Consider the following 454,308-nt stretch of genomic DNA (forward strand, 5'->3'; position numbering starts at 1 on the left):
TACAGTAAAACCTGGTTAATTTGAAGTTCAAGGTGTGGTTCAGAGTATACATACAAATTCAAGACCTATTGGTATTAATTAAGAGGAAATTTTAATCACTAATACTGTGCAGAACTTTCATTTAAAATATTAAAAATCTTTTAGTTTTGTTGTAGCAGACATTCATAAGCAGATGTTTTAATTTAGTCAGTATGACAAAGATAACAGTTATGCTGTGGTAAAAAAAAAAAAAAAAAGGGGGTAAACTGCAGCCATTATCAACCCACTGCAGGATGGAAGCCTCCTTAACAATTCATGTTGAGGGAAGTGGACCATAATCTGCCATGCTGGTCCAGTGCAGGTTGGCAGATCGACCATATTTTAGCAGTCAGGGACTTGAACCCTCATCTACTCAGAGCGTGTGCTACTGTACTCCCACTCCTGACCACTCGGCTACAGAGGCCTCTATGCTGTGGAGAAATTGGTAAATTTTGCTCTTGCTCCCCTTATTAGCTACATGGTTTAAACATTGTGTTGTTTTCTGTCAACTTCATAACTCAGCTGATTGCTAAGTTTTTAGCCCAATATAGATTGCGAAGGTTTTTGTGAAAGACTCGCCCATCTGTGCTTGTAACTCTTGTGTATTCACAGAAATTCAGGTTTAACTATATTCTCCCTTAGAGAGGGCACTGAAGTGTGGAAAGTGAATGATGGTGAGTGTTGAGAGAATCGAGCACCATGCAGTCACTGAGTACCTTCATTTAAAGGGAATGTTGCTGAAAGAATTGCTGAATACATTCAGCACACATTGGGGGAATCTTGTCCTTCATATGCCATGGTCAAAAACTGGTTTGCAAAATTTGAGCATGGGTGAGACAGTGTTGAAAATGCATCTCTCAGTGGGAGGCATGTTACTGTGCCAACATCTGCAAATGTGGATGCCATTTGTGACCTGATCACGCAAGACCACAGAATAAAACTGAACGCAAGCCATGTTACAATATGTAGTATTGTGCTTCTTGCTGCAGTGTTCCTTATATGCTACAGTGGTATGGGAAACTGTATATTCTCTTTTCTCCAACTGTGATACAATAAGATGTCAAGATGGGACACAGTTGTTATAATGTGGATCATATTTGCATGAAGATACTTGAGTAATGCAGTTTACTGGCTAATACAGTAATACCCCGACTTATGCAAACTCTGAGTTACGCAGTTCTTGATTTTTTTTGTTTGGCAACACTGCCGCCCACTATCTTCAAGGTCATTTTTCATATGCTATCGATATATGGTTCGACAGTGGAGAGTGAGAGCAAAAGATGAACAAAATTCAACTTTGCTGTGGCATGGGCTGCACACATATACAAGAATTTGTATTCCAACTGTCATATTTATGTGTGCGTTTGAATTCGTGCTCAACTTTTGTCGGAAATTACATCGTGAGATGTAAATAGTGAAATATCTGTTAAAGACTTTTGGAAACAATTCAGTGTTTTAGATGCTGTAAGAATCACTGAAGAATCTTGGGATGAAATTCACCAAAAAACATTGAATGGTGTTTGGAAGAGATTTGCCCCCCCCCCCCAAAACGAGACTAAAACAACGCCAGAAACTAATCATTGATCATGTCGCTCATGTGATAGAAGAAGATTTGGAAGTCAGTGGTGATGATGTCAACGAACTGTTGGATTCACAGTCAGGAGCTGACAATGAACGAGCTCATAGAGATGCTTGAACAAAACGTCACTGAAGTATCCAACACTTCAGACCCAGTTCCACCAGAAAAGCACATGACAATTGCAAGCTTGACAGAAGGTCTCAGCTCAACTGAAAATGGCTTAAAAATTTTAGAAAACATACTCCAGTGAAGAACGTGTTATAGCTACAAAGCAAGGAATAAAAAAATTATTAGCTTGCTACGAAGAAATTCTGCGTAAAAAAAAAAAAAAAAAAAAAAAGGCGCTGTGTTGTCAGACGAATTTGTTAGATTTTATTGAAGCCATCGACATTGAAATAACTTTTTTTCATAATTCATTTATTTTTAATACATATTTTATATTAATATGTATAAAGAACTGCAATTTTATTAAATATTTTTCTTCTAAACTAGTGTTTTTGTTAGTCCTTGGTCCCAATTAAACAAAATTTATATGTATTTATATGCAAAGTTGTATCCCGACTTACGCGAATTCGACTTAAGCGATTTTTGTCGGACCCACCTATTGCGTAACTTCGGGCTATTACTGTACATAATGCAACTTTCAAACTTTTTTTTACATTAAGTCAAGAAGTTAAGTCACAGCCCCTCTGTCTTGTGGGATGCAGAAGGAATAATCATGGCTGATTTCCTGGAACAAGGTGCCACATTCAATGCTGAATATTATTCTAACTTAGATGTTTCTGCTAGGAATTTGAAGCCAAGAGATGCAGGGAATTGGCCAAAGGAGTTACCTTGTGTCGAGACAATGCACCAGTGCCACTGCATGATCGTGGGTTTGAGCCATTACAGCATCCTCCCTCCCTACTCATAGAATTTAGCTCCAATGGACTATTTTCTATTTCCAAATCTCAAAAAGGACTTGAAAGAACAAAAATTCAACAGTGACTATGCTGTGGTGGATGGTTTGAGTCAATCTTCTGAATTTTATTTGAGTGGTTTGCAAAAACTAATAGATTGTGCCAGAAACTGTGACTTAAGGGGGACTGTTGAAAAATAAATGGATTTTCACAATTTTTCCAGTATTCTTTCTATGAGAGACTAGATTCTTTCAACCCTTCGTACATTTCTTACAGCTGCACCCATGCTTTGTCAAGACATCATGCAGTCTTTAGAACTTTTGTTATATTCCTGGTTCACTGTTTGACCAGGCAAGACATTCATAATGAACAGTGCCCTGTGAGTCAAAAAAAAAAAAAGCATGATTGAGGTTGTCTTGCTTTTTCAGATCTTGCCTAGATGGGTCATGCTTCAGGAAGTTTCTTTATATCCCCCCAAACTTTTTGATTATGCTTCACATATACTTTTCAGTGTTCTGTCAACACAGTAATAGTAGTTCTTTTTATATTTGATAGTTTCAAAAAATCAGCATAGAAGAGCCTGATCCATCTAACAAGTATAAAGACAATGTCTGCTTGCACAAGCTGAAATTAAGGAAATTCTCTGGAATTTGGATCTAGAAGTTGATGAAATAGAATAAATACATATATAAAAAGAGTATAATACTGCTGCAAAAAAAAAAAATAAATAAATAAAAAATCAGTGTTCTCCCCAGGATGTATCGAATGGGTGTGCTGTCCGCTAAAATTTAAGTGATTATTGCAGTACTGTATGGTACTGATCTCAATCAATGTTAATTTGAACATACTATACATTTGAGATCAATGCGACAGGAGCAATAATGTTAAATTATGCATTATTCATAATGCCACTCAGTTGGCAAAATATTCTGGGGAGAGCACTGAAAATAAATGACTTTTTTTTTTTTTTTTTAAAGCATTTATGTACATAATATTAATTACTAGAAAAGGTTACTGTCATGGGTTTGGTTGAGGCTGACAGCTTGGGGAAAATTCAGAGGTCAGCTGGATGACCTGAATTTTCCTAAGGTTCCTTACTCTGGGTGGTATGCATGTGTTTCAGAAACCAATTTCTGAATGAGTTAATGAGGGGAAGTATTTGATATATATATATATATATATATATAAACATTAGCAAGAATAATCCTTAAATCTTATATTAACAGGATATTTTTCTGCCAATGAATTCTGTTCATATAGATGGTCTCCCCATAATATGCTGTCTGCATGATTTCGTAACTGTGTTCTTGTGTATCATTTTCCCTTCTACTTTTAATTTGTTTGAGAAAATAATGATACGCTGCATTATATGCTTCTGCCTTTACTGTTTTGGGACCACCATTGTCCCTCCATTAATGGTTTGGGCTTGTGCTCTGTAGACATTACTGTCCTTGAGTTGTCATTAAGTTACTGCTGTTTTTAATCAACAGTTAAGAACTCAAAAGCACTGTTTGGAATGGCTTAGAGAAATCTGGCTCAACATCAGATAACAGGAGCCTCAATTACCAACCTCTAAAAGATGTAAAATTGAGCAGTAAATGTTTATTGAATCTAAATGTTCACCCAAGCAATATATGGGGACAAACTTCTGAAAACAACCATTACATGTATAATATAACTCCTATTACTGGCCACTGTGGCAATTTAGTGAAGAAGCAGGGTGCTATTTCAACACAGGTACTGAAATTAAAATTGAAAATTGATTGGCATGTCCCATAAATACCAATTTCACTGGCAAAAAACATGATGCAGAGTAACATAAATGCTACTCTGCATCATGTTTTTCTCTCTTTACTGATATTACTGTGTGGGAATACAATAGTGTCTGCAGACAGTAATATTAGCAACTTTAGGTCAACTTTTGGGTGAAAAGTCATTTCTACAGGGTGAGCCAAGCTCTTTTACTGAAGAGATGTGTCCCTAGACAAAAAACAAAGAAAAACATTATGCAGGGTACCATTATTTTCTCAAACTGTCAATCCCAAGTTGAAATAGTACTCTGCTTGTTTGATGTGACGATAAAGCACTGAAAACCTATGTTGGTATTATTATGTTTATTTCTGAATTGGAAATATGTACATAATGGAGTTTCGTGGTATTTTCTTACTACTTCTTCAGTGAGACTGCAAAGACTAAGGGTTATTATTATAGAGTTAAATTTTTTTAGTAGAATCAAATGGTATTAAAAGTTTTAGCAAATCAAACTTCAATCTAATTCAAAGAATTCTCTTTTAAGGTTAATTTTATATGGTAAATAATAACAATGCGTAAACACTTACCAGCTGACTTTAGTTACAAGAACTTGATTTGTTTGTAGGTGAAACAGTGTGGTATGCTTAATCTTGTTACCAGGTGGTTTGGTGGACAAGTCTAAGGGATTATCTTTTAGTCTCAATCCCATGGTTTAATTGTGCCCTGAGGGTATCATTACTACTGGTATTGGCTTAATAGGTTGTTAAATATTAATTATATTAAGTATAAAGTATTAATTATATTAATAAAATTAAAATAATTACTAATATATTTAATTGAATATAATTAAAAATCAATTAAATTAAAATAGAACAGAATAAGATAAATTTTTTGAAAACTTTACCAGTTAATCTCTTTCTAGAGTAGTTGGTAGGTGATCTAGACCAGTGGTGCCCAACCTTTTTTGACTCGCGAACCCCTTGCAACATATTTTTTTTATTGCAAACCACTAAGCCTATATTCTCCAAAATCGTATAATTCTGAATTTTTATTATAAAATATTTTTAGTACCATGTTTTTATAAGCAACATTGCATAATAATAAAAATTAAATATTATTTATACTTTGTAAAGCAGTTATTAATCAGTTCAAACCAGATTTCTAACAGGCTAAGAATAAAAAACTTGCTTCTTGTCCAAATTGTAGCCGAGCATTCTGGTCTCTTGTCAAAGCTGTTGGCCACAATTTTTGCCCACATCTGTCAAAACCAGATGGTTCTGTTGCCACATCAGCCAAAGATAAAGCTGACCTGCTAGCATCCTGTTTTTTCTTTCAATTCATGTATTGATGATCTTTATAAATCATCTCAAACCATTCCCAGTACATCCCATTCAATGTCTCCTGTGATTTTTCATCAAAAGGATGTCAGAAGGATTTTGATGAATCTGATGCTAAGAAAGCTCCAGGTCCTCATGGTATTTCTTCACTTGTTCTCAAAATCTGTGTTCCTGAACTTACTCCTGTTTTGTGTCGTCTTGTTTCACTTTCTTATTCCAAAGGTGTATTTCCTTCTGCTTGGAAATTTGCTCATATCCAGCCAGTTCCTAAAAAGGGGTGACAAATCCTTTCCATCCAATTATCATCCCATTGCGATTACTTCTACTCTTTCCAAAGTAATGGAGAAATCAATTAACCCCCAACTCTTAAACTACCTGGAAATCTTTCATCTGATCAACAATTGCCAGTATGAATTCCATCAGTGTCGATCCACTGGTGATATTCTGGTTTATATTACCCATCTCTGGACAGATTCAGTGGAAAAGTTAAACTCAAGCCATTGCTCTTGACATTTCAACTGCTTTTGATCAGGTTTGGCCTAAAGGTCTTCCAAATAAGTTTCCATCCTATGATTTGCCAGCTGTTCTTTGTAATTGAGTATCCAGTTTCCTCTCTGAGGGTGATGGTAGATGGCTCTGTCTTCTAACTTTTCCAGTAACTCTGGTATTCCACAAGGTTCAGTTCCACTCATTTCCTATTGTATATTAATGACTTTCCATTGACCGAAAATCCTACCCGTAATTTGTCTGATGATAGCACATTGCATTCCAACTTCCAGTTTGAGAAACTTTGCCCTGCTCAAACAGCTTCAACTTCTTGAGTATCCACTGCGAAATCCTTAAATGCTGATCTACAGGTAATTCTCCAGTGGGGCAAAGACAACTTAATTTCACTTCTAAAACTCAGTCATGTCTTATATCTCGCAAAAAGGATTCTTCTGCACCTATGCTTATCTTTGATGACAATTTTTATGCAAGATCTTGGGGATTACCCTGACTTCTAATCTCTATTGGCATAAAACACATTACAAATACTGTTTCCTCTGCATCTAAAAAACAGTTTTCTCTTTCACTCTCGGCATTACTTTTCTTCTAAACAGTTGACTGTGGAAATTGCAGATCCGGCCTACCATGGAATATTGTTCCCACATCTGGAGTGGGAACAATATTCCATCGGGCTTCTAGATTCCATTCAAAAGCAGGCAGTTAGGTTTATTAATGTCTCATCTCTAACAGTCTCTCCATTATCTGTCTCAGACTGTTTCTATGAGACAGATAATGGAGATAATTAGATACTTGCATAGGCACTGTTCTTCTGAATTGGCTTCTATAATTCCCATCTTTTAGAGCAGTCCAAACACGTGCCACAACCAGTCAACATCCTTTTATTGTCCATGTTCAAACTCACATAATCAACTTTTCTTCTTCGTTTATTCATTCAACTTCTGTTTTCTGGAACAACCTTCCTTCATATGTATTTCCTTAAAATTACAATCTACAGAAGTTCAAGGCTAATGTCAACAAGTATCTTCCTTTATCTTTTAAACCTTCAAGCCATGCACATTACAAAGTACTACAGGTTTTAAAAAAAAAGTACCTATACATAACAATGATCAATGAGGAAAAAAAAAAAAGTATGGAAAACATTTATTCAACTTGATATACTATAAGATATTAAGGAATTGTGGGAGATGTGATTTCTTTCTTTGCCAATTTACTTTTTATTTAATTTAATTTTACTTTGTTTATTATTAGTTCTATTTTGTAGTTTACAATAATTTACCTATGTAAATCTAAGCAGCCGCCATTACAGAATTTTTAGTGCGAATCCTGTAGGTTACAAGTAACAACCAGTTTCATTAGTAACATTAATGTTTTGTGTCGATTTGCAATGGAGCAATAAACGAATATCAGATTTTCTTGCTGTTCTCAAGAAAATCTGCAAAATGTATATCTATGTTAAACTTTTACAGTGACAAAATATTATACCAGTGTGTTTGAATGGTATGTGGTTCAAGCCCCTTGCAAAGAGGGCTGCTGAAGAGTTTGAGAAATTGTGGCAAGAGATCATCATTTTGACCCTTAGGGTTATGGCCAATTTGGATATGAATAAGATGGTTTGGCAAATTCGACAAATGAAGATTTGGGGAAAAGGTCTGCAAAATTTACAGTCTTATGGATGAGCAGAAGCATCAAAGTGTGACCATTCGGCTTCATCCAGACTTGTCAAAAGAAACCTAATTTCCTTGACTGTATTGTCACTGGAGATGGTTGTGTCAGTATGAGCCAGAGATGAAATGTCAGAGCATGCAGTGGATTTTAAAATCATCAAGGCCTAAAAACTTCTATTCACAGAAGTTCAGGATCAAGGCTATGCTGGTCCTGTTTTTCAACAAGCAAGATGTGATTCACCAAGGAACTTGTACTTCAAGGGGAGAGAGAGAGAGTCAGTGCTGTGTTCTACATATAGGTGTGTTAGAGACTATTGAAGTGCATTTCCTGGGTGAGTGCAATTTTGAGAGAAACCTTTTTGTAATTCTTTGTCCCCCAACATCCTGAAAGATTTCAGGATGTTGAGGACAAAAAAATACAAAAAAGGTGACTTAAAGTGAAAAACAAAACATAAAGACATTCATTCAGTTCAGCAGTTACATTTTGCAGCCGCTGAACTGAACATCTCTTTGGCCACCTTCCACGGATGACTTTTCAGAAACTTTTAGAATGGTGTGTGTAATAGGTGGTAGATGGCTTTCATCAACCGGTGAAATACCACCACTTTGCTTATTGGAGGCTTGAAGTGGTGAAACCCATGTTTAGTCTCTAGAGCAAAGTTTCCGGCATCCCCCTCCCCCCCATACTTCTCCTTCAACCCTAACCCAAGCACGGTACTAAGTACTATGGTTCTAATACCTCTCGTGTTTGGGGTTCACATAAAAAAAAAAAAAAAAGTGCATTTCACCACAAATACATTTATCACCAATGGTGGTGATTAGTTTGAATAAAAATAAAACCATTTGAGTTCCTTCACTTTTCTGTTGTTTTTATTACAACATCTTGTATTACCCTGTTGTTTCACAAGTATAATTCTGAACTGCTCTAAGGTTGGAAACTGCTGTTCCCAATGCAATCACATAGAAACCTGCCCATTTGGTGCTTGTTTATTTCCTTTGGCTAAACTCCAGGGCATTGTTTTATTCAAAATATAATTTGCTATGAGTATTGTTCCAAACTTTTATTAGTTTGGTTTCTTTCTCTGTGAATAAATAGTATCCTCTAGATACAGAGAGAAAAAGTGTGTATTCTAACATTTTAACTGTTCACTTCAAATACAATGTCAGATAACCAAGTGCTTTGCAAAGCATGTAGTCCACTGTATTCTTCCTGTATATAGACTGAATGGATGGGTGAAAACTTTTTTTGGCTAATGCTATATTAGCTTGCTTTCTGGCATCACGTGCCTCTGCTAGTGCTAATATTCACATCAGAAGTAGTTTGCATTTTGATAGTGCATATTGGGAAAAACTGATATTAACACATGAAGTGTACAAAGTATGTTTGCAGTAAACAAGAAAACAAAAAAAAAATATATTTTTTAATTAAAGGTGTAAGTACTGATTTTGATGTTATAAAAGTAACATTTTTTGCAATGCTATAGATTTCTTTTAAGAGATTTAGCTTTTGGATGGCTCATTAATTAATCACTGTGTGCTCCTTTTTAAAGTAAACTAATGAAAAAATTTTTTGCAATGAGGAGAAAATATTGTGAAAAAAAAAATATATATATATATATAGTTTATTGCATTTAATAATGGTTAGCATAAGTGTTTTTCTTGTGCTATAGGGTATGTATTAATTAGTTATTACCTTGGCAGAAATTCCAGAATGCATTCTGGTAGAAAGAAATCTGGAATTATTAGTTTAGCAAAAGAATTTAAAATATAAATTTTGCAATATGCCATGAAAAGAAGTTTTCACACAATTATGGGTTGGATTCCCTTTGTAAAGTTCATTACTTTTGTTTCCATCCATATTATTTATTCCATAAGTTTTACTTTCTATTGTAGTAATAGTCCATAAGTCTCCTGTGTTATGAGGTTAAAAGAAAACTGAGTTTACTTTAGAACCTGCAGATTTGTTGACTGAATATTTACATGGTCTACTATAATAATGAGAACTAGAAATAGCATAAGATTAAAGGAAATAAACTTCCAAAAAATATATTTTATTACAATCAAATAACTACATCTAATGTAAATATACACAGACTTTTCTTTAAAAAAAAAACTATTCTGTCAGGGTTTCTTTAGTCCAGAAAAAACTGTCTATATATTACTGAAAATGAAGAGGAACTATGTCCTGTTGGCACAAAGTAACACAACCTTGCATAATACTTCAGTTCTTACACAGGTGTGTAAGTATTGTTCTTATTTCTTTTTCTTGTCTTCTAAAAGCATAACAGATGGAAAATTCTGTTTCATTACTATCACTTCAAAACCTAAACTTCTACATCATGCTTGCTGTTACATAATGCCCACAAAGAGCCTTTTTGTTAGATTTTCTACTTTTTTTATTATTATATATGCCTTTGGGGAATGCACCTTTACTTTTATGCAAGTTGTTTTTCTTTAGATAATATTCTGTAAGATCTAATCTGAATGTGTGGGAAAAAATAATAAGTTGGCCTTATTTTGGCCAATGTTGATATTTATATGAAGTTTCAGGTCAGATATTCCAAGACTAATTCTAAGTGCAGTGGCTAGGCAAGTGTTACCATGCATTATCACAAAACCTCATTAGCATGCACTTTCACTGAACTGATTTTCTTTGTTTTTGCACATTATCCCATGTTTACAGTTTACTTCCTAAGACTTTGAAAAGCAGTTAATTTCATCTGTACCATCTGAGCAATCCATATTTCCATCACAAATCTGGCTTGAATTTAAACATCGTCCTAGAACACACCGATGACCAGAACATGCAGAAACTATTTTGGGTGGAAGGTCTCCATCTGAGAATGCAAAAATAAAAAAAAGTTAGCTGAAATTATATATGAATTAGCCAATGAAATATTTTCATCACCATGATGGTCAGTTATTAAGGTCTGACGATCCTTAATGTTTCCTAATATATAAGCAGTGTAAGATTGTGTTTATATACAAGGGCCTTTCAATAAAGAATGATAGTTTTCATGAACAACCATACTGCTTGCTGTTTCTAGATGAGCTGCAGAACGTAAGATCAAATGAAGCTGCATTGCACAGTTGACTCACATGGTGTGGACTTGACAATGCACTCCATCACAAGGTGTGTAGTTATTAGATTGCTACAAGAATACAACATGGAGGTTTTTTTTTTTTACCATACCTATGTGGCTTGGGTTTCATTTGTTTACAAGATTTGCTGCCCTGGTCAGTGGGGTGCGACACCCAATGGGGTTGCCGAAAGTTTTAAATAAATTCATTTTTTGTGTAGATAAAAGCTAAAAACCTGTTTTTACAATTACTTTTTCAATACTGTAGGTGTAAAGACCTTGCTACTCGAAATAAGTCTGAGATGCGAATGAACCCTACTGCCTACCGTGTCGGGAATATGCCTTAATTTGCTTAAGTCTTCAGGGACGGGGAACAAATATATTAATATGTAGAAGCTTTCAAAAATAAACTTAACCTTTGAATATTGAATTTGAGCATAATAATACTGAAATGTTCCCATGTTTTTCTGATTTCGTTAATAGCAATAATACTAACATTTTACAATTTAGAGATATCATTGCCTCCCACCTAACAATGCTAATTAAGAATATTTCCAAACGATTGAATGTATCTCCAGAAGGGGGGGGAAAAAAGTTGTATTGGATTTGTGATCCCTTTGCTTTTGAAATTTCTTCATGTCCTGAACTTACCATTGAGCAAAAGGAAGATCTTATAGACCTGTCATCTGACAAAGCATTACGTGCTCGTTTCAAGACTACAACTTGTGAAAAATTTTGGCTTTCTCTTTGAGATGAGTATTCAGAATTATCAAAAATAGCGATACAAAGATAGCTACCTTTTGGGTCTATGTATTTGTGTGAGGTTGACTTCTCAAAATTAACAGCTATAAAAACAAAACAGTGTTCCAGACTTGATCCAGATGATGACACGAGGTTAGCAATTTCAAATATTATTGGTTACCCAGGCTCATTTTTTGTTTTGTAATCTTAACTGAAGAATAAAAATTTTATTTGTTTTTGCTATATCCAATAAAAATATTAAACAATTATTTTAATGTGTAAATTAAAAAGGAAACAACTTTTTTATTCCTTTCTCAATATTCAAATAATTTTCTACTACATAATGTATAAAATGCCATTTTTCTTCTCTAAATATCTTGTCATCTTCCATTCGGGTTTACATTGAGGGACCGCATCAATGTTATATTTAATAAAGGGAGTTGCAGGTGAAATAAGTTTGCATGCCACTGCCCTAGGTGAACTCACATTTAAGTGAATGTAGCTGTAGGAAAGGGTGAGTGCCTTCCAATAGTAGCCATCTTTTCCCAACAATGGCAAACTGTGCTGAAGGTTTATATAATTGTTATGCTCCGGCATGATCAACAGGTCAGGGGGAATTTACAACAAATCATGAATTCAATCATTAATTGTATTTAGCAGTCATATGGGCATGAACTACAGTTCACTCAGAGTGTGCACTTGAGCTCCTGACTACATACTACTATGTTTAGATTTAATAAGCTGAATTTTATAAGTACAGGTCAATGTTCAAACAAAGCTGTGAGTTAGGGTTGAATTTGAGTGTCTGCAATTCTGCCCAGACACGACAGGAGGGAGTACGTGATGACAGCCTTGTCAATCAATTTGACCAGGGAGAGACTGTGCAAGGCTCATGGGGTAGAATTTTTCTCAGAGTTGTCAGTGGTCTGTGCTTGTTAACAGGAGAGACTGCTCCTACATGGATGAATACACTTAAATAGAAAGACTGCAAGGTTGGAAGGCAGTGTTAAGTTGGGGAATACACAGGCTAATAGATTAACAGTAGCTGCTACAGAGGTGAAAGTGATTCTTGCACTGCTTCTATTAGAATGAGCAGCAGCCAGGAAAACACGGTGCGGGATGTCTGAGACTTTTGGGAGTCATCGCAGAACAAGTAAATACATGGGCTGTGTTAGGGTAGCTAAGAATAAGTGCATGTATACCAATGCTAGGAGTTAATAAATGAATTTGAGGTGTTTCTCAAAACATCAAAGGCAGATATTGTTGGAATATCAGATGTGGGACACAGATATAAGGAATGCAGAATTGCAATTTGGGGAGTACAGAAAGGATGAGGGAGGATTGTCTCCCTCATATCTCCGGAGCACTAAGGCCATATTGCTCCGGAGATATGCGGTGGTCATTCCCTGACCTTTCTGCATCCTCCGTATTTTGGTGGTCACGGGCTCGAACCCTGGTCTAATCAAGAAGCAGTGTGCTACGCACTGCTGCACCTGGCTATGGAGGGGTCATATAGGAAGGGAGGATGGATTATGGATGGTGCAGGGAAGCCTAAGGCTTACGCTGCACCAGCTAAAACAAAATTCTGAATTACCCAGAGAGAGAGAGAGAGAGAGAACAAGAATCAGAAGGGAATCACCAAGAAAGAGAAGAATGTTGATATCCAGTTCAGGACCCTGGGTGTTCCAAGTCCATACCAGATGTGAATTTGGGGTTATGTTATTCAACACAAAAAGGAAGTGCAGCCAGTTGACATGGGTGGACAGTGCAGTATTGAGTCAGTTTGGTGTGACAAGCACTGAGAAAGCAAAATTCATAAGTATAATGAACAACTGTACAGAAAAATAAAGTGGGCCAGTAAACCAGATTGTCTTATAATGGGGGATTTTAATTTCCCAGATACTGACTGGGACTTGTGGGTTGGTCACTCACACTCCAACCAGGCTTTTGTGGGCTTTACTGGGTGATTGTTTTCTACAGCAGGATGTTCAGGAGGCAACCAGAGGGAGTAATACTTTTGATCTGATTATCAGTAGTAATTCTTCATGCACTGAGAATCTGCAGATAAAGTGACAGTGATCACAGTGCTGATATGGAATTTACTCAAAGAGATAACTACCATTGGGGGTAAAGGGAATAGTTTTTGCTTTTGTAAAGGTGACTATGGTGGTCTGAGACAGTTTAAGGTCTATAGAGATGATTTTACCAACGGCAAATTCTAAATGGGAAGCATTCAAAGAAATCTTGGAAGCTACTAATCTTTTCATACCAACTAAGAAATATTGTTCAAGGTTTAGGCCTAAATGGATGTCAGATGAACTAATGAGATGTGGCAGAGAAGAAAAATGTATGGGATACATATAAATTAACAGTGATACAGAAGCCTATGGTAAATATAAGTTGGTCCATAATCAAGTCACCAAGGAGGCAAAGGCAGATTACGAGAAATCTGGCAAAGGATGCAAAGAAAAACAGCAAAGAGTTCTTCACTTATGTAAACTGTAGAAAGAAGAGGATGAATCAGATTGGTCCACTTGATATCAATGGTCCTACTCAGATAGTTAAACTGAATGAGTATTTTGTAAGTTATTCAGGGAGGAGGAGGATGCCAGAGATGTATTAAACTCTGGCAGTGAGCTAAATGATTTTGTAATAACTGAGAGCAAAGTGGAGGAGAAATTGTTGAAAATAAACAAAGGCACCTGGGGTGGATGGGATCTATTCAGTTATATTAAAGGAGGCAGCAAACGAAGTAAGCAAACCCTTAGTGGTAATTATGAGAGCTTCCTTGGACTCGGGGGAGGTACCCATGGACTGGAGATGTGCAAATGTGACCCCTATTCACAAAGGAGGATCAAAGGGTGACAAGTAATTACAGACCTGTTAGTTTAACTTCTGTTCCAGGGAAACTAATGGAGGCACTGGTTAAAGAAGCACTGCAGGATCATCTAGACCAGCAGTTTCCCAAACTGTTCTGTAAAAAATCATAATTAAAGAAATAAATAAATTTTGCATATTTGCAGCGTGCACAACTTTTGTACCATTATAATTTTTAACATTATTTTTTTCTCCCTGGTTGTTAATATACTGGCATAGACTAATAATCAAATAGACTGCGGAACACTTTTTTGCCGGGCTTTTGCATAAAAAGGTATAAAGGTAATGATATCTATGAAAAAGTAGCCATTTATATGTGATTTAGCCTGGAGTACACGGGTTGAATGAGATGGGGGGAAGCGAACTGATATCATAACTAAACTCTCTTCCTTGCATAATTTTTATTTTATTTTTTGATAATTATTAGTATTTTAAAATATTATTATGAAAATAATGACATGGATTTGTGGTTGAAAAAAAAAAAAAGAACTTTAAAACGATAAGCAAGTACTTCTAGTATTGAAACTGTGGTCTATGAAAACTAACACAATATTGTCACACTTCAAAGTGAGGATGAACAATTGCAACCTGCTGTTACCCAAAAATCTAAAGTGAAAAAACAGGAATGAACTAATAAAAGACCAAAACGAAGTATGATTGAAGTTATTTGAATTTCGGCTTTACATGTGTTGGAAATAAAGATGCTCTGATGCACAGTTGCATCATATGTAATAAAATATTAGCAAACAGTTCTTTGGCTCCTGTAAAATTTTGTTTTTTAATATATAGTGAGATGAAAAGTGTTCTGTGACTAAAAACGTTTGTGAAACATTGCTCTAGACAAGACTTCAGTTATAGTTCAGACACAGCATTGGTTTGTTAAGGGGAAGTCTTGTCTGACCAATTTGATTGGATACTATGATATCACTAAGGAACTGGATGCAAAGAATAATTTTGATATCATATACTTGGATCTTAGGAAGACTTTTGCTACTATTGCACATGGAAGACTACTGTGCAACTTGAAGCAGTGTGGGATTAAAGGCAAGCTGCTGCTATGGATAAAAGGATGGTTGAGTGGGATATGAGAGAGAGTGGTAATCAATAGACACTGCTCTTCATGGACTAATGTTATTAATGGAGTTCCCCAGGGTTCAGTGTAGGGTCCATTGTTGATTTCTGTATTTATTAATGATATTGATGAAGGTATATAAGACTTAAATGTCTAAGTTTGCAGACAATATGAAGGTTGGCAGAGTTGTAAATGACAGTATGCTACTGCAACAGGATCTAGAAAAGTTGAGCAGATGGGCTGAGAAGTGGCAACTGAAGTTTAACATTAACAAATGTCAAGTACTGCCTATGGGTTATCAGTAACCCCAGAGTAATGTATCAACTGTGTGGTAGAGAATGCAAAGGATCTGGAGGTAATTGTGCAGTTAGATATGAAGTTTTTTGAGCAGTGCAGACAGGCTGCAAGGGTAGCTCACGGTGGCCTGTCAATGATATACAGGAATTTTGCTAGCATGGATAAGGGGGTGATTGTCAAGATACCTTGAGTACCTCATACAGGACTGGAGGTGTCATTTTAGGAAGGATGTAGAACTGTTGGAACGACTACAGCAGAGGTCAAAGAGATTGGTGAGTGGAATAAAGGGTTTCTCTTACCAAAAAAAAAAGGCTTCAGTTCTGTAAATTGCAGAGTAAGGAGACTAGGCACCTGCAAAGTGATCTGATTGAGGTGTGTAACTGAATGTTAATGGGATTCTTCCTTTTGTTCAGATTCTGCACCAGAGGGAGCATAAATTCAAATTGAGGAAAGATAGTTGTACAATAGATGTATGGAAATTTGCCTTTAGGCAAATTTCCATACATCTATTCACCAAACATGCATGTTTGGTCGATTGCTGGAACAAACTGCCATCTGTCGTGGAAGTTGACAGCTTAAATAAAATCATTTCCTCTACTAATGCTAAATAGAGTGGGCTAGTAAATCAGAATGCCATACTGCAGGATTTTAACTTTCCAAATACACTAGACTCTAGATTTTCCGGGATAGATGGTAAAAAACAAATCCCGGTTAATCCTAAAATTACAAAAGTCCCCGACATACGTTCCAGGACTTCTTACTTCGTTGAGTTTTACGTAACTTGGGAATGACTAGTAACATATTGCTACTATATTATTATTAACAAATCTGAATTCCGTGCGATACTTGTTAATGTTTGGCCATTTTCATACATTCTTCTTAGTTTCATTTTCTGATCCAAATTGATGGCTTTCCTTTTGTTGATTGATTTACCAGTACCACTGTCACTTATTCTCTTAGTCGGCACCATGATAACTGTGAAACTGAAATTTTCTGAAAAGAACTTCACAAGGTTAAGGGGGAACACACTATTATCACATCACGCAAACTTGCATTTTACTAAAGCACACATCACTGCCATTAAACAGTTTGCACCTTCTGGGTTATTGGGCTTTTCTGTTGGTGCATCTAATTATAAACAGGTAGTAAACTCGCTCTTATTGCATTTGCGATAATACCGATTGCTGGAATTGTGTGTGTTTTATGTTATTGTAGTGAAATGTGTCCCCTTCACTGAAATCTTCAGTCATATTAAAAAAAACATAAATAAATTGGAAGAATCTTCTCTTTCCTATTTTTTTGCTTGTTACTCCGTATCTCACTTGTGCATGCTGTGATCGTCGTTACTGATTGCTTATTTTATTTGTTTATTATTTTTGTTTATTTTAAATTTTACAATCCTAAAATAAAAAAAAAAAGAAAATTGAGTGAAAAAAATTTACGTAAAACCGTAGTTGTGTAAGGCAGGGGACTTACTGTATCAAAAAATGTTCAGCAACCTAGTTAAAAAATATGGCGATAGATAAACTTACTCGCGTGTCCAATACAATGCTTCCCTTTATTTTTTGCGATGTTGCATATGGTTTGGTCACCAACGTTAATGGTTCATTAGAGATTTAACAGATGCACTGTTTTCAAACTTTTGAATAATTTCAAGTTTTTGTTTAACTGAAAACGCAACTCTTTTGCATTTACCCATCATTTTCGCGATTTCTAAATAAAATAAAAAAACATTCTGACACCCCTGACATAAATAACGAAACACAACAATCAAACTAAACATTTGGTCACTTTTTTTTTTTCCTTTTTTCTGAGTGGCGGGTGTTAAGACAGTGGGGATTGCAAGATATAATAGGTACACTAATCTCCCAATGATGACTTATAATGCCGCCTGTAGCTTATTTACGACTTACAAAATATCTGTTTATACCTATTCTAGTTATTACTTGAATTTTTTGATTTCTTGTTGATTTTTTAATTTGGAGTCTTGAAGTGTCCCAGTTAATCAAGAGTCTGCTGTATTTAATGGAACTTTTAGGCTGGTCATTCACACACCAGCAAGACCTTTCTGGATTTACTGGATGAGTGTTTTCTACAGCAGCATGTTAGAGTTATTCTTCATGCATTAAGAATTTGCAGGTAAAACACACACTGGATGACATCAATCAGAGTATATGTATGTGGGATTTGCTTAAAGACATAACTATTGTCAAAGAAAAAGGGAAGGACTTTTGCAAGGATGACCACAATGGTTGAAAACAGTTTTTAAATATGCACAGGGGTGCCAGAAGTTTATCAAACTCTAATAGGAAACTAAATGATTTTGTGATAAAAGAAAAGTGGAAGAGAAATTATTGAAGTTAATCATGAAAAAGGTGCCTAGGTTGGATGGGATATATCCAATTATATTAAGAGAGGAAGCCTTAATTGTGAGAGCATTTTTGAATTTAGGGGTGATAACTATGGCCTAGAGATGTGCAAATATATCTCCAACTCACAAATGGGGATCAAAAGCTGATGAGTAATTACAGACCTACTAGCTTAACTTATGTTCCAGTGAAAATAATACAGTCACTGTTTAAAGTAATTCAGGACTAGACCATCTAGACAGAATGCAATTATACTGCAGTCACAGCATGGATTTGTTAAAGGGATTGGTCTTATCTGACCAATCTAATTGGATACTACATGTAGTATTGGATACTTTATAGTAATAAAGGAACTTGATAAAAAAATTATTTTGATATCAGATACTTGTATTTCAGGAAAGCTTTTAATATTGTTGCACATAAGATTGCTGTAGAAATTGGAGCAGTGTGGCATTAAATAAAAGTTACTGCTATGGATAAAGGGATGGTTGAGTGGGAGAAGACAGTGGTTATTAATGGACACCGCTCTTCATGGAATAATGTTATTTGTGGGGTCCTCCACGGTTCAGTTAGGCTCATTGTTGTTTTCTATATTAATGATATGGATGAAGATAAAGCATGCTTAATGTCTAAATTTGTAGATGATACAAAGGTTGGAGGATAGTTAATGATAGTGATCAAGGTAGGCTACTGCAACAAGATTTAGAAAAATTAGGCAGATGGGCCTGAAAAATGGCATTTGAAGTTTAACACTGACAAATGCAAGGTATTGTATAGGTCAATGCTAGTAGTAATTCCAGATTAACATACCAAGTGTGGTGCTTTGCTCAGTGTAGTAGAAAATGAAAAAGACTTGGGGGGGGGGGTAATTATGCAGTCAGATATGAAGTTCCCTGAGCACATAGACAGGCTGCCAGTACAGCTCATGGAGTTTTGCCAATGATATACAGAACTTTGCTAGCAGAGTTAAGGAGGTGATTAGCGCACTATACAAGGCCATGGTTGGCTGCACCTTGAGTTACTGCATACAGGTGTGGATGCTTCATTTTAGGAAGGATGTACATCTGCTGGAATGGGTGCAGAGAAGGGTAACAAGATTGAAGGGGGGATAGATAATTCTATTCCCCTTCACCAATCTTGCTTAGATATTAAGCAGGCTTAATGTCTATTAAGGTCAGTTAGCTGGAGTTCTAGTTGTGTATTACATAAAAAGAAGACCAGGGCTGTAACAAACAAATTTTGGAGGAGGGGGATAGACATTGATACAAAATTTATTATATCACATAAGAACTACTTATAGTTCTTATGTGATATAATAAAAAAATTAAATAAAACATGTAATAGTTAGTGTAGTTTTAGAAACTTTGTGACACTACTAAATACAAGGATGACAACTCTGTTTTAGTGTCATCACCTATTCATAGCTTTCAAGCATTAGCCAAGTGCAAACCAAGAACAACAATCAAAGTTACCAAAACAAATAAATTTATACTACAAAGAAACACCTAATGCACATGACTGAAATAGTTTTTCAGCTCAAATGAACAGCAAAAGTCATTTAATGTATGTATGCTATTTCCATTCCTCTTAATTATTCTTGCAGTGCTTATTCTTTACATTCTTCTCACTACTGCAAAAATGCACTGGTGAGAAGAATGTAAAGCAATGGCGAGAGACGTGTCTATTTCAAATAAAATCGACACAGACAATCCACTGTGTTTATACACATTTTCAGAAGCTAAGAGTGACGTGTACAGACATTGATACAAATATGGCTATAAGCTGATATTGCAATTATTTCTGTTTTTAATATTAAAACAGAATTTTACTTACTTATTACAGATCCTATCCAAGAAACATAGTTGCCAACTTTGGTATACACACCAGGTCTTCCTGGTCTACCACATCCATCTCCATTGCTTGTAATTCCAAGAAGCAGCCAACGGCCATCTCTTCTCTGACACATAAGGGGCCCACCAGAATCACCCTGAAAAAAAAAAAAAAACTATAAATTATTTATATATAAATGTATTAATACTATGAAATATAATTTCACAGTATTAATATATACAATGTGCATGCACATAAATATTTAATTTGCTACTGCTTTTCAAATTTGTACTAAAGGTACAATACAAAGGGTACTAGGAAAGTTTTGCAATACAGCTTTGTTTATTTAATTTTTTCAAAGTAATTTCCTCTACATTCAATACACCTCTCCATCCTCCGAAACCAATCTTTAAACCAGTTCTGCCAAGTTTCACTAGGGAGTAAAGCACACTCGTTGTCCCAAGCCCGTAGAAGGTCCTCATCACTGGAAAACCGCCTCCCTTTTAGCTTCATTTTCACATGCGGGAACAGTGCAAAGTCGCAGGGAGCAAGGTCTGGACTGTAGGGAGGGTGCTCGAGAAGTTTCAGTCCTGTCGTGGTCAAATATTCGGTGCAGGCATTGGCACAGTGAGCTGGAGCATTTTCGTGATGGAGGTACCAGGTGTCCATTCTTGACTTTGGCCGCAGGTTCTTCATAGATCCAATAACTTTAGGCAGGCATTGTTCAGTATACCACTTAGCTGTGACTGTCTTCTGCGTGTCCAAAACGACACGTTCCACAATTCCACTCGATTTGAAAAATACAGCTGTCATTTTCTTCTTTACAGATTGGGATTTTCTGACAATTACGGGTGTGTCGTCATCATCAAAGACCCAAACTTTGTTTTGAGCCTTGGTCGGCAGATCGTAATAGTACAGCCAAGTCTCGTCACCTGTCACGATGTTGTTCACATACCGAGATTGTCCCTTATCAAACTTTTTTAACATCTCCCGGCACCAAGCCACACGTCGTGTCATCTGCTCTTCAGTCAGTTGATGCGGCACCCAGAGAGAACAAAGTTTCTTCACGTGCAAATGATCTTGCAGAATCGAACAAATTGCTGGTGCATTTAGGCCCAAAGTATCCTCTATCTGTTGGTAGGTCACTCGCCTGTTTTCGTCAAGCATTTTCCTCACAGCAGTAACGTTTTCCTCCGTAACTGACGTTCGTGGCCTTCCCGGCCTCTCAGAATCCTCCAGAGTGAAATTTCCCCTTTGGAATTCTCTATACCACCTGAATATCGTTGTACGATGTGGACAATCATCATCTAGTGCAAGAGTCATTTCTTCTAAGCACTGGTCTATGGTTAAACCACGCACAAAATTATACCTCAAAACTGTCCTTATCTCATTTCGTGACCACGATGCCATCGCAAGCACTTTACACTCTCACTACTAATGAATAACTGAGCCCATCGACTTGGCGCGGCGGCTACTATGCACGTATGAACATGTCTCAACAAGCAGCTTCCTGTGATTCATTGTTGCGTCATATTGCAAAACTTTCCTAGTACCCTTTGTACAGTGCCAAAATAATCTTAAATAGAACATATTAAAGAAAATTTACTTCTAAATTTTCAGTCATCAGTAAAGTACAGTGGAACTGAGCTAAAAACAAAGGAAAGTTCGTATCACTATATAGGAGAAAGTAAATGTAGTAATGTATTAAATATTAAAAAATTAAAAATCGTTCCTGTTTATGTATATATTTGTCAAAGTCAGCTCATCACACATGGACAATGCAACCTACTGTTCAAAGATCTCCAGTAAAAATGTAGTTACCTTGTTTAGTATTCAAATTTTGAGAATGCTTTGCACTTGTACATGATGAATTCCTTAAAATGTTAAAAATCTGTGAAATTTGATAATTTAATTTGTGGTAGATGGCAGCACCATCTGTCAGTACCATAAAGTAAATGACCATATGTTAAGTCCCACTCAATGTTATATCGTTGTTTCCTTTCAAGAGCTTATATTTAGCATTAGTAGAAGCACATGATGCAAGAAAGCAAACTTATACAGCATCAGCTGAGAGAGAGGGGGGGGGGAACTCATTTCACTGATCCATTCATTCAAGCTATCAACTTCCACAACGACAGATGGAAGTTCGTTCCAGCAATCAACTACCTGCTGCTAAAGGCAAACTTCCACACATCTATTCTACAACTAACTGTATTTCCTCAGTTTGAATCTATGCCCTCTCAGGTTTCTAATCTGAGCAAGAGGAAGAATCCCATCAGCATTGAGCCTGCTCAATCCATTTAAGGCCTTATACACCTCAATCAGGATGCTTCCGTGGGCAGGAGCAGCAGTGCGCAGCACACGCTTCTTGATTAGACCGGGGTTCAAGCCTGTGACCTGACCACTAAATACAGAGGATGTGGAAAGATCAGGGAATGACCACCGCATATCCCCAGAGCGATATGGCCTTAGTTGCTAATGGTCCTAAAAACCAAATAACAAACAAGCAACAACCTCAATCAGATCGCCTTGCAGGTGCCTAGTCACCAGAAGCCACAATTTACAGAACTTAAGCCTTTCTTCATAAGAGCACCCCTTTGTTCCCTTCACCAGTCTTGTTGCCCTTCTCTGTACTTGTTCTAGCAACTCTACATCCTTCCAGACCTATACACAGTCCTCAAGGTGTGGCCTGACCATTGCCTTATACAAGGGGATAATCACCACCTTATCCCTGCTCGCAAAATTCTTGTATATCATTGACAAGATCTCATGACCTACTCTGGCAACCTGTCTGCACTGCTCAGAAAACTTCATATCTGACTGCACAATTAACCCCAGGTCTCTTTCATTCTCCACTGTCAAACTAATAGAGCAAGCTTATCTGCGAAAAGATCTAAACCTCCCAAGCACTTCCTAATTCATTTCACAAATATACGTGGTCTCAATTCTAATCTCAACGATGTCCATTTCCACTTGCAGTCTGCCAAACCCCATGTACTTTTTCTGACAGAATCTCAGTTATCGGTTGATTCAACTACTGCTCATCTCAGGTGCCCAAATTATTTGCTGTATGATTCCTTTCGCCTCAAAGGTGGTACTTGTGCATATGTCTGTTCTGATATTCCCTGTCAGAGACTTGGCAATTTGGAATCTCCCCTCTTTGATCTTCTCTGGCTTAAAATCTCTCTACCTCATTGTGTCAAATTCATCTGTTGTCTCTAACGTTCTCCCAACTCCACTAATCACTTGGAGCTCTTTGACTTCCTCTCTTTCCAGCTTGACTTTCTCCAGTCCAACTTTCCTAACAGTGAGGTAATTTTCCTTGGTGATTTTAATGTTCACAACTCCAGCTGGCTTCCGTTTTCTAGTCACACCGATCCAACAGGTCGAGATGCTGAGGCTTTTGCAATTACTAATGACCTAGCACAGATTGTTCATTTACCTACAAGAATACTGGACAGTCCTAATCATACAGCCAATACTCTTGATCTTTTTCTCACGAACAACCCTTCTAGGTACACGGTCAAAGTGAGAGGTCCTTTAGGGACTTCAGATCACAACTTGGTGATTGTCTCTTCTCCAATGGTACCTTTATCTCATGGCCTCGTGTTGTTTGGCATTACAAGAATGCAAAATGGGATGACCTGCAAGACTTTTCTTCTTTTCCTTGGTCGGATTACTGTTTCAAAACTTCTGATGTCAACGTTTGCTCAGATCGTGTCAGTGAAATTATTCTTGTAGGAATGGAATCCTTTATCCCACACTCCACTTTAAAATCTCGTCCTTTATGTAAACCTTGGTTTACCAATAAATGTGCTAAGGCTGTTCAAGAGAAGAATGTTGCATATTGTAATTGGCTTGTTTCCAATTCTTCAGTTTTATTTTCTGCCTACACCAAAGCTCGCAACAATTGTAAACCAGTTATTAATCAGGTCCAAACTAGAGTTTGAACAGGCTAAGAGTAGAAAACTTGCTTCTTGCCCTAATGGTAGCCGAGCATTCTGGTCTCTTGCAAAAGCTATGGGCTGCAACTTATGCCCATCTCTGCTCCCACCTCTGTCCAAACCAGATGGTTCTGTTGTCACTTCAGCCAAGGATAAAGCTGACCTAGCATCCCATTTTTCTTCCAGCTCATGTATTAATGATCTTGGTAAAACACCTCCCACCATTCCCAACACGCTCCATTCAATGCCTCCTGTGGTCTTCCGTCAAAAGTATATCAGAAGGATTTTAATGAATCTTGATGCTAAGAAAGCTCCAGGTCCTGATGGTATTTCTCCACTTGTTCTTAAAACTTGTGTTCCTGAACTTACTCCTGTCCTTTGCCACGTTTTTTCACTTTCTTATCCAAATGTGTTTTTCCTTCTGCTTGGAAAGTTGCTCATATCTAGCTAGTTCCCAAAAAGGGTGACAAATCCCTTCCATCCAATTATCGTCCCATTGCAATTACTTCTACTCTTTATAAAGTAATGGAGAAATCAATTAACCGGCAACTCTTAAACTACCTAGAAACCTTCCATCTGGTTAACGATCGCCAGTATGGATTCCGTCAGTGTCGATCCACTGGTGATATTCTGGCTTATGTTACCCATTTATGGACTAAGTCAATGGAAAGGTTCGGTTAAACACAAGTAGTTGCTCTTGACATCTCAAAGGCTTTTGATCGTGTTTGGCATAAAGGTCTTCTAAACAAGCTTCCATCTTATGGTTTTCCAACTGTTTTTAGTAATTGGTTATCCAGTTTTCTCTCTGATCGCTCACCGCGGGTGATGGTAGATGGCTCTCTGTCTTCTAACTTCTCCACTAATGCCGGTGTCCCCCAAGGTTCAGTTCTTTCCCCCACTCTTTTCCTTTTGTATATTAATGACCTTCTTCCATTGACTGGAAATCCTATCCATAGTTTTGCCGATGATAGCACATTGCATTCAACTTTCCATTTTGAGAAACCTTGTCCTGCTCAATCAGCTTCAACTTCTCGAAAATCTGCTACCAATTCCTTAAATGGCGATCTTCAGGTAATTCTCCAGTGGGGCAAAGACAACTTAGTTGATTTCAACCCTTCTAAAACTCAGTCTTCTCTTATATCTCGAAAAAGGATTCTTCTGCTCCTATGCTTATCTTTAGTGACACTCCGATTTCTAGGCAAAATGATATATCTCTTTTGGGGATTACCCTGACTTCTAATCTCTCTTGGCACAAGCACATTACAAATATTGCTTCCTCTGCATCTAAAAAACTTGGTTTTCTCTTTCGCTCCCGGTGTTACTTTTCTTCCAAACCACTGCTCACTCTGTATAAATCGCAAATCCGCCCTGCCATGGAATATTGTTCCCACATCTGGGGTGGTGCTCCCAAAACCTCTCAGGCTTCTTGATTCCATTCAGAACAGGGCAGTTAGGTTAATTAATGATTCATCTCTAGCAGACTCTCTCCACTCGCTTTCTCATAGACGTACTGTTTCTGCTGCATGCCTCTTCTACGGGTACTTCCATGGCCACTGTTCTTCTGAATTGGCTTCTATAATTCCCGTTCTCTCTTTCAAAACAGTCCGAACACGTGCCACCACCAGCCAAGATCCATTTACTGTCCAACTTCAAACCCACAGAACCAACTTTTCATCTTCCTCATTTATTCATTCAACTGCCCTTTTCTGGAACAACCTTCCTTCATACGTATTTCCTGAAAATTACAATCTACAGAAGTTCAAGTCCAATGTGAACAAATATCTTCTTTCGTCTTCTCAACCTCCAACTCAAGCACGGTACTAAGTACTATAGGTTCTAATACCTCTCGTGTTTGGGGTTCACATAAAAAAAAAAAAAAAAACTACCCGAGTGTAACTCCACCCAGTCGGTACATTTCTCTGGGGTTACTGCTACCCATACGCAGTACTTTGCATTTGTCAATTTTAAACTTCAGTTGCCACTTCTCAGCCCATCTACACAACTTTTTCAGATCCTATTGCAGCAGCATACTGTCATTACTGTTATTAACAACCCTTTCAACCTTTGTATCATCTGCAAACTTTGCCATTAAGCTTGATATATCTTCATGAATATCGCTGATAAATATACAAAACAACAATGGGCCCAACACCAAACCCTGACGGACACCACTAATACCATTAGTCCATGTAGAACAGTACCCATTGATTACCACTCTCTGTTTTCTCTTAGATTCACTTCTCCCACATTCACAATCAATATGCTAGAAGTGTGAATAAGACTTCTGCCTTCTGTGGCTTCATTTATACATCTGTGCAGCAACAACGATGTATAAATGCCTTTCACAATTTTTGTATAAAATATATTATTCATTAGTGCCTTAACCATTTGCTATTTGGCATATAAAGTACTAAACAGTATGATTAAAAGGTAACTTCATTATGTACAGAAATTTTCTATGTAGTTTCTATGCTAGTAATAACAAGCTTGCTGCACCATATCTACTGAGGTGCTTCATGTAATATCTGTAAAAGAGCCTATGGACTTTAATCTCCAATAAAAGAATTCTTATATATTTTACTAAAAATGTCAAAATTTCAGGAATAATTGTCTGTCTATCAAATGAAGTTGAATACAGAGTTCATAGTGTTAGAAATGAAAAGGATATAAAAGGAAATTAAAATAATTTGGCAAGGATGATGGATAAATTCTGAAAACAAATTCCAGAAAGAGTAGAACAACTTAAGATGTTTTTTCAGAAGTTGGTTTGGTTAACTATTAAGAGGAGACCATGGTTATCCTTGTTACTACTTACAGGACACAGTCCATTTAAACTAATACAATTTGAACAAGAGGAATAAGTGATATATAATTGGAGAATGTCAAGATTTGTTCCATCACTTTTTAATTGTCCTAATTAGAGATTCATTTGATAAAAATTTAAGTGTTGATACAGATCTTAGTTCTACTGTGTTAGACTTAAAAGTAAAGGGTATAAATAAAATTTTATTTTGGGCAACACCTCTAATAGCAGTGACACTGTACAACCACGCAAGCTTTGGAAAACTTCAGGTAGTAAGAAGGGTTATGTCCAAGGATATGCTAACACAGCTACAAGTTCTAACATGTCTCATACATCAGTATGCAAAACTTAAGAACCAACACTATTTCTAAAGGTTAAAACCACAAAATCAAATGAAACAGCCTGTGGAGATTTGTATAACTGTGGCCTTTCAGTAGAAAGCTGGTGCACATGCAAAAATTTGAATCGTTATGAGAGGGCTCATATAAACAAATAAAAGCAGCAGTTCTGCATAAATTACCAAATGGTGAGCATGATTGTTACAGACGTTCGATTTGTTTCATACAGTGTTACAGACAACAAAATGGCCAGTAGACAACATCTGGATAACTTTACACGGAGTCAAATAACTGGGAAGGTCGAAATGCGAGGCTCCAGAGTTCGGTATTGCCCACAGCATCGTCTCACGTGCGTGGTCGGCCTTCAGAACGACAGGTACAGCTGTTCGAAGGACCAGTGGTGGTCATCCACAAAAAACAATGCCCAGTGATGACCGGTATATACTCCTACAGGCCAAGAGGGACTAACACCAGACAGCAGGATCCATTGCAAACCAGGAGCACAGGAGTCCACCTTTGTGGCCAGGTGACTCCACAAAGGTGGACTGTTTGCCCAACGGCCAGTACACTGTGTGCCTTTAACACCTGCCCATCGGGCAGTTTACAGTGGTGCATCGAACACAAGGACTGGACAGCAGCACGTGGAGTAAGGTACTCTTTACTTATGAGAATAGATTCTGGACATCAGCTAATCTGGTGAGAGGATGGCACATGGTAAGTGTTCTTGTCTGGGAAGGCATTATCTTGGATGGACGTACACAACTCCAGATACTGGAAGGTGGTACTGTAACCGGTGCAAGCTACTGTACTCAGGTAATGCTTCCCCATGTGCATCTGTTCTGAGGTGCATTTGGCCGCAAATTCGTGTTTATGGATGATAACGCCACACCCCATCGAACTGCAGATGTTGACTGTTGTTGTTATTTGGTTTTTAGGAGCATTAGCAACTAAGGCCATATTGCTCCGGGGATATGCGGTGGTCATTCCCTGACCACATCTTTCCGCATCCTCCGTATTTGGTGGTTACAAGCTCGAACCCGGGTCTAATCAAGAAGTGTGTGCTATGCACTGCTGCTCCTGCCCACCTGGCTATGGAGGCGCTGCAGCTGTTGATATGCTTTTGGAAAGTGAGGACATTGTTTGTATGGACTGGCCTGCCCGTTCCCCCAAATCTAAATCCCACTGAACACATATGGGATGCTCTGGGGAGACTCCTAGCGGCACGTCTACACCCACCAGAAAATGTTCACTAGCTGAAGATGGTGCCAACAGAGGAATGAACAATGTATCCACAAGAACTTATCAACAACATTGTTCTAAGTAAGGACAGGTGGTGCAAAGCCTACATTGACATTAGGGGGTGGCCATATCTCCTACTGAGGATCACCTCTTCCCTCTGTTCCATCTTTGGCAGTGATGCATCTGAATCATGGCAGCCAGTGCTACGTTGCCATTTTTGAATAAAGTCCCTCTGTACAGTTTTGTTTCCTTCATTTCTGTACCTCACAAGGTTCCTTTGGTATGCTTTTTGCAAATCCAGGGCACTCCTATGAGAAGCTACAGATGAAAACCTGACCGGTCCTTAAGTTTTGCACACCAGTATAGTTGCAAAGCAAGCTTAAGCAACTTAAGCAACTACTAACATGTTAGAATGTCAGCATCAGCATAAGTTGCATGCTATAAGTAAATTTTTGAGCTGCATAATGGAAGATTTGAAGACTACGATTTATTGTGTGCTATTGTGTTTGAAGAAATGTTCACTGAAATTGAGGGTCTTCTAGATGAACAGAAAACTCACTACACTATCATTATGGGGGACTTCAATGCTAAGGTTGGAAAGAGACAAAACAGCACAGAAAGGGGAACTATAGGAAATTTTGGAATTGGTGAAAGACTTGTGGAATTTGAAGAATTTCAAGGAATGTTAGTAATGAACACTTTTTTCAAGAAAAGGGTGAACAGAAAGTGGACATGGAAGAGCCCAAAATGGATTAACAACTAACGAAATAGACTTCATCCTCACTAACAGAAGATATATTGTGAATGATGTTACTGTCCTGAACAAGGTAAATGTTGGAAGTGATAACAGAGTGGTAAGATGCACATTTGATATAGATGTAAGAAAAGAAAGGAAAAAACTAACTCGAGTAAATAATACAAAGGTCTTTGAGATAACAAGACGAGAAAAAGCTGTATGTACTGGAACTTAACAAGTTTGAGCTTCTGCAGACTGCTCAGGATCAAGATATTGACGAGGAATAATACAACTTTCTGAAAGTGATAAAGCCAAAGAAACCTACAGGTAACAAGAAATCCAAAGAAGAAAAAATTAGTCAAGAAACACTTGTCGTGATGAACCAAAGACAACAAATGAAGAGCAAGAAAAACACTGACAAGGAGAAAATTGAGTATACTGAGTTATGCAAAGCCATTACAAAGAGACTCAGAGAGGACATAAGAAAATTTAACACAAGAAAAGTAGAACAAGCATTAAGGGAAAACAAAGGATTTAAATCAGCAGCCACGAGCAGTAATACAGAAAGACAAATGATACTGAAACTGAAGAATAGCGATGGTGTACTTATAAATAGCAGAGAAGGCATAATTCAAATAGCAGAAGACTACTATAAAGAGTTATACAAGGGGAGAGAGAGAGAGAGAGAGAGAGAGAGAGAGAATGATGCTAGCATTGTGGAAGGTGGATCACAAATTAGTAACACATACAACATACCTGATATCCTTCCTGATGAGGTAGAACCTGCGTTGAAGAAAATGAAGAAGAAAGCCCCGGGGGAAGATGAAGTTACTGTAGAGTTGGTAAAATTGGGAGGAAGAGACATGACACAAAAACTGGCAAGGCTCTTCACAAAATGCATTAGAAAAGGTGTGACGCCTAAGGAGTGGAATAATGCAATCATAGTTTTGCTGTATAACAAAGGAGATAAATGAGAAATTGGAAATTATAGACCAATTAGCTTGTTATTCCACATCAATGATTTGTTCACAAAGGTCATTACTAACTGATTAGAAAGAATACTTGATGAGAATCAACCAAAAGAGCAAACTGGCTTTAGGACAGGATTCTCAACTATGGACCAACTTCACATAATGTCACAGCTAATGGAGAAAGCAAATGAATATAAAATACCATTATGACTGACATTTGTGGATTATGAAAAGGCATTTGACTGCATACAGCAATAAGGCAATATTTAGGGAACTGGAAATACCAGGCATAGATACTCCATGCATTGGTCTGATAATATTGGTCAAAATAATTCTTGCACATACCTCAAGAGTCCTTATCTGTTTCCCCAACTGGACATGTTATCTAGATGTTCTGGGGGCAGAAATGTTTCAAGTGAGTGGGTAGTTAATGCCAGGGAAGAGAGCCTAAAAAACTTCAGAGTTATATTAGGGTTGTTAGATATACAAGAACAGTAAGTCTTAATTGTTTATATAGTAATGTTAGAAGTGTCGTCAATAAAATGAGTGAATTCGAACTGCTGGTTAAAACAAGTAAAGCGGACATAATAAGGCTTACGGAAACATGGTGCCACCCGGAAATGAGTTTCCGGGTGGTACCACGTTTTTTTCATGAGTTTCAGTACGGCTTGTATAATGCATTAAGGAAGGATAGGGTAGATAGAAGGGGTGGTGGGGTAATGCTTCTTATCAGAAGCAGCCTGTGTGCAACGATAGCTTTCCCGGATTCAGACGTTTCACATGCTAGTATAGAATATGTATGGTGTGATATAGTTGGAAACAAAGGTATAATGCGAGTGGGAGTAATCTACAGACCAGGTAATTGTGAAGATTATGACGAAAGCCTCTACATGCAAATGGAATGGGCAAGTAAGAATCAATGTCTTATTATGGGTGATTTCAATTTGCCTCTAATTGGAAAAAATGGGAAGGAAACTCGACATGGGGAACAAAATTTTTAAATCAACTAGATGACTTATTTGTATCAACATATCAGGGAAAGTACTAGCGAAAAGAATATCCTAGACCTCCTCATCACCCATAAATCAGATGACATAACAGGGCTGACAGTAGAGGAACCAGTAGCAGGAAGTGATCACGGAGTTCTACGGTGAATGATGAAGAGAGAGAGGTAGCAATAGTAAAAGGCAAAGGAATGGGTTATAATTTCAGAAAAGAAAATTATGATGCCTTAAGGTGCTACATGGCCTCTATTAACTGGGTAGATATCGCACAGAGAACAAATACAATTGAACTGTGGTACACTTTTAAAACATTAATCACAGATGCCTTGAATGCATATTTACTATTAAAAAAAAAAAAATACTCCACAAGGATGAATAGTGAAGTTGCCACATTACTTGAGCAGAAAAAGGTGGCATGGAAAAGTTACAGAGCAATAAAAAAGTACTGAAGCCTATAACAGCTACAAGATGATCTATAATAGAGCCACAGAAAAGGTTCGACAGGGAAAGGCAGTTTATGAGAAACTGCTAGCAAGCAGAAAAAAGAGGGGGGGGGATAAGGAATTCTTCACATATATAAATGCTAAGAAGAGCAGGACAAACCAGATTGGACCTTTACGTAAGAGAAAGTGGATAGTATTAAGTACACCAGCTGCCATTGGAGATGAACTCAACAGTTATTTTGCATCAATATTTACAGAAGAAAAACCTTTTGTGGCAATGGGAAATTGTGGGAGTGAAGTTAAAAAATATAATTAATGACATTGAAATTTCGTAAGATTATTTAATGAAAAAACTTTCATTAAATAATCTTGCCAGTAAGGCTCCTGGAGTTGATGGAATATACCCTATAATCTTAAAGGGGCAGCAAGTGAGTGCATTGAACCATTGAGGCTAATTATGTCAGTATCACTAGACTCTGGGGAGATTCCATTGGATTGGAAAAGTGCCAATGTATCTTTCATACATAAGGGTGGTTCTAAGAGAAATGTTAAATTATCGACCTCTCAGACTGACTTCAGTGGTAGGGAAAATCATGGAGGCAATGATCAAGGGGGGAATTTAGGATCATTTGGATAGAATTGAAATTCTCAAGGATACTCAGCATGGTTTTATAATGGGAAAATCATGTTTAACAAATCTGGTTCGCTATTTCGAAAGGGTCACTCACGAGTTGTGGATTTAGGGAATAATTTCGACATTGTTTATTTAGATTTCAGCAAAGCTTTTGACTCAGACCCACATGAGCAGTTGCGTTATAAGCTGGAACAGGTTGGAATCACTGGGAAAATCCTTAGATGGATAGAAGGATGACTTCAGGGCAGGAGGCAGAGGGCTGTGATAAATGGCTATTCCTCAGATTGGGTTGATGTAAGAAGTGGGGTTCCCCAAGGATCAGTATTAGGACCACTGTTGTTTTTAATTTTCATAAACGACATTGATAGAGGGTGTGATGTCTAAATTTGCAGATGATGTTAAAATTGGTAGAGTAGTTAATAATCACTGTCAAGCGTCTTCAGAGAGACCTAGGGAATGGTCAGAAAAATGGCAGCTATGCTTTAATCCAACCAAGTGTAAGGTATTACACCTGGGAAACAGTAATCTCAAAATAACTTATTCACTTGGTGGAGTTCCACTAAACCCAGTACTGCAGGAAAGGGACTTGGGTGTTACGATATGGTCAGACATGAAATTCTCTGAGCATTGTAAACAGGTTGCAAGGGAGGCCCATGGTGTCCTATCAATGATCTATCGAACTTTTGCAAGTAGAGATAGGGACGTGATAATCCCATTATATAAGGCTTTTGTTAGACCACACTTGGAATACTGTATTCAAGTATGGAGACCGCACCTAAAGAAAGACAGCGAGCTTCTTGAAAGGGTGCAAAGACAGGTAACGTGCCTGGTGAGATTGGCAAAACGGCATCCTTATGAAGAAAGACTTCAAATAAGTGGTTGCAGAGTTTGGAAATAGACACCTTAGAGGAGATTTGATTGAGGTGTTTAAGGCTCTGAGAGGCATCAGTAAAATAAATGAGGACGAAATTTTCAAGATTATAAATGATGCTAGAACTAGGGGACATAAATTCAAGTCACAGGGGGAGATGTTTAGATTGGACTGCAGGAAGTTTTATTTTAGCCAGTGAGTTATAAATTACTGGAATAAGTTGCCTACATGGGTGGTAGAGGCTGACAGTTTGGGGAAATTCAAAGGTCATCTGGATAGTAGTACCTTTGGGTGAGGGAAACGCATAGGATGATAGGTTTAATTTTCGTTTCTTTTATTAATTTTTTTTTTTTTTTTTTTTTTTTTTTGGCTGGTGCAGCATAAGCCATAGGCTTTCTTGCACCATGAGGCCATTACTAATACCAATATATTATGATTTTGAAGAAACTATATGAAAATGCTACCTCCTTTATTAGACTAGACAAAGACAGTAGTAAATTTAAAATTGAGAAAGGAGTTTAACAAGGAGACACAATATTTCTGAAGTTGTTTCCTGCTGCCTTTAAGGAGGCTTTCAGAAGATTAAACTGGTCGCAGAAAGGAGTCAATGTGAATGGAGAGTACCTAAATCATTTACGGTTTGCAGATGACATTGTGGTCATAAGCCACGATCCCATAGAATGAGAGGAAAATCTTAATCAGTTATTCAGAGTTAGTAAGGATTTTGGACTAAAGATGAATATGGCTATAACAAAAGTAATGATGAACAAGTATGCCACTGAAAGGGAAATAATGATTGAAGGAGCAGTAACTGAAAAGGTGGAGTCATATATACTTATCTGGGACAACTCATTAGCTGTAATAATGATAAATGGCTGGAAGTCAAGAGAAGAATAAATTTTAGATGGATAACATTCAGGAAATATAGTTGCACAATGAGGAGCAATATCCCAATTTGTCTGAAGTGTAAAATAATGAACCAATGTATACTCTTCACCATGACTTATGGAAGTGAAACTTGGGCACTCACCAAAAGAATGGAAGAGAAGCTGAGAACTACACAGCGAAGAATGGAACAAATTACATAGATAAGAAGAGAAACAAATGGATTAGGCAGCAAACTCAAGTAAAGGACATTCTTATCAAAACTAAAGAACTAAAATGGTCTTGGGCAGGACACAGCTTGAAGACATGATGACAGATCAACTAAGAAAATAACAGAATTCATGAGTTTGTGGGTAGTAACTGGATGGCAATTGCATAAAACAGAAGGAACTGGAAAGTTGCTTTCAATCCACTTCATCCTGAAGTGGATTGAAAATGGCTTATGATGATGATTGTGTTTGATATGGAGCAAGTACTACAGAGAATGTCAGGGGTTTATGGAAACAAGTATTTCAAGGAAATGAATTTAAGTGGCACAGGCACATTAAGGATCAAGAATCTTTGGCTCAACTTGTGACCCAGACAGCCCAGGAGATTCTGAATGAAGAGAGGAGCATTGCACGCTATCATAGTTCCCAAACTTTTGAGTCACTGGCCCCTTGGTTCCATAAATGCATCCCCAACTTCCCCAGTCCTAACTTATAAAAATATTTTTCAGAGTTGCAGACTGCATGACCCAATGAGGAAGATAATAAAAAAATTATAATTCAAAACAGTAATGATTAATTGCACATTTATTTCAAATCCAATAAAGGTTTTATTTAATTCAACATACTGAAATTACTGGACTAGTGATTCTAGCTTTTCAAAATCTGAATCATTTAACAAGTCTTAGAACTACATTTAGTAACAACTTCATTTTTCTGTAAATTTTTAATGCAAGGCTTGATGACATAATACCAGTTTCTCAATGCCCAGTTTAAAGTCACTTAGAAGAGGTCTTGAATCACTATGTTCATTAATGTGAAGTCGATTTCTTTGCTTGGAGATAAGTTGGATGACCACACTAAAACCATGTTCTACTAAATATGAAGTTGGGAATGCAATAAGTAGCTTCTTAACCATAGTGCTGTCCATAGTGCAGGATAGTGATCAGAAATTTTCTTCTGTAATCAAAAAACTCTTGATAAGATTTCTTAAACTTTGTTCGGTTTCAGCTCAATACATTTTGTAACTCAATTAGTTTTTCCTCTAATACACAAACTTCCTCAATATCTAAAAATGGATTCATCACCCAATCTTGAATTTCTATCAAAAGAAGATCCTTAAATTGTTCAGACATATCTTTATGTAGCATATCCAAATGGTCACAAAATACTCCCAGATTATTATCCTGTATCCCACCAATCTTTTCTAGCTCAGACAAAAAAAAAACTGATAAAGCTTGCAACAGCCTATATTGCACTTGAATAAAGGTAACTTTGAAATAAAGGTGGATACCATTTCCTTGCAACTGTAAATTCATTTAATTAAACTTTGCAAACAGTTCGGACAAATATGCAGTGTCGTGCCTGATACCTTTAAGTTTATCGCTGAGAAAAGCATCTTTCTCTTCAAAAAACTCCACAACAGAGTCAAAAAGGTTATAAAAGTGTCTTATGCAGTTGCCTTTTGATAGCCAATGAACTTCAGTATGAAGCAACAAACATTGAAAATCTTCATCATTCTCAATACATCCCAGAATAGTGCATCATTGAGAGCATGGGCTTTGATTTTATTAACACCAGTAATGACTTGTGAAGGCAATCTGGACACAGTGAATGGTAAAGACATTGGTACAACTTTCTTCAAGTACGCAACACAACCACGGTAGCAACCAGTCATTGATAGAGTCCCATCCATCGCAAGAGAAAGAATGGTAGCAAGTGGAATTTTCTTGTTTTTAGAGAGCTGCTCAACAACACAAAATTTACTCACCTTTAGTATCTGTTTCTAACTGCCTTGCAAACAACTCTTGAACTAAGCATTCATCTTTTATAAAGTGCACATATGCTAGAAGCAAAGATTCAATACATTTATATTTTATTGTCGTTTTTCATTAAATATGTTGATTCTTGGTGTACAAATGAACATAAAAGAATCTTTTACACTTGAAATAAAAAATTCCGCAGAGACCATTGTTCCTGAGGATGACAGCTCCTGAAAACTCTGTATTCAGACGAGGGTGTGTAATTTCACTTATAATTTGAGAACGGAAGCTTGTCAGTTCTGCACACTATACGTGTGATGCCCTGTGTAATTACTTAATAAATGTGTGCAAATTTTTGTGCTATGCACTAACCTGAACAATAGTAAATAAATGATGAGCACATCTAGAAAGGTCCGGCTTTAAACACCTCCTGCCATCCCTTTCTTCTTTGCACCCCCTCCCCTCCAGGTAAACCCACATGACCCCCAGGAGGCAGTACTGCCTACTTTGGGAACCACTGCTCTATCAACTAAGTAGCAGACAGCAGTGTACACCCAGTTGTTACAGAGCACCTTCAAATATGAATCTGTGCATGCAGGATTCCAAACCATTTGATACCTGATCAGAAACAAAACCACATGAAGTGTCAAATGCTAACACAGTAGAGAATTTCTTTGTGACTGGTGATGAGACTTGGGTCAGTCATTATGATCTAGAAATATCTCACAAAATAATACAACAGCACGTAATTTAAGGGCACTTTCCAACTGCTAGACACATCAGAACTTGCAACTGTGTATCCTTGGATGCACTATCCTGCCATCTACCAGAAATTTGCCATAACCTGAGTGGTTGTATGGTGCCTTGTGCTGCCATTCCTCAAATTAAATGATCAGCCTATGTATAAATGAAATTAAATTAAGGCACCAATTATCATTTTGGGAGACCTTAAAGTAATTAGAATCCAACATGAAGTTTTCTAGCAGTGCAGACAAACTGCTAGAATACCACATGGTGTTCTGCAATGACATGCAGTGACTGTCAGCAGGCACAAAGAGGTGATTATATCATTGCATGAAGCAGTGGTCAGGCAACATGTTAAATATTGCATCTAAGGAAACCTTGTTTTAGATCTGTTGGAAAGGAAAGAGCACCAAAATTAGTTCAGGGTACTAACAGGTATCCTTAGCCAAAAAGACAGGTTCTGTAAATGCAGCACCCAGAAACTAAGCATCTGCATGGTAACCTAATTGAAGTGTTTGAGTATTTAAAAGGACTTGAGTAAACTAAATGTTGATGACAACTTTACTCTCTCAGATAACACACAAGTAACATAAAATTTGAATTGAAAAAGGTGGTTGTGCAATAGACATGAAGAAGTGTGCCTTCAGTGAGAGACTGGCTGATTGTGAAATAAACTAGTGCTGTGAAATTAAGTAATAACAGAATATATTTTAAAGGAGGATTGGGAAAATTATTAGATGGAAAGTAGGTAAGGGTATTTATTTATTTTTATTTTAGGGGGGGAATCTGATGCTGTTTATGCTTACTTTCTTACATAATTTTGCCAATAACTAATCACAGTTGTAATTCCACAAACACAGGCTTCATGATATAATATGGTAAATTAACATGTTAACTTTATTTAAATTTTGCTTAAATAACAGTTTTGGATTATAGGAGAGGGAAGGAATCACAAATAAAATATTTAATTGTATTGCAATAATATGACCTTCCACAGTCAATAGCCAGGGCTTTTATATCAATAACTAAACTAAATCAGCACTAAATTTATGCAATATCTCTGCTGATTGGCTCATGATATTCATATGGTAATATGAATCCCTAATATACAAGGGCCACAAAATTGTTTTTCTCCATTTTTATTTTCAGCAGAAATTTATTATTATTAAATAAAAGAAAAAAGTGACTGCTTTAGAATAGTACTTAACTTTCACTCCTTTGAACTATGGAATTTAAAAACATGGCACCAGAGTAGGCAGTTTTTAAAATGGAATCAGATAATGGGGTTCGTCATATATAAAAGTGATTGAGTTTTTAATAGAAGAGAAGAAAAGCACTGTGCAATATTTTCTAACATCTGAAAAATATCTATGGGGAGGTTGTAAACAGAAGCTCAGTTGGATATTTCTTCAAGTATACAAATGTATTAGAACAGTGAAGAGCTGACTTCTGCAATCAACCATGCAATAGCCATTCAACCTTAACAGTAACAATATACAGTACATGTAGATTGCATCATTCAACGTGAACGTCACATCACAGGACAACTGCTGCTTGCCCATAAACTCAAGAGCAAAGAACAACTTTTGGATTATAGGAGAGGGAAGTGTGTGAATAAAAAATGTGAATAACACCACTTTGAGCCAGCAAAACAACAATCAAGTTACACAAGTAATTTAAAAATGACTTAAGCGATATTCATTTTTATTATTCGCCTTACCAAGCAAGCATCACGACCTCCTCTCTCATAGCCAGCGCAGAACATATTATTAGTGATCTTGTATATAGGAAGAAATATTGTCTTCTTTCGACATTCTTCTGTGGAAATAACAGGTAACTGAACTTCCTGCAAGGTGTCAGCTAAAAGAAAAAAAGATGCATTATTTCTGTGTGCACCTACTTCCCAATAGGGTCCACAGAAAAATATGAAATATTGTTAAATTAAATATGGATGAGCCCCTCTTTAAAATTTAAGGATGGTCATATTAAAAATTCATAATAATGACCAAATTTTAACACATGATGATATTAGGGTCCCCAGAGGGCAAATTTTAGTTAACAATAGCAGTTATGGTGGTCTGTTCTTACATGACAGCGAAGGTATTAGCATTAGTAGAGGCATATGATGCAAGAAAGCAAGCTTATTCAGCATCAGCCAAAAAAAAAAAAACCCTCTCCCATTTCACCCCTCCGTTCGTTCGAAATACCTGTCCAGTTGAGTATCCTTGAGTATCCCTCAAGTTATGTGATTAATGCATCACTGTAAACTGTTAGGAGATGAAAATATGTATTGCAGAAATAATTTTCTGATAGGAAAAAAATGTAACAAGGCTGGGCTTCAATTATACTGAACACCTTTTATCCCACTACTCACAAATGTACTTATACCAACATTGTTTCATAAAAATTTCAAATTCTGAATATGATTATGACAGTATATATTAAAAGTAATGTAATGTGTGCGATACTATGCATATTATTTACAACAATAAGTGAATACATTACAGGCACTCCCCGACTTATGGAAATTCGACTTTACATAAGTTTTTGCCAGCCGTGCAAAAATCGTGGAAACGTATTTTGCATCCCATAGGAATAAATGGAGGTATCGTGAAAATATCATGGTGTGAACCCAATAACACATTGTTTTTTTTGGTAATTTGTTCCAAGACCTCGGAAGTTGAAATTTTTGCTATTATAACTAAGCTATTTATCTCTCTAAAAGGTCATTTTTTTATAATGGAAATTGCACTACACTTTAATTGTTATCATATGTTCCGTTATAAGAATCAATTTTGAATGCCTTTGTGAAATTTTTCTAAAACAAATTTCTGGAGGTCACTACCAAAAAACACTAAAAACAATTTGCAGTTTCTGGTTTATTGGGCTTTTCTGTTAGTGCAATCTATTATAAACAGGTAGTAAACTCGATCTTATTGCATTTGTGATAATCCCGATAACTGTAATTCTGTGGGTTTTTACGTTACGGTATTATAGTGAAATGAGTTCCCCTTCACTGAAATCTTAAATCATATAAGAAACAAATAAATTTTCAGAATCTTATCTTCATTCCTATTTCCTTCATTACAATGGTGAAGAGAAAGGGACCAATGGAAAGTGCAAGTGCTGGTAGTGCTAGGAAACAAAACAAAATTGATTTAGAGTGAAGATAATTAATTAAGAAGTATGAAGCAGGACAAAGTTTGTCATCTTTTGCATGGAATTAAGTCTCTCTGCTTCAACAATGAATACTATTTTAAGGGACAGTGCACGTGTAAAAGAACATGCTAAAGGATTAATGCATTTAAGATCAACAGCGTACAGGTGCTATATCAAAGATGAAAAAGCTATTAATAATATGGATGGAAAATCAGATTCAGAAGCTAGTGCCCCTGAGTCCAATGGCTATTCAAGCAAATGCATAAAGATATTAAGGATAAGTATGGTGAACCCCAAGCCAAGTTCGTGGCAAGCAACAGGTGATTTAATAGATTCAAGCATCGCACTGGTTTCCAAAACATTAAAGTATGCGATGAAGTCACTAGTGCTGATTCTGCAGCTGCAGAGAAATTTTGTGATGTGTTGGAAAAAACCCCTTCTCCAAAACCCTCAACTTCTGCAGCAGCATGCTTATCAGCTGGAGAGTTAATTCTGGCAACGATGCTCGAAAGGTAAAACTTACTGACGGTATGCTTCTCTCTCTCTTTGTAATTTTATAATTTCGAAAAAAATTTGTACAGTTTTACATTTCTTTTTTGCTTCAATCAAATTCAGCACGCATAGCTGCAAGTGCTGCATAAGCATTTAGGGAAATTCTGACTTACGTAAGGGTTGCATTCTGCCGAACTCTACATAAGTCGGGGAGTGACTGTATTAGTAGCAGCAAATGATCCAAGAAAGCAAGCTTATGCAGCATCAGCAAAAAAAAACCCTCCCACATCCCCTCCAACAGTTTTCTAGTTTTCTTCCTTGAATTTATTCAAACTACTGACTACAAACAACAAATGAAAGTTTGTTCTAACAGTCAACTACCCACTAATTGAAGGAAAACTTCCATTCAACTCTCCTTGCTCAATTTGAATTTATGTTCCCCTCACTGTGTGTAGTCTGAGGAAGAATGCCATCAACATTTAGTTTACTCAATTCACTCAAAGCCTTAAACATCTTAATCAGATCACCTTGCAGGTTCTGAGTTTCCAGACAGTTTTTAGAACTGAAGCCTTCCTTGGCAAGAGCACCCTTTTGTTTCCCCTCACCAGTCCTCCGGAGGTCTCCTGTATGATGTACTGAAGGTGTGGCCTAACTATTGCCTTATACAATGGTCTAATCACCTCCTTATCCCTGCTAGTAAAATTCCTGTATATCTTTGACAAAACCCCATGAGCTGTACTGGCAGCATGCATGGTTTGCTCAGAGAACTTCACAATTGCCCCAGGTCTTTTTCATTTTCCACGGCATTGAGTGTAGTACTACATGGTTGGTGCTTTGATCTGGTATTACTACCACCCATATGCATTACCTTGCATTTGTCAATGTTAAACTTCAATTGACATTTCTCAGCACATCTGCCTAATTGTTCTAGATCTTATTGTAGTAGCATACATTGATTACTGTCAGTAGTCACCCTGCCAACTTAGATATTAAGCCTGATACATCTTCTAAAAAATAGACCAATATCATTAATAAATATAGAATACAATGGACCAAGCTCTGAATTCTGAGGAACTCTGCTAATAACATTAGTCCATCAGTGCCCATTGATAACCATTCTGTCTTCTCCCACTCAACCATCCATAGAAATAAAAAAAAAAAAAAAAAACGTAAACTGCAGCTATTATCAATCCACTGCAGGACAGAAGCCTCCTCAACGGTTCACACTGAGGGAAATAGACCATAAACTGCTGCACTGGTCCAGTGTGACTTGGCAGATCGACCATATTTAGCAGTTAGGGGCTTGTACCCTGGTCTATTCAATAAGCGTGTGCTACTGCACTCCCGCTCCTGACCATTCGGGTACGGTATTTAGCAGTCAGGGGCTTGTACCCTGGTCTATTCAATGAGCGTGTGCTACTGCACTCCTGCTCCTGACCATTCAGGCATGGAGGGCCTCCATAGTAATAACTATGGAGGCCCTTAATACCAAACTGCTCCAATTTGTACAGCAGTCTTTTATGTGTAACAGCATAAAAAGATTTTTGGAAATCAAAGTATATGATAAAATTATTTTTTGCATCCAGTTCCTTGATTACTGCATTACAGTATCAGATAAAAATGGTCAGACAAGCCGCCCCTTAAAAAACCCATGATGTGACAGCAGTATAATTGTATTCCTGTCTAGATGGTCTTGCATTACTTCTTAAACCAGTGGCACTATTATTTTCCCCTGAAACAACAGTCAAGGTAACAGGTCTGTAATTACCCATATTACTCTTTGATCTGGGGATACATTTGCACATCTCCAGTTCGCAGGGACTTGCACTGAATCCAAGGATATTCTCAAAATCATGGCTAACCCCAGGGGTTCACATCTGGTGAGTATGGCTTGGCACACCCAGGGTCCTGAGCTGGATATCATCATTCTTCTCTTTCTTAGTGACACCTTTACTTTTGACTCTCTCTCTCTCTCTCTCTCTCTCTCTCTCGGGGTAATTTGGGAATTTTTTTTGACTGGTACAGCATAAGCCTCAGGCTTCCTTGCACCATATGGCTAATAATAATAATAATAGTAATTTGCTTACCTCTTTTGCTGCCTCTCTTGATATTACTGGATGGATCTCATCCACTCCAATTACCGTTTTATTTTAGCTTCAACGTTTTCTCTTCCAATTTCATATCAATGATGACAATCACTTAGCTCCCTGTTAAAGTCTGATAAATTTCGGGCATCACCTTCCCTAAAGAATTACTCATATGTTGATGTAGGTGCAGAATACCCATCCAGTTTGTCAACAACCTGAGCAGGTTCATCAACAGTTAAATCATTGAAGTATATGTGATTCAACCTCTTCCTTCTACTATTAATATAAGTAAAGTCATTGCTCTTTTTCTTGCATTCTTTGCCAGAGACTTCCCATAATCTGCCCTAGCTCACCTAACCTCCTTTGTGACTTGACTGCAGACTAACTTATCTACAATAGGCTTATGTATCACCTGATAATTTTATGCATCCCATGCATTTTTATTCTCTGCCTCAAGTGTCATTAATTCACCTGACACCCATTTAGGTTTAAGCATTGAACAAGCATCCTTTACTTGGTATAAAAAGCCTAGTAACTTCTATCATTAATTCCTTGAATGCTTCCCAATTAGAATTTGCTGATGGTAACATCATCAGTTGGTCCCACTTTATAGAATTTAAAAACTCTCCAAGCCTCCCATAGTCACCTTTATGAAAGCAAAAACCCTTCCTTTACCCTTAAAGATTGTAGATACATCTTTAAGTAAATCCCACATCAATTCAGTGTGATCACTGCCACCTAGTACTTCTTTAATCTTCAGATAATCAGATTGAGAGTACTGCTTTCCTTTGTTGCCCCTCTAAAGTTCTGATGTAGAAATCAGTTATCCAATAAATTAACAAAAGTCCTGCTATTGCGTGAGTGATCAACCCACAATTTCCAATCAATATCTGGAAAATTAAAATCCTTTATTATAAAACATTCTGATTTACTAGCCCACTCTATTTCTTTGTACAGCTGTTCATTGTACTCATCACAGTCATTAGGCCTACAAAACACTCCTACTCTCATTTTTGTTTTCCCAGTGCTTATATCACACCAAACTGATTCAACATTGCACTGGCCACCCATATCAACTGGATGCACTTACTTAGATTTTATGATTCTTAATTAAGAGGACTACCCCCCCCCCAATCCTGTCTCTCCTTTCTGTGTATTCATTGTATTCCCTGCATTCAAATTCTGCATCCCTTATGTCTGAGTGATACCTCGTCTCCAATATCTCTAAAATGTCTGCATTTGACAAATTAATCAAATTTATTTACTATGCTCCTAGAATCATTGCATATACAATGATTCTAGGAACATAGTATATGCTCCTAGAATCATTCAGGAGCATGTATATTCTCCTAGAATCATTCTAGGAGAATATATATGCTCCTGTTTTCACTCTTAGTTACCCTAACACAGCCCGTATATTTGCTTATTTCACGAGGACCCCAGCAGGTCTTGCAATCCCAGAAACCTTGCTTCCCAGGCTGCTGCATGTTCCAACAGAAGCAGTGCAAGAATCACTTTCAATTCTGCCTGTGGCCGTAGCTAATCTATTAGTCTGTATGTTCCACCAAACTAGAAGTTTTCTGAACCATCTAATACTGCCTCAATAGCATCAGGCAAATATTCTTGCACCCCTTATATTTAAGTGTAATCCAACCCTGTAAAAACAGTCTCTCCTGTTAACAAGCACAGACCATGAGCCTTGCACAGTTTCTCCAGGGCCAAATTGATTGACAAGGCTCCTCATCATGTACTCCTCCTATCGTGTCTGGGGAGAATTACAGTCAATTTCTAATTTTATTAGAATTAAATTTGAAAGTGCCTGCAACTCATGACTCTTCTTCAACATTGTCCTGTACCTTTTTAAGGAAGTCCTCAGATCTACTCTTAATATCATTAGTTCCGATGTGTACAATATATCACCTTTTTTGCCCTGAAAAGATGATATATCTGCTCCACAATGTCATCAACTTTTGCCCCTGGCAGACATACCCTGGTCCTATTCCTTGCATAATATATTTCCCATTTCCTTAACAATAGAGTCACCAACAATAACTACCTCCTGTGGGAACAGCACATTGTATCTCTGGGATTACTCCTGTGATGTGTGACACAAGTGTAAGCTCTGGCATTGAGGTGAGAAGCCGAATGTGATGGAGCCCCATTTTAATTCCTTCGAGGGTATCAACCCTGTTCTTTAAACTCATAAATGCCCATCGGAACACCGAGTTCACACTTAATTTTCTTAAATATCACAAGTAGAACATCGCAAGTAAGGTCATAATTCGTAAGAGAACTGCCCTTTTCAGTTCTCCACAAGCCACAGCACTCCTGTTACTTTGAGCTTTTTGCCTTGCTGCTCTAGTTTGAGGTATGATTGCTATTTAAATTCAATTCAATTTGAGAATACTAAACTAAGAGATACCTAAATGCAATAATACGTATTATGCTACCAAGTAATTTATTATATTACACTATACAGTTTACATTTGTATTTGTATTAACTAATGTAGAAATTACATTTCTACATTAGTTAATAGCATTTATTACTAGAAACACTTATAATAGTAATTACACTTCTAAAAAACTACAAAAAAGAATATGAAATCTCAATGTGACTGATACTGACAATAGTGGCAGAATTCTCTCTTACTCTGACACTCATCATTCAGATGGGTGAATGATGAGTGTCAGAGGCCTAAGTAAGAAAATGTTTACCTACTTTATCAAATTAACAGAAATAACTGCACAATTAGTTTTAAATAAAAATACAGTAAAAAATAAAACACCATCATCATTATTATTAGCCGTTTTCAATCCACTGCAGGATGAAGGCCTCTCTAGTGCAATGGCCATCAATTTACTACCCACGAACTCTTGAATTTCATCTGTCCATCTCCATTGTTGTCTTTCAGGTTTTCTTTTAGTTCCTCTTGGGTACCATTCTGTTATTTTCTTAGTCCATCTGTCATCATAGCTACGTGTTCTGCTCAAGTCCATTTCAGATCTTTAGTTTTGTTAAGAATGTCCTTTACTTATGTTTGCTGTCTAATCCATGTGTTTCTCTTCTTATCCAATAATCTGATTCTTAATATAATTCGTTCCATTCTTTTGGTGAGTGCCCACGTTTCATGTCCATAAGTCATTGTGGGAAGTATACATTGGTTCATTATTTTACGTTTCAGACAAATTGGGATATTGCTCCTCAGTATGTTACAATATTTCCTGAATGCTATCCATCCAAAATTTATTCTTCTCTTAACTTCCAGCCATTTATCATTATTACAGCTAATGACTTGTCCCTGATAAGTATATGACTCCACCTTTTCAATTACTGCTCCTTCAATCATTATATCCCTTTCTGTGGCATACTTGTTCATCATTACTTTTGTTTTAGCCATATTCATCTTTAGTCCAAAATCCTTACTAACTATGCATAACTGATTAAGATTTTCCTTTAATTCTTTGGGATCGTGGCTTATGACCACAATGTCATCTGCAAATCGCAAATGGTTTAGGTACTCTCCATTCACATTGACTCCTTTCTGTGACCAGTCTAATCTTCTGAAAGCTTCCTCAAGGGCAGCAGTAAACAACTTCGGAGATATTGTGTCTCCTTGTCAAACTCCTTTCTCAATTTTAAATTTGCTAACGTCTTTGTCTAGTCTAATAAAGGAGTAGCATTCTCGTATATTTTCTTCAAAATCATAATGTATGGAGTACCTATGCCTGGTCTTTCCAGTGCCCTAAACATTGCCTTATGCTGTATGGAATCAAATGCCAGGCATAATAGTGTTTTATATTCATTCGTTTTCTCCATTAGCTGTGATATTACACGAAGGTGATTACATGAAGTTGAGAATCCTGTTCTAAAGCCAGCTTGCTCTTTCAGTTGATTCTCATCAGGTATTCTTTCTATTCTGTTAGTAATGACCCTTGTGAACAACTTGTAGATGTGGGACAACAAGCTAATTGGTCTACAATTTCTAATTTCTCATTTATCTCCTTTCTTATGCAGCAAAATTATGATTGCATTATTCCACTCCTTAGGCGTCACACCTTTCCTAATATATTTCTTGCCAGTTTCTGTGTAATGTCTCTTCCTCCCAATTTTAACAACTCTACAGTAACTTCATTTTCACCCGGGGCTCTCTGATTCTTCATTTTCTTCAATGTTCTACCTTATCAGTAAGGATATCGGGTATGTCGTATGTGTTGCTAATTTGTGATCCATCTTCCCCACTGCTGGCATAATTCCCTTATTCCTTATATAATTCTTTATAGTAGTCTTCTGCTATTTGAATTATGCCTTCTCTGCCATTTATAAGTACATCATCATTATCCTTCAGTTTCATTATCATTTGTCTTTCTGTATTACTGCTGATTTAAGTCCTTTGTTTCCCCTAAATACTTGTTCTACTTTTCTTGTGTTAAATCTTCTTATGTCCTCTCTGAGTCTCTTTCTAATGGCTTTGCATAACTCAATATACTCAATTTTGTCCTTGTCAGTGTTTATCTTGCTCTTCATTGGTCGTCTTCAGTTCATCATGACAAGTGTTTCTTGACTAATTTTTTATTCTTTGGATTTCTTTTTACCTATAAGTTTCTCAGGCTTTATCACTTTCAGAAAGTTGTATTCCTCATCAATATCTTGGTCCTGAAAGGTCTACAGAAGCTCAAACTTGTTCTTAAGTTCCAGTACATACTGCTTTTTCTCCTCTTCTGTTATCTCAAAGACCTATTATTTACTTCAGTCAGTTTTTTCTTACATCTATATCAAGTGTGCATCTTACCATTCTGTGATCACTTGCAACATTTACCTTGTTCAGGATGGTAACATCATTCACAATATACCTTCTGTTAGTGAGGATGAAACTGATTTCATTAGTTGTTAATCCATTTGGGCTCTTCCATGTCCACTTTCTGTTCACCCTTTTCTTGAAAAAAGTGTTCATTACTGACATTCCTTGAGATTCTGCAAATTTCATAAGTCTTTCACCTCTTCCATTTCAGAACTGTTTTGTCTCTTTCCAACCTTAGCATTGAAGTCCCCCATAATAATGGTGTAGTGAGTTTTCTGCTCATCTAGAAGTCTCTCAATTTTCGGTGTACATTTCTTCAACCTCTTCATCATCATGGCTCGATGTTGGTACATAAATCATTATAACCTTTAATTTGTACCTCTTAGAACATCTTAGTGGAGTTCAAATAAAGGCACCTAGTCTGTGGATATACTTGAATCAAATTATGTCTGCAAAGGATGCAATATGCATAAAATGCAATAATATTTATTGCATTTTATGTACTGTAAATTTACTGTATTGCATTTTATACTGTAAATAACTCAATATGCAAAAATAACAATTGTACTTTCAGCAAGAATGGTTAGAACACTTAAAAACCCATGATTAATAAAGGATGCAATGAAAATTAATAAGTAGAAAAATTATAAAATCACAGTGTTTTCAATCCACAATGGCAAAATTTGACCATTACCTAAACTTGGACAGATATGGGCTACATTCACAGGATAATTTTTCAAAACTGTCTTGTGGCAGAGGTGGTGGTTTTTTTTTAAAATGAAGTTCTGTAAGTTCCATAAAAATGTTTCATATGGCCTGTTTTCATGCTAAAACCTTAACCTGATAGTGGTTGTACTCCCATCGTAACAAAAATGTTCACGCTACAACTGACATACGCTAACTTTTTTTCTTTTTTTTTTTTTCTCTCTAGGATCCATTTGGTGGATTTTGTTTTTTTTTTTTTTTTTTGTGTGTTCAATAGCTAGTATAGTGAGATCATTTAATTAATCTGATTTGCCCAATAGAATGTCTTTTGTAGTCTTTTATTATTTTAAATTACTAAATGACCTTTTACACTAGTCACCATAATGTAAAAAATAATTCATGGTGGTCTTCTGTTATTATATAATAAGAAAATTATTATTTTATTTAGCTTTCTTCTATAATATTCATAAAAAAAAATTATTAGGACAGATAAGTGGGCGAAGGTAAAGAAAGCCTGCACGAGAAGCATGCAAAAGTTCGATGAAATTTATCGGTAAAAGTACTTTGCCGTAACAGCATTTGTATTGTTGCTCACTCAGTAAACATACAGTGGGTGTTATCAGTCAGGAGTAGCAGTTGAATCCCATGGGAGATTGAAACCCTCCCGAAGTGGAGGGGATAACCTGACCTTTTTTCTTTAGAATCACTGGTGGACTAGTGGATAAATTGTTCATTAAGAAGGAAAAAAAAAAAAGGCAAAGGCAGCCCACAGGAGAAACACGGCAAACGTCGAAAAAGTTTACCGGTGAAACTACGTTACGAACATTTTTTACGATGCCAGAACTTCCAATACGACTCTGTTCATGATTCAGTTAGTTAATTCAATTAGTGATTCTAAAGAAAAAAAGGCCAGGTTACACCCCCCCCCCACACACACACTTCGGGAGGGGTTTTCAAGCCGTGGGATTCAATTTTTACTCCAGTACAAATGCCGTTACGGCAAAGTACTTTTACTGGTAAATTTCATTGAACTTTTGCATGCTTCTCGTGCAGGCTTTCTTTACCTTAGCCAACAAGTGCTTCTCCCCCCCCCTTCATGGACCCTTATGCTTTGCTAGTTCTTCTCCTCCTGTTGTATCTCTGGGAAGCAGCAAATGAATACAATATTACTGGGGTCTTTTTTGTGTATTGTGGAGGGATGGCATTTCATAATTTGCATCTGAGGATTGAAAAGTCTTGAGTGGCCCTGTGTGCAATATATTAAATAAATAGCAATATATGATTGTATTAGTTACAAATTATGAATACTCTTATGGGGCCAATGAAATAAAGCTGCAGATTAATGTTCATTACTGACCAAAGAGACATTATTTCTCCAAGTTATCTCTACAACTATTTAGGTCCCTATCTCACCTGTCTACCAAAATTTTTATATCCTGCTGCAGGGTATAAAAATTTGGTGAACAGGTTGAATATGTAACAAGTTTGGGGCTATGTGGAGGGCTGTTAAGAGCTTCTCAGTAGTCATCAGGTGGTTGCTGTAGTGTACATTACCAATTGTGGCCATGCAAAAATAATGTAGTTAGCCAAATGTCCAAATATCTTGTTTTTTTATGCACATTGAAAATCACCTGTTCATCAAATAACATATTGTAATTATTTCACATTTGAAACATGAATATCAAAAGAAAGCATAATCTTGCCAGCACTTTCAGAATTCCTGAATTTTCCCTCTGTGATGATATATGTTTCCATTGCATACCACGTTGCTTACTAGTAAAAAACTGAATCATACTGCAGCACAATACAATGGAGAGTCCCGTCATCATGAATGGCATTAGCATCACACACCATGTTGCTATATGCATATAAAATAGCACAATATTACTTCTGCATACTTCTATACAAGTCCATACCTTTGCTCACAGCAACATAATTTCATTCAAGAACTAAAAATCTTGTTTTCATTGGACTTGCCCTCATATAACAGAAAGAGATTAGTTTTATATAAATAAAACAAAATAACTTTTTTTTTCTTTTCTTTTCTTTTTTTTTTTGAAAAGACAGGAAATAAGCAGGGATGTACTAGTTGCCTTTCTTAAAACCTTTAAGTCTAGTATTTTGTCCATTCATAATATTATGCTAGCAACATGGATGACACTGACAACTGCAGTGCAAATTGCAAATCAGGTTAAGGCTTAGATTGTGATCTGTTATGCAAATAAGGTGCACTACTTGCAATGACTAAATGGAAATGAAAATCTTTAAAAGCTTATTGTTTATTAAACTTTCTGGATCAAACAGTACAGAACTTATTTAGATTGTATTATATACAGAAATGAAAATCAGGTGTCATTTCCCATTTTATCCCCATTTATCTTACTTGTACAAATTTCATTTCCCACAATTCATTTGTGAGGTATATGCTTCACAAAAAAAAATTTTAAAATTACTTACGAAAAGTGTGTCCAACTTCAAACAGCTTTCCCCAGCCAATAACAGAACAGATTTCGCCATGCCACATGCGGGGATCTTCCAATTCAGGCAAACACAGTGGCCGAATATAATCACTAAACATGAGGAGATAATAAATGCCTTTAAAGTAGAAAGGTTTTGACTGAGTTACGTTAGAAATCACAATGCAATGAAAATAGGGGCCATTTTATGCAATGAAATAAGGGGCCATTAACAAATTAGGTAACACAAGGGAGGAAAGGATAAAATGTTCTTATGCATTAAGAGTGTGAGGGAAACTGATTTTTTGTCTTGTAGCATTTTGTGAATCTAGCTAATATATATATATATATATGCTAGATTGGTATTTTCATTTTTGATAATTATCTGGCAGGTGTGCAATCATTTGATACAAAAATGAATTTATTATTCCTTCAGTATGGTTTAGCATTTGTTGTGCATCAATAATTGTATTACAGCTGAAGATGTTAAAAACAAAATTCAGATCTCTCACTGTTGCATGTAAAAAGTATGCTACATCCATGTAAATTTCATTTCTGTCATTTTATTATAAAATATATATTTTTAAATATTTTAATAAAAAATGATGCTAAACTACAAATTGCCTCTCTTCTTACCTTTATTTTAAAACTAGAGGACCTTTCCAAAATTATGCTCCAGTTTTAATTATACAAGAATAAATTTTGCAGAGTTTTGAAAGCTAATATCACATGGCTCTGCTGGTAGCACAGTGGACAGATGTTCAGCTACTATAGAAAGGATATTCAGTATTCTGAATATTCTTTCTACAATAGTATTGAAGTACAGTCAGCCTCGTATAGCACGATAGTTGTGTTCCTAGAAACCCTCGTGCAATGCAAAATCGTGCAATATAAACAACAGGCCCTATGGGAAAAATAGGGTTAGGTGCCAACCACCCAAAATTGAACACACATTTGTAACCAAAACATTACTAAACACAATAAATAATCATAATATGAGAGTTTGAAGGACAGGGTGGATGCCCTCGAAAGATCTAAATTGAGGGGCCCATCAGGCTCTCAGCTGCCCACATCAACGCCAGAGCTTGCACTTGGTCATCACACAACACAGCGGCAACCCCTAAGGCAGAATGCGCTGGTCCCAAAGGAACTAGTTGTTATAGGTGACTCTATTGTCAGGGAAAAGGGGAACATGCTTTGTAAAAAAGATAGGTGGAACAGGACCAGGGTATGTCTGCCAGGGGCAAAGGTTGATGACGTTGTAGAGCGGATATCATCTTTTAAGGGCACAAAAGGTGATATAGTTGTACACGTTGGCACTAATGATATTAAGAGTAGGAGACCGGCGGAATTATTCAACAAGTACAGGTCACTGTTGAAAAAAAGCCGTGAAATAGGGTTGAATTTGAAAGTGTCTGCAATTCTGCCCAGACACGATAGGAGGGAGTACATGATGAGAGCCTTGTCGATCAATTCGGCCCTGGAAAGATTGTGCAAGGCTCAAGGGGTAGAATTTTTTTCAGCCTGGACTGTACTTGTTAACAGGAGAGATTGCTTCTACAGGGATGGGATACACTTAAATAGAAAGGGTGCAAGAATATTTGCTGATGCTATCGAGGCAGTGTTAGGTGGGTCGGAAAACTGCTAGTTTGAGGGGATACAAAGACTAATAGTTTAACAGTAACCGCAGGCAGAGGTGAAGGTGATTCTTGCACAACTTCTATTAGAATAAGAAGCGACCTGGAGCGAGGGGTGTTGGGGGTTTCAGGGACGGATGGCAGTCATCATGGAATAGTTGGGTATATGGGATGTGTTAGGGTAACAAGGAATAGGCATAGGAGCACGTATGCTTGCATGTATACCAATGCTAGAAGTATAGTAAATAAATTTGATGAATTTGAAGTGTTGGTCAAGACATCAAAGGCGGATATTGTTGGGATAGCAGAGACGTGGTGTCACAAAGATATAAGGAATGCAGAACTGGAATTTGGGGAGTACAATGTGTACAGAAAGGATAGACAGGACAGAAAGGGAGGGGGTGTCATGCTGTTAATTAAGAAAAACTTAAAATCAAAGGAAGTGCACCCAGTTAATATAGATGAACAGTGCTCTGTTGAGTCAGTTTGGTGTGAGATAAGCACTGCGAAAGGAAAAATAAGAGTAGGAGTGTGTTATAGGCCTAATGACTTGAATGAGTACAATGAACAATTGTACAGAGAAATAGAGTGGGCCAGTAAATCAGAATGTCTTATAATGGGGGATTTTAACTTCCCAGATATTGACTGGAACTTGTGGGTTGGTCACTCACACACTAGTCAGACTTTTGTGGATTTATTGGATGATTGTTTTCTGCAGCAGATTGTTCGAGAGGCAACCAGAGAAAGTAACACTCTTGATCTGGTTATCAGCAGTGATCATTCGTGTATTAAGAATTTGCAGATAAAGGAACCACTAGGTGGCAGTGATCACAGTGTGCTGAAGTGGGATTTACTCAAAGAGGTAACTACCGTCAGGGGTAAAGGAAAGGGTTTTTGCTTCCGTAAAGTGGAGTACAGTGGTCTCAGACAGTTTTTAAGTTCTGTACAGTGGGATCAACTGACGATGTTACAAACAGTAAATTCTAAGTGGGAAGCATTCAAAGAATTAATCGTGGAAGCTACTAGACTTTATATACCGATTAAGAAATATCGTTCAAGGTTTAGGCCTAAATGGTTATCAAATGAACTAATGAGACTCGTGACAGAGAAGAAAAATGCATGGGATGCATATAAATTATCAGGTGACGCAGAAGCCTGTGGCAGATATAAGCTAGTCTGTAATCAGGTCACAAAGGAGGTTCGGCAGGCGAGGGCGGATTACGAGAAATCTTTGGCAAAAGATGCTAAGAAAAACAGCAAGGATTTCTTTACTTATATAAACTCTAAAAGGAAGGGAATGAATATGATTGGTCCACTTGACATCGATGGTTCGACTGTTGATGATCCTGCTCAGATAGCAAACAAACTGAATGAGTATTTTGCATCTACATTCACACGTGAGGAATTATTACAATTTGAAAATGGAAGAAGGTTATCAAATTGTAGCAGTGTGCTTAATGATTTTGTAATAACTGAGAGCAAAGTGGAGGAGAAATTGTTGAAGTTAAACACAAGAAAGGCACCTGGGGTGGATGGGATCTATCCAGTTATTTTAAAGGAGGCGGCAAAGCAACTAAGCAAACCCTTAGCCATAATTATGAGAGCATCCTTGGACTCAGGGGACGTTCCCACGGACTGGAGATGTGCAAATGTGTCCCCAATTCACAAAGGTGGATCGAAGGGTGACACGAGTAATTACAGACCAGTTAGTTCAACTTCTGTTCCGGGTAAAATAATGGAGTCGCTGGTTAAAGATGCATTGCAGGATCATCTAGACAAGACTGCAGCAATAATTCAAACACAGCATGGGTTTGTTAAGGGAAAGTCTTGTCTGACAAATTTGATTGGTTATTATGATGTGGTCACAAAGGAACTGGATGCAAAAAATAATTTTGATATCATATACTTGGATTTCAGGAAAGCTTTTGACACTGTTGCGCATGAAAGACTACTGTACAAATTGGAGCAGAATGGTATTAAGGGTAAGTTGCTACAATGGATAAAAGGATGGTTAAGTGGGAGAAGACAGAGGGTGGTAATCAATGGGTGCTGCTCTTCGTGGACTAATGTTATTAGTGGAGTCCCACAGGGTTCGGTGTTGGGTCCACTGTTGTTTTGTGTATTTATCAATGATATTGATGAAGGTATATCAGTCTTAATGTCGAAGTTTGCAGATGACACAAAGGTTGGCAGGGTTGTTAATGACAGTAATGGCAGTGTGCTACTGCAACAGGATCTAGATAATTTGGGCAGATGGGCTAAGAAGTGGCAACTGAAGTTCAACCTTGACAAATGCAAAGTACTGCATATGGGTAGAAGTAACCCCAGAGAAACGTACCAACTGTGTGGTACTACACTTAAGGTGGTAGAAAATGAAAAAGACCTGGGAGTAATTGTGCAGTCAGATATGAAGTTTTCTGAGCAGTGCAGACAGGCTGCTAGGGGCGGGTCATGGGGTTTTGTCAATGATATATAGGAATTTTGCTAGCAGGGAAAAGGAGGTGATTGTCCCTCTGTATAAGACAATGGTCAGGCCACGCCTTGAGTACTCCATACAGGTCTGGAGGCCTCATTTTAGGAAGGATGTAGATTTGCTTGAGCGTGTACAGAGAAGAGCAACACGATTGGTGAGGGGAATGAAGGGATTCTCTTTCCAAGAGAGGCTTAAGTTCTGCAAATTGCAGTGGCTGGAGACTAGGCACCTGCGCGGTGATCTGATTGAGGTCTATAAGGCCTTGAATGGGTTGAGCACGCTGAATTCTGATGGGATCCTTCCACGTGTTCAGATTACCAACCTACGGGGACATAAGTTCAAATTAAGAAAGGACAGATGTAGAATAGATGTGCGGAAATTTGCCTTTAGCCAGCGGGTGGTTAATTGCTGGAACAAACTTCCATCTGTCGTTGTGGAAGTTCATAGATTAAATAAATTTAAGGAGGAACTGGACAGGCATTTGGAGGGAATGGTGTGATTTTTTTTTTTTTTTTTTTTTTTTGGCTGATGCTGCATAAGCTCCTACACTTGCTTTCTTGCATCATGTGCCACTACTACTACTACTACTACTACTAATAATAAAATACGTAAGTATTTTGTTATGACTATTACGTAATAAAATATTGCTAATGCTTTTGCTTCTATCATAAGCAAACTTGTTTTTTGTTTGATTTTCTATCCAAACAGATGACAGCCGTTCCATCTCTTCCAATTCTTTGTGTCTTAATCTAATGGATTTTAATTACACTTTGAGTTGTTCCTGCTATGAAATTTGTTTTTATTTTCTCTGCATTCTTTGTAATTCTCGGCGTTGCCTCATTTAGGTCTGTAGCACATGTGATATCACACGGTCTTTCATTTTGCTCAAAGCGTTTCACAATTTCATATTTTTTCTCCATTGACAGAGGCGGACTGGCCATAAGCCTTACCGGGGAAACCCCAGAGGGCCGGGGGCCGGTGTGATTTTGGTCATAAACCATAGTATGAGGCCACTATAAATTTTCCCGGGTAAGAATTTTTGATCCAGTCCGCCTCTGTTTATCGATATTGCTTTTCTTTTTCTCTCTGAATCTGCAGTGTCTTCACCAGGATGTGCTTCCTTTTCACACCTTTTAAGTATTTTACTCATTTTTAGAGAATAAAGCACAATTACAAAATGAGGAGGCACGCTTGATACACATAAACAAAGCTGCGTGCGTATAGCAACTGAATAAACAACACCGTAAATGCAGAGATACACTATTAACATCTCCCATTTTACTAAAGCACATTTCAGGGGGTTACTACCATAAAACAATAAAAACAATTTCCAGTTGCATTTCTGCTAGTGGAATCTGTTATAAACTGGTAGTAAATGCGATCTAATTGCATTTGAGATTATACCAATAGCTGAAATTGTGTTGGTTTTTACGTTATTATGGTGAAATGTGTTTCCCCTTCACTGATATAAAAACCTAAATACATTTTCAGAATCTTCTCTTCATTCCTATCGTGTTGCGTTTGGTTGGAGTGATTCTGCATTTTACTGCCATTTCTTGTAAACACAAATGCAAATCGTGCATAAGCGAATTCGGTTTGTGTTATATAAGATATCGTTCCCCTATTTATAAATTGTGTATGATCGAATTCGTGTAGTGGAAACACGTGTTATACAAGGACTGATTGTAATGTTGCCGCTACTATTCTTTCTACAGTAATATTCAGTATTCTGAATATTCTTTCTACAGTAGCTTTGAAGTAATGTTGCCACTATTACAATTATAGTATATTGGCGACTTTAAGAAACTTTCCCCAGTGCAATCTATGCCTTAAGTTTAAAAAACAATTTTTTTTTAAATAAAAATAAAACACATCTGTAATCAAAATTGCAAATTAAACATGACAGCAGGAAATTCTGTCACAGCTTCAGGAAACTTTGCCACATATATCAGGGAACGCGTTGTGTTTCCCAATATCTGCCAAACTCTCACTATGATGAAATTTGATGGTTTACTGATAATCAAACTCAGTGAAGCAGCTCGTGTCACTCACTTAATCACAACTAACAGCACATGTTATTTAAACCATCCTTTTTTATTTTTTAACTTATGGCTTAGGATATGATGTTTAGAAAACTTTTCTGTAGCTGCTAATTCAGCAGTCACAAGAATGTTGATAGTGGGTTTTTTTTTTTTTTTTTTTTTTTTTAGGAGCATTAGCAACTAAGGCCATATTGCTCTGGGAATATGCGGTGGTCATTCCCTTGACCTTTCTGCATCCTCCGTATTTGGTGGTGACGGGCTCGAACCCCGGTCTAATCAAGAAGTGTGTGCTACGCACTGCTGCTCCTTCCCACCTGGCTACGGAGGCACCTCAATGTTGACAGTGATTACCAATATCATATTGTAAAATTTAAGTATAACCAAAAACAAAAAATTAGCTTTATATGATGTGCAAATTGAAATAACAGTATCTGCATATACACATTATCTAAATGATATCAAAACACATGCCACCTTATGAAGTTTCTCAGGATTGTATATAAGTATATAACAATCAGTAAAAGATTCACAGTAATTTTTAAATTACAGGCAACTCTTGGTTTATAATAAATGTCACAATTCATTCAAAATTTCTTAAAGTCACCAATAGATAGATTTCCTTATAAAATAAAATGAACATATAGTGAATATAACTGTAAGGCTTAAGTTAAATAAACAAACTTTTAAAAAATGTATTTATTATAATAGTTATCAGAAAATTATTATATGATAATTATACTACTGTTCTTGGTTAATAAAACTAATCTAGCCAGTAAAAAAATGTTGGTTTACATGTCATGGTGCACAGAATGTTTTCTCATGGGAGAAAATGGCTGCAGCTTTTAAATCAATTTCTGAGGGGTTGGCAATCTTTGCAGAAGAAGATGCAAATATGGAGAGAATTGTAAAAGTGAAGAGAGGCATTTATGACTGTCTGGCATGCTACAGTGAGATTTTTGAAGGGAAAAAAAAAAAACTAACTGTGCAATCTTCTATAAAAACATTTTAAAAAAGTGGGAAACTCAGCTGTTTTTTCATTATCAGATGCCCTTCCATCTACCTCATCTACACCTAGTGTCACATATGTGGAAAATATTGAACTCTGATGAAGATATTGACGAGTAAAAGTTGAATACAGTACATACATTGTGCTGCCACTTTATTAGGTACACCCCTGCTGTGCACACAAATGGTTTGTCTCACAACGTTGCAAGTCACATGACCACAGTTGTGGATATAAATGCAGCAGAATAAATATTGAAAACAACGATGGGCCCAGCACTAAATCCTCGGGAACTCCACTGATAACATTAGTCCACAAAGAGGAGTGCCTATTGATAACCGCTTTCTGTCTTCTTCCACTTAATCATCCCTTTATCCATAGCAGTAACTTGCCCTTAATGTCACATTGCTCCAGTTTATACAAGTCTTTTATGTGCAACAGTATCAAAAGACTTCCTGAAATCCAAGTACAGCCAGTTCTGCTATAGAGCGAATTTGCTCCAATGTGATATATTAGGGAACAATGCGACTATAACGCGATTTTCGTGTTGGCTCATGCATGATGTTGTCTGCAAGTAACACTAGGTGAACGTTGTTGTTGTTGTGGTTTTTAGGAGCATTAGCAACTAAGGCCATATTGCTCCGGGGATATGTAGTGGTCATTCCCTGACCTTTCCACATCCTCCGTATTTGGTGGGCACAGGCTCGAACCCCAGTCTAATCAAGAAGCGTGTGCTACACACTGCTGCTCCTGCCCACCTGGCTACGGAGGCCCCACTAGGTGAACGTAAAACCCGGCACCAAGATGAACATAGTGACCTGTGCAGCAATACATACAAGTTTACCAAGCTTATAAAATGTCAAACCTGAAATGTGTGAGAGCTATATTTCCCATTTACTGTAACTGTATTGGTTGGAGACACTTGTCATTCGCTGTATTCACAAGATTTTTAGTTCGAACAGAAATTTTGTGAGACAGGATAGCATCAGCAGAGGAGCACATTTCTGGAGATCACTACCATAAAACAATCAAAACAATTTGCAGTTCCCAGTTTATTGGGCTTTTCTGTTAGTGCAGTCTAATTATAAACGGGTAGTAAACTCGATCTTACTGCATTTGCAATAATAGCTGAATTTTGTGGGTTTTTACATTATGGTGAGATGTGTTTCCTCTTTCTCTTCAATCATATAAAAAACATAAATAAAATTTCAGAATCTTCTCTTTTGTGCATGCCATGTTCATCTCTGTAGCCGAGTGGTCATGAGCAGGAGTGCAGTAGCACACGCTCTTTGAGTAGACTGGGGTTCAAGCCCCTGACTGCTGAATACGGTCGATCTGCCAACCCGCACTGGACCAGCGTGGCAGATTATGGTCCATTTCCCTCAGCAGGAATTGTTGAGGAGGCTTCCATCCTGCAGTGGGTTGATAATGGCTGCACTTTACCTTTATCTTTATTCGTCGTTATTTATTGCTTAATTAGTACATATATATTACAGTAATAATTAAGCTATGTACGTAAGTGTACATAGTCTCCGACCAATACAACTAAATGGGAAATATAGCTCTCACACATTTGAAGTTTGACATGTTTGCATGCAAACCCAATTTATGAGGTGATAATAATGTGTTTCTGCCTTAAAGGCAGAAACACACTACATATTTTCACCTTATACACACGTGAACCTCATATCTCTTACCTCAGTTCACCCGCGTGTGTTATCCTACAAGTGTGTGTCTTGGACCGCACTCCCGCATTTGTTAACTATATAAAAAGTGTATTCGTATAGCATCCCAGACATAGGTAAGCATGGTTCCAAGAAGCCAAGCAGTGAGTGCAAAAGGAAAGCATTAAGTATAGAAGAGAAACTTGAAATAATTAAATGTTTTGAAAGAAATGAGAGAATGTTATATCTCAAGAGCAACAGGCTTAAGTGAATCCACACTGCGCACCATCAGAGACAATGCCATGAAAATAAAAGCTACATGTATAGCTGGAACAACTTCAAGTGTTGCAAAGTCGATTAGAATAAGACCTAAATAAATAGAAGAAATGGAAAGGCTGCTAAGCATATGGATTGAAGACCAAATCAAAAAAAATTAGGAGCAAGCTTTCTCACAGTGAAACAGAAAGTACTAACTATATATAAAGACCTTAAAAATAAATCACCAAATCCTGCAGAAGTGGCTCCTTTTAATGCTAGTAGTGGCGGGTTTAGTGGCTTTAAACACCACTACTCTTTTCACAATGTTAAGCTGTCTGGCACAGCCACAAGTGCAGATGAGGATGCGGCAAAGGCATTTCCACCTGTGGTACAGAAAATAATTGAAGGCGGCGGCTACACATTGGATCAGATTTTCAATCTGGATGAAAGAGGCTTCTATCAGAAACATATACATATGCCTTCAAGGACCTACATCTCTAAGGCAGAAGCACATGCCTCAGGATTTAAGGCTGCAAAAGATCGCTTAACTGTGATGTTCGCCGCCAATGCCAGCTGAGACTTGAAGTTAAAACCAGTTGTGGTTTATCACTCTGCCAATCCACGAGCTTTAAAAGGAATTGTGAAATCCAGCTTTGGTGTTCACTATAGGTCTAGCAAAAAAGGTTGGATGACTGGGCAAATATTCACTGATATTTTAGTTGAAGCTTACTATGATGCTTTCAAGAATTATTGCAAGATGAAGAACTTAGATTTTAAAATTCTAATAATTCTTGATAATGCAGCAAGCCATCCTCAGACGGTTTCTGAACTCTCTCCGAATATCAAATTCATCTTTTTACCTCCGAACACAACCTCTCTACTACAGCACTTAACCAGGTTGTGAAGCAGCATTTAAGGCTTACTATTTAAGGCAAACATTCAAGATGTCAATTACTGCTACTGAAGGTGACAAGGCACAAACTGTTATAGAATTTTGGAAGAGATTTAACATCAAAGTTGCCATTGATATGACTGTAAAAGCCTGGAATGATGTTACAAAAGACTGCTTAAATTGTGTGTGGCGGAAACTTATCCCTCATTTAATTCGCGATTTTGAAGCTTTGAACCTTCACAGCAACTAAAACAAATCAAAGCAGGTTGTGTTGCTCTTGCAAAAGAAGTTGGTTATGAGGAAGTAGAAAATGAAGATGTAGAAGAGCTTCTAGAGTCTCACAATGAGGATCTATCTACTGAACACTTGCAACAACTTGTTAGAGCCAGTCAAGTGGAAAATCAAGATGAGGATGACGAAGTCCAGCAGGCTGCCCCACGAGAACTTAAAACAGCAGAGTTATCAGCTGCTTTAAGTGGCATTGAAAACTGCCTACAGTGGATTGAAGATAATGATTATAATGCTGAACGTAGCAGGACAGTGCTTGGTGGCATTCGGACCCATTTGGAACCATACAGGCAGCTCCTGTATGAAAGAAGGGGGCAGGAAAAGCAACAAAAGCTAGATAGCTATTTTAAACCAGAGCAGAAGAAAGAAAATCAGGACAGTGAATCACACTCTTCCACATCGGGTATAACAACATTTTGTCCTAAGAAAGATAACCCTCCTTTGCTATAACTCACCAACTACAGACCTTCACCACACCCACTTCAAACAAGCGAACTTCATATCGTGTCAAGGTAAAATGCAATAGTTACTGTAATATTTATTTATTTATTAGAAATTTTAGATGTGTCAGCAATTTTATTGGGTTTCTCGCTTTTTTTTAGTGTTTTACTTACAAGACTGAACTTTTTTTTGAGTGCTCTGCCCCATCCCTATTTTTCCCATTAAGTCCTGTTGTTTTTAATGTGTGAAATACCATAAAGTGGAGATTTTTAGGAACACATGTACCGCATTATAGCAGAACAGACTGTATATAATATCAAAATCATTTTTTGCATCCAGTTGCTTCACAGTAACGTATCAAATTGGTTAGACAAGACTGTCCCTTAACAAATCCATGCTGTGACTGCAATATAATTACATTCCTGTCCAGATGGTTCTGCATCTGGACAGGAATATTTCTTTAACCAGTAACTCCATTATTTTCCATGGAACAGATGTTAAGCTGACAGGGCTGTAATTATTGATCACCTTTTGGGGGCTGTAATTACTCATCCCCCTTTATGGATTGAGGATACACACATCTCCAGTCTATAGGGACCTCCCCAGAATCCAAGGATGCTCTCATAATTATGGCTCTCATAATTATGGCTTACCTCCTTTCCTCCTTCTCTTAATATGATTTAATAGATCCCATCCACCCGAGATGCCTTTTTTATGTTCAGCTTCAAAAATTTCTCTTCCACTTTCCTTTCAGTTATCACAAAGTCATTTAGCTCCCTGTTGGAGTTTGATAAACTTTTGACATCCCATCCCATACAGAATTTCTCTTGTGAATGTTAATGCAAAATACCTATTCAATTTGTCAGCAACCTGAGCACGGTCAACAGTTAACCCACTGACATCAAATGGCCAATTGTGAATCAACCCCTTCCTTTCTGCTTTTCTTGGCATCCTTTGCCAGAAACTTCTCATAATCTGCCTTAGCTTCCCTAACTTCCTTTGTGACTTGATTACAGACTAATTTATATCTACCACAGGCTTCTATATCACCTGATAATTTATATGCATTCCATGCACCTTTCTTCTCTGCCACATGTCTCAACAGTTCATCTGACATTCATCCAAGCCCATACTCACCAGATGTGAGCCACTGGGACTATAATGAAGTGGCCCAGGAGCTTCAAAAGTAGATCATTCTACTGCATGATAACGAATGGCTACGTACAAATTTGGTCACAATGACAATGGTAATCTTGGATTGGCAATCATGAGTCTTTTTTCCTTACAGTTCAGAATTAGCTCCCCCCCCCAGTCCTAATAGAATGTGCTTATTTTCTGACTCCACAAACTCAGACCACAGTGCTTGTTACTTCTATTCAAGAAATGTCTTGCGACTAGCTGCTTTCCAAAGCTTTGGAAAATAGTCCCTCTGAAATTAATCAAGAACATTTGGCAGACTCAGTGGGACACCTCCTCCCTTCACACAACCACAAGAAAATTTCTACCTGAAGTCACATTCCGTGTTTCCAAGTCGGTACAAACATGGATCTTTTTCTCCCTCGAGACATCTTTCCTGATCACCGGACACAGCTCAATGAACAAGAAACTATGCCAGCTTGGCCTGCATCCAACTGACCTCTGTCACTGTGATGCCAAAGAAAACTGGTGCCATATACTTTTAGAAAGCATTTCCTATGATGACCTCAGGCTAAATCTGATTCACACCACCTGAATTACAGATCACCTCGAATCACCACTGCAAAAGCCTGAAAACCTTGCTGCTCTCCAACACTTCTCGGAAGGAGTCTGCACACAAAACCATACACAGAACAGCAGTGGCCTTTATCTGGGAGCCAAATGGAACTTTTTTAATTATTTTATTTCATTATCATTTTATTAAGTTTTGCACAGAATAGCTGTCAGTGGTCAAATTAATAGGTTCTCTACACAGTGTAGCTGTCAATATTTTTTTTTTACTTCTTTTCCGCGCTCTACATTGTAGCTGCCAATAGTATTTTTTTTTTTTTTTTTTTTTGTTTCCCCCTTCTTCTTTTCCACATTCTACACAGTTTAACTATTTTTTCATTTGTTTATTTATTTTTTATTATATATGTTTTTTTTTTTTTTTTACTTTTATTTTACTTTTATCATATTTTTTTAATTTACTTTTATTTTTCTCTTTATTTCTCTTTGTGTTCTACACTGGTTAGCTGTCACATTGGGTTTTTTTTTTTTTATTATTTTATTTTATTTTATTTTTATTTTTTTTTTTTTTACGCCATAGGATTTTTTTGATTTTTTAATTTACACCTAGGGCTTTTTTTTTTTTTTTCCCCTTCTTCTCTGGAGTAGGTCCCCCAAAGGAATCTGGCCCACCTTGTCACATCATCAGGTGGGTAAGAGTCGAATTGAGACAATGCAAGCTCCATTGGGACTGACCCACCTTCCCATGGTTTGGACGAGTACCCAGAATCATCTGTCCAGGTGACTGATGCTTCCGAGTAGCCAAGCAGCCAGAACATAACAACAGAACATACACAAACACATTTCTGGTCCTTTAACAGTGGTACTGTGCTTCACAGAGATATGAGGCAGAGTTGAACTGATGTTCTAGGAGACACCCCTTACAAAAACATGTTCCCTTGGTGATTTTCACTTGTTTGACCCAATAGTAGAGCATCAACCTATATAATTCTGTGCTGTCAACATCAAAGCCTTCATATGAAATAAATGTGTCATTGTATATGTTCGTGTCAGACGGCACCTGGGATTTCTCCCATCTCCGCCGTGTCATTGTATAGAGAGAGAATACCTCAAAAATGTTACTGTGACATGTATGTGTTTTTAGTAGAGAAAAATCCATGTTAAAAAAAAATTCAGAGTTAACCTTGAACAGCCTTACATTTACTGATGAAAGAAGATACTTTTCATGAATGTCTTTTAAAATGAAGTTTTCACTGAATAACCTAGCCCAGTATTAGCCATTACACGAATAAATATAAAATCATAGCTATAAAATAAGCTGAATGACAATTCAGGTTTACAGTTTAGATGAAGCCTCTGCACAATGGATAACCTACCTTCTGTGAGTGTAACTGTATCAAGTTAACCAGACAGAGAAATAGAGTGGGCCAGTAAAACAGAATGTCTTATAATAGGGGATTTTAACTTTCCAGGTATCTTTCCAGATATTGACTAAAACTTGTGGGTTGGTCACTCACATACTAGAAAGAATTTGTGGATTTATTAGATGACTGTTTTCTACAGCAACATGTTAGAGGGGCAACAAGAGGAAGCAATACTCTTGATCTCATTATCAGCAGTGATTCTTCATGCAATAAGAATCTGCAGCAAAATACCCACTGGGTGGCAGTGATCAGTGTACTGATTTGGAATTTACTTAAAGAGATAACTACTGTCAGGGGTAAAGAGAAGAGCTTTTGCTTTCAGAAGGGTGACTACACTAGTCTCAGACAGTTTTTATATTCTAAGTAGTGGAACTAACTGATGATGTTACTAACAACAAATTCTAAATGAAAAGCATACTAAATGAAAAGTAATCACAGATGTTACTAGATTTTTTTTATACCAACAAAACATACTGTTCAAAGCTTAGACCTAAATGGATGTCAAATGAATTAATGGGACTTTTGGCAAAGAAGAAAAATGCATTGCATGCATATAAATTATGAGGTGATATAGACGCCTATGGTAGATATAAATTGATCTGTAACCATGTCATAAAGGAGGTTAGGCAAGCTAAGGCAGATTATGAGAAGTCTCTGGAAAAGAATGCAAGGAAAAACGGCAAAAATTTCTTTACCTATGTTAACAGAAGAAGGAAGGGGTTGAATTACATTGGTCCACTTGATGTCGATAGTTTAACTGTTGATGATCCTGTTCAGATTTCTGACAAACTGAATGGTAGTCTGTATCTACATTCACATATGAGAAATTCTTTGGGGAAGGGGATACCAGAAGTTTAAAAAACTCTAACAGGGAGCTAAATGATTTTGATTCTAGCAGGGAGCTAAATGATAACTGAGAGTAAAGTGGAAAAGAAATAGTTGAAGATAAATGTAAAAACATTGCCTGTAGTGGATGGATCTGTCCAATTGATATAAGGGAGGTAGCAAAGGAGGCACACAAACCCTTAGCCATAATTTTAAGAGCATATTTGGATTCAGGGTAGGTCTCTATGGACTGAAGATGTGCAAATGTATCCCCAATTTCTAAAAGGGGACCAAAAGGTTACATGAGACCTGTTTGTTTAACTTCTGTTCCAGTGAAAATAATGGAGTCACCAGTTAAAGAAGTAATGCAAGACCATCTAGACAGAAATGTAATTATACTGTAGTCACAGCATGGTTTTGCTAAGGGACAATCTTGTCTTGCAATTCTATTAGATACTATGATGCCGTTACAAAGGAACTGAATGCAAATAATTATTTTGATATCATATACTTGGATTTCAGGAAAGCTTTTGATTCTGTTTCACATAATAAGTGCTGTACAAATTGGAGTATTATGGCATTAATGGCAAGTTACTGCTATGGACAAAGGGATGGTTGAATGGTTATTAATGGACATTGCTCTTCATGGAATTCCCCCCCCAGGGTTCACTGCTGGGCCCAATGTTGTTTTCTATATTTATTAATGATATTGTTGAAGATATATCAGCTTAATACCTAAGTGTGCAAATAATACAAAAGTTGGCAGAGTAATTAATAACCATAATCGAAGTAAGCTACTGCAACAAGGTCTAGAAAAATTAGGCAGGTTGGTTGAGAAATGGCAGTTGAGTTTTAAAATTAACAAATACCAGGTACTGCATATGGGTAGCAGTAATCCAAGATTAATGTCCCAACTGTGTGGTACTACACTCAAGGTAATGCAAAATGAAAAAGTCCGAGGAGTCACTGTGCAGTCAGATATGAAGTTGCCCAAGCAGTGATATACAAGATCTTTGCTAGCAGGGATAATTAGGTAATTATCCCATTATACAGGGCAATGATTAGGCTGCATTTAGGAAGGACGTAGATCTGTTGGAAAAGGTTCAGAGAAAGCAACGAGACTGGTGAAGGAAACAAAAGGGTGGTCTTACCTAGGAAGGTTTCTGATCTGAAAATTGCAGCATCTGGAGACTACGCACATGCAGGATGATCCGATTGATGTGTTTAAGGCTTTTAAAGGATTAAATACACCTAAATGTCAATGACTTTCTTCCTTTTGCTCAGACTATACACATGAGCGACATAAATTCAAACTGAGGATGGATGGTTGTAAGACAAATGTGTGGAAGTTTGCTTGCAGCCAGCAGGTGACTGATGGTTGGAACAAACTTCCATCTGTTGTTGTGGCAGTGGGTAGTTTGAATAAATTCAAGGAAGAACTAGATAAATTATTGGAGGTGATGGAGAGTTTTGTTGTTTTTTTTTGTGCTTTACATGCTTGCTTTTTTGCATCAATTACCACTACTAATACTAAGTAAATTATTTAAATGAACTGGAGAAATTATTATTTTCAAACAGTTTACATACCTAAAGGACACTTGCTCATTCAACCGCAAAAGAGCTAGGTCATTGATAAATCCTTTATCCACATATTCCGGGTGTAGAATAATGTGAGTGATGATTCGAATAGCTTCAAAAGGTGATTTCAGTTCAGAACCTCGTCTTAACAAACCTAATCTTGCTGTCCAGTGAGCTGTTTTGTTGCTAAAATTAATTAGAACTTCCTTAATAGTCTAAATACTCTTCCTTTAATGTGAAATCTGAGTAACCAATGTTAAACCAAAGTTAAACCAAAACTTTTTATCAATATTTTGTTAAAGGTCTTGAATATTTTTTCAAAATAAATTTAAGAAAGAAAGTTCTCCCCTCCCAAAAAAATAAAAAACCTAACAACATTATAATGCATTGAAATATCGATGGGTTTAGCAATATCAACTTTGTATTAGGCTAGATCATTTGTTATAGTGGAAAATGAGAAAAGGGCTGTAATTAAATTTTAATTAAATTCATTCTTGTAATTATCTGACAAAACACATTTTAAATTAGGTATACACTAAATAGAGAATCCGGAAAGCATAACATTTGTAAATAAGGTGATACCTTGACACTTGTGGACTTCTGTTAATTTGTATGCATTTAAACTGGAGAAATTTTGTATTGAGCATGTTAATGAGAATAAACTGCTCAGGACTTTTTTCTAAAGAGAACTGACATTCAAAGTCTTGAATGAGTAGAGACAATTAGAAAATAAAATCAATTGTTAAAAATCTTTTAACTTTCACTGAACAGTTGTCTATAAACATTAAGAGTTATGATTACAGTAGTTTAAATTTAAAACATGACTTAAAAAAGTTGACACTGTTAATTAAAGTGAAGTTAAGACAAAGTTAATGTTAATTATTTGGTTTAATAGGCAGAAAATAGTTTATGAAAGATTTGCACAATGTATGGAAAAAACTCATAGAACTGCTGTATTCTTGTTGTTATTTGGTTTTTAGGAGCATTAGCAACTAAGGCCATATCGCTCCAGGGATATGCGGTGGTCATTCCCTGACCTTTCAGCATCCTCTGTATTTGGTTGTCACAGGCTCGAACCCCGGTCTAATCAAGAAGTGTATGCTATGCACTGTTGCTACTGCCCACCTGGCTACGGAGGTGCCTGTATTCTTGTTGAAGAAAAGAATGACACAGACTTTAACACGCTGAAATAAATAGTTACGTTTTGAACTTGCAACTATTCATCATCATTTCAACAAAAGAGTAAAGAAAACTTGCGAATAAAAATAATTTAAATATTAATCTCAAATCATTCGAATTTTGAATTTTGTGAAATTTAAGCAGCTCTTACATGTTTCAAATTTAGAGGAAAAGAGCACTCAAAAAAACAGTAAGGAAACAAAGAGTAAACACAATTAGTATTTTTCAAACAGATACTGAATGCTACTCTTTCAAGTTAAACTCTCACAAATCCACGAGATTGATTTGTAAGTTTCCATAATTTGGGAACTCTGGGAAATCTGATGAGTACAATGTGTACAGAAAGGAAAGATAGGACAGGAAGGGAGGAGGGGTTATGCTGTTAGTTAAGAAACACATAAAATCTAAGGAAGTGCAGTCAACTGACATTGATGGTTGTTGTTGTTTGGTTTTTAGGAGCATTAGCAACTAAGGCCATATTGCTCCAGGATATGCGGTGGTCATTCCTTGACCTTTCCGCATCCTCCGTATTTGGTGGTGACGGGCTCGAACCCCGGTCTAATCAAGAAGCGTGTGCTACGCACTGCTGCTCCTTCCCACCTGGCTATGGAGGTGCCCGACATTGATTGACAATGCAGTGTTGAGTCAGTGTGGTGTGACATAAGCACTGGGAAAGGGAAAATGAAAGTAGCGTGTGTGTTATAGACTTAATGAATCTGATGAGTATAATGAGCAATTGTGCAGGGAAATAGAGTGGGCCAGTAAACCAGATTGTGTTATAATGGGGGATTTTAACTTCCCAGATATTGACTGGAACTTGTGGGTTGATCACTCGCACACTAGCAATACTTTTGTAGATTTATTGGATGACTGTTTTCTTCAGCAACATGTCTGAGAGGCAACCAGAGAGATTAATATTCTTAATCTGCACATGGAAGACTGCTGCACAAATTGGAGCAGTGTGGCATTGGAGGCAAGTTGCTGCTATGGATAAAGGGGTGGTTGAGGGGGAGAAGACAGAGAGTGGTAATCAATGGACACTGCTCATCGTGGACTAATGTTATTAGTGGAGTCCCTCAGGGTTCAGTATTGGGGCCTTTATTGTTTTCTGTATTTATAAATGATATTGATGATGGTATATCAGGCTTAATGTCCAAGTTTGCAGACGATACAAAGGTTGGCAGGGTTGTCAAGGACACTACTGACACTATGCTGCTGCAACAGGATTTGGAAAGGTTGAGCAGATGGGCTTCGAGGTGGCAAATGAAGTTTAACATTGACAAATGTAAAGTACTACATATGGGAAACAGCAACCCCAGAGCAACGTATCAACTCTGTGGTACTACACTGACAGTGGTAGAGAATGAAAGGGTCCTGGGGGTGGTGGTGCAGGCAGATATGAAGTTCTCTGAGCAGTGCAGACGAGCTGCAAGAGTAGCTCATGGTGTATTGTCAATGATATATAGAAATTTTTCTAGCAGGGATAAGGAGGTGATTATTCCCTTGTATAAGGCAATGGTCAGGCCACACCTAGAGTACTGTATACAGGCCTGGAGGCCTCATTTCAGGAAGGATGTAGAGCTGCTGGAACGAGTACAGAGAAGGGCAACTAGATTGGTGAATGGGACAAAGGGGTTCTCTTACGAAGAAAGGCTTAAGTTTTGCAAATTACAGTGTCTGGAAACTAGGCACCAGCGGGGTGATCTGATAGAGGTGTACAAAGCCTTGAATGGTTTGAGCATGCTCAATGCTGATGGGATTCTTCCTCTAGCTCAGAAAAATCACCTGAGAGGGCATAAATTCAAATTGAGGAAAGACAGATGTAGGATAGATGTGCGGAAATTTGCCTTTAGCCAGCGGGTGGTTGGTGGGTGGAACAGACTTCCATCCCTTGTCGTGGAAGTTGATAGCCTAAATAAGTTTAAGGCTCAGCTGGACAGGTATTTCGAACGAACAGAGGGGTGAAGTGGAAGTGGTTATTTTTATTTATTTATGTTACTTTTTTTTTTTTTTTTTTTTTTTTTTTTTTGGCTGATGCTGCATAAGCTTGCTTTCTTGCATCAAATGCCTCTACTAATGCTAATGCTAATGCTAATGCTAAATCTGATTATCACCAGTGATTCTTCATGCATTAAGAATCTGCAGATAAAAGAATCACTAGGTGCCAGTGATCACAGTGTACAGATGTGGGATTTACTTAAAGATGTAACTACCGTCAGGGGTAAAGGGAACAGTTTTTGCTTTCGTAAAGGTGACTACAGTGGTCTCACAGAATTTTTAAATTCTATACAGTGCGATCAACTGATGATGTTACCAATTGTGAATTCTAAATGGGAGACCTTCAGGGAATTAATGTTGGAGGATACTAGGCTATTCATACCAACTAAGAAATACTGTTCAGGGTTTAGTCCTAAATGGATATCAGATGAATTAATGTGGCTCATGGCAGAAAAGAAAAATGCATGGGATGCATATAAATTATCAGGTGACAGAGAAGCTTAAGGCAGATATAAGCTAGTCTGTAATCAAGTCACAAAGAAGATTAGGCAAGCGAAGGCAGATTACGAGAAATCTTTGGCAAGGGCTGCAAAGAAAAACAGCAGAGTTCTTTACTTATGTAAACTATAGAAAGAAAGGGATGAAACAGATTGGTCCACTTCACACAGATGGTTTGAATAGTGATGATCATGCTAAGATAGCTGATAAACTGAATGAGTATTTTGCATCTACATTCACACATGAGGAGTTATTCAAGGAGAGGAATGCTAGAAGTTTATTATCATTATTACTAGCCACATAGTGCAAGGAAATCTGAGGCTTATGCTGCACCAGCCAAAAAAAATTTTCCGAATTACCCTGTGTGAGAGAGAGAGAGAGAGAGAGAGAGAGAGAGAGAGAGAGAGAGAGAGAGAGAGAGAGAGAGAGAGAGAGAGAGAGAGTCAGCAGTAGTTGGGAATCACCAAGAAAGAGAAGAATGATGATATCTAAGCTCAGGACCTTGGGTGTGCCAAGCCCATACTCACCAGATATGAGCCCCTCGGGGTGTCAAACTCTAACAGAGAGCTACATGATTTTGTAATAACTGAGAGAAAAGTGGAGGAGAAATTGTTGAAGTTAAACATAAGGAAGGCACCTGGGGTAGATGGGATCTATCCAGTTATATCAAAGGAGGCAGTATAGGAAGTAAGCAAATCCTTAGCCAAAATTATAAAAGCTTTCCTGGACTCTGGGGAGGTCTGCATGGACTGGAGATGTGCAAATGTATCATCAATTCACAAAGGGGGTTCAAAAGGTGACACAAGTAAATACAGACCTGTTAGTTTGACTTCTGTTCCAGGGAAAATAACGGAGTCACTGATTAAGGAAGTGATGCAAGATCATCTAGATAAGACTGCAGTTAGAGTTGAGACACAGCATGGGTTTGTTAAGGGAAAGTCTTGTCGGACAAATTTCATTGGATACTATGATGTGGTGACAAAGGAATTGGATGCAAAGAATAATTTTGATATCATATACTTGGATTTTAGGAAAGCTTTTGATACCGTGGCACATGGAAGACTACTGTAAAATTCAAATTGAGGAGCAGCATGACATTAAAGGAAAGTTGCTACACTGGATAAAAGGATGACTGAGTGGGAGAAGACAGAGAGTGGTTATCAATGGGCACTGCTCTTCATGGACTAATGTTATTAGTGGAGTCACCCAGGGTTCAGTGTGGGCTTATTGTTGTTTTCGGTATTTATCAATGATAATGATAAAGGCATATCAGGGTTAATGTCTAAGTTTGCAGCTGACACGATGTTGGCAGGGTTGTTAATGACAGTTACTGTTAATGACAGTAATGATAGTATGCTATTGCAACAGGATCTGGAAAAGTTGAGCAGATGGGTTGAGAGGTAGCAACTGAAGTTTAACATTGTCAAATATAATACTGCATAAGGGTAGCATTTAACATTGACATTAGCATTTAACATTGAAGTTTAACATTGTCAAATATAATACTGCATAAGGGTAGCATTTAACATTGAAGTTCAACATTGTCAAATATAATACTGCATAAGGGTAGCATTAGTTCCAGAGTACCATATCAACTGAGTGGTATTGCACTCAGGGTAGTGGAGAATGAATAGAAACTAGGTGTAATTGTGCAGTCAGATATGAAGTTTTCTGAACAGTGCAAAAAGGCTGCAAGAGTAGCTCATGGTGTCTTGTCAATGATATACAGGAATTTTGCCAGCAAGAATAAGAGGGTGATTGTCCCCTTGTATAAGGTAATGGTCAGGCCACACCTTGACTACTGTATACAGGTCTGGAGGCCTCATTTTAGGAAGGATGTAGAGCTACAGAGAAAAGCAACGAGATTGGTGAGTGGAACAAAAGGTTGGTGTTACCAAGAAAGGCTTAAGTTCTGCAAATTGCAGCTTCTGGAGACTAGGCACCTGCGAGATGATCTATTTGAGGTGTATAAGGCCTTGAATGGATTGATCAAGCTTCATTCACAAGCACACTGTGGGTGACCAACCAGGTGTAAACCAATGGGATTCTTCTTGTTGGTTACATGATAATGGGATTCTTCCTCTTGATCAGATTACTCACTTCAGAGGGCATAAATTCAAATTGAGGAAAGACAATTGCAGAACAGATATGCAGAAATTCACCTTTAGCCAGTCAGGGGTTGATAGTTGGAACAAACTTCCATCTGTCATAGCGGAGGTCAGCAACTTAAATAAGTTCAAGGCAGAACTAGACAAACATTTGGATTGAATGGATGAGTGAAATGGGAAGGTTATTGGTTTTTTTTTTTTTTTTGTTTTTTTTTTGCTGATGCTATATATGCTTACTTTCTTGCATCATCATAGGAATTTGTAACTAAGGGGCAGAGAGTTAATGCTGTGTTCTATGTAGATGCTTTGAAGACTATTGAAGTGCATTTCCTAGTTGAGGCTGCAATTTTGAGAGAAAGGAAGCTGGTTCTTGTTGCACCACAATGCCCCCTCCTCATTCCACACTTGTTTTGAAGACATTTCTGATAAAATATGGCATTGAACTTTTAACCATCCACCCTACTCTGGCAATCTAGTACCAACAGACTTCTTCCTCTTTCCCAAAGTGTAAACTGCCCTCAAAGGAAAGAGATTTCATAATGTTGAGGGCATGAGGAAAAATATAACCACCAAACTGAATATAATTTTTAGAGACCCCTTTGCTGAAACTTTTAGAATGGTTTGAATAAGTGCATTCAATCAGGTGATGATTACTCTAAATAAAAATAAGACCATTTTTGAGCCCCTTCACTTTTCTGTTCTTTTTATTGTAACAGTTCAGGAACTTTATTGCCACATCTTGTGTGTACATGACTCAGAATGTACCACAGCATACAGGAACATCATTCTGGCTCATCAGTAATGCTATATACATATTTTTATTATTAATCAGTGTTCTGTTTCATAAAATTTTCCATTTTGACCACCAACATTTTTTTGCTTTCAACTCCAGTAGCACCTTGTAAATTCCTCAAACAGGCCTCTGGGGTTGGGTAAATTCATATTGTGATTTTTAAATGTTTCTCACCAACCACGTATTAAAATAAGACATGGAAACTGAAATTTTAAAAACTATATATTTACAATTAAAATAACTTTACAACTACAAATATAAAAATATTAAAAATATATATATATACATCAAATAAAATACATTAAAATACCGGGTTAAGAGCAATAAAACCGACTGTGGCTTTCGAAGGCTCCTGCCTTCTTCTTCAGCGGTAGCTTCCTTGTACTGCGGTGCATCCTAAGTACCAGCAGGTTCACGGTCTAAATCACGTGTTTCATCACCACGTGTTTTATTCTCCTGTGTACTGGGACCGGAAGCGGCTCGGGAGCACATCATATGAAATCGTTCATCCCTTCTGAGGATCATAGCCTCAAAGAGGGAATGAATCCGCAAACGCTTGTCTCTATTAATATTTTCTGTCGAATTAATCTGCAAACTCTCGAGCCACTTGCGGTCCCAGAACCTATGCACCCAATCAGTGATGATAGCTTCGTCTGGGGAGATCTGGTGTTGCTTCTCCCAAAAATGCTCGGCCACGGCGGACCTACCATAGTCTGCATTCCTTATTGCCTTAGAGTGCTCCCCCAGGCGTTCTTCGAGACGTCGCTTTGTTTCCCCTACTTCTTTGAGACGTCACTTTGTTTCCCCTACATATGCTTCTTTATCAAGGACCACCGTTAATCTACCCTTGTCCGTTGGTAAGATCACAATACTGTCATCTTGTTTGAGGCTAAGCTTGTTCCTAAGCTCCTAAGCATATCTAAGTAAAGCGTTAGATTTATTGAATGATCAAACAACTTATAAAGTCATTCAAAAAAGCCCATTGATGAATTTCGAATGTCAGGTAAATAGAATGGTTCAGGGTTGGTTAAAGTCCAACAAAATTTCCAAAGAGCAGTATTGGAAATTACATGCTACAGGGAGCCAAATACCGAGATTTTATGGCTTACCAAAAATACACAAAGTGGGTGTACCACTTAGGCCTATAGTGTCATTTATTGGCAGTCCAATGTATGCCTTGTCTGGTTTCCTGGCCAAAATACTGTCTCCATTAGTAGGAACTTCTGAATTCAGCGTCAAAGATAGTAAAGATTTTGTGCACTTCATAAGAAGTCAGCACACAGAAGAAAATGAAACTATGATATCTTTCGATGTGACATCGCTTTTTATGTGTATTCCTATCGACCATGGAGTACTTTGTGCACACATGGCCTTGCAGAAGGACATCACCTTGAGTAGTAGAATGCAATTAAGCTTAGAAGATATTTGTAAAGATATTGAACTATGCCTCTCAAACACCACCATGATTTTTGGTAATATTATGTATAGGCAGGTTAACGGTACAGCCATGGGCTTCCCTATTAGTGCATGGGGAAGCCCATGGCTGTACCGTTAGCTTCCCCACCTAGCTATGGAGGAGCTCGAGGCTAGAATATTTAATGGTCGAGATCTCCCTATGCATCCATGGAAGAGATCTCCCTATGCGTCCATGATACATTCTCAATCATTCAAAAGGGGAGTGAAAATGAAGTGTTAAATTTTTTAAATGGCTTCTCCCCATTCATACAATTTACCTGGGAGGTAGAGGAAGAAGGAATTTTGCCATTCCTTGATGTATTGGTCTGTAGAGAAGGCTAACAACTAAAAACTAAAGTCTATAGGAAACCGATGTGCACAGGCCAGTACTCGCACTATAATTCTGCTCAGACCAAATCATCATAGGAACAGTGTGGTTAGAGCATTAATAGACAGGGCAAAATCGCACTGTAGTACCTCCAAGGATAGGAAAGAAGAATATGAACGTGTCATGGCAGATCTTACAAAGTGTGGCTACCCCCACAGGATTATACAAAAGTATATTGGAGAAAATCAGAGGAGAGGTGAACCCTTCACGCCAATAGCTACTGCATACATTCCCTACTATCTGGGCGTAACTGAGTATATAACTAGGGTACTAAGAAATTATCAGACACGTTGTGTGCAGATTCCAGGCCGGAAGCTGCACACAATCGTGTCACAAGTAAAAGACCCTATTCAAAAAAGAGAATGCTAGTGGGGTCGTTTACAGTATTAAATGCCCTGATTGTGGGGAATGTTATGTAGGGGAAACAAAGCGATGTCTCAAAGAACGCTTGGGGGAGCACACTAAGGCAATAAGGAATGCAGACTACGGTAGGTCCGCCGTGGCCAAGCATTTTTGGGAGAAGCAACACCAGATCTCCCCGGACGAAGTTATCATCACTGATCGGGCGCACAGGTTCTGGGACCGCAAGTGGCTCGAGAGTTTGTTTGGATTAATTCGACAGAAAACATTAATAGAGACAAGGGTTTGCGGATTCATCCCCTCTTTGAGGCTACGATCCTCAGAAGGGATGAACAATTTCATATGATGCGCTCCCGAGCTGCTTCCAGTCCCAGTATACAGGAGAATAGAACACGTGGTGATGAAACACGTGATTTAGACCGTGAACCCGCTGGTACTTAGGATGCTGTTTGTTTGTTATTTGGCTTTTTAAAAGCATTAGCAACTAAGGCCATATTGCTCCGGGATATGCGGTGGTCATTCCCTGACCTTTCCGCTTCCTCAGTATTTGGTGGTGACGGGCTCGAACCGCGGTCTAATCAAGAAGCGTGTGCTATGCAGTGCTGCTCCTTCCCACCTGGCTACGGAGGCACCACTTAGGATGCACCGCAGTACAAGGAAGCTACCGCTGAAGAAGAAGGCAGGAGTCTTCGAAAGCTACAGTCGGTTTTATCGCTCTTAACCCGGTATTTTAATGTATTTTTTTTATGTATATATATATATATATATATATTTTAAATATTTTTAGTTGTAAAGTTATTTTAATTGTAAATATATAGTAGTAAATATATAGTTTTTAAAATTTCAGTTTCCGTGTCTTATTTTAATACGTGGTTGGTGAGAAACATTTAAAAATCACAATAGTACCTTGTAAATTTTGCTTTGTTTGTTTGTTTGTTATTTGGTTTTTAGGAGCATTAGCAACTAAGGCCATGTTGCTCCGGTATATGCGGTGGTCATTCCCTGACCTTTCTGCATCCTCCGTATTTGGTGGTAACGGGCTCGAACCCCGGTCTAATCAAGAAGCATGTGCTGCGCACTGCTGCTCCTTCCCACCTGGCTACTGAGGCGCCGTAAATTTTGCAATTAGTACTGAGCCCTTACAAGTTTTTTTTTTTTTTTTTTTTGACACTTAATACCATATGAATCTACTGGTAGTAAAGTGCACAGATCATCAACTACTGCGTAATAATTATGAAAGATTCTGTCAGAATACAGCAACATTTATACCACTGAAATTATATAGGGTAGAGCTCATCCTGGGAAAATTTGCTGAGCAACACAATGCTTGAAAGTTTCTGAAGGTGAGCAATATGCTATAATTGCCAAGTCCATAACTGAGAAATGCATGCCCAACAAAATTATTGCAGCTATTTTTAATTCTAAAACATTAAATCATATTCCATGTGGATCAAGACTAAAACATTCAGCAAGCAACCAATACTCATGCAAATTATTGAGTAAACATAGCTAAAGCTCCTATCTTCAGCACTGAAACAAAAAAAGTTGGGTACCATAAACTACACTGTTGATTAGCTACCCTTAGCAACAACCAAGCTTGCAGTGCTAGAAAAGGTCTCCAAAATTTCCTTACATCATTTCTAGTACAGTTACATGTGTACCTCCCTGACATTTAAACTGTCAAAATAGGCTGGCAGTGGTTAACATGTCTGGCCACAACTAGGTTGTGGGTTCGAGTACATACACTGCCAAATATGGTTGGCCCATTGTGAGCTGTGGTGCTGAAAACCTAGCTGCCTTTAATATTTCAGTAAGTTTGCAATTACAATAATGTGTAAACCCTTCTGGCCTCAACCATATTAAAAATAAATGGAAATTTATTTATTTATGAAAAGAACCATAAACATGGAGATCACCCAAGCACTGCATTGGTTTGGTAGTTTACAAAACATCTGATCTGTTAATTAACTGCAGAGCCATCAACAGTTAACCACTGACATCAAGTGGACCAATGTGATTCAACCACTTCCTTCTACTTTTAATATAAGCATAGAAGTCTTTGCTGCTGTTCAACTGAATTCTTTGCCAGAGACTTCTCATAATCTCCCTTAGCTTGCTTGACCTCCTTTGTGACTTGATTACAGACTAATTTATATCTACCATAGGCTTCTGTCTCACCTGCTAAATATGTATCCCACGCACTTTCCTTCTCTGCCATGCATCTCAATAGTTCATCTGACATCCATTTAGGTCTAAGCCTTGAACAGTATTTCTTTGTTGGTATGAAAAGCCTATGTAGCTTGTATGATTATTTCCCTGAATGCTTCCCATTTATAATTTTTTGTTGGTGACATCATTAGTTGGTCCCACTGTATAGAATTTAAAACCTGTCTGAGACCACTGTAATCTCCTTTACAAAATCAAAAATCCTTCCCTTTATCCTTGATTATAGTTATATCTTTAAGTAAATCCCACATTAATACTGTGATCACTGCCATCTTGTGGTTCTTTTATCTGCAAGTTTTTAATGAATGAAGAATCACTGCTGATGATGGAGAATATTGCTCTCTCCTGTTGCCTCTCTAACAAGCTGCTGTAGAAAACAATCATCCAATAAATCTATAAAAGTCTTGCCAGTGTGTGTGAATGACCAACCCACAAGTTCCAGTCAATATCTGGAAAGTTAAAATCCCCCATTATAAGATATTCAGGTAGTAAAGTGCACAGATCACTATTTTTCTGTACAGTTGTTTTTTGTACTCATCACAGTCATGTGGCCTATAACACACTCCTATTCTCATTTTTGTTTTCCCAGTGCTTATATCACATCAAACTGATTCAACTAGCCATCCATGTCTCTCAGAGTCGAAACTAGTCAATCCTACACCTTGGTCAAAAGTGTTATAAGTACACCCCCATTATAAGCAGGTAGTCAATCTTTCAGTAGCGTAGCTAGGGTCGTTGATGCCTGGGGGGCAACATGCCTTCCTAGCCCCCCTTGATTGTGATAGATAATTCCTTCAGTTTGCACTCCTGAAGCTCGCCGCCTGGGGAAAATTCCCCTTCCATACTCCTCCCCCCTTGCTACGCCTCTGCAATCTTTATGAATTTATAAAAATTATTATTGCAACAGTCTACGATTTCCATATATTTATTAATAAAGTAATTTAAATAATATAATGAATATAACAAAACAAAAATATCAAAGAAAAAGAAATTTACAAATATTCATTTACACAGAATTTAATTCTATATAAACTACAAAGAAAATACATATAACTACGACGAAATTAGAAACCCAGATAGTTTATTATTATTATTATTATTATTATTATTATTATCATTATCATCATTAGCCATATGGTGCCAGGAAGCCTGAGGCTTTTTCTGCACCAGCCAAAAAAAAATTTCAGAGTTACCCTGAGAGAGAGAGAACAAGAGTCCAGTAGTCCTTGGTTATAAGACAAACAGACATACACAGTAATAATAATAAGCAAGTTAAAAATACTACAAAACATTAACTAGACATTTACCATTAACAGACTTGAACTTTTATTTAAAAACAAAATCCATTCTTCGGTTTATATTTGTGGAAAATAGATTAATAACTTTTTCATTCAAGTTTAGTGCACTGTTGACCAAGCTTTTCTCTATTGAAAGCACTGCTTCAGCATTTAGCCTTTCCTGATTCATAGTGCTCCTTAATAATATTTTTATTCTTTTTAATGTCGAATGGCAGCGTTCAGGCATTGAGGTAGTCATCGGAATGATCAAAAGAACTTTTATGAGTTTTGTAAGTTCACCAAGAACTTCAGCTATATTCTTTTCTGAGATAAATTTCAGCAAGTCAGTTAATTTACAATAATTGTGTATATCATGTCTGCTATAGAAAACTTGTAATTCCATAAGATGTTTTTCTTTATCAATCATGGGATATGCCTCAGTAGTCTCCCGTACCTCTTCTATGGGCATTTTTGTACGAAAAATAACAAAGTTCTACTTGTTAAACAATTTAGCAGCAATTAATTGCTTTGTAAAAGAATATCTCTCACCTATATCAACAATTATATAGTCACATACTTCCTTCGCTTCAATCGCTTGAGTGTTTTTGAAGGATTTTCACAGTACATTGAATTCCTGATTTTCAGAATGGCTTTTAAAGTTTCCTATATATTCATGTATTTTAACTGCCTAAATTTCTCGAGATTGCATTTGATTACAAATAACTTCCATGTGAGGCATTATCTGATGGAAAAGTTCTAACCAGAATTCAAATTTTTCATTACTCAAGATGTGCAAAATTCCAGTTGCTTCTGAAATCATCTTATCTGTTTTTGCTGTCACTTGTAAGTTCCTCCATGCACTTTTTTAAGGATTCAAAATTTTAATAAATGCTGTTCACGGTGCATATATTGACCTTCCCCCATCTCGTAACCGTGTTGCCTGACCTTACTCCATCCCGTAGGGGAAGGTCAGGCAACACGGCTGTTCATATGCTACTTGCTGCATTTCTCATCATCAGATTCAGTTGGTTTGCATAGCAGTGAATAAAATGTGCATTTTTGTACACTTTGTTTAATTTAGTCTGAACTCCCCCTTTCTTGCCTTTCATCACACTTGTGCCATCAATGTCTGAGCAACCAATTTTTGAGTATTTCCTTTGAGGATTACAGCTAACTGATCTAGAATGCACTTTGATATTCCATCTGCCGTTTGGTTTTCCAGAATGAAAAAACCCAAAAAAACGCTTAAAAATGTCTCCATTCAGTTCATATCTCAGAACAATTACCATTTGTATATGTTCTGAAACATCTGTTGTGTCAGATGACAGCTACAAATGAAGCTTTTTTAATTTCTCTTTTTATTTCATCTTGGCAGATTTGCAGCAGAGTCAAAAAATCATTCTGAATAGTTTTTGAAATGCCTTTAAATGCTGCATTACTTTCTAAATGTTTTTTTTAAATTGGAATCTAATGTACAGACAAAGTTTATTAATCCTCTGATTATTCTTGAATTCTTAGAATCATTTTTTTTTCGTCATATCCATGTAAAGAAATTTCAAACTGTCCACAAAATTTAATGTGGTCTATTATTTTAGATAATACCTCGCGATTCTTCGTAACTTTTCTGTTATGTCTGCAGATCGAAAGTCTGCAAACGAGGCAGTGTTAGGTGGGTCGGAAAACTGCTATCTTGGGGGGATACATGGACTAATATATTAACAGTAGCCGCTGGCAGAGGTGAAAGTGATTTTTGCACTGCTTCTATTGGAATGAGCAGCAGCCTTGAAAACAAGATGCAGAGTATTTCAGAGACTGCTGGAAGTCATTGCAGTACAAGTAAACATATGGGTTGTGTTAGGGTAGCTAAGAATAGGAACAGGTGCATGTATACTTGCGTGTACACCAATGCTAGGAGTTTGGTAAATAAATTTGAAGAATGTGAGGTGTTGGTCAAAACATCAAAGGCAGATACTGTTGGGATATCTGAGATCTGGTGTCACACAGATATAAGGAATGTAGAACTGGAAGGATAGACAGGATAGAAAGGGAGGAGTGGTTATGCTATTAGTTAAGAAACACATAAAATCCAAGGAAATGCAGCCAGTCGATATCGCTGGGCAATGCAGTGTCGCGTCAGTTTGGTGTGACATAAGCACTGGGAGATCAAAATTGAGAGTAGGAGTGTGTTATTGGCTTAATGACTCTGATGAGTATAATAAAAAAAACTGTACAGGGAAATAGAGTGGGCCAGTAAATCAGAGAGTCTTATAATGGGAGATTTTAATTTCCCAGATATTGATTGGAATTTGTGGGTTGGTCACTCACACACTAGCAAGGCTTTTGTGGATTTATTGGATGATTGTTTTCTACATCAGCATGTTCAGGAGGCAACTAGAGGGAGTAGTACTCTTGATCTGATTATCAGTAGTGATTCTTCGTGCATTAAGAATCTGCAGATAAAGGAACCACTCAGTGTCCGGATCACAGTGTGCTGAGGTGGGATTTACTCAAAGAAGTAACTACCATCACGGGTAAAGGGAAGGGTTTTTGCTTTCGTAAAGGCGACTACGGTGGTCTGAGACAGTATATAAATTCTATACAGTGGGACCAACTGATGATGTTACCAATAGCAAATTCAAAATGGGAAGCATTCAAAGAATTAATCTTGGAAGCTGCTAGGCTTTACATACCAACTAAGAAATATGGTTCAAGGTTTAGGCCTAAATGGATGTCAGATGAAATAATGAGACATGTGGCAGAGAAGAAAAATGCATGGGATACATATAAATTAATGGATGACATGGTTGTTGGTTGGTTGTTGTTGGGTTTTTTTTGGCACAAAAGCAACTTTGGCCATATTGCGCCTATCTATTAATGTTTATGTGACAAGGAAGTTTATATTTCTTAAATATGATTTATATCTGGTCAAAATATCCTATTAATTTTAAATAAGTGAATATATTTTCAATGTTGGAGTTATCGCCTAGGATTTGTGATAAGGTCAGAGAATCTTGGAAATTTATAGGGAGATGGAAGGCTGACTGTCGGGCCATGTGATATTGTGGACATTCTATAAGGAAATGTTTTACAGTGAGTTGACAAGAACAGTGAAAACATTCTGGGGGGTTTGCTTTGATGAGTAAGTGAAAGTGCGTGAGATGAGTATGTCCAATGCGCAGTCTGGTTAAAATGACTTCTTCGTGCCGATTTTTACGAAGACTCGATTTCCATGGCTGAAGTTCATGTTTTATTTGAAACAGTTTATTGTTTGATTCATTTTGCCACATTTGTGACCACTGTGTATGGAGAATTTGTTTTATAATAGGCCTGTAATCAAAATGTGGAACTTTGTAAAGCCTTAGGTTTGTGTTTGTAGGATTCTTTGCTGCTCTATCGGCTTTTTCATTACCTTCAATGCCTGTATGTCCTGGAATCCAACAGAATTTTACTTGCCTCATTTTACTTTTGAGTTTCACAAGATGAGTTTGTATCTGATGAAGAATGGGATGCGATGGAGTCTGCCTTTGTTGCAGAGCGTGTATTGCACTCAATGAATCTGTATATATGAGATGTTTCAGATGCGGGGAAGATGGTATGTATTTTAAGGCCATTAGTATGGCGAATAGCTCGGTAGAATAGCTGCTGCATTGGTTTGGGAGTTGCTGTGAGATAACAGTGTGTGGAAATACCACTGCAGCACCAACTTTGGTGTCTGTTTTAGAGCCATCTGTATATATATGAAGGTAGTCAGAGAACTGTGATAAGTGGGCTGCATGCATCTGTTTTATGTTGACATTTGCCAGAGTGCTTTTTCCCCATTGTTGAAAGTAAGTGTCGCAGTTAGGCGTGAAAGTGTACCATGGTGGAATACTTATGCTATTATCCTCGTGTATGTTGTCAAAGCTTAGGCCCCATTTTGAAACTATTTCTTTTAGTCGTATTCCAGCTGGTTTATTTACTGTAGGTTTATTGTTGTAGAGAATTTCCCACTGTGGGTTAAAAAGATACTGCCAAGTAGGATGATGAGGAAGACTTCGGATTTTAATTGCATAGTTTAATAGCAGCATTTGCCTCCGGAGATATAGTGAGGGCTCGTGGGTCTCTGCATATAAACTTTGGACTGGTGAAGTTCTGTATGCTCCTAAGGAGATTCGTAAGGCACTATGATGTATGGTATCGAGCCATTTGATGACACTTGGTCTACACGAACTATACACAGGGGCTCCATAGTCTAGTCTTGATCTGATTATAGCATGGTATAGGTGAAGTAGTGTGAACCGATCAGCTCCCCACTTCATTGCAGAAAGAACTTTGAGAATATTTAGTTTTTTTTTGACAGGTTGTTCGGAGGCATTTGATGTGATCCAAAAAGTTAAGTTTTTTATCTAGAATGAGGCCAAGGAAACGTATACTATTTGCTAGAGGTATCAGCTGGTTTTCTAGTCTTATTTCTGGATCTGGGTGCATTTTTCGCTTTCTACAGAAATGTATGGCCACTGTTTTTTGTTGTGATATTCTATAGCCATTGTTTTTATTCCATAATTCTATTTTTTTCACTGTGCTTTGTAACTGCCTTTCAATCATGTTCATGTTTTGTGAATGGCATGAAATAGTAACATCATCTGCATATAGGAATGTTTCCACTGTTTTTGGCAAGTCTTTTGTAATAGAATTTATTTTGATTGAAAACAAGGTTGCACTCAGTACTGAGCCCTGAGGAACTCCTTCTTCCTGAGTATATATTTGTGACAGATTGTTTTGATATTTTACTTGGAAGGTTCTGACTTTCAGGAAATTTTTTACTAAGAGTGGTAAGTTGCCTCGCAAACCAATGCTGTGGAGATCTTTAAGAATGCCGTATCGCCAGGTAGTATCAAAGGCCTTTTCTATGTCGAGACTGATCATTATTAGATGTTCATTCCTTAGAAAAGCATTTCGGATATTTGCTTCTGCTTTTATCATGGGATCTAGAGATGATCTATTTTTACGAAAGCCGTATTGATTTATGTTAAGTACATTATGTGTTTCTAAAAACCAGGTTAATCTGTTGTTCACCATTTTCTCGAGGATTTTCCCAAGGCAACTTGTTAGTGCTATTGGACGATAACTTGTGGGAATTGTATGATCTTTGCCAGGTTTAGGAAAGGCAATTACAAGGGAGTGAAGCCAGGAATTTGGATAGTAGTTTTCCATGTAAATTCTATTGTATAGCATAAGCAAAGCCTTTAGAGATTTTTGATTAAGTTGTTGGATCATTTCATAGTGAACTCCATCAGGACCTGCTGCACTCTTTCTAGACTTAGCCAGAGCTTTTTGCAATTCTTCTATGTTGAAAGGTTGGTTATATGGTAGTTGTTGGCTGGTATTAAAGTTTAGTCTGTATTTTTCAGCTACAGTTTTCGTTTTCTGAAAGGATGGGGTATATGCCGATACTGCTGATATATTTGCAAAAGTAGTTGCAAGTAAGTTTGCGATTTCCTTGGAGTTAGTTATTTCCTGTCCATTCCAGATTATTAGTGGAGTTGGGACTGAAAGAAATTTCCCATTAAGTCTTCTGATTTTGTTCCATATGACACGGGTATCTGTATTTTTATTAATTGTGGAGGCGAATCGTATCCATGAATCCTTTCTACTTTTACGCTGGATATATCTTGCTCTGGCTCTAGCTTTTTTAAAATTTATGAGGTTGATGGAAATGGGATACTTTCGGAAGAGATTCCAAGCCTTATTCTTCTCTCTTTTGGCTATCCTGCATTCTTCATTCCACCATGCTGTGTCATGTTTATGATGTTTTCCAGATGACCGAGGAACTGTGGCTTCAGCTGCTATTAAAATTTGGTTTGTGACATGAGCTGTAGCATTGTCTATGGGCTGAGTGGTGATTATTTGTTCATCTATTGCTGCAATTGTTTTATATTTAGTCCAGTTAGCTTTATGGAATCTCCATCTTTTTTGGCCATCGTGATGTGCAACATCATTTGTTAGTATTTTGCAGACCACAGGAAAATGGTCGCTATTCAGTGGATTCTTCAATATTGACCATTCAATCAATGGGTATAGAACAGGTGAACATATGGATACGTCAATTGCGGAGGCTGTTCCAGTGGGCAAATGGATGTATGTCTCAGTACCAGTGTTAAGGAGAGAGAGATTTTGCTCTTCCAGTAATTTCTCAATCAATTTACCACGTTTGTCTTGATGACAGGATCCCCACATGGGATGGTGACTATTTAAATCTCCCATGATACAGACCGGGGGTGGTAGCTGGGTTACTAATGCTTCTAGGTCGGAATATGCATACTCTTGATTTGGGGGAAGGTAGAGTGAGACCAGTGAGAAAGTAAACTGGATTGAGACTCTTACTGCAACTGCTTCCAAAGATGTTTGTAGTTGGAGGCGTTTACATGGAATTTTGGAGTCAATTAGAATTGGCACTCCACCGTGAGCTCCACAGGAAAGGCATCGGTCTTGTCTATAGGTACCGTAACGGTTCACTGCTGTGTTTACTTGTGGAGTTAGGTTAGTTTCTTGAAGACATATACCTATGGGGTGATATTTATCGATTAGGTTGCGAATGTCATCAATGTTGCTGCGGAAACCTTGACAATTCCACTGTATTATTGTGCGCATTATATTGGCTTTGTAGTTGTATTTGTTTCTGACTTTTTACGAGTAGGGGTTTGCTTGGATCGCTCAGGCTTTTTCTCTTTTCTGGGAAAGATTGGGCGAACTTCCATCTCTTCCTCAGCATGTATCTCTAAGATTGGTTCTTCTGGGACTTCTTTTTCACATGTATCCATATGATCATGGACAGGGAGTTTGTCATCCACATCTATGTTTTTAGTATTTATGGTTGGCCGTGACGTGGAAGGCATTGTTGGAGGAATTGTAACAGGTGTATTTATGGCTTGATTAGAAGTTGAGATTGAAGATGATTTTGCTGATGGAGCTAGGATTGAGCGAGCCCAATCAGAAATAGAGATGTTTGGGGGAATTGTAACGTTGGTTTGAACTGAAGTGGTAGTGGTGGTGACAGCAGTTATTTGTTTATGCTGTTGGACAGTTGCTGCATATGAGCGTGTTGTTGTAATTGGTGATATTTGTTTCTTTGCCTCAGGGTAGGAGACTTTGTGCTCAGTTTTATACTTCTGAATCATTTTTTCTTTTTTCCATGTTTCACAGTCTTTAGAGTAAGCGGAATGGTTGCCTCTACAGTTTGGACACTGTAGGATTTGTGCAGAACATTCGGTATGGGTATGGTCTTTAGATCCACATGAAGCACATACAGCAATCCCTCGACATACTGTCTGTGAATGCCCAAATTTTTGACATTTATAACATCTGATTGGGTTCGGTATATATGGTCGGACATGACAGTTCAAATATCCAGCTTTTACAGATGTTGGTGGATTTGGCAAGTTGAAAGTTAGTATAATGTTTCTGGTTGGAAGCAGTGAACCATCCTTTTTAATTAGTATTCTTTTTACCTGAATAACATTTTGTTCTGAAAGCTCTTGTTTGATTTCTTCCTCGGATACATGTAAAAGATCCCATTCTGTTATAACTCCTTTTGAGTAGTTTAAGGTGGCATGAGGTGATACTTCTATGGGAGTTCCTCCAAGTGTTTTCAATTTAAGTAGCTTGTCAGAATGCTTGGATTGAGTTGTTTCAACAAGCAGGTCACCTGATTTTAGTCTGCGAACCATTTTTGGTGAGCCAGCGATGTTCTCTAAACTTTTCTGAATCAGAAAAGGAGAAAAGCTTGCTGACTGGCTGGTCAGTCAAAGAATGTATTATGAGGAAATGAGGCCAGATATTCTGGTCTGTATCCTTCTTTTGTCTCTTAGCAAAGGAAGGGGTATAATCTTCCTGCTCTCTAGAATGTGATGGGGCATTGAGCCCGCAAGAGTCAGTGTTGGTATAGTCCATCTTTGCTCCTTTTAGCCCTTGGCAGAGAGACTTTTCTGCCAAGATTTCCGGCCCCGCCACGGGGAGGCAGGAGCAGTGCCTGGTGTGACCAAGCGAAAATTAGTAGGTATTAGTAATATACTAGGAGAAAAAAGAAAGGTGGCTTTCCTTCCTTGCTCTGTACAGGGACTTTTGTTACGAGAGCTGTTATAAAATGAATAGATTTTTTAACGATAACAACAAAAAGGAACTGTAAATCGCTTTCCGGAAATCGCACTGGAAGTACTGAGAAGTCGCTTAGTCACAATCGCTTGGCACCCGGGGCCGGATGACATGGAAGTCTATGATAGATATAAGCTGGTCTGTAGCCAAGTCACAAAGGAGGTTAGGCAGGCGAAGGCAGATTATGAGAAATCTTTGGCAAAGGATGCAAAGAAAAACAGCAAACAGTTCTTTACACATGTAAACTCTAGAAGGAAGGGGATGAATCCGATTGGTCCACTGGATATCAATGGTTCAACTGTTGATAATCCTACTCAGGTGACTAACAAACTAAATGAGTATTTTGCATCTACATTCCCATATGAGGAGTTATTCAAGGAGGGGAATGCCAGAGGTGAACTAAACTCTGGCAGTGAGCTAGATGATTTTGTAATAACTGAGAGGAAAATGGAGGAGAAATTGTTGAAGATAAACATAAGAAAGGCACCTGGGGCAGTGGGATCTATCCAGTTATATTAAAGGAGGCATCAAAGGAAGTAGGCAAACCCTTAACCATAATCATGAGAGCTTCCTTGGACTCAGGGGAGGTACCCATGGACTGGAGATGTGCAAATGTTACCTCAATTCACAAAGGAGGATCAAAGGGCAACACAAGTAATTATAGACCTGTTGGTTTAACTTCTGTTCCAGGGAAATTAATGGAGGCACTGGTTAAAGAAGCACTGCAGGATCATCTGGACAAGATTTCAGTTATAGATCGGACACAGCATGGGTTTGTTAAAGGGAAGTCTTGTCTGACCAATTTGATTGGATACTATGATGTGGTCACAAAGCAACTGGATGCAGGGAATGGCTTTGATATCATATACAGCAGACTCTCAATTTACCGGGATCAGATTAACCAGGACGCTTCAAGATTCCAAATTAAAAAAAAAAAAAAAAAAAAAAAATCAACCAGAAATCATAAAATTAAAGTAATAACTAGAATAGGTATAAACAGATATTTTAAAAGTTGTAAATAAGGGACAACAAACAGCATTATAAGTCATCATTGAGAGATTAGTGTGTCTATTAGCTTGTAACCCCCACTGTCTTCACACTCCTCGCTCCAAAAAAAATATATATATATAAATAAAAAGACCAAATGTTTAGTTTGTTTTAGTGCGTCGCATAGATTGTTTTGTTTCGTCAAAACGCAAAAGGACAAATTTTGTTTCGTTATTTACGTCAGTAATGTCGTAATTTTTATATATATTTTATTTATTATTTTTTTGTTTAGAAATTGCGAAATGATGGGCAAATGCAAGAGTTGTGAAACTTGAAATTAATCAAAAGTTTGAAAACGATGCATCTGTTAAATCTCTAATGAACCATTATAATTTTGGTGACCAAACTATATGCGACACTGTAAAATATAAAGGGAAGCTATGAGATTTAAAATCAAAGTCGTAAAAAATAAAGGATAGTATTGTATTGGACACATGAGTAGTACATGGTAAGTTTTTTCATATTTTATCTATCGTCATACTTTTTACATAGGTTGCTGAACAATTTTCAATACAGTTCCCGACTTATGTAGCTTCAGACTTATTTTACGTTATTTATATGACTAAAGATTTCAGTGAAGGGGACACACATTTCACCATAATAACGTAAAATCCAGAATTCCAGCTCTTGATATTATCGCAAATACAATAAGATCGGGTTTACTACCCATTTATAATAGATTGCATTAACAGAAAAGCCCAAGAAACTGGAAACTGCAAATTGTATTTTATTATTTTATGGTAGTGACTTCCAGAAATGTGCTTTAGTAAAATGCGAGCTTGCGTGGGGTTATAAGTGAGTTTTCGCCCTGTGAAGTTCTTTTCAGAAAATTTAATTTTGACTGTTATCATGGTGCTGACTAAGAGAATAAGTGACAGCGGTACTAGTAAATCTACCAAGAAAAGGAAAGCGATCAAGTTGGATCAGAAAATTAAAATAATAAGGATATATGAAAATGGCCAAACATCAACAAATATTGTGCGGAATTCAAATTTGTCGGTGGCAACAGTGAACACAATAAAGGAGAAAGACAGAATACAAGAAGTGGTGAAGGGATCGGCACCATTGAAGTCAACTATAATAACCAGGGATACATATCAGTTTTTACAGTACAATAACATACTTGTTTTCTTCCTTTTATGTTTTCTTTTCTTTTCTTATGTGTCACTCTGGCTACTTCACCTCTGTCCACAGATAAATTTTTTAATTGAACTAATTAAAAATATATAACTATTTTTCTTCATTCGTCTGAGGATATTATGTGGTTTTTGTAATTTTGGCATATCAGGGATATAGTAGCAATATTTTGTTAGTCATTCTCGAGTTACGTAAAACTCGACTTACATAAGAAGACCTGGTATGTATCTTATGTATGTCGGGGGCTTACTGTATTTTTGGATTAACTGGGAAATCGATTATCCGGGAATTCGTTTTTACCATCTATCCTGGAAAATCGAGAGTCTACTGTATTTGGATCTTAGAAAAGCTTTTGATACTGTTGCACATGGAAGACTGCTGCACAAATTGGAGCAGTGCGGCATTGGAGGCAAATTGCTGCTTTGGATAAAGGGATGGTTGAGTGGGAGAAAACAAAGAGTGGTAATCAATGGACACTGCTCTTTGTGGACTAATGTTATTAGTGGAGTCCCTCAGGTTTCAGTGTTGGGTCCATCATTGTTTTCTGTATTTATAAATGATACTGATGATGGTATATCAGGCTTAATGTCCAAGTTTGCAGATAATAAGCAGGTTGGCAGGGTTGTTAATGACATTAATGACAGTATGCTGCTGCAACAGGATCTAGAAAAGTTGAGCAGATGGGCTGAGAGGTGGCAAATGAAGTTTAACATTGACAAATGTAAAGTACTACATATGGGAAGCAGTAACCCCAGAGTAACGTATCAACTCTGTGGTACTACACTGACAGTGGTTGAGAATGAAAAGGACCTGGGGGTAATTGTGCAGGCAGATATGAAGTTTTTTGAGCAGTGCAGACAGTCTGCAAGAATAGCTCATGGTGTCTTGTCAATAATATACAGGAATTTTTCTAGCAGGGATAAGGAGGTAATTATCCCCTTGTATAAAGCAATGGTCAGGCTACACCTTGAGTACTGTATAGGTCTGGAAGCCTCATTTTAAGAAGGATGTAGAGCTGTTGGAAAGAGTACTGAGAAGGGAAACAAAATTAGTGAATGGAACAAAGGGTTGCTCTTACGAAGAAAAGCTTAAGTTTTGCAAATTACAGTGTCTGGAGACTAGGCACCTGCATGCCTAGTCTCCAAGACACTCCAGATATCATCATTCTTCTCTTTCTTAGTGATTCCCTTCTCCTTTTGATTCTTGTGTTTTCTCTCTCTCTCTCTCTCTCTCTCTCTCTCTCTCTCTGGGTAATTCAGAAATTTTGTTTGCCTCATGCAGCATAAGCCTTGGGCTTCCTTACACCATACGCTAATAATAACTTCCATCTGGTGATGTGGAAGTGGGTAGTTTGAATAATTTAAAGAAAAATTAGATTAGGTAGTTTTTTGGAGTTTTTTTTTTTGCTGATGCTGTATAAGCTTGCCCCTTCCTTCTAGAGTTTATATAAATAAGTCCTTGCTGTTTTTCTTAGCATCCTTTGGCAAAGATTTCTTGTAATCTGCTTTCGCTTGCCTAATCTCCTTTGTGACTTGATTACAGACTAGCTTATATCTGCCATAGGCTTCTGTGTCGCCTGATAATTTATATGCATCCCATGCATTTTTCTTCTCTGCCACGAGTCTCATTAGTTCATCTGACACCCATTTAGGCCAAAACCTTGAAAAATATTTCTTAATTTGTATGAAAAGCCAGTACCTTTCACGATTAGTTCCTTGCATGCTTCTCACTTAGAATTTGTCAGTTGGCGTCACTGTACAGAATTTAAAAACTGTCTAAGACCACTGTAGTCACCTTTACAGAAGCAAAAACCCTTCCCTTTACCCCTGATTGTAATTATATCATTACGTAAATCCCACATCAGTACACTGTGATCACTGCCACCTAGTGGTTTCTTTATCTGCAAATTCTTAATGCACGAATAATCACTGCTGATAACTAGATCAAGAGTATTACACTCTCTGGTTGCCTCTCAAACATGCTGTTGCAGAAAACAATCATCCAATAAATCCACAAAAGTCTTGCTAGCATGCAAACGACCTATCCACAAGTTCCAGTCAATATCTGGGAAGTTAAATCCCCCATTATAAGATATTCTGATTTACTGGCCCACTCTATTTCTCTTATTTAATTAATAGATAACATAGCAGCAAAGGCTCAATAAGTTCTACATTATAAATAAATCAGTTTAGGAATGGAGGAATTACCTATATGATGTCTCATATAACACTTCAGTGCCGATACTCTCCATTGTTGAATTATTATACAAATAGATTACATGTAATTCCGCACCCTCATAAACCAAATCAATGACCCAATGCACCATGGAATTGCAGGCCTGCGGACCCCAAGCATAACCCCAAAATATATCAAATCAGTAACCTTAATGTTTGAGCGAGAGAATACAATACATCTGTATTTTAAAAACAATTTAAATGCTTTGAAACCAAATAAATAATAAATCCATACTTTTAATACTTTAAAAACTAACATTAAAACATAAAAAACATTGACTCCTCTGAAACATTAGGAAACTAACAAAATTCTTTAGTTTCCTAATGTTTCAGAGGAGTCAATGTTTTTTATGTTTTAATGTTAGTTTTTAAAGTATTAAAAGTATGGATTCATTATTTATTTGGTTTCAAAGCATTTAAATTGTTTTTTAAAAAAAAAGGATGTATTTTATTCTCTTGCTCAAAGATTAGGGTTAGTAATTTGATGTATTTTTGGGGTTGGGCTTGGGCTTGGGGTCTGCGGTGCATTGGATCATTGATTTTCTCAACGAGGGTGTGGAATACATGTAATCTATTTGTATAGTAATTCAACAATGGAGAGTATCAGCACTGAAGTGTACAAGACATCATAGAGGTAATTCCTCCATTTCTAAGCTAATTTTATTTCTCTGTACAATTGTTCATTGTACTCATTAGAGTCATTACGCCTATAACACACTCCTACTCTCATTTTTGCTTTCCCAGTGCTTATGTCACATCAAACTGACTCAACATTGCACTGTCCATCTAAGTCAACTGGATGCACTTCCTTAGATGTTATGTTTTTCTTAATCAACAGCATAACCCTTCTCCTTTCCTATCCTGTCTTTCCTTTCTATACACATTGTACTCCCCAAATTCCAATTATGCATTCCTAATATCTGTGTGATACCATGTCTCTGATATCCCAACAATATCTGCCTTTGATGCCTTGACCAGCACTTCAAATTCATCAAATTTATTTACTATACTTCTAGCATTGGTGTACATGCACCTATTCTTATTCTTAGTTACCTTAACACAGCCCATGTATTTATTTGTTTCATGATGACTTCCACCGGTCCCTGAAACCACCAGCACTCTGTCCTCCAGGCCGCTGCTCATTCAAATAGGAGCATGCAAGAATCGCTTTCACCTCTGCCAGCAGCTACTGTTAATCTATTAGTCCATTTATCTATCCCCCCAAGCTAGCAGTTTTCCAACCCACCTAACACTGCCTCAGTAGCATCAAAATATTCTTGCACCCTTTATATTTAAGTGTATCCCATCCTTGTTGAAGCAAACTCTCCTGTTAACAAACACAGACCAAGCTGTGAAAAATTCTACCCCACGAGCCTTGCACAATCCCGCCAGGGCCGAATTGATTGATAAGGCTCTCATCATATACTCCCTCCTATTGTGTCTGGGCATAATTGCAGACACTTTCAAATTTAACCCCAACTCATGACTTTTTTTCAGCATTGACCTATACTTGTTAAGTAAATCTGCCAATCTGATGATATTGTTGTACATGTTGGCACTAATGCCAATCATTAGTGCCAACATGTACAACATCACCCTTTGTGATTTTATTAACTAATCTACTTTAAATCTAATTAAATATTATTTAATTAGATTTAACTTGTATTTAAGCACAATTAAATTGTATGCCTTTAAATTTGGCAACCAACACTTTCACCTGCCATAAGTAAACACACTAGCTCTACTCATGACAGAAAATATACTAGAAAATCGGCAATTTCCTTTTTTTTTTTTTTTTTTTTTTAAATATTATGCATAAACATAGCCATATACCATCAGTACATAAAAACACAGTAAAATTTGTTGTTAAACATTGTGCTACTACCAGTTCATCACTTATCAACCTATATGACGATCATGACTTCTCTCTATTTGTTTCTCTTTGGTCTTTAAAAAGTGCTATCAAGAAAGCAGCCTTTACCAACTTGTTAACAAGGAGACTTGGTGTCAAACTGCAAGTTACAGTTGCTATTCTATACATTTATTTTCTTTGAAAATTACTTATTGATATTTGTTTTTATTAATCTTTATATTACTTAAATCTTTATTGCTTTATAAATTGAGGGATAGTATCATCTCTGGGCCGGAAATGAAAAATCCATAGGAAAAAACTTAATTGATGGCTACCTGAACAATCATGGAAAGTTTTTCCTAGATATTTATTATGGCTATATTTTTTACTCTTGCCTTTTTAATTACACACTGCATAGCTGTTTAAAATGAAAGGCATGCAAATACCATATTAAAGGTATCCAGACAAACCCAAGAAGAATTTAATTGCAATTGTTGTTTTTATCAAATATTCAAGAGTACATTCAGCGAAAGATAAAATACAAGTTCTGAAAACTGGCTTATCTCATATCTCAATCTTGCTTGATAAACTGTTTGACACCTACATCACCCACAAAAGATTATCTCAATAAAACATATCGAAATGTGTTGTCTGCATTTGCATTGATTTCAAGATGAGAGATATATTCGTACAGCTGTGGAACACTTTCCAAGGTGGTTGGAGGTAGGCAAGTGTTCAGTGTTAATCACAGGGGGGTGACCTTAATTTTTTTTATTTATAAAGAGTATAATAAAACATTCTGAACAGCCCAAGGGATAAAAGAACAAATAATAAAATCATGCAATTAATAAAAATAGGTGAATCATGTAGTAAAATTATCATAAAGTAGATGGCCATGCTGCATATGCATTCTCCCCTTATCTGTGCTTCAATTTTGACATTTCATGTTTGGTTAGATTTGTTTATTGTCCAACAATCAGCATTTCCCAGGTCCCGAGGTTTCTGGATTTTGGATAATGCATCTGTATTAGGTGCATTATCCAAAATTTGATGTAAACCCTTCTAGTTTTCCTGGGGTATTTCCCCTGCTTAATCATATAAAATCATTATAAAATGATTTTATATGATTTTCTAATAACAAATCATTGGAAATGTCAGTAGTTTTACACTGACATTTTTGTCACTAATTCTAGCACCATAGCAAGAAATAGGAAGGTCGAAATTTAAGACAGTTAATCTGTCTTAAATTTCGACCAGGTGCTCCACCTAGCCGAAACAAATGATAATCACTGGGGAAAAATCTGAACTATAAGCAGAGTAGCTCACGAATTTCCAGCCTTGTGGAAATTCATTATCACACTTGCCAAGTATGTGTGTGTGCGTGCGTGCGCGCGCATGTTCGTGAATGCATGTTTTGCCATACATCAGAACGATTCACTTTGACAGTTTCCTAGACTTTTCCTTGCAAACTGCTTTATGCACACCACCGAGAAGCAGGATGCTATAATACTAAGCATTAACTACTGTATGAGATGTAGAAAATTTGATGAGCATCAACTTTTCTGAATCTCAAACAACACTTGCCATGATCCTGAATTTTATTGGATGGTGGGAATCCTTTATAGCACCATTCCATATTAGACCTCTTTAATTCTAGAGTGAAAGAGCATATCCATGTCCCATAATAAATCACTATTTGCTGCAGAAATGCATTTTCCTCCAGTTCAAATATCTGGTAGAAACAGCAGCACATTGTCTTCTGGTCAACCGTCAGCATTTTTGGGACCCACAATGCACACCCTTTCTTGAACAATAAATAAGTGTCCAAAAATAATTTCCTCTACACTTTTCAAACACTTATGCACACTTTTTTATGCAATACCACACACTGTAATTCATCTATTTTCCAAAATCAGCTCCTCGGATATTCACAGCATTTTGCACCAATCATACACACTTGCATGTGATAGGATCGCCTTTCTGTATTGTGCAGTTAACCTGTGAAAAATTTTAGTTAGTTCTGATTTCTCTTTTCACAGAAATCTGATGACACAGTGCTGTCCTATGCAGTAGCATAGGAACACCTTGGCATTGGGGCAAGTGCCAAGGGTGCCAGTGACAGACCACATCACTTCAGTGCCAAGCTATTTCACACCAGAGGCTACCTGAAAAAATGGTGCCGCTAGATGATGTCACATCAAGAGGAGAGCAATGGGCAGGAAGAAAATAAATTTTCTGCCAAATGGCATGTTTTCAGAGGGCAATTCAAGCCTGAATGCATCCTTAAATATGAGTACGTACTGCATAGCAGCATAGATCTATTTTCCTTCCAGAAAGTAACTTTGAAAGGACCGATCAAGCGACAGCTTCATCAGTGCATGCTTAAAAGTTCTCAATTGATGCATTGTGTACGTTCTACGATACTGAATAAGTTAGAAGTTACAATTTCTTTATAATACACCTTTAATTAAGTTTTCTGCTTAATCCATGTGTTTCTCTTCTTATCCAACAGTCTGATTCCTAATATAATTTGTTCCATTCGTCGCTGTTTAATTTTCTGCTTCTGTTTCATTCTTTTTTGTGGGTGCCCAAGTTTCACTTCCATAAGCCATGGTGGGGAATATACATTGGTTCATTATTTTACGTTTCAGACAAATTGGTATATTGCTCCTCAATGACTATATTTCCTGAATACTATCCATCTGAAATTTATTCTTCTCTTGACTTCCAGCCATTTATCATTATTATAGATAATGACTTGTCCAAGATAAGTGTATAAATCCAACCAGGGCTGATGCTAGCATTCGTGGCGCCCGAGGCAAAAACCTTGTAACAGCACCTAATTCATATCGTATCTTAACAGGGTGATTCAGGATGAATAGGAAATGTTTTGGTAGGTTATAGTATCGATTATTCTGAGTAAAAACATTCATATAAACATGTGTCCAATTCTCAATGGATACGGAGATACAGATGTTTGAAACTGGCGCACATAGCTCCTTGAAAACCAAGAACCTGACGCTGTTTGTTATAAACACGCTGTTTGTTGTTAGAAGTGTTGTTAAGAATGCTGCACATCTGCACCCTGAATCAGATGTGACCAAGGAGTTATAACCTGATGCTGTTTGTTGTTAGAAGCGTTGTTAAGAATGCCACACATCTTCACACATGCTGAATATGCTGATATGGTGTTTGTCTACGGTTTTTGTGGTGGAAGTGCTATTGCTGCTTGTACAGAATACTGTCGACGGTTTCCTAACTGCAGAATATCGGATTCAAGAGCATTTACTAGCATTTACACCAAACTGCATGAGACTAGTATAATTTCTTTTAGAAATTATACTAGTCTCATGCATACTAGTCCCAGAGCTCATATTTCTTTTGAATATGCAAATGAACAAAATATGGATGAAATAGAACACATTCTTCAGTTGGTAGAACATCGTCCTACTATTAGCACACAAAGAGTTTCTATGCTTATTGGTGTTCGCCATACACAGACAAGAGTATGGCGAACATTACGGAGCACGGCTTGTATCCATTTCACATACAGCAGGTGCAACACCTTCAACTAGGAGATGACACCCAGCAATTGGAATTTTGTCGGTGGGTAAATGATAATCGCCGATTAATTCCATTAATACCGTTCAGCAGTCTGAGCGGGTAGCAGAGTGGTATCGTCACCGTCCTCCCCACACCGGGTGGAAAAGGCCCGGGTTCGAACCCCATCGATGATGCGAGGAACTTTACTGGGCTTTTTTCACTCTGTGGCTGAGTTAGTCAGTCTCAGGTGTAGATAGAAAGGTTCCCCCCCCCCAAGAAACTAGGGTTTTTTCATCCAGCAAACAGGCAAATCGACCAGAGAACACGTGCAAATTACAGACAAAATAAATATATGGGTAGATGTAATCATTTACGGGCGACCCTAATATCATAATATAAAAAAATATAATACAAGATTTTCCTCTGATTCTTCGGGATTATGGCTTATGTTCACAATGTCACCTGCAAATCGTAAATGGTTTAGGTACTCTCCATTCACATTGACTCCTTTCTGCGACAAGTTCAATCTTCTGAAAGCTTCTTGAAGGGCAGCAGTGAACAACTTCGGAGATATTGTCTCTCATTGTCGAACTCCCAGGGACTCATATCTGATGAGTATGAGCTTGGCACACCCAGGGTCCTGAACTGGATATCATCATTCTTCTCTTTCTTGGTGATTCCCCTTCTACTTCTGACTCTTGTGCACGCCTCCATAGCCAAGTGGGCAGGAGTCGCACACGCTTCTTGATTAGACCGGGGTTCGAGCCCGTGACCACCAAATACGGAGGATGCGGAAAGGTCAGGGAATGACCACTGCATATCTCCGGAGCAATATGGCCTTATTGCTAATGCTCCTAAAAACCAAAATAACAAACAAACAACAATCTCTCTCAGGGTAATTCAGAAATTTATTTTGGCTGGTGCAGCGTAAGCCTCAGGCTTCCTTGAACCATATAGCTAATAATAATAATAATAAAACTCCTATCTCAATTTTAAATTTGCTACTGTCTTTGTCTAGTCTAATAAAGAAGGTAGTGTTCTCATATATTTTCTTCAAAATCAATATGTATTGGATGTCTATGCCTGTCTTTCTAGTGCCCGAAACATAACCTTATGCTGTATGAAGCCAAATGCCTTTTCATAATCCATAATACCAGGCATAATGGTGTTTATAAACCACTCTTTAGGAGAGCATGGTTTTCCAATAAAGGAAAACTACTCTCTCTCCTAAATCTCTAATAGGATGCTTACAGTAGAAGGTTGACCACAGCCTATTGTTTGAATGTGAAATACGCCTTGATCTGCCCACTGGCTAGGGACACATAGAAAGCAGGTGACCAGCGCGACTTCTCAGTATGTGGGACAGGTAGTTGGATAGATTTTACAGGTTAAAGTTGAACCTGTAAGTTGGCTATTAAGTTGAAGATGGTAATCTCTTTAGTTCTTAATTCTTGCTTAGCAACAGCACTGTTGCCTAAAGTGTTTGAAGACCAGAGGTGCGAACAATGCGTACCTAGTTAAGCCTCTCGTAATCCATTCATTATGTGGACATTTTTTTTAGTTCTATGGAAACTATTTTAAATATAATTATCAAGGAGAATTCAAAAAATTCACTAAATAGAAAAATTCGCTATAAAGAAATTCATTAAAAGAGATCCGACTGTACTTATTATTTATCATAATTTTGCCAGTTATCGAAAAAAAGTGTGTAGCCACGAATTTGCCAAGGGTGCCAAAAACCTAGCTACGCCTCTGGTCCTATGCACTCTGCGTGGCTATGTATCAAAGCCAGTGCAATGTTCCTATCATCTGCCACAAAGAAGTGAGAAGTGTTTTGTCATTCTGGTGTGCACACCCTCCATAAAAAAAAAAAAATAGAAGTCAAGGTCAACACTTAACCATCCTTGTACACTTAAAGCTATGTGGAAACAGAAGTGTTATTAAATATGAAAATTTGTTCAACAACTGACAATTATAAAAAAAACTGAGAAATAATTAGAATAAATACCTGTAAAAGCAATGCCCAGCAGACAATAACCACTGATTTGAAATAAGAACTGCACCACACTGAAATTCTCCTTCTTTATATAATGCCACTTGCCAAGGCCAGGAACCACTCCCTGTGCTTTCACCACCAACAATTCTTTGTCGAACTGTTAGTGCCATGGGTCTCAGCCCACATTCTGAAAACAGAAAAAAATTTACATTCCAATTATGAGAAACTTATGAAATTAAGTTTCTCATAATTAGTTTCTTTTGTTATGTTTCAACAAGATATAACCTTGATGAAAAGTATTATTCTAGTATGTCAATTAGAATTTCAAAATACACTATAATATTAATAATAACTAATTTATTCTATGAAGAATTCATATTACAACATAAGAATAAGCATCAGATTTTACTTTCACAACTTTCACGATGCATTCCTGTATCACTTCATTAGTGACTGCAGAATAGGAAATCTATTAGGATATGTAATAAGAAATTGTTGCATTTTACTTCCAAAAACATTTTTAATAAAACAAACTATTAAAAAATAGTTTGTTAATAAAATAAACTATTCATAAATAATACAAATATTTAAATTAAGTTATATATAACTAAGTTAAATATAAGTTAAGGTTTTAAGTTACAATAAAATGCTTAAGTTCAGTTTCAAAAATTTTAAAGTAATTAATTTACAAAAGAATCGAGGATTAAGTTTCAAATGAAATTACCTGTTTGCTGTTTCTGCTTTCACTATCATAAAACTTTTTAAAATAACACACTTAACTTTCTCCCATGTATACAGGATTCCCCTAAAGTCCTTGTGCACTTTAAAACTGCAATAACTTAAATTCCCTGTGAGATAAAAACAATCTATAAATGCATTTGAAAGATAATTTATTCTAGTTTTTAGCATATGTAATCATAACATCGTTATGATTCAACGCAACTTCCATCATTACTGATACAAAATGTACTCCAGTTCTCCAGTTGTGTTTCAGTTACAGAATTAATTTCATTTGTGATCCTGGTACCATAAATCACAAATATTAGCATTAGTAAAGGCATATGATGCAAGAAAGCAAGCTTATACAGCATCAGCCTAAAAAAAAAAAAAAAAACCTTCTCATTTCACCCATCCACTCGCTCCAAATGTTTGTCTAGTTCTGCCTTGAATCTATTTAAGCTATCAACTTCTACGACAGATGGTTCCAGCTATTGACAGATGGTTCTAATCAACCACCCGCTGGCTAAAGGCACACTTCCACACATCTATCCTACAACTGTCTTTCCTCAATTGAATTTATGCCCTCTCAGGCGATTATTCTGAGTGAGGAAGAATCCCATCAGCATCAGTACAAAGATCATTTAATTTAAGGAGTACACCACACTTTTAACATGCCTCCCATAGAAGCAAGTCCAATGGGGACAGATCAGATAAGCAAGCTGGCCAAACAATTGGCTCACCTCTGCCAATCCATCCGTTTGGGAAAACTTCATTTAAAAACTGTCACATTCTGAGCAAAGTGGCAAGGTGCTTGCTGAAAAAACATATTGTTGGCTTCAATTCTTAATTGTATTAGTCTTAGTTCAATAATGAAAAAAATTCCTGCAGAATTGCAAGATAACTATCAACATTAACCAGTGTTTCTTTAAAATAAAAAGGACCAATTATGCATATTTTGTCTAGGGCACACCAGACATTGACTTTAGGGAAATTCCTTTCATGTTCCCCAATTTCTTGAAGTTTCTCTTTCCTCCCTCAAATATGTCAATTATGGTGATTCATTTCGCCACTAATGTAAAAAACATTATTTCATCACTAAACATTGTCTAGAGATACAATGTGGCTATTAAATAACAAGCCTGCACGTACAGCCACTTCACACAAGCTCCACCTGTAAAACAAAGGCACAGCAGTTGACCTTGAACCTTTCCCTAATTGTCTGCTAAGTTACGTTCTAACACACTCATTCACTGTGCAGTAAGACAGGTTTCATTACCTTGTATTTTTGCAGTTTGCTAGGAAAAAAAGACAAAAGAATCTAATGGCGAATCAACCTCTAATTTTTAACAAAACTAAAGAAAACACCAAATAAAAGTTGAGTTGTAACACCAAATATGGAGAAGATACTATGTCAAGAGCTCACATGTTTGAATGCTATAAAACATTTTTTGAAGGAAAAGAGAATGTGGAAGAGACTGAACAACTAGGCAGTCCACACTATTCATGAAACTGATGAAAATGTGCACCAGGCAAGGCAAGATTAGAAGTGATCATTGTTTGAGCATTAGAATAGTTGAAACAAAACTCAATATGGATAAAGAAACAGACAATATTTTAACTAAAAATTTAGGCAAGAGAAAAGCATGTGCCAAGATGGTGCCAAAAATTTTGAATGAAGATCAAAGAATAAGAAGACTCCAAGTTTGTGAAGTTGTTTTGAAGAAAACTGAAAAATATCCAGACTTTCTGAGTACTCTAATTACTTGCGATGAAAGTTGCTATTCCAGTATGACCAAAAAATTAAAAGACAGTCAATGCAAAGGAAAACAAAACATTCCCCAGCAAGAATGTCAAAAGCAAAAATGAAAACCATGCTTCTTGTTTTCTTCAGTATTAAAGAAATTATTATGGCTGAATCAAATCAGACTGTCAATCAAACATACTACATCGAAGTTCTGACAAAGCTGCATGAAAAAATTTGAAAAGAGACCTGAATTGTGGATGGGTGGTTGAATGCTTCTTTGAGACAATGTTCCAGCACACAACATGCTCTCTGTTTGCCAGTTCTGGCCAAAAAAACAAACCCCTGTGTGTGAACATGCACTCTACTTGCCAGACTTTGTGACTTTTTTCTCTTCTTTAAACTGAAAAGGAAGTTAAGGGAACCCATTTTCAGTCCATTGATGATATGCAGAAAAAAACAAACTGAAGTGTTAAAAGGGCTTACAGAAGGCGACTTCCAGAAATGTTTCTGTACTTGGAAGAAACATATGGAACAGCATGTGCAAGTCCAAGGAAATTATTTTGAAGGGAATAACTTGCAAAGTACAAAATATTTCATTATTTTTTATTTTATTGTTACAGTCTCATTATTTAATAGCCACACCTTGCAAGATGCCACTTCCAACATTTTGATTAAATTAGTGACAGAAAGCTAATCTTGTATGGTAATCCTCTTCCAGCAATATTTGATGCACTTGAATCTTGTATGATCACTTTTGCAATTTCACTATAAAAATTTTGTTGTGCACTACTGCCTTAGGAACACCGAGTTTCAGAGATGCCTATCTTAGTGATTTTCATTGTGTTTGCTAAAGAGTTTCCTCAACAGATGAATTTCCTTGTTTAATCTAGGCCTTTTAGTTCGTGGTTTATCATTAACAGAACCCGCCTCTTTAAACTTTTTCATTCAGTTTGAAACTGAATTTCTGTGTGGTGCTTCCTTTGCAGAATGTGCCATAAATTTTCTTCTAATCAGTGATATGAACTCAAGCTCTGCTAGCCAGATGACAGTTCATTTTCTCTTCTATTGAAGCTATCTCTTGTAGGGTAGATTATCTGAAAAAATTAAAAACAAAATTAGAGAAAATTAAGTAATTATTTTTGTGCACAAATTAGAATAAATTACCTTTCCAATGCATTTTATAGATTGCTTTTATCTCATATAGAACCTATGTTATTGCAGTTTTAAAGTGCACATGGACTTTATGGACACCATGTATACAAGGCAAGATCAAAATCTTCCATAACCAAATTTGTTAAAAATATCTGAACGTTGAATAATAAAAAAACTATTCAAAGTCTACTATGGAATCCTGAAAAGTTTATTTCCACCAAAACATGCCTACTTCCATTAGTTTCCAAAGTTGATGTAGCACCATATCCTAAGGGCATTGCGAATATTAGCATTGTTTCCACTCTGATTTCCCTTCACTCCATACATTAATGTAATTTATTGATTACATCAATATAACAAGTGGGATAAACTGATGATGTTACCAACAGTAAATTCTAAGTGGAAAGCATTCAAGGAATTAATCGTGGATGCTACTAAAAGTTTCATACCTATTAAGAAATATTGTTCAAGGTTTAGGCCTAAATGGTTATCTAATAAACTAATGAGACTCGTAACAGGGAAGAAAAATGCATGGGATGCATATAAATTATCAAGCGACTCAGAAGCCTATGGCAGATATAAGCTAGTCTGTAATCAGGTCACAAAGAAGGTTAGGCAGATTACGAGAAATCCTTGGCAAAAGATGCTAAGAAAAACAGCAAGAATTTCTTTACTTATATAAACTCTAAAAGGAAGGGGATGAATCTGATTGGTCCACTTGACATCAATGGTTAGACTGTTGATGATCCTGCTCAGATAGCAAACAAACTGAATGAGTATTTTGCATCTACATTCACACATGAGGAATTATTAAGGTTTGAAAATGGCAGAAGGTTATCAAATTGTAGCAGGATACTTAATGATTTTGTAATAACTGAGAGTAAAGTGGAGGAGAAATTGTTGAAGTTAAACATAAGAAAAGCACCTGGGGTAGATGGGATCTATCCAGTTATATTAAAGGAGGCGGCAAAGCAACTAAGCAAACCCTTAGCCATAATTATGAGAGCATCCTTGGACTCAGGGGAGGTTCCCATGGACTGGAGATGTGCAAATGTATCCCCAATTCACAAAGGGGGATCGAAGGGTGACACGAGTAATTACAGACCAGTTAGTTTAACTTCTGTTCCGGGTAAAATAATGGAGTCACTGGTTAAAGATGCATTGCAGGATCATCTAGACAAGACTGCAGCAATAATTCAGACACAGCATGGGTTTGTTAAGGGAAAGTCTTGTCTGAAAAATTTGATAGGATATTATGATGTGGTTACAAAGGAACTGGATGCAAAAAATAATTTTGATATCATATATTTGGATTTTAGGAAAGCTTTTCCCACTGTTGCGCATGAAAGACTATTGTACAAATTGGAGCAGAATGGTATTAAGGGTAAGTTGCTACAATGGATAAAAGGATGGTTAAGTGGGAGAAGACAGAGGCTAGTAATCATGGGTTTTACTATTCGTGGACTAATGTTATTAGTGGAGTCCCACAGGGTTTGGCATTGGGTCCACTGTTGTTTTGTATATTTATCAATGATATTCATGAAGGTATATCAGGCTTAATGTCGAAGTTTGCAGATGATACAAAGGTTGGCAGGGTTGTTAATGACAGTAATGGCAGTGTGCTACTGCAACAGGATCTAGATAATTTGGGCAGATGGGCTAAGAAGTGGCAACTGAAGTTTAACCTTGACAAATGCAAAGTACTGCATATGGGTAGAAGTAACCCCAGAGAAATGTACCAACTGTGTGGTACTACACTTAAGGTGGTAGAAAATGAAAAAGACCTGGGAGTAATTGTGCAGGCAGTTATGAAGTTTTCTGAGCAATGCAGACAGGCTACCAGGGCAGGTCATGGGGTTTTGTCAATGATATATAGGAATTTTGCTAGCAGGGAAAAGGAGGTGATTATCCCTCTGTATCAGGCCACGCCTTGAGTACTGCATACAGGTCTGGAGGCCTCATTTTAGGAAGTATGTAGATTTACTTGAGTGTGCAGAGAAGAGCAACACGATTGGTGAGGGGAATGAAGGGATCCTCTTACCAAGAGAGGCTTAAGTTCTGCAAATTGCAGTGGCTGGAGACTAGGCGCCTGCACGGTGATCTGATTGAGGTGTATAAGGTCTTGAATGGGTTGAGCACGCTGAATTCTGATGGGATCCTTCCACTTGTTCAGATTACGAACCTAAGGGAGCATAAATTCAAATTAAGAAAAGACAGATGTAGAATAGATGTGCAGAAATTTGCCTTTAGCCAGCGGGTGGTTAATTTCTGGAACAAACTTCCATCTGTCGTTGTGGAAGTTGATAGGTTGAATAAATTTAAGGAGGAACTGGACAGGCATTTGGAGGGAATGTTGTGATTTTTTTTTTTTTTTTTTTTTTGGCTGATGCTGCATAAGCTCATACACCCATGCTGCCTGTGCATGTGTTGAGGGTTCCATAGGATAGCTACATCTGATAATCCTCTATTCACAATGCAGTCAGGACTTCCAATCTGCAGATCTGTATGTCAATTATTTGGATCATGCTATTAATAAACTAAGGGGCTCTGACCTCCTCATTGCAGTATGCAAATGCAACCTCAACCAAATAATTTGCCTTTGGTTCATGTACATGCCCCAAAGGCGAATTATTTGAAGAGGTGATGCTGGCACACAATATGCAAATTCTAAACAGACCAGGCCATCCACCTACCCGTGTTACTCCCATGGGTCACTCCTTCATAGATTTCACCACAGTCACTAGTTCTCTAAGCAGAAAAGTAACAGAATGGAGAGTTAATATGCAGTGGACCACAACGCAATCATAACCAGAATCCAAAGAACCACACCGGGCCATAGGCATGACATAAACAGCTTGCGAAGGTACAAAATTGCAAAAGCAGACTGGGACACATTTAAATCCCAGATTTAACATATAATAAGTGAACAGGACTCAGAATGCCTTAGAAGGCTCCCTGCACATCACTAGGCTGAAGAGGTGCAAAACGCAATCATATAAGCATCTGAAATCTCTATCCAGAGGAAGAAAAGAAGATCCAACCATGTCCCCCAGTGGACTAACAATCTCACAGCTATAAACTGCAAACAAGGGCAGTCAGGAGAGATCACTCTGGGAGTCAAATTTTTTATTTTTTTTCCTTTTTATACTCCGGCACAACCACCAGGTCAGTGGAGCTTACAGCCGACCGGGCTAGCCGAGTGGGTAAAGTACCTGCCCGGCAACCCAAAGGTCGCGGGTTCGATTCCCGCCTCGGGCTTGGATCAAAGTACTGCAAAAACCTTGGGAGGTGCAATATGGCCACAGAAGCCGATGCGCCTACAACTAACAAAAAAAAAAAAAAAAGTGGGGCTTACAGTAAATTATCAATACAAACATTAATCATAATTAGCAGTCATGGGCTTGAATGATTTAGCAATTATTCTGGAGCGGTAAAGAGATATGAGGTGGCTATATCATCAAGAAATACACAAACAAAAGAGACACCCTAGTACAACAAGTGGCAATGCAGACCCTTGGGGTCTTGTGCACAGGCTGGTAACCATAAAATGCCATCCTGGAGAAATCTCCTCCTCTATCCAAGATGGACAAAATGAAGACACTACCTCCTGGAAGGAGTCCATGAATAGGATTCTTGATGCCATTGTCTACCAAGATGACACAAGCCAGGAGACAACAAAGCAAACAACCATGAGAATCAACAATCTCACTCACAGAGGTACAACTGAAGAAGACCCTTTTACCAGAGAAGAGACTGAAGAGGCCATAGCATCAAGCAAGGCTGGCAAATGCCTTGGCATTGATGAAATTGATGTAGAAATCCTCAAACAAGCTTGGAAGGTGATTCCATGTGTTCTTGAAAATCTTTACAACACATGTCTACAGGAGCGAACTTTCCCTCAGACCTGGAAGAAGGCACTACTCAAAATCTTAGTCAAAAACCCTACCAAGCCTGCACTGGATCCAAACTCATATCAACCCATTGCCCTGCTGCCAATTCTAGGCAAAGTTCTTGAGAAATTGATGGCACACACAGTACTGACCTATTACCATCACAAACATCTTGCATTCCCTCACCAGTACAGGTTTACTAAAGGGAGCTCTGCAGATGCGATGCAGAGCTCTCTTTAGTAAACCACACCACCAAAAAGTAGTTGCTTGCTCTCCCTGTTGATTTCAAAGGGGCCTTTGACACCTTATGGTGGAAGAGTGCCCTGGAGAGACTCAGGAAGGCTGAAGTCTTGAACCCATTTTATCTGCTGTTTACCAGCTACTTCTCTGAATGAACACTTCTCATCAGATCTAACCAACTGGAAGTTCATAGGCCTGTTACCAGAAGCTACCACAGGGGTCTATCCTGGGGGGTCCCCTGTGTTGGACAATGGTATTTGATACCTGGCTGAGAAAAGAATACCCAAACAACACCTTCCTGGCATATGCAGATGAACTTACCATGCTGGTAGAGGGAAACTCCAGAGCCTAAATAGAACAACAGATCAATACAATCATGACATACCTCCAAGACTTGACTGCTCAGCATAAGCTACAGATCTCCCAACACAAGATAGTACAGATGCTCATCAGGGGGAAATTGGACCTGGCAAGGCCACCCACTATTAGGTACAATGGCCAATCCATTAAAAGTGTGGCCAACACAAAATACCTTGGAGTAATCTTTGATTGAAGACTCTCTTTCCTCCAACATGTCAAGTATGAAAAAGCCAAGACATATATAAGGATTATTAATATTACTACGGAGTGGGGCCTTGCGCCGAACTCTAAATTTATACTACAATTGTATTATGCTTCCAATAATAACATATGGAGCAGAGACATGGGGGCACAAAGTCAACATACAGGCTGAGAGAAATCAACTACTACAGGCCCAAAGGGTTGCCCTCCTAGCAATGACCAGGACCTGCAGAGGAATCTCCACCTTTGCACTACTGGTCCTTACCAGCAAGATTCCCCTTGATATGGAAGTTGCTTATCACCAGATAAAGTTTCTTGGCATAAGGAATATACAGGAAATCGCTCAAAACATCCAGATAGACCTCAACGTACCTGCTAAACAATATCCGACTAGAATAAGAATGCTGTTAGTCTCCAGGTGGCAGGAGAAATGGAGCAACAAACAGCACGGAGCAATCACCCATAAATTCTTATTAGTAGTAACTAACAATAGCAAAAAACCACACTAAATGGTTCACTCCAGAGCTCCATGCCTTCTTTTTGTTGACAGGCCATGGTAGCTCCAATGAAAAACTCCACAGCATGGACCTCATAGACACCCCAGATTGCACCTGTAGAAACAGGAAATCTTGGGACCACCTGATGTACGATTGTCACCTGCACATGGACATCCAGACAACTTGAAATTGAGACTAGCTGCTACACCCAAGGTGAAGCACTAGAATTAATTGCAACTCAAGACTAACTATGCAGCCTTCTGTAGGTTTGCTAATGCCCTCTTCAAGCATAGGGCAACTACTGCCCGAGAACAGGGGCAACAACATCCTGACATGTAAACTCCAACAACAAGATCAAATTGATCAGACCAACGTTAATGAAACCAATCCTTCAGGTGTGACTTACTTAACTATAGTGATATCCACCGATGGACTCTTCTAGCCTACAGAAAACACTGCAGACCCTGATCTTCCAGGAGTGGGATCCTCTCCACTTACCCCTGCCTGTTGCTGTTGGTTGAGAAACTCTCTTACCATCCTACAAATGTTCAAGATTGCGGCTTTCCGGAGTTCCATGTAAGTGTTCTCTAGGAGGCTTGTTTGTTGTTGTTTGGTTTTTAGGAGCATTAGCAACTAAGGCCATATTGCTCCGGGGATGTGCAGTGGTCATTCCCTGACCTTTCCGCATCTTCCATATTTGGTGGGCACGGGCTCACCGCATATCAAACCCTGGTCTAATCAAGAAGCATGTGCTACGCACTGCTGCTCCTGCCCATCTGGCTACGGAGGCGCCTCTCTAGGAGGCCTATTGTTGCTAGGTTCTTATGGAGGCTCTTTGGTATGATGCTGGTAGTTGACACAATAATCGGAATGATCATTACTTCTTCTATATGCCACATATCTTTGTCTTCCTGTCTTAGGTCTAAGTACTTTTTGATCTTTTCCTCATATGTTTTCTGGAGGTTGCTTGTGTTGGGTACTGCTATGTCGATCAGATAGGTAGCCATTTCATTCTTGTCGATGAGGGTTATATCTGGTCTGGTTTGTGGAATCGTCTTGTCCGTCATTATGGCACAGTCCCAGTATAGTCTGTGAGTAGTGGTCTTTAGTAAGGCTTGAGGCTTGTACTTGTAATACGGTAAACTTTATCTGATCAGCTGGTATTTTTGCACTTGCTTCTGATGTATTATCCTTCTGATAATACATCAGAAGCAAGTGCAAAAATACCACCTGGTTGTGTCTGTGAGTGTAATCCATCTGGGTAATCGCCCTGCATCCTGCAGTGATGTAATGGATTGGCCAGGTGGCATCGTCAACAATTGTCATCTGCTATTCCAGGATCCTTAGCAATGTATTTTCTGTAGTTCCTAGTGTTGATTATCTGTTCTTGGATGGCAAGCATGGACTGAATCGTTCAGTCTCGGAGAAGAGCCTTCAGTTTGTGAGCCAAGCATTGGAAGCCATCTTATCTATGTAGTCTTTATGGAGGTCGTTGTAATGTCTGCCATGGAGCGTCTTCTTTGCCCAAATTTCTGTCTTTATTTCTTCTATCTGTGTCAGTTTTCAGTGTGGGCTCTTTGTTGTGTGCCATTTGCTTATCTCTCTCTTACGGCTTGATATATTGGTGCTGTGTTTTCCTGGAAGTAATCATGCAACTTCTTAATTGCCTTCTCTTGTTTGAGGTTAGTCAATCTCCTCCCTCCTTCTTTACAGGCTATGATCATATATATTATGTAATGGCCGGTTTTGGGTGGTGTTGAGGCTTGTGGTCATCATTATCCTGATCATTCTCATAATCGCCTGCAACTCAGTGTTGGTCCAATCTATGAACCTGAAAGAGTATGTTAGTACTGGACTGTGTAAGTGCTTATAGCTGTGACCATTTTCCTGTCATTATGCTTTGATTTTAGCAGGCTTCCCAGTTTCTGATGGTATTTCTCAGTCAGGCAGGCCTTGATATTCTTGTGTTCTAACTGATGGGCCTGCATCATCCCCAGGTACTTTACTTGTCTGTCTGTCGGTCAGTCATGGCTTCAGTCTCTTCACCAATCTTCAGTTGTTAGTTTCATCTGACTGGATGTCCTTGATGTAATCCATGGGTCTTCCATTTGTCTAGGCAAAATTGCATCCTGATGTCAGTGTTGAACTCTTCAGTGATTAGGAGTAGCTGTTGGAGTTGATTCTGAGTTCAGGCATAGAGTTTTATGTCATTTGTGTGCATCAGGTGAGAGAAGGTGTACGGGTTATTCCTCCCTTTTTTTAGGGAGGAATAAAGGCTGTGTTTTTCTGGAGGTAATTCTTCAGGTTAGCTATCGATGTATTCTGTTGCTCGACAAGGTGTATCAGGCCCCTTCCTCCTTTCCGAGTTATTGTCAGTCTCTCCACGGCTGACTTAGAGTGGTGTTGACAGCCTTGGTCATCATTGTCCTTGTCTTTCTCATGATATACTCCAGCTCCGTGTTAGTCCAATCTATGATCCCAAAGGAGTATATTAGCACTGGGGCAGCATAAGTGCTTATGTTTGTACCTGGACTGGAATTCTTTTTGCTCTCAGTCAGCTGATTTATGATTCTGCTGCCACCTATTATAAACTGTATCTACAATTACTTAGAAACACAGATAAGCAACACTTACTAGAAGATTTATGATGTATTTTTAAATGTTATTTAAAATTACTCAGAAATATGTATACACTCACACACATATGCACTCCTTGGGGCCCATTTATGTATATGTATTCATAAAGCATACATATACATAAATACTCTACACAATATTAATGCTTCCTTATATACTATATGACATGACAAAATCATCTGATTGATAATTTGGTTAAAAAAACAAAAATGAAATTACAGATCCATCTGTGCACTATTTTATGAAATGAAATTAGCATGGCTAACATTAGACACCCTGTACATGCCTGGGGGCAAAAGGAAAAAATTCATCATCCTAGCCTTTATAGCTGTATCCCAAAAAGTCATAATTTTATTTATTTTATTTTTTTTTCCCCGAGTGCATTTTGTCAATTTTTTTTTTTTTTTTTTTAATCTTCAGACCTTCCTTTGTCCATGAGAAAGCTGGTCGCAATAGGTGTGTGGGTATTTTTTTCCCCCTCAAAATTTCTTTTCTCAAAATCTCAAATTTAATCACTTACAGTAGTGTAGCCATTTATGAATTTCTTTTTCTTTTTCCTCCCCAGGCAATGATATTATATTCATTTCTTAGTTTCATCTTTTAAAATTTGAAACTTACCAAGCGATTTACAAGAAACATGAATGACCTCCTTGCTGTGGCAGTCAGAAGGAACAAAGATGGCTGATGGCCTGGAAGAATGACTGAATTCTTATATTTTGTTTCTATCTGATATCAGACAGAAACAAAACTAAACAGAAAAAACATTAAAATATGCAAACTTAATAGAACAACTTAACACAATATATTTGTTAACAGAAGAGACTGTTTTTATAGGGATGGAATAAAAAGGGATGCAAGAATATTTGCTGATGCTATTAAAGCAGTGATAGTTGGTTTGAGAACTGCTAGCTTGGGGGGATACACAGACGAATAGATTAACTAGAGCTGTATGCAGAGGTGAAAGTAACTCTTGCATTGCTATTATTGGTATATGCAGCAGCCTGGAGAGCAAGGTGTCTGGGATTTCAGGCCCTGCTGTGGGTTATCATGAAACAAATAAATACACGGGCTATGTTAGGGTAACTAAAAGTAAGAACATGTATACTTGCATGTACACTAATGCTAGGAGCACTGTAAATAAATTTTATGAATTTGAAGTACTGATTGTCATCAAATTCAGACTTTGTAGGGATAGCAGAGACATGGAGTCTCTGCTATCCCTAAGAATGCTGAATTTGAATATGGAGAGTACAATGTATACAGGAAGGATAGGAGGAGTAGGAGGTTATGCTCTTATTGAAGAAGCATATTAAATCTAAGGCAGTGCATTGAGTCAACATGGGGGCCAGTACAATTCTGAGTCAGTTTAGCATGACATAAGAACTTGGAAAACAAAAATGAGAGTAGGAGTGTGCTATAGGTAATGAGAGTAGGAGTGTGCACTAATGTGGAATTTAATAATGACATAACTACTGTCAAGGGTAAAGCTTTTGCTTTCATAAGGGTGCGTACAGTGTTCTTAAACAGTTTTTAAATTCTATGCAGTGGGACCAGCTTATGATGTTACCAACAGCAAATTCTAAACGGGAAGCATTCAGGGAAGTAATCATAGAAGTTACTAGGTTTTTCATATTAACTAAGAAATACTGTTCAAGGCTTAGACCCAATGCTGTAGTGGAGGGTATATGCAAGTACAGTAAAATCTCGTTAATACAAACTAAGTTTATACAAAGTACTCATTTATATGAAGCACATACCATTCCTCTGCAAAAAAAAAGATAGGCTTTTCTATGTAAATATATTTGTTTATTACAAAACTCGGTTAATATGTATTACAAAGTTCTTTTTCACCCCGTGAGAAATAAATATTGTCATTTTGTATGTTTAATACAAATCTTAGCAGAGCAATCCAATTATTTCCCCCAGCCACCTGGCTCCCTACTTCCCGAAGGATGGCACTGACTTGTTAGAAATTAGTTTTGTATAAACAAAAGCAGTTTGTGGTAGCTACAACATCAAGTGCACTCTAAAAAACATCTTTCTGAAGGAGGAGTTGTTAAATTAACAAAAGAATAAAAAGTTTATCTAAGTTGTTTACATGCACTCCCTCACTTTCCATGGGAATAAGGTCAGTTGCAATTGTTACCCCAGTTCAAAGTGCTATTGTATACAGCAATCTATTTTTTGTGCCATTTTATCTGAACTGGTGTCTTTTTCGGAACTTGTGTCTTTAAATTAATTTAAAATTTGTTTATATTAAATCTTATCTAGCAGTGTTATGGCGACAAAACATAGATGGACAGAATTAAGCCTGGAAATTAAACTAAAAATTATACAAGAGGCTGATAGGATGGAAAGAAGCAAAACAGACATTGCAAAGGAATACAACATCCCTTTACCTACTTTATACAATACTGAAAAACCGAAAAAGACTTGAAGAAGTGCATGACACTAGAGCAGCGATGAAAAACAGGAAACAAATTCATGGTACAAAACACAAGGAACTTCAAACAAAATTTTTCGAGTGGTACCAACAAATGGGTGCATCTAATTTGCCAATATTAGGTCAGATTTTGCAAGAAAAGGCAAATTATCTAGCTCAGCAAGGTAATTATTGCATTTGATAACATGGTATCAGCGATTTCAAATGCAGCAGTGGCTGGCTCCAAAGATTTAAAGACAGGAATAACTTGGTTTTGCGAAAAGTTTGCAGTGAGTCTGGATTAGTCAACAAAGAAAAGGCTATAGACTGGTTGTGTTCTGTATGGTCCATCCTTGAAAAATATGAGGCAAAGGATATTTTTAATCGACGAGACAGGTTTATTTTATAATTTGTTGCCAAACAAAACATTTGCTGTTCAAAGAGAGTCTTGTCATGGTGGAAAATTAAGTAAACAAAGACTCACTGTTCTGTTATGCTGTAATTCAGATGGCAGTACAAAACTACGCCCACTGGTGATTGGCAAGTTTTCCAAGCCAAGATGTTTTAAAAAAGTTAACCAACTTCCCTGTGATTATGAGGCCAACAGAAGCGCTTGGCTTACGGTCAAAATTTTTCAGTCTTGGTTATCAAAATTGAACAGAAGAATGGCTTCAGTAAAAAGGAACATTTTGATGATTCTAGACTGTTGTACAGCACATTCTGCCAAGATACTTAAGTTGACAAATATATGGCTGTTGTTTTTAACCCCCAATACCTCCAGTTTAATGCAACCACTGGATCAAGGCATATTTATAATCTCAAGAGAGCATATAGAGCCTGCCTGATAAGGTACTTGATCCACAACATAGAAGGAGGGAACAATTTGTAGCCAAATTGGAATGTCTTGGATGCTATCCGTAATCTTGTTATTGCTTGGGAAAGTATTACATCAAGTGTAATAATCAACTGCTTCAAAAAGAGTGGCTCTGGAGAGAACACCATCGAAAAACATGGTCCAGCAGACGAATGTGATAGCAACAGTGAGGAATGGAGGAATTTGAAGGAGCATACGGATTTTGTTGGCGAATTTGAAGAGCATATGGATTTTGGTAGCGATTTTGCTACCACAGCAACACCAGAAGAGCTGCTGGGTACCAAACAAAACGACTGATGTTTTTGTTATCAGCGACAGCAAAAGTGAAGAAGCGCACACACTGCCATCTAAAAAAGATGCCCAAAATGCATTGAACATAACAGAGAATGTGTTGGCTTGCAGTAACATTGATAAAGAAACAACTATTGCATTTGATAACGTCTGTGCTGTAGTTAAAAATGCATACAGAAAAGAACTGTGCAAACAACATTGAATTCTTTCTTTAAATTAGAGTAATTTATTAAAAAGTTAATGGTTTGTATGTCTCCTTTTATATTAAGATTGTAATTCTTTTTACTGTGATACTAAAATATTGTTTGTTGTTGTTTGGTTTTTAGGAGCATTAGCAACTAAGGCCATATTGCTCCGGGATATGCGGTGGTCATTCCCTGACCTTTCCGCATCCTCCATATTTGGTGGCGACGGGCTCGAACCCCGGTCTAATCAAGAAGCGTGTGTTATGCACTGCTGCTCCTTCCCACCTGGCTACGGAGGCGCCTCTAAAATATTGTATATATCAAAATACAGTATATACTGTACAATATTTTCATTTCCATTTATATTGCTTTTCTCTTAGTTTATCTTAAAAATAAAATAAAATCTTTAAAAAATATGTTATTCCTATTACTGTATTGTTAGACAAGGCATTTGTTTTTATTTTATTTTATTAATTAATTTTTGATATTATTATTATTCTTCTTAGATATACAATATGTACCAAAAAAAAAAAAAAAAAACGGTAAAATTTTGACACTTTTGGGGGACCTCATTACTACAAACCTCGTTATTACAAAACATGAAAATTTAGGTCCCTTGAACTTTGTATTAACGAGATTCCACTGTATACCCTCTGGATTTTTTAGGTGAATAGCATATACCGTCTGGTTTTTGAAAGACTTGAAAAAACAAATACAGGTAACCCTCGTATAACACGGTAGTTAGGTTCCTATAAAATCTCATGTAGTGTGAAACTCTATTATACAGAACTAGGAACCAGTACAAAAAAGTCACAAAGGAGGTTAGGCAAGCTAAGGCAGATTATGAGCAGTCTCTGGCAGAAAATACAAACAAAACAGCAAACATGCATCCAGTGAACTTTTTAAAAAAATATTGTATATGTTCAAACACTTTGCAGTAAAGTTACAAGTCGTTCATTATTGATCTTATGGAAATCAAAGGTTAGTATGTATTGCAGATTCACATTAAACTAAAAATATTGCCATGTGTCCACAAGCAATCCAAGATGTTGATCTTCAGGGACTAAAAACGGGAGCCATGCTTATTTTGCTTTATAAGCAGAATCACGTTTTAACAGGTTTCAGCTGTATAATAAACATGAAATAATAATATGAAATCATTCATATATTTTTTTTTTTCCAAGGTTAGCATTAGCATTAGCAAAGGCACATTAATGCAAGAAAGCAAGCTTATATAGCCTTGGCCAAAAAAAAAACCCTTATTTCACCCATCCACTCGCTCCAAATGATTGTCAAGTTCTGCCTTGAATCTATTTAAGTTTACTTCTACATCGACAGATGGAAGTTTGTTCCAACAATCAACCACCCGCTGGCTAAAGACAAACTTCCGCACATCTTTCCTACAACCATCTTTCCTCAATTTGAATTTATGCCCTCTCAGGCGATTATTTTGAGCAAGAGGAAGAATCCCATCCACACTGAGCATGCTCAAACCATTCAAAGCTTTATACACCTCAATCAGATCACCTCGCAGGTGCCTAGTCTCCAGACACTGTAATTTGTAAAACCTAAGCCTCTCTTTGTAAGAGCAACCGTTTGTTCCATTCACTAATCTTGTTGCCCTTCTCTGTACTCATTCCAACAGCTCTACATCCTTCTTAAAATGAGGTCTCCAGACCTGTATACAGTGTTTGCCTGACCATTGCCTTATACAAGGGATAACCACCTCCTTATCCCTCCTAGGAAAATTCCTGTATATCATTGACAAGACACCATGAGCTACTCTTGCAGACCGTATGCACTGCTCAGAAAACTTCATATCTGCCTGCGCAATTAACCCCAGGTCCTTTTCATTGTCTACCACTGTCAGTGTAGTACCACAAAGTTGATACGTCACTCTGGGGTTACTGCTTCCCATATGCAGTACTTTACATTTATCAACGTTAAACTTCATTTGCCACCTCTCAGCCCATCTGCTCAACTTTTCTAGATCCTGTTGTAGCAGTGTACTGTAATTAGTATCATTAACAACCCTCCAAACCTTCGTATCATCTGCAAACTTGGACATTAAGCCTGATATACCATCAACAATATCATTTATAAATACAGAAAACAACAATGGACCCAACAGTGAACCCTGAGGGACTCTACTAATAACATTAGTCCACGAAGAGAGGTGTCCATTGATTACCACTGTCTATTTTGTCCCACTCAACCATCCCTTAATCCATAGCAGCAATTTGCTTCCAATGCCACACTGCTCCAATTTGTGCAGCAGCCTTCCATGTGCAACAGTATCAAAGGCTTTTCTAAGATCCAAATATCTGATATCAAAGTTATTCTTTGCATCCAGTTCCTTTGTGACTACATCACAGTATCCAATCAAATTAGTCAGACAAGACTTCCCCTTAACAAACCCATTAGCATTAGCAGAGGCATTTGATGCAAGAAAGCAAGCTTATGCAGCATCAGCCAAAAAAAAAAAAAAAAAGTAAAATAAATAAATAAAAAATAACCACTTCCACTTCACCCCTCTGTTCATTCGAATTACCTGTCCAGCTGAGCCTCAAACTTATTTAAGCTATCAACTTCCACGACAAGGGATGGAAGTCTGTTCCACCTACCAACCACCTGCTGGCTAAAGGCAAATTTCCGCACATCTATCCTACATCTGTCTTTCCTCAATTTGAATTTATGCCCTCTCAGGTGATTATTCTGAGCAAGAGGAAGAATCCCATCAGCACTGAGCATGCTCAAACCATTCAAGGCTTTGTACACCTCTATCAGATCACATCGCTGGTGCCTAGTCTCCAGACACTGTAATTTGCAAAACTTAAGCATTTCTTCGTAAGAGCACCCCTTTCTTCCATTCACTAATCTTGTTGCCCTTCTCTGTACTCGTTCCAGCAGCTCTACATCCTTCTTGAAACGAGGCCTCCAGGCCTGTATACAGTACTCTAGGTGTGGCCTGACCATTGCCTTATACAAGGGAATAATCACCTCCTTATCCCTGCTAGAAAAATTCCTGTATATCATTGACAATACACCATGAGCTACTCTTGCAGCCCGTCTGCACTGCTCAGAGAACGTCATATCTGCCTGCACAACCACCCCCAGGTCCCTATCATTCTCTACCACTGTCAGTGTAGTACCACAGAGTTGATACGTTGCTCTGGGGTTGCTGTTTCCCATATGTAGTACTTTACATTTGTCAATGTTAAACTTCATTTGCCACCTCTCAGCCCATCTGCTCAACCTTTCCAGATCCTGTTGCAGCAGCAGTAGTGTCCTTGACAACCCTGCCAACCTTCGTATCATCTGCAAACTTGGACATTAAGCTTGATATACCATCATCAATATCATTTATAAATACAGAAAACAATAAAGGACCCAATACTGAACCCTGAGGGACTCCACTAATAACATTAGTCCACGATGAGCAGTGTCCATTGATTACCACTCTCTGTCTTCTCCCCCTCAACCACCCCTTTATCCATAGCAGCAATTTGCCTCCAATGCCACACTGCTCCAATTTGTGCAGCAGTCTTCCATGTGCAACAGTGTCAAAAGCCTTTCTAAGATCCAAGTATATAATATCAAAGTTATTCCCTGCATCCAGTTCTTTTGTGACTGCATCATAGTATCCAATCAAATTGGTTAGGCAAGACTTCCCCTTAACAAAACCATGCTGTGTCCGAGCTATAACTGAAGCCTTGTCTAGATGATCCTGCAGTGCTTCTTTAACCAGTGCCTCCATTAATTTTCCGGGAACAGAAGTTAAACTCACAAGTCTATAATTACTTGTGTCAGCCTTTGATCCTCCCTTGTGAATTGGGGTCACATTTGCACATCTCCAGTCCATGGGTACCTCCCCTGAGTCCAAGGAAGCTCTCATAATTATGGCTAAGGGTTTGCTTACTTCCTTTGCTGCCTCCTTTAATATAACTGGATAGATCCTATCCACCCCAGGTGCCTTTGTTGTGTTTATCTTCAACAATTTCTCGTCCACTTTACTCTCAGTTATTACAAGATTATCTAGCTTACTGCCAGAGTTGAATACACCTCTGACATTCCCCTACCTGAATAACTCCTCATGTGTGAATGTAGATGCAAAATATTCATTTAGTTTGTTAGCTACCTGAGCAGGATCATCAATGGTTGAACCATCGATATCAAGTGGACCAATCTAATTCATCCCCTTCCTTCTAGAGTTTACATAAGTAAAGAACTCTTTGCTGTTTTTCTTTGCATCCTTTGCCAAAGATTTCTCGTAATCTGCCTTCGCCTGTCTAACCTCCTTTGCAACTTGGTTATAGACCAGCTTATATCTATCATAGGCTTCTGTGTCACAAGTTAATTTACATGTATCCCATGCATTTTTCTTCTCTGTCACATGTCTAATTAGTTTATCTCACATCCATTTAGGCCAAAATCTTGAACAACATTTCTTTGTTGGTATGAAAAGTCCATTAGCTTCCAAGATTAATTCTTTGAATACTTCCCATTTTGAATTTGCTGTTGGTAACATCATCAGTTGGTTCCACTGTATAGAATTTAAATACTGTCTCAGACCACCGTAGTCACCTTTAAGAAAGCAAACACCCTTTCCTTTACCCTCTTTGAGTAAATCCCACTTCAGCACACTGTGATCACTGATACCTAGTGGTTCCTTTATCTGCAGATTCGTGATGCATGAAGAATCACTACTGATAATCAGATCAAGAGTATTACTCCCTCTATTTGCCTCCCGAACATGCTGATGTAGAAAACAATTATCCAATAAATTCACAAAAGCCTTGCTAGTGTGTGAGTGACCAACCCACAAATTCCAGTCAATATCTGGGAAATTAAAATCCCGCATTATAAGACACTCTAATTTACTGGCCCACTCTATTTCTCTGCACAGTTGCTCATTATACTCATCATATTCATTAGGCCTATAACACACACCTACTCTCATTTTTCCTTTCCCAGTGCTTATGTCACACCAAACAGACTCAACATTGCAATGTCCACCCAAATCAATTGGATGCACTTCCTTAGATTTTATGTGTTTCTTAACTAACTCCTCCTCCATAACCCCTCCTCCCTTCCTGTCCTGTCTATCATTTCTATACACATTGTACTCCCCAAATTCCAGTTCTGCACTGCTTATGTCTGTGTGACACCATGTCTCTGATATCCCAACAATATCTGCCTTTGATGTCTTGACTAGCACTTCAAGCTCATCGAATTAATTAACTATACTCCTAGCACTGGTGTACATGCAAATATACATGCACCTGTTTCTACTCTTAGTTACCCTAACACAGCCCATGTATTTACTTGTTCCACTATGACTCCCAGCAGTCCTGGAAATTCTCATTGCCTTGCTTTCCAGGCTGCTGCTCAATTGCATTTCAATAGAAGTAGTGCAGAATCACTTTTACCTCTGCCAGTGGCTACTGTTAATCTGTTAGTCCGTGTATTCCCCCCAATCTAGCAGTTTGGGGGGGATACACGGGGAACCACCTAACTCTGCCTCGATAGCATCAGCAAATATTCTTGCACCCTTTCTATTTAAGTGTTGCCCTTAAAGAATGATATCTGATATCTTTGTGCCCTTAAAGAATGATATCTGCCCTACAACAACAACATCATCACCCTTTGCCCCTGGCAGACATACCCTGGTCCTGTTCCATCTATCCTTTTTGCACAATATGTTCCCCGTTTTCCTGACAATAGAGTCACCTGCAACAACTAGTTCCTTTCAGCCCAGCACATTCTGCCTTGGGGGTTGCCGCTGTGTTGCGTGATGTTCAAGTGCAAGCTCTGGCATTGATGTGGGCAGCTGAGAGCTTGATGGGCCCTCAATTTAAATCCTTCAATGGCATCCACCCTGTCCTTCAAGCTCTCATATAAACCCATAACAATGCCGAGTTGGCACCTGATTTCCTTGCACTCCTTACATCATGAACACAGAAAGACATTCCCCTTGGCAATATCATGTCCCGTTCCTGATTGCTCCACAAACATCAAACAAGCAGTGCATTTCAATAGACTGATTCAGAGGACAACCGCCCTCCCTTAGTTCTCCCCCTGAGCCACAGCACTTCCACTAGTTTGTGCCTTTTGCTTTACTGCTCTGGTCTGAGTCATGATTTCTATTCAAATTCAATAAAATTCCAATACAAAATATAATCCTAAACCTATATCCCAATGCAGTTATAACACTATATATATATATATTTCGGTATCAAATATTATCTCCGAGTTACGTTATATGACTTTCTTATCCCCTGTCAACTTATATGTATTCATTTATAATGTTACATTTTTAATAACTAGGTCGCTATATTTATTTAGTTAAAAAAAGTACAATGCATTTGACAATGAAATTTAATAAGATTAATAAATTTTACCGATTAACTGATACTACTATGCTCGCTATCTAGTTTTCCGTTAAACCTTACGCTAGCACACGTATCATATAACAATGGCGGCAAGTTACAAACAGTTAATCCTTTGGACACTAGGTATTATTTACTTTCCAAATCGCGCTATCTAAATTCAAAATAAACCACAGAGCTTGACTAGGTCTATAAGCTACTTATAGAAAATAATTTAATCTAACAATTAAGTCAATAAAGCAACTAAGTATAATTAAAAACTTTTCGTTCGCGGGAGCAGCAAAACCTGTCCACATGTGGATTTGATACCCTTATCGATACTAAGTAATAATCTACAAAATCTCTATTTAAATTCAATTTAAACTAAAGTATCGTTACTAGGAATATAAAGCAACTATAAAAAATAAATTAATATGCCAATTTAAGTCGATAAAAAAGCAAAAACTTCACCTGTTCACATATACTCTCGCACCAATGGAGTCAATATATTCTTTTCAATACATGAAAATTCCCTGAAGTTAGCTGATTTACTGTTTGTGTCCACATATACTGGAACTGAGCATTAGCATTAGTAGGGCATATGATGCAAGAAAGCAAGCTTATATACCATCAGCAAAAAAAACAAAAAAAAAACACCCATTTCATTTTCACTCCAAATGTTTGTCTAGTTCTGCCTTTAACTTATTTAAGTTGCTGACCTCCACTACAACAGATGAAAATTTGTTCCAACTATCAACCACTCGCTGGCTAAAGGCGAATTTCTGCACATCTATACTACAATTTTCTTTCCTCAATTTGAATTTATGTCCCCTCAGGTAGAGTAATCTGAACAAGAGGAAGAATCCAATTAGCATTCAGCTTACTCAATCCATTCAAGGCCTTATACACCTCACAATTAGATCACCTCGTAGGTGCCTAGTCTCCAGAAGCTGCAATTTGCAGAACTTAAACCTTCTTGGTAATACAAACTTTTTCTTCTACTCAACAATCTCGTTGCCCTTCTCTGTACTCGTTCCAGCAGTTCCACATGCTTCCTAAGACGAGGCCTCCAGATCTGTATACAGTACTCAGGGTGTGGCCTGACCACTGCCTTATACTAGGGTACAATCACCCACTTATCCCTGCTAACAAAATTTCTGTATATCATTGAGAAGACACCATGAGCTACTCTTGCAGCCTTTTTACACTGCTCAGAAAAATTCATATCTGACTGCACAATTACCAAGAGGTGCTTTTCATTCTCCACTAACCTGAGTGTACTACCACCAAGCTGATATGTTACTCTGGGGTTACTGTTACCCATATGCAGTACTTTGCATTTCTCAATGTTAAACTTCAGGTGCCACTCCTCAACCCATCTGCTCGACTTTTCCAGATCCTGTTGCAGTAGAATACTATCTGTACTGTCATTAACAACACTGCCAACCTTTGTATCGTCTGAAAAAATTAGACCTTAACCCTGATATACCTTCATCAATATCATTGATAAATACCAAAAACAACAATGGGCCCAACACCAAACCCTGGGGGACTCCACTAATAACATTATTCCACGAAGAGCAGTGCCCATTGATAACCACTCTGTCTTCCTCCGCTCAACCATTCTTTTATCCATTGTAGCATCTTGCCCTTAATGCCATACTGTTCCATTTTGTACAGTAGTCTTCCACGTGGCACAGTATCAAAAGCTTTCCTAAAATCCAAGTATATGATATCAAAATTATTCTTTGCATCCAATTCCTTTGTGACCACATCATAGTATCCAATCAAATTTGTCAGACAAGACTTCCCCATGCTGAGTCTGAACTATAACTGCATCTTGTTTAGATGATCCTGCTTCGCTTCCTTAACCAGTGACTCCATTATTTTCCCTGGAACAGAAATCAAACTAACAAGTCTATATTTACTTGTGTTACCTTTTGAACCCCCTTTATGAATAGGGGATACATGTACACATCTCCAGTCCATGGGGACCTCCCCAGAGTCCAAGGAAGCTTTCATAATTATGGCTAAGGCTTTGCTTACCTCCTTTACTGCCTCCTTTGATGTAACTGGATAGATCCCATCCATCCCAGGTGCCTTCCTTATGTTTAACTTCAACAATTTCTCCTTCACTTTTCTCTCGATTATTACAAAATCATGTAGCTCTTTGTTAAATTTGATAAACTTCTGGCATTCCCCTCCTTGAATAACTCCTCATGTGTGAATGTAGATGCAAAATACTTATTTGGTTTATCAGCTACCTGAGCATGATCATCAATAGTCAAACCATCTATGTTAAGTGGAACAATCTGATTCATCCCTTTCCTTCTAAAGTTTACATAAGTAAAGAACTCTTTGCATCCTTTGCCAATCTTATAGACTAGACTTGATTACAGACTAGATTATATCTGCAAGGCTTCTGTGTCGCCTGATAATTTACATACATCCCATGCATTTTCATTCTCTGCCACGAGCCGCATTAATTCATCTGATATCCATTTAGGCCTAAACCTTGAACAGTATTTCTTAGTTGGTATGAATAGACTAGTACCCTCCAACATTAATTCACTGAAGGCCTCCAATTCAGAATTAACTATTGGTAACATCATCAGTTGATCGCATTGTATAGAATTTAAAAATTCTCTGAGACCACTGTAGTCACCTTTACGAAAGCAAAAACTAGTAAATTAGTTACACCTTTAAGTAAATCCCACACACTGTGGCCACTGAAACCTAGTGGTTTCTTTATCTGCAGATTCTTAACGCATGAAGAATCACTGTTGATAATTGGATCAAGAGTATTACTCCCTCTGGTTGCCTCTTGAACATGTTACTGTAGAAAACATGTCATCCAATAAATCCACAAAAGTCTTGCTAGTGTCTGAGTGACCAATCCACAAGTTCCAGTCAATATCTGGAAAGTTAAAATCCCCCATTATAAGACATTCTGATTTACTTATCCACTCTATTTCTCTGCACAACTGCTCATAATACTCATCAGATTCATTAGGCCTATAACACACACCTATTCTCATTTTCTCTTTCCCAGTGCTTATGTCACACCACACTGACTCAACACTGCATTGTTCACCAATGTCAATTGGATGCACTTCCTTAGATTTTATGTGTTTCTTAACTAACAGCATAACCCCTCCTCCCTTCCTGTCCTGTCCTGTCTATCCTTTCTGTACACATTGTACTCCCCTAATTTCAATTCTGCACTGCTTATATCCGTGTGGCACCACGTCTCGGATATTGCAACAATATCTGCTCTTGATGTCTTGACTAGCAGTTCAAATTTATCAAATTTATTTACTATACTCCTAGCATTGGTGTACATGCAAGTATACATACACCTATTCTTACTCTTAGTTACCCTAACACAACCCATGTATATACTTGTTACATGATGACTCCCAGCAGCACTTGAAATCCCCAGTACAGTCAGTTCTCATATAGCACGATCCTTGAAACCCTCATGTAATGCAAAATCGTGCAATATAAACAATAAGCCCTATGGGAAAATAGGGTTAGGTGCCGACTACCCAAGATTGAACCCACACATTTGTAACCAAAACATTACTAAACACAATAAATAATCATAATAAAATACGTAAGTATTTTATTACAACTATTACATAATAAAATATTGCTAATGCTTTTGCTTCTATCATAAGCAAACATTTTTTGTTTGATTTTCTATCGAAACAGATGACAGCTGTTCCATCTCTTCCAATTCTTTGTGTCTTAATCTAATGGATTTTAATTACACTTTGAGTTGTTCCTGCTATGAAAGTTGTTTTTATTTTCTCTGCATTCTTTGTAATTCTCGGCATTGCCTCATTTAGTGCAGTAGCACTTGCAATATCACATGGTCTTTCATTTCGCTCAAAGCGTTTCACAATTTCATATTTTTTCTCTATCGACAGAGATGGACTGCCCATAAGCCCTACTTGGAAAACCCCGGTGGGCCGGAGGCCGATGTGATTTTGGCCATAAATGCTAGTATTAGGCCACTACAAATTTTCCCGGGGAAGAATTTTTGACCCACTCCGCCTCTGTTTATCAATATTGCTTTTCTATTTCTCTCTGAAACTGTAGTGTCTTCACCAGGATGCTTCCTTTTCACACCTTTTAAGTATTTTTCTCATTTTTAGGGAATAAAGCACAATTACAAAATGAGGAGGCATGCTTGATACACATAAACAAAGCTGTGCACGTGTAGCAACTGAATAAACAACACCATAAAGGCAGAGACACACCATTAACACCTCACTAGCTCATATTTTACTAAAGCACATTTCTAGGCATTACTACCATAAAACATTAAAAACAGTTTCCAGTTTATAACAGATTCCACTGCTTGTGGAATCTGTTATAAACTGGTAGTAAACTCGATCTAATTGCATTTGCGATAATACCGATAGCTGGAATTGTGTGGATTTTTACGTTATTATGGTGAAATGTGTTTCCCCTTCACTGAAATAAAAAAACATAAATACATTTTGAGAAACTTCTCTTCATACCTATCGTGTTGCGTTCAGTTGGGGTGATTCCGCATTTGACTGCCATTTCTTGTAAACACAAAGGCGAATCGTGGATAAGCGAATTCGGTTCATGTTATATACGATATCGTTCCCCTATTTATAAATCGTTTATGATTGAATTCGTGTAGTGTAAACACATGTTATACGAGGACTGACTGAACATTGCTTTGCAAGCTGTTGCTCATTCCAATAGAAGCAGTGCAAGAATCACTTTCACCTCTGCCTGTGGCTACTGTTAATCTATTAGACTGTGAATCCACCCCCCAGCTAGAAATTTTTCAACCCACCTAACAGTCTCGATAGCATCAGCGAATATTCTTGCACCCTTTTTATTTAAGTGTATCCCATCCCTGTAGAAACAATCTCTCCTGTTAACAAGCACAGACCATGCTGAGAAAAATTCTACCCCATGAGCCTTGCACAATCTCTCCAGGGCCGAACTGATTTACAAGATTCTCATCATATACTCGCTCCTATCATGTACAAGCAATCCAAACACTTCCTAATTCATTTCACAAATATATACGTGGTCTCAATTCTAATCTCAACGATGTCCATTTCCACTTGGATATCATTGAGTCTGCCGAATCCCATGTACTTATTCTGACAGAATCTCAGTTATCAGTTGATTCAACTACTGCTCATCTCAGATGTCCAAATTATTCGCTGTATGATTCCTTTCGCCTCAAAGATGGTACTTGTGCATATGTCCATTCTGATATTCCCTGTCAGAGATTTGGTAATTTGGAATGTCCTCTCTTCAATCCTCTCTGGCTTAAAATCTCTCTACCTCGTTGTGTCAAATTCATCTGTTGTCTCTACCGTTCTCCCAACTCCACTAATCACTTGGAGCTCTTTGACTTCCTCTCTTTGCAACTTGACTTTCTCCAGTCCAACTTTGCTAGGTGCCTCCGTAGCCAGGTGGGAAGGAGCAGCAGTGCGTAGCCCACGCTTCTTGATTAGACCGGGGTTTGAGCCCGTCACCACCAAATACGGAGGATACGGAAAGGTCAGGAAATGACCACCGCATATTCCCGGAGCAATATGGCCTTAGTTGCTAATGCTCCTAAAAACCAAATAACAACAACAACAACCAACTTTGCTAACAGTGAGGTAATTTTTCTTGGTGATTTTAATGTTCACAACTCCAGCTGGCTTCCGTTTTCTGGTCACACCGACCCAGCTGGTCGAGATGCTGAGGCTTTTGCAATTACCAATGACCTTGCACAGATTGTTCATTTACCTACAAGAATCCCGGACAATCCTAATCATACAGCCAACATGCTTGATCTTTTTCTCACAAACAACCCTACTAAGTACACGGTCGAATTGAGAGGTCTTTTGGCACTTCAGATCATAACTTGGTGATTATCTCTTGTCCAATGGAGCCTTTATCTCATGGCTATTCCCAACCACGTGTTGTTTGGCATTACAAGAATGCAAAATGGGATGACCTGCGAGATTTCTTTTCTTCTTTTCCTTGGTCGGATTACTGTTTCAAAACTTCTGATGTCAGCGTTTGCTCAGATCGTGTCAGTGAAATTATTTTTGTAGGAACAGAATTCTTTATTCCACACTCCATTTTAAAATCTCATCCTTTATCTAAAAGTCTTGGTTTTCCAATAAATGTGCTAAGGCTGATCCAGAGAAGAAAGTTGTATATAGTAATTGGCTTGTTTCCAAATCTTCAGTTTCATTTTCTGCCTACATCAAAGCTCGCAACAATTGTAAAGCAGTTATTAATCAGTCCAAACTAGATTTTGAACAGGCTAAGAGTAGAAAACTTGTTTCTTGCCCTAATGGTAGCCGAGCATTCTGGTCTCTTGCAAAAGCTACTGGCCACAACTTTTGCCCATCTCTGCTCCCACCTCTGTCAAAACCAGTTGGTTCTGTTGTCACTTCAGCCAAGGATAAAGCTAACCTGCTAGCATCCCATTTTTCTTCCAACTCCTGTATTAATGATCTTGGTAAAACACCTCCCACCATTCCCAACACGCTCCATTCAATGCCACCTGTGGTCTTCCGTCAAAAGGATAGGATTTTGACGAATCTTGATGCTAAGAAAGCTCCAGCTCCCGATGGTATTTCTCCACTTGTTCTCAAAATCTGTGCTCCTGAACTTACTCCTATTCTTTGCCATCTTTTTTCACTTTCTTATTCCAAAAGTGGTTTTCCTTCTGCTTGGAAATTTGCTCATATCCAGCCAGTTCCTAAAAAGGATGACAAATCCCTCCCATCCAATTATCATCCCATTGCAATTACCTCTACTCTTTCTAAAGTAATCAAGAAATCAATTAACCACCAACTCTTAAACTACCTAGAAACCTTCCGTCTGATCAACTATCGCCAGTATGGATTCCGTCAGTGTCGATCCACTGGCGATATTCTGGCTTATGCTACCCATTTATGGACTAACTTAATGGAAAGGTTCAGTGGAGTTCAGATGATAGCACATTGCATTCCATTTTGAGAAACCTTGCCCTGCTCAATCAACTTCAACTTCTCAAAAATCTGCTACCAATTCCTTATTTGCGGATCTTCTGGTAATTCTCCAGTGGGGTAAAGACAACTTCATTCCTTCTAAAACTCGGTTTTGTCTTATATCTTGCAAAAAGGATTCTTCTGCTCCTATGCTTATCTTTGGTGACACTCCGATTTCTAGGCAAAATGATATATCTCTTTTGGGGCTTACCCTGACTTCTAATCTCTCTTGGCACAAGCACATTACAAATATTGCTTCCTCTGCATCTAAAAAACTTGGTTTTCTCTTTCACTCTCTGTGTTACTTTTCTTCCAAACAGCTGCTCACTCTGTATAAATCGCAAATCCCTACTATGGAATATTGTTCCCACACCTGGGGTGGTGCCCCCAAAACCTCTCTCAGGCTTCTTGATTCCATTCAGAAGGGGAGCAGTTAGGTTAATTAATCATTCATCTCTAACAGTCTCTCCACTCGCTGTCTTATAGATGTACTGTTTCTGCTGAATGCCTCTTCTACAGATATTTCCATGGAATTATAGAATCCAATTCTTCTGAATTGGATTCTATAATTCCCACTCTCTCTTTCAAAACAGTCCGAACACGTGCAGCCAACATCCATTTACTGTCCAACTTCAAACTCACAGAACCAACTTTTCATCTTCCTCATTTATTCATTCAACTGCCGTTTTCTGGAACAACCTTCCTTCATACGTATTTCCTGAAAATTACAGTCTACAAAAGTTCAAGTCTAATATCAACAAATATCTTCTTTTGTCTTCTCAATCTCCAACCCAAGCACGGTACTAAATACTATAGGTTCTAATACCTCTCGTGTTTGCGGTTTACATAAAAAAAAAAAAAAAAAAATCATGTTTGGGCAGAATTGCAGACACTTTCCAATTTAAGCCTAACTTGTGACTTTTTTTCAACATTGACCTTTATATTTTAAGTAAGTCTGCACATCTCCTACTCTTAATGTCATTAGTTCCAACATGTACAACAATATCACCCTTTGTGCCCTTAAAAGATGATATCTGCTCTACAACATCATCAACTTTTGCCCCTGGCAAACCTATCCTGGTCCTATTTCACCTATACTTTTTGCACAGTATATTTCCTATCTTCCTGACAATAGAGTCACTAACAATAACTAGATCCTCTGGGACCAGTGCATTCCGCCCTGAAGGTTGCTACTGTGTTGCCTGATGATCAAGAGCAAGCTCTGGCATTGGATGTGGGCAGCTGAGAACTTGATGGGTCCCCCAATTTAATTCCTTCGAGGGCATCTACCCTGTCCTTCAAGCTCTCATAAAGGCTCATAACAATGCTGAGTTGGCACCTAACTTCTTCACACTGCTGACATAGAGCTCACACAAAGATATCCCCCCCTTGGCAACATCATGTCCCATCTCAGAAAGGTCTGCAAACATCTCGCAAGTTGCACATTCTTTAGGCTGTGTGTTGGAGAATCGCCCCCTTCGGTTCTTCCATTAGACACAGCACTCCCGCTACTTTGTGCCCATTGCTTTGCTGCTCTAGTCTGGGGAATCATTTCTGTTTAAATACAATTTAATTAATTAATAAGGTTAACAAATTTAATTAATTTATTTACTATACTATACTTGACTTTAAAATGCTATACTAAGCTAATGCAGTAATACATATTCCGCTATATAGTTTTACATTATACCTTAGCTATCGAATTCGAGATATACGTTATCAAGTTACGCTATACTGTAACAACCACAATACTAAATTAGTTATATCCTTAGCTAAACACAAGATATATGCCCAAAAAGCGATTAAAACCTTCAAAATACTTATTTATTACAATTAAAACTCTACTATTCTTCTACGCTACTGATTATGCTACAATATTCCAGCCAAAACACTACTACGATACAGTAAGAGTAGCAAGTTGTAACTTACAAAGTCACTAGCTAAATTTAAAAAAAAGTATGCTAACGAACACTACTAAGTCTATTTAATCTATTTGTAAAACGCAAATTAATACACTAAATAATCAAAAAATACGACAGATATATGCCCAAAAGGTGATTAAACCCTTCAAAATACTTATTTATTAAACATTACTATTCTTCTGAGCTACTGGTTACACTACAATATTCCCACTAAAAACACGCTATATAGTGGTGTTTTTGGTGGGAATATTGTAGTGTAACCAGTATTATTATTCCTGCCAAAAACCACTAAATAGCATGTTTTTGGCAGGAATAAACAGCGAGTTGTAACTTACAAAACATTAGCTAAATTTAAAAAATAAGCTAACGAATGCCACTAAGCCTATTTAATCTTTTTGTAAAACACAAATTAATATGCTAACTAATCTAAAATACGATAAAATTTCAATGAAACCTTATTGGCTTGCAGCAGTTGCAGAAGTCTACGTCTTCACCTGTGGCAGCAATTTCTCTTATTTCCCTGCTTACATAGAGCACCCACATATGTGGGTACTCTATGTAAGCAGGGAAATGTGGGTATTCACCCAGTGAGAATACCCACATAGGTGAGTGGTGAACTTTGAAAAGCTCTTAGATAGTGGATTACATGCCATTGTGATGAAAAACAGTTTTACTACACAACAAAATGCACTTTGCCGGACACAATGGAGTAATGTAAATGACACTGCACTGCCTCATAGGCCAAGCCCACTTGCACAAAGTGAACAACAATATAAATGGCCAAAAATAGCAGCATATGCAAGACTAAAGACACTATTAAGAAGGTACAAAAAGTAACAACTGCTAATCTCCAACCAGTGAGTCACCACAATTAAATATTTTCCTGCTGTCCCTGTGAGGTGATACAATACCACTGCCAGATTAATGTGGTTCAGGTGAGAGGAAGTGGGTTACGGTTCAGTGAGACACTGTCGCCAGTACACCTATCTCACAGTATAAGGAACATCCATGTAGTAAAAATTTTTAAAAAGTTGTGTGGTGGGTTGCAGGTGTGGAATGTGCTAAGTAGTTACTAGTAACTCTACTCCTAGGATATTGTTAATATGCCTATATATTCTGTGGCATCTTTGATTGATGCTGTGACTTTTCTGTCTTACAGTTTGAAGCTGTTACTTCATATTTGATGAACTGATGGGGTCTTGGTGGAGCTATTACTTTTGCCTTAGTGAACTACTACCAACTTCTGTGGTTATAGCTTCTGTAAGTAATATGTGATTTGTGTGGACTTTGGAATTTGTGACTTTGTCTCATTTTGTCACTTTGGTGACTCATTTGGCAATTTTGGACACTATTCAATCTCCACTGTACATCTATTTTGACATGATCAAAAGAACTTTGTGCCCTTCATGGCTAAGGGCATTCAAATAGATTCTGTTCTCCTCATGTGTATGTAAGACAGTATTCCTTTACCCAGCTCCATGTTCCAAAGATGGTAACTAGCTAGTGGCATCCACTTAGCCTAGCTGTCTGTCAGCTAGGCTAATCACACAACATAAGTCTTTCCAGCTAGAATCACACAACCTAAGTCTTTCCAATGTTTTTCCCTGAAGTATACCATGTGACCTGACAGGGGCTGATGCTACAGAGTTTTCAGTTATGTTTTCAGCAAAGTTTGTTTCTAGTTCAGGGCTACCTGCCTTTACTTTCCCATTAGTTCTATAAATAGCTAACTTTTACCCATCCTCATACAGTTTGGTTTCGAAAATTTTTTTATTGTTTTCGTATAATAAGAATGGAAACACAAAGTGCAATATTCTCTGGACAGGTAGAAAATATATAATATTCAAATTTCACATGCTTTGCAGTGCAAAAATTTGAAATAATTTTGAAAATGGCAGTGACTAATACCGTTGAATACATTTTCTCATTTTTTTTAAAGATACAGTGGATTCCGGTTATTTGGGCCACCGGTTAATCGGGGCAGCCGTTTATTTGGAGCAAATCTTAAAAAACAGAAACCAATCGAGAAAATAGCCAGGGTTTACTTCGCTTAATTGGGACAGCATGCCGTTTAATTTTGGCAGGAGACCGCAGCACTGGAGATTACTCTACGATTGTCTCCGACGGTACCACGTGGTTTGGTCAAAATTCTGGAGGTCACAACCATAAAACAATAAAAACAATTAGCAGCCACCTGTTTATTGGGCTTTTCTGTTAGTGAAAGTTATCATAAATGGGCAGTAAATTCGATCTTACTGAATTTTTGATAATACCAACAGCTGGAATTCTGTGTGTTATTATGGTGAAATGTGTTTACACTTCCATGAAATCTTCAATCATATAAATAAAATTAATTTTCTTCTCTTCATTCCTATTTTTAAAGCTTTGTAACTTGTTACTCCGTTCTCACTTGCGCATATTATGTTACTTGTAATTTGTATGTGTGCCATGTTCTTTGTTATTGATTGCTTATCTTTTTACTGTTTTAAATTTTAACCCCCAACCACAAATGTCAGTGAACAGAAACATCAACAGTACGTCAAATGTCAACAACATTACAGTACGTATTAATTATTCCAATTATCACATATATTCTTCCGATTTTCACGTATCATTTAATTTTTTAATTGGTAAGGTAATAAAGGGTAAATTTGTGCTTAATATATCTTTGCTTTTATAGCCTGTGGATAATATTCCTCCTATTTTCGCTAATTAGAATTGCTGTTTAATAGAATTAAAATTCAATTCACAAACGTAATCACAATGACCGCGTTTACTGCACATCATATAGTGAACGGTACTTTACTATGTTGAGTTCGTGGTAACATGATTTGATTGTACAGTGAACCAATTGTAAAAGGTGGGTACATTGTATTTTTAACTATTTACATGAAACTTCGGATAATTGGGGCAGCCGCTTAATCGGGCCAAAATGCACTAGTCCCAATGTGTCCCAAATAACCGGAATGGACTGTATTTATATATGTAATAAGTTGATTATTTTGCATAAAGTATGAGACTACATGTAAGATTCACTAGTGAATGGGTTAGTGCCATTTCACCATGCCTTATGCAAAACAATAACCTTAGTTTACACCAGAGGTGGGCAACCTTTATAAATGGTTAGGATTATTAAAATGGTGTATAATAAAAAATTGTCATAAATAGTTTATGTTATTTATCATAATATTTATACATACACTTATATATAATTAATTTTATTAATAAGAAAAACAAAATACAAATTCAAGATAAGTTAAAAAAATACAATTATAATTACAAATACAATTCCAGTGGCAGTGACTAATACCATTGAATACATTTTCTAATTTTGCAATATTTTGTTTTTATAATATTTAATGAGAGATTTGACACTGTTTTATTTTGTATCAGTGAATTGATATCTGTTTTAATATTTGTCATAGCAATGAGCAGAATATTTTCTAAATTTATGTCAGAAATTCCATTAATTCAAAAATATATATAATAAATGGAGGGCTCTTTATTATATATATTCTGAAAAAGACCACAGGCCAGATTATGCATATTTGTCAGCCATAGTTGGCCAGCAAGGCCAAAGGTTGCCCACCCCTGGTTTATACTATTGATCACCATCAGACATCTCTCATATTGTGGAGTTAAACTTCATAACCGGATTATCACGGCTGCAATACCAAGGAGAGACGAGACTGCCCACCGAGAAAAGATTAACAAGCCTCAAAACGGTGCATCTGAGTGGTGTATATGCCAAGAATAAGTAACATTAGCCTTCTCCATTGGTGAAGCATTACTTATTTGAGGTAGTACAATACCATGGCAACTCATTGTGAAGGTATTCACAATATGAGATAGAATTAAAATGATGCCAATTATCTACCTTGGCAGTTTGCTACAAACAAAACATGGTGCAGTGGCACTAACCCCTTCACTATATGTAATAAGTATAAATACATGCACGTGCACACACACTTGAAAATTTGCATGCTTAACAGTTTCTTAAACTAGAAAATGAATGAGCCTAATAGTTCACATTTATATTTTGTGTCTGTAATGTTTTTTTTTAATTTTCAGCAGAATAATAAAAAAGTTTTATTTTTTGGAAATGAAAGGTATAAAAATTTCCGGTTTTTTATATTTAATCTATTAAGAAAAGATGAAATATTGGTATATTCCAGGCAGAATTTAAAAAATAATAATAATAAAAAAATTTCCTGAAATTAAAAATAAATTTAGGCAACACATGCCCTGCAACCATTTTTGTTACAATTTGGGGCACATTTTGCTTAATATTTAAACAAAAAATTCACTTTATTCTAAAGAATTTCCTAAAGTGTAAACAGCTATAAAAACTGGTGCTTTAAATACAGTAGGACCTCCATATAATGAAATTGATCGTTTGCTTGAAAAAATTTGTTATACAGAAATTTCGTTATAAAGAAATATGACCTTTTCAACAATGAAAAATACTGTAATTCAACTCAGAATACAGCAAAAAATGGGAAATAATCAGAAATAAGTGGGAATGAAAATATTTTAAAACAATTAATTTATTAATACACACATTAAGAAATTACTATTTACATGATGCACACAATATATTAATACACTATTAAGAATTATGTAGTAAAATATTTGGTTATTTTTTGTTGTACACTGGATTTTACTGTACATCATTCATAAAAATGTTTGCATTTGTTTAAGCACTCAAATATATTTTCTGGCACATTTTCTTCACACTGAAGGCATCGACGCAAAGTTTCAAATGCTAGCAACATTTCATATTTGGAAGGTTTAATATTGCCCTCATTGCCCTCAATTTCATACAACTCATTGTCGATATTCTCACTCGTTCTTTGAATACTCTCCAAAATGTTGGAGTCACTCTGATATTCAGCTACTGTGACATCATTATCAATTCCTAAAAATTCTTCAAAAACAATTTCTCCACTGATCAAACCTCTCACTCGGAATTCTTCCCAAGATTGCTCAATGTCTTGTAGCAGTTCATCCCTCTCATAGCTGTTAATTGGCATTTTATCAAAACCTGCTTTTGCAAAACAACTTGTCACATCTTGACTCCAAACTTTTGCCAACTCTGATATGCACATCCACAAATCTATTAACAGAATCTATAAGTTGGTTGGTTTATATTCTCAGTATAATTTTTTTTTCAGTATGCACCTTCGGTAGTACATTTTAAAATTCTTGATAATGTTTAAAATTCTCCAATTTGGACGAGGTATTTGGAGGGAAGAAAACAAGCTTCACACCTGTAAGTTTCAAAATTACTGAGTGAAGGTGGGCAAGGCAGTTGTCGACAATCAAACCCATTTTTCTGTTTTATTTCGTCATCTTTCTATTGAATTTTAAAATCCACTGTTCAAAAATTTCACTTGTCATCCAAGCTTTTTTGTTGTACTTGTAGTCCAACTCTAACGACTTTACTCCTTTGAAACATCGTGGTTGTTTACTTTTGGCTATTACCAAAAGCTTCAGTTTTTCATTACCAGCCATATTTTCACCAAACAAGACTGTAATTCTCTCCTTACTATTTTTACAACCTACACATTTATCACCTTTAAAATTCAGTGTCTTGTTTGGCAAACATTTAAAAAATAGACCTGTTTCATCAACGTTGAATATGTCTTTGGGCTCATAGTCCTCCATAATTTTTTTCAAAACTGTTTCTTTCCAATGGGTAAAGTCTTCAATTACAACTCCACTTTCACCAGAAATAACTTTTTAGGGTAAGCCATGGTGCTTTTTAAATTTGTCGAGCCAACCAGAACTGGCTTGGAAAGTTTTATGCTTGAGAAAAGATGCGTACTCCATAGCCTTTTCTTTTATTAATGGCCCTGATATCAGCATGTTTTTGCCTAAAATAAACTTCACCCACTTAAAAATGGCTTCATCTACATCTTCATACAGGCATAATTTTGCACCCTTCTGAATGGGTCCCATTTCCTCAAACAGTTTGGGAATTGAAACAGTTTTTCAGAATAGTTGCCACACTACTGGCAGAGACACCAAACTTTAAAGCGATTTCTTTTTTTTAACACCGCAATCTACACTATTAAGCACTTCCACTTTTTCCACTACACTCAAGGATTTCCTCTTAGACACTGTAAGGTTACTTGCACAGCAGCTAAAACAAAACTGATTTAGGGACAACTTGTATCAACCATACAGAGACAGGTGAAATTTAGTGAAAGTGTGGATGACTCATTTCTGCGAAACAACAAATAAGTTTCAGGGATAAAGGAAAATCACTCTCCTAATTCTCTAATAGAATGCTTACAATAGAAAACAGGTTGACCAGAGCCAATGTCTGTGTCGGGAATATTCCTTAATCTTTGCCAATGACTGTGGACACATAGATAGCAGTTGAGTGACTTCTTGGTAGGGCTTACAATATCAGGACCCCAGTAATTTTTTTCCGGTATTGAAATACCAGTATTAATACAAAAAAAATACTGGTTTTTCGGTACTAATTTAAAAAAAAATAATGGTTTATAATTTAATCACAAAGGTTATAAAATTACCTTGATGTGATTATGGTGTCGTTATCTCTACTAGCAAATGTACAATGAATCACCACACAACACTGCAACCTATCCACAATTCTCGGACAATTTCATGTCCGACAGTACCACAACTGCCAAGTCTCGTTCCTCCACTACTGACTTTAGTTCAACTCCACCAAGTGTATAAGTTATTTTGGGGTTGTTGTTCCTCAGGTGTAAGACCTTGCATTTTGCTGAATTAAAGCATAGCTGTCACTTTTCTGACCATCCTGGAAGTCTATCTAGATCACTTGAAGAAGCTCTGCTTGGTGGCGATCATTAACTACTCTACTGATCTTTACATAATCTGCAAGTTTAGACCTCATGCCCTCAACCCCTTCATAGATGTCATTTAAGATAATCAAAAACAACAGTTGTTCCAATATTGATCCTTGGGGAACCCCACTTCTTACATTAACCCAACCTGAATAATAACCATTTATCACAACCCTCTGCCAGGTGCCCTCAAGCCATCGTGCTATCCATATTCCCTATGATTCCAGCCTGCTCCAGCTTATAAAGTATTTCAGCAAAGCATTTGACTCAGTCCCACTCATGTGGGACTGAGTCAAATGCTTTGCTGAAATCCAAGTAAACAATGTTGAAATTATTCCCTAAATCCAGCTCACAAGTGATCCCTCAAAATGGCTAACCAGATTTGTTAAACATGATTTTCCCTTTACAAAACCATGCTGTATATCCTACAGAATTCCATTTCCATCTAAATGATCCTGAATTCCACCCTTGATCATTGCCTCCATGATTGTCCCTACTACTGAAGTTAGACTGGTCGATCAGTAATTTCCCGTTACACTCCTAGAATTGCCTTTATTTTCCAATTTACACAAATCCACCGGAATCTCTCCTGAGTCCAGTGATGCTCTCATAACTAGCCTTAATGGTTCAATGCACTCACTTGCTGCCTCCTTTAAGATTATAGGGTATATGCCATCAACCAATGGAGCCTTACTCACCTGTAGGTGTGAAAGTTCTCATTAAATAATCATTTGAAATTTCAACATCATTAATTACATTTTTTTCAACTTCACTTCCATAACATCTCATTGACAGAGGTTTTTTTTTATGTAAATATCGATGCAAAGGAACTGTTGAGTTCATTTGCAACTTCAGATATGTTATCTAATACTATCCCACGACCATTGCATAAGGGTCCAATCTGATTTGTCCTTCTGTTCTTTGCATTTATATATGTGAAGGATTCCTTAACTGCACTCTTTGCTCTCTCCCAAACTCAGTAAAGATACTATAGTGAAAATTATACTTTGCTTAATACAACGTCTTTCTCCTGCAGAAAATGATGAACATAATTCAAACATGGAAGACCAACATGGAATAGAACATCAGTGTTCCGCAAATTCTTTCCAAAATAAGAAATTGCCCGACTCCAATGAGATTCTAAAAGATGAACATGAGTCGGAAATTAATGAAATACTTAACTATTTTTGCTAAAAAAGTTCCAAGCCTAGAAAATATGGACTGAGATTGTCTACGATTATCTCAGTACAATAGTACCAGAATAGAATCCAAAAGGGTATTTTCTGCCACTAATCAAATACTGTATGTACCAAAATTAGATCCATTTTAAACAATCATGCTATTGATTGCTTATGTTTCTTAAGAACACACTTTATTCAGACAGGTAGTGTGGATGCTTAAACATAACTAAACTTTGCAGTAACAATATGTATTTTTTTGTTTTTAGAATAACTGTATTTTAATGACTTTTTTTCAGAATATTTATTATTGCAATAAAAGTTTATTTAAAACATGAATTCAAGTAATTACAGTACTTGTTTTTTTCCTTACTTTATTGCACCTAATTGTCATCAAAATTTATTGAGAAAAATGTTTGTTTTTGGAATACCGGTATTAATACTGGTATACCGGTTTCATAAATTAAAAATACCAAAATACCGGTATTAAGATTTTGACCGGTATTGTAAGCCCTACTTCTCGGTACAGTAAAGGTTTTATAGGCAACACTAAATTGTGGAATGCTCTTAAGAATTAAACCCTTTAGCTATTAAAAGCGAAAGTGATTAATTCTTAATCCTTTTAGCTCTTAATTTATGCTTTCTACAGCATCAACTCTACTGCCTAAAGACCAAGAGTGTGAACAATGCGTACTCAGGTCTCTCGAAATCAGTTCATTATATGGAAATTTTCTTTGTTATAAAGAAACTATTTTCAATGTAATGACCAATGACCAAGGGGAAATCAAAAAAGTTTGCTACATATAAAAATATGCTATGTGGAAATTTGTTAAAGAGAGGTCCAGGTCCAACTGTACATAAATTTTATAATTATTTATTCATGGCACTAGTTGGGATCTCAATTAGTAATATTGACATTCATCCACAGCAAAAAAACTTAAATGGAATTATTAAACATACTTAGACTTTGGTTGTGATCCCTCTGTTGAAAGAAACTCATAGTAAGAAGCAAATAAAGTTTCATCTTCATCTATGGTTTGAGTGACCGTGACAAGCTCTCTAAGGAATAAAAATAAAATCAGTTACTGTATATCCTCACACTTGAGCTTTTTTTAGTCATTTTTAGCTTCTGGGATTTATGCACTCCATGTAAATTTTAAAGGCAAAAAATAATCAAGGGTATTGAAATAAGCTGGAAAGAAAACTCTACAGAAAACATTCCAATAACTCAACCATTTAGAGGCTAATTTTGACAACATTTCAAAATTCTTATGGATAGAGTTTTCAAGCCTATAAACTGATTGTAAAAACTGGTTATATAATGCTGTACTATTTTTAAAAATTAAAGAAAGTGTGTGAATCATGAGGAAAGAGAAGATGTCAAGATATGCTATGACAAGTTGAAGATATGCTGCACTATTTTTAATCAATTATGCAATAATAAATAAAATTATCAGTCTAGAAAAATAAATTGAATGACGGCTAGTTACAACAAATGCTGTGTTATAGTTTTATGAATTAAAGAAATTAAATGAATTAGGAAAGAACACTATCTACAAGAAAACTATACATTTTTATATATATAGAAGTGAAGAAACGAATAATTAACAAAGACAAAAGTAGAAATGGAAGGAAAGTGGCAGGAATATTTATCTAAAAATTTTAAAAAATATTAAGTATGGGGCAAATACAGCCAAGATTATAAGCCAATAAATAATAAATTTAGACTGGTGTCACCTGACCATGCCGTGGCCAAAAGGTGTGAATTATAACTAATCAAATAAACCTTCAAATCACATATTAACGGTCATCTCCGTAACCTTGACAGTTTCTCAGAATCATTTTATTAATTACATTAGCACCCAATACACACAATTTGTCACTAAATAAATAAATATATATACAGTCACTCCACGATTTACAACAGAGTTCCATTCCAACAACCATATCATAAGTCAATTCGGTTGTAAGTTGGACATAGGCCCGTTTTTTTATGTGCATAACACATTTATCATTGCTGTTTTTATTTAATTGTGTGTTTATTTATTTATTAAACTAGTTTTATTTTTATTTTATATTTTAGTTTTACATTTTATTAGTGTTTATATTTTATTAGTTTAGTTTTACATTTTATTAGTTTTTACATTTTATTAGTTTAGTTTTACATTTTATTAGTTTTTATATTTTATTAGTTTAGTTTTACAAATCTCTAAAATCTGTTTCTTTACAGCACATATAATTTCCAAACATCCATCATTTAGGAGTGTGAGTGTTGTCATCATTTGAACAGATATTTCATGTTATATGCATTAAAAGTTGCCAGAAGTCTCCTTGATAAGAATTAATACACTTGAAATTCGTATTTTGTCTCAGTCTGTTGCTAGGCTTCAAAGTGGAAGGATGTTTCCCCATTTTTTTTTTTTGGTCCCTCTAAGCATAGACAGATGAGTTTTTGAATGTGGATACATAGAACTGCTAGAAAAAATGCATCTAACTTGAAATTTATGATTTTGGGCAATTTCATGGGTTATCTGTGTGGATACTCCCTTTAATACCTCTGTGCAGGCAGCTGAGGTAGTCAATATGGCAGCATCACAGCTGTGCAAAATATTTAAATTTTTTTTTGGAAACTGCCATCATAAATTTGGAGTGTTGTAAGTCACATATGCTACAAGTCAAGGAGAAGCTATCTCCACGCTACATACCTTGATAGTGAAATCATAATTAAAGAAAATAAAATTTACACCCTGCACTATGACAAAGAGACCACTTCAAATTTCAAGCTATTAAACTTACTAACTAGGAAAGAAATTGAGCCAACCAGATACATGGCAATGTAATCAGAACCAAAACCAATAGAATAATACACATTTGTAATATCTTGGAAGATATGCTCTGTACATTAGTAAAGTTAAAAGCCAATTTAGTTGCAAATAATATGCTCATTAAATTCATCAATGTGGCTATTCAGGTCAATGCAGTTGAACATCACACTGACATTAATCCAAATTGGGTCACAAAATGCCTCTAACCCCCATTAGTCCCCCAGGTTTACTGCACTTAGACAAGGCTCATTGGCTGACCACACTATAATCTGGATGTCCAAATTTTAAGCCTATAGCAAGTAATCCTACAATTCACTTTAGAAATCAATAATTCTCTGACCGATCCCATCTGGATTATTCCACCTCCCCCCCCCCCCCTTTTTTTTTTCCCTTTTATCCTTTACAAATTTCCCTCTATAGTTTTAAGCGTATTATTTTCCAGCATTTTTTCTAGCATATTATTTGACATAAACAAAATCATATCCCAAATATACACATACCTGCTTCATCCCACTATTTAGTCTAGTTAATTATATATTTTCCAAAAAAAAAGTCAAAAATTGATTCCAATGCACCATAGGGCTAGAAAAAAATCACTAATGTGGGAGGATGTAAATATGTAAATAGTTATCCCACTGGGCATGTGTTAGCTGCTATATTGTAGAAAGGTTATACCAGTCCCCAGTGTATAACATTATAATTTAGTATTAATATTACATTTTTTATCACATAACTTCTTATTTCTTTTTTATTCCTCTCTGTATCTACCTTTCGACCTAATCTAATCCAAATGACTTTACATTAACATTTACAAGTTTACTAGTTAATATCAAAATGATCCTTTAATATCTAAATTTACCATTCATCGTTAACATAGAATAGTAAAAGCCCAGAATTAGATTTAAAAAAAGTTATGACTGCTGCCAGGCCAGCAAATTGGCCAGATAGAATTCCTGCAACCTATAAATTCAGCCACAGACTGATAATACGGTCTCTTCTCCTATCAACCACTACCCACAATATTTCTCAGAGATTTCAGGTAAAAATTGTAGTATTTTATGCTTATGCACACCCATCGGGCTTTGGGTTCCAATACCAGTTTACTGTAAGTACCAAGCATAAAATAAATTTAACTTTCAGTCACATATTATCAAAATTAATTGGGATATACCAAAATTGAAAATATGTAATTAATAATAGTAAAACTGTTATTGGAACTACAAAAACAGGTATGCATGAGACATTCAATTTGCATGACTATCTATCTGTTCTATCAGTAGTAGAGAAATAGCCAAGTGGATGAATGTAATTTCCCATTCCCTCCCTAACCCTTTTATATTCCTTTTCAAATTGCTCTTTTATTTTTATTTCTTATTTTATTGTTTTTCAACATGGTTCTTTAGCTACAAGATCATACAAATTTAGTATTTAACTAGTAAAATTAGGATTTAACATTAATAATAATAATTTTAAATAGGCAAACCAGCTACTGCTAGCACACCAAATTGATAGTCAGCACCATTAGGCCTTAATGCTAGAAATGCCTTCCATCCAAGTTATAAATACACCAGCAAAAACTGATCCAAACATAAATAGGATCATGCTCTAAATAAAATAAGGTGCTTATGTTTAATTAATAATTGCTACAATAGTATTAACACCACAAATCTACAGCACCAATCTGACAATTAAAAACACCAATTTGAAAATTAATAGTTTATTCCTTTATAGCAACATGAAACATAAAATGTGTGTGCGTGTGTGTGTGTGTGTGTGTGTGTGTGTGTGTGTGCGTGCGTGCGTGCATGTGTGTAACTAGTGTTCTTTCCTAATTTAATTTGTAAAACTGCACACAGCATTTGCTATAACTAGCTCTGATTTGATTGATTCTTATAGACTTTACAATGTAGGTAAGTGGAGATCAGAAGGTTATCAAACTAACAGAGAGCTAAATGATTTTGTAACAATTGAGAGGAAAGTAGAGGAGAAATTGTTGAAGTTGAACATAAGAAAGGCACCTAGGGTGGATGGGATCTATCCAGTTATATTAAGGTAGGCAGCGAAGGAAGTAAGCAAATCCTTAGCCATAATTTTGAGAGAATCCTTGGATTTAGAGGAAGTCTCCATGGACTGGAGATGTGCAACTGTATCCCCAATTCACAAAGGGGGATTTTGAAGGGTGATACAAGTAATTACAGACCTGTTAGTTTAACTTCTGTTCCAGGGAAAATAATGGAGTCACTGTTAAAAGAAGCAATGTAGGGTCATCTAGACAAGAGTGCAGTTATAGTTTAGACACAGCATGGGTTTGTTGAGGGGAAATCTTGTCTGGCCAATTTGACTGGATACTATGATATGGTCACAAAGGAACTGAACTGGATGCAAAAAATAATTCTGATATCATATAATTGGATTTCAGGAAAGCTTTTGATACTGTTGCATAAGGAAGACTGCTATACAAATTGGAGCAGTATGGCATTAAGGGCAAGTTGCTGCTATGGATAAAGGGATGGTTGAGTGGGAAAAGACAGAAAGCGGTAATCAGTGGACACTGCTATTTGTGGAACTAATGTTATTAGTGGAGTACCCCCAGGGTTCGGTGTTGGGCCCATTCTTGTTTTATATATTTATCAATGATATTGATGAAGGTATATCAGTCTTAATGTCCAAGATTGTAGATGAAACAAAAGTTGGTAGGGTTGTTAATGACAGTAATGACAATATGCTGCTGCAACAGGATCTAGAAAAGTTGGGGAGATGGGCTGAGCAGTGGCAACTGAAGTTTAAAATTGACAAATGCAAAGTACTACATATGGGTAGCAGTAACCCCAGAGTAACATACCAACTGTGCAGTATTACATTCAAAGTAGTGGAGAACGAAAAAGACCTGGAGGTAACTGTGCAATCAGATATGAAGTTTTCAGAGCATTGCCAACAGGCTGCCAGAGTGACTCATGGGATCTTGTCAATGATATAGAAGCACTTTGCTAGCAGGAATAAGGAGGTGATTATCCCTTCGTATAAGCCAATGGTGAAGCCACACCTTGAGTACTGCATACAGGTTTTGGAGGCCTCATTTTAGGAATGATATAGTACTAGATACAGAGCAGCAGCAACACTTTTCCTAAATGGTGCTAATTGTGAAAACTTGGCCATTGCAATAGAACAGAATATTGGTCTCATGGCATATGCACTGTAGTTATGCTGCTAGGGTAATTGCAGTCATGTATGGTACATGATATCATGTAAGAGAACTTGCTAGCAATGGATGATGCAATAGGGTAATGCTATTACAAAACATATATGATATATTGCCAAATTTCATAGAAATTCAGTGAATTTTGCAAGTGATGCAATTTTTTAGAGCAACACTGTATATGTACACATAAGAAACAGAAATACATATATCCACTTAAAAGGTCTTTTCAATTGGAAAATGGATTAGAATAATAGATTTACATATATATTTAATACCTAATATGTTTTTTTTAGGCCTCTGTAGTCTGTGTGCAGTAGCACATGCTCTTTGAATAGACTGGGATTCAAGCCCCTGACTGCTAAATACAGTCAATCTGCCAACCTGCACTGGACCAGATTGGCAGATTATGGTCCATTTCCTTCAACATGAATCACTGAGGAGGCATCCATCCTGCAGTGGATTGATAATAGCTGCAGTTTACCCTTTTATGTTTTTTTTTATAATTTTTAGAAGAATTAATAATTTTTCTATTTTGAAAATAACAAATGATAAAAACAATAAAAAAAAACTAAATATTATAAAAATTATTTTTTAATAAGTTAAAATAAATATTGCACTCTTTTAAGAAAAGCTAAAATAACAGTATAGCCCATGGAAAATTCAAAAACATCCAAAAGTTTTTTCCAGAAATTAAAAAGAAAATTGGTACCTCAGGTGCCATGCCACTGTTTGTGTAATAAGATTTGAGCCACCACTGCTAGGTTAAATTAATGTACTTTCACATTAAGCTGACAATTAAAATTTATTGATAAAGGACTTTTCTGGGATTGCATGTAGCCAGTGTGAAGCTGATATTTAAATGGCATTTGAATTACTACAAATAGTATGGAAATTTATACTATGTTCATTTATTTTTGTACTTTTTCTCCCCTTTACTAAGGTGACATCTTAATAAAATTCTATTTCAAAATTATTGAAATAGAATTTTAACTTTTGGGTTCCCAAATTGGTCAACTATGCATTGTTGTTGTGCCATTTTAGGCACATCAGCAACATAGATCATATTATGTTTGCACAAGTATGTGTTCAAAGGGCAACCTGCATGCTTATCAGGCCAAAAAATCCCAGAATAACTTGTAAGGAAAAGCCTTATCTCTACCACCTAAGATTGGCTAACCATAGTAGCCCTAACTAAAGAAACCTTCAAGAAATTCCTCCAGTCTATGGCAGGTCTCAAACCCAGACCTCTTCAAACAAGTGATGAAAACACTATACTGTCGTGGAGGACACAACTATACATAAACATACTGCTGGCTGCTCTCTTGTACTGAGTGAAATAGCCTGGGTTTGATTTCTGTTGTCTGTAGAAATTGAAAGATACTTCCCAATCAGGGGTGGGAAGTTAAAATAAAAGTGCTAAATATGTAGAGAAATCTAAAATGACACATGATAAAAAGCCCATTTTATCACGTGTGATGGGGGAAGCATCACCTTGGACCATTTTCATAATATGCTGTGAACCAACCTGTTTTTCTGTTGACAAGAATAGTAGTATAGGCCATCTGCAGATCTTGATTTTAGATGTAAACAAAAAAGAATTCCAATAGCATATAATATGTAATTTTTTTCTGCAATTTATGTGTTCATGATTAGCAACATTCATTAATAGAATCCTTTCTGGCCTGCATAATCAAATCTAATGGCGGATATTATATTAACAAATAAGGTATGAGTTAAACTGATTGATAGGTGGACTTGACAGACAATACAATCATCGGAGAGAAAGCTACTTAGTAAGTACTTCTAGACAAATGAACACATAGCTATGGGGTACATCAGAAATGCACTCCATATCCTTAGGGGTGCAAAAGACAAAGCCTTCAATTGAAAAAGGTCCAAATCCAATCAGTTCTTCCAGCAAGGAGGACCAGGCATTCCCCAATGTTAATTCTTTCACCCAAGCATTCCCCAATGTTAATTCTTTCACCCAAGCATCCTGAACTGTAGGACCAGCCCTGGCTATGACAAAGTTTCCAGTGAGTACATAAAACTGCCAGTTGCCAAACAAAGTGATGGATGATCAAGCACCTATGATGTACAAGTATGATCAAAGTACAAACTGAAAGTAGTCTATGATCCAGAAAACAGGGTCTCAAAAACTGAACAGAAAATAAGCAAACTGGCAAGCAGCAAAGCCACACACTGCTGCTAGGTTCTCATATACAAAAACTTTAACTCAGTTTATGACTTTACCTACCTGTAATTTAAGGCACTACACACAGCAAGTCCCATCTCTTGGAGCTTTTGTCTCACAATTTTACTATTGGCTATGTTGCCCAAGTTGGCGAGACATAATTTCCCCCATCTTCCATCCTTCTGCACCATCAAGTATCCTTCACTTTGATAATTATGATGGCTCGCTGCACTCTCACTACCAGCAAGTCTCACTGCAATGAGAAGCATACAATCACTTCAAAATGTAATACAAAATTATCTTTCAAGTATTATAGCATAGCATTTCCCAATTATGAAAGCAAAATTATAAAAAAATAAAATTTCTGAAATGTACAGGAATCTTCAGTTTTCAGCATATCAAAAAATTTTCTTTTTTTGGTGAAACATAAATCCAATCACTGCTTCCAGCATGATTTTTTAACTAGAACCACCACAACATTTAATTTTACCATCTGCCTACTTTAAATTGTTGCAGTTTAAATTGTCATGGACTCACACTTCTGTAGTTAAAACTACAACAATGCAGTTTTAACTACAGAAGTGCAAGTCCATGACAATTTCCCCTAACTTTCCATTAATGCACAATTGTAAATAATTTGCATGCTTTTTCCTTCAATTTTTTGCTCTATACCTAAAACCACCAAAGCAAACAATTTGACAGTTTGTAAAATTTCAATAAATTAGCCAACTTTTATTATTAATCAAGTTTTTGCATTTATTCACCCTATGGTTTGAGGAAGTACATGCCTGAGTGTGTATGTCTATACAACTGCGCATGCCAATTCAGCTCTAAGCATGTTGGGAGTCATTATTATATATTGCTGTGCCATGCCATTTTAATTTAGTCTGGGTGAAACTTTATAAGTAGAAAGGTATTTCACAAATTTAAAGTGCCAGTTCAATTGTGTTACTAAAATGTGGCAATCTCACAGTCTTACCCAAAAGTAGATTCAAAAATGTCTAGAGGAATTAGAAAGGCATCTGAAAATGAGTCTGGAGAGGAATGAAGATGAATTTAGAGAAGAAGAAAGTGATGAATGGATTCCAACTGAAAGAGGTGAGAAATCTAATAATGGTGAAAATAATACGTCTGATACTATACATGATACTATGGCAAGTGATATTATACATGATAAAAACTATATGTGTCAATGAGTGGGCAGCAAACATACTTTAAAATCTGGGTACATATGGAAATTATAAAATCTGGTGATCCTACAACTGAACATGCAAAGAACATAATGCACAATATCTTGATGCTTTTATTGCTGTACTCTTATCTCACAGAGTATATGGTGCTAGAAATATAGAAATGGGTAGTGTGTAGTCAACTGTATGGGGGGTGCCTCAATTTTTTCATGATACAATGTCACATAACTTTTGTGAACTTAAGCAGTTCATAAGACTCAACATGTGCTTTCCATAGAAGGAACATCAGGAAACTTCTTTAGCTTCAGAAATCTGGTGAAAATTTATTTCTAAGTATAAAGTTTGCTTACCTGGAGCAAACATTACAATGAGTGGGCAGCAAACATACTTTACAATCTGGGTACATATGGAAATTATAAAATATGGTGATCCTACAACTGAACATGCAATACAAAGGAACATATACACGATATCTTGATGCTTTTATTGCTGTACTCTTATCTCACAGAGTATATGGTGCTAGAAATTTAGAAATGGGTAGTTTGTAGTCAACTGTATGGGGGGGGTCTCAATTTTTTTATGATACAATGTCACATAACTTTTGTGAACTTAAGCAGTTCATAAGACTCAACATGTGCTTTCCGTAGAAGGAACATCAGGAAACTGCTTTAGCTTCAGAAATCTGGTGAAAATTTATTTCTAAGTATAAAGTTTGCTTACCTGGAGCAAACATTACAATAGATGGGAAGATCCAACTAAAGCTAGATGCCAATTCACCAAATATGTCCAAAAAACCAGACAAATTTGGTATAAAGTTTTGGTTGGCAGCTGATACAACTTCAAAATATCTACTAAATGGTTTTCCTTATTTGGGGAAAGATGATATGCTTCCAGCTATTCAACCACTTTCTGAATATGTCATCCTAAAACTAATGGAACCATTTTCAAATCAAGGTAGATATGTAACCACAGATAACTTCTTTACCAGTTTTGAATCAGCAAAGAAATTAGTCCCAAAAAAATACTACTACAGGGAACTGTGAATTGTGCTCGTAAAGATGTTCCAACATTCATAAAAAAGAAGGCAGAATTATATTCCATTCCAATTTTCGAACTTGATGATTGCACTCTGACAAATTATTAGGCCAAAGCAAATAAAAATGTCATAATCTTGAGCACACTTCATTCAAGTGTTGCAATAAGTAACGGTACAAAGAAGAAGCCTGACACAGTATTATATTACAATGAAACAAAGTACAAAGTTGATGTTTTAGACCAAATGGCTAAAAAATATTCAATGAAAGCAGGTTCAAGTAGATGGCCAGTTCACATCTTTTATAATATATTAGATCTTGCAGTAATCAACACTTGGATTGTTTATAAAGTGACAGGGAAAGTTATGAAGAGAAGAGATTTTATATTGAATCTAACTGAAGAACTCGGAAAAAATATATATAGATTCACAGAAAGTAGCAGGACAAACCAGTAACAATAGCAACCATGTCAAACCTCAAAAGTCATCAATGCCAAATTAGACGATGCAAGGCAAACAAAACTACAGAAATGTGCACTGTGTGTAAAAGGTATGAATGCAGAAAGTGTACAGGTATTGTTGAAAAAAAAAACTGTCATTTGTTTAAATTGTGCAAATTAATTTGTAAACTTCAGTTTACTTCCTAGACAAAAAAGTTTTGTGTTAAAATTTTTGCTACCAGAAATGTAACTGGCAACACAACATGTACTGTTGCCAGTTACATAAAATGTTGAAAGCACAACTTAAAAGTCTATTTTAGGCACAGCAATCAAAATGACCAACAACAGTGGTTTCACATATTTTTGCTAGCCAGTGGTTCTAGTGTTAAACAGTTAAATTTTGAATTCTAGTGTTACGCAGTGTCCCTTAAGCAGAGTGTAGTAGTTAGACTGCATCTTATGCAGTCTGACACACCCACATTTAAAATATAAGCAGCAAACACAAATTCAGTAACAGGAGTTCTAATCAGCCAAATCAGCTTAAATCATCCCAAAATAGCTAAGATGAGAAGATTGTGGTATTTACAGCCCCATTCATCTGCATTTGTATATGAGTGGATTTATTAACATATAAAATGGTAATAAATTTTAGAGAGAGATCAGAAAATATAATGTGCTATTTTTGGAAACATCCCTGAAATAGCACAAATATGTACTTGACATGGCATCTTCCAATGCAGTATATCTCAGCCTTTTTTTTGAGGCCACAGCATCCCTGTGAAATCTTACTGTATCTACAAACACCCCCGTCCATAGGTGCAGATTTTTGAACACTATTAATAAAACCATAAAACACTTAAGTAATAAACAATAAAATTCAAAAATTTTTAATAAAAACTTATATAACTAAAGTGAATATAACTAAAGATATATGGTCGATTTTTTTATGCAACTCTCTTATCAAATACAGGTAGCCCTCAGTTTACAACAGTTTGTTTTGCAACAATTCACAATAACGATGGTTTTGAAACCAGAAGGCCAAAAATATCAAAAAACTATAAAAAAAAATTTCAAAAATGAGAGACTATAAATACCGGATGTGATGTAAAGAAACAGCACAGTCAATCAGGGATGAGAGCTATCCCCATCTACCATCTAAGCCAATCAGGGATGAGGTGGCTGGAGATAAGAGGAAAGACACACTTATTTCGCTTGTTGGTGTACTATTGTTGGGCCACTGTTCTACAGTGTCAATTTGTGAGTTTTAATTAAAATTGTTGATTAAATTAATAAAATAAGAGCTGCCATTTCTAGTAGAAGAAGTGCAGTAAAGCCAAGTGAATGTGAAAATGTCACTAAAAAGTCACATAAATATATCACGTTGGAAAAAAAAATAGAGGTAATTTGTAGAATGGAAGATGGTCGGACACATCCTAATGTGTGCAGAAGTATGAAATTGCCTCCATTGATTGTGAGTACCATAATCAAAAATGCAGATAAGATAAGACAATCAATGCAACATGCTAAGACAGTAAGTGTGACACAAGGGAGTGATACCAGAAGTAAACTTTTAGAAAAAAATGGAGAAATTATTGTCATTGTGGGTGGATGACTTAAATCAAAAAAAACATTCCGTTGACTCAAGTTGTTATTACTGATAAGGCAAAGTCAATTTTGAAGATCTTAAGAAAAAGAGGGTGGTGATGAGATATTTTTAGGTAGCAAGGGATGGTTCATGCAAGTTAAATCTCGAAGTAAGTGCCGCTGTGTGAAATTAAGTAGTGAGGTGGCAAGTGCAGATGCTGAGGCAGCTGCAACATTTCCTGCAGAGTTTCAAGCCATTGTAGAGGAAGGTAATTATCCTCCTGATCTAATTTTTAATATCGACAGGATCAGACTTTATTGGAAGAAACTGCCATCACGAACCTTCATTGCCCATGAAGAGCAGTCTGCAAAAGACAGGCTAATGCTTCTGCTGGGTGCAAACGTCTCTAGGACTTTAAAATTAAAACCAATGTTTATGTACCATTCACAGACACCACATGCTCTCAAGGGTCTAAACAAAGCCACGTTGCCAGTCTACTAGAAATGGAACAGGATGGCTTGGGTGACACAAGAAATCTTGGATTGGTATGCAAACTATTTTTTCCCTACTGTGCTCCATTTTTTCAAGAGAATGAGTTACCAGCCACAGCTCTTCTTCTCTTGGACATGTCCCTGGTCATCCTGAAAACCTTACTGAAGTCGGAACATCTCTGGACATCAATGTTGTTTACATGCCACCAAACACCACTTCAGTTTTGAAACCAATTGATCAGGGGGTAATTGCAATTTTGTAAAGCCTATTACCTCTGCCAAACCTTCATAGAAATGGTAAGAGTTTTGGACAAGTCAGACAAAACAATCAAGGATTATTGGAACTCATTTGACATTTTGAAGGGCATTAAGCTTGGGAGGAAGTATCAGTGAACTGTTTGAATGGAGTGTGGTGCAAACTTCTTCCACAATTTGTGCACAACTTCACAGGATTAGAGCCAATGGAGAACATTATTGAAGACATTAGCAGGCTGGCACAAGAGGTGGGATTGGAAGAGGTTACAACTGAAGATTTAACAGAGCTGTTGGATAGCCATGGACAGCAGCTTTCCATTGAAAACCTGGAAGAATTGGCTAAAGAACTAAGCCAAAAGAAAGAGGAAGAGAAAGAAAAAGATGAAGAGCCACCTCTAAAATTTATGAATACAAGTGCATCCTTTCTATAGTGCATCCTTTCTACAGTGCATCCTTTCAGCCACCGAGACCCTCATTGATGAGCTCTGTGAGACTGACCACAACTGGGAGCAAAGTCGAAACCATTAGCCCTTACTCTGAGATTCTCAAAGAAAGAAAGAGGAAATCTTGACAGTCAACACTGCATGCTTTCTTCAAAAAAAGGGAAGATCCTCAATCAGGGACTTCATCAGACAAGTAAAATTTCTGCATTATGCCACTGTCAAAAAAGATCAATGCAGGGCTTTACACTAGCACTTACAAAAACTTTCAGTCTGGGCTTCGAACATATCAAAGTAAATGTACAAAATTTAATTGAATTTAGTTCAGTTATTTTATATTGTATTACATTTAATTGATTTATATTCATAAAAATACTGTTTTCACATTCATAGCATTCATTTCAGAGCTTTAAATATAATAATATTATATTACTTATGTCAATTTTGAGAGGGGCCTTGAACATAATTCATTGACTTGCATTATATAATGAGGTTCATTTTACATCGATTTTTTTTGCGACAGTTCCTTCAGGAATAGAACCACATCATAAACTGAGGGCTACCGTACTGCCACACACATGTCACTGCTTTCCTCCATTCATTGGACAGTACTGCCCTGATTTTAACAAGAGCAAAGAGAAAGGTCAGTCTAAGACTGACCTTTCTCTTCTGACCTTTCTGAGTGTCACACCCAGGCCCCAGATTGTAAAGGCTCCTCTAAATTTCGACAAAGAGGGGAGCACCTCAGTTCCAGCAAGAAGGTCCAAGTGGACCTCCTTGCTGGAAAAGATTTTGCACTCAGACATGCTGAACTCTAGTACTGGCCCTAACTGTGTACATAACTGTGCTTGCATTGCGCATTCTTCATTTAAAATGCTCCTGGGAAACAAAGCTGGATTTGTCTACCAACTGATTGTGGAATAGTAATTTAAAGAAACCTTATGCATAATCAGACCTGTCCACCACAGAGTCCAGAAGTAATGTTCATATTCCTTAATATTACAACAGTACTGACTTTCAGTCTTGTTTTGTGTGAGGACAACTCAGGTGGTATCAATATATAATCAGGCCGATAGAGCAATGAAGGATCACCACATTTTGTTAATAGTGTCTGCCATTATTATTATTTTTTTAATTTCACATTTATAGTTAAAGTATCAGAAAAGCAGTTTGCTGACACAACTGGTGACTAATTAAGTTAAATATAAGAAAACTGGGTCTCTGCCGTATATACTATGTGTGTAAATTACAAGTTCTGTGGTCGATTTGCTGCTTTGCTGGATGGAAAAACACAGTTTCCAGGAGAAAAAACCTGCTACCCTTTCCTGAGACTAACTCATCCATGTTGTGACAAAGGTCCATAAAAATTCCTCACATCACTGACAGAATTCTAACTTAGGTCTTTTCTAACCAGTCTGGGGAGGACAGTGATTATACTAACTGTGCTACCATAAGCACATATATTGCACTGTCTGCTCTAAATGATCTGAGAACCAAGATACTATTCTGGTTTCAAATTAGTTTATACAGCTACTCTGACAAAGATGCTTATAACTTATATGGTGCTAGTCTTCCAACTGCTTGCCATCATAAACCAACATCTTTCCTTTTTACTGCATTACAAATAATCTTGTGGTCCCCTTCATAAATAAAATAAATCCCAATTTGAAGTAAAAAATACATGATATTCCCTATTTTCAAAAGTATTGTATACTTCTGAAAATAGAGAATTCATATTTTAAACACTAAGATTTACAGCTTAAAATTCAACCTGTTAAATCTTACAAAGAAATATATAGTTTTAAAGAATATTTCTACTACCACAATGTCTTTCATCAGTGCTGAAAGGACAGTCAGGAACATTATCACATACTAGACTGGCATTAATGCACCTTTTGGTTCCAGGACAGAGAAACTGGCTGGGAGAACACCAAGCTGAAACACAAGATATGAGACAAATGTCATGAACCTTACAATTAAATATTCAAAACTAAAACCCAAGAAAACTACTAAAAGGCTAATTAATATAAATTTCAGTCTAAGAATTTTTAAAAAATTATTTCTTACCACAGTTTTTTTCATCTGTATAATCATAGCAATCCACAATCCCATCACACACTTTTTGTGGTTGGGATATGGCCTTCAGATAATCAGCACAACCTATTTGGGTGATACAGAGAAAGAGGAAAAAATCAAAATAGACAGGCATACATCAAACTTTTTTACACTAATTAAAACTGTGCTTTAGTTTCCAGGCAAAATATTTTCAATGGTAGACTAGGGGGCTTTGTCCCCAGATCACTATGCTCACTTCTTTTGATAAAATAAAATACAGAAGTTTTCGACACTGTGTGTATGTTCCTCAGCTATGAATACATAAATACATTACATATGGAAATCAAGAATGGTACCATGTGGTCAAGCTAAATAAACAAATTGTGTGCACGAGGTTTATCTAGCATGATCACGCTAAAACAGAAGCTTATTTTACCACAGTAAAAGCTTCTATTACATATGTTAGTATTTGTTACGTATTACACATAACCTGCACCCCTCTTCTCCCATTGGCTGAATAAATATCACAAGGAGGGAAATTATTTTAATGTACAGAAAGATAACCCGTTTATCACTCATTTAAAAATATATTTTCACTACAGCTGTGTGGGTCCAATATTCAAATAATATGATATGATGTTGACTTTTACAAACAATAAAAAGAACGACTAGCCTAATCACAAAGGTGGTTGGAATATGAATGTGAACTTTTTTATAGCATTTTTATTTATACACTACATAATACAAACATTGTTACTTCTCATGATAACCTCCTTTATCTAAACACTTCTGTCACCTTTCTCTTTTTGCAAACTTTCAAATGCTTTTTTTCAAAGTTGTTGTTATTTGGTTTTTAGGAGCATTAGCAACTAAGGCCATATTGCTCCGGGAATATGCGGTGGTCATTCCCTGACCTTTCCACATCCTCCGTATTTGGTTTTTTCAAAGAAGCCTTGTGATTAATTGTCAGAACCTGGCATCAGTGACTTCCTCTTTTGTTTGAAAAATACAATTTAAGAACTTTTAACAGTCTAAACAAATTTAATCAGGTGGTGCTAAGTCCAGACTATGCAGGTGGGGTGAGAAAGCATCACCCATTTCAGAATATCTTCAGAGTAACTGTCACTGAGGCTAAGTGAAGAACCAGATAACAGAAGAACCAGAGAACCTTTGTGGAACCAGATAACAAAACTGGATGTCTGACTGTTTTAACAATATTTCCAGCTTTACCTTATTCTTCATTAATTTCTGATAGTAACTCACACTAACAGTCTTCCTCTTGGGTGGAAAGTATCATATCAACGAATATGATACTTTCTTCTTTTTTTTTTTTTCTTTCATCCCAGAATTCACAGATCCTAGTGGGTACACTGTGACAATATATTGGGTTCATAACTTGACACTCAGAGAAATCTGGATTTAAATTCCACTAGCAACTGGAGGACATCTTAATAGGATCTTCCATCAAGTCTGCAGTTAGCCAGTTTCAGGTGGAGGAGCATGGTTTTTCCATTAGCTATTTTGGGTTTTCAGCATGCACAACATATAAATCTGCCAGTGAACACACACCCACAAACAGGCATAATACACTGTTTAAAATAAGAGTATAGGAACTAGCAGATCACATGAAATGGTGCACCATGATTGAAGTCATCAACATGCCATAAATCCCATAACAACCAACTAACCAAGATTAAGTTCATTTACCACATTTCTAGAGAAGCCCCCCCCCCCCCAACAAAGAAAATTTTTTTTCCAGTTTCACCTTTCCTCAATAAAAACTTTACATAACACTGCACTATGCAACAAATCTTAGCATTTCCGTTTTAGATATGCTGCAGAGCACTGATAAAACTGGTCTTGCCCTGCCTAGTACAGCTTTATGTCCAGTGATGTCACTATTAATTGCTCTGCATCCCTAATTTTTTAATAAGCCAATAATAATAAAAAAAAAACAATTTACATTCATATTTGAAACACACCTATATCTAATATTAAAAATAAAAAGACCTTTTTAAGTGAGTTTTAACACCCTTGTATCTAAAAAAAATACAACAATAAAATATTTAATTACATCCACTTGCCATATAAAATTATTCAACATGTAAGAAATGAAAATTAATAATATTATCAAATTTAGTACAATAAATCCTTGATTTACTGGACCTCAGTTTAACGGACTTCAAAAATAAAATAATGTGTTCACAAAATCAGGCTTTTCACCTGTACAGAGCCCTGTGACATTACTGCCTTAGTCTGATGGTATTTGCCATCAGTTAAAATATTTTAATTAACAATAAATCAAATTTAACTCATAGCTAATGTACCATATGAAGCATTTTTGTTCTATTTTCATGACTACTGAAGCAACTTATTGAAATGCTGTATCTAAGTTGTGAATACAGTTCCTGCTGTTATGAAGAAACTGTAAACAAAACAAATTTACATGGCCTATGACCTATACCCACTTTACAAGATTTACACTGTAGAGAGTGCAAGGAAGCCAGGATATTTCTTATCATCATTACTTTCCATCAGTCTGCTGAATGTGTCGAACATCAGCAGGGTCATCTGAATCTCCAGTGAGAGTATTCAAGTGCCCTTCAAATTCTGAATAAGTTCATTCAGAGTTTCCACTACCACTATATGACACAGCTAAATATCAAGTTCTTCTACTCCACATAACGAGGGCCACATTTACCATAAGGCGCATTAGGCACAAGCCGGGAGCCTCACTCTCGAAGGGGCCTCACTTTAAAACCTAACTCCTCACAAACAACTATATAAAAAACAGTCCAGTTATTGTTGCAAAATAAAATACTTATTTTTAAATATTAAATTCATAATATAAAAACTAGAGTCCCTGAAAAATTTGTGAAGCCTCCTGCCTCCATTTGAAATATTGTTTTATCACATGGCCATAACCAATCAAAGTTAACCGTCGTTTGGACGCACATGTACCGATTGAGAGTTTAGTTACCATTAGTATTTGTATAGCAGTATACGAGTACATGTACCTAATTATACGGTTAAAGTAGCTGTCGGAGTCGGTGAGAATATATTTTTCAATAAATTTATTATTGTTATTTTAACAAAAACTAAGATTTTTTTTTTTTGTATAGAAAAATACTATTCTTTCTCTTTTTATATTTTTTAGCTTTTAACGTAATTATTTTTAATTTGAATTGGTTTCTTGATCTTTTCATGTAATTTTTATAGTGAGTACTAAATTCTTGAGTTTTTAGATCTATACTTATTTCTTTATAATTGTATGTAACAGTAATATAGTATGTAAAAGTAATTATATGTAACATATAAAGAAATAAATAGATCTAAAACTCAAGAATTTAGTACTCATTATAAAAATTATTTTTAATATTTTGGATTTAATAAATATTTATTTCGCTTTTAATAGTATAACACACGTAACGATGCCAAGAAAGTTTGAATCGGGAGCTAATAAAAGGAAATGACTCAGAGAAAAGGCAAAACAGCTAAATAGTCAAAAGGGGTCAATTTTGTCTTTCTTGAGTCCTTCTGAAAATGAATTTCAAAGAAATGAAAATGTACCTCAAATTACTCGAAATGAAAGTGAAACATTGTTATCAGCATCAGGAGACGAAAATGAAAATGAAAATGAGAACATCAAAATAATGTGCACAACATAGAAGAAGTAAAAGAAGTAAATGAAACAAATCAACAGAATTTTGAAGAAAATTTTCGATCAGAGTCTGTACTTACCAGAAAGCAAGTTATCTCTTATCCTACTGATATAGCTGTGAGGCCAATTAGTATTGATTAAAAATTTATCGAGCATATTTTAATAAATATGCCTCAGAATGTTGGTAAAATCGAAAATTTAAAAAAAGAATACACAGAACCCAATAGAATATATGTCAGAAATGTAAATGAATAACATTTTTACTGTAAAAAGACGAATGGTACAAAGGAGAAACAAGAGTGGCTAATTTTTTCAAAAACGAGCAAATCGATTTACTGCTTTGTTTGCAAATTGTTTTCTAAATCAAATAATAACTTAATGAAGGGTTTTAATGACTGGAGAAATATAGTGCAAACCTTATGTGATCACAAGCATTCTACTGAGCACATACGAGCAATGTGCACATATCGCGAAAGAAAGTCAAGTTCTTCAAATAGTCATATTGATTCTGAATTGATGAAACAAATACAATCTGAAGAAAATTACTGGAGAGAGGTTTTAAAAAGAATAATAGCTACCGTTAAGTTACTGAGTAAATAACTTGGGACTATTGTTTAGAGACAATACAAATGATATTTTTTCTGATTCTTACGGAAATTATTTATCATGTCTACATTATTTAAGTGAATTTGATGATTTTTTAAAACATCACATTAAAATGTACGACAACTGTGGTTCTGGCAGATCAAATTATCTTTCTTGCCACACTTGTGATGAATTCATAGAGTTAACAGCTAATAAAACAAGAGAAATATTAATATCAGAAATTAAGGAAGCTGCTTATTTTGAAATAATACTTGACTCAACACCAAATGTTGCCCATATTGACCAACTAACTATTATAATTAGGCGCGTTACAGCAAATTCTGACATTATAGAAACATTTATTGGGTTCATCAGTATTACACAACATAATTCATTATATTTAGAAGAGGTAGTATTAAAAAAAATTAGAAGAATTTCCTTTGGATATAAAAATGTGCAGAGGGCAAAGCTATGATAACGCTGCCAATATGAAAGGTGTCTATACAGGTTTACAAGCTAGGCTGAAAAAACATAGTTCCTCTGCACATTACATACCATGCTCTAGTCATTCCTTAAATTTAATTGGCAACTATACCACTGAATCTTGTTCGAAAGCAGTGCAATATTTTTGTTTTGTTCAAAATGTATATAATTACTTTTCATCTTCAACAAGAAGATGGGACATACTCCTTAAACATTTAGAAAAAAAATTTTTAACAGTTAAAAGACTAAGTGAAACAAGGTAGTCCACAAGAGCTGATGCTATATTGGTATTGAAATGTGAATATAAACAAATTAAGGAGGCATTACTTGAACTATTCGTTTCTCCTTATGAAAAACCTATTTCTAAATTAGACAGCTCATCACTGGCTGAAAATTTTGACAATTTAGAAACAGCTATTATAACAATTGTGTGGGACAAAATTTTACAACGAATAAATGAGACTAGTAAATCTCTACAAGGTCCCGATATGGATTTGCTATTAGCTAACAATTTGTTAGCCTTTAGTTGGTTTTATTTTAGATATAAGAAATAATTTTGCTGCTTTAAATGAAGAAGCAAATTTATTAACAGATGAGACACAATTTAAAGATGGGAATAGAAAAGAATGAAAAAACAGAAAAAAATGTGTGATGAAGTTTCACAATCCGATTTCCCTTCCTCATAAATTCAAATCACAATGACATTATATTACATGGAAATGAATTAGATAGTATGGAATCAGAGCTGTAATACTCAATACTACTACGTTGATATTAATATTCGTAAAATAATAAGAGGAGTTTACCTCAATATAGTACGTAGAACACTTCCGTATGATACACTCCAGAAATTAAAACGGAAAAAACAAAAACTTACTGGTACATCACAGTAAAATATAAATAATTAAATAAAAAACCAATTTAACACAAATTTAAATCAATTTAAAACAAATAAAAATCAATTTAACGCAATTAAAAAGAATCTAACGAAAATATTCAAAACGATTTTCCTTCCTCACAAATTCAAATCAATTTAAAACAATTAAAAAGAATCTAACGAAAATATTCAAAACGATTTTCCTTCCTCACAAGGGAGGAAGGAAAATCGTTTTGAATTTTTTCGTTAGATTCTTTTTAATTGCATTAAATTGAGTTTTAATTGTTTTTAATTGATTTTAATTTGTGTTAATTGGTTTTTATTTAATTATTTATATTTTACTGTGATGTACCAGTACGTTTTCGTTTTTTCCGTTTTAATTTCTGGAGTGTATCATACGGAAGTGTTCTACGTACTATATTGAGGTAAACTCCTCTTATTATTTTACGAATTACATGGAAAAGAAAATTTCATTGTTAATACTTTTAATGTCATTTGCGATAAGCTAACTTTGGAAATTAGCGAAAGGACAAAAAGCTATTTAGACATATTAGATATGTTTGACATATTTTTAAAGAAAGATATAGATCAAGACAAGTATTAACATTAACATGACTAGTATTAACAAAATTTTACAAACTTATAGGACTGATATTGACTCGGAAAAATTTATTGACAAAGTTAAGCAATTTTTAATAATGATGAAAGAAGAAAATTTTTTAATTAAAAATATGTACCAATTTATAAACGACGGCTCAAGGTCTACCTTCCCGAATGTAGAAATTATTTTTAAATATTTTTGGCTATGCCTATTTCAAACGCAAGTGCTGAACACTCATTTTCAGTATTGAAACAAATTAAAAATTATTTAAGAAGCAACTTGCACCAAAATAAAACAAGTGACCTATCATTATTATTCATTGAATCAGATGCAATGGACTCAATTACTTATGATATTATAGATATATTTGCTAAGACCAAAACCAGAAAAAAAAAAACTGTTAGTTATTTTTTTTAAATTTAATACATATATACTTGTGTATGCATAATACTTTGTTTTTAATACATATATACCAATGCTGTGTTATTTTTATTTTATTAAATGAGTTTTTATAGAAATGTCGACTTTTATTTTCAATAAATTAAAAAATATATTTATGAATTTGATTAACTAAAATAAATGCTTGAAGCAATTTTTATTTTACTTTGTAATGACTTGACCTGACCTTTTGGGGCCTCATAATTCTGTTGCGCCTAAGGCCTCCAAAAGTGTAAATGCAGCCCTACACATAACTGGCAAGTTAGATCCGGTATTGCAATATTTAATGTTTTTTATTTCCCAGTAAGCAATTTTTCATAACATCCCATGGCAACTATATACATTTCTTTCAAATTAAAAAGGAAAATCAGATTTAGCAGACAGGCCTTACTCCCATACAATCCATAGCAAGTTTTTACTGTATTCTTATTGTGGAAGGTTTGTCTCTGCTTCACTTAATTAAAACATAATATGGAATTATTTAGTAGCTCAAAGCAGTATTGAGATGCACATCTTGCCATTGACAATTTTATGTAGGAATTTGAATTGTAATTTTCTTCTAGTCCCAATTTAGGTGTGTGTGTGTTAAGTGCCAACTCAGCTAAGGCTATGAAGTGTCAGTATAAGTGTCTATAATCTGGTATATTCTTTGATCAGTATGCTGAACAAAAATCTGCATTTCCAGGATATATAAAATAATATTAATAAAAAATGTAAACCTTGCATGAGGCCAACTAACTCAGCCATGTTAAGAACAAAGCCCATAAAACTTCCATGTGTCATTGAGGAATTCGAACTAGCACCTTTTTCACCCACTGTGGGAAGCCCGTGATTATGATCACTGTCTTACCTACAAGTATTAGTCTTGAAGTGCTTGAAGCTTAAGGCATTCCCACTTTGTAAAATGGCGCCTCTGTAACCAGGTGGGCAGGAGCAGCAGTGCATAGCACACGCTTCTTGATTAGACCGGGGTTCGAGCCCGTGACCACCAAATACGGAGGATGCGGAAAGGTCAGGAAATGACCACCGCATATTCCCGGAGCAATATGGCCTTAGTTGCTAATGCTCCTATAAACCAAATAACAACAACTTTGTAAAATTGTAAGCTGATTGTAAAATTTCTATGAAAGTGCATTCTTATGTTGCTCTTCAGCAGTTTGCATCCGATGTTTTCACAAGAAGAAGAATTAGTTATACGTCTACGAATAATTCTACTCCTTTGTCTGGTGAAGCTACTCAATAGGGAGCAACACTCCCAAATTTTTTTTTTTTTTAATTTTTTTTTTATTATTATTATTTTATTTTAATTTTATTTTAATTTTTAAATTTATTTATTTATTTATTTATTATTATTTTTTATTCATTTATTTTTTATTTATTTATTTACTTTTTATTTATTTGTTTATTATTATTATTTATTTATTTATTTTATTTTATTTTATTTTTTATTTTATTTATTTTTTTTTTTTTAACACCACGGGGAAATTCTTTTTTTTTTTTTTTTTTCTCTCCTCTGGAGTGGGCCCCCAGAGGAATCTGGCCCATCTTTTGCCAACATCAGGTGGGTCAGAGTCTTGAATTGAGACAGTGCGAGCTTCACTGAGACTGGCCCACCTTCCCGTGGTGTGGACGAGTACCCAGAATCATCTGTCCAGGTGACTGATGATTCTGGGTAGCCAAGCGGTCAGACACAACAACAGAACACACACATAATACACACAAACATACACTACTTATTTCTGGCCCTTCTACAGTGGTACTGTTCTTCACAGAGATACGAGGCGGAGATGAACTGACGTTCTAGGTGCCGCCCATTACAAAAACACATGTCCACATGTAATCTTTTTTGTGATTTTTCCTGCTGTTTGATGAGGTCAGCTAGAGAAAGCTAGCAGACCTGACAAACAAATTAGAGTCTAGATAGAACTAGAGATTGGAGCAGCAGCACAAGAAGTCTGTGATCTAGAATTTAAAGGTATCCATTTTAATGAAGTCAAGGTTTACAAGGCTTGGTTTACAGTTTGTCATGTGCAACTGCACATCACAAACTATATTGTAAAAGCATTTGAAAAATAACTCCAAGCCCCTTACTTTATTAGAGACTTGTATCTCTTGCAATTTACTTTAATAATTTTCAAAATTTTGTTTTGTCAGCTCCTTCTGTTAAAGTTGTGGATGCACACTTAAAGGCAATAATTTCTAAGTTGTTTTTATTAGCCTAGTCTGAAAAACAGCCGATTGCTTCTTCTTCAGCTTTACAGTCTTTTTCAGATTCAACAGAGCACAGCAGAACTTCACAGCTTTGGCCCTCCGTAGCCAGGTGGGCAGGAGCAGCAGTGCGTAGCACACACTTCTTGATTAGACCAGGGTTCCATCCCGTGATCATGGAGGATGCGAAAAGGTCAGGGAATGACCACCGCATATCCCTGGAGCAATATGGCCTTAGTTGCTAATGCTCCTAAAAACCAAATAACAAACAAACACAGCTTTGGTACACATAAGTATGTGGCGCTTTTGTGTTAAAGCATATCACAGATTGTTTATGAAAATTATGAATAAAAATGGGACTAGGGATGAGCCCTGAGACACACCGTTCTTAGGACAGATCTTACGTGAACTAGAAACTTGTACTATTATGAGTTCAGTAGCAGCATAGATTTTGCCATTAAGCCTAGTTGGCTGCGATTAAAATCATGCAAAAAATAAAGCATTTCATTATAACAAACAATATTATGTGCATTTTAAGGCAAATGTATATGATTGAATTTTGTGTTAAGATGATAACAAGACACAGGGCTTTTCCAGCAAGCTTATGCACTAAGTGCATTAAGTATTTAGCTAATTGAGGCATTTAATTTTAAGGATAACAAGATGACATTCAAGGACTCCTCCTTCTGCAGGAAAAGTTAAATTGGTCCATTTTATTTGATGCTAAAGGCATAGCTCTTAGCACTGGATGCCACATAACCAAAGGTGATGGTGATTATTATTCACAGGTGCCATGGTTTTACTTGAGGGTGGCCTTTTTAATAATGTTAGCTCGCTCATTGCTCATACAGAATGAAAGCCACTAATGGCTCCATCATTTGAATATCCATTGTATAGGCTCATGTATTATTTCACATGTAATTTTTGAGTATTCCTGAGCTTAAAACATGAGCCAAGAGAGCAACTTTGATAATGATATAAAGGTAAAAAAAAACCACCACTGCTACAATGAACAGCATGTTAAAAACAGTTCATGTGATTGTTTTAAAGTGGGTAGAATTCTTCAAGTGAATTTAATGAAGGCTTCTATTTTAAAAAGGAAAGCTGCTCCCAATGCTCCAGACAGTTCTGATTCATATACCAAATGAAAGAGATATTGTTTTAACAGGAATCAGCACCTTTAGTCAAATTGCACTTAATATCACATGGGCTGAAAATCTCAAACTAACTCACAGGAAAAAGAATCCTACTTCCTCCACCTAAAATCAACTAATTATAGTACCAATTAATGAGGCCTTTCCAAACCTCTATAAATGAGTGACAAGTGAAAAAATTATTATGCTGTCACAGAGAACTCCAAATTAGCGACAGACACCAAAATTTTTAAACATTTTTTTTTTTATTTGAAGAATAAAAACTTTTCAAACATCCTTTTTATTTTAAAGAATAGTAACAAAGATTTTTGCAATTGAATTACTCAAACTAATAGTTCTGTAATTCCAAATTATTTCATAGGAGTTTTCTTATGAACTAGCAGGTTCCTAAAGTGAATTAAAAGTACCCTCCAGTATTCTCCTAAAGTGATCCAGATAACATTAGTTATAAATATACTTACTCAGAGACATAACTAAAATTTTTGGCAGCTAATGGCCAAATATTAGAAATGCACTTTTCATTATTTTCGTTAAATTACACTAGCCAACACGATTTTTACCTCTAAGAACTTAAATACTGATTTTAACCATTTTTTATATGTAAATTTTGAAAATCGCCATGATAGTTTCACATCACATCACAGTTATTAAATATAGAGGAAATTACGTTTTACCAAAATATGCCAATTTTGCATAATCTAGCCAGTAATATATGACATCCTGATTTATTTTAACAGATATAAGCTAATTCTCTGAATTTTAGCAATTGATTCTGGCCTTGGTTTTCTTGTGATGAACATAATCAGACTTCTACCTATGGTTCTTAGGTTCAAATTTCAATGCAACAATTTACAATTTGAAGAGAGCACACTTAGCGTTTTTGATGAGGATTTTTGCAGGCTGTGTCAAGGTTTTCCAAGTAAATTTAAATAAAATAAATTTTCTGTTTATATTCCGGGATGACCAGAGGAGTTCACAAGATAGACAGAATACAAGAAACAGCACCGTATTCAGTAGTCATGGACTTGAACCCCGGTCACTCAAGGCACATGTACTTATGCACCCACGCGCCTGACCACTAGGCTACGGTTACAGCTGTGGAATATACTCGCAGTAGGAATAAAGATTTCAGTGTTTCGAAAAAGACATGAAAAGTTTTCGAAATATTTTGCTGCAGAGGACAGTATGTGTTTTTGCAAAGGCATTATTGGATTTCTGAAAGGACTAGGTGTCATGCATAAGTCAGATGAATGGCATTTATTCATAGATGCCTCAAAATTAAGTTTAAAAACAGTTTTGGTTCATAGTGGCAATGGATTTTCATCAGTTCCTGTGTTTCATTCAGTTGGACTTATAAAGAAAGTCATAAAAACATGTCTAAGGTTCTACATGCTATAAAATACCAGGATTATAGTTGGAACATATGCAATGATCTTAAGATTATTGTTTTGCTTGTTGGTTTGCAAGGGGGTTTCACAAAATATTGCTGTTTTTTGTTTTTGAGGGACAGCCGTGAGACAGAAAAACATTATGTTGTGCAACATTGGGACTAGTTCATACAAGGACAATGTAATGTAAAGTATATTCCTTTAGTGCAATCAAACAAAGTTCTTCTTCCACCCCTTCACATCAAACTTGACTTGATGAAATATTTCGTGAAGGTACTAGATAAAGAAGGTAACAGATTTGCATACTTAAGAAGTTGTTGTTGTTATTTGGTTTTTAGAAGCATTAGCAACTAAGGCCATATTGCTCTGGGGATATGCGGTGGTCATTCCCTGACCTTTCCGCATCCTCCATATTTGGTGGTCACGGCTCAAACCCCGGTCTAATCAAGAAGCGTGTGCTACGCACTGCTGCTCCTGCCCATCTGGCTATGGAGGCGCCTACTTAAGAAGTGTTTCCTAATTTAACATGTGCCAAACTTAAGGAAGGAATTTTCGTAGGACCCAAAAATTAGGAAACTCCTGAAAGACTTATGTGTTTGAAACCCAGTTAAAGGAGGTTGAATTGGCAGCTTGGAGATCATTTAAGGTGATAGTAGATGTTTTTTTGGGTAATAGAAAAGAAGAAAATTATGAAATTTTGGTGTTTAATTTACTCGAGTGCTACAAGAACGTGGGCTGTCGAATGTCATTGAAAATTCATTTTCTTCATTCCCATCTAGAATTTTTCCCTGAAAATCTGGCAGATGTGAGTGATGAACATGTGGAGTGGTTTAATCAAGATATTTCCACGACGGAAAAGTGATACCAGGGTTGTTGGGATCCTGTAATAATGAGGGATTACTGCTGGTTCCTTGTAAGGGAGAGTAAGCAGAAATACAAGAGAAAATCCCTTAGTAGCAAATATTTTTAAGGACAATTACAGGTATGCTCATTATATATTATTGAAATATAACTATTTTGCTATGATTTAAGATATTTTTTCCGAAGTTAAATGAGTTATAGAGAGCGTATAATATTTTTTTACACTTGTATTTCAAACCTGAACTATAGGTATATATCCCTTTATTTTAACATTAAATGTTGATAGAGACTTTGTACGTGATTTTCAGAATCAGCACATTTATTTCCTTCAGAATCACATATTTTAATTGTGGAGGTATGATAAAAAAATATTTTTTGTTGGCTAATGTTATTATTTAATAACTAAATTAATTAAATTATATATAATAAAATATTAAATTATAATATAATTTAATTTTTTAATTAATGAATTAATTAATCATAATATTTATTAAATTATTAGTATTTATAATAATATTAACTTATAGTGTATAGGAGTTAGATTTTTGCAGTGTCAGCAAAAGTTAAAAAAAGTAATAATAAAACCACAATGTGTGTGTTTCTCTTTCGTACATACTGATTGCAGCTGGTTAAATTTATGAAAGTCATTGGCTTCAATTACCCATGGAGATGCCTTAATTTTAGTAATTAACAATGCACTCACTAAAGAAAAACTTTATTTGGACCACTCTCTACTTTTCCATTATTTTGGATTAATGCCTCCTGGTTCAGGTATCAATACATTAAAATTTTGCCTTCATTCATTTCATTGTCCTCACTCAGAGCCTCATAAGCCAGTCATATTCTTTTAAGGTATCTGATTACCTAGTTCTGTAGCCCACATATTCTTAGATGAAGTATCACCTGGTATGGATGCTTTTTTTTGACAATCCCACTATATGTGTTCTGGTCTTTGAACCTTTTCAGGAAGCTCACAAATGTGCGACCTCCAAACCTGAATAGAGTTCTAAGTACGGTATTACAAATGCCTTTCACAATGGAATTATAATCTTCCTATATCTACAAGCAATTTTTCCATAAATTATCAACAGGAAACATGGACTCTCCTTGCCACTTATCTGCACTGCCCAGAGAACTTCATATCTGCTTGTATCATAATCCGCGCATTATAGCCTTAGTTGCTAATGCGCCAAAAAAAAAAAAAAAAAAAAAAAAAAAAATCCAGTATCATAATCCCAAAATCTCTTTCTCTTCTTTTGCCATTTTTAATTCAACCCCCCCCCCAAGTGTATAAATTATTCTAGGATTATTTCCCAAATATAAAACATTGCATTTTGCAACTTATTGGTGACTTGCCAATATACATTTTTTATGGGTGAAACGAATCAGTCACTGTAAAGTGCACAGTGCAGATTTCATAGTTGACTATGATGGGTGTGTAGCCACAATGTCGGTGTCTTTTTTTTTTTTATTTGCCCGAATTCCATTAAGTAACTAAATAATATCAGTGTTAAGTCAATACTCAACATTCAACAGTGTAATTATGTGAGTACAGCTTAATTGTGAATTGAGTGTGAACTTGGTAAGTTGAAGTTATATCATAGGGTGATGTGTAAGTAAAACATTATTTCTGAGACATGATTTTGTGAAATTTGATTCGATCATGGCCTCCATGCTTCCCCATGAAGTAAATTGCATGACAGTGAATAAACTTCAGCAACTTAGTTTTTCACAATTATCTCTCCAAGAAAAAAATGCGATTAAAAAAGAAGGCAGCCTTACACCAAAGATTCAAATTTCTCAGCAGGAAATAAGTAATAATAAGAAATATATTCACAGTTTTGAAACTGAATGGTACCAAAGGAAAAGTTGGCCTTGTGGTAATGAAGTTAAAAATGCATTGTTTTGTTTTCCATGTTTACTGTTTGGAAGTGACTTAATGTGGACAAGAAGTGGCTTTACAAACATAAACAGAATGAAAGAAAAAACTAAAACATGAGAGTTCAAAGAAACATATTGATAATGTGATTTCACTATCGCTTTTAGGAATCGTAAATATTAAAGAACAGGTTAGTGAGGCCTACAGACTTTTGATCTGCAAACATAACAGAAAAGTTACGAAGAATCACGAGGTATTATCTAAAATAATAGACTGCATTAAATTTTGTGGACAGTTTGAAATTCTTTTACATGGACGTGACAAAGAAGACGATCTAAAAATCCAGGAGTATTCAGATGATTAATAAATTTCACCTGTACATTAGATTCCAATTAAAAGAACCATTTAGAAAGTAATGCAGCATTTCAAAAACTATTCAGAATGATATTCTTGACTGTTTGCTGCAAATATGCCAGGATGAAAGAAAAAGAGAAATTAAAGAAGCTTCATTCGTAGCTGTCATGGCTGATGACACAACAGATGTTTCAGAAAATATAGAAATGGTAATTGTTCTGAGATATGAACTGAATAGAGACATTTCTGAGCATTCTTGGGGTTTTTTCACTCCAGAAAACCTAATGGCAGAAGGAGTATCGAAGTGCATTCTAGATCAGTTAGACATAATCTTTGAAGGAAATATTCAAGTTTCAAGGAGCAATCAGGTTTTGAGTATTTCCTTGAAGGAAATACTCAAAACCTGATTGCTCAGACATTTGATGGCGCAAGCGTGATGAAAGGCAAGAAAGGAGGAATTAAGGCTAAAATAAATGAAGTGTACAAAAATGCACATTTTAATCACTGCTATGCACACCAACTGAATCTGATGATGAGAAATGCAGCAAGTAGTACCCAAGATTCAAGAATATACTTTTCAAACCTCATGTCGATACCAACAGTTTTCTCGAGATCACCACAGCATCTCTCTGTTCTCAGAAAGCATATGGACAGCCGGGTTGCCCGACCTTCCCCTACAAGATGGAACTTCAATATACGCACAGTGAACAGCGTTTATGAAAATTTTGAATCCTTAAAAAAGTGAATGGAGGAACTACAAGCAACAGCAATGCAGATAAGACGATTTCAGGAGCAACTGGAATTTTGCACAACTTGAGTAATGAAAAATTTGAGTTCTGGTTAGAACTTTTCCATCAGATAATGCCTCACGTGGAAGTTATTTATAATCAAATGCAATCTCAAGAAATTGAGGCAGTTAAAATACATAAATATATAGGAAACGTTAAGAATGCCATTCTGAAAAATCAGGAATTCAATGTACTGTGAAAATCCTTCAAAAACACTCATGACTGAAGCAAAGGAAGTATGACTATATAAGTTTTGACACAGGTGAAAGATATTCTTTCACGAAGCAATTAATTGCTGCTAAATTGTTTAGTAAGGAAAACTTCCCTTGGACTCAGGAGAGGTACCCATGGATTGGAGATGTGCAAATGTGACCCCAATCCGCAAAACAGGATCAAAGGGCAACACAAGTAATTATAGACTTGTTAGTTTAACTTCTGTTGCAGGGAAATTTACGGAGGCACTGGTTAAAGAAGCACTGCAGGATCATCTAGAGAAGACTTCAGTTATAGCTCGGACACAGCATGCATTTGTTAAGGGGAAGTCTTGTCTGACCAATTCGATTGGATACTACGATGTGGTCACAAAGGAACTGGATGCAGGGAATAACTTTGATATCATATATTTGGATCTTAGAAAGGCTTTTGATACTGTTGCACGTGGAAGACTGCTGCACAAATCGGAGCAGTGGCATTGGAGGAAAATTGCGTCTATGGATAAAGGGAAGGTTGAGTAGGAGAAGACAGAGAGTGGTAATCAATGGACACTGCTCTTCGTGGACTAATGTTATTAGTGGATTCCCCCAGGGTTCAGTGTGGGTCCATTGTTGTTTTCTGTATTCATCAATGATATTGATGATGGTATATTAGGCTTAAAGTCCAAGTTTGCAGACGATACAAAGGTCAGCAGGGTTATTAATGACACTAATGACAATACACTGCTGCAATAGGATCTAGAAAAGTTGAGCAGATGGGCTGAGAGGGGGCAACTGAAGTTTTAACGTTGACAAATGTAAAGCACTGCATATGGGAAGCAGTAACCCCAGAGTAACGTATCAAATGTGTGGTACTACACTGACAGTGGTAGAGAGTGAAAAGGAGCTTGGGGGTAATTGTGCAGGCAGATATGAAGTTTTCTGGGCAGTGCAGATGGTCTGCAAGAGTAGCTCACAGTGTCTTGTGAATGATATATATAAATTTTTCTAGCAGGGATAAGGAGGTGATTATCCTCTTGTATAAGGCAATGGTCAGGCCACACCTTGAGTACTGTATACTGGTCTGGAGGCCTCATTTTAAGGAGGAATGAGTACAAAGAAGAAATGAGTACAAAGAAGGGCAACTGTTGGAATGAGTACAAAGAAGGGCAACAAGATTAGTGCTTCGTAAGAGCAACAAACAGTTGCTTCGTAAGAGCAACAAACAGTTGCTCTTACGAAGAAAGGCTTGAGTTTTGCAAATTACAGTGTCTGGAGACTAGGCACCTGCGAGGTGATCTGATTGAAGTGTATAAAGCGTTGAATGGTTTGAGCATGCTCAATGCTGATGGTATTCTTCCTCTTGCTCAGAATCGCCTGAGAAGGCATAAATTCAAATTGAGGAAAGACAGTTGTGGGATAAATGTGCAGAAGTTTTCCTTTAGCCAGCAGGTGGTTGATTGCTGGAACAAACTTCCATCTGTCGTTGTAGAAGTTGATAGCTTAAACAGATTCAAGGCAGAACTGGACAAACATTTGGAATGAGTGAATGGGTGAAATGAGAAGGGAGTGTGTTTTTTTTTTTTTTTTGGCTGATGCTATATAAGCCTGCTTTCTTGCATCATGTGCCCTTGCCAATGCTAAGTTTATTTTTTGTATGAAAATGCCCATGGAAGTGGTATGGGAGACTACTGAGGCATATCCCATGATTTAAAGAGAAAAACGTCTTATGGAATTACAAGTTTTCTACATGATCTACACAATTATTGCAAATTAACTGACTTGCTAAAATTTATCTAAGAAAATAATCTAGCTGAAGTTCTTGGTGAACTTACAAAACTCATAAAAGTTTTTTTGACCATTCCAATGACTACTTCAGAGCCCGAATGCTGCCATTCGACATTAAAAAGAATAAAAACATTTTTAAGGAGCACTATGAATCAGGAAAGCTAAATGCTCAAGCAATGCTTTCAATGGAGAAAAGCTTGGTCAACAGTGCACTAAACTTGAATGAAAAGTTATTAATCTGTTTTCAACAACTAAAAACCGAAGAATGGATTTTGTTTTTAAATAAAAGTTCAAGTCTATTAATGGTAAATGTCTAGTTAATGTTTTCTAGTATTTTTAACTCGCTTATTATTATTATTACTGTGTATGTCTACATGTCTTATAACCAAGTCAATTTAATGTAAATTTAAGACGCAGCACCCCCAAACATCAGAGTCACGGGCCACTACCGGTAACATTGCGAGATTTTGAACTGGGCTCCCTTTGCCGTGCTGAGTCCTCAAATTTCTAGGCTGAATGAATTTCTAACATTTATATAATAAGCTGATTTGAAATTTTCAGCCACAAGACCCTTTTGTACAGGTGCAAAACCCTGGGCAGTTGCCCGCTCTTTATTTTATTTCATGGCCAATATATCACAACAGGTTAAAATACCTGGTGTTTAGGTATTTCTTGTTTATACTCCGGCACGACCACCAGGTCAGTAGAGTTTACAATAAATCATCAATACAAAAGTTAATCATATTTAGCAGTCAGGGGCTTGAACCCCGGACTCCTCAAAGAGCACATGCTACTGCACTCTCACTCCTGACCACTCGGCTACATCTATTCATTCGTTTTTACATATGAAAGTGCAAATGAGTCAAGCCAATTACTTACTGCACCCGATCTCATCTGTATTATCTTTGCAATCGCGTTTTCTATCACAACGACTAGACCTAAAGATACATTCACCGCTGGAACACTGTAATTCATCTGGTAGACATTCTGAAATAAACAAATTTTTAAGTAATCAATAATCTGATTAAAAATTGAATAAATGTGATTCTAAATATGCTAATGCTCCTGATCAAATAAGCAACTGCTTTTATTTCAAGGTATATAGAACATTTAAAATATCAGTTTATTGTTTTAATCATTACATTGTTAATATGTATATTTCTGGTAGACTCGGGTTGATTATACTTCAATTCCTTTCATCTTCCCAACTTCTCTGAGGATTTATTATGATGGTTTACTACCATGAATAAAAGTGAAACAGGATTCACTACACTGACTCAGAGACCAAACAAGAAAGGAGGTTTGTAAACACATTTTATCCCCACATCCAAAGAAATGTTCTGCTGTCAAAAGCAGGTGGGTGAAACTCACAAATTAGGTGAAACTCCTGATTCAAGACACCCTTAAAAACTAGTAATGGGCATAACTGAATGATTTTCATAATCAAATGATTAATAATCAATTAATTCAATAATCGAAATAATCAGTTATACATAAATTAGTCAATTATTAAATCTACAAAAAACAACAATCTACAATAATCAATTCAAAATCAACAACAAAAGATAACCAAACAGAACTATTGTTGTCAATTTCATAATCAACTAATTTTTTTATAATTAATAATGGAAACATGATAATTATTATTTTAATCATGCCCATCACGAATAGAAACCTACAAACTTATTTTCATAATCACTTTTTACATTTTGGAAACATTTATACATGCTTTTCACATCTCTAAATTTCTGTATCAGTAGCAAGTGCAGTTAATCTTAAAAATATGAAGTGCAATCCCATGAATCTTTGCAACTGCAAGTGATAGGAAGGTCAAGCTCTGCCTGCTGGTTGCTTATGTTGACTGCTAATCACTGTGATTTTGCATTACAGAGAATGCCATTTCTCAAATGACTACAACTGGCAAGAATACCACACACAGGCTGGTAAGGGCTGGTAAGAGCCCGTGACCACCAAATATTGAGGATGCGGAAAGGTCAGAGAATGACCACCGCATATCCCCACAGCAATATGGCCATAGTTGCTAATGCTCCTAAAAACCAAAACAACAACAACAGGCTGGTAAACCTGACCTGTTTTAAGTAGCCTAACAATTTCAATACTTTTCCCTCCCCTACAGGGGGCACCTCCGTAGCCAGGTGGGCAGGAGCAGCAGTGCATAGCACACGCTTCTTGATTAGACCGGGGTTCGAGCCAATGCCCACCAAATACTGAGGATGCAGAAAGGTCAGGGAATGACCATTGCATATTCCCGGAGCAATATGGCCTTAGTTGCTAATGCTCCTAAAAACCAAATAACAAACAAACAAACCTCCCCTACAGCTTTCATATTTGGATAGCCAAAAAAAAAAAAGGTTAGGTTAGTTTACACCACTAATTCAGGATAGATTCAAGCAAAGAATAGTGTTCATAATTTGTAGTTTACAATATGTCAATGGCCACAGTTTTTTTGCAATTCCCTTGAAATATTGTCCTCATGTATCCCTCTGGAATGGTGATCTTTTAACCCACAAGAACATTCCAGTAATACCTCATGTGCTTATTCACTAGCCCTGGTCTCCTGCACCTTTTGTATTTCTGAGCTGAAAATTGTTCTCAAAGGATCTGAGGAAGCAGAAAGCATCAATGAAAACTGTTATCATTCGTAACTCTATCTCAAAAAAAGTGTGATCCGAGTGGTGCTTCCAAACATGGCTCTAGGATCACTATATTTCAAGAAGACAGTATTTTATGGGAGATGTGCTTGATTAATCTATATACTGTATATGATATATTTTTAATAAATGCATTTTGTAAACGTTTTGATTAAACTTCATGCATGGTTTTCATTTACGAAGTTCAGAAAACGTCAAAATCAAACTTCGTAAATATGGCACAACAGCACCTAATTTATTCATATCTTTTACTTATTTAAAGGTAGTGCTAATTGATTCCATAATAATTCAATATTTTTATTTAGAACACAAGTAGTAATTTTCCTCATAATGTATAATTATTTACTTACATTGCACACTTACTTATCTGCATGGGACACCTACTAAGTCTTTATGCACTTTAAAACTGCAATAACTTAGGTTCTATACAAGATGAAAACAATGAGTAAAATGCATTCGAAAGGTAATTTATTTTAGTTTTTATGGTGTGTAATCATAAGATTGTTAAGATTCAACACCACCGTTGTCACTGATACAAAGTGTAATACAATTTTGCAATTCCATAAACAAGTTCTCCACTTAAACCCATTACCTTAATTCAAACCTTCAATCTGACAAACAATTTGGCTTTAATGGCTTTAATTCTTACTGTGAAAAATACCTGCTGGCCATATCTACTGACTTTGCTGGTGCCTTCAATACCTTATTGTGGCCCAGCACAATCACAAGATTAAGACAGACTGGAATCTCTCAAAATCTATATAACTGACAGGTAACAGTTAAAACCCACCAAAATGCCACACACACACACACACACACACACACACACACACACACACACACACACACACACACACACACACACACACACACACACACACACACACACAGTAACCCGAGAATGCCCCCAGGGTTCACTTCTAGGTCTCTGCTTTTGGAACCTGGTTCTGGATGAGTTCCTGGGGATGGATATTGGCCATGCAGACAAGGCCGCCTTTGCAGTTGACCTTATTTTGCTTCTGAAGGCCAACAACTGAGCCAGCTTAGAACAACAACAAGCAACTCATGCTCTAAATATCCTGCAGGACTGGTCAAAACTCACAAACTAGTAATCTCAAATGCAAAGATTAAATCAATGCTATTAAAAGGAAATCTTAATGTCGAAGACCAACAAAAATTAAAATATTGGGAAAAACAATAGCACTGGTCACAAAAATGAAATGTCTAGGTATCTCATTTGACACCAAACTGACTTTCCATCCACACCTTATTCATGTAGCAAAGAAAGTAAGAAATTACGCTGAAATGGTTGCAAGACAGCCATGCCAACTGGGGTTTAAAAAGGAAGACTCTTGAATTTATCTGTAAGACAATCTTCCTTCCCATCATCACCATAAGTGATGATGGGAAGGAAGAGAGCTATCTCAGCTGGAAATAGAGCCAAGCTAGGTTCCCTCCAGCATATTATACTATGAACAATAACAAGAGCCTGCTGTACTGTCTGCACATCTGCTCTTCAGGTTCTGGCAGATACAATCCCCCTTGACATAGATGTAATTAGAAGAGGCCTCAACTATATGATCAAGGAGCATAAGCCTACAAACATCGTGGGAATTACTCTAACCCTTGAAATCAACATAAACCAAGGACGAAAAAGAGTCCTCACTTTTAGTGCAAACCTGGGATAAGATGAAGAAATACCACAAGTGCTCACACTGTGATAATTGCCTAAATATAGACATGAGAGGTTCCTCCTGCAGGTAGGCCCTAGTCTGTCCCAAATCACCCCAGTATGCCTCTGGCTTCTATACTACCTCTATACTTGCTGGGCATGGTTCCTTTAATGCAAACTATGCCAATTAGGACTTACACAAGACCCCAAACATACTTGTAGTGCTAATGAGGTTTGGGTGCATATTCTTTATGATTGCCCTGACTACCACATTAATGACAAAAATAGGATCATCATACATGGTAATGCACACCTTCTCACCTCTGAGGAGACTTACATAGTTTTTCATACTTTGTCAAAAAGGTCTTCGAGACCAGGCAAAAAAATACCACAAGTACTCAGACTATGATAACTGCCTAAATATAGACAAAATAAGATGAGTGCTAAACTTGGTATAGCAGTATATGCTTCCTGCCCAGTGCAAACACAAAAGATTATCTGGAGTGCATATTGGTAACAGTAACCATGTGAAAGTATTGGGCATGAATGCATGAATATGGAACCTGTCCCCTGCAAGGATATGACTGAATGTTAGTGTTTAAGCATGTGGAAGACTGCATGTGTAATCTGTACCATGAATGAGAAAGATTTTTTATTGCAAAAACATTTTTTTGCAATAAAAAATGTTTTTCATGTAATCAAAACAGTCGCTAAAAACATTAAAATTTTATTTGATCACATGGAACATGTACATTGCAGTTATGCAAACAGTATATGATAATGTTAATATTTTATGTCATATTAATGAATAAACAACACACACACATATTATATATACATATATACTAACAGTATACAATCAGTTTGCAAAAGCCACATTATGACAATAATCACAGTTTAATGATATCAAAATCACAGATTAAAGTTTGCAAAAAGTCATACAAATTATAATCAAGCATTTAAGTATTATAATAATCTTAATATACTTCAATAATCTTAATAATAATACTTAAGATTATTTAAGTACTGTATTATAATAATAAGAAGAAATGGGATATTTTTTCTGGGGGATATTAATCAGGGAAATAATCTTAAGTATTATAATAATAAGAAGAAAATGGGATATTTTTTCCTGTTACCCCTTTCAAAATATCCTGCCAGTGCCCGTGCCTGATGTACTTGTCAAAGAAATTCGTGAAAATACAGCTAATAACAAATACCTCTATAATTACAGTTTTATTTATGGTAATGATATTTATGACAAATGTTACACAGCTGCCAAAATACATTACCCTAAATTTTCATATTCTGAAAGTATTCTTATTTCAAGTTTTTTAAATTTACCATTTCAATGCTATACCTATAATTATTGCTTGAACACCCTATACAAATACCAAAATTCGAATTAAAAAATTACCAGTTATATGCAATATAAAATAAAATTAATTAAGTCATTTTTATTTGCTGATCGTATTTTAAAACTATTTGTTTCTGTACATATTTGATGTATTATAATAATATATAAAATACGTACAGAAAACATGATCTTCAAATTGAGAGAAGTATTTGTCGTTACAATTTTTGTTATTTTTTTATATTCTTTCTATACAAAATTAATTTAATAAGGTAAATTTTCACTTGCTAAAAAACTAATAAATATATAGAATTATATTCATATATTTTTACAATATAGTAGATACTGTCAGGATTTTGGGCCAGACCTAGAGAAAATGGTATGAGTGTGAGTAAATATGTCTATCTGAAACTGTTTGTTATTTGGTTTTTAGGAGCATTAGCAACTAAGGCCATATTGCTCCAGGGATATGCGGTGGTCATTCCCTGACCTTTCCGCATCCTCTGTATTTGATGGTCACAGGCTCGAACCTCTGTCTAATCAAGAAGCGCATGCTACGCACTGCTGCTCCTGCCCACCTGGCTACGGAGGTGCCCTATCTGAAACTGTTTTTGTGTGAAAGAACTCTTGTGTGTATGTCTATTTGAATGCCAGGTGCACGTGTCAGCAAATGTGTAACTCCTTGAGTATGTATATGCATTAGTATATGTGTTTGGGTGGGTAATTTACTTAACCTGCAAGTAAAAAAAAATGTGTCAGGTTTATATATTCAGAGTGCTGTATTGAGTGGAATGAATAAGTAAGACTGGTTAAGTGAATGAGGATGTCAATTTAGTTCAAATATTTTACCCCAGGGGCTCACATCTGGTGAGTATGGGCTTGGCACACCCAGGGTCCTGAGCTGGATATCATCATTTTTCTCTTTCTTGATGATTCCCTTTTATTTCTGACTCACTCTCACTCACACTCTCTCTCTCTCAAGGTAACTCAGAATTTTTTTTTTTTTTTTTTTTTTGGCTGGTGCAGCATAAGCCTCAGGCTTCCTAGCACCCTATGACTAATAATAATAATAATAATAGGTGTGCACTCTGAATATGTGTGAAAAAAAATCCTCCCTTAAAGGGAAAGATGTTTCTAATTGTGGTATGAATGGTCATATGTGTATGCTACATGGTAGCTGAATGAAAGTTTGCAATCTGTATTAAAAAAAAAAAAAAAAAATTGTGACTGTCCCCTATGTTATTCACATTTAAGGCCAACTATGTCCTCTCTGGGTGTAAGATGAAGAATGAAAGAAGGCTATTGTTAATTGTGAAATAGTTTTGTTGTCCCTTAATATATGTCAGGGGGGGGAAATCTTGTATCTTGAATACATGTAAGCATGATATGTATTCAAGGGTATATGTAAGTGTGTGCATTGTTCCAACAGGCCCCAAACTAGACTGCGGTGAGGTAACCTACCAGGAAACCTCCTCCTGCCCTGCTGATGCCATGCTCCCCCCCCACCTCTTCTTGGCAGTATGGTATGGGGTGTGCTGACATTGACTCTAGCTGGTCTGGCCAGTATGGAATTTATATTACATATGTGCAGAGAACCTCTAGTGCCATCTCTCCTCCCACAAAAGGCACTCTGACTCCATGACTTTGACTGCCTCTAAATCTAAGGCCCTGGCCATCTCCCCCTCCACTTCCCATCAAAACCTTTTGCCTGGTAGACTCTACCACACTAAATCTTTCCCAATTCCAAACAGATCCCCACTTCTGTGGAAGAAAGGCTTCTTCTACAGGGGGCCCTCCATCCCTTTAACTTCTAAATTCCTGGTGGAAGTCTTCCCACCATGCACCTCTTTTACTTTCATCTACTGCATAAAATTTGGCAAATATTGTCTCAATATAACTAATAACTATAACTGGCCAATGGATACTTTAATAAATGACTTTAGAGAAAAAACAGAATAATAGCAAATAACAAATTCCGAACAAATTACATAGCAATCACTTACTTCCATTAAGCTTGATAAATCTATTAAATACCATTTACATAACTGCCAAAGTTTAGTTAAAAAGTGAACATGTTCATCGATAATATTATTTAAATCATTATCAATTAATTTTCTTTACTGTAAGATGTTTTTACTGGTTTTTTTTTTTTTTTTTTTTTTTTTTTTCATTCCAGCATGATAACCACGCTTTAGCCACACCTTGAGTACTGCATACAGGTCTGGAGGCCTCATTTTAGGAAAGATGTAGAGCTGCTGGAACAAGTACAGAGAAGGGCAATGAGATTGGTGAGAGGAACAAAGGGGATGCGCTTATGAAGAAAGGCTTAAGTTCTACAAATTGCAGCATCTGGAGACTCGGCACCTGTGAGGTGATCTAATTGAGGTGTATAAGGTCTTGAATGGTTTGAGCAAGCTCAATGCTGATGGGATTCTTCTTGCTCAGATTACTCACCTGAGGGGACATAAATTCAAATTGAGAAATGACAATTGTAGAATAGATGTGCAGAAATTTGCCTTTAGCCAGCGGGTGGTTGATAGTAGGAACAAGCTTCCATCTGTTGTAGTGGAGGTCAATAACTTAAATAAGTTGAAGGCAGAACTAGACAAACATTTGGAGTGATGAATGGGTGAAATGCAACAGCAAGCTATATAAGCTTGCTGTTGATGCAAGAAAGCAAGCTATATAAGCTTGCTTTCTTGCATCATATGCCTCTACTAATGCTAATAACATCCCCTGCCAGGATACAGCAATCTATGAAAGGGCCATGTAGGGAGGATTGGCCACTATTTGGAAAAATGATTTTAATGTTATTAACTATAATCTTCTGAATAATACTGATGGGCTATATTTAGAACTGATATTAAGAAAACCTCAATCTTAATCATTCTCGTTTATCACCCCACCAGTAACAATGATTTACTAAAAGAAATAGATTGATAACATAATCAATTTATCATCAACTTATAAATCAGCTAATACAATTATTGATGGAGGTTTTAATCTCCCTAAAATCAGCCAACTATAGACAGACAGACATAGATTCAAATACAAAATTTTTTATATAAATAATAATAATAAATACGAGAGTTACCTCAATATCTAAAGAGATCTTTTTTCAACTTCCAGGATAAAATCAGATAAATTAAAATTGCATTAAATTAAAAACACCAATTTGAATAAATAAATAACTTAAAATACCTTAATATGCTCATACTTCCTGTACGTGAACCCTCCAAACACTGGAACACACCAACATCAACAAGCCCCAGACATCAGATAACCCATGCACTAAAGAAGACTAAGCACATTTCCGTCAAAAATAAACCTTATTAAAACTGTTATATTTTATTATTAAAACCCAAATCTCCTTCGAAGGGACCAGACTTTTCGTCTGTGAGACGTTTTCACCAGAAGGATAATAATACTGAAATCTCAAATGTTTGCCTCTAAATTTATACGTTGATATGAGAGATTATTGTCAATCGTGCATGTGCCAAAGGCCCATGAGTCCGAGAGGTTAATTGATTAACAAAATCTCATGTTTTAATGTTTTTTAAAAATTAAATGTAATGTATAACTGTTCATTATATAAATAATGAACAGTTATACATTACATCAGCAACTTAAAGAATCTACCCTGCTCGATTTGATATACAAATATATCAATATTGAGGTAGCAGTTAATAATTTCTGTAACAGGACATATTGTAGCCAAGGAGGATGTCTTTCTGTGTGCTAGGTACAGTGTGAAGAAATTAGGTGCAAACTCAGTGTTCTTATGGACATCTAAGAGAGTTTGAAAAGTAGGGTACATGCCATCAAAAGAATTAAAATGGGGAGCTCATCAAGCTCTCAGCTGCCCAACTCAACACCAGAGCTCAATCTTGTGCAACAGGCAACATAGTGGAAATCTTCAAGGAAGAATGCACTGGTCAGACAGGAGCTAATTATTGTCGGTGACTCTATTGTCGAGGAATTGGGAAATATATTGTGCAAAAATAGGACCAGGGTACGTCTGCCAGGGGCAAAAATTTATGAAGTTGTAGAGCAGATATCATCATTTAAGGGCACAAATGGTGATACTGTTGTACATGTTGGCACTAATAACATTGAAGATCTGCACACTTACTTAACAAGTACAGGGCAATGTTGAAAAAATTTTGGTTGGTTAATTTGGGCAATGTTGGTTAAATCTGAAAGTGTCTGCAATTTAACCCAGATACAATTGGAGGGAGTATGTGAGGAGAGCCTTCTCAATCAAATCAGACCCGGAGAGATTATGCAAGACTTATTGGGTAGAATTTTTTGCAGCATGGTCTCTGCTTGTTAACAGGAGAGACTGCTTCTACAGCGATGAGAAACACTTAAACTGAAAAGGTGCAAGAATTTTGCTGTTGTTATCAAGGCAGTATTACGTGGGTCAGAAAATTGCTAACTTGGAAGGGGGGGATTCATAGACTAATAAATTAACAGTACCTGTTAGCAGAGGTGAACATGATTCTTGCACTGTTTCTATTGGAATGAGCAGGAGCGTGGAAAGCAAGGTACTGAGAATTTCAAGAACTGCTGGGAGTCATCATAGAACAAGTACATGGGATGTGTTAGGGTAACTAAGAGTTAAAACAGGTGCATGTATACTTGCATACACTCCAATGCTAGGAGTATAGTAAATAAATTTGATGAATGTTAAGTGCTGGGCAAGAAATCAAAGGTGGATATTATTGGGATATCAAACATGTGGTGTCACACAGATATAAGGAATGCAGAATTGAAATATGGGGAGTACAATGTGTACAGAAAGGATAGACAGGATAGGAAGGGAGAAGGCTATGCTAATTGTTAAGAAACACATAAGACCCAAGACAGTGCATCCTGTTGACATGGGTGGACAGTGCAAAGTTGAGTCAGTTGGTGTGACATAAGCACTGGAAAAGCAAAAATGAGAGTAGGAGTATGTTACAGGCCTAAAGACGCTGAGGAGTACAGCGAACAACTGTACAGAGAAATAGAGTGGACCAGTAAATCAAAATGTCTTGGATTTTTTGTCTTGGATATGGGTTTTATCGACTGGAACTTGCAGATTGGTGACTCATACACTAGCAAGACTTTTGTGGATTTACTGGTTGACCGTTTTCTAGAGCTGCATGTTTCAAAGACAAACAGAGGGAGTAACACTCTTGATCTGATTATCTCCAAGAGTAACACTCTTGAAGTGATTATTCATGCATTAAGAATTTGCAGATAAAGGAACCACTAGGTGGCATTGATCGCAGTGTACTGATGTGGGATTTACTTAAAGATGTAACTACCATCAGGGATAAAGGGAAGGGTTTTTGCTTTCGTAAAGGTGACTACAGCGGTCTCAGACTGTTTTTAAATTCTATACAGTGGGACCAACTGATGATGTTATCAGCGGCAAATTCTAAATGGGAAGCATTCAAAGAATTAATTTTGGAAGATACTGGGCTTTTCATATTAAATAAGAAATACTGTTTTGCCTATATGGAGGCCAGATGAACTAATGAGACTCGTGACAGAGAAGAAAAATGCATGAGATGCATATATATTAACTAGTTTTGTTTGTTATTTGGTTTTTAGGAGCATTAGCAACTAAGGCCATATTGCTCCGAGGATATGTGGTCATTCCCTGACCTTTCCGTATCCTCCGTATTTGGTGGTCATGGGCTTGGACCCCAGTCTAATCAAGAAGCGTGTGCTACGCACTGCTGCTCCTGCCCAACTGGCTACGGAGGTGCCAAATTAACTAGAGATACAAAAGCCTATGGTAGATATAAGTTAGTCTGTAATCAAGTCACAAAAGAGGTTAGGCAGATGAGAAATCTTGCAGAGAATGCAAAGAAAAACAGCAAAGAGTTCTTTACTTATGTAAATTCTAGATGGAAGGAGATGAATCAGATTGGTCCACTTGATATAGATGGTTCAACTGTTAATTATCCTGCTCAGGTAACTGACGAACTGAATGAGCATTCTGCATCTACATGCACATATGAGGAATTCTGTAGGGAAGTAGAGACCAGATGTTTATCAATCTCTAACAGAGAGTTAAATCATTTTGTAATAGCTGAGAGTAAAGTGGAGGAGAAATTGTTGAAATTAAACATAAGAAAGGCAACTAGGGTGGATGGGATCTATCCAGTTATATTAAAGGAGGCAGCAAAGGAAGTATGCAAACCCTTAGCCATAACTATGAGAGCATCCTTAGATTCAGCAGAGGTCTCCATGGACTGGAGATGGGCAAATGTATGCCCAATTCACAAAGGGAGATCAAAGGGTGACACTAGTAATTACAGACCAGTTAGTTTTTTTTTTTTTTTTGATTTGGTAGTTGTTGGCGCATCGGCTTCTGTGGCCATATTGCACCTCCCAAGGTTTTTGCAGTACTTTGATCCAAGCCCGAGGCGGGAATCGAACCCGCGACCTTTGGGTTGCCGGGCAGGTACTTTACCCACTCGGCTAGCCCAGTCGGCTAGACCAGTTAGTTTAACTTATGTTGTGTTAAATAATGGAGTCACTGGTTAACGAAGCAATGCAGAATTATCTAGACAAGACTGTGTCTATAGTTCCGACACAGCATGGGTTTGTTTAGGAGAAGTCTTGCTGACCAATTTCACTGGATACCATGATTTGATCACAAAGGAACTGGATGCAAAAAATAATTTTGATATCATATACTTAGATTTCAGGAAAGCTTCTGCTATTGTTGCACAAGGAAGACTACCATACAAATTAGAGCAATATGGCATTATGGGCAATTTGCTGCTATGGATAAAGGGATGGTTGAGTGGGAGAAGACAGAGAGTGGTAATCAATGGACACTGCACTTCGTGGAGTAAGATTATTAGTGGAGTCCTCCAGGGTTCAGCGTTGAGCCCATTGTTGTTTTCTCTATGTAATTTTGATACTGATGAAGGTATATCAGGCTTAATATCCAAGTTTGCAGATGATATGCTGGTTGGCAGCATTAACAATGACAGTATGTCACTGCAAAAGGATCTAAAAAATGTGTGCAGATGGTGCTGAGAGGTGGCAACCTGAAATTTAACATAATAAATGCAAAGTACTGCATATGGGTAACAGTAACCCTAGAATAATGTGCAGTACTATACTCAGGGTAGTGGAGAATGAAAAAGACTTGGGAGTAATTGTGCAGTCAGAAATGGAGATTTCTCAGCAGTGCAGGCAGGCAGGCAGGCTGCCAGAGTATCTCATGGAACTCATACTGTTTGGTTTTAACAAGAATGCAAAATGGGATGACCTGCGAGAATTCTTTTCTTCTTTTCCTTGGTCGGATTACTGTTTGAAACTTCTGATGTCAACGTTTGCTCAGATCGTGTTAGTGAAATTATTCTTGTAGGAACGGAATCCTTTATTCCACACTCCACTTTAAAATCTCATCCTTTATCTAAACCTTGGTTTTCCAATAAATGTGCTAAGGCTGTTCAAGAGAAGAACGTTGCATATAGTAATTGGCTTGTTTCCAAATCTTCAGTTTAATTTTCTGCCTACACCAAAGCTCACAACAATTGTAAAGCAGTTATTAATCAGTCCAAACTAGATTTTGAACAGGCTAAGAGTAGAAAACTTGCTTCTTGCCCTAATGGTAGCCGAGCATTCTGGTCTCTTGCAAAAGCTATTGGCCACAACTTTTGCCCATCTCTGCTCCCACCTCTGTCAAAACCAGTTGGTTCTGTTGTCACTTCAGCCAAGGATAAAGCTGACCTGCTAGCATCCCATTTTTCTTCCAACTCCTGTATTAATGATCTTGGTAAAACACCTCCCACCATTCCCAACATGCTCCATTCAATGCCTCCTGTGGTCTTCCGTAAAAAGGATATTAGAAGGATTTTGACAAATCTTGATGCTAAGAAAGCCCAGGTCCTGATGGTATTTCTCCACTTGTTCTCAAAACCTGTGCTCCTGAACTTACTCCTGTTCTTTGCCGCCTTTCTTCACTTTCTTATTCCAACAGTGTTTTTTCTTCTGCTTGGAAATTTGCTCATATCCAGCCAGTTCCTAAAAAGGGTGACAAATCCCTCCCATCCAATTATCATCCAATTGCAATTACTTCTACTCTTTCTAAAGTAATGGAGAAATCAATTAACCGCCAACTCTTAAACTACCTAGAAACCTTCCGTCTGATCAACTATCGCCAGTATGGATTCCGTCAGTGTCGATCACTGGTGATATTCTGGCTTATGTGACCCACTTATGGACAAATTCAATGAAAAAAAGTTCAGTGAAACACAAGCAGTTGCTCTTGACATCTCAAAGGCTTTCGATCATGTTTGGCATAAAGGTCTCCTAAGCAAGCTTCCATCTTATGGTTTGCCAATTGTTTTTTTGTAATTGGTTATCCAGTTTTCTCTCTGATCGCCCATTGAGGGTGATGGTAGATGGCTCTCTGTCTTCTAACTTCTCCACTAATGCTGGTGTCCCCCAAGGTTCAGTTAATGACCTTCTTCCATTGACTGGAAATACTATCCATAGTTTTGCCGATGATAGCACATTGCATTCCACTTTCCATTTTGAGAAACCTTGCCATGTTCAATCAGCTTCAACTTCTTGAATATCTGCTACCAATTCCTTAAATGCCAATCTCCAGGTAATTCTCCAATGGGGCAAAGACAACTTAGTTGATTTCAATCCTTCTAAAACTCAGTCTTGTCTTATATCTTGCAAATAGGATTCTTCTGCTCCTATGCTTATCTTTGGTGACACACCAATTTCTTTCTAGGCAAAATGATATCTCTCTTTTGGGGATTACCCTGACTTCTAATCTCTCTTGGCACAAGCACATTACAAATATTGCTTCCTCTGCATCTAAAAACTTGGTTTTCTCTTTCACTTTCGGCGTTACTTTTCTTCCAAACAACTGTTCACTCTGTACAAATTGCAAATCTGCCCTACCATGGAATATTGTTCCAACATCTGGGGTGATGCCCCTAAAACCTCTCTCAGGCTTCTAGATTCCATTCAGAAGAGGGCAGTTAGGTTAATTAATGACTCGTCTCTAACAGAGTATCCCCACTTGCTGTCTCATAGACGTACTGTTTCTGCTGCATGCCTTTTCTACAGATACTTCCATGGGCACTGTTCTTCTGAATTGGCTTCTATAATTCCCGCTCTCTCTTTCAAAACAGTCCGAACACATGCCGCCACCAGCCAACATCCATTTACTGTCCAACTTTGAACTCACAGAACCAACTTTTCATCTTCCTCGTTTATTCATTCAACTGCCATTTTCTGGAACAATCTTCCTTCTTACCTATGTCCTGAAAATTAGTCTACAGAAGTTCAAGTCTAATGTCAACAAATATCTTCTTTCGTCTTCTCAACCTCCAACCCAGGCATGGTACTAAGTACTATAGGTTCTAATACCTCTCGTGTTTGAAGTTTTCATAAAAAAAAAAAAAAAAAAAAAGTGTGGAGGCCTCATTTTAGAATGCAGAGCTGCTGGAACGAGTACAGAGAAATGCAACGAGCTTGGTGAGGCGAACAACTTAAGCCTTTCTCTTACCAAGAAAGGCTTAAGTTCTGAAAATTGCAATGTCTGGAAACTATGCACCTGTGAGGTGATCTAATTGAAGTATATAAGGCCTTGAAAGATTTGAGCAAGCTCAATGCTGATGGGATTCTTCCTCTTGCTCAGATTACGCACTTGAAAGGGCATAAATTCAAATTGAGTTGTAGAATAGATGTGGTACAAAAATTTGCCTTTAGGCAGTGGTGGTTGACTGCTGTTGTTGTGGAAGTTGATAGTTTAAATAAATTCAAGAAAGTACTGAACAAACTTCTGAAACAAATGGATGGGTGAAATTAGAGATTGCTGTTGTTGTTATTTGTATTTTAGGAGCATTAGCAACTAAGGCCATATTGCTCCAGGGATATGCAGTGGTCATTCCCTGATCTTTCTGCATCCTCCGTATTTGGTGGTCACAGGCTCGAACCCCGGTCTAATCAAGAAGCATGTGCTACTCACTGCCACTCCTGCCCACTTGGCTATGGAGGCGCCGAAATTAGAGATGGATTTTTTTTTTTATTTTGGCTGATGCTGTGTAAGCTTGCTTTCTTGCATCGTATGCCTCTACTAATGCTAATGCTAAATAACCTCAAGATCATAAAGCATTGGTATTTATCTTAACATTAGGTAAAATACAAGGATGCCGTGTATGTACCTATAAGGTACCTTTGTACAAAGTCATATAGGAGCTCCCTCCCAAAAAAATAAATAAAATAAATAATTTTAGTTATTTTGAAAGATTTCATATTATTCAATGAATAAATATTTCTAAACACATTTCTGAATTAAATAGAAAAAAAAAAAAGTGAAACTTTACAGCCAAAAAATATGTCTTTTATCAGAATATTTAACATTCTGCTTCTTATAATTTATGCCTGAAAACAAGTTTTTGATGATAATATACTGGTTTGCTAACTTCTTAATAAGTTCATAGCAAGCAAAGGATAATAATCCTCTTTTAAATTTTTGAAATTTGTAAAGTTAAACTCTGGATGGCGACCTCCTTAATTAGGTGCTTTTGTGCAGTGCACAACCTGCACACTTGTACCCTGCAACCCTGGGTAAAGTCTACAATGTTGATGTCATGTAACGTCTACTACATCTACCCTAAAGATAATTCAATCTCAACAGTGGAAAGCAGTAAATGTAATCACTGTCCTACCCCACACACCAAGTGAAAAATTTCTGGACTCAAACCCCACTAATTACATGAGAAATTTTTATGGGCTTTTTTTCACAATGTTGTTGAGTTAGTTGAACTTAGCTAAGGGGTGCATGGTTTTCCTCCAGGAAACTAAGATTTTTCAACAAGCAAATGGTCAAATCGAATATATTACTGTATTTCCTTTGCCACTTAACACAGTCATTCAATTAAACCAAAATTGGCTGATCATAAAACTGACTAATAAGGTCTAATCATACTGATGCAATGAGAGATGCTTTAAGCTACACACCACACTTAAATCCATGTTTGATCAGCAAATATCTATAAATACTTCAAAAATAATTGCACATCCCATCCTGTTCCAAATCTACAAGCATATATTCATCACTTTGCAGTTACAGTAAGCACATAAGTCAATTGATTCTCACCAATGTAGATGTTTCTAGGCATCCACAACTTTGATGTTGACTATCACCTTTAACCTGAACAATAACTACCAGAAGAAATTCCTACCAATGATGCCTAGAATATCACACATATATCTTGCTTCAATTCCATAACCTATTTTATTTTTTTGTTCAAACTAAGGGCTATTTGTTGTCTACGTACATAACTGATCTATTATTGGTGTCAATAACCTGACATCTGGACAGATCAATCTTGATGTGGATAACCAGGCACTAGTTTTATTCTAATCATTTGTGTATGTAAATCAGGGACAGTGAAGGGAATTGCTCTATAATATAGCAATAAAGATCTACATACACTGAATAGCCACATTATTAGTTACACTTGCCCTTTTCATGAAACGAAATGCACCTTCAGTATCAGCATCGGACATTGCTGTATGTGTACAATTCTGTACATAGGGTGCTGTATACATACTATTCTGTGTGAGAATAGGCAATATACAAAAGATTTATGTCACTGAACATGGCATATTGGTTGGCGCCAAATACACTAGTATCTCAGAAACTGCAACCCTGCTGCTGGGGTTTTTACCTATAACTGTGTCTCGGGTGTATTGAGAATGGTCCAATAACCAAATATCTGGCTAATGGCAGTCTTCCTGTGGTCAGAAACAGGTTGCCAATGGAGGCTGACTTGTGTAGGGAGTAACAGAATGGCTACAGTCAATGAAATAACAGCCCAGCCAGTAAAACAGGTAACCAAAGAGGCATTCCATTCCAGAAAGAACAACTCATTGTATACCTTATCATGGATGAGATATTACAGACAATTGAACTGGGCTCCACTCCTGTGTAAAAAAATAGTGTACAGTTACAGTGGATTCAGAAACACCAATACTGTAGAATTGGGAAAATGAAAAATGTTGTCTGGTCTGGTGAATCCCAATTCCTACTGTCTCATGCTGATGGGAGGACCAAGATATGGAGAAAATAGCATGAGCCATAGCCCTATATTGCCAGGTGTCAACGATGCAGACTAGTGGCAGTGGTGTCATGGTGTGAGGAGTGTTTCTGTGGTGCCCACTGGGCCCCTTGATGCCAGTATGTGGATGCTACAGGTTATCTGGAAATTGTTTCTGACAAGGCAAATCCCTTAATGGCTGCAGTATATCCATCTGTGAATGGGTTCTTCCAACAGGTTAATGTGCCATCACAATGCCAAAATTATATAGAACTGATTCCAGGACCATGAAAGTGAATTCAGCCAACCGTGATGACCTTCCCACTCACCAAATCACAATCAATTGAGCACTGTGGGATGAGGTGGAACAAGCTCTTCAGAGCAGAGATATGCAACCATGCAATTTGTAAGAGCTAAGCAGAAATTAATTCAACTTGTATCAGCATTCCTCTTATGTGTTTCAAACACTTCCTTAAGTCATGCCACAACAAATTCTGGCTGTTTTGAGGACTTAGGGGAGCATACTCACTATTAGGTAGGTGTACCTGATAAAGTGGCCACTGTATATAAGAAGGCCTAATAAAATGACAGTACAATGAAAACAGAAACAACATTCTTAGGTCTTTTTGTTTCTTTCTTACTTCACCTGTTTCAGTTTCATATTGTCAGTAATAACAGAAATCAAGTCATTGCTAGATTACTGTCAAACAGTGGAGAAACAGTTTTGGTATTAAGAAACTGTATTTTTATAGAATTTTGGAAAAAGTACATGAAAATCATTAATAATATTAAAATTTCCCATTTATTCATTTTACTTTAAACTAAAAATTAGAAAATAAAGAGAATACATATGGACTGCATATTCTGATATCGAAATCATATTAAATTTATTATCAATTATAATTTAAATACAATACTAACTTGAAACTGTTCCTTCACCATCAACATATGAGGCATTCTCTACATCTGTGTGTATTGAATTTACATTCCAATCAGCTATATTCGATTCATCATCGCCACTATCTGACAAACTGTAAAATTCCTCCTCCTTCCATATGTCATTTTCTTCCTTGCCATTGTAGTCTTTTGAAAAATTAGAGTATTGGCTGATCTCAATCAAAAGTTCATCCGTTCGCCATGAAGATGAATTTTTATGTCCACCTTTAAGATTTTCATCTTTATCTGCAAGATCATTGAGAGGTTGATTTAGATGCACTGCTTGAGGTACAACTTTTGGTAACCCCACACCTGAAGAGACTGTCGTTATTAAATCTTCATTAGTTAGGAGTTGAGACTTTGATTCAGAAGAGAACTTCATATCAGAAATACTGTATTTATAGGTGTTGGTATCAATTATCTGAGAACTCTCTGTTATAGTAGGCATTTTGGTGATTTTTTTAATAATGGCCTGTGGTTGGTAGCCCTCAGCTATAGCAGCAGTAGTGATGCTACTGATCGGAGTTTGGACACCAGAAATCTCTTGTCCACTTTCAGTAACACTCATATTCAATACTGTTTCACCCGTCGTGAAAGCATAAGCAGGTTGGCTTGAAACAGAATGGTCAAATCTTTCACTAGGTAGAGTTGTCGTGATGTAAGAACTGCCAAAGAACAAAGGCCCCGGAACTTTTGAGTGCAAAGATAATTCTGGTATGGATAAGATAGTCTCATTTTCCCTGGAAACACTTGCTAAATCTGCTGTATGTACACGTGGAACATCCAAATATGCCCTGCTAGGTAAATTTGGCTTGTGAACTACTGTAAAATTCCCCAAAAGACTAATAGATTGATTGGAAATATTTGTTTGAATTTCTGTTTCATTAATCTCCGTCCATCTTACGTTAACTTCAGGAGTAACACCACTTAAAATAATTCCAGAACCAAGTTTTGAAGAATGTCTCTTTAATTCGTCAACTTCTTGAGGCTTAATAGCTGTTAATGGCTGTACTCCAGTTGGAGATGGCACAGTCGCTGTGTAGAAAGTGGGTTCTGTGTTTAATGGAGGGATCGGATTTACAATGGTGGCAGGTTTAGAGAATAATCTCTCCAAAGAGGGGTGTGTGAAGCTGACAGTACCTCTTGAATCACTAACATTTCGGAAAAATGAAAGTGGCACTTCTATTGTTGGTTTTTTCGAGAAGGATGAAGTTTCATGAGGATGTTGCCGAAATTTGTTGTCTTGATTTCGAGGAAAATGAGGTATGCGTGGACCTGGAAGATATGACGGCAAAGTAGGTATAATTACTTTGTCTTCTGGAAGACTGGAAGTTGGAATGACAGGCTTCCAATAACCATAACTGAACATTATTTTGTCATTAGATGCCTTATGAGTATCAGAACCTAGTGGATGTAATCCATCATCTTGAATCATTGTGGAAGATGTTGGGCTAGAGGATTTTTTGTCAGTATTTCCATAATCTATCGTGTGGTTTTGTGTGGCAGGATCATCAGAGGTGATGATACTATCAACAAATGAGGTTCTATATGACTGATTGGAAAATTCTCTAATATCGTCAGTAATAAATACAGCTTCAGTTAATGCAAATGTCTGTACATCTTTTGGCTGACTATTATTGTCGAATCCAGCAGAGAAATCCAGCTTCTCTGTCCAGTCAGAAATTTCTTTGTCTGAAAAAGAAATGAAATAATTTGTAATTAGTGCATAAATTACATACACCATTCAGATCAGAGTTATAAATGTTAATTAACACATTTAGTTATAACAAAAATAATAAAACAATTAAAAATTTTGGATCTAAAGTAGGATCCAGAAGTTTCATGTTTATGCAAATTATATCTTTTATGTAAGTTTTAAAAATTTTAAATATCCAATTTCGGTAAGTCTATTCACAAATTTAAGTTGTTGTTATTTGGTTTTTAGGAGCATTAGCTACTAAGGCCATATTGCTCCGGGATATGCGGTGGTCATTCTCTGATCTTTCCGCATCCTCCATATTTGGTGGTGATGGGCTCGAACCCCAGTCTAATCAAGAAGCGTGTGCTACGCACTGCTGCTCCTTCCCACCTGGCTACGGAGACACCACACACAAATTTAAGTACTACTAAATTAGAACACATTATGACAAAAACACACTGTAGTAAAAATACAGCAGTACGATATGAAATGTCCAATCTGCAATAAAATGTTGCAGTACACAGTTTAGTGCCAGTAAAAATTTAAAAGATAGTCCATAGAGATAATAAGCCCATGAGAAAAAGTATATTACTGTATTATGGGAGAACGTGGGTTCTGACTTATTTCTCAAATTTGACAGATGGATGTGATATACTGTATTTGGACAACACAAAAATATTACTTTTCTGCAAAAAAATCTTAATGCATTAAAAGACCTACAGTGAAAAAGTTGACAATCAGTGTAAAATACATTAAATTAATATAAAGAATGATTACTAGAAAGATAATTGATACCCATTTAAAAGCATGGATTATGCACACATAGATGTATGCATTTATGAATGCGTAAAATATAAAAATGACTTTCTAAAAATTCCCTCATGGTAGCACAGTTGGTATAATCACTGTATTCCTCACAATGAGTGGGAAAGACCTGAGTTTGAATCCTGTTAATGATGCTAGGAAATTTTATGGATTTTTCTCACGATATGACTGGGTTAGTTGGTCTCAGGTGAGGTTGCATGGTCTTTTCTCCCAGAAACTCAGATTTTCATTAGGCAAACAGCTAGTCATTTGCAGACATTATATATATACACACACATACTTAGGTGCACCAGCAACTTAGGCCATATTACACACATGTAATATGGCCTAAGTTGCTGGTGCACCTAAAAACTCTACAAAAATCACTCTAAAAATGAGTTAAATATGCATTAAAATGCCAAAATTTGTTTCATAACTTGATACATTTTTTAGAAAACAATGAACATTCGTATTAAGATAATTAAAATAAGCTCATAAGTTAGCATTATAATAAATCACCACAGATATGTCGATATGTCTAAGTTGTCAGAAGTAAAAATGTGCCTTTTGTGAAAGAAAGAATGTTCACAAACGGAGAAACTTTCAACATCAACACAAAAGCAGGATACTACCACAGTATCCTGGCAGATAGCACAGTGATTATAATCTCCATTCTCCCACAATAACTGAAAAAGTCATAGGCTCTAATCCCACCAGTGACAAGAGAAATTTTTATGGGATGCTTTTCACAATGTGACTGGGTTAGTAAGTCTCAGGCGAGGGGGTAACATGGTTTTTTAATCTCAGAAACTCTGGTTTTGTTTTTCATTCGAAATACTGGAAAATCGACCACAGAACAAAGGCAATTCAGACACAGTATACTAGAGTGTTGTAGACTTATTTGCTTTGGCATTCTATTAGTGTTCTCCTATCCTGGCTTTGTTGGTTAGCATGGTAACAGTGCAGATGGATAGTTGTTTCCAGTAATAGTCCCAGTATCCAACCATGGGTACAATATTGAAGTTACAAAATGTTTATTAGGACTGCCTATTACAACTTAAATTTCTCAAATTTAAATTCATTAGTCTCATAAAAAAAGAGGCTAGAAATGTTTATATATTTGCCATTTCCTATAATATTCTACACAAACAAAACTAACAGAAATTCCTCTTTTCAGTAAATAAACAGAAAACAAAGATTATCAAGATTTTATTATGGCATACTGTCAGAACAGACAGTAGAGGTACTTCACACTTGTGTTACCCTCAATGCTAGCACAGCAGTTACGATCACTGTCCTTCCATATGGCCTGGAAAAAAGCCTGGGTTTGAAACATGTAAGGAAAACTGAACCTAAAAGAGGTGAATTTTACAGGCTTTTATCCCATTATAATCAGGTTAGTTGACCTCAGGAGAGGATTGTATGGTATCCTTCCTGGAAAGTAAGGAAAGTAGGTTTTTGATTGGCAAAACAGGCAAACAGACCAAAAATACATGTGGTTTTCATTCACAATATACCATACTTTACAGTGTATAGGTCAAATTGTATTTTTCACCTTGAAACTTGGTGCTTTATATATTCACTGTATAAATTGATTCCTTTTTCTACAGTCATTGTTAGAATTTCACAAAGTAGTATATTACAGTAAAATCTCCATAAGAATCACTAATTTTTAATTCAATTATTTCTGCTCTTTCTTTTAAAATTTACATCGTGACATTTTATAACACTGAACAGTAAACTAAAGAATGCACGTAAGCATATACAGTGCTCACTGATATGAAAATAAAACCTACAGGCTGTTGTTGTTATTTGGTTTTTAGGAGCATTAGCAGCTAAGGCCATATTACTCCGGGGATGTGTGGTGGTCATTCCCTGACCTTTCCGCATCCCCCGTATTTGGTAGTCATGGGCTCGAACCCTGGTCTAATAAAGAAACGTGTGCTACGCACTGCTGCCCCTGCCCACCTGGCTACGGAAGTGCCAATCCTACAGGCAGGGCCAGCTTTAGGGCAAGTCATAGGGACATTTACCTTGAGCACTAAGTGATTGGGAGTGCCATGAACCTCAATAATATTCATAACAATTTTTTTTTTACAGGACTTGGTATCTGCATCCAGTTCAACTGCATTATGTTAAAAATCAGAAACCGTTACTAAAGATAGTCAGATATCAATTAACATTAATACTCTTCCTGATCCAGAAACAGGCCACCCTCGTGAGTAACACAGTTAATATAATCACCATCCTTCCCACATCAGATGGAAAAGATCTGAGTTTGAATCCCGTCAATGAGGCCAGAAATTTTTATTGATCATTATCACAATGTGGCTGAGTTAACCAGTCTCAAGTGAGGAAGAATGATTTTTTCCCCCAGAAAACCAGGTTTTTTGTCCAGCAAAATAAGCAAATCAACCACAGAACACACGCAATTTACACATATCATATAGGGTGCAATATGGCCTAAGCTGCTGATGTGCCTAAAACCCTATAACAACAACAACCAGCATTGTAGCCTACAGAAAAGCAGTATTCAAGCAGTAATATTCTTGTTTCCTCAGAACCATTTGAAAATCAATATCATTTCCTAGTGCTGAAACCAAACAAAATTTTAAAAAAAGCTTTTCAGTAAGAAAATCAGAAAATGGTGAAAAGCTGAAGAGGCAATAGCTTTAAAACTCAAAAAGTACCAAAAGGGCTTTCTGTTCCTGCTGTAAATTTTTTTCAGTATACCCTAGGTCTACTTCCCAACTTGAAAAAATTTATTTTACAGCCAGGATGCATATGAGCTCCTGTTTATATAAACACAGTGAGCCACCATTTCACATGAAAGTATTTGCATCAAGACTTTGAATCACAAGCATGGCAGCTCAATGTCACCAATTGATTAATCAAGAAATCAGGCACTGGAAAAGCATCCTCAAACACCTTATATTAATGGTTTATTTTTGCCTAAGCATAACTTGGCATTCAGAAGTTTTCAGAAAATTTTAGACAATCAATAATGAAAATTTCATAGGACTAGTTGAATTATTTGGCTGATTCAATGATATAACTCACAAACACTTACAGGGTGCACCTGCAAATGATTGTATTGACCACTTCTGTGGAAAAATATACAGAATGAACTTATAAACCTATCAGGCAAGAGAGAACAATAAAATATTCAAGAAAAGGAAAAAGAAGCCATGTATTATCCAGTATGTTGAATGGCACTTCCAATTTAATTCACTGTGTTGCTGCTAACAAAAAGATTAGTTTATGAACATGATGCAATAAGTCAAATAACACGATCTGAGCTTTAAGAATACCTGTGAATCTACAGGTTTAACAGTACTTCTGAAAACATTAACTGAAAACTTTGTCAAAGATTCGAAAATTGTTGCAGCCAAGGCTATGATAATAGCAAGAACTTGAAGGGTTAGAATAAGGGTGTTCAAGCTATTTTTCTTCATATAAATCCAAAAACTGCATTTATACCTTGTGAATGCCATGCCCTCTGTCCAGTGATTTCAGATACAGCATGATTCTGTTGAGGTAACAACTGTCATCAATGAAATACACTGAATTTTTTGAATACTAGAGTGCACCTATATGCTATTCTCAGCATGCACTTAGTGATGGAAAATTCTAACAGATCATGTTTCCACCATTTAGCCATCAAGTGGCACTCAACAGGTCGGTCAAATGATAAGCAACTATGTGTGCTTTCGTAAAAATATATGTAATCAATTGTAAATAATGTATATTGGTATTCACTCATTATTATTATAAAAACCTTTCCCCTTTATGGAATTGTTTCTACCCTGTGAGGGGTACCGATACCAACTGCATGGGGTGATTGGTTGTGTCCAGTTAGTATTATCATTGTTACTGTTGGCCAAGAAACTCTCTTACTATCCTACAGGTGTTCAGGATTGCAGCTTTCTCGAGTTCCATATGTTCTCAGGGAGGCCTATTGTTGCTAGGTTCTTATGGAGTCTCTTTAGCAACATGCCAGTGGTTAACACAATGATCGGGATGGTCATTACTTGTTCCATATGCCACACATCTTTGCCTTCCTGTCTTTTCCTCAAATGTTTTCTGGTGGTTGCTGGTTTTGGGCACCGCTATGTCAGTCAGATAGGTAGCCATTTCCTGCTTTTCAATGAGGGTTATGTGTGGTCTGTTGTGAGGGATCTTCTGGTCTTATGGCATGGTTCCAGTACAGTCTGTGAGTGGAGGTCTTTAGCACGGCCTGAGGCTCATACTTGTAAAACAATAAACTTTTTTTTTGATAAGCTGATATTTTTGCACTATCTTCTGATATACAGTACTATTCTGGCCGCCTAGTCATGTCTGTGAGTGTCATCCATATGAGTGACCACCCTACATCCTGCAGTGATGTGCTGGATTGTTTCTGGGACCAGATGGCATCATCTACATGTGTCATCTGTTATTCAAGGATCCTTAGCGATGTATTTCCTATAGTTCCTAGTATTGATCACCTGGTCTTTGATGGCAAACATGAATCCCTCAGGCTTGGGGAAAAGCCTTTCATTCGTGTGGCAAGTGTTGGAAGCCATCTTATCTATGTAGTCTTGTAGAGATCATGGTAGTATCTGCCATGTAGTCTTCTTTGCCCATCTTTCTTTGTTTCTTCTGTCTGTGTTAGGGTGGTCTCCTTGTTGAGATTGAGCATTGTGTCCAGTTGTCTATCTATCTTTCTTATGACTTGGTAGATTGGCACTGGGTTTTCCTGGAAGTAATTGCATTGGTTCTTAATCGCCTTCTTCTCTTGTTCAATGAGGTCAGTCAATCTCCTCCATCCTTCTTTAAGGGCTATGGTCCATCTCTCAAACTGCCAAATATGGGTGGTGTTAGTGGCCCTTGGTCATTAATATCCTGTTTAGTTTCATAATCTCATCCAGCTCAGTGCTGGTCCAATCTGTGATCCCGCAGAAGTATATTAGTACTGGGACTGTGTAAGTGTTTATGACTGTAACCATGTTCCCACCATTCAGCTTTGATTTTAGCAGGCTTCTCAGTCTCTGATGGTATTTCTCAGTCAGTCAGGCCTTTATCTCCTTGTGTTGTAACTGGTGGGTCTGCATCATCTCCCAGGTATTTGTATGTCTCTCCCTCTGTCTTCAATCTCTTCACCGGTCTTCAGCTGGTAGTTTCGTCCAACTGGATGTCCTTGATGCAATCCATGGGCTATGCCAAATTGCATCCTAACGTCAGTGTTGAACTCTTTGATGATCTGGAGTAGTTTATGGAGTTGATTCTTACAGCATTTGATGTCATCCATATACATCAGGTGAGAGAGGGTGCACAAGTTATTTCTCTCTTCCTTTAAGTATACCCATTCTTGCTGTTATTGAGCATGGTGGACAGTGGGTTGAGTGCTAGACAGAACCATAGTGAGCTCCAGGCATCTCCCTGGAAGATTCCTCTTCAGAAGGGTATCAGTATGGTCGTGAAGTTCTCAACCTTGATGGTGGTACTCCATTTTGCCATGGTTGCTTCTAAGAAGTGTATCAGACTCAGGTTGACTTTGTAGACTCTATCAGCCAGCTATGGGGTATGGAGTCAAAGGCCTTGCGGCAGTTGATGTAGGCAATGTACAGGTTGCTGTGCTTCTTATAGGCTTGATCCATAACTGCAGTATCAATGGTCAATTGCTCCTTGCATCCTCTGCTCATCTACCTACATCTACCTTCTGCTGCGTGGCCATGCTGTTCTGACTCTCCAAATGGTTTGATATCTTTTTAGTTATGCAGCTGGTACCTTGTACACTGTTGGGAGATAGGTGATTGGTCTGTACTCTGCCAGGTTTGTGGTGTTTTTGTCCTTAGCTTTCAGGTAAGTAATTCCTTGAGTCAGAGACTCTGGGATTGAGTCAGGGTGCCTTAATATCTCAGTGAGGTGAACTGCTCTGCTATGTGCCTGTGTAGAGCTGAATTTCTTGGACCAGTAGTTGTGGATGTTATCTATTCCTGGGGCTCACCAATTGTTGGACATCCTGATCGACTGTTTTACTTATTCCTCTCAAATCGCTCATTCTGTCATCTCTTGTATGTTCTTGGTTTTCCTCCTTTCTAGTTCTATCCAGGGGGGGGGGGCACAGCCATTATGACTAACTTCGCTGCACCACAGATTCCCCAGAACTCCTTGAGTGCCTTCTGGTTGGCAAGTGGGGTCCATTGCTTTTCTTTTCCTCTTGTCTGATTTTCCTGTAGAAGGCTCTCTGGTTTTCATCAAATATCCTGTTGTTTGTTTTCCTCCGGGCACGTTCCCTTTAACGGCAAAGTGCCTTGCTGGGTGCCAGGGGTTTCTGCTTCTAGGTGTTAAGATATTCTTTGACCCTCTGATTATAGGTCAAATTTGCTCTGGATGTTGTCTTTCTTGAGAACAACCTTCACTTTTCTGATCAGCTTCTTACTTGTTACCCCATTTGTACTGAGTCAGTTGGCCTATCTTTGCTCTTATCTCTTCTAATGTAGCCTTCTTTCCCAGGCTGGTGATTCCTTGACTTTGCATTTTGTATTATGTTGGCTCTCTGATTTCCCTTCCATTCATTCTAGTGGTCGCTACAGCGGCACAGCAAATGGCTGTGTGGATGGTGTCTGGTGTTATTTTGCTGTTGTTGTTCAGATATTCTGGTATTATTCACATATTGAGGCCAAAGGATTCTGTTTGGGCTCTGCTTCGGTACAGTGCGGGAGATCTTTTTGGGGTCCATTCCCTCGAATTATACTAGCACTTTCTTCCACTCTTCTCCTATTCTGGATATCACAATGAATTATTTGTTTGCATGTCAGCTGGGTTGTAGTTCTTGTTCATGCTGTTTCTCCTCCTCCTCCTCCTCCAGTTCTGGTTCCATTATGTCTGTATTCATCATTGTTTTTAGTTGGTCACCAATCTTGGAAAACTTCAAGTTTTCCAAGATTGCAGGAGCCATCAGGTTCCATTTCTGGAACCTGATGGTCCCAGAAATGGAACAGTCTTGGTGATGGTCCATTTCTGGTCTGCAATTCACTGTTCAGTGACTTGGTTTGGTTTGGTTTGGATTTTATTAGCGCATTAGCAACTAAGGCTATAATGCACCACCTTCAGTGACCTGAATAGTCAGAAATTGTAGCAACCACTTCATGTGTAATTTTGTCCTGCACACTGTCTGTCTGTCTCTAGTTTCATTACTTTGTAGCATGCTCAAATGATGAACGTAATTCTTTTCTATGCTCCACTTCATGTATTGGCTTCTTCATCCTTCCCGGGTGGTCACTTGTGTAGTTGTGCAAGAAGCACTTCCAATAGGTTGGGCTGGATGGGCTTGCGCTTCACTTGTGGTAGCCATACGGGAGACACCGCTACTCAGTCAATGTGGGTGACACTCTCGGACTTTTCGAACCAACCCCTCTGCCTAAGGCCAGGATGCGAATCACTGTATCCTGCACCACACTCGATGCAGTATGTTCAATATTTCTACCTCTCATCTTTGTCCAGCTATGGAGGTAGACCTGTTTTAGCTTTTGCATCCAGTAGTGAGTGGTAGCTATGGAAGTGACACTGGATGACACACTCTCTATCGTAGCCATCACGTTGAACTCAGGAAAGGTAGGTCCAATGAAGCGACTTTCATGTTTTTTTCCCTCCACAATTTTTTTTCTTTTTTTATCAACTGTGGGATTCAAACAAGCATCCATGATATTGGTGGTCAGGTCTTGCAACTGCTGGGCTAATTGCACCCCTTATTACACTGAACAAATTTTGGATCATATCTTGTTACAAGCATGAAAGTAAGTTTTTTGGGGTGTTAAACATGGAAATGGTGCTTAAAAATGGCAGATTGGCTCTTGTTTTCAAAAAAAGTATATTTTATACAAGATATTTTTTATTTATATGGCAGTAAGATGTAGCTATGAACATACCTGTAACAAACACAGGACATTTTCACCTATCACTTGTGTTCAGCTTTGGGAGCATCCCTTTTCATCTTTTTTTTTTTTTTTTTTTTTGTTAGTTATCGGTGCATCGGCTTCTGTGGCCATAATGCACCTCCCAAAGTTTTTGCATTTACTCTGATCCAAGCCCAAGGCAGGATTCGAACCCGCAACCTTTTGGGTTACCAGGCGGCACTTTACCCACCCGGCTAACCCGGTCGGCCCCCTTTCATCATCCAACAATCATCGGCTAACGTGGTGGCACTCCATTTGCTTTTATATCTTTGTTCCATCACTGTGATGTCTTGATGGAAGCACTCACCATGTTCGTCGCTGATGGCACCACAGTTTAATGGGAAGAAATCCAGGCTTGAGTGCAAGAAATACATCTTCAATCACATGTTGAACCCCAGTTTTTCATGTGTAAAGTGTTTTTGGGTCAAACGGCACCAGGAGGTTCCCCCATCTCTGCTTTCATAAGAAGAAAGAGATCTTCCACAAGCCGCCCATAGTTGTAGGCTTTAACATTTCCTATAAAACCAGTTGAAACATTTCAAAAGGCTTTTCATGCTGATTTCTTGCTATCACTAAGGACATGTTTGAACTGTTCGTCTTTGAAAAAGTTGCCTTATCGTTGGACCAATGAAAACGCCTGCCTTAATCTTCTCTGTAGTCTTACTCTTCCTCTGTGTAGTCTTGGGAATTTCTCTTGCAAGTATGTAAATGCAGGACTGTTCACTTCCAAAGCCTTCACAAAATTTTTCATGAGCTCCAGTTTGATGTGAAATGGTAGAAGCAAAACTTTATTTGGAACTACCGGAGGTTCGAATGCTATGTTCTTCATTCCAGGTGTTAATAATTTTCGTTGGGGCCAACTCTTTTTCTCATAGTGCATATCCTTGGCATGACTATCCCACTCACATAGAAGGCAACCATACATAGTGTAACCCTTTTGTAATCCTAATAAAATGGTGATTACCTTTAAATCGCCACATATGTGTATGTTTCTCTTTTGTGGATGGCATATGCAGGTGTTGAAGGCAGCATATTTCTATTGTGTAATAACACAGCCTTAAGGCTAACCTTAGAAGCGTCTATAAATAGTTGCCATTCTTCAGGAACATGCTTCATGTTCATTGCTGCAATTAAACCATGAACATCCTTACAAACAGTGAGTTCACCTTCTGTTTGATAGAATTTATCATAGTCTTTATTTCGAGAATGAAATGTTATCACTTTCACAGAATGATCTAGAAGATTCCACTGTTGTAGCCTCGAGGCCAAAAGAACTCTTGGATAAATTGAAAGCATTTATTAGGAATTTGGAACCATTACAGAGAAAAATGGAAAATTCAAATTTAGATATGTTTCCTACCTTAAAACAATTAACTGAAAGCAATAACATACCTATTAGTAAACATGTGAAATTTTGTATTTTAAGTCAACTTTCTTCTTTAAAATTTCACTTTAAGAACTGTTTCTCAGATATGGATATGAATATTTTGATTGGATAAGGAACCCATTCGAAACTAAAATAACAGATGGTACACTCACTACTATTGAGAAGCAAATCTTGATATCTCTTCTGACACTGCATTAAAAATAAAATTCTCAACAATATCTCTTTCTGAATTTTGGATCAATGTGCAGAGTTAAATAAGAAGGCAATGAACATAGTGATCCCATCTGCAACATCTTATTTGTGTGAGTAAGGTTTTCTGCAGTTAATGCTATAAAAAGCAAATACCAATCAAAAGTTAATGTGGAACGAGAAATGGGAGTGGCTATCTCGACTATCAAACCAAGATTTCAAAAATTATGCAACAGTAAAGAAGCTCATCCTTCATATTAAACTAAACAATATAATTCCAAATTTGATATTTTTTGTTTATTTCAAATAAAAATTAACTATTAAAGTTTATTGGGATATTTATTTATTGCCCAATTTTAACCTCAATGTAATCATCGGTTTTACTCCTGGACGAAGGGGTGGGAGTCACAAATTCATTTAGCATTTTAGGGAGTCACGATATCATCACTAAGTTTGAGAACTTCTGCCTTGGAACTCCCTTCCATACTTTTTTGCCACTCTTTACCCTCCAACCTTAACTCTCTCCTCATACACTTAACTTTTTTTTTTTTTTTTCTTTTTTTGGACCTGCCATGGAAAGCACAGGCAGGCCCAGCCAAATAGCCAATCCTACTGCCTGACCAACTTCCTTCTGGTGATGGACAAGCAACAGGAAGTTCTTGGTGCTCCAAGGGCCCACAGCTAAGTGGCTAGAACAACACACCCCAGCACTACTCTACGTGAACCCACAGACCTCTGGCCCCTACAGAGTATCTATATATCACAATGACACAAACACGGAGTTGGGGAAGACTTCTCAAATTGTATGTAATTTATCTCAAAAGTTATATTTGTAAGTTTTTTAGGATCCGTAGTCTAACGAAGGACCCTTATAATGTCACTCATTTGTCTATCTGTTCGTCTGTCTGTCACAGCATTGTATCTCTGGAACCACTCAACCTACTGAATTAAAAATTTGCATGGGTTTGTACATCATGCAGGCCAACATAATGCCATATTGATCGTTGTTAACAAAAATTTGTCTGAGAAATGGAGGGGTAAAATGTTGTAGACAACCTATAGCTTATTATACACCATTGGAAAGAGCTCAACGAGTAAGTTAAAACGTAATTTTAAAATATTTTTAAAATTAAAAATGGTGGTGCCAGAGTTAGTTCAGGAAAATGTAATTTTCGTGTCCCCCCCTCTATTTCAATTGCTAATGGAACTAAAAATTTAAAAATCACATTAGCTATGCGTTATTCAATGCTTATCAAGGGAAAACTATTCCGATTGAAATTATCATTTCCTTTTTGCGTTAAAATTAAAAAACCAATTTTTTATTGCACTTCAATAGCGTGCTTCTTTGTACTAACTCTCCTTTTGGTGACAAAAAAGTTGCTAAATAGTGAGTTAATAATTCTATAAATATCTTAGTTAATAAGTCTATAAATTGCTATAAAGGTCATTTATAAATTTTGTGACCAGAAATATTTTTTAACAATTTTCAAACTGGAGTTGTCCCAGCGAGCAGGTACTCAGAGAGCCAGTGTTGAGGCACCTCCCCACCACCGTTGCCTCAACGGTGGTGGGGAGGTGCCTGCATGGAGTCTTGCACAGCCCTCACCTGCCAGTCACTTCTTCCCCAAAACTTTAATCACTTCTCCCGGAAGAAGTTGGAGTCACTTCTCCCACCATGGTCATTCACAACAACTGGAAAGACTCAAATAGACTTTTTTGTTAGTTCCTCAGTTTTAGGCCAAGAAACTTTTTTCGGTTACCATAAAGCTCTCTATTTGAGATACCACACTAACGACCATTTGTGACTATGGACCCTTCATCCTGAGTGCCCAGCACTCAGTAGTTGATCGATTTATTTATTTTTTTTTTTTAAGATTGTTGTAACTTAACTATTAGACACCTTGGGAGATAAATTCTTTGCACTGGAAATATTTACCTCTTATTTCTAAGAACTCTTGATCTAGCTCAATACCATCAAATAAAATGGCACTGCTCTGTAAAAATTTTTGTAGAAGTATATTTCTAGCTAATTCACTCAAGTCTATATCGTAAAGATTCATCTTCCCTCGGTCCATATATATTCGAAAGAAAACCACAAGACTGCCTTTCCTGAAAATACAAAAAGTTTGAATTTCAACTGATGGATTTTTTTTAATTATGATAAACTTATAATTGATAATTTGATACAAGTGAAACTTTTAATTATTTAAAATTTTTAAATAATGTAAAGACTTAAAAAGACAAATTATGTTTCAGCTTCTGCCACTCTACAAAGAGCATGTGCTGGAAATATAAATAATGCAGATAGCACCTCCTAACCGATGGTTTGCAAATCTCTTAGGGTTTCGCAAGAGAATTCCGAGGAATTGGAAAGAAAAATTTGGTAATGGAATGTTTTTTCTCTTTTCTGGTTCCATACTTTATTTCAGTTTCCTTCTAATTTATTAAAATATTCATGAAAGTAAGTAAGAATTTATTCCTATTTTATGGGCAAAACAAATACAATTGTTTCTTAACTGTACCTTCCAATCAATATCTGTTTAGAAGTTAAAGCCAAGAAATGCATAATTCTGCGGTCTACAGCATACTGTTACTCATTAATTTTAAATTTAAGAGCATTACTAATACCATATTGGGCTTATTATGTTTTGTGCATAATTAACAAACATACATAAATAGTATAAATACTTTATAAAAATATAAACTCTTTATACAATTGAAATATTTTTTATTTTTTATTTAATTGATTTGTGTAAAGTTCAGTGGCTTTTGATATCTTTCATTTTAAATTTGTGATAAAGTTTTTGTTTGTGTTGTCCTGATTAAGAAGGTCTATTTATTTTTTTAACCGGATGTATAGTACAAGAGATTTATCAGCTGACTACAGTGCCAAAATTCTTTTATGTAATTCTGTGGGTGTATAATTAATATTGTAAGTTATTTTATAACTGTTACCTAATACATCTGCTTATTTATTTATTTATTTTTTTTTTTGGCCGATGCAGCAAAAGTCTGTGGCTATCTTCGCAATATGGCTAATACTAATACACACTATCTTCCAAAAAAGCATAGGAATACACATTGGTTTCACGTGAATGTAGTTTAAAACATGGTCTTGACGCATAACTCTGAATTAATTAACTAACTCAAACAGAAAAAAAAAAATGATCAGAATTATGGTTGAATGTGGAAGCTATGGAACAAGTCTCCCCAGGGCCAATCCAGCAGTGTGGGTAGTATTCATTCAACCATGCTCCAACATGCTGCACAAAATAATGGTGTACTCTATCTACTGATGGGCCATACCCAGTAAATTTGAGGAAGACCACCAGAGAGTGTATTGAACTATTGAGGTTAATTATGAGAGAATCTTTGGACTTGGAAGAGATTCCTTTGGACTAGAAAAGTTCCAATGTATTGCCAATACATAAAGAGGTTCCAAGTGTGAAGTCAGTAACTAAAAACTAGTTATCCTGACTTCTGTGGTAGAGAAAATCTTAGAGGCAATAATTAAGAGTGCAATTCAAGAATATTTAGATACAAATCGCATTATGAAGAGCACACAACATGGTTTTCTTAAGGGAAAATCATGTTTAACTAACTAGTGAGTTATTTTGACACCGTTACTCATGAACTGAATGTAGAGAACAATTTTATAGATTCTTGGATTTTAGTAAAGCATTTGACTCAATCTCTCATGAGAGGTTACTGTATAAAATGGAATATGCTGGGATTACTAGAAAGATTCTAAAATGGATCAGAGTGACTACAGGGTAGAAAGCAGAAGGTTATGGTTAATGGACATTCTTCAGATTGGTATATTGTCAGAAGTGAGGTCTCCTCCAAGGATCGGTTCTTGGACCACTGTTGTTTCTGATTTTCCTAAACGATATTGATGAAGGAATAGAAGGTGTGATGTCAAAATTTACAAATGATGTAAAGATTGGTAAAGTTGTTAATGATCTGTGCCAAGCAGCACTCCTTCAGGATGATTTCAGCAGGCTGTAAGAATGGACAGAAAAGTGCCAGCTAAGTTTTAATACAGCAAAATGCAAGGTCTTATGCTTGGGTAATAGCAACCCCAAAATAAATTATACACTTGGTGGAGTTGAATTAAAAACAGGAGAGGAAGAAAGAGATGTGGGAGTTACAATACAGGCAGATATAGTTTTCTGAACAGCAAAAAGCCAGGAAAGCCCATGGTGTCCTATCAATGATTTATCGAACATTATTCTGCAGAGATAGGGAGGTCATAATCCCACTGCATAAGACAATTGTAAGACTGCATTTGGAATACTGTGTCCAAGTATGGAGACTTCATCTGAAAAAAGACAGACTTCTTGAAATAGTCCAAAGACAGGCAACTTGCATGGTGAGATTAGCAAAATGGCAACTGTATAAGGAAAGACTCCAATTATGAGGGCTACAGAGCTTGGCAACCAGGCACCTCAGACAAGACTTGATTCAGATTTATAAGGCTCTGAGAGGGGTTAGTAAAATAATGAAGGTAGAATTTTCTCTGTTATAAAGAATTCCAGAACTAGGGGCCATAAATTCAAATTACAGGGTGAGGTTTAGACTAAATTGCAAGAAGTTTTCTTTTAGCCAGTACGTCGTTGACTACTGGAACAAGTTGCCTCTGCAGGCAGTTGAAGCTGACAGTTTGAAGAAATTCAAAGATCAACTGCATAATTACTTTTATGGGGAAGGAGGGAAGTGCATAATTTATTGCTTCTTATCTCTCTCTCTTACTTTTTTTTTTTTTTTTGGCCAGTGCAACAAAAGCCTGTGACTTCCTTGCACTATTTGACTAATATTAATACTGATACTGGAAGAACATTGGGGCATGAGCACTTAAAGGTAGCCCTCTATGAAAGTTTAGCAGGTTCACCAGTTGGCACTTTCTCCAAGGGGTCAGGTTCAAATCCCTCTTCTTTCAATCAAAATAAATAATCAACCATAAGAGCTGGCACACTATGTTCAAAGTAGTCAAATTGCTCAAAATCTGATACTGGAAGAACATTGGGGCATGAGCACTTAAAGGTAGCCCTCTATGAAAGTTTAGCAGGTTCACCAGTTGGCACTTTTTCCAAGGGGTCAGGTTCAAATCCCTCTTCTTTCAATCATAATAAATAATCAACCATAAGAGCTGGCACACTATGTTCAAAGTAGTCAAATTGCTCAAAATCTCTAATGCCAACTAACTTGATCAAGGTTCTTAGACAAGCAAATATTAATAGTATTGCATATTATATCCCGAGATTGTCATTTTTTTTAATATTTCAATTTTGATATTCTAAAACAAAACTAAATAGTCTGCTGACTATTTAGTTTAGTTATGGCTGGGAATTTTTAATTTTTAATAAACTTTATGAAACATATAAACCAATGTTTTCATTCATTTAAATGGATCTGATTATTTAGTGATTGTACCTATTCAATTTTTGAATACATAAATCCCAGCATTTGCTATAAGAGTCTGAAAACAAAATAATGTTATGAATAAACTAAACATAATCACAAAAAATATTGTTTATTACTATACCTGAAAGAGATAACTTTAGTGGCAACAAAGGATGGGTGCAAGGAACTGGACATGTATACACTGTCTAACTGTAAAAAAAAATATGGCTAATGAAATACATTTCTTTTGCCTTTTAAAAATTATTTAAAAATCATTTATAGATGCAAGGATGAAGAAAATTGAAGTCACATCAATGAAAAAAATAAATTTTATTGGTGTTAACATGGCCGGATTTGACATCAGATCATCGAGACAACTGCTCAAGTATCCATGATATAAAGACCCGACTTCAGCTGATGAAATGTAACAATATTATAATCTATTTAACCCCTGAAAGAGTGGCTAAGTCTATCAAGAATGACATTATTCTGAGTTCTTGAGTACAGCAGAACCCTTAACAACATATTTCTCTTAGCCTTTTGGGACACAAAAGAAGCACTTGAAAAAACCAGCAGATATTAACTGGTAAGTCCTGTTTTATTAACTTAAATTGGCATATTAACTTATTTTCTAGAGTAGCTTTATATTCCTAGTTATGAAACTTAATTTAAATTTAAACATCGATAAAGATTTTGTAGGTTATTACTTAGTATCGGCAAGGGTATCCAATCCACGTGTTTTACAAGTTTTGCAGCTCTGGTGAATGACTAGTTTTAAGCTATATTTAGCCACTTTATTAACTTAATTGTTATATTAAATTATTTTCTATAAGTAGCTTATAGACCTAGTAAAGATCCTTGGTTTATTATGAATTTAGATAGCAAGATTTTGGAAGTTAATTAATACTTGGTGTCCGTAGATTTACCGTTCTTAACTTGTCGCCATTGTTATACGATACGTTATATCCCGTACCAGATAGTGTTAGCTTAGTATAGTATAGTATATAATATTATCAATTAATCAGTAAAATTTATTGATCTTGTTAAACTTCATAGTCAATTAAATTGTACATTTTTTAACTAAATACATATAACAACTGAGATTTTACAAACGTAACATTATTAATTAATACATAACTTGATACAGAAGTTATATAATGAAACTCTGAGATAATACTCAATACTGAAAAAAAAAAAAAAAAATATATATATATATATAGATGTACAGGATGTCTCAAAAATACACGGTATAACTTCGGGAATGAGTTCCTCATATGTAGACAATAAAAATATTTTATATCAACATAGTTCTGGAAATGCTTGGTTTCCGAATTTTGAAGGGCTGTCTATGACACTTAACTGCTTAACTGTTCACATCACCTTATAGTAATTGTTCAAAATGTCCACCTTCTGCCTGAATACAGGCCTCACATTGATGTCTCATGGACTCGCAAAGACGATGCCAACTTCCTGGCATTGTTTCGTATTGTCTTACAACCTGCCACAATTCAATTGCAGAACGTTTCCACATCAGCTACTGGAGTCGAATATACCAATGACTTTAAATGGCCCCACAAGAAGATATCTAATGCGTTTAAATCAATTGAGCATGGAGGCCAGGCAGTTGGTCCACCTCTACCTATCTGCTGACCAGGAAACCTTCGATTCAGGTAATTGCGGGCTAGGTGACTGAAATATGCGGGTGTGCCATTGTGCATGAAGTGTGCTTGTTGATGAATTATCAGTGGCCTGTTGTCCAAGAAATCAGGCATGTTGTTTTCCAGAAAGTTTCTGTATGCCTGCCCTGTGAGTTTGTTTGGAAGTACATGGGGCCCAAATAACTTATCACCAAAAACACCTGCCCAGATGTTGAGGCTGAACCGCTGTTGGTGATGTGATGGAAGAATTGCACATGGGTTTTCCTCAGCCCATACATGCTGATTGTGAAAGTTTTGGATTCCATCTCGTGGGAACTGTGCTTCATCTGTGAATATCACTAAGGCAGGAAAGTGAGGAGTTGTACCACACTGCTGCAAGAACCATTGGCAGAACATTACTCGTGCAGGGGTAATCTGCTGGTGACAAGGCCTCTACCCATTGAAGATGGTTAAGGATACAGTTGGTGTTCTCGCAACACTCTCCAAATAGTCAAACTTTGAACAGCCAGTTGCATTGCTATTCTGCGTGTGCTGATTCCAGAAGTGGCATGCACAACATCCAAAATCTCCTCCTCTACTTCAGCAGTCAGAGATCTTGGTCGTCCTCTGTCGGCAGCATGAGGTGTAAAGGACCCATGTTCAGAAAAGCGCCAATGGATACCTTCAAACATTTTTCTGTCAGGACATCTTCATTATGGGAATCTTTCATGGTACAAACGACGAGCCTCCAGAGCATTGCCGTCCACCGAACCATACATAAAGTGCATATCTACTTGCTCATGATTTGAGTATGTGGTCGGAATTGAAAACCACAAGATTCTCTCAGTACCTTGTGATGAAGGAAATCACCTGCAGGAGATAAGACATTCCAGTTAATAACTCGGGAACCAAGCATTTCCCGAACTATGTTGATATAAAACATTTTTATTGTCTACATATGAGGAACTCATTCCTGAAGTTATGCTGTGTATTTTTGAGACACCGTGTATAGTGTTAAGTGCATTGGGATATAAGTTTAGGGTTAAAATTTTGTACTGAAATTTTAATTAAATTTAATCGAAATCATGACTCAGACCAGAGGAGCAAAGCAAAAGGCTCAAGCTAATGGGAGTACTGTGGCTCAGGAAAAAACTGAGAGGCACAGTTGCCCTCTGAATCACAGAGGGCAATCTCTGAAATATGAGAGCTTGAAGGACAGGGTGGATGCCCTCGAAGGATCAAAACTGAGGGCCCATCAAACTCTCAGCTGCCCGCATCAATGCCAGAGCTTGCACTTGATCATCACGCAACACAGCAGCAACCCCCAAGACAGAATGTGCTTGTCCCACAGGAACTAGTAGTTGTCGGTGACTCTATTGTCAGGGAAATGGGGAATGTGGTGTGTAAAAAAGATAGGTGGAACAGGACCACGGTATGTCTGCCAGGGACAAAGGTTGATGACGTTGTAGAGCAGATATCATCTTTTAAGGGCACAAAAGGTGATATTGTTGTACACGTTGGCACTAATGATATTAAGAGTAGGAGACTGGCAGAATTACTTAACAAATACAGATCACTGTTGAAAAAAACCTGTGAATTAAGGTTGAATTTGAAAGTGTCTGCAATTCTGCTCAGACACGATAGGAGGGAGTATATGATGAGAGCCTTGTCAATCAATTCGGCCCTGGAAAGACGGTGCAAGGCTCAAGGGGTAGAATTTTATTCAGCCTGGTCCGTACTTCTTAACAGGAGAGACTGCTTCTACAGGGATGGGATACACTTAAATAGAAAGGGTGCAAGAATATTTGCTGATGCTATCAAGGCAGTGTTAGGTGGATCAGAAAACTGCTAGCTTGGGCGATACAAGGACTAATAGATTAACAGTAGCCGCTGGCAGAGTTGAAAGTGATTCTTGCACTACTTCTATTATTGGAATGAACAGCAGCCTGGAAAACAAGATGCAGGGTATTTCAGAGACTGCTGCAAGTCATTGCAGTACAAGTAAACACATGGGTTGTGTTAGGGTAGCTAAGAATAGGAACAGGTGCATGTATACTTGCATGAACACCAATGTTAGGAGTTTGGTTGATGAATTTGAGGTATTGGTCAAAACATCAAAGGCAGATATTGTTGGGATATCAGAGATGTGGTGTCACACAGATATAAGGCATGCAGAACTGGAATTTAGGGAATACAATATGTACAGGAAGGATAGACAGGACAGAAAGGGAGGAGGGGTTATGCTATTAGTTAAGAAACACATAAAATCCAAGAAAGTGCAGCCAGTCGACATCACTTTTTTTTTTTTTTTTTATTTTGATTTGGTAGTTGTTGGCGCATCGGCTTCTGTGGCCATATTGCACCTCCCAAGGTTATTGCAGTACTTTGATCCAAGCCCGAGGCGGGAATCGAACCCGCGACCTTTGGGTTGCCGGGCAGGTACTTTACTCACTCGGCTAGCCCGGTCAGCAGTCGACATCACTAGACAATGCAGTGTTGAGTTAGTTTGGTGTGACATAAGCACTGGGAGATCAAAATTGAGAGTAGGAGTGCATTATAGGCCTAATGACTGATGAGTATAATAAAAAACTGTACAGGGAAATACAGTGGGCCAGTAAATCAGAGAGTCTTATAATGGGGAATTTTATTTTCCAGGATATTGACTGGAATTTGTGGGTCACTCACACACTAGCAAGGCTTTTGTGGATTAATTGGATGATTGTTTTCTACATCAGCATGTTCGGGAGGCAACTAGAGGGAGTAACACTTTTGATCTGATTATCAGTAGTGATTCTTCATGCATTAAGAATCTGCAGATAAAGGAACCACTAGGTGGCAGTGATAGTGTGCTGAAGTGGGATTTACTCATAGAGGTAACTATCATCAGGGGTAAAAGGAAGGGTTTTTGCTTTCGTAAAGATAACTACGGTGATCTGAGACAGTATTTAAATTCTATACAGTGGGACCAACTGATGAAGTTACCAACAGCAAATTCAAAATGGGAGGCATTCAAAGAATTAATCTTGGAAGCTGCTAGGCTTTACATAACAACTAAGAAATATTGTTCAAAGTTTAGGCCTAAATGGATGTCAGATGAAAGCCTATGAAAGATATAAGCCTATGAAAGATATAAGTTGGTGTGTAACCAAGTCACAAAAGAGTTTAGGCAGATTATGAGAAATCTTTTTCAAAGGATGCAAAGAAAAACAGCAAAGAGTTCTTTACCTATGTAAACTCTAGAAGGAAAGGGATGAATCAGATTGGCCCACTGGATATTGATGGTTCAACTGTTGATGATCATGCTCAGGTGGCTAACAAACTAAATGAATATTTTGCATCGACATTCACACATGAGAAGTTATTCAAGGAGGGGAATGCCAGAGGTGAATTAAACTCTGGCAGTGAGCTAGATGATTTTGTGATAACTGAGAGGAAAGTGGAGGACAAATTGTTGAAGATAAATATAAAAAAGGCACCCAGGGTGGATAGGATCTATCCAGTTATAATATAGGAGGCAGCAAAGAAAGTAAGCAAACCCTTAGTCATAATTATGAGAGCTTCCTTAGACTCAGGGGAAATATCCATGGACTGGAGATGTGCAAATGTGACACCAATTCACAAAGAATTGAAGCGACACAAGTAATTATAGAATTGGAGAATTAAAGGGCAACACAAGTAATTATAGACCTGTTAGTTTAACTTCTGTTCCAGGGAAATTAATGGAGGCACTGGTTAAAGAAGCACTGCAGGATCATCTAGACAAGACTTCAGTTATAGCTCGGACACAGAATATTTTTGTTAAGGGGAAGTCTTGTCTGACCAATTTTATTGGATACTATGATGTGTTCACAAAGGAACTGGATGCACAGAATAACTTTGATATCATATATTTGGATCTTAGAAAGGCTTTTGATACTGTTGCACATGGAAGACTGCTGAAGAAATTGGAGAAGTGTAGCATTGAAAGCAAATTGCTGCTATGGATAAAGGGATGGTCCTCAGGGTTCAGTGTTGGGTCCATTGTTGTTTTCTGTATTTATAAATGATATTGATGAAGGTATATCAGGCTTCATGTTCAAGTTTGCAGACGATACGAAGGTTGGTAGGGTTGTTATGGACATTAATGACAGTACACTGCTGCAACAGGATCTAGAAAAGTTGAGTAGATGGGCTGAGAGGTGGCAAATGAAGTTTAACATTGACAAATGTAAAGTACTACATATGGGAAGCAGTAATCCCAGAGTAATGTATCAACTCTGTGGTACAACACTGACAATGGTAGAGAATGAAAAGGACCTGAGGGTAATTGCGCAGGCAGATATGAAGTTTTCTGAGCATTGCAGACGGTCTGCAAGAGTAGCTCATGGTGTCTTGTCAATGATATACAGAAATTTTTCTAGCTGGGATAAGGAGGTGATTATCCCCTTGTATAAGGCAATGGTCAGGCAAACACTGTATACACGTCTGGAGGCTTCATTTTAAGAAGGATGTAGAACCATTGGAACGAGTACAGAGAAGGGCAACAAGATTAGTGAATGGAACAAATGGGGTCTCTTACAAAGAAAGGCTTCAGTTTTGCAGATTACAGTGTCTGGAGACTAGGCACCTGCGAGGTGATCTGATTGAGGTGTATAAAGCCTTGAATTGTTTGAGCATGCTCAATTCTGATGGGATTCTTCCTCTTGCTCAGAATAATCACCTGAGAGGGCATAAATTCAAATTGAGGAAAGACAGTTGTAGGATAGATGTGTGGAAGTTTGCCTTTAGCCAGCGGGTAGTTGATTGGTGGAACAGACTTCCATCTTTTATTGTGGAAGTTGATAGCTTGCATCATATGCCTTTACTAATGCTAATATGGTCACTTATAAAGAAGCAAGTTGAGCAAGGGCAGAAGTTCTAATACACATATTTTGATGAGCTCTCTAATGTTGATCTTGTCAAGTTTATAAAGATAAGAAATTTTAGATTTAATGGCATTTAATTCATAGAATAAATGATCACAGAGGAGTGATTCAATGTGGACACTGTCATAAACTCAGTGTTGAAATAATGGTCAAAAATACTTAGTCAAGTGGCTAGAACATTGGCCACAATACAGAATCACAGTGTCATGTGGTAATTGTAACTGTATTTTTTGACATTTATATGAATTTATAAGATCTTTATTACATATCGGTACACAATATAATGCAGTTTTGCAATGAACAGTTTAATATGGAAAGTAAACTTAAATAAAGAATTTTGTTTAGGTTTATTTTCAAAGAATTTTCTCATAAAGGAGCTGCGCTTTGGCTACTCTGTGCCAAGATGTTTGCGGCCCCCTTTCTCTTGCTCAATAGACACTATACTCTGTTCCTTCATAAGTTTGACATCAAATAAAACCTGACTTAACCTGTTTTAAATATTTCATGTAAATATTTGACATGAAATATAACATGAAATATTTGAGCTCAAACATTTCATGTTATAATCTGATTTGTAATATATTTCACATACAATATTTACACGACTGGATGGGACACGTGATGTAGAAAAAAAACACAAATTTTTGCCTGTGGCTGAACGTTTTTGTATGCATTTCAAGATCTTGCAAATCATTTTTGCCAAAGGCCCTATCACACCTATGTCCAGACTTGGGTAAAAATTTAGACAACGCTCGTGGATTCTGTCCCAAAGTCAAATACATTGGTCACAAGAACAATATCACTTTTACATAAGAACAATATAAAATTAACAGGAAAAAAAAGTGTGTCTACTGTTTATTATGTCAGCTCTTCCTTAAAAACATATAAATCCAAATTTATATAACATTAAATGCTATTAATATTCTAAAGTATTTTTTCGTACACTGGAGTATTATATAAAACACTATAAAAAATTAAGAAATATTATTCAAGGTTTAGGCCAAAATGGATGTCAGATGAACTAATGAGGCATATGGCAGAGAAGAAAAATGCATGGGATACTTACAAATTAACACATGACACAGAAGCCTATGATAGATACAAGTTGATATGCAACCAAGTTACAAAGGACGTTAGGCAGGCGAAGGCAGATTACAAGAAATCCTTGGCAAAGGATGCAAAGAAAAACAGCAAAGAGTTCTTTACTTATGTAAACTCTAGAAGGAAGGGGATGAATCAGATTGGTCCAATTGATATTGATGGGTCAACTGTTGATGATCCTGCTCAGGTAGCTAACAAACTAAATGAATATTTTGCATCGACATTCACACATGAGGAGTTATTTAGCGAGGGAAAAGCCAGAGGTGTATTCAAATCTAGCAGTAAACTAGAGAATCTTGTAATAACTGAGAGTAAAGTGGAGGAGAAATTGTTGAAGATAAACACAAAGGCACCCAGGGTGGATGGGATCTATCCAGTTATATTAAAGGAGGCAGCAAAGGAAGTAAGCAAACTCTTAGCCATAATTATGAGAGCTTCCTTGGACTCAGGGGAGGTACCCATAGACTGGAAATGTGCAAATGTGACCCCAATTCCCAAAGGAGGATCAAAGGCTGACACAAGTAATTATAGACCTGTGAGCTTAACTTCTGTTCCAGGAAAATTAATGGAGGCACTGGTTAAAGAAGCACTGCAGGATCATTTAGACAAGACTTCAGTTATAGCTCAGACACAGCATGGTTTTGTTAAGGGGAAGTCTTGCCTGACCAACTTGATTGGATACTATGATGCAGTCACAAAAGAACTGGATGCAGGGAATAGCTTTGATATTATATACTTGGATCTTAGAAAGGCTTTTGATACTGTTGCACATGGAAGACTGCTACACAAATTGGAGCAGTGTGACATTGGAGGCAAATTGCTGCTATGGATAAAGGGGTGGTTGAGGGGGAGAAGACAGAGAGTGGTAATCAATGGACACTGCTCATCGTGGACTAATGTTATTAGTGGAACCCCTCAGGGCTCAGTGTTGGGTCCATTATTGTTTTCTGTATTTATCAATGATATTGATGATGGTATATCAAGCTTAATGTCCAAGTTTGCAGGCGATACAAAGGTTGGCAGGGTTGTCAAGGACACTACTGACACTATGCTGCTGCAACAGGATCTGGAAAGGTTGAGCAGATGGGCTGAGAGGTGGCAAATGAAGTTTAACATTGACAAATGTAAAGTACTACACATGGGAAACAGCAACCCCAGAGCAACGTATCAACTCTGTGGTACTACATTGACAGTGGTAGAGGATGAAAGGGACTTGGGGGTGGTTGTGCAGGCAGATATGAAATTCTCTGAGCAGTGCAGACGGGCTGCAAGAGTAGCTCATGGAGTATTGTCAATGATATACAGGAATTTTTCCAGCAGGGATAAGGAGGTGATTATTCCCTTGTATAAGGCAATGGTCAGGCCACACCTAGAGTACTGTATACAGGTCTGGAGGCCTCATTTCAAGAAGGATGTAGAGCTGCTGGAACGAGTACAGAGAAGGGCAACAAGATTAGTGAATGGAACAAAGGGGTGCTCTTATGAAGAAAGGCTTAAGTTTTGCAAATTACAGTGTTTGGAGACTAGGCACCAGCGATGTGATCTGATAGAGGTGTATAAAGCCTTGAATGGTTTGAGCATGCTCAATGCCGATGGGATTCTTCCTCTAGTTCAGAATAATCACCTGAGAGGACATAAATTCAAATTGAGGAAAGACAGATGTAGGATAGGCGTGCGGAAATTTGCCTTTAGCCAGCGGGTGGTTGGTTGGTGGAACAGACTTCCATCCCTTGTCGTGGAGGTTGATAGCCTAAATAAGTTTAAGGCTCAGCTGGATAGGTATTTTGAACGAACAGAGGGGTGAAGTGGAAGTGGGTTTTTTTTTTTTTTGGCTGATGCTGCATAAGCTTGCTTTCTTGCATCAAATGCCTCTACTAATGCTAATGTATAAACAGGTTAAGTCAGGTTTTATTTGATGTCAAACTTATGAAGGAACGGAGTATAGTGTCTATTGAGCAAGAGAAAGGGGGCTGCAAACATCTTGACACAGAGTTGCCAAAGCGCAGCTCCTTTATGAGAAAATTCTTTGAAAATAAACCTAAACAAAATTTTTTATTTAAGTATCCTTTCCATATTAAACTGTTCATTGCAAAACTGCATTATATTGTGTACTGATATGTAATAAAGATCTTATAAATTCATATAAATGTCATAAAAATACAATTACCACATGACACATTGATTCTGTATTGTTGCCAAGCAATTTAGATAGATATTCTTCATTTCTTACATATGGCAGAACTGGTACAAACGTGATACTGTACTTACTTAGCCCCGGACAAGCACTCTGAAACAACTACGGTCAGGGCCATATTTTGATTTCGTATGACCTCAGTACTCTTAATTCTGATACCTTAATAAATTAAATTAAACATATTAAAATGCCCTGGCATTAAATCAATTTCTTTTGTTTTTAAAAAAATTCAAAAGCATTTTTATACATTTGGTTTTGAAATTATTTTCACAACACTTATTTCAACATTAACTTACTTGCAAGATGAACTTTGATGAAGTTATTAATGATTTTGCTAACAGAAAAACTGAAGAAAGAATTTATATTAGAAATCGGTCCTTATTTTTCATAGGTCTAGGCAGTACTAGACAGTCCTACACACATTGCCTAAATTGTCTAATGGATAGTATGGCTCTGGTTACTGTCTCAGTCAAACCAGCATGTGTGGTCACTTTACTTATGAAGAAGTATGACATGCAAGCACAGTTCTAATACCGCATATTTTGTTGCTTCCTGCAAAGTTGACTTTGTCAAGTTTCCAAACAAATTTTATAAAGTCATTAAAAGCAAGTTTGAAACATTTAATGGCAACTGATTCACAGAATGAAACGAAGCATGCTTGTTCTAATTTAGGGGAGTGATCCAATGTGATAACCTGTATTATAAATGCAATATTGAGATAATGGTAAAAAAAAAAAAAAAAAACTCAGTTGAAAGATTACAACATTTTAAGTATGAAGTGAAGTGACAGCTGAGCTCAAATATTTTGCATTGCAGTGTTGTTTAAAGGAATTCCTTGCAAACAAGGCTGCAATATGATCTGACAATATTTTTTACAAGCAGGCATCAACCTATATCAATCTGCACTTACATTACTAGCAGAATTCCACCTGCATTATTATTACAGCAGTCTGGCTCACACTTTTTTAAAACCTTTATAATTAGCCCAATGTAGCTGAGTGGTCAGTGAAAGAGTACAGAAGCATATGTATTTGAGTGGACTGTAGTTAAAACTCACATGACTGCTAAATACATTTAACGATTGTATTCAAAACTGTAAATTACTCTGACCCAGTGTCTGTGCTGGAGAATATACAAAAACCTTTATCATACATTAGCTTAATGAATCTACAAACTTACCATTTTTTCATATTTGGCCGCCTTGGCCTGAAACTCTTCTGAAGTAGAATTTAAGAGTGGAAGCGTGAAATTATCACCTGAAGTAACCCGTAATCTTCCAATCATTGTGAAAACTGTAGGTGAAAAAATTATTTTATTATATTTATCATTATTTTACTTAAATGTAAAATTATATACAACCAGGTGGAAAGCACACAAAACAAAACAAAACAATCTGGGGGTAATTTCTACCTTTTACAACAGTGAGTGATTTTTTTAATAATTTTATGTTGTGTCAGTAAACTTAAACATGTTGTACTTAGGTTTACAGACACTTCACGGGATAATTACTGTGAAGTGAGATATGTGAAACAGTACTACTGAAGAGGTTATCAATATGAAATCTGGTGAAAAAATCCATAAGAATATTTAAATAAGTCCTGAAATTTTGAAATAGGAGCTGCTGTTTCAAATTTATAGCAATGCTTCTGTGGGTTTGGAGGGGATATAATTATAATTTTATTGTAATTATTGTATATTATAGCTATTGCAATTAATACTCATAATGGTGTTAAATATTATCAAATTACCCATAAAGAATCAGTCTTTAACCCAAATGTAGGAACAGAATATCCGAAATTAAAACAAGAAACTGTAACACCATTGCCAACTTCTATAACTTTAATTTAACTAATTAATTTAACATAATTAGATTATTATTAATAGAATTTGTAAAACTTTGTAGAATTTAGACCTTAAAAACCAATGTTCTAGCCCCACAGGCATGTAGACAGGAAACAGCGAGTTCCTGAAAAATAGCCAGAATTGGTTAAGTGTATCAATTGTTCAGAATTATAGCATTTCAGTAGTAAATTACTTAAATATACCATGTGATATAAGAGTGTAGTCTCAATGAACTCACAGCACACAATGATGAACAATTACATAGACCCCCTTCCAATTAATTATTTGATATTCATTATCCTCCAACATGTATTTTCGACATCTGAACTCCATGAAATAAGGGTTAATTCCAGAGGTCAATACCAAGTAGGTCAATGACAGTACCAAGTAGGATATACATAAAAGGCATGAACACTCAATGAGAGATATACAGAACAGTAAGGAGCAAGAAAATGAAACAGATCCTTTCACAAAAGGGGAATAATAGGTTGCTACATAGTGAGCATCTCCAGCTGCTATATAGCAGAAAGAGTGGGATACCCAAATTCAACTGTTGGAAACATTGTAACCAATGGAATATGAAGGCAACTTGACCATTCATACCAAACCGGGTAGACACACCCTATATTAATGACTGCCAGAGTATGTCGACAATTGAAATGGATAGTGAGAGGAAATTGCAAAGGCACACTCAATGAGACGAATCGAGAGATGCTTGACAGACAAACACTTCAAACACTACAGCCATCAGAAAAACTCCCCACAGGATGGATTATCATGGTCTTTCAGCTGCTTGTAAGCCCAAACTTTCTCTTAGCAACATTCATCACTGCCTATCCTGTACAGAGAATGACAATATTTGACAAAATAAACATGATTTGGAGCAGTGAATCATAGTGGGCATAGTGTGTCTGTTAGGTGGTGCTAGTGGTTTCCCACAGAACACATTACACAGGCAAGGCATTATATGGACTGATTTGGGTGTGACATATTCTTGATTTTGTTGTTGTTATGGGGGTTTAATGGTGCATAAGCTGCTATGGCTATAATGTGCCTATTCATTAATTATATAAAAAAATTAGAAATTTTTAATCTGTGACAGAAAAAAGTCTGAAATCAGAAATGATTAAAAAGTCCAGTTTGCCTGAGAAATTTAAATAATTCAGAAATATTTGCCTTGTTACCAATGAGATCTTCTAGAGTTATTAGTTTACAAAGATTAACCAGTGATAGCAAGGTTGAAGTTCTGTCTTCTTTATAGTAGGGACAGTCAGTCAGAATATGTTTCACAGTCAGATTTATAGAACAATGTGGACACTGTGGTGAATCATCTCCTGTGAGTAAATGAAAGTGGGTTAGATGGGTATGACCTATTCTTGCTCTTGAAAGGACTACTTCTCATCTCAATGTACGGACACTGGAGCGGCAAACTTTCAGATCCTGTTTAAACTGAAAAAGGATATTATTAGTCTGAAAGTGCCAGAGTGCTGTCCATTCTGACAGGCATGCAGCCTGAATGGTTTGTGCATAGTCTAATGCCGGAACAGGGATATTGGTTAAATCTAAGGTAGCTGAATTTTTTGCAGTTTTATCAGCCAGTTCATTGCCCAAAATACCAGAATGTGCTGGAATCCAACAGGTGACCAGTTGATGGTGCTTTTTAATTTGTAACAATAAGCGTCTAATTTCATCTAGAACAGGGTGAACTTTATCAGAAGAATAAGATGGTTGGTTGGGTGGTTGGTTATTTGGTTTTTAAGAGCATTAGCAACTAAGGCCATATTGCTCTGGGAATATGCAGTGGTCATTCCCTGACCTTTCCGCATCCTCCGCATTTGGTGGTGACAGGCTCGAACCCCGGTCTAATCAAGAAGCATGTGCTACACACTGCTGCTCCTTCCCACCTGACTACGGAGGCGCCTGAAGAATAAGATAATGCCATGCTTGAGCTGAGGGAATCAGTGTAAATAACAGATTTTAAAGAACAGTCAGAACACAGATTTTTCTAAAGCTAGCTTGATTGCATATAATTCAGCTGAGAAGATACTGAATTCAGACATAAGGGTTGCTGAAATAATGATATTTGAAAATACTGCTGCTGCTCCAACATTCGCATTAGATTTAGAGCCATTTGTATAAATTGGGGAAAAATCAGTGTATCTTTCAATGTGAGCTGCATGAAGTTATCTGACATTTGATGCTTTTAAAATATTCTTTTCCCATTGACAGAGGTAAGTGTCACAGGTCAGTACAGGAGGAAGAGCCCATGGTGGTTGAGAGTAAGTTGCTATGTGTTGTATGGAATGGATGGAAACATTCCAATCCTGCGACAGTTCAAGAAGACAAAGACCAGCTGGTTTTACATGCTAGGTTTATTTCTGTAGAGGTTTTCTTAAGGTGGATTGAAAAGGTATGACTGAATGGGGTGCAGGGTACAACTTTGTATCTTAACAGCATACTTTAGTAACGGTGTTTTCCTACGTAAAGTTAATGGGGGCTCATGAGCGTCAATGTAGAGACTGTGTAGGCGACGTTCTGAAAGCACCAAGTGCAATCCTCAAAACACTATGTTGAATGGGATCAAGCCAGTGTAATGCACTCATTCTGGCAGAATCATAGATGGGATTAATGCCCTGTATAGCTGAAGCAGAGAGGTATGATCAGCTCTGAGTATGTTTAACTTTTTTTAGACAAGAAGTATGTACGTTTTTAATATGGTCTATAAAATTTAACTATTTGCAAGGGTTAATCCTAGAAATCTGATGTTATTAGTGATCAAAATGAAGACATTAGAAATTTGAAGTTCAGGATGTGGATGAAATTTGCATTGCCTACAAAAATGGATAGCAACTGTTTTCTACTGCAAGAGTCGATAGCCATTGAGGCTGGCCCGCTGTTGTATTTTATTCAGTGATATCTGAAGCTGCTGTTCAATAGATCTCATATTTTGGGAATGGCAGGAGATGGAAAGGTCAGAGGCATAAAGGCAAGTCTGAACTGTATTTGGAAGCTGTCTGATGATGGAATCTATTCTAAGAGCAAAATGAGTGGCACTCAGTACTGATCCCTGTGGAACACCTTCCTGCATGAACATTGCGGAGAGGGCATGTTGGTATTGAACTTGAAACGATCTAGTATGTAGGAAGTTCTGAACAAATACAGGAAGATTGCCCCGCAGACCAAAAGAGTAACAATCAAGAAGTATGCCATTTCGCCAGGTGGTGTCAAAAGCCTTCTCTATATCTACTGAAACCATTACAAGATGTTCACATTTAACAAAGGCATTTCGAATGGCGAATTCAGCCTTGACCATAAGATCTAAGCATGACCTATTTTTACGAAAGCCATATTGACTATGGCTCATTAGAGTGTCTGACTCAATGATCCAGACGAGTTTTCTGTGGAAAATTTTTTCTAGGATTTTGCTCAGGCAGCTTGAGAGAGATATTGGTCTATAGCTATGGGGATTGATTGGATCTTTCCCAGGTTTTAGGAATGCCAAAACAGTGATGCCAAGAAACTGGAAAAGCATTTTCTAAAAATATACAATTGTAAAAAACCAGGAGCAGGCACAAAGCTTTGTCATCAAGATGTTGTAGCATGACATAATAAATCCGATCTGGCCCAGCAGCAGCAGCACTGTGGGCTGTCCCAATGGCATGCAAAAGTTCAGAGCATTGCAGAAGTTTGTTATATGGAAGAAGGCGGGCAGTTTGAAAGTTAATGGAATGCTTTTCTCTAGTGTTTTTGATTTGTTGGAATGATGTAGAATAGGCTGGTGCTGCTGAGATTTCAGCAAAAGTATTGCCCAAAGCATTAGCAATATCTGAGGGACTGGATAGGTCTTGCCCGTTCCAGGAGAGGATTGGAGAAGGTATGGTAGGAAACTTACCAGATAACTGTCTAATTTTTTTTCATATTATTTTGGGATCAGTGTTTCTGTTAAAGGTCGATGCAAAACAGGACCAACATTCTTTCTTAGCTTGCCTTTGTATAAAATGTGCTTTTGCCCTAAACTTCTTATAATTAATGAGGTTAGTTGCAGTTGGACATTGCTGAAATAAATTCCAGGCTTTGATTTTTGCTTTCATGCATTCCTCATTCCACCAGTAATTATAATGCTTGCGAGCAGGGGGATTTGATAATGGTATTGTGTCCTTGGTCACTTTTAGGAGATGCGGCGTGATATAATCTGTTACATTATCAATATTCTGGAGCTGGATTTTTCCTCATCAAGAGAGATTGATGATCAAAATTTTGTCCAGTTTGCACGAACAAATTTTCGTTTCCTGCAGAGTTTATATGAAGGAGCCTTTGATATTAAAAAATTGCATATGATTGAAAAGTGGTCACTGCACATAGGATCATTTAAAACGTACCACTCTATGGTTGGGACCAGTACTGGAAAACAAATTGAGAGATCTATGCTGAGGCATGTCCAGTTGGGAGCTTTATGTGAGTGTGTGCACCAGTATTGAGTATGATGAGGTTTTCTGAATCTAGAAAGTTTTCAATGAGCCAATCATGTCTGTCTAGTTTAGGATCGCCCCATAAAGGGTGATGCCCATTAAAATCCCCTAATATACAGAGAGGTGGAGATTGTTGGTTGGCCAAGAACGCTATTGTACACGTCAAAAAAGTAAGTTCGATGCTTTAATTAGTGAATCCCGTCAATTTCATCATCAGCATAATACCCCTTCCACAAGTTGCACAGATTTTATATTGAAACCTGAGCAACAAACAGTTATCTACAGAACAAGTAGACCTGTTGACTGGTATGAAATTTGCTGTTCTCCCAAGAAACCCACTGATCACTGATATTGCCTTAGGCGTAGAAGCGTGTTTAACACGTTTCCCTGAAGATGTGGCAAACACAATTCGCCTAAAAACTGCAGCAATTTTACACCATGCTAGCCCCGCTTCTTCCAATCTCAGCCACAGAAAAATTTCTGCCCTTAAGACACTGAAACGAGACTCATCCATTGTCATCCTACTGGCAGACAAAGGACGTCAAACAGTCGTAATGAACCACACAGATTACGAGACAAAAGCCTTGCTGCTCTTGCAGGACACTTCTGTTTAGCAGCCCTTAACCGTTCCTCCTATCAAAGCCTTGGAACAAAGGGAGTCGAAAGTGAACATCCTCGTCAACAGCTGGCTCAAACAGAAGAAAATAACAGAATCAACATGAAATCACCTCCATGCCTCCGGCTGCCAGATTTCACAATTCTACGGACTACCGAAAGTTCACAAAGAAGGCACACCACTAAGACGCATTGTATCCTGTTAGCATTAGTAGAGGCATTTGATGCAAGAAAGCAAGCTTATACAGCATCAGCCAAAAAAAAAAAAAAAAAAACCACTTCCACTTCACCCCTCTGTTCATTCAAAATACCTGTCCAGCTGAGCCTTAAACTTATTTAGGCTATCAACTTCCACGACAAGGGATGGAAGTCTGTTCCACCAACCAACCACCCGCTGGCTAAAGGCAAATTTCCGCACGTCTATCCTACATCTGTCTTTCCTCAATTTGAATTTATGCCCTCTCAGGTGATTATTCTGAGCGAGAGGCAGGGTCCCATCAGCATTGAGCATGCTCAAACCATTCAAGGTTTTATACACCTCTATCAGATCACCTCGCTGGTGCCTGGTCTCCAGACATTGTAATTTGCAAAACTTAAGCCTTTCTTCATAAGAGCACCCCTTCGTTCCATTCACTAATCTTGTTGCCCTTCTCTGTACTCGTTCCAGCAGCTCTACATCCTTCTTGAAATGAGGCCTCCACACCAGTATACAGTACTCTAGGTGTGGCCTGACCATTGCCTTATACAAGGAAATAATCACCTCCTTATCCCTGCTAGAAAAATTCCTATATATTATTGACAATAAACCATGAGCTACTCTTGCAGCCCGCCTGCACTGCTCAGAGAACTTCATATCTGCCTGCACAATCACCCCCAGGTCCTTTTCATTCTCTACCATTGTCAGTGTAGTACCACAGATTTCTCTGTTGCTCTGGGGTTGCTGTTTCCCATGTGTAGTACTTTGCATTTGTCAATGTTAAACTTCATTTGCCACCTCTCAGCCCATCTGCTCAACCTTTCCAGATCCTGTTGCAGCAGCATAGTGTCAGTAGTGTCCTTGACAACCCTGCCTACCTTTGTATCGTCTGCAAACTTCGACATTAAACTTGATATACCCTCATCAATATCATTTATGAATACAGAAAACAATAATGGACTGAGCCCTGAGGGACTCCACTAATAACATTAGTCCACGACGAGCAGTGTCCATTGATTACCACTCTGTCTTCTCCCCCTCAGCCACCCCTTTATCCACAGCAGCAATTTGCCACCAATGCCACACTGCTCCAATTTGTGCAGCAGTCTTCCATGTGCAACAGTATCAAAAGCCTTTCTAAGATCCAAGTATATAATATCAAAGTTATTCCCTGCATCCAGTTCCTCTGTGACTGCATCATAGTATCCAATCAAATTGGTCAGGCAAGACTTCCCCTTAACAAAACCATGTTGTGTCCGAGCTATAGCTGAAGTCTTGTCTAAATGATCCTGCAGTGCTTCTTTAACTAGTGCCTCCATTAATTTTCCTGGAACAGAAGTTAAACTCACAGGTCTATAATTACTTGTGTCAGCCTTTGATCCTCCTTTGTGAATTGGGGTGACATTTGCACATCTCCAGTCTGTGGATACCTCCCGAGTCCAAGGAAGCTCTCATAATTATGGCTAAGGGTTTGCTTACTTCCTTTGCTGCCTCCTTTAATATAACTGGATAGATCCCATCCACCCTGGGTGCCTTTGTGTTTATCTTCAACAATTTCTCCTCCACTTTACTCTCAGTTATTACAAGATTCTCTAGCTTACTGCTAGATTTGAATACACCTCTGGCTTTCCCCTCGCTAAATAACTCCTCATGTGTGAATGTCGATGCAAAATATTCATTTAGTTTGTTAGCTACCTGAGCAGGATCATCAACAGTTGACCCATCGATATCAAGTGGACCAATCTGATTCATCCCCTTCCTTCTAAAGTTTACATAAGTAAAGAACTCTTTGCTGTTTTTCTTTGCATCCCTTGCCAAAGATTTCTCGTAATCTGCCTTCGCCTGCCTAACCTCCTTGGTAACTTGGTTACAGATCAACTTGTATCTATCATAGGCTTCTGTGTCATGTGTTAATTTGTAAGTATCCCATGCATGTTTCTTCTCTGCCATATGCCTCATTAGTTCATCTGACATCCATTTAGGCCTAAACCTTGAACAATATTTCTTAGTTGGTATGTAAAGCCTAGTAGCTTTCAAGATAGGTTCTTTGAATGCTTCCCATTTTGCATTTGCTGTTGGTAACATCATCAGTTGTTCCCACAGTATAGAATTTAAATACTGTCTCAGTCCATCGTAGTCGTCTTTACGAAAGCAATAACCTTTCCCTTTACCCCTAATGGTAGTTACCTCTTTGAGTAAATCCCACTTCAGCACACTGTGATCACTGCCACCTAGTGGTTCATTTATCTGCAGATTCTTAATGCATGAAGAATCACTGCTGATAATCAAATCAAGAGTATTCCTCCCCCTAGTTGCCTCCTGAACATGCTGATGTAGAAAACAATCATCCAAAAATGCACAAAAACCTTGCTAGTGTGTGAGTGACCAGCCCCCAAATTCCAGTCAATATCTGGGAAATTAAAATCTCCCATTATAAGACTCTCTGATTTACTGGCCCACTCCATTTCCCTGTACAGTATCTTATTATACTCATCAGAGTCATTAGGCCTATAGCACACTCCTACTCTCAATTTTGATTTCCCAATGCTTATGTCACACCAAACTGACTCGACACTGCACTGTCCAGCGATGTCTACTGGCTTCACTTCCTTGGATTTTATGTATTTCTTAACTAATAGCATAACCCCTCCTCCCTTCCTATCCAGTCTATCCTTTCTGTAGACGTTGTACTCCCCAAATTCCAGTTCTGCATTCTTTATATCTGTGTGACACCACGTCTCTGATATCCCAACAATATCTGCCTTTGATGATTTGAGCAATACCTCAAATTCATCAAATTTATTTACTAAACTCCTAGCATTGGTGTACACGCAAGTATACATGCACCTATTTCTATTCTTAGCTTCCCTAACACAACCCATGTGTTTACTTGTACCGCAATGACTCCCGGCAGTCTCTGAAATATCCTACGTCTTGTTTTTCAGGCTTCTGCTCATTCCAGTAGAAGCAGTGCAAGAATCTCTTTCACATCTGCCAGTGGCTACTGTTAATCTATTCATCTTTGTCTCCCCCCAAGCTAGCAGTTTTCCGACCCACCTAACACTGCCTCGATAGCATCAGCAAATATTCTTTCACCCTTTCTATTTAAGTGTATCCCATCCCTGTAGAAGCAATCTCTCCTGTTAACAAGTACAGTCCAGGCTGAAAAAAATTCTACCCCTTGAGCCTTGCACAATCTTTCCAGGGCCGAATTGATCGACAAGGCTCTCATCATATACCCCCTCCTATCGTGTCTGGGCAGAATTGCAGACACTTTCAATTTCAACCCTATTTCACGGCTTTTTTTCAACAGTGACCTGTACTTGTTAAGCAATTCTGCCGGTCTCCTACTCTTGGTATCATTAGTGCCAACATGTACAACTATATCACCTTTTGTGCTTTTAAAAGATGATACCCGCTCTGTGTCATCAACCTTTGCCCCTGGCAGACATACCCTGGTCCTGTTCCACCTATCCTTTTTACAAAGCGTGTTCCCCGTTTCCCTGACAATAGAGTCATCAATAACTACTAGTTCCTTTGGGACTAGTGCATTCTGCCTTGGGGGTTATCTAATTTTTTAAAATTGTTGTGGCTCACCGAGTTACGAATTAGCTAAGTTTGTCTCGAGGCTCCTTTCTCCCCTAGTAGGCAAGACCACCACAGTAGTGAGTTCATAGAAAGGATCCATACCGTATCCATCTCACAAGATCAAGTTATGGCATCATTTGATGTAGTTTCACTTTTTACCTCCATCCCAGTAGAACTTGCCATCACATGTGCAAAGCAACTCTTAGATAATGACGAAACCATTGGCAGCAGAACCAAACTAACACCAGACGATATCTCCACTGCCCTCAGACTATACTTAACAGGCGGTGCAATCATGTTTAATGACTCCATTTACCAACAAGTACACAGCACAGCCATGGGTTCTCCGGTTAGTTCGGTCACAGCAAACATCGCAAAGGAGGAATTAGAGGGTCGTGCATTTACAAACGTATCAGATCCCATTGCCTTTTGATATCGCTATGTGGATGATGTGTTTGTAGTTATCCCCAGAAATTCAGGTGACCGAATCTTAGAACACTTCAATTCTCTGTCACCTTTCATAAAATTCACGATCGAGCTAGAGTCGGACAATACCATACCATACTTAGACACCCTTGTCCGGCGCGTGCTTGAAGACAACTATCCATCTTAAACCTATGTGTGCTGGCAAATTTACCAACTTCAAGCCATCTTCTTGCCACTGCACGAACCTTGCTAACTCGTACCTGGACACACTCTAGCTCTGTAAATGAGAGGCACACCAAAATCGCTAAAGTCAAGGCGGATCTTACGAGGTGTGGCTATCCCATCAGTACCCTTGACAGGTGTGGCCTACAGACACGCGACCACATAGCGACCAACAGAAACATCCAAGGTGATGACTCAGCCACGAGCACCTTTATCCCATACTACCCAAACCTATCACAACAGGTTTGTAGAATCTTAAAATCACATGGGATAAAATGCGTACAACTCCCAGGCAGAAAATTACGATCCGTCATCTCTAAGGTAAAAACACCTATCCCCACCCTACTACAAAGCGGATTGGTCTACCGCATCTCTTGCCATGACTACACTAGCTGCTACATCGGGGAAACTGTGAGACGGCTCAAAAAACACCTTTCCAAACACAAAAGAGCAATCCGCTTAGCGGATGTGGAGCACTCAGCTATTGCCGAACACGTTTGGGCAACCCACCACGACATTGACCCACACCGCAATGTCGTGATTGTGGATAAGTCCCGCCATTATCGGCGACGTGCCTGGTTGGAGTCGTTAAACATCAAATGCTCCAATACCTCAGTGAACAGGAACAGTGGTTGTCAAGTCCACCCTATCACCGAAACAGCAATCCTGTCCATTGACAAATGCTGGCCACGTCCAGATACATCACAGCCACAGGCTTCAACATCCAACAATTAATCACGCACTTCACGTATAAGATTGGCAGTACACGCCCTGATGCTCCATTCTAACTGTCGGTTTAACTGAAGAAGGTTGACTAAACAACCGAAAGCTTTTATTTGTATGTATCTAATCTAATCTATGTATATTTCCTATTATTAAACCTGTCACAATCTATATTTTTGTATCAGTTTCGCTCTGAGCAACTGTAATTTAATAATAATAATGTTCACCTAGGCATTCTTTTCCAAAAGAGGCCCATTTCTGTATTAACGACTTGTTGAGGAAGGTAGCCCTCCTTCTCAACAAGCTCTTGAAACTCCACCTTAAAGTTTTCAGCTGCTTCCTGATCAGCACTGCAAGCCTCTCCATTCCTTATGACACTTTTAATATCAGACCTTTTTCTAAAATGGTCGAACCAACTTTGCTGGCTTTAAAGTCCCCATATTGCATATCACTAGTTGAAGGTGTTTTAGTTAAGCCCCCAAAAATCTGCTTTGCATGTTCCCAAATATATTGTCCAAGAACTGTATTACCCTTCATTTGTTTTTCTTTTATCCACAGCAACAAAAGCCTTTTCATTTCTACAATCAGTTCTCCGCCTTTTTGGACTGTGTTAGATTCATCACTTACTTTAACTTTTTTAAGGTTTTCTTTTTGTTTCACTATGGTAGAAATGGTTGACTGTGAAAAACCATATTCACACACCAATGAACTAATTTTAGCACCATCATCATATTTTTTCACTATTTCTTGTTTAATTTTAATTGAAATTTTCTTCTTACTGCACTCTTTAGGTGCCATATTATGCAATGTTGTACATTCAAGAATTCAATACAGTAAATTTATGGAAAGCAAGCACAAAAAAAAAAAATCACTTGAACTAAAGGATACGAAAACAAAACACGTGCCCAACATGTTCACAAATGCTGCTATTGGCTGAGACAATACATAGTCCGGTTGGAGACAATCGTAGGCCATTGTAGAGCAAAATAAGTAGGCACCAGAGATCACTGGTTAGTAGAATCAGCCGCTCAAATCATTAAAATGCACTACACTTTCACTGTTTATCGCTATGTTTTGTTATAAGAATGAATTTTGAACGCATTGTGATATTTTTCTAAAGCACATTTCTGGAGGTCACGACCATAAATCAACAAAATCAATTTGCACTTTCTGGTTTATTGAGCTTTTCTGTTAGTGCAATCTGTTATGAATGGGTTGTAAACTTGATCTTATTACATTTGCGATGATACTGATAATGGGAATTCTGTGGGTTTTTACCTTATTATGGTGAAATGTGTTTCCCCTTCACTGAAATCATATAAAAAAACAAAAATAAATTTTCGGAATCTTCTCTTCATTCATTTTTTTGTAAGCTTCGTTTAATAGAATTTAAATTCAATTTGCAAACGTGATGACAATCTCCCGTGTTTACTACATATTGTATAGTGAAAGGTATTTTATTATGGAGAGTCCATTGTAAATTGATTTGATCATATAGTGAACCCATTGTAAAGCGAGGGTCCACTGTACCTTGGTAGTCGTAGTAGTAGTAGTAGTGGCATGTGATGCAAGAAAGCAAGTGTATGAACTTATGCAGCATCAGCCAAAAAAAAAAAAAAAAAAAATCATACCATTGCCTCCAAATGCCTGTCCAGTTCCTCCTTAAATTTATTCAACCTATCAACTTCCACAACGACAGATGGAAGTTTGTTCCAGCAATTAACCACCCGCTGACTAAAGGAAAATTTCCGCACATCTATTCTACATCTGTCTTTTCTTAATTTGAATTTATGCCCCCTTAGGTTTGTAATCTGAACAAGTGGAAGGATCCCATCAGAATTCAGCGTGCTCAACCCATTCAAGGCCTTATATACCTCAATCAGATCACCGCGCAGGTGCCTAGTCTCCAGCCACTGCAATTTGCAGAACTTAAGCCTCTCTTGGTAAGAGGATCCCTTCATTCCCCTCACCAATCTTGTTGCCCTTCTCTGTACACACTCAAGTAAATCTACATCCTTCCTAAAATGAGGCCTCCAGACCTATATGCAGTACTCAAGGCGTGGCCTGACCATTGCCTTATACAGAGGGATAATCGCCTCCTTTTCCCTGCTAGCAAAATTCCTATATATCATTGACAAAACCCCATGACTTGCCCTGGCAGCCTGTCTGCATTGCTCAGAAAACTTCATATCTGACTGCATAATTACTCTCAGGTCTTTTTCATTTTCTACCACCTTAAGTGTAGTACCACACAGTTGGTACGTTTCTCTAGGGTTACTTCTACACATATGCAGTACTTTGCATTTGTCAAGGTTAAACTTCAGTTGCCACTTCTTAGCTCATCTGCCCAAATCATCTAGATCCTGTTGCAGTAGCACACTGCCATTACTGTCATTAACAACCCTGCCAACCTTTGTATCATCTGCAAACTTCGACATTAAGCCTGATATACTTCATCAATATCATTGATAAATATACAAAACAACAGTGGACCTAACACCGAATCCTGTGGGACTCCACTAATAACATTAGTCCACGAAGAGCAGCACCCATTGATTACCACCCTCTGTCTTCTCCCACTTAACCATCCTTTTATCCATTGTAGCAACTTACCCTTAATACCATCTATTGTAGGCAAAGTAAGACTGTCCTGCAAAAAGGTTGATTAGATACATGATGTCCAATGAAGTCATGGGTTTGGGAAAACGAATATGTATGTTTCTGTCCCCACTATTGTATATGATAGATTTGATTTCTGATATAATGTAATTACAATAACTGATTAATTAATTAGTTATTGTAATTCTAGGTCTATGATTTCAGAATTGGACCAGACTCTTCAGAAGGATATACGCTGAAAATCTGGCAAAATTTTCAGCATATGTATTGGTAAAATTTGGTGTGAAAATTTTGCATTTTACTTTTCAAGTAAAACTCCAAATATTAGCATTAGCATTAGTAGAGGCATATGATGCAAGAAAGCAAACTTATACAGCATCAGCCAAAAAAAAAAAAAAAAAACCCTTTCCATTTCACCCATCCATTCAGTCTAAAGGTTTGTCCCATTCTTCCTTGAATTCATTTAAGCTATCACCTTCCACAACGACAGATATTAGTTTGATCCAGCAATCAACCATCTGCTGGCTAAAGGCCAGCAGACGGTTGCACATCTTTGCACATCTATTCTACAACTGTCTTTCCTCATTTTGAATTTATGCCCCCTCAGGTTCGTAATCTGAGCAAGAGGAAAAATCCCATCAGAATTAGCATTAGCATTAGCATTAGCAGAGGCATATGATGCAAGAAAGCAAGCTTATTCAGCATCAGCCAAAAAAAAAAAAAAAAAAAAAACCCACTCCCATTTCACCCCTCCGTTCGTTCGAAATACCTGTCCAGTTGAGCTTTAAATTTGTTTAGGCTATCAACTTCAACAACAAGTGATGGAAGTCGGTTCCACCAACCAACCACCCGCTGGCCAAAGGCAAATTTCCGCACATCTATCCGACATCCGTCCTTCCTCAATTTGAATTTATGCCCTCTGAGGTGATTATTCTGAGAAAGATGAAGAATCCCATTGGCATTGAGCATGCTCAAACCATTCAAAGCCTTATACACCTCTATCAGATCACCTCGCCGGTGCCTAGTCTCCAAACTCTGTAATTTGCAAAACTTAAGCCTTTCTTCGTAAGAGCAACCCTTTGTTCCATTTACTAATCTTGTTGCCCTTCTCTGTACCCGTTCCAGCAGCTCTACATCCTTCTTGAAATGAGGCCTCCAGACCTGTATACAGTACTCAAGATGTGGCCTTACCATTGCCTTATACAAGGGAATAATCACCTCCTTATCCCTGCTAGAAAAATTCCTGTATATCATTGACAAGACACCATGAGCTACTCTTGCAGCTCGTCTGCACTGCTCAGAGAACTTCATATCTGCCTGCACAATTACCCCCAGGTCCTTTTCATTCTCCACCACTGTCAGTGTAGTACCGCAGAGTTGATACGTTGCTCTGGGGTTACTGTTTCCCATATGCAGCACTTTACATTTGTCGATGTTAAACCTCATTTGCCACCTCTCAGCCCATCTGTTCAACCTTTCCAGATCCTGTTGCAGCAGCATAGCGTCAGTATTGTCCTTAACGACCCTGCCAACCTTTGTATCATCTGCAAACTTGGACATTAAACTTGATATCCCATCATCAATATCATTCATAAACACCGAAAACAACAACGGACCCAACACTGAACCTTGAGGAACTCCACTAATAACATTAGTCCACGTTGAGCAGTGTCCATTGATTACCACTCTCTGTCTTCTGCCACTCAACCATCCCCTTATCCATAGCAGCAATTTGCCTCCAATGCCACACTGCTCCAATTTGTGCAGCAGTCTTCCATGTGCAACAGTATCAAAAGCCTTTCTAAGATCCAAATATATAATATCAAAGTTATTCCCTGCATCCAGTTCTTTTGTGACTACATCATAGTATCCAATCAAATTGGTCAGGCAAGACCTGCCCTTAACAAAACCATGCTGCGTCTGAGCTATAACTGAATTCTTGTCTAGATGATCCTGCAGTGCTTCTTTAACCAGTGCCTCCATTAATTTACCTGGAACAGAAGTTAAACTAACAGGTCTATAATTACTTGTGTCAGCCTTTGATCCTCCTTTGTGAATTGGGGTTACATTTGCACATCTCCAGTCTATGGGTACCTCCCCTGAGTCCAAAGAAGCTCTCATAATTATGGCTAGGGGTTTGCATACTTCCTTTGCTGCCTCCTTTAATATAACTGGATAGATCCCATCCATCCCAGGTGCCTTTTTTATGTTTATCCTCAACAATCTCTCCTCCACTTTCCTCTCAGTTATTACAAAATCATCCAGCTCACTGCCAATGTTTACTTTACCTACATCATTCTCCTTCCTGAATAACTCCTCATGCGTGAATGTAGATGCAAAATACTCGTTTAGATTGTTAGCCACCTGAGCAGGATCCTCAACTGTTGAACCATCAATATCCAGTGGACCAATCTGATTCATCCCTTTCCTTTTCGAGTTCAAGTATGTAAAGAACTCTTTTCTGTTTTTCTTTGCATCCTTCGCCAAGGATTTTTCATAGTCTGCCTTTGCCTGCCTAATCTCCTTTGTGACTTGGTTACAGACCAACTTATATCTATCATAGGCTTCCATGTCACCCATTAATTTGTATGTATCCCATGCATTTTTCTTCTCTGCCACATGTCTCATTAGTTCATCTGACAACCATTTAGGCCTGTTGACAACCATTTAGGCCAATTGAGCCTGCTCAACCCGTTCAAGGCTTATACACCTCAATCAGATCACTTCGCAGGTGCCTACTTTCCAGATGCTGCAATTTGCAAAACTGAAGCCTTTCTTGGTAAGAGCCACCCCTTTGTTCTCCTCGCAGATCTTGTTGCCCTTCTCTGTACTTGTTTCAGCAGCTCTACATCCTTCTTAAAATGAGGCCTCCCGACTTGTATACAGTACTCAAGGTGTGACCTGACCATTACTTATACAAAAGGATAATCACCTCCTTATCCCTGCTAGCAAAATTCCTGTATACCATTGACAAGATCCCATGAGCTGCTTTGGCAGCATGTCTGCACTGTTCAGAAAACTTCATATCTGATTGCACAATTACCCTCTGGTCTTTTTCATTCTCCACTAACCTGAGTGTAGTGCTGCACAATTGGTACGTTACTCTGGGGTTACGGCTACCCGTATGCAGCACTTTGTATTTGTCAATGTTAAACTTCAGTTACCCATCTGCCCAACTTTTCTAGATCCTGTTGCAGTGGCATACTGTCATTAACAATCCTGCCAACCTTCATATCGTCTGCAAACTTGGACGTTAAGCCTGATATACCTTCATCAATATCATTGATAAATACAGAAAACAACAATGGCCTAACACCAAACCCTGGGGGACTCTACTAATTACATTAATCCACAAAAAGCAGTGTCCATTAATTACCACTCTCTGTCTTCTCCTACTCAATCATCCATCGCCAAAATGGCCGACTTCTTACTCACACGTGCTGTTCATCATTACGTGAAAATATGTCTGGATTATGCGTTTTAAGTTTAATATGGTAATTAAATTGTGTACTCAAGGATTTACCTACATCAGTGGATCACAGTGGTGAGATTTGTTTTCAGTTTTATTGGGTGAGATAGTGTATTTCAACTCATTTTTGATTCAACGCTGGCAAAAATGTGTCAGTTCACCATGGTGGCATTGTTCTAGCGTTGGAGAGTGGCATTCCACTTATTTCCCTGCCACCGCGGTTGAACTGCACTCTTGAATGGGGAGGGTGACCCCTGTGTTATATATTGAATCACAATTTAATAGAAAGCTTATGAGAACTAGAACCTGTAGTGGCTGCTAAGGAAAATATGTTTAACCTAAATTTTAAGCATTAATATTCCAGTTAATTAAGAGTCGAAACAAACAGCGGGCTTAATGTTCATTCCACGCAGCCGAACCCAGTGATATTCTGCTTAAGGCAACACATCACTTAAGCTCCTGGCATGGTCAAGTGGCGACAGGGTTAGTGATTGTTTCTTTCCCACTCCCACCCACTGCTGCATACTTTCTCCTCTAGTCATCAAACGGAAGAAGTTCATTACCACTATAGTTACTGAACAATGATTTCTAAATTTCTAATGTGCTTTCCCCACCACCCACCTCACGTGGAACCTAAAATGTTAAAGACGTGATTGATAACCATGCACCATAGACAGAAATAACATCACCATCGTATTTGTTGACTGAAAACCTACTAAAGGTAGTTCCCCAGCTCCCTGGTGTTCTTCCCCTCTCCTCAGTTACCTGTGGGGGTGAGCTGAAACTTTGACACGCCATATCTCGGCTTGGACTTGTGCTACAAACTTGTAGTCAACACCATTTGCAATCTTGTGAAACATTTTCCACAACGGTACGCATTACATTCGTTTATCTGAAATAGCTTGGTAATCCGAACTTTAGTTCAAGATGCCACAAGATACTGATAGCAACACCGCCCAAATAAACACTGCTCCGCAGGAAACAGCAGGCAGTATTCTATTGGAAACTGTGCAGCTTGAGTATACAGTACAGAGGAAACGAACTCTGCACCCAAGCGGAAAAATAATAAAAAACAGGTCGTCGAACAGAGCGACAGAGAGACAAGAAGCCAGCAAGGCACAAGAGGAAGTCAGAACATCCTCTGCTCTCAAGTAGAAAATACCAACAATGTAAAGTAGGATGACAACATAGTCGCTAGATCCGACTCTCCCAGAGGGGACGGTACTGGAAAAGACCCTCTCTCTCAGAACAATGTTAGAGAACCTCCTGAAAGATACCAGCTACAGAATAACCTACTGGACTTCGAGGAAAAATAGTGTCCATCTGGACAAAGCTGGAGACAGTCCTACTACAAACCAACATAGAGTGCGAAACTGCTAAAGCGAAACTGGAGGCCTTCCAATCCGTGGGAGCAGACCAAATGCCATAGCGCGCTCCCTCATATGTGCAAGCGCTGAGGACCCAACTGATTGCTGACCCAACTGCAACTGTGACTACAGCGATGAAACGCAGGACCCTCCTGCCAACACCACATTTGGTAATACTGCGTCCGACCTCCACAGACGAAAACAGTACCAGCGAGCAGGTCAAAAATTTAGTGGTCACAAAGTTGGCAGACGACTTCAGAGATACCAAAATAAAATCGGTAAGGAAGACCCGAAACGTAGGGATTATCATCGAGACTCAAACAAAAGAGGACACAACAAAAATCCTACAAAATGAGAAGATTCAAACACTCGGACTTGAAGCCCTATACCCTAGACGCAAAGGACCTAGCATCAGAATATATATAACCTCGACAATGATCTGACACCAACTGCTCTCCAGGAGGAACTGTATTACCGAAACTTCCAGCACGTACATCCGGAAGAAGAACCCGCAAACTTGATTATTCCCAAGTTCAAGACAAAAGCCAGAACAGGAAATACCACTGGGTCGTCGAGTTGTCACCAGCGGCCTGGGTCACGCTTAGCCAGACCGACAGAGTGTTTATAAACTGGGGCAGTCACCGCTTTAGGGAACACATTGCTGTCCCTAAAGGCGCCTCCGTAGCCAGGTGGGAAGGAGCAGCAGTGCGTAGCACACACTTCTTGATTAAACCGGGGTTCGAGCCCGTCACCACCAAATACGGAGGATGCGGAAAGGTTAGGGAATGGCCACCGCATATCCCCGGAGCAATATGGCCTTAGTTGCTAATGCTCCTAAAAACCAAATAACAAACAAACAATAACAAGCTGTCCCTAAGTGTTTCAGATGTTGCCAGTTTGGGCATACCACTCATACCTGTGCCCAAACCCAACCCACTTGTGGCCACTGTGCAGAACGTGGCCACGACTTCAACACGTGTCCGAATAAAGACAAGCCGCCAACCTGTGTAAATTGCAAATTCCATAAACTACCAGCAGAGCACTCAGTTAGGGACAGCGAATGTCCAGTGTACTGTAAAGCAAAGAGCACTTTCCAAATGAGACTAGATTATGGCCACACGCCCTAAATCCTATAACATCAACAGGGTAAAATTCATACAACTGAATGCACAACGGTCCAAAATAGTAGCGGCGCAGCTCACAAAGAAGGCAAACGAGGAAAATCTCGACATATTCCTCATCCAGGAGCCATATGCATATCGCAAGGAGGTCAGGGGTTATCCCCCTGGCCTATAAGATAGTGCAGGATAACAGAGAAACACCCTGGGCTGGCATATTGATTCGGAATCCAAATATAACAGCAACAAAACTAACCAACTACTGCACATCCTGGGCTGCATGTGCCCATATTATCATGCCCCTGGGTGAATTTATGCGGTATCGCTATACTGTCACCCAGGTGAAGATATACTACCAGTACCAGATATCTGAGGAGCCTCCAACAGACTTCCCAAACAGTAAAATTGTTGTGGGAGCGGATGTGAATTGCAGGTTCCCAGCGTGACCACGGATAGATATGGAGTACAGAACGGGCAACAACTTTAAGACTACTTAGCGAATAGTCCATACACAGTCCTCAACCGGCCAAACAATCTGGCAACGTTCTCTAGTTCAATGGGGGAGGCCACAATCGATGTCTCTCTGGCTACCAGATCCCTCGCTGGCCACCTAACATCGTGGACCGTCCAAGAAAGCTGGACCACGTCGGACCACAGGGCCATCACGTTTGAGCTCCAGCACTCCCTTAGTCGACACCAAGCAGTGAAGCAGGCACAGCCAAGATATGCCATAGAGAAGGCGGATTGGCCACTCTTCCAAACCACACTGACCACAGCAGCCCAATCGCTGAACATCATTAGACTCAGCCCGGATCAGCACCAGATGACGGTCGCTGGTCTCATCACTGAAGCTGCCAACATTAAAAATGTTGGCAGCTTCTATTAAAAATAAAAACCCAACCCTGGGAGGCTGTACCCTGGTGGTCTCCAGAGCTACAGAGGCTTAGGCAGGAGGTGCACAGGAGAAGGAAACTCTTCCAGCGGGCAAGGCGCTCCCAGCCAACAGCGGAAGTGGAGGCACTAAGACAGAGCTTCCGAGATGCAATGAACCTGTACACGGCAACCATATGCCAGCGTAAGATGCGCAGTTGGGAACACCTTGTTTCTACCACTGGTAATGATAACCCCTGGGGTGTGGTATACAGAGTAACCACAAACAAACTCCCCAGGGGTGAGACCATACCAGCGACGAGGACACGGCAGGGTACTTATACCCGGACCTGGCAGGAAACAATTATTAACATCATGGATACCATGTTTCAAGACCATCTTGCCCCCTCTACCCCAGAGCAGATAACCCTCTGTGCGGACAATGAAACCTACTGCACGACTGCAACAGAAAACCCTTTCACCAAACTTGAACTGGAAACAGCTGCCATGAGAATTAGAAACAAGAAGTCTCCTGGTTCTGATCTTTTGGAGCCAGAGACTGTCAAGAAAGCCGTCGAAACCATTCCAGAGGTGCTTCTTAACCTATACAACCACTGCCTCAAAGAAGGCCTGTTCCCCCAGGCCTGGAAAACTGCAAACTTGTGCCTCATTCCCAAAAGTCCCAACAAACAATTGGACCTTCCGGGTTCATACAGACCCATAGCACTGTTATCAGTCCTGAGCAAGCTCTTTGAGCACTTATTAAGAAACAGAATAGGGATCCACTACACTGCAGCCGGCCTGCAGTCACCCCGACAATATGGATTTAGGATGGGATGCTCAACCTTGGATGACCTGGAAAATATTACTAATGCTGCCTCTACCTCAGATCAGAAATACTTTCTGATCATAGCAATAGACTTTGCTGGGGCGTTTGACACTTTATGGTGGCCAAACGTCCTGGCCCGACTCCGGAAGGCCAACCTACCATCAAATCTGTATCAAGTCATCAAATTCTACCTGTCGAATAGGTTCGTGACAGTCAGAGCACCATATTGTTCAGTAACAAGAGAAGTATTCAGAGGATGCCCACAGGGCTCAATCCTGGGTCCACTCCTATGGAACTTGGTTCTAGACGGCTTTTTGAACCTGGAACTCGGCGATGTCGTTCCCCTAGCCTATGCGGATGATGTGGCTCTGATGCTGCCTGGGGGATCTAGGGCACAACTAGAGAACACCACCAACAGAGCAATAGAAACTCTAGAGGACTGGGCTAACAACAATAACTTGAAGATCTCATCCTCGAAGACAAGATCTATATTATTAAAAGGAACCCTAGACACCAGACGACCACCTCAAATCAAGATACAAGGTAACACAATTAAGCTTACCACCAAATTAAAGCACTTTGGAGTCGTACTAGACAAGAACCTGAGCTTTACACCACATACAGTGCACTTACGGAAGAAAATTAGAGGATACTCCGCACTTTTTGCGCAAATCACACGCAAGGAATGGGGTTTGAGGAGAAAAACCCTCAGCCTCTAATATAAAGCTATTTTCCTCCAGCGATTACATACGCTGCTGGAATATGGTATCGCAAGGCTACCACTGCAGTGAACCGGAAAAAATTGGAGGCTACGCAGCGACACATACTCATAACCATCTCAAGAGCATGTAACACTGTAAGTGCCCACGCACTCCAGGCCCTAACGGGATTCCTCCCGCTGGACCTGGAGATTGTTAAGCATGGGCTACTCTATCAACTGACCAAAGGCAGAACGGCAACATGCCTCGACTACACCATAGATCTGTCAAATGATCCGAAAGTAGAAAGGAACCGTCTCTCCGCTTACCTCCAACAAACTTGGCAGGCCCGCTGAGAAACCTCCAGCAAAGGTGCAATAACTAGGAAATTTCTACCCAACATACGGCTGGTATACCCGAATTATCCACCGTGGCTCTCACCAAGACTCTACACCACCTACCTGCTGACGGGACACAGGACCATTAGAGACAAACTACAAGGATTTGGACTGAGTGATACACCGTATTGCCTCTGTGGTGAACATGAAACGCGGGAGCACCTGATGTACAGTTGTCCACTATATAAGGACCTCTATTGCAGGTTCATTACTAGAACACAGCTTAACCTCCGTAATCAAGAAGAACTCGCCATAACTGAAGGTAACACATACAAGACATTCACGCAGCTGACCCAGGACCTCTTCACAAGGAGAAGGACGCTCCCACAGCCTCAACCACTGCAGTAAACAACCATGCCATGCAGACCAGCAGAATGTCTACACAACCACGGAAACCTTCCCAGATGATGAACTGACACCAGGGTGAAACAACCAAGGAATTAAACCTCACAACTGAGTCTACCTGAAGTCACAATCTCTATGACTACCGACAGATGTATCCACCTGACGTGACAATCTCATTCAATACATGAACATGACATGAATAAGGTAACTGGCCCGGACCTGACCTGACCTGGAAGTGACCAACTAAAAAAAAAAAAATAATAAATAAATAAATAAAATAAAATAAACAAATAAATAAATAAAAATAATAAAAAAAGAAATCACAGTGACAACCCGATTAGACAACCTCATCAAGCACAGGCATTTGACAACCTGATCAAGACAACAGGACTAGCATGCAAGGGCTCAGAGAAATGACTGCAGCACATTGCTGCCACCAAGCCATACGGCGATCTGGGCTGGTAACCTTGACCAGCCTGCTTTCATTCCTATTCCTTGGCGTGCGGGGGGGGGGGGTCTCTGTCTTCTCCTCCTCCAGCCGTCCCCCTTTCCCTCTGCTGGGGGCATGGGCATGCCCCACTGACTGCAGGGGCCATCTACCCTATCGGCCCCTTATTTCTCTTTCTTCGCTCCAGCCTTCAGTCTACCTACCCCTCTTTGACTATACACCGCGAAAGCCCCACGCATCCAAATTTAAATTAGCACCAAAATTATTGCCTGCTCCATTAGGCCTCTAGAACTTGTCATTTTAGCGTACAACTCCATGGTAATTTCGGGGAACAAACCCCACATACTATCTCGTAATAGCGATTTTGCAATTATACCACCGCGATTATCTTTTTTTTTTTTTTTTTTTTTTTTTTCCCCCTATAAGACCCAGCTGCTGAAATCCCAGGAAATTAGGCGGCGGGACCTGCCAGAGTATAATAAATTTCTAGGTACACCTGGCCAGCCTCCTCATTGGCATAGTACGGACAACGTCGGGTCCCATCAGGGACTCGACGGCCAATAGGCCAGAAGAACAATGGGCACAACATACTACACAACACATGATCCACACACTTTTAAATCTCTGGTCTTGACAGAGTACTGTCCCTTGATACAGCAAACACTCGTGGAGATGGGAGAAATTCCTGGTGCCGTTTGACCCTTAACATACTTTGTACTTTGTACTCAATCATCCCTTTATCCATAGCAGCAACTTGTCCTTAATTCTATACTGCTCCAATTTGTACAGCAGTCTTCCATTTGCAATATTATCAAAAGCTTTCCTGAAATCCAGGTATATGATATCAAAGTTATTTTTTGCATCCAGTTCTTTTGTGACCACATTGTAGTATCCAAAGAAACTTCCCCTTAACAAATCCATGCTGTGTCTGAATTCTAACTGCAGTCTTGTCTAGACTGATTCTGCAATGCTTCTTTAACCAGTGACTCTGTTATTTCCCCTGAAGAGAAGTTAAATTAACAAGTCTGTAATTACTTGTGTCACCCTTTGATCCCCCCCCTTTGTGAATTGGGGATACATTTTCACATCTGCAGTCTGCAGAATACTCCCATGAATCCAAGGATGCTCTACTAATTTTATGAGACTGTTGAAATAGGCAGCTGCATCACAGCAAAAGGTCATCAAAAGCAGGTTGGGTGTCTTCTGGTGGTGTAACAAGACCAGGTTTAACATCTTAGACTGTGTACAAACGATTGTCAGTTCTTGGAATGAAGTTTCAGTTTGGTGCCTCAATGCAGCCTGGAAGAACTTATGGCCTTCAGTCATCCATGATTTTGAAGATGTTCTAGAGCAGGAAATTATCACTCTTGGTAAGTCCTTGGCTCTAGAGATTGATTCAGCAGATGTGGAGGAGTTAATTGTGGACCATGGAAGGGAATGACAACAGAGGAGCTCCAGGAATTAGAGTAGATGGGCGAGCATGACAGTGGAGATGAGGAATATGAGGAGGATGACCATGTAGCAACAACTCAAGAAATTAAAGACATGTTTGCTGTGTGAGATATTGTGAAGAGGACAGTAAGAAAAAACCCAGATACTGGAACGCTGAATTGATGATCTGCAAATTTAAAGATCAGGTGTTAAGTTATTTCAAGTACCTTCAGAGAAAGCGTCGAAAGCAAATCACTTTGGACAGTTTTTATACCATAAGTACAAGAGGCAGCGATCAGAAAGAACACCAGATCCTGAAAGTTGTCCTGATATCTTGATAGTAAAAGATTCTCTTCCAGTTCCATCACCACACCACCACTGACACAGCTTTTCCAATGTAAGTCAAATGAAAATTACGAATTTTGGTTTTTTTTTAATGTTTATAATTATCAATTATCATTTTAAACATTTGGGGGGGGGGGATAAGTAAAAATGTGTGGCACTATCAGCATTTTTTATCTTTTTTCTTTCTGTTTTTTAAAATTTGTATCATGCTCTACTGTTTATTCCAGTGTATAAGACGCACCACAATTTTAGGGCAAGTTATTTTTAGATAAAAGGTGTGTGGTATACACTGGAATATACAGTATTCGGTGTTCTATATAAAGGTGTCTCCGTAGCCAGGTGAGAAGGAGCAGCAGTGCGTAGCACACGCTTCTTGATTAGACCGGGGTTCAAGCCCATCACCACCAAATAAGGAGGATGCAGAAAGGTCAGGGAATGACCACCGCATATTCTCGGAGCAATATGGCCTTAGTTGCTAATGCTCCTATAAAAAGAAAAAAAAAAAAAATTCTATATAAAACTATTACAATTTCTATTATAAAAATCGCCTTTTACAGAGATAAATAGCTTAGTTATATAGCGAAAATTTCAACTTCCGAAGACTTGGAATAAATTATCAAAAAACAGTGTGTTATTGGGTTCACATTACGATATTTTCAAAATACGATGGTGTCTCTGGAACGAATTAATATCATAAAGCAGGGGTCCACTGTATTACCATGCCCCAGGCAGAATGATTTTTTGGCACCCTTTACTGAAGATATAATTTTTTTTTGCCTCATTGTTCTTCTGTTTTTGGCACCCTTTAAAGAATGGCACCTCGAGCAGGAGCCCTGTTAGCCCGTACCTTAATCTGGCACTGCAAAAGATCATTCTTCCTCCAGATTTCAGACCTCAGCATGGGCAACCACCTATCTCCCTTCCTGGCAGAAACCTTTATCGGTCACTTTGAAGAAACCTTTTGGCCAAACAACCCATAAAACTGAAAACTGTGGATTGTTATGCAGATGACATCCTCCTCATTTTAAATCAGGACACAAACTACCTCTCCAACTTCCATCATAACCTCAACAGCTTCCACCACAAAACCAAATTCAAGATATAAATAGAAGAAAACAACTTCCATTCCTAGACATCCTCATCTCAAGAACCTTGGACAATCTAGATAAGGCAGTACATGGGAAGTCCATGCACACAGGATGCATCCTAAACTTCAGGTCACCACATCACTTCTCAACCAAAATAGCCATCATCAGGACCAATGTTAACAGGGCCCAATGTATTTGCAGCCAACCAGAATTACTGGAACAGAAAATCGCAATCACAAAAGCAATAACTATGAAGAGCCAATATCCTCCAACATTAACAGACTGAATCATCAACACAACTCTCAATAATAGCTTCAACCCACCACAGAAGAAAGAAGAAAAAACCAAAGAACCAGTTCAACACACCATACATTCTAGGAATTAGCAGTATTATAGCAAGAACAACAAAAACCCACAATGTGCCTACATTCTATGCAGGAACCCAATCCCTAAAACAAAAGCTTTCCAAGAATCAACATCAACCATCTACACCCTAGAGGCCCAATGTACTATATCTAATATTCCTGTAACTCAACCTCTACATCGGTGAATCGAAGACTAAAGAAAAGAATACAAAGAAACACAACAGAATCCACAAGTCCAAAACAAGCTGCACATACACCCTTTCATGCAGAAGTATTTGGGAATTTACCAATACCTTAGTACTTTTGACAGATTCATCATACTCCAGAAGAACATTTATGGAAGCCTACTTCATAAAATGTTTCAGAAGCTCAGCAATAAACAAGAAGTCAACTTCCACGGTACCTATTACAATGAGTTCCAATAAGAAATCCTGAAAGTCGCAGCAAAAAGAATATTCCAACTACCCTAAACAACTAAATCCAAAGATTTACTCTCCAATCTTAAACTTCACCACCAGCACACCCAGAAACTGCCAGAATAATAATATATGCCCCATAATAAGCTCCTGTTGGCTACACTAAAAATCAACTCTAACCTATAAACCCCTTGCTCTATCCAATCCAAGCTCTCCCCAGGAAACTCCACTCCAAGAATCACATAAACAGGTAAGCTCTTCCAACCTAATTTTGAAAAGTAACTACATGGATTTCCATCCAACTATATTAATTAATTTAATTGTAATTATTGTAGATATGCTAATCATTGCAAATTGTATATTGTACAGTGTATATTGTAACTACTGGAATTAATACTTATAATAGTGTCAAATATTAACAAATTGCCCATAAAGAAACAGTCTATAACCCAAATGTCCGAAGTTAAAACTAAGCAACAATAACCACATTGCTAACTTCTGTAACTTCAATTTAATTAATTATTTAACAAAATTAGATTATTATTATTAATAGAATTTGTAAAACTTTGTAGAATTTGGATTTCAAACCAATGTTCTAACACCACAGGCATGAAGACGGGGAAACAGCGAGGTCCCGAAATGTAGTCAGAATTGTTTAAGTGTCTGGCACCGAGGTGTTTCAATTGTTCAGTATTGTAGCATTTCAGCAATAAATTACTTAAGTCTACCGTGATATAATAGTGTAGTCTCGATCAATTCATTAGAGCATGAATATCATATAATTATTGATTTCTTTTGTATATAAAATTATATCTATAAAAGTGTACATAAAATGATGCTTGTACTTTTAAAATGACAGACCCTCTAAACAAAACATAATTCATCAAACTTTTCTTTGTAAAAAAATAAGTTTTTACGTTTTGGCCTAAGTCACTTTTGGAATTCCCTGTAAAATGAATCTTCTTTTAGAAAAATATAAAGAGAATACTTTATATTTACTTACTTGGAGAAATGAATAGCCTTGTCAGAACTGAAAAAAAAAAAAAAAAATTGGATTATCGTTATATTTTACTAAGTAAATATACCTTTATCTAAAGAAAAATTAAAAGAAATCAGGTAGGCACGGTAGCTGTTATGAAGCTACCGTGCCTACCTGATGTGTGCCCACTGCTGTCTTTTAAGAAGATAAATGTTTACATATTATCTATATTTTGTAGATAAAACTTATAAAAAACAAATATGCTGCACATCACTTATCGTGATCAGGATAATGTTATCACTTTTATGAAGTTCCAATCAGACATATACTAAGATATAGAAAAAAACGTTTATTTTAATTATTGCTTCCATTTTTGTTATCCTGGTTTATGCATGTAGAGTGGAAGTGATTACATAATATCCTGATTTGTTCTTGAACTCACACATGTTGCATGTCTAATTACTGCTATTGCTTCCTACAGTCATATGGCTATCAGTTCGTTACCCTGTGAAAGAAAGTACTGTATCTGGACTACCAATTTGACTGTTTAGAACATTAATCTTTCTAATTCTTGATATTATTTTTTTTTTTTTTTTTTTTTTATCCTCGCCTTTTACCATTATTATATGGGGTCAGCGTTTTTATTGTTTTGGCATGCAATTTTTACGGCCACATGCCCTTCCTGACACCAACCCTCACCCTTTATGCAGGTAGGAATATGCGGTGGTCATTCCCTGACCTGCCACATCCCCCGTATTTGGTGGGTACGGGATCGAACCCCAGTCTAATCAAGAAGCGTATGCTATGCACTACTGCTCCTGCCCACCTGGCTATGGAGGCACCTAATTCTTGATATTAATATTTTTTTTATTTGTTTTTAATGTTTGTATGAATTTCGAGAAACACTAAGACAATTACATTTTTATTAATGACTTTCTCAAAGAAATAATGAACAGTTGAAGTATTTTATGTTGCTTGATTTTCATGATTTCTTTCTGGTTACTTCACCTTTTTATGTACCCATTTCTACTCTGCATCAATAAACAATGCCGAACAGGTGCATTGTTTCATCGGATACTATTATCAATCAGTCACAGCAAAAATATATTAATATTTGAGATGATAATAAGCAGCATCCACTGTAAGATGATGATGTAACTAATCTAGAGTTAGTTACATAATCCAGAAGTAGTACCAGAAGTTCTTGTACAATTTCCTGCACACACACACACAAGGTGTAGCAATAAAATTCTCAGAATGGTGTAATAAAAAGAGGATAAAGTGAAAAGGCACAAAATTGTTTTATTTTTATTCAAAGTAATCACCACTTGATTGAATGCACTTATTACACTATTCTAAACTTTCTGTTTTAAGTTTTTTTTTTATTTATGTCATTAGCATCCTGAAATCTCTTTCCTTTGATGGCAGTTTTCACCTTAGGAGAAAAGAAGAGTTTGCTGGTGCTAGATTGGGAGAGTAGGGCAAATAGTTTATCTGTATAATACCATGTTTCATTAGAAATGTCTTCATAAGTGTGGAATGGATGGGGGGCATTTTAGAAAAATATAAAGAGAATACTTTACATTTACTTACTTGGAACCAGTTGCAAGAGGAACCAGTTGCCTTTCTCTCAAATTTTGGCTGCACCTAGAAATGTGCTTTAATAGTCTTTGAAGAACCTGTATGTAGAATGTAGCATTGACTGTCTCCTCTTTGGGTACAAATTTCTTGTGAATCACATCCTGTTTGTCAAAAAATATGTTCAGCATCATCTTGATCCTGGACTTCTGCAGTCCACTGCATGCTCTGATGTTTCATCTCTGGGTCATACTGAATGTCCTAATTCATCTCCAGTGACAATACAGTCAAGGAAATTATAATTGTCTTGACAAGTCTGGATGAAGTCTTCACATGATGACACTCTCTGTTGCTTCTGCTCATCCACGATGCTGTGAAACACAAATTTTTCACAGACCTTCCTTTTTTTTTCTAAATCTTAATGCAGAATTTATTGAATCTTCTCCTTATTCATATCCAACTGGTCAGCCATCATTCTGAGGGCCAAAGAACGAGCTCCTGCCACAATTTCCCGAACTTTTGCAACTCTGTCCTCATTTTGTGAGGCTGACTGATATCCACTTTTTGGGTCATTGCAAACATCCTTACATCTGTCTTTGAACCACTTATTCAAACACATCATATGCCTTAACATTTCATCACCATAAACAGTTTTTAACATTTCATATGTTTCTGCTGCAGATTTTCCCAGTTTAAAGCAAAATTTAATGTTCGTTCATTCTCCATTGCAAAATTGTGATACAGAATGTTAATGCTACTAAAAAAACTGGTTGGCAAGAAAGAGATCTAGGGTACTTGCACCCTATCAGCCTACTGGACAATCTCTGTACCACCATCTGTTGGAAGAAATTTGAACTACAACATGGCACTTCGACTTATTTTCAAATTCATTGAACATGACCACAACAGCACAAGTCCAGGAAATTTATTGCCATTCCTTTTATACATAATGCATACATTATTTTTATTATGAATGAATCAAATATCCCCATTCTTACCTTATCATACATTTTTTTTTTTTTAGTAGTTGTTGGCGCATAGGCTTCTGTGGCCATAATGCACCTCCCAAGGTTTTTGCAGTACTTTGATCCAAGCCCGAGGCGGGAATCGAACCCGCGACCTTTGGGTTGCCAGGCAGGCACTTTACCCACCCGGCTAGCCCGGTCGGCTTATCATACATGATAAGGTGTCTGTGATTAAAAGGACAAATAATACCACTTGGTGGTGGAGAACAAAAGAGATTTAGGGGTAATTGTACAGTCTGACATGAACTTTTCTGAGCAGTGCAGACAAGCTATCGGGACAGCTCATGGTGTTTTGTCAGTGATACAGGAAATTTGCCAGTTATTATCCCATTGTATAAGGCAATGGTTAGGCCTCATCTTGAGTACTGTATACAAGTCTGAAAGCCTCATTTTAAGAAGGATGTGGGTCTTTTGGAACATGTGCAGATTAGTCGAGAACAAAAAAGGGTACTCTTACCACAAAAAAATTTAGTTCTGCAAACTGCAGCACTTGAAAACTATGCACTTGATTGAAGTTTTTAAAGCTTTAAATGAATTCAATAAACTAAATACATCCTCATTCTTTCTCAGACAACACACATAAGGAGGCAAACTTAACTTGAAAAAAAAGATGACTGCAGGACAGATATGCAAAAATTTGCTTTCAACAAGAGAACAACTGATTGTTCGAACAAACTACCATCTAATGATGTGGAAGTAGGTAGTTTGAATATATTTCAGGAAGTTTGGTTTGGTTTTTATGACGCATGGGCAACTAATATTTAAGGACGAAATGACAAATATTTATAGAGGATAGTCAAATGAGGTGGGCATTTCTTCCCCTTTTTTTTATTGGCTGATGCTGTATGAACTTGCTTCCTTGCATTATTCTACATTACTAATAATAAATATTAATGTGTTGTACAGTAAAAGTCCGAAAATCCGGATGCCAGAAATCCGGACTTTTCGAAAACTCACAAACTTTTTTAATTAAGTGGAGTTTTGTGTGTATGCACGCATGTGTGAGCACCACAGATGCCCAGCGACAACAAGCGAGCTCACGATCGCCATTTTGAAACGAGAAATCAAACCGTGCAAACGCTATAATTTTTGTCCTACTCTTTCCATTTACCATATACAGCATATGTATTTACAAGCCCATAATAATGGCTCCTAAAACAGATAAACTTCATGGTGTGAAGAGAAAGAAAACCACGCTGAAATTGAGTGACAAACTTGAAATAATTAAGAAACTAGAAAGTGGTGTGCGCAATGCTGTTCTAATGGAAACATATAACATTGGAAAGTCTACAATTTATGATATAAAAAAGGCAAAGAATAAAATTCTAAAATTCACAGCCTTGTGTGAGCCTTACAATATAAAATTGCTGAGAGAAAAAGTTTACATTAACCAAAATTAGAGAAACTTGATAAAGTGTTGTATGAATGATTTTTGTTAAAACGATCAGAAGGTATGGCAATTTCTGGGCCGATGCTTATGTTTGTTTGTTTGTTATTTGGTTTTTAGGAGCATTAGCAACTAAGGCCATATTGCTCCTGAAATATGCGGTGGTCATTCCCTTGACCTTTCCGCATCCTCCGTATTTGGTGGTGACGGGCTCGAACCCCCGGTCTAATCAAGAAGCGTGTGCTGCGCACTGCTGCTCCTTCCCACCTGGCTACGGAGGTGCCCCTGATGCTTATTACGAAAGCAAGGTCTTTTGAGGAGCAAATGAACATTGAATCAGAGTACACATTTAGGGATGGATGGCTTAGGAATTTTAAGACTTGCCATGGTATTAGACAGTTAGATATTGCTGGAGAAAGACAGTCAGCTGATACACAAGCAGCAACAGAATATAGTGCAACGTTTGAAAAAAATTGTATCTGACTATGACCTTACATCCAATCAAATTTATAATGCTGATGAAACAGCAGTTTACTGGAAGTGTTTGCCCACAAAAACTTTGGCTGGAAACCAAGAAAGAAATGCAACAGGGATTATGCTTAATAAGGAAAGAGTAACCATTCTTATGTGTGTTAATGGTTAAGGTCAGCATAAAATTAAGCTTTGGGTGATTGGCAAATTTCAGCACTCACAGGCCTTTAAAGGAATTGTGCACTTACCTGTGATCTATAAAGCCCAAAAGAATGCTTGGATGTACAAAGATATATTTCGCAATTGGTTTGTTCATGATTTTGTTCTATCAGTTTGTCAGAACTTGAGAAAATAGGAGAAGTCTGCAAATACAAAGTGCCTGACACTTCTCGACGACTGTAGAGCCTACCCAGATGAATCAAAATTAGTGTGACTGCAGGAATATTTTTGCATATTACTTGCCACCAGACGTAACACCATTAATTCAACCCATGGATCAAGGAGTCATTGGGAACTTTAAATGTCACCATAAAAATGATTTTATGATGAAAATGATGCATAAGAATGTCGACCCTTCAGAATTTCAACGCAGTTTTACAATCAAAGATGCAACATTTTCACTCGCAACTGCATAGAATGCAGTCAAACTTGTAACCCTTTTAAGAGCATGGCGAAAGTTATGGCCGAATGTGATGTTGCAGATCTACAATCTGATCGAAACGAAAATTTTGAAGGATTTCACAAAACGCTGAAGGCATCTGAAGTGAAAGAACTGATGGAAACTGTTAAATTATGTACCAAAGACAACCCTCTATGCAAACTTAATGCTGATGACACAGAAGAGTGGCTATGCATTGAAGATGATGTTGAAGTTGCAGCGACTTTCACCGATCAAGAAATTATTCAAAGCATTATAACTCCTGATAAGACAGAAGAGAATTATTCAGAAGAATCTGGTGAAGAAAACTACAAAGTTGAAGAAGAAAAGATATCTTGGGCTACTGCAGAAAAGTCCATTGAAACGGTTATTAAATTTATGGAACAGAACCATAGCTTCAGTCTTCAAGGCGTCATATGCATGCGCACATGGTGCATAATAATTTTATCATAAAGAAATTACAAAGTCGTAAACAAGATGATATATGAAAGTATTTAAAGAAAGCAATAGAAGCGTCAAGCAGTGCAGCAGATAGAGTAGAAGCTGAAATTGTTCCATCCATAAGCAGTGCAACAGACACAACAGAAATCGCGGAAAAGAATGAATAAATATTTGTTTGTTTTTCAAACTTTGTATTTTATATGAAAATGTTTTGTTAATAAACTAAAAAAATAATTAATTTATATAAAATATGCATCTTCTGCTTTCATTTATATACTGTATTTTTCTTTTACATTGTTCATTTTCAAACACAATTTCAAGCATTACACACTTTTTTTTTGGTGAAAATTTTTATGTTTACATCTTTATCAGACGTTGACAAAGCAGTTTTTCTTTAAAACTGCTTTTTTCGATAAATGAAGCATGCTTTATTTGCTAATAAATAAACTGTCAAAATTTACCTGGTCATCTCTTCTTTATTCCATCTAAAATATGAATTTTAAAAGTACTGTCTGAAAATTCAGAAAATCCGAAAATCCGGATCAACCCAGTCCCCGAGCAGTCCAGATTTTCGGACTTTTACTGTATTTACAAAAAATATCTATTATGAGTTTATCTAAGGAAAAAAATACAAAATATAAGGAATAAGGTAGTATAAGTTGATGATCTCTGTACCTAACAAATCAGATCAAAATCTACAACATGTATTTTAGTGAATTCCTTTGGAGAAGCATAAATAATAGGCATTGGTGAAACATGCTCACTAATTAAAAATTAGAAATTATTAATAGAATGTTACACCAGAAGTAGATCCGGTCTGAATACATTTATAGAAGAATCATTCAAATCCAAAGAGTCCATAGACTTCATCTTTATGTTATGCTGAATATGGATCGAAGGGTACATTTTAAAAAAAAGCACAACAGTTTGAATGCCTGACTCAATATCCAATTGCAGAAAAGACCAATAGTCTTGTTAGCACAATTGTGTTAACTACTGTAATTATAATAACAAAATTTATTAACATGCCCTGTTGCATTAACATAATTACAATCTGCATCATTCCAAGTAATAAAAGGCTGGTTGTCATGGCATAGCAGTATTGATGCTAGAGGAACCTGCACTATCTTCCTAGAACAAATGGAGGAATTATAAATGGAAGGTGAAACACTCACAATAGATATGGCAGATATACATATTACATGAGCCTTCCATACATGGCAGAGTTGTGGAAAGCCCATAACCTAAGTAAATTCTACCAATACCTATATGAGCAATAATACATCTATTCGTCCCCCTTGGTGCGACCCTATTCCTCACAAATCTATTTAATGCATCCTTGGACAACAGCATATTGTATATTTTTCACCCCTAGAGAGTGCAATCATTAACCCCAGCAGAGTCAATGACTGTACTACATCTATAATCCACATCTGTTGTCATTGTCAACTTTACACCTATTGTTGATGAGTACCCTCAACGACAACAGTTCTTTAATAGCTCCCTTATCATCATGCCCAAGATCCTGGTTTTGCGAGTCAGATACCATTTAATCAAGAAGCGAACTCTGCACAAAATGGAATCATCAATTTGCACAATTTGCATGGGTGGAGTGTAGAAAATCCGCATGGCATAAGTTGATGATCAGCAATAGGGCCACATGTTCTCCTCGGCCACTGATCAGCCAAACTTCCCAGCACTTGTTTTTTGGAAGATATTTTTCCAGATGATCAGACTAGACATATATGTGGTACATGCACAATGTTGTTACTACCCATTTCAGCTGAAAAGTGAAAGCTCACCGCAACACTACCTAATCACTCAGAAGGATAGCTTGGAGTGGGGGTCTGTTGCTTGGCCAACTCAATCATCAAAATGAATCTCCTTAATTAGCATAGGCATATCATGCAAGCTTATGCAGCATCAGCCAAAAAAAAAAAAAAAAAAAAACTTCCACTTCACCACTCCGTTCTTTCGAAATACCTGTCCAGCTCTGAGCCCTAAATTTATTTAGGCTATCAACTTCCACAACAAGGGATGGAAGTCTGTTCCACCAACCAACTACCCGCTGGCTAAAGGCAAACTTCCACACACCTATCCTACAACTGTCTTTCCTCAATTTGAATTTATGCCCTCTCAGGTGATTATCCTGAGCAAGAGGAAGAATCCCATCAGCACTGAGCAAGGCTTTATACACCTCTATCAGATAACCTCGCCGGTGCCTAGTCTCCATACACTGTAAATTGCAAAACTTAAGCCTTTCTTTGTAAGAGCAACCATTTGTTCCATTCACTAATCTCGTTGCCCTTCTCTATACTCGTTCCAGCAGCTCTACATCCTTCTTAAAATGAGGCCTCCAGACCTGTATAGAATACTCAAAGTGCAGCCTGACCATTGCCTTATACAAGGGAATAATCACCTCCTCATCCCTGCTAGAAAAATTCCTGTATATCATTGATAAGGCACCATGAGCTACTCTTGCAGCCCGTCTGCACTGCTCAGAGAACTTCATATCTGCCTGCACAAATACCCCCAGGTCGTTTTCATTCTCTACCACTGTCAGTGTAGTACCACAGAGTTGATACGTTGCTCTGGGGTTGCTGTTTCCCATATGTAGTACTTTACATTTGTCAATGTTAAACTTCATTTGCCACCTCTCAGCATATCTGCTCAACCTTTCCAGATCCTGTTGCAGCAGCATAGAGTAAGTAGTGTCCTTAACAACCCTGCCAACCTTTTTATCATCTGCAAACTTGGACATTAAGCTTGATATGCCATCGTCAATATTATTTATAAATACAGAAAACAATAATGGACCCAACACTGAACCCTAAGGGACTCCACTAATAACATTAGTCCACGATTAGCAGTGTCCATTGGTTACCACTCTCTGTCTTCTCCCCCTCAACCGCCCCTTTATCCATAGCAGCAATTTGCCTCCAATGCAACACTGCTCCAATTTGTGCAGCAGTCTTCCATGCGAACAGTATCAAAAGCCATTCTAAGAGCCAAGTATATAATATCAAATTGTTCCCTGATTCCAGTTCTTTTGTGACTGCATCATAGTATCCAATCAAATTGGTCAGGCAAGACTTCCCCTTAACAAAACCATGCTGTGTCCGAGCTATAACTGAAGTCTTGTCTAGATGATCCTGCAGTGCTTCTTTAACCAGTGCCTCCATTAATTTTCCTGGAACAGAAGTTAAACTCACAGGTCTATAATTACTTGTGTCAGCCTTTGATCTTCCTTTGTGAATTGGGGTCACATTTGCACATCTCCAGTCTATGGGTACCTCTCCTGAGTCCAAGGAAGCTCTCATAATTATAGCTAAGGGTTTGCTTACTTCCTTTGCTGCCTCCTTTAATATAACTGGATAGATCCCATCCACCCCCAGTTGCCTTTCTTGTGTTTATCTTCAACAATTTCTCCTACACTTAACTCTCAGTTATTACAATATTATCTAGCTTACTGCCAGAGTTGAATACACCTCTGGCATTCCCCTCGCTGAATAACTCCTCATGTGTGAATGTCGATGCAAAATATTCATTTAGTTTGTTAGCTACCGGAGTAGGATCATCAACAGTTGAACCATCGATATCAAGTGGACCAATCTGATTCATCCCCTTCCTTCTAGAGTTTACATAAGTAAAGAACTCTTTGCTGTTTTTTTTTGCATCCTTTGCCAAAGATTTCTCGTAATCTGCCTTCGCCTGCCTAATCTCCTTTGTAACTTGGTTACAAATCAACTTATATCTATCATAGGCTTCTGTGTCATGTGTTAATTTATATGTATCCCATGCAATTTTATTTCTGCCATATGTCTCATTAGTTCATCTGACATCCATTTAGGCCTAAACCTCGAACAATATTTTAGTTGGTATGTAAAGCCTAGTAGCTTCCAAGATAAGTACTTTGAATGTTTCCCATTTTGAATTTGCTGCTGGTAATGTCATCAGTTGGTCCCACTGTACAGAATTTAAATACTGTCTCAGTCCATCGTAGTCGCCTTTACGAAAGCAATAACCCTTCCCTTTACCCCTAATGGTAGTTACCTCTTTGAGTAAATCCCACTTCAGCACACTGTGATCACTGCCACCTAGTGGTTCCTTTATCTACAGATTCTTAATGCATGAAGAATCACTACTGATAATCAGATCAAGAGTATTACTCTCTCTGTTTGCCTCCCGAACATGCTGATGTAGAAAACAATCATCCAATAAATCCACAAAAGCCTTGCTAGTGTGTGAGTGACCAACCCACAAATTCCAGTCAATATCTGGGAAATTAAAATCCCCCCATTATAAGACTCTCTCATTTACTGGCTCACTCTATTTCCCTGTACAGTTTCTTATTATACTCATCAGAGTCATTAGGGATATAGCACACTCCTACTCTCAATTTTGATCTCCCAATACTAATGTCACACCAAACTGACTCGACACTGCACTGTCCAGCGATATCGACTGGCTTCACTTCCTTGTATTTTATGTGTTTCTTAACTAATAGCATAACCCCTTCTCCCTTCCTATCCTGTCTATCCTTTCTGTAGACATTGTACTCCCAAATTCCAGTTCTGCATTCCTTATATCTGTCTGACACCACGTCTCTGATTTCCCAACAATATCTGCCTTTGATGCTTTGAGCAATACCTCAAATTCATCAAATTTATTTACCAAACTCCTAGCATTGGTGTACATGCAAGTATACATGCACCTGTTCTTTTCTTAGCTACCCTAACACAACCCATGTGTTTACTTGTACCGCAATGACTCCCAGCAGTCTCTGAAATATCCTGCATCTTGTTTTCCAGGCTCCTGCTCATTCCAATAGAAGCAGTGCAAGAATCACTTTCACCTCTGCCAGTGGCCACTGTTAATTAGTCCTTGTATCCCCCCAAGCTAGCAATTTTTCGCCCACCTAACACTGCCTCGATAGCATCAGCAAATATTCTTGCACCCTTTCTATTTAAGTGTATCCCATCTCTGTAGAAACAGTCCCTTCTGCTAACAAGTAGAGACGAGGCTGAAAAAAATTCTACCCCTTGAGCCTTGCACAATCTTTCCAGGGCTGTATTGATTGACAAGGCTCTCATCCTATACTCCCTCCTATCGTGTCTGGGCAGAATTGCAGATACTTTCAAATTCAACCCTAATTCACGGCTTTTTTTCAACAGTAACCTGTACTTGTTAAGTAATTCTTCCGGTCTCCTACTCTTAATATCATTTGTGCCAACGTGTACAACAATATCACCTTTTGTGCCCTTAAAAGATGATACCCGCTCTACTTCATCAACCTTTGCCCCTGGCAGACATACCCTGGTCCTGTTCCACCTATCCTTTTTACAAAGCATGTTCCCCGTTTCGCTGACAATAGAGTCATCAACAACTACTAGTTCCTGTGGGACCAGCGCATTCTGCCTTGGGGGTTGCCGCTGTGTTGTGTGATGACCAAGTGCAAGCTCTGGCATTGATGTGGACAGCTGAGAGCTTGATAGGCCCCTCACTTTAGATCCTTCGAGGGCATCCACCCTGTCCTTCCAGCTCTCATATAGGCCCATAAGAATGCTGAGTTGTCGCCTGATTTCGTTACACTCCTGGCATCGTGCACACACAAAGACATCCCTCATGTCCCGTCCCCGATTGCTCCACAAACATCATGCAAGCAGCGCATTTTAAAAGGCTGTGATTCAGAGGGCAACTGCCCCCTCAGTTCTCCTCTGAGCCACAGCACTCCTATTAGCTTGAGCCTTTTGCTTTGCTGCTCTGGTCTGAGTCATGATTTCAATTTAATTTCAATAAAATTTCAATTTCAGTACAAAATTATAACCCTAAACTTGTATCCCAACACAGTTATAATGCTATATATTTTTTCAGTATCAAATATCTACGAGTTCCGTTTACATAACTTCCATATCAAGTTATGTATTAATTAATTATGTTACGTTTGTAATCTAAGTCGTTATATGTATTTAGATAAAAGTACAATTTAATTGACAAGGAAGTTTACAAATTTAATAGATTTTGCTGATGAATTGACAATATTATATTATATACTATACTATACTAACGCTATCTAGTTCGGGATATAACGTTGTATCGTATAATAATGGCGCAAGTTATGAACGGTAAATCTACGGACACTTAAGTATTAATTAACTTCCTAATCTCGCTGTCTCAATTCAGAATAAACTAACGATCCTGACTAGGTCTATAAGCTACTTATAGAAAATAATTTGATGTATCAATTGGTCAATAAAGCAGCTAAATATGGCTAAAAAACTTCTCGTTCAGCGGAGCTGCAACTTGTAGCACGTGGATTTGATACCCTTACCGATACTTTTATGCAATTACAAGGCCAAGTAAAGAATAAATACACCAGATTAATCAGAAAATCACAAAATAATTCTATACTACTAAATTTAAATCAAAAGTTTTAGCAAAACAATAATTTCAAATCAATAAATAAGAAAATCCACTTAGCGGCTTTGAACACGTCTGGCTCCCACTAGCCTCATCAGTAAATGACCACACAGGTAATTTCTACCTGTGTAGTCATTTACAGAGTGTGATTTAAAACATGGAAGTTCTGGATATCATGTGCAAATCACGTGATATCCAGAATCCCAAATATCACATGTAACAAAACATAGGGCACACAAGCCCTATGCTTTATTCCTAACTTACCCATACTCCCTTCCCTAGTTTTTGCCTGGTGGACCCTACCACCAGAAATCTTTTACTTTTCTAGTCTGTTCCCCCCCCCCTCTGCGTGGATGATGGGCTTCTTCCACAGGGGTGCCCCTATATTCCTTTAACTTTGTACTTCTTGGTGGACAGCCTTCTTATCTAACCTTTTTGCTCTGCTCCCTCCCCATCACACTGTGGGGGGGTTTAAATGTATATATATATTATTTATATTATTTTAATTTAGATTTATTCCCCTATTTAAACAACTCCCCTTTATAATATCTCCCCACTTGCGCATCTGACTTTCAACTTCACAGAAGACTTCAGGTTTTTGGGGGGGGAACTTCTAGATGTATATTATTCCCTTCGGATGGGCTTGTGTCCAGTACAACAAATAATTACACAAATGTTATACAAAAAAAACAAGTTTATTATGCATATTTACAGTTAAATCATAACAAATCTCATTAAGAATAGAATTTCACTGTTTCAACACCAAGGTACTTACAACATATCCAGTCTCTTCCTATCTAACAGGCTCCTTTACAAACTTGACTTTTTTTTTATCTCACCTTTCTCATTACGCATACACAGGTTAAATAGTTACACTCTTTATATGCTCACCTTATTTCTGCTCCTATTACAACACAATCAAATCATACCTCATAGGTGTCAATAACATTTTTTTTTATCATTACAGTTAAATATATCATTGATCATATTACTTTTATGTATCATCATAACTACCAATTTATTCTTTAATTCCCTATTCCTCTTTCTTATATATTTCTTTAACCATTGTCAGTTACAGAACTTGATCACCAAAATACAATGTCACATTCAAACACACCTTTAAGGGTTGGCAATATACATAAATTTTATCTCCACACATTTAATATTTCTATTTTTACTACAATTCCTTCCGTTCACTTTCTCATCTACATTACTATCCTCCTTATTCCAAATTACTGCCTAAACCAACCATAATTGCCTTAGAGTAGATTTTACTCCTATTTGGTTCACCCATCTAATCTTATCTTTATCATTAAATTTCCCAATATCGTATTACAGTCCTTTCATTAGTATTTAACTTACAGTATTTTCAAAATAACTTTCTCTTATCATTGAATTCCCCAAATATCGCACTACAGTCCTTTCTCTAGCAGTTAACTTACAGTATTCTCAAATTAACTTTCACTTACTTAATTTCTATGGTCAGGTGTCTTCATAAGGGCCTTCTATCCTATCCTTATCCAGAGCTGCTATCTTCCGCCATCCAGGGCAACATCTTACAGCTTCCAGGGCATCATCATATGGCGTTCGCAACTGCTACTCCGCTTTCAGGATCTGCTACTTTGCCTGTAAGGACGGATACCTTCTGTTCCAGGGTTGTTACTTTGCCTTTCAAGACTATTTCAGGATGTTATCGCCTTCCTCGGTGGACTGGGGTTTCTAAGGGAATCTTCCTTTCTCATTCTCACTGTTTGCAGAACTCCCTTTAACTACCCCCTTCACGTTCATCTCCTAATTTCTCACTCACTACATTACTGATAACCCCACTTCAACTTTTTTCGTTGGCTATTTCTTCATCATCTCTCAAGCAACTCTTCCAGACTCACCCTTTCACTAGCACCGCTCAAAAAATTCTCCCCTCTCCTTCTCTTCCCTTTTCACTCTCTCTCCTCTTGTGTCCGTATCCATCCACAATTTTCTCCCGGAGTTTTCCACGCCTCCCCACAGTGTTTTCTTCCAATCACTCTTTCTTTTCCATTTTTTTTTCTTTTCATCTGTTGGAAGGCCTAGTTCAGCCTGCCCCGTAGCACGTGATTCTCTATACCCCTTTTCTTTACAACCTGTTGACATCCGTTGTGTTCTTTGATGTCGGCCGAATACTTCAAAACAACTCTTCCTGTCTCATAACAGCTTGTCTCTATTGCACTCAAAAAAAACCACAAAATGTGACACTGGATACCATAGCGTCTATTTTTAGAAACTAGTGTGTGCTTTTCCGAATACGTTTCTGGTGTGTGACCTCTCATAAACCTTGAGTTGTTTGTTGCGCCGAACCCCCTGCTGGGTTTGCCATAGTATTCTCCGTCAGTTCCCTGTTTTAATGGAAGTAAAGCTAATGGCTCTGTTTTCGTTCCTACTACCTTTTAATTTTTATACCTCCTTCCAGAATAATTCTTATTTCTGAAACTGCAAATATTACCCTTTTATCCTATTAACGGCAAGAATCAAAAGGAAAACTGACTTCCAAAGTTTAAAAAAAATATTTTATTTTTTTGTAAGATATTCAGATCTTACAACACCCTTTCACATCTTACCCTTCTAGAGGGTTTTTTTTTTTTACACTGGACCCTCCCTGACAAGCTCAGGCACAGTCCAGGGTTCACCCCCGCCCCTGCCAGAGATTTTCTTCTACTGTACCCAGCTGCCGCCCCAAGGTAGTAGATGAAAATGCGGAGATAGTGTAAGTCTCTGGCATTTACACAGTTCGTAATGCGTCAAACTGCAAAGCATACTTTGCAGTTTGTAGAGTAAACTTCCAGTGCCGCTAGACAAGAAACACTACACACTAACATGTGAAACAATCGGCACCATCACAGGAGCATTCATTCAACTGTGAAATCACTCATTCAGAGGAGTGCATTCAACTGCAAGAACCTTCAAGCAATTTTTATAAAATCAGTATGTGAACCTTAAACATTAAATGTTATTATATTTGTATATCTTTTAGCCTTTCTGAAATTTTAATGTAATAATTATTACAAACTTGATTAAAGTTAAAATAAAGTAATTTTGAATAAGTTTTAATGACTTTTATTAATTTTCACTCAGTAACATATCCCAGGATTTTCTGCACACACTTTTGAAACATCCAGTATACCCATGTTTTAACTTTCTACATCTGAACTATCATCAAAAATATTATCCATCAGCCAGTGGCAGCTGGTGACTCTGATGTTTGGGGGTGCTGCATCTTAAAGTTACATTCAATTGCCTTGGTTATAAGACATGTAGACATACACAATAATAATAATAAGCAAGTTAAAAATACTACAAAACATTAACTATACATTTACCATTAACAGACTTGAGCTTTTATTTAAAAACAAAATCCATTCTTTGGTTTTTATTTGTTGAAAATAGATTAATAACTTTTTTCAATCAAGTTTAGTGCGTTGTTGACCAAGCTTTTCTCTAATGAAAGCATTGCTTCAACATTTAACCTTGCCTGATTCATAGAGCTCCATAAAAATGTTTTTATTCTTTTTAACGTTGAATGGCAGCGTTCGGGCTCTGAATTAGTCATCAGAATGGTCAAAAGAACTTTTATGAGTTTTGTAAGTTCACCAAGAACTTCAGCTAGTTTATTTTCTGAGATAAATTTCAGCAAGTCAGTTAATTTGCAATAATTGTGTAGATCATGTCTGCTATAGAAAACTTGTAATTTCGTATGAAGTTTTTCTCTTTCAATCATGGGATATGCCTCAGTAGTCTCCCGTACCTCTTCCATAGGCATTTTTGTATGAAAACTAACAAAGTTCTCCTTGTTAAACAATTAAGCAGCAATTAATCGTTTGGTAAAAGAATATCACTTACCTATGTCAATACTTACACTGGTCAATACTTACGCCGTAGATGTGGTGAAGAATACCATCCGGACTGTATGGTGTCTACAGTGAAATTTCCTACCAGCCAAATGATATGGGACTGCATTTTGTATCGCAGATTAGGGCACCTGCAGTTTACAAAAGATTTGGTAAATGCCAATGGATACCTGGCTATATTGGAAGGTAAATTGCTGCCAACCATTAGAGACCATTTCAACCTGACAAGTAACTGCATCTTTCAAGATGACTCTGCTCCTTATCATCTTGCGAAAAGTGTAAGTAGGCACTTCTGTAGTTACGTTAGCTTCATTTCTGCCTTAGAGGTTCAACAGTAATGTGTTTACATTTGTTACAGGTGAAAAAATGGTTGAGAGAACGGTCCATTACAACTGTTCGCTGGCCAGGAAACAGCCCGGCTGAACCTGAATCCTATAGAGATCTGTTGCCATCGTGTGGAATCTGCAGTTGCCAGAAAGAAACCAAGGACTCTTCGTGAACTTGAGGAAGCCATAATTCGTGTTTGGAACCACGAACTACCAGTTGATTATCTTCGGAAATTGATCTTGTCAATGCCTCGATGGTGTGCTGCTGTAATCAGGGCCACAGGCAGTTCAACTAAATATTAGTTTGAACCTGGTGAATTTTTTATTTTGTTTTCCATTTAAAATGATAAAATGAAGCAAATAGAGGGCTTCTGATAGCATTTCAGCCATAATTGTCATGTTTGCCAAAACTATTGTATAAAGGTTGCGAATGCTCATTTTGGAATATTTTGAGAGCACCTGTTAAATATTACTTAGCTTTGCCTTAACTATTAATATCTTTTGTTTATATTTCTATTTGTGATGCTAGTCATTAATGCAACATACCATCACAAAAAAGGGTAAGAATTGTGAAATTCCTAGGTGATGCACTTTCTTTGAACACAGTGTATATAGTCACATACTTCCTTCATTTCAATCATGTGTGTTTTTGAAGGAGTTTCACAATACGTTGAATTCCTGATTTTTAGAATGGCATTCTTAAAGTTTCCTATATATTCATGTATTTTAACTGCCTCAATTTCTTGAGATTGCATTTGATTATATATAACTTCCATGTGAGGCATTATCTGATGGAAAAGTTCTAACCAGAACTCGAATTTTTCATTACTCAAAATGTGTAAAATTCCAGTTGCTCCTGAAATCTTCTTATCTGCATTTGCTGTCACTTGTAGTTCCTCCATTCACTTTTTTAAGGATTCAAAATTTTCATAAACACTGTTCATGGTGCGTATATTGAAGTTCCATCTAGTAGAGGAAGGTCGGGCAACACATCTGTCCATATGCTTTCTGAGAACAGAGAGATGCTGTGGCGATCTCAAGAAAAATGTTGGTATCGACATGAGGTTCAAAAAGAATATTCTTGAATCTCAGGTACTACTTGCTGCATTTCTCATCATCAGATTCAGTTGGTGCGCATAGCAGTGAATAAAATGTGCATTTTTGTACACTTCGTTTATTTTAGACTGAACTCCCCCTTTCTTGCCTTTCGTCATACTTGTGCCATCAAATGTCTGAGCAACCAGTTTTTGAGTATTTCCTTCAAGGATTATGCCTAACTGATCTAGAATGCACCTCAATATTCCATCTGCCATTAGGTTTTCTGGAGTGAAAAAACCCCAAGGATGCTCAAAAATGTCTCTATTCGGTTCATATCTCAGAAAAACTACCATTTCTATATGTTCTGAAACATCTGTTGTGTCATCAGCCATGACAGCTACGAATGAAGCTTCTTTAATTTCTCTTTTTCTTTCATCCTGGCATATTTGCAGAAAACAGTCAAGAATATCATTCTGAATAGTTTTTGAAATGCCTTTAAATGCTGCATTACTTTCTAAATGGTTCTTTAAATTGGAATCTAATGTACAGGCGAAATTTATTAATACTCCTGGATTTTTAGAATCGTCTTTTTTTTGTCATGTCCACGTAAAGGAATTTCAAACTGTCCACAAAATTTAATGCAGTCTATTATTTTAGATAATACCTCACGATTCTTGGTAACTTTTCTGTTATGTTTGCAGATCGAAAGTCTGTAGGCCTCACTAAGCTGTTCTTTAATATTTACGCTTCCTAAAAGCGATAGTGAAATCACATTATCAATATGTTTCTTCGAACTCTCATGTTTTAGAGTTTTTTCTTTCATTCTGTTTATGTTTGTACAGCCACTTTTTGTTCACGTTAAGTCACTTATGAACAGTAAATATGGAAAACAAAACAATGCATTTTTAACTTCACAACCACAAAGTCAACTTTTCCTTTGGTACTATTCAGTTTTAAAACTGTGAATATATTTCTTATTATTACTTATTCCCCGCTGAGAAATTTGAATCTTTGGTGTGGGGCGGCCTGTTTTAATCGAATTTTTTTCTTGGAGAGATAATTGTGAAAAAACTAACTTGCTGAAGTTTATTCACTGTCACGCGATTTACTTCATGGGGAAGCATGGAGGCCATGATCGAATCAAATTTCACAAAATCATGTGTCATAGAAATAATGTTTTACTTACACATCACCTCATAATATAACTTCAACTTACCAAGTTCAAGCTCAATTCACAATTAAGCTGTAATCACATAATTACACTGTTGAATGTTGAGTATTGACTTAACACTGATATTATTTAGTTACATAATGGGAATTCGGGCGAATAATAAAAAGACACCGACATTGTGGCTACACATCCATCATGGTCAATGATGAAATCTGCAACAGTGACTTTGATTTGTTTCACCTATAAAAAAATTTATATTGGCAAGTTGCCAATATGCTAGTTGCCAGTGGCAACCGACTACTAGATATTCACTGGAATGCAAAATGTGTCACTGCCTGGCACACAGTGAGGCCTACAGTTAATTAAACTTCAAAGTTGGAAACGATTTTGTGTTTTAATTATTTTATTACTGAAATGTTTACTGGAAATAGAGGATGTGCATACTATATGTGGGTCCGGTTAATAAAAATATTCATTGCCTCGCGCTGTTCTTCACAAAATTTCATATAACTCAGTTCATTGTATATCTAAATTTTAATAGCTGGGAGTGCTGCAGTGCCGATGGACGAGCTGCCCCTGCCATCAGCCTTAGGTCGGCCCTTTGTCCCGGGCAAATTTCAGGAAATGCTGTTGAACCTTGAGAAAATATCATGCTTATGCACAGATTCAGCCTACATTTTTTCTGTCGTTATCAGTATTAGAATGGCTGAATAATGATACAAGGAAACAGATTTTTTCTGCAACTGATAAAAAAATATATATCCCCCATACTTTCTTTCCCTTTACCAAAAAAGTGTTTATCCAATTCAGCTCTGAACTTTACTAAACTGTCCACCTCAGCCACAATTACAATAACTTATTCCAATGATTTACAATATGCTGCCCGAAAATAAACTTTATTAGATACAGCCTTCTGCTGTGTTACTCTCTAAGATTTTACATAAAATTAAATAAATTTTTTGTTTATACACCAGGGTAGCCAAACAGGGTCAGAGGAATTCACAAGATAGAAATAATACAAAAACATTATTGTATTTAGTCACAGGCTTGAATCACGGTAAACTCAAATGCATATATTCTGCTTTTTGTGATTTCTGGTTCTTGTCTCTCCTACCAGTGAGAATATCCCTAACCCCATCATGTTCATTTTATTGATCCCATCAGGACCTTATACACCTCAATCAGAAATCCCCCCCACCCCATGACCCAGATGTCTAGTTATCAGGTTTTGTTGTTTGCAGTTCTATGTTAGAAGTGTTAGTTGGCATCTATTTTAGTTAGGCCTGACATAGCCAAGGGGTCACGAGCGAGAATGCAATGGCATATGCTCCTTGAGCAGACTGTGGTTCAAGCCCATTACTGCTAAATAATAAATTTAAATTTTCTGTTTATACTCCAGGATGACCACACAATCAGAGAAGTTCACAAGGTAGAGAGAATACAAGAAACAACACTGTGTTTAGCAGTCACAGGCTTGAACCCCAATCACTCAAGGCATGTGTACTTATGTGTACTTATGCACCCTCCCACCTGGCTACGGTGGCCCATGTATTCTTGATTTACTGTAGACTCCTCTGACCTGATGGTTGTGCAGGGGTATAAACAAGAACACAAGAATTAGTGCTCCTTATCAATCTAGTCACTATTTTTTGAATCCTTTCTAGAAGTTCTATGTGTGGAGAGTCTTAATATGCTAATAAGGTATTCTTTATCGAAATAACATGTAAATGTTTGCACAGAATTTTCAGAATAATATCTAGTCCTGCTGCTGCTACTACTACTACTTTTAATATCACTAATATTATTTTTAAAGCCTTTAAGAATAATGAAAACCAAATGTTATATCTATGAGACATTAGTGTACAGTATATGTTATTTAAGAGAGATTTATTTATTTACTTATTTCAGAAGCTATGAATGTATGTGAGTAAAACTATACAGAGCTTATACCATAAGCTTCCTCTCTTCCAAGTGAGAAGTCAGAGATGAAACTAGGCAATCCTTTGCATGGGGCAAAAGGATTATAAGTACGCCCCCATTATATGCAGGTAGTCAATCTTTCAGTAGCATACCTAGGGTCGTCGATGCCAGGGGGCAACATGTCTTCCTGGCACCCCTGATTGTGATAGATAATTCCTTCATTTTGCATCCCCAAAGCTTGCCACCCGGAGGGAAATCCCCCCCCCTCTGCATCCCCCATACTAGGCCTCTGCAATCTTTATGAATTTATAAAAATTACTATTGCAATGGTCTATGATTTGCATATATTTATTAATAAAATAATTTAAATAATACAATCAATATAACAAAACAAAAATATCAAAGAAAAAAAAACTTACAAATATTTGTTTATATCTACAGAGAATTTATTTCTATATAAACTACAAAGAAAGTACATATAACTATTAAGAAATTAAAAACCAGATAGTTTATGTTTATATATGTAGTATTTGTAAAATAATAAGAGGAGTTTACCTCAATATAGTACGTAGAACACTTCTGTATGATACTCTCCAGAAATTAAAACGAAAAAAAATCAAAACACTTACATTAGAATAAAAAATAATTAAATATAATTAAAAACCAATTTAACACAATTAAAATCAATTTAACACACTTAAAATACTAATAAGGTATTCTTTATCAAAATCACATGTAAATGTTTGCACAGAATTTTCAGAATCATATCTAGTCCTGCCGCTGCTACTACTACTACTTTTAATATCACTAATATTATTTTTAAAGCCTTTAAGAATAATGTAAGCCAAATGTTAGATTTATGAGACATGAGTGTACAGTATATGTTATTTAAGAGAACTTTATTTATTTACTTATTTCAGAAGCCATGAATGTATGTGAGTAAAACTACACAGAGCTTATACCATAAGCTTTCTCTCTTCCAAGTAGGAAGGCAAAGCTGTAACTAGACAATCCTATGCGTGGGGCAAAAGTGTTATAAGTACGCCCTCATTATATGCATGGGAGCGTACATAGAATGTATTGAGCATTACAGCTCTGATTCATACTATCTAATATATGTAGTATAAAATCACAGAAACAAAATATTGAGAAATATAGTACTTTTAACATTATAACAAACTAAAAATATACAATGAGGTGTATTATTTTAATTGAATTTTTCTCGCTTTGAATGACCTTTCACACGACTCTACTGTTACAGGCAGAGTAAGAAACATTCATAGCACTATTTCTATATTTAGATAAGATTCTATTGGACAATACTCACGAATGAATTGGAGCAGTTGTAAAGAGGGTTACAGATTTTATATCCTGCAGAATTGATAAAACATGATTTTTCAAATATCTGTTGAAATATCAACAGATATTTCAAAAATTTTGTTTGTCCTCCAGTGGGTAGCACTGGAGGACAAACCAAAAATCTCAGAGGTGTGATGTCACAAAATGGGACGTACTTTATCGAAGTTTGTAATTGGAATTCTCTGTTATTTTTGAAATTTGTAAAACACTGTTCCTCCCTGATATTTTTTTTCCATATGCGATTATAAATCCCGAATTTATAATTTTTTTCACTCTCACAAAGTCACAAAAATTTCTGGAATCATAAGCAGCACGTACAAAGATAATGCAGTATTTCTTTTAATAAAATTTTTACTTTTATTTTGAACAAAGAACACAAGTTGGCCAGAAGTTATTATCCATGTCAAGCATGACTTCTCGGTATGTGGGATAGGTGGCTGCATATGTCTTACTTTCCACTTACATTGTGGAACGGTGATCCCTTTAACTCTTAATTTGCACTTACTAATTGCTTAAATTGCCTAAGATGGCCAGAGATGGAAACAAAGCATACAAAGTTAAGTCTCTCATAATCCATTCGTTGTATGGCAATTTTCTTTATTCTACAGAACCTTTTAAATGCAATTACCAAAAGAAGGAATTGAAAAAATTCAATATAAAGAGGTTAGTATTAGTATTAGTAACGGCCGTATGGTGCAAGAAAGCCTATGGCTTATGCTGCACCAGCCAAAAAAAAAAAAAAAAAAAAATCCGAAAAAAACAATGATAAAAACGAAAAAAAATAAATAAATAAAATAAATAACTAAATAATAATAATTAATAAAAAAAAAAAAAAAAAGGAGATTAAACCTATCATCCTATGCGCTTCCCTTACCCGAAAGTACTATCCAGATGACCTTTGAATTTCCCCAAACTGTCAGCCTCTACCACCCATGAAGGCAACTTATTCCAGTAATTTATAACTCGCTGGCTAAAATAAAACTTCCTGTAGTCCAATCTAAACATTTCCCCCCGTAACTTGAATTTATGTCCCCTAGTCTAGCATCATTTATAATCTTGAAAATTTTGTCCTCATTCATTTTACTGATGCCTCTCAGAGCCTTAAACACCTCAATCAAATCTCCTCTAAGATGTCTAGTTTCCAAACTCTGCAACCCACATATTCGAAGTCTTTCTTCATAAGGATGCCCTTTTGCCGATCTCACCAGGCGAGTTACCCTTCTTTGCACCCTTTCAAGAAGCTTGATGTCTTTCTTTAGGTGCGGTCTCCATATTTGAACACAGTATTCCAAGTGTGGTCTAACATAAGCCTTATATAATGGGATTATCACATCCCTATCTCTACTTGCAAAAGTTCAATAGATCATCGATAGGACACCATGGGCCTTCCTTGCAACCTTTTTACAATGCTCAGAGAATTTCATATCTGACCGTATCGTAACACCCAAGTCCCTTTCCTCCAGTACTGGGTTTAGTTGAACTCCACCAAGTGAATAAGTTTTTTTGGGATTACTGTTTCCCAGGTGTAATACCTTACACTTTGTTGGATTAAAGCACAGCTGCCATTTTTCTGACCATTCCTGAAGTCTATCTAGGTCTCTCTGAAGAAGCTCACCTTGACAGTGATCATTAACTACTATACCAATTTTAACATCATCTGCAAATTTAGACATCACGCCCTCTATCCCTTCATCAATGTCGTTTATGAAAATTAAAAACAACAGTGGTCCTAATACTGATCCTTGGGGAACCCCACTTCTTACATCAACCCAATCTGAGGAATAGCCATTTATCACAACCCTCTGCCTCCTGCCCTGAAGCCATCCTTCTATCCATCTAAAGATTTTCCCAGTGATTCCAACCTGTTACAGCTTATAAAGCAACCACTCATGTGGGACTGAGTCAAAAGCTTTGCTGAAATCTAAATAAACAATGTCGAAATTATTCCCTAAATCCAGCTCGTCAGTGACCCTTTCGAAATAGCGAACCAGATTTGTTAAACATGATTTTCCCTTTACAAAACCATGCTGAGTATCCTTGAGAATTTCAATTCGATCCAAATAATCCTGAATTCCACCCTTAATCATTGCCTCCATGATTTTCCCTACTACTGAAGTCAGACTGACAGGTCGATAATTTCCAACTTTACTTTTAGAGCCACCCTTATGTATGGGAGATACATTTGCACTTTTCCAATCCAAGGGAATCTCCCCAGAGTCTAGTGATGTTCGATAAATTAGCCTCAATGGTTCAATGCACTCGCTTGCCGCCTCTCTTAAGATTATAGGGTATATTCCATCAACTCCAGGAGCCTTACTGGTCTGTAGGTTCGAAAGTTTTTTCATTAAATAATCTTGCGAAATTTCAATATCATTAATTACATATTTTTTAACTCCGCTCCCACAATTTCCCATTGCCACAAAAGGCTTTTCATATATACACATAGAGAAGCATATTCATATAAATATATATATATACACGGAAAAAAAAAAAAAAAATATATATATATATATATATATACAGAGTCTAGTCACAATATTATGATCCCCCCCCAATAAAGACATCACACACACACGCCTAGCGAATCATACAGCACACATGTCAAGTTCTCACACCGCAAGCATATGAGGCTTGATGTTCAGCATCCATAAACACAGTAACAGCCTCTATCATGGGCAGAGCACGTGACCTATTGGACCTGGAAAAAGGCATGATCATTGGCTATCGGGCTAGGGGTGCCAGCATTTCTGAAACAGTAGATTTTGTGAAATGCTCATGTGCTGCAGTGGTGAAAGTGTATCAAGACTGGATGAATGGGACAGTTTTGATGACCCAACGTGCCAATTGTGGAGCCCCATGAGCCATTGATCCCAGAGGTGAATGTTGGCTGAAACGAATGGTCAAGACCAACCAGCGCACTACTGTTGCCCATCTGGCTGTCCAAGTGAACCAGGGGGCCAACAGAAAGGACTCCAACATAACAGTGCAGTGAATCCTGTTGCACATTGGGCTCTGGCGCAGACACTTGTTGACAGCACCCATGCTGACGGCAAACAACGCCGTCAGTTTGTGCAGCAATACCAACACTGGATCCTGGCCGAGTGGCACGGGTGGCCTTCTCTGATGGGTCATGGTTTCTGCTCCACTGAGTGGATGGATGGTGTTGTATTAGGCATGAAACCTCCAAGAACAGACACCCGGACATATTTGGCAGAAGGCAGGCTGGTGGGGGCAGCGTTATGCTCTGGGGAATGTTTTCATGACATGGCATGGCATGGCTTGGGTCCGCTGATACCTCTGGAGGGCACCCTGAATGCAAATGGTTACCTATAAAGACAACTAAGCATGGCATGGCATGGCATGGCTTGGGTCCGCTGATACCTCTGGAGGACACCCTGAATGCAAATGGTTACCTATAAAGCCAACAACAGGTTCGTTAAACAAAAGTCCAAATGTAATTATATCAAAAATGAAGCAATTTTAAAATATATAACTGGTCGGATGTGCCCTTAAAATGTTGCACTTGGGTCTGCTGCCCCTTTGCCCTACCCTAGTATCTAGTCCTGCCGCTGCTACTACTTTTTTTTTTTTTTTGTCCTCGCCTTTTCCCATTATTATTTGGGGGTCAGCGTTTTTATTGTTTTGGCATGCAATTTTTACGGCCGGATGCCCTTCCTGACGCCAACCCTCACCCATTATTCGGGCTGGGGATATGCGGTCATTCCCTGACCTTCCGCATCCTCCATATTTGGTGGTCACAGGCTCGAACCCCGGTCTAATCAAGAAGCGTATGTTTGCACTACTGCTTCTGCCCACCTGGCTACGGAGGCGCCTCCTGCTGCTGCTACTACTACTACTACTACATTTAATATCACTAATATTACTTTTAAAGCATTTAAGAATAATGAAAACCAAATATATCTATGAGACATGAGTGTATAGTATATGTTATTTAAGAAATCTTTATTTATTTACTTATTTCAGATGCCATGAATGTATGTGATACAGAGCTTATACCATAAGCTTCCTCTCTTCCAGATGGGAAGGTAATTCAGAAGGCATGCTTAAAATGCACAAGTGCAAGTTTGAACATACAATAGCTGGTATAACACAGGGCTGTTCAACTGGCAGACTGCATGCATCCCTCTAGTTGGTTCTGGGCAGCTCACAAGTGAACTTTCCATTTCCAAATGTATATGTTAGCGATATCCTCCTTTTTAAAAAAAGGCAGAAAATCTTTCCGAAAACACTTTACACAAATTGCATACTAAATATTGCTTATAATTTTTCAATTGATGTAACAAGATGTTTAATAAACAGATTTTGTCAGAAGCAAATTCATTAAACTTTTTTCTAATTTTGGTATATAATATTACAACATACACCGATACGCCAAAACATTATGACGATCTACCAAATATGATGTTGGTCCTCCAAGTGCAGCCAAAACAGCTCTTACCTGGTGAGGCATGGTTGCTACAAGATTTCTAAATGTCTTGTGGTATCTGGTACCAATACGTAATCAGCAGAAACTTTAACTCTCATAAGGTCTGTGGTTGAGAAACTGCAGATCAGAGTTGCTGTTCCAACACAAACCACACATGTTCGATAGGAATGATGTCTGGGGAATTTGGAGGCCAAAGCAATACCTGGAAGTCTTCCTCATTTTCCCTGAACTAGTCTCGAATAATCCGGGCAGTGTGTGGCATGCCGCATTATCCTGCTGAAAGATGGCACCACCAAAGGGGAAGACCATTACCATGAAAGGGTATACTTGGTCAACAATGATGTTTAGGTGGGTGGTAGATGTCAGAGTACCCAGCACATGGATGACTGGACCCAGGGTGGGTGTCCCAGCAGAACATCGCCCAAAGTATGACACCGCCACCACCGGTTTGTTTTCATCCCACGGTACATCCAGGCGCCATCACTTCCCCAGATAAACGATGCACACGTATCCAGCTGTCCACATGGTGCAACAGGAAACGTGATTCATCAGACCAGACGACCTTCTTCCAATAACTCAATGTCCAGTTTTGATGCTCGCATGCCCATTGTAGGCACTGTCACTGGTGAACCGTGGTTAGAATGGACACTTGAAGCGGCCTGCAGCTATGCAGCCCCATTTTCAGCAGGGTTCGATGTACTGTGCGTTGTGACACATTACTCCCGTCTCCAGCATTCCAATTACTGGCAAGTTGCACCACAGTCGCCCTTCTGTTGCCAAGTATCATCCGGGAGAGCCTTCACTCACTTAGAGCATCAATGAGCCGTGGTCGTCCAACACATTGCTGGCATTTCATGGGTTTCCCTTCCTCAGACCACGTTCAGTAGGTACTAACCACAGCTGACCATGAGCACCCCACCAGCCATGCTGTTTTGGATATGCTCTCACCCAGTTGTCTGGCAATTACAATTTGGCCTTTGTCAAACTGGCTTAAGTCCACTGCCTTTCCCATCTGAAGAACAAGAGTAACACTGATTAACAGAGCTCAGTATCAAGCATTTTTTATACCATGTCCCAACCCGCGCACACGCCATAGTTCACCTGCAGTTGCTTTGATTTGCATAACAACTGGCTGGTCATAATGTTTTGGCTCATTGGTGTATTAAAGCAGTGGTTTTCAACCTTTGTTTAATAACGGCAACCCTAAATAATTTATTTTATTTTGTGGCACCTCTACTCAATTTTCTGCCTATTAGATCCGATTCTCTCTCTCTCTCTCTCTCTCTCTCTCTCTCTCTCTCTCTCTCTCTCTCTCTCTGTGTACATTAAAAAGGTTTTCCTCCTAGTGATATTTATTCAAGCCAATGGGAGAGGAGGGCGATGCAATTACGCCACTACAAATGCAACTAATTATTGACAACTGCCTTCATAACGTTCACCAACCTCATGCACGTGATTAACTGTCTAACATTTGATGTTCCATTGTAACATTTTTTGTATATTAATGAATATTGTATATGTAAATACTGTAGTTTAGTAATTTAAAAAATATTTTATATAGTTTGTAAATATTTCAGTTTTTCGGATGCAACAATATTCCTCATGTATTACGGAACCCGAAGCAAAAGGCCTTTTCCTAAGTGACTTTTATGTAAACACAGGTAAATAATTACATAGTGATATTGGCTGAAATCTAGTATAGTATACAATAGCAGATACTTCAATGAAAGCGAGGAAGACGGCAATAATTGACAGGTGAAGGCACCTCCCTTTTCTGATTGTTTTGTGTCGTCTAGGAGGGGCAGCTTAGATAGGGTGTTTATTCCTCTGTCGCACTGTTTGGGAAAATGAGCTCCTGATTTAAAAACAGCAGCAAATGTGGGGAAATACATCCTAGGCATATCAACCTAGGAGGGCAGTGGGCGGGGAAAGCAGTGGTATCTGCCAATCACTGCTTTGTTCCTGTCCGCTTGTTGAAATATAGGTGTCACAACTTGTCAATCACTGCTTTTCCACTGTTTTGCTTGCCGCCATGTTGGAGGGTGTACACCGTTCTGGATTTTTCCGTGATATTTATTCAACCTTGAGAATGCCATGCACTACAAATGCACAAATAAATAATTACATAGGTAATTTCCTGATTAGATATTGACCAGTGTATTTCGGCAGGTGTGTCTTTTACATAGATAAGATTTGACTTACTCTGTATACCTCTACATTTTACGTAGAAAAGCATGCGTGGGAGTGGGCGAGCAAAGCGAGCAGGGGGCAAAGCCCCCTAGTATAATATTTAAAAAATGATAGTTATTACAATAATATAACTATAAACAAAAGTAGAATTCATAGTAAAAATTTTAAATATATATAAAAATTTTATTCTTCATATAGAGCTACTAAATAAACATTTAGTACCTCTATATAAAGAGTAAATTACAGATCACCACAAAATTAAATTGATACCCTACAACTTTTTATAATGAAATAAATATATAAATTAAAAAAAAAAAGTTTAAGTAACTTAAACCCAAATCACATGGCACCCCTGGAATGTTGTTGCGGCAGCCTAAGGTGCCACAGCACCCTGATTGAAAACCACTGTATTAAACTAAAATTAATGGTTTTGAATTTCATGGGTCTAATTCTTATTTGCAAGCTTGTGCTTCATAGATCTAATCATTTCAGGGCAGGGGCAAGAGTGCAATAGCATATTTGTATAGGCATATTGCAAAAATATTTTTTTATAATGTGTCTCGCAAGTACTCACCAAAGGTACAATGTGGTTCCTCAGTGGTTTGAAGTTGGCCAATCCTGGTTTAACACTTAGTTTATAAGTGTGCAATTTCTCCCGCCTTCCCTGAGGCAAAATTCATAAAGAAAACGAGTGTCCACGTTTTAGACACGAACGTGATTTTTATTTTACCGCTTTTAGTCCTCTGACTGAGCCTTATACACTCAGTCAGATTTTATCTGACAATGACAATGTGTCTGCCGTTTTTAACTTTTTAAAATCAGTAAACCTTTTTAATCGAATTTAAAATTCATTTGGCATTCCTTTGCTCATATGTTTTGTACTTTTTCTCCTTTTATATCTCGACATGGTGGCCTAACTACTTAGGTCACTGAATATTTTCACTTTTTATATATGACCGGTATTTGGCGCATTATAGCCTCAGTTGCTGATGCGCCAATAAACCCCAAACCAAACCAAACCAATCATAAAGAAAAATTATCAGATTCATACCTACCTCCTAAATACACAGATACGGCAACGACTGCCAAAATTCCAGCAACCATCACTATAGTAATAGTTACAAGAGCACCAGTATTGCACACATGACATCGCTTGTGTAGAATAGAACACCTGAGAAAACCCTTGCTCTTGAACTTTCGGTGTGATGAATGGCTGTCATTCCATACTAAATAAGGGGCTTTTCTATGGAAGGAAGTGGTATATGGCAGGTAGTCTTCGGGAAATGTTGAGAATGCCAAATTTCCTAACCTGTCCTACATTGGAAACAAAAAAACAAGAAGTGTTACATTCTGAAAATTTGAGAAAGCAAGAACTATTAGATATCAAAAAAAAATCTGAAATGCTTACTTTTAAGAATAGTATATTTATTTTGGGCAAAGCAACATACAGAATCTGCATTTCCCCAACAAACATTTGTACTAAATAATAAAAGATATGAAAAATAAATAAAATAAAACTGAATGTTTTAAAACGTGTAAATCAATTATACATAAGGATTAAAGGGTAAACATATTGACAAATAGTTTCAAAAAAGATTTAAGCTATAAAATAAAAAAAAAAAAAAGGAAATCGTAATCAAGATTGGTACTGAAATGGTAATGGCTGTTGAACAAAAAATATACACGGTAAATCGTGCTCCAATTGCATTCTTATTATTATTAGCCATATGGCGCAAGGAAGCCTGAGGCTTCCTTGCACCATATGGCTGATAATAATAAGATTTTTTTTTGTCTGGTGCAAGGAAGCCTGAGGCTTCCTTGCACCAGACAAAAAAAAAAAAAAAAATTCGAGCTACCCTGAGAGAGAGAGAGAGAGAGTCAGAAGTAGAAAGGAATGATAATATTCAGCTCAGGCCTCTGGGTTTGCCACCCCGATACTCACCAGACGTGAGCCCCTGGGAACCTTTTTAACAGTACAAGAGTTACAAACTAGTAGCAGAAATATGCTAATGCAATGCTACTCAATGTGTGGTTCGTGGATGTTACTGGTCGGCGACGAATCTTTCGTTACCTGTTAGCGACGATTGTTGATTGTAAATAAAAGGAACTAGTCCTTCATCACAAATAGTTTGAGAAGCAATGCGCCAATGGATTTATTGGTCGAAACAGATCACATCATCCACGGAAACAACCTCAAAGTAAACACCACCGTTTTGTGACTAACAATTTTAATTAAGCATCAAATTAAACAATAGAAAAGTTATTATTCATAAGCCTTCCCGAAAATTATTCTATCCATTCCTTCCTTTTAACGTGTCGTGGATTCTATCAAGTGTGCCTCTTCTATCAGCGTGAGTTTATTCACAAAACGCTTCCCGACTATGCTCCAAAAATAAACCCTGATTTTTTTTTAAGGTTTTTTTTTTTTTTAATTCAAGCTCTAATTTATAAAAATCACACCGTGGCTTTATGCATATTAGATCAACTTTTGCAAGTCAGGCTCTTTTCACATTTGTAATAATCAAATCTTGATTCTGGTATTTAAAGAATGTGTTATTTTTAGCCTAAGTTTCCAAAAAAGTTAATCACAACGTTTTAGTTCCAAAAACCACAAAATTAAGGTAATCTCATCTCCTTTGCTGAGTTGGCTTTTCCAAAGATATGGTGATTATGAAAAGCTCTCAGTATACACCTTTCCAAGTTGAAGATACAGTTCCACAGGAATCGTCCCCAGATATGTTAAATTTTTATTTTATATTTAAACTATCTATTAATATATTTTTATATTAATAACTGGGTGGTAATGATATAGTAATCCATTTCATTAAACTTAAAGATCTACTGATTTCTTACCTGCCATATTAGAACTTTCAAGGCAATTTATTATCAGTAATTTTATTCTTTGATCTACCGATTCTTATACTGATCTGGGATGTTCATCTGTCTTTCAACTACACAATTAAACTACATAATCTTTTAGAGGAATTGAGCGACTGAAGTTCTTCTTGAACTCTATGAACTCGGAGAAGGTACTGACCCGGCTTTTTAAAAATGTTGGTTTCACCTGTTTTCGATTATAACAATTTCCTTTTGCTACCCTTGCAGAAGTTCATATCTGTCTTGTTAAATTGAGATGGGTTTTTGCTTAGTTCCATGGCAATGTCGTAGACACGGAGTCAACTGCTTTAGCTTGCATTTAAAAAAAAGTAGCATTTCTTAAGTACACATTCAAAATCCTTCCATGATATTTAGTTATTTAAAATCGTTTTCGGTCCCATTTATTCTTCCTAATTATTATCCTTTATTCCTTTTTTAAGTTGCTCGTTTTATCGTTATGTTTAAATCAATCTCTTCCTTCAGTTTTAAATATGCCACGAAGTGTTACTGTAGTAGTTGTTTGTTTCACAGTTGTCTATTCTTCGACAACTCAACTCGCATCCCATTTTGGTATCAAAAAATATATTTAAATATATAAAAATTAAAAAAATCATGAATCAGTAGTACGGATAACCTCGTGTACTTCGGAAGCTTATTACAATTCCGAACCGCTAACGTACAGCTCATGCAACAATTTCAAGAAAATAACTGGGTACCCCAAACTGTAGATAGCGCACGAAATCAAATTTCTCAGAACGGAATTGTAATTTTCAAATTATGAGAATGATACGGCGATACCATTAGGTTCCACGTAACAGCTGTAACGAATTAATTATTATCCCTCCCCATCGCATCCCAACGAAAGCATACAAAAAATGTAACGAGTGGCAAGAGACATGGTTAAGATGTTCCTATAGCGCTTCTGATTTTGCAGTTGAAAAACACTGCTACCTGCTGTGTCAGATAGAGTTTGAAGCATTCCGCTGCTAATAAAGATGGCACCGAATTAATGCTAGCGTGAAATGATGGACGACCACCCTGAGGGTAACAGAATGGTATTTAACTGGAAAAGTAACGTAGACAAGGGGATCACTAATTGGATACTTCCCTGTAGTGCCTTCTGCCTCTAGCCACTGGATGACACTCCCAACTTCCCAGTCTTCAAAAGAGATCCCAGTTCACTGACCACCCGTGCATCTAACACTAATTATAATCGCATGCCGTGTTTACAAGATATGAATTTGATCAAAAAGCTGCTCTTTCAGTTGACTAAGCTGCAACACTTGACAGGAAGTCATTTGAATACTTGGCAGTGCCTGTCTCAGCATATCTGTGAATAATCATCACAAAGGATGTTAGGCAAAAACAGTGGAACAGCTGTGTTTGCATGCCTACTTACCGTATTTCCCCATGTATAAGACGCACCTTAATTTTGGGGCCCGAAATTTGAAAAAAAAATGTATTACATAAAGTTATTGAACTCAAGTTTTATTCATACAACTCATCACTGTCAAAATGTCAAGGTATGACGGCAAGTTTTGTTTTTTGCTCTGCAGCAATCTTCTTTGTGTTTTTTGTTATGAGTGCCCTGAACTGATCAAGCACCAATAGGGCAGGTTAGCGTAAGAGCCCACCTGGTCTCCTGCTCCAAACTTTCTCAAACTAGATCTTCATCCCATCCTGATCCATCCAACCCTTGTCATGAACGTGGACAATCACTCTTCAAGGAATGTCTTCTTTTGGCATTGTTTTGCATTTGAAATTCAGCATGGGAGGCAGCTTGGTTCCGTCGGCACAACAAGCTAGAACAACTGTATAATGGCTCTTTTCATGTCCACTTGTCTTCAGTTTTCACCCCCTTCTTATCAAGTTCTGTTACTTGGGACATCAAATTGAAGGGGGACATCGTCCATATTTGCAATCTGTCTCAACTCAAACTGAGGTGTCTTCCGACATTGAATGACAAAACGATGAAATTCAAGGACCTTCTGCTCATAGCTTTCAGGCATCTTTTGGGTAAGTCTGGTGCATGTACGCATGCTTAGTCCATTCCGTTTCATGAACCTGAAGCACCAATTGTGTCTCCTTTGAAATCAGTAACTTCTTTTCATCAGAAATTCTTCTTGCCTCATGCTGAACCATCTTCGTGGACACAGGAATTCCAATTGCCCTTTGCTCCTCAATCCATATCTTCAATTCCCTCTAATGGCCTTCTTCTGCCGTGGCGTTTTCGGTAGGGTTTCTTCTTCCCATTGCCAGCCTCGGATTGTTTTCTCAATTGGAGGAGGACCAAACTTACGTTCAGCAGCGCGATTTCCATTCACTTTTGCAAACTGGATCACTTTTAACTTGAATTCAACACTGTACGAAAATCTTTTCTGAGCCATTTCTGGGCAGAATGTGGCAAAACGTAACCTAATATACCGGTAACAAGTGCCAAACAATGAACGCAAAGCCAACAAGCGCGAAATGCAAGGAAAGAAAAAATCTACAACCACTGTATAGGACGCACCCAGTTTACAGACCCCAAATTTTTCGAAAAAAGGTGCATCTTATACATGGGGAAATACGGTAAGTTTACCTGGGATTTGTCATTAGTGTGAAAAGGTCCAGTTCGAAACCGTCGCCGACCGTGCGAATCTTACAGAGTTTTTAAAGCAGCGTAGGTTGGTTTGTTTGGCTGTTTAGAATAGGCGCTGGGGAAATTAATGTCGTGAGGCGACAAAGTATCGACACGCTGACGCTCCACGACACGGTCAGTTTAAGAAGCTCATCCATTTTTTTTGGGATGAAAAACTTGAGTTTCTCGGAGAAAAATATGCAACTAATGATTTTATTTCACTTAGTTTAACCCCGATGCAAACAAAGACGATTACTATCGCCCCTGAAAACGGTTACCTCGTTTATTGACATAACCGTTAGGCATGCGGCCGCTTTAGCGTGCCTGATGTTTATATATTAACCCGAGGGACTTATAGCTGGTGAGTATGGGCTTGGCACATCCAGGGTCCTGAGCCGCCGGATATCATCATTCTTTTCTTTTTTGGTGTGCTCTCTCTCTCTCTCTCTCTCTCTCTCTCTCTCTCTCAGGGTAACTTGGAATTTTTTTTTTTTTTTTTTTTTGGCTGGTGCAGCATAAGCCTCAGGCCTCCTTGCACTATATGACTAATAATAATAATATAATACACAAATATGGTAATTATTTTCAGCAGCCAGATAATTCCCACTTGATTGCACTGGAAACAAAGTAAATTAAATGAAACATAACTCGGTCACAATGAAGAGAATTAAAAAAGCACTAAACTTTCTCCAGCACAAGACAGATGCCGCACCTGATCCTTTGCGCACTGTTCAAGACGTGGCAGTGGCAGGTCGTGGCAGTGCGTGCCAAGACTGCTTGAAGCCGTCTTAGCAAGCACTGACCACACTGTTCAACTGAACCGAATTTGTCGGTTCCAAGAAGAAGTACGAATTCTCTTCACCTTGCAAATAAACAAACCCACATTATACAGTAATGCCATTTACACACGACATACTAACGCCTCATTTTAGCCCTAGTCAGATATATGTTATGTGTAATTGTTGTTGCTGGGTTTTAGGTGCATCAGCGACTTAGGTCATATTTCGCCATATATATGTCTATAAATTGAGTGTGTTTCTCTGGTCGATTTGCCTGTTTGCTGGACAAAAAACTTCGAATTCCCGGGAGAAAAAAACGTGCCACCCTAGCCTGAGATCAACTAACTCGGCCACGTTGGGAAAAATCCCTGAATCGAATCCCATCATGTCATCGAAGGGATTCGTCAGGTCTTTTCCAACCGCTGTGGGGAGGACGGTGATTCTCTGTCAACTGTACTACTCACAAAGGCATTATGTATACTATCTGGCTGAAACTTTTGTGAATTCTACTGATTTCCATTCACGCTTTTATTTATTGTATAACCACATAGCAAGTTTAAAAATGCGAATAAAAAACGTCATGAAAATCGAATCTGAACTAAGACGATACGATAAAATATGGACACATTCTGGCTGTCTAAGAAGTAGAGTGTGAGTCCATATTGTAGTGCTCAGCGTTGTTACATAAAATTCCTGCCTATAAGTTCCACTTTTTCTAGGGTTCTTTAGCTACTAGATTTTTAATGTTTAGGAGTTTTGCTATTTTTGTGCACATTTATAAAATATTAGCTTGAAATGCATGCAAAATATTAGTTTAAAAATAAGATAAGTTAAAATCATATCAAATCTTTAAAAAGCTGATAATATTAACTGCTATGCACAATGCTCTTCAAGATCATTAAAAATAAAAATTCCTCACTGCTCAGCCAAGAAAATCAATCAAACCAACAATGTTAGCCGAGTGCACATTACAAAATAATGAATGAAATAAATGAAAGTAAAATAAATGAAAAGTAGTAGCATTCACTGTGGTTATTTGATATAAATATATGAAATAAATAAATGTCTTCAAATATTTAAAACATTCATTGTAAAGTAAGACTATCTTATTTCTTTACGAACAGGGAGCTGGAAGATTATGATGAGAGGAGCTTCAGCCAAAACATCTTAATCAACTTGAACTCGAATATGTGTATGATTGAGTACATTATCAGAAAATTCAAGGGCTAAAACTGATTTTGTACTCACATTTGGATCAAGAATAGCCATAGTGTCCACAGGAAATAAAGAAAAACAAGAGCAGTTCCATTGGCCGGAATTTGAGAAAATGCAATATACAAACTCTTATTTGTATACAGTAATATAATATAATGCAATTATATTTTATAATATTATATAATATATTTATAATATAATACACTAAAATTTAATATATTTATAATATAATTTACTATAATATAATAATATAATATAACACACCGATGAGCCAAAATATTATGACCAGTGAGTCGTTATGCAAATCAAAGCAACTGCTTTGATTTGCTATGATTTGCATAACTTTTAAATCGGCGCGTGCGCGTATGGCGACACGGTATAAAAAACACCTGATACGGAGCTCCGTTAATCAGTGTTACACTTGTTCTTCAGATGGGAAAGGCAGCAGACTTAAGCGAGTTTGACAAAGGCCAAATTGTAATGGCCTGACGACTGGGTCTGAGCATATCCGAAACGGCATGGCTGGTGGGATGCTCACGGTCAGCCGTGGTTAATACCTACCGAAAGTGGTCCGAGGAGGGGAAACTCACGAACCGCCAGTGAGGTGTTGGACGACTACAGCTCATCGATGCTCGAGGTGAGCGAAGGCTCTACCTGATGGTACGTAGCAACAAAAAGACGACTGTTGCGCAACTAGCCGGTAATTGGAATGCTGGTGAGAGGAGTAATGTGTCACAACTCATGGTACATCGAACCCTTCTAAAAATGGGACTGTGTAGCGGCAGGCCGATCCGAGTGCCCACACAAACCACGGTTCACCGGTGATAGCGCCTACAATGGGCACACGAGCATCGAAACTGGACCTTGAGTGATTGGAAGCGATGGCACCATGGGACGAATACAAGCCAGTGGCGGCGGTGTCATGCTTTGCGCGATGTTCTACTGGGATACCCTAGGTCCAGTCATCCATGTACTGGGCAGTCTGACATCTACCATCTACCTGTTGACGAGAAATGAATGCAAAACGCTGTGCCTTTCAGCGTGCACACAGATCCTGGCCGGCGGCTGAGATTGAAGCCCTGAAATAGTCGTATAGAGAAACAAGGAATCAATACACCTCAATGATCAGGGAGAGGAAGAAAAAGTCACAGGAGTACCTTTTCACCACTGTGGGAAACAATGAACCCTGGGGGGGGGTCTACCGAATCACTACAAACAAACTCCCCAGGGGTGAGGTCATCCCCACAACCAAGAATCAACTTACCAACAGAACCACAAAATCAACTAACCAACGACAACATGGCAAGAGTCCATAAACAATATACTAAATACTCTCTTGAAACCCACACAATTGCCTTCCACACATGAACAGATCCAGCTCTGTGAGGACAACGAGCAATACCGGTCAGATCAGACTGAAGAACCTTTCACACAACTAGACTTCAACCATGCAGCCCAGAAAATTAGAAACAAAAAGACACCATGTCTGGACCTTTTGGAGCCGGAAATAATAAAAAGAACCATCGAATATTCCCCGGAACCACTCCTGATCCTAATAAACCACTGCCTCTGCCTGGGATGGTTCCCAACTGATTGGAGAACAGCCAGTGTATGCCTAATCCTAAAAAATCCGACGAAGAAACAGGATCTACCGTCCCATAGCCCTATTATTTGTGTTAAGTAAAACAATGGAATACCTTCTGCGACAAAGAATCGAGGTGAGCGAAGAAAGGAGCGAGGTGAGCGAAGAAAGGTTTCTGTCAAACGATGTGCCAGTTACATAGAAGCTGAGCTGTCTGCAGGGCTCTGTACTGGGCCCACTGCTCTGGAACGTAGCCATGGATGACTTCCTCCACCAGGATCTTGGATGCATAACCTCCCAGGCCTACACCGACGATCTTGTCTTATTGCTGGCCGTGGACTCCAGAGCACAGCTGGAGGCATTGGGAAACCGGGCCCTCGAGACCCTACAAGAGTGGGCTGCCCAAAACAACCTCCAAATATCATCAACAAAAACCTGCTCTATCCTGCTGAGAGGTCATCTCCACCCAAACCAAGATCCATAATACCACCGCAAATCAAGATCCATAATACCACGATCGTTTGCCACACAACTCAAACACCTGGGACTTATCCTCGATGGAAATCTAACCTTCAAGCCACACCTCACCTATATCCAGCGAAAAATAAAAGGCTACTCGGCAATGGTTGCCAGAGTCACCCGGAGGGATTAGGGTCTCAAACGGAGAACCCTCAGTCTCTTCTACAAGACAGTATTCCTACCCACCATAACCTACGCCGCTCCGGTATGGTTCAGAAAAGCCACGATGGCAACCAACCAAAGAAAACTCGAGAGCATACAACGCTCAATCCTATTGACCATCTCACAGGCTTGCCGCACTGTCAGCACTCATGCCATATGGGCCCTGATGGGCACCCTACCCCTGGACCTGGAGATTGTGCAGATTGTGCATGCTCTACAACCTGACAAAAGGAAGATCGACTACCTTCATGGACCACACCACTGACCCTGAAAAAACCTACTCCATGAAAAAACAGCGGCTGTCCACATTCCTGAAACAGACCTGGCAACAATGCTGGAATGACACAACCAAAGGTGCAATAACGAAGAAATTCTTACCAGAGCTTGACAAAACACACCCAGCACCACCATCCTGATTCTCTCCAAGCCTCTTCACTACTTATCTTCTGACTGGTCATGGTGCCATCAAAGGAAAACTAATTACCCTAGGCTTCACTGACATGCCGCTTTGCTCCTGTGGCCTCCTGGAATCCTGGGAACACATAATGTACCACAGTCCTCTATATGAAGACCTCCGCTGCATACTGATCGCAACCATCCATTTCAACCCGAAGGACTAGGAGCACTATCTTCTGGAATCAAAGAAAACATACAAAGCCTTCACAAAATTCGCCCATGACCTGTTTGAGAAACGAAGAACAAGCCTACCACCTATGACTATTAATCTCTGACGGGATTCCTCCCATAAATGATCCCAACATCTTGGAAACCAAGACTGGGATGCTGTCCTAGCCACGGCTTTTTTAATGGATGTCAATCGACAGCTATTGCCAATGTGCCATACAGGCGATTTGAGCCAGCTCCCTTGCCGGCCACTGTTCCTCCCCTTCCCTGGGAGGGGGGAGTAGACATCCTCCTCCCCTCCCCCTTCCGACGCCCCCTCTGGTGGGCATGGGCGTGCCCCACTCTAACTGGAGTTGTCTGCCACAAAAACAAAACTGATGGTTTTTAAGGGCAAATTAGATTACAGAAGACCTCCAAATATAAACATAGACGGAAAGCAAATCCCTTTTGTTCCTGAATTAAAACATCTTGGCGTAATTTTAGATGACAGGTTAACCTTCTCCTCTCATATTAATCACCTCGCCTCGAAGATTAAGAAGTTCACTGCAGCAGTTATCCGAATTTCCAAATCGGACTGGGGACTAAATAGGAAGACTCTCTTACTATATTATACAGCAGTATTCGTACCAATAACAACACATGCTTCGGGAGTCTGTTTCATAGAGCCGTAAATGTTAAACTCCGTTCCAAGCTCATCTCCATTCAACGGATTATGCTGCTTGCCATGCTTCGGGCCTGCAGAAGAGTGTCCTCTGCTGCTCTGCAGAAGAGTGTCCTCTGCTGCTCTGCAGAAGAGTGTCCTCTGCTGTCTTGCTGGAGTCTTACCACTAGACCTGCATGTCATCTTCAAAGGACTATGCTATCGTCTAAAATAAGTTCTAAAATAAAATAAGCACGGAGTTCCCGGCATCTCATGCAACTTAACTGCTAACATCAAACACGAGAAACGGAGAATCTGGAATGAACTTATCAGTGTGTGGCAATCACGATGGGATTCCAGTACTACTGGTCAAGTCACCCGCTCTTTTGTTCCTGCAGTTAACTTCCCTCTCAAACAGAACGTCCGCCAAAGGTTTTCTCCCAGCCTAACAACATCGTATATATTTACTGGGCACGGCTCCATCAACTCCAAACTATTTCAATTTAGCTTGTCTGACACCAATCTCTGCTTGTGTGGTGTTAAGGAAACCTGGACGCACATTCTGTATCGCTGCAGCCTGTACCACGATGACAGATCTACACTACAAGCTGCTGTTAGCAACTTCTCTGAAGGAAATGAAGTGGCGTTGACTGAAAATTCTCAATCGTTCTCAGCTCTACAACAGATCTGCTCTGCTGTTTTCACTAAAAGAAAGCAACTTTTCTCAGGTTTATCAACATATCAACGACAAGGAACCAACCAAACACCTGTCTATCGATATTTCTTAAAACTGATATCGCCTGCCATCTACTTTTTTTTTTTTTTTTTTAAGCTGGTACCCCAGTTTGGGCAGCTGTGGATACAGGAGTAGCTAACACCCATTGGTATAGCACTACCTCCAGTGGGTGCGATTTTCGTTCTTCCTAGGACAGAAAAAGACTGCTGTGCTGTCTTCTGGTTCCTGTACCATAATTAATACTTCTGCTTAGTTGCGTGATGTGATTTGCTGTGTGAACATGTTACATGTTCATTACACTTATACATTGTAATTAACACGATTATACGTATATATCATTGTATGTATCATTATATATTGTATCATATAAATATCATTGTATATATATCTATGTATGTACATAGCGGATTTTCCAGTTTCTGGCTAGGGGCCGCTTGTTGCGTTGTTTTGTTAATAAAGATTTACGTAACTGGAGTTGTCTTCCTTATCGGCTCCATATTTCTCCCCCCAGTCTTCAGTCTCTCCCCCTACTCTACCTATTCGCAAGTGAATGCCCCATACAAACTAAATTCAACAATCTAAAATCAATTTCGCCCACTATTTTTGGCTTTATTCTAGCGCTTCCCCACTACACTACGCGATCACTTTTTTTTTTAGGTCCTAGCCACTGAAATCTCAGGAAATTAGGTAACAGGACCTGGCAGAGTAAATCTTAAACTACTAGGTACCTGTTCTGCCTCAATGGGGCGAAAGTGGGGCAACGTCGGGTCTCAGCAGAGGTCTGGCGGCTAAATGGCCAGAAGAACAACGGTACACTACACCACACACTTTCAAGATCCATACAACTTTAAATCTCTGGCTTTTACAGTGATCTGTATCACCCCACAATGTAAACTACGCGTAGATGGGGGAAACCCCTGGTGCCATCTGACCCTAAATACACTTTACACTTTTACACCTGTTGATGTGAGTGACACGCAGCCCAGCTGTCGACGCCACATGGTGATATGAGCCGGGCAACCTAGCCCGACTCTCTTTAAATCCTGGTGTGGGAGGGTCCCATCCCTCCTTTCTTTCTGGGGAGGCATGCATATGCCTCACCATAAGGTCGCCTACTCTATTGTCCCCATACTTCTGCCTTACTCCCCGAGGCTACATACTCCTCCCCTTCTATCTTTACACAAGCGTATGCCCCCACACCAAAACTTTAAACAACTCCAAATTAACTACGCCCACTTTCGGCCTTTTTACATCTAAGCGATATTTTCCCACACAATTGAAGACATGCACATATGTACATTTACACATGCATGTATATTTTATATGTGCGTGTGTATATGGATATTTTTTTATATATATATATAATTTTTTTTTCCCTTTATTTAAATTTTTTTTTATAACTACTAGGTTCCTGGTCTGCCTCCACGGGGCATAAGTGAGGCAACGTTATGCCTCAGCAGGGGTCTAGCGGCTAAGCGACCAGAAGCATAATGGTGCATGACATAACACAACTTCAATATCCATACACTTTTAGATCTCTGGCTTTCCCAGCAACCTGGCACACACCCACAATGTAACCAACACGGAGGGGGGGAACCCCTGTGTCGCTAGACATCAACACACTTTACACATTACCTAAACAAAGACTGCGCAAGTAGCACAGTGGTATCGTCACCGTCCCCCCCACCGGGTGGAAAAGGCGAATACTGGGGGGGAGACTCCACTAGTAACATTAGCGGAGTCCACTAATGATTCCTGGGGGACTTCGAGGACTAATAACATTAGTCTTCGAAGAGCATCGTCCATTGATTACCACTCTGTCTTCTCCCACTGTCTGCACGTGTAGCACAGTGGTATCGTCACCGTCCTCCCCACACCGGGTGGAAATGGCCCGGGTTAGAAAATGGTTGATGACGCGAGGAACTTTAATGGGCTTTTTTCACTCCGTGGCTGAGTTAGTCGGTCTCAGGCATAGATAGCGTGGTTCTCCCCCCCCCCCAGAAATTGGGGTTTTTTTCGTCCAGCAAACAAGCAAATCGAGCAGAGAACACACGCAATTTACAGAAAAATAAATATGGGTAGATGTAATCATTTACAGGGGACCCTAATATCACAATTTTTTTTTTTTTTTACCGGCTAGTTGCCGGTAAAAAAAACATCAGACCGCCAATATGGCTGCCGTTACGACGTTATTTCGCGCTCCTGAATTTGTGTGGGAATTAAGTGTTTAAAATGTCTAATCAGTTTAAAAAAGTGTTCCACCTGAAAGAACTTATCTGGAGAATTTCGTAGGTGCGATTAGTTTTATTATCTACTGGGAATTTAGAAAATTACCAGCGTTTCTGTGTATATCCTTTGTTATCAGACTACAATGGTCACCATGTGGCTGGCAGCAAGGCCATAGAGAGGCAATGATATAAAGCTGAAACCACGTTGGTAGTTTACACTTGACTGGGGAGGTGCCCAAACTGTGTTTAAAACTGAGCTGAAAGACCGCTCCACCAAACTGTACAGTAAACCGTCGAATTGTGTAAAGTCGTGTTCTATCTGAACCAGAAACAATGACTGTTGTGCTTTCCCCCCACCATAGACTTAAAATGGTGGGGGGAAAGCACAACTTTTTAATACTACCACGTTTTTCCCGCCTTCAGATCCCCCTCCCCACTAAAGAAGTTATTGTTATGGTTTGTTATTTGATTTTTTTAGGAGCATTGGCAACTAAGGCCATATTGCTCCGGGATATGCGGTAGTCATTCCCTGACCTTTCGGCATCCTCCGTATTTTGTGGTGACGGGCTCGAACCCCGGTCTAATCAAGAAGCGTGTGCTACGCACTGCTGCTCCTTCCCACCTGGCTACGGAGGAGCCAAGGAAGTTATCCCGCTAGTCTAGTTGCATTTTTAATAATAGGCTGCCCCCCCCCCCCACACACACAACTGGGGGACCAACCCAAAACTTAAACGGCTCAGTGGTAGCTACCGAATTGGCCTACGAACTTGTGGCTGACATCTTTTGCCAGTATATCTTAAGCTTTAGCAGGCTCCACAAACCTGTTCTGGCTAATCCGGACGGCGTCGACATGGAAGGGAAACTAGAAAAAGGAAAGGACGTCCAGATCATCGTAGAACAAATGGATGATATGTAGAACATCCGACCGGGTGCCCCCCGACCAAGCGGAAAAACATAAAAAGGATGGGTCCCAAACCGGAAAGGGAAACGCGATCCCAGACAGAGAAGAGAGCATCTGGACACAGCATGTCAACAGAAGGAAATGAGTGAAGACAAGCAGCAGGAATCACCACTGGATTCTACCCTGCCAGAGGGCACGGTTTACCAGAAGTCCCTCTTACTAAAGACGGCCCTTGAAAATCTGTTCAAGGAAAACGCAAGTAGGGTATCCACTAGCCTTAGGGCCCAATTTTTTTTTTTTTTTTTTTTTTTATGTGAACCCCCAAACACGAGAGGTATTAGAACCTATAGTACTTAGTACCATGCTTGGGTTGGAGGTTGAGAAGATGAAAGAAGATATTTGTTGACATTGGACTTGAACTTCTGTAGATTATAATTTTCAGGAAATATGTATGAAGGAAGGTTGTTCCAGAAAACGGCAGTTGAATGAATAAATGAGGAAGATGAAAAGTTGGTTCTGTGGGTTTGAAGTTGGACAGTAAATGGATGTTGGCTGGTGGCGGCACGTGTTCGGACTGTTTTGAAAGAGAGAGCGGGAATTATAGAAGCCAATTCAGAAGAACAGTGCCCATGGAAGTATCTAAGAAGAGGCATGCAGCAGAAACAGTGCGTCCATGAGAAAGCGAGTGGAGAAACTCTGTTAGAGATGAATGATTAATTAACCTAACTGCCCTCTTCTGAACGGAATCAAGAAGCCTGAGAGAGGTTTCGGGGGCACCACCCCAGATGTGAGAACAATATTCCATGGTAGGGCGGATTTGCGATTTATACAGAGTGAGCAGCTGTTTGGAAGAAAAGTAACGCCGAGAGCGAAAGAGAAAACCAAGTTTTTTAGATGCAGAGGAAGCAATATTTGTAATGTGCTTGTGCCAAGAGAGATTAGAAGTCAGGGTAATCCCCAAAAGAGATATATCATTTTGCCTAGAAATCGGATTGTCACTAAACATAAGCATAGGAGCAGAAGAATCCTTTTTGCGAGATATAAGACAAGACTGAGTTTTAGAAGGGTTGAAATCAACTAAGTTCTCTTTGCCCCACTGGAGAATTACCTGAAGATCGGCATTTAAGGAATTGGTAGCAGATTTTCGAGAAGTTGAAGCTGATTGAGCAGGACAAGGTTTCTCAAAATGGAAAGTTGAATGCAATGTGCTATCATAGGCAAAACTATGGATAGGATTTCCAGTAAATGGAAGAAGGTCATTGATATACAAGAGGAAAAGAGAGGGGGAAAGAACTGAACCTTGGGGGACACCGGCATTAGTGGAGAAGTTAGAAGACAGAGAGCCATCTACCATCACCCTCAGTGAGCGATCAGAGAGAAAACTGGATAACCAATTACTAAAATCAGTTGGCAAACCATAAGATGGAAGCTTGTTTAGAAGACCTTTATGCCAAACACGATCAAAAGCCTTTGAGATGTCAAGAGCAACTACTTGTGTTTCACCGAGCCTTTCCATTGAATTAGTCCATAAATGGGTAACATAAGCCAGAATATCACCAGTGGATCGACACTGACGGAATCCATACTGGCGATCGTTGATCAGACGGAAGGTTTCTAGGTGGTTTAAGAGTTGGCGGTTAATTGATTTCTCCATTACTTTAGAAAGAATAGAAGTAATTGCAATGGGACGATAATTGGATGGGAGGGATTTGTCACCCTTTTTAGGAACTGGCTGGATATGAGCAAATTTCCAAGCAGAAGGAAAAACACCTTTGGAATAAGAAAGTGAAAAAAGGCGGCAAAGAATAGGAGTAAGTTCAGGAGCACAGGTTTTGAGAACAAGAGGAGAAATACCATCGGGACCTGGAGCTTTCTTAGCATCAAGATTCATCAAAATCCTTCTAATATCCTTTTGACGGAAGACCACAAGAGGTATTGAATGGAGCGTGTTGGGAATGGTGGGAGGTGTTTTACCAAGATCATTAATACATGAGCTCGAAGAAAAATGGGATGCTAGCAGGTCAGCTTTATCCTTGGCTGAAGTGACAACAGAACCATCTGGTTTCGACAGAGGTGGCAGCAGAGATGGGCAAAAGTTGCGGCCAATAGCTTTGGCAAGAGACCAGAATGCTCGGCTACCATTAAGGCAAGAAGCAAGTTTTCTACTCTTAGCCTGTTCAAACTCTAGTTTGGACTGATTAATAACTGCTTTACAATTGTTGCGAGCTTTGGTGTAGGCAGAAAATGAAACTGAAGAATTAGAAACAAGCCAATTACGATATGCAACGTTCTTCTCTTGGACAGCCTTAGCACATTTATTGGAAAACCAAGGTTTAGATAAAGGACAAGATTTTAAAGTGGAGTGTGGGATAAAGGATTCCATTCCTGCAAGAATAATTTCACTGACACGATCTGAGCAAACGTTGACATCAGAAGTTTTGAAACAGTAATCCGACCAAGGAAAATAGTCACAAAATGGAAACAATATTAGTGAACACGCTTTCCGGTTTGGGACCCATCCTTTTTATGTTTTTCCGCTTGAATGCGAAAGAGCTGTCACATATCTAGAAGCATACAAAGAATGTGGGACAAACCAAATGCCACAGCGTGCTCCCGCATATGCCCAAGCACTGAGGAGAAATACGCAGGAGCCACCAGCAGCAATAACCAAGCACAAAACGCTATTACCAACTCCAAACTTGGTCATCCTCCAACCAATATCCACAAAAGAGCACTCCACAAGCGAGGCAGTTAAAAATACCGTAATAACAAAATTGGCAGAAAATATAAAAACAACAAGAATAAAATCTGTCTGCAAAATAAGAAACATTGGGTTCATAATAGAAACCCTGACTAAAGAAGATGCCCAGAAGATAATAACAAACCCGAAAATACAGACTCTAGGCCTGGAAGCAGCGCCCCCTAGAAGAAAATGGACTAGTATCATCATATATGATACGGACAAAGAACTAACACCAGCAACACTCCAGGAAGAACTCTACATAAGAAACCTGAAACAGGATCATTCAGAAGCCGACCCGACGACGGTAATAACACCAGGGTACCAGACAAAATCCAGGTCAGGAACTGCCACAAATTGGGTGTTGGACCTCTCGCCGGCAGCATGGCAAAGCTAAGTAATATTTGACAGGTGCTCTCAAAATATTCCAAAATGAGCATTTGCAACCTTCATACAACAGTTTTGGTAAATACTATAATTATGCCTGAAATGTTGTCAGAAGCCTTCAGTTTGCTTCAGTTTATCATTTTAAATGAAAACAAAATGAAAAGTTCACCAGGTGCAAACTAATATTTAGTTTAACCGCCTCTGGCCCTGATGACAGCAGCGCACCGTCGAGGCACTGACAAGATCAATTTCTGAAAATAATCAACTGATAGTTCGTGGTTCCAAACACGAATTATGGCTTCCTCAAGTTCACGAAGAGTCCTTGGTTTCTTTCTGGCAACTGCAGATTCCACACGATGCCAACAGTTCTCTATAGGATTCAGGTCAAGCCGGGCTGTTTCCTGACCAGCTAATAGTTGTAATGGACCGTTCTTCCAATCATTTTTTCACCTGTAACAAATGTAAACACATTACTGTCGAACCTCTAATGCAGAAATGAAGCTACAGAAGTGCCTACTTACTCTTTTCTATGCCACGGAGCAGAGTCCTCCTGAAAGATGCAGTTACTTGGCAGGTTAAAATGGTCTCTAATGGTTGGCAGCAATTTGCCTTCCAATACAGCCAGGTATCCATTGGCATTTACAGAACCTTTTTATAAACTGCAGGTGACCTACTCCGCGATACGAAATACACCCGCATATCATTTGTTGGCTGGTAGGGAATTTCACTGTAGACACCATACAGTATTCTTCACCACGTCTGCGGCGAATCGTTTGTCTGCAGGTTGAATTTCTTCTGCAGGTCCATTTGACATGCTCCTTACACCAAATTAATCGGGCCTTTTTCATTTTTGTGTGAGGGGTGCTTCTTCTTAGAACGACGGGCTACAAGTCCATTTTTGAAGAGGCGTCTTCTGACTGTTACCGCACTTGCTACCACTCCCGTATGTTCTTCCCATTCTCTTTTCAGCTCAGACGAAGAAGATTTACGGTTTTTAAGACATAAGCGCATTTAAACACGGTTCTGTTTTGGCGTAGAGACTCATTTGCGTCCAGTTCCTTTTTTCCTATCAGCAGAACCAGTATTCTTGAGTTTGGAAAGAAATCTACTCACTGTCGACTGATTACAAGACACTCTATAGGCATCCTCTTTATCCTCTTTCCTATTTGAGAACGAGCATTGATAAATTTGGATAGGACTGTTTTCTTGGCAGTATTAAAGCAGGAATGGTGACCTGAGAAATCAGGATACGTCCTGTAAAAGTTCTGCCTTCGAAACTTACGAAAAAGAACCGATAACTTGGATGTCCGCCAAGGTTTGTATTGCAAGTAGAACCGGCACCTCCTAGACATTGTCACATGTGAAATAAAAGCAAGTCAGCGAACCAACCAAACCCAGACATCTGGGAGGGGAACTTGAAGGTAGACTGACCAGAGAAAAATCTGAACAGGAACATAGCAAGATCATGGTTCAGGAAAAGTGGTGATAAACCACAATTTTCCCAACAGTGGTGATAAAATGGTGATTTAAACAAAAAAAAAAAAAAAAAAAAGATCACCATTTTATCACCACTTTTCCTGAACCAGGATATGGAAAACTTTAATAACAAGTATTTCAAGATGTCACAAGATGCTATTGGAATGGTAAGTAATCTTTCGGTCTGCACTCGACCCTCCCCCTGCAAACGCTCCTGGAAAGAATGATTGCAAAATTAGGAAATTAATGAGCCAATACTGGAATTCATCCATTAGAAGTAAACAGAAAATGAGCAGAGTTCTAAAGAAATTTTTGGAATGTTTATATAAGTAGTTATTACAGTTAATTAAATGACTAATTAACTGTAAACATGTCTCATTCCAAAGGCCGTCATTACCATGATGGAGTCTCGCTGCCTTTCTTTAGATAATGGGCTCTGAACCCATAATGGCATGCAATAGCTGCTCACAGCACGAAAACAGACAATAACAGGAAGATGACTGGACACTTCTTTCATCGCATTGGAATGCCACCTATTGTAAACTTCCTGCCGAAAACTCAGAAACGCTCATTAGGTCAAGTTACGCTATCCCGTGTATCCTAAGCACAAAAGTATAATATGGTATTCCCTCGATGATTGTACGTACCAAGACGATTCTCTGACGTCACGCCTTTTATTCAGCAGGTAATTGCACCGTAAAACATAGCGTTAAACTGTGACGTCTGATGCGGCTCACATGATGCAAATGAGGTCAATGCCACCGTAGTTTAGACGAGACTTTCTTGTTCCTCTAGCTTTTATTCATCTAAAGCATAGTTTACTTCTCTTCATACAGAATATCATCTCGTCTATAAATAACGGTAATTTCTACCTACCCTTCCTGGAAAATTGCAGATTTCTTTGCCCATTTTTAACTACAGATATAAAAAATAAAATAAAATTTCTGTTTATACTCCGGGACGACCAAATGGTCAGTGGAATTCACAAGGTAGAGAGAATACAAGAAACAGCACCGTATTCAGCAGTCACGGGCTTGAACCCCGGTCACTCAAGGCATGTGTACTTATGCACCCGCGCGCCTGACCACTAGGCTATGGCGGCCTTTACATATATGGTTTCAGAGTTTTTTTTAAAGGAAGTTTTAGGACCATACATGCTATGTGGATAATTTTTCAAGGAATTTTAAAACTGTACAACAAAACTATACTGTATATAAAAACTTTTAGAAACTATATAAAAAAGGGACTATGATTTTATATCACACTCCATTTGTCTTGTTGTGTCACGCCGTAAACTGTATACGCCCTTCTTAAACTATAAAAACGGAATGAAAACAAGTTAGAGAAGTATAATTAGTTATATTATACTCAGAAATACGATCGCATTCATTTAACAACCCCTTTCTAAGAATCTTTACTGTTAAACATTGTGATAAGGGGCAGTGTTCGCTCCCAAGACAAAAATATAATTAAAAACGCCACTGCCCTCACGTTCGTAGTAACAATCATCCCCCCCCCCCCACACACACCCCGTGGCCGGAGGAGATTCCGGGATAAAAGATGATAAATGAACTAATGTCGAAGTATGGTGGTGGTAAATTTTTGGAAACTGAAACCTCAGTTAAATGAATCGAAGCAGGTTCCACGGCTGTCTTAGACAGCACTAATACAGCAAATAACAAGTGAGGGCGAACTTTAAAAGTAAAAAAGAGTTGCTGTAACCAAAAATATAATGAGCTGCCATAAAATAACGAAACCAAGTTTGCAAAAAATCTTATTTTACCTATTTCAAAGTAGCTTGTGATGCTGCTTTAAAATAAGAACTTACACGCTAAGATACCGTCATTACTAAAATATTTCTGAACAACTTTTGAAATACCGTTTAAGGGCAACGAGATTGGTGAGGAGAACAAAGGGGTACACTTACCAAGAAAGGCTTAGGTTCTGCAAATTGCAGCATCTGGAGACTAGGCACCTGCGAGGTGATCTGATTGAGGTGTACAAGGCTTTGAATGGTTTGAGCAAGCTCAATGCTGATGGGATTCTTCCTCTTGCTCAGATTACACACTTGGGAGGACAAATTCAATTGAGGAAAGACAGTTGTAGAATAGATGCGGAAATTTGCCTTTAGCCAGCGAGTGGTTGATTCGTTCAGCTGATCAGAGATCTTTCCTTTTTGTGTCGAGTAGTCCCTTAAGCTTTCAGAATCACCGTATAGCAAAAATGACTAACTGTTTAAAGGGGGATGAGACTTTTGAATGATCAGTGCTGCCAATATCATGAAAACAAAGCAACATTGTTTTCACGTTTTTTTCTGACGCTTACAGTTATTGACCATTTAGGATTGAAGAATTTTCTGTTAAACACTCTGAAGTTTGGTTTCTATCATATTGAAACACCATTGTTTCATCATAAATTATAATTTGTTTAACAAAATTATAATTGATTAACAAATTTCACTGTTTTCATCCTTGACTCAAAATTAACGGAATAACCATTATAGTAGAAACTTTCCTTGTATTGAAATGTTCTAATAATACGAGCCTTTTCTTTAGTTTGGTTGATTGGCTTCGATTTTTTTTTTTTTTTACATCGACTATTTAAATAAATTTTGTTTATACTGTACTCCGGTACGGCTATATATAAGGTGAGAGGAGTTCATAATAAAGAGAGATACATCATCATACATCACGAAAATCCTCGTATTTAGCTTGAACCACGATCAACTCAAACGCGTGTGTTTGAGTTCATCGTGGGACTACTCGGCTACGGTGGACATTTAGTTCACAGCGCACCAATTCATGTGGTATGCTGGTTCCCATGTTATCTATCGTGTATTAACCAAAAAAATATTCCACTATACCGTGCCAAAAGTCCCCCGCACGTGTGTATCGGCTCAGATGTACCAATATACATCTCGTGGGTCTGCCGTTGCAGCAACAGTAGTATCGTGGAAGCCAGTACAGATTGTGGATCGGAACTCGTAGGGTTTCAACGTAGGATGGTATTTGGACGCCGCATTATTAACACATTTATGCGCGCAATTGCGGCCCATCGGAACTTCCTAAAATCCACTATAGGAGATGTTATTCGAAGACCGAAAACCGTAGTTGATAACGCAACGAAATAAGGTCTGAATGGCCGCACATACTAACGGTACGTGTTCAACGCAGGAGCACACTAACAGGGGAGACGATTGCTGCTGGGGCAGAGCCAATAGCGTATGTAGAATATCAACACAAAAAGTATCTGGTTTAGGATAATAAAATGTAATACAGCTAGGCCTCGCATAACGCCAGTTCGATTAACGCGATATTCAGTTAACGCTATTTGAAAAATGATACCACTTTTCACTTTACACGATGAAAATTTCCAGTTAACGCGATCTTTTCTTTTTTTTTTTTTTATGCGATAGTTGAAAAAGATTTGAATCGCGCGTTAAGCTTACCGCGAGTCGTACGGTCAATAAACAAACGTTTGCCTGCTGCCCGCCTCGGTGTATTCCATTAACCATCGGAAGAAGACGTGTTTGTCTCCTGCTAATAAAGTCAATGCAGACTTGCATTTAAAAATTCAAATTTTTAAATGAGCCAGATGAAAATGTTACCGCGAAGGAGATAACAGTAAAAGAATTAGATGAAATCTTTCGTATCGCATAGAACCTCAAACAAAAGGTTTGATGTTCTCTGCGATATTTATTTCGCCAGGGCCTAGAGAAGATTGTTGTCGGCTATCGGAAATTGATTGATGAAAAGAGAAAGGCAACACTGTTCAAATATTTCCGCAACAGTAATTTCTTCATTGTGTATTTTATATCAGATGTTCCCAAAGTTTCTCGGTTCACGGCGCCTTTAATGTCTTGGTAATTTTTTTCAAGGCGCACCCGAACCAAAAGAAATACCTAACAGTTTCGATTAGTAGTTAGGTCCAAACAACTTAATAAGAAATGCTGAAACTGTGAACTACCTCGAGATAGTAGTTCGCGCGGTGTCCGACAGATGTCGAGTATCGCTGTGTTTCCCTCGAAAATTTAAAATATTCCGCGGCGCACAGTTTAAGAACCGCTGTTTTATGCAATAAACATTTAATTCCATAATTATTTTCATTATCTTTTACATTATATACAGTTAAAAAGTTATTTAAAAGGTATTTTTAAAATTCTTTACGGACATTCCAGAAGGTCAAGGACCAATTATAATTTTTCCTATTGGTTATTATATTCGATTAACTCGTTTCCGTTTTGCGCGATGCGCTCGCGGGACGAATCAATCGCGTTAATCGAGGTCCGCCTGTATACATAATTACTACTGTAAGTTGTTTGCTTTTATATGAAACTTTTTTCTCTGAAGCATCCGTCAGAAAATATGAAATTAATCAAAATAAAGAAAAAGTTTTTTTTAAAATGAGACTTGCATTAGAGAAAATTAAAATTTGCAAATACTACAGAGAAAGGTACCCAAAATATATTTCTTCTTCTATACTATAACCAGGATCATCTTTCTGCATGAGCTTACCCTACCCGTTCCCCCGATTGTACAGGGCATTAAACTAGTTAGCCCACTTATTGCAAGTGACAATAAGCGTGTTAGCTAGTCTAACAATCATTCCCGAAAGATACGTGGTTTGAGGAACAGTTTGCCAAAAACTAGTACTGTACTTCACATTTTAGCGTTTTCAAAAATCACAAGACTATATTTATAAAATATTATGCCCGTCCACGAGCCTTGGTTCCCCTCCCCACCCGGTGCATCCATGAATGAAATTTTTCATGTCTTTTATGGATATCCTGTATATACATATAATTGTGATGTCACTAATAATAACTGGATATGTATTAAAAAAAAAAATATATATATATATATATATAGTAGCAAGTTTTTTCTGTACAAACGAGCCGACCGGGCTAGCCGAGTGGGTAAAGTACCTGCCCGGCAACCCAAAGGTCGCGGGTTCGATTCCCGCCTCGGGCTTGGATCAAAGTACTGCAAAAACCTTGGGAGGTGCAATTTGGCCACAGAAGCCGATGCGCCAACAACTACCAAATCAAATCAAATCTACAAACGATGTTACAAATATATTAATTAACATTCCTCAATAACTTTGAGTGCCGGGGATCACCGATAAGACAAAGGCGGCTCTATATTTGCATTCAAATTATATATAACTTCATTTATTTGTCCCGAAAAGGGAAAAAATTCTAAATAGTTAATTCTAATCCTAATATTTGAACGTTCACATGTTAGAATTAGGCTCATTTCCGAAAGCTATTTTACTTGTGAAATGCAACTCCTAGGAGTCTTTTTTTTTTTTTTTTTTTTTTTTTTTAAGTCTCTTGGTACGGACTTATACGTAAATGGACAAAATTGTCCTCAACTGACCAATAGACCAAATTATAACTGTAACGATATCAATAATTATGATTATCTTAAGAAAGTCAATCATATGCTCAGGATAGCTATTCATTCTAGAGTTAAATAACTGAATTAAATCTTAGCTATTCTCTGCTAACGGTTGCTCTTGGGAACTAACTAGTTACTTTTTTTTTTTTTTTTTTTTTTTTGTACATTTACAGTGCAACAATGCTAGCTCAATTTTTCATTGTAACTTAGTTGGAAAATAAATAATCAATGTATTTTACGGTTGCTCTTCAATTACCTTAAAATGGACAAAAAAGACGCTATCAGAGGTAGCGTCTTTTTGTGATTATTTCTCCGTTCTGTGAAACGTTTACGTGAATCATCCCCTATGCTGAATTCGCCACGTTAAGGAAAGGGTTTATAAATAACTTTCTCAAAAAAATACGGAAAGATTTGCAAACCAAGCTCTGCAAATCTTCAATTAAAAAGTGAGTGAAGGCCTGTTCATTCCAGTGAGTGAAGAGGACTCTAATAGTTCTTGGAAGCAATATTACGATGGAAAATCGCTTCAGGAAAAAATATTAAAAAGCAGGTGACAATTCTTTTCCAGCCACATATACCTATGATTACTTCGGCCTTGCTGTCATGCCAGAGAGATTGATTACCTGGACTCTCGCACGCGACAAAAATAACAAAAGAAATAATCCAAATGCATAGTTCAAAGAACCATCATGCACTAATGCTGACGCTAAAGTACAATGTTTCAATTTTAAAAGTTTGGAGTACTGTCGATAATAGGTAATGACTTTTCATTGATTTTATTTTTAATTCAAACACAACAATCGAATAGATTTCAACAAAAATCCATGAATAAGGCCTTCCCAGAATGTAATATTGCGCTAAATCCCTTAACTCTTGGACGGTAATTTAAATGGCCATCTGCTGTCCTTGTAACTTTCAGTTACTTGTCGAAATTTCACCCACGAGTGAATCTTCCCTGCACGCTAATGATCCGGTGATGAGGATGCAAGGGCGAATGACCTGCTTTCACAACATTATGCAGCACTGTGGAGTAGATTTTAGCTACTTTCTTCAAGGCCACATTCTACCTGCCGACTCCGGGGAACGTGATTCACTATACAGACAGTCGTCTTAGGCTACGGAGGTTACAGGGTTGGGGAGGGATTAAGTGTGAATGACCTTTGCTGTCCCTTCCAAGACGTCTTACAGTTCTTGATTTTATCAGTTGATAAGAGCGTCCGACTGCTATGCTATAACTGCAGGCATATTTTTGATGTAACGTGTTCTGCCAGTGAAAACAAGAATGCTCTCGCTGTTTTGAAAATAAAACTATGATTTTCCACATACAGTTCAGGCGATGCATACGGTACGTGAATTATGTAAGCATTTTGTTGCACCAATAGCTTCCAACTAGTGTTTCTCGAAGCTTTATAGTTATCGAGCACGCTGCAACAAATCTAGAGTCCGAATTATCCGAATATACAAGGTTACATAATAATGAACGAAGTCCAGGCCAAATGTTACACCATTTGTGTGACTCAACAATGTATTATTGTTTTATATCCTTTGCAAGGAACATTTCTTAGCAATAGTACTTTTTGATAACGGTATAGCACACATGACTTTTAATCGCACTGTCCATCATGATCTTCAATATTATTGTTAATTCATTGTTAACTGTGACTTAACAATAATATTTGAGACAGAACGGATGGTAACAAGGAACTGCACAATAATAATGCATTTTACCTTGAATTTAGCCTGCATTCTACCGATTGTGAGAATGAGATGATCCCCATCCGGCATATTCAGCCAGCCCCGCTTCTTTCTATCCTCCCTCCTTAAAGTGGCCTCTATGCATGAAGAAAATCTCCGGGTTTATATTTTGGTTTATTCCATGTTTTCTATTAAAATCGTAAAGAAATCTGCCTGATTTATTATTTTCTCGTATACTGAAGATAATCCATACAAATTATTAATAACAATATAGAAATAAACTCCATTCCATAAACTACAAAACGCACGTTTCGTAATACACGCATTTACAAAATTACACGTATGTAACGAATTTAGAAGGGGGGGGGGGCAATGGCGTAGCAGCTTTGTCACTTGCTACCCATTTAGGCTTGAGCTAACCCGTCCCCGACTAGAGAAATTTCTGAAAGGTATTTTCATTCGTTGTTGCAATTGGCCGGATCTCAAACGGCGGTGCAGGACTTTTCGTTGATTTGAATCATTCTGTGTTTTTTCCCTCACAGGCGTAAATTGCATGCGTGCATCAAAATGAGTTACGCCTGTAGCATACAGCTTGTTTTTCAGAAATAAAGGTTGATATCCCTGGTTCAGGCTCAGTATCCTCACATATTGTTTTGTTGTGTTATTTCTTCTTGATGGCGGGTTCCACCCCGTGAAGGGAACTGGTACCAAGTGCTCAGGGTGGTTGTTATGCCTGGTGTTACTGTTCGTCGAGAAACACTCCGAATATCCTGTAGGTGTTGAGGATTGCAACTTTCTTGAATTCCTTATATGTTTTCTGTGGGAGACATTGCTGCTAGGCTGTTATGCAGGGTCTTTGGCACAATACCGAAGGTTGACATGATGATCCGGATGGTCGTTACTTGCATATGCTGCATCTCTTTCAACTCCTGTCTTAGGTCCGTGCTTCCTGATCTTTTCCTCGTGGATTTTTTAAGGATTGTCTGTGTTCGGCACCGTTATATCATCAATCAGATAGGTAGCCTTTTCCATTCTTGTTGATAATTGTTATATCCGGTCTGTTGTGGGTGACTGTCTTGTCCGTTATTATGACGCGGTCCCAGTACAGCTTGTGGATTGGGGTCTCTAGACGGCCTGCGGTTCGTACTTGTAATACTGTACGGTACACTTTCTTTGGTCAACTGGTATTTCCTAGCTAGCTTCATGTCTACGAGTGTACTCCATCTGGGTGATCACCTTGTATCCTGCGGTGATGTCTTGGATTTTTCTGAGGCCAGATAGCAACATCGACATGTGTCATCTGACATTCCGGGATCCTTGGTGATGTATTTTCTATAGCTCTCGTGTTGATTACCTAGTCTTGGATGGTGAGCATGAATCCTTGTCTCAGGGAAGAGCGCCCTGCTCGTGAGCCATGCATTGGAAGCCATTTTATACATTTGGTCTTAATGGAGGTCACCGCAGTGTCTGCTATGGAGCGACTTCTTTGTTCATCTTTCTAGCTTCGTTTGTGCCGTTTGGGCGGGAGAGGACTCCTCGCTTAGGATGAGTGGGTAATGCTGCTTGTCTATCCTCCATATGTCCTGGTGTAGTGCTGCTGTTTTTTTTTCTGGAAGCAATCTTTCAGGTTAGCTATCGCTGTTTTCTGTCGCTCGATGAGGTAAATCAGGCCCTCTCTCCGGGCTATTGTCAGTCTCTCCACGGCTGATTTCGGGTTGTGTTGGCGGTTCTTCGTCACCATTGTCCTTGTCATTCTCATGATATCCTCCAGCTCGGTGTTTGTCCAATCTATGATCCCGAAAGAGTATGTTAGCACCAGGACTGGATAGGCATTTACTGCTTTAACTGTGTTCCCACTGTTCTGCTCTGCTCTGCTCTGAGCAAGCTACTAAGTCTCCGATGGTATTTTTTGGTCAGGCTGGCTTTCATCTCCTTGTGCTCCAACTGCTGAGCTTGCATCATCCCCAGGTATTTGCAGATCTCTCCCTCTGTCATGGCTTCGATCTCTTTACCAGTCTGCAGCTGGTAGTTTCAGCTGACTAATTTTCCCTGGTGCAATCCGTGGGTCTTGCATTTGTCTAGACCAAATTTCACCCTAATATCACTGCTGAATTCTTTGGTGATCCGGAGTAGTTACTGGAGTTGCTTCTCGGTTGCCGCGGAAAGCTTGATGTTATCGATGTACATCAGGTGAGAGAGGGTGTACAGATTTTTCCTTCCTTCTTTGAGGTTATATCAATACTTGCTGTTGTTTAGCATGGTGAATAGTGGGTTGAGTAATAAACAGAACCACAGTGGATTCGGAGCATCTCCCTGAAAGATTTCTCTCATGACGGGGATCGATCTGGTTGTGATGTTCTCGACCTTGATGGTAGTTCTCCATTTTTCCATGGATCATGGATGCTTCTAAGAAGTTTGTCACTGTCAGATTGACTTTGTGGATCTTCAGCATTTCTATTAGACGGCTGTGAGGCATGGAGTCAAAAGCCTTGCAGTAATCGATGTAGGCCGTGTATAGGTTGTGGCGCTTCTTGTAGACTTGCTCTATAACTGTGGAATCAATGGTTAATTTCTCCTTGCATCCTTTCTGCTGTTCGGCCATGATGTTCTGGCTCTCCAAGTGGTCTGATCTCTTGGTTATGCAGCTGGTCAGGATTTTGTACATTATTGAGAGACAGGTGATTGGCCTGTATTTCACTGGGTTTCTTGTATCTTGGTCTTTAGCCTTCAGATATGTGATTCCTTGAGTAAGAAACTCTGGGTGCCTTATCATTGAGTGAATTGCTCCGCTAGGCAATTGTGTGCGTAGTTGTGGACGTTATCTATTGCTAGGATTCGCTAGTTCTGGGATTTCCTAATAGACTGTTTTTACTTCTTCCTCCAGAATCTTCCATTCTCTCATCTCTTATACGTCCTTGGTTTTCTTCCGTTCAAGTTTTATCCAGGGGGCTCGGCTGTTATATCTTACTTCACTGCTGCATATATTGCCCCAGAACTTCTCAATCATCTTCTGCTCGGGTGGTCCGTTTCCGCCATTCCCGTCTTGTCCGATGCTCCTCTAGAAGGCTCTTTGTTATTATTATTGTTGCTGCTCATATTATTTCTCCCTGATTGGGGGTTCCACCTCGTGACAGGTATTGCTACCAAGTACACAGGGTGGTTGTTGTTATATCTTTCATTACATTATTATTATTATTATTATTATTATTATTATAAGGATTAGTTAACCCATTAAGTACAATTATAATGATTAATCTGTTTAAATTACATCGACATTTAACAAAATATATACAGACTTTTATTATCTTCTTTAACAAATCAAAACAAAATTTAACTCTTTGTAAATTATAATCCTAGCCAGAATATAATTAGAAGATATCTCTCTGAAGTGCAAGAAAATGGTACAGATAATACGTCAATTCATGAGAGATAATAATCACTGAGCCTTGTACTGAAGCTAACCCTAGCTTTATAGTCCTAGTCACGATTGTCATTTTATTTTTTAATTTAGCTAGAGATTTTGAAGATTACTGCTTAATATACAGAGAACCTTTGTATCGTTCTAATCTTGCTGCCATTGTTATAGTTATAGAGCGAGTGGAAGGGGAATTCAAATAATGTAATTGTGGTAAATAGGTAACTCTAAAGTTGGAGTCACTTAGGCTAACTTATAACTTTCAAGTGCAACAGTATACCCTAATACTGTTACGCTTGCATTTCAGGAAAGCTTTTGACATTGTTGCGCATGAAAGACTACTGTACAAATTGGAGCAGTATGGTATTAAGGGTAAGTTGCTACAATAGATAAAAGGGTGGTGAGTGGGAGAAGACAAAAAAAAAAAAAAAAAAAATTGTGATATTAGGGTCCCCCGTAAATGATTACATCTACCCATATATTTATTTTCCTGTAAATTGCGTGTGTTCTCTGGTCGATTTGCTTGTTTGCTGGACGAAAAAAACCCAATTTCTGGGGGGGGGGGGGAACCTTGCTACTACGCCTGAGACCGAGTAACTCAGCCACGGAGTGAAAAAAGCCCATTAAAGTTCCTCGCGTCATAAACGGGATTCAAACCGGGGCCTTTGTATCATCTTTGCAGATGATACAAAGGTTGGCAGGGTTGTTAATGACAGTAATGGCAGTGTGCTACTGCAACAGGATCTAGAAAATTTGGGTAGATGGGTTGAAAAGTGACAACTGAAGTTTAACACTTACAAATGCAAAGTACTGCACATGGGTAGAAGTAACCCCAGAGAAATGTACTACCTGTATGGTACTACACGTATGGTGTTAGAAAATGAAAAAGACCTGGGAGTAATTGTGCAGTCAGATATGAAATTTTCTGAGCAGTGCAGACAGGCTGCCAGAGCAGTCACAAGGTATTGTCAATGATATACAGGAATTATGCTAGTAGGGAAAAGGAAGTGATTATCCTGTTGAGTACTGAGTACTGTTGATTACGCCTTGAGTACTGCGTACAGGTCTGGAATCCTCATTTGAGGATGTAGAGTTGCTTGAGCGAGTACAGAGAAGGACAACAAAAGAGAAAGCTGCTGCTATGGATAAATGAATGGCTGACTGGAAGAAGACAGAGAGTGGCGATCAATGGACATTGCTTCGTGGACTAATGCTATTAGTGGAATTTCCCAAGTTCGGTGTTGGGTCCATTGTTGTTTTCTATATGTATCAATGATATTGAATGGCATATCAGGCTTGATGTCCAAGTTTGCAGACGATACAAAGGTTAGCAGGGTGGTTAATGACAGTAATGACAATATGGTACTACAACAGGATCTAGAAAAGTTAGGCACATGGGCTGAGAAATGGCAATTGAAATTTAACATTGATAAATGCAAAGAACTGCATATGGGTTGCAGTAATTCCGGAGTAAGGTACCAACTGTGTGGTACTACACTCAGGGTAGTGGAAAATGAAAAATACCTCGGGATAATTGTGTTGTCAGATATAAAGTTCTGTGAGCAATGCACACAGGCTGCCAGGAGAGCTCGTGTGGTTTTGTTAATGATATACGGGAATTTTTCTAGCAGGGATAACGAGGTGATTAGCCCATTGTATGACAATGGTCAGGCCACATCTTGAGTATTGCATACAGGTCCGGCGGCCTCATTTTAGGAAGGGTGTAGGGTTGCTGGAACAAGTACAGAGAAAGACAACGAGATTCGTTAAAGTGGTGGCTCTTACCAAGAAATGCTTTAGTTTTGCAAATTGCAGCGACTGGAGACTAGGCACCTGCGAAGTGATCTGACTGAGGTATTTAAGGCTTTGAATGGATTAAGCAAGATCAATGCTCGCGGAATTCTTGCTCTTGCTGAGACCACGCGTGTCGGGGGCAGAAATTCAATTTTTTTTTTTTTTTTTATGAAAACCCCAAACACGAAAGAGGTATCAAAACCTATAGTACTTAGTACCGTGCATGGGTTGAAGGAGAAGTATGGGGGGGGGGGGGGGATGCCGGAAACTTTGCTCTAGAGACTAAACATGGGTTTCACCACTTCAAGCCTCCAATAAGCAAAGTGGTGGTATTTCACCTTGAAGAATTGATGTGTGGACGTTTGCCGTTAGCCAGCGGGCGGTTGATTGGTGGAAAAACTTCCATCTGTTGTTGTGGAAGTTGATAGTTTAAATAAATTCCAGGAAGAACTAGTCAAACTATTGGAGGAAATTAATAAGTGAAATGGGAGTTGTCTCGTTTTTTTTTTTTTTTTTTTTGGCTGATGCTGTATAAGCTTGCTTGTTTGCATCAGTTGCCATGGTTAATGCTAATGATAACTGTACTCCAAATGATTAGCTTCCCCCCCGCTGACTTTTTTATTACCTATATGCATGAGGCAAATCCTTAATTTTTTGTGATTTATAAATTACCATTAATCAGTATTTTTGAATTAAGAATAATCTTTTAACGAATGTGATCGATGCTAAGTTACTCTAAAAGCAATCAAATTTCAAAGGGATTTTTTTTAAATAAACGAGATGCTTAATTTCTTTGACAGAAATCGAATTCAGATCCTCTAAACCAACACTTTTATTATCAGTAGTTACCAAAATGTCAGTCGAGTATGACATTCTGTTCGTTAACAGAATGTCTGGCCTGTCTCTATATTTCTCAGGCGAACTTAAATAGCAATCAGAAATGATCATCAGTATCGTTATATTAATAGTTGTAATGCTGTATTTATTATTATTATATTAGGATCACCCGTAATTGATTGCATATACCCATATATGCATTTTGTTTGTAAATTGCGTGTTCTCTGGTCGATTTGCCTGTTTTGATGGACGAAAAAAACCCCAGTTTCTTGGGGGGGAAACCTTTCTATCTACGCCTGAGACAGACTAACTCAGCCACGGAGTGAAAAACCCATTAAAGTTTCTCGCGTCATCGACTGGATTCGAAATAAGGCCTTTTCTACCCGGTGAGGGGTAGGACGTTGACGATATCACTGTGCTACTGCGCAGATTGTAATGCTATATTGTCTGATGTTTAAGTATCTTTAAAAGCTCTGTGAAGATCCCGTATACAGAAGACAAGTTTTGGAGAACTCTCTTCTTCTCACCTAGTCATAAAGAATTCCTTCTCCCAGTTTATGACCTGCTTGAAATGACTGTTCTGTATTTTTACACACCAAACTGCAACTGGACTACATGTGTGCAATTACTCCTCTACTGTATTTTTCCAAATGTCACGTGGACTGTTTTGAAAATCACCTTTTGTCACCTTGCAAAGTCTACACATTTTTATTTTCCAATGCATATTCATTTTGTAAATAAATTTACTCTGTAATACAAACAGATGTAAATAAGACTTTGGAAATATTTCATATTTGCATGTAGTAATCTGCCCCTTAATTTGTTAAATATCAATCTTCTAGCCTATGAATGTCCCATCCCATGTCTTTTAATGAGTAATAATAATAAAAACTACTGTGCCATTTGGATTTTATAAATTTATTGCGACAACGGAGAGACGATATGAATTGAAATAAAAAATATAAAATATTCTGAAATTAGATCACACATAAACTTTAAACTTTGTCCAAAAACATTTTTTAATTAAAAGATAAGCATAAAAAGTATGCTTGAGTTCACCTAATGGGTGCCTATTACGAGACGTCCTCTGCTAAAAGTAATGTACTTATCACAGTTCATCAACAAAAAAAGTAGGTTAAAAATAAAGAAACGAAAAACCACTTGTCCGTTCATCTGTCCGTCTGCCTGTCTTTTATAGTGTTGAATGGTAATCACAGATCAATGACCCTACATATGTCTCGAATTTGACATTGTCTGAAGGTCAATTTCAGAACAGTGCAGAAGAAACAGTAAAGAATAATGCGATTACGGCGGATCAATAATAGTCATAATTATTTCACTCATCGGTTTTTGCTTGGCTTATGCGTAGAACGGTCATTATTGTGCTTAACAGTAGAATCGTTAAATGTAAGAGGAACTGAGATAATTTATTGAAAACTGCAAGTATATTCAGTGATAGTATTAATGAATGATATCGTTAACCAATACTGAAAAATATCTGTGGATTCCTATTGTAAAAAAAAAACTGTGGACAAGCTCGGCTCTAATCTAAGCGAGTGTGAAAGATGTACTACACCTGGACCCGCACTTAGACTCGCACTTGTAATGAAAGCATAGAGAACTCAATTTTAAGTTTATATGTTTGTACGTAAAACACAGCAGCATTGTCCACGGTGCATTTTCAAGTAAGTTGTAAATGTACCCCGATCTATAACCAGGGCCGTGTTAATATGGAAGCGACCGCATACAGATGCCACCTTTCAAGGGAGGCAAAATTATCACAGATCTTTTGTAGAGGGACAAAATAAACATTGAGGCCATTACTGTACTTGTACAGAGGAAGGGACCAGTGTTTCCCCTCTTTGTATCCAAGTATTTCAAAGCTTTAACACGGTTCTGGGTGTAACTGGGCAGAACAGAAAAGGAGCTGTCCCGAATGAAACTCCAGAGGGGAAGAATGAATAGCGCATACGCAGACACACAAGTTAACGTAAAATAGGACAAGGGGCGCACTTCTAGAGGATTCTCCCTAGCACAAACAACTCTAAATGTAAGAAAGACCAGGGTTACAATAGTAACAATGACGCGCTGATCACGAAATTTATTCTTTTGTAATTCTAGAACCAATTAAAAGAACTTTAACCATTATCTTAGAGTTTAAAATATTCTCACAAAAACGCATTAGAATTGTCCCCAGGAGTAGATCACTTGTAACAAATATAAACTGGTAGGAAAATCAATATACCACAGATTTTGTTAATAGAACTTTTTTTTTATTCTTCAAAGGATCATGTCAGCATGACTTTATTCATATATCCCAATACGATTTACTACTCCTGATCTAGATACTCTTCTTATCTCCGTGTTTCCAACATTTTTTAATGCCCGGTCTACCCATTTTAATCTACAGTTTTCATAGTGATTATTATCTTTCTGCTTTTAAGACAATTCGCAGCAATTTCAATTTACACAAAGAAGACAGTTACGACAGATCCCATTAGTCACGTCACATCAACACATTCAACATTGTCACCAAATCAGTGAGATGTTAATTTTCAAATTTCTCAGTATCTACCTTCACCTGTAAGGGGAAAAAAAAGTACAAAAATAGAATGGAAGTAGAGTGTGAATGAGGATTATTAGTCAGTGGAGCAAATGTGTGTCTCTCAAACCCCTCTCGATAGGATGACCTAGGCCTCCTGCCTATCCAAGCAGACACCATGCCGTGGCTACTTAGCCGGCGTGGTGTGGGATGCTGACACTGGCCGGCGTGGCCTGCCCCCCCCCCCCCCGTCCCCTGTGGGATAGAGCACTGATACAGGTGCTCCTACATAGGGATCCTTTCTCTATGTTCTTTCATTCCTACGACCTAGGTTGGTTGATCTTTCACTCCCCCATCCCCTTCCCCCCAACCTGGGTGGCACCTTCCCCCCTTTGCCAGGTGGGTTTTCCCACTGCTAACTATCATATCCCATCCCCAGAGCAGGCTGGGCATCCTGACCTGGAGGTCACCCCTTTCACTCAGGCGGGCGCCTTCACTATTGTCCCCCTCTATCCTTCTACGGCTTTCCCCCTCCCATTTCCTGTCTCTCCACTACCATCTTCTAACTTTCACTTTTTTTTTTTACTGGACTCTCCCTGTCTGTAGTCTTGGCTGCCACAGGGTTTGCCACGCCAGTGCTTTACATTCCCTACTGCCTAACCCGCCGCCTCGTGGAGCTGGACGGTAAACTAGAGGTTTTTGTGTGAAAACACAAGCCTTTAGGCTAAGCGGCCGGATGAACAACACAACCAATACAACCCCCACACTAACACTACATGAACACTCACTAACCTACATAAATCTGGCCTTTACAGAGTTTTGTATTCATCACATTGCTTGACGCAGATTTGGGGAAACCTCCTGAGCTGTATTACAATTAACACTATCTACCTGCACCATTTTCTCAATAATCATCAATACTGCTTTCTTTATAAAAATTTCCTCTTTCCAATTGCCACACTTATTTACTTTATACGCATTTAATCAAGATTTATACATAAATCTTGACTAAAAGTTATTTGTTTGTATGTTATTTGGTTTTTAGGAGCATTAGTAACTAAGGCATATTGCTCTGGGAATATGCGGTGGTCATTCCCTGACCTTTCCGCATCTGGTGGTGACGGGATCGAACCCCGGTATAATCAAGAAGCGTGTGTTACGCACTGCTGCTCCTTCCCACCTGGCTACGGAGGCGCCTTGACTAAAAGTAAACAGGTCCCTCAAATATTTCCCTTCTTTAACCTTTATTCTTATGGTATAGGTTTTTCTTTACTGAATCTAGTTGAACAGCTAGCTGCTTGTCAACACTATAAGTTATTTATTTGTTGTCAATGAAAAGGTAATGCTTCAGTTATTCCAGATTTTCAGCTCGCACAACATAAAAAACAGCCGGCGAACACACAATTGTACATACATAGTATACTGGCACAATAGGGCATAGCTGCTGATGTGCCTAAAAACACAACCGCCAACTAGGTGAGCCTTCAATTCTTTTAATCGTTTAAGACAGTGGTTTTCAACCGGGGTGCCACGTCATTTGGGTTTAAGTTACTTAAACTTATTATTTTTTAATTTATATATTTATTTCATTATAAAAAGATGTACGGTATCTTTTTAATTTTGTGGTGATCTATAATTGATGTTTACTTAGTACCCCTATATAAAAATAAAATTATATATATATATATACACTGTAATTTGTATTATGAATTGTAATTTTGTTTATAGTTATATTATTTTAATAACCAGGATATAACATTTTTTTTAAATATTAGACATATACAGAGAGAGAATCTGATCTAACAGACAGAAAATTGAGTAGGGGTGCCGCAAAATAAAATAAATTAATTAGGGGTGCCACAAAATAAAATTAATTAATTAGGGGTGCCGTTATTAAAAAGAGGTCGAAATCCACTGGTTTAAGACTTCATCTGTTTATACTATACCTACACAAACAATCTTCCACGCTTCAGCTTGCTGACATCGAATAGCCACTGTTCGCTGATGATCTGAAGCTTTAAGTTTTTAATTCATTCTCTGACATCGCAGTACTCCAGTCTTGTCTTGATTCTCTTTTTGGTTGAACAAGAACATGTTTATAATTCTTTCGAAGTTTCTCAAATTAAGATAAAAAATTATAAACGAACTGGCCTGTACAATATGGTGGTCAACTGTAACGTAACCGTTTGTAACACGCCTCATTTGAAATGTTACAACGGACAGAAAAAATAATTTTGTCGTGTTCAAACCACAAAAATAGATCCCGATCTTCTCCTATATGTAATATTCTTTTGTTCCCGTAATAATACCAATGAAAGCTTTTCTTTCTGCGGCTCTTGTGCACCCACACCCTTCCCATCACCTGTTCTTCAAAACGCTAAAACCGACCCTCAGTTTAGCTCATTTAACAGTTTAAAAGTTAATTCAGTTAATAATATGATTTTCTCGCTTTCTTTAAATAGACATTTATAGATTTATTAAAAATTTGTTCGAATGCAAAAAACTTAAGAAATATTGCTGAAACATTTAATTCAATTATCAGTTGCACTTAATAATTAACCATACCTAAAACCTAGAATTAAAGAAGTGAATCCTCTGAAATATTAAGCTGCATTTGAAGATCATTAAAAGCATAATGAAAAGTGGAATGCCTTGAATAGCGATTCAATTACTGTATCACTGTGGAAATTCCACACGTTCATTGGTACATAAAGATTCCAGGTGAGCAGGGATTAGGCGTGTACCGAATCCCAAAGATGATAATGTGGATTAACCAATGACAGAAAAAAACATCTAGTTAATCTCCTGGATATCCTTCTAGCCCCATTAGTAATCACTGGCTTTATATGAATATACAAAAGCAATGATTTTTAACAAACGAAACTTATAACTATGTACAATTTCTGCACTCGTAATAAGCTTAAGAAAAGTTTAAAAAACTCTTTGTCTACCAAAATTTCCGGTCTTTCCTGAACATACATGTACACATAACGCACTGCCATAAATAACTTATTAAAATGAGGAAACAGGAGAAGTCAAAGCAATAATCACATCTCATCTTAGCGGAGGACCAAGACATAACAAAAATATAACGTCTGTAAGGCTAGACGTTACAAATAGGCAACAAATACTTCTTGGTTAAACGGAAGCTGTGACAAAACGAGTTATTTTACCATTCTGCGATTCATAACAAAACTACATCGGAATCTGTTAATGATGCTCGCCCTGTGTACCATTATCCCTTCGAATACCAACCATAAATAAGCTGCTGAAATTCCTAACTCATCTATAAGCTTTTATTTATGTACTGAGCCTTTCTATGGCCGATCCGCAGCGTCTGTGAAACAAAAACGGTTCAGAGAATTTCCCACCTATTTTAGACTGACTAACCCAAGACTGAGGAAAAGAAGCAGAGGGAGAGATTCTAGTGAATAAACAGCCAAACTCGAGTCTATTCCACCAAGTGTGCCGGAACAGAGTTACTCTGCGTATTCAAATTGAAGTATACCACAAAATACAATAATGTCATATTCGCTATCTTGTAAACTCATCATACCATGCGGCCGTTGCTACGTATAAATGGACAATTTAATTTTTACTTTATATCGGACTACAGTAACATGGGGCATATCGGAACAACTCAAGTAGACATTATAGGAATATCAGAAACATCATGCCACTCAGACAGAGGTTTCAGAATTTGAATATGATGAGTACAACGTACAAGGAAAAGATGGACAGGACAAGAGGTGGGAGGGGTTATGCTCTTGGTTATGAAACACATAGGGTCATGGGCAACGAACGCTTGGGCGGGCAGTGTATGGTGAATGAGTTTGCTGTAACTAAACTCAAAAAAACAAAAAAAGAGAGCCGGAGTATGTTATAGGACAAATGACTGTGAGAAGTATAACAAACAACTATACAGAGAAATAGAGTTGGCCAGTAAATCAGAATGACAATGTGGGAATTAACTTTCCATCCAGATATTGATTGGAACTTGTGGGTTGGTCACTCACATAGTAACAATATATATATATATATTTTTTTTTTTTTTTTTATTTACTGGATGACTGCTTATTAAATCATATTATCAACAATGACTATTCATAAATTATCTCCAGATAAAGGAACCACTAGGGGATCATGGTATATTGATGTGGGATTTACTAAAAGGTATAGCTAATGTCAAGGGTAAAGGGAAGGGATTTTGCTTTCGTAACGGTGACAAAGGTCTTAGATAGTTTTTAAATTCTTTCCACTGGGACCAGGTGATGACATTACTAACTGCAAATTTTTAAACGGGAAGAACTCAGAGAAGAAATCGTTGATGCCGATATCCTTTTTATATCAACTAAGAGATACTGTTCAAGGTATAGACCTAATTGGATATCAGATGAATTGATGACTCAGCCAAGGAGTGAAAAAAGTCCATTAAAGTTCTTCGTGTCATCGACGGGATTCGAACCGGGGCCTTTTCCACCCGGTGTGAGGAGGACGGTGACGATACCACGGTGTTACCCACGCAGACGCCTGTGATATACAGAAATTTTGCCAGCAGGAACAAGGAAGTACAGTGGAGAAACAAACTACATCACTTGTGAATTTTGCAAATAATGTGTTTTGCAGAAATGTTCGAAATGCGTTTGTTAGAAGATATATATATATATATATATATCTGTGAATGAAATCCAATAAAAAGACTCCACCTGATATACCTAATTGCCATAAATATCTTCCCAAAGGGTAAAATGCGTAATTAATGGAAAATGAGAAATTATGAGAAATGATGCAAATGGAAATCATGACAACAAAACATATATTTTATTGCATTTATGTGTACAAACTAAAATTGACAAGTTAACGTAATAGTATTATGTACTATAAATCAGCAAAATAAGTCCTCAATATTTTGTTGTTCCTCCTCGAGTTGCAATTATAGCCTTGCAACTATCTGGCATAGAATTAATCAACTTCTGGATATACGGTTGCCCAATTTCGTGGTACCACACCCTTACAATGCTCTCCTGCAGCTGAATCTTACTTGTTGCCTTCTGAGCAATTATGTACCAGCAATTATGTACCAGCAATTATGTACGACATTATGTATCAGCAATTATGTACGACATTATGTACCAGCAATTATGTACGACATTATGTACCAGCAATTTTCAATAGGGTTCAAATGTGGACTGATGTCGGGCCAGTCCAACACTGTAATGCCAGCATTTCTGAGATATGACTGCACCTTAAGGGAGAAAAACGAGCGAAAACATTGGTGTAAGTATGTTTTAAGCCTGGTGAGACAACAAGACATACTCATTATTAAATCTATACATCATAAAACTTACCAATGTTGCTGTGTGGCAAAGTGCCGAGTCCTGTTGAAAAATGCAGTTTTGGACGTCTATGTGGTGATCACTAATAACGGGTTTCGGGTACTACTCCAGTGTACGTTTCTGCATTCACCGTTCCGTTAATAAACTTAATTCGCCCCAACCCTCCGCTTGTTATGCATCCCCAGACCATCTGACCGGCGGGGAACTTTACAGTCAATGTTATGCAGTCAGGATTGCATGTCTCCGACTTTCATCTTCTGACATATCGTTTCCCATCCGAACCATGATTGACAATATATTTATCAAACACTTTTATGACCTAAGGCCCAAAGTTCTACTTAAATTATTCAACAACTGCTTAAATACTGGAACGTTTCCCGAACCATGGAAACACGCCTTTCTTAAGATTTTACGTAAACCTGGTAAGCCACTAGATAATGCTAGATCCTACCGCCCCATAGCCTTGCTCTCTCACCTGGGAAAAGTGTTAGAGAGATTAATCGCTAATAAAATTACCAGACTGCAGGGAGCCACAAGCTCCACATCCTCTCTTCAATACGGTTTTAGGCAAGGGCTTGGATGCGAAGACGCCTTATTAGAACTTCACCACCTCATTGACAACTCCACTTCCAAGTACGTTATGGCGATCTTTATCGATTTTGAGGGCGCCTTTCATACGTTATGGTGGGAGAGTGCCCTCAGTAGACTCCGTTCCAATCACTGCTCTCTTCAGATTTATAAACTTGTTAGAAACTACTTTGCCGATCGCACCGTCACCGTCATCACTAAAAGCACGAAGTTTCACAGATCTGTCTCCTGTGGTTGCCCCCCCAAGGATCAATTTTGGGTTCCTTGATTTGGAACCAAGTTCTCGATGATTGGCTGCTTAGGACAACTGAATTTCAAAATGTGTTGCGTATGCAGATGAGATTATCATTTTAATGAATGGAAACCCAAGATCCGAATTAGAACTCTATGCCAATAAAGTACTCTTTGAACTTTCGTCTTGGTCCTCTAAGAACAAATTAAAATTATCCCCAACCAAATCGAAGATCATGATTATTAAACACAAATTAGACTATGGCAGACCGCCAGTTGTAAAACTTGACAAGTAATCACTTCCACTTGTCCGAAGCACCAAATTTTTAGGAGTTATCATCGACGACCGCTTGTCCTTTACTGCGCATATGCAACATCTGTCTGTCAAAGTTAAGAGTTTTACCGCAATGCTGCTCCAAATTACCAGACAAGACTGGGGATTGAACACTAAAACCCTACATCTATTTTATAATGCTGCCATAATCCCAATTACAATCTATGCTGCCATCCTTTGGTTTAGACGTACTGCACTTAAAACTGTACGAACTAAGTTATCCACTATTCAACGTTCTTTTCTCCTTAGCCTACTTCACGTTTGCCGAACAGTATCAACTCCAGCTCTACAGACTCTTGCAGGCACTATACCACTTGACCTACATGTTGTGTTTAGAGGGCTTTGCTTTTATATCCGCAAAGGCATTTCTACGGAATTTGAATTTCAGGGAATCATTGTTAACCCTCAGGCTGATCCCAAAACTGAGCGAACCAAATGCTGGAATTTGTTAGTGAACACCTGGCAGAATAGATGGAATTCTACCGAAAAAGGAGCTATCACCAAAAACTTCGTTCCCGACGTAACTGCACTACTCTCATCATCCACCAGAAAATGGTTTTCCCCCTCACTGTTTACCTCCTACATACTAACTGGTCATAGTTCGCTTAACGCAAAACTCTACCAATTCAGACTTTCCAATACAGTCTCCTGTCGATGTGGGCTACCGGAAGACTCTCCTCACGTACTTTTTGAATGCTCCATTTACGAGGATCTAAGATTGGCTCTTAAGGCAACAGTACCAAACTTGTGTCCCGGAGGTGAGAAGATTCTCATTTCTGTCAACAATTTCCAGGCCCTTCAAACCTTCTGCAGTGCTGCTTTTAATCGCAGGAAGGCTTTCAACCTCAATATTAATTCAAGAAATCAAACTGAAAACACATCATAAATCATAATACAACTGTGTGCTGCCTCATCTTCCTGATGACGTCACATACAAAACTGTTGTGGCTTTCAAGAACATGCAAAGATTTTAACAGAATCTGCATTTTTCTGACTCATCCTTTATCAAGACTCTCTGCAACCAAATCCTTCCTCTGCTCAGTGATACCGTCATCGACCAGAGACTTCTGACACCACTCCAGATTAACAGAATTCAGAATTATAACTAGTACTTGTTCCTGCCGATCATGTTTGAATGACATTACTACTTCTGTTTGACAATACACCTTTTTTTTCTTTGTGGACTACTTTGGGCAGCACTGCATAAAGACGTGCGCAAGAAATGGATAAAGATTTTATTTATTTTTATTTTGTTCTATTTTTATTTTATTTTTATTTTGTTCTATTTTTATTTATTTTTATTATATTTATTATTATTATTATATATTTATTATTATTATTATTATATATTTATTATTATTATTATTATATATTTTTTTTCTTTCTTTTTTTATTCTTATTTATTTATTTATTTTTTTATTATTATTTACTTTATGCTATTCTCATCCTTATTTCTTCGTCTTCTGCTGTCCTGTCTCCTGGGAATGACTCTGTGTGTGTGTGTGTGTGTGTGTGTGTGTGTGTGTGTGTGTGTGTGTGTGTGTGTGTGCGCGCGCGCGCGCGAACGCGCTGTTTCCGGCTTGCTGGCACGGGGTTCTTTTGAATGGCTCAAAACCCTCTTTGGACATTCAGTGCGTGACTGTTGAGGTTAACCATGGTTCATGAGCAGTTGTGGCCTACCTCCCCGTGGTGTAGACGGACACTGGGCAGGCTTTCCAGGTGATCGCCTGCCTCGTGACAAAACGGCCAGAAACAACTAAACAACACACACTGCACGAACATAGCATTACACACATTTCTGGCCTGTTGCAGTGCTCTGTAACCATCACAGCGTACAAAGACGGAGTTGAAGTTTCGTTCAGGTGACGTCCTACATAAAATACTATACGTGTCTACATGCTGAATTTCGATTTGTCAGAGAAGATCAGTGTCACATTGCTGTTTTGTCCATGAAACATGCATTAAGCCCAAGCAAGTCACTTCTTCCTCATTTGTTGGGTCAACAAAGACTTCTTTTTGGGCCGATAGGCATGCAGACCACATTCCAAAAGTCGTCTTTGGATAGTTCGTGCACTTGTTTCAACACCAGAGGCCATCTCAAAGTTCAGTTTTAGATCAGGAGCACTAGCATGGCGATTACGAAGCCATAGCCGTTTCAAATATCGATCTTGGAAAGGCGTGGTCACTCTCTTATGGCCTGATCGAGGTATTCTCTTCATTTCAGTACCCGGGATACTTTTGACTGGTGGCAGCCTATTTTATCAGCAATAGCACGCGTACAAAGCCCTTCCTGGGACAGAGCAACAGCTACAAAAATTTTTTTTCTTGGTATCAACTGAACATATGGAGCCATGCTCACACCGCCGCAAAACAGGATACAAATGAGCGTGTATACCCTTCCAACACCGTATTTATAGAAACGAGTGATGCTGTTGTTGTTGTTGTTTGGTTTTTAGGAGCATTAGCAACTAAGGCCATATTGCTCCGGGATATACGGTGGTCATTCCATGACCTTTCCGCATTCTCCATATTTGGTGGTGACGGGCTCGAACCCCGGTCTAATCAAGAAGCGTGTGCTACGCACTGCTGCTCCTTCCCACCTGGCTACGGAGGCGCCTGCGAGTGATGCAATACCTTGCAATTACTGTATGATGCAATAGAATCGTTATCTGACGCAATACCTTTGCTTTGCGACAAACAAAATGACTGTAATCAAACAATATCTTAAACGTTTCACTACAAATGTTACTTTTTTTAAGGTGATGCAGTTTTTTTGTCTGCTACTGTAATTATCTCGTTGTCGGAATTAGCCAATGATTAGGTTGCACCTTAATCACTGCATATGGGTCTGAAAGCCTTGTCTTAGGAACGATGTAGTTCTGTTGAAATCGGTGCAGAGAAGAGAAATAAGATTAGCCATGGGTACTCTCTTACCAGACCGAAAGATTTCGGTCTGCAAATTCGAGAGCTTGGAAACTAGTCACCTGTGAGGAGACCGATTGAAATGTTCAACGCTTTAAATGGATTTGCTAAACTAAATTCTGATGGAATCCATTCTCTTTTTCGGATGAAACCTATAAGGAGAAAATTTAAATTGAAAAAGGATAGTAGTAAGCAGAACCGACCCCAGGTCTATCAGCGTCCTGCGCGAGATTTTTTGGTGCACCCTCTCCAACTTCCTGAAAAATTAACTAAAAGCCGTGGCCCGCACGGCCACGGGCCCCATGAGACACGGCAGTGGCCCGCGGCCCGTTTCTGGCGAATTGAGCGGCACGTTTATTCATTCGAATGCGCGATAACTGAAATCCGAACTCTTCCGAATTGCTTGAATCGGAACGTAAAATTGACTTCATTTCGCGACTTTCGGAAGATTGCGACTTGAGATTTACATCAAATCGAGGAATTTGCGAGGAATTTTGCGTCCCCTAAATTTTGACGCCCTGTGGGGCTGCATCGCTCGATCGACACTGAAGCCAGCCCTGGTCGTAAGGTAGATGCGCGAAAATTTGCTTTCGCCAGAAAGTAACTGATTGTTGGAAGAAACTTACATGTGGTTTTGTGGAACTGGGTTTTTTTTTTTTTTTTTTTTTTTAATAAATTTAAGGCTGATGCTGTATAAGATTGTTTCCTTATATCATCTGCCACTATTAATATTGACTTATTTTTAGCCAATTTTTTTAGAATTTATGGATCTCTATAATAAAACAGAAGAGACATGAATTCAACTGAAGACGAAAGAGAGAGAGAGACCACTAGCAAGTTTGTTATTTCGAAGGATGAACATCTCAACGTTCACTTTTAAATCTTGAATTAATCGTTATGAAGTACACCGAATTGCACTAATAGGGTCTAACTAGTGGAATGATTAGCAGCTCAAGAGACAAGCTAACAAGAAAATTCTCCCATTCATAAAAAGTAGTTTTCAAACCCACTGCAAATTAACCAACTGTTTTTTACCTTTTGAAGGGAGAAATATTCTCGGCTTTTTTTCATAGCTGCAGTATACCAAAGGGAACAATACGGAAATGAAGTGCACGAAAAAGTTATCTCGGAACATGCGTTTATGCAAAAACAATCTATCCCTATTTGAATACCTTTATATGGCATTCTAAAATATACGAAAACAAGAATCGAGTTTACATAACAGTTAACCTTACTTCGAAGGAATGGCTGTTTTCACATGCAGAGCATCTTCCTCTATTATACGATTTGTCACTTCATAATGAGTAGTTTGCCCGAAGGCAGGTCCTTAACTCCTGAGTACAGACCAAGGGTCGATTTACACATTGCAGTACAGTAACAGTGCTTTCCTGTTCTCTTCAACATGAGTATTTATCTTAGTGTCCACGACAGTATAGTTATTTCGCAACTTGTTACTCGTCTCTGGTGACAAGTCCTGTGCACAAATCCTGACAGACACTGTAGGAATTCTTAAAGACCTCTTTCAATCGGGACTGTAGTTAGCCAATTACACAGGTGTATAGATATAATACACACAGCACAATATGGCCTTACATGCTAATACGACATACCAATAACTACAACGTGATATTATATAGTCAAATACCTCTGGAAAATACTACAACATAAGAAGGAAACGCAACGCAGCAACATTGTGTCAGAGAAAAGTTCAAAGCATTTTTTAACTAAGACACAGTGTCCGTCTCATAGTAAGATAATAAAATGTAGATAAACATATTTATATATCTCAAGTTACTCAGCTTTTCTTTAATTAGCAAACTGATCATATTGGTTAGTAAACATGTTCACGAAAACTGTATTATCATTTATAAGTTTCCAAATTTTTTCTTTGAAGCTGCTATTGAGGTACTTAGAATGCAATAAATACAGTTCTACATTTGAATAAACCAGTTCTGTCAGCTTTTATATATATATAAGAATTTTTGCTGCCTTGCGCATTCAGGTACACTTACTGTTTCTCTTTCTCTTTTCTTTTTCTTACATTTTATACATACTATATATATAGATGCTCAAAATAAGCGAAATCAAATTTGCCGCCCCAAAATATTGGATTAAAAATTAAATAAGGCGTAAATAATTATTATTAATTTATTAAAAATAAAAGAATTACAACATATCTCACATATAATATAATGAAACAATAAATAAAAATAACAAAATCATTCTGAAATTCTGGAAATAAACTTTAAATTCTAAATCATAGTAATCGTACCCACAATAATAAAATAAAATGAAAATTATAATGTTAAAAAATTATACAAATTTATGTTTATGATATGCGAATTTATTAATTATTTCAATTATGTTTATTTATTCCAAAAGATCATTTTCTATTAAAATTATTGCCAAATTAGAGAGTCGTTGTTGAGACCATGTCCATCGTAAATAATTTTTGATTAATTTTAATTTTGAAAAACTCAATTCACCTGAGACAACTGAAACTGGTAAAGTTAGAAAATTTTTTAATGCAACTGCTACATTTGGAAAAGTATTTGTAAAACGTTTTTTAAAAAAAAAATATTGTAAAACTTCAAATGGAGTAATATTGTCTTAAAATTGAAGTACTCTAAGTTCTTCAGGTAATGCTAAATCATCAATATTGGACTCATTATGATCAATATCTCTTAACTTAATATATAAATCTTGCAATGATCTAATAAATCGTCATCTGACCCTTTTTTTTTTAATTCAGAAATATTATAAAACATTTTAAATATTTCTACTAGTGCTTCTGAAAACGAATTCCTTACTAGTGCTTGTGAAAACGAATTCCTTACTAGTGCTTGTGAAAACGAAGCTTCAATACAAATGATACAAAACGTTTTCAGCTATATTATTAGCCGAATCAAAAATTTTTGGACTGCTTCCTCTGTTCTATTTTCTTTAATATATTCCGTGATATTTTGTAGCCTTTAAATTCAAGAGCTTCATGTATATAAGGATCCTTTTTTTTTTTTTTTGGAGCATTTTACTTACAGGATTAATATCATGCCAAATTATAATTTAACAAAGAAACTTATAAGATGTTATTTTTAGGCTATTGATTTAACATGATTCCTTGTATCCATAACTTTATTTTTGTCTTCTGTGATTATAGCAAAATATGTAGCTTCCCTAGTCATTTCTATTATTTTATCTGTATTTTGTAAAATTATTTCATTTTATATTTGATCACCCAAATAACGCACGATATTTTTCGATTCATATTTTTGAATACGGCGAATATGTTCTGCCATAACTGATCAAATTTAGCAGTGTTTCAGTAAATTTTAAAACGTCAGCATTTTCATTTTCATATAAATCTTTTAAAGATCCCCTGAACGCTATATATTGCCTTGCTAAAAATAGTATCGTATATATTATTCTGGCTGAACTCCAGAACATGGGCATTTCCGTTATGGGCGTGGCCGAAGAACGGAGTGATTGCCCGGTTGAGTTCATATCAGGTTCTCTTTATATTATCGGGGTTGTGGGGGCAGCAGCCCCCAGAAAAAGAAGAAAAAAAAAAAGCATTCCTTTGACGTGCATCAGCAATTCTCATTGTTAACGCACGTGAAATCGTCTAGTAATGTACTGGCTTGAAGAATCAGTGGTTGCATGTGGTGTTAATTTTTGCTAGCTGTTTTTTAAAAAAAAAATTGCCGTTTCTTTCTCTTAATTTTATGCTCCGACCTATTGTTTTAGAGTCAGTTGTAATGATTAAATATGCGGTGTTTGCTACTTTAATTATTAAAGTTCACCTGTTCTAGATATCTTTGAGATAAATTAATATCTGCTGATGGTGGACAATATAGTGACAGTAAGTAAAATTAGAAAGTTGATGTAGAGACTAAAATACAGGTAGAATTTTGATTACACAAGCCCGAGATAACAGTGATATCCAGCTTGTTGTTGAATATGATGATGGCAGATTTAGGATCTATTTCAAAGGTGCATGCCCCAGTAACATGCAGGCGAGGAGGAGAGAGGAAAGCAATGAATGGGAGGTGTCTTCACGCCCTATCACTGCATTTTTCCTCTCTTTCTCGCCGAAGTACGGGATTATACCTATGTTCTGGAGTACTCTGCGAAATATAAATATGAAACAAGAATCCAGATAATAAGCAGCTTAACATACGTCTGCAATTTCATGTACTATATTTATTTCAAACGAATTATTTGGCTTCCGTGTTGAATACTGGTAAACATTAACCAATCAGATGATCAGCGCGACTTCTGGGCATGTGGGACTTGGGGTTGGACAACAAGTTGACATGGTATTGCACTACTTCGAATAAGTAACGCTTCACTAATAGAGAAGATTATTGTTACTTATTCTCGGTGGGCACCACCACCTAGATGGCATCGTTTCAAAGCTATTGGCCTATCATCGGTGGGTGGGCAGGTACCCTGGTATTGCAGACATGACGACCCAGTTGTGAAGATAATCACACAATATGAGAGCACAATGTGAGATGCACAGGAAATGATGCCTCCCACACTACTATCGTAGTTTTTTCTTAAGAGTTATCTATGGTGTATCCACACCGATATTATATAGATATAAAACTCTTACTCTTAACATATTATGCCTTGTTGCATTTAGTTATTTTAAAAAAGAAAGATTATAATTTAACTGAACGGCTAAGAATATAACTTTTTAAAAATAATTTCAGGAAAGAACTGCGAAGGTGTAAATTCGCCAAAGGACTATGTCGGTATCGTACATACATTTCCCCTCCAGAGGGTTACTGTGCTGAGAAGTGTCAGCGCACCGATTGAAAACTTGAAAATATCGTTGCCGACGATTCGTCGACAACGATATTTGAAAGTACGATTCGAAGCCGTCTGTCGCCGGATGTCAGTGCGCCTTTGTTGTTATTGGGTTTAGGAGCATCGGCGACTAAGTCCATAATGTCCGTATATACTGTCTGTAAATTGCGTGTGTTCTGTGGTCGATTTTCTGTTTACTGGACGAAAAACTCGAGTTTCCGGGGGGGGGGGAACCATGATATCCTCGCCTGAGACCGTTTAAATAAGCCACGTTGTGAAAAAGGCCCATAAATATTCCTCATGTCATCGACAGGACTTAGACCGAAGTCTTTTCCACCAAGAGAGCAGTCAATGCACCAGTACTGTGCTGAATACGTGTAAATGAGTGCACTGAAGACGCACTGGACAATATTAAAATCACAGACTGTACTGATACGGAACGGTCACCGTATGGTAATGTGCAAATCGACTTGGGTAGCTTCCCTCTGCCTTCTATGCCCATGTGTATAGGTCTGTATTCATATGAGCTCTAGGTCGGTTTTCAATCTTTGCATCCAGGAGGGGGGGGGGGGAATTAAAAAAAAAATAAATTTTCTGTTGATACTCCCGGACGACCACACGGTCAGAGGAGCTCACAAGATAAAGAAAATACAAGAAACAGCACCGCATTTAGCAGTCACGGGCTTTAACCCAGGTCACTCAAGGAACATGTACTTATGCACCCTCAAGATGACCACTCGGCTACGAATGGTGGAAAAACACGGAATAACTCAAGAAGAAAATCCCTGCACCTTCGGTAGAAACCGGCTGGATGAAATTTACCTTATGTTACAGAAAATGTAAATCGCCAAGTATGTAGTTTCTATCTCGTACACTCCTCTGACCTTACATATCCGACCTAGGCACATAAAGTCAGAGGAGTGCACGAGATAGAGACTACAAAAATATTACCTTATTTCGTGATATCACATGAATTCGAACACTTTGCATACGTATCTCTGTACTGAAAGCTGATCAAACCCTCAGGATATACTGTACTGCATAAGACCTATATGCCTTATACATTATAGCCTGAGAGTTTCAGTGTTGTTGACCTAAAGTTTATTGGCGTACTATGGCCTCAGTCGCCATGGGTTTACCGCACTGATCCGTCAGTAGCAGCAACCGCTTATTAAGTAACAGACTATTAGAAGAACTCTTTATTGCATAGTGTCCTTTGCATAATAAACGGGACGAGGAATAACCGTGAAGAATGTCGCCATGATTAATTTCGTGAAATAAAGTACCGTGATTAATTCTGTGAAGAAAGATACCGAAGTTCATCACTGACCTTTAGTGAGTATGATGTTCACATTCAGAGTGCAGTATTCTGCTAACTTCATATATAGTATGATCCTAACGTCTCCATTTGTGTCTGGTAATACTACAGACAATCATTTCCTGGAAATCCTATCATTAGTACTATCATATTGTTTAGAATGTCTTCCAACTGATTCAAAATTAGATCGTACGGCTTTTCCATGTGGAAACATGAGGAGAGATTAGATAAGGCAGATATTGAAAACGTTGTGTGAGAAGATACACTGGTGTACTTTCCAACACATTCAGGCAATTTAAATCCATCCCCAAAATGTTACTGTAGTCTTGCTCCACGCTACTTTATGTTCCCAAACTTTAAAAAATAAAGCTTCGTGAAAAGATCGCATTTTGAGTCAATCGAAAACGTTTTACACAATATGACAAAACTATTCAAAAGACTTCCAGAAAATGATTTCCGACAATTTTCCAGGTATCGCACATTGGGACGTGTATAAAGTTAAACGGAGAAGATTTTGAGATGAGCACGATCACTAAATATTACTGATTCTATAATTCTGTATAATAATAATAATAAAACCACCCAGAAAGGAAAAAAACGCCAACACATGAAGTGGAGCATCTAAATGAATACATACACCATGCGCGCATAATACTGTAAGAAGTAGATATTACAAATTAAAATAGAAATATTTGTGTTGCTAAAATAAATCCAGGTAAGGCGTTGGAAAGGGGAGTATTAAGTTAAAGATAGTAAGCATTAAAATTGGATGTTTATTTATTTTTTTTTTATGTAAACCCCAAACACGAGAGGTATTAGAACCTATAGTACTTAGTACCATGCTTGGGTTGGAGGTTGAGAAGACGAAAGAAGATATTTGTTGACATTGGACTTGAACTTCTGTAGACTGTAATTTTCAGGAAATACGTATGAAGGAAGGTTGTTCCAGAAAACGGCAGTTGAATGAATAAATGAGGAAGATGAAAAGTTGGTTCTGTGGGTTTGAAGTTGGACAGTAAATGGATGTTGGCTGGTGGCGGCACGTGTCCGGACTGTTTTGAAAGAGAGAGCGGGACTTATAGAAGCCAATTCAGAAGAACAGTGCCCATGGAAGTATCTGTAGAAGAGGCATGCAGCAAAAACAGTACGTCTATGAGACAGCGAGTGGAAAGACTCTGTTAGAGATGAATCATTAATTAACCTAACTGCCCTCTTCTGAATGGAATCAAGAAGCCTGAGAGAAGTTTTGGGGGCACCACCCCAGATGTGGGACCAAAATTCCATGTCAGGGCGGATTTGCGATTTATACAGAGTGAGCAGCTGTTTGGAAGAAAAGTAACGCCGAGAGCGAAAGAGAAAACCAAGTTTTTTTAGATGCAGAGGAAGCAATATTTGCAATGTGCTTGTGTCAAGAGAGATTAGAAGTCAGGGTAATCCCCAAAAGAGATATATCATTTTGCCTAGAAATCGTAGCGTCACTAAAGATAAGTATAGGAGCAGAAGAATCCTTTTTGCGAGATATAAGCTGATCTGGAAGCCTCCTACAGAGTTACCAATAGGTTCGGTCCGGTGTACTAACTAGCGGCCGGCCTGCGAACAGCATTTTAGAGCTGTACCCTCGAAATGTAAGGAATATGGGATCTCGCCACGACGTTCATCATAACCTCAAAAGTCATCAATCATACTGCATGATGGAAGAGATAGGGAAGGGTTGACCGGAACTTAGCTCTAGAGACTAAACATGGGTTCCACCACTTCAAGCCTCCAATAAGCAAAGTGGTGGTATTTCAACGGTTGAAGAGAGTCATCTACCACCTAGTACTGCCTGGTAACATAGAGGGGCGGCATTCCTCCATATGGTGTGGGCGCCACACCTCGACCCCTGCTTACGTTGGTTCACAACTGGGTGGTCACCCACGATGTACTTGGGCATGGACGTTATACCCAGGATTGCTAACAGTCCCACCATCGTGAAGGTGCAAGCAGAGGATTTGGCTGTCGCAGACCGTCCGGACTTCGCCGAAATTGGGTCCACTTGACTTGAGTGTCACCCGAATATCAGTTCCATCAGCATTTTAGACTCCCAGGTAGCAAGTACAGCTTGTCTGGCATATCTGAGAGAATGTCTGTGACAACCTCAAGGACCATATGTAAATAAGGTTAAAGTTTTAATGTAAATAAGGTTAAAGTTTTAATGTAAATAAGGTTAAAATTTTAAGAAACACTGGATTTGGGGATGGGAAAGTTACAGACATATATGTTAAATAGAGGCTAAATGGAAACATATATGTTAAATAGCGGCTAAATGGAAGTAGTTTCGAGTAATATAAGAGGGCTGACAGGTACAGCAGGACTAGGTAGAGAGATGCCATTTGCGTGAAAGTGTTGCTGATTATAAGAACAATAGGACCGTAAAATGGGATTACGAAGAGTCTCTTTTGATCTAAGCCACCGTTAGGAAGTAAACAGGAAATTAGTGGACGTCCAGTGTTCGGGTCAAAAGAAAACGGCGTCAGGGTGGCTGAAATTTTCGTAAGTTGGCCTTATTTAGCAGAGAAGGTGTGAACACGAAACTGAGTGTTTTGGAAGTAAGTGGGAAACATGAAAGGGTCATACTGCTGTGGGAAAAAAAAAAAAAGAAAAGAAATTTCTAGAGAAGGATTGGTTTGTGCGCTAGGGAGACGGCTGTGGTCCGATGTTTTAGCAAATAGAAAGGAATGGAAAATTAAGCAGAGTATGAGGACTGGTTGTGAGTCCTTGGAGGAGGCGTTCCAAACTTGCGGGGAAAAGAGAAGTTCGAGGGAAGTAATTGAGAAAGTGTCCACTCTGTATCTGACTTCACTGTGGTCTAGAGAGGTCGTGAGTTGCGGGTTGAAGTAGAAGTAGATTTTTGGTGGTTAGAGTTCTCATCTCGTGGTAGCAAGATGAAGAAGAAAAGGATAATAAAAAATAAAAAATAAAAAAAAAGTGAGAGAAAGAAAGCCTTGTCCGGCATCGGAGGGCAGTGGTAGGCAATGGTAAAATTTAAGGTTACGGTAAACGTGCAAGAAAGAAAGTCTTGTCCGGTATCGGAGGGCAGCGATAATGGCCAGTTGTGCACATAAGTGAGCCAAGAAGAGAAAGAAAGCCTGGTCCGGCATCGGAAAGCAGTAATAGGGTGATTAGGCGTCCCTAGCAACGAAATCGCAAGACGTACCTCCGAAGTTTTGTCGTGTAAGAGCCTACGCTTGTGTCTAGGGTCCGGCCCATTGAGAAATGTCAGTTGTGCAGATATGTGAGCCAAGAAAAGAAAGCAAGCCTGTCCGCCACCAACGAAAGCAGAGTGCCCAAGAAATGGAAGAAAGTCTGTCTGTCACGAAGGAAGCTTGAACGCAAAGGAAATTGGAAGTAGCGGCCATTCCGGAATGTAAGTCTGTTACTGTTTTTTTTTTTTTTTTTTTTTTCCCCGAATCCTGAACTCAAAGACTCATAATCTAGCTCTGTAAGGAATTGAGTGATAATCCTTTTAAAAAAGAACATTCATGTTGTATTAGGCAAGTTAGTTACTAAGGTTGAGATAATTTGTTATGAATGTTAATGACTATGAAATAACAAAAGGGTGGTACAGGAGTAATAAAAAGAAAGTAATAATATAAAGGAATTAGTAAAGAAATTATATTTATAGGGATAGTACTGTAAGGATATGTTAACCTATATCATTAAATTAGGCCAGGTGCCAACACAAGATAACATACCAGATGAGGTGTAAAGAGAAAGAAATTTTATTAATAGAGAAACCTCATGAGTAAAGAGGGATGACTAAGATGATAACTAGAGAGTAATTAAGGTAGAATGAGGGATTTATAGTGAACATTACTGAGGTAAGAGGATACCAGTTGTAATATATTTCATGTGTTAAAGGTTAGAAACAAACATACAAAAAAGTAATAAGAGTTGAAATGAGTTTTACTGATGTGAGTGATAAAAATTGGTAATGTAAGAGACTGATTGAGTAATCATCGAGGATTCATATTAAGTAAGATACAACTGATACAAACTTATATTAATAATTTGTAAATTGAGAATAGTCCATGAAAGAGAGAGATTGTGTAGTGTACGGTAGTATGGTTCAAATATATGGAAATTGGTATGCTTTTATGTAATTATTTGTTTCTTTTATGTAAATGCTGTATATAATGTTCATTAAAGGTTTGTAAATTTATTGAAAAAATGTGTATCTTTAATGTTCTGCTAACATTCGCTTTACACAAATCGTCCCACAAATCTGAATTGCAGTCAGATTTGTGGGACGGGATTGTGACTTCAGTAGGGTGGAAGTCAAAACAAAACACAAAAAAATAAGATAAGTAATAACATTTTTTAATATATTTTATTTTTTATTCCCCACACACACTACGAAATAACAAAGGTGGAGACCGATATGACAATGTACAGGACAATGCATACGAAGTGGTTGGAACGATTCCCGGATATTCAGGTCACCAAACCGCGAATATTATTATTATTATTATTATTATTATTATTCGTTTATTAACAACAAGAAACTGTGGGTCACCCCGGGACGGTAGTGTGCCAGGAGGGTGAGAGATTTACATACTGAAGTGCGACGAACCACAGATACAATGTACAAGAGTACATGCGTGCTCAACCCGAGATATTTACATAATTGAACTTACATACGCTTGAATAGACATCAAAAGGAAAAAAATGCAGCAGGCAAAAAGACCAGGTGTAGGTGATCGTCACAAGTTCAATAGTTGGTAGCAGTTCTTAAGGCATTCCTTTCTGTAGAGCTTGTCCTCGCAGAACTTATCAGGGTCGATGCCCAGTTTATTGTAGATTTGGAGGCAGTTGGCCGGAAACATGCCCCTAAGGAAATCAAAGTTTGTAAGTGTAAACCGCAGAGGGTGGCAGGAGTCGCGTTGTTCACCTCTTGTCTTCTTTGGGCCAAGGATTAACGGGGATACAGATGGAGCATCTATTCGGCCTGTGATAAGCCGAACTAGCATGAGTGCATTTCTTGTCGTGATGAGAAGTCTCCAGGGAGCGGTCCCTAGATTAGCTTGGAGGATGAATCTAGAGATAGTAAAAGGGTGACCCACCACCCTGTTCATCCATCTGAACAACCAATATTCCAGACTGAGGTACTTTTTTTTAGGTGGGAAGCAGGAGCAGATGACCAAATTTCAAATGCTTAGAGAGGAACAGGGGCAATGCATCTCAGGATGTACCAACAAAGCAGCGCTGGCTGATGCACACCAACAAGCTCATGATGCACTGCCCAAAGTGCCGCGTACGTCTTCTGTCTCATCCTGACAAAGTGAGGCTGGAAGGTGAGCCAACATCCAAGGTGAGGCCTAGGTCTGTGTGAGAAGTTACCATTTGCACCCTTTCCCCGCCAACAAAGATTTGAACATCATTTTTAACCTTTTTTTTTTTTTTTTTTTTTTTGGTTATCAGTAGTTGAACAGATTTGGAAGGGTTCAGATGCAACCCAATTATGACTAGATAGTTTTCCAGTTTCATTATCTGTGTAGAGGCCTGTTGGTTAATATCAAGGATCTGATCAGGATGGTTTGAACTCACGTAGAACTTCAGGTCATCGGCATAAGAGACAAAGTTAGAATTACATGCTAGGAAAGGTTCCAAAACTGCTGTGAAGAGGATTGTTAAAAGCACACTCCCTTGCGGGATGCCTCTTGTGACGTCGAAAGTTACCTGCAAGTCGCTGACAGTAACAGACAGATGTCTGAGAAGTAGGATGGACTTCAAGATTTGTATCAAGGTATCTGCCAAACCGAAGTAGTACTTCAGAATAGTAAAGAGAGCTGGTAGGTATATTCTATCGTATGCCGATTTAATGTCCAGGAAGATGATGTCAATCTGGGATTTGTTGTTGATGGCCTGTTGGATTCTGAAGAGGGTATCTAGAAGATTGGTAGTTGTTGATCTTTTGTGCAGAACGGTATGAAGGTACTCGGGACTGTGATCAAAGCAGTGCTGGGCAATTGCTAGCTGAATCGCTTTTTCCAAAGATTTTAAGTAAAGAGCAACTGATGGAAATTGGTCGCAGATCTTTCGGAGATTTAGGTTTCCTAATCTTTGAAATAGGTTTGACATGGTAAGATCTCCAAATTGATGGAACTATTCCAGATTGTAAGATTCGTCTGAAAATGTGGAGTAGAAGGTCAACAATGTATGTGCTGCATATCTTTACTATGAATAGTGGGAAACTGTCTGGTCCTACAGTAGCTTTGTAAGGTAATTTGTTGAAGACATCAATCAGGGTATCCCCAGATATTTCTATGTCGTTCGTCTGTGCCCGCGTAACTAGTCTTCCTGTGAGGGAGAGGAATCTGGATCTGGAAAATCTGCCTGCAGGAGGTTGCACTGTACCCATTCCTGGACAAGCTTTTGATCAATGATATGATGGTTTGTCTGGTGTGATAGAATCCTTCTACCCCTCTTCAACCTATCAAGAACAGCTTGGTTTAGGACTTGTCTTTTCTTTTTTAGGAAGTAAGCTCTTTCTTTCTTAAATATAGTGAGGTGTGAGGAAAGTTGAGATTTCTGCCATTTCCGGTAGGCCTTCTGCTTCCTGATGAAGGCCAACTTGGTTTCCTTATTAAAACACCGATTTGACTTTCTACAAATCCTAACTTTCTTGACTGCACCACGGAATGCAATTAGCTTCAATTGTTTGGACAAGGGCATAGTTACATCCTCTATCGACTCAGAATAGAGGCATCCCCCAGTCAAATCCGCTCAAGCACTGTAAAATGATGTCCGGCTTGAGATATTTAGTAGAGAAGGCAACCCTAGGCAGTTCAGTGGCATAATCATCACGTAACTCGGGGGAATTGCCATGCATGGATAACTTGCTTGCCATTGGCAGGTGATCCGATTGAAATTGGAAATTGCTAGGAAGGAGCTTGATGTCTGGTAGGTTATGGAATATTAGGTCGAGCGCTTGGCCTCCTCTAGTAGCCTCCGCTAAGAACCGTGTAAGGTCAAAGGTCCGAAGAGTGACCTCAAGGCCCACAACAGCATCTTAGTGCACTAAGAACCGTGTAGGGTCAAAAGTCCGAAGAGTGACCTCAAGGCCCACAAGAGCATCTTCGTGCTTAGGGATTGGCAAGTTGAAATCACCCGCAACTACAGTTGGAGTTCTAGGTACTAAATTTGTCGCCAACTGGGTGAGCAGCTCAGATCTAGAGTCTTCATTGTGATCTGGGAGAATGTAAACCAGACAGCGCTGAATTTTAATAAGAGGACTCCTCGGCGTTGTACAGATTGCATCAAAGTTGTTCTACTGGTTTACTCTTGTCCCTATTGGCTGAAAACAACCGTTAAAAAAGATTTCTACACCACCACACCGTCTGGTGTTTCTTGAATTCCCAATGTGCTTGTAGGGAGTGTTAAGAGGCACAAGATCAAGCTGCCTATCCGCCGATACCCATGTTTCAGTAAGACAAATGATATAAAAGAAAAAAAAAACCTAATATATTTAGGCCACCCGAATAATTAAATTCATCTGCATGCTGTGTCTTATGTCTGTTAATTGCGTGTGTTTTATGGTCGATTTGTCTGTTTGCTGGGCGAAAAATCCCAGTTTCTGGGGGAGGGAACCTTGCTATCTATGCCTGAGACTGACTAACTCAGCCACTGAGTGAAAAAAGCCCATTCAAGTTCCTTGGGTCATCGACGGGATTCGAACTCGGGCCTTTTCCATCCGGTGTGGGGAGGACGGTGACGATACCACTGTGCTACCCGCGCAGACAGAAATAATATCAAACTCGTCAAGAAAAAAGGAGGGTCTGTAGGGAGTGAAGCTTGTGTTTTATGCTGCGTACATTCTGCATGAACCACAAAAGCTTTCCGCCTTGTGAACCTGGTTGCATATAGCCTTTCTGTTGCTATGCCTGTATGTCCTGTCTGGGTCCGTTGTACGCGATCGGTCTACTCCTCTCTTGATACAGCTTAATGAGGGTGCCTAAGGGCCAGCAGCTAGAATCCAAGACGATATGCTTCGCATTCGCTGGGCAGAATAGCGGACCACAGAAGGACCATCGTCCCGAAGAACTTGATAGCTCCTGCAATTTTGGAAAAAATCAAGCAGGATATGAGCGATCAACTACAACGAACAAAGAATATGGACAACACGGAACCAGAGGAGGAAAAACAAGAAGAAATACAACCCAGAGCAGCTGAAGTGGAAAGAGACGAGATCATGATATCAAGAATAGAAGACGTGTAGAAGAAGGCCCTAATAGAATTCGAAGGAATGAACCTCACAAAGACCCATGTGATACTGAAGTAGAGATCCATCAGAATCTTGTGAAGAATCACACACCACCACAATCGGCAAATAATACCACATTACCTCAACAACAATGGTGCAAGGAGGCCATCCAACACAGCCGTATACTGTGCTGCCATAGCAGCCACTAGGATTAATGGAAGAGAAACGAAAAAAGAAAAAACCGCCAGCATGGGAAAGAAGACTTCAGCAGAAGATAGAAGAATTAAGAATCAAGATAGGTCAATTGACTCAGTACCAACGGGGTAATATGAGTAATTGACTGGAAAAGTTAAGAGCATCCTCAAGAGAGACAGCGTCCACAGCAAACACGAGACCAAAAAATCATAGAATAGGACAATACTTGGACACACTGAAACGGAACGGAACCTCCCCGCACTCAGCAACAGACTACGCCAATAAAAAGAGAGCTCTGAGAGGAAAGTAAACAACTGAACCTCGATGAGGACCAAAGAACCTTTAGGAGTCTCTCTGAGACTCCTTCTACAAGAGTCTCGGAGAAGACAAGCAAGATGGAAACGGACCACCAGAGTTTTGGAGCAATATATGGAAACGGACTTCCACATATTGCTCCAGAACTCGATGAGTTCTGGAGCAATATATGGAGCAGTGAAATAAGACATAACAGCCGAGTTCCCTAGATAACACTAAAACAGAAGAAAAGCAAGGATGTACAAGATATGAGAGAGTGGGAGATTAGAGAGGAAGAAGTAAAACAGTTGATCAGGAACTTCCACAACGGGCGAACCCCAGGAATAGATAATATCCACAACTACTAGTACAAGAAGTGCACAAGCACCTAGCAGAGCAGTTTACCCGAACGATAAAGCACCCAGAGACAATCCCAGAGTTTCTTAACTCAAGGAATCACATAACTGAAGCCTAAAGACCAAGATACAAAAAGCCCTGTGAAATACAGGCCAATTACCTGTCTCCCAAAGATGTAAAAAATCCTGACCATGGACAAATCGACCAGACAAATGGACAAATCGACCAGAAAACACACGCAAGTTGCAGAGATTATACATATATGGTCATATATAAGAAATTATGGGTGGCTCTAATATAATAGTTTGAGTTTTTTGTCTGGCCATTATGTTCTGGCTCTCCAAGTGGTCTCATCTCTTGGTTATGTAGCTGAGACCACTTGAAGAGCCAGAACATAATGGCCAGACAAAAAACTCAAACTATTATATTAGAGCCACCCATAATTTCTTATATATGACCATATATGTATAATCTCTGCAACTTGCGTGTTTTCTGGTCGATTTGCCTGTTTTGCAGGACGAAAAAAACCCAGTTTTTTTTGGGGGGGGGAGGGAAACCTTGCTATCTACGCCTGAGACCGACTAACTCAACCACGGAGTGAAAAAAAAACACATTAAAGTTCTTCTAGTATTGTGGTCTGTCCTGGAGTAATCGACGGGATTCGAACCCGGGCCTTTTCCACCCGGTGTGAGGAGGCCGGTGACGATACCACAGTGCTACCATCGCAGACAAATGGCCAAACAGCATAAAGGATGCAAGGAGCAATTAACCATAGATGCTGCAGTTATAGAGCAAGCCTACAAGAGGCGCAGCAGCCCGTACACGGTCTACATCGATTACCACAAGGCCTTCAACTCCGTGCCTCATAGCTGGCTAATAGAGACGTTGAATATCTACAAAGTCAATTCGACAGTGAAAAACTTCCTAGAGGCAACGATGGCAAAATGGAGTACCACCGTTAAGGTCGGGAACATCGCAACCACACCGATCCCACATCAGGAGAGGAATCTTTCAGGGAGATGTCCTGGGCCCATTGTGGTTCTGTCTAGCACTCAACCCGTTATCCACCATGCTCAACAGCAGCAAGTATGGATATAACCTCAAAGAACGAAAAGCCTGTACACCCTCACCCATCTGAAGTACATGGATGACATCAAGCTCTACACGGCAACCGAGAAGCGACTCCAGCAACTACTCCGGATCACTGAAGAGCAAAAATATCAGAATGGAATTTGGTCTAGACAAATGCAAGACCCACGGACTGCATCAGGGGAAATTAGTCGACCGAAACTACCAGCTGCAGACTGGTAAAGACATCGAAGCCACGACAGCGGGAGAGACCTACAAATATTTGGGGATGATGCAGGCTCGGTAGCTACAGCACAAGGAAATCAAGGCCTGCCTGACTGAAAAATACCACCAGAGACTCAGAAGCCTGCTAAAAGCAAAGCTGAACGGAGGAACACAGTTAAAGCCATAAACACCTATGCAGTCCCAGTGCCAACATACTCCTTCGGGATCACTAACACCAAGCTGGAGGATATCATGAGAAAGACAAGGAAAATGATGACCAAGAGCCAGGGGCGCCGCAAATGGGTAGGCGAGGTAAGCATCGCTTACGGGTGGAAGTTCAGGAGGGCGGCAAAATTTTTTTTGACTTTTGCAAGTCGGACCACTGTTTAACAAACTTCTTTATAGCGAAATTTTCTATTTAGCGATATTTTTTGAATTCCCCTTGGTAATCACATTTAAAATAGTTTTCGTAGAACAAAGAAAATTTCCATATAACGAACAGATTACGAGACTTAACTGGGAACGCACTGTTTAAACACCCGCTGGCTAAAGGCAAATTTCCGCACATCTATTCTACATCTGTCTTTTCTTAATTTGAATTTATGCCCCCTTAGGTTCGTAATCAGAACAAGTGGAAGGATCCCATCAGAATTCAGCGTGCTCAACCCATTCAAGGCCTTATACACCTCAATCAGATCACCGCGCAGGTGCCTAGTCTCCAGCCACTGCAATTTGCAGAACTTAAGCCTCTCTTGGTAAGAAGATCCCTTCATTCCCCTCACCAATCTTGTTGCCCTTCTCTGTACACGCTCAAGTAAATCTACATCCTTCCTAAAATGAGGGCTCCAGACCTGTACTCAGTACTCAAGGCGTGGCCTGACCATTGCCTTATACAGAGGGACAATCACCTCCTTCTCCCTGCTAGCAAAATTCCTATATATCATTAACAAAACCTCATGACCCTGACCTGATAGCCTGTCTGCATTGCTCAGAAAACTTCATATCTGACTGCACAATTACTCTCAGGTCTTTTTCATTTTCTACCACCTTAAGTGTAGTACCACACAGTTGGTACGTTTCTCTGGGGTTACTTCTACCCATATGCAGTACTTTGCATTTGTCAAGGTTAAACTTCAGTTGACACTTCTTAGCCCATCTGCCCAAATTATCTAGATCATGTTGCAGTAGCACACTGCCATTACTGTCATTAACAACCCTGCCAACCTTTGTATCATCTGCAAACTTCGACATTAAGCCTGTTATACCTTCATCAATATCATTGATAAATATACAAAACAACAGTGGACCTAGCACCGAACCCTGTGGGACTCCACTAATAACATTAGTCCACGAAGAGCAGCACCCATTGATTACCACCCTCTGTCTTCTCCCTCTTAACCATCCTTTTATGCATTGTAGCAACTTACCCTTAATACCATTCTGCTCCAATTTGTACAATTTGTACGACAAATAGTCTTGCATGCGCAACAGTGTCAAAAGCTTTCCTGAAATCGAAATATATGATATCAAAATTATTTTTTGATATTATATATCGAAAAATATATGACATCGACAAATTGCGATGTCACGTGACATCGCAATTTGTCGGAACTGCAATGACGAAAAAGAAACGGTAATTTTTTTTAAAAAACAGCTAACAAAAATGAACACCACATACAACCACCGATTATTCCTTCCCCTCCCCCAGTAGTATTACTATTACTAGGCGATTTCACGTGCGTTAACAATGAGAATTGTTCGTGTGCGTCAACAGAAATGCTTTCTTTTTTTTTTTTTTTTTTTTTCTTTTTTTTTGTTCTGGGCCTTGCTTCCCCCATTTGTAGGACAACTCCCCCAGGACAAAATTCCCCCTGAATTTTTAAGCCATAATTTTTATTCTTATTACAATATTTGTAAGAATGAGCATTTAAAGAACACTTCTCTGACAACATTTGGTTTTATTATTTGTCCCAGGGGATTTTGTCCTACTTTGCAGTTTAACTGAAGGGGTTTCGTCCAAGTTGATTTTGTCCTATGGGAACTTTGTCCGGATCTAGCTTCCCCCTACACCCCCGCTAGTGTAAAGAGACTTGGTACTAACAACTCATACAATTACTGCGAAAAATACCAAATCGTCAAGAAACAACTTGAGAGATAAATTACGCATCCCAATAATCAGCCAATCGCAGAACTCTACCAGACAATCACTCCGTTCTTCGGCCACACCCACGACGGAGATACCCATGTTCTGGAGTTTAGCCAGAATAATAATATAATAACTATTTTTAACAAGGCAATGTATAGCGTTTAGGGGAACTTCAAAAGATCTATATAAAAATGAAAATGGTAACTTTTTAAAATTTTCTGAAACAACTTCTAAATTTGATTCAGTTATGGCAGAACATATTAGCCATATTCAGAAATCTGAATCGAAAAATATCGTGCATTATTTGGGTGATCAAATACAAAATGAAATTACAGTATTAAAATAATTTCACAAAATATTACAGATAAAATACTAGAAATGACCAGAGAAGCTAAATATTTTACTGTAATTTTGGTATTATCACTGAAGACGAAAATAAAGATATGGATACAAGGAATCGTTAAACCAATAGCCTTAAAAATAGCATCTTCAGTTTCTTTATTCGATTATAATTTGGCATATTTTAAATAAAATTAATCCAGTAAGTAAAATGTTCAAAAAAAATGGATTTCGATATACACGAAGCTCTTGAATGTCTAAAAAATATCAAGGAATATTTTTAAAAAAATAGAACGGAGGAAGTAGCCCAAAACGTCGTTTCTAGAAGCACTGTCAAGGAAAATATTTTTAAAACAAAACGGTCATTTCGATTATGAAAGTAGAGAAGCTATTCACAATCAACAACAAAATTTCAAAATTAATTTTTTCTTTCGAATTATGGACACAACAATTTCCTCCTTAACTGAAAAGTTTACATAAATGAAAGAACGCGGAGAAATGTTTAAAATATTTTATAACATTTCTGAATTTAAAAAAAAAAACATGGTCAGATGACGATTTATTAAATCATTGCAAAGATTTACACATTAAAATAAGTGACATTGATCGCAATAAGTCCGATTACTGATGGTTTAGCATTATCTGAAGAACTTGTAGTACTTCAAATTTATATTAAAGACAATATTGCAAGTTTACAATATATTTTTTTTAAAACGATTTTATAGATACTTTTCCAAATGTAGCAGTTTCTTTAAGAATGTTTCTAACTTCACCAGTTTCAGCTGCCTCGGGTGAATGAGTTTTTCAAAATTAAAATTAATCAAAAATTATTTACGATCGACGATGTCTCAACAACGAATCTCTAATTTGGCAATCATTTCAATATAAAATGATCTTTGGGAACAAATAAACATAAATGAAATAATTCATAAATTTGCACATTTTAAAGCATGGAAAATTATAAAGTTAAATTATTTTGTTATATTTGTTTGTTGTTTCATTATATTATATGTGAGATAGACTGAGTGATCACTGAATTATGACCACCTACCTAATACTTCGTAGGTCCTCCTTTTACCCTCAGTACAGCAGATATCCGGCGTGATATTGATTCAACAAGATGTCTGAAGCGTTCGGGAGGTATCGCCAACCAAGCTGTGTGTAATGCGGTCAGGATGCAGGTAATGTAGGTGAATGGTGTATCCAGACGCCTGATATGGCTTTCCATAGGGTCCCACAAGTGCGCTATGAGATTGATATCGCTGGAGTTCGGAGGCCAATCGATATGCTGGAAGTCAGAACTGTGTTTCTTAAACCATTCCTGCACAACAAGTGCCCGATGGCTCGGTGCATTGTCATCTTAGAAGAAACCATCGCCATTCGGTAAAAAGTGTAACATAGCGGGGTGTACACAGTCAGCAAACAGTTGACGATGGCGGAGACCAATGATACGTTGTTCCACATGCACCAGGGGTTAAAGTTCCTGCCAGTGGAATATGTCCTGCACCATACAACCACTTCCACCGGCCTGCACTTTTGATACCAGTCTTCTAACGTCCAACTTGCATGCTCTTTGCACCAGGCGAGTCTTTTACGCCGATGAACCTTGGTTAATGAGAGAATGCCGTTGGTGTCGTCTGCTGGTATAGCCCATACGTGCGAGCATGCGACGCATGGTCATGCCAGATATTGTTCCTAGTTGGCCCATGTTGTATTGGGTAGTCAACTCTTCAACTGTGCTGCGCCTGTTCGCCTGTACGAGTCATCGGACCCGGCGCTCACCTCTAACATCAACCTTTCTGACCTTTGCAATTTTGCAGTCAAGTCATTGTTTGACCATTTTGACGCCACACCTGGTACACTTTAACTACGGCGGCTCTTGAACACCCCACCAGTTCAGCCGTTTGGGAAATCGAGGCACCAGCTCCTCGAGCTCCCACAATCTGTCCTTAATCAAAATCTGTCCATTTATTACCACTCTCTGCCGTCTCCCACTCAACCATCCCATTATCCTTGCCCTTAATGCCATACCGCTCAAATTTGTACAGCAGTCTTTCATGTGCAACAGTATCAAAAGCTTTCTTGAAATCCAAGTCAAACGATATCAAAATTATTTTTTGCATCCAATTCCTTTGTGACCACATCGTAGTATCCAATCAAATTGGTCAAGACTTTCCCCTTAACAAACCCATGCTGTGTCTGAACTATTACTGCTGTCTTGTCTAGGTGATCCTGCATCACCTCCTTAACCAGTGACTCCATTATTTTCCCTGGAACAGAGGTTAAACAAACAGATCTATAATTATTTGTGTCACCCTTTGAACCCCCTTTGTGAATTGGGGATACATTTGCACATCTCCATTCCATGGGGACCTCCCATGACTCTAAAGCTCTCTTACTGTGTCTTATTTATCCTGCTCTCCGGGTTCCCCTTTCACCTGATGGCGCTTATTGCTCCATTGATAACCTGGAGGATGCCTTCGCCTACATCCTCCATATTTCTAGCTCTACACTCATTTCTTGCGTGCCTACACTCTGTACTTCCCCGACTCTACCTTTTTTTTTTTTTTTTGTCTCCGTCCAGGAAGCTCTGGGAGCCAGAGAATAATGGGCAGCCCGGCTACCTCCTAGTGGTGTGTGCGAGCAACGTGGGGTCCCACCAGGGGCCCCTGTGGCTAAATTCCAGGACACACAACAGAACTCAACATAATACGACGTCTTCCACAGACAACACTTTTTTGGCATTTAGAGTCTTCTGTATTTCTTCACAGCGTACATATGGTGCAGATACGGGAAACCACAGGTGGCGTCTGACCCTAATACTATGCACATTATACCAGCAAGAAAATTTTGTAGTGTGGCCAAAAAATTATTATAATTCCGCATATTAATAAATCTACATTATAAGGAATTAACTGAGGTCAGACATTAGAAAAAGTCTTGACTTCAAACAATTCCCTGTATTTGTATTTTAATTGATAATCATTGAAAGAGGTGCACTTCTTAATAGGCGATGTCTTATCTTTCCTTCTCTGCACAGTTAAATGCATTTCGGAGCAGATATTATAGAGCTAAGCTGAGTAAAAATAAACACTGCTGAATTATTTATTTATGTTAAAGAATTTACTAACTAGAAGGTGCTTCTACAACTCTTCATAGAATTATACATTAATAAATGAAAAATTTCCTTCATAATTTTTATATACCTGACTTTTTAAAAATAATTGAATTTCTTCTTCCATTTTTGAGACTAGTAGACATGTCCACACGTCAGGTATATCATTAATTCAGGCGTTGATATGCGCCAAAGCAACTAATACTATGAAGCATACATATATTGCGCCTGTAGTTGAATGTATTCTTCGGCCGATTTGCTAGACAAAAAACCCGAGTTTCCTGAAGAAAAAAACCACGCAACCCTTTCCTGAGACCAAGTAACTCAGCGATTTTTTGAAAAAAGCTTCCATCATTGACGGAATCCGAATTGTAGTCTTTTCCACCCTGTGTGGAAAGCGGTGATTATATTCATTGTACTTTCTGAGAGGGCAGGTAAACAATTTGTCCACTGAAAGGGATATCTGGTTACTGGGCAACGCGACGCTGTCGCGTTGCCCAGTAACTCTCGCTAGTGGAAGAACCCACCGGTTGGCAGGTATATAGGTACACTGCATTCACGTAGACGGTAATTCGATGTCAGTATGTATAAACGTCGTGAGTTAACAGACTTTGAAAGAGGGATGATAGTGGGTGCACGACACATGGATCATTCTATCGCGGAGTTGGTACAGAAATTGCACTATCCGCGTTCGGCAGTATCAAGAGTGTATCGGGATTACGCCGTTTCTGGAATAACATCTCATCGTGGACAGCGCTGTGGGCGGAGAAAGGTGGTGGATGAACGTGGCCGTCGATATCTGTCTCGCATTGTTTCAGCCAGCCGGAGAGCGACAGTGGCACGAATCAAGGCCGTCTTCAACGGGTGAGGCACCAGAAACGTTTCCACCAAGACCATCAGGCGATCATTAGACGCAATAGGTTATGGGCACCGCCGACCCACCAGAGTCCCCATTGATAACACCACGGCACAACTGGGCGAAAGAACATTGGCACTAGACCTTGGATGATTGGAGACGGGTCTCCTAGTCTGATGAGTCCCGTTTCCAGTTATTTCGAGCCGACGGAAGGGTGCGTATCTGGCGGAAACCGCACGAAGCTATACACCCGTCATGTTAACAAGGAACTGTTCAGTTGTTGTTGTTGTTGTTGTTGTTATTTGGTTTTTTTAGGAGCATTAGCAACTAAGGCCATATTGCTCCGGCGATATGCGATGGTCATTCCCTGACCTTTCTGCATCCTCCGTATTTGGTGGTCAGGTGCTCGAACCCCGGTCTAATCAAGAAGCGTGTGCTACGTACGCACTGCTGCTCCTGTCCATTTGGTTACGGAAGCGCCTGAACTGTTCAGGAAGGTGGACAGTCGGTAATAATCTGGGGCGTATTCAACTGGCACACGTTGGGACCTCTGGTACGTCTAGACGCATCTCTGAACGGTCCAGGTTACGTGTCCATCCTTGCAGACCATCTGCATCCCTTCATGGTCATCGTGCAGCCACAGGGCAGTGGACTCTTCCAGCAGGACAATGCGTCTCACCACAGAGCTGTAGTGACTAGAACATTGTTCAAAGAGTATTCCGCAGATTTCGCCATGATGGAATGGCCTCCCCGTTCACCGGACATGAACCCTGTGGAGCATCTTTGGGATGCTGTGAAAATGTCCGTTCGAATTTTGGATCCTCTACTCAGATATGCGACGGAATTATGGGCAGCGGTGCAGCGAGCATGGATGGAAATACCTGTAGAACGCTTTCGTGAACTAGTGGACTCAATGCCTCGCCGTCCAATTGCCCTTGTCCGGGCGGAAGGAGGGCCTACCCGTTACTAGGTACGTATCCCATGATTTTTGTCCACTCAGTGTATAATTCGATTGTAAAATCCAATTTCTATGCAGATGCTTCAAATAACATGTACTCCATTTTTGCACCTTTTGTTCAAGTGGTCTCCTTGGACTCTTTAAAAACTAAATCACTTCACTTTTATGAGACGTCAGGCGTTTGTTTGTTTGTTATTTGGTTTTTAGGAGCATTAGCAACTAAGGCCATATTTCTCCGGGAATATGCGGTGGTCATTCCCTGACCTTTCCGCATCCTCCGTATTTGGTGGTGACGGGCTCGAACCCCGGTCTAATCAAGAAGCATGTGCTACGCACTGCTGCTCCTTCCCACCTGGGTACGGAGACGCCATGACATCAGGCGTGAAGAATATCTGAAGCAATGTCAGCTATTTCCACAAATTAAAAATATCAATGACCTCTCTGAGTTCTTCGCCTTTGTCAATAAGACTATATCTGATTTTCCTCTAGCAACAGCTGGAGTAAAACCAGACAGCTGGTCTTTTCGTTCAGCAACAGATTTGATCTGTTGCTGAACGAAATAGGGACATATTGGAATCTCAATCATTCACCGGAATCAAACCCATGTGGTGTACGAGAAAGCAGCGACGCTATCCACCTCGCTTCCCACAGTGAATGTACATAATGGCCAACTTGCTAATTATCCAGGTATCGTCTTTTGTAAGACAGTTCTTTATTTATTTATCTGTTTATTATAAATCTCCCCGTACTTTAAGCAACTGCCCACGTACCTTAAGCAACTGCCAACAGCTCATGGCACCTCGCAGAGATACGTGGAATTAATAAGAATTATTATAATTCCACATATTAATAATATCTGTGTAAACAAAAACTTTTTTTAATATTTCTAAATAAAAATATATAAATGTAGTGGTCAGCCCCTCCCAAGGTCCAGTCAACAAATTAATTGAAGTCCTGCGACTAACTGTCACAGAGGCCTTATTCCTTCGTGTTGTGAAATAATAGTATTTCTTTCGAGTAGCTCAGACTACTTGACAAATAAATATTTCTAGCTTTACGAGAATGACCAGTTAATCGGCGAGAAACTACAGAGAATAGTCTTTTTTTTTTTTTTTTTTTCTATGCCCCATCAGTGACTCTGACCGGCTACCTTTCTTCTTGTCAAATTAAGGAAACCAATGGGTTTGTGAATCATAATCCATTAAATTAAATGTGTAAAATAAATGAAATTCGAAAGTGATATTTCGAGGGAATATGATATTTCGAGGCACGATATCATATCTAATCAATTTAGTTACGAAATTTCCATTCGTTTACTCTAATGATGCATCTTCAAGTATCAATGTACGAAAGCTCTTAATGAACCTTTCTGAGAAATAGCAACCCCCCCCCCCAACACAATACACATTTGAGTTAGAATAGTTTTCTCCATTAGATTATTATATTTTATTATTGTTACCGACATCTTTAGTGATACAAATATCTTTCCGTGTTCACTTTCAGCTAATTTGTGAACCGACGAAAACTACATATCAGCTTTCTATAAATATCTGCTAACCCTTTTCCAGCTTAAGTGAAATATTTTCATAAGTCACCTAGTTCAATGAGTTAATTAAATATATAATAAAAAAATGATTAAAAATATAAACAATTTAATTGGAAAGTAACCGATTCTTTTTTTTTAAATTTTATTTAGAGTTATAAGAGATTTGTTATCTTGTAATTCACTGGACGTAATAATTTAGATATCAGTTCAGCGCATTCTTCCTGGTTTAATATATCTTATCCTTTCGCTTTTCACAGAACTTTTAAACGTCTCTATAATAACGATGTTATTTTCCAATTAATAGCATATTAATTCACCTCACTTGACAATCTGTCAAGGGAGGTGATCAATCAGACTCATATCAAACCTTCATCAATTATCCAGGTGAAGGAGTTTAGGATTTATTTGTGATTACAAGGCGGTAAGGTACAGAGCGTATGATACAAAGAATGCAAATGCTTTGCCTAACACAATCGAACAAAACCTACCTTTAATCCCAACCTTTCTTCTCCCCCCACGCCCTTACACTAACAAAAAAAAAAAAAAAAAAAACAGTCATACGAAGTATAAAACGTACCTTTTCTGTCGGATGCTTGACGTACGCCCACGGACTAGCACGTTCTTCGGAAGTCATCCTTGTCACAACATGTTTCATCCGATGTAAACTCACTACCCAAGAATTCGTGAGTGGTTTGCTGTGTGCGTCTCTCTGCTTAAAAGTTTCCTCTCTCTGATGTCGGCTGTTGGTGCCTGTTGCCGTGTGCCTTGACGGTCAGGTAATAACCTTGAGCCACGCTAGTGAAAGTGATGAGAAAGTCCCGCGCGTGCTACTCTGAGGCCCTCAAAGTCAGTCTAACGAATAATGCTGTTGTCTGGACCAATAGGAGTGGTAGTGCAGGCTACACCTTAACTTGCACAATGAGCGCCGTAACAGATTACGGTAACAGCATCCAAAGCAGTGCCTATGATATAACAATTAATACGATGCTTGCCGTGTGAGCTGGCATTATTTCAGAATCCGGACATCATAAATTCATAATTTTCAGTAATTGAAACTTCGAAGTAAGTCATATCCGTGTACCGAAACAGAAACGTGTAATTATGAATTTTATGATATCTAGTTCTTCAGTGTTTAAACTAAGTTCAAACTGGATATTAGTAAAAAAAAAAAAATTATAATTTTTAAATGTTTCAATTTACTCATGAAAGCCACTTTACGAAGTAAATAAGTATTGAAGAAAAATGTTCAAAAAAATATATTCCACACTTATAAAACTGTATCGGTGTACAATGCTAGTTCTCATAAAGATTAGTCACCTGAAGCAACAAATCATTTTTCGTTTCGCTGGATTATGATAGTTGACTTAACGAGACCCCTACATAACACACACACACACGCACATGCAAAACGACATTGCCATGACACTTTGGAAACAGTGCTGTATAGTGCTGCTATATTCAAATATTGTACTGTAAGATCCCAAATCTTACAAGTATAAATAAAGGGAATAATTTTAAATTAATTAGTTTAAAAAATTTATAACAAAATTTTCAAATTCTTCCTTGTAGTTAGCTACAAAGAATCTAAGATAGGGCAAATTAAGTTCTTTTGCATCTAAATCCGCACGGATATTCATTTGAAGAAGATTGCTAATTAGTTATGCCAATGTGAGCAAGTACAGAACAACTGGAATGTGACAGTGGATAGCAAGTTGATTTCTAACAATAATGGTTCGGAATGCAGGTGATGGCAGGAAAGATATGTTGGGAAAGGAATAAAGTCACCGTCCCAAATTAGCCATTAGCCCTATGCATGTGTAGATTTTTTTTTTTTTTTTTTTGTAGTTGTTGGCGCATCGGCTTCTGTGGCCATAGTGCACTTCCCAAAGTTCTTGTAGTACTTCGATCCAAGCCCGAGGCGGGATTCGAACCCGCGACCTTTGGGTTGCCAAGCAGGCACTTTACCCACCTGACTAGCCCGGTCGGCTGCATGTGTAAAGTAATGAAAAATAACTTAAGCTTCTGGTACATACAATGAAACTGATCCTAGAATGCATTTGGGAAACAGAAGGGCATCTGTTTCTGACTATGAGGGGAACGAACCGGATTAAGGGAAAGTACAGTTAGGAGAAAGTCCAGAAGGAAGTGGGTCCGCAACCCTTGTACTTAGGGAGGGGGAAGATGCCCAGCAATACAGCATACGGAGAAAACAAAGATTTCAGATGAATTACGAATTGCAGTAGAGATGCTGGAAGAAAAGATGATTGTGATTGGTTAATAAGAAGGCGGGAGAATTGAAACAAAAAGCAGGAGCACGAGGAGAAAGAGTGTCGTAGGAAAAAATTTTGGTTTGTGAATATCTGAAAAATAATGTTGTAACGTCGTGTCCGAAAGAATGGTCAAGTAGAAATGCCTGTGTTTGATGTAAATGTGGGAGGAGTGAAGATAGTCGCTAAAAATGAGAAGTGCGTCTGATAAATGGCCTGCTGAATGCTTGAGAAGTAAAAGCCTCAGCATATTAAGCAAATAAATGGATGCAGACCATCTCATCGATTTCTCGAAAGGAGAATCTAGGAAAGAAATGCCTGAAAAATCTGTAAGCCAGGTACAAAGAAGACGGCCGCGTAAAAAGATCAAAAGTGGAAGATCAATCTACTGGTGGCTGCGAAATAAAGAAAGGGCAAGGAAAGGTAAGTCCCCAACAATTATATAGGTTAATTGTTAGAATCCGCTCAGGATTGATAATTGTTAACTTTGTCGATGGAAAGCTTGAGATAAGCCTAGAACACTAATAAATAGCAAGAAACTGGGTTAGGTGGGTAGAGAGAGAGAGAGAGAGAGAGAGAGAGAGAGAAAATACTATCTCTGATATAATGGCATTGTGTAGAATATATGGTATATGCTCAGGATTATGTTGTTGTATAAGTGCTCTAGGGAGAATATATATATCCCTAAGTTGTATATGGGTGTGAAAAAAAAAAAAAACAAAGGGGTAGGTATTTGATTGATAACTGGCTAGAGGAGCAGTATTTTGAAAGGGTAAAAGAATTGTTTTCAGAGAGATGTACAGGATGAGATTATTAGAGGAGGGGTGTTGTGTGTTCAAAAAGATCTGAAGAAACTTTTGGATTAATTGGAAAAAAATTAGCATTAGCATTAGTAGAGGCATATGATGCAAGAAAGCAAGCTTATGCAGCATCAGCCAAAAAAAAAAAAAAAAAAAACACTTCCATTTCACCCCTCCGTTCGTTCGAAATACCTGTCCAGCTGAACCTTAAGTTTATTTAGGCTATCAACTTCCACAACAAGGGATGGAAGTCTGGTCCACCAACCAACTACCCGCTGGCTAAAGGCAAATTTTCGCACATCTATCCTACATCTGTCTTTCCTCAATCTGAATTTATGCACTGTCAGGTGATTATTCTGAGCAAGAGGAAAAATCCCATCGGCATTGAGCATACTCAAACCATTCAAGGCTTTATACACCTCTATCTCTATCAGATCACCTCGCCGGTGCCTAGTCTCTACACACTGTAATTTGCTAAACTTAAGCCTTTCTTCGTAAAAGCAACCTTTTGTCCATTCACTAATCTTGTTACCCTTCTCTGTACTCGTTCCAGCAGCTCTTCATCCTTCTTGAAATGAGGCCTCCAGACCGGTATACAGTACTCAAGGTGTGGCCTGACCATTGCCTTATACAAGGGAATAATCACCTCCTTATCCCTGCTAGAAAGATTCCTGTATATTATTGACAAGACACCATGAGCTACTCTTGCAGCCCGTCTACACTGCTAAGAGAACTTCATATCTGCCTGCACAATTACCCCAGGTCCTTTTCATTCTCTACCACCGTATCCTGTCTATCCTTTCCTATCCTTTCTGTACACATTGTACTCCCCAACTTCCAGTTCTGCATTCCTTATATCTGTGTGACACCACGTCTCCGATATCCCAACAATATCTGCCTTTAATGTTTTGAGCAATACCTCAAATTCATCAAATTTACTTACCAAACTCCTAGCATTGGTGTACACGAAAGTATACATGCACCTGTTCCTAGTCTTAGATACCCTAACACAACCCATGTGTTTACTTGTACGGCAATGACTCCCAGCAGTCTCTGAAATATCCTGCATCTTGTTTTCCAGGCTGCTGCTCATTCCAATAGAAGTGCAAGAATCACTTTCACCTCTGCCAGTGGCTACTGTTAATATATTAGTCCTTGTATCCCCCCAAGCTAGCAGTTTTCCGACCCACCTAACCCTGCCTCGATAGCATCAGTAAATATTCTTGCACCCTTTCTATTTAAGTGTATCCCATCCCTGTAGAAGCAGTCTCTCCTGTTAACAAGTACAGACCAGGCTGAAAAAAATTCTACCCCTTGAGCCTTGCACATTCTTTCCAGGGCCGAACTGATCGACAAGGCTCTCATCATATACTCCCTCCTATCGTATCTGGGCAGCATTTCAGACACTTTCGAATTCAACCCTAATTCACCGCTTTTTTTCAACAGTAACCTGTACTTGTTAAGTAATTTTGCCGGTCTCTTAATCTTAATATCATTAGTGCCAACGGGTACAACCCTAGAACCCTGGTCCTGTTCCACCTATCCTTTTTACAAAGCATGTTCCCCGTTTCCCTGACAATAGTCACCAACAACTACTAGTTCTTGTGGGACCAGCGCATTCTGCCTTGGGGTTTGCCGCTGTATTGCGTGATGACCAAATGCAAGCTGTGGCGTTGATGTGGGCAGCTGAGAGCTTGATGGGCTCCTCAATTTAGATCCTTCGAGGGCATCCACCCTATCCTTCAAGCTCTCATATATGCCCATAACAATGCGGAGTTGTCGCCTGAGTTCCTTACACTCCTTACATCACGCACGCACACACAAAGACATCCCCCATGGCAATATCATGTCGCGTACCCGATTGTCCACAAACATCATGCAAGCAGTGCATTTTAAAAGGCTGTGATTCAGATGGCAACTGCCCCCCCCCCTCAGTTCTCCCCTGAGCCACAGCACTCCCATTAGCTTGAGCCTTTTGCTTTGCTGCTCTGGTCTGAGACATGATTTCGATTTAATTTCAATTTCAGTACAAAATTATAACTCTAAACTTGTATCCAAACACAGTTATAACGCTATATATTTTTTTCAGTATCGAGTATTATCTACGAGTTACGTTTATATAACTTCCGTATCAAGTTATGTATTAATTAATTATGTTATGTTTGTAATCTAAGTCGTTATATGTATTTAGTTAAAAAGAACAATTTAATTGACAATGAAGTTTAACAAGATTAATAGATTTTACTGATTGATTGACAATATTATATTATATACTATACTATACTAAGCTTACGCTATCCAGTTCGGGATATAACGTTGTATCGTATAACAATGGCGGCAAGTTACGAACGGTAAATCTACGGACACTTAAGTATTAATTAACTTCCAAATCTCGCTGTCTCAATTCAGAATAAACTAAGGATCCTGACTAGGTCTAAAAGCTACTTATAGAAAATAATTTGATATAACAATTGGTCAATAAAGCGGCTAAATATGGCTAAAAAACTTCTCGTTCAGCGGAGCTGCAACTTGTAACACGTGGATATGATACCCTTACCGATACTAATACCTACAAAATCTCTATCTAAGCTTTAAACTAAGCTTTAAACTTTAAACTTTAATTAAACTTTAAACTAAGTACCGTGACTAGGAATATAAAGCTACTCTAGAAAATAAGTTAATATGCCAATTTAAGCTAATAAAACAGAAAAAAACTTCTCTATTCCAGGAGCAGTAAAAAACTTCGCCTGTACAGTGCTACTCTCGTTCTCAAATTTCTCAAAAAATGTATGATAAAAAATGTAAAAAGGAGGTAGAAGGAAGTTTTATTGATCCTGAAGTTAACCTTAATTAAGAGTAGGTTGTACGATTTCAGAAAGAAGGTGGAGATAATATTTCTTAACATTAAATAAGATAATACTGTGTAAATCTTGATATGGAAATAAAATTTTGTTATATTTAGAAATTTAAATAAGTGCTTCATTATTCAAGAGAAATATACACTTCCCTCAAAAAAAAAAAAAAAAAAAACTTGCACTAAGTTCAAACCTGTACAAGGAGAATAAATATATCCTCAGTGCCCAGAATCTTCTGTGACAGAAAGAATGAATATAGCAGTCAGGTAGCTTGTGAGCTTTAGAAGGGTGAGGAACCAGTTGTACTTAAATCAAAAATAATACGCAACTACCAAAATTGGGTTCCAAAACAAGAGGTATAACGCCACCTAACCGGAGAAATAAAATAAATAGTAAGAAACCCCGGTTCCCACAGTACTTCTTTTAGGGCGAATGTTATGTCTAACTCATTAAAGACATCTCCATTACAGTCTTATTTAAAAAAAAAAAAAAAAAAAGAGGAGATAAATATTTTCCCGAAAACTACTCAGTAAATAAATAAATCGAGTGCTTTCGTCCAAATAATCAAAGTTAAACGTGACTACTAACACGGATTTATAACTTGACGATCCTTAATTTTGAATTTAAAAAATGCTAACGTGCTAATTTTAAAATGGATGCAATATTCAAAGATATATCTAAGGCTTCCAAGTACTATAGCAACAGTACCTGTTGCTATAGTACTTGGAAAACTAAATGAATTAGCTTAGATTAGAAATTTAAATGTCGGAATATCCCAATTATTGAAACTTTCATCATTCCTTTAAAGTTCAAAGAAGGGTGTCAAAAGATTCCTTTTTTTATTATTATTATTTTTTAAAAATAATATTGTGGTGTCACTGGATGAAGGTGTCAGCATTTCAGTACGCTAATGATATAAACGATTTCGAAGTTATGAGATATAACTGTATTTATTGAAAAAATATATATAAATAAATTGTTACCAAGTTGTACAACTGGATCATTAAAAATGTTTATTAACATTAATAAATAGTCTATGGTATCACTTTTTGTTTTCCATAAAAAAAAATTATAGAGATGGATATCATTTAGAAGGATATAGGATACTTCATATTAATAAAATCAGGTGATCCGAGGTGGATTCCTGAAATTACTGAAATGGATTCAGTTACCTGAATCCATTTCAGTAAATTCAGTTACCTGAATCCATTTCAGTTCTTGGTATCATATTCCCTCGATTACTGCATCAGCATTTAGGTGTAATGAGTCTTAAGTGTGCAGAGAAATAGAGTGGGCCAGTAAATCAAAATGTCTTATAATGTCTTAAGTGTACTGAAGACAGTCATTTCGAATGTTCAAATAGAACATATAAGATTAGAATATTTCAGTTGGTAGCGGTTTCTATTATTAATATTCCTTCTTAATACAGGGGGTCTCAAAAATGCACGGCATAACTTCAGGAATGAGTTCCTCATATGCAGACAATAAAAATATTTTATATCAACACAGTTCCGGAAATGCTTGGTTCCCGAGTTATTAACCGGAATGTCTTATCTACCGCAGGTGATTTCCTTCATCACAAGGTACTTCCATTTAATCAAACTACACGATCCCCTAAGGGCCCCCCTGAGCCGTAGCTCATCTGCCATTTACATCATAATTGTTATTATTATTACAGCCTTTTTTTCGGTCAATTTTTAAACAACAATTACAATAGTCTAATTTGACTAAACAGATCTAAAACTAGATCGTACAACCTTTAGCCTCGCGGTGGGGACGGCGTCTCCGCCCCCACCACAAGTTACCGTCTCCACCACGAGGAGGTAGGTTGCCCTATCCAGGAAACCACGTTTGGCAATCTGCCAAACAAATAATAATAAAATTCATCTATATACTTTGTTAAACATAATTCAAAAACAGCTCCACCATTCTTATTTACAAAATCACTTGAGTCCGATCCCTGTGAACCCCAAACATCAGCGTCAACTATAACCGACGATCCCCAGTCACCACCGGGAGAAGTCACACATTTCTCATTAGGAAAACATCTCGCACTACTTTCATTACATTTCAGTTCGACGTTTCAAAATGTCGACAGCACGCAAATAATCAGGACACGCCCGATCATTTGCGGTGTGTGCGGAGGGAAATTTCCTTTTCAAACAGTTAACGCATTGCGGGGTGCCTGCATGCTTGCTGCAGGCACCCCGCAATAAGACTTAAATGTATGGCCTCTGCCGGCACAGTGACCGCAGAACTCGTCCGCTTTACAGTGCCGGGCCACATGGCCATACGCCATACATTTAAAACATTGTGTTGGGGTCCACAGTTCACGGACTCGATGCGAAATCCATTTCAAGAACACTCTAGAACAATTTATCAATTGTCTTCTTATACGTGGGGAAACTTCCACCACATAGTTGTACCCTATAATGTTCCTTGCTTTGTTCCTTTCCACAACCTTTATTTCTGAGAGTACTTGATCTTTACTGACACAATCATCAGCCAAGTTCTTTCCCCAAAGTTCATGCTTTAGAATATCTTGACTTACTTCTGGGTCTACATCAAAAATCACAAATCTCGGCAAACGTCGGACGGTCTTCTCAACCTCCAATTCGAGATTCTGAACTTCTGGACAATTTTTAATCTGTCAACATCGGATTCTGATGCAGCCTCAATAATCACTCGCTTATCTCTTATCGGACGAACCGACACGATCTTCACATCCGTTAAAAAAGGGACAACTCGGCCTATTAACTCAGTCTTAACTTGATCACTTGTTCGGTATTTATCCGATTTCGCCTTCAATATAATGGATTTTTGACTAGATACTTTTTCTTGTCTAAAAATATCTAACTTTTCCTTTAGTATCCGATTCTCAAACACCAAGGACTGTACCACATCCGCCATCTTATCCCAATACTCCATGACACTGTATCAACATCATGACCAGTTGAGTCCGGAAGGACTGCGAAGAAAAGCCTCAGTTTACTTCTCAGGAAACTCAATTCTTCCAAACCAATCAGTTCAGAAGAAAGATCTATATCCTGATCAGTCTGAGTTTCTTTCTCAAGAAACTTCCGTCTAGGACTCGCCTTGACCGGAGTTCTTCTTCGAGGTGATTCACTCGGAATCACTACTTCAGTATCTTCTGACGGAATTGCCTCAAGTTCTTCGACAGGAGACATCGGAACTTTCTTTTTAGCTTTTGGCATTATTATCAGCCAATAATATAATCTTGACAAAAGGAATTTAGCGCACGAAATTTCAAAACAAAACAGCCTAAATAAGCTCGATCTGCCAGCTGGGGGACAATCACCAGCTGCCCAGCCCAGACCACTTGGAGGAGGAGCTTCTTCAAGTAGTTTGCCAGACAGGGATCCAAAAGAACCGCACTTATCACTAAACCAAAAAAATCGCAATGATAATCAATCTGACCAACTATCTGACAAAAACACTTGGCACCTGGGCCCATCACAAGGTACTATTACATTAGAAATACCGGATCCTACCACTACCGGTGCCGTAGCACATCCGTGGCTAGGATCTTACTTTCAGGCGTCTGAATCTTAGGTTACAATTATTTATAAAAATTTAAAAATTTGAACTCAATTTTATAACTCAAAATAAGTTTGTGACCACTTAGCCTATCCTGAGGAGCAATACATTTGGACCAGGTCTATGTATCCTGATCAGCATAGTTCCCGTCCCTAACCACGGGGAGGTGGGTCGCCACTATCTATCAGGGCTCTTTTATTAAACATTTCATTAACAAATTTGTTAAAAAGAGCAAAATTATTGCAATCTGTGAACAGGATCCCCAGACTATCCTCGTCTAATACTCCTACAAGCATTTCTAATCTCCTGCGTATGTCCAAATATGCGTTGCATTCGAGCATCAGATGTTTGGAAGTTTCAACTTCTCCACAAGCACACAATCCAGAGCAATGTAGCCCGAGCTGTGACAACTTATACTTCAGGCCATGTCCAGTAATTAGAAAACTCGCTCTTAACCCAAACTGTAACCAGGGCTTTAACCTACAATCTACCAGTCTCACATCAGGCAGGAACATGAATGTTTGTCTACCTTTTTCAGAGGTTTCCCAACTCGCTTGCCAAAGACCAGCTATCTCAGTATTTATTCTTATCTTCTCGTCTCGAACTTCATTCCTAGAGTATTCTCGCCCATCTTCTGGACAGGAAGTCACACCCAATATGGTTTTTCTGATATTATTCTTGGTGAAGTATATGAGCCCTTTTAGTAATACTTCAAAATAAGCAGGTTTTCGTCCCGCCAGTACCTGGAGTGCATCAGAGGAAACTGTACGGCATGCACGTGTAATTCCGAGTAAAGCAAATGTTTGAGCCTGTATGAGATGCTTTTGTATTATAGTCTTATCAACTCGGTGAACCCATGCACCAGAGGCGTAAGTTAGTATTGGGACAAATAAACTCTGGTATAACATATTCAAGGAGCGCCCTTTTATGCCCCAGTCTGTCCTTACTACTCTCTTGATTTTAGCGTACAGCATTCTTGTTTTATCCTTGATGTAGCGGACATGTTCAGTGAAGAACAGCCGTTCCTCTAACTGCACACCCAAGTATTTTGTCTTTTTGGCATAACGTATTGGTTCTCCTTCCAATTGTACTGTAGGATGTCTGTTCATGCTCAATTTACCCTTCATTAAGGTCTGGACAGTTTTTTCCTTGGATATTTCTAGTTTGTTCAACTTGGACCATTCGCTCAATGAACTCAATGCATTGTCTGCTCTGGTCTCCAATTGAGAGCGGGAATTAGCACTGATTAACATCACTAGATCGTCCGCATACGCTATCATATCTACACCAGCAAAGCTATTTTGGAGAAAAGTGTCAAACACCATATTCCAAACGTATGGACCCACTACCGAACCTTGAGGGCATCCCCGGTACATAGGTCTGATTATCTCACCATAATTATTTCTTATAATCACTTTTCTTTCCTTAAAATAATTCTCACATACTTGGTATAAGTTTTTAGGACAACCAATTTCTCTGATCCTAGCTAGGATACTCTTCCACCAGAGCCTGTCAAAAGCACCACGAAAGTCAATAAAAACGGCAAGAACATACCTATCATTGCCTCCCTCAACAGTGCGGACTAGTCTATATATAGCGTCCTCTGTGCTTTTCCCAGTTTTAAATCCAAACTGAAGCTCAGAGGACATAGACTTTCTTTCATATCTAATCATTAGACGACTCACAGAGAGCCTTTCATATACTTTGCCCAGCACTGGAAGGAGAGCAATGGGTCGGTATGCCCCAGTCTCGTTTAACAATCTGTCTGTTCCTTTAACTATCAACTTTACGTGTGCTTCTTTCCAGGCCCCGGGAAAGATACCCTCCTTTATGCATTTGTTATACATTCCAACAAAGGAATGTATAACAAATGGTGGTTTGTTATACATCTGGTGGTTTTCCATTCCGACCATGTACTCAAATCAGGAGCAAGCGGATATGCACTTTATGTACAGTTTGGCGGACAGCAATGCTCTGGAAGCTCGTCGTTTGTACCACGAAAGGTTCCCAGAACGAAGTGGCCCAGACAGGAAAACGTTTGAAGGTATCCATCGCCGCCTTTGTGAACATGGGACCTTTACACCTCGTGCTGCCGACAGAGGACGCCCAAGATCGACGACTCCTGAAATAGAGGGGGAGATTTTGGATGTTGTGCATGCCACTCCTGGAATCAGCACACGCAGAATAGCAATGCAACTGGCTGTTCAAAGTTCAACTATTTGGAGAGTGTTGCGAGAACACCAACTGTATCCTTACCATCTTCGACGGGTACAGGCCTTGTCACCAGCAGATTACCCTGCGCGAGTAATGTTCTGCCAGTGGTATTCAGGCAGAAGATGGACATTTTGAACAATTACTATAAGGTGATGTGAACAGTTAAGTGTCATAGAGAGACCTTCAAAACTCGGAAACCAAGCATTTCCGGAACTACGTTGATACAAAATATTTTTATTGCCTACATATGAGGAACTCATTCCTGAAGTTATGCCGTGTATTTTTGAGACACCCTGTATATCTTCTGGAGGTTGGCTTCTTTAAGGACGGATTTGTTTCAGATGCGTTTCAGCAGTGGTCTGAATTATGATTTTAAGTCGTATCCTGATTGGTTCATCCATCGTAGGATATTAAAGTATACTGGAATGCAAAACTTACGGACCAGTCAGGTTTTCACCTGTAGCTTCTCATAAGAGTGGCCTGAATATGGGAAAAGCATACCAAAGGAACTCGTGAGGTACAGAAATGATGAAGGAAACAATACCGACACAACAACGGAAACAAAACGGTACAGAGTGACTTTATTCAAAAATGGCAACATAGCACTGGCTGCCATGATACAGATGCATCACTGCCAAAGATGGAACAATGGGAAGAGGTGGTCCTCAGTAGGAGATATGGCCACCCCTAAAGTCGATGCAGGCTTTGCACCGCGTGTTCATACTTAGAACAATGTTGTTGATGAAGTTCTTGCGGTAACATCGTCCATTCCTCTGTCAGTGCCATCTTCAGCTGGTGAACATTTTCTAGTGTATGTGGACATGCTGCTAGGCGTCTCTCCAGAGCATCCCATATGTGTTCGATGGGATTTAGATCGGTGGAAACGGGCAGGTATGTTGGTCCTCTTGCAGAACAATGTCCTCACTTTCCAAAAGAATATATGAACAGCTGCAGTGCGATGGGGTGTGGCGTTATCATCCATAAACACGAACTCGGGACCAATGGCACCTCGGAAAAGATGCACACTGGGAAGGATCACCTCAGTACAGTAGCGTGCACCGGTGAGAGTACCGCCTTCCGGTATCTGGAGTTGTGTACGTCCATCCAAGGTAACGACTCCCCCAGACGAGAACACCTCGACCGCCATATCGATCCCTTTCAGTGATGTTTGCGGGGTGTAACCGTGTGCCAACATCTCGCCAGATTAGCTGACGTCCAGAATCGCTGCTGAGACTCAATCTACTCTCATCAGTAAAGAGTACCTTACCCCATTGTGCTGCTGTCCAGTCCTTGTGTTCAATGCACCACTGTAAACGGTGTCTCCGATAGGCAAGTGTTAAAGGGACACAGCGTACTGGCCGTCGGGCAAACAGTCCACTTTTGTGGAGTCGCCTGGCCACAGTAAACCGCGATATCCTGCGTCCTGTGCAGCTGGTTTTCAATAAATCCCACTGTCTGGTGTCGGTCCCTCTTGGCCAGTAGGAGTATACAGCGGTCATCATTGGGCGTTGTTTTTCGTGGACGACCACCACTGGTCCTTCGAACAGCTGTACCTGTGGTTCTGAGTGCCGACCACGCAGGTGAGACGATGCCATGGGCGATACCGAACGCTGCAGCCACACTCCTCGCACTTCGACCTTCCCAATTATTCGACCCGAGTACAGTCATCCAGATGTTGTCTATTGACCAGTTCGTTGTCTGTAGCACTGTGTGAAACGAATCGAACGTCTGTAACAATCGCGCTCACTACAGGTTGGCCTCGATTAACGCGATTAATTCGTCCCGCGAAAAATATCTTTTAAATAACTTTTTAACTGTATACAATGTAAAAGAAAATGAAAATAATTATGGAATTTAATCTTTATTGCATAAAACAGCGGTTCCCAAATTACGCGCCGCGGAATATTTTAAATTTTCGAGGGAAACATAGCGATACTCGACATCTGTCGGACACCGCGCGAACTACTAGCTCGAGGTAGTTCACAGTTTCAGCATTTCTTATTAAGTTGTTTGGACCTAACTACTAAACGGAACTGTTAGGTATTTATTTTTGTCTGGGTGCCCCTTTAAAAAATTACTGAGACACTAAGGGCGCCGTGAACAAAGAAAGTTTGGGAACCTCGGACATAAAATACACAATGAAGAAATGACTGTTGTGGAAATATTTGAATAGTGTTGCCTTTCTCTTTTCATCAATCAATTTACTATAACCGACAACAATCTTCTCTGGGCCCTGGCGAAATAAATATCGCAGAAAACCTCAAACCTTTTGTTTGAGGTTCTCTGCGATACAAAAGATTTCATCTAATTCTTTTACCGTTATCTCCTTCGCGGTAACATTTTCATCTGGCTCATTTAAAAATTTGAATTTTTATGCAAGTGTGCATTGACTTTATTAGCAGGAGACAAACAAGTAACACGTCTTCTTCCAATGGTTGATGGAACACATCGAGGGGGGAAAGCAGGTAAACGTTTGTTTATTGACCGTACGACTCGCGGTAAGCTTAACGCGCGATTCAAATCTTTTTCAACTATCGCATAAAAAAAAAATCGCGTTAACTGGAAATTTGCATCGTGTAAAGTGAAAATTAGTATAATTTTCAAAATAGCGTTAACTGAAAATCACGTTAAGCGAACTCACGTTATGCGAGGCTTGGCTGTATTCGGTAATTCGCACATAACTGCTGAACTGCTGCTTTTATCTGTTTATGTGAGCCCTTTCATCACGATTCAAATTTTTGATTGTGCACCAGATTTATACGGAACGGCCACAGTTATGCAAATCGCCACAGGCTGTTTCGTTTGATTTTGTGGTTGTAACCTTTCTATAGTGTTGGTCCTTAAGTTTTTCACACTAGTGTATGACATAGTGTTTTTGTAACACGGTGCCAGTGGTCTCCCACAAAACCACACTTAGTGGCACTGTGAAGATGCAAGACTGCAAAGCCAGATAAGTGAGTTGTGTTGGGTATCGCGAGTTGTGTAAGCATGTTGTTCATCTGGCCACTTTGTTACTGGGAGGAGCGATCGCCTTCCAGCATCCATCCACGGAACCAGAAGCTGGGCCAGGACAGAAGAGGAACATTTACGAGGCTGGCTCTGCTCTGACCAGGACAAGAGCAGAGGCAGCCTAAAAAAAAGGAATAAACACACAGGTTAGAGAAGAACAGGTAAGGTTGAGGGGATGATGACAGGAAAGGCATCCCCCTGGCGAATGCAAAGAGTGAACCTAAAGTAGGTGGGAACCCTGAAGAAGGGTGGGATAGGGTACGAAGAAAAGTAAAAGGATGACAGGCAAAAAAAAAAACAAGAAAAGGTGGTGAGATCACGAGCGTCTGTAGTAAGAAGCATGGGCTGCAGATGGGAAAGTGCCCTTGGGGTAGTGCCAGAAGGCGCTAAGTGTTCAAAACAGTTGCGTTCACGGTGGCTGTAGCCTTTGATTATGAAAGATGCGGCGTTGGAAGACAGCTTCAGCATAGGAAATCAAGGCTGCGATAAGTTGATATAAGTTGATGTTCAGGTTGCAGTGTCGTGATACCTAGCACTTGCAATAGGTTCAGTCTAAGGTCAAGGTAGATCGACAAAAGTTCATGATGTGGTGCCAAGTTTCCTCATCCTCACAAGAACAGCACGCATCTTCCTGGATTCCTAGATCCCGCAATTTACTGTTAAAGGCTCCATATCTTGTGAGGAGAAAAGTTGTCTGTAGGTTTGGATTCAGCCACGAAGTGATTGTCTTATTTATAAAGGTCACGTTGGGAAAAAATTTCCTGGTAATTTCACCTTTTGGACTGGCTGTCCACCTGTTTTTTAAGATATTATCTTGAAAGACACCGTAGGAGTATTTTGGACCTCAGTTTTCCTAACAAGTTAGTTCTTGGTTTCTATCTATATTCGCAACCTTTTGGCCACTTTTTTTTGTTCATCCAGACCTAAGTGAAAATCGTTTTTATTTAGGCCTTGTTTTGTTTGCACATGTCCTAATACTATACATAATATATAAAGAAGGTTATAAGACTAATAAATACACCGATAAGCCAAACATTATGACCACCTACCTAATATGATGTTGGTCCTCCACATGTAGCCAAACCAGCTCGTACCCGGCGAGGCATGGACGCTACAAGATTTCTAAATGTGTCTTGTGGTATCTGGTACCAATACGTAACCAGCAAATCCTTTAACTCCTGTACGGTCCGTGGTTGAGACGCCGCAGGTCGGAGTTGCTGTTCCAACACAAACACAGATGTTCGATGGGATTTATGTCTAGGGAATTTGGAGGCTAGGGCAATACCTGGAAGTCTTCCTCATGTTCCGCGAACCAGTCTCGAACATCTGGCCGGTTACGTAACCAGCAGACCCTTTAACTCCTGTAAGATCCGTGGTTGAGACGCCGCAGGTCGGAGTTGCTGTTCCAAAACAAACCACAGATGTTCGATGGGATTGATGTCTGAGGAATTTGGAGACTAGGGCAATACCTGGAAGTCTTCCTCATGTTCCGCGAACCAGTCTCGAACAATTCGCGCGGTGTGGCATGGCTCAATAACCTGCTGGAAGACGGCACCACCAGAGGGACAGACCGTTGCCATGAAAGGGTGCACCTGGTCAGCAATGATGTTTAGGTATATGTATATCTGGGTCTAACGGCTCTTGGGATTTCCCATCTCCGCGTATGTACACTGTATCGGACAAGCCAGGGATTTAAAAATATATGGGTCATGTGGTATGTAGCATGTTGTGCCCTTTGTTCATCTAGCCGGTTAGCCGCCGGGCCCCTAATGGGACTCAACGTTACCATACCTTGCCACGGGGAGGCCGGCCGTGTGTTATCTGTAATATATAGTACTCTGGCGGGTTCTGCCACCTACCTTCCTGGGATTTCAGTGGCTACGAATTAAAAACTAAAATGCTCGCGGTTAGTCATTAGCGTTTGTTAGGATAATTAGAAGAAGCTTGTGAGGGGATATATGCTGAAATAATATTTTCTATATGACTAAATGGGTCGGGCAAGAAATTTTAATTAAATTTGGATGCGTAGGGCTGAAAACACAGTAAAAGTCAACAGTAAAGGAGGGTGGGGAGGCTGAAGACAGGAGGGAAGAAAAAGAAGTAAGCGGCCGATAGCGAGGATGGCAACGCGTTTGCAGTGGAGCAGGCCCGTGCCTCACCAGAGGACAGAGATTTGGGGAAGGGGAGCTGTGAGGGGGAGGATTACCCTCTCCCCACGGGAAGGGAAAGAAAGCACCGTTCAAGAGAGAAACAGTGTATGATGAAAAACAATCTATCCAGTTATATTAAAGGAGGCAGCAAAGGAAGTAAGCAAACCCTTAGCCATAATTATGAGACCTTCCTTGGACTCAGGAGAGGTACCCATGGACTGGAGATGTTCAAATGTAACCCCAATTCACAAAGGAGGATCAAAGGGTGACACAAGTAATTATAGACCTGTTAGTTTAACTTCTGTTCCAGGAAATTAATGGAGGCACTGGTTAAAGAAGCACTGCAGGATCATCTAGAGAAGACTTCGGTTATAGCTCGGACACGGCATGCTTTTGTTAAAGGGAAGTCTTGTCTGACCAATTCGATTGGATACCACGATGTGGTCACAAAGGAACTGGATGCAGGGAATAACTTTGATATCATATATTTGGATCTTAGAAATGCTTTTGATACTGTTGCACATGAAGACTGCTGCACAAATTGGAGCAGTGTGGCATAGGAGGCAAATTGCTGCTATGGATAAAGGGATGGTTGAGTGGGAGAAGACAGAGAGTGGTAATCGATGGACAGTGCTCTTCGTGGACTAATGTTATTAGTGGAGTCCCTCAGGATTCACTGTTGGGTCCATTGTTGTTTTCTTCATTTATAAATGATATTGATGACGGTATATCAGGCATAATGTCCAAGTTTGAAGACGATACGAAGTTTAGCAGAGTTGTTAAGGACACTAATGACAGTACGCTGCTGCAACAGGATCTAGAAAAGTTGAGCAGATGGGCTGAGAGGTAGCAAATTAAGTTTAACATTGACAAATGTAAAGTACTGCATATGGGAAGCAAGTAACCCCAGCGTAATGTATCAACTCTGTGGTACTACACTGACAGTGGTAGAAAATGAAAAGGACTTGGGGGTAATTGTGCAGGCACATATGAAGTTTCCTGAGCAGTGCAGCCGGTCTGCAAATGTAGCTCATGGTGTTTTGTCAATGACATACAGGAATTTTTCTAGAAGGGATAAGAAAGTGATTATACCCTTGTATAAGGCAATGGTCAGGCCACACCTTGAGTATTGTATACAGGTTTGGAGACCTCATTTTAAGAAGGATGTAGAGCTGTTGGAACGAGTACAGAGAAGGGCAACAAGATTAGTGAACGGAACAAAGGGTTGCTCTTACGAAGAAAGGCTTAAGTTTTGCAAATTACAGTGTGTGGAGACTAGGCACCGGCGAGGTGATCTGATAGAGATAGAGGTGTATAAAGCCTTGAATGGTTTGAGTATAATTTGCCTTTAGCCAGCGGGTAGTTGGTTGTTGGAACAGACTTCCATCCCTTGTTGTGGAAGTTGATAGCCTAAATAAACTTAAGGTTCAGCTGGACAGGTATTTCGAACGAACGGAGGGGTGAAATGGAAGTGTTTTTTTTTTTTTTTTTTTTTTGGCTGATGCTGCATAAGCTTGCTTTCTTGCATCGTATGCCTCTACTAATTCTAATGCTAATGAGTCATACGACCACCTTCGATGTCCTTTAGTCCAGGTACCCAACAAGGCAGAACGGGAGGAGTGGGGGGGGGTTCAACCTGAGGTTCTTCTGGTCTTCTGGAAGGTCAAAATCTCTTCCATGTTTTGGTCCAGTCATATCGTAGCAGTTTGTTCTCACTTATAAGGTCAACCCTAACACACCCGGCTGCCTCTCAGTTTGGGAGTCTATTCCTGTTGTCATTCGCTTAGGAGGTCAAGAGGGGGACCAACTGCCTGATCTTTATCAATGGGTTTCTTTTCAAAGCAGTATACCAGTCTCATCCCTGTTTTGGACTGGACCATGTAGGTTGTATAAGATTTCTTGTCACTAAAGTGGACCAACCAGATCCTGGTTTCCTCACAGGTTGGGGGTCATTCCAGTGATCCAGTGAGGTGTGTAGTTTTTCCTTGGCCAGTTCCCGATCCTGTGTGAAATATTCGGAGTATATTTCAGTCATTATTTCTGTTGTTTCTTAGAGAGGCGTTTCTCTGAATTCAGTCAGGATTTAGTTGTGTTTCCGTTACTCTGGGCCATTGAGGGATGGCTGTTGTCTCGAGATTGATGCCCTATTCGTGGATTTGTGAACTTTTTGGATACCTCCACTGAAGAGGAGGGTAGGGTCCGTTGTCTTGTGAACAGATTTTGTGCAAAAAGTGTGAAGGCTTTGTAGGGCTCTTCCTCTTGCAGAACGATGTCCTCCTGATTTCGAAGAAGCGAGAGAATCTTGGTGTATAGGTGACATCTGAGGTCCTCGTAGTGGTCACACTCGTAGACCAGGTGCTCCCAGGACTCCTTCTGTCCACAAGAGCACCGCGGAGTAACTGAGATTCCGAAGTCCACCGCCTATCCTATCTGAAGAACAAGAGTAACACTGATTAACGGAGCTCAGTATCAGGTGTTTTTTATGCCGTGTCCCGACTCGCGTCGTAGTTCACCTGCAGTTGCTTCGATTTGCATAACGACTCGCTGGCCATTCATAATGTTTTGGCTCATCCGTGTATATGACAATAATATATGACAAATTATTTTTATATGACAAATAAAGAAATAAAAATAAACAAGTGTTGAATAAACAATTTTCACAAACACTGTCATTGATACTTATGTGGATTTACATCTAGATTCTGAATCTTTTATATTGAGGGGAATGGAAGAGAGTTTAATGGGGAATTAAAACTAAGAACGTTGACATAATAACATGGAGTAGAGTTCCAAAATTTTACAAGTTTATTACTGTAAGTAAGAGTCTTCGATGTGCATTAACCCAATATTTTTAACACTTTTGCTCTCCTTGTTTTTAATTACCTTTCAAGAAAAGTTTTTGCCCCAATTTCTCTATTAAAAATTAAAAGAATCCTCTGTGAATAGGATAAAAATGACTAAGAGCACCTATTTAAGGATTTTAAATCTGTCAAGGGGGGAGGGCACCCATAAGGACCTGTAGCGCGTGAGTACTGACCGTCCTGCAGGCTCTGGAGATCTTTAGCAGGGTATATCTTTGTATCGTCTCGAGTTTTCTCCTATTGACCGCGGTGGTCGCTTTGTGGTACAGACACCGGAGGCAGATGAAATGGCTGCCAGGAATACTGTCGTGTAGAAGAGGGCGATGGTTCTTTTCCTCAAGCCTCAGTCCTTACGGGTGTCTCTTGCAAAGAGTGCGGAATAGTTTCTGATTTTATTCCTGATGTAGGTCAGATGTGGTGTGAAGGACAGATTCATATCGATCGTGACTCCCAAATGTTTTAATTCCGTTGTGAGTTTGACGGTTTTCCCCTGGACTTTTTTTATTTGGGGAGGCCTCCTAATATCTAGGATCCCCCTGAGTAGGACTGAACATATTTTGGTTGGAGAAATTGTGAGTTTGTTGCTGTCAACCCAGTCTTGCAGGACAGGGACTGCTCTATTTACTGAGTTCTCTAATTGTGCTCGGGTGTCCTCAGCAAGCATCAGAATAAGATCGTCTGCATATGCCTGGGATGTGACGTTTCCAAGGTTGAGATTTAGGAAGCCTCCTAGGACAATATTCCAAAGAAGAGGGGCCAGAACGGAACCCTGTGGGCATCCTCTGTGTATCGACCGCGATACGGAGCAATATGAAGTAGTGACCGTAACTGACCTGACTGAGAGGTATGTACTGATGCATTTGTATAGATTTGCTGGCAGGTTAGCCTACCGAGGACGCTTGGCCACCAGATGGTCTCAAACGCCCCAGCAAAATCTATTGCGATGACGAGGAAGTACTTTAGGTTGGTTGTGGCTGCGGCGTTAACAATATTTTCCAATGCATCTACGGTGGAGTGTCCTTTTCTGAACCCGAACTGATTTCGGGATTGAAGTCCAGCGTTTGAGTAGTGGGTTTCTATACGATTTCGTAGAAGGTGTTCCATCAGTTTTCTCAGTACATACAGTAAGGCTATGGGCCTGTAGGACCCCGGGAGGCCCTGCCGCTTTGTTGGATTTTTGAGGATGAGCCGAAGCTTTGCCGTTTTCCGGGTGTGTGTGCGAAATAGCCTTCTTTTAGGCACTGGTTAAATAAGTTTAGTATTTTTTCTGGGATAGTCTCAACTGCCTTTTTTACGATTTCCGGCTCTAGTAAGTCTGCGCCTGGTGATTTCCTGTTTCTTAGTTTGGCGACTGCAATGTCCAGTTCGATCCTGGACATTGCAATGTCCAGTTCGATCCTGGTAAAGAGCTCCTCTCCGATTGTTGTGTAGGTACTATTTCTTAGGCAGAACGATTTTTGTTCTGGGGTGGTTGGGTCCAGGTGTTTGTGGAACATAGCATCTAGGATATTATTGATGGATTCCTGCAATGTTAAGGGAAGACCCCTGGCTCTGACCTCCTTGAAGTTGACGTGATTAAGAAATTCGCAGAACTTTATCCTACCACCCTACTCAGTCTCTTCAATAGATGCTTGGCTGACGGCTCTTTCCCTGCTACCTGGAGGGAAGCTACGCTTAAATTAATACTTAAAAACCCTGAAAAGCCAAATCACCTTCCTACCTCCTACAGACCAATAGCACTGCTCTCTGTTCTCGCTAAACTTCAAGAACGACTCCTCCTCCTCCTCCGCCTTACTGACTGTTGCACTGGAAAACAACTTGCCTCAGCACTGCAGTTTGGCTTCAAGACGGGTCTCAGCTCTGAGGACGCCGTCCATAAGCTCATCTCCCAAGCCAATGAAATGCAGCAGAAGTATACCCTAGCCATTAGGGTGGATTTCGCCGGCGCCTTCAACCAGCTGTGGTGGCCCAGCGTTATTAGGAGGCTGCGGCTGGCTGGAGTTTCCTACAATCTCTATGAGAGTATAAAATTCTACCTCAACAGCAGATCCGTCCAAATTGTAACCAAATATCAAAGAGTCTCCAGATGTGTTACCCGGTGTTGCCCCCAGGGCTCTATTCTGGGACCATTCCTGTAGTCAATTGTCCTGGACGAGTTCCTGGGGATGGATCTCGGTGAGGTCTTACCCCTGACCTTCGCTGATGACCTTGCTCTTGTAATTCACTTTGGCACAAGAGATGGACTGGAAGTGAAAGCAAATCGAGCTCTCGGACGGCTACAGATTTGGGGCTAACTGCACCAACTATCTATCTCGGGTGAAAAAACGAAGTCCATCCTGTTGAAAGGGAAAATAATTCAAATCCGCAAACAATATACCAATCAGATTATATACTGAAGTTAAATATCTAGGCCTCCACATTTTCAGCAGGGTTCGATGTACTGTGTGTTGTGACACATTACTCCTGTCACCAGCATTCCAATTACCGGCTAGTTGTGCCACAGTCGTCTTTCTGTTGCCACGTACCATCCGGGAGAGCCTTCGCTCACTTCGAGCATCGATGAGCCGTGGTCGTCAAACACCTCATCAGCGGTTTGTGGGTTTTCCCTCCTGGGACCATTTTTGGTAGGTACTAACCACGGCCAACCGCGAGCATCCCACTAGCTGTGATGTTTCGGATATGCTCTGACCCAGTCGTCGGTCCATTACAATTTGACCTTTGCCAAACTCGCCTAAGGAAGTGCATCCAATTGATGTTGGTGGACAGTGCAGTGTTGAGTCTGTTTGGTGTGAAATAAGCACTGGGAAAGGAAAAATGAGAGTAGGTGTGTGTTATAGGCCTAATGAATCTGATGAATATAATGAGCAATAGTGCAGAGAAATAGAGTGTGCCAGTAAATCAGGATGTCTTATAATTTTAACTTTAACTTTTAACTTTCCAGATATTGACTGGAACTTGTGGTTGGTCACTCGCACACTAGCAAAACATTTGTGGATTTATTGGATGACTTGTTTTCTACAGCAACATGTTCAGGAAGCAACTAGAGGGAGTAATACTCTTAATCTGATTACCAGTAGTGATTATTCATGCATTAAGAATTTACAGATAAAGGAACCACTGGGTGACAGTGATCACAATGTACTGATGTGGGAATTACTTAAAGATGAAACTACCATCAGGGCTAAAAGGAAGGACTTTTGCTTTTGTAAAGGTGACTACAGAGGTCTCAGACAGTTTCTAAATTCTGTACAGTGGGATCAACTGATGATATTACCAATGTTGAATTCTAAATGGAAACCATTCAGTGACTTAAGTTTGGAGGCTACTAGACTTTTCATTCCAATTAAGAAATACTGTTCAAAGTTTAGGCCTAAATGGATGTCAGATGAATTAATGAGGCCGTGGCACAGAATAAAAATGTATGGAATGCATATAAAGTATCAGGTAACACAGACGCCTATGGCAGGTATAAAGTAGTGTGTAATCAAGTCACACAGGAGGTTAGGCAGGCGAAGGCAGATTACGAGAAATCTTTGGCAAAGAATGCAAAGGAAAACAGCAAAGAGTTCTTTACTTATGTAAACCCTAGAAGGAAAGGGATGAATCAGATTGGACCACTTAACATAGATGGGTTGACTATTGATGATCATGCTCAGGTAGCTGATAAACTGAATTAGTATTTTGCATCTACATTTACACATGAGTTATTCAATGAGGGGAATGCCAGAAGTTTATCAAACTCTAACAGGGAGCTAAGTGATTTTGTAATAACTGAGATCAAAGTGGAGGAGAAATTTTTGAAGTTAATACATAAGGAAAGCACCTGGGGTGGATGGGATCTATTCAGTTATATTAAAGGAGGCAGCAAAGGAAGTAAGCAAACCCTTAGCCATAATTATGGGACCTTCCTTGGACTCAGGGGAGTTTCCCATGGACTGGAAGCGCGCAAATGTATCACCAATTCACAAAGGGGGTTCTAAAGGTAACACAAGTAACTACAGACCTGTTAGTTTAACTTGTGTTCCTGGAAAAATAATGGAATCACTGGTTAAAGAAGCATTGCAGGATCATCTAGACAAGACTGCAGTAATAGTTAAGACACAGCATGGGTTTGTTAAAGGGAGGTCTTGTCTGACCAATTTGATTGAATACTATAATGCGGTCACAAAGGAACTGAACTGAGTGGGAGACGACAGAGAGTGGTAATCAATAAACATAGCTCTTCGTGGACAGATGTTATTAGTGGAGTTCCCCGGTGTTCGGTGTTGGGCCCATTGTTGTTTTGTATATTTATCAATGATATTGATGAAGGCATATCAAGTATAATGTCCAAGTTTGCAGATGATACAAATGTTGGAAGGGTTGTTAACGTCAGTAAAGACTGTATGCTACTCCAACTGGATCTAGATAAGTTGGAAAAATGGGCTGAGAAGTGGCAACTGAAGTTTAACATTGACAAATGCAAAGTACTGCATATGGGTAGCAATAACCGAAGAGAAACGTACCAACTGTGTGGTACTACACTCAGGAAAGTGGAAAGTGAAAAAGACCTGGGGGTAATTGTGCAGTCAAATATGAAGTTCGCTGAGCTGCCAGGGCAGGTCGTGGAGTCTTGTCAATGATATATAGGAATTTTGCTAGCAGGGACAGGCAGGTGATTGTCCCTCTGTATAAGGCAATGGTCAGGCCACGCCTGTACTGCGTACAGGTGTGGAGGCCTCATTTTAGGAAGGATGTAGAGTTGTTAGAACGAGTACAAAGAAGGGCAACAAGATTGGTGAGGGGAAGAAAGGGGTGCTCTTTCCAAGAAAAGCTTATGTTCTGCAAATTGCAGCGCCTGGAGAGTAGGCACCCGCGAGGTGATCTGATTGAGGTGTATAAGGCCTTGACTGGGTTAAGCAAGCTGAATGCTGATGGGATTCTTCGTCTTGCTCAGACCAAGAATCTAAGTGGGCACAGTTTCAAATTGAGGAAAGATAATTGTAGAATAGATGTGCAGAAATTTGCTTTTAACCAGCGGGTAGTTGATTGGCGCAACAGGCTTCCATCTTTTGTTGTGGAAGCTAATAGCCTGAGCTGGACAGTCATTTGGAACGAATGGAGGGGTGAAATGGGAGGTTTTTTTTTTTTTTGTTGACTGACGCTGCATAAGCTTGCTTTCTTGCATCGTATGCCTCTACTAATGCTAATGGTAAGTATCATATTGAGGTAAACTTCTCTTATTCTTTTACAAATATTGATATCAACGTAGAACGTATCGAGCATTATAGCTCTGGTTCATACTATGAAATGATTATTGGAAATAAGAGAATGAGCATACTATATGCGGATCCTGTTAATAAAAATATTCATTTCGTTGCATTGTTCTTCACAAAATTTCACATAACTCCGTTGACTGTATATTTAGATTTAAAAAGCTGGGGGGGGGGGGTCTGCAGTTCCGCAGTGCCTAGCAACGAGCCGCCCCTGGTAACTGCTAATGTTAACCATGGGAGCATCTAATTTTGTGAGCATAATATTAAAAACATTTTCAACATTGTGCACAGTTATACGACCGAGTCACCAAAAAGTAGCTAACTGCGTAATCTTCACCCTCTCTTAGCAAACCTGCGCAGCAGAAAGTCTTTAAAAGGAAGTTAGAAAAGGGCAAAAGTTTAAAGGTCGCGAGTTCATACAGAAGCAGGTGCTATCCGTGAAATTTAATTTGTTGTTACCAAAATGAATTTATTAAGTTACCTTTAGGTCAAGCAGGTGACGTAAGTCACGCCCAAAATGCTTGCTCGTTTGTTTTTCGTTCTCGAAGTAATCAGTAGAGGGAATTCGTTCCAGACAAAATGCACAGATAAACGAAACGCAATCCATCAGCTGTTTTAAGGCTATTACACAGCAGGAATGCGTGGTGACCAGAATCGTACTGTAAAATCTCAGAGAAACATAGGAGCGCAGTGTAATTTTATGATGAATCCCCTTTTCCCTTCCTTAATCAAAATATATTGTATATTGCTTGGTGGGCCCGCTTGGGTCCACTTTTATTGTTATCCTCACCCCATTCGTTCGAAAAGCAGCGAAGAGATAATCACGTCCTTGGTGTAGCACTTTAAACCTTCACTGTAACCTATAATACGTCATGCTGAAAGCATATTTCCAATATCCTCACCACAAATGTAAAAACCAAATCACACATGTCAGAGAACAATTTCCTTAAAGCCTTGAAAATAATATATCTAGCTTACTGACTGTTGGACAGCAAAGATTAAAGTAAACAAAATGGAAGGTTTTGTTTACTTTAATCTTTGATAATACTGTACTGTACTACATAAACTTTAATAATATTAAACTAGGAGGCTTCGCTCCATGCGCCCCAACTCCCACCCACGCTTTTCTACGTAAAATGTAGAGGTATGACGGAGTAAGTCAAATCTTTTCTACGTAAAAGACACGCCCGTCAAAACACAGTGATATGATCGATATCTAATCAGGAAATGACCTATGTAATTATTTACATGTGCATTTGTAGTGACGTAATTTCTCCGCCAACTTGTACCACGTGACAAGCATCCCTCTTCTCCCTTTGGCTACTCCACTCCCATCACGCGGCATTCTCAAGGTAGAAAAATATCGCTATGTAATTGTTTATCTGCGTTTACATAGGTCACTTAGGAAAAGGCCTTTTACTTCAGGTTCAATAATGCATGAGGAATATTGTTAAATCCGAAAGAGCAGGACTAAAATATTTAACTAAAATATTTAGAAACTATACAAATATTTAAAATATTTAAAAAATACTAAACTATATACAAACTATATCGAGTTCCTTCATCAGCTGATAATACAATGGAACATCAAATGTATGCCCGGCGTGGTTATGTATTAGACAGTGAAGCACGAGCACGAGGTTGGTGAAGGCAGTTGTCTTTCAATGGACGACAACAATGTAATTATTTACCTTGTTAATTATTTGTAGTGACGTAATTTCCCCCGCCCTCTTCTCCCATTGGCTCGAATAAATATCACTAGGAGGAAAACACTTTTTTAATATACAGGGTGTTTCAGTTAAACGTTTCAGAACTTCTAAGAGGGGTAGGGTACATCCTGACAACTCGAAATCATATAGCAATGTGGGGTCGGAAATGCTTTCCTGAAGCGGTGTTGTACACAGAAGCACCATAAAGAAAAGAGACCGTAAGTGAGAAATCGTTTTAATAATACATGAAAAGAAGCAAAAGGTACATGGATTAAAGTAAGTGTTCGAAGTTTCTTCCACGGGCTACAATGCACGCCTCACATCTCCGACGCATGGACATCCGAACATTCTGGAATACTCCAGGCGAATTTCGAATTTCTTCGGCAGCTACTGCGATTCTTGCAACCAGCTCCTCAGCATTGTCAACAGGGGTGTCATAAACTAGCGATTTCATATGACCCCAGAAATAAAAATCAAGACATGATAGGTCGGGTGACCGAGCAGGCCAACGCACGGGACCACCACGTCCCGTGCGTTGGCCTGCGAGATCACCTCATCGGACCTTACCTGTTACCGCGTCGTCTAACCGGACCTATCTACTTGATCTTTCTGCAGCAAGTATTGCCACAACTTTTGAGAGATGAACAGATTTCTGCATCGACGCAACAGACAATGTGGTTCCAACACGATGGAGCCCCTGCCCATTATAGCGGAGATGTTCGTAACTACCTGGATGTCACATTTGGTCAACAGTGGATCGGACGTGGTGGTCCCGTGCGTTGGCCTGCTCGGTCACCCGACCTATCATGTCTTGATTTTTATTTCTGGGGTCATATGAAATCGCTAGTTTATGACACCCCTGTTGACAATGCTGAGGAGCTGGTTGCAAGAATCGCAGTAGCTGCGAAGAAATTCGAAATTCGCCTGGAGTATTCCAGAATGTTCGGATGTCCATGCGTCGGAGATGTGAGGCGTGCATTGTAGCCCGTGGAAGAAACTTCGAACACTTACTTTAATCCATGTACCTTTTGCTTCTTTTCATGTATTATTAAAACGATTTCTCACTTACGGTCTCTTTTCTTTATGGTGCTTCTGTGTACAACACCGCTTCAGGAAAGCATTTCCGACCCCACATTGCTATATGATTTCGAGTTGTCAGGATGTACCCTACCCCTCTTAGAAGTTCTGAAACGTTTAACTGAAACACCCTGTATAGAGAGATAATAAAATGCAATACAAAACGGTGGTCTATGATCACATCAATTTCTGAAACAGTTCTGCGATTTCAGTGTTCCCAGTTAGTTAAAATATCGGATCGGTTATTAAAGCATTGATGATTACTATGCTGTGAAGTAGCTAGGATGGAAGAGCCCGTTGCGAAATTTCACTGATACCTCGTCCCCTTTCCCCGAAGAATATGAAGTTAGGCATGGATACCTACAGCTTGAAAAGCAAGAAAAACACTGACAGGGAGAAAATTGAGTATACTGAGTTATGCAAAGCCATTAGAAAGAGACTCAGGGAGGACATAAGAAGATTTAACACAAGAAAAGTAGAACAAGCATTAAGGGAAAACAAAGGATTTAAATCAGCAGCCATGAGCAGTAATACAGAAAGACAAATGATACTGAAACTGAAGAATAGCGATGGTGTACTTATAAACAGCAGAGAAGGCATAATTCAAATAGCAGAAGACTACTATAGAGAATTATACAAGGAGCAGGGGAATAATGCCAGCAGTGAGGAAGATGGATTGCAAAGTAGAAACACATATGACATACCCAATATTCTTCCTGATGAGGTAGAACATGCACTGAAGAAAATGAAGAATCGGAAAGCCCCGGGGGAAGATGAAGTTACTGTAGAGTTGTTAAAATTGGGAGGAGGAGACATAACACAAAAACTGGCAAGGCTATGACATTGTGGTCATAAGCCATGATCCCAAAGAATTAGAGGAAAATCTTAATCAGTTATGCACAGCTAGTAAGGATTTTGGACTAAAGATGAATATGACTAAAACAAAAGTAATGATGAACAAGTATGCCACAGAAAGGGAAATAATGATTGAAGGAGCAGTAATTGAAAAGGTGGAGTCATATACTTATCTGGGACAAGTTATTAGCTGTAATAATGATAAATGGCTGGAAGTCAAGAGAAGAATAAATTTTGGATGGATAGCATTCAGGAAATAGTCACATACTGAAGAGCAATATCCCATTTGTCTGAAACGTAAAATAATGAACCAATGTATACTCCCCACCATGACTTATGGAAGTGAAACTTGGGCACTTACCAAAAGAATGGAAGAGAAGCTGAGAACTACTCAGCGAAGAATGGAACGAATCATATTGGGAATCAGACTGTTAGATAAGAAGAGGATTAGGCAACAAACTCAAGTAAAGGACATTCTTATCAAAACTAAAGAACTAAAATGGTCTTGGGCAGGACACATAGCTCGAAGACATGATGACAGATGGACTAAGAAAATAACAGAATGGTATCCAAAAGGAGCTAGAAGAAAACCTGGAAGACAAAGGCGGAGATGGATAGATGAAATTCATGAGTTTGTGGGTAGTAAATGGATGGCCAGTGCTCAAAACAGAAGGAACTGGAAAGTTGCTGGAGAGGCCTTCATCCTGCAGTGGATTGAAAACGGCTGATGATGATGACCTACAGCCGGTAGAGGATGTGTGTTTACAGATGTGAAAATATGGCAAATCTTTTTTTTTTTTTTATGGGCCTCTTCAAATCGAAACTCTAGTAGTAAGCTGTATAAATTACATGTACTTCTAAATCGATCTACCATTTCGAAAAATATTGACGACTGAGTATCTGATCAAATTTAACTTAATTTAATTTTATTTACCTTAATTTGTCAATCAGAAAGTTTTAATTCTCTAGCAATGGCAAGATTACGATTATTGCAGAGTAAGTTAACTTAAATATCAGTTTAACCGCTAATAGTTTCACTCCTAAACATCCATAGGAACAGGGGTAGTAGAGTGTGTAGAGTGTAGAGTGTGTTTAGTGTCAAACGGCACCAGGGGTTTCCCCCATCTCCGCGTGCTATACATTGTGGGTGTGAAACAGATCACTGTCAATGCCAGAGGTTTAAAAGTATATGGATTTTGTCTTTGTGTAGTGTCGTGTACCGTTGTTCATCTGGTCATTTAGCCGCTGGGCCCCTAATGGGACCCAACGTTGCCCCACTCCGCCCCGTGGAGGCAGACCAGGTACACTACTTAGTTATTTACTCTGGCAGGTCCTGCCACCTAATTTCCTGAGATTTCAGTGGCAAGGACCTATAAAAAAAAAAAAAAAAAAAAACACGCTATAGATAGGGATCAGCCAAAACAAATGGAGTACTAGTTGGGCGATTTGATGTTGTTAAGTTTTTGGATGCAGGGCTCAAACAATTTGGAGTTGATTCAGACACTAGTTGTAAGTTAGAGAAGGGGAGGGAGACTGAAGACTGGGGGGAAAAGACAGAGATACGGGGTCCATAGGGAAGATGACCCCCAAGTCAGTGGAGCAGGCCCATGCCCCACCAGAGTGAAAAAGAGGGGTGGCGAGGGGGGGAGGACACCAGGGATGAACTCCCCCTCCCGCCAGGGAGTGGAGGCAAAGGACCACGCAAGAGAGCGTGGCTAGGGAAGCCTAAAGGCAGCAGCTGAGCTGTACTGGTGTAGGTTCTGTCACTCCTGGGACGAAGGAAGAAAGGAGTTTTTTTTTTTTTTTTTTTTTTCCTTTTCCTGAGAGGACTGTCATATCCAGGAAGTTTCTTACTTTGATCTTCAATGGGTGGTGTTTGGGTGCCTAACCCGTCTAGCAGTGAAGACAGACTGCGCAAACTCTGTAAAGGCGACATAGCGCTGCTCGTCCATTATAATCAGGTGCTCACAATTCCGGGGATTTTCTTGCATTTTAGTGGCAAACCTTAGCCGGAACTCATCATATTCATGGCAATCATACATCACGTGATCCCACGTTTCTTCAGCCCCGCAGTGACACAGCGGATCTTCTTCTATGCCTAGAGATGTTAGCTTCGCTTTAAAGGGTCCATGGCCTGTAAATAGAAATGTAGTATGGAGGCCTGGTGAGTACCAGGGAGGAGGCTTTGGACTGATGAGGTTCACAGAGGGAATGAACTTTTTGGTTATCAATCCTTTGTTGGTGGTGTCCCATGTCTCTTGCCAGGTCCTGTACATAATTTCGGAGATTCTCTTCCTTTCCTGTTTGGGGTTGTTATCAAGGTTAAGAGTGATGCCTGCTGTTTCGGTGGGAATAGTCTTCTTCAATCGTTGATATAATCCTCTTCTTATTACCTCTAGGTGTAGGGGTATACATCCAGCTAGCACCTGCAGAGCTGGGGTGCTTACTGTACGGCACGCCCTTGTTACGGCAAGGAGCATAGAACGCTGTATGGAGTCTAGTTTACGGCGATTTCGGTCGAGGGAGGCCCTAGTACACCATACTGAGGCTCCATAGCAAGCTGTTGGCACAAATATGGCATTATAGATGAGGGCCAGAGCCCGGCGCTTAAGGCCCCAGTCTGCACGGCTTATACGGATGATCATGGCCGAGTATTTTTTTATTTTCTGTGACATATATTTCAAGTGAGCATGGAAATTCAGCTTCATATCTAAGACGATTCCTAAATACTTGATTTCTGGGTATAATTTTATGGAGGTGTTGTCAATTTTGATAACCGGTGGTCTTCGTAATTGAAGCGTTCCCTTGAGCAATATAGATTTGGTTTTCTCTCCCGAGATCTTTAGTCGGTGAATGGCTGTCCAATCCTGGAGCTTAGTTAGTGCACAATTTGCTCTCTCCTCTAAATCAGCTCTTGTGTCACCATGCACCACCAAAACCAAATCGTCAGCAAACGCAAGGGGTTGAGTCATCCCCAAGTCCATCCCAAGGAACTCGTCCAGGACGATGGACCAAAAGAAGGGCCCCAGGACCGAGCCCTGGGGACAGCCTCGGGAGACCTGGCTAGTGACAGACTCGTACCTGGTACTAACATGGACAGTGCGGTGTCTCAGGTACTCCTTGACACAGCTATAAAGGTTGAGCGGTGCTTTGGCTTGTCGGAGTCTTCTGAGAATACTTGGCCACCACAGCCGATCAAACGCTCCAGCAAAGTCAACTGTGATGGCTAGCACATACTTGCCTTGAGTGCTTGAAACAGTAGATATTAATTTAAGAAGAGCATCTTCAGTGCTGCAACCAGCTTTGAAACCGTACTGAAGTGGAGAAATGAGGTTTTCTTTAGAGTAGCATTTTGACAACCTGCTGAGGAGAAGCCTTTCCAGAAGTTTGCCTAGGACTGGCAAGAGAGCAATTGGCCTGTAAGATTTTGGCTCTTCAGGCGGTTTGTCTGGGTTCTTCAAGATGAGTTTAAGGCATGCCTCCTTCCAGATAGCAGGAAAGTGGCCTTCCATTAGGCATCTGTTGAAAGTGGCGAGCATGGTGTTAGGGAAGTAGGTTGCAAATTTCTTGATAACATCCACCTCCAGGAGGTCATTGCCAGGAGTTTTATTTTCTTTAGTTTTGTCCAGTGCAGCTTTTAGATCGTCATTTGTAAATGGTTCTTCAGTATTTTCTGTTGTATAAGAATCGTTAGCGGTAACAATCTGTAGTTGCTCTTCAGTTAGCTGTGCATCATCTGTTGGAAAGAGGGCATTTAGCATGTTATGGACAGAGTCTTCCCACGTGAAGGTGGAAGAACCATCAGGTTTTACAGTTGTACTGAGGACTTCACCTCTAGGGAGTTTGTTCACAACGATACGATAGACAACTCCCCAGGGGTTATCATTTCCTGTGATCGAGACCAGATTCTGCCATGAGGCCTTTTTGCAGCGTCTAATCATGGTAGTGTAACTGTTCCTTAAGAATCGGTAACTGTCTTTTGCGGCTTCGACCTCCAAGGGTGGGAGGTGAGCACGGGCTCTCTGAAAAGTTTTACGAGCTTGGTGGACTCTCTTCCTCATATCTTGTAGTTCAGCATTCCACCAAGGGACTGCGTTTTTGAAGGGCCTTCTCTTGGGGATTGCCATAGCACAGGCCTCTTTGATGGTCTTGGAGAGGGAAACTGCACAGTCCTCAGAGGTGATGTGATTCAGTTGTGAAGAATCTTCATGAAGTCTTCTTACAAGTTCGGCTTGAAAGCGTGGCCAGTCAGCTTTCTTTGTGCAGAATCGCACTACATCCCTTGGTATTGGGGGAATACGATCCACGGAGCGGCCAAGAGAATAGGTGATTGCTCTGTGATCAGAAGTGGTCCATGCTTCATTAACCTTCCACTTGCTGAACTTTCCAGAAATAGTCGGCGTGGTCAGGGTGATGTCGATGGTACTTTCCCAGAGGGTGCTACTGTATGTGGGGAGATTTCCAGGCTGGTTGAGTACTTGTAGTCTGGAGGCAAGGATGAAGTTTTCAAGTTCCTCCCCATTTCGAGTGACCGTACGATCAGGTGTTTGACTATGCCACAGGGGAGAGCGACAATTCGCGTCCATGGCTATGAGTAGCTTACCCCCTGGGAGAAGGTCAAGTGCTGTTTGTATTATGGCGATCGCAATTGAGATGTCTTCACCAGGTCTGCTATAGAGTGAGAGCAGATGTAAGGATCCCATGGCAGTAAGAACTTGAGCACAGGCACTAAAGGATGTACAAAGTGGAGCTACTTTAGTTACAGAGATTTCAGTGTTACTGACTAGGATTGCGGCCCGTGGTGCATCTGTAGTACCTTGAATGATTTTGTATGAAGCTGGATAACCTGTGACCTTACCCTTGTAGGCATAAGGCTCCTGGAGCATAATTATGTCAATATTTTCTTCCTCTGTTTTTAATTTAATTTGTTCAACCACTGCTCTGGCATGCTGTGCATTTATCTGCAAGAAATTCAGCTTCTTCTGTGTTGGTGGTTGGGTGGACCGTCTATCCATAATTGGTTCTGTCTTGGTATATTCCCTTAAATTTTATATATACAGGGCAGTTTGCATCCCTGACGGAGTGCAGGTGGGGTATTTTAGACCGTTTGCAGTTTGCACAAGCTGCTGGTTCCTCCCTTTTAGGGCAGTCTTTGAACTCATGTCCCTGCTGGGTACAGTGACCACACGTTGGGACCCGTTGGTTGCAGGTGTGCGATGTGTGCCCAAATTGCAGACACCTGAAACATTTGGGAACTGGAACGTACTCCTTGAATCGGTGGCTTCCCCATCCGATGTAGATTCTCTCATGTTGGCTAATAACCTTCCACGCTCTGGGGGAAAGTTCGACTACCCAGTTTACTGTAGCAGCTGACTTAGACTTCGTGATATGTTTTGGTATAATGTCAGCATCAACGTCGTCCTCTGCTGTATGCGCGCTAAGGTTTTTGTAGTATATTTCCTCCTTTAGCTCTTGAGGAGTAGTACTCTTGTCCAGACCGAAGAGGATAATGGAAGGTCCTTTTCGTTTTGGCGTTTCTGCCTTCAATCCTATGTTGGAGATTTCTGAACTCTTTAGTATAGTTTGTGCCTCCTCCCTAGTATCCGTTTCAATGATAACACCAGGCATCCTGGTTTTTCTTATGCTTTTGATCTTTAGGGTTTTCATGTGCTCCTTGAGGTTGCTAGTTAAGACATCCTTAACTGCGTCGCTAGTTGTTAGTTGCGTATCCTGTGTGGGTTTCACCAGGATAACATGCGATTTAGCTGTTCTTTTGTCAGATTTCCTGATAGTATTTTTTTGCACAGGGACCTCTTCGTTGAGCGATGAAGTGCCATTCCTCAACGCCTCGGTAAATGAACGGGGGCGTTGTAGCATTTTGTTTTCCCGTTCTTGTGTGAGTAGGTCTAATTTGGCCGACATTTTCTCGTTATTTGTATGCAGATGGTAAACAATGCCCTCCATTTTCGACCATATTCTAATAATGCCTGTGCGAGTGACAGCAGTGATTCTGTTGGTCTTCTTGGCCATATATTTCTCAAGGATGTCGCGCAGTTTTAGGAATTGGTCAATTGGGGTCCCCTGTAGTGGTTCTTCCTTGTCATCAGTGTTATCTGTATCCGATCCGCTGGATGTATCCCTACCTGGGTCCCCAGGTATATCCCTTACAGGGGGGGACTCTGTGCCAGATCTATATCTTGTCCTTCTAGCTTTCCGCGTGCTTTTTTGCCTCTTTAGTTCTCTCATAGCTTCATCGTTCTCATGAAGGAGATTAGCATTTCTAGTGCGTCTGCCAGCGTCTGCGCGGTCTCTGTTCATATATTCAACGTCGGAATCTGACATGGTTTTAGTTCAGCGCAAAATTCCAGAAAAAAAAAAAAAAAAAAAAAGGGCAATACAATTTTTCAGGATTTCACAACTATAGTCTTTTAGAGAATCGCAGAAGATTTTGTTTACTTTGCAAGATGGACATTCGCAATTAGTGAAATGCGGCAGTCAAGGTCACAACTGAAGGAATACAGTAGATGTGTTTACTCACTAAGTCCTGCGCCGGAGGGGAATGCTACACATTCTTGTCACACAAGGGGGTATACATTCCATTGTCACACGAGCCTCCCAAGTCAAGTGCAGGGTATTTGGTAGGGTATTTGGCAGGCACCAATTACAACCACAGTGTAATTGGTGCCTCTCTATAGCCCTGCTGTCAGCCGCATGGTGACCAGTACGGTCTGGCAACAAAGGATACAGATAGAAAACGCAAATAACCTGCAAAGTTCCCAGTAAATGAGCAAAAGTTTCTCACCCTGAGATCCACTGTAGTAATTCTTCTAATTAGTACACTTTTCATTAACTAACAGGCACTGTAAACACATATTCAGAGACAAAACCCAGGAGCGCGGAAAACGTGCGTCCACACTGGACGACTGCCTAGATCGCGGGTCATAGGAACAGGGGTATATACATTAAAGAGGCAAATGAATTGCAGATTTCATAAACTAATTTAGAAAATTTACACAGCTCTTGAATAGCTTGTTTCGAACGCCAAATTAAATAAACCGGAAGTAAGGATTATTTCCTCTTTATTTAATTGGTCTTTATTTTAATTTCTTCTATTAACTACGTTGGAGTTAATGTCCACCAATATCACTTCAAATCAAGCGAATCAGGACATTTGAGTACACAGTTAATCACAGACAGTAATGCCTAGAGCAGTGGTTTTCAACCGCAGTGCCGTGTAATTTGGGTTTAAGTTACTTAAAGTTATTATTATTTATATATTTTTTTAAATACATTTATTTCATTATATAAAAGTGTACGGTATCCATAGTACTGTATCTTTTTAATTTTGTGGTTATCTATAATTAATCTTTATTTAGTATCTCTATATAAGGAATAAAATTATTATGTAGATATATATTAAAAGGTCGAAAACCACTGTGTTGGGTATTTATTTTGGCTTAGGGGTGCCGTGAAACAATTACTGGAACACTAAGGCGCCGTGAACCGAGAAAGTTTGGGAACCTCTGGCCTAGAGGAAAAACATCACTTCGAGATTTGAAATTGTTAACACCCGCAGCATATGAGAGGGCTGGGATAAATATGGCTTTATAAAAGAGGGAGAGTGTCCTCTTCTTTAGGCCCCAATTCTTCCGAGTAACTCTGGCAATAAATGCTGAGTACCTCTTAATTTGTTTCTGCAGATGTACAAGATGTGGGGTGAAAGATAAGTTCTTGTCAAGGGTAAGACCGAGATGCTTCAGTTCTGTCGCTAGTTTTATTATGGTATCCTGTATCTTGATTTGCGGTGGACTGCGTATGTCAAGAGAACCTTTCAGGAGTATCGAGGAAGTTTTGGTTGAGGAAATTCTGAGGTGATTGAGACTGACCCATTTATGTAGTCTGTCAATGGCCTGGTTTGCAGTAGCTTCCATCTGGGCTCTGCTGTCCGCCTGTAGCATGAGGACAAGATCATCCACCTATGCTTGAGTATCTACTTCATCAAGGTCCAGGCCCAGAAAACTGTCCAGGACAAGGTTCCAAAGTAGTGGCCCCAGTACAGAGCCCTGTGGGCACCCCCAATGAACCACGCTGGGTTGAGTGGTGCACACAAGACAGTCTGGATGCATGACTTCATGAGGTCCAACGCCACTGGTGCAAATCTGCCATCTCACAGAGTCTTCAACTTCCGCCGCATAGTTCAGTTGAAAATGGGTCTTTCTTCGCCTAAATTTAATTTTTCTGTCATGTGCTGCATGACTGAAAAATTAAATACTGGACTTTCTATTCTGATGCACATTTCGCTTTAAATTCTTGCAGTCTCGTCCTTTCGTCTTCCACTCATTGTATACTTTTTAGATGGTTACTTTAGACACACCAGTGATGTTCTTTGTTTTTTTTTTTTTTTTGTTTGTTTCAGCGATAGAAGCTCCGGTTAAACGTGCTCCAATAATAACAGCATTATGAAAATCGGAAAGGTCACCTGTCTTTCCCGTGATCGGATCGACTAAGAAGCTTCAGGAAACGTCGCTATTTATCTGATAACAAGAAACTTGTGATAATACCACGTGACAATTTATACGATTAGCATACCGTACATTTAATTATTCGTTGACGCCAGTTACAAACGGTTTCTAATTTTCTGGCCGGTGAGCTTATCATTTCTTGTTGAGATCCTATTTAAATCACACAGTTTGATTTTTAAAATATAACTAAACGACATAACGAGAGAAGATGACCGATACCTGGGCAACATGCAGGATAGAGAAACCTAAAATAGGTGATCTCAAACCTTTCTAGGCTCAGTGCAAGAGAATGGACATGTGAACAATAGCTCCTGAACCTTAGTTCAACTCTGTCGTAGTACATCATAATGATATATTACTTTGTAAAATGGTGAGAAACGAGTCATTTCTGTGGAAAAAACAACACAACCACTACACAAACCTGCTATGTTTCAGTTGTTTCTGGCCACTTTACTACCAGGAAGCAGCGATGATCTGGAGAGCTGCTTCTCAGTACTCTCTATGCCAAGAGGAGGCGGTCCACAACCTTCACATACTGAATTACAAAGTAGATAGGAGAGAGAAAAAAAAAAATGTTTGGATGTGCGTAATCAACAAATGCTGCACATCTCTTACCACTGACTGAAAGGGAATAACTAAAAAAAAGAAACACATCCAATAATATTAACATTCAAATATCCATATTAAGAAAACTTGCAGATTGGTATGAAAAACTTTATGCTGCTAATAATTCAAATAAAGATGTGTTAAGCGCCAACGTAACAAAGGCTATGAGGCGTCATTATACTGTGTCTGAAATTGCATGTTTACCTTGGTCAGTTTTCTCTTTGCTGGACAAAAAAAAAAAAAAAAAAAACCCAAAAACCATAAAACTGAGATCGACTAACTCAGTCACGTTGTAAAAAAGGCTCATAAAAATTCGAACTCACCTTTTCCATCCGTTGTAGGAGGAAATTTATTATAATCACCGTGTTACACGCAAGGACAACCCAAATAAACGTTATCTGAATAACAGGAATGGATATCCTACGTCAATTAGAGATTAATACTGATCTTTTACAAAGTACCATAAACAAAATACATGCAGATTATTCATGGACCTGACGGAATTCCTATGCCTTTTTGGAAGCAATGCTTATTAGCAGTTCAAACCCAAATAAAAGAATATTTTAAATTAAGTAGTTTTCCTGATGGTCTGAAAACTCTTTCAACACCTCTCTTCAAGAAGGGAGACAAAACGCAAGTCACTTCATACAGGCCTATCAATATATTGAACGTTAGCTGTATGATCAACTCAGATCGTTTTCTAAGAACCGATTTAGTAAAGCGAATTATAGGTTTATGCCATATTGCTCAACCAAACTGATCAATTAAAAGTTTCTCATGATTACAAGTTGTTCAAGGAGAAACACTGATAATAACATGCGAAATGACATGATTTATTTAAATATAAAAAGGGCATTTGAATCAGTTTTGATTTGGCTACTACCTCATAAAATGGAATTGCAAGGCATTAGTGGCCCAGCATTAATCTGGATTAAAAAATAAAAACTCACAGAAAGGCCAAGGTGTGACTTCTTGGACATTTCTCCTCACTATATCCGATACAGAGAAGAGTGGCCTAGGGGTCAGTGTTGGGCCACAGCTGTTTTTTTTTTTTAATTCGTTTTTTTTTTTTTTTAATGATAATTCTAATACTGCTGGATAATACAACTAAATGTTAACCTATGCATACGATGTAAAGATATACAGGGCCGTACAGAAAGTAAACCATTGAACCATTGTACAGAATTAGAAAGGAATATAAACACGCTATTTAAGAGATCCAGAAAAATCCCATGCTGTTCATTTTTAGGGTCCGTAATCTAATGAAGGACCTCATAATGTCACTCGGTTGTCTGTCTGTCCGTCCGTCTGTCGCATCATTGTATCTCTGGAACTACTCAACCTATTGACTTGAAATTTTGCAAGGGTTTGTACATCATGTGGGCTAACATAACGCCATATTGATCGTTGTTGACAAAAATTTGTCTGGGAAATGGGGGGTAAAATGTGGGGGGAAGACAAAAAATGTTATCGACAACCTATAGCTTATTATACACCGTTGGAAAGAGCTCAACGAGTAGGTATAAAATATAATTTTAAAATATTTTTAAAATTAAAAATGGCGGCGCCAGACAGGAAAATGTGAGTAATTTTCGTATCCCCCACCTCTATTTTCCTCGGTAATGGAGCTAAAAACTTAAAAATCACATTAGCTATGCGTTATTCGTTATGCTTATCAAGGGAAAACTATTCTGATTGAAATCTATCATTTACTTTTTGTGTTAAAATTAAAAAAATAATTTTTTATTGCACTTCGATAGCGCGCTTTGTACTAAGTAACTCTCCTTTTGGTGACAAAAAGGTTGCTAAATAGTTAGTTAATAAATCTATAAAGGTCATTTATAAATTTTGCGACGAGAAGTATTTTTTAATAATTTTCAAAGCTGGAGTTGTCCCGGCAAGGAGGTACTCAGAGAGCCAGTGTTGAGGCGGTGGTGGTGGTGAGGAGCCTGCGCGGAGTCTTGCACGACCCTCACCTGCCAGTCGCTTCTCCCCCAACACTTTAATCGCTTCTCCAGGAAGAAGTCGGAGTCGCTTCTCTCACCCTTGTCATTCACAACAACTAGAAAGACAACGTTTTCGTTAGTTCCTCGGTTTTAAGCCAAGCCGGGGTACTAGAAACTTTTTTCAGTTACCATAAAGCTCTCTATTTGAGGTACTACACTAACGACCATTCGTGACTACAGATCCTTCATCCTGAGTGCCCGGCACTCAATAGTTGACCGATTTATTCTAAATTTAAATTTAGAAAATGAACAGTAATCTCATTCAGGGACTATAGCAAAACTACTTGTTTAATCCACCCTTATTAACTGAACTTTCAAATATTCGCGATTACTAAGAAAGCTTCTAAGCCTTAGGTATAATTAAATGAATTTTTAAGGTAAAACAATAATAAAACGATCAAGATAGGCCAATCACCGGCCTATCTTGCCCTCGCCGGTAGCACAGTGGTTATAATTACCTCCGTCCTACTAGGTGGAAAACATCTGGGTTCGAATTTGTATTAAATAACGGTTTCAATGAGGACAGAACTTTTATGGACCTTTTTCACACTTGAGTCAAGCGATATAGCAAGGATTTTTCGTACAGAAAAATAGGCAAATCTATCAGAAAAAGCACAGACATAATACATATGGGTAGAGGAAGTTTGTTCTCTCAGGTAACCCTAACATGTAACCTAAATAAACTCTTTTTCTTTTTTTTCTTCTTTTTTTTTTTTTTTTTGGAACAGACAGTCGTTCTCTCAATTATGAAATATGCTTCTCAAGTTTGGATAACCCATGGGCTTAGTAACGGCCAAAGAAAAAGTACAAGCTGGAACAATGTGGCATTAATGGCAAGTTACTGCTATAGATAAATGGATAGTTGAGTGAGAGGGAACAGAGAGTGGTTATCAATGGGCACTGAACTTCGAAGACTAAGTTATTAGTAGAGTCACACAAGGTTCGGCTGGTCCCATTGTTGCTTTCTGTATTTATTAATGACACTAATGAAGGTATATCAGGCTTAATGTCTAAATATAATGACATTTGAAGTTTAACATTGATAAATGTTACGGGTTGCAGTAATTTCGGATAGTAGCGTACCAACTGTGTGGTACTTACACTCAGGGCAGTGGAAAATGAAAAAGACCTGGAGGTAATTGTGCAGTCAGATATGAAGTTCTCTGAGCAATGCAGACAGGCTGCCAGGGCAGTTCATGGGATTTTGTCAATGATATACTGTAATTTTGCTAGCAGGGATAAGGAGGTGATTATCCCTTTGTATAAGGCAATGGTCGGACCACATCTTGAATACATACTGCATACAGGTCTGGAGCCCTCATTTTAGGAAGGATGCAGAGCTGCTGGAACGAGTACAGAGAAGGGCAACGAGATTAGTGAGGGGAACAAAGGGGTGCTCTTACCAAGAAAGGCATTGCAGCGTCTGGAGATTAGCACCTGCGAGGTGATCTGATTGAGATAATTATGGCTTTGAATAGATTGAGCAAGCTCAATGCTAATGGGATTCTTCCTTTTGCTCGGACCACATATATGAGGGGGCACCTGACAAATACATTATGCAGTTTGCTGCGAAACATCATTAGACGACCTGAACCGGGTACCCTCACTCGGTTCACTTTCTTTCCCTTCCCTTGGCAGGGGATGGTTACTCTTTACCCCCCCCACCTGCCCCCCTATCTTCACCTGGTGAGGCATGGGCCTGCCCCGCAGACTTTTGGGGTTATCTTCACTATTGACCCCATATTTCTGTCTTTCACCCCCCCAGTCTTCAGTCTCCCTTCCCTCTCTAGCTATCTTGCGACTAGCGTTTGACCCTTGCCAAAACTACACAAGCCCCACACTAAAATAAAAAAAAAAAAAAAAAAAAAAATGAACTCTAACCCGTATAACTTATATCTCTTTCGGCCTGACCCAATTTCTAGCGTTTCTCCCCCTCCACTTTTTTTTTTTTTTTTAGGTCCTAGCCACTGAAATCTCAGGAAATTAGGTGGCAGGACCTGCCAAAGTAAATAGTAAATTTCTAAAATACTGGTGTACCTGGTCTCCCTCCACGAGGTATAGTGTGGGCAACGGTGGGTCTCATATGAAACCCAACGGCTAAAAGACCAGATGAACAACGGTACAAAACATTACACACCATAATATCCATACACTTTTAAACCTCTGGCCTCTACAGTGTTCTGTATCACACCACAATGTATACTACGCGGAGATGGGGGGAACCCCTGGTGCTGCTAGACCCTAAACACACTATACACTATACATGAGGGGGCACGTATTCAAATTCAGGTAGGACGGTTGCAGAACACGTGCGGAAGTTTGCCTTTAGCCAACGGCGGGTGGTTCATTGTTGGAACAAACTTCCATCAGTTGTTGTGGAAGTTGATAGCTTAAATAAATGCAAGGAAGAACTAGACAAACTATTGGAAGGAATGAAAAGGAATGAAAAGATATAATAATAATAATAATTATTATTATTATTATTATTATTATTATTATTATACCCACACAGTTGGTACGTTTTTCTGGGATTACTTCTATCCATATGCAATACTTTGCATTTGTCAAAGTTAAACTTCAGTTGCCACTTCTTAGCCCATCTGCCCAAATTATCTAGATCCTGTTGCAGTAGCACACTGCCATTACTGTCATTAACAACCCTGCCAACCTTTGTATCATCTGCAAACTTCGACATTAAGCCTGATATACCTTCATCAATATCATTGATAAATATACAAAACAACAGTGGACCCAACACCGAACCCTGTGGGACTCCACTAATAACATTAGTCCAAGAAGAGCAGCACCCATTGATTACCACCCTCTGTCTTCTCGCACTTAACCATCCTTTTATCCATTGTAGCAACTTACCCTTAATACCATTCTACTCCAATTTGTACAATAGTCTTCCATGCGCAAGTGTCAAAAGCTTTCCTGAAATCCAAATATATGATATAAAAATTATTTTTTGCATCCAGTTCCTTTGTAACCACATCATAATATCCTATCAAATTTGTCAGACAAGACTTTCCCTTAACAAACCCATGCTGTGTCTGAATTATTGCTGCAGTCTTGTCTAGATGATCCTGCAATGCATCTTTAACCAGCGACTCCATTATTTTACCCGGAACAGAAGTTAAACTAACTGATCTGTAATTACTCGTGTCACCCTTCGATCCCCCTTTGTGAATTGGGGATACATTTGCACATCTCCAGTCCGTGGGAACCTCCCCTGAGTCCCAGGATGCTCTCATAATTATGGCTAAGGGTTTGCTTAGTTGCTTTGCCGCCTCCTTTAATATAACTGGATAGATCCCATCCACCCCAGGTGCTTTTCTTACGTTTAACTTCAACAGTTTCTCTTCCACTTTGCTCTCAGTTATTACAAAATCATTAAGTATCCTGCTACAATTTGATAACCTTCTGCCATTTTCAAAACTTAATAATTCCTCATGTGTGAATGTAGATGCAAAATACTCATTCAGTTTGTTTGCTATCTGAGCAGGATCATCGACAGTCGAACCATCGATGTCAAGTGGACCGATCAGATTCATCCCCTTCCTTTTAGAGTTTATATAAGTAAAGAAATCTTTGCTGTTTTTCTTAGCATCTTTTGCCAAGGATTTCTCGTAATCTGCCTTCGCCTGCCGAACCTCCTTTGTGACCTGATTACAGATTAACTTATATCTGCCATAGGCTTCTGAGTCGCTTGATAATTTATATGCATCCCATGCATTTTTCTTCTCTGTTACGAGTCTCATTAGTTCATTTGACAACCATTTAGGCCTAAACCTTGAACAATAATTCTTAATAGGTATGAAACTTTTAGTAGCTTCCACGATTAATTCCTTGAATGCTTCCCACTTAGAATTTACTGTTGGTAACATCGTCAGTTGATCCCACTGTACAGAATTTAAAAACTGTCGGAGACCACTGTACTCGCCTTTACAGAAGCAAACACCCTTTCCTTTACCCCTGATAGTAATTAAATCTTTAAGTAAATCCCACGTCAGTACACTGTGATCACTGCCACCTAGGGGTTCTTTTATCTGCAAATTCCTAATACATGAATGATCACTGCTGATAACCAGATCAAGAGTATTACTTTCTCTGGTTGCCTCTCGAACATGCTGCTGCAGAAAACAATCATCCAATAAATCTACAAAAGTCTGACTAGTGTGTTAGTGCCCAACCCACAAGTTCCAGTCAATATCTGGGAAGTTAAAATCTCCCATTATAAGACATTCCGATTTACTAGCCCACTCTATTTCTCTGTACAATTGTTCATTGTACTCATTCGAGTCATTAGGCCTATAACACACTCCTACTCTTATTTTTGCTTTCGCAGTGCTTATGTCACACCAAACTGACTCAACAGTGCACTGTTTATCTATATCAACTGGATATAGATGAACCGATAAGCATGCAGACCACATTCCAAAAGCCATCTTCGGGTAGTATTTTATTATTTTCTGCGGGCTGCAGGGCTCCCCCTATTTTGGTGTTGAAACATGTTCGTGCGCTTGTTTCAACACCAGAGGCCATCTCAAAATTCAATTTTAGATCAGGAGCACTAGCATGGCGATTACGAAGGCATAGCCATTTCAAATATCGATCTTGGGAAGGCGTAGTCACTCTCTTACGGCCTGATCCAAGTCTTCTCTTAATATCACCGGTTTCACGCTTTAATTCAGCACCCGGGATACTGTTGACTGGTGGCAGCCTATTTTATCAGCGATAGTATGCGTAGAAAGCCCTTCCTGGGACAGAGCAACGGCTAAACTTTTTTTTCTTGGTATCAACTGAAGATATGGAGCCATGCTTACACCTCCGCAAAACAGGATACTAATGAGCGTGTATACCCTTCCAACGCCGTATTTACAGAAACGGGTGATGCAATACCTTGCAATTACCGTCTGATGCAATAGAAACGTTATCTGGCGCTTCTACTGCATCTGACGTTTGTGCTTTGCGACAAACAAAATGACTCTAATCAAACAATAACTTATATATTTCACAACGAATGTTACTTTTTTTAAGTTGATTCAGTTTTTTTGTCCGCCACTGTACTTTATTCGTTCGGTTTTGCGAGTCGGCATACGCTTCCCATTGTACACTGTATCATATGGATGTTTCAAGTAGGTGGCCTGAGAAACTTAATTATAATTTTACTCCGCAGTTAAATGAAACGATCTAATAGATTAGATAATGAACGCCTCCCTCCTTTATATCTTCATTTCATTATACTCTATTGGGATAACTAAATAACAGTTCAGAAAACTAAAATTTTGCAAAGACATGTATAATTCAAGCATATTTCCAATTTACAAGAAAAAAGAACTCAAATAACAAAGAAAATTTTTAAAAATTTATAATTCAGCTAAACATTCATATTGCATTCATGTAAACTTCTACACTGTTTTTTTTTTAAATAACAATGGTGTTTTGCAATTCTTTACCTTTGTTTCTTTCTTTTCTTTTTTTTTTTTCAGAATTTTTAATTTAGAAAACACTACAGAAATGATGAAATGAAGTTAGAAATAATAATTATATTATTTATTGGTGAAAACTGTTTACTTTTATTGGTCTCCTTGAAGTAGTAATAACTCTCTGATAGCGTTTATATTGTCCATACCTTACGTCCCCCCTCCCTCTCGTAAACCTACAACTGAAATCCAAAAATTGTTCACAAGAAAACAGAATGTAACATTCAGTAAACTCCAAAGTAAATTTAGTAAACTCTTTAAATTGAAAATAGCTATCCGAATGAATTGCATTTACACTGTAAAGTGCATGACAGTTATCAAATTAAAAACGAATAAAAAGTATTAATTTTTAATACTTTTTATTGATTTGAATAGGACCAGAAATATATTATTATTATTATTATTATTAATAGCCATATGGTGCAAGGAAGCCCGAGGCTTATACTATATAAATATTTAAAAGTTTGCATATTTTTAAATGTTTTTATATTGCTGGTCTCATTCAACATTTTGAAAGAGAAAATATATAAGAATAATTGGACTCGACGAACTTCATAGGATTTATTATTGCATTTATAAATGACAAACGTAACTCTCCAAAAACATCGATATACATACAAATAAGGCCTATCTTTTTTCAGAGAAAGAAAATTGACATAAAATTAATCATATCGTCGTATATATATTGATCGTATAGAACGAAGAAAACTTACATTTTATCTGTTGAAACTCTATACTTTTAGTTTATACTTGTATAAAAAAAAATAATAACCGTTTTAAAAACTACGAATTATTACACCGCATCACTCCAGCAGCCGAAAAACTACAACGGGAAGAAAGTACAACGCCCTCTCTATAAAAGTTGAAATGCTAAAAATTTATATTTTTATTTACATTGAACTTCGAAACCGAAATATCAAAAATTGACAAATGGTAAAAAACTTTAATTAAGTATACCTAGCTCATCTCTAAGGAGTTTAATATAATTAAATAAGGCCTCTATTAATTTTTTTGCTTACCAACTTGAAACAGTTGCTTAAATATCTTGTCAGTTATAATTCCGAAAATTAAAAAATATAATAAAAAATAAAAAATAATCCTATTTTGGTCTTTTCAAAATTATTGAAAGTCAGTTTAAATCTAGTCGGCCACAAAATATGAGAAAGACCAAAAAAAAAAAAAAAAGCCTTCGTAATTTTCATAATTTTGAAAAGGTAAAAATAGTATTACCTCATTTCATACTTCAGAGTTAAAATTTTACATACTTCATGGAAGCCCGCACAATCGAACAATTTCATTACTATTCTTTTTTACAGGGAATAGTCACTAGAGACCACCTACTAGCTGATAAAATCCTGAAGCATGCTATTATAGCCAGAGCCCTACAGTGGTATCCTGGGGCCTGGATGCATGGTTGCTTTAGGTGAGGTCCTATATTTTGTTATAATTATGATGGCTATTCGAACAAAATTTTGGAGAACCCAGAATTTCATATACAGTGCATTCCCCGACACCCTTTATGCAACTGTGGTTGTTCTTGCTGTCCATTTATCTTTTAAACAAATAGCCAATTAACCTTAAGATTTCAATTGTTTAAAAGTAATGCAATACCGAGACAACGCGTAATAAAGGCGAAATTTGTTCTTCTGTAAGCGTTTAGGCCAGTGCATTTGACAGGCAGTTTGAATCCTACGTTCATTAAAATATAGGATTGTTGTTGGGTTTTACGTGATTAGTAATCATCGATTTGTTGTTTTGCTGGATCAAAATCCCCAGTTACCAGGAGAAAAAAACCATGCTACTTTCGCCCGAGATCGACTAACTCAGCCACATTCTGAAAAAGGCCCATAAAAATTCGTCGCCTCATGAACGGATTCGCACTCACGACTTTTTCACTCTCTGTGGGGAGAATAATGATAATACCAGCTGTGATACCTACGAGTGCTACAAAAATACATGAGAAGACGAGAAATTCCTCAAACTTTTCGTAATTATCAAATTTGTTATGTGAAAATTGCGAGTATGCAGCAACCTATTTTTTTTTGTTGCATAAATGTTTTGTTTCAATTTGTATGCTTCAGTTGATAACGTCTGGTGGCGTAGTGGAAGGCTCTGCAGAACCCGTATGATAGAAGTCCGTGTCTAGAGCGAAGGCCCCGAATGGCTTCATAAATATCATAGAAAATAAAGCATCTAAAAAAATGTGGGGTCCCCAGCAGAATACTAAGTTGTGTTGTGGACCCTTCCTAAGCAACTTTTGAATTGTTTTCGACCAGGCGCATCCGTTGATGACTGCAGTGTATCTATCTGTGAATAGGTTCGTCCAACAGGTTGCGCCATGTCACAAAGCTAAAATCGTCCCAGGAGTATAAGGACTGGTTCCACGGTGAATTCATCCTACTGATCAGTGGCCTTCCCAGTTACCAGATCTCGATCCAATTGAGCACCTGTTGGATGAAGTGCAATGTCCTCTTCTGAATACAAATTCGCAACCACCAAATTTGCAATGCCTGTGGGAAGAAATTGAGTCAACATGAATCAACATTTCTCTGGGACGCTTTGGGCACCTCACTGACTCCATCCCACGAAGAATTCAGGCTATTCTGAGAGGGGGACTAGTCACTAAAAGTAGTTTCCTCTGAAAGAGAAAGCTACTCGCTGTTAGGTAGATGTACCTAATAAAGTAGCCACTCAGTATATTTGGTTTCATTCAAAATTTGTGATATATTCATGTGTTTCCTTTATTCTAACAGAATGGACTCTAGGCGCTGAAGGTTTTGTGTTTATGTTATTTAATAAAACTGCCTATAAAGTAACTTCAAACTAACCAGTGAATAGCCGTCATTCTTCAGCTTTGCATTCAAATTCCAATTTTCATCCATCTGTCCATTTATATCTAGGCACACACGAAAGAATCTTGACATCACAAAATGTCGACAATTTTTTATTTCTCTCTCTAAATAAGAAAATTCTTGTACCCTCATCTAGCGAATTTCTTTCTTGTAGTCCTGATGCCAAAAGTTCTGCTTGTTGCTGTATCAGATTGAAATCACATACTAAACTATAAAAAAAGGTCCCCTGTTTATATTCCAGTACAACCACATGGATCAAAGGCGGTTACAACTAGTCACTTCAAAAGCATATCACTACTAATCGTATTTTATGATCATGCAGATTCAAACCACGACGCAGCCGAGTGGTCAGGAGCACAAGTGCAGGGGCACGTGCCCTTTGAATGAACCGGGGTTCAAGCCCATGACTACTAAATAAGATAAACGTTATATTGATGTTGGGTGAAGGAAACGCCAAAATAAAACCAAGAGCGTCGGTCCTAGCCAACCGGTTTTTAAAAATTCGGCTAGACAAATCAACATGGAGGAATCCATCCGTATCGCTAACCCCTAACCGGGACAAACAGCGCGGATATATATATATATATATATATACATATTTTTTTTTACAGATTCGATCCATATTTAATTCAATTCAATATTGATTGTTAAAAAACAACTTTATACAAATAAAAATTGGTTTTAATAATTAAGCATATAACTGGGCTCAAATTCTTTCGTATGAAGGCCGACAATTAACATGCACAAACCTACTACAACAGGTATTCATGATTCAAAATTATGAGACGTCCTCTCCTACATCCCATCCACTCCTCTGATTTGTTTATATTCACTAAGCGATGCTTATTTCTTAAGGTTGTTATGGAAATCAATAACTGAGTTTTGTTTTTGACAAAACTGACGTGCTGTAAAATTTGTGTCCACATTCATATAACAGAATTAATTTAAAAAGTTAGTTTCCTTTTATGTTACCAAAACGTTGTTGACCAGCATAAACGAAATATAATTATGAAACTGTTATATTTTATTTTGATTTTTATAGAATTTTGAATTTATAAATCAAAATGATACGTGCATGAAATAGAGCCAGTAAATCACAAAGCAAGAGGAAAAAAGAAGTAAACAGGAAACTGGCCTAAAAATATAATTTATTTTTCAACATAATCACCAAAAACATTTATACACTTGTTCCATCGCTTTATCAAATTCTGGAAACCTGGCGAAAAATAATAAAGTGGTTGATGTTCTTTCATCCCGCATCGTCATTAAAACGTACACTTTGCTGCCACTTTATTAGGTACACCCTGCTGTGCAGACAAATGATTTGTCCCACAACGTTGCAAGTCACATGACCACAACTGTGGTCATGTGATTTGCAACGTGACCACAGTTGTGGATATAAATGCAGCAGAAGAACCTTTCTAGTATCAGTTAAACGTACAAACCGTGAATGGGGAAAAGAAGTGATCTAACGGAATTTGAACGTGGCATGGTAGTAGGTGCAAGATGTGCTGGACAAAGCATCTCTGAAACGGCAGTTCTCCTGAACTTTTCACGCACCACTGTTTCAAGGGTGGATCAAGAATGGTGCAACGAACAGAAAACATCTCAACGGCACTCCTGTGGAAGAAAATCGCTTGTTGATGAGAGAGAGAGGTCAGAGAAGGATGGCTAGAATTGTGCAAGCAAACAGACGGGCCACAATGTCGCACATCACGTCAGAATACAACCCTGGTGCGCGGAACAAAATATCGCAACGACCACTAGTCGTACTTTGTCGCGAATGGGCTATAACAGCCGACGGCCACATCGCGTACCTTTGTTATCAATGAAGAATAAGAGAGCACGCCTCCTGTGGGCACAGCAACACCAGCACTAGACTATCGAGGATTGGAAAAGAGTTGCCTGGTCTGACGAGTTGAAGTTCCTGGTGCATCATGTTGATGGAAGGCTCAGAATTTGGCGAAAACAACATGAATCCATGGACCCGTCATGTCTGACGACTACTGTGCAAGGTGGTGGGGGCAGTGTTATGGTGTGGGAAATGTTTTCTTGGCACATGTTCGGTCCAATGATACCCATAGATTCACGTCTGAATGCCACATCGTACCGAAACATCGTTGCTGACCAAGTGCATCCGTTCATGTCGACAGTTTATCCTCAGCCAGATGGTTACTTCCAACAGGATAATGCGCCGGTGCACAAAGCCCGAATCACTATGGAATGGTTCCAGGAACATGACAATGACTTTTCTTTGCTGCAGCAGCCCGTTCAGTCCACGGATCTCAATCCTATTGAACATCTTTGGGATGAGCTGGAAAGAGCTGTTCGCTGTAATCCTAAACATCCGTCGAATCTCAAGGAATTGCGTGACACACTCATGTCTGCATGGTACTCTATTCCTGCACAACGTTTTCAGAATCTTGTTCAATCCATGCCTAGACGAATTCAGGCTGTTTTGAAGACTAAAGGAGGCTCAACACACTACTAGGTAGATGTACTAATAAAGTGGCAGCACAGTGTATTTCCACGAAAACTGTTTAGAGGTGAGGTGAAGACTTTAGGCAGGATGATAGCTAGAGTGAGGCGAGGGCAGTAGGAAGGATGATCAAGAAGTTACAACCCCAAATAATTAATAATCTCTTGAGTTTAACACGGCCTTGCGACGTCGTACAACAGCACTACCCCATGTCTCAATAGCCGAAGACGTTATCGGAAAGAGATTTCTTGAGAACTGAAAATTAAGTTGTTTCAGCATTTCATATTTCTAGAAATTGTTTGTGACTTGCATATTAACTCCCCCTAGTGCACTAGCAATGAGGTACTACCACACCCACTGCAGTGGAACAATGCTGATACATGTAATTAAACTGGATAAGACATTCGTGAAAAAAAGTTTGGATCTTTGCTTTTCATTAAATTTAACAAGAGAAACTATATACATTAAACTCAGAGGTGGCCAACCCGGATACTTCATAAGCTAGTAAATGAAAAAAGTTTGTAAAAATTAACACACCCAGTAATTCAGGATCTTTCTTGACGTGAACACAGAGCCTATATCTCTCTTTGACCTCAAAAGGGAGGTGTGGTAGTGAGAGTGAAAGTGAGAGTGACAAGTCCCACGTACTGTGTATAACAGAGAGGCATATCTCAATGTGTGGTTACTTGATGTCAAGTAACACACAATGAAAACATAAAGAGAACAGATTGATGGCAAAAAAAGGCAAAATATAAAAAAGCATAATTATATACAATAGAGCAAGTAATAGGAAGCATTCATAATACGAAGAATAAATATCATGAAATTTATTGGAATTTTTATTAGATATGTTGTTATTAAATTGTTTTTAACATTTTGATTACATGTATACATATATCACTACTCGAGTAAACAACAGTGTTGCCAAACGGTAAGCAAGCAAGCAAAGCTTCTGGTAAGCAGGCATCGACTCGGACGCAGTCAGCAGTAGTTTCCGGACTCTCAGGTCTGCAGAATGTGATTGCAGTGCAAGTGTGTTGTGCGTTTCAACGGCAAATGTCAGTGAATAATAGTATAAAAGTAAATGATTTGGAGAGGATTTACTGCTTTATTTTTATGAAGGTATTCATTGAAAACTATGTGCAAAATTGAAAATCTACGATTATTAAGATTTTATAAAATCTTTGAAATTATTATAATTATAATTGTATACTGTAACTGTATTTTTGTAATTTTATCTTGAATTTGTATTTCGTTTTTCTTATTAATAAAATTAATTGTATGTACTACAGTACTAATATGTATAAATATTACAATAAATAACATAAAACTGTTTATGACAATTTTTCATTATACACCATTTTAATAATTCTAAAAATCATGGAAAGATAAAGAAAAATTGGCCTGCGTGTACCTCACAGACATTTTATTTGGCCCTCCATTTAAAAAGGTTGCCAACCCGTGTTCTATACTGACATTCTCCAATAAATCTTTCTGGGTCAATATTGAAGTCCTGGGCGTTGTTTAATATCTAATGTAGAATCCTGGGAATCAAAAAAGACCCCCTTCCCAAAAGGAAGGAGATTGCTTAGCTCTTAGGAAGAATCCTCAAATGATCACTATCTACAAGTATGGATATTGATTGATTCCGGATAGTACTTCGACGGTGGCTGTAAGTCTGGGTTGGCGAATATTAAAAAGGAGTACCGAGAGCCTAAGGCAGCGACCAGCTGCGTTGCATAGATTTTTGTGACAGTAATATTTAAATTATATCCAATGAAGAAACTAGTATTTCATCAGAGAAGATTCGTTTGATGGTAGTAGTGGTAACAAGTACCCAGATCTCTGCTCCATTGAGTACTGAGAAATAGATATGTTATACATAAGCTGAAAGAGGCGGAATAAGTGTTGACCCATGGTATGTGAGTAAGATCTTGTGTTACCTCTCTTCTGCCCTTCATAAATAAAACACATAATATCTAGTTTAAAAGAATAAATTTGACCAGTTTTTGTTCCTAAAACACAGCCGCTCGTAGACTAATGCCACGGATATAAGCCTTGTGCCAGCTGTGGTTGGAAAGCTGATTTGAATATTTTGATTAATACGAATACGCTGATTTTATATTGTAAAAAGTTTTGCAAAAAGATGTTGCTGTTTAATTTACTTGCTATGCACCGAAGTACCTATTCTACCATTTTAAAATGGTCTAATGAAATAGGCATTAAAGATACAACACCAATTATCACTGGTATCTTTTCAGTTCACTAATATCTTTCATGAACTAAACTGTTCTTAACAACCGAAGCTCCTATAGTTTCTAAATACAACACATGCAGACAACCAGGTATGATAAAAATGTCCCAAATAAAGTGAAATTTAAACATAATTACTTGATTTTAATTATGCTGTATTACAAGAAAGATTACAGGGATTGGCAACTTTTCTGGGGTAAATTAATTCATTCTGATGTGAAGACTCTGATATCAATTCCTTCTGGAGGAAGGGACGGAAGAGGCGTCTCTTATTTTGGAATTAGAGGTTCACACAGATTAATTTTTTTAAGACTTGAAGGAGCTCCACTTTGAAATTAAATTGCAATATGAGAAGTTATCTGTCTCTGTAACAATGCCTTGAAAGGATTAACAAGACAATTGTCTTGTGGCGCTGTTCTGAATAGTGTCTGGTACCGCTGTTGTCAATAGAGCCGAAATTTCATTTCTGCTTTGAAATGCGCAAGGTAAACTAAAAATTTTGATATATATGCTTAAAAACTGCAAGGAAAAATGTAGCACTGACAAAATGACAAATCCAGTCTCCCTTTAAATTTAGATAAACTTCTAACCTCCACAAGATTAATGGGGATTTATTCCAACGTCAATTATTCTTGACTAGTAGTATCTCCTGGAGATTTGTTCAGCTAGGAACTTATAGTGATGATGATGACATCGTCATTATCATTACTAACACCACTAATTTTCATGAAGTAAAAAATCTCCCTGCCTTTCTAATCATAATGGTCACTAAAACGTTACAGGTTATCCAAGCTGCTGAGTTGTTACTTGCGTACTTACATGGAAATAAGGATTCGAATATTTTTGAACCGTCATGGGTTCAGAAGTTTTCCAATGATAAAAAGAGGAGGGTTTTTCGTACCTCTCGTCGTAATTAAAGATTTATCTTTTTCATATCCTGTAACTAGCCTAAGAAGAAAAGTAGTGGAAAAAGTAACGATCAGCAGGCTAAAGCACTTCCATGATTCAGCCCTGCTGATTGTAATACTGCCTTATTTTCATTAGTAGTCTGAACTGAATTAGTTCGGTTTTCAGTAGTCTGAACTGAATTAGTTCGGTCTCTGTTCGGTTTTGCGCTAGTTTTATTTGTCTTTTCTTTCAGTATTAATTCATTTAGGGTCAAACGGCAGTACCTTTCTGGTGATTTCAAATGATTTTGTAGTTTTCTCCTGGATAAGCATAAGTATTCTGAGGAATTTTGCCGTTATTTTAATTGTGAAACGTACAAAATGCTTTGCGAATTTGTTGCCTGGCACTTTTCAAAACAGTATATGCCAAGACCACACGTTCTTAATGGGTAAACCGCTGTTATTCTAAACAACTACAGTCCCTAATTAGGACGCCTCTAACTTCCCTCCTGATTGATAGTTTGTTTCCAGCAGACTGCTGATGTTCTTTTCCTCCCGAGTTCATGAGTGATACAAACCTTCAGCAGCAGTTCTACAAACGGACTGTGGACCGTACTGTACCCCGAATGACGACGTTCTTGACTTGTCATCGTATCTAAGTGGTGACGAACGGCCTCACAAACAAAGATCGTTTTCAGAACACGTTACGAATATTCTCTCAATTTACCATGCAGTAAGTCCATGCGGCACAATTTTTATTTTTTATTTTTGTTTCTTAAAATACGGTATTTTTCTTTTTATGGGGACTTAAATTTTCCATTCCAACATTTTTAAATGAGACGTTATATTAACTTTCATTTTACCATATAATGGGAAATAGCCATTCCTTGTTCATCATTTAAGATTCCATTTTAACGCGGCATTTTATAACTCGTGCCCTGCTAGCCAAACTGGCATCAAACGTTGAATGCATGCATGTATTTACACTGAATAAATAATACAGTAAGATACAATAAATGCAATAAAAGAAATAATGATAACGTATTATTATAAGAAAAATTCAACAAGTTAAATTCTTCATATAATACAAAAGCAGCATATTTAAATCAATACAGAATAATTAATAGCACTCCAAAAATAGGAAGGGGATCAATACATGTCGCAAAGATTTTTCCACCATACAAAATAGTAGTAAGATGGCCTGAGCCGTTTTAACGCACGCATGGGCGCACTAACGCAGAACGCGAGGCCCCTGGCGTCCGCCGGGTGCACCCATGCACATTTAGACTAAAAATTTTAAATAAAATTTAAACTGAACAGAGGTCACATTTGGAAATTCGCCGGGGGCCTGAGAGTTCTTAAAACGGCCCTGAAGATAGCTACTTAACAATATAAAATAAGATCTCTCCTAAATAAACATTTAAATTCTGACATATAACTTGAATTTAGACTAAAAAACAAATTCACAAATATATTTAATATTGCAGTAGTGTGGCTAGCAAACTATGGGCACATCTCATATGCTGAAGTGGAAGCTACAGCAATGGAAAACTTTTCTCTTTTACAGCTAATGCAAAAGCGTGGCATGCGTTTTGAATAATCATTGGAGTAAATGCCCCTCATTGATTCCCGGTGTTCCAATACATGTATCACCTGGATAAATAAATAAATTTTCTGTTTATATTTTATTTCGAGACGGCCACACGGTCAGAAGAGTTCACAAGACAGAGAGAATACAACAAACAGCACCATATTCAGAAGTCACGGATTTGAACCACGGTCACTCAAGGCACCTGGACTTATGCACCATCGTGCAAGACCACTCGGCTATGGCAGCACAAATATACCGGTACTTCGCAGTTACGCAAACCATATAATGGAATACTTGAAAATTTAAGATGTGAGATCAACTTAGATAAATTTTTTTGCAAATAAGTTGGACTTTAGTTTGTGTTCTGAAAAACCACTTCAATCAACCACCTGCTGGCTAAATGCAAATTTCCGCACATCTGTTCTGGAACTATTTTACCTCAATTTGTATTTATGCCCCTCAGGCATAATGATGCACAGAGGTTTCCAGAGCAGGACATGGGAGTCTTGTCAATGATATATAGAAATTTTGCTAGCAGAGATATGGAGGTGATTATCCCTTTCTATAATGTAATGGTCAGGCGACACCTTGAGTACTGCATACAAGTCTGGATGCCTAATTTTAGGAAGGATGGAGAGTTGCTAGAACGAGTACAGAGAAAGGCAACAATATCAGTGAGTGGAACAAAGAGATAATCTTACAAAGAAAATGGGGCATTTTGTGATATGATGAAGCTTCTGACAGTTCACTACCGTATTTCAGTGAAATACGGTAGTGAACTGTCAGAACTACAGAATATTTGGCAAAATTCAATCCAGATGAAACTTTAGATTTGCCTAAGGCCCATGCTTTTTTTTTTTTTTTTTTTTGAAGAAACGAAACGAAGAGGCTTACGAACGTGATTTTTTAACATTTAGATCTTCACTGCAATCAAAGAATGTCTTCATTGAAGCATTTTAATCGTTGGAGAGCATTTTATTTAAGATGGCTTCCTACCTCGAATATTCGTTAAGAACTTATTTAACCAATGACCACAGGGCCGTGCAAATGAGGGGGGGGGGTGCATTGGATGCATCGCACCAGGGCCACGATCTGGGGGCCCCAGTCGATGGAGCCATCAAAGTCTCAACATAAATAAACGAGGCCTCTTAACCCCTTTTGCATCCGAGCCCCCAAGTACCTTTGCAAGGCTGATATGACGATGTCATAAATCGAACCTTTCCCGACATTGTCTCTGTCTAATGAGTAATGTAGAAACAGTCACAGCTTCAGCTTGTGGTTGTCATCTCATTAGCAGTTATTTTTATCCTTATTCAAGTCCAATGAAGAATACTTGAATAAAACTATCGGAACGTTTGCAGCTTTGTTTAATTCATTAGTTAAGTTTAGATTCCTTTAATGTTCGGATTTTTTAATCATCGAGCCTGACACAGCGAAGTTGTCATCGCGGGAGTACACATGTTTGGGTTTATCATGGATTCAGCTGGCATTTTTTTTATTCATTCCGTTGTTTAAAAAATTATATTCGAACCCACAAACAGGCTATTTTTCATAACATTATACAAGCCAAGAATCAACACTAACAGGAAGTTTTACTATCCTCAATCGTCGCCTATTCGGAACCCTACACTCATAGTGGTCACTCAGGTGAAGAGGAAAGTGATCATGAATGGCATCAGTAAGAACGTGCATATACGCAGTGTGTGTGTGTGTGGGTATATATACTGTATATACACTGTGCATAGTTATGCCATATGCAGTCTCTTATTTTCTACTGTAACCTTCGCCTTCAATGCAACTGCGTCATGTAACGCTGTCACTCGAAGGTCAGTTTAACATTGTGGGATAACGTAATTAAAGGCTGCTTTCATGGCCACTCGCAGCGTATATGTGAATGTTTAGGCGGGAAGGATCATGATATTGAATGCAAGTGGGCATTGCAAGTAGTAATGGCTTGGATAAACAGTAAACGATATCGATTACAGGTAAGCATATTCCGCCGCTAACCTTGAAGCTTGCCTACTTGAGTTGTTCGCAGTGTATTCAATACATAATCATTTTTTAAGTAATATCCTAGTAGCATTCGGGGCCTTGAGCCCTGCTCAGCGAAGCTAATGGTTTGCTGTTTTCTACGATGGCTATAACATATCGTCAAGGTTCATAGTGTAGGTGTAGCGTGAACTTGCACTTGTCCAGTGGGAACTATCTGATATAAATTTATTTCCTAGTTTTTAAGTATATTTATTATGAAGCAAAATACATGAAAATAGAAAAAGTTTTTCCTGTTTAAAAAAAATTAAATAAATAAAAATTGTTCAGTTGCAATTTAATTCAGTTTCAGACCAATTTGGATAATAAGAACACTTCGGAATTTTGAATTTGCAGATTCGAGCTTACACTACAACACAATTAATTCATCCTCACTTTCAGCCAGATAGAGTAGTGGTCTCCAAACGTTTTTGGTCGCGCACACTTATTTTACTTAAAAGGACTAGCGCGCATCCCAGAATAAAAAAAAAATTAAATATATAAGTTTCATACATATATATATTTTTAATAAATCATTTAAATGGAAGGCATTATATCTAAAATCACATTTACAAAATCACATATAATTTTAAAAGATCACAAATAAAAAAATTTAAAACAAAATTAAATTGAAGTTCAGGTACAAAATGCATGTATTTGAACGTGCATGATCGGCGGCATGATCAAATAAAGCCGAGCGATCAAACAAAGCCGCATGTTGAAGTATTAAAAAAAAATGTATTTATAATTTTTATTTTCAAATGCCGATTCACATTTAAAACTGTTCGGTTTGCTCTGAATATGAGTCATGGCTGGTGCAGCAAACGCCTCAGGCTTCCTTGCATCATATGGCTAATAATAATAATAATAAGCTAGAAGGTATCATGCGAAAGACAAGGACAATGATGACCAAGAGTCGCCAACACCACCCGAAGTCAGCAGTGGAGAGACTAATAACAGGTCGGAAGGGGCCTGATAGAGCAACAGGAAACAGCGATAGTTAACCTGAAAGATTACCTCGAAAACAACACAGCACTACTCCACCAGGCCATAAGGAAGATAGATAAGTGGTATACCCCACTCAACCTAAACGAGGAACCCCCTCTCGCCAGACGGTACAAGAAACGAAGTTAGAAAGATGGGCAAAGAAGACACTCCATGACAGACACTACAATGACCTCACTGTAGTGTCTGTCATGCGGGACAAGCGGGACGCTCTTCCCCGAGACTGAAGGATTCATGCTCGCCATTCAAGACCAAGTAATCAACACCAGAAACTATAGAAATTACATCGCAAAGGAGCCCGAAATGTCAAATGACCCATGCCGCCGATGTTACCTGGCCTCAGAAACTATCCAAAACATCACCGCGGGGTGCAAGGGGATCACCCAGACTGAGTACACTCATAGACACGACCAGGTAGCCATGATAATACACCAGAAGCTAGCGAGGAAATACCAGTTGACCAAAGAAAGTGTACCATACTACAAGTACGAACCTCAGGCAGTACTAGAGACCCGAACCCACAAGCTGTACTGAGACGCGCCATAATAACGGATAAAACCATCCCGCACAACAGACCGGACATAACCCTCGTGGACAAGATGGAAAAGGCTACCTACCTGATTGACATAGCGGTGCCCAACACTAGCAATGTCCAGAAAACCCATGAGGAAAAAATTAGGAAGTACGCGAACCTGAGACATGAGGTCAAGGAGATGTGGCATATTCAAGAAGAATCGACCATCCCGATCATCGTATCAACCACCGGTATGGTACCAAAGACTCTACATAGCAGCCTAGCAGCAATAGGTCTCCCAGAGAACACCTACAAGGAACTCCAGAAAGTCGCAATCCTGAACACCTGTAGGATAGTCAGAGATTTCATCGACCAACAGTAATACCAGACATTACAACCACTCTGTGTACTTGGTAGCAGTACCGTCACAGAGTGAAATCCCCCAATCAGGGAGAAATAATATAAGAGCAAAAATAATAATAATAATAATAATATCGCCTAGTTGGTTGGTATGAAATATTGTGTATTATAAATAAAATAAGCAAAGCCATGCAAAATGATATGAACGCAATTGATATGAACGCTGCATTATATTGATAGAAGGTGCTCTTAGTCAACTAAACGAATTTAGAAGATCAGGATTTAAATTGCATATGGATAAAGCTATAGACATTGCAACTGAGTTGGAAGTACCGTCAGTGTCACCAGAAGCACGAGTTTATCTATGAAACTTCATAAGATGAACGTTCTATTGATCCAACCAAAAGGTTTGAAACGAAATTTTTTAATATAATGATCGATGTGGCTATCGTTAGATTACAAGAAAGATTTGATCAGATGAGTGAAATATACTCGGCTTTTCATTTTATTCTAAAATCAGAACACTTCATGAATTCATTTGAAAGTGCAATAGAAACGAAATGTAAACACCTCGAAGGAATTCTCACCGGCTAAGACGGAAGCAGCGACATCGATGCCAAAGATTTACGTCAAGAAATCCAATCGTTGCAGCATGTTTTAAAAGGAAAAAACTTTGGTTGCTTAGAGTTATTGACATTTATCCAAGAAAAAAACTTAGTTGAATTATATCCTAACATCACGATTTCTCTTCGGATATTATTAACATTGCCAATTACAGTTGCATCTGGAGAGAGGAGTTTTTCCAAGACTCAAAATGATTAAAACATATTCAAGAGAATATGGCCAAGAAAGAATTAATGGAGTGACCATTATGTCACTAGAACAAGATGTACTAAAATATATAAAAAACATCAGACGTTATAGACAAATTTATATCAAGTAAATATCGTAAGGTAATGATGTGAAAACTTTTAAGTTTATAAAATAATGTTTAAGTTTAAGTCATTAAAGTTTAAATAAATAATTATGATTTGAATAATTTTAAAATTTTACGAATTCAACCTTTAATTTTTGCGAGGGGGGGCCCACATTAATATTTCGCCTGGGGTCGACAGTAGTCTAGGTACGGCACTGGATAGAGTACAAAGAATGACTGCTTCAACTCAGTTTACAAATAAATCTGTATGATAGTAGTGAGCTGGGCGGTGGGGCAAACAGTATAATTGGGCTGGTCCGCCTTTCCTTCTGTTCCAATCGGACCAAGTTCTCGACTCCTTCGAGAATATCCAGACCTTGGGCAGCTGACCTGACACCCGCTTCTCAACGCGTCAAGTGGTAGCGAGTACCACTGACTTCTTTTGCAAGTTTTAAAAGATTCTATGAAATGAAATCTAGTTCTCCCTTCAATCCCCTCACCCGGGAATAATATCTGGCCAAGCTCAGGCCAGCGGCGCATCACGTTGCCCGTAAATCTATTTCGGCAAGGCAGAAATAAAACAAAGCCTCTCGATTTTTGATTTTCTTTTTATTACACTACAGACGATTGTGGGTTTCTTTCATATTGTCTGTTTTATACTTTGATTTAAAATAAAAATAGTTTTTCATTCAAATTGAATGCGTTTTCGTAATATTTTGTACCAACAGCTCGTTAGCTCGCTTACAATTTTTGTATTTTTCCACAAAATAATGTTTAGTCACGCCACGATTGTGTAGTTTCCGGTGACCACTGCCCTTATCTGTCATTACTGTATATTACCTCCTGGTTCAACCAAGGCGCACAGAATGAAAAACATTGTAAACAAAGTTAGGTAATCGGAGCTAGGTATTACCAATACTTTCAATTTCAAATACGAGTTGTTTGAGGTTTGGTAATTGTAATTGCCATAATGTAACAAGCACATGCACTTTAGTTCTTTGATTTGTGTAAAGTGAAGAAAGATATTGGAGTGTATTTGTAATAAAAATAAAAGTTAAAAACATTACTTATTTGGAAACTTTTAAATCTGATTTTAATTACAGGCAATGCGCTTTAAACAAGTGAAGTACTAATGTTTTACAAACTCTACAGGGTCATTATATTGACAGTTGGTTTGATTTTGTTTTGTTTTTATAACTACGGTAATTTTTATCACGAATCTGAGTAAGAAATCAAGAAACAGTTATTGTCATGTGAAAATTTAATTTTGTTGAAATACGGTGAAGAAAAGTTATTCATAATAACTGCACAATCATACACCAACCGTTATTAAAAATATAAATAGTGTTATATTAAAATAATGATGTAGATAAATGAAATAAATAGAATGATATAATTCCACCGGATAAAACTGATAAAAAGGTAACTGTCTGTACAATAAAATATGAAATTTAAACTGCAAAAGAATTATTTTCAATAGAACAATGTAGATAAAACACAAGATGATAAAAGAGCTAAAACACCGTAGCTTTCAGAGGCATCCGCCTCCTTTTTCAACAGTGAGGTTTATCGTACGGCACATCCTTAAATATCAGCAGGCTCATGATTCTCAGCACGTGTTTCTACAGGAGCATGGGCAGTATTCTCCTCATGTGCACTGGAACCGGAAATGGCTCGGGAGCGTGCCAGGCGGAACCGCTCATCCCGTCCAAGAACCACCGCCTCGAAGAGGGGATGAATGTGGATTCCCCTGTCTCTATTAATGGTATTGCTCTGAGAGGAACAAATCCGCAAGCTCTCGAGCCATTTGCGGTCCCAAAATTTATGTGCTCGGTCGACGATAACAGCTTCGTCTGGGAAGATTTGATGGTGGTCCTCCCAAAAATGTTCTGCCACAGCAGACTTCCCATAATCCGCGGTCTTCATCGCGTTCATATGCTCCCCCAGACGATCTTTGAACCGACGTTTCGTTTCACCTACATAACATTCCCCACACCTGATCCGGGCACCTGATCTCATACACGACCCCACTTGTAAATTCCCTTCGTATGGGGTCCTTGACCTGTGACACAACTGTGCGCAACCTCCGCCCTGGAAGCTGCACACAGCGTATCTGGCAATCGCGCAATACCCGAGCTATACACTCAGTTAGGCCCGGATAGAATTATATCATTCTATTTATTTCATTTATCTACATCATTATTTTAATATAGCAAAATACTATTTATATTTTTAATAACGGTTGGTGTATGATTGTGCAGTTATTATGAATATGAATATTCCCAACCCCAGAGGCCTATTTGAAGAAAAAAAGTTAGTTAACTGCAATCCATCTGAAACTGAGTTCAGTGTGTGTGTGTTTTTTTTTTCGCAAAAAAAAAAAAATAAAAAATTACTACCCTTATGCTCATCTTCCATTACACTCAGATTTCTAGACGAGATTATATATATATATATATATATATTAGGAATTATCCTGACCTCTAATCTCCCATGGCATAAGCATAAAAATATTGCTTTCTTTGCGTCAAACCCCCCCCCCCCCTGTTTTCTTCTTTGCTACTGACGTTACGGTTTCTTCCGAACAACTCACTCTGTATAAATCTCAAATCCGCCATGGAATATTGTTCCCATCTGAGGTGATGTTCCCCAAACCTCTCTCAATATTTTAGGCTCCATTCAAATGAGGGCAGTGAGGTTAATTATTGATCCATCTTTTACAAAATATCTCCACACTCTCTATCAGATAAGTTCATTTTCTATTGCATGTCTTTTTGTAGATACTTCCATGGGCCCTGTTCTTCTGAACTGACATCAGTAATTCTCCCACTCTCTTCCAAAGCAGTCCGACACCTGGCAAAAATAGTCAGCATCCATTCACTGTCCAGCTCTAAACTCCCAGAACTAACTTTACCTCATTTCACCCTTATACACGTACTTCTGTTTTCTGGAACAACTTTCCTTCACATAAATTTCCCGAAAATACAATTTACAGAAATTCAAGTCTAATGTCAAGGCTCATGTCGCTCATTAATGAAAGAAGGCTCGTCACAACAGTCAAACTCATGACCGATCTCATCTTCGCCCCCTCCTTCTGAGAAAACTGTGCATGGTGATCCCAGCGGCACGTCTATGAGCAATCCCTTAGTTATGTTCTCTGCAAAGACGACTTCATCTGTCGGACCGGTTTCTTCCTCAGCAGATGCTATCTCGAGTGCAGGACTTAGATGTCGACTTCAACAAGTTCTGTCGAGATCGACAATATAGGAAAGGAATACTCAGTGGGGTGGCAAGGCTACTACTATTATAATTTGAGTCTTGAGCAATGTATATTCTTAATCCAACCAATATGTACATATTTATACATTGAAGTGTATATCCTTATGGTATGTATTTTGAAACAAATGGTTGTACACTCACTTAATGTTCTATACAGGGTGTTTCAGTTAAACGTTTCAGAACTTCTAAGAGGGGTAGGGTACATCCTGACAACTCTAAATCATATAGCAATGTGGGGTCGGAAATGCTTTCCTGAAGCGGTGTTGTACACAGAAGCACCATAAAGAAAAGAGACCGTAAGTGAGAAATCGTTTTAATAATACACGAAAAGAAGCAAAAGGTACATGGATTAAAGTAAGTGTTCGAAGTTTCTTCCACGGGCTACAATGCACGCCTCACATCTCCAACGCATGGACATCCGAACATTCTGGAATACTCCAGGCGAATTTCGAATTTCTTGAATAAGAACGCCAAGTTAGTAGGATGGATGATTACACGAACGCAGAGTTAGCCGATATGCATTTGGCGTACAGGGCTGCAAATTGTAGTGGGCCAGCCGCACAGCGTTTGTATGCGGAACGATATCCGACGAGGCGTATTCCCAGTCATAATTTCTTTGCAAGACTGCTCCAGAGGTTAGCTGAGAGAGGTTCATTTGAAAGAGCTGACAGGGACAGGGTAAGAACAGCACGGACTCCAGCCATCGAACAGAATGTGCTACAGCATGTACAGGGGAATCCAAGAATGAGTACACGAAGTCTAGCAAACGCAGTCGGGGTTTCCCATTGCAGCGTCTGGAGGATTCTCCGAGAACAAGACATGCATCCGTTTCACGTGCAGCATGTCCAGACACAGCAACCGGAGGATTATGCACCTCGTATTGCTTTTGCACAGTGGTACCTTGGAAAATGTGCTACAAATCCCCTTTTTCCTGCTGAAGTGTTGTTTTCCGATGAGGCATCCTTCACAAGGGAAGGAATTTTCAACACTCATAACGACCATATCTGGGCGGTCGAGAACCCGCATGCAATACGACGTCGTGCAGCACAGATTCGATTTTCGGTCAATGTATGGGCCGGTATTATGGGAGATCACCTCATCGGACCTTACCTGTTACCGTGTCGTCTAACCGGACCTATCTACTTGATCTTTCTGCAGCAAGTATTGCCACAACTTTTGAGAGATGAACAGATTTCTGCATCGACGCAACAGACAATGTGGTTCCAACACGATGGAGCCCCTGCCCATTATAGCAGAGATATTCGTAACTACCTGGATGTCACATTTGGTCAACAGTGGATCGGACGTGGTGGTCCCGTGCGTTGGCCTGCTCGGTCACCCGACGTATCATGTCTTGATTTTTATTTCTGGGGTCATATGAAATCGCTAGTTTATGACACCCCTGTTGACAATGCTGAGGAGCTGGTTGCAAGAATCGCAGTAGCTGCCGAAGAAATTCGAAATTCGCCTGGAGTATTCCAGAATGTTCGGATGTCCATGCGTCGGAGATGTGAGGCGTGCATTGTAGCCCGTGGAAGAAACGTCGAACACTTACTTTAATCCATGTACCTTTTGCTTCTTTTCATGTATTATTAAAACGATTTCTCACTTACGGTCTCTTTTCTTTATGGTGCTTCTGTGTACAACACCGCTTCAGGAAAGCATTTCCGACCCCACATTGCTATATGATTTCGAGTTGTCAGGATGTACCCTACCCCTCTTAGAAGTTCTGAAACGTTTAACTGAAACACCCTGTATATGTAGTATACTCAAGTCATTTCTCCATTTTCCTGTACTTTATTTCACTTATTTATCATTCTATTATTTATTTATGTATTTTGGCTTTTGAGGCAATAATGTCTCTGTAGTAAATAAATAAATAAATTTTCTGTTTATACTCCGGCACGACAACCAAGTCAGAGTTTACAATAAATCGTCAATACAAATATTTATCGTATTTAGTAGTCGCGGGCTTGAACCCAGGTCCACTCAAGGAACGCGTGCTATGCACTCTTGCTCTTGACCACTCGGCTACGTCAGGCCTAAGTTGTTAACCTCTGGCCAATGTGCCGTGACGGGCTGTTGCGACTACTATTATGTAAATTATCACTCTAAGCGTTGCAATAAAGATTCTTCTTCTTCTTCTTCTAACAACTACAGAAATTTACAGAAATTCAAGTCTAATGTCAACAACTATCTTTTGTTTCCTGTTGGAATTTTTATTAAAAAAGTTAAACAATAATAAATCGCTATAATCTTTTAAATTTCAAAAATTGATTAATAATAATAAATAATATAATACAATATTACACTGCAATCTTATTCATTACAACAAAACTACAATTAAAAAACTTTAAGGAAAACAATTCAGCTCGACGTGTGGTCAAGGGCGAAAGTACAGTAGCATGTGTGTTTGGATAAACCGTAGTTCGGAAGCGCATTTGACTGCTACAATGGAGCTCAAAAAAATTTGCTTCACCTCATTTTTTAGATGTTTGTCCTTATACTGGCAGCTAATCTTTTAGAAATAGCTTAAAGAACATAAATAAGTAATAACAACACACATATAAAAGTATTAATTTCAGAAAATTTTACTTTTATGGCTTATGCGTAAATATAAGGCTTTGAATGGACTGAGCGACCTCAATACCGATGGGATTCTTCCTCTTGCCCAGACTACGCACATGAGGGGGCATAAATTCAAATTGAGGAAGGATGGTTACAGAATACATGTGCGGAAGTTTTCCTTTAGTCAGAGGGTGGGTGGTTGTTTGCTGGAACGAACGTCCATCTGCGGTTGTGGATGTGGATAAAATAAATAAATTCATGGAAGAACTAGACAAACTATTGGAGGGAATTATTATCTTTTTTTCCCTTAATTATTTTATTTCTTTTTCTTTAATAATAATTATTATTTTAATGTTTTATCTAATTTATTATTATTTTTAAATTTTTTCTTTGAAACTTAAATATTATTTTGCCCATTTAAATATTTTATTCTAAAATTGTTAATTATGCTAGTCCCTTTGGGTACAGTTTTTTTTTTTTTTTTTTTTTGTATGTTGGCATCTTCGAGGACAGGATTTGCTGGTCTCCAGTTTATTAGAGACGGGATTTTCACATGCTTTAACCCAGATTTGGGCTTCCTTGGTACGGGAACTGCTGGCATCCACTGTATTACACTTTCTCCAATGGATGCGGGATTCTTTGTGGTCTTCACCACCGTACATGATTATAGGACCCATACGACTTGAGCTTCTTCCTATTGGTACTGGTAATATTACATTTAGTTTAGTACGTGCATAGTTGGGCCCGCCTCGTCGTGGTGTGGACGAGTATGGGAAACAGCCTTCTTGGTGATCGCTGCTTCCTGGTAGCTAAGCGACCAGAAACAACTAAACAACACAATAACACACACTACCCAACAGAGTGTAGAGTGTGTTTAGTGTTTGACACTAAACACACTCTACACTCTGTTGAGTGTGTTTAGTGTCAAACGGCACCAGGAGTTTCTCCCATCTCTGCATAGTATACATTGTGGGTGTGGAATAGAACACTGTCAATGCCAGAGGTTTAAAAGTGTATGGGTTTTGTATATGTGTAGTGTCGTGTACCGTTGTTCCTCTGGTCGTTTAGCCGCTGGACCCCTAATGGGTTCCAACGTTGTCCACACTCTGCCCCGTGGAGGCAGACCAGGTACATCAGTATTATAGTTATTTACTCTGGCAGGTCCTGCCACCTAATTTCCTGAGATTTCAGTGGCTAGGACCTAAAAAAAAAAAAAAAAAAAACGATAGGGATCAGCCAAAAGAATTACTGATTATGCAACTGATGTTGTTATTAAGTTTTTGGGTGTAGGGCTCAGGCAATTTAGAGATGGTTCAGACGCTGGTTATAAGTTAGAGAAGGGGGGAGACTGAAGGCTGGGGGGAAAAGACAGAGATAAGGGGTCCATAGAGAAGATGACCTCCAAATCAGTGGAGCAGGCCCATGCCCCACCAGAAGGAAAAGAGGGATGGCGAGGGGGAAGGTGACCAGGGGTAACCTCCCCCCTGCCTGGGTGGTGGAGAAAAAGAACCACGCAAGGGAGCGTGGCAAAGAAAGCTTAATGGCAGCAGCTGAGCTGTGCTTTGGAGTGCAATAGCTGGGACGAAAGTCCCATCCCATCTTGTTTTTTTTTGTTTTTTTTTTTTCAGTCTGGCAAGGCTGTCACACTTGGGACTGTACGTAATGTGTCCCGCCCGATGTATACTTGTCACTATGAGTTCGGAGCTATCAGGTCTGGTCGTCAAGTGTGTGGTTATCACTAGACTGTGTCACTAGTACGGGTCTCACCGTGGATTTGTCCCTTTTGTTAAGTCAAAATTAGAGATGTATGTTCACTGCAGTCTGACTTGGGGGCGGTTTCAGGGCTTCTGTCCATTTAGTCACTGGGTCAGCAGAGCTGCATAAAATCATAATTTGTAAAGAGTCTAAATCAGGAAGGTCCAAAACAGTGTTGTCATTCATGGAACAGAGGTCACATCCCAATAACGATGGTAGTCATTGACAGTCCATCTTGAAATTGATTCAGCAGAGCTGCATAATATCACAGTTTGTAAAGAGTCTAAATCAGGAAGGTCCAAAACAGTGTTGTCGTTCATGGAACAGAGGTCCCATCCCATTAACGATGGTAGTCGTTGACAGTCCAGCTTGAATTTGGGCAAGACGAGTTAATCAGGTGTACGTTCGTTCCAGCGGTGGGGATCTTCTTCTTGCGAAGAGCTCCTGGCAGTATTGCGAAAAGGCCTTGTACTCTCTGTCGCTGTCCAACAAGTAATGCTCCTGGAGTTTTGGATTGAAGTTAATTCTGGCAATCAGAATGTAGCGAAGGTCCTCATACAAAGGGCAGTCATACATTAGGTGAGACCAACTCTCCAGCTCTCCACAATGGCAGAGGGGATCATCAATAATTCCAAGACTTGAGAGTTTGGCTCTGATGGATCCGTGACCTGTTAGCATGAAAATTGTGTACAGGCCGGGAGAGAACCATGAAGGAGACTTGGAACATACCTTGTTGATATGTGGAATACATTTCCTAGTGATATCTCCTTTAGTAGAGTTAGCCGATCTATCTTGCCATATCTGCTGTAAATGGAGGCTAAGGCGCTTCTTTTCAGCAATCAAGTTATTAGTGGGATCAATGGTGTGGTCCATGAACGTCACCGATGTGCCTTTTGATAGTTAGTAAAGGAGCCCGCAACGTATCACCTGCAGGTCCAAAGGAAGGGCGTCTGCCAGCATCTGAAGGGCATGGGTGCTGACAGTACGGCAGGCCCTGGTAATGGTGAGGAGGATAAATCTTTGAATAGTTTGGAACTTCTTTCTGTTTACTGCTATTTTTGCTCTCGAATACCATATCCACACTACGCAACATAGCAATACACTCATTTCTGGTCATTGTACAGAGTTTTGTATACCATCACAGAGAACCATGGCGGAGATGCACTAACGTTTAGGGGCCGCCTTACATAAGACACAACACATGTCCACATTGGAGGAAATGGATAGGTGAAATGGGAAGTTTTTTTTTGCTGATGCTGTATAAACTTGCTTTCTTGCATCATTTGGCAATACTAATACTATTACTAATATACAATTAAATAAGTACTTTTCTCCAAAATAACAGCATGTTACTTATCGTTCACGTAATAACAAAAATTCTGTGAAAGTAGTGATTTTTTCATTACTCATACTAGGATGACAGGCAGCTATATAAACAAAGAACACAACAAAATGCACACAAATATTTCGTTGACCCACCCCTGCACATCGACTGTATAAGGTTCTGAATGTATTCCTGGGAAATCACATGGTACCAAACACGGATTAATCTCTCCTGCACCTCTCTAAGTGTTTTTGGTTTCTTTTGCATTACTGCAACACCCGTTTTTTTTTTTTTTTTTATTTCAAAATTTTCAATTGGATTGAGATCTAACTGCTTCCAGGCAGTGTTATTGTGCAAATTGATTTATCCTTCAACCATTTTTGCATCTGTTGACAGTAAAGAAAGCTAAATAAATTATATTTATTTAATCAAGGGTGTGACATTTCATAAATCTAAATCTTTTTGCTAATTTTATGAAGTAGTACTTACGGTTTTGGTTTATTACATGGAGCAGAGTCGTCCTGAAAAATGCAATTGGCATCGTGTCCATAGTGATTGCTAATTGTGGGAAGTAATTTTGTCTCAAGAACGTCCTTAGCATTCACTCTACTCTTCACAAATTGAAGACAACCCTCTCTATGTGATATACAGCCTCATATCATTTGAGATGCAGAATGTTTAACAGCGGAGATGATAATAGTCGGGATGAAATTCTTCTCCTCTTCTTCGTCTAACAGTCTTCTAGTTGTCTAAACCACATAGACAACTAGAAGACATATTTTGATTCATCAGAGAAAATAACACATTTCCACTGATCTTCAGAACAACTAGCATGCTCTTTTGCCCACTTTAGACGCTGGGCTTTCAGTTTTTGCATCAAAAGTGGCTTTTTTTTTTTTTGGCGACGTGCTATTAATCCCAATGAGAAAAGGCACAGCAGCAGTACTTGCCTTTACTCCTATATCCTTCTCCCATTTTGATATCTGTTGATGAAGATTTTCTGTTTCGAACATAAACCGACCAAAAATCTGTCCTGAGCTGTAGAAGGTATTCGTGGATCCACTTCCTTTCTTTTTATTTGGACTGCCAATGTTTAATAATTTTCGTAATAAACATTTCGTAATAAATTAATTGCCCCTGTCGACTGATTACGCTGAATTCTTTTAGATACTTCATGCATAGAAAATCCCTCTGCATTCAACGAAGCAGCAACAGTTTTCCAACTTTGGTATTAATTATGAAAACTTAGCCATTGCAATAGCACAGAACACTGGAATTGCGGTATATGCACTGTATTTATACTGCCGCTAGGGTAATGCAGTCATGTATGGCACATGACATCATCTAAGAGAGCTTGCTAGAGACGGATGATGCAATACAGCAGTGGTTCCCAATCTTTTGTCACTCAATTCACACTTTAAGTTAAAAGATGCATATTAATGGACACCGAAATAGTGATTGCTATTGAATTCAATGGAACTGTTCATAATCTCGCGGTATACTTGAAAAGGGTGGAGGCACATCGGTTGGGAACCACTGCAATAGAGTAATGCAATTACAAAACATATATGATATATTGCCAAATTTCACAGAAATTCGGCGAATTTTGCAAATGACAGTTTTTTTTAACACCATTGTAAATATGGTTATATATTCATTGTTACAATTATTAATTGTAAATTCCTCTCGTTTCGTGTTATACTGCAGGAGTATAAAACTGTACTTTTTTTAAAAAATTAGCTTGGTAATTATAAATCATAATTTAAAGAAATGTCAGATAAATATTCAGAGTAAAAAACTAATAATAAAAATACCGCCGCTCCAGAAAATAAAAGAAAGCCTTCGTGAGTAGAAATGTTTGTATATCCTCCGCACACTGGGTAGAAAAGACCTCAGTTTGAATCCCATCAGTGAGGCTAGGAATATTTATGGTTGTTGTTCACAACATGTCTGAGTTAGTCGGTCTCAGGCGAGGGTAGCATGGTTTTTTCCATCCCGAAAACTCGGGTTTTTCGTCCATCAAATCGACCACAGAACATATACAATTTACAGATATATACGGAGCAATATGACCTAAGTCTGAAACCCTACAACAACCAACCAGAAAAGGAAGAAACTGATGGAAATTAAACTTAATTAGTTCAACCATTAAGAGGATAACAACAACAATAACACACAAAAAAAAAATCCTATTTAACAATTAAAAAAATAATTCAAATCAACAATCTCCTTTTTAAAAATTTCGCCTTATAAACAGATCAATGTTTCCTTATTTTGAAATCAGTTTTGTCTAATATATTATTAATTGCATATGAAAAATGTCTATACACATATTTATTCAAATATTGTGGATGACTTACAGCAGGATTTTTTCCTATCCTTAAATTATAATTGTTTCTAATTTTCGTTCATTGCATAAATCTTAGAAAGGAAATTTAATTTAAGCTCTTTTACTGGGAACAGAATTTTGTTTCTTAGAAATATTTGATTTCTTTTAGCTCTTTTATCTTGCTGTGTTTAGACTCATAAATACAATACAGCCATATATAGTATACTAGGAATTAGGATTTAGGGCAGGGACCACCATTAAAGGCATTTCGAAAACCAAAGGAAAAAAGGCATAAAAGTATTCGGACTCAGTCAGTAAGAAGCAAATCGCGTTGGGGAGGATTTCGGTGATCAAAATCTGCCATTGAATCAATACCGGATTCTTTGAAAGCCTTAAACCTTTCATAGATAAACAACGGGGCTTTAGAATCTACCAGAAGTCACCGATCCAGATGATATCATCAAATGCATAATAATAACAATATTCCTCACTCGAGCCAGGAAACAAGCTCTTGATATACTGTAATGGAGAGGATCCTGATATCTGAATTAGAATAGCCTTTTTGACCGGGCAGATCGCATCTTTCAGGGTTTGGCTTCAAAAGAAAAACATAAGTGGTATTAGCACAAAATGGTTAATTTAAGATTAAACTTTTTCACATTTCTCACACAACAGCAAGTATATTTCATTGCAAGGAATTACTATTACTTGTATGCAAGCAAAAATTTATAAAATAATTAAAAAACAAACTGATTAACAACAACTGGAACGATTCATCACTGGTCGACATCAAAGTTACCTTTTGTAGCTTTATTTTCTTATGTTATATTTTTATTTTTCTTATATCTTCTGTGGACGGCTTACCATATTTAAGTTAGTGCTGTCTACAGTTTAGCCTTTCACAGGTGGTGTGTGGAGGGGGGGGGGGGGCTCAGTTAACTCTTGGCTAACTCTCAGCAGTTCACTCTGAATACTATCTTTTGGGATCTACAAGTATGGATGCTCCTGGATGAAGTCATGCGTGTGGCTCTCCTTTATCTTTCTTTTGTTTTGTTATTTTTTCTACATGAAGTGCCTGCGTTCACCGTAAGCTACACGTAGAGCCGTCGTGGCGGAATTCTGTGTTGGTTTCTTCCTGTGATAAGGGTACACATTATATTTCTTTTTAATTTCCAGTTGTTGCTAAATAGTTATGTTTTTTACTTTTTTTTATATTTGTTTATTTTTTGAATAATACAGGAAACAGTAATTCCCTGAAAGTAAAAATATTTGCTATAGTTTCAGCAATACGTTCACTTGGTAAAAAAAAAGAAAAAAAAAAGAGTTCAATCTTAATTTAATTAAGAGTTGCCAAACAAATCCATCTGTTGGTCCTTATGGATTTCCTCTATTCATGTTAAAAATTTGCGATTCTTTCATAACTGTTTTCCTAGTACTCGTTTTTAACAGGATTCTAGGATCTATCATTATGCCGTTAATTTGGAAACAATTATCTGTTATTCCAAAGAATAACAGATAAAAAATCAGTAAAGAATATAGACAATCTCTACAGGGCGCAATGCACTAAAAATCTTTTAGAAAGCAATCCTCAAGCACATAGACGCCAGCAGCATGGTGCAAAGTGGTGAAAGTGCACCACTTTTGGATTTCGAAGTAATACACAATTTTTAATATTTTCGTTAATTTATTCAAACATAAGATATTGCATGTATTCGAAAATTTGGTGAACCAAAAATTTATTCACAAATGCACCACCTTGAAAAATATCCTGCTGGCGCCCATGTTCAAGCACATAAATGAGCACTACTTTGGCCACATATCCAACGCTTACACTAACCAGTGGCGATCCCAGGAAGCTAAAGCAGTGTTCAGGGAAATCATTAAGCTTTAATCAACATGTAACACTAAAAAAAAACCCTATATTATTTTGATTATATATAAGGGGAAGCTATAGCTCCTTTAGTCCTTACTTGGGACCGCCACTGCACTCACTCGACTACGTATAAAGAACCGATTCACAATCACGAACCTCCTTGAGGCCATCTGTAAAATCAAAGACATGGACATTGTATATGTAATGGGCGGCACCTAGAACGTCTGATCAACTCAGACTCGTGTCGCTGTGAAGAACAGAATCACTGTAAAAGAACCAGAAATGTGATTAGTGTAGGTTTGTGTGAGTACGTAGAATCTAAGAGACTGAACAACAGAGAACAAATATACACACTATCCTCTACAATCTACATCAAAGCAGCATAATTAAAGATTCTCAAACTGCCAATCTTAGAATTCTTGAGAACAACTTCAAAATTACCGGCCATAATCAAGCTTTTTACAGAACTATTGAGTGGAAGACAAATCCTCTTGAGGTATAACGGCTCTTGCTTCACGCACACAATAAATAAAAGTATTTTCCAAAGAAGCGCTTTCTCTACATCTCTGTTACAAGTTACGCTTGACTCTTTCACGTCGCTGCACAAGATCTTTGTTTCTTGTTCTGCGAACTCAAGGTGTTCATCCCCAATCAGAGCACCTGCGAGGTGATCAGGGTTGAACAAGCTAAATGCTGATGAGATTCTTCCTCTTGCTCAGACTACGCCCATGAGGGGGGCACAAATTCAAATTGAGCAAGGACAATTTCAGAATAGATGTGCAGGATGAAGAATAGATGTGCAGGATGAAGAATAGATGTGCAGGTTGCAGAACGGATGTGCTTTTAGCCAGCGGGTGGTTGATTGCAACAAACTTCCACCTGTTGTTGTGGAAGTTGATAGCTTAAGTTTCAAGGAAGAACTAGACAACCTATTGGAGGGAAAGGATAGGTGAAATAGGATTTTTTTTTTTTTTTTTTTGGCAGATGGTGTATAAGTTTGCTTTCTTGCATCATTTGCAACTACTAATGCTAATGCTAATGCTAATATGAGGGCCAAGAGACTGCACATATTTCACAGGATGATATAGGCCGTATTTCGAACCGTATAGCATACTTCAAGGCTATTGATTTAGATATAAATCGTACAAGTCCGCCCAGAACTTTTTTCGAACAAAATGGCAGGAATAAAAAAATAATAATAATAAATAAATAAGTAAACATTAGAGCCCCCTGAAGAGCCTTTCCTATCGATAGAATCACGCACTATTCTTCTGATTAGGAGTCACATGGAAACATCTGAAATATGTTTTCATGTTTGATCCAACATGAAAACATGTTTCAGATCGAAATCTATTATCAAGACCAAGTTGGATCCAAAACGTCAAAAAAAAAAAAAAAAAAAAAAAAGCAGTATTATTTAGTTTATTGGGTAGAAATTATACGAAACACTTAAACCTATTTTATTTTGGTAGGAAATAGGTTTAAGTGTTTCGTATAATTTCTATTTCACAAACTCAAAAAACAAATTTAAAATGGAGTAAATAATGCAGAGAATTAAGTGTATAATTTTTAGCTTGAGCAGAAATCTGCTACTTCAACAGGTCTGTCATTAAGAGAGATGATCTTCACTAAAGCCTTTTACACATTATACTCCATCCTATTGTCCTCTGTGCTGCACAAACTTGGGTGTTGCAGAGTGACATTTATATGAAATTACACTGCTAAGTCTTTCGTGATTTCACAGAATGTTTGAATTACTCCTCTATGGAAAATGTGATCGCTAAAATGAATTTAGTACTGCTAATTAAATCTGTGTAATGGAATGATGGACGACCTGAGTTAAATAAATAAAAATAAAATTTTTGTTTATACTCCGAGACGACCACACGGTCAGAAGAGTTCACAAGTTCGAGAGAATACAAGAAACAGCACCGTATGTAGCAGTCCCGGCTTGAACCTTATTGGTTGGAGTTACTGCGAATCAGTTACTGTTTGGAGAGAGCAGCTTAGCGCTTGTTTCTCTCCAGCTATGAAAACTTCAACTCTTTTTTCCTTGAGTAGTGCATTCTGCCTACTCAAAGTTCTGAATTTCCTAAAAATTGATAAACTATATTTTCTGATTTACGGTCTCTATATTTTCTTGAGAAACTATATTTTCTCAAGTCCCATAAAATCATAAATTTGTTATTTTCTGATTCCTTATGCTTGAGAAACCAGATAAAAAAAAAAAAAAAAAAATTCCGATTCCTTCCCACGCCAGATTCTTAGTTTTTATATAATTAATAGTCTCCATACATATAGTTTAAGGAATTGCTTGGCTTTAGATAACCTTGATATCCTGTCTGGCTTGTCCTGAAAGTAAAATACAAGTACAGTACTACGTTCAATGGCTATATATCAGATACAACATTGTATAACACCGTAACTATGATGACTATATGTACATTAGAATTAATATTAAAGGTTTCTCTCCATGATAATTATACGCTTAACCCATTTTTATTTATTTATTATTATTATTTTATTTATTTATTTATTTTTTTTGTCAGGTGTCACATCAGCTTGATCAATCATTAAACCAAGAAACGATATTTCATTCCAGTACGTGGGCTTATATCTTGTTTGAAAATTAACTGATTCTAAAACTGATTATGATTCAAAAACTGAAATGAGGGGAGAATCTAATTGATCAGTTCTCCAATCTCCGAAATCGGGAAATCGTACTATCTTACTTTTGTTACAATAACGTACTTTGGATTTATTTGAATTCCGTATGCCGCAAAAGTAAAATCCTGTATATACTGCTGATCACAGTAAATCATTTTGTTTGTGTGACGACTCCCCCCCCACCACCACCCACTGGGTTGGGAATCTAAAAACCATTTATATGAAAATTGTTCGTTTGGTTATTAGCGCAACAATTGCTATGCCTATAATGCAAAATGAAAATCGAAAATAGAAATCTGTAAGATGACATAATTTCATTTAAAAAATTATTTATAAGGTGTGTTGTGGTCTCTCGGGTGACCAATGCATTAATTGGGTGACAAATACATTAGTCCCTTCTGTTTATCGGATTGATCTTAAAAAGATACAAGTTGAAAAACTAAAGCCAAATTTCTGCTAAAATGAATAGCAATACATTCTGTAGGAATACATTTATTTCTGGAAAACTTATTTCTGTATGTTAAAAGTTTATGAGTAAGAGTTAATGATTTGTGAATTCTACGGGAAATTTTATCTAATCACACATAGTTGAATAGTTAGATCACGGAATAAACATTAACTTTATTATAAAAAGTGACGTGTTTTGTGATGAAACAATTATCTCATGGTTTTACACGAAGGATGAGACCCCAAATAGTACGACTGCCAGTACCACTGTACATTCAGGGTGAAAGGTTGAAGTTCGTTAGTAAAGCTTTTGTCCTTCGCGGATTTTTCATGGTAACCTTCTCCTGGGTTTCTCCTTCGGCACGAAAAAGAACAGCCATGACCCCAATAGTTAAATGCAATAGTAAAAGCGCACTTTCACTAGACATTATAAGGTGAAAAAGAGCTTTCACTATTGCATTTAACTCAGTACCGATTGCATTAGTGTGGCCGTCAGACTAAGACGATGGAAGTAACTCCTGTGGTGTTATATTCACACCAATAATACATATCCGTGTGATTTACAAAATGCAGCCGAGGACTGGTGAATAATAAAACAGAGAAAATCTGATACGTCAACGAGTTTGTCGTTATTTGTTATGGTGCTCCCAAGACGTATTTTTAATAAGATTTTCCTTTACATGGATTTGCTTCCTTTTTGTTTTATTTTTATTCTTCCTAGTTTGCCGAAAAAGGGACACTTAATTTCCGCCCCCCCCAATCTTTTCTCGAGGCAAAGTAAACAAGGGTTGCATCCCTCTATTTGCATTTAAGTATGCCATTAATAAGTGAGCTGTCACCATTTACAACAAGGAAGCATGGGATGCGTTTTACGGGACCTCTTTAAAATCTTAGCAGAATCCAACAACCCTGCAACTATCCTGTCTGGCTTGTCCTGAAAGTAAAATGCTGATAGCTTTTAAGAAATAACCAACTGGCGGATCTACACTAGTGAGAGAATATAACTTTCAGTATCAAGACTATCTGTTGTCACGTCTTTTCATTTACTTAGGGATATTTTTGCACTAAGAGAAATCGATTTATGGACAGCACGAATATATTTATATATTTATGCATTTTATTCAGATATCTTTGTCACTATAGATTTTACATTTTTTTTTTTTTTTTTTTTTACAGAAGAAACGCTAAAACTGACTTTCACAGAGTATCATCCTGGTGCAGCTTCCTTATGGACAGTTATAAACAACTAGGACAGCCATAAACAGCACTTACGTCCGCTTCAATAATCACAGGAGTAGACAACTTAGCATGTTCGGAGCTCGAACAACAGACTACCTCCAAGCTAAAGAATGTTGTTGCCTATCATAAAGCAACACGAGGTGATACAGATGACAGAAATCAGTTCGAAGGATATCTTTGAGAAATTCCAGCATTCTTTTGTGACCGACAGATAAACAATGTGCTCTGTTTTGTAAATGCATTTCCAGTAAGCAGCTTTAATCAAATAGACCAGTGGTAGGTTCCCAACTACTGAGATCTATGGATCCTTTCAAAAATCAAAAAAAAAATTTGCGGACCCATATATATGCACAGTTGTTTTAAACGTACATATATATATATTTAAAACAACTCAACTTTATTCTTATTTTTACGTAATATATAATAATAACAACTTTATTTATCATCAATTTGCTATACATAGAACGAATAATTTAACCAGTTCCAGAAGGTCCGTTTTGCAGATGATCCCCTGGAACCAGTGTTGAATCCGGGGGGGGGGTGAGTTTCACCCCCGGTCAGCCACTAATTCAATCGTCAGCAGTTTCGCTTTATGGTTTTCACATTGCTTTTTTTGTTTTTTTTTCACAGCAAGAGTCTACTTGTGGCTAATTCTTCCTTTGTATACCGCAAACGAGATGGTTTGTTCGCAGCCCATAATCCATGCATTTTATAACCTTTTTATTATATATACATCTGTACTGTAATATTGCAAGATTGCATAAAGATAAGTTGAGGGCCCAAATGATGGGAAAAATTAATAAATGATTGATACACATGCAAAGAAAAAGAAAAGAATAACATTATTACAATACAGTACTTGAATGTTTGATTATAATTTTTTTTTTTTTTTTGCAAATTTTAATCGGGGATTTTCATATTAAACTGTGAGGGCGCCTCAGTAGCCAGGAGCAGTAGTGCGTAGCACACGCTTCTTGATTAGACCTGGGTTCGAACCCGTGACCACCAAATACGGGGGATGCGGAAAGGTCAGGGAATGACCACCGCATATCCCCGGAGCAATATGGCCTTAGTTGCTAATGCTCCTAAAAACCAAATAATAACAACATTAAACTGTGATTATTGTCAGTAATGTGGTTATTGTGAACTGACTATTAGTATTTAGATGTTAAATAATAAATATTTCCTTTTGTTTTCTCATATTATCTTATTATAACATTCATAAATATAAATATGCATAATCTGTATACGCTGTATTTATATTTATGCATATTGTGCATAAATTTATATTTATGCATAAATATAAATATACAGATTTGTTTGTAACATATACATGCGTTGTAAATATTAAATAATAATAAAAATATATACTACATGTATCCCCCCGAAGTTTACATTCTTTCTCCCCGGTGCAAACGCTCTGGATTCAACACTCCTTGGAACTGGTCTATGGATCCCAGTTTGGGAAACGCTGAAATAAAAAAACAAAAACAAGTGATAAGTAACCTACATTCTGGAGCAGGAGTCAGTAGCACACAGTACAATGTCAAGGCGACACCGCGAGATGATTTAATTTATTAATCATTCCAACAGGGCACTGTTAATAAAGTCGTAACAAATATTGATAAGTATATATCTGATTGTCAATTTAATTTTAAAATGAACTTATACCTCTAATAGGCATTTTAAAATATTTTATTAGACTTAAATTTATTCAAAACGTTGAGATATGAAGAAAACCTGTACTGCAAAAAAAAAAAAAAAAAAAAAAAAAAAATCATATTCATGATTTTCAAGCTAAGTTTAACTCTTTCTGACTTCAAAATCCTTTACTTTTTTTCGTTTAGAGTACATCATGTGTTCAGAGTATATTTTTTTATTTAAAACAGACACACGCGCAGCAACTGATCATTATTCACGGATTGGACGTAGCTTAGATTTAATCTTCGTCACGAGGGCTGCCGGTGCGCTCTCTTTTTCGAAATAATCTCTTTGAGCCATTTGGGCCATCGATGAACCCGTTCGTAGAAGCATACCCGGAAGCCCTTCCTTGATAGGTCTTTGGTCACAGATTCTTGCCCTTCTTTAATGTGCCTGTGCACACTTGAATATTGCGGATTTCTTCAAATATTTGTTTCCTTAATACTCTGACATTAAAAGCAAAAAGGCCTATGTGCTCTGGATTCATATTCAATAAAGTATTGTGGCACAGAGCAAATCGGAAATATAATAAAGTAATACATAGCTTTCGGACGTGAGGGCGTCCTTCATCAGTTGTGACCCTTAATGGACAAATATACAGAACGCCATGTGCGTGCCATGGCAGTCATGTATGGTGAACTGTGTATACAGGGTGCATGTAACAATTAGCTATTAGAAGGTAATGCTTGCAGTTGTAGCTGTAATGCCTGGGAACGTTGTAAATGTCACGTTTGTCAGCCAAGAGGATGATCGTCTTAGTGATGAGATGGACACGACATCCTCTGTTCCAGTTAAAGGAACCGCTGCAGCACGAGATGTGCAGCGATTCTAACCAGACGCGGCGACGGTAATGGCGGAACCGATCAATAATCATAACGTCGCGGCGTGGATCAATGTCGGGCTGGGTTGGCCAGAAGTGCTCAGCAATGGCGGAATGCTCACATCCGCTAAATGGATAGCTTTCTCGTGTTCAGAGACACGACTACTGAGTCTCCTGCCAGTTTCCCCAACGTAGCAGCCAGTGCAGTCATAGCAGGAAATACGGTAGACTAATCCACTCTGCAGGGGGGGGGGGGAAACTAATGTCTTCACTCTCGAAACGAGGGATCACAATTCTTGCCCAGTTTTTACCTGCAACCTGTTATTTCCTTTATTTCCGTTTTGCTCTGGGGCACAATACTTTATTGAAAACTCTGACATTTCTCTCACAGTCTCAACAGCACTCATACCACGTCGAACACAAAAACGAACTACACTGCTTGACAACATTAACAGAACAAAATGTTTTGCTGTGAACAGTGTCACCGAAGGTGAATGTTTGTGTAATAGACATCCTGGCATGCAAAATCCGAGTATCCACCTTAAAGAGACGCACATTATGAAAATTATTCATGCCTATAAATGCATGGGTTGCGACCACATCACTTCAGTCTCGTTTTTTGGCTTGCATAGTGGGATAGCCAAATCTCCAGTACTAAGGACGGCAAGTCATCGGTCTTTGAGATGGCTGGCCATTGGATGACTAGAAGACAGGCAGGTGGAGGTGGCATGTTGTTTTATTGTGTCACATAGTGTGGTCTCAGCACTATGGAAGCAGTTTCAGGAGAGAGGAACCATTATAAGAAGGGCTGGCCAATGTCGCCCGAGGGCCACGTCAAAAGAATACACGGCTATCTGACTCTAACAGCAAGGCAGAACCCTACAATGTCCTGTCATCAACTGTCTCTTGAAGTTGCTGCAGCCACAGGTGAAAATATTTCCAACTGGACTGTGTTAACAAGGCTCAGTTCAAGTGGAATCAATGCAAGGAAGCCAGTGTGGTTTGTATCCCATTAATCTCAAACCACCAGAGTTCATCAAAACTGGTGCAATGAACATGTGACTTGGAGCCCTGACAAATCGGGTACAGTTCTATTCTGTCTCATTTTAGCCTACAATCAGATTCTAGACATTTCATCTGAAGATAACGAGGAATGCGGTAGCATCCCTCCAACATCAGGGAAAGGGACACTTATCATGGAGTGGTGTTCTCATGTGAAGCGGAATAATGATCAATGGCCGGACCCCTCCATATTTTTGACAGGTATACCATAACTGCACAGACGTACCGAGAACAGATCCTTGAACCCCATGTGCAATTTTTAGGAGTGTAGTTAGCCCAGATTTTCTTTCCATGCATGACACCACTGCATATAGAGCTCAAGCTTGAAACTGAAGATATCAAACTTTAAGTCTGCTGGCTACTGCCGTGGCCAGCATCCCTTGTTGTGGAAGTTGATAGCTTAAATAAATTTAAGGCTCAGCTGGACAGGTATTTTTCGAACGAACGGAGGGATGAAGTGGAAGTTTTTTTGTTTTTTTTGGCTGATGCTGCATAAGCTTGCTTTCTTGCATCATATGCCTCTACTAATGCTAACTTCTACGACAGATGGAAGTTTGTTCCACCAATCAACCACCCACTGGCTAAAGGCAAACTTTCGCACATCTGTCCTACAACCGTCTTTCCTCAATTTGAATTTATGCCCTCTCAGGGAATTATTCTGAGCAAGAGGAAGAATCCCATCAGCATTGAGCATGCTCAAACCATTCAAGGCTTTATACACCTCAATCAGATCACCTCGCAGGTGCCTAGTCTCCAGACACTAATTTGCAAAACTTAAGCCTTTCTTCGTAAGAGCAACCCTTTGTTCCATTCACTAATCTTGTTGCCCTTCTCTGTACTCGTTCCAACAGCTCTACATCCTTCTTAAAATGATGCCTCCAGACCTGTATACAGTACTCAAGGTTGTGGCCTGACCATTGCCTTGTACAAGGGGATAATCACCTCCTTATCCCTGCTAGAAAAATTCCTGTATATCATTGACAAGACACCATGAGCTACTTTTGCAGACGTCTGCACCACTCAGAAAACTTCATCTCTGCCTGCACAATTACCCCTAGGTCCTTTTCATTCTCTAGCACTGTCAGTGTAGTTCCCCCAGATTTGATACGTTACTCTGGGATTACTGCTTCCCATATGTAGTTTTTACTACATATGGATTACTTTTAGGATTACTGCTTCCCACTTTACATTTGCCACCTCTCACCCATCTGCTCAACTTTTCTAGATGCTGTTGCAGCAGTGTACTGTCATTAACAACCCTGCCAACCTTCGTATTGTCTGCAAACTTGGACATTAAGCCTGAAATTTTCGCTGTATAACTAAGCTATTTATCTCTCTAAAATGTCACTTTTAAGGTCACAATTTGAATTGGTAACTAATACAATTTAGAAACCACCCTCATGACCTTTTATATGGTTTTAAGCTCACGCTCGTGACCTTAAAAATGACATTTCAGACATAAATAGCTTAATTATACAGCGAAAATTTCAACTTCCGGGATCTTGAAACGAATTATAAAAAAACAATGTTTTATTGGATTCACATTACGATATTTTAACGATACGATGGTGTCTCTGGAACAGATTAATATTGTAAAGCTGGGTACATTGTATTGTATAGCTACGCACGTGGGTTGAAATGCGGTATTTATGATTGTTCAACATTCATTTTTTGCAATTAACGTTCATATTTTCGATTTTGTTGATACTTGGGGAAAAAAAGACTCGTAAACCCGGGAACTCGTAAAGCGAGAACTGCCTGTATTTAAATTGTTTTTCTGAAATTTGATTATACTAAGCAGTGACCATGTTAAGAGGCAACTATTTATTTCACTTTATGATGGGCTTGGCTTACGAATGTCTCCGACCGAATCACGTCGTCTTTCCTCGCAGCCAATCGCAGCCTTTGTAAACGTGTTGGCCCGTTGTTTGTTTTGTTAGCATTAGCATTAGCAGAGGCATATGATGCAAGAAAGCAAGCTTATTCAGCATCAGCCAAAAAAAAAAAAAAAAAAAAAAACACACCACTCCCATTTCACCCCTCCGTTCGTTCGAAATACCTGTCCAGTTGAGCTTTAAATTTGTTTAGGCTATCAACTTCAACAACAAGTGATGGAAGTCGGTTCCACCAACCAACTACCCGCTGGCCAAAGGCAAATTTCCGCACATCTATCCGACATCCGTCCTTCCTCAATTTGAATTTATGCCCTCTGAGGTGATTATTCTGAGAAAGATGAAGAATCCCATTGGCATTGAGCATGCTCAAACCATTCAAAGCCTTATACACCTCTATCAGATCACCTCGCCGGTGCCTAGTCTCCAGACTCTGTAATTTGCAAAACTTAAGCCTTTCTTCGTAAGAGCAACCCTTTGTTCCATTTACTAATCTTGTTGCCCTTCTCTGTACCCGTTCCAGCAGCTCTACATCCTTCTTGAAATGAGGCCTCCAGACCTGTATACAGTACTCAAGATGTGGCCTTACCATTGCCTTATACAAGGGAATAATCACCTCCTTATCCCTGCTAGAAAAATTCCTGTATATCATTGACAAGACACCATGCGCTACTCTTGCAGCTCGTCTGCACTGCTCAGAGAACTTCATATCTGCCTGCACAATTACCCCCAGGTCCTTTTCATTCTCCACCACTGTCAGTGTAGTACCGCAGAGTTGATACGTTGCTCTGGGGTTACTGTTTCCCATATGCAGCACTTTACATTTGTCGATGTTAAACCTCATTTGCCACCTCTCAGCCCATCTGTTCAACCTTTCCAGATCCTGTTGCAGCAGCATAGCGTCAGTATTGTCCTTAACGACCCTGCCAACCTTTGTATCATCTGCAAACTTGGACATTAAACTTGATATCCCATCATCAATATCATTCATAAACACCGAAAACAACAACGGACCCAACACTGAACCTTGAGGAACTCCACTAATAACATTAGTCCACGTTGAGCAGTGTCCATTGATTACCACTCTCTGTCTTCTGCCACTCAACCATCCCCTTATCCATAGCAGCAATTTGCCTCCAATGCCACACTGCTCCAATTTGTGCAGCAGTCTTCCATGTGCAACAGTATCAAAAGCCTTTCTAAGATCCAAATATATAATATCAAAGTTATTCCCTGCATCCAGTTCTTTTGTGACTACATCATAGTATCCAATCAAATTGGTCAGGCAAGACCTGCCCTTAACAAAACCATGTTGTTTTTGCAACCTTTAGTTCAAGTGGTTTTTTTTTGTGTTGGCTTTAATTAATGTATTAGTTTTAATCAATATGTACAATTTCCATTATAAAAATCACCTTTTAGAGAGATAAATAGCAAAAATTTCAACTTCCGAAGTCTTTCTTGGAACGAATTATCAAAAAACAATGTGTTAATGGGTTCACATTACGCTATTTTCTCGGGAACAGATTAATATCGTAAAGCAGGGGGGGGGCTTTGTGTATATATATATATATATATATATATATATATATATATATACGGTATATATAGTCAGATTATTATTATTATTAGTCATATGGTACAAGGAAGCCTGAGGCTTATGCTGCACCAGCCAAAAAAAAAAAAAAATCCCTCGTAACCGTGAGAGACAGAAGTTTTTTAAATTTCTTTATTATTATTTATTATTATGGCTGGTCCAGCATAAGCCTCAGGCTTCCTTGCACAGGTGCAAAAAATGCATATTAAGTTCTCTCTAAATCAGTTCATTATATGGAAATTTTCTTTGTTATACGGAAACTATTTTTAACGTAATGCCTAAGGGGGAATCAAAAAAGTTCGCTACATAGAAAAATTAGCTACGCGGAAGAGAGGTCCGACTGTGTGTGTGTGTGTGTGTGTATGTATATACAGTGGATTCCGGTTATTTGGGCCACCGGTTAATCGGGGCAAATCTTAAAAAACAAAAACCAATCGAGAAAATAGCCAGGGTTTACTTCGCTTAATTGGGACAAAATTCCTTTAATCGGGGCAGGAGACCTCAGTACTGGAGTTTACTCTACGATTGTCTCCGACCGTACCACGTAGTTCGGTCGGATTTCGGGAAGTCACAACCATAAAACAATAAAAACAATTAGCAGTCACCTGTTAATTGGGCTTTTCTGTTAGTGAAATCTATCATAAACGGACAGTAAACTCGATCTTATTGAATTTGCGGTAATACCGACAGCTGGAATTCTGTGGATTATTATGGTGAAATGTGTTTACGCTTCCATGAACTCTTCAATCAAATAAAAAAATAAATTTTCAGATCTTCTCTTCATTCCTATTTTTAAAGCTTCGTAATTTGTTACTCCGTTATCACTTGTACGTGTTGTGTTACTTGCAATTTGTGTGTGCCGTGTTCTTTGTTATTTATTGCTTATCTTTTTACTGTTTTAAATTTTAACCCCCACCCACAAATGTCAGTGAACAGAAATGTCAACTAGTTTAGTTAGTATGTACACATTATTACAGTACTTAGATAGTATGAATCAGAGCTGTACTACTCAATATGTTCTACGTTGATAATAATATTAGTAAAATAATAAGAGGAGTTTACCTCAATATAGTGCGTAGAACACTTCGGTATGATACCCTCAGAAATAAAAACGAAAAAATCGACAACTTACCGGTACATTAGAATAAAATATAAATAATTAAATAATCAATTTAACACAATTCAAATCAATTTAAAACAATTAAAAATCAAATTAACGCAATTAAAAGAATCTAACGAAAATTCTTTTAATTAAAAGAATCTAACGCAATTAAAAGAATCTAACGAAAATATATATTTTCGTTAGATTCTTTTAATTGCGTTAATTTGATTTTTGATTTAAATTGATTTGAATTGTGTTAAATTGATTATTTAATTATTTATATTTTATTCTAATGTACCGGTAAGTTGTAGATTTTTTTCGTTTTTATTTCTGAGGGTATCATACGGAAGTGTTCTACGCACTATATTGAGGTAAACTCCTATTATTTTACTAATATTATTACAGTACGTATTAATTCTTCCGATTATCACGTATATCCTTCCGATTTTCACGTATCATTTAATTTTTTAATTGGTAAAGTAATAAAGAGTAAATTTGTGCTTAATATATTCTATTATTCTTATTAGCCATATGGTGCAAGGAAGCCTGAGGCTTATGCAGGACCAGCCAAAAAAAATTTCTGAGTTACCCTGTGTGTGTGTGTGTGAGAGAGAGAGAGAGAGAGAGATCTTTACTTTTATAGCCTGTGGATAATATTCCTCCTATTTTCGCTAATTAGAATCGCTGTGTAATAGAATTAAAATTCAATTCACAAACGTGATCGCAATGACCGGCGCTTACTACACATCGTATAGTGAACGGAACTTTACTGTGGTGAATTCTAGTAACGTGATTTGATTGTACAGTGAACCAATTGTAAAGGGGGGGGGGGGTGCACATTGTATTTTTAACTATTTACGTGAAACTTCGGATAATTGGGGCAGCCGCTTAATCGGGCCAAAATGCACTAGTTCCGATGTGTCCCAAATAACCGGAATCGACTATATATATATATATATATATATAATGTGTGTGTGTGTGTGTGTGTGTGTGTGTGTGTGAGGTATGGTAATAAAGTTCGCAGACTGCTACTGTTGCACTCATGTTCAATGAGTTTGAAAATAAATGGAAGTTTCATGTTGCAGTACAAAAATCTCCCCAAAATACAGTGGTACAAAGATTGTCCAGTTGGCTGACAAGTTGCAAGTAACAACCAGTTTCATTAGTAGCATTAATGTTCTTGGTCATGATTTTGCAATGGAGAAACAAAAAAACATCAAATTTTGCTTTAAATAGGGAAAATCTGCAACAGAAATGTTAAAACTGTTTATGGTGATGAAAGTTGAATAGTTGGATAATTCTGCATGCCCTACACTGTGTAAATTTTATGGAAGTGGCCCTTGTACCATTCACATGATAACCCCCACCACAAAGCAAGGATTATGAATGTGTGGTTTAAAGAGAAAACATTGCATTGACCAGCACAGAGCTCTGCCTCAATCCAAATGAAATCACCAGGATGGATTAGAATTCACATTTGGGGCAAGGCCCCAAATGTGAATTCTAATCCATCCTGGTGATTTCAAATGTGAATTCTAATCCATTCACTTTATTAGTGAAGCTTGCAAATGCATAAAGGAAGAGTGGGACAAAATACAACCGATTTTCTATGGAAAATTAACAGAAAGTGTTCCGTGCCACACTGAACAAGTTATAACAGATAAAGGGAAGACCCACATAATATTAATTTCTTTTGAATAAATACATTTTGTTCATACTTAAGGAAAAGTGCAACAGAAACTCATGAATGCTAAAAATTACTTTTGGAGGTGCCTGTGTCATTCAATGACTTTTCAGTGGTTCACAAAGGTTAAAGATAGCTGCTTGTCTATCAAAGATGGTCCTCACTGAAGTCACTCTTCAACTTCAAACACCAATGATTCAATCAGTTTCTACTGACTACTTTGACCAGTATTGATTGATGTTTATCTAGCCATAAAGTTGCTAGTGAAACTGGTATTTATTATTGAGGCATTTCAGTCAATTTTAACACAAGATTTAGAAATCAGTGCATTTGAGTGAAGTTTGTGCTTCTCATATTCTTACTGATAATCACAAGGAGCAGCAAGTCTTTGAAAGTCAAGATCTTCATCAATGAGCATTGCTGTTTACCCATACTTCATTTCTTCTATCATTGCTAGTGATGGATTGATGTATAGCCATGACCCAGACCTCTCAACAGAAGCCTGTCTTTTCCAAGTTCCAAAAAAGACAGAGCAATCTTTAGCAAATATGAATGATCATGCCAGTGGCGTAGCTACCCTTTTTCAGGCCAAGAGGCAAATAACATGTTCAGGCCCCTATTTAATGAAAATTGCAAAAAGAGGAGACAGCCAAAAACGCTTGGCCACTAAAGGGCCCAGGTCTGGAGGCAATTGCCTTGTCTGCCTACATGGTAGTTACGTCACTGGATCATGCTTATAATATTTTTGACTCACAAGGCATTGTTCATTACAAATTTGTCCCATCTGGTCAATCAGTGAACAACAGAACTATTTTGTAGGAATACTAAAACAGTTCTGCTTCATGTAAAATTCATGGAATTTGTGGTTATATCATGGCAATGCTCCAGCACACTTTGTGCATTCCATTCAAGAATTTCTAGTGAATCACTCCAAACCACATCTGCCTTACTCATGAGATTTAATTCCCTGTGATATGTATATATTTTGTTTTGCTTCACAAGCTCAAAGCTCCCATGAAGACTTACAATAACTGGAGAAATTATTTAGAATGCAACATAGGACCTACTATCAATTTCTAAAAAAGCCTCATCAGGAATGTTTTCTGAAGTGTTGGAATCTGTGTAAACAACAGTCCCCAGTCTTTTTGACTGCACTTTGTATGTGAACTTTTCTGGTCTTGAAAATAAACTGAAATTGATTTATCTGTGGAAAACGAAATTCACTCAACTTAATTCTACAATCTCATCTGGAATCTATGGGCCACATATATTGTTTATAATTCACCACCTTCAGTATAGCTTGTCAAATTGGAAAATTTGACAAGGTATAGTGAAGAGCAAATAGGTCTTAATATTAGTAGGCTAGCATTATGCTTATCTTAGCATTAGCATAGGCTATGATGCAAGAAAGCAAGCTTATATTACATCAGCCAAAAAAAAAAAACCTTCCCATTTCACCCATTCAGCTACTCCAATTGTTTGTCTAGTTTAGCCTTAAATTTATTTAAGCTATCAATTTCCACAACATATGGAAGTTTGCCCCAGAAAAATCAACTACCTGCTAGCTAAAGGCAAACTTCCGCATATCTATTCTACAACTGTCTTTCCTCAATTTGAATCTATGTCCCCCTCAGGTTCTTAATCTGAGCAAGCAGAAGTATCTTGCCTGTCAGCATTGAGCCTGCTCAAACCATTCAAGGCCTTATACACCTCAATCAGACCACCTCGCAGGTGCCTAGTCTCCAGATGCAGCAACTTGCAGAACTTAAGCCTTTCTTCGTAAGCGCACCCGTTTGTTCCTCTCGCCAATCTTGTTGCTCTTCTCTGTACTCATTCTATCAACTCTACATCCTTACTAAAATGAGGCCTCCAGACATGTATGTGGTACTCAAGGTGTGGCCTCACGATTGCCTTATACAAAGGGATAATCACCTCCTTGTTTCTATCCTCTGCTAAATAAATATATACAGTGCATCACTGAAATATTTTAAAGTTACCTTTTTTAAAATTTGCAGATAAGGGAACTACTAGGTGGTAGTGATCACAGTGAACTGATGTGGGATTTACTTAATGATATAACTACCATCAGGGATAAAAGGAAAGGTTTTTGCTTTTGTAAAGGTGACTACAGTGGTCTCAGACAGTTTTTAAATTGTATACAGTAGGATCAACTTACGATGTTACCAGCAGCAAATTCTAAATGGGACCCATTCAAGGAAGTAATCGTTAAAGCTACTAGGCTTTTCATACCGATTAAGAAATACTGTTCAAGGTTTAAGCCTATATGGATGTCAGATGAACTAATGAGACTTGTGGCAGAGAAGAAAAATGCATGGGATGCATATAAATTATCAGGCGACACAGAAGCCTATGATAGATATAAGGTAGTCTGTAATCAAGTCACAAAGGAAGTTAAGCAAGTGAAAGCAGATTATGAGAAATCTTTGGAAAAGGATGCTAAGCAAAACAGCAAGGACTTCTTTGGTTATATAAACTCTAGAAGGGGGATGAATCAGATCGGTCCACTTGATATCGATGGTTTGACTGTTGATGATCCTGCTCAGATAGCTGACAATCCGAATGAGTATTGTTCATCTAAATTCACATGAGTTATTAAGGGAGGAAAATGCTAGAAGTTAGTCAAACTGTAACAGAGTGCTTACTGATTTTGTAATAACTGAGAGCAAAGTGGAGGAGAAATTGTTGAAGTTAAACATAAGAAAGGCACGCGGGGTGGATGGGATCTATCCAGTTATATTAAAGGAGGCAGCAAACGAAGTAAGCAAACCCTTAGCCATAATTATGAGAGCATCCTTGAACTCAGGGAAAGTCCCCATTGACTGGAGATGTGTAAATGTATCTCCAATTCACAAAGGAGGATCTAAGGGTGACACAAGTAATTACAGACCAGTTAGTTTAACTGCTGCTCTGGGGAAAATAATGGAGTCACTGGTTACAAATGCATTGCAGGATCATCTAGACAAGACTGAAGTAATAATTCAGACACAGCATGGTTTTGTTAAGGGAAAGTCTTGTCTGACAAATCTGATTGGCTACTATGATGTGGTTACAAAGGAACTGGATGCAAAAAACAATTTTGATATCATATACTTGCATTTCAGGGGAGCTTTTAATACTGTTGCACATGAAAGATTACTGTACAAATTGGAGCAGTATGGTATTAAGGGCAAGTCGCTACAATGGATAAAATGGTGGTTGAGTGGGAGAAGACAGAGTGGTAATCAATGGACGCTGCTCTTAGTGGACGATTGTTATTAGTGGAGTCACCCAGAGTTAGGCGTTGGGCCCACTGTTGTTTTGTATATGATATTGACGAAGGTATATCACGCTTAACGTTGAAGTTTGCAGATGATACAAAGGTTGGCAGGGTTGTTAATAACAGTAGCGGCAGTGTGCTACTGCAACAGGATCTAGAAAAGTTGGGCAGATGGGCTGAGAAGTGGCAACTGAAGTTTAACATTGACAAATGCAAAGTACTGCATATGGATAGAAGTAACCATAAAGTAATGAACCAATTGTGTGGTAGAAAATGAAAAAGTCCTGGGAGTAATCATGCAGTCAGATATGAAGTTTTCTGAACAGTGCAGACAGGCAGACAGGCAGCCAGAGCAGGTCATGGGGTATTGTCAATGATATATAGGACTTTTTCTAGTAGGAAAAAGGAGGTGATTATCCCTTTGTATTATGCAATGGCCAGGAGACACCTTGAGTACTACATACAGGTCTGGAGGCCTCATTTTAGGATGTGGAGATTTTAGGCAAAAAGATTAGTGAGGGGAACGAAGAAAGGCTTAAGTTCTGCAAATTGCAGCATCTGGAAACTAGGCACCTGCGAGGTGATCTGATTGAGGTGTATAAGGTTGAGCAGGCTCAATTCTGATGGGATTCTTCCTCTTGCTCAGATTACGAACCTGAGGGGACATAAATTCAAATTGAGGAAAGACAGTTATAGAATAGTTGTGCGTAAATTTGCCTTTAGCTAGCAGGTAGTTGATTTCTGGGGCAAACTTCCATCTATTGTTGTGGAAGTTGATAGCTTAAATAAATTCATGGAGAAACTGGACAAATGTTTAGAGGGAATGTATGTGTGAAATGGTTTTTTTTTTTGGCTGATGCTACATAAGCTTGCTTACTTGCATAACATGCATCTACTACTACTACTATTAAGAAAGCAATCTGGCACTCATACACTTGTTCAATTAATTTTGTAATTTTAATTTACTGCAAACTGATTTTGCCAATTAACATTAACAGAAGAGAGAAAAAAAAAAAAAAACCTTCGGGAATAGTAGTAGTAGTAGTAGTGGCACATGATGCAAGAAAGCAAGTGTAGGAGCTTATGCAGCATCAGCCAAAAAAAAAAAAAAAAAAAAAATCACACCATTCCCTCCAAATGCCCATCCAGTTCCTCCTTAAATTTATTTAACCTATCAACTTCCACAACGACAGATGAAAGTTTGTTCCAGCAATTAACCACCCGCTGGCTAAAGGCAAATTTCCGCACATCTATTCTACATCTGTCCTTTCTTAATTTGAACTTATGTCCCCGTAGGTTGGTAATCTGAACAAGTGGAAGGATCCCATCAGAATTCAGCGTGCTCAACCCATTCAAGGCCTTATAGACCTCAATCAGATCACCGCGCAGGTGCCTAGTCTCCAGCCACTGCAATTTGCAGAACTTAAGCCTCTCTTGGTAAGAGAATCCCTTCATTCCCCTCACCAATCGTGTTGCTCTTCTCTGTACACGCTCAAGCAAATCTACATCCTTCCTAAAATGAGGCCTCCAGACCTGTACGCAGTACTCAAGGCGTGGCCTGACCATTGCCTTATACAGAGGGACAATCACCTCCTTTTCCCTGCTAGCAAAATTCCTATATATCATTGACAAAACCCCATGACCCGCCCTAGCAGCCTGTCTGCACTGCTCAGAAAACTTCATATCTGACTGCACAATTACTCCCAGGTCTTTTTCATTTTCTACCACCTTAAGTGTAGTACCACAGAGTTGTTACGTTTCTCTGGGGTTACTTCTACCCATATGCAGTACTTTGCATTTGTCAAGGTTGAACTTCAGTTGCCACTTCTTAGCCCATCTGCCCAAATTATCTAGATCCTGTTGCAGTAGCACACTGCCATTACTGTCATTAACAACCCTGCCAACCTTTGTGTCATCTGCAAACTTCGACATTAAGCCTGATATACCTTCATCAATATCATTGATAAATACACAAAACAGTGGACCCAACACAGAACCCTGTGGGACTCCACTAATAACATTAGTCCACGAAGAGCAGCACCCATTGATTACCACCCTCTGTCTTCTCTCACTTAACCATCCTTTTATCCATTGTAGCAACTTACCCTTAATACCATTCTGCTCCAATTTGTACAGTAGTCTTCCATGCGCAACAGTGTCAAAAGCTTTCCTGAAATCCAAGTATATGATATCAAAATTATTTTTTGCATCCAGTTCCTTTGTGACCACATCATAATAACCAATCAAATTTGTCAGACAAGACTTTCCCTTAACAAACCCATGCTGTGCTTGAATTATTGCTGCAGTCTTGTCTAGATGATCCTGCAATGCATCTTTAACCAGCGACTCCATTATTTTACCCGGAACAGAAGTTAAACTAACTGGTCTGTAATTACTCGTGTCACCCTTCGATCCACCTTTGTGAATTGGGGACACATTTGCACATCTCCAGTCCGTGGGAACCTCCCCTGAGTCCAAGGATGCTCTCATAATTATGGCTAAGGGTTTGCTTAGTTGCTTTGCCGCCTCCTTTAAAATAACTGGACATTTCCCATCCACCCCAGGTGCCTTTCTTATGTTTAACTTCAACAATTTCTCCTCCACTTTGCTCTCAGTTATTACAAAATCATTAAGCACACTGCTACAATTTGATAACCTTCTTCCATTTTCAAATTGTAATAATTCCTCACGTGTGAATGTAGATGCAAAATACTCATTCAGTTTGTTTGCTATCTGAGCAGTATCATCAACAGTCGAACCATCGATGTCAAGTGGACCAATCATATTCATCCCCTTCCTTTTAGAGTTTATATAAGTAAAGAATTCCTTGCTGTTTTTCTTAGCATCTTTTGCCAAAGATTTCTCGTAATCCGCCTTCGCCTGCCGAACCTCCTTTGTGACCTGATTACAGACTAGCTTATATCTGCCACAGGCTTCTGCGTCACATGATAATTTATATGCATCCCATGCATTTTTTTTCTCTGTCACGAGTCTCATTAGTTCATTTGATAACCATTTAGGCCTAAACCTGGAACGATATTTCTTAATCGGTATATAAAGTCTAGTAGCTTCCACGATTAATTCTTTGAATGCTTCCCACTTAGAATTTACTGTTTGTAACATCGTCAGTTGATCCCACTGTACAGAATTTAAAAACTGTCTGAGACCACTGTACTCCCCTTTACGGAAGCAAAAACCCTTTCCTTTACCCCTGACGGTAGTTACCTCTTTGAGTAAATCCCACTTCAGCACACTGTGATCACTGCCACCTAGTGGTTCCTTTATCTGCAAATTCTTAATACACGAATGATCACTGCTGATAACCAGATCAAGAGTGTTACTTTCTCTGGTTGCCTCTCGAACATGCTGCTGCAGAAAACAATCATCCAATAAATCCACAAAAGTGTGACTAGTGTGTGAGTGACCAACCCACAAGTTCCAGTCAATATCTGGGAAGTTAAAATCCCCCATTATAAGACATTCCGATTTACTGGCACACTCTATTTCTCTGTACAATTGTTCATTGTACTCATTCAAGTCATTAGGCCTATAACACACTCCTACTCTTATTTTTCCTTTCGCAGTGCTTATCTCACACCAAACTGACTCAACAGAGCACTGTTCATCTATATTAACTGGGTGCACTTCCTTTGATTTTATGTTTTTCTTAATTAACAGCATAACACCCCCGCCCTTTCTGTCCTGTCTATCCTTTCTGTACACATTGTACTCCCCAAATTCCAGTTCTGCATTCCTTATATCTTTGTGACACCACGTCTCTGTTATCCCAATAATATCCGCCTTTGATGTCTTGACCAACACTTCAAATTCATCAAATTTATTTACTATACTTCTAGCATTGGTATACATGCAAGCATACATGCTCCTATGCCTATTCCTTGTTACCCTAACACATCCCATATACCCAACTAATCCATGATGACTGCCATCCGTCCCTGAAACCCCCAACACCCCTCGCTCCAGGTCGCTTCTTATTCTAATAGAAGTTGTGCAAGAATCACCTTCACCTCTGCCTGCGGTTACTGTTAAACTATTAGTCTTTGTATCCCCCCAAACTAGCAGTTTTCCGACCCACCTAACATTGCCTCGATAGCATCAGCAAATATTCTTGCACCCTTTCTATTTAAGTGTATCCCATCCCTGTAGAAGCAATCTCTCCTGTTAACAAGTACAGTCCAGGCTGAAAAAAATTCTAAAATTCTAAAACCTCTTCCCATTTCACCCATCTATTAACTCAAAATGTTTTAGCATTAGCATTAGTAGAGGCATTTGATACAAGAAAGCAAGCTTATGCAGCATTAGCAAAAAAAAAAAATCAATAAATAAATAACTAAATAAAAAATAACCACTTCACCCCTCTGTTCGTTCGAAATACCTGTCCAGCTGAGCCTTACACTTATTTAGGCTATCAACTTCCACGACAAGGGATGGAAGTCTATTCCACCAACCAACCACCCGCTGGCTAAAGGCAAATTTCCTCACGTCTATGCTACATCTGTCCTTTCTCAATTTGAATTTATGCCCTCTCAGGTGATTATTCTGAGCAAGAGGAAGAATCCCATCAGCATTGAGCATGCTCAAACCATTCAAGGCTTTATACACCTCTATCAGATCACATCGCCAGTGCCTAGTCTCCAGACACTGTAATTTGCAAAACTTAAGCCTTTCTTCGTAAGAGCACCCCTTTGTTCCATTCACTAATCTTGTTGCCCTTCTCTGTACTCATTCCAGCATTTCTACATCCTTCTTGAAATGAGGCCTCCAGACCTGTATACAGTACTCTAGGTGTGGCCTGACCATTGCCTTATACAAGGGAATAATCATCTCCTTATCCCTGCTAGAAAAATTCCAATATATCATCAACAATACACCATGAGCTACTCTTGCAGCCCGTCTGCACTGCTCAGAAAACTTCATATCTGCCTGCACAACCACCCCCAGGTCCTTTTCATTCTCTACCACTGTCAGTGTAGTACCACAGAGTTGATACGTTGCTCTGGGGTTGCTGTTTCCGATATGTAGTACTTTACATTTGTCAATGTTAAATTTCATTTGCCACCTCTCAACCCATCTGCTCAACCTTTCCAGATCCTGTTGCAGTAGCATAGTGTCAGTAGTGTCCTTGACAACCCTGCCACCTTCGTATCGTCTGCAAACTTGGACATTAAGTTTGATATACCATCATCAATATCATTTATAAATACAGAAAACAATAATGGACCCAATACTGAACCCTGAGGGACTCCACTAATAACATTAGTCCACGATGAGCAGTGTCCATTGATTACCACTCTCTGTCTTCTCCCCCTCAACCACCCCTTTATCCATAGCAGCAATTTGCCTCCAATGCCACACTGCTCCAATTTGTGCAGCAGTCTTCCATGTGCAACAGTATCAAAAGCCTTTCTAAGATCCAAGTATATAATATCAAAGTTATTCCCTGCATCCAGTTCTTTTGTGACTGCATCATAGTATCCAATCAAATTGGTCAGGCAAGACTTCCCCTTAACAAAACCATGCTGTGTCTGAGCTATAACTGAAGTCTTGTCTAGATGATCCTGTAGTGCTTCTTTAACCAGTGCCTCCATTAATTTTCCAGGAACAGAAGTTAAACTAACAGGTCTATAACTACTTGTGTCACCCTTTGATCCTCCTTTGTGAATTGGGGTCACATTTGCACATCTCCAGTCCATGGGTACTTCCCCTGAGTCCAAGGAAGTTCTCATAATTATGGCTAAGGGTTTGCTTACTTCCTTTGCTGCCTCCTTTAATATAACTGGATAGATCCCATCCACCACAGGTGCTTTCTTGTATTTATCTTCAAAAATTTCTCCTCCACTTTACTCTCAGTTATTACAAGATTCTCTAGCTTACTGCCAGAGTTGAATACACCTCTGGCATTCCCCTCGCTGAATAACTCCTCACGTGTGAATGTCGATGCAAAATATTCATTCAGTTTGTTAGCTACCTGAGCAGGATCATCAACAGCTGACCCATCGATATCAAGTGGACCAATCTGATTCATCCCATTCCTTCTAGAGTTTACATAAGTAAAGAACACTTTTCTGTTTTTCTTTGCATTCCTTGCCAAAGATTTCTCGTAATCTGCCTTCGCCTGCCTAACCTCCTTTGTAACTTGGTTACAGATCAACTTGTATCTATCATAGACTTCTGTGTCACGTGTTAATTTGTATGTATCCCATGCATTTTTCTTCTCTGCCATAGGTCTCATTAGTTCATCTGACATCCACTTAGGCCTAAACCTTGAACAATATTTTGTAGTTGGTATGTAAAGCCTAGTAGCTTCCAAGATAAGTTCTTTGAATGCTTCCCATTTTGAATTTGCTGTTGGTAACATCATCAGTTGGTCCACTGTATAGAATTTAAATACTGTCTCAGTCCATCATAGTCGCCTTTACAAAAGCAATAACCCTTCCCTTTACCCCTAATGGTAGTTACCTCTTTGAGTAAATCCCACTTCAGCACACTGTGATCACTGCCACCTAGTGGTTCATTTACCTGCAGATTCTTAATGCATGAAGAATCACTGCTGATAATCAAATCAAGAGTATTACTCCCTCTAGTTGCCTCCCGAACATGCTGATGTAGAAAACAATCATCCAATAAATCCACAAAAGCCCTGCTAGTGTGTGAGTAACCAGCCCCCAAATTCCAGTCAATATCTGGGAAATTAAAATCCCCCATTAATCTCTGATTTATTGGCCCACTATTTCCCCGTACAGTTTCTTATTATACTCATCAGAGTCATTAGGCCTATAGCACACTCATACTCTCAATTTTGATCTCCCAATGCTTATGTCACACCAAACTGACTCAACACTGCACTGTCCAGCAATGTCGACTGGCTTCACTTCCTTGGATTTTATGTATTTCTTAACTAATAGCATAACCCCTCCTCCCTTCCTACCCTGTCTGTAGACATTGTACTCCCCAAATTCCAGTTCTGCATTCCTTATATCTGTGTGACACCACGTCTCTGAAATCCCCACAATATCTGCCTTTGATGTTTTGAGCAATACCTCAAATTCATCAAATTTATTTACTAAACTTCTAGCATTGGTGTACATGCAAGTATACATGCACCTGTTCTTTTTCTTAGCTACCCTAACACAACGTATGTGTTTATTTGTACCCCAATGATTCCCAGCAGTCTCTGAAATATCCTGCATCTTATTTTCCAGGCTGCAGCTCATTCCAATAAAAGCAGTGCAAGACTCACTTTCACCTCTGCCAGTGGCTACTGTTAATCTATTAGTCCTTGTATCCCCCCAATGTAGCAGTTTTCCGACCCACCTAACACTGCCTCGATAGCATCAGCAAACATTCTTGCACCCTTTCTATTTAAGTGTATCCCATCCCTGTAGAAGCAGTCTCTCCTGTTAACAAGTACAGACCAGGCTGAAAAAAATTCTACCCCTTGAGCCTTGCACAATCCTTCCAGGGCTGAATTGATCGACAGGGCTGTCATCATATACTCCCTCCTATCGTGTCTGGGCAGAATTGCAGTCACTTTCAAATTCAACCCTAATTCACGGCTTTTTTTCAACAGTGAAATTAGAGTTATGTACCTGTTTTTTTACCTGTTTATCAGCTTAACATCACTTTAGTACAGCTAAGGGTAAAGAGACAGAGAGAAAATGCCTAGTGTGGGTACAGAAAGGTTTGCTTGATTGTATCTATGATTAATTGCTTCCAGAAACAGCAACTTACTGATGCATGGAAACAACAGATTTAATTCTACACAACTAAAGTTCTTGCTGCCAATATAAGTAATCACATAGCTTGTCAGCTGCAGAACTAGTTATAATGGTGGCAAAACAAAATTAATTGAATTTCTCCGCAGTACATCATCAAAATCAAAATGACATACAAACCGATAAAGACTGTATGTACTTTATTTATTCTGATTATGAACAGTTAATTTTTTTTATCCAACAATGCTAAAGAATATTTTGTCTGTAGTGTATTCCATTAAGTGTACCACTCTAAAATCTAGGAAATTTTAAAATATGGCACCTCTCACTCCCTAAGGGTGTGAATTTAAAAAGTTTAAAAAACACAGGAATTAATTTTTTATAAGATGTATACAACATTTTTTATTGACAGGAAAATATGGAGATTGCAATAACAAGGCTAAACAAAACATAATGAAATCCAAATATAAAAGATAGGGTTCATGTTGTCAAATTTACATAATGTACATTTAAATGTTAACTTCTCAAATATAAAAAAGTTTTAAATTTACATAAAATAAATACTTTATACACCAAACATTAATCCATGGAAAACTAAACATGGAACAAAAACATTGGTAAGGTAACAATAACAACCACATATATTTATCACCAGTCATCTTTGTATGGTGTCCTGGTAAATGGCACATTTTCAATCAATAGTTTTTTTTATTTATTTCTTCTTCACATCTCCTCAGACATGGCAGTTTAAAGCTTACATCATGAAACTGAAAACTAATAATGGGATTCAAATATGTACAAAATGTACAGAAATTCTTACATCTTAAAGCTATAGAATAAATACTTTCAGCAGAGATAACATGAATACAAAGCATCAAACATAATTTGTAATGATACTTGCAAACTAAAACTTTCAATAACTCAAAGGTTAAATTACAAATATAAATAATATTTGTAAATGATAAATAATATACTGATCCTAATGAAAGGTTAACCAATACCCCTTAATTAATTATTAAAGTTGAAAAACTTAGCTAAATGCCATTATCTAAAGCAGTATTTATTTTATGTTTAGAATATTATTCGTCATTTGAAATTAAACATTTGAAAAATGGATGGCATCTTAATCTATTATTCAATTTCTTGTTCTGTTGCTTACCATTGACCCTATAATTATCCAAACTAATTGGGGATTGATCAGTATGTCTGGATAATCAATATATTTCAAAAATATTCACTTAATATGCTTTTTTTTTATGACCAGCTCTGAAAGTTGTGTGCAAGAGTACATTGCGCATTAAATATTTATCAGAATATTAACTAACAAATAAATACATACATATGTAAAATGAAAAAAAAAAAAAAAAAACAAACAAATTTTGTATCTGAAGATTATCACGTAATGTAATCTAGAAAAATAAGAACTATGCAATTTTTTATATTTTTGCTAGTTATAAATTTAGGTACAAAATAATAAAGTACACACTGTTCCAATAATATTTTTGGAGTTAGAATCTATAAAATCTTTCTATATTATGGACAGAAATGAGGAAAATCAATATTTGGACATTTTTTGAGAAATGAAGCCAAAATCCAGGATTATACTGGAATTTCTGGTAGGTTTTGTCACCCTTGGATAGGAGAAATATTTTTTGCGAGTACAGGGCCTGGTGCAGTTACACCATGTACTGTACTTCCAAAACATTTAGGACACTTTAAATAAGAAAAAAAGAACAATGTTCTTTGTCATAAACTTAACTTAGATTGAGTGTTTTTTTTTTCCTTTTAAGACAAAAGACATTTAGGTTCTTTGTCTTAAAAAGGGGAAGAGAAACACTCCATCTGAGTTAGCATTTGATATTCATAAATAAAAGCAAGTCCATTCTCATTAGCTGTAACTGAAATTTCCAATGTAGGAGATGAGTGACATTCTTTATCATGTGGTTAATTAGTTCTATGGAATGGCATTGGATGTATGTGATAGTGAAGAGTTAATAAATTTGGAATACAATTGCCTTATGTTATAATTTCTTTCTTGAAACCTCTGTTAGAAGTTAAACAAAAAAATTAACTAAACTAAATACATTACATGGATCTTCATTGCAGTCCTGTAACCAAGTGTCTTTCTGCTTCATAAAGGAATGAACACATTTTGTAACTCCCAGCAAAGAGTTGGAGAAAGAAACTGTAATGTAACACGAGTGTATTTCAAACTGTTAAATGTAAATTAGTTATCCAGATTAATTAAACTCAGTTTCACATTTGCATGCAATGAAGTGCAGTCATTCCAAAGTGCAAGTTAAATTTCTTTTATAACTGATATATTTGTACAGAATATGAGTAGCACTATCTGCTAGTTACTTGACTGGTTCATATAAGTGACATTTTGTATAACAATGGTATATGTGACTCTGGCAGAATGAAAGCTATGAGCACAGGTTTTATTTCTGTGATGGTATTACCAGAACCACTGTCATTTTTGAGTATGTTAGCACCAGCTTCTCTTCATCTGCTGTCTGTCTGTCTGTCCATCCACATGCAATAACCTGACTCCTGGTGGATAGCTTTTATAAAATTTTATATTTAGCTCTTTTAAAAAATATTTGTCAAGACATCCATCCTAAATTTCATTAAGATCAGACTAATAGAAATTGGGCAATTATTATTTCCTTGTCTGTCTGCATAATAACTTGACTCCCAATTGAATGAATTTTCATAAAATTTTATATTTGGCTCTTTAAGAAAACTTTGTTGGCCATCCCAAGTTTCATAAAAATCTGACCAACAGAAATCCAGAAATTATTTCTTTGTTAGTCTGTGTGTTTGCATGTAATAACTCACCTCCTGAAGAATGAATTTATGAAATTTTATATTTAGCTCTTTCAGAATGATTTGTCAAGCCTTCCAAAATTTCATTAAAATAGGACCAACAGAAATCTGGAAATTATTTCTTTCTTCCATGCATATCACACAGGCTATTCATATACTGCATGTTGTAGCTGAAGCACTGGACATTATGTTTGTTACAGTGTGTTGACTGGAGGAATGAATAGGCAATATGGCCAAGGCTGGATTTATATATAAGCTAAACAAGCTATAGCTTAGGGCCTCACTCCCATCTTAAAATCCTTTTTTTAATATTGTCACAGATGAACTGTAAGGGCCTCATACATTTTATTGCCTAGGGCCACAAGTTTAAATCTGGCCATGAATATGGAAGATACACAGAAACAAAATGCTCTCAGTTCACACATAAAAGTTGTTGCTTTTTGATCGTGCTTTATATATACTGTAGTATTATTACTTGCTAATGTGCTGCCTGTTTTCTTGTGCACATCTCAGGTTAAAAAAAAGAAAGAAAAAAGACAGTATTTGCTGTAGTGCACTCAACTGAAATACAGAATATTATCATTAGTATTAATAGTCATATGGTGCAAGAAAGCCTCAGGCTTTTGATGCACCAATGGGGGGGAGCCTTATGTGTTTTGCTGTTCGTATAGATGCTGATACAGCCGCCCTTTGATTTCCCCAAGCTGTCAGCTTCACTATCCACAGAGGTAATTTATTACAGTAATATATCACAAATTGCATTTTCTAACAGTAGAATGACAGATTTTAATTGTTAATTAATCATTAATGTGTTATTATTATTATCAATGTAATATAAATTTTTTTCCCTTATATAAAGCTGCACTGTTGGTGTGACAGCAATCCTGATTATTTTTGCTACTCCTGTGGAAATTTTACAACACAAAGTTAAGAGATGAAGCATCAACAAATTTAACAAGAAAACACATGCTTAATTTGATGCTCAAAATACGACCATGACAAACCATGTGGGGAATGTTCACACATTGTCTGCTATCTATCTGTTGAAATTCACATGTAAACATGATGTGAATTTAGAACTAAGTAAATTTAATGTTAAATCCAGAGACCCTGTAAAGATCAAATTGCTACTTTTGAATCTGCAATATCATAGGCTACAGCACCAAGAAAAAAGCTGCAATACAATATCCCAATCTGCTATCATATATTCAACCTGTTCACACAGAGAACAATATTCCTGCTAAACCTCAAATTTTCAAACTTCCAAGCACAGCCTCTGATTCTGATTGTTTCCCAAATAAACAAAAAATGCAGTATATTTCAAGTTCAAGCCACAAAGAAGACAACTTTTTACAGCTGAACTAAATAATAATTTACAGTCTGATAAATACAAGTGCTTGAAGAACAGTGTTGATGCCCTTGAAGGAATTAAAATGAGAGATTCATCAAGCAATCAGTTGCCCAGTTCAATGCCAGAGTCTACACACAATGGCATCCCCAAATGTGCCAGTCCCACAGGAAATAGCTATTATCAGGGGAAGTGAAAATATATTATGCAAAAAGGATAGGGGAAATGGCCCAGGGTACATCTGTCAGGGGCAAAAGTTAATGATGATGTAGAACAGTAATCTTTTAAGGGTACAAAAGGTGATACTGTTGTACACATTGGTACTAATAATATAGGTGAAACCCATTATAACACAATGCTCGGGGCCCAAAGAATCACATCGCGATATAAGCAGGCTCGCATTAGAAAATTCTAGCCATTTTTTGGCATTTAAACTTCATATGTACTATCAATTTTGCTAGTCTTTTTTTTGTGCAATAACTGCAATACTACGTATAAGAAAAATCATGCAGAGAATAATAATAAAAATAATATGCAATTGTGTGGTTTCAAACTTTTATTGATGCACTGTACAATAAAGCATTAAAAAAAACCAATATTCATGTTGTTAAATATACATAAACATGATAAACACACACCTTTTGTCAAAAAACAAATCACTACTCATAAAAACTGCTTTCCACGAGGTTGTACTGACTGTTACATTCGTGTTTTGAAATTACAAACGGTCGAAAACTAGAGAGAAAATGGAAAACATGATGCACTCCATGTTCTTTCAGCTACTAAGTAGACATAAGCGAACAAACGTTTCACATTTCAGTCATTACTTTCAAGTCTTTCATTTTTTAAAAAAACTGTATCAAGGGTTGACCATTTCACTGCATCTCTTTGTTTCTTTTTAACAATTTCAATAAGGCATTTTAACTGTAAAATTGATAGAGAACCTACGTTTTCTGTTTCAAGAAATTTAAGTCCAGTTTGCAAACCAGAGAGTGCCTCCGCAATATAAGTCAACAAGTAAAGTTACAACTAGTTTATTATTGTTCTTATGGAAATCAAAGGGTAATGAATATTGTGGATTCACGTTAAACTGAAAATCTTGCCATATGTTCCCAAGGAATCCAAAATGTTGATCTTCAGTGACTAAAAACACGTTTCAACTGATGGAAAATGGGAGCCATGCTTGCATCGCATTGTAAGTGGAATCATATTCTAACAAATTGCGTTTTAACGGGTTTCAGCTGTATTAAGAATATAAAATTTGAGTTTTAATTAACAGGCATAACAATGGCACAAGTCAGGATTGAAAATGAAGTGACTACAGTTTTTCTAAGATAGATAGGAGGTAGGTAATACATGATGAGAACCTTGTCAATCAATTTAGCAAAAGAGAAATTGTGCAAGGGGCTCATGGGGTAAAACTTTTTGCAGCATGGTCTGTATTTAACAGGAGAGACTGTTTTTACAGAGATGGCATACACTTAAATAGACTGGGTGCAAGAATATTTCTCAAGTCTCGGCAATCAATAACTTAGTATAATTATGTTGAATATTCAAAAATCTGGCCCCACCAAACAGGATGCACGGCCATCACCCACTGCACAGAATGCCAGCTCTGATGTGCATGTGATGCACGAACCAACACCTCATGCTACTCAACCCTCGAGTCCAAAACACATCTGGCAGATCCAGCGCAAGAAGAACCACAATCCCCACAAGAAATGTGGCAGACGAGGCCATGTGCCTGTCCGGAAGTCGACAGCACCGTGCGACTCCTGAGCGCAGCACACAATTCAATATTTACTGAATTGTAACAACATTTACTGATGCTATCGAGGAAGTGCTAGATTAAGGGAGCTACAGGACTAATATTTTGACAGTGGCTGCAACAGAGGTGAAACTGATTCTTGCACTCTTCTATTGGGACATACAGCATACTGGAAAACAAGGTATGGGGGATTAAAAGGCCTGCTCGGGGATCCTCATGGACAAGCAAATGAACAGAATATATTAGGAACACTAAGAGCAAAAACTGATGCATATATACATGTTTGTACACTAATACTAAGAACATAGTAAATAAATTTGATGATTTTGAAGTTTTGGGTAAGTTATATAATGCAGACATTGTAGGGATATTAGTAACATGGTGCCACAGAATATGAATACATACACTGAGTACATTGTATACAGAAAGATGGGAAGAAGTTATATTCGTGGTTAAGAAGCGCACAGATTCTAAGTGAGCACACTGCAATATATTCTCTCAATCAGTCTTTTTTTATACACAACAGTAGTTATCTGAGAGTAACGGCTGTAAATGTTCAGTTTCTGCCCTGTTTCCCATTAACTAGATATGCAATAAAAAATACATCAATGAAACAATAATTGCGCGTGAGACACTCACAATACTAAACATTCATCTCTGGGGAGGGGGGGAGGTTATGAAAGAGAGTGGGGAAATTACAGATGTCAATTCAGATGAATAGTGCTTGTGGAAGTATCGACAGAAAAAGCATGCAGCAGAAACTGAATATCTATGAGACAGATAGTAGAGGAATTTTGTAAGAGAAGGAACCTGACAAAATTATTTTATAAATGTAATATTGGTTTAATTTTTTATTACAAGTGCTTAGCATAAAATTCCTTTATGTAGTTAGAAAAACATTTGTCGGAATGAGGAATGGATCAGTATTCCCCAAATGTGTGGTGCATCCTTTTCTAAAACCAGGTGACTGGCCCATTTGACTACCTTTAAGAGTAACAATTACTTGGGCATGCTAGAATATTTTGCAATTCCACAGATGGCATTCCTCCTCACAGGGCTTTGACTGTGCAACAATTTCTCAGTAAGCATTTTCCAGGCTGATGGACAGGACAGGAAGGGCCCATTCCCTGGCCTTCTTACTCACCAGATATAACTGCAGGTGCCTCCGTAGCCAGGTGGGAAGGAGCAGCAGTGTGTAACACACGATTCTTGATTAGACCGGGGTTTGAGCCTGTCACCACCAAATACGGAGGATGCGGAAAGGTCAGGGAATGACCACCGCATATCCCGGAGCAATATGGCCTTAGTTGCTAATGGGGAAGGGGACTGTGGAGGGAAAACACTCTAGGGGTAGACCAAAAAAGACCATCAGGTTGTTGCTGGATGAAGCAGAACTTCAAACCTTGAGGAACTAAAACAATCTGCCACAACCTTCAAAACCATGAGAGACAATAATATAAACAACATCCATTAAATGCTATTTCAACAGGGTAATATATTTGCACGGAAAAGTAAAATTTTATCGACACTTTCCAATGAAAGCTAAAACACATGACAAATGTCTATCCATGAGCCAAATACTGTACTTCAGTTTCTCTCTTGGATTTAAACGTGCAACAACATTCCTGCTACTAAGAGCAGTAGTACTACAATATAAATTGTAATACTACCGATAGTGGCAGTTCATATTTACAGCATGAACAGACTGTAATAACCAATTGGTTAGCAACTTAACATTATACATTATTTAAAAGATGAAACACTGCTCTTGTAAGTGACAATTGTGTAGTAGCTTTATTATTAGTATTAGCTATATGGTGTAAGAAAGCCTGAGGCTTATGCTACACTAGCCAAAAAAAAAAAAAAAAAAAAAAAATTCTGAATTACCCAGAGAGAGAGAGAGTCTGAAGTAGAAGGGGAATCACCAAGAAAGAGAAAAATGATGATATCCAGCTCAGGACTCTGGGTGTGCCAAGCCCATACTCACCAGATGTGAGCCCCCTTTACAAAGCTTACTGCTATTATTCGTATATCATTTACAGATTGCTGATATTTTCAGACATAATATATGGACTTTGTAATAAATGTGCAAAATCTTGAGGAACATAAAGCAAAAGACATTTTTAATTTAAGAGTTTAACATTTATATTTTTAAGCGGAACAACTGATTATTGTTTAGTTTGTAATAAGATAATCAATTTCTAATATTCAAATTATGAATAAAAAATGCAAAATATATATTTGGTGCAACATCTGTATCAGATGAACTCTCAGTCGCTCCTGTATCATGCAAGTTTTCACATAGGTTATGCAAATTGGTTGCATAGAGGTTACATAGAGTAGCTGTTACATAAATCTTTACCTGTTCTGATTTAGTTTGACAATGTATTCACTTTGTTATGCTAATTTGAAACAGGAATAATTATTGTGATTGTTTTATATTATTACCAAGGCTGCTGAGATCATAAGGAATCTGTGTGTTATATCTGTAAAATGAGAATGTTCAAAAAAGCTTGGTTTGTGGAATGAGAAAATTTGCACCCCTGCTGGAGAGCTCCAGATACAAAAATCTCTCAAGCTGCTCATATCACCAACAGTATTCAAATACTCAACTTAATGGATGGTAAGTGATTGCCCCTGACACTGATATAAAGGCCAGAGGAAGCAATTACCAAGCATACACCTCTTCTGTCTCAAGGGCAGAATTCAAGGAAGGATGATAATTGTTACATGAATTATGGAAAGATACCCACTGCTTTTTTTTACCAACTGCAACAGCTGGCTGGAAGACAAGCATAAGGATGTGCTTCTTGAAGCAGTGGCAGCTTCTCTCTTAATATTAATTATTAATGGTTTGACCACTTGACCCTCATTTGCAGAGCTCTGAATTTGAATCTCCTGTCAGAGACTGGAGGAATTCTTAAAGGCCTCTCCAACCAGAGATGCAGTTATTGAATCTCAGGTGAAGGGAGTAGGGTTTTTCTGATAAGTTATTCTGTTTTTTTGCCTGCATATTGTACAGATATAATACACAACAAAAAACTGTATGAAATACAAACCACTGGAAATCATGCATTACAGCCCGAGTAGCTTAAGCACAAAAAATAAAAATAAAAAATAAATAATAATAAATAAATAAAATAAAAAGGGCTAGCAGATCATAATTTCCAAAGTAAAACCTGTGCTGAAACACAAAGAAAAATGAAAGTGAGTCTATCATGGAGATTTACACTTTAATTGTTGTAAGAATATCCTAGTATAACAATTGGTGAAAATCATGTGAATGAGTGAGAAATATGCAATGCTGGAGATCCAACAACAGCTGACTTGCTGAGATAAAGAATATACTATTTCTAAGAGAGAAAGAGAAAAGAAAAAGGACTGAAAAAGAATCTGAAAGACTAAGGCAATGCAATTTTAAATGATTAAATTTCAATTGATGGATAAAGTCAAACTCTTTCTCATATCAATATGAAAAATAGCTGTTTTGCTAGATTGCCAATTTGATGCAAGCTGTACCAGTAATATTATAAATGCTTTGGATGTGCTTGATTCAGATAGTATTACCTATTGATCTTTGGTGATGTTATTTCTAATAAAGGGTGGAATGGGCTGTTTTAGATAAAGACCAAGGAAACCAAGACTATAAAATATGTATACTCTGTCTGGGGCCACCGTGTGGGAGTGCAGGTTTTGCACCACACAAATGCATCTAAATCAAAGGGGTGCAATCTGCAGTTAAACAACTTATAAATTTTACAAATTAAAATAAATAAAATTTTAAAAAGAGAATGATTATTCTCATTTTTGTTTGTACTTTACTATGAACATTACTAAAAACTTACCAGCCCACTACACTATTATTACAATTTGTTTTAACAATAAATTATAAGAAACAATGATAAACATTCTGATAAAAGGCATCATTTTTATTTTTTTTTGTTGTAAAGTTTTAGAACATAGTTATGGTTTATTAAAATAACTGCCTACAATTATTCACCCTAGGGGCTCACATCTGGTGGGTATGGGCTTGGCACACCCAGGGTCCTGAGCTGGATATCATCATTCTTCTCTTTCTTGGTGATTCCTTTCTACTTCTGACTCTTGCTCTTTCAGCGTAACTCGGGAATATTTTTTGGCCAGTGCAGCATAAGCCTCAGGCTTCCTTGCACCATATGGCTAATAATAATAATTTATTTATTTTTATTTTTCTTTTTTTGGGGAAGGCACTAATAACAGTTTGCATAAAGGCTAACTAATTTCACTACTGGTTGAATAACTCTTCAGTAGTTCCTGCCCATCAATGGAAATAAATCACCAAAGTCTGGCTATAGGAAATGAACAGACTTTTTAGCAAGAAGCAACTAGTATTGCCTTTAACACTGCCACTTCCACTGGCATCGAATTAACTCAATGTGCACTTGCACCAGATGCTGTTACAAGGCCAGGCAAATAAGGGTTGAAGAGACCCTGAGTTTAAACAACACAATAGGGCCAGAAATCTAGGCAATAAAATAATTTGCACTATATACTAAAATATCCTATTCATAATTACATTAGTTGTTTTTTAAAAATTTGCATTACATTTTGTTTTGACTTGATGCTAGTACTTGGAAGTTTATAATGCAGCTGCCAATAGGCATTTTCCCTTTAAAATTTTCAATCAGTTCAAATACATCTCCAAGAAAAATGCCACAACAACACAGTATGCAAAAAACAAGTTATGAGTATGGCTCACTTTTTCTTTTATACATAATGTAAATTGGTTCTAGTTGATGCCACTTTCTGTCAGTCTAATAATGCATCTGCTAATAAATTTCCCTGAATTTCTGTTACCAGATCAAGTTAATATTGAAGAAAGGGTATTTACAACATGCTTTTCAAAAAAAACAATCTATTAAAGACAGCCTTCCTTATTTTCCTTTCTGTGAATCAAAAGTTAGCAGAAGATTTCTGATTTCTATTTAGCAAATTTTTATGTTTAATGCAGCTGCTGATAGAAAATTTTGCTTTCATATAATTATTTGAAATATTGCAATCAGTTCAAGTGCATATTAAAGAAAAGGTTTTATAACAATATGGATTTCAAAAAACAATCCATTACAAGTAGCATACACTCTAATGCTATTTGAGTTTATATCAGGGATTACAATATAATTTTCTTTGAAATTCTGTCACAAGATCAAATACATATTCCAGAAAGTTTTGATAACAATATCTCAATAGAACATTTATTGTTTGGATGCAGATATTATTTTTTGTTTCTCTTCAGAGTGACACTGAAGCTCATTATGGAAATCACATTCATCACCTTCAGATAAGTAAATTCTCCAATGAAATGCAAATCTTTGCACATAATAAAAAAGTAACTATGCCTAATACAAAACAAATAAGGCAAAAATAAATACATTTTTAAACATGGGAAGGCATATCACTGTGGAGAAGCCTGAAACCTAGTTTTTTTTTTGCATTATGCAGAAAACTAAAAAGTTTCATTGATTTCATGATGTATTTGCAGTTTTTAGTGAAAAACACTAAAAACTGCAAATACATCATGTCTAAGTTTGCAGATATGTTGGCTGGCAATCAGTGTATTCTATCACAAGATCTAAAAAAATTAGGCAGATGGGCTGAGAAGTGACAAATGAAGTTTAACACTGGGAAATGAAGGGTATGGATAGGAGTAGAAGTACAGTAGAACGATGGTTATCTGGAATAATTTGAAAGGTTGATTTTCTTTTCTTTTCTTTTTTTTTTATTAACAGTAGTACAGTAAGCATCGGTTATAGTAATCACATTTGGAAATTGAATTTTGATTCTAATAAGCAAAAGATCGAGTTTACTACCTGTTTATTAACAGATTGTACAAACAAAAAGCCCAATAAACCGAAAACTGCAAATTGTTTTTATTGTTTTATGGTTGTGATCTCTAGAATTCTATGTGACCTTCAAAAATGTGCTGTAGAAAAATATCACAGAGACTACTGGGTTTCTTGGAAACCATGAGTGAATTTGAGATTAGCTCCAGATTCGGTAAGAATAATGTTGTTGGCCCGAAACTGTGCGATTTATTATTTTTCTCAGTTTTTTTATGGTAAAATGTGAACGAAAGGAAAATGCGGTTTTAACATTGTGTAAAAAATGGAAATTATTAATAGAATTAGAAAAGGTGAAAATTTAGGAAATCACTCCAAAGAGTTTAATGTGGGACTACAACAATTTACGACATCAAGAAAAATTCCAATGATATAAAAGAATTTGTGTGGAGTATGGATAGTGAAGGAGGATCTAGCAGGAAAAACACGATGTTGAAACCTGAAAATGCTGCTTTAGAGAGTGTACTCACTTTATTTTAATTTTTTTTGTTTTCTTCAGAGCAAAGTTTAGGTGAACCAGTGTCTGGCTCAATGTTGTGTGAGAATGCATTGGATTTT

At 38.1% G+C, this 454,308-nt stretch overlaps 1 protein-coding gene across 1 annotated transcript; it reads right to left on the minus strand.

Annotated features, from left to right (window-relative positions):
* Positions 1 to 10,255: 10,255 nt before the first annotated feature.
* LOC150085497 (uncharacterized) lies at positions 10,256 to 344,227 on the minus strand. The gene is made up of 19 exons (XM_090373297.1): positions 344,043 to 344,227; positions 274,471 to 274,729; positions 245,128 to 245,154; positions 217,417 to 217,529; positions 206,544 to 206,611; positions 202,935 to 203,107; positions 188,965 to 190,671; positions 171,145 to 171,252; positions 153,022 to 153,114; positions 152,776 to 152,889; positions 145,584 to 145,773; positions 138,263 to 138,361; positions 110,811 to 110,881; positions 98,764 to 98,938; positions 66,540 to 66,716; positions 50,303 to 50,415; positions 38,324 to 38,463; positions 20,026 to 20,179; positions 10,256 to 10,593 (listed from the first exon to the last, which is right to left on the minus strand). The coding sequence occupies exons 1-19, from the start codon at positions 344,118 to 344,120 to the stop codon at positions 10,448 to 10,450; spliced, it is 4,005 nt and encodes a 1,334-aa protein (XP_090229423.1). The 5' UTR covers positions 344,121 to 344,227; the 3' UTR covers positions 10,256 to 10,447.
* Positions 344,228 to 454,308: the final 110,081 nt, after the last annotated feature.

This window comes from Mastigoproctus giganteus, chromosome 5 (assembly GCF_048544385.1).
Source record: "Mastigoproctus giganteus isolate SK-2022 chromosome 5, ASM4854438v1, whole genome shotgun sequence".
NCBI classification, from domain to species: Eukaryota; Metazoa; Arthropoda; class Arachnida; order Uropygi; family Thelyphonidae; genus Mastigoproctus; species Mastigoproctus giganteus.

Coding starts and splice junctions, on each gene's coding strand:
- LOC150085497 (XM_090373297.1), bottom strand. CDS start 344,120: ATGAAACATGTTGTGACAAGGATGACTTCCGAAGAACGTGCTAGTCCG. Junction 274,730..344,042: donor TCAAGCATCCGACAGAAAAG/GTACGTTTTATA, acceptor TTTCCAATGTAG/GACAGGTTAGGAAATTTGGC. Junction 245,155..274,470: donor CGTATCTGTGTATTTAGGAG/GTAGGTATGAAT, acceptor TTTTTTTTTCAG/TTCTGACAAGGCTATTCATT.